Source organism: Schistocerca serialis, chromosome 6 (assembly GCF_023864345.2).
Source record: "Schistocerca serialis cubense isolate TAMUIC-IGC-003099 chromosome 6, iqSchSeri2.2, whole genome shotgun sequence".
NCBI lineage: Eukaryota > Metazoa > Arthropoda > Insecta > Orthoptera > Acrididae > Schistocerca > Schistocerca serialis.
The window spans coordinates 328,982,354-329,559,069 of record NC_064643.1 but is presented as its reverse complement, the minus strand read 5'-3'; the positions used below and the strand labels follow the sequence as shown (position 1 = coordinate 329,559,069).

At 43.4% G+C, this 576,716-nt stretch overlaps 1 protein-coding gene, 1 long non-coding RNA gene and 2 other non-coding genes across 4 annotated transcripts; all 4 read left to right on the top strand.

Annotated features, from left to right (window-relative positions):
• Positions 1–159,749: 159,749 nt before the first annotated feature.
• On the top strand, positions 159,750–159,824 carry Trnas-cga (transfer RNA serine (anticodon CGA)). Its single transcript has one exon. It is a non-coding gene; the product is annotated as a tRNA-Ser (tRNA).
• Positions 159,825–198,699: 38,875 nt separating this feature from the next.
• LOC126484120 (uncharacterized) lies at positions 198,700–492,216 on the top strand. Its single transcript, XR_007587811.1, has 4 exons — positions 198,700–198,859; positions 289,645–289,719; positions 383,149–383,205; positions 492,091–492,216. It is a non-coding gene; the product is annotated as an uncharacterized LOC126484120 (long non-coding RNA).
• On the top strand, positions 430,755–430,828 carry Trnat-ugu (transfer RNA threonine (anticodon UGU)). Its single transcript has one exon. It is a non-coding gene; the product is annotated as a tRNA-Thr (tRNA).
• A 1-nt stretch (position 492,217) lies between the features above and the next one.
• Positions 492,218–556,226, top strand: LOC126484119 (protein artichoke-like; the record flags this gene model as incomplete). The annotated part of the gene is made up of 5 exons (XM_050107503.1): positions 492,218–492,592; positions 517,783–518,071; positions 524,362–524,682; positions 537,683–538,386; positions 552,127–556,226. Coding segments are annotated over 5 exons (2,130 nt in total), but the record flags the coding sequence as incomplete, so codon positions are not given.
• Between the last annotated feature and the right edge of the window lie 20,490 nt (positions 556,227–576,716).

The window sequence follows — 576,716 nt, the reverse complement described above, 5'->3', positions numbered from 1 at the left end:
ACTACTCAAGATTCCCTTGAACTTCCTACAAGTGGTCAGATATAATGGCTGCATCATCAGCAAACAACTCCATTTACTCACTCTCTACTCTGCGAAAATCTCTATGTGGGGAATCTTGACCAGCTATCTGTGGCTTGAACGATCAAGTTTTTCGTAAGTTCCTACTCACGGCAATAAATTTCTTCCGATTTGTTGCCGTCTGTTGCTAATCTTTTCTCTGTACATTCGCTTGGATTTCAGTGCAGAATGACCTTCTTCACTATACATTAAAGTACGTCCACAAATTTCAGTAACGAGTCATGATCTGTAAATAACGGTAAACTGAATCATGAACCCTTCTCAAACGATGATGTACTGTTTATCAGCGTTATGCCACTAGCATTTCTACGCAAGTCGCCGAAGTGGCGACCAATTAAAAGGCTTCCACCTGGCCGTTGAACTACAAGGAATTATTATCTTCATCTACATCTCCATGACTACTCTGCAATGCTAGTTAAACGCCTGGCAGAGGGTTCATCCAACCACTTTCAGACTATTTCTCTACCTTTCCACTCTCAAATAGCACATAGAGAAAAAGAGTACCTAAAACTTTCCCACGAGCTCTGATTTCTTTTATTTCATTACAGTGATAATTTCTCCTTACATAGGTGGGGGTCAACAAAATATTTTAGCATTCAGTGGAAGTTTGTGATTTAAATTTTGTGAAAGGTCTAGCTGCAGCTAAAAACGCCTTTGCTTTAGCGATTGCCACCTCAACTCGCATATCATGTTCGCGTCATCCTCTCCCGTGCTTTGCGATATTACGATACAACACGTCCTTCTTAGAACTTCTGTGATGTTCTTCGCCAATACTATCTCGTAAGGATCCCATACCGTGCAAAAATACTCCATAAGAGAACGGACAAGAGTATTTCAAGCTGTCTCTTTAGCAGATCTGTTGCATCTTCAAAGTATTCTGCCACTAAAATGCACTGTTTGGTCCGCTTTTCTCATTACATTGCTTACGTGATTGTTCCAGATTAAGTTGTTCGTAATTGTATTTCCTTGGTATTTAGTTGAACTGACAGTTTTTGGATTTGTGCGATGTATTCTGTAACCGAAATTTAACTATTATTGTTAGTATTCATCTTGATGACCTCTCACTTGTCATTATTTAGAATCAACTTCCACATTTCACATATTATTACCCACTCGTTTCACTAAAAAACTCTATTTTTCAACATAATCTCATGAGCCGTGCGCGGCTCGTGTTCATGCCGTTTCTTGCTTGACAGCTTGTCTTTACGGAATTGTCGCCTCGTTTCTTATTCGATTTACTGGCGTTAGTAAGTTGCTGGCTTGCTTGTCCGTGAGAGGCAGCAGCAGCGCGCATCGAAAATAGCACTGACGTATTACACTCCTGGAAATTGAAATAAGAACACCGTGAATTCATTGTCCCAGGAAGGGGAAACTTTATTGACACATTCCTGGGGTCAGATACATCACATGATCACACTGACAGAACCACAGGCACATAGACACAGGCAACAGAGCAAGCACAATGTCGGCACTAGTACAGTGTATATCCACCTTTCGCAGCAATGCAGGCTGCTATTCTCCCATGGCGACGATCGTAGAGATGCTGGATGTAGTCCTGTGGAACGGCTTGCCATGCCATTTCCACCTGGCGCCTCAGTTGGACCAGCGTTCGTGCTGGACGTGCAGACCGCGTGAGACGACGCTTCATCCAGTCCCAAACATGCTCAATGGGGGACAGATCCGGAGATCTTGCTGGCCTGGGTACTTGACTTACACCTTCTAGAGCACGTTGGGTGGCACGGGATACATGCGGACGTGCATTGTTGGAACAGCAAGTTCCCTTGCCGGTCTAGGAATGGTAGAACGATGGGTTCGATGACGGTTTGGATGTACCGTGCACTATTCAGTGTCCCCTCGACGATCACCAGTGGTGTACGGCCAGTGTAGGAGATCGCTCCCCACACCATGATGCCGGGTGTTGGCCCTGTGTGCCTCGGTCGTATGCAGTCCTGATTGTGGCGCTCACCTGCACGGCGCCAAACACGCATACGACCATCACTGGCACCAAGGCAGAAGCGATTCTCATCGCTGAAGACGATACGTCTCCATTCGTCCCTCCATTCACGCCTGTCGCGACACCACTGGAGGCGGGCTGCACGATGTTGGGGCGTGAGCGGAAGACGGCCTAACGGTGTGCGGGACCGTAGCCCAGCTTCATGGAGACGGTTGTGAATGGTCCTCGCCGATACCCCAGGAGCAACAGTGTCCCTAATTTGCTGGGAAATGGCGGTGCGGTCCCCTACGGCACTACGTAGGATCCTACGGTCTTGGCGTGCATCCGTGCGTCGCTGCGGTCCGGTCCCAGGTCGACGGGCACGTGCACCTTCCGCCGACCACTGGCGACAACATCGATGTACTGTGGAGACCTCACGCCCCACGTGTTGAGCAATTCGGCGGTACGTCCACCCGGCCTCCCGCATGCCCACTATACGCCCTCGCTCAAAGTCCGTCAACTGCACACACGGTTCACGTCCACGCTGTCGCGGCATGCTACCAGTGTTAAAGACTGCGATGGAGCTCCGTATGCCACGGCAAACTGGCTGACACTGACGGCGGCGGTGCACAAATGCTGCGCAGCTAGCGCCATTCGACGGCCAACACCGCGGTTCCTGGTGTGTCCGCTGTGCCGTGCGTGTGATCATTGCTTGTAAAGCCCTCTCGCAGTGTCCGGAGCAAGTATGGTGGGTCTGACACACCGGTGTCAATGTGTTCTTTTTTCCATTTCCAGGAGTGTATTTTCGAAGCGACCGCTAGTATTTACGGCTCGTCGTGTGTCGGGAGTGGAGTTGGGACGGAGCGCCAGTGAGGTGCGGGCGACACACATCTACTGTCCGACGGAAGGAGACTGGTGCGGGAACGACCGTGGTTGGTCGTTTGGTCGGTCATCTCATCGAGTGACGTGTATTTGGTCTGGTTCAAATGGCTCTGAACACTATGGGACTTACCATCTGAGGTCATCAGTCCCCTAGATTTAGAACTACTTTAAACCTAACTAACCTAAGGACATCACACACATCCAGGCCCGAGGCAGGATTGGAACCTGCGACAGTAGCGGTCGCGTGGTTCCAGATTGAAGCGCCTAGAACCGCCACAGCGGCCGACGTATTTGGTCTTTTGACCGTTTCTGGGTCTTGTCAGTGGACATCTTGCCGAACGTGGGTCAGTTCCTTCCTTGTGCAGAGATGTGGGATGGCCAATGGGCAAGTGTTACCTCTGCGTGGTACTGTGTTTAGCTTGTCTAATTTCGACTGAGCAGTTATGTTAATGCTGACTGCGTAGTGGTGTAGGCAGTCAGTCGGTTGAAACAGAGCAGCAAGGAAGTCTCCGCAGCGAGGCCATTAGCGTAGTGTTCCGCAATGTGTTTTTCCTCGCCGTGTTCATGCTGTCCGTACTGCTTGTAGTTCGACAGCCTTTGGTGTTCATATTTTTGAGTGGTTATTGTGCCTTGGCTGTTTTCAGACGCCAGTTTTGAAGACGCAGTGCTGCTGGTATCTTCGTCCCCGGCTGATATTTTCCGTGTCGTGCTGTTGGTCGGCGGAAGGGAATTGATTAGGTTGTTGGTCGGTCCTTCAGCCGTCCCTGGTCGGGCTGCCATCTGATTACTCAATTTTATTCTTGGCTGCCTATCTCACCTATCCTTACGTTAGAGTTACCTCCTGAGGTCGACCCTTGGGACATTTTTGAACACCATTGTTCTGTTGTGTTTATATTGTGATTTTTGTCTCAAATACTGTGCGAGACCTTCAGCCGCTTAGTAATTTCGCTTTTTATAATTTTAAAATAAGGCCTTCAGCTGTCTTAAGTTAAAACTTTGAAGACTCTAGTTTGAACTAATTTAAAAAAAAAAAGTAAAAGGGAAAATTTTGCTCTATTGAAAATCCTTGTTATACAGACCTTAAGCCTTGAGTTGTTCTATGTTCAGTATGTGGCCTTCAGCCGAGCTTTAATGTCAAATATTTTTAAGATAAGGCCTTCAGCGGTCTTAAATTAAAATTTGAAAATGCACTTGTTTAAAACCTTTTAAATTTTCTTCTCTATTGGAAATTCTTGTTATCCAGGCCTTAAGCCTCAGTTCTTCTATGTCTAGTGTGTATTTCCCTATTTTTTTTAAGTAAGGCATTCAGCAGCGTGTATTCTTTAAAGCATTTTTAATAACTTGTGTTCGGGCTTTTAGCCGTATTGTTTTTGAATCCTTTTAAGGCCATGTGTGATTAAGTGTTTTTAGGAAAATAAAGTTTGTCTGTTTTGTGCAACTAACAGTAACTGATCTTGGCCCTTTTCCACAACCATAACCTGATCCGCTCTGTGCTGCGAGAACAGATTTCATCTCCATTCTCTGAGACGACCCCACGCCATCATACTCGGAGGACTTGTATGCGTGCATGGTACCACTCTTCTGGTAGACTTCGGAGCCAAAGTCTTGCTGCATCAGTAATTCCCCATCATCCGCGTACTGCTTCCCGCGGAGTGCATCCTTCATTGGGCCAAACGGATGGAAGTCGGAACGTGCGTGATTCGGACTGGAGGGTGGATGAGGAACAGTCCAGTGAAGTTTTGCGAGCTCCTCCCGGGTGCGCAGGCGTTGCGCTGTCATGGAGAAAGAGAAGTTCGTTTGCGTTTTGTCGCCACGAACAAGCTGAGTTACGAAGGTGAGTCAAATGAAAACCTTAAAATTGTAATAACAAGTCGAAATTTCGCGTCGCTATCCTGTAAGTTGGTAAGCGTGCTACAAACAGCATGCATAATGGCCTGTAGGTGGCAGCATAGTGCAGATGCACACATACCGTCGCAGTATCAGTATAAAAATGGCCGCCACACTTGCGACTTGCACCAGGGAAGAACAGCGTTCTGTTATTCGGTTTCTGCGTAGTGAAGGTGTGAAACCTATTGAAATTCATCGACGAATGAACGTTCAGTACGGTGATGCATGTTTGTCACAGCAGCAAGTCTACGAATGGAGTAGGAAGTTCGCAGATGGTGTGACTTCAATGGAAGATGCTTCTTGTCCAGGTCAGGCACTACCAGTTGTGACTACACAGAACATTGCAGCAGTTGAAGCCATAGTGAAGGAAAACCGCCGTGTAACACTGAATGACGTGCGGAATGTTTACAGATTAGTCATATGTCAGCACACCACATTGTGTATGATGTACTCCAGTTTCAAAAAGTGTCTGCAAGATGGGTGCCACGGCAGCTGACTCCTGAAATGAGAGAACGACGTGTTGATGCTTGCGAAGAACTTCTTCGGCGCTTTGAACCGAGAAAGTGATGGCTTCCTTGCAAGAATCGTTACTGGGGACGAAACCTGGGTTCACTTCCATCAACACGAAACGAAGAGAGCGAGCAAGGAATGGCGCCATTCCTCATCAGCAAAACCATAGAAGTTTCGAACTGAACCATGAAACACGTATGTAACGCAGCAGCGATGGCGAGGCATTGTAGCATCTGTGACCAGAGAGTATGCGCTTGACCGCGCGAGTGTTGCGAGCGGTTCTCAGTCAGTAGTAGTCGTTGCTCAGTCTGTTAGTAGCTGTAGGCCAGTGCAGTACAGTAGTCGTTGCGAGTCTGTAGCTCTGTCTAGTTGAGAGCAGTACTCAGTCTGTAGTCGTCATGCAGAGCGGTCGGTCAGTAGTAGCAGCCCAGTGCGGTTGTGTGATGTAGGTGGTCGGCAACAATGGTCAAGATGAGGAATAAGGTATACTGTTAATTAATATAATCATTAGATAATGAAAAATTTTATTTATTGTAATTATTCTCCAACAAGTCTCCGAATAATAATTTTTTATTTCAAAACCATTTTCTCAAAAGATTAATTTTTTTTGAACTAAAGATCTCGTTGCACTTCCCATTTCATTCCACTTCTTTTTGAAGAAAAATTTCACTAGAATTACAAAAAAAGGAGAATATTATTATTTGCAATGCAGTTCCTCCAAGCGGTGCGCAACAACAAGAGCAGATATGTGACATCGATTTATTCTGAGGTAAGACTTTAATTCTGATTGTTTTACACAGGGCCAAAGACCGATGTTTCGGTTTAATTGAATTTTCTTGTCACTGAATGGACTTTAATTTTGAAGGATTTATATTTGAGTCAGATTGCGTATTTTCACATTTTTGTTGCCATTGTCAATACATTTGATTGTGGGCAAGTTACGCATAGAGTAATGTCCATCAGCATTTCTGATTAGTATCGTCCTTTTTTTTCTTTTAAAATTTTGTGGGGAGGTTACACTTGGCTCCCATTTGTATTAAGTATTGCCATTTTATCTTTTAAAAATTGCGGTGGGGAGGTTACACTTGGCGACCCTGCCAGGATCGTATTTCGTTGAGAGTCTTTTGAGCGACAGTCAGATATCTGCTCTTATTTGCTTAGATAATTAGGATTTGGCGCAACGCTTTTAATAATATTGTGACTTTCTCTCTACAGGTCAACGGCAATTTGTTGCTTTGTTGTATTTGTGTGTTGCTTTTGCATTGTGTTGATTTGTTTTGTGAAAAATTTTGACTATTGTAAAAATGCCGCGAAAGACTGTGAATAGTGTATCGCGAAGTATTGTGAATGAAATTACCGACTTAAACAACGTGACCGATAGTAATTGTGATACGCAACGTAATGATGACAATCCTGCGTTCACTAACAATCAGTGCATTCCAACCACTAATGATGACTTTCACCTTAATGATGAACAAACGAACTCAATTGTCTCGTCTGTTAACTTGACGACAATTGATGACGCGGAGCGGTCTATAGTAATGAGCGCTGCCGAGCTTAACACACCCGATTTAGAAAATCCAAGTAATGTACAGTCAAATCTGTCTAATGAAAATGAACAGATCACACAAAGTAGGACAGATGTATTTAATTCCGAAATAATGTCTGACAGTGTATGTCTAACTGGCAAACCTTTTTCTAAAATACAGAATAACCAAATGGTTACAGTAAGCGAGAGAGTTCCAGATCCACCACTAAACAGCACAGAGAGTATAAACGCTAACTTTGGCTTTGAACAAATTATGGCAAGATTGCTCAAACAACAATTTTGTGAACAGGATAAAAAAATTAATAAAATTAATGAAAAACTTGACAATAATGACGAAAATTTCAAACAACTTAGGGAACAGTACAAACAGCGGAGGGAAATGATGAATAATTTTTTCAAACAACTTAATGGAGGTTTTGACAACCATTGTAGGCAGGTAGATGAGGGTGTCGACAGCCATTACAAACAACTTAGCGAAACAATTGATAAAAGTGTCGATCTCACAAACGAAAAACAAGACGACCGTAAAGAACAGAACAAACAAGTTAGCGAACAGATTACAGCTGTTACCATACAATGTCAGGACACTAAAGTACAATTACGTGTGAATACTAAGACTTGTGCTAATAACAGTAATGAAAAAGTTGGCACTGTTGCACAAGAATTAAATAGTACACATGTAAGCACAACAGAATTACATAAAGACGAAGTTAATGCAGTCACTGAACAATGTTCAGCAAACGCAACACAGATACACGAAATTAATGCAGTCACCGAACAATGCCCTAAAAACGAAGTACAGATTCGCGACGAAGTTAATTTAGAGTCAGTGGAAGTTTCATACACTCCGAATACGGAAGTTGACGAGAAAAGTGAACGACACAATAACCAGATTGACGAAAGTATTAAAGTAACAGAATTAACAATTATTTCAGTCACCAATACGTCACAGAATCCGCCACGTTGCGAGCATTTGTCAGACTTACGCAGCGTGTGTAATGTGAACAATTTACAGCAACTACGCGACTTAAAATCCGAAAAGCCACGCGACTTAAAATCTGAAAAGCTACGCAACTTGAAATCCGAAATCACACAGACAAACAGACTTTCACACAAACCTGAACGTATTATCAAACTAAGTGACGAGAACGTAGATTTCGAGCAATTTGCATTTGTAAGAAAATCTAAGGAATTTAATAATGACAGCGTACAGGCACACGCTTTGCACTGTATACGACAATTTATCTTTGTACATTCACCGCTATTGCCTGTAATGCAGAAGCTAGCTTTGAACCAGATGCGACAATTTATTTTTTTATTTACAACAGCATTGCCTGTAATGAAGAAATTTGAATTAGCACGAATACAACAATTTGCCTTTGAAATTTTACCGCTATTGCCTGTAACACAAAAGCTAAAATTTATTTGCAGTGCGTAATGGACCTCAGGGGATTCATTACGCTTTAATGAATATGTGCCGTAGCGAGCATAGGGCCCCGAGCTGTAGTAGTGCTGTTTCATCTTTAGTTTTCTGCACTGCTGCCTTCTCTTCTACTATCCTTTATATCTATCAAAACTGCTCTTCAACTATTGCTCTACCTAGTATTAAGAAACGAGTAATGAAAACCCGATGTGACAAACTTTTACCGAATGTGACAATTTTCAGTAGGCACTCCAGAATCACGAGAACTTAAATAACAGATAAAAATCGTAATCATCAGTATGTGTAAAATTAACAGCAAACGCATTTTTTTGGTAACAATAGACCTTTTCACCACAACAGCATGAAAGTCAGCCGCTTAGCATATGTAACCAACAATGCAGTCTACAAGGTCAACCAAACTTTAATGTTTCGCCGCGTGCACGTATAGTCCCAGCTCCAACAAATAGTAACGCATGGCAGCAAAGAAATAACTACGTACAGATAACACACTATTTCAACTCGTATCGCAATGCGCTGTATAGAAATTACTATCATGACAGACGTAAAAATGATGAGCACAATTTTCAGCGTACATTTAATAACAGTCGATCTTTTCAGCAGCAAGAACATTAGCAACAACACATTATCATGAATGATCCAGACAATAGGTGTCATCCATAGCGTAACACGTCAGTATGAAATAACAGAACAGTTCATACAGTGGATATGCCACAACATTCTCCCGTAAATAATAACACGTACGATAGAATTTAACCAGATACAGCACAGATTGCATACTACAGTAACGCAAACATTACTTTTGACAAGCAGAATTTTGTTCACGAGAATGTTATTTGAAACATGCTTTATTGAATGCTCTACTTTTATCGCACCCAGATCTCACCAGAAATTTTTCCATTGCTACCGACAGTTCCAACACCGCTTTAGGCGTACATATTTTCCAGGAAATAGAAGAAGATGGTTCAACAGTTATTAAAAACATCGCATTTGCAAGCCGCATTTTGTCACCTGCTGAGCGAAATTATTCTGTTACAGAACTTGAAACATTATGTGTTGTATGGGCTTTCACGAGATTTAGGCATTTTCTTTATGGCAGACACACCACCGTTTACACTGACCATAGAGCGATACAATTTTTACTTTCAGCTAAATTCACTCACGACAGGTTAAGTAGATGGAAACTGTATTTACAGGAATTTAATTTTACGATTGTTTACATTCCCGGCACACAAAATGTTATAGCAGACGCACTATCGCGTTCTCTCAGTAACAATCAGCAAGACGTAGCAACCAACTTCTGCAAAGCAAATTTCAGTGTCATGTACATTCAGCAGGTTGCATTTGAAAATTTTATTTCATCGTCATTACAGGACATAGCACAAGAGCAAAATAAAGACAATGTGTGGAAAGAAATTAAACACCTTTGGCAAGATAGGAAAAATGTTACGATTAGGAACCACTACACTGTACGCAATGACATTCTGTTTCGCCGCTCTCATCCTGACAGCAACATTTGGTTATTATGCATTCCTGACGAACTGGTTAACAAACTAATTTGGTACACTCATTTAAGTTACGCACATTACGGAGCACGAAAATGTTTTCTTATACTGAGACAGAACTGTTATTTTACCAACATGGAAAAACGTATACGACGAGTTTTAGCGTCTTGTAAAATTTGCCAGAAAGCTAAATCAGACACCACTTCACATATTCCTCCTTTATATCCCATTATACCTGTGAAATTAAGACACATGGCCGCAGTAGATATTTTTGGTCCGATTCCGAGAACTAACAGAGGTTTTTGCTACATTTTTGTCGCTGTTGAGCTCACTTCAAAATTTGTTACTTTCACTCCATTACGCAAAGCTACTGCTAAAACTGTTTCAAATGCATTTATAAAACATTTTCTATTTCATGTAGGGCATGTAATGAAAGTAATTTCTGATAATGGATCTCAATTTCGTAGTAGTATATGGACACGCATGTTACGAGCTAGAAACATTTCTCCGATCTATATATATCCAAGTACCACGCTTCTTCGAACCCTTGTGAAAGATTAATGAAGGAAATTGGTAAGCTGTGCAGAATATACTGCCACAAAAGACATATTGATTGGGATACACACATACTCTCATTCCAAGATGTAATTAATTCCATTCCAAATGAATCCACTATGCTATCTCCGACTGTTATACTGAAAAACGTTGAACCACCGAACAAAATTAAAGAATTAATAGAATTCCCCAAAAATCGTCGCCTACGACACCACGAAATAATTGACATTGCGCTGAACAACATCAAACGTGCCGCAGAGCGCCGGAGAAGACAGCAAAAACAGGTTTGTACACGCCGCGACTTTCACGTTGGACAGAAGATATTAGTACGTACACACTATTTATCCAGCAAATTAAAAGGTAAGTGCAGTAAATTTGAACTTCTATACGCAGGTCCGTATCGGATTCGCAGCATCCCTCACCCCAATGTTGTACACGTCGAAACTTTGAGAACCAGAAAATCGAAAGGCAATCACCATATCTCAAACATTAAACCGTTTATTGAGTGAAACCACTGTATGATTCAACACACTATGATGCCATTTACTAATGCAATTAATTCACCTGACTAATTATTGATGATTATCGTATTTTTTTTTTTTGGCAAGTGCCCGGCAAGGTAAGGTTAGCAGGTCGCTTTTCTTGTCGTTACACATCAGACCGTGCACATTTTCCATTTTTTTGTGTATATGACTGTACTCCAGTTTTGTTTGTATGCACTATGAAATAGTTAAGATATAACACACACCAGTCGACTTTGACATTTTTTGCCTTATGACATCTCAACATCGTGACTGTTTCACATTTTTTTTGCTACTGCATTGTATTATTCTGTGTACATTTTTCGCATCCGAACACTGTCAATGTCTTGGACATATTACGTTTCTGTCATGTTATGCTGTATGGTTAATTGTGTCACCATAAACCAGTCATTATTTAGTGGGTATAGGATTTAAATGCAAGACATTAATCTTTGTTCATCAATTTCAGAAAGGAATGATGATTCTAAGAAATAAATTTAACATAAATGGGAATTTCACCTACGGAATAAACGAAAGGAGATGCAATAACTTTATGAGGAAGAGTAAAGGGATCAGGATTAACAAGCATTAACAAGACTATTCTATACTCATCACAGAATAGCAGTCTTAACTAATTTTTTCTTTCAGAATACAAGGTGATTGATGCAGGCTGTCAGAGAGAACTACACATCTTAGTTTTAGTGATGAAATATGCTAGAGATAAGGAATAGTTATGTAATGAGTAACGAAGTGATTTTTTGCAGATGATAGTGAGTACTGATGAATAATGATGAAGGAAATGGTATTATGAATAATGAAGTTTTTCTTTACAGGTGATGATAATGGTGAAGTTATGATGATATGGATAATGAAGTTTTTTTCTTTATGCCACGTAGTTATTTAAGTATTTGTTGCAGTTTGCTTTGACAGCAGGTGTTACATTGCATAGTAGGATGACGGAAAGTTTTGGAAAGGACAGCTATGGAGCACATTTTATACACATTTCACTACCTGTTAATTCGAAGTTCACTACTTTTCAGCATAGTGTGCGTTTCTTCTTTCAGGTCAATAATCCGTTTTTGTATTTTTTCCAGGAGAAGTTTTTCATGACACTTACTAAACCTGTTACTTATTATACCTGTTCTAGTACTTGCATTTTTATATTTTTTACCCATTTGTGTTTATCATTTATAAATGTGATCACATGTACTGCCTTGTTACATAATCTTGCTACAGCTGACTCATGACGAATGACGTTACCTATCCTCATTTGCAGCAATAGGTCAAAAGCAAAAAGTATTATGCCTCAGCAATTAATTATCGATCCCAACGCAGTGCATTGCTACCAAAAAAAATGTATTACCAGTCCCACATAATGTCACTAGTTTATGATAATTCTGAATAATACTGATCAACTCTGAATAGCACGTCACTCGAGTAATGACCTCTTAATGAGACTATATTCAAAATAATGCTTTGTCACTAGCTAATAACTGCCACTGTTTATTGTAATGCCTGTGATTACTAATGACTGTAATTAACTGATTTTTAATAATGACTTTGTAATGATCTGAATAATACTGAATGATGAACTATGTTTTATTCTATTCAATACTTGATGGTCACTGAGTGCCAATAATTAATGTCAATCAACGAAATTGTTATTAATTATGCCAGTAATTAACTCTTGTTTTCAATGTTCATACTTTGTAATTGGAAATAAATGTGATTGTTTAATAATGCTTTGTAATTAGGAAAAGACTAATGATTCTTAATAGATTGGAATGACACATAATTAATTAACTATGGTACTGTTTAATAATGCTTTGTAATTAATTAAGGCTACAAATGATTAATTAATTAACTGTAATTAGACAAATGATTAATTAACGACAAATGATTAATTAACTGTAATTATACAAATGATTAATTAACTGTAATTAGACAAATGATTAATTAAAGACAAATGATTAATTAACTGTAATTAGGAGAAGGTTAATGATTCTTAATTATACTCTGTAACTGAAAAGAATGCGATTATTTCATAATATTTTGTAACCAGGAAAAGAAGGCTACTGATTCTATGTAAAACAATTAATGAACATTTTTCTGTAATACTACATACTTGGTACAGAAATGTTCAATAACTGGGCTATGAATGCCACGAACTATCAATGAAGACTGTAATTGTCAATATTATGTGACTTGATGTCCTTCACCTCATAAGCTGACTACCCTGAATTACTGCAATGTCCATTTGTCCTGTTTATCCCAGTGATCATGGAGCACTATATTTGGTTTTGCACTAATTCTACGTTGGTGTGCCTTGTAAGAGTGTGGTGTTGACACGACATGCTGTCCACCACCATGAGCGATGAAGACATTATTATGGTCCCACTGTTTGGTGTACCTAATGTACTGCCAAAATGAAAACATGGAACATTACTACGACAGTTCAGTGTCTTGGCTACACTGATAAATTCTGATGGGAAAAGAACTTCAAGTTGTGTCACTTGGTGTTGTACTACTGTGGAAAGATATGGACTTTCAGAGCAGCTGTGTGCAATCTAAAGTGCTACAACCATGATGCAATCCTTCCCTTTCCTATCCTGATTCTTGTCACATAAAGAAAAAATTTTTTTTTTGGTAACATCATTTATGTTCATAGGTTATACATTTTTCGATTCGCTAAACTCCAGTGTGAGTACACTTATGTCACTGGTCGACATGATGTTTGCCATTATGTTTATTTGTTGTGAAAATACTAAAGACATTTTTCAGTGCATGTGCACTTTGGACATGAATTTTTTTTTTGCCATTATGTTTATTTGTTGTGACAATGCTAAAGACATTTTTCAGTGCATGTACACTTGTCAACATAATATTTTTTGCCAGTCTGTTTATTTGTTCTGAATATGCTAAAGAATTTTTTCAGTGCGTGTGCACTTTGTTATCTGTCAAATAATTTGTATATACTTTTCTGATTTGCTACTATGTTTTGTACTCACATTTTGTCTTTGTCTGATATATTTTGTACTTAGTGCGTGTGCACAACATTTACTTTATGTACTACATCTAATTATTCTTGCCAGTCTGTTTATTTGTTCTGCATATGCTAAAGAATTTTTTCAGTGCCTGTGCACTTTGTTATCTGTCAAATAATTTGTATACACTTTTCTGATTTGCTACTATGTTTTGTACTCACATTTTGTCCTTGTCTGATATATTTTGTACTTAGTGCGTGTGCACAACATTTAAATATTCTGTAAGTTGTAGGATTTTGTTAATTAAAGAAAAATTTTGCCGCGCTTGGCAAGTCCAAATGACTCACCATCGCTGCCAAATTTTTGCCCCCCGAGTGGAGGGTTATGAAACACGTATGTAACGCAGCAGCGATGGCGAGGCATTGTAGCATCTGTGACCAGAGAGTATGCGCTTGACCGCGCGAGTGTTGCGAGCGGTTCTCAGTCAGTAGTAGTCGTTGCTCAGTCTGTTAGTAGCTGTAGGCCAGTGCAGTACAGTAGTCGTTGCGAGTCTGTAGCTCTGTCTAGTTGAGAGCAGTACTCAGTCTGTAGTCGTCATGCAGAGCGGTCGGTCAGTAGTAGCAGCCCAGTGCGGTTGTGTGATGTAGGTGGTCGGCAACAATGGTCAAGATGAGGAATAAGGTATACTGTTAATTAATATAATCATTAGATAATGAAAAATTTTATTTATTGTAATTATTCTCCAACAAGTCTCCCAATAATAATTTTTTATTTCAAAACCATTTTCTCAAAAGTTTAATTTTTTTTGAACTAAAGATCTCGTTGCACTTCCCATTTCATTCCACTTCTTTTTGAAGAAAAATTTCACTAGAATTACAAAAAAAGGAGAATATTATTATTTGCAATGCAGTTCCTCCAAGCGGTGCGCAACAACAAGAGCAGATATGTGACATCGATTTATTCTGAGGTAAGACTTTAATTCTGATTGTTTTACACAGGGCCAAAGACCGATGTTTCGGTTTAATTGAATTTTCTTGTCACTGAATGGACTTTAATTTTGAAGGATTTATATTTGAGTCAGATTGCGTATTTTCACATTTTTGTTGCCATTGTCAATACATTTGATTGTGGGCAAGTTACGCATAGAGTAATGTCCATCAGCATTTCTGATTAGTATCGTCCTTTTTTTTCTTTTAAAATTTTGTGGGGAGGTTACACTTGGCTCCCATTTGTATTAAGTATTGCCATTTTATCTTTTAAAAATTGCGGTGGGGAGGTTACAACCATCAGCAGGGAAGGTTATGCTGACTCTCTTTTGGCGAGGGATTAGCCGAGCGGTCTTCGGCGCTGCAGTCATGGACTGTGCGGCTGGTCTCGGCGGAAGTTCGAGTCCTCCCTCGGGCATGAGTGTGTCTGTTTGTCCTTAGCATAATTTAGGTTAAGTAGTGTGTAAGCTTAGGGACTGATGACCTTAGCAGTTAAGTCCCATAAGATTTCACACACATTTGAACATTTTTTGACTCTCTTTTGGGACGAAAAAGGCGTCATTTTGGAGCATTACACGCCTAGAGGGACCACTGTCACCAGTGCATCATACACAGATCTCCTAAAAATACATCTGAGGCCTGCAATGAAATCAAAGCGACGTCGACTGCTGTCAGCAGGTGTCCTTTTGCAACATGACAATGCAAGGCCCCACACTGCCCGTACAACAATTGCAACAATCACACATCTGCATTTTGAGTGTCTTCCTCATCCACCATACTCACCAGACCTTGCCCCAAGTTATTTCCATATGTTTGAACCACTCAAAGCGGCAATGGGAGGAGAGAAGTTCCGATGAAGAGGTACGCCACGTGGTACATGAGTGGTTGCGCGGACTACCAAAAGAATTTTTTTCTAAAGGAAGTTATGCACTTTGTAAGCGCTGGAGGACTTGCATCGAGCGTGGGGAAGATTATGTTGAAAAGTGATACAGCTTTGTACCACTTCAGCACAATAAATAGTATTTAAAAAAATATTTAAGGTCTTCATTTGACTCACTCTCGTATTTCTTTAATTTCACAAATGAAGCACAATACACCCAGGGTTGATCGTTGCACTATGAGGGAGGAATCAAACAGAATAACCCCTTCAGAATCCCAGAAGACCGTCACAATGCCTCTAACGGCCGCGGGTGCGGCTTTGAACTTTTTCTTCAGGGGAGATGTGGTGTGGCGCCACGTAATGAATTGCCGTTTTGTTTTCGGTTCGAAGTGATGATCACATGAACACATGTTTCGTCGCTCGTGACGATGCTCGACGAAAAATTGTCACAGTCTGCCTCGTAACGCGCAAGCAATGCCGCACAGATGGTACTTCGTTGCTCTTTACGGTCTTCTGTTAGGCGGTGAGGAACTCAGGGGGCGGCACACCTTGGAGTACCCCAACTGGTGGACGAGTGTGTCAACACTACCGACGGAGAAGTCCAAAAAATGGTTCAAATGGCTCTGAGCAGTATGGGACTTAAAATCGGAGGTCATCAGTCCCCTAGAACTTAGAACTACTTAAACCGAACTAACCTAAGGACATCACACACATCCATGCCCGAGGCAGGATTCGAACCTGCGACCGTAGCGGTCGCGCGGTTCCAGTTATGCAGCAAAGTGTTCGATTGTGATCCGTCGAACGAAAGTGTCCGCACGTTCCAACACTGCAGTGTCCGCCTCCGGTAGCTATGTGGTCAGCGCGACAGAATGTCAATCCTAAGGGCCCGGGTTCGATTCCTGGCTGGGTCGGAGATTTTCTCCGCTCAGGGACTGGGTGTTGTGTAGTCCTACTCATTATCATTTCATCCCCATCGACGCGCAGGTCGCCGAAGTGGCGTCAAATCGAAAGACTTGCACCCGGCGAACGGTCTAACCGACGGGAGGCCCTAGTCACAAGACATTTACATTTAACACTGCAGTAGTCGCAGGTGCGTGCGGCCGGCTGGTACGCGGGATCTAGGACAGGTTTGCACGACCTTGTTGCGATGATGACAGACGCCTCGCCGAACGACTCACCGTGCTTTTTCTCAGTGCCAGGTCTCCGTAAACATTCTGCAAGTGCCCATGGATATCTGTGATGCTCTGGTTTTCCGCCAAAGGGAACCCAAAGACAGCTCTCTGCCTGGAACGCATCTCCGTAACAGTTTTGACGGCTAGATATGGCGCCGCCACCTGTCGGAGCTTCATGGAACTATAGGGGCTGAAGCGGGAATATTCCAATGTGTCCCACAACAAATTCCGCGTGTTTTTAAAATTGGAAATTTGTGGTAAGGTCTTATGGGACCAAACTGCAGAGGTCATCGATCTCTAAGCCTACACACTACTTAATCTAACTTAAACTAACTTACACTATGGACAACACACATACCCATGCCCGAGGGAGGAGTCGAACCTCCGCGGGGGGAGCCGCACGGACTGTGACAAGACGCCTAAAGCCGTCGGCACACGCACCGTGCTGTCGAACGTTTACGTTGAGCGTGCCAAGTTCAACGTGCTGCTGAACGCTCAGGAACGATGCGACTTGTGCATACGGTACGTGGGCCCCAACGTGGTATACGCGATCGCTATGCATTCCAGCGGCAGTTGAGGGATGTTTCTAGTGCGTAAATCACATGGTTTACTCAACGGGCGCGCGTAAAATTCCCGCGTTAGCTCTATTAAAACGCACATTTCCTCCATCGTCCACGAAAAGGAAAGTACCATGTCCAATCAATAAGGACATAGGCTTATAAAAGTTACAAACAGTGCGTTACAAATTTGGAATACTTCTCCGCATAAGATAAACAGTATTTCATCATTCCCACATTTTAGTATAACCCCAAGGTCAGTCTTACTTGATCACTGTTCCTACCCAGTAACAGAATCTTTGCAACATGTGAATTACGAAGCGTAAAAGAAAAAGGAGTAAAATATCTGTATACAAGTAGCTGTCCTGTAGATTAAGCCAATCGAACAATGTCACCCCTCATAAAAAGGTGAACTTATATTTACGTAACATCAAATATTACAGCATGTACGTCCGCAGCTCGTGGTCGTCCGGTAGCGTTCTCGCTTCCCGCACCCGGGTTCCCGGGTTCGATTCCCGCCGGGGTCAGGGATTTTCTCCGCCTCGTGATGACTGGGTGTCGTGTGCTGTCCTTAGGTTAGTTAGGTTTAAGTAATTCTAAGTTCTAGGGGACTGATGACCATAGATGTTAAGTCCCATAGTGCTCAGAGCCATTTGAACCATTTTACAGTATGTACTTATATTAAACTAATAATAAAGTACCAGAACCTAATAAAAACTCGAATGTTAGGAAAAAAAATTGGGAAGTGGCAATACGCAAACCACCGCCCCAACAAACAACTCAGCAGCGGATGGCGACGCTAGTCATTACGCTACACCAACGTACCCCTTTTGTCTAATCTTAGTATGTTACCCGCTGCGGAAAACCTTAATCGTAGATATGTTACTACCTGAAATTTAATTATAACAAATTGTACCAAGAACAATGCGTTTTGGGTGGATTTTCAGTGTGCCGCTGCCTTCAAATAGCCCACTCTCATAATGCGGAAGTTACAATAATTCTTTTGCCATGAATATGATGTTTCTAATTATTTTATTGGAACGGGTCACACAGTTAACAACGGGTTTTCCAGTGATTCTCAATTTGCTGGTGCTCAGGAACGGCATATATACGTATAGGCTTGAAATGAATGCCAATATGGCTCCTCACAACTCTGTACTGAAGGGAGACGGCGTGCGTGTGACGTAGGTGGCGTTGTGCCATCTCATTGGTCAACGCTCAGAAAGAAGACTCCCGAACGTACTATTCCACGTTATGACGTCAGAAACTCGGCACGCTCAACGCTCAACGTTTGGATGCATGGTCCGTGTGCGCGGCGCATGTTTTCAGCCGTGGCCGAAAAACAGTATCTGCTGCATTACTTATTGAACGCTCCTCGTAATTTGCAGCTGGACATCGTTTCAACTAGAGTGGCGCCGCTCTCTATTTGCGCGTAATACGCGTGCGCTAGAACAAAGGCGTCAACTGACAGTTGCTCGATGCGGCGCGCTCATTGGATTTATCGCCGACGCTCGCAGCTGGAGCCGCACATCGATCACATTTCACGGAGCGCGTCTGCCTCTCCTTAAGGGTCGGCCTGCTTCAATTGGTGTCAAGTGAGGCGTCCCATCTTCTCCACAGACTCCAGGGCCTGTTACACTTCCAGTGACCAGTCACCATCCGTTTCGTTACCCTTCGTTAGTTGCCAGGCTGACGCGCTGGACAGAGACACCCGCTTCTGGACAGCTTCCCCTGGGCAAAGACATACGGCACAGGTAAGCTGCTTCATTACGTTCCTGTCAGAGTTGACAACCATCGCTCAATTTGCGACGTCAAGCAATCCTCCTGTGAACACTCACAGCAGCTTACTATCTAGGTTCAGCCTAGAAGACAATACCAGAAAAATCTTAAATGCAGGGTGTTCACATGAAACCTCCATGATTTCCAGGTGCAATTAAAACAACGTTATATACACTACCGGCCATAAAAATTGCTACACCACGAAGATGACGTGCTACAGACGCGAAATTTAACCGACAGGAAGAAGATGCTGTGATATGCAAATGATTAGCTTTTCAGAGCATTCCCACAAGGTGGGCGCCCGTGGCGACACCTACACCGTGCTGACATGAGGAAAGTTTCCTACCGATTTCTCATACACAAACAGTAGTTGACCGAGGAGAAACGCGTACCACCACGTTCCCGACTTTGATAAAGGTCGGATTGTAGCCTATCGCGATTGCGGTTTATCGTATCGCGACATTGCTGCTCGTGTTGGTCGAGATCCAGTGACTGTTAGCAGAATATGGAATCGGTGGGTTCAGGAGGGTAATACGGAACGCCGTGCTGGATCCCAACGGCCTCGTATCACTAGCAGTCGAGATGACAGGTATCTTATCTACATGGCTGTAACGGATCGTGCAACCAAGTCTTGATCCCTGAGTCAACAGATGGGGACGTTTGCAAGACAACAACCATCTGCACAACAGTTCGACGACGTTTGCAGCAGCATGGACTATCAGCTCGGAGACCACGACTGCGGTTACTCTTGACATTGCATCACAGACAGGAGCGCCTGCCATGGTGTACTCAGCGACGAACGTGGGTGCACGAATGGCAAAACATCATTTTTTCGGATGAATCGAGGTTCTGTTTACAGCATCATGACGGTCGCATACGTATTTGGCGACATCGCGGTGAACGCACACTGGAAGCGTGTATTCGTCTCTCGCCATACTGGCGTATGACCCGGCGTGATGGTATGGGGTGCCATTGGTTACAAGTCTCGGTCACATCTTGTTCGCATTGACGGCACTTTGAACAGTGGACGTTACATTTCAGAAGTGTTACCACCCGTGGCTCTACCCTTCATTCGATCCCTGCGAAACTCTATATTTCAGCAGAATAATGCACGACTGCATGTTGCAGGTCCTGTACGGGCCTTTCTGGATACAGAAAATGTTCGTGCGCTGTCCTGGCCAGCACATTCACCAGACCTCTAACCAATTGAAAACGTCTGGTCAATGGTGGCCGAGCAACTGGCTCGTCACAATACGCCAGTCACTACTCTTTATGAACTGTGGTATAGTGTTGAAGCTGCATGGGCAGCTGTACCTGTACACGCCATCCAAGCTCTGTTTGACTCAATGCCCAGGCGTATCAAGGCCGTTATTACGGTCAGTGGTGTTGTTCTGGGTACTGATTTCTCAGGATCTATGCCCCCAAATTGCGTGAAAATGTAATCACATGTCAGTCCTAGTATAATATATTTGTCCAATGAATACTCGTTTATCTTCTGCATTTCTTCTAAGTGTAGCAATTTTAATGGCCAATAGTGTAGATATTAGTAATTAGCAGTATCATTTAATGTAAGGTGAGGTAAAATTCCACGTTTTGCCCCTACATGAGCCAAGCGGGCCCTACCGACTGCCGTGTCATCTTCCGCCAATGTCGTCATCGGATGTGGTTTGGAGGGGCATGTGATCAGCATACCGCTCTTTGTGTCGTTGTCGTGTTTCGTGACCTGGAGCCGCTACTAGTCGGTCGAGCAGCTCCTCAGTTGGCCTCACGAGGCTGAGTATCAGTCCTCTCACCCGGAAATAATCACTGGATTTATCAGGAATCGAACCCTGGCGCCCAGCTTGGGAGCCAGCCGCACTGAACACGCAGCTACGGAGGCGGGCGTTGTCAAGAAAAGCAACTCAAATGTTTTGTGTGAATTTCGTTCCAAACGATTCCTTTAGCTTTGTTTCAGATGTTAAATAACTATCAGAAATGATCACTCCTTAAGAGAGAACCCAATGGGTGGTGTGGTATGCGGAAACGAAATTACTATGCGGAAACCATACCACCCCGGTTGTCCAAAGAAATTTCCATTGTGAATTACAGGCATTAAGACGACGACAAGTTCGTAGCCATTGGTACTGTAAACAGACAGGTTTTGGAGAAAAAAAGAAAACGCACATCCGATGAAATGTTGAAGATCAGAGAGATCTTCAGAAGCCCATCAAAATTAGTTCGCCGAACATTATGAGAGCTAAATGTGGCGTTCGCTGTGTTATTCAGTGGTTTGGTATTTAACTAATTTGTAAATGGAAATGATACTCTTATTTTATTACATTGAGTAATTATTAAATAATTTTTCTCCCGGCTAAAGATTTGATCAAGTTGCTAAATAACTCCAAGTTAACGTCGTGTTAAAGTGTTGTCTGTAAGTTGTGTAAGTGTCACTAAATCACAGTTCGTACAACAGATTCTATACAACTATTGATTAAGATGGAAACAGTTATCTTCAGCAAAATGATCATTAAAACCACATAATATCAGCAGCGCACAACACTGACGTATGTTACCTGAAACAAGATTCTTCGCAACTCGTGCGTAATCAATTTCGGCTCCATACATCAGCTAGAACAGTTTGTTATAACGTTCGTGCTATGAGCACTGTTTTTTTTTTTAAGAACCAATCTGATTCGAATCATTTTCATTCAAATGAGTTCGGGACCACCGGTGCACATTTATTTTTACACATTTGTATTACGTTCAGCATTTATGTCTGAAGAGTTGGGTAATTAGAATTTGCCGCTGTGATAATTGTTAAGATGGCGGCAGACAATTGATATAGACTTTCTATTGTTAGAGCAAATAAGTATTTTAAATGCTTATTGAACTTTACAGAAACTCTACTTTCGTATTGTGCACTATTTAGACTTCATCAAGCAAACATGTGATTTGTTTCTAAAGAAAACACAGACAAACACGCGATACAAATCGCTATCATCAATGGCTGCGCTCTTTGCAGCGGAAAGAAATAATTAACACAGATAATGCTTACTGAGAGAGGAATTAGAGTTACAAATAATTAATCTCTCATATTTATAATAATAATGAACTGTATTTTCAAGTAATAATTAACAAATAATTACAATTTCTTAACAGACCTCAGTTTGATATGCGTCTTGCGTGCTGAACCTACAAAAGCCAACCAACAAAAGGTAAAAACAAAGGAAGACAAACGCAGATCATAAAAGGAATTTACAATTATCATTGTCTTTGTATGATGCACATCGATATGTCCAATTACATCGTAGAATATTATATAAATAATTAATTCACTATTTTTTCATATGTCGAATAAATAATGTTTATAACTGTTAGAGGCATAATTTCCTCTCGTCGCACTGTAGCCAAAAATTTATCTCGTGGATGTTACATAAACATACTTCACTCAATAGTTCACAAGGTGCTGCAGAAACTACTCTGTCTGCACATTTACAAAGTGCAAATTGCCAGTACTGAAGCTAATACCCTGCAGCTTCGCTACGAATCAGCTACTAAGATGTTGTACCGGATAGCGCACAACTTTAACTATCTAGGAAATGTTGCTTTCTCTCACGAAGCAAGCTTCCACACATGTTAGATGGCTAATGTCCACAACATTCGCATATGGGTTTCTGAAAACCCCCATGGCTTTCGTGATCGTATCAGAGACAGGGAAAAGGTGAATGACTGATGTTCACTGATGAAAGACAGCATAGTTGTATCATTTTTCTTCATTGAGCAAACACTAACAGGAACCTGTGCCTCAGTTTCTTAAACTTCAGGCAGATGTGATCTTCCAGCAGTATGGTGCACAACTGCACTGGAGCTTACATGATCGTGAGTTCCTGGACTGAACATTTCCACAGCGGCAGGTAGAACGTGATGGGCGAACCAAGTGGCCATCGCGATCTCCGGACATTGCCGCTCTGGATTTCTTCCAGACGGATTATGTGATTTCGTGTATGCCTCGCCTGCTCGTGACCTAGGAAATTACCGCTGGTGGATGCAATAACCCCTGATGCTTGTGCGCACGTGAGTTGAGACAGGGTATCGTCTAAACATTTTAAAGGTTACAGAGGAAGCCCATGTAGAAGTGTGTTAATTTTGTGTACAAAACATCTTAGCATATTTCACATAACGCTGGAGATCGCTAGTATCTGTGTTTCACGGCTTCTTTATTAACTGCTTTTGAAAATTAGGAAGGATTCAAATGGGCATCCTACAAAATTAATTTAGTACTGCGGTGGGAGATTTCTTTTGAAGGACATGTATGGGCTATATTCTGCTAAAGTTTTCAGTTGACATCTCAGATGAGAGAAGTCTCATTTACCTCTCAAATTCAGCGCTCCTTCGCGTCGGATTCTTAGTGACGCCCGGATAAACGGACGGCGTTCGTAGTTCATTTGTGTGGCATCTGTGCAAAGAAGTAATGGAACAATGAAAATGAAACTTAAATACGAATAAGTGAAGTGTCATATTCCCAACTGAATGTAATGGACTAGTATTTTTAACAAAAATCTGTGGTTTGAATTGAAATACACATAATGAAGAGATAATATCCATGTTGGATATTATTTTTGCTTCCCTGCGCAAATATGCATCTTATATTATTTTTCTTGTAGCTGCTATTGTCGGCTTGATAGGCTTCAAAATCGAAGGCTACGTATCTAATAAGTATACGCCGTATCAGGAAAGCATCGAAGTAAGAAGAGAGGAAAGACTGTTGGATGAAAAAGTGGGCTAAGATGTAAAGAAAGTTCAAAATTTGTGCCGGGCCGGGAATCGAACCCGCATGCTCCGATGCTCTAGAACGGTTGCCTTGACTGTCTCGGCCACTCAGCCACGTTCCCAGACGACCCTGATTCTCCACTTACAGCACATTGCATTGCAGCGTCCCTCGTCCATTACACTTCCTACTTGTAAATTCTTGGTTCCTGCCTGAACGATATTTGTGCATCTGCACCGAAAACCTAAGTCATGGAGCCGTCGCGCACGATAATATTAATGTAAGGGAGTGTTGCCTGTTCTGTCGGACATGTCTGACATAACAGACAACACTGAGTTACATTAATATGAACATTACTTCAAGGCAACAGTTGTTGTGCTACAACCTAGTGTGGATGCTAAATTAAAGTTTAAGGAAAATTCCAAGTGAACTCATATGTATGTAATGGTTTTCTGAGATGCAAGTTAAAAAGTAAATGTGGCTAGTGTGTCTAGCTGCCATGTAGGCAAACCTTGTTTGATGCTCTATACTGCCACGAATTTTTCCTTGGTTGGAGGACGAACGGGTACATTCAGACTCGTGATGGCAATTGAGGAGCTCCTTGAATAAAAGCTAGCAGCTCCAGCCACGGTGATCCAGGTCTGCCGACCTGACAATGACCCTGAGTGTGGTGTGCGAGTCTGCATGGAATAATAGGGCTAGGTGAGGTGCAATTGGCAAGGCGCGCATGAGGAGAGCTGTAGTGGTGCAGGCTACGGCCATGTGCTGCAGGGGAAATGCCGTTCTAAACTGGAGCCTATGCTCACATTTTTTGTAAATATTAAGTGGAGCCCACCAGCATGGGGAAGATTCAAAAAGATTTATCACCTCTGCTTTGTTTGGCATCTAAAAAGAATTCAGCTGAAAATACAACAAAAGCAGCGATTTATTTTCGCTCGGCTTGTTGATCATTTGTAACTTTCGGAGAAATGTCACAGGTAGCAAATTTTGAGCAAAGCCTACACATTGCTCTTGTTGCCATGTTAAAATTTGCTTCTATTGCCAGAACACAGCGGAGTTTCCAGTGTCACCTCACGAACATGTAGTGCAGACGCCACTGCGAGAGAGTTCTGGAACAGCGGTTTAATAAGTTTTTCAAGTGAGGAACTGAGGAAAATTAAGGTCAGTAGCCTATGAAAAAGCACATTCTTGGTACAAAAATAAATGTCTTTACTTATATTGTTCCAACCAATAGCGTTTCTCGTTTCACGAACTATCGATGCTATCGATGACCCTCAAAAATTACAATCTTTCATCAGAAAAGTCTGTATATACTGGAATAATACGGTAGATAATGAAGTTTTGCATAATGACCATATGGCGAAATATTCTCCTCTTTGCATGTTATCAATTGCCAAAATATCATTTCGACATCTCAAACCATAAATGAAATATGATGAATGTTATGGCTATTTCACTCCGGCTTTATCGCGGGTACGTGCGATTCCAAAAGAGTGTGCTACATCAGATCAGTTTCCTCGAGATCAGTGACAGATGGAGACCTCCATACAAGTCTAAAGAAAACTTAAGTGTATTAGCTAAACTTCATATACAGTGATGTATATGTGCACCAAACACTAAATCATAGTGGCCCCTATTTTTCATTGGAAACTTTTTCAAATTTCGAGCAGTTTCTTACTTCCATGTAAATATCACAATAACTTTGACTATTAAGGAAATGATGGGCGCACCATCATGAAGCTGACGTATGAAGCTATAAGTAAGGCAAAGACTTTTTTTTTTTTTTTTTTTTTTGCCTAGCAATTTCTGTAAAATCGTTTGAGGAAGATTGCAGTGCGTGCGCCTCGATTCTGACATCGTCGACCGGGCGAATGTGAGCAAACATTGCTGACCTCCGTTTCCGAGCAAACGAATGTTCTCGGCGAGCACTTCGGACGAAAATTGGTCACTGTGTATCGGCCACCGTATCCTCCGCGAACTCTACCCCACGCTGTTGCGTACCCCACCCAGATGACGTTTTTGCCTGACGACAACGGCGGTCGGTCGTTGACGGTTGGCCTGCCTGTAGCCAGAAGAACGGTGCTTTCTTCCTTTCCTCGGACAAAATCGTGGCATTTAAGATGACGAAGTCGCTAAGGTCTAATAAAAGAATGGTTAACGGAAGTTTGGATGTCAGTTTTCGCGGAAACCCGACTTCTTAAATACGTAATTTCATCGAAACTAGTGCCCACAGTCTATTTGTCTTCCTGTTCTCTGGCGAGGAGTCTTGAGCTCTTGTAGTTGCAAAACATCATTTACAGATTAGCCGAAAAGACTCTGTGGGAAACGTGCAAGATATCTCAAGATCCACAGTGTGTGGCAGAGAATAAAGTAAGTAAATAAAAGTATTTTTAGTTATAATAATTATATTACTATCAACTGGAAACAATTCCCAAACATTTGTAAACATACCTGTTACAGCATCATGTCAGTTGTACTTTCTATGTGCAGTATACAGAACTGCCATGGGGGCTCTAGCCCTCATTTTAGGCGAATAATAACGTCACAACAAAGACAACTATTAATACAATTATAAACTGTACAGAAAAGTTTTATACAAGTAAATTATTAGTCTTAACTGCTGTGTGACAGGTGTTTAATTGGAAAATACTCTAAAGCTTAATTTTGTGGATTGTTGTTGTTGTTGCGGTCTTCAGTCCTGAGACTGGCTTGATGCAGCTCTCCATGCTACTCTATCCTGTGCAAGCTTCTTCATCTCCCAGTACTTACTGCAGTCTACATCCTTCTGAATCTGCTTAGTGTATTCATCTCTTGGTCTCCCTCTTCGATTTTTACCCTCCACGCTGCCATCTAGTACTAAATTTGTGATCCCTTGATGCCTCAGAATATGTCCTACCAACCGATGCCTTCTTCTAGTCAAGTTGTGCCACAAGCTCCTCTTCTCCCCAATTCTCTTCAATACCTCCTCATTAGTTATGTGATCTACCCATCTAATTTTCGGCATTATTCTGTAGCACCACATTTCAAAAGCTTCTATTCTCTTCTTGTCTAAACTATTTATCGTCCATGTTTCACTTCCATACATGGCTACACTCCATACAAATACTTTCAGAAACGACTTCCTGACACTTAAATCAATACTCGATGTTAACAAATTTCTCTTCTTCAGAAACGCTTTCCTTGCCATTTTATATCCTCTCTACTTCGACCATCATCAGTTATTTTGCTCCGCAAATAGCAAAACTCCTTTACTACTTTAAGTGTATCATTTCCTAATCTAGTTCCCTCAGCATCACCCGACTTAACTCAGCTACGTTTCATTACCCTCGTTGATGTTCATCTTATATCCTCCTTTCAAGACACTGTCCATTCCGTTGAACTGCTCTTCCAAATCCTTTGCTGTCTCTGACAAAATTACAATGTCATCAGCGAACCTCAAAGTTTTTATTTCTTCTCCATGGATTTTTATACCTACTCCGAATTTTTCTTTTGTTTCCTTTACTGCTTGCTCAATATACAGATTGAATAACATCGGGGAGAGGCTACAACCCTGTCTCACTCCCTTCCCAACCACTGCTTCCCATTCATGTCCCTCGACTCTTATAACTGCCTACTGGTTTCTGTACAAATTGTAAATAGCCTTTCGTTCCCTGTATTTTACCCCTGCCACCTTTAGAATTTGGATGAGAGTATTCCAGTGGGTTACTTGTTAAAAAAATTTCCTTAATACGACTCATACCACAGGTTCAGAGTCGGATTTTGTAGATCCTAAATACACCCCTGTTTCTAATATCTTTGGTTGTTTGGATTCTGAACTTCGCGTAATATAAACACAAAAAATTACAAACATTCGAATGTCAGGAGGTCTCCTTGTAAGCAGGCTTTCACAGAATAGTTTGCAACTATCTTCAGATGTTCCCCAGGTCAGATTTTTCCAGTAACTCCGTCTCGCTCCCCCATAGTTCAAACAAACTTGTGGCCATTCATGCTGCTCTTCTGTATATACGTTCAGTATCCTGCCATCCTTCAGTATCCCATTTGACAAGGTCTCACACAAATGACCAATATTCTCGCACTCGTGCATGAGTGTTTTGTAAGCAATCTCCTTCATAATGAGAGGTTGCAACACACCTCCCTGGGGCATGCATGAAATTACTTGTAGATCTGTCAATGACTTTCCATCCAAGATAAAGTATTCCCTACCAGGAAATCCTAAGTTGATTCACAAATATTGTTTGATAGTCAGTACAGTAGTACATTTGTTAACGAACGTTGGTGATGTACCAGATTAAATGCATTTAGTATGTCAAGAAGTACTGCATCTGCCTGACTGCCTCGATATATGATTTTTCGGGATGTCATGTGAGAAAAGCGCGAGTTTGGGTTTTCATAACTGATGTTTTCGGAATCGTTGCTGTTTGGCGTGGAGAAGGTCGTTCTGTTGGAAGTTCCTCCTTACCTTCGACCTACGCTACAGCAAATGGACGTCAATGAGATTGGACGGTAGTTTTGTGGATCACTCATTTCTGTTACTCTTCTTGTAGACTAGCGTGACTTTTGCTTTCTTCCAGTCACTGGGTACTCTTTTTTAGTCAAAAGATCTACAGCGTATGATTAAAATGGGAGCTAACACAATTGCAAATCCTGTATAGAACCTGGAGGGCTTCCATCGGGTTTGTAGCTTTGTTTAATTTTAGCGACTTCAGCTATTTCTCATTGCCAATGGGACTGACATCTATTTTATTCATTTTTGCTGTGGTAGAGAATGAAATTGGGGCAGTAACCCTGGATTTTCCTTCTTTGCTTTTCTGTCCTCAGCTTCAGTACCCGTCTAATTTACGAGTGTCTGGTCACTAATTTAGGCGCCACTAACATCCAAATTCGCAATGTGTGGGTTCAAAGTTGATAATTAATATTTTCTCGAATTTCTGTTACCTTATTAAACTGAAATTTTGTAAGACCATGTGAAATTCGTGATAATGCACTGCTGCATATCCATCAGATGTAAATTTAAAACAGCGGCTCCAAACTGTGAATAAAGTGTAATACTTTCTGTTCAGCTTTTCTCACAATCAATATTTGTATGGTATAAAAACTTCAGATCACGAATTTGGAGCATTATAAAATAATAAACTTTTTTCCTTTAAAAACTTAACCACATTTTTCTTTAAAGAATTCCCTTGCAATATTTCCTTTAATTAGAATCTTTTATAAACAGTTTTATGATTTAGAGGACAATTGAACAAAATATACAATCATTTTATTAAGAATTAAGACCATGAGTGTAAGCAGAACATGCGATAGGATAAAATGAAGTGAGTTATTCAAAATAAGATTATTTTATCGCGATCGCAGAAATTATATGAACACAAAGTTGCACATTATAGAAGACATTTAGTATCTGAGGATTAATGTTTCATTTACTATGAATAATTTTATGATTAATCAGTAACTTTTCAGTAAGACTTAAGCCAGCGAAAGAAAGACTGCGAGAAAGTGTGAGAGAGACAGAGTGAGAAGAAGAAGAGGAGGAGGAAGAAGGAGAAGCAGATTAGGGAAGAGGCACAGGGCAAAGAAAAGCGGAACGTTTTCCAGTACCTGTCGCAAGATGGATGTACCAAAGACGAAAGAAAAAAAAAATAGATCAAATGATGGCATAGCTTCTAAGACGAAACTGCTAGGTGATACATGTATCAATAAACTGTTTTGGCTATATTAAGGGCAGATTCTCGACTCGTGAAGCTCAAGGTGATATTGTAACTTGGAGAACGAAGCAAACAGCGCCTTGTTTAAGCAAAGATATTCACAAGAAGAAATGTATCTGTAGGAATGGTAAACTAAGGTGCTACATCTGGTTATTAGTAAGGAATGTATATATTAATATAAATGTTTAACAATGAATTACAATCAGGACAGGTTGACAGAGAAAACGTTGGTTGTAAAGTCGTAATAAAAACAAAAGGAGTTTCAAAAATGAGAACCAGTGAAGAAAATGTAAATAACTTTGAAGAAAAAAACAAGTTTGAGTAGGACTCACTCTCTGAGGGTTCCACACAAACTTTATTGATGTGTAGGTTGTTCATATACAGGTTTTGAAAAGCGAATTTGCGAGTATCAGAATATGTGAGGTAAATAGCCTTGTATTTTAACTGCTTTGACTTAGGAGCTTTTATTACACCGCTAAGGGACCGTAGACTTTAGTTTGTTTGTTGTGGTCTTCAGTCCTGAGACCGGTTTGATGCAGCGCTCCATGCTACTCAATCCTGTGTAAGCTTCTTCATCTCCCAGTACCTATTGCAGCCTACATCCTTCTGAATCTGTTTAGTGTATTAATCTCTTGGGCTCCCTCTTCGACTTTTACCCTCCACGCTGCCCTCCAATACTAAATTGGTGATCCCTCGATGTCTCAGAATATGCCCTACCAACAGATCCCTTCTAGTCAAGTTGTGCCACAAACTCCTCTTCCCCCCAATTCTATTCAATACCTCCTCATTAGTTATGTGATCTACCCATCTAATCTTCAGCATTCTTCTGTAGCACCACATTTCGAAAGCTTCTATTCTCTTCTTGTCTAAACTATTTATCGTCCACGTTTCACTTCCATACATGGCTACACTCCATACAAATACTTTCAGAAACGACTTCCTGGCACTTAAATCTAAACTCGATGTTAACAAATTCCTCTTCTTCAGAAACGTATTCCTTGCCATTGCCAGTCTACATTTTATATCCTCTCTACTTCGACCATCATCAGTTATTTTGCTGCCCAAATACCAAAACTCGTTTACTACTTTAAGTGTGTCATTTCCTAATCTAATTCCCTCAGCATCACCCGACGTAATTCGACTACATTCCATTATCATCGTTTTGCTTCTGTTGATGTTCATCTTATATCCTCCTTTCAAGACGCTGTCCATTCCGATCAGCTGCTCTTCCAGGTCCTTTGCTGTCTCTGACAGAATTACAATGTCATCGGCGAACCTCAAAGTTTTTATTTCTTCTCCATGAATTTTAATTCCAACTCCGAATTTTTCATTTGTTTCCTTTACTGCTTGCTCAATATACAGATTTAATAACATCGGGGATGGGCTACAACCCTGTCTCACTCCCTTCCCAACCACTGCTTCCCTTACATGCCCCTGGACTCTTATAACTGCCATCTGCTTTCTGTACAAATTGTAAATAGCCTGTCGCTCCCTATATTTTACCCCTGCCGCCTTCAGAATTCGAAAGAGAGTATTTCAGTCAACATTTTCAAAAGCTTTCTCTAAGTCTACAAATACTACAAACGTAGGTTTGCCTTTCCTTAATCTAATTTCTAAGATAACTCGTAGGGTCAGTATTGCCTCACGTGTTCCAACATTTCTACGGGATCCAAACTGATCTTCGCCGAAGTCGGCTTCTACCAGTTTTTACATTCGTCTGTAAATAATTCGTGTTAGTATTTTGCAGGCGTGACTTATTAAACTGATAGTTCGATCATTTTCACATCTGTCAACACCTGCTTTCTTTGGGATTGGAATTATTATATTCTTCTTGAAGGTTCAGGCTATTTCGCCTGTCTTATACATCTTGCTCACCAGATGGTAGAGTTTTGTTAGGCCTGGCTCTCCCAAGGCTATCAGTGGTTCTAATGGAATGTTGTCTACTCCCGGGGCCTTGTTTCGACTTAGGTCTTTCAGTGCTCTGTCAAACCCTTCACACAGTATCATATCTCCCATTTCATCTTCATCTACACTCTCTTCCATTTCCATAATGTTGTCCTGAAGAATATCGCCCTTGTATAGACCCTCTATATACTCCTTCCATCTTTCTGCTTTCCCTTCTTTGCTTAGAACTGTGTGTCTTTTTATTGCACTGACTTAGAAACTTAAATTTTTGACACCACCAAGGCACCGTAGATCTTGTATTTGACATAAATTTCATCGTGACACCTGTATCTGTTCCTGAGAAAAATGCGTTTTAACAGACAGATGGACAACAAAGCGATCTATTGAGGGTTCTGTTTTACCCACTGAGTTACGAAACCATAAAAAGGAAGCAGATCTTCTTCGATCATCAGCGCTGAATGACTGAAGCCAGATTAACAAAAGGAACATTGAGTTTCTCTGAAAACATAAACCAACAAGGGATTAAGTTGGATTAATTAAAACACACACATAGAAAGTATAAGATGAAAGATCCTGAAGTAAAACGAAGCAACAATTTGAGGAAAACGTATCAGTTTTAGAAAGAGTGTAAGTCAGAGAACCCAAGAAAGTACCAAAAGTGTGGTTAGGAGACAGAAGGTGACAATATGGATAGCATGGTAAAATGACTGGAAAAACAAAAAGAAGCCTTGGAATTGGAGAGCTATCAATAAGATAATGAAAAAATACGAGGAAAAATATAATTTGGTTCTGAAAATTAGATTTGGAAGGGCAACAAACGAATGTTATCTAGTAAGGAAATAACAGTCGATGAGTTATTTTTCCAATTACGGCTATTCCCATCTAATGAGATAATCTTTCTAGTTATCAGATTGTTGCTTGTAACATATGAGACATACGGTACTTCAGTAAATGTTTAAGAGGCTATTATCTTAAGTTTCATTACTGTGAAAAGAGAAAAACGCGCTCTCTAACTCTTATTTAAGTCACAAACAGGCTACCAGTATAGCAGAACCGAAATTACGGCTGACTTACAAAAAACAAATTTATCTGTAGCAAAGGAGGATTTGCAAGAAAGGGAGTAGCACCAGATATTCCTAGATGTACAGATTAACATCGGACAAGAAGAGTGCCAGAGATTTCTGAGTTTATTTATTTTAGAATGAGTATTGAATAATTTGACAAACTGTATAATATCCCCCTTTTATTGTACATTAATGAAGTTATTCAAATACTCGTTTATAAGAGGGCTGGAACTTTAATACTGGAAACTATTTATTCACAGCTCTTACAAAATAGATCGTGTTTCAAAGTTTTACTGACCTTCAAAGCAGTCACCAGCATTGTGTATAACCTGTTGCCAGTGATGTGGAAGTCGTAGGATACTCTTAGCAGTGCCAGTTGTGTTGATAGTTAGAGCGGCGCGGTCTACTGCCCGACGAATTTGTAGCAGTTCCGTGAAGTGTTTCCTCCAGTTTAGAAATCGAGTTGAACTAACGAGGGCTTAAGTAAGGAGAGGCGGGCTAAGCAAGCAATGCAGCTAGGCAAGGTCAGCGCGGAATGCGGGTGCCTGAGCGAATGGAAGCATGTTTTTCCGAAAGCTGTAGCATAAGCGTCTGGCTAAAATGGGTAGTGATGAGACAATGGCAGCTAAGATGGGCGAAACGAAAAATGAAATAATATATATGTTCAATGAAATTACATTACAGAACCTACAAAACCAAGTACATCAGGAAATTGCGGCGATGAGTCGAAGTGATCACAACTTCAACCATGACTCTAGGATTACTATTCTAAAAATAATATTGTTTGTAATTATGATAGCCTGTAAAATAAACCACTGCAACAAGTGTGTGTGATACATCATATGAAAGCTGACATCGTCAACAGACGTCACTACATTTTTAAACCAGGCGTGTTTGTAAAGAATTACAGAGAAGTTTATTAAAATTTTTATATGCAAATGTGCCAATATTGTTAATCCTCCACAGTTACGAGTTAATACAAAGGCATCATGTGTTTTCTGAACCTTTACCTAATATTCCTAGTGGACGAGTAACCAAAATTTATTATTATTAAGTATTTATACATATATAATTTAATAGTAATGGGTGGAATTCGAGAGTAGGAAAAGGGAGAGAAGAAAACATAGTAGGTGAATATGGATTGGGGCTAAGAAATGAAAGAGGAATTTTGCGCAGAGCATAACTTAATCATAGCTAACACTTGGTTCAAGAATCATGAAAGAAGGTTTTATACATGGAAGAACCCTGGAGATACTAGAAGATATCAGATAGATTATATAATGGTAAGACAGAGATTTAGGAATCAGGTTTTAAATTGTAAGACATTTCCAGGGGCAGATGTGGACTCTGACCACAATCTATTGGTTATGAACTGTAGATTAAAACTGAAGAAACTGCAAAAAGGTGGGAATTTAAGGAGATGGGACCTGGATATACTGAAAGAACCAGAGGTAGTACAGTGTTTCAGGGAGAGCATAAGGGAACAATTGACATGAATGGGTGAAAGAAATACAGTAGAAGAAGAATGGGTAGCTTTGAGGGATGAAACAGTGAAGAAAGCAGAGGATCAAATAGGTAAAAAGACGAGGGCTAGTAGAAACCCTTGGGTAACAGAAGAAATATTGAATTTAATTGATGAAAGGAGAAAATACAAAAATGCAGTAAATGAAGCAGACAAAAAGGAATACAAACGTCTCAAAAATGAGATCGACAGGAAGTGCCAAATGGCTAAGCAGGGATGGCTAGAGGACGAAGAGGCTTATCTCACTAGGGGTAAGATAGATACGGCCTACAGGAAAATTAAAGAGACCTTTGGAGAAAGGAGAACCACTTGCATGAATATCAAGAGCTTTGATGGAAACCCAGTTCTAAGCAAAGAAGAGAAAGCAGAAAGGTGTAAGGAGTATATAGAGGGTCTATACGAGGGCGATGTACTTGAAGACAATATTATGGAAATGGAAGAGGATCTATATGAAGATGAAATTCGAGATATGATACTGCGTGAAGAGTTTGACAGAGCACTGAAAGACCTGAGTAGGAACAAGTCCCCGGGAGTAGACAACATTCCATTAGAACCACTGACAGCCTTGGGAGAGCCAGTCCTGAAAAAACTACTATCTGGTGAGCAAGATGTATGAGGCATGCGAAATACCCTCAGACTTCAAGAAAAAATATAATAATTACAATCCCAAAGAAAGCAGGTGTTGACAGATGTGAAAATTACCGAACTATCAGTTTAATAAGTCACGGCTGCAAAATACTAACACGAATTCTTTACAGACGAATGGAAAAACTGATAGAAGCCGACCTCGAGGAAGATCAGTTTGGATTCTGTAGAAATGTTGGAACACGTGAGGCAATACTGACCCTACGACTTATCTTAGAATAATGATTAAGGAAAGGCAAACCTACGTTTCTAGCACTTGTAGACTTAGAGAAAGCTTTTGACAATGTTGATTGGGTACTCTCTTTTAAATTCTGAAGGTGGCAGGGGTAAAATACAGGGAGCGAAAGCCTATTTACAATTTGTAGAGAAAGCAGGTGGCAGTTATAAGAGTCGAGCGGCATGAAAGGAAAGCAGAGGTTGGGAAGGGAGTGAGATAGGGTTGTAGCCTATCCCCGATGTTATTCAGTCTGTATATTGAGCAAGCAGTAAAGGAAACAAAAGTAAAGTTCGGAGTAGGTATTAAAATCCATGGATCGGTTGGTAGGACATGTTCTGAGACATCTAGGGATAACCAATTTAGTATTGGAGGGCAATGTAGAGGGTAAAAATCATAGAGGGAGACCAAGAGATGAATACACTAAGCAGATTCAGAAGGATGTTGGCTGCAGTAGGTACTGGGAGATGAAGAAGCTTGCACAGGATAGAGTAGCATGGAGAGCTGCATCAGACCAGTCTCGGGACTGAAGACCAACAACAACAAGTATTTACATTGTTTTGTAAATTTTGTTACGTTGCAAGCTGGATGCAGACATGTACTCATGAACTTTGTTATTAAATAGTTTAATATATGGTCACCGTATAATTTTCTTTGTTTTATAGTGTCATATGTGTATCGTAATTAGCTTTAAATATGAAGGTGTCGTTATTTTAGTATCAGTCTTGGATGCAGCATCTAAGGGAGTGTGAAATGATGTGCATAGTCTTTGGTCAGGGTGATTTCGTCAGTGTTGGTGCGTGTTTTTGTTGACGGGCTGAGAGGCCAAGCAGCAGCATTTAAGTTAAAAACTAACGTTTTAGTGGATTTGAAATAATTTTGTGAATGCAAGTTAGGTACTAAATTTTCACTGGATTTAGAGAAATTGACTTTGTTTTCTTTGATTAATTTTGTGTGTTTGTTTATGGGGTTTAGGACACCTGTGCAGCTCTAATTATTTGCTGCAGTTGATATTTATATCCATGTTTAATGGACTTGTTGCATGTTTTTCTCAGTGGTTATTCAGGATAACGAACTTTAGTTTCTGTCATGATTGATAGTGGGAAACTGCACTATCGGATTTTGAGTATCTCCTGCAAATTTTTGTGAACTTAAGTGCATTTAAGTGAAATTTACTCACACATGGCACTGAATTCAACGGTCTGCTCACACCACATATTTAATTATTGTTTAAATGTATTTCATTTGAATCTGCAATTAATCTGAGTACACCAGTCTCGTAATTGTTAACTTTAGTTAATAAACCTTTATTTTTTAAAACTATAACTATACAGTTCTGTAAATCTCATTAAACCTACACGACTTATCCAATCATTTTCTTATTTTTTAAATTTTTTTGCTAATTTGCTTCTTTAAGCATTAGTTCTGTGTTAATTGTATGGACTTTAAAGCGACGATGCACCACCGACTCATTGTGGCAAAAAAGGAAAAAGGCCAATATATAATTAGTTCGTGCATTACTCATAATGATACGTCAATGAAACCTCGGGTGCTCTCGTAGGTGTGTTTCAGAATCTGAAATTACTTTGAAGAATAAAAACACTATGTGTTGGGACACGTTTGGAACAAAAAACTGAAGCCATTATGAGTGGCATTCATTTGACAAGTCCTTCGTAGGTTTCTGGACGTATTTCTACATACAAGTGACGAAATTTCTGTGGCTGTGGAGCTGCCACTGTATAGCGACATAGATGTGCTCCACCAGGTTTAGATCATGCGAATTTGGTGGCCAAGACGTCAGCCTGGCTATCATGCTCCTCGAAATAGTGTACCAAGATTCTAGTTTTGTGGTCTGGACAGTAATCCTGTGGGAGAATGCTGTCACTGTCAGAGACGACGTAAAGTGTGAAGGGGTAGTGTTCACATAGTCCACAGGCGACAAGGTGCCTTCGACCACTGGCACAGTTTGCAGGGAAGCCCATAGTACAATACTGCCCCTATCACTCTACATATGTGGCATGCAGGATGTTACAAGCAGCAGTTCATCTGGACGACAGCGTGTCCAGACACAGCCTTTCACCTAGTGAGTACTACTCTTTGGCTCACTTTGTTTACGTTCGTAACGTACGTTCAGGTCAATACTTTACCAGTGATGTGACAAGCCACAACCCATTTCTATGATGTCATCATACGTGCAGGGGGCTGAGATACTACGTCAATAGCAACCTGATGCACAGTTTTGTTTTAGTTACAGCCCACTCTCCTACCAGCCATTAACATGAAACAATCAATCAGTATAACGCCCCAGGGCCGCCATCTTGGTCATGTGCGAAAGTATCTGAACAATCTGGATTTTGTGCAAATTGGTTCAAATGGTTCAAATGGCTCTGAGCACTATGGGACTCAACTGCTGAGGTCATTAGTCCCCTAGAACTTAGAACTAGTTAAACCTAACTAACCTAAGGACATCACAAACATCCATGCCCGAGGCAGGATTCGAACCTGCGACCGTGGCGGTCTTGCGGTTCCAGACTGCAGCGCCTTTAACCGCACGGCCACTTCGGCTGGCTGTGCAAATTGGTTTCATGTTCAAAACTATGAAGGATATGAGGTTTTGAGTAAACTGTTACCACGTTCAAAAGCAGCCAAACGATCGGTATTATTTATCAAATACATGTAAAGATACTGATAATACTAGTGTAACTTACAGTATTTCCAGATCTGTATTATTTATGAAAAATGTTTGTATACAGGTAATGTGTATTGGACTAGTGTTCCAACTTGGACGCTAAGCTGCTCTTGTCAGCAAGCATAGTTCGATTATTGCATCACGCATGGTGTAAGGCACAATGGAAACCCAAGTTAAGCATTTCCATATCAAAATTCTCTATATTATAGTTCTCTCTGTAATTGCACAAAACACATCTTAGCTAAAATAATATGTTTGCCAAGTTTCATAACGTTATTACCATATCTGCAATGCCTTCCAAAAATATGTAAAAACTGTAACTTGTAGTGTTCCCACATATGTATTATTTATAAAAAAAGATACATAAGCCATCCCACACACATGAATGCACGCATGAACACACACACACACACACACACACACACACACACACACACACACACACACACACACAAGCAAACACACATACACACACACAAACACACACACAGAAACACTAACGGCTGTTTACACATCTAAAACTCATGAAGACATTGTCAATACTGGTGTAACACAATATTTCCACGTCTGATATGTCTAATTTTTATCAGAAATATGTGAGCACTCACAATAGTTACATCAATGCAGTTTCATTGTTTAAAATCTTTATTATTGTTATATAAAACATGTTACATAAAATAATGTGTCAACTACTGGAAGAGTGCAGTTATTGTGTAGCATACACTTGACACCTACATCATCACTCTGAACTCTCAAATTAGGCACTGGAATGTTTAAATTGTCTGTATTACTGTTCCACGAAACACATGTTATCCGATATTATGTGTCACCTACTACAAAATTTCAGTTACTGTGTAACTTATACATGACGCCTAAAACACGACTATTGACTCACGAATTCAATGGCAAAGTGCTACTTCCATCTCTAAACTGATTGTGTTAATTTTCTATAACAATATACAAACAGATGTTAGCTAAAATAACATGCTAAGTAGGTAATGGGGTAATAGTTGACAATTCATCTTAGGCGTAAATGAGGCTGTGTTACTGGTAATACAAAAACGAACTGATAAGCACCATTTTGGAGGGAAAGAAGATGATGCATTAGGAAAAATACAATTAACGTTACTGACTAGCTGTTTCAGCTTTTTTTTATTAATTTTCATCGTGAACATATCTGTGGTAGCATGATTATCCACCAATGTTATATTTTCAGACACTCTTGCACAACAAACCATACTAACAGTGGTGAATTTTGATTAGATCCTTAAGCATTGTATCAGTGAAACTGCATACTTTCGTAATATGCAAATATAGCTTTGAAATATACATAATAATTCCAGTTCCAGAGAAAGCAGGTGTTGACAGATGTGAAAATTACCGAACTATCGGTTTAATAAGTCACGCCTGCAAAATACTGACAAGAATTCTGAACAGACGAATGGAAAAACTGGTAGAAGCCGACCTCGGGGAAGATCAGTTTGGATTCCATAGAAATATTGGAACACGTGAGGCAATACTGACCCTACGACTTACCTTAGAAGATATATTAAGGAAATGCAAACCTACATTTCTAGCATTTTTAACATAGAGAAAGCTTTTGACAATGTTGACTGGAATACTCTCAAATTCTGAAGGTGGCAGGGGTAAAACACAGGGAGCAAAAGGCTATTTACAATTTGTACAGAAACGAGATGGCTGTTATAAGAGTCGAGGCACATGAAAGGGAAGCAGTGGTTGGGAAGGGAGCGAGACAGGGTTGTAGCCTCTCCCCGATGTTATTCAATCTGTATATGGAGCAAGCAGGAAAGGAAACAAAAGAAATATTCGGAGTAGGTTTTAAAATTCATGGAGAAGAAATAAAAACATTAAGGTTCGCCGATGACATTGTAATTATGTCAGAGACAGCAAAGGAACTGGAAGAGCAGTTGAACGGAATGGACAGTGTCTTGAAAGGAAGATATAAGATGAACATCAACAAAAGCAAAACGAGGATAATGGAACATAATCGAATTAAGTCGGGTGATGCTGAGGGAATTAGATTAGGAAATGAGACACTTAAAGTAGTAAAGGAGTTTTGCTATTTTGGGAGCAAAATAACTAATGATGGTCGAAGTAGAGAGGATATAAAATGTAGACTGGCAATGGCAAGAAAAGCGTTTCTGAAGAAGAGAAATTTGGTAACATCGAGTATAGATTTAAGTGTCAGGAAGTCGTATCTGAAAGTATTTGTATGGAGTGTAGCCATGTATGGAAGTGGAACATGGACGATAAATAGTTTGGACAAGAAGAGAATAGAAGCTTTTGAAATGTGGTGCTACAGAAGAATGCAGAAGATTAGATGGGTAGATCACACAACTAATGAGGAAGTATTGAATAGAATAGGAGAGAAGAGGAGTTTGAGGCACAACTTGACAAGAAGAAGGGGCCGGTTGGTAGGGCATCGTCTGAGGCATCAAGGGATCACAAATTTAGCATTGGAGGGTAGCGTGGAGGGTAAAAATCGAAGAGGGAGACCAAGAGATGAATACGCTAAGCAAATTCAGAAGGATGTAGGTTGCAGTAAGTACTGGGAGATAAAGAAGCTTGCACAGGATAGAGTATCATGGAGAGCTGCATCAAACCAGTCTCAGGACTGAAGACAACAACAACAACAATGCTGTCGTGCGGTGGAGACTACATGACATCTGGATGAAATAACATACTGAACAGTAGATGATGACAGCCATTACCCCAATCATGGTGACCTCCAGTACCCAGACTGCATATGTAACAGTTGCCGCCTACAATGCCTTATGATTTTCCTGCTTAAGCAGACATACAGATATTAGAACAGTCCCTTCTAACATAATCAAGAAGTCAATTCCGGTTACAGCTCCTAAATTTAGATGAAGTGTCAACTCATCCGAGAGCTGACTGACTAAGCATACGAACACATCTAGTTCTCTTGCAGTCACACATCAATATGGCCCCCTCCCACCCCTTCCTCTCTCTCCTCGCAAATTCAAGACAGTTTACGATTTAAGTCTGAAAAACGTAAGGCGAGAAAGTGGTGCAGTTTCTTTCTGCAGGAAAGAAAGGTTGTAATGAAATGAAGGAGATAAAAATGTGATAAGCATAAGTAAAAAATACTTAACGTCATAGGAAATTAAAACTGTCGGATTTGCTATCTATATGAGCAACATTTTTATGAAAGTATTATTGTAATAGAGAATAACTTAGGAAGGAAGCGAGCACTGCTAATTAAAATAGAAGGCTAGAAGTGTTATTAATGTATTGTTACATCATAATTCTTTTATATAATGCGTGTGTATCAGCGCTTAGTCTGAGATAATATTCAGCATGAAGGGCACATTTCCTTGTACTTTGTTTCACCTAAAATTGTTTACCTTCCTGCGATTTCGTCCTATTGGGTAAACAGCCATATCGGCTTCCAAGGTGTTAGTTTTAAGTTACTACGTATCTTCTGTAGATCGAGTGGAGGAGGTTCTCAAGAGCAGTTCGCATTTTCCTTAAACATACTGTTTTTACTGATAAGCTGCACGTGACTGTGCTTTTCAACTGGTCCCAAGTTTTTCCATTACTTCCTCGTGCAATTAACACATCTGTGAACAGGTAAGTGATAAAAAGACCCTGTGTTATATGTTTGTCTAAAATTCTCAATGATATTCAATGTTTTATTTCTTTGATTTATCATCATCATCATCATCAACAACAACAACAACAACAACGGTAATAACAGCCATTGTGATATGCAGAAAGTGCTGTTGGGTAGGAAAGGTTGTAGGTGACAAGTCACTGGACCTTTGCTTTAAGATTTCACTTACAACCATTTATTGCATGCCACATACATGTATACAATACTACTTGAACAACGTAACTTCAGAAAAGAACAGAAATGTTTAAGGCAGAATTGATTATTGCAGTCACGAAAGATTTAATCCAATCAGAAATCCTTAAGGCAACTGAAAATAAAATCATTTTTGGATTTAAAGGCATGGAAATTGACTAAAATTTTTAAACACAACTGACAATTACCATAACAGATTTTAAATTAAAAGCTAAGCGGAGTGACCAAAATCTTTAACACAAGTGATGACTGCAATAAAAAATATTAAAATTCAAGAGACAAGTAAATCGTGTGAAATCGTTAAAGCACAACTGAAAATTTAACTAAGGCACTGCCAAATATGCTCAGATATAACTTCAGTGATCGGGCCACACCAAGACACAAAACTTAAAGACACGACGATACCGTAACAACCTTTAAGGGAAACGTAGCGGCGGCAGTTGCTCGTGAAGGCGGTATACCAGGCTAAATAAACAGTCGCAATCAGCATGCAAGTAAAACATATCGTGAGCCACAACCTGTACTGGGACACCTTACAATACACAATATACAACTCAACATCTAAAACAAGGGAAAAACAGTAAGCTTACACGTCACGATAATGCAAGCACATACACAGAAATCTTGCTCTAATGTGCCTCACAAGAGATGGCACGTAACAAGCTAATTGTGCACATTTTAATATTGAAGCAAAACATGTGCACCAAAAGCTCCCCCTAACGTGCCTCACAGGAATTGGCATTTAAATAACGAAAGTGATTTATTCAGTGCAGAAAAATGATAGTGCACATTTTAATACTGTATCATATCACGGGTGCAATAACTAGCGTTACGATCATAAGATAGGCAAGCAGTCAATAGAACAGAACCTTACGGACGTCATCGTTGCAGGATTTAAACTTGAGTGACGTCATAGCCGACCGTGCATCCTACAGGTGTTCTAGACACAGCCTACACAGAGGCACTTGTCTATGCTAACAGAGAAAGTCACATTTGGGGACGACGTTGTCTTTGCAGGAAACTGAAAAGTCCTGCGGGTGCTCAAGAATTACAGATCAGCAAGAAGGCTGTTAGAATCATAGTCCTCGGCTTGATGCGGTGACCTCGCCCTGCACCACGCCCTTCCTCATCCACACACAGGTCCTTATATTCTGCAGTGTACGCCCTTGTCCACGGCGACAATAGCATTTCTCCTCCTATGTTGGTGCCTATGGCTCACGCTGAGCTGGCCTGGGGGAAATAGCGTCCAGTATCCAAGCTGGCCACCACACACCAGCCTCGTCCACACTCCATCCAATCTGCAACTATCAGAATCGTCACACTTCAGGCTTGCACATGACTGTATTGTCGCACGCACAGTCTTGTAACGACAGGCTGTGGAAAGAGACTCATCGAAGCTGACGATCGGTAGATCGAAAAGGAACATATCAACTCCCCCCCTAAAACCAAAACCCTGGGGGGGGGGGTATAGGTGGCTAGGGGTGACGCAATAGCATGGCCTCAGCTTTACCTTTTTCCCTTACTTCTGGACCTCCATCTCAGCACCGCCCAGTTTAAGCTGGCTCAGATGAGCCTGGATCTTCCTGCCTGTTTGCATATTTTGGGCAAGAAAGCTGATGCGAGTTAGAACCTTAACGACTCTTTTCGGATCCACCACATATTTCTTACATATATTATGTTGCCTGCTGCTACTGACACAACACATCACCCCTTATTACACTTCCGGGCTTCTCGCTGATAAGCAAGCACGATGTTTCTCTTTGTGGCTTCTCATTTGGACTTCAGTACTTCCGGGTTGACACAATCCGGCAACAGATAGCTTAATGACCACAGATTGATTCAGGGAGAGTTAACAGCAAATGAAAACATGAGTTCAACAGGAATGATTTTATATGACTCATGACACACAGTGTTAAACGCAAGACTCAGTCAATTGAGAGACCTATTCCACCTTTTCTGAGATCCTCAGTGGTTGATTATAAGGATTGCTTTTCAATTTCTATTTATACACTAGGCAAATGATGGTTAGGGGTGGTAGGAGGTTGTAGTAACATGTATAATGCCAATGTTGAAACAAAATTTCCGAAACTCGCACTATGTAAATGCGGCCGCAGTATCACTAACTAGTACCCTTAGTGATCTAAAACTAGCGAAGATAATCGACAGATGTCGAATGCTCAGAGCACTAGTGGTTCCTCTACTTTGGAAAATCCACACAAATATAGTAAACATAGACAAATCGATTTTCTCTCCGAGTATGAGATAAAGTCCCAAGATAGTCCGTAAAAACTTGTCGAAGGGGCATAATTCTCGTAGTGATTCCAAAAAGCCTATCTTGGTACCAGTATCTGGTTTTACTAATTTACGCTCATAATACCTCTCGACTGGTCTCTGTATCTCCGCCCTCCTGTTCTCCCAGGATATGTTTGTGGATTTTAGGCTGTTTTCTGTAACCCTAAATGCCCACGGCACAAGGTCCGTTGGAAATACCTCAAGAATGCTTGTACCAAGGTCTTAGGAAGATAGATATTCAGCTTTCCATCATACTGAGTGCGGTAGCATAACACACCCTGTTCTAAGCGGTAACCCCTTGACGGTCGCCCCTCGTCCAACTGCTTTCAGATAATCCCCAACTCGTTATCCGTTTTCTGCTCTCCTCCAAGATCGCTAAATAACGCAGGAACCTCTGTTAAGACGGATGCATCCATCTGGAAGCCTGGTTCCTCTGCCTCACCCACAGAATCCGACAGCCGCTGTTCTTTTTCACCATGTCTCGCTCTTCGTCAGTGAACATAAAGCTAAGCGCATCTGCATCTGATTCTGTGCTCGATTTATATTTACTACATCAAATTGGAAAGCGGAAATTCTCATGGCCCAGCCTGCTATGCAGCTGGTTTCGCATGGCCTAGCCAACACCCACCTCAGAGCCTGACTGTCAGTTTCCAGTTTGAAGCGTCTGTGTTCAAGGTATAAACGGAACTTCTCTAGAGCAAACAATATGGCCGGAGGCTCAAGCTCATGAACACACGTCGGAGGTTCGAGTCCTCCCTCGGGCATGGGTGTATGTGTCGTCCTTAGTATAAGTTAGTTTAAGTTAGATTACGTAGTGTGTAAGCTTAGGGACTGATGGTCTCAGCAGTTTGGTCCCGTAAGACCTTACCACGAATTTCCACAAAATTTCAGACACAGAGTAGCTAAATTCGGGGCCGGACAGTGCCCCCGACGCATACATTTTGTCCTGGGCTACATATAATAAATACTGAGAAGCATTTGTACTTAAAGTAACTTTTTTATTAGACAACTATTCGAATCTAACAATACTTCAGTCGATATTCTTATTCGTCACTGTCCTTAAAAAAATATTTTCACTCTGGTTAGTATCACTCTACAATATTCTCCATGAAAATTATTATTTCTAAAGTCAAATAGTATCAGGTACTGTGTTTTGTTTTTATTATGTAATATTAAGGCGTTGATTAATGTTAAATATACCGCACTAGACTTGTGACATGTGTCCAGTATAGTTTGAAAAAGGTGATACCCGAAGCGCAATTTTCGGATTTGATCATAGCCAATTAAAATGATGGTTACTTTAGAACCTTAAGTTCTATCTTTCTTAAACTTACAACCATCGAATGATAACCGCTGAATCGTACTATGATAAATTACTCAGATTCTTTTATTTCTTCTCTGATGGATACCCTAAATGCAGTGCATTCTCGTATTAATTAAAACTGGTGTCAACTATGGTCGAAATTCGAGCAGTTGAATCTATGAAGTAACGCCCAACTCAATTTTTTAAACATAAGTAATTGGAATTTATTCATACGCAGAGTCTTAGTTCTTACCTGAACACTATGCAGCTTTTCAGATCTTAGCTGAACATTATGAGGAAAGGGGTGAGAAAGGCTGAAGAGGAAGCCTGAGAGAATGAAAGGCACAAATGAAGAAAATAATTGCTTTATTTTACGATTTATCGATACAAAACTCAGTATAAACAATAGTTTTAGTAAATATTCTTTCATCATTCGCTGGCTGCCGTTCTCACTATGTTCAGAAATATAGTTTAAACGCAGCCAAAACCTCTCAGACAAACAGAAGCTAAACGATGTCAAAGTTAGCGTAAGGAGGGCTATGCGTGAAGCGTTCAGTGAATTCGAAAGTAAAATTCTATGTACCGACTTGACAGAAAATCCTAGGAAGTTCTGGTCTTACGTTAAATCAGTAAGTGGCTCGAAACAGCATACCCAGACACTCCGGGATGATGATGGCATTGAAACAGAGGATGACACGCGTAAAGCTGAAATACTAAACACCTTTTTCCAAAGCTGTTTCACAGAGGAAGACCGCACTGCAGTTCCTTCTCTAAATCCTCGCACAAACGAAAAAATTGCTGACATCGAAATAAGTGTCCAAGGAATAGAAAAGCAACTGGAATCACTCAATAGAGGAAAGTCCACTGGACCTGACGGGATATCAATTCGATTCTACACAGAGTACGCGAAAGAACTTACCCCCTTCTAAGAGCCGTGTACCGCAAGTCTCTAGAGGAACGGAGGGTTCCAAATGATTGGAAAAGAGCACAGGTAGTCCCAGTCTTCAAGAAGGGTCGTCGAGCAGATGCGCAAAACTATAGACCTATATCTCTGACGTCGATCTGTTGTAGAATTTTAGAACATGTTTTTTGCTCGAGTATCATGTCGTTTTTGGAAACCCAGAATCTACTATGTAGGAATCAACATGGATTCCGGAAACAGCGATCGTGTGAGACCCAAGTCGCTTTATTTGTTCATGAGACCCAGAAAATATTGGATACAGGCTCCCAGGTAGATGCTATTTTTCTTGACTTCCGGAAGGCGTTCGATACAGTTCCGCACTGTCGCCTGATAAACAAAGTAAGAGCCTACGGAATATCAGACCAGCTGTGTGGCTGGATTGAAGAGTTTTTAGCAAACAGAACACAGCATGTTGTTATCAATGAAGAGAAGTCTACAGACGTTAAAGTAACCTCTGGCGTGCCACAGGGGAGTGTTATGGGACCATTGCTTTTCACAATATATATAAATGACCTAGTAGATAGTGTCGGAAGTTCCATGCGGCTTTTCGCGGATGATGCTGTAGTATACAGAGAAGTTGCAGCATTAGAAAATTGTAGCGAAATGCAGGAAGATCTGCAGCGGATAGGCACTTGGTGCAGGGAGTGGCAACTGTCCCTTAACATAGACAAATGTAATGTATTGCGAATACATAGAAAGAAGGATCCTTTATTGTATGATTATATGATAGCGGAACAAACACTGGTAGCAGTTACTTCTGTAAAATATCTGAGAGTATGCGTGCGGAACGATTTGAAGTGGAATGATCATATAAAATTAATTATTGGTAAGGCGGGTACCAGGTTGAGATTCATTGGGAGAGTGCTTAGAAAATGTAGTCCATCAACAAAGGAGGTGGCTTACAAAACACTCGTTCGACCTATACTTGAGTATTGCTCATCAGTGTGTGATTCATACCAGATCGGTTTGACGGAGGAGATAGAGAAGATCCAAGGAAGAGCGGCGCGTTTCGTCACAGGGTTATTTGGTAACCGTGATAGCGTTACGGAGATGTTTAATAAACTCAAGTGGCAGACTCTGCAAGAGAGGCGCTCTGCATCGCGGTGTAGCTTGCTCGCCAGGTTTCGAGAGGGTGCGTTTCTGGATGAGGTATCGAATATATTGCTTCCCCCTACTTATACCTCCCGAGGAGATCACGAATGTAAAATTAGAGAGATTAGAGCGCGCACGGAGGCTTTCAGACAGTCGTTCTTCCCGCGAACCATACGCGACTGGAACAGGAAAGGGAGGTAATGACAGTGGCACGTAAAGTGCCCTCCGCCACACACCGTTGGGTGGCTTGCGGAGTATAAATGTAGATGTAGATGTAGATGAAAATTTCAAACCATCAGAAGACTGCGTTTTACTTGTTGCTACATATAACTGACCATGCATAAAAGCTGACTGTCGTAAATAAAATACCAACCTTTTCGAATGTTTGTCCTTGTGACTTGGTAATGGTAATAGCAAATGTAGGAATAATTGAGAATTGCGTTGTTTGAAACTGAAAAGGCGAAATAGATCCTGAATAAATACTCCGTTTTAAGAAATTTCTTCACTGAATTCCTTTCAAAAATCTTCGCAAAGAAGTATTCTAAATTCAAGTCCCTGGTGCTAAGGCATCTGCTGATACATTCAATGCACAAATTACACCAAATAAATGATGCATTTACTTTTGCGAATTCAATTCCTTTGCTTCATTTAAACATTCATGCCATTCATTATCATTTGAAATAATACTATGACTGTAGCATACCTCAATAAAAGAATAGTAAACAATTCCATTATGAGTTCTAACATCTTCAAATGATTTAGAACCACAAATGTCAAATAACAGCAAACGTAAATGAAGAAGTTATACTTTCTGTGGATATACTACATACATGGATGTAATAATTTTATCACCACCACATACTCTCTTCCTCCATTTTTTCAGCGGCAATCCAGAAATAGTGCATAAGAATGTCAGTATAATGATAAACATTCACTGATGGATCAGTTTTATTTAATGCAAAGAATGATAATAATTTGGTTGTTTTCATGTTTTTGACTGAATCCTGTTCTTGTTCTGCTCTGAAGTAAACATTTGTCTGTGTGGTAAATTAATATCAAACATCAAACCTGACGATAGCGTTCGACTGGATTCACAAATACGACATACAGCTTTAGTTGATCCAACATAACAACTGTCCACAAAATTGCTCACTTCATCAATATGAACTCTTTTATTCTAATATATTCTTTCCTTGCCTACTTCTACAGCTGCACAATCATATCCTTTATATAAGTATTTTTAAATGTGTTTCACACTTTCAACTGTATTGCAAACTTCAGCATCATCTGACAATTGAATTTAGCAAGCAAATATAGATTAATGGTACAGCATAACAATTTCCAAGTGATTGTCCTCGAACAGTAATGCTAACACCATTATCACGTCGTCTGTAGGGTGGAAATACATTAACTGATTGTTGTGTAATTTCACAAAAATCTTTAGGCAATTTTTTTGTGCATTTGCCATCTTTCATACACACAGTATTTTGATTAAGTGCACCACATGGTCCATGCATCATATGTTTTGCAACGTATTTGTTTAGTTTATGGTGTGTTTGTGTAGCTGTAATTTGTGAAATATGATTTTATCAGTATCACCAATGTCTATTATTTTATCGATTCCACATAATGTGATTAAAATTTGGGAATGTGGCAACACTCATTTTTTAAAATTCAATGGTGTAAATGACTCCCTGAACTTTACGAAAAAACTGTTTTGTTACTGCTGCAACAATTAATTCTTTTAAATTAGCCTTAAATACTCACACAATGATTTATGGATGGAAATTAGCAGATTCATGTGGATAAATGTTGTTACTAATTTCTGGCAAATTAGGAATGCAAGTCATTGTAATAGATAATGAAGGTTTACTGCAATGTTGAACAACAGATGTTGTATCCAAATAGTTTTGATACATATTTTGTGAAGAACCATTAAATGAAGGAGGCAAAATAATTCTTCTTCAAATGCTTACAGGATCATTCAGGTTTAATGGTAAATCATCACATAAGTTACTATAAGACTCTGACTTTAAAACAAATTGACTTTGCCTTATAAAATGGAGTCCTTCATTTTAAATACATGTGTACATAACAACAATTCACTGCAAAAATAGTTTTTATGAGTGATATAAAAGGCTGAAATCATCTCTAATTGCAAGGTGATAGCATGCATATTGCAACAATCTAACTTTATTTATAGGCTGCCTCACAGTGGATGTATTTCATGTATTGTGGAATAAATTAGCATGCCACCCAGTGTCTCCATAAGGAAATAACAATGGATATGCTAATGGATCCAGTGAGTGATCTAAAACCAAGATGTTTTTAGCTGTACCAGTATTTTTAAAGAAACACACTACATTTCTTTCAAATGGTGGCACACCATCAACTGTGGTAAAAATAGCAGCCACATTAGTTTGAACTGCATCATTGTAGCGCTGGAGATCTAAATTTTTATTAACCGTAATAGACATACCATTTTCTCTATTTTCATTTTTCATTCTTGCACAATAGTTATATCGCAGGGAAAGAATGCACAAGAGGATTAGTGCATTCTAATCCAATAGTAATTACATTATTGTCAGTATAGAAAGACTAATTTGATTGTTCATTCGGTCTATAATGAACTGCGTTATCTATTTCATAAAAATATAATTGTGCAGAACGTGGTGAACGACTGTACTTAGAAGTCATAGGACCTGACCTATGATAAAAGAGTCCTGTATCTTAAACTGATACACTTCATGTTAAACTGTGTCTCAAATTTTGGTCTCTGAAGATACTACAGCAAATGCTACATTATAGCTGCGAATATTTCTGAAATAGTCCTTTGATTTCTCTTGAATTCTTGGATCATTTGAAATACAACCTTGATAAAGTGCGTTGAAAAATAACTTTTGTTTTAAAACCAGCAAATTAACTTTTTCCTTATGACAGCACAACGTGTTTTATCACGTACAGTAACTTCCGATGCAAAGTGTTTCGCGTTACAAAACTTGTGCTGTAAATTCATCAAACCGCAGTTGTAACTGTCAAAATCATGTGCACATGTAAATATATCGTTCATTATGAATTTCCACATTCCTGTTACTTTCTTACGCAAAATACGTGTCTGTCTAGCACTGCATCTTTCATTCTGTCCCCTTAGCGTTCTCCTTCTAGGCACAGCCTAAAACAAATATAGTTTCCGAATAATAAGGGAGTCAGAAGTCTTAATTATTCAAAATGAAAAAATTGAAAATTAGGATCTTACTTCAAATTTTCTTATAAAGGCGGTGAACGACCACAAAGTTGCTCTTACAGAAAAGTAAGCGAAATAATGACTCCAATACACATTCGTTATTTATATACAGACTTCATTAGTAAGAGATTTTGGTTTCCACGGCTGACATCATCAATTTAGCAGTTGTCGCATTGTAGTTGCCCGGTATGCGTGTGTTAGTGTAAATGAACCATGTAAACATGAGCGCACGTAGAATGCGAATTCATAGAATACGGTTTCACTAAATGTTGCTACTTTCGTGTATCATTTCTACCATAGCAACTGATCGGTATTCAGTGCAGAAGCTGTTAACATTTTAGTTTTCAATGTTCACGTATTGGAGATCTAAATACGTGATCGAGAAAGTATCATCATAGTTAGGAATGTGAAAGCATTTACTTCCTTTTCTACTCTTAACGGCTACATACACACCATTTTTTCTTTATGTACGTCTATGGCAAAGTACCTTTCGAATAATGTGAGTTTCATTGGCTTCCTTCTATAATTAATTTTAAAAATCTGTATTTCAATTGTCGTGTTTAAGTATTAATATTATGATCATCGGAAGTATCACCAACTCTAAATTCTCTCAGTAAGATTATAATCTCCAATTTAAAAATGCGTACTCTGACTGTGGCTAAGCAATATCTTCGCTCCAGAGATATCGCAGCATAGCTGCTTTGATAAAAGGAATAACTTTCCTTATTTCATTGCAGAAAAATATAAAACCACATGATTTACATTGTAAAACTAATTTGAAACCGACTGCTTTGACATAATGATGCTGTCTGATCATTTTCTTACTTTAAATCTTTGCCATATTTAAATAAGTAGTTCGGCATTAAAATTGCACTGGAGATATGAAAAATAACTTAATTCTCCATATGAAAATGGCTCTGAGCACTATGGGACTTAACAGCTATGGTCATCAGTCCCCTAGAACTTAGAACTACTTAAACCTAACTAACCTAAGGACATCACACAACACCCAGCCATCACGAGGCAGAGAAAATCCCTGACCCCGCCGGGAATCGAACCCGGGAACCCGGGCGTGGGAAGCGAGAACGCTACCGCACGACCACGAGATGCGGGCAATTCAATTCTCCATATGAGTCTACCTATTTAGTGACATTTAAATTAGATAGTTGAGTCTTAGATTGGTCAGATTTCTATTGTTTAGTTACTGATCAATATTTATTATTAATGTGCGAACAAGAGGTGACCGAGACGTGTAACCAATGGCACCCCATACCATCACGCCGGATGATACCCCAGTATGGCGATGACGAATACACGCTTCCAATGTGTATTCAGCGCAATGTCGCCAAACACGGATGCGACCATCATGATGCTGTAAACAGAACCTGGATTCATCCGAAAAAATGACGTTTTGCCATTCGTGCACCCAAGTCCGCCGTTGAGTACACCATCACAGGCACTCCTGTCAGTGATGCAGCGTCAAGGGTAACCGCACCCATGGTCTCCGAGCTGATAGTCGATGCTGCTGCAAACGTCGTCGAACTGTTCGTGGAGATGATTGTTGTCTTACAAACGTCCCCATCTATTGACTCAGGGATCGAGACGTGGCTGCACGATCCGTTACAGCCATGCGGATAAGATGCCTGTCATCTCGACTGCTAGTGACACGAGGCCGTTGGGATCCAGCACGGCGTTCCGTATTACTCTCCTGAACCCACCGATTCCATATTCTGCTAACAGTCATTGGACCTCGACCAACGCGAGCAGCAGTGTCGCGATACGATAAACCGCAATCGCGATAGCCTATAATCCGACCTTTATCAAAGTCGGAAACGTGATGGTACGCATTTCTCCTCCTTACACGAGGCATCACAACAACGTTTCACCAGGCAACACCGGTCAACTGCTGTTTGTGTATGAGAAATCGGTTAGAAACTTTCCTCATGTTAGCACGTTGTAGGTGTCGCCACCAGCGCCAACCTTGTGTGAATGCTCTGAAAAGCTAATCATTTGCGTATCACAGCATCTTCTTCCTGTCGGTTAAATTTCGCGTCTGTAGCACGTCATCTTCGTGGTGTAGCAATTTTAATCGCCAGTAGTGTATATAGAAGACATCAAGAAGAGGATAGGGAGTGGCAGTTACAAGGAAATGAAACGAACAGCCAACGACAGTAGAGAGGGGTCGGATCGACAAGGCATTAGACTTTAGAATATGTAGGCAAGCAATAAGAGATCAGTTACCTGCCCTAGGAGAGCAAGTAGAGGCTTCGCAGGCTATAATGAATGTAGGCCAAAGGCACCATGAGGGACCCCTAAACCACTGAAACTAAATAAAATTCATACAGTTCAATAAGTTCCATCAGGACTATTTATAACAATTAATTCACTATGGCAAAGTTCAGTCATTGACAATTACACTATCACTCACTGTCCAAAAATTTTCTAGGTTCCAAACTGTTAAACTGAAATATTTCTAAGTCTCCGAACTATCACTTAAACACACGAAGCTCACTGGCCGTACAAATCTTACTAACGACCTCACCCAACTAGAAACGAACATCAAAACACCACGAAGCGTGCCCTGCTCGCCTATTTAAGACTTCTGTCAAGTTACAAAACGCTACCGTCAAATGAGCATCTTGGGACTAGGTTACCGTTCTATTGAGGCATCACAACAACGTTTCACCAGGCAACGCCGATAAACTGCTGTTTGTGTATGAGAAGTCGGTTGGAAACTTTCCTCATGTCAACACGTGGTAGGTGTCGCCACCGGCGCCAACCTTGTGTGAATGCTCTGAAAAGCTAATCATTTGCATATCACAGCATCTTCTTCCAGCCCGTTAAATTTCGCGTCTGTGGCACGTCATCTTCGTGGTGTAGCGAGTTTAATGGTCAGTAGTGTATATTAATATGCTCGGATTATGGAGCGCTGTTCGTTTTTTTTCATCAAAATTATTGTGTTGGTTGGCGTGGTGTTGTGTCGTACGAAAAAAACTGATAATGCCACTTATTCTGTAGCTTTTCCAACCTACTCTTTCTACAAATAAATAATAAAACGAAAATTTGAGTAAATCCTATACACCTACACCACTTTTACGCCTACCAGAGAAAAAAAGGACGGTTTCCCATTTCCGGCGTTGCCTTCTACCGTGCATTCAAGTCTCCCTCTAGTGGTTCCCAAAACATTTTACAAATTATACCAAAACACTCACACCAACATCTGAGAATCGAAGTACGCTCCTTCTCGTACCTATTACATAAAATTCCACTATACACAGTAATAAAATACGTGATCGATGGGCCGGCTTAAGATTGACCCTCCGGAAAAATCTCAATGTAGACCCTCAAAAACATGCTCGAATCGAACAAAGGACCTATTCTTTGATTTTTTGCAATAGGTGTAATAATAATGACCTTCAAATTTAACGGTCAACTCAGGTTTTTTCTCTTTTGGTGTAGAGCGATGGTGGTGACGATCGACGGCATCTTTGGTCCATCTTTCGTTGTTAGATAACTGTGCTATCGCCCCAGCTGTTTCATGCAGCCTAGTACACATGCAACATAACATTACAGTCTCAGTTAATATACTAGAAGATACAAATAGTTCTTAATATGCCTTTAAGCAGCGGCCCGACATTTTGATGGGTGTGAATGTGTAAAATCATACTCACTGAGATCTGTAGACCAAAGTGGTATCTCACATTATCCATTGGCTACTGTAAAACGCCTGCATGCTCAAATCGAAAAACTCGCATTGTCAACATAATGATGCCGAATGAATGTCTTGACAGCCCTGTCGATATGGTACCTTAACACTATATTTTTATTATTACGAGTACACAACCTGCGCTGGTTTAATGTTTGGGCAGTGTTACATTTTTATATGATCTGTGTTAAAGGCTTGGCCCATAACTGCACAAATGACGTTGTAGGGAAGGAGACATTAGTAGAGGCGGGCGCTGCAATGTGAACGGCCACAGAGCGGTAGGGCAGGAGCAGTTCGGCAGCTGAAGCCTACGCACTAACTAGTAAGCCATATTTAGTGGGTCTGCGATCGATAGTATTATCAGATTATAGCAGTACGACCAATAATTTGACAAATATGTACGTTCAAAGTTTCTCACTAAATTAAAGAAAAAGAGCTAGTAGAATAAATGCAGGAAAAAAGCAAGCAAAACGAATCTAACACGTGCTGCCAGAAGTAAATCTCATGAAACAAAAAAGAGGTAAAAAATGTAGCGCAGTGGACAGCGTTGCTTACTATGATATTGACAAGCTAAAGAATAAGTGTCACATGGAAATTTTGTATCTAGACTCAAAGGGATGTTATGTTATCTTAACCGGGGACCTAGAAACGACGGAGAGTCTCCGGCCCCGCCGCAGCCACAGTGGTCAACAACCCCACGACGACTACCGCCGTCCACTTCACCCCTCCGCAGTCCCATACCGAACCCAGGGTTATTGTGCGGTTCGGCCCCCGGTAGACCCTCTCCCCCCTCCCCCCGCATGGAACGTCTCACACCAGACGAGGGTAAACCATATGTTTGCGTGGTAGAGTAATGGTGTTGTACGCGTACGTGGAGAACTTGTTTGCGCAGCAATCGCCGACATAGTGTAGCTGAGGCGGAATAAGGGGAACCAGCCCGCATTTGCCAAGGCAGATGGAAAACCGCCTAAAAACCATTCACAGACTGGCCGGCTTTCCGGACCTCGACACTAATCCGCCGGGCGGATTCGTGCCGGGGATCGGAGTTCCTTCCCGCCCGCAAAGCCGTGTGTTAGACCGCACGGCCAACCGGGCGGGTCACAAAGGGATTAATGAGATCAGATGCTAGTGAGCATTGATTTAAATCAGTTTGGAAAGTTAGAAATTTGTGCCAGACCAGGATTCGAAACAGAGTCTGCTGCTTAATAGGCAGATCCGCAGACCACTGCGCCATCCCGACACAGTGGTCGTCCCACAGGAATACCCCAGCACGCTTCCCCTCAAACCCAAATTCACAACTTACGCACAAACTACATAATGTAATGTCCCTTGACCACTATCCTCATTGCCCACGGCGTTTCAGCAAATACCATAAGAGTTAAAGCATGCTGTGCATCAGCACTGAAGTGATCATTGGCCACCCTCGCCTTAATTATACATGTGTGTTGTCTCCACACACATACAATTATGTGTCTGTCCTCTGACAACCCGTTCAACAATATTGCTTAAAAATAAAATTTCCTCCTCCTTCTTCCGCGTCTATATGAGATGGTGAAGTCTTCGGGAGTACTTTTAAATATGCTTCATTCCCTTAATTGAGCGACTGGAACATCCAGCAGTTCCGGTCACACTCTCATTTGTAATGAAATTTTTGTTTCCTCGTTTGTATCTCCTAAAGGTAAGATAATGAGTCGGTATGTGATAGTAAATTGAGCCGGAGACTCCTTCCTAAGGGTGAAATCTCTTCCGAAGAGGTGAGTCGTCCAGCGTTCACCGAGAATGTGATTCTGTTCTGTTGCCACGGTATTTTGAGTGAGTTACACACATGACTGTGATATGATAACAGTTTGAAAACGCTTTTACAGTCGAATCTGTACCATAACCAAAGCAAAATAAAGGAATATTTTAAAACATCCATTGGCAACCAGTTCGGCAGGATGCGTTCATCCAGACTGGTTATAATGGCTGTAGACACTGTAGCAAATTGAAACAGTGGGGAAAAAGTATTTCATTCCATCACGAGCAGCTGACGTGTGCATATCTTACACTGACACGGAAGTAGAACACTTGTTAATGTTCTTACAGCACCGCTGATAGCTTAGATACCGAGCGAGATCTCCCCTTGATCCAGTGATCCTGACACTGCAGCAGATACGTGGGGCAGCTACTTCATCACTGTCAGATCCTATTTGCTCTCCTGATCTTGTGACACATATCGATATCAATTTGACCTCGAGCATTAAATACGTGTTTACACACTAGTAACGGCCTTTACAATGGCCAGAGCGGTAATACATATCAGCTAACAGAGGCTGCAAACTCAGACATAAAATGATTCCATTACCTTGCCATTTGTAAGTAACGTTCATTCATATACAGGGCTATTACAAATGATTGAAGCGATTTCATAAATTCACTGTAGCTCCATTCATTGACATATGGTCACGACACACTACAGATACGTAGAAAAACTCATAAAGTTATGTTCGGCTGAAGCCCCACTTCAGGTTTCTGCCGCCAGAGCGCTCGAGAGCGCAGTGAGATAAAATGGCGACAGGAGCCGAGAAAGTGTATGTCGTGCTTGAAATGCACTCACATCAGTCGGTCATAACAGTGCAACGACACTTCAAGACGAAGTTCAACAAAGATCCACCAACTGCTAACTCCATTCGGCGATGGTATGCGCAGTTTAAAGCTTCTGGATGCCTCTGCAAGGGGAAATCAACGGGTCGGCCTGCAGTGAGCGAAGAAACGGTTGAACGCGTGCGGGCAAGTTTCACGCATAGCCCGCGGAAGTCGACGATTAAAGCAAGCAGGGAGCTAAACGTACCGCAGCCGACAGTTTGGAAAATCTTACGGAAAAGGCTAAAGCAGAAGCCTTACCGTTTACAATTGCTACAAGCCCTGACACCCGATGACATAGTCAAATGCTTTGAATTTTCGGCGCGGTTGCAACAACTCATGGAAGAGGATGCATTCAGTGCGAAACTTGTTTTCAGTGATGAATCAACATTTTTTCTTAATGGTGAAGTGAACAGACACAATGTGCGAATCTGGGCGGTAGAGAATCCTCACGCATTCGTGCAGCAAATTCGCAATTCACCAAAAGCTAACGTGTTTTGTGCAATCTCATGGTTTAAAGTTTACGGCCCTTTTTTCTTCTGCGAAAAAAACGTTACAGTACACGTGTATCTGGACGTGCTGGAAAATTGGCTCATACCACAACTGGAGACCGACAGCGCCGACTTCATCTTTCAACAGGATGGTGCTCCACCGCACTTCCATCATGATGTTCGGCATTTCTTAAGCAGGAGATTGGAAAACCGATGGATCGGTCGTGGTGGAGATCATGATCAGCAATTCATGTCATGGCCTCCACGCTCTCCCGACTTAACCCCACGCGATTTCTTTCTGTGGGGTTATGTGAAAGATTCAGTGTTTAAACCTCCTCTACCAAGAAACCTGCCAGAACTGCGAGCTCGCATCAACGATGCTTTCGAACTCATTGATGGGGACATGCTGCGCCGAGTGTGGGAGGAACTTGATTATCGGCTTGATGTCTGCCGAATCACTAAAGGGGCACATATCGAACATTTGTGAATGCCTAAAAAAACTTTTTGAGTTTTTGTATGTGTGTGCAAAGCATTGTGAAAATATCTCAAATAATAAAGTTATTGTAGAGCTGTGAAATCGCTTCAATCATTTGTAATAACCCTGTACATCTACATCTAAATATATAGGGTGTTCGGAAATTCACGTTACAAACTTCTAGGAATTTTAGAGGAGACTGAGTAGATAATGTGCTGAATTGGAACTTATGTTCGGAAACGTACCGTTTCCATGCTACAATCATTTGAAAACATGTTGGTAATCCGACCACTTTTATAAGTAATTTCGAGCAGAACGTGTCAGACGGTTCCGGGAGCAACATCCATTGCACGCGCAGTTGCTCGTGTACTCATTGACGGATTCACTTCAGAGTGATGCAAGATGGCTTCTTCCATTTCGTATGCGCGGCGTCTTCTTGGAGCACCATAGTCACGCCCGCTAACAGTGAAGGTACCCCTTTCTCGAAGCCTTTACGTAATTGTGGCTAAAAGGGCATTCGATGGAGTCGGACGTTGTACATAACGAGCGTTGTGGATTGATAAAGGCGACGAGCAACTCTTCCATTACCTTGAGCTTCATCATACGGAAGGATCATGTCGGCGTATTCTGCAAACGTCTACTCAACCGTATTGCTCTAACACTCACAGACACGTGAATGAGGCTCGAATGAATGAGACTCGGACCATGTCAGTGGCAGACTTGAAATACACTACTGCCCATTAAAATTGCTACACCACGCAGAAATGCAGATGATAAACGGGTATTCATTGGACAAATATATTATACTAGAACTGACATGTGATTACATTTTCACGCAATTTGGGTGCATAGATCCTGAGAAATCAGTGCCCAGAACAACCACCTCAGGCCGTAATAACGGCCTTGATACGCCTGGGCATTGAGTCAAACAGAGCTTGGATGGCGTGTACAGCTACAGCTGCCCATACAGCTTCAACACGATACCACAGTTCATCAAGAGTAGTGACTGGCGTATTGTGACGAGCCAGTTGCTCGGCCACCATGACCAGACGTTTTCAATTGGTGAGAGATTTGGCTAGGGCAGCAGTCGAACATTTTCTGTATCCAGAAAGGCACGCACAGAGCCTGCAACATGCGGTCGTGCATTATCCTGCTGAAATGTAGGATTTCGCAGGGATCGAATGAATGGTAGAGCTACGGGTCGTAACGCATCTGAAATGTAACGTCCACCGTTAAAGTGCCGTCAATGTGATCAAGAGGTGACCGAGACGTGTAACCAATGGCACCCCATACAATCACGCCGGGTGATACGCCAGTATGGCGATGTCGAATACACGCTTCCAATGTGCGTTCACCGCGATGTCGCCAAACACGGATGCGACCATCACGATGCTGTAAACAGAATCTGGATTCATACGAAAAAATGACGTTTTGCCATTCGTGCAACCAGGTTCGTTGTTGAGTACACCATCGCAGTCGCTCTGTCTGTGATTCAGCGTCAAGGGTAACCGCAGCCACGGTCTCCGAGCTGATAGTCCATGCTGCTGCAAACGTCGTCGAACTGTTCGTGCAGATGGTTGTTGTCTTGCAAACGTCCCCATCTGTTGACTCATCGATCGAGACGTGGCTGCACGATCCGTTACAGCCATGCAGATAAGATGCCTGTCATCTCGACTGCTAGTGATACGAGGCCGTTGGCATCCAGCACGGCATTCCGTATTACCCTCCTGAACACACCGATTCCATATTTTGCTAGCAGTCATTGGATCTCGACCAACGCGAGCAGCAATGTCGCGATACGATAAACCGCAATTGCGATAGGCTACAATCCGACTTTTTTCAAAGTCGGAAACGTGATGGTACGCATTTCTCCTCCTTACACGAGGCATCACAACAACGCTTCACGAGGCAACGCCGACCAACTGCTGTTTGTGTATAAGAAATCGGCTGGAAACTTTTCCTAATGTCAGCACGTTGTAGGTGTCGCCACTGGCGCCAACCCTGTGTGAATGCTCTGAAAAGCTAATCATTTGCACATCGCTGCATCTTCCTCCTGTCGTTTAAATTTCGCGTCTGTAGCACGTCATCTTCGTGGTGTAGCAATTTTAATGGCCAGTAGTGTAACATGAACCGATCCAGCGTAACCACCTCCACCATGACTACCCGGTCGCATAAATACCTAGCAAACATGTTTTCGAACGGCTGTAGCACGGAAACCGTACGCTGGCGGACAGGGGTTCCAATCCAAAATTTAATGTATTCACTTCCCTCTACAAGTCCTAGAAGCTTGTGACGGGAATTTCCGAACAGCTGCGAGAAAGACGGCTGACAGCTATAAAATGACTCTAGTGGCTGATTTTTTCCGTCATTGTCATTCCGAGAGGTGTAAGGATATGTGAGAGGAAGTGAGGTGTTGCCTGCGTTTTCTTGGAACGTAATTCTCCTAATTTTAGCAGTAAATCTCTCTTGCAGCGTCTGAAACTATAGTTCTACCAGCATCTCTTAAATTAATTACTTTTGAATGCATTCAAGTGGTTCAAATGGCTCTGAGCCCTATGGGACTTAACGTCTGAGGTCATCAGTCCCCTAGAACTTAGAAATACTTAAACCTAACTAAGCTGAGGACATCACACACATCCATGCCCAAGGCAGGATTCGAACCTGCGACCGTATCAGTCGCGCGGTTCCGGACTTAAGCGCCTAGAACCTCTCGGCCACCACGGCCGGCAGGAATACTTTGTGGGAGGAAACAGTGATCAATTTTATTACTAATATGTACTATCAAAAACAGTCTTGATCACAAATTATTTATTCCGGTGACTGGTTTCGACCACAACTGTGGTCATCTTCAGACCAATGAGCAAGAACCTCCTTCCAGTGATTTACCACCAGAAGGAGGTTCTTGCTCATTGGTCCTAAGATGACCACAGTTGTGGTCGAAACCGGTCACCGGAATAAATAATTTGTGATCAAGACTGTTTCTGATAGTAAACACCTCTTAAGTGCTGTCGCTCTTGCTAAACGAACCAGTCACGAAACGCGCCATTCTTCTGTGGTTCTTCTGTATCTCTTGCAGTAATTCTACCTGGAAAGTGTTCAACACTGACGAATCGGATACAAGAATATGTCGAACGAGTGCATAGAACACACATTGAGTGGATGAGTTGCTGTTCCACTGCAGTATTCGAAAGAATTTCACTCTGACATCTGCTTTTCATACAACTTATTTTCTGTGGGCATTCGACTTTGAGCTGACCAGTAGACTCGTAGATATTTTGTGGTTGTTGCTGTTTCCATCGTGTAATCGAACGCTAATGGATTTCTCCGTCACAATACGGTTCGTTTACTTATGGGTCAACTAACAGTCCCTTACCCAATCAGCGATACTATGAAGGTCTTCCTACATTTCACTAAACTCTTCTGGCGTTGCAACTTCCTTACTAAGGTAGCCAACTATTTAGAGTGGAGATAAGAGATAATAATGGGTAACAGAAATGAAAACAAGGGAAAAATTCAAAAAATAAAGGGCCTAAGTAGACTACTCGTACAGAATAACAAACGGTAAATAATCGTGTTATTATTCTCTATAAAAAATTATATCACTACATTTACTACGCAATCACATACATTACTGCAGATACAGAAAAGAAAGGAAAAACCACACCAGAACAGAGATTAAACACTTGAGAGACCACTCTTACAGTGATTTAAAACTCTATCTTTAATTAATTTATGGCTTTCTAGAATTTGGAACATGTCATGTCTAAATTCATTTATAGGAGAGGGGGGGGGGGGGGGGGAGGGAGGAAAACATGAGAAAGGAAGGGACAAACAGTATCATAGCAAGTATCATCTGATTTAAAAAATAATCTAATTTAAAAGAATGAATGGCGCTAATTCTAAAACTACGGGATATATCTTGCAAAATACGGGATCCATAATTTTCGTCCAAATTAAGTGAATATACGGGATTTCCCGGGATATACGAGATAGCTGTTCCTTACAGACAATAGCTCGTTTGCGACTAGCCTTTTTGGTGGTACTTTTATGTATTGGTATTTATATGAAGGGCTTATTTCAATAGTGGTACAAGTCCGTTTTTGTTCATATTGAGATACAGAGTACTAAAGTTAAATGAGCGCTGAAAAATCTGCAGTTGAGATACCACATATATTCAAGCATATAGCTTCTTGCTAGAGATGAACCTTTCTTTCTGTTTGTTTGGATCATTAATTTCAGAAGCATAGGCAGAAAGGTGGAGGTAATGGATTTGTACCACTATTGAAATAAGCCCTTATTATGTTATGAAAAGTTGGAGTTAGTGTTATTCTGGATGCTTCACAACGGGAAAATTATTTACGTCATTTACTCAGTTGTGGTACTTCTCGCAGTTAGGTTGCCGGACACGATGTTTTTATACAAAAAGACACGACCATCATCCACGGTACGGGATTCCACACCTTCACCTGCCCATGTTAGGCAAAATTTTTCTGCCTGACTCATGTAGTACTATCACCGTGAGAGGGTGGTACGGGACTACAAGTCCCACCGCCACACCTCCAAAGTGAATTGCAGTGACGCAGTCACTGCGCTGTGGAAATTTACTGCCTCACCAACACAGTTAGACCGCAATAGACCGGTGATGCTGTATTGTAACATATCACCCCGGACTACAAGAAAAAAAAAAAAAAAAAAAACCAACAATAGTTATATATTTTGTTTCCGAGTTTGACTTATGGTAGTTGACTGCTTCGCTAAGAAATTTCTTGCAATTCACGTTAAGCGGGGATCAAAAAATTTACTGTAGTCGCTTTACTCAAATATGATTCAATATCGGAAAAACGGATCACTTTTACTGTTTCAGAGGAAGAATCGCTAATGAAGAGAATTCTCCTACATTTACATTTATTTTTATTTGTCAAAATTAGCAAGTATTGAGATGTTTATTACGACTCTGGACCTTTATCATTTAGAATAATGTCGCTGACCTCTGCACCAATGTTCCCCTATAAAATTTGCATAGACACATATAACGTTTTGCCACATTTTTAAGTAATATTTGATTATAGTCGGGATAAGTATTACATAAAACTTAGACGTTTTCGTGCCTCGTCACAAAATAGCTTCTTATAGTACGAAGAAACAAAAGGGAAGAGAGAGCGATCCTTTTGCAAAATAACAGAGATTGCAATTACATTTGCAGATCATATTAATTGATTACAGTCTTTGTTATTTTTCTGCGATAATATTTATTTCGTTATGACGTCAGGTTTGGTGTATTTGCGAAGTTACTCACTATCATTTTTATCACGTTATGTGGCGTACCGCCACACCTTACCGATTTTGTGACCTTATTTACTAAATCATTTATATATAAGTATATTGTAAACAACAACACATTTATAACTGTTCCTAAGGATACTTCCGAAGTTACTTCTACACAAGTCGATTTACTCCCATTGAGAAAGACAAGTTCGGGTCATCGGGAAAGCCATAAATCCAGTCACACATCTGGTCTAATACTTGATAAGTTCGTATTTAGATTAGTGACAGTGCGATACTGTATCGAATGCCTTCCGAAGTCAAAGACCACACCTTCAACCTGTGCACCATTGTCAACTGCGCTCTGAGTTTCACAAGATCTCTGTTTTAGAAACTTAGAAAGTGATTCATATGCATGAGAATTTTTCATTCCACAAAGGTTATACTACATGAGCAAAAAAGTATTTCATTGTGCTAAAGCAGACTGACGTCAGCAATAAAGGCCCATAATTATGTGGATCTGTTCGACAATCCTTTTGCCTAACGGAAATCCAGTTGCTAGGAACCCTCCGTTGCTCAAGCGATCTACCATATAATCGTCATAGAACGGGAACAAGTAGTTCTTCTACTTGGTACACCGAGTCTGATAGCTGTTCCTAGGGTCCAGTTGCCTTTTCTGTTGAGATTTTTAACTCCACAATGTAACTTTTCTGAATAAAAATAAATATAGTGAGTTGAATATTATGAATTATAACTGAACTGAATTGGTTTCCCATTCATTATAACTTCTTGTGTCTGTGTTATAATGCTGAGCAAGTGGTGTGCTTACAGAAACGCTATATGATAAGAACTAGTAGCCAAAAGTATCACAAACGGTATAACCATACTTAAACTAACATTTACCAAATTAATTAGAAAACTTAAAACTGTGTGGTAGATAAGCTGTCCTGTAAAATTCTGTATTGTGTAGTGCAATGAAAATGCTACAGTGCCTGACATCACAATGTAAACACACAAAGGTAACAGAATAGACAAAGCTTCATAAAATAGCAAATTGTATTTTGAAATAATAAGTAACCAAAAAGTTTCTGTGATTGTACATACGCAAACTGACTAAATAATATTCTGAACATTAAATGACGCACCCAAAAACGTAATACTGCACTATTAGAATACTGTCTGCATATGAAATGAAATCTGAAATGAACCTTACCTAAACTGAACCTGACAGTAATTTTTAAATGCAACACCTAACTATAAATGATCTTATTGTCTTGATAATGTAACTGGTCCCAACAAATTTATGTGGCGTATCTGTGACAATGGAAACATGGTACTGCCCGAAGTGATAAAAAAGTATAGCATAACAACAAAACTGCTGAAAGGAAAGAAAATCTTGTGTAGTTCAATGCAATGACGGTAGAAGTGCAATGCGGAGACACATTTCTACAAAACCAAATTTTTATGAGGTGACAGTAGAAAACATTGCATCTACTAAATGGCTGAAAGGAGTCTATAAGTCAAAAACTGTATTGTGAATAATCAAACACATTTTTTGACTATTAGAGTAACATTACAAAAAAATTACTTATTGTTAATAATATCACCGTGCTATGTAATTAATAACTGAGATAGTAAAGGGGTGGTAATTCTATAGCGTCTAAGTGCAAGCCATGTGAACAGATAACTTTATTTATTCATTTCTGAACCATGAAACTAAATAACCTGAACCAATAAAGAAGAACCCCACTGAAACTTTCCGTTTTCCAAACACACAGTACATTACGTGCAGGCAAGCAGTGCAGGAACACTATTACCTGTAAATCTTCACACTTCTCAAACTAATCTTTACTAAACCACATTTCCAAATTTCTACATCATCTGTATCTTTATCTCTGTCCTGTGCAAGCTATATCCAGACCGCTCAGTAGTATGACCGACACCCGACGCGCCCACATACTTCTCACATAATGCTCCAGTAATGAGAATGCTACTGGCTACCAAAAATCACAGTGCGTGTATTCAGATCATCTGTAGAGTAACATATCGACTGCTGAAGACCACTGTTTCAAAAATGTCCATTGTACAGATATGAAGTATGACACACCGAATGAAAATATAGAGCTCACGTCACATTCCTTGGAAACCAAAAATGAACTAGAAACCTTCCTTTTTCCCAACATTTACCAATTAGAATTTAGTAGTATATTACTTGCAAATGGGAATGAATAGACAACAAACTACCACATCAAAATTCATAAAAAGGAGACAAAAGACAGTCTACAGTGAAAGTCTAAACAAAAGTATGAGTAGAATGAATTTGATTAGTATGCTTTATATGCTTTTGATTAAATAGGTTATATGTACATAGATTGTGATCCAAACAATAAACAAGGGATATAAAGGACACTGCTCTGCTCAGGGTTTCCAGTCAGGAATTAAATCAGTATAAAGACCTGAAACAGTACGCCTATTAGAACTAGAAGGCAGATTTAGGAAGGACGTTAAGTGATATGTCATGCACTGACAACCTATCTATTATCTTCATTGAAACAATAGTGATTATCACATCGCGTGCAACATTGATGCATGAAACACAACATATTTTCAGTAGGTGCAGACTCAGCAAGACAGGTGGAATGTGTTCATTAGTGCACTGCACAGACCCATTATTTCTAGTGATGCAATGCTGATGGCTCATCTGCATCACCAGCCCAATATTGCAGTTTATTATGCCATGAATACAAATTTGTTAAGGCTTACAGGATTATGCCATGAATGTCCAGTTCCTTTCTGCTGACTGCACAGCTCATTATATTTGTGTACCAAATAACATACTGCTCAATAGATTTTTAGTTGTGGCTACAGTAAAAGGTTAGCATCACAAAGTCCCTCTTCCCTTGAACAGATGTGCATATCCTTTCATGATAGTACTGTATTTACATCTCCAGCAAGTACAAGAAAGTTAATATGAAACATAACAGAACATACATTACAATTTAAGATTGAATGAGCTGCACAAAGTAAAATAAAATGGTAGGAATTCAAGAAGTGACATGTGTGATAAGATATGTACCTCAGGAGATATAACAAATTTTCTCATAAAACTTAGTACAAACATAGCAGTTTAATATAGTAATCGTTCATAAGGTACTAACATAAAGCTGCACATGCAGTGTAATCATGACAATACAAATGAGCAAAAAATGCTATTCCTAGCAATTTTAAAGGTAAAACATTTCAAATGTTACAAAAAGTGACAAAAGAAAAATCAAAATTATTATACACTAATGACCAATGATGAGAAAGAATGAAACAGAAATATTGCACTGACCAACAATGAAAAATTTTCAAGAATGGAAATGGGTGTTTCTTATATATTTGATCCCTGACCACGAATACGTCATTTTTTTTGTAGCACCCTTAGTTTCGAGAATACTTCATTGCATAAGAATGGTTATGAAAAAAAAGGTAGATTTCTTAAGAAATGCAGCCTATTAAGGCTGCCCTCATGACTCGACTACCGGAAAGTTTTCTTATAATTAATCTTTTGTAATATAGCAACAGTGCATGTGACTCATTGTCTGTTGCTCCTGAACACCATGTTCTTAACAGTCGTGAAGAAATGTTTCCTTTGTTTGGCTGTGCATTCACGAGTGTGATTAGTGCGATCTGAACAAACCTTGTGCTGAGTGTTTAGTTTTGTTTTAATGGTGCTTTTGTGTTAGTGTTTTACAGTATCATTGGTATATTTAAATCAGCCAAATAACTTTTGCTACACCAGTGGGGAGTACACTGTTAAATCATGCATGCAGACGAGATGTGACATCTGCAGTGAAGAAATTATACGATCTTTATACGAGTCGCAAGTCAGGTGATCAGGACCGAAAATGGGTACCACATATTGTCTGTGTGAACTATTCGTCTTGTCTTTACAGTTGAGTGAGAAAAAAGATAAAGCTGCAATGCCTCTTGCTATTCCGATGATATGAAGGGAACCGACAAATCGCGTAGATGACTGCTATTTCTGCGTAGTTAAAATAGCAGGGATGAAGGATAAGGAGCTATTCGATCTATGCCGGACAATTCTTCCTTACCTGTCCACGTTTCTCCAGACTCATGTGAAATCTGATTTCGCAGGACGGACCGGATCAAGTTGTGGGAAGGGGCCAGGATAAACAGTGGGATTTAGAGTAACGGCTGAAGGCCTTACTTAAGTAAAATTGCTATATCTTCTCGGCTAAAGTCCGAAATAATATTTCAGATCAGCTAAGGAAATTATTTAAAAGCCAAGCGTTTACAAATTTCGGCTAAGGCAATATTAAGGAAAATTCAAATTAATTCTTCAGCTGCAAGCCCAATAAAAAAATTTGCATAAAAGGAAGGCTTTAAAGATAAGCTTTTACACAGTACAACAGAAAAACATCTTAAGAAAACTTGAAGTATCTTGTCGGCTGAAGGCCCAAACAATTACTCACGAAAAATTAAAGACCATCTTAAGATAAACATTTACAGAACACGGCTGAAGGACATTTCAAGAATTCAAGATAATTAAAGAGAAACTTTACAGGCAAGGATTTACATATTAAAGTCACAGATTCTGAAACAAACGTGGCTGAAGGCCTAAAAACAGAACAACAAGAATTTTAAATAAAACACGGCTGAAGGCCTAATCTTAAAATAGTTGTCATGAATACGGCTGAAGGCCATATGCTAAACATAAAACACACAATATTAATAAGCGGCTGAAGGCCTTGCACAGTACCTGCTACCAAATAAAATGACATTCACAAACAACAAAGTCGTGCTCAGAAATGTTCCAAGGGTCGGCCAGGGGAAGAAACTCTAACCACCGTTTAAGTGAGACAGACAGCCAAGCGTAACACTGAACAATCGGTTTGCAACACGACCTAGGGACGGCTGAAGAACCAACTAACAACCTAATCAATTCCCTCTGTCGCAACCGACCAACTGCCTATTCCAGTACGCAGACAGAATTCATGTGCTGAGTGGAAATCACAGAAGCTACACACAGTTCGACGTAAACACCCTTGCACAAGAACTCGAACAATCGTAAAAGCAATCACTGTGGAATCACAAGGACGAATCAGTTCGACACACAGTGTGTTTCCACAAGCGGTCGGCGACCAGATACACGCCGACCGATGAGAAGACCGACCGAACGGCCAACCCAGGTCGTTCCCACTCAAGTTAGTGTCGGCGGCGGTCGGGCGAGTCTTGGCTGTCCGAAGCTGACTGCAGCTCCAACCCGACTCAACTCCGTGTCCATTCGGAACTCGGAGATATGGCGTCCCGGGCACCTTGGCTCGGACCCATCCATGCAGAGATAACTCTTGCCCATTGACCTCGACATCTCTGCACAAGGGAGGAACCGAACCACGTCCGGCATGATGGCCAAGTGACAAGACACAGAAACGGTCAAAAGACCAAATACACGTCACGCGATGAGACGACCAACCGAACGACTGACCAACGGTCGTCCTGCCCCAATCTCTTTCCGTCGGACAGTTCATGTGTGTCGCCAACGGCCGGGGCGCATTGGCTGTTTGCACCTCACTGGCTCTCCGTCCCCGACCTCACTGCTGCTGCCTCCGGACTGAACTCTCACGACGACGACCCGGAAATACTAGCGGTCGCTCCAGAGATGGTACGACAGTGCACTTGTCGATAAGCGCTGCTGCTGCCACTCACGGGCAAGCAAACCAGCAACCAAGTGACGCCAGTAAATCGAATTAAAAGAAAAAACCGAGGGGACACAACCATAAAAACAAAATAACGAGCAATAAACGGCATGACCGCGAGCCGCGCACGGCTCAACAAGGTCATTGGAAGTTGAAACCCAGGGCGAATCTACTACAGTCGCGGAGAATGCAAGCTCTGACTTCGACTGTGAAGAAATGACGCCACATCTCCTGACACAAAATGATCTGAATGACCTTGTTAGGGACGTGAATCTTTCTAAGGCACAAGCTCAACTTTATTTATTACACAAAGATGCTAGGGTTTGTTTCTTTCGACATTGTCAGGCTGCCTTCGCACCATTCTTTGACTCTGTTATTGCAATGGCGAGAATGCGCTTTTTAAAGCTATAGGTATGAAACATATATCAGCGGAATCGCGACTATTCCCTGATGGCTCTAAAAGTAGCCTCAAAGCGCTACTCTTCACAGTAGCAATGTATATCCTCCTGTCCCCATAGCTTATGCCACTGTTTTGAAGGAAACGTAAAGCAGTACAGAATTCTTGTTGACTAAAACTCAATACAAAAGCCACAAGCGGGAAATCTGTGCTGACTTAAAAGTAATTGGGATGGTTACAGGATTAAAATCTGTGTATATAAAGCATTGCTGTTTTCCTTACGAATGGGACAGCCGTGATCGGAAGAGTTATTACGACAGACGGATTTGGCCTGCCAATAGGCAAATGGAACCTGGTTGGAAGAACGTAGCAAACGTTCCATTGGTGAATTTGAAAGACTTTTTTTACCATCACTTCACTTAAAACTTGGACTTACGAAGTCGTCTGTTGTTGTATTCGACAGAAGTGGACCTGGTTTTATGTACTTACGTCAGAAATTCCCCGTGCTGAGTGAAGCGAAAGTGAAAGCAGGTTTGTTTTTTGGCCCTCAAGTTAGACAGCTTATTTACGATACTGATTTTGTCACCGCTTCGAGCGTCTTGAATTGGACTGCTGGAATTCTTCCAAAAACTGCCTTCTGATTTCTTTGTAAACATGCGAGCAGGCAATAGTGATGTGTTAAGTTAGCGAACTGCTAGATTCTTAACGTAATCTCGATTGTAACATGCCGTTAAAACTGCACGTTATTCACTCATATCCGGATCCTGTTCCTGCTGGTGCTCTTGGAGAAGTGTTCAACAAACACGGGGATAGATTTCATAGGACCACATCTGCACTGGAGCAACGCAATTAGGGTCACTGTGCAACAAGATGGGTGGCTACTGTTGGACACTACTGCAGGACAGTAGTGCCACATGTAAGAGGCGCAGCAAATAATTTAAAGCACTCCTTTTTCAGGCCACAACTGGCCAATCTGGACCATCCGACCACTGTGTCATCCTCAGCTGAGAATGAGGATAGGAGGGGCGTATGGTCGGCACACCGCTCTCCCGGTCGTTATGATGGTTCTCGTTGACCGGAGCCGCTACTATTCGGTCGAGTAGCTCCTCAATTGGCATCACGAGGCTGAGTGCACCCTGAAAAATGGCAACAGCCCATGGCTACCCGGACGGTCACCCATACAAATGTCGGCCACGCCCGACAGCGCTTGACTTCGGATCTGACGGGAACCGGTGTATCCACTGCAACAAGGCCGTTGCCAGTAAAAATAATTTAGATATCTATGACAACATATTTCATAAGCATGTCGTGCTCTTTGTGTTGATAAATTAGCATTTACAAACGAAACCATATTGGTCAAGCAACACAAAAAACCGAACACAATTTGCTAGTGACTAGTATAATTTATACAAAAGCTGTGGGTGCTGTAGGGAAATCAATGCCAGATTCGTGTACACCAAATCGTAATACATAAGGATAACCTATTTTGGTGCTAAAAGTTTTTACAAAGTTGAGTTTTGTAGGCCAGTGTTATTTGTGTGCATACACCTAAGATATTCCACTGTTTTACTTAACTACACTCAAAACACAACTCACTGCTAACCCACTATAAACACATATAAGAACAGAGAAAAAATTAGTTACAAACATGTGTGAGGACAGAAAACCAGTGAACTACAAACTCTTATGATGATAGCGAACAATCATGGTTGAGTTAACTAAAGAAAAAGTTATTGAATGCATTCAGAGAATTAGCTGCCAGAAGAATCCGATCTAAAGAAACACTGAAATTTCATCCTAAACTAACAAATAAAGTGACAAAAAGATAAATTTAAGCGGTATTCCAAAGTGAACGTATCTTACTGATTAAATAATTTTGAGTCTTTTGGCCCCACTGCATTGTATATGTCTTTTAAGGACACTATGTAATCACGATCCTAAAAACGCTGGTAAGTCAGATCGTTTTATACGTCACAGTAGGCCTGTTTCGGTCAATAGCCGTCGTCAGGTCATGTCAGATGGGTTTGACATCCACACGTTATCGTGGTTCTGTCTGTGTCTCTTTGTTTTAATTACATTCCATTAGTGTTCTTGGAGTAATAACGGTTGGTAATAATTGATATGACTTGTTATCTGATATAATTTTCAGATAGTGTTTCTTTTTTTCAGAGCAATAATTATGTGACAGCTTGTTTGACAGATGTACCAGCAATATTACTCCAAGAAGACTAATGGGACCTAATTGAAACAAAGAGACAGCGACGCAACCACGATGACATATGGATGTCAAAGCCATGTCACATAATCTGTCGATGGCTATTTGCCGAAATAGGTCTATTGTAAAGAATAAAACGATCTGACTTACCAGCGTTTTTGGAATCTTAATTACATAATGATTAAGTAATGTTACAAATTGCCTATTTTGTTGCCTCAGCATCTGCATTTTCGTTTAAACAGAATCAGAATACAAACGAAAGAAGACTTTGGAAAACTTAGCAGTAAAAAAACAGACACTACCTTTATGATTTCTATTTTATTTTCCCAATCTTTATCACCTTTATCCTCATTTCCCTTGTTACCATAACTTCATATACGTTTAGTTCCTGTTATTTTTCTTCTGTTATCCGTCTTTCTTTTAGTTGCTTTTAATTCTTGGAAGTATGTACCGTCTGTGCAACCAACTGAAGGCAGTTTGTTTGTTGCCATACGCGTTTCGCTTCATTTGCTTTGGAATTTGAGTTAACAGCGCTGGAAATCGTAACTAACACCGAACTATTAGTTCACATTACGAACTTTGTGGTACAAAAGTTGATTTTAACCTAAAAAAAAAATGCCTCCCAAATAAATGTAGCGAATCCCGTATGGCAACAAACAAACTGCCTTCAATTGGTTGCATAGACGGTACATACCTCCAAGAACCTTTAGTTTCATACACATTTAACCATTAAAAAATAACATCTTTACTTTCTTCCTGTGTTTCCTCTGTCAACATTCCATGTCTTATTTCTTCAAACATCTTTACTTCATTATCGTATTTCTCTATTATTATTATCCCAAGGTATAACACTTTATTCATCGACCTCTATAGAATTTTTCGGGCTTCTTCAAAACAACCAACAGCTAGAAAACCTAAATACATTCCATAAATTTATACAGATTTTGTCTTACTTCTTCAAAACTACCAACATTGCAACACGGCCAGAAAACCTAAGTACACACCATCCATCAAAAATCAGATTTCTCTTCCACACTAAGTAGAATGAAAGTTAACTTCCTCCTGTCCGAACTTCTCCAGGCTTAGCGCTACAAGCGCACACATACAACTGCTTACCTAAATCAATTATGGCCCGAAATTTTCATTTATGTAAAATATTATTTGTCCTAAAAGGCTCAAAAGAATATTGTTACAAGCAAATATCTTTACATCAGGTAACATTAAAAGTTAAACTTTACCTTGGCAGGAAAAATTAAATGTAAAAGAAAAAAATCTAAGATATTGTTTAATTTACAAGACAGAAAGTTAAATAGTGTTTTTATCTTCTTTTTTTTCTTCACCTACGCAAATCTTATAATCTTTTTTATCAGTTACTTCCATAATGTAAGTGCAATTATTTGTTTCTGTGTAACATTCCTTAAAATACATCCTTAGTTTCCCTTGGAGTTATACCCTCCTTTAACATACAAAAAGACATTCTTTATAATTCAATACATGTGGTTGTAAATACATCTTTTAGTGCACATCTCATAATTTAAAAAATAGGCAACTGAATGCAAAAGTATAGCTACATATGAATGTACAATATGAAAATGTTCCTCTATCATTCAAAACAATCATGTTAAATTTTATTCAATAAATGGTTTCACATATGTGATATGGTGAAGAGTCCTCTGCTCTTGTGTGCAAATGAATTTGTAGGCTGCACAGCATTGTCTTGGGCTATTCTATAAATGCAGTAAGGTCCATTATAAATAAGAAAAAAATTGCGACTTTTTATATTTACATGAATTTCATTAACACCTTCCGTCCAACATTTCTCTGCATCCACTCTCAGAGGTTGTAATTTCTTTCATCTGTCAGCAGCTCTCTTTATGTTACTCAGTGCAAGATCAACAACTTCCTTGTAACATAATCTTTGTGATGTCGAAATGTGGGTTTGGTATCCAAACTTCAATCAATTCCGCTTGTCTTTGTGGACTTTCCTTTCTCTGCCTGAGTAATACCAGTTTGGAGCAGAATCTTGCCTGTAATTACCTTTGTTGTTCTAATTAAAGCGATATTCATTACCATAATTTCTAGTGTACCAACAAACTATGTTCCCTATCCTTGCCATGGAAGCTACCTCTGTTATGAAAATTGTTTCTTGTTTGCCATTTATATATGTTGCATGACTGATGTCTGTTTTCAGGTCTGAAATTGTCCCAGTTATCAAAATGTCTAGCCAGATGCCAATTATTTCTGTGTTTGTTCGATGTGGAATAGTGTTGTCCGCTGTGATTTCATTTCCAGGTATCATGATTGTTTCTTGCATGGCAATCGTCTTTATCTAGTTCATGTACATCTACATAATTCTCTGCAAGCCATCTAATGGTGTGTGACCGAGGGTGTATTTTGTACCACTAACTGAACGCTCCAAACCTGTTCCACTCGTGGGAAGAATGTTTGTCGTTAAGCCTCAGTATTAGCTCTAATTTCTCGAATTTTCTCCTCGTGGTCATTACGCAAGACTTCCGCGAGGGGGGGAGGAGGGGCGGGGGGGGGGGGGAGGGGATGTAATATGTTGTCCGACTCTTCCCGGAAAGCTCTGCCTCGAAATTTCAATAGTAGACCTCTTTGATGCACAACGCCTCTTTTGTAACGTCTGCCAGTGGACTTTGTCGAGCATCCCCATAACGCTCTCGCACCTTCTAAGGGATCCCGTGATGAGAAGCGCCTCTCTTCATTGGATCCTGCAATAAACCTTGAAATTCTTCCAAATCGTCTTTGCATCTGCCAGCAAGTATGACAAGTCTTAAGTGCGTTAGCAGTTTTGTCAAACAAATACTTACGAATCCAGATGGAATATAAGAGTTTCACAAATACTGGTTATTCTCCAGCATGTCATCAAAATAATTTGGGGGGCTTGAAACTCCGTGTTTTACACAAGCTCATTTAGCCTGCAACTAGTATGCAGATAAAAATTCAGGCCAGCATTCCCCGTAACTTCGACATTATCTCGCTATGGAGCATAGTAGCTGGTTCATTTTGTAGGTATCCGCACTTGAATTCTAATATGTGAACAAGTGGCCAATTAGGTGGTAATGAAAATTCAGATTGGTCTAGCCAAGCTTGGGGGTAAATCTCGTAACCAAAATTTCGAAACACTTTGAATTCTCTTTATTGCACCACATTAGCTGCCCATTGTCTTGGCTATGAAGGTAATTTTGCTCCCTAGGATAATCACCTAGGTATACTATGAGTATACACTGTCTGAATGAGACTGACCAAAATCGCTAACGTCGCCACCCCGAGTAAGTTTTCTCTCCATATGTATGAGCTGATCACGTACTGTATTTGCTTTCCGTTTTTGTTGTTGGATGATTTTCATTTGACCATCTGTAAATCATTCCAACGCTTGATATTCTTCGGTTTCCTAAAAATGGACTGGCAAAATATAGTCATAAATCCTATCTGTGTTGATCAACAAATTTTTCACTTTTGTAGTAATTTCGCCAACCTTTCAGAAGTAGCATCTAGTTATTCTTTCTCCGTTTCTGATTGTGATCTTAATGCTCCTATTTTTTAACCTGTTTTGCGAATAACAGCAGCGAGTTGCTCATTCTGTTGTTTTATTTTGTGAGTTTTATGCAGAAGATTGTAATTTTGGTAATATCTTGGATGTCGTGCAGAAAAGTAAAGTTTCAATAGCATCTGAGTAACAGCGGGCAACATCTCTGCCAAACAGGTAGCAGTGTGAGAGATCCTTTTAGCAGAACCCTTGCTTGTGAGTGGATCGCAGTCTTGGAGAGAGAGAAAGAGAGAGAGAGAGAGAGAGAGAGAGAGAGAGAGAGGAGTCGAGTTGAATCTTGTGATGGAGTAAGATGTGTATAGGCCGTGCTGAGTATTGCCAATAATTTTCTTATATTTTTTCCATTTATGGAGAGATATTTTGTAAATTCATTCAGAAGACGTCAAAAGGTACTGTAATAGCATAGCAAATAATTTGGTCTGGGATTTAGAATTGAAAATTTGTATCGTAACGTAACAATGTGTGATTTACTGATTTTTCTTCAAAGAGGGATAGCATATGTGTTTGTATGAAAGTAAAGAGAATTTGTTCATGTTTTCCACTATTAATGTAAAGTGAATTTTTAATATTTCAGATGTGAAAATATTTTGTCTTATTGATGTAAAGTTTGTTTAATACAGTTACTATATTGTTTTTCCATCAATCAGCATTCGTCTCTTTATTTCAAGTTTCACATATATAATTTTGCATTCCCGCGTTTCTCAGTGAGAGAGCTTTAATTGACAATTATCATTACAGTAATGATATTTATTAGCACAGAAGTTTTGTGGGTGTCTCTATGTTTTAAAGTATGCATTGTACATCGCCTTGCTAGTAGTTTATAATTTTATGTTTTAATTAGCGTAGCAGCAGCCGCAGTAGTTGGGAGATAGCAGCAGCACAGCATTTATTCATTGGGAAAACGGGTAGGCCGTTTATAATTTACGTGTGATACGATTAACGTTTCAACAGTGCCATACTTTTCAGACAGGGCATGTTTGGCGGTTATTTATATTTCATATTTTTCTCGTAGTCAGATTGCTTATGTTATTGCTAACAGGACAATTTTCTTAAATTTAACAGAACAGACTAATCTCACCATGAGTGTTGCAATACACAGTTTAATGTTGTATTTCTCATTAACTTTTACATTGCTGATCACTTTTCAAGAATTACGAAATTAGTTACGAACTTAAATACGAGCTGAACTGTTTCTCTAATCATGAGTTCAACTTCCCACTATCACATAGACAAAATTCCAGTAAATATAACTATATATTACCATACAACAAAAACAAATTAGCCACTTTCAACTTGAGTGGTCACAGCACTCGACACTACATTGTTTATCTTGACTAACAATTCCTGTTTATCCTGAAGTTGATTTGTTTCAAAATCTGATGTCATCTCATCTAACTTTTTATCTTCTTCAAACTGTGTCTCGTTCTGTTGATACTGTTCTGTCTCAACATTTCTGAGCATAGTATCTACATTATTTATTGTAGGCTGTAAATTGTCATTAATCTGTGCTCTACAACTTGCCCGTGAAAGGCAAAGGTCCCGAGTTCGAGTCTCAGTCCAGCATATAGTCCTCATTTGTTCATTATGTCCCATAGCTTTCCGCTGTTTATTTCAGCGAAAGCTTTCAAATAACCCATAAAGAGTAAAGGTGTTTCTCTATCGAACTCTGTGTGTTTCTCAGTGATTAGCGAAACAGCGAACGTATTGGCTCTGAGCACTATGGGACTTAACAGCTGTGGTCATCAGTCCCCTAGAACTTAGACTACTTAAACCTAACTAACCTAAGGACATCACACACATCCATGCCCGAGGCAGGATTCGAACCTGCGACCGTAGCAGCCGCGCGGTTCCGGACTGCGCGCCTAGAACCGCGAGACCACCGCGGCCGGCGCGAACGTATTCTCTGTGCACTATCTACGTTTCCTAAACACCGTTTACTCTTCTAGCAGACCATTTTCTACAATTACTTTCCTCAATCTAGTCTGAAATTCCTCTCAGTAACACAAAACGAGAAACTTCATTAAAAAAATAGTGGCACTTGATTCTAGACACATGCGTCTCCAATGACAACATTTATGTTGCATTTTACAAAAATGAAAATCATTTAGAGTAATTTACCATATAGTGATATCGTAACCCGTCTGTTACTTGTGTTCTTTTTTATGCAATAAACGTGACATTGGTATGGATAATAAATTAAATAAATTTCATTTTAGTTACTTCGTTAAGTTACAAGATACTTTAATCTGCTAGGTACAGAGACAGCACACACTTTAATACGACATTGAGACTCTTCTAAGTTTGGTGAGAAGAGTGACTTCTATTCTGAAGTTGAAAAGTCCACCAGGTAAATCATTTTAAGAAGCAGAATATTTTGTGTTCTAATTCACATAAAGCTGGTGCATATTCAACGCAGTTCCAGCTAAAAATCGCTTGCAGATCAAATCAATTGTATAAAATTATGACTTCAAATAAACAACCAAAAATGTGTGGCGCGTAATATGCTGTTTTCTCAGAAACGAATGCGAATTTTTGCAGACCAAATAAAGCATTATTAACAAAAGATACATTATTCATTCATACCAATCTAGAAATAGTGTGATAGAAGGTAACCAAGAAAATCTGTGAAGACTTTCGTATTCATCCGGCTTCATGAGGTAACTACGAAGTAACGAACTTCTTACAGAGAATCACAGTTTCTCAGACTTCGAAACACTGTGGTGTTCTATTTGTTCGCCAACTGACATACTTCTTATATTTCTTATTTATTGAAAAACAGTTGACAAAAAATGAGTGGCTCACTACTGAGATTTGAGACAGGCTGCTGTTGAAGGAAGCATTCTTTTTGACAATAGCGAACAGGTGATCTGGGAGGTCATCAAAATAATTCTAAACTAGTAATCTTCAATTTCTTATTCATCTATACCGGTGGTGCTTAAGGTACCGAAAGGCCGCAGACTCATGCATATGTAAATGAGAACATGTACAACGACAATGGGAAATAATGGCTGTATAATTGCACTAAATAACATGTCTCGTAGCGGTCGTACCGCGAGGAACAATACGGAGAGCAACGGCGAAAGTCCTTAGTTTCCTTTTTTGCCTGCTTGGCAGGAACTATCGGCGTCGACGTTTCACGGGAGGAATTCGACGATTTCGCCGATAGGCGAGGACTGTGAACACGTTCCACGTCGACGCTACCGTTCTCTGAAGCTGACAAGCGCCGGACAAAGCTGTGCGAAACAATTCATTTTGAACGGTAGATCGTATACAAGGGGTGATCAGAAACTAAAGTTACAAAGCGTCTAGTGAAACACGTACATTTGATTTCACATAACCAATATAGCCAATAGTAGTGCTTAGCTTAAGTTATTATTCGGCACAGTTTCCATATCGGCTTAGGCAACTCTTGGGGTGATCTTGAATATACCTTCCTCGTAAAAATCCGGCCCCACGGGATTAGCCGAGCGGTCTATGGCGCTACAGTCATGGACTGTGCGGATGGTCCCGGCGGAGGTTCGAGTCCTCTCTCGGGCATGGGTGTGTGTGTTTGTCCTTAGGATAATTTAGGTTAAGTAGTGTGTAAGCTTAGGCACTGATGACCTTAGCAGTTAAGTCCCATAAGATTTAACACACATTTGAACATTTTTTTTTTTTGTAAAAATCCTGTCCTAGCGTGTCTATCCACGCTGTAGCACAGTGTTTCACCTCCTCATCTGAAGCGCATTGTCGGCCTCCTGTTGTCCTGAATCAGCTCCTCCAAGCGAGCTGCGTTCAGATCTGTTGATGCTGTGCCGTGTCGTCCACTGCGATTCTCGTCGGTGACGTTTCCTCTACCGCCCGCCAACTGTCAACACCATTCTACCACATGCTGACAAGACATTGCAGTCCTACTATACATCTTTACCAGCTGACGGTGAATTTCAGTCGCTGTTACATGTTTAGCCCATAGAAATCAAATAACTGACATTTCTTCGCGAGAACATTTTTTCTAAATGAGTCGCCATTTGTGATTACTTACAACTAGCGCTGTAGGTGGTGGGTGGGATGAAACTCTGCCCAACTGCCAACTGCATGTATGAGAACTAACGCACGCTAGTAACTATAGGAATATCGTCGTTGCAATTTTAGTTTCTGGTCACCTCTCGTACTACTGCGTTGAAGCATAAGTTCGTAGCGTTCTTTCGTCAGTTTAATAAACAGAACAAGTACACATAACAGAGACTTTAGCCATCAATAATATGTTCTCCTTAACTGTTTACAACAGTTTGCCAACGATGGGGTAACTTTCGATTCCCTGACTATAGAAATTGAGGTTTTGAGGCGAAGAACTATTCAAGCCATATTCGGAGCGCATTTTCATCTGGAACGTAATTCCTTGAAGGATGTTCGATAGAGAGAGGAAAAAGTGAAAATCAGAGGGTGCAAGATAAGGTGAATAATGTGGGAGCTGAATGACTTCCGAACCCGACTCCTGTATCATGTTTTTTACTCCGTCTAGCAGAATTCGGGCGGGCATTATCGTGGAGTGCATCACTTCACGCAGTCTCCCTGGTCGTTGTTCTTGGATTGCTTTTGCAAGACGTCTCAGTTGTTGGCAATAAATGTCACCAGATATGGTTACACCACGGGAAATCAATTCGTAGTACACCACACCGTCGCTGTTCCACGAGATGCATAGCATTATCTTTTGTAAATGCTTCAAAAATGGCTCTGAGCACTATGGGACTTAACATCTGAGGTCATCAGTCCCCTAGACTTAGAACTACTTAAACCTAACTAACCTAAGGACATCACACACATCCACGCCCGAGGCAGGATTCGATCCTGCCACCGCAGCGGCAGCGCGGTTCATCTACATCTACATCTACATCCATACTCCGCAAGCCACCTGACGGTGTGTGGCGGAGGGTACCTTGAGTACCTCTATCGGTTCTCCCTTCTATTCCAGTCTCGTATTGTTCGTGGAAAGAAGGATTGTCGGTATGCCTCTGTGTGGGCTCTAATCTCTCTGATTTTATCCTCATGGTCTCTTCGCGAGTTATACGTAGGAGGGAGCAATATACTGCTTGACTCTTCGGTGAAGGTATGTTCTCGAAACTTTGACAAAAGCCCGTACCGAGCTACTGAGCGTCTCTCCTGCAGAGTCTTCCACTGGAGTTTATCTATCATCTCCGTAACGCTTTCGCGATTACTAAATGATCCTGTAACGAAGCGCGCTGCTCTCCGTTGGATCTTCTCTATATCTTCTATCAACCCTATCTGGTACGGATCCCACACTGCTGAGCAGTATTCAAGCAGTGGGCGAACAAGCGTACTGTAACCTACTTCCTTTGTTTTCGGATTGCATTTCCTTAGGATTCTTCCAATGAATCTCAGTCTGGCGTCTGCTTTACCGACGATCAACATTATATGATCATTCCATTTTAAATCACTCCTAATGCGTACTCCCAGATAATTTATGGTATTAACTGCTTCCAGTTGCTGACCTGCTATTTTGTAGCTAAATGATAAAGGATCTATCTTTCTGTGTATTCGCAGCACATTACACTTGTCTACATTGAGATTCAATTGCCATTCCCTGCACCATGCGTCAATTCGCTGCAGATCCTCCTGCATTTCAGTACAATTTTCCATTGTTACAACCTCTCGATACACCACAGCATCATCTGCAAAAAGCCTCAGTGAACTTCCGATGTCATCCACAAGGTCATTTATGTATATTGTGAATAGCAACGGTCCTACGACACTCCCCTGCGGCATACCTGAAATCACTCTTACTTCGGAAGACTTCTCTCCATTGAGAATGACATGCTGCGTCCTGTTATCTAGGAACTCCTCAATCCAATCACACAATTGGTCTGATAGTCCATATGCTCTTACTTTGTTCATTAAACGACTGTGGGGAACTGTATCGTACGCCTTGCGGAAGTCAAGAAACACGGCATCTACCTGTGAACCCGTGTCTATGGCCTTCTGAGTCTCGTGGACGAATAGCGCGAGCTGTGTTTCACATGACCGTCTTTTTCGAAACCCATGCTGATTCCTACAGAGTAGATTTCTAGTCTCCAGAAAAGTCATTATACTCGAACACAATACGTGTTACAAAATTCTACAACTGAAGCGCCTAGAACCGCTCGGCCACAGAGGTCGGCATACCGGGCGCAAATGTTTCTGGTTGCCTCCGCTGCTGTCACTCGTCTATTGAACCCAGACAGAAGAATATGTCGGAAATCTTTCGATTTCTCCAGTTGGTACTCCTCTTTTTAGCGTCGACAGCGCCAATGACTATCACAAATGACAATATGTAAACTCAGACAGCATCAGTGAACTATAAATAAAAATGGCTATCAATAAATAAACCCATAGGTACAGGATTAGCAACATGCAAAACAAAAACGCTACGAACTTATGCTTAACCTATCATAAACCACATACACTTTGTGATCAAAAGTATCCGAACACCCCCAAAAACATACTTTTTCATATGAGGTGCATTGTGCTGCCACCTACTGCCAGATACTGCATATCATAGACCTCAGTAGTCATTAGACATTGTGAGAGAGAAGAATGGGGCGCTATGTGGAGCTCAGAGACTTCGAACGTGGTCAGGTGGTTGGGTGTCACTTATGTCATTCGTCTGTAAGCGAGATTTCCACACTCCTAAACATGCCTAGGTCCACTGTTTCCGATGTGATAGTGAAGTGGAAACGTTAAGGGACACGCACAGCAAAAAAGCGTAGAGATCGAGCTCGTCTGTGGACTGACAGAGACGGCCGTCAGTTGAAGAGGGTCGTAAGGCAGACGTCTATCCAGACCATCACACAGAAATTCCACACTACATCAGGACCCACAGCAAGTACTATGACAGTTAGGTGAGAGGTGAGAAAACTTGGATTTCATGGCCGAGCGTCTGCTCATAAGCCACACATCACGCCGGTAAATGCCAAACGACGCCTCGCTTGCTGTAAGGAGCGTAAACATTGGGCGATTGACCAGTGGAAAAGCGTTGTGTGGAGTGACCAATGACGGTACACAATGTGGCGATCTGATGGCATGGTGTAGGTATGACGAATGCCCGGTGAACGTCAACTGCCAGCGTGTGTAGTGCCAAGAGTAAAATTCGGGGCGGTGGTGTTACAGTGTGGTCGTGTTTTTTATGGAGGGGGCTTGCACCCCCTGTTGTTTTGCATGGCACTATCACAGCACAGGCCTACGTTGATGTTTTAGGCCCCTTCTTGCTTCCCACTGTTGAACAGCAATTCGGGGATGGCGATTGCATCTTCCAACACGATCGAACACCTGTTCATAATGCACGACAGCAACATCCCTGTAATGGACTGGCCTGCACAGAGCCCTGACCTGAATCCTGGCTGGCCTCTGTGGCCTTGCGGTTCTAGGCGCTTCAGTTTGGAACCGCGCGGCCGCCACGGTCGCAGAGTCGAATCCTGCCTCGGGCATGGGTGTGTGTGGTGTCCTTAGGTTAGTTAGGTTTAAGTAGTTCTAAGTTCTAGGGGACTGATGACCTCAGATGTTAAGTCCCATGGTGCTCAGAGCCATTTGAACCATTTTTAACCTGAATCCTGCACAACACCTTTGGGATGTTTTGGAACGCCGACTTCGTGCCAGGCCCCACCGACCGACATCGATACCTCTCCTCAGTGCAGCACTCCCTGAAGAATGGGCTGCCATTCCCCAAGAAACCTTCCAGCCGCTGATTGAACTTATGCCTGCCAATACCGTATTGAATTCCAGCATTACCGATGGAGGGCGCCACGAACTTTAAAGTCATTTTCAGCCAAGTGTCCGGATACTTTCGATCACATAGTGTAAAAAGGTCAAAAACGTTTTCCACCATTTGTATACTTGCGAATGTCAGTCGGCTTAGATTCGGGAATGAGAAAATAAGTGTCATTATCCAGAAGGTTGGCTTAAATACGATTGAGCTTTATTAGACAACGTAGCACAGGTAGTGATAAGCCCTTGACTTTCTCCGACGTTTGAAATGTCTTACCCAGCCAGTTATAGAGGAACCTATAGTTTAATGTGCACTCCATACCGAGACGCAACTAAGCGGTTTTCATATCAACAAACATTGCCCGAAATGAAACAAGGGATGTGTTCTTGTTATGGTCATCAGTCGGAAGTCTGGTCTGATGCAGCTCGTCACACTAGTCTATCCTGTGCAAGCGTCTTCATGTCTGCACAACTGCTGCAATATACTTTCATTTTCCCCAGTTCGATTCAGTACTTCCTCGCCAGCTATTCGGTCCACTCATCTAGTCTATCTGATCAAATGTATCCGGCCATTTATTAGTGGACATTAATTGGGGTGAGTCCACCATTCGCTCTTATGACAGCTTGAACTCTGCTGGGAACACTGTCAGTGTGATATCTGAATATTTGTAGAGACATGGCAGCCAATTCTTCCTCAAAGGCCTATACCAGAGAAGGTAGTGATGTTGGACCCTAGGGTCTGGGACGAAATGGAAATTCTGACTCACCCCAAATGTGTTTCATTGGGCTCAGGTCGGACCTCTAGGCAGGACAGTCCGTTTCAGGAATGCTATTTTCCACAGGTCATTGCCTCACAGACGCTGTTATACAATAAGGTGCTCTGTCATGCTGATTGTCATCGTCTATGAAGAGTTCCTCTGCTGTAGGCAGTCCACAGTTCTGTAAAATGTGTTCACATTCTTCCATATTTACCGTTTTTTTAATGTAGCCATGAAAAGCACCCCCATACAGTAACACCACTTCCTTCATACTTCACTACTGGCACTATATATCGTGTCAGGTGACGTTCTTCAGGTGTTCGCCAAACCGAAACCCTTACATCGAAGTGTTGCAGGGTAAGCTGGATTCATCACTGCACGTCACTCATTTCCAGTCATCCGCTGCCCATTGGCGCCGCTCTCTACACCATGTGAAGCGTCGCTTAGCAGTGACCAGAGAAATGTGTGGTTTATGAGGAACTGTTCAACCATTGTACCACAATCTTTTTAACTCCATACGCACAGTCTATGTGCTAGCTGAACAGCAGGTAGAACCTTAAGAAGCTACGATGGATTCCTACCACTGATGTCATGCAATCATTTACAAAAGTCTTCTGCAATGCTGGATGGTCGCTCTCCGTTAGTAAATAAGTTCTGCCTGATCTTGGATTAGCTGTGGTTGTTCCTTCGTGTTTCTACTTCCCAATGACATCACTAACAGTAGACTTGAGCATCTTTTGGAGAGTTGAAATGTCGTCCCTTATGGATTTGTCACTCAGACATCCAAAAACCAGTCCACGATCGAAGTCACTGAGCTCGTCTGACCGACCATTATTGCAGTGTTACCACTTCTCTACAGACAACAAAATTACTCTCGCCTCTTTCACTACTGTCGGGTCTGCCTTTCGTGACATCAGTAGTGTGGTAGTGGGACTGCCGGTGCAGAGTGCATTGTTGCCAGATGTATCCAAGATGTCGGTGATAACATCATCCAAGATGGTGGCCTGTACACTTTTGCAACAGTGCATGACGTCATCCAAGATGTCAGCCGTGACGGCAGATGATGACGCGAGTACCGTTATCCAGATGGCGGCTTTTGGGGGGTAAGTGCCACGCCCCCTGTCACGCCTCCCTGGTGGAAAGTTTGAATTTTGGCGGAAAATTGAATTACGTGCTTCTATGGGTCACTTGGCAGTTCCCCGCCCCCCTTTCCGCCTGTTTGCATGATGGCGCGTTATCCTCTTGGAAAATGGGTGGGAAACTTTGAATTTTGGAGGGAATTTTGCTCTAAAAGCTTACTCCTGCAGCTGTTCGGAGTTAGTATGGTGTTGCACAAACATACAGAAAATAGAGCAAAGGGACTGCAAATGTGGAGTAAGCAGGTGGAGGCGACTGGATGCAATCGAGTGCAATGCTATACTACAGCCCCCAATCAGAAAAATAGTGGATTTGCTCTAGGTGTTGGCATCTGTACTACATTTACAAACAGTTTTAGAACACTGAATGAGAGTTTATGTCATGACCACAGGGGTAGAAGTGACATAAAAAATCGGTAGAACCACGAAAAATGATGGAACATAGTATAAATTGAGCGAAAATACGCTGAAATGCGAGAAAATTGAGGAAGCAATTGCATGTGTTCTGGTTGGCGCAGAACAGTTCCTGTACATAGGAACAATCATGTGACAGCAAGAGGAATCCGAGAAAACGTCGACATGGAAGCGAAAGGAGCCATGGAAATAGTCACTTTTTTTCCTTCGAGGCAGCATTCTACTGTATGTCTATTCTACTGTATTTGACGCTTTTCAGGAAAACAGAGAACCATATGCCTCTAAACTTACATTCACCTGCTTTAAAGGATAGCAGAGAGTGGACGGGGTGATCGATTGAGATGGAGCTGTAACGAGGTATGATTCTTGGCAGACTGATGATGCATTCTAAAGAGGTAGGGATATGTTGGCAGAGGTCATTTGACATTTTTTCCGCTGTTCTGTCAGGATGCATCAGTCGCGTGACATAGCGTGTGTTCAACTCGTATATAATCACGAGTTCTGTATTTGACTTAGAGCACCGTCTACTTGCGATGGTTAACAGCAAACCTCTCCATCATCAGGGAACTTCCATCTCATGTGTGATGAAACGTGACCATCCTGTTTCGACACATTCCTGTAAACGAATGAAGATTTATGCAATGTACTCTATTCCATTGTTTCATCTTGTGTATGAAATCGATACTTCAGTTTCATAACTAAGATGATTCTAAGTTAACGACAGGTGTTTATGAGACACTGCAATCCCCATGTATACATCTGTTTGACTGATGTCCTGTTTACAGAGTTAGTGGTGTCTTGACGTATAATTTCACATATGGGATACCGCTACTATGTGTTTATCTGTTTTCTTGTAAGAGGTATTCTCCGTGACTAACGATCATTTTATATAGGACTGATCCGAGCATAGCATAGTTTCTTAACCATGATTGGATGTGAACAGTGGACGCTATACTTCTCTGGAAAGCTACATTGTGCACGTATCAAACAGTATCGATATTTTAAGGAAGTGATTTTTTCATTTTACAGTTTGTTACCATAGTTTATCGTAGAGAAACCTGCTGGAAGGATGTATGTCATGCTCAGGAAATATATTTCTTGCAATGGAATGATAATGGCGCTGCATTTCACATGACTGATAGGTTGGAAACTGAAGAGATCTAACATTATAGCCTGCCTTAAGTTCAGAACCTTGTAGCCTTAGGAATGTGTGTGTGTTTATGTTCCCTCTTACCAATACCCTCCTGATACTGATCCCAGACACTAGAACAATACTTTAAAATTGATAGCATAGCTTATATACATAAAACGCTTCGAACTCCATCTGTCTGGAGTTCCACCATGCATAAAAACCACCCATTTCTTGATCTTCTTAACTGTCTGCTATTATATCACAGCACTTTTAAATCTACTACTATACACCAATAAGGGCTGTTAACCTCCTCAGCATAGGCGCATCTGGAGAAATCTTGTGCACTTGGATGGGCGAGGACTCGGCAAGCTCCATTCATTCATGAGACCCAGAATGTGGCGGTCTAATTCTGGTCAGCTGCAGATTAAAACGGTAACGGTACTGCAGGGTGGATTGGTCCAAGACAATGCTAGGGGGTCTTTCAGTGTCTAATTTTATTCTAAGACTGCATAAAGATAGATTGTAAATTATGCACTATGCTCGAGGTGATAGAAGTATGTAGATTGCTGTCTGGTATGCTTTGACGATGTATATGTTTGAGAATTAACAATGAATGGACATACTGCAAAGTCATCTATCCACATTCGCAGTGACACTCCCAAAGTAGTGAAGTGACGGTTTAGTTATTATATGAAATTGGGAAATATGCTATCGCATCATTGGTTGGTGTTGAAATTACTGTTAAATTACTAAAATTGTTCGCACTATCAACTGTGATGCTTATTATTACAGTACATCGATGGTGTCTTTTCCACCCCATCCATCCACTGGTACACTGTTGGTTACCACCTAATGATTGGCTGATATCGCTTGTTTGAGATGGAGAAAGAGTTTTGGTGGAGGGGCAACACCTTCTGGGGATGTCTAGCATCGAAACAGTGATCGCATACATGATTGCAATATGAGGAATAAGTCGAAATGGAATGCAGAGCCATCAGCTATTCCATCACTGTGGCAGATGAGTTTAAATGTAGAGGTCGTCAATCACGATTGGACAGCAGTTTGGAGACTCTCCAGAACAATGCCAACTCTTCCAGTTTGCTTATGTTGTGACTCTCTTTTACTTAAAATCATCCAGTGTGTGTGGTGTGCTATGATAGCAGCAGTAGCGACATGATTTATTCCATGCGGCGTCTAGTTTTATGTGAGAAGCAGTGGATCAGAATGTGTTAATGTTAGTTTAGAACCTGACACGGAGCTCGAAGTAATGGCGGGGGAAAAAAATGTATGGCAGTGTACAAAGTGTGTTACAGCAGAAAAATCAATGTTTCAAACAACGACACAGGCTAACAGGGAGCGTCTCTTGCGACTTATTGTATAGTTTTTTGGATACGGTCATCCTCCTACATTACAGACTATGCGACTTTACACTGGTCTGTGCAATGGATCAATATCTGTATGTTTAATAGGGTCGTTATATGTGCTCGGTGCTGGCACGCAGACAGTTCGTAATTTTTCTCTGTTGGATGGTACAGAATAATGATGATAGAATGTTTGGGTGATAGACGTGAATGGATTCTGAGGGATGCAGATCTGCTTCGATGTTGAGTCTTCCTAATTTTCCTAGCAAGAAACACCACCATAACTGTTTGTATTGTCGTCGTGTTGCTGGAGCAGGCTTCATTTGACGTTGGCTTTACACACTGACATATAGTCAGCACGGATTCAGAAAATATCGTTCCTGTGAAACACAACTAGCTCTTTATTCTCATGAAGTAATAAGTGCTATCGACAGAGAATGTCAAATTGATTCCATATTTTTAGATTTCCAGAAGACTTTCGACACCGTTACTCACAAGGGTCTTCTAATCAAACTGTGTGCCTACGGAGTATCGCCTCAGTTGTGCGACTGGATTCGTGATTTCCTGTCAGTAAGGTCACAGATCGTAGTAATAGACGGAAAGTCATCGAGTAAAACAGAAGTAATATTCGGCGTTCACCAAGGAAGTGTTATAGGCCCTCAATTGTTCCTGATCTATATTAACAACATAGGAGACAATCTGAGTAGCCCTCTTAGATTGTTTGCAGATGATGCTGTCATTTACCGTCTTGTAAAGTCATCACATCATCAAAACGACTTGCAAAATGATTTGGATAAGCAATCTGTATGGTGTGAAAAGTGGCAATTGACCCTGAATAAAGAAAAGTGTGAAGTTATTCGCATGAGTATTAATAGAAATCAGATGCATTCGATTACGCGATAAGTTACACAAATCTGAAGGCTGTAAATTCAGCTAAATACTTAGGGATTACAATTACAAATAACCTAAATTGGAGCGATCACATAGATAATATTGTGGGTAGGGCAAACCAAAGACTGCGATTCATTGGCAGAACACTTAGAAGGTGAAACAGGTCTACCAAAGAGACTGCTTAGACTACGCTTGTCCACCCTATTCTGGAGTATTGCTGTGCGGTGTGGGATCCGCATCAGGTGGGACTGACGGATGACATCGAAAAAGTACAAAGAAGGGCAGCTCGTTTTGTACTATCGTGAAATAGGGGAGATAGTGTCACAGACATGATACGTGAATTGGAGTGGCAATCATTAAAACAAAGGCGTTTTTCGTTGCAACGGGATCTTGTCATGAAATTTCAATCACCAGTTTTCTCCTCCGATTGCGAAAACATCCTGTTGGCACCCACCTATATAGTCAGAAATGATCATCACGAAAAATCAGGGCTCGCATGGAAAAATTTAAGTGCTCATTTTTCCCGCGTGCCGTTCGAGAGTGGAAAGGTAGAGAGACAGCTTGAAGGTGGTTCATTGAACCCTCTGCCAGGCACTTTATTGTGAATAGCAGAGTAATCACGTAGATGTAGGTGTAGATTGTACATGGATGGTGGAGCTACAATAACATGTTTCCGTTTCCACTGAGTGACAAACACGCTCCTATAGGAGTAACATCTGGGTAAAATTGCTAAAATTGATCTGGCTATCAACTGCAGTGTGTATTACAGTGCATCGCTCCATATCAATGGCGTCATTCTAATCCTGACCGTCCACTGGGTATGCTGTCGATTACCGTATAATGATTTACTGACACCACTCCGTTGAGATGGAGGAAACCATTATGGAACACTGGATATCTGCTACTTGTCGCTGTGGGACAATGGATTAAATGTAGAGGTCATCACCTTAACACAGTTGTTTGGAAGCGTTCCTCATTCCTACAGACTCGTCCTATTTACATATACTGCGATACCATACATATGTTTTTTTAAATTTTTTTTTCACCAATAAGATAACAGTACCTCTTTTTATTTGTGCTACCTCAACACGTGCTGTAAACAGCACCTTCCAGCGATGGTCAACACCGGAACAGTAATCATGTACATGACTGCAAACTGAAGGAACAATGCTTCTCGAAACGGAGCACTGCGACATCCGCTACCCTTTCGATGGGAAGATGAGATTAGCTGAACAGGTAAATACCTTCGAATAGTTGTTGGAAGCACTCTACAATTCCGCAGACTCTTCGAGAATTCACCCTGAGAGGAAAAAAGTGACTCATTTCGAGATATGAGAGTGCCACGAATATGATTTACCAGTGGCTGCAATCATTAAAAGATGTCTCTACAGGATCCAACGCAAGTAAGTGGTTCAATAGATAGACTTGATTCCAAATAGCTAACAGCATTTCTACCAGAAAGCGTAACACTATCAGTGGCTCGTGTGTGTACCTGTAGACTCAAGACCGCTTTTTATGCATGGAGACGGTAACATAGTCGCGACGATCATGTTTTTAATAGCATGGTCCTTACGCGAAGTGTATGTTATGGGCTGTACAGTTCCTCTGTGGTCAGCTTCAGATGTCATTTCTCAACAGTGTTCCTCGAAAAGAACATCGTGTTCCCTCCACGGATTCCCATTTGACCTACCTGGTGATTGTAATACGACTACTAGAAAAAAACAAAAACAAAAGTTACTCGCCATGGAAAGTGAATCTCATGATCAATTTAATTTCGAAATAACGAGGACATTCTGCGGTGATTGGAAGTTTTTGCATCAAAATAGTCGATGATTCTTTTCCTGATTTTATGGAGGGTGGGTAAACCTCTGCTGATCATTTGTGATCAGTGCCGGTACACTTCGATGGACGTCACAAAATAATGAGATGCGAGTGCAGTCAAACGTCAAAAACTATACCGATTTTTCTCATAAAACTAAATGAAAACGGACTTTGTCTGTTTTCGTGCCAAGAGGACATTTATTATCGTCACAAATGTTTTTTTTCCTTTTTTTAATACTTGCTTTATTATAGGAGTCGAGTTGATGTTAAATAGTCCAGTGCAGAACGGTGGGCGACTTCTCTGAACCGCAGCTCTGCCCCGGTCCCAACTGGTGCATTCTATGTGACGTTAAACAAAAGTGTTTTCCATTCCAGAACGAGAGGCCCATTGGAGGCGTTGAGGACCTGTCTATTCTGTGATAGCTCATCGCTGCAGGTGCGCTCCCTAACCATTAGGGGTGGGTGTATCATTATACTTTAGACGACCAAGATGCATTCGGGACAGCTGTTCATTTATATCCTGTTGTTTAGTTAACTACACCTGCATTTGTACTGGCAACGGACCATCGTCTCAAGGTGGACAGTGCCCAGCACGTGTGGCGAGGCTGCTGGCAGAGTAGCTCCCTCCCTCCCTCCATCCATTCATCCATCCATCTTGTAGGTGGTTGGAAGGAGGGACGGGAGAGGGCCGCAATTTTCGGCAGTTTGTGATTGTACATAAAGGAGAACACCCGCTCAACTACCGCCTCCTCTGCGGTCTTTTAGGACGACTATTTTACCCTGTACATGTGCTGCATTATGGCCCGTTCGTTACAAGTGCCAGTTTTTTCATGACAATTTCGAAGTGTAATTACAACTGCGACACTTTTTTTCCATCAGGTATGATAGCGTGTATTGGCTTCGATTATTTGGTCTATAGGGTGATTTTTAGTAGGTCTCTGTAGCGAAATACAATGTCAAACAGCGATAGAGGCTGTTTGCTTACAGGTAACACACTTTTTAAACTCCTCTCTGTTCAACACCAGCATCTCGTCAGTTGAACGTATTTCCCGCCGAAAATAATATATATAATATCTTACACCCCAGCCTTTTTCGCACCAGCTTGTAGGTGTAGGGTAGAGTTTGAGTGTTTCTGTCACTGGTTTCGAATGGTATTGCGAATTTTTTTCCCTGCAGGATAACACCAGCTGCATGGTATTTTCAGTTTTTGTGGTGTATTGCGCTTTTTTTGCTGTTCTTGTGTAGCACTACGCATATAGTTGTGTAATTAGGCGCGATATTTGATATTAATTACGTTATTAGGATCGATATTTGCGTCAGTTTTGAATGGTATTGCGAAATTTTTCCCAGCAGGGTAACACCAGTTGTATGGTATCATTAGTCTTCGTGCTGCATTGAGATTTTATGCCGTCCTTGTGCAGCACTATGCATATAGTTGTGTAATTATGACAGATCTTTGTGAATAATTGCATAATTAGGATCGATATTTGCGTCAGTTTCCCGACCAAAATAAATAAAGTACACTAACCTAACCTTCCTCTCCCACATCTGCAGAGTTTCCATGTGGTAGGGGGCGCACTTGGGTTTTCATCCAGGAGCACCAGGGTTCGAGTCCCAGAAAGGGCACCACCAATTTTAACTCAAAGCAACTCTGGTGGTTTAATTGTGTTAGGGGTGTGCACTTGGACTTTCTGCCCAGGAGGACCATCTTTGGGATTTAAGTGTTGTGAGCATGTTTGCATAGCATTACACATGCATTATTTCTGTGATCTACGAGTAGTATGCTGTGTGCTGCATTCACTAATTTATGAGTTGTTTTCGTCTCTGCACATCAGTGTACTGCATTATTTACGAGTAGTTTGCAGGTCTGTTGACTATTTACTGCAACTTCAAGCATGTCAGGGTGAGTGTTTTGCATCAATATAATAAATAATCCGTCCTAATGAATTGTTCCAAAAATAAATAAAGTACACTCCTTTCTATCTCCAGCGGACCAGAGTAGGCTGAGTCCTTTTCCCACACTTTTCCCCCTCCAGACCGTCATCTTGGATTACGTCATAGGAGGGACGATTTCACCCTCTGGTGGCAGTGCTCCCATTGGCTGAACTGCACAATCACATGACCCATCGTGGCGCCCTCTAGTGGTGAACTCGCGAACTAGCTCAGTTCTTTGGTCTGCTGAATCGGAGGCAATTGTCTCTTGAGGGGTGGGAGCTTATATGTAGGTTTTAGAAATGACGGACAGTTCCAGGAGAGACAGATGTTTCAATGCATTGTGTAATGCATCTTTGATGCATCTCGATGAAAAGCATTTATTTGCAGGACCATATTCTTCCTCTTCATTGTTCAAGTATTAATGCTCACTTCCATTCTTCATGCAGTGAGCTGTGGATGCACTCCTCAGCTGAAAGAGTGCACGTAATACAGGTATTAAAACTCCTCTTGTATGGCACCAACATCTCACTAATTGAACACATGCTCCTTGCACACTGACAGCTCAACAAACACTGATATCTCAGCCTCTTGTGGTGGTACACCACACTAAGCCACTACAGCTGTAGGTAGATAATAAATTCAAACAAATTTAAACAAATTATATTGGAATTGAATGACATCATGAACAGTCTCTAGTGGGGGCAACACCATACTAACTCCCCTCAGCTGCAGGAGTAAGCTCTTAGAGCAAAATTCCCTCCAAAATTCAAATTTTCCCGCCCATTTTCCAAGAGGATAACGCGCCATCATGCAAAAAGTCGGAAAGGGGGGAAGGGGACTGCCAGGTGACCTGTAGAAGCACATAATTCAATTTCCCGCCAAAATTCAAACTTCCCACCAGGGCAAGGGGCGAGGCACTTTCCCGCCAAAGCCGCCATCATTGATAACAGTACTCACGTCATCGTCCGCCGTCACGGCTGCCATCTTGGATGACATCATGCGATCTTGCCAAGTCTATAGGTCGCCATCTTGGATGATGTCATCGCCGACATCTTGGATACATATAGCAACAATGCGCTTTGCACCGGCAGTCCCACTACCCTACTACTGACCTCGAAATGTGAATTCTGCATTAGATAGGCGTGTCCAGATAGTTTTAATTATCTTCTTGTCAGAACTGATTCTGTCAACATTGCACTTCTGCACGAGTCTACACTGCATACAAATACGTTCAGAAAAGATTTTCTAACTGTTAAATTTATATTCAATGTTAACAAATTTCTCTTTTCCAGAAACGCTTTTCTTGCTAATGGCAGTGTGCATTTTATATCCTCCCTGACATACCCGTCGCTAGCCGTTTTGCTGCCCAAATAGCAAAAGTCATCTACCACTCTTAGTGTTTCATCTTCTAATCTAATTCTATGATCACCTGATTGAATTAGACTGCATTCCATTACCCTCTTGTTTTAGTAAGAAGTGATAAGTGCCTAATAAAACTCTTAGGACTGACTAGGTTAAAGCACTATGAAACAAACAAACTTCTCCTTGAGATAAAATCAAGACAATAAGCAAAATAAATTTATTTATTTATTTAACCTGATCTGATTACGGCCATCACGCCCTTTCTCAGAGCGGACCAGGGTTTCACACATACAGTACCTTCTTTAGATCATAAGTACGTAAGCAATAGCAATCTTAATATGACAAATTGTATTGCAGTGATTTGAATGTCTGTAGTAACAGTGTGTGTAAATAATACTGAAGATAAACTAATAAAATGATTCTGCAATACTTCTGCTACTGCTGCTGTTGCCACTAATAGTGATAGTAATACACTACTGGCCATTAAAATTTCTACACCAAGAAGAAATGCAGATGATAAACGAGTATTCATTGGACAAACATATTATACTAGAACTGACATGTAATTACATTTTCACGCAATTTGGGTACATAGATCCTGAGAAATCAGTATCCAGAACAACCTCCTCTGGCAGTAATAACGGCCTTGATATGCCTGGGCATTGAGTCAAATATAGCTTGGATGGCGTGTACAGGTACAGCAGCTCATGCAGTTTCAACACGATACCACAGTTCATCAAGAGTAGTGACTGGCGTATTGTGACGAGGCAGTTGCTCGGCCACCATTGACCAGACGTTTTGAATTGGTGAGAGAATGTGCTGGCCAGGGCAGCAGTCGAACATTTTCTGTATCTAGAAAGGCCCGTACAGGACCTGCAACATGCGGTCGTGCATTATCCTGCTGAAATGTAGGGTTTCGCAGGGACCGAATGAATGGTAGAGCCACGGGTCGTAAGACATCTGAAATTAACGTCCACTGTTCAATGTGTGGCTAATGCGAACAAGAGGTGACCGAGACTTGTAACCAATGGCACCCCATACCATCACGCCGGGAGATACGCCAGTATGGCGATGACGAATACACGCTTCCAATGTGCGTTCACCGCGATGTCGCCAAACACGGATGCGACCATCATGATGCTGTAAACAGAACCTGGATTCATCCGAGAAAATGACGTTTTGCCATACGTGCACCCAGGTTCGTCGTTGAGTACACCATCGCAGGTGCTCCTGTCTGTGATGCAGCGTCAAGGGTAACCGCAGCCATGGTCTCCGAGTTGCTAGTCCATGCTGCTGCAAACGTCGTCGAACTGTTCGTGCAGATGGTTGTTGTCTTGCAAACGTCCCCATCTGTTGACTCGGGGATCGAGACGTGGCTGCACGATCCGTTACAGCCATTCGGATAAGATGCCTGTCATCTCGACTGCTAGTGATACGAGGCCGTTGGGATCCAGCACGGCGTTCCGTATTACCCTCCTGAACCCACCGATTCCATATTCTGCTAACAGTCATTGGATCTCGACCAACGGAAGCAGCAATGTCGCGATACAATAAACCGCAATGGCGATAGGCTACAATGCGACCTTTATCAAAGTCAGAAACGCCGGCCGAAGTGGCCGTGCGGTTAAAGGCGCTGCAGTCTGGAACCGCAAGACTGCTACGGTCGCAGGTTCGAATCCTGCCTCGGGCATGGATGTTTGTGATGTCCTTAGGTTAGTTAGGTTTAACTAGTTCTAAGTTCTAGGGGACTAATGACCTCAGCAGTTGAGTCCCATAGTGCTCAGAGTCATTTGAACCATTTGAAAGTCAGAAACCTGATGGTACGCATTCGCATTTCTCCTCCTTACACGAGGCATCACAACAACGTTTCACCAGGCAACGCCGGAGAACTGCTGTTTGTGTATGAGAAATCGGTTGGAAACTTTCCTCATGTCAGCACGTTGTAGGTGTCGCCACCGGCGCCAACCGTGTGTGAATGCTCTGAAAAGGTAATCATTTGCATATCACAGAATCTTCTTCCTGTCGGTTAAATTTCGCATTTGTAGCACGTCATCTTCGTGGTGTAGCAATTTTAATGGCCAGTAGTGTAATAATAAAATAACAGTAATAATAATAATAATGACAATAGAGGATAATAATTGGAAGTGCAAAAGATGATATTAGCTTAAACTGCTTGGGATTCGCTGATGATCTTGCTCTCCTAGCCAACACCGTTCAAGAAGCCAGGCAACAAGTGAAATCACTACAAGAAATAGCAGAGAAAGTAGGCCTTAGAATATCATCTGAAAAAACGGAGATTATGCTAACTGATCCACCACTTGCAAACAAAATTACAATAGGAGAACAGGAAATCAAAATTGTTGATAAATTTAAATATTTAGGCGAAATAATAACATACAATCTAAATGAGAAGCCATCATGGCAAAATAGAATAAAAAAACTGAACTATGCAAATTACATTACCAAAACTACATACAACAATCTATCTATAGATGCAAATTTAAACACTATAAAACAGTTACACAACCAGAAATAACGTATGCAGCTGAAACTATCTTCAAAACAACTAATACAACAGAAATTGACAGAATACAAAAAATAGAAAGAAGAATAATTAGGATATGTATAAATAAACAGTATAAAATAAATGGACATTGGAGAATAGCATCAAATGAAACAGTATATAAGGAAATAGAACTAGTCGTGAGCACAATCAGGAAGAAACGCATCTCATTCTTTGGACATCTGATGAGAACTCCAGAAAACAGAACTAGTAAAAAAATAATACAAAAATTGTGGAATAGCAAGAGCGACATTAAATGGATCACAGAAATTAAGGAAGATATAAAAGAACTTCAAATTACAGTAGATGACCTAAAAAACAAAACAGAGAAAACCAGAATACTGCAAGACCCGCAAACCAGACTACAAATGAAAATCAATAAAAGGAGTACAGGAAGAGTTGTCTCAGATGAAGAAAGAAAGAAAATATCTGAAAGAATGAAGAAATATTGGGCAGACAGAAGAGCAAAACACCTTTCATATAAGAATAGCCTCTAATAATTATATTACCTAAATATATTAAGTTATTGTCGAACCAAATTGTATCCATGTGTAACAACATGTTTAGAACTTTGTATTTTTGACTACAGTGGTCCAATGAAGGCCATAAAATAAATAATAATAAAAAATGACAATAGCAATGATAATAATATGTGGCAGTAAAGGCAGTCTGTTTGACAATGCATGTATGTGAACCTAACTCTGCTGCTGGGTAACATTCAATAGCAAGTTGCTCCATCCCGTAATACGCTTGGTTCTTGTTGAGTATGCTGTTCACGAAGAGGTGGAGACGTCGCTGCTGAAGCCTGCTCACTCTTCGACGACGGCCGTCCCTGAATCATCCATTGTGTCAGATGGATTCCTGTCAAGACGCATTGTATGTTTCAACAGCCCCCAGCAGACTATTCTGTTTGGTCTATAACTGCCTCCTGCGTGCAAAAGGGCGCGGTTTTCTCGTGCATTATGGTCATGAAAGACTAATCAATTGCCGACATGTTCGTCGTAGAGCTGGGAAAAAGTTGGTAGATTCTCTCCCGATACTGAACGGTCCCGGAGCATTGTACGAGTATTTGGTCTACAGCTGCCTCCTGGGAGCAGAAGGGCTCAATTTGCTCGTACATTATTGTTATAAAAGACGAACCAATTGCCGACATGTTCACTGTAGAGCTGGGAGAAAAGTAGGTAATTCCTCTACCGACACTGCAGAGTCGCAGACTACCCTCACTTCTTCCCTGAGGTGTCTAGCATCAGTACACACCACGGCTTAAAACATGACCGACGCTCCTCCATGCAGTGACAGGGGACTGAATGGCTGCTAAGTGCTAGGGATTTCTATAAAATACCGAAATATCGATTATTTTGCTCAAAGAAATATCGATGTATACCGAAACTGTTGTTTCACTGATATACAGGTGTATCGATACAGAAATGGCAATATCGAGTACCGATATTTTTATTTTGGTCATCAGTCCCCTAGAACTTAGAACTACTTAAACCTAACTAACCTAAGGACATCACACACATCCATGCCCGAGGCAGGATTCGAACCTGCGACCGTAGCGGTCACGCGGTTCCAGACTGAAGCGCCTATAACCGCACGGCCACACCAGCCGGCGCCAACAGGAAGTCCTTTAATTCACTCTGAAACCGATCTTTATCACTTACAAGACCTTTGATATGCTCCGGTAAGTCATTGAATATATGAGTACCCATGTATTTGACTCCTTTTTGACTAATATTAAGCTTTTACAGTCCTTACACAGACTGTTTTTGGTTGTGGTATTATAATCATGCTTTGCACTATTTTGTGTAAAAAGAGACATTGGAAATGACAAAGGACATCAGTGAGTGTATGTACTGAGTAGTAGCAGTTAGAATACCAAGTTTCTTAAAGAGGTCTCTGCATGATGATTTAGGACTGACGCCTGATATTATTCTAATGACATGCTTCTGAATTTTGAAAATGATCTCTTTGTGAGAGGAGTTTCCCCAGAAGATGATTCCATAACTCATTAGTGAATGGAAGTAGGCTGAATAAACTATCTTCTTCATTTCCGCCACACACCGTCAGGTGGCTTGCGGAGTATAGATGTAGATGTAGATTTTTAAATCACCTATCTGCTATCATGTGTATTGCAAATGTAGCTGAACTAAGGCGTTTCATTAAGTCTAGAGTGAGAGTTTTCCAATTTAGGTTGTGGTCAATTTGTAGCCCTAAAAATTGGACAGGAATGACTAGATACGCTTGAAGTCCTCTAAGGCGATATACACTCCTGGAAATTGAAATAAGAACGCCGTGAATTCATTGTCCCAGGAAGGGGAAACTTTATTGACACATTCCTGGGGTCAGATACATCACATGATCACACTGACAGAACCACAGGCACATAGACACAGGCAACAGAGCATGCACAATGTCGGCACTAGTACAGTGTATATCCACCTTTCGCAGCAATGCAGGCTGCTATTCTCCCATGGAGACGATCGTAGAGATGCTGGATGTAGTCCTGTGGAACGGCTTGCCATGCCATTTCCACCTGGCGCCTCAGTTGGACCAGCGTTCGTGCTGGACGTGCAGACCGCGTGAGACGACGCTTCATCCAGTCCCAAACATGCTCAATGGGGGACAGATCCGGAGATCTTGCTGGCCAGGGTAGTTGACTTACACCTTCTAGAGCACGTTGGGTGGCACGGGATACATGCGGACGTGCATTGTCCTGTTGGAACAGCAAGTTCCCTTGCCGGTCTAGGAATGGTAGAACGATGGGTTCGATGACGGTTTGGATGTACTGTGCACTATTCAGTGTCCCCTCGACGATCACCAGTGGTGTACGGCCAGTGTAGGAGATCGCTCCCCACACCATGATGCCGGGTGTTGGCCCTGTGTGCCTCGGTCGTATGCAGCCCTGATTATGGCGCTCACCTGCACGGCGCCAAACACGCATACGATCATCATTGGCACCAAGGCAGAAGCGACTCTCATCGCTGAAGACGACACGTCTCCATTCGTCCCTCCATTCACGCCTGTCGCGACACCACTGGAGGCGGGCTGCACGATGTTGGGGCGTGAGCGGAAGACGGCCTAACGGTGTGCGGGACCGTAGTCCAGCTTCATGGAGACGGTTGCGAATGGTCCTCGCCGATACCCCAGGAGCAACAGTGTCCCTAATTTGCTGGGAAGTGGCGGTGCGGTCCCCTACGGCACTGCGTAGGATCCTACGGTCTTGGCGTGCATCCGTGCGTCGCTGCGGTCCGGTCCCAGGTCGACGGGCACGTGCACCTTCCGCCGACCACTGGCGACAACATCGATGTACTGTGGAGACCTCACGCCCCACGTGTTGAGCAATTCGGCGGTACGTCCACCCGGCCTCCCGCATGCCCACTATACGCCCTCGCTCAAAGTCCGTCAACTGCACATACGGTTCACGTCCACGCTGTCGCGGCATGCTACCAGTGTTAAAGACTGTGATGGAGCTCCGTATGCCACGGCAAACTGGCTGACACTGCCGGCGGCGGTGCGCAAATGGTGCGCAGCTAGCGCCATTCGACGGCCAACACCGCGGTTCCTGGTGTGTCCGCTGTGCCGTGCGTGTGATCATTGCTTGTACAGCCCTCTCGCAGTGTCCGGAGCAAGTATGGTGGGTCTGACACACCGGTGTCAATGTGTTCTTTTTTCCATTTCCAGGAGTGTATATAGCTCAGGAGGCTGTATAGTTGAAGAGGAATGGACATCTGCAGAAGGGGCAATCACAGAAGTTGAAAAAAAAAACCTAGGTACAGAGTAGGTAACTGCGAAGAAATCATGGGTCACGGAAGAAACACTTCAGGCGATCGATGAAAGAAGGAAGTACAAAAATGTTCAGGAAAATTCAGGAGTACAGAAATACAAGTCGCTGGGGAATGAAATAAATAGGAACTGGAAGGAACCAAAGACGAAAAGGCTACATGGAAAACGTGACGAAATCGAAAAAGAAACGACTGTCGGAAGGCTTGACTCAGCATATAGGAAAGTCAAAACAACCTTCGGTGAAATTAAAAGCAAGGGTGGCATTACAATGTTAAATGCAGGAAAGAGAGCGGATAGGTGGAAAGAGTACATTGAAGACCTGTATGAGGGGGAAGATTTGTCTGATGTGACAGAAGAAGAAACAGGAGTCGATTTGTGAGTGATAGAATTAGAATCAGAATTTAAGTGAGCTTTGGAAGACTTAGGAGCAAATAAGTCAGAAGGGATTGATAACATTCCATCAGAATTTCTAAAATCATTGGGCAAATGTCAACAAAACGGCTACTCATGTTGGTGTGTAGAATGTATGAGAGCGGCGTCATACCATCTGAATTCCGGAAAAATATCATCCACAGAGTTCCTAACACTGCAAGAGCTGACAAGTTCGAGAATTATCGCACAATCAGCTTGATACCTCATGCATCCAAGTTGCTGACAAGAATAATATACAGAAGAATGCAAAAGGAAATTCAGGACGTGTTACATGATGATCAGCTTGGCTTTAGGAAAGGTAAAGGCACCAGAGGGACAATTCTGACGTTGCGGTCGATCATGGAAGCAAGACTAAAGAAAAATCAAGGCACATTCAAACGATTTGTTGAACTGTAAAAAGCGTTGAACAGTGGGAAATAGTGGAATATGTTCGAAATTCTGATAAAAATAGGGTAAGCTACAGTTAAAGACGGGTAACACAATGCGTACAAAAGCTAAGAGGTAATAATAAGAGTGGACGACCAAGAACGAAATGCTCAGATTGAAAAGGGTGTAAGCCAGGGAAGTAGTCTTTCGCCCCTACTGTTCAGTCTGTATCGGAGAAACAATGATGGAAATAAAAGAAAGGTTCAGGTATGGAATTAAAATTCAATTTCAAAGGATATCAATGATTCGATTCGCTGATGACATTGCTATCCTGATTGAAAGTGAAGAAGAATTACGTGATCCGCTGAACGGAAAGAACAGTCTAATGAGTGCTGAATATGGATTGAGAGTTAATCGAAGAAAGACGAACGTAATGAGAAGTAGTAGAAATGAGAACAGCGAGAAAGTTAACATCAGCATTGATGCTCACGAAATAGATTCTACTACCTAGGCAGCAAAATAAACAATGACAGACGGAGCAAGGAGGACATCAAAAGCAGTCTAGCACTGGCAAAAAGGGCATTCCTGGCCAAGAACAGTCTACAAGTATCAAACATAAGCCTTAATTTGAGGAAGAAATTTGTGAGAATTTACGTTTGGGGCACAGCATTGTATGGTAGTGAAACATGAAATGTGGGGAAACCGGAACAGAACAGAATCGAAGCATTTGAGATGTGGTACTACAAACGAAGGTTGAAAATCAGGTGGACTGATAGGGTAAGGAATGGGAAGGTTTGTGCAGAATCGGAGAGGAAAGGAATGTGTGGGAAATACTTCTAAGGAGAAGGGACAGGATGATAGGAGAGGGGTTAAGACATCAGAGAGCTGCAGAGGGCAAAGACTGTAGCGGTAGACAGAGATTGGAATACATCCAGCAGTTAACTGACGGCATAGGTTGCAAGCGTTATTCTGAGATGAAGAGGTTGGCGCAGGAGAGGAATTCGTGGCGGGCTGCAAAAAAACCAGTCAGAAGACTGATGACTAAAAAAAGAAAAATGTAGAACATAAATTTACAGCCACTGTGTGAAGGAGTCTTACAACTTGTTGAGCTTCTCTTTGACTGTGTGAAGGAAGTATAAACGACACAAAAAAGAAATCCGATTCCACTGTCGAAGGGGGGGGGGGGCGGGGGTTGTAGGGGTCAGCGGTGGGAGTTGTGGTGGGGGGGGGGGGGGGGGTGGGAGGAGGAGTTGGCAATGTGAATGGAATAACAAGATATCCGATATCAAGAGATATCACACCAGTTGCGCTATAAAACAACTTTTAACGCAACTTTTGGGCTATTTCGTCACATTAGCATTCACCAAATCCGTTTCTGAAGCTAATGAACAAAAGTCTACATGACAGATTGGTCTTTGCGGAGTGCGGGTACGTGTGAGGGGAAATGCTGACGTAATCGGCGCTGCCAACAGAAAGTGCAACATTTAACTTCACCACGCAACTTTGACTTTACAAGTGCTAGGTCGCTGGCGTTTGCGGAAATGAAAAAAACAAGGAATTCGACATGAAGTATTCCAGACAAACCCGATATGTGACGAACCTATCGGACCCCTTTTATTGTGCCACTCACCTGTAGTTACCATTGTTAGCAAAGTGCTTATCGCCAAGGGAGAACGTCCATCGTTTTCCTTTCAATTCTTGCTCTGAGAGGGATAAACAGGCTACTAGCGTGTTAATGTAGAGAATATCTAATACTAAATGAATACTTAAATACCTAGTTCGAAAACTGGCAGTATATTTACAATTTGCAGCCGATATTTTGTTTAGCCGGTGTGTTGACATTTTTTCCGTTGATACACCGCTATTTTTTTGGATGTATCGAGGGACGACACTGATGTTTTGTTTTCAATACCGATGTATCAAATTCCCAATATTTTTGAAAATATCAACAGTCCTACAGTAAATGTAGTGCAGTCAGGCTTGGCCGCAACACTTCCCCGTAGCGCCTCTACAATCTTCTACGACGCTCATCAGGTGTCAGAAGTAACATGAATAAAACAGTTACCAATCTGAATGTCGGGAACTATAGTACCTTATTGGGCATAGACCTACTGGAGATAACATGTCCTTCCTTTCCCCAGACATTTGAAGTGACTGACCCGTAACTGTGGGACCTTCTCCGAACCACAGTGCACTTAGACATTCTTCACATATACGGATCGTTTCAAAAGGTACTGTATTATTACTATCTTATGACGTTACAAATTATATACACCCATGCTCATAAGTTAAGGGTAATTGCTGAATGTGGTGCCACACAACGTGACGCAACACAAAACTGGCGATAACGGGATAGGCACATAGGGAACACACACGACACAGATCTGTGACAAGTTGAGAAAACCGTTCCGAAACATATGTGCTACGCGCGTGCACCCCGACATCAATATGTGATATGATCACCATGCACACGTACACATGCCGTACAATGGGTTGGCATACTCTGGATCAGGTGGTCGAGCAGCTGCTGGGGTCTAGCCTCCCATTCTTGCACCAGTGTCTGTCGGAGCTCCTGAAGTGTCTTAGGGGTTTGAAGACGTGCAGCGATACGCCGACTGAGAGCATCCCAGACGTGCTCGATGGGATTTAGGTCTGGAGAACAGGCAGGCCACTCCATTCGCCTGATATCTTCTGTTTCAAGGTACTCCTCCACGGTGGCAGCTCGATGGGGCCGTGCGTTGTCATCCATCAGGAGGAAGGTGGGACCCACTGCACCCCTGTAAAGGAGGACATACTGGTGCAAAATGACGTCCCGGTACACGTGACCTTTAACAGTTCCTCCGTCAGAGACATGCAGGGGTGTACGTGCACCAATCATAATCCCACCCCACACCATCAAACCAAGACCTACATACAGGTCCCTTTCAAGGACATTAAGGGGTTGGTATCTGGTTCCTAGTACAAACCAGATGAAAACCCGGCGAGAATCACTGTTCAGACTATACCTGGAGACGTCCATGGACGTAGCCTAGGACCTCTGTTCCAATTACCATGTACTGCGTTCTTGACACCGGGCTTTACGGGCTCTCTTGTGACCAGGGGTCATACAACTGTTCCCGTGGCTGCAGTAAGGTCCCGAGCAAGGCTACGTGTAGTACTCCGTGGCCGTCTGCGGGCACTGATGGTGAGATATCGGTCTTCTTGTGGTATTGTACACTGTGGACGTCCCGTACTGTAGCATCTGGACACGTTTCCTGTCTGCTGGAATAGTTGCCATAATCTTGAGATCTCACTTTGTGGCACACTGTGGGCCTGTGCTATGACCTGCTGTGTTTGACCAGCCCCAGTCGCCCTAGTATTCTACCGCTCAACAGTCATCAATGTGTGTTATCTGAGTCATTTTCAGCACACAGTCACCACTAGCACGTCTGAAAACGTCTACAGACTTAGTCGCTGCACTGTACTCTGACATGCACCTCTGTGTATGTGGACAGCTGCCAGCGCCACCGTGCGACGACCGCAGGTCAAATGCACCGCATGGTCATACCCCGAGTTGATTTAAGGGCGCAAACCGCCCACCAGAGCGTTGTTTCACCATGCATTAGCATTATCCTTATCTTAAGAGCATGAGTGTAGATATTCATACACAATTATTTTATAGGCTAATGTTTAAGTTTGACAATCAGTTCGCAGCACTTGGTGTCACTTCACTCAAGTCTTCCAGCATGGGCGGGCAGTTCTCTACAGTATGTCCTGATGACTGTTTCTCCGCACCACAGTCACATACAGCACTTTCACAATAAAGTCAGCCGCGCGGAGTAGCGGTCTAGGGCGTCTTGTCACGGTTCGCGCGCCTCCCCCTGTCGGAGGTGGAGTCCTCCCTCGGGCATGGGTGTGTGTGTGTGTGTGTGTGTGTGTGTGTGTGTGTGTGTGTGTGTGTGTGTGTGTTGTCCCTAACGTAAGTTAGTTTAAGTTGGATTAAGTAGTGTGTAAGCCTAGGGACCGATGACCTCAGCAGTTTGGTCCCATAGACACTTACCACAAATTTCCAATTCCCAATAACGCCACTTGTTCAAGATGTGACCATGTCTTCCTTGTCTCATTCGGATGGGCCTGAATTACGACCAATCGTGACCGATAAGATCAAGCACTCCAACGTTCGTCGTTTGTTGCAATTTTGTCAAATAAAGACATGGTTGGAGACCGTGGTTGTTATGAAATAAATTGTTGGTTGTGTACAGCAACCAGCCGCAAAATGAGTTTGCATTACTTTATTCATGAAGTACTATTATCGGTTTCGAATTTACACAATTCATCATCCATGTTTCATGTTTTCGTCAGAACAAATGATACATTGATTAACTGGTGAGTTGCCCTAGGATAAACTCACTAGCAAACCAATGCATCATTCGTTTTGACAAAAGCGTGAAAGCCGTCTTATGATAAATCGTGTAAATTCGAATCTGGTAACGGTACATTTTGAATAAAGTGACTGGTTTCTGTGCACCATCAACTATTTACTTCACCGTTTGATTTTGAATTAGGCTTTCTCGGATGGATGTTTATCTTAGCGTTCTTTCCACTTCTGGGTCACACAGAAAACTTTTATGACCTGAAGGTTGTCCCAAGTTCACTTGAGTGGCTTCAGGCGTGTAGCTGGTGGGTTCTGCGATGCGTTACTGAGAAATGATTTCTTATGCTCCTCTGTATTCTTAATAATTTGCACCTAGACAGCTTTTCCGGTCTCGTAAACTGACATACGGCAGGGAGAGCGGTGTGCATTCACCGACGCCTGTGGGCTGAAGATGACACGGCGGCCGATCGGCACCGTTGTACCTTCGTGGCCTGTTCGGGCGGAGTTTAGTTTTAGTTTTTTTTGACATCTTTTCACGTGAGATCCGGTGGGGAGGTGGGCGAGGGAGCGGGGCAGCCAAATTCGATAGAAAAGCCAATATTGAATGTGAGTAGTTCTGACATAACCAGAAATGATCTTTATGGTTTCATTCAGACGCACATCCATCTTAGTTTATGTGCGTTACTTTCCGGTGTAATCGCGTAATATTCAGCAGCTAAATACACAATTGACCGAGCGAGGTGGCGCAGTGGTTAGACACTGGACTCGCATTCGGAAGGACGACGGTTCAATCCCGCGTCCGGCCATCCTGATTTAGGTTTTCCGTGATTTCCCTAAATCACTCCAGGCAAATGCCGGGATGGTTCCTCTGAAAGGGCACGGCCGACTTCCTTCCACATCCTTCCCTAATCCGATGAGACCGATGACCACGATGTCTGGTCTCCTTCCCCGAACCAACCAACCAACCACAATTGAAATTGTAGCACTGTGTAGCGAGTCTGTATTGTTTCCCAACTTTTTCCTGCTGTTTTGTGGTTTCCATTTACTCTGTAGCCAAACCTGTTTGACAGGTTCGTACTTAAATGACAGTGACCAATGGAGAGGACCACTTACTTATTTAGGGATGCAGTTATGAGATTACAATGAAATGAATACCCTTAGCTGCTGACAGGCGTTGATATAAGTCAACGGGGACAGTTGAAAATGTGTGCCTCGATGGGGACTCGAATACGGGATCTCCTGCTTACGTGGCAGACTCTCTATCCATCTGAGCCACCGAGGACACAGAGGATAGTGTGACCGCAGGGACTTATCTCTGGTGCGCCTCCCGTGAGACTCACATACACAACTTATTGTCCCGCACTATGTTCATAGCGCTCCTGCCCATCATGCTCATATTGCGGCTTTACCGCCGATTCCCGTAAGAGTTCGGGCACTGTTTGTGCATCCGCACAGAAGAAGATGGTCAAATGGCCGGTGAGCCTTAACTATATATGAAGTTGGTATCTGTTCTTTCGGACATGTCCGGAAGAACAGATACCATCTTGATATATATATGCAGTTATGAGAAACTTCGACCCTATCAAAATACATATGTAACTTCCGGTCAGACTTTTATTACCAAATGTGTAATAACCAATAAGTTTTTTTAATTTTTCGACACAAGCACTCTTTTAGGACAGAGTCGTAACCAGTTTCGGCCACAATGGCGATTTCCAGGTGCTAACAGCGGCATTTGGTGAACGCGTGTTCATGTGTTGTCAGTTCTGCAGTCTGAATAAACTGTATAATGAATCAGTCACTGTCTCCTTAAGCGAAATCTTTTTTTCTAAAAAGCACTAAGTGATAGAAAAAAAACTTTCGCATTTATACTCTGACGCGTACCCACTTTGCCACAGAGCCGATTAAAAAAAAGAAAAAAAAATGATAGCAGCAGATGATATCAAACTGACGACGTTTACATTAGTCGTCAAAGATGTTTCCCACTGGGCATACCGACCTAACTTCCGGCTACTTTAGAAAGTTGTCGACAGAGTAAAACTGTGTTTTTTTCTCAGACCTGTAGCTTTATTTTTCGTGAAAAATGCTGTTTCCGGACCATCCTTATCGGCTGAGATAAAGTTTTTATGAAGCTTCCAACTCTCCCCTCCTTACCAAACCAAGCTCTTGGGCATACCTCGTCAGAGGAAAGCAGAGGACCGGTTTGAGTCCCGGTCCTGCACATTATATTCATCTGTGATGATGTCTGATTGCGGAGTACACTTCGGGGCAGAATGAAAGATTCATTCTGCAGTTATACGTGTTACAGGAGTTTATAGCTCTTATCTGAGCGTGCGTTCGCGATTCGTACTACGCGTCATTTTTGATTACGTATCCTCGCGCTCAGAACCTGCCCGTAAATGTTTGAAAAGTTAATAAAAACGTTTTGTTATGTGAAAGGCGAACAAAGAATGGCGCCCCGTTTATAGCGGTACGTGTTACATCTGCCCGCCTGCCGGTTATTGTACGGTCGTCGCAGCGACACCTTAAGAGGCGGTAAGGTGGGGATATAATATTCGGTGAACGTCCCACAATGCGGTCCGAGGCCCTGCCATAAAGTTTGCGCCGGCGACCATCAATCGCGTCCCGCCTTCGAGTCCTGGGACCGGCGCACCCATCAGCTGTCAATTTCTCCTCTTCCTCGAAGCAGATCGCGGCCTTCTTGTTGCCGCGGCCGGCGTAGGTTTCGACGTCGGGTAGCCGGGCAGCGGCGACTCGCTTCCCGTTGACTTTTTGCGCAGCGCAGAGGTGGACGGGAGACAAAGTTGCCTTCGGCAGCTCATCGCGATGCTGCGGCGTCGGCGGTGCGGCGGCAAGAAGCGGCCTCTAGCCGCCGGGCCGGGACCGGACTGGTTCCTTTGTCCGGCCCTCCGCCGCGGACGTCGCCAAACACCCGGGCCGGCCGCACCGCCGCGCTCCGCTGGCCGCGGGCTTTTTCTCCGGCCGTGAGGCTATCCGCGCTGCGGGAAACCGACTCTCACAGAGATTGATTTCGGGCACGGTCGTATTTACATCTGCAGCTGCGCTCCGCGAGCCAAATTACGGTGTGTGGCGGAGGCACTAGCTAATGCCACCCCACCATTTCCCGATTCATGCTGTGCAACAGCAAGGAATGCTGGTAAGCCCCTATCGTGGTCGGTTCACTACGTATGCACTGCTGGTCATTAAAACACTCTCACCAGGAAATAAAGCAGACAGCGAATCTTTTGAAGGTATGTTAAATTCATCTGCCGAACTTGTGACATGCCATTTTTATTAACGTCATACCATCATCGACACATAAAACTTTTGATACACATTTTAAGAGGGTCTGACAACCCTACCACAACAAAGGTCAAAAATTAATTATGATTGTAGTGTTGCTCACGCTGCTAAATATTTCATTTTCGGGCAACAACAAAGTTATATTGTAACCTCCCCACAATAAAATAATATGAATAATATTCACATTTAGCGTAACTACCCAACAGTGAAAATATGTATAGCATTGGCATTTAGTGTAACCTAGCAACAGCTTATTATTCCGTAACCTAGAAATAATAAAAATGTGACTCACTTATAACCTTTCAATAACTGACTGTGAATTTAAACTGGTAAATTTTGGACGTCAGCAGCGCTGCGTCATAGCCCTGAAAGATCATTCTGAATAAAAAAAATGAAAATTCTTACCTCAGTGAAGTCGCCGGATAACTTATATATATCTGCTCTTATAATAATTTTTTCTGGCACAGCCCAGTGCAATGCTGGCCGATAGATTTGTCATGTATAAAAAGATACAACTGATTTTTCTTTTCAATAATCGGGATGACCAAGGATTGGAGAAATTAGAAAATTCTTTAAATTGAGATGAATAATTGTCAAAAGTTAATTTTTATAAGAAAGATTATTACTAAGAGATTTTTTAAAACATTTACATGGGACATGATATAACAATAATACATATGCGCGAGGCTGCTTTTACCTTATACTACAACGATCAGGCACCGCCATCGCTCCCCCACGACCGGCCCAGCCAACTCCATACACACGACAGCTCGCTACTACTTACTCCTATTGCTACACAGTTCCTACTGCATACAACACTGCTCTCTGGTCTGAGATTCTCTTATAGCTTACATATCGCAGGCAGCTGCTCGAGTGCGCTAGCAACAAATTCTTTAACCATGGACCTCTTACAATATTATGTGACAGGTGTCATTAGAGCACAGTTAATAAAGTCATTTCTTGAAATAATGGATAAACTAGGCATTCATCTTTTCGTGTTTCCCACACTGGTCTCGCTGTCAACTCATGGCTCAATTGTCGAAAATCTAGGTAGTGATGATTCCAAGCTCGGATGCAAAGAGGCCTTAGGTGTTATTCTGCGACATTCAAAAGTTTTATAGATGTGTTTCATAAACCATTCTTGAAGATTAAACTTTTGCAAGTTAGGACAATGGTGATGTAAAAAAGTAATCAGCACTCCGAATTTAAGTTACACTTCTTTTTTATTGCTTTTGTTCCAATATCACGTAACTCGTTCCAAAACATCACTTCAATATAAAACATACTTAAAAACATCTTCCTCACTGTTAAATTTCATAAACTAACTACGATTTGCGTCTTTTTAACATGACGACCAAAGCTTGACTCTCTAATAACCGCTTACGCACCCAAAAATCAGAGTTACAAGTACGTCAATGATCATAGTGACAAAAGAAAGAATACACATAAGAATAATATCATTGCAATATGTACATATCGATGTATCGAAGTACCTCTACATTAATGAAATCAAATCTGAATGTTGTCACAGAAATATGTTAACTATTTTACAGAAACACAGTAGAATATTGCTGGTATCGAGAGGTTGAGGTGAGATGCCGTAATGGTTACGTAATTCAAGTACCATTACAAGGGGTAAAAAAACGAAGCAACACGAAGGAATCATCCGAAAGGGACGGAATTCGGTAGTTGTGATGTACAGGTACGGACAAACAAATGATTACAGTTTTAGAAACATTAGATGATTTATTCAAGAGAAAACATCTTAAACTGAGCAAGACAGTAATGTGTAGGTCCACCTCTGGACCTTCGGGATGCAGTTATTCGGCTTGTCATTAGATGAGAGAGTGGTTGGATGTCATCTTGAGGGCTATCGTGCCAAAAGCTGTCCAACTGGTGAGTTAGATCGTCAAAATCTCGAGCTGGCTGGAGCGTCCTGCCCTTGATACTCCAATCTTTCTCAATTGGGGAGAGGTCCAGCGACCTTGCTGGCCAACGTAGGGTTTGGTAGACACGAAGACAAGCAGTAGAAACTCTCGCCGTGTGTGAGCGGCCATTATGTTGCTGATATCTAATTAGAGGATGGTTTGCCATGAACGGCAACGAAATGGGTGGTAGAACATCGTCGACGTACCACTTTTCTGTTAAGACCCGCGGATGACAACCAAAGGGGTCCTGTTGTGAAAAGAAATGGCACCCGGAGCATCACTCTTGACTGTCAGGCTATATGGTGGACCACCGTCTGATCGGTATCTCACCGCTGTCCAGGACGTCTCCAGACACGTCTTCGGCCTGGGATCTCATTGAATGGAGTAGAATTGTCTTCAGTGATGAGCCCCGCTTCGAACTGAGCCCCGATGACCAGAGAGAAGTCTCGGACAGAGGTGAGACACCAACCTAACAATCATCCGCCATACGACCTCTTTGATTGTCATCTGCGGCACCCTTACAGTACAGCCGTCCGTCGATATTCTATGCTCAGTTTTGTTGCCCTTCATGGCAAGCCAACCTGAGCCTACAGTTCAGCAAGATAATGCGCGTCCGCACACAGCGAACGTTTCTACTGCCTGTCTTCGTGCATTACAAACCCTACCTTGGCCAGCAAGGTCGCTGAATCTCTCCTCATCTGAGAACGTTTGGAGCATTATAAACAGTGTCCTCCCTCCACCTCGGGATCTTGACTATCTAATCCACCAGTTAAACAGAATTTGGCACGATAGCCATCAGGAGCTTATCCAACAATTCTATCAGTCAATGCCAAGCCGAATAACTGCTTGCATAAAGAGCCAGGGGTAGACCTTTCTCAATCTGTGAAGCTCTTTCTCTTGAATAATCTTTTTTTCTAATTTTCATCATTTATTTGTATGCAGACATAGATCACATCTGCCGATTTCCGCCCCATTCGGGCAATTCCTTCGTGGTGCGTCTTTTTATTTTTTTAAGTAGTCATGCCATACTGGAAAAAATTGATCTGGTACTCCACTGGTTTTTTCTCCTCTTCGTTGTTTTCTTTGGGGTACGATTGTTATCTCGAGTATTTCCTGTACAACGAAAACTGGAACCTGCCAAAATAGTTATTGTTCAAGGGGTGGCTTTAACTACTAAATATTAAAAACTCATTCATGTTAGCTTCTCTATTTTTCGAACACTCAAACATTTGGTTTACAATAATCTTTCAACTCCAACAGTAATATAATTTCCATCTGAACACATGAGCTACAAAAATTGGAATTATTCAGTACGTCTGTACAAACATGTCTGGCATTATATCCCCGCTTCCTGCCAAGCGAACGAGATCAGAGAGATTGCAAGTCTAGGCAAAGAATCTGATCATCTACATTTCTGGTAAAGGAAGCATTTACATTGACTTCATTTTATACTTAAATGCAACAAAATTTAATGAAAATTGTTTACAATAGGTTAGAACATTTCTTTGTTAATATCTTCTAAGAAAATTGTAGAATCCGCTCGTAGCTGCAATCCTCGTTTATTGTACACGCAAGGTACAACCGGTTTCGCGATAATGAATCGCATCTTCAGGTTAAATTTGGCTGGATTACATTAAGCCTTTAAACCAATACGACCTCCCACCATTCTATAAGGTACATACAATAGCATCATTAAATGCACTGGATGTTGGAAGATCCATCAACAATCTTAGATAATTGCAAGTCATTACTGAGTTACATTCTAAGTTGGACCGGTGTTGTACTTAGAAAAACAGTTATCTTGGCTTCGAAAACCGTGTCAGTTTCTGCTATGACTTTCTAGCGCGTGCGTCTGCACACTACGTTATCATATTTTCATTGCAGTCGACATACCTGTTTTTCTGAGTACTATTAGGAGTTCGACACTGGTCCAGATTGGAATGTACCTCAGTGACGACCCATAATTGTCTAAGGTTACTGATGGATCTTTCAAACATTCATTGCATTTGATAATGCCAGGATTTGTGCCTTATAGAACGTTACGAGGTGTTATTGGTGTAATGCCTTAATTTAATACACCAAAATTTAACCTGAAGATACGATTCATTATCGCGAAACCTCGATTGTACAATAAACGAGGATTAGCAGCTATAAGAGGACTGTACAATTTTTGGAGGATTATACCATAAACATTTTTTTAATTATGCATAGATTAAGGTGCGTTGCCCACATAAAAACTTATGTGTTTTAAATAATTGTGTAAAATTTTCATAGTTACGTAGTTCTTGTTAATTAACTTAAAAATTATTCTGTTCATATCGAATGAAAGCATTAGTTCATAAAGCACGTCTTTTACACAGAAATCGAGTTGGATAAATTTATTATTTTTTTATTGCTGAAGTGATTTTTAGCTACTCGTATCAAAGGGTTTCTAATGTCCATTAAGTTTGATTACATCACAAACTACAAAAAAAAAGCATACTTGCACTGACGGATTTAAAATACCTGCAGGAACGGTTAAGCAACTACGGACACTAAGGCCACACAAACGGAAAACGAAGTTTTATTTCTTACTCATGTACAGTATAGTAGTGAGAACCGTTTCTTCTTCTGTTGTCATCAGTTTCCTGGGTGGTTTCATGCGTCTTGACACGAATTTCCCTCCTGTGGCAACCTCATCTCAGAGTTGCACTTACAACCAACGTCCTCTGTGATTTGTTGGAGATATTCCAATTTCTATCTTTTCCTACAATTTTTACTCTCTGCAGATCCTTAAATACCATGGAAGTCATTACCTGATGTATTTACTTATTCCCTCCTCACTTACTCCTCGTTCCTTATCTTATCAGTCCATCTAGTTTTCATCATTCGTCCGTGGCACCACAATTCAAACGCTTCGATTTTATTCTTTTCCGGTTTTTCCACAATCTATGATTCACTACCATACAACACTGTGCTCCAAACGAACATTGACGTAAGCGTGAATAAAACGGCATAGGGTCCCTCTGAGACCTCCCAGTTGGTAAAACCCCACTCGCCCACCTTTATTGAGAATTTTAAAAATGAGCCTGTACAGAGACAACCTATGAAGTAGTCGTAGGTGCCTGAAGGCAGCCAACTGGTATCGGAGGGGTGTCAAGCGGTTGCTGTTACTATTTATTGTATGGGTAGCTACATAATTTTATAAACACATCAAAAAAATATGTTTGGACAACATGGTTGTGGAGTAACAGCGATTGATATAAAATTAACAAAGTTTTAGGAAAACATCTGTTTTCCTAATACTTACATCAAAAAAAGTTTTGCATCACCCCAGTTCCCAGAACCCCTGAAGATAGACGTTGACTGTGGATATCGTATATAGACACAGTCCCTTCGACTGTTCAGAGATGTCGCTAAATCCGCCCAAAGACGTAAACAACCATGCATGAGCAGCGCCTATTAGGCGGAGGGGGTCCGACAGCGGATCAGTTCCAGTCTTTCCACCAGGAAGGAGGTACGCGGCTCCTGTTGTCTGTAGTTCAACCATGCCTAGACCGTCAATACTGCGGTTCGATCGCGTCTGCATTGTTGTGCCAGGAAGTTCTCTCAACAAGAGAAATGTCCAGGCGTCTCGGAGTGAACCAAAGCGATGTTGTTCGGACATGGAGGAGATACTTTGAGACAGGAACTGTCGATAACATGCTTCGCTCAGGCCGCCCAAGGGCTACTACTGCAGTGGATGACCACTACCTACAGATTATTGCTCGGAGGAACCCTGACAGCTACGCCATCATGTTGAATAATGCTTTTCGTGCAGCCACAGGACGCCGTGTTACACCTCAGACTGTGTGCAATAGGTTGCATGATGCGCAACTTCACTCCCGACGTCCATGGCGAGGCCCATCTCTGCAACCACGACACCGTGCAGCGCGGGACAAATGGGCCCAACATGCCGAATGGACCGCTCAGGACTGGCAACACGTTCTCTTCACCGATGAGTGTCGCATACGCCTTCAACCAGGCAATCGCCGGAGACTTGTTTGGAGGCAACTCGGTCAGGCTCAACGCCTTAGACACACTGTCCAGCGAGTGCAACTAGGTGGAGGTTCCCTGCTGTTTTGGGGTGGCATTATGTGGGGCCGACGTACGCCGCTGGTGGTCATAGAAAGCGCCGTAGCGGCTGTACGATACGTGAATGCCATCCTCCGACCGATACTGCAACCATATCGGCAGCATATTGGCGAGACATTCGTCTTTATGGACGACAATTCGCGTCCCCTTCGTGCACATCTTGTGAATGACTTCCTTCAAGATAACGACATCGCTCGACTAGAATGGCCAGCACGTTCTCCAAACATGAACCTTATCGAATATGCCTGGGATAGGTTGAAAAGGGCTGTTTGTGGACGACGTGACTCACGAGCCACTCTGAGAGATCTACGCCGAATCGCCGTTGAGGAGTGGGATAATCTGGACCATCAGTGCTTTGATGAACTTGTGGATAGTTCGCCACGACGAACACAGGCATTCATCAATGCAAGAGGACCTGTTACTGGGTATTAGAGGTACCGGTCTGTGTGTACAGAAATCTGGACTACCACCACTGAAGGTCTCGCTGTATGGTGGTATAACATGCAATGTGTGGTTTTCATGAGCAATAAAAAGGGTGGAAATGATGTTTATGTTGATCTCTATTCCAAATTTCTGTACAGGTTCTGGAACTCTCGGACCCGGGGTGATGCAAAACTTTTTTTTGATGTGTGTAGATATGATGTTTAGACTGTGCATTGCAGGATTTGTGTTATTACTACCTTAAATGTCGTGGTGTAGGAGGATCTCAGACCACAACGACCAAGAACATACAGTGTGAACGGCACACGTTAATGCGATCTGCCTTGCGAACATGCGATTCCTGCTTCACGGCTTTGTTCCCAACTGTTTTGATGCACAATGGAGCTCCACCTCACATCGCTTGTGAGGTCACTCCGCAACATATTAGGAAAAAACCAAAGCATAGGCTCACCATTCCAGACTGCGTGGCCACCAATATCCCAAAATGTGAACCAGTGTGATTTTTGGTTGTGGAGTTACATGATAGACAGGGTTTATGAATGGGACACTAACGCACGTTGGAGGTTGAAGATGTGCATAGCGAGGGAGGTAGCCAAAAATCCACCTGAGATGTTTCGGGCGGCAGCAAAGCAATCTCTAGAGCGGTTTCAGGCTGCCGTCTTTGCAGATGGTCGTCACACTGAGCAACGTTTGTAACCCGTAACGTAAACACTGTACGCAGTTAATAAATATTACTCTCTAAATGGTTTACTCATTGTTGCTCTTCCGCATGTCCTTATAAATGCTCCACAAAGTTCCATTGTCCTTCGATCACTCGTTGTACTTGGGGGCCCTCTCGAGTACCGAAAGTTTAATTATAATCCACCTGTATTTAACGTGTGGCCGTTGGCTATTTAACGTGTGTAGATTTTCGCGTCTGTGGAGCGAAACATGTTAATAAAGGCAATGTCACTGGCGATTTGTGGCTGTTAGGGGTCAGCACACTGGACTCGTATTCAGGACAACGACGGTTCATCTCGTGTCATGCCATCCTGATGTAGGTTATTTCTCTACGTGCGATATCTTCAGCAGTGGTAATGACGTTTCTATCCCGAGTGAGATTCATATGAAGAAATGTCAGTGTTGCAAACCTGTCTTCAGGCGATGATCGTGATGTTCGGGAGAACCGTGTCTCGAATGTTGCTACGATCGGTATCATCCAAGGGAGAGCACCAAATCTTCCTGAATCGCTTCAGGCAAATGCCGGGGTGGTTCCTTTTAAAGGGGAAGGCCTATTTCCTTTCCCGTTCTTACCTAATCCGATGGGACCTCGCTGTTTGGTCCCCTCCCCCAAATCTACCAACCAACCAATCAATTATTCCCGAGGAAAACGTGGCAAGTGCCATAGTCGATTTCGCAGGAACTTCGATCAGTGAAAGAGAAGTCAAAATAAGCGAACACGTGTCTCGGCTTATTCGTAGATACTCGACCGTTCCTGAAAAAACGACGGTGAAAGTTTTAGAGATATTTTCGAGGTACTTTATCTGCCTTTTTCCTCGAAAAATGGGCAAGTGAAATGATGACTCAGTGGTAGCGTCAGAGCTTCTTAAATTTGCACTCCCTGTTCGAAACCCAATTGTTTTTACGTATTTTATTTATTTTTATTGTTTTCGTTTATCTACCTATGTTCGTAGGAGATTACTACACGAATGTTTCTTATCGAATTAGGGGACACAGGGGTGTTGTTTTAATTGCAAAATTACAACTGAATTTCACAATAAATGTCGTACACTCATTATATATGTATATATGGTATGTTGAGAGTTTCACTCGCTCGCTGTAAACACTGGCGACATATGCCAGATGTGTGGGCAGTGTAAGCAGCGTAGCTGCTGTTGCTGCGTTGACCTAAATTTGTTGACTATGGGGCATATCGGTTCGAGCTGACCTCACTGAGCGTCTCTGACTTTAGATACGCTCTGTGATGTTGAGGGTTTACAATCTTTTTAAATTCTTATATTGTGATATTTCATTCCCATGTGAAGTCTTATAATAGTTCTTATATGTTATTCATATGTTTATTCTTCTGGAAGATTTGGTGCACTCCCTTGGATGATACCGATCGTAGAAACATTCGAGACACGGACGTTCCGAACATTACGATCATCGCCCGAAGACAGGTTAGCCACACTGACATTTCTTCATATGAAACTCACTCGGGAAATAAACGTCATTACCACTGCTGAAGATTTCGCACGTTGGCAATAATTTCCCGACAAACCACGCATAACCGATTACTTTTGCGAAAACTGGCGCTTGCAGTTGAATATGAATCAAGATACGCCACAGGGATTTCACCGAAAAGAATTTCAAATAATTTTCTCATTTTTTTAAACTGATTCATTTGACATGCAATTAGTAGACGAATAAGAAGAACTTTATATCAATATACGCTGGAAAACATTCGTGTGGTCGTATTCTACAGACTTGGGTGTATAAACGAAAACAAAAGTAAATAGTCCACTTTCGAACATGGGGCGCAAAACTAAGAAGTCGCGACGATAACCACTGTGCCATCCACTGTTTCGTCTGACATCATTGCTCGTTAAAAGGCATATGCAGTACCTGGAAAACACTTCCAAGACTATGACCGTCGTTTCTCAGAAACGCTCGAATACCTACGGATAAGCCGGGACACGCGTCCGCTTATTTTGACCTCTCTTCCACTGAGTGAAGCTTCTGGGAAATCCGGTTATGGCACTTATGTGTGTATTTCATCTGGAAAGATTATGATATTCAGACCCTCTCTTAAATTTAACCAAACATCATTAGTGAATCAACATTACAAATTATGTGGTACGAGAACAACAGAATAATAATAATGATAATAATAAGGCTTACACCTTAATAAATTGTTGTGCTCCAATAAATGTGGACAATAAAAGGAAGCCAGATAAAGTTGACAGCTTCTGGGAGTCACTGGAACACGAACTATCAAAGGCTCCATTGAAGGCTGACAGGAGATTAAAACAAAATTAGTCAAAACAACGCTTGAAATAGCAATACTCAAAAGACACAAAAACCACAAACGTTGGAATGAACAGTGTAAAGAAGCATCACTACTTAGAAAACAAGACTGGCCGAAATGGTGCTTCACAAAAAGAAGTGAAAACTTTATCAGCTTTGAAAAATAGAGCCCTCAAACATCAAAAACGATAAGAGCAGTCAAAAGGAAGTCTGAAAGAAACCACCAATCACTAATTGAAGAAGATTTTCAAAAGAACAATACTAGAAACCTACATAAAACTTTTAAACAAAGCCTACAAACATACCAACCACCTACCATGTGGTTCAAGAATGAAGACGGAAAATTAGCTCTAAACAACAAAGAAAACTTGAAATATTAGCAAACTATTTCAATAAGTTGTTAAATTGTGAGGCTGCAAGAGCAACCTTTCCAGAACAAAATCCAGGATACGCCCGCACCAAATCAAAACCACCCAGATTGGATGAAATCCAAAACATCATTAAAGATCTGAAGAATGACTAGGCCCCCGGGGAAGAATCAGTAACTGCTGAAATGTTGAAAATTGCAGGTACGGGACAGTCAAGAAGCTACATGGAGTCTTTCCAAACATCTGGGAAACAGAAGCTATACCAGAAGATTGGAAAACAACAGTAATTCACCTAATCCACAAAAAAGAAGATAAAACTGAACCCAACAACTATAGAGAAATATCCCTCCTTCCAGTGCCTTACAAAATTGTTTGAAAAGCATTACAAAACAGGCTGGAAAGCCAACTGGATCAGAAATTAGGAGAGTACGAGGGATGATTTAGAAAAGGACAACACTGTGTGGAACAAATTTTAAATCTATGTTCATAATCATAGGAATGATATCTGAAAATATTTACGTAATATTTATAGACTTCAAAATAGTATGTGGTTCAATTGACAAGAAAACGTTATTCGACACGTTAAAAGAGTTTGGAGCTGACAACTAATCAATAGCAACATAAAAGACACACTAGCAAATACAAAATGCAAAATTAAATTTTTAGGCGAAAGCTCCAAGGCTTTTGAGATCAAAATTGGCGGAAGGCAGAGAGAGATGGGCTGTCCCCAGTGTTTTTCAGTTGTGTGCTAGAAAAGGTTTTCAGGGAATGACGAAAAAGGACAGAAGAAGAAGGAATTAGAAGAATCACAATTGGGAGAAAAAGGGATAAACTGAGTTTTGATTGTCTGCCTTTTGCAGATGATATTCACATCTTTGCTGAATCTGTAGTAGATGCAGAATGCAGATAAATCTTCTAAAAGAGACAGTTTCAAAGACAGGCCTAGATTTATCTTCTGAAAAAAAAAAAAAAACAGAGTACATGACAGAGATGAAGGAGGTACCGACGTATATGGAGACTGATCATGGTAGAATAAAAAAGGATACAAAATTTAAATATCTAGGTGAAGTAATAGAACCAAATGCTTTACACAAAGGAAAATCGAGGTAGCTTTTCAACTAACAAAAAACCTGTATAACAAGAATTCTATTTCCATTAATGCAAAACTTCGGCACTGCAATACTATTATTAAACCAGAATGCCTTTAGTTAAATACAGCCAAACAATCATGTGAAATAGAAAAGTAGGAAAGGAAAATAATCAGGAAAATCCTGGGGCCAATATATGAGAATGGGAAATGGAAACTAAGAAGTAATAAAGAAGTTTAAGAAAAATAGAGCGAATATCAGACACGATGAGGAAGAGAAGAGTTGCATTCTATGGACACTTAGAAATGTTAGATGAAAACAGGATAACAAAAAGAATTTTTAACTTATGTGGCAGAAATCCCAGAACATCAGTGGCATGGATAAAAGAAGTTAAAGCAGACTTGAGGGAAATGGAAATAATGGAGGAAGAAATAGGAGAATGAGAGAGGTTTAGAGCAAAAGTAAAAGGTTTCAATGGCTTCCAGGAGAAAACAAGGAAAAAGGAAGGTGCAATTTGGATAGAAGGAAGAAGACAAAAACGTAGTGAAAGAATGAAAAATTAATGGAAAGCAAGAAAGGAAAAAAGAAAGAATTCATAAGTTATTTCATGTGGTCCTTAGTGGTTCACACGAACTGTAAAAGGAATTTAAGAAATGTCATTAACATCCTATTAAGCAAATTCCTCATTACGTTTGCGTCGGATGTGAGTTATGTCATCTGACAGAAACATGGGGCAACAGTACAGAAGGTATCAGTGCAGGTACAGGTACAGGTACAGGCACAAATGTCAAGTGTATCGGAGCACATGGTTCAACAACCTTGCTGAGTATGGGGCTCTGCAGCAGACGACCGTACGTGTTCCCATGTTTTCCCGTCTAGATTGGACAGTGGATCAATAAAAACGTGTCAATTAGATGGATCACATTTGTCGTTACACCAGATAGATGGGTATGTTCAGGTACGCTGTCAGCCAGGCATACGGCTGCTCGAAGCATGTACCACGCCACGGGTGCAGGCCGGTGGTGGCAGTATTATACTATTGGGGACATGCACCGGGGCTTGACAACTTTTGGCACAATTTTCAATAACTTTTCTCTTAGGTGACGTACTGTGAAGTGCAAAGATTACGGTTATCCATTATATCTGACATATTTACGTTCATCTGTGTGTAACCCTACGTGGTTGTGAAAGCCGGAAACAGTTGAACACAGACAGAAAGCACTTGGAATTGATATGAATATGGCTTTGGAGAAGGTTAACGACGACCAGCTGGTGTTGTGACCAGAAGCCTATGCGTCACCTTTAGGTCTTACGAGCAGTTCGCTTCTATCTAGTGAAAGGTTCACGCTGGAAATTGAGACGGCTATGTGTCCTTTGGCAGGGAAGTCTGAATTGGACTCGGCTTCGGAAAAAGAGAAACCCCACTGAAATACAACACTGCACTACAGCAGTTTTGTACTTTTTGTATGTGAGCATAAGCAACTATATAGGAAGTTCGTAAGTGGTGCAGCACTGACCATTGCTTTCTATACATTTTGACCACCTTTCTGGCAATTTGTGGACACCACGCCAATAGAAATGTTCGTCTTTTGAAGCAAACCAATCAGACACCCAATTTTCGACTTCTTCGTAGGAATCGAAGTGTTCCTCAGCCAATGCATGTCCCATTGATGAAAACAAATGGAAGTCGGAAGGGGCCAAGTCTGGTGAATACGGCGGGTGGCGTAGCAGCTCCCAGCCAAGAGTTTTGATTGTATCCTGTACCAGTTTTGCTTTATGTGCAGGTGCATTGTCGTATAAAAAAATTACTTTGCCATGTCTTCTGGCCCATTCTGGTCTTTTTTCGATCAATTCATAGTTCAGATTGATCATTTGTTGTCTGTAGCGATCAGTATTCACAGTTTCACCGGGTTTCAGAAGCTCATGGTATACCACACCTTTCTGAACCCACCAAATACAGAGCATTGTCTTCTTGCCGAATCGATCTCGTTTTGCAGTGGATGTTGATGGTAATCCCGGATTAATCCATGATTTTTCCCGTTTAGGATTCTTAAAATAAATCAATTTTTCACCGCCAGTAACAATTCGATGCAAAACTGATTTTCTTTCATGTCTTTGAAGCAAAATTTGACAAATGGTTTTTCGGTTTTCCATCTGTCTTTCATTCAATTCATGTGGCACCCATTTTCCACACTTTTGATCGTTCCCATAGCTTTCAAACAGTCAGAAATTGTTTGTTGTGCAACATTTAGCATTGCTGCCATTTGCTTCTGGCTCAAAGTATCATCTTCATCCAATATTGCTTGCAATTCGGCGTCTTCAAACTTTTTTGGTGGTCTTCCACGTTCTTCATTTCTTACATCAAAATCATTATTTCTGAACCGTTGAAACCACCTTTTGCATGTTGCCTCTGATAGAGCATGATCACCATATTGCTTGCAATTCGGCGTCTTCAAACTTTTTTGGTGGTCTTCCACGTTCTTCATTTCTTACATCAAAATCATTATTTCTGAACCGTTGAAACCACCTTTTGCATGTTGCCTCTGATAGAGCATGATCACCATATGCCTCGACAAGCATTCGATGCGACTCTGCAGCACTTTTTTTTCAAATGAAAAAAAAGAAGTTAATGCTTTCCACAAATCATCACTTTCTGGTGCAAAATTCGACATTGTTAACACAATGAAAACATATGATGTTGTTTGTTCCATGACTTCATGTATACTAAATATATTAGACAGATGTCATACCAACCAAACCAAAAAAAGTTAAGGCTCGTTCACAACAAATGTTCCCCATCGACACAATTGTATCTTAACGCTCATTTCATTCCGGTACACCTGGTAACAAAACATTCAGGTCCTACGAGAGATATAGATCAGGTCTGCTAATTGCGAAGAGGCGAGACGTGAAAGTACGAACTTGTACCGGGTGGTTATATTAAAGTGCAGCTACTCACGGAGATAAACTGTGGGCTGTAATTATAGTATGCCTGCAAAAATTGGGGAATCTATGTACGCTGGAAAAAAATAGTTTCAATTTTGGCCACCAGGTGCCAATCTAACATTGTACAGCATCTCGTCGACATGTCCTGTGTTTAACCCAACAAATTGTGTAAGTGGCGCTTTATCACTTATTTCTGTCGATGTCACGTTCCCAATATATTACATATGGAAACATTTCTGTACCTTTTGCTCTCTTTACAGCGCCGATTTGCAGCTGTTGACCAAAATTGGAACTAATTTTTCCCAGCCTATATCTGTTCCGCATTAACGCATTAGAATATCTACCGCGTTTCTTTACCATACGATAATTACAGGCCACACTGGACCCCTACGTGTACCTGCACTCTTAATTATAACCACCCGGTACACCTCTGGTCGGTTAAAAAACAAAAATGTGTTTTGCTGAAGGCGGACCCTATCCAAAAACATACATATTGTTAAAGCAAACACGGAAGAAAAGAGTTTCAACCCCAAGATGAATGTAGCCTCACAACTGGCCCATAGCAAATGCTGCACTGTAGATACGAGTATCCTTCAAATAATTCTTCGATTTCTCTTCAACTGTTCAATTATTTGAAGTTAATCTGCGACACAGAGCATATAAAAATAAGTTTTGTATTAGCGGCAGCAAATTAACTTTTACCTTATGACAACAAACTGTGAATGCCGTTGCATCGCGTAAAGAAACTTCAGATGCGAAATGGTTGCATTACAAAAGCTACAGTCTAAATTCATCTACCGGCATTATAGCTCTCAAAATTATTTGGAATTACGTTCAGTGCATATTTAAAACAATGATAGAAATAACGCTGTCCACATATACATTACTCCTATTACACAGTGTCCACAAAACTTGTGGCTCTCTAGCTCTTCGGGTTTCAGTCTGACCCGTTAGTGTTCTTGGTTCAAATGGCTCTGAGCACTATGGGACTTAACATCAATGGTCATCAGTCCCCTAGAACTTAGAACTACTTAAACCTAACTAACCTAAGGACATCACACAACACCCAGCCATCACGAGGCAGAGAAAATCCCTGACCCCGCCGGGAATCGAACCCGGGAACCCGGGCGTGGGAAGCGAGAACGCTACCGCACGACCACGAGATGCGGGCAGTTAGTGTTCTTCTTCGAGGCATGGCCTAAAACAAATATAGTTTCCATATCATAAGGGAAGTCGTAGCTATTCAAAATGAAGATACTAGAAATTAGGAACACTTCAGATTTTGTGGTGACGGAGGCAAATGAACATACAGTTGGCCCCGTATACTCTTAGACGAAAGTATGTCAAAAAACGCCGCTAATAAACAGTGTCTGTTATCCCCGACGGCTTCGTCACTTAAGTTTCGTTTTCCACTGCTGACAGCATCAACGGCGTAACAGTTGTAGCATTTTAGCTGCTGCCCAGTACGCATGTGTTATTGCAAACGAACCATCTGCAACATTTAAACACGAGCGTCCCTAGAAAGCGATTTCACGAAGTGTTGTTACTTTCGTGTCTCATTTCTACCATAGAACCTGATACTCACGCAAGGCAGATTTTGGTAGCACTCCAATTTTCCACGTTCACATATTGGAGATAGAGAAGGTATCATCAGAGTTACGAATATGATAAGATCTACTTCCCTTTTACCACTCTTAGCGTATACATAAACACAATTTTTTTGGAGCACTTCTATGGCAAAGTACCTTTCGAATTATATAAGTTTCATCGGCCTCCTTGTATAATTAATATTACAAATTGGTACTTCAATTTTCGTGCTCACGTATTAATGTTATGATAACAGGACCTCATCTTGATACGATAAGTAATCTAAACGTTTGGCAAGGGATCAGTTTGTATAGACAATGATTATCTAATAAATTGTGATACAAGTAATCGTCGCCGATTTTCAGTTACGTTAACGCAGTTAAAGAGCAAATAAGTGATCAGAGAATCAAAATAAGGAAGAATATTTAATAGTGGCAATGGGGAAGGTTCTAAGTTACAGTTTTCCACTACACGCGTTTTCTGTGCTACTGTGTTCTCGGTATTCTGTTGCGTCTCCCTAGACTAGATTCAGGTGCCAAACCACGGAGAAAGTCTTTTCAGCACGCTTTAGTAAGTGGTGCACCGTCTTTGTGTCAAGTTGTGCTTCCCTCTGGAGCTCCAAAATTTAAAAGTTATGCGAATGGTGTTTTCCTTGAATACAGTTCTACTAGTTAAAAATATACTGCTGTATTTCTGTACGAACTTCATCACAAGTATTAAAAAAATAAAAAATAAAAAAAAATTTAAAAAAAGTTCAAATTTGTGTGAAATCTTATGGGACTTAACTGCTAGGGTCATCAGTCCCTAAGCTTACACACTACTTAATCTAAGTTATCCTAAGGACAAACACACACACCCATGTCCGAGGGAGGACTAGAACCTCCGCCGGGACCAACCGCACAGTCCATGACTGCAGCGCTCGAGACCGCTCGGCTAATCCCGCGCGGCTCAAAAGTCAAACATAGTGCCGCAATATTAATGAGACTTGTAATAAAAACTTCTTTCCTCCGGCTTTGTCGAAAAGTGATATTTTTAATAACGTGGCTGTGTGCAAAATTTAAGCTGATTCTTGGAAAGAAGAGAACAGCAACCGGTCACTGTTCATAGTGTTGTTTATTTACTCAACAGCGTATTTACCAGTTTCGTACCGATAGGTCCATCTTCAGATGACTGACCACATTTGATTACGTTTGATATTTTTTACAGTAGTTGTTGAAAAAAGCAGCCAACAACTAACGTAAACAAACAACAAAATATAAATGTGAACAGCCCTCTGAAGACGATCCTGTCGGTTCGAGGCCGAAAAAGACGCTATTTGTGTAAGCAAATAGTATTATTAACAGTGGCGGGTTGCCGTTTTCTTCTCTTCGAAAGTCAATTTTTAAAAACTTACTCCTTGGAATTATAACCCGTCAGTTTCCTAGTATGGCACTTAGGGCATACTTAAGTAATACAGTATATATTTCCTAATTTGTCTCATTAGGTTTTGCGATAATGTGATGATAAGCGTAATTCTGTGGTCTCAGAATACCTTCTGTTTTACGGATACAAGCCAGTTACACAGAAAAGGAGGCACATTTTTTCCCATTCTCCTGACAAATGTGAGATTTGGTACTTTGAACGTTTTGCATTTCCACTCTTCATATGAACATTACTTCATGTAACTGGTTTGTAAAACTCAACTGAACAGAGTGCTACATCCCTTCTGGTTGCACATACAGCTCATATTAAGTAAAACAGAGATAAGAGCCTGTTATGTAAACAATGATTCTGTGGTCTCGTTGGAAGAACGAGGTCTCGTGAAAAGTTGATACCTCAGGACGGTACCACAATGAAGCACACTCGCTGCCAGAAGCATCGACAAACAAGAGACATCGACGTAGACACCCCCACAAGAGTTTTACACGCCGCAGTTACAGAATGCTTGTTTACGTCAGAGCGGAGTGCCCCTCAGCCCACTCCGCAATCATCGCTTAAGACGACAGCGCAGCCTTTCACTACAGAGCCAGCAGTACGAGAGTGTATTAGACGGAACTGTGTAGCAAAGCACTTTGACAGAATAGACTTTTTTTTCTGCGAGACGAAACTTTGTCTCGAAACCTGGCAAAAAACCCAAAGAGATTCTGGTCGTATGTGAAGTATGTTAGCGGCAAGAAACAATCAATGCCTTCTCTGCTCGATAGCAATGGAGATACTATCGAAGACAGTGCTGCCAAAGCAGAGTTACTAAACACAGCATTCCGAAATGCCTTCAAAAAAGAAGACGAAGTAAATATTCCAGAATTCGAATAGAGAACAACTGCCGACATGAGTAACGTAGAAATAAATATCCTCGGAGTAGTGAAGCAACTCAAATCACTTAATAAAAGCAAGTCTTCTGGTCCCGACTGTATACCAATTAGGTTCCTTTCCGAGTATGCTGCTGCATTAGCTCCATACTTTACAATCATATATAACCGTTCGCCCGACGAAAGATCCGTACCCAGAGACTGGAAAGTTGCACAGATCACACCAACATTCAAGAAAGGTAGTAGGAGTAATCCACTAAATCACAGGCCCATATCGTTAACGTCGATATGCAGCAGGATTTTAGAACATATATTGTGTTCGAACATAATGAATTACCTCGAAGAAAACGGTCTATTGACACACAGTCAACATAGGTTTAGAAAACATCTTTCCTGTGAAACACAACTAGCTCTTTATTCTTATAAAGTGCTGAGTGCTATTGACAAGGGATTTCAGATCGATTCGGTATTCCTGGATTTCCGGAAGGCTTTTGACACTGTACCACACAAGCGGCTCGTAGTGAAACTGCGTGCTTATGGAATGTCGTATCAGTTATGTGACTGGATTTGCGATTTCCTGTCAGAGAGGTCACAGTTCATAGAAATTGATGGAAAGTCATCGAGTGAAACAGAAGTGATTTCTGGCGTTTCCCAAGGTAGTGTTATAGGCCCTTTGCCGTTCCTTATCTATATAAACGATTTGGGAGACAATCTGAGCAGCCGTCTTCGGTTGTTTGCAGATGACGCTGTCGTTTATCGACTGATAAAGTCATCAAAAGATCAAAACAAACTGCAAAACGATTTAGTAAAAATATCTGAATGGTGCGAAAAGTGGCAGTTTACCCTAAATAACGAAAAGTGTGAGGTCATCTGCATGAGTGCTAAAAGGAACTCGTTAAACTTCGGTTACACTATAAATCAGTCTAATCTAAAAGTCGTAAATTCAACTAAATACCTAGGTATTACAATTACGAACAACTCAAATGGGAAAGAACACGTAGAAAATGTTGTGGGGAAGGCTAACCAAAGGCTGCGTTTTATTGGCAGGACACTTAGAAAATATAACAGACCTACTAAGGAGACTGGCTACACTACGCTTGTCCGTCCTCTTTTTGAATACTGCTGCGCGGTGTGGGATCCTTACCAGATAGGACTGACGGAGTACATCGAAAAAGTTCAAAGAAAGGCAGCACGTTTTGTACTATCGCGAAATATGGGAGAGAGTGTCACAGAAATGATACAGGATTTGGGCTGGAAATCATTAAAAGAAGCGTTTTTCGTTGAGACGGAATCTTGTCACGAAATTCCAGTCACCAACTTTCTCCTCCGAATGCGAAAATATTTTTTGACACCGACCTACATAGGGGGGAACAATCACCACCATAAAATAGGGGAAATCATAGCTCGCACGGAAAGATATAGGCTTTCATACTTTCCGCGCGCTATGCGAGATTGGAATAATAGAGAATCGTGAAGATGGTTCGATGAACCCTCTGCCAGGCACTTAAATGTGATTTGCAGAGTATCCATGTAATTGTAGATGTACTATATCAAGTGATACGTTAGTGTTCAGTGACAGTAACTGACACACACGACATTCCTATGGACATATGTTGTTTCAAAGTTAAGTATTTCATATTGTTCAAGCTTGCAGAGTATCCATGTAATTGTAGATGTACTATATCAAGTGATACGTTAGTGTTCAGTGACAGTAACTGACACACACGACATTCCTATGGACATATGTTGTTTCAAAGTTAAGTATTTCATATTGTTCAAGCTATAACAACGTGATCTAATATGCTGTATGTGTGGTAGTATCAACTCGGCCTCCTCCAAAGTAAATCAAAGATCGCACCACTGGCCGATGTGTGTTTTTCCATTCGGTACAACTGTTTCTTCAGACAATCTAGTGTGGTTAATACGCTAAACTGGAGGGAAGAATGATTCTTCGAATCGAAAGACTGAAGTGGGATTTAGTATCCAGCCTCGTGTCTACACGCTTCACAAAGACCAGCAAGATATCGTAATGGTACGTGGAAGACAAATTCAGTCCGCGATTTTTAGCAGTTATCAACTGTGAAAATTTCAGCTTGATATTTTAGTACCAAATTACGTTGCAGACAAGCGACGCGTGTAGATCATCACAGTAATCACAGTAACATAAGCCTTCTCAACAAACTATCAGACTGCGACGCCGCCTTCGACATCAGTGTCAAACGCACGCCGTGGAGAAGAGGGCATTAGTAAGAGTTTGAAAAGCTAACTACAGCCTGCTCGACGACGGGGCTGCGCGCTGATTGACTACCACCCCAGAAGCGTGAGACAATGCTTTTGCAACCCTCACAGAGAGAACACTTCAAAGGTAGTGACTGTCTGTAATCGATACTGGTAGAGAATCATCTTTGCATTCAAGCTGCAATAACTAATTTGTGAACTAATAAAAATATAGAGAAAGGAAAACAGAGCTTTGAAAGAGGCGATTTTTCAGCCAACTTTCACCGTGTTACATCTTAAAATAGAATACGAAAGGGGAAATGATTCTGGCACATTATGTATTCTCTACCACACGTTATATAGTGCCTTGCGGAGTATAAATGTAGATGTAGACTTTACAGTTGATCAGTAGCATTTTTAACACTCCTCAGCTGCTGTGGTTGTAGTTCCTGAAGTCCTAAGGAAGGCTTTGATTTGCTTATAGTGGCTGGGCAAAATGAAAGTGGCCCAGAAAATAGACGGGCAGTCACTTGAGAACGAAACAGATGGAAGAAAGTAAGTAAATGTTTATTATTTCAAAAGGAATAGTCATAACTGCTAACACATTTATCCCACTGTGAGACGAGATGGTCAATGACCTCATGGAAAAATGTCTGCATATAGACCAACATGCTGCCCAGGTTGCTTCTACTACGCTGTAGAAATTTTGCTCAGAAGCTCTTACATTCCTGCATACAGTCTCGACCTCTCTCAATGCGATTTCCATATCTTTGCTACCATGAAGAGAGACATTGGTGGCTATCGGTTTGCTTCGGACGAAGAGGTGTGTGCTTGGGTTGCTGTACGCAACAGCAATCGTTTTCCCATGAAGGCACTGACCGTCTTGTCTCACAGTGGGATAGATGAATGAACAGTTAAGACGATTACTTTTTAAATGATAAATAGATTACTTACTTTTTTCATCTGTCTCGTTTTCATTTCACTACCTATTCATGCTAATCGCAAAAAAAGTCGTGAGATTGCGATGTACACATACACATATGGCGGTAGTATGGTGTACACAGGGTGTAAAATGGCAGTGCATTGGCAGAGCTGTCATTTGTACTCAGGTGATTCATGTGAAGAGGTTTCCGACGTGGTTGTGGCAGCACGACGTGAATTAACTGACTCTGAACGCAGAATGGTACTTCGGGCTAGAGGCATGGGAAATCTTTAGGGAATTCAGTGTTCCGAGATCACCAGTGTCAAAAGTGTGCCGAGAATACTAAATTTCAGACATTACCTTTCACTACGGAGAAACGCAGCGGCCGACGATCTTCACTTATCGACTTAGAGCAGCGGCGTTTGCGTAGAGTTGTCAGTGCTAGCGGACAAGCAACACGTCTACATCTACATCTACATCCATACTCCGCAAGTCACCTGTGTGTGGCGGAGGGTACCTTGAGTACCTCTATCGGTTCTCCCTTCTATTCCAGTCTCGTATTGATCCTGGAAAGAAGGATTGTCGGTATGTCTCTGTGTGGGCTCTAATCTCTCTGATTTTATCCTCATGGTCTCTTCGCGGGATATACGTAGGAGGGAGCAATATACTGCTTGACTCCTCGGTGAAGGTATGTTCTCGAAACTTCAACAAAAGCCCGTACCGAGCTACTGAGCGTCTCTCCTGCAGAGTCTTCCACTGGAGTTTATCTACCATCTCCATAACGCTTTCGCGATTACTAAATGATCCTGTAACGAAGCGCGATGCTCTCCGTTGGATCTTCTCTATCTCTTCTATCAACCCTATCTAGTACGGATCGCACACTGGTGAACAGTATTCAAGCAGTGGGCGAACAAGTGTACTGTAACCTACTTCCTTGGTTTTCGGATTGCATTTCCTCAGGATTCTTCCAATGAATCTCATCCTGGCATCTGCTTTACCGACGATCAACTTTATATGATCATTCCATTTTAAAATCACTCCTAATGCGTACTCCCAGATAATTTATGGAATTAACTACTTCCAGTTGTTGACCTGCTATATTGTAGCTAAATGATAAGAGATTTTTCTTTCTATGTATTCGCAGCACATTACACTTTTCTACATTGAGATTCAATTGCCATTCCCTGCACCATGCGTCAATTCGCTGCAGATCCTCCTGCATTTCATTACAATTTTCCATTGTTACAACCTCCCGATATACCACAGCATCATCCGCAAAAAGCCTCAGTGAACTTCCGATGTTATCCACAAGGTCATTTATGTATATTGTGAATAGCAACGGTCCTACGACACTCCCCTGCGGCACACCTGAAATCACTCTTACTTCGGAAGACTTCTCTCCACTGAGAATGACATGCTGCTTTCTGTTATCTAGGAACTCTTCAATCCAATCACACAATTGGTCTGATAGTCCATATGCTCTTACTTTGTTCATTAAACGACTGTGGGGAACTGTATCGAACACCTTGCGGAAGTCAAGAAACACGGCATCTACCTGGGAACCCGAGTCTGTGGCCCTCTAGTCTCGTGGACGAATAGCGCGAGCTGGGTTACACACGATCGTCTTTTTCGAAACCCATGCTGATTCCTACAGAGCAGATTTCTAGTCTCCAGAAAATTCATCATACTCGAACATAATACGTGTTCCAAAATTCTACAACTGATCGACGTACAGTGTGGAATAACCGCAGAAATCAATGTGGGACGTACGCTGAACGCATCGCTGGGACAGTACGGAGAAATCTGGCGTTAATGTGGTATGACAGCAGACGATCGACGCGAGTGCCTTTGCTAACAGCACATCGCCTGCAGAGCCTGTCCAGGGTTCGTGACCATATCCGATGGATCCTAGACGATTGGAAAACCGTGGCCTGGTCACATGAGTCCGGATTTCTATTGGTAAGAGCTGATGGTAGGGTCCGAGTTGGGCGGAGACCCCACAAAGCCGTGGACCCAAGTCGTCAACAAGGCATTGTGCAAGCTGGTGGTGGCTCCATAATAGTGTGGGCCGTGTTCACGTGAAATATTCTGGCTCCTCTGCTCCATCTGAACCCGTAACTGACTGGATATGTTTATGTTCGGCTACTTGGAGACCATTTGCAGCCATTCATGGACTTCATTTTCCTAAACACTGGTGGAATTTTTATGGGCAACAATACGTCATATCACCGGGCGACCGTTGTTTGCGATTAGTTTGAAGAAAATTCCGGATAATTCGAGCGAATAGTTTGGCCTCCCAGATCGCCCGACATTAATCCCATCGAACATTCATGGAACCTAATAGAGACGTCAGTTCGTGCACAACATCCTACACCGGCAACACTTTCGCAATTATGGACGGCTATAGAGGCAACATGGCTCATATTTCTGCATGGGACCCAACAACTTGTCGAGTCCATGCCACGTCGAGTTGCAGCACTACGCCAGGCAAAATGAGGTCCGACACGATAGTAGGAGGTATACCATGACGTTTTGACCTCAGTGTAAAGCTGACTCGCAAAATATTTCATACACCTTAATTTAGGCAACCCAAATTACATCGCCCATTCCCAGGACGAATGATGTAAGTTGGATTGTCTGTCTTTAGGCGCATTAAATATTTTGCGGGCCAGTTTTACTTTACTGACCCAGCACAACTTGATATTTGTTGGTTCCGTTTTTTTATGGGCTGTTACGAAATGAATGGGAGCGAAATTATAAACCAGGTGCTTGCATCTACCCTTTTTCTTTCAAAAGGCCACAATGTGCGGCCGAGCTTATTGAAACACCAACATCATGCGTCCTCTCACTCCATATGATACTATAGAGAGGTTTGGAGCTTAACCCGAGAGTGTAATGTATAGCCTGGTGATCGATAACTGCGTAAAGAGTGGCAGTTCTCTCTAAACATGTTAAATGTGAGACAGTTGCAGAATACGGAGGTCGTACTCGAGATTATCCGATTGAAGATTAATGGCGAACTTTTATAACACGCTATATCAGACAGATGTTTAGATACAATACTAACGAGCAGCATGAAACAGTAAAAATATTGTAAAAGGAGTAGTAGAGAAGGCTACTGGTAGATTTTGATTAGTTCGGATGGTTCTGGGAAGGAAATTGCGTATCAGACTCTAATGCGGGAAACTGGAATGACGCTACAGAGTTCTTGCGAAGCAGGTGTGGCACAGTTTCAGGATATAGTTCACACGAAAATATAATACAAAAGCTCGAAGATCTGCAGTGGATATCTCTGGAAGAAAGACGAAGCAGTTCGAACGAAACCGTGCTGAATAAATGTAGAGAACCTGTACCCGAGGAAGACTGCGACCATTGACCTACCACAATCGCATTTGTTGAGTAGGGGTACTAAGAACAAAATCATGAGGAATGTAGAGAGGCATATATAAAGTAATTTTACTTACTCAAAATGGTGATGCGAAGGGTTTTTCTTACAGAGTAACTGAATTATTTTTTATGTCATACCTCCGTATTCCCCTGTATCTGTATTGGAATGAAAGAAAAAAATGTTGACAGCATGCGCTGCGTCTCTTATTTGGAAAGAAACTTCTCCCATTCACTCACGATACTTTTTGTTGACAGCAGTAATGCCCACTTTACTCTTTGCCATTAAGTTTGCAGTCAGTGCTGTTTGGTTGTGTGTAGAGTTGTTTAAGCGGCAGTTCTACGTTAAAAGCGATACACTGCAGCATGTATAGGTTTCCTGACGACGGGTTGATTGATACGCACATCATGTATGTGGTCACTGAATGCAATGGAAGAATGTCACAATGACGCTAAGCTGAGTTGCCCGTCCGCCACGCGCAGTGTTTTGGCCTGGGCAGTATGTATGTATATGTATGTCTCATATTGTGACACGATTCCTCTTTTTGAGCGCCAAAGATGATGGTGAAAACCAACTTCTTACAGCTCAGCCTTCACAATACCGTCGCGCAACCAAAAACTTTCACTCTGTTAATGTTTCACAGTTCTTATCGTCGAGAGATACCCAGTAACATTTATTGACATGAGTTTTGAGCTGTGAACGCAGACCTTTTTTAAATGTCGGCAATGCATTAATGATGAATCATCTTATAAGTTAGGCGGAGAGAAACTTATTAGTGGTGTATCTGCAGAAGATAAGGACAAACACAGCACGTAATCTCCTGCGCAATACAAAAGCTTCTCTTAAGATTGTGTAACGCTCGCATTGCAGTTACGATAACCTTGGAGATAAACCCAAGCAACACACAGGAGCGTGTGACATACAGATGCGTAATAAGTGACTGTAGCGCTTGCATCATTTACGTAATATTTACCAAACAGAATGAGTATAACGTTCGTTGTAGCTTCCCCTATGACATAGTAAAATTAGAACGTACACTGCCTGACAAAAGAAGTTAAGCTCTTAGAAGACATGCTCAGATGTCAATGTAACTTTGTCCATGTTCACGCAGGCACGACTTTTTTTTCATGAGATTAGAGTTGCAATTCTCTGTGATACCCACACCAACAGCGACTCGCAGTGCACACAGGACTCCGCAATATTCACTTTTACGGAAAGAATGTTACCTTACACGATTACTTGCGTGGCTATATCAATGCCTTTCTCAACTTACAGTCTTCCAATACAATATTTGAACTTTTTAAATCGTTTCCTGTGTGATGATTTCAACTGCCCGATCAGTGTACGCTTCAATTTCTGTGTCTGCAACGAGAGTTAACCTACTCACATTAATCCATAAATCAATCGTTTTAAATACCAGCGCAGAGACTGCTTTAAAAGCATTTTCACGCATGCTTATAGTATCATATCATAGTTTGGTAGCCGAATACACAAATGAGAGATACAGAAATATCTCTTGGTATTAACAAACATTTGGAACTACTCAAAGCCAGCCACTGTGGCCGATCGGATTCTAGGCGCTTCAGTCCGGAACCACCCGGGTGTTACTGTCTCAGGTTCGATTCCTGCCTCGGGCATGGATTTGTGTGATGTCCTTAGGTTAGTTAGGTTTAAGTAGTTCTAAGTCTAGGGGACTGATGACCTCAGATGTTAAGTCCCATACTGCTTAGAGCCATTTGAACCATTTGAACTACTCAAACCGAAAAAGGCACCAGGAAATGACAGAGTTGCCATTAAGTTTTACGTGCGAAATTAATTCTTTTACACCTCATATTTATTGAGACTCCGTCGTACATCGAGTATTCCGTTTGACTGGAAAAGATGGCAGGACTCTCCTGTTTACAAATAGCGTAAGAGAACGGATGTAAAAAAATTACGGATAATTATCATTAACGTCCTACTTTTGCTGGCTTTCAGGGCGAATTGAAGCTCGAACGTTAGGAAAATAGCATCATCTCACAGGACCAACACATGTGGGAAAAAAAACTTATGTGCATGCAATTTGCTTTGCTGATACACAAAATCTTGAAAACTGTGAATGGGTCGATCACGTCTTGCTACATTTCCGAAAGATTTTCGAAACTGTAGTATATCGTCGACACGTAATCAAGATAATACCGTACAGAGTATCTTCACAGATGTGGAACTGTATCGGCGAATTTATGATTAATAGAAGCCATCACGTTGTGCTGGACAGTGAATGTTCAATAGAAACGAGAGTAACGCCAGGTGTGCCCAAGGAGGCGTTATAGGAACAGTAATATTCTCAATATACACTCTAAGGGGGGAAAATGCATCACGAAAGAACTATCCGAATAGGATAGGAATCGCTAGATATGATGTACAAGTGCAGACACAAATGATTACAGTTTCATAAACAATGGATGATTTCTCCAAGCGACAGAGCTTCATCAACTGACCAAGCTGATAACGCATTGCTACACCTCTGGCACTTGTGCAAGGATTTATTCGGTTTGCAATTGATAGAGTTGTTGAATGTCCTCCTGAGGGATATAGTGTCAAATTCCGTGCAGTTTGCTCGTTGTATCGTCAAAATCTCGAGTTGGCTGGATGGCTCTGCCCATAATTCTCCATATGTTCTCAATTGGGGAGACATCCGGCGAGCTTGCTGGCAAAGGTAGCGTTTCGCAAGCGCGAAAACAAGCAGTAGACACTCTCGCCTTGAGCGGGCGGGCATTACCTTGCTGAAATGTGAGCCCAGGACGACTTGCCATTGCTACGAAGGGCAACAAAACGGGGCGAGGAATGTCGTCGACGTTCCACTGTGCTGTAAAGGTGCCGCAATTGACAACTGATGACGTCCTGATATTCCACCGCTGTCCAGGCCGTCTCCAGACTCATCTTCGCAGGTAATTGGAGCCTAATTCGAAGCGGAACTCATCACTGAAGACAATTATACTCCAGTCAATGAGATGCCCTCGACAGCGGTGGGATACCAACCTATCGCCCGCCATAGGGCCTGACAACCAGAAGTCATGGTCTGGGACGCCATTTGTTTTTACTAGGACTCCTTTAGTTGTCATCCGCGGCAACATTACAGCACAGTAGTACGTGCCGATATTCTAAAACCCGTTTTGTTGCCCTTCATGGCAAGCCATCCTAGGTTTACATTTCAGCAAGGCTATGAGTGTCCGCACACGGCCAGAGTTTATACAGCTTTTTGTTATGCTAGCCGAACCCTACCTTGGCCAGCAAGGTCGCCGGATCTCTCCCCAACTGAGAACGTTTGGAGTATTATGGGCAGGGCCCTCAACCAGCTCTCGGAATTTTGACGATGTAACGCGGCACTTAGAAATTGGCAATATATCCCTCAAGAAGCTATCTAAAGATTACATCAATCAGTACCAAGCCAAATAACTGCTCGTATAAAGGCCAGAGGTAGACTAATGCATTACTTACTTGCTCAATTGGCGAAGCTCTCGCTGTGGCGCTTCAGTCCGGAACCACGCTGCTGCTACGGTCGCAGGTTAGAGTCCTGTCTCGGGCATGTATGTGTGTGATGTCCTTAGGTTAGTTAGGTTTAAGTACTTCTAAGTTCTAGGGGACTGATGACCTCAGATGTTAAGTCCCGTAGTGCTCAGTGCCATTTGAACCATTTTGGTGAAGCTCTTTGTCTTGAATAAATTATACAATTACTATGAGATTGCAATTATTTGGTTGTTCGTGCATGTACATCACATCTACCCATCTCCATCCCATTCGGATAACTCCTTCGTGGTGCGTCGTTCTTTTGTCTTAGAGTGTGATTACACAATTTATCAGAAGGCACCAGCAGCACTAACCGATTGTTCCTTGGCGAGGTTGTCGTCAAGAAAATTTGTAGTCGTCGAATTATCGCAAGGAAATGCAGAAAAACTTGGAAGATATTGACAAAGGTGTAATGAATGGAAGCTGTCATTAAATGAGGATAAGTGCAAGATGAAGCCAATAAAAACAATGAACCTGATAGTATTCAATTGAAACATTAGTGGTAGTTCTCTCAGTCCATAAAAACATTAAAAAATTTGAGTTTCCAGTAGAAGCTGCAATAATAAATGGAAAGAACCCATTAAATCAGTATTAGGGCAGGGAAAAGGACACTTCCTCTATTTTCTGTTTTTTGGATGTGCTGGGGAAGTACAGAAAACTGTATAGAAAACTGCATTCAAGGAGCTACTGAGAGCAACTCTTTGATAATGTTTCTGTGTTTGGTGTCATTATTGAATAAGATTGGCAACAGATATCGGATGAATTCAGAGATATGTTGTCGGTAAAGTCCATATGAAGTTATAAAACTGATCCTCGAGATCTTAAATGGTAATTTTTGTGACAGTGGCGAGACTATTCTCGCAAATATCTCTTGAATAAACCTGAAGAAATGAATTTTGTTGAAAACTGTGTGCAAGTTAACTTCCTCCAGCTTGTATCTCGCTCAGAGATCATGAGAATAAGTAAGGGGGATCATGCGGTGCACCGAGCGATACAAGCAAACTTCCTTTTTCAGTGGGCGAATGGAAAAGTACTCACTGCTATGCACTACGCAATGACTCGCGAATGTGGAGGTAGACCCAAATCCAGTTCTGTCCTGGCTGTGAAATCCTTCGATAATATCAATATTGTATCTTGTAAGCCGGACATCCCACTAACCACTATTTATATTTCCAAGGAACATCATGCAGGATAAAGTTTATGAAAAGTGTTACAAGACTCATGCTTACCACCACTACCGTGACTGTATATAATGAAACGCCAGAGAAACTGGTGTAGGCATGCGTATTCAGATACAGAGATATGTAAACAGGCAGAACACGGCGCTACGGTCGGCAACGCCTATGTGGAGACAGTAAGTGTCTGGCGCAGTTGTTAGATCGGTTACTGCTGCTACGATGGCAGGTTATCAAGATTTAAGGGAGTTTGAACGCGGTGTTGTAGTCGGCACACGAGCGTTGGGACACAGCATCTCCGAGGTGGCGATGAAGGGGGGATTGTCCCGCACGATCATTTCACTTATGAACCGTGAACATCACGAATCCGGTAAAACATCAAATCTCCGACATAGCCGCGGCCGGAAAAAGATCCTGCAAGAACGGGACTAACGACGACAGAAAAGAATCGTTCAACGTGACAGAAGTGTAATTCTTCCGCAAACTGCTGCACATTTCGATGCTGGGCCATCAAAAAGTGTCAGCGTGCGAACCATTCAACGAAACATCGATATGGGCTTTCGGAGCCGAATGCCACCTCGTGTACCCTTGATGACTGCACGACACAAAGCCATACACCTCTCCTCGACCCCTCAACACCACCATTGGACAGCTGATAACTAAAAACATATTGCCTGGTTGGACGAGTCTCGTTTCAAATTGTATCGAGCGGATGGACGTGCAAGCATATGGAGACAACCTCATGAACCGATGGACGCTACTCGTCACCAGTGCACTGGTGAAACTGGTTCAAATGGTTCAAATGGCTCTGAGCACTATGGGACTTAACTGCTGAGGTCATCAGTCCCCTAAAACTTAGAACTACTTTAACCTAACTAACCTAAGGACGTCACACACATCCATGCCCGTGGCAGGATTCGAACCTGCGACCGCAGCGGTCGCGCGGTTCCAGACTGTAGCGCCTAGAACCGCTCGGCCACCCCGGCCGGCGCTGAAACTGGTGGAGGCCCTCTAATGATGTGGAGCGTGTGCACTTGGAGTGATATGGGACTCCTGATAGGTCTAGACACGACTCGGACAGATGACATGTACGTAAGCATCCTGTCTGATCACTTGCATCCATTCATGTCCATTGTGCATTCAGATGGACTTGTGCAATTCCAGCAGGACGAAGCGACACCCCAAACGTGCATAATTGCTATAGAGTGGCTCCAGGAACACTCTACTCAGTTGAAACAGTTCCGCTGGCCACCAAACTCCCCAGACACGAACATTATTGAGCGTGTTTGGGATGCCTTGCAATGTGCTGTTCAGAAGAGATCTCCACCCCCTCGTACTCTTACGGATTTATGGACAGTCCTGCAGGATTTATGGAGTCAATCCCCTCCAGCATTATTTCAGACATTTGTCGAGTCCATACCACGTCGTGTTGCTGCGCTTCTGCGTGATTTCGTAGGCCCTATAAGATATTAGGCAGGTGTACCAACTTCTTTGGCTCTTCAGTGTAGAATTTAGCGCTTCTTCATCGGAGTGTACCAAACTCCCCATTGCAGCCTTCAACCTTACTTATTCGGATAGCTCGAGGTTAGTGTATCACACTATCTGTCAAAAAAAAAAAAAAAAAAAAAAAAAAACGCTGATGATGGGGTAGTTTGTGGGAGAGGATGAAGTGGAGAAAGGAAACGAGTACGGGAATTGAAACGCGGTGTCTTCCTAGCTGTCTGCAACGGTAAGGATTTGGCCGTGGAACTTAGTCACTCGTTTGCAATACAACTGAGCTATAGATTAGGTTCTAGACTAGTCATAATATACGGATGACTCCCCAAAGGTGCCACTACCTGATTTTTGAAGGGCAGTATATTGTGAGTACACCAATTGTAAGATTATCTAATGAAATTGTAATGCTCTGTCTATGACTGGAAGAACTGATCTGTTGAGTGGAATCCACAGTTTACGTAGTTTAGAATATGGATTAAGAGTAAACCAAAGAAAGACTAATGTATCGGAGAGTAGAGGAAATGTTGTTTGGGAAAAACCGAATATCAAAGCTGATGACGATATAGCAGACGAAGAGAAAGAGTTCTGCTACCTTGAAAGCCACAAATGCATGCTGGACGGAGCAAGAAGGACATAAAAAGTGGACTAGCACGGCAGAGAGAGCAACATTTTCCAAACGATTTCTGTTTGTATCAAACATAGGCATTAATGTGACAAGGGTATTTCTGGGAAACAACATTTCGCGGAAGTGAATCTAGACAGTGGAGTAAATGGAAAAGAAGAAACCAAATCGTTTGAGATATGGTGCTATAAAAGAACAGTAAAATTAAATGAACTGATAATCTAAAAAAGATGATTCTCTACATACTCGGCGAGGAAAGAAATACATGGCAAATATTGACTAGAAAGAGGAACAGGATAATATGAGACGTGTTGAGATATCTGGGGACAACTTCTGTAGTATTAGAGTGAGCTGTTAAGCCCAAAAATAGAAAGGAAAGACAGAGAGTAGAAATACTGAGTAGACAACTGAGATAATGTTTAGTATAAGTGATACTCTGAGAGGGAGAGGTATCCAGAGGAGAGGAATCGTGCCAGAATGCATCAAACACACGGAACATGATGATACGCTTCCTCATCTCCACCGTCCAAAAATATCGCAATGCCTGAAAAATAAAATAGGAGTAAATGACATTCGGGAGGTAGGGGAAATTATCAAATTAAAAGACCTCAATTTCTAATGCTATTTTACTCTGATACGTATCAGAAAATATATACGCCCCCAGTATGTGTTGCGGGTGCACTTTATTTAAATCTCATAAAATGTGTGTACTAGAGGAAGTGTGGCTTCCTGAAGACTACTGAATCAGCAGCATGTGTAAGTAAATTAATAGTAATGTTTTAACGACTGTGTGTAATTTTCTTGTATGAAGTATTTGAAACCATGTAAAGACTAAAATATTTTATTGACCTTAAAACATTGGAATCGTCAGTTTGACTATTATGCCATGAGAAAGAATTTGTATTTGTCAGTGGTTATATGGTTCAAAAACCGAAGGTCAACAAAATAAATCAAAAAGAAAAACTTCTGTTAGCTTAAAGCGACATTTCGAGAACAAAGCCCTATTTACTTTAAAGTACTTCCTACATACTGCCAGGATTGTATCTGGATTAAGCAAACAGACTAAATAAGGCTGTTTACAGTCGTACATAAAAGACAACACCTCAATATCCAGTACACAGCAAGAGTCATAGTCTTGCGTCTCTACCAGGGACTCTGAAGTCAGAGATTGACCAGTCAGCTCCTAGGCTGTTGGCAAGCGACCTCGAGTAGCCATGGAACAACAGGTCGATGGACAGCAAAATATCCAATTATATCACACACTTTCGAATACAATACCAGGGTTCTCATCATCAGTGCATTATCCATTAAAACTGCATGACCAGGAAGGGTAGCAAACAGCGAAACTTTACTTATTGTGTTTATACAATACTATTACAAATGATTCATTCATTTTCGAAGTTCGACATTTTGCAACGTATTACATATACAAGTACGACAGTCGCGTGAATAGAATCCCAAACTTACAGAGTTTGCATTGTGCCCACCAGTTGGCGTTACGTGTGCAATGCCTTGTCAAAACGGCGACACAGCAAGAAAATAGAAGACAGTGACGGGTATCTCTTACCTTGATATGTTGCTGTTGTTGTTTCCGCCACTGACTGCTGATTAGGAGAGTTTCATCTTCCGACAAGAAAGGACGCACCTTATTGGACCACCAACGATCGTCGCTGCCTACATGATGAGCTCCCACATGATGTGGCTCTTTTCCCTTACCCCTTCCCTCCCCCTCCCACAGTTCTGACTTAATGCCTCGTGACTTTTCGTTTGTGGGTATATTAAACACCGTATTTATGTACCCCCACTATAACGAACACTCAACTAGCTTAGATAACGCATCAGTGCTGCTGTGACGTTGCTACAGAAGGTAAGGAACGAACTTGGCTACCGGCAGGATGTATGTCTTGTGACCAGAGAGGCAGTCATAGAACATTTTTAGACTGCGTTTACGGTTCTATTCAAGCATCAATCGTATTTGTACATGTAATATTTTGGAAAATACTGAGCTTTGAAAGCGAATGAATCATTCATAGTAGCAACCTATAGCACGAAGAATACATGTTTAAGTCTATAGGTTGTTTGGAGGTACAATCTAAGATGGGGGCAACCACTTGCCTTAACCCATCAGAAATATAATGCCTGCAACCAAATTACCACCTAAGTGCCCGCATCTCGTGGTCGTGCGGTAGCGTTCTCGCTTCCCACGCCCGGGTTCCCGGGTTCGATTCCCGGCGGAGTCAGGGATTTTCTCTGCCTCGTGATGGCTGGGTGTTGTGTGCTGTCCTTATGTTAGTTAGGTGTAAGTAGTTCTAAGTTCTAGGGGACTGATGACCATAGATGTTAAGTCCCATAGTGCTCAGAGCCATTTGAACCATTTTTGAACCACCTAAGTGAACCAGAGGTGATAGTGTTGTTTACCCAATGGCACCCCGCATAACCATGTCAAAAGCCTGGACCCATATGACGATGACGAATGCAGACTGTTAATGTCCCTTCTCCACGGGCGTTCTTACATTGATACGTTCCTTGTGATATATGAATCAGTGGACACAGCTGAAAAGACGACGTGGTGCCATTCCTGTGTCAAGAGTTGATGTTGGGCGCACCTCCGGCAGCGCGCCTCTCTCCGCTACCGCGGCAAGGGAAGCTGCAACAATTGTCACTGTGCTGACAATCCGTGATGATGCAGACGTCGTCGTACTGTTCGTGTGGACACTTATCTTGCTGCAAATAGCCCATTTCCTGACTAAATGTACGTGGTGTTCGTGTACGATCTCCATAGTCGAGACAACAATATGTGTTTCCTCTCGGGCGCTAGTCACGTGAGGTCGTTGAGATCCTGCATGGCGTTGAATATGGCCCCCCCGAACTTTCCGATTCCATATTAGCATGAAAGTAGTGGGATCCCAACGTAGCAGCTGTCGAAACAAGACAATTGTTGGTAGATGTTTCTTCTTCCTACACGAGGCGCAACATGATCTTCTGACAAACAAATGACATTCATATGCGATCTCTGAATAAGAACCTTTCCGTACGGATGCAGATGGCGGAAATCCTACCTATTTTGTACGGTAGCGTATAAATGCTAACAAAACCAAGCTTGCAGTATACAGGGTGTTCCAAAATGACCATTACAACTTTGGTCACGTATATTTCAGAAACGGGGTAGGTAGAAACGTGCAGCTTCCGACCACTGCCCAGCAGATGTCATAGTCTGTGGAATAGTTGATACAGATCAGATGTGACGCCCAGGGCAGTGGAATTCCCGGACACGTTACGAAAGCACACTACCATCAAGTCCGACCACCACACGATGTTCAAGGAATCTTAAGTGTCATGAACGGGGCGAGTTCTGGGCGTTTGAGTATGAGTGATGGAGACATAACCGTATTAGCTATTCTTTTCTTTTGGTCTTTGTGAACTGTGCTGTCCACCAGACTCCAGTGTGGGACCTGTATGAACTGCGAGGTCGTATCAGAGCAGCAATTGCACACGTTAATGAGGACATACTAGGACGGACATGGGAGCGACTTTTACCGCTTACATATCCTGTGTGCTGCAGATGACGCACACATTTAACTCTGTTAATCGGCTACTAAAACTTGATGTGTGAGTGAATATTTTCAGCTGACGAGAATTCTTCCGGGTTGTATGGCCGTGGTCCATGGAACTGTTCTATCCGACTATCTTTCCGACTGTCGGCAAGACTCAACACAACCAGGAGCACCTCCGAAGGTGTCCAACGTAGCTTTGGACGAAACGTCAGGGATAGAAAGAAGAGTTCCATGGACCACCGCCATACAATCTGGAAGAATTCTCAGCAGCTGAAACATCCGGTCGTGAAAGCCTTCATTGAGTGAATATTTTGCTCCAAATCGCAACTTTACACCTATCCGCATTTCTGAAATACTATATACGTGATCAAGATTGCGAAGATCATTCTGTAACACCCTGTACTTGTTACCAATGTGAAATTTGCTGCGTCTGCCTTGACAGTGTTGCAGTTTTAATGGTTGACAGCCTCGCTTTGATTTCCCAGCTGTGCAGTGTTCTCCGCTCCCTATGCTGCGGTTTTCTTTTGTTCTTTTCCGGGCAGATTTTTGTTTTCACGTGTGGAGCTGGGCTCATATTGCAGCGAGTTCGTATCACATTCCGTGCTGGTGCCTATCTGTGGAGCCGCCTTCCCCTCCGTTGGCCGTGTCGCGCTTTGGTGGGCTCCCGGTGAACGAACTGAGAAGCAGCGGCCTTCTCTCGCTGGCGGCTGACAAACGGAAGCTACAGGGAGGCCCGCAACCACACTCTGCGTAGAGAGTTAGCTGATCGTTCCCAAGTGAAAGAGCTGAGAAATTAGATTAAAACTGTCATCTTTTGTTTAAAGGTTAAGAATTCTCATCTGCCTATCATACACGGAACTGTTATTCATATTACCCACACGTATTCCAGCAGGTACCTTTATTCAGATCTGTAAAGTAAAAACATGTTTTAAGGGGTAGAACAGGGTGACGCTCAATTCTGCAGCCGATATTCGCGATTCTTTTTCAATAAAATAACAAACAAATCACAAAACTGACTTTAGACCTTCATTGTACACACTTACGGTTAGGTATTTTTTAAAATAAAAATCTTGTACACATAGGATACCACAAGAAATCGACGAAATGCCTTCGGCGAGTGCGAGGGCAGTTGGTGGGAGCTCTTGAAAGCCTCAATTTTCAACCTAGGAGAAAATTTCAAAAACTGCTTATAAACTGACGATATTGTATATCGCACTACTTAGGAATATTCAAAAAATTGTTTTTAACAAAATGGCGGCACTCCTAAATAAAAGTCAATTTTTTCCACAAAAAATTAGTTATAAAAATGCACAAATATCGAAATTAACATACATCGCAAAAATACTACGTACTACAGTACAAAAAAAACGCCGACTCACAAGTTACAAAAAGCTATAATGTAATTGCGTGTATGAGTTATAGCTCCTGCCAACTTGAAAAATGTTGTTTTGAAAAAAAAAAAGCGTTTAAAGTTTCAGTTTCTACTTATTTAATATTTAAATCGAACAAACCTTTAATAGGCAATGGCAGCACCGTACAGTTGGCCTTTTTTGCCGTGATCGAAACGACGAAATTATATCAATTAAATGGCTTCTGTTTGTCAATCGAAGCGTTTATTGCACGACTGGGATTAGTTTTCGAACCTTTTCTATCCCTATAAATACGTTTGTTGGTCATTTTCAAACACTTGCGATTTACTTCGTATAAAAAACAAGCGAAATGCCAAGTTAAGCAGAGATAAGCCAAGGATGTGCTTTCAGACTATTTACCATAAACGAATCGTGTTACGAAGGGAAATCTGTTCCAGAGTAGTATTTTAATTGATACTAATATCCTCAGTAATACTGTCCGAAACTAACAGGCGGCTGTTCCGTCGGTATCTATTATAGTATTATATCGCTTGCATTCGAGCACTCGGGTACGCCAAATACCGTCACAGTAAATCGCGGTTTTAACTGATTTTTAACATTTATAACACACTTCATATAAATTAACCTTAAAAATAGGCTCTCTAAGGAACATTTCAAACCAGTAAAAAATTAGGCAAAAAAAAAATTCTGCCCTCGTCTATCCCTTTAAGTAATAATTACTGGAAAGGAAATTAAGCCTAAACATATTTCATATCTGTTACGATTATTACCGCATTGTCTAGAATGTTGGATTCTGCAGAACTTTCCTTGCATTATTATATAGCTTGCTAGTGCAACGGCGTGATGTTATTGTTAGATTGATTTACTAATTATCAAATCGCTTTATACATTGAATATAGTCACGAAATATTTTCGCACAACAAAATTATGTTAAAGGATAGAATAATCTTCTAACTCGCTAACCAACCTCACAATAACGTCATTTCGTTGCAGGTGGCAAGCTATGTAATAATATGAAGAAAAAAAATGGTTCAAATGGCTCTGAGCACTATGGGACTTAACATCTGAGGTCATCAGTCCCCTAGACTTAGAACTATTTAAACCTAACTAACCTAAGGACATCACATACATCCATGCCCGAGGAGCAGCGTGGTTCCGGACGGAAGCGCCTAGAACCGTTCGACCACAACGGCCGGCCAATATGAAAAAAGTCCCACAGAATTTGACACTCTAGAAAATAAGGTACTAATGACCAAAGGCAAAATACTTTAGGCGTAATTTTCGTTCCGATAGTTATTACTTAAAACATGGTTTTATTTTGCAGATCTGTATTAAGGTACCCACTGACGATGGCACAAATTTGCCGGAGCATTGTTAGAACACATAAAGAATAGTTATCTGGTTAATAGCCGCACTTCAATTCCCACAATTGAAACTAAAAAGTATGCAGAATTGAAGGACTTGTTCCATCACTTCATAAACAACGGCATTCCATAATAGTTCATGCCTCCCCCACCCCCCACCCATGCCCGCAAAATTCTTTACCATTTAATGCTATACGCCAAAAACCATTTTACGTTGTGTGACGAAGCAATCACTCCCTTTACCTGTTCCGCGTGTGAGTCATGTGCAGGATGCAACTGTTTGTAAGCTTCCGTATGAGATCAGATTTTTCTGATTTACTGTTGCGGTTGCCTCTTCAGATGTATGTGAGTGCCAGTAATAAGTTTTTTGTCTCTTATTGGCATGTTTCCTTTCAAAATTCGAACACTAAACCTCTCCAACATTCTTGCACAACGTCTTTCTTGGAATATCTGCCACTGGAATACCGTAAGCATTTCCATCATGCTGTGCTGCACAGTAAATGATCCAGTGACAGAACGCACTGCTCTTCTTTGGATCTTCTATTCCCACAACCCCAGACTGATGAGTAAGAATCAATAACTGGTCGAACGAGATTTATGTGAGCTACTTTTTTCGAGGGCGGGTAGAATTTCCTTTGGGTTCTTTCAATGCATCCCTCACTCCAGTATCTACTTTTCCTATTACTAGTGCAATCAAACAATAATGGACATTTTCAATTAGTTATGCACCATAGCCTCCATACATTTACTTTCACCCATAATTGTCAGTCGTGCACCAGTCGCCGAATACTTTCTGGACCTCACTACAGCTTTCTGGGGTTGCAGTTAGCTATACAGGGGTTTCACAAGTCCTATTACAGACTTCTAGGGGCTTTACAGAGGACTTGCTGGATCAAATTTTAATGAGGAACCCATGTCCAGAAATGTACCGTCTGGATCTAAAATAAGTTTGAAAATCATTTCACTTTCAAATCTCACAGTTCACTGTACACACACAGTGGAGACAATGATATCTGACCTGTATGCTCTACAAGAGTCAATGGCATGGGCAATATTTCGAGTATACGTTGTCAGATTCTCTTGTAAGTGACAAAAGATATTCTCTTCAAAGTCGAGAATGTGCCACATCCATGTAGCACTGCAATCAAGCCTCCTAGTTTTGAATGGACCAGTTTCTGACAGTGATTGTAGTCTGACGAAAACTGTATGTGATGTCACAATTATTGTGCCGTGTGCACGCTACGTCTTAGGTAAATGGAAATGAGCGTTTGGCGTCATTGGCCGGGAGGCCCCTTGCGGGGCAGGTCCGGCTGCCTTGGTGCAGGTCTTATTACATTCGACACCACATTGGGCGACCTGTGCGCCGGATAGGGATAAAATAATGAAGACAACACAACACCCAATCCTTGAGTGGAGAAAATCTCCGAACCAGCCGAGAATCAAACCCGGGCCAGTAGGACGGCAATCCGTCACGCTGACCACTTTTTTTTTGTTGTTGTTGTTGATCGTTGTGTTTGGGCGTTGCGGACGTCATATGACATCCATTCAAGTTAGTTTGTTGATCCTTCCACTCAGTTTTTTATAACAGAGGCCAACCAGGTCTGTGAGCGAACACGCTGAGCTACCGTGCCGGCTACGACTCAGCTATCGGGACGGACTACGTCTTAGGTGTTCTAGTATCGATCGTATCTGCCCTGTGTTCGTCTCTGTTGCTAGGAAACGAGAGGACGCCATGGTCGCGAGAGTCGGAAGTGGATGTACGGCCGTGCTCGGCTAGCAGTGGCGGATTGAATTGCTGGCAGTGGTGGGCAGTTGGAGGTCCGTGTTTACCAAGAACGTGTTAGCGCTCTATTGGACCGAATATAGATGGCGGGCAGCAGCCTGAACTGTGGAGCTTTGTTGGGGCCATCACACCGGTTGGAGTTTAACTGTTAGCTACTGCCGCGCGGAGTGGTCGCGCTGTTTAGGGCGCCATGCCACGGATTGCGCGGGCCCCTCCCGCCGGAGGTTCGATTCCTCCCTCGGGCATGTGTGTGCGTTGTTCTTAGAGTAAGTTAGTTTAAGTAGTGTGTAAGTCTAGGGACCGATGGCCTTATCAGCTTGGTCCCTTCGGAATTCAACATTTGTTAGCTACTCGGCCGTCGAAGGAAGTGAGCCTGCTAGAAGAACTATTGCTTGCCCATATTATGGACTATATGGTTCAAAAATTCAAATGTGTATGAAATCTTATGAGACTTAACTGCTAAGGTTATTAGTCCCTAACCTTACACACTACTTAACCTAAATTATCCTAGGGACAAACACACACACCCATGCCCGAGGGAGGACTCGAACCTCCACCGGGACCAGCCAAAATGCGACTATATAGTGAGGGCTTTTTGGTCTGAGCAGTAATTTTTTCTCAAACTATGGTGCAAATGGCTCTGAGCACTATGGGACTAAACGTCTGTGGTCATCAGTCCCCTAGAACTTAGAACTACTTAAACCTAACTAACCTAAGGACATCACACACATCCATGCGCGAGGCAGGATTCGAACCTGCGACCGTAGCAGTCGCGCGGTTCCGGACTGAGCGTCTAGAACCGCTAGACCACCGCAGCCGGCTTTCTCAAACTATGTGTGAATCACTGCATCCTGGTTATTTTTGAGCCTGCCCGATATTTGTATGCCGGCCGGAGTGGCCGAGCGGTTCTAGGCGCTACAGTCTGGAACCGCGCGACCGCTACGGCCGCAGGTTCGAATCCTGCCTCGGGCATGGATGTGTGTTCTGTCCTTAGGTTATTTAGGTTTAAGTAGTTCTAAGTTCTAGGGGACTGATGACCTCAGAAGTTAAGTTCTATAGTGCTCAGAGCCATTTGAACCAACCTAACTAACCTAAGGACATCACACACATCCATGCCCGAGGCAGGATTCGAACCTGCGACCGTAGCAGTCGCGCGGTTCCGGACTGAGCGCCTAGAACCGCTAGACCACCGCGGCCGGCTTTCTCAAACTATGTGTGAATCACTGCATCCTGGTTATTTTTGAGCCTGCCCGATATTTGTATGCCGGCCGGAGTGGCCGAGCGGTTCTAGGCGCTACAGTCTGGAACCGCGCGACCGCTACGACCGCAGGTTCGAATCCTGCCTCGGGCATGGATGTGTGTTCTGTCCTTAGGTTATTTAGGTTTAAGTAGTTCTAAGTTCTGGGGGACTGATGACCTCAGAAGTAAGGGGGACTGTTGACCTCAGAAGTTAAGTCCCATAGTGCTCAGAGACCCCACACTTTCAGAATTGCTACAGAGTGGCTCCAGGAATATTCTTCTGAGTTTAAACACTTCCGCTGCCCACCAAACTCCCCAGATACGAACATTATTGAGCTTCCAGAATGAGATTTTCACTCTGCAGCGGAGTGTGCGCTGATATGAAACTTCCTGGCAGATTAAAACTGTGTGCCCGACCGAGACTCGAACTCGGTCCCGAGTTCGAGTCTCGGTCGGGCACACAGTTTTAATCTGCCAGGAAGTTTCATTATTGAGCTTATCTGCGATGCCTTGCATTGTGCTATTCAGAAGAGATCTCCACCCCCTCGTACTCTTTCAGATTTATGGACAACCCTGCAAGATTCATAGTGTCATTTCCCTCCAGCACTACTTCAGATAGTAGTCGAGTCCGTGTCACGTCGTGTTTCGGCACGTCTGCGTGCTCAGGAAGTGGTGTGTGTTTGGGTGGGGGGGTGGGGGGGGGCGGGCTACACGATAGTAGGCAGGTGTACCAGTTTCTTTGGCTCTTCAGTGTATTAAAATAGAGCTGAAGGTACTTACTATTAAGGTTAACTGCAAATTACCTGCTTAACATATATTAATGTCTTGTATTTCATAAAACAGTGTTTGTTCTGTGTTCGCCAACCTTTAATTCAATGATATTTTTGGCATTTTATTAGAATAGTGTTAGCACTTACAAGGAAGCCCTTGAGTGCAAGGTCGCAAGTTTAATCATTAGTAAGGCTCATTTGAAATTGTGTTAACAATTGTGACAGGAAAAGTATTAGCTGCTAATGACCCACAGTGTGCATCAGGAAGGCGATTAAAAATGAGTGTCTGGCAGGTGCAGAGATCAATTTTCTATGGGATGTGTGTATTACACTTCACAAAATGGACATCATCGACATTCAAGAAATCTTCAAAACAAACCATTAACTTGCACCGTGAACACCGAATGGAAAATGGCGCTCCATAATGACCACAAAGGTTCGCACCATCAAGATCAAAGGCGAACTGCTTGGGAGATGCAAACCGTACAGGACTTTCAGCTGGGTATACACTCTTAAAGAATGCATATAGAATCATATTGGTGTAACGAGGTGATCAGAATGATGAATTACGACGGCATTTAACCGAATGCGAAACAGTCTGTCGTAGAGCTTGTATAGTGAAACTGGCCACCCTTTAAGGCATAGCTGCAGATAGCACTATCGTATATTTTATAGGCACGGAGAAAACAAACAGCCAGAGGCTGAATTCGTCCAGTGGTTGCAGGTGATACGAGCTGCAATGTCACATACTTTTCAAGGACTATGATTTTTATACGCAGACCAGGAATCAAGCAAAAGCACTTATTCAGCTATTGGCCAAAAGCTGTGCTCAAACTATAGTAGTTGTTCTTGACACGTATTTTCCCACTCTTGCTTGTTGTGACATAAATATTTCCGCCGGCCGCTGTGGTCGAGCGCTTCTAGGTGCTTCAGTCCTGAACCACGCGGCTGCTACGGTCGCAGGTTATAATCTTGCCTCGGGCATGGATGTGTGTGATATTCTTAGGATCCCATAGTGGTTAGAGCCATTTGAACCATTTTAAATACTCCCCTCCGATCGTGCAAGATCACGCACGCGATAAAGAATCGTAAGGGGCAGAGCATCTCCAACTTCTCGCATCACAATAAATAATTTTTTGGCAGTTTATCATTCAGATTAACAGTCGGCGTTGTTGTTGTTGTTGTGGTCTTCAGTCCTGAGACTGGTTTGATGCAGCTCTCCATGCTACTCTATCCTGTGCAAGCTTCTTCATCTCCCAGTACCTACTGCAACCTACATCCTTCTGAATCTGTTTAGTGTATTCATCTCTTGGTCTCCCTCTACGATTTTTACCCTCCACACTGCCCTCCAATACTAAATTGGTGACCCCTTCATGCCTCAGAACATGTCCTACCAACCGATCCCTTCTTCTAGTCAAGTTGTGCCACAAACTTCTCTTCTCCCCAATTCTATTCAATACCTCCTCATTAGTTATGTGATCTACCCATCTAATCTTCAGCATTCTTCTGTAGCACCACATTTCGAAAGCTTCTATTCTCTTCTTGTCCAAACTATTTATCGTCCATGTTTCACTTCCATACATGGTTACACTCCATACAAATACTTTCAGAAATGACTTCCTGACACTTAAATCAGTACTCGATGTTAACAAATTTCGTTTCTTCAGGAACGCTTTCCTTGCCATTGCCAATCTACATTTTATATCCTCTCTACTTCGACCGTCATCAGTTATTTTGTTCCCCAAATAGCAAAACTCCTTTACTACGTTAAGTGTCTCATTTCCTAATCTAAGTCCCTCAGCATCACCCGACTTAATTCGACTACGTTCCATTATCCTCGTTTTGCTTTTGTTGATGTTCATCTTATATGCTCCTTTCATGACACTATCCATTCCGTTCAACTGCTAATCCAAGTCGTTTGCTGTCTCTGACAGAATTACAATGTCATCGGCGAACCTCAAAGTTTTTATTTCTTCCCCATGGATTTTAATACCTACTCCGAATTTTTCTTCGGCGTAATTACACGAATTCGTTAAGGCTTTGATGTTAGTTGATCTTATATTGATAGTACTCTCTTGATACCTCTGATTTCCAGGGTTCATTTCGTATGCATTTCCTCTCAAATTCCGACTGGTCAGAGTTCAAATCAAATTCCTTACTGAACGGTTGGATGGATTTGTTTAACTCATCTGTAAAGTTTAGGGTTGATTCCGCAGTTTGCTGTGCATCGTTAAGTTGACACTTTGTTTGAAATTTCGCTATCTTACGTCTCCAATTCTGTAACGGTGTCTGAGGTCCCCGGGTTCGATTCCCGGCCGGGCTGGGGATTTTCTCTGCCCGAGGACTGGGTGTTTGTGTTGTCCTCATCATTTCATCATCATCATCATTCGTGACAGGGGCTAGATTGGACTGTGTAAAAAAATTGGACTGTGTAAAAATTGAGACTTTGTACGGGCGCTGATGACCGCGCAGTTGAGTGCCCCACAAACCAAACATCATCGTCAATTGTTTGAAGTTATGCAGCCATCCACTGCTTCCCTTGAAATCACTGTAATCTGTGTCCCGCGAAATTTGATGTGCGTAACATAGTAAGTCATCACGCACATCCTGTAAATTGTATGGAGAATCCTTGAAATGCGCAAACACCAGTTTTTGGAGCGAGTGCGCCTTGTCTTGACTTACATATCCGTAGCTTTTCTTATTTGGAATCTGTTCATAATTGTTTTTTTACTGCGTTGTAGATGATCTTCCATTTACGTAATTATGCCTAGTACCCGCTCCTTTGACAATGATGGTCCTTTACTAAGTTTCACTGGAGACAGAATTTGAGGCCCCTGTGCGACAAGAATGATGATTTACATGGCTCCACAACCGTATCAACGTCACTTTCACTTGTTAAGCACGCGTCGTCATCGTTGTACTCCTCATGTACACTGTCTGCACAGTCGAACGTATACGATACCTGGCCGGCCGAAGTGGCCGCGCGGTTCTGGCGCTGCAGTCTGGAACCGCGAGACCGCTGCGGTCGCAGGTTCGAATCCTGCCTCGGGCATGGATGTGTGTGACGTCCTTAGGTTAGTTAGGTTTAACTAGTTCTAAGTTCTAGGGGACTAATGACCTCAGCAGTTGAGTCCGATAGTGGTCAGAGCCATTTGAACCATTTTTTTTGTATACGATACCGCACATCTCACTGACTCATCTTGCAGAAGCGCTAATATTTTATATGTCACTTCTTTCGCACTCTGCGAAATTCCTTGGGTTCCTTTCTGACGAAATGACAACTTTGGCAACTGTTGCTGTATATATAATGCAATATTCGCTTTGTTTATAGTTACAATTATTCTGCTCTTGTATCAACACCACCAGCACTGTGTAGCACCGTTGAGAGTTACTCGTCCACTGAGCAGTTCAACTATATTTCTTAGCCTCATGCTCTGCTCACCATTGCATACCTCCAGTCCTGCCCCCCGTTGCCATTGGCAGCCAATACTGTGGTTGCACGGTAGACAATATGCGGGTGCCGAATGCCGTAAACATCATTGGCCTTTTGCGATCTCGCACACATGGGGCTCCTTGTTAATGGTTGCCCAAATGGCTTTACTCGTAGGCCACCTGTGTTTAGTTAGAATACTGTGTAACATTTTCATTGTTTGTCAAATTTGTTTTATGCGTTGGTTCTATATTTAACTAGAATATTGTTTAATTCTGTCTATATGTGTGTTACACGGCAGATTACCCATTATTTAATGCATAATTTATGAGGGACATCATTGTATGTTTTGGTCGATCTGGCGACATTTATCAAACGATTTTGTAATACATCTGTGGAAAAGGTATCTATTTTGCTAAGCCAACTGGCCACCTGTTTATACCGAGAATAGGTTACTTGACATTTGCTATTTTCCGAACTAGCTGCCTGTGTGGTAATTATCTTTTATTTTTTTATTTACCGTTGCTACCCACCGGTCTTTGTTGTGTCCACCTGTATACCTGGTCGGCTGTTACCGCTGTTTATTTTTCTGTGACCTCTGAAATTAAGCTCTTCGCTTGCTTTGGTGCTTTATGTGTCAGCTGCAGATGACTTAGTGCAACTGACGTGTTCTAAATTCCGTTTGAGTAAATCTAAGGGACACTGTCTAGAAGCAGGCTTTCGTATAATCTGGTGTTTTGATCGCTCACTGCGTTGTAAAGCTCTCTGTCTTTAAGCTTAAGATTCTTTAAAATTCTTCTGAAAATCCTGAAGCACCTTAGCCAATTGTAATGTTGTTACATGGTCCCTGGCCGTTAATTCTATTACCTCTGTAGTTGTCGTAAATGCTATTAAGGTTTCTTGAAGTGTAGTATTGTCCACTTAAGTCTGGTTGGTGTTACTGTTAAACTGGTCTTATGGCCGAGGAAACAAGTTCCTTAACGAAAACTTTGCATAAAATTGTATTAGCCGAAACAGCTTCGCCATAGTAGACACTTACCATCGTGCCTTAAGCCGTTTGTGCAGTTTCTAAGAATAGTTTTTGATTGGACAAATAGTTTGTTAAATACTAGTACTGCAGTGAAAGACACTTAGCATTAGTTCTTAAGCTTTTTGTGCAGTTGCTAAGTATAGCCAGTTCACGTTGTCGGATATTCTGTTAACGAGCAACGCTTTAACTTGACTAACAATTTCGTAGCAATTGCTCAGTTCTTCAATTACTTGATAATTTCATTTTGGGCCTCCAACGTGGGGCGACCTTGCATGCCGTCGCTTGTTTTAATCATAAATGCACGTCTGAGTGATGCTAAACATTATTTTTACATAAAGAAAGGATAAACGTCTTAGTAACCTTCAAATCGTGAGCTAAACCCTTAATTTTTATATATGAATTAGTAAATTTACTCATGGTATTTTTGTTGCCTATGCCTATGGTCACTTTCAGAAAACAAAATAATCATTAAATTAATTAATTTAATAAGATTTAACCTTAAATTGCTGGTGTACCCATGTACCACCACAATAAAATGAAAACAGTGACTAGTTGAGAGAGTATGAATGAGAACAGTGGCGTATTTACGTTTATTTTGTAAACTTAAATGCGCCAGTGCTGTCATAAAACTTGCCGTTATTTTGTAATGACAAGTTTTATTAATCCTTTTCTAACAAAAACTAGCTGATAAATCTTACACAAAAATGACAAACACAAATCAGAAAAGGAATGGTGTTCGATTGGCAAAGCATAGCTTGGGGTGGTAGCTATACAAGTCCTCCCCTGAATTAACTCCTTTTTTAACGCAATTTGGCTTTGTTTACATGAATCCACTGTGAGGCCCAACTCTATTCTTATGGAATCCTCCACAACCAAGTATACCACAAACAATGACTCACCTGAGAACAGGGAGCCGTGAATATCATTTAACAACGCTACGCCGGTGCAGCAGTATTTTATCCTTTCATCTTGAGTCAGGCGGCAGCAGAAAACTGCACGCTATGGTCGAGAAACGGTGCGCTGCGGCAACTGTAATGTTCTGACGCATCCACGAAAATTTGCAAACCACGTTGTCTGGCATTCTGATCGTCAGAATGTGGGAAACTTCCCTATCTAAACAAAAACCAAACTCCTCCCGAACGGGCAATGAAGGCCCAAAGGTACCGACTGGCCACCGTGTCGTCCTCAGCCCACAGGCGTCACTGGATGCGGATATGGAAGGGCATGTGATCAGCACACCGCTCTCCCGGCCGTATATCAGTTTCCGTGACCGAACCACTACTTTTCAAACAAGTAGTTGCTCAGTTTACCTCACAAGGACTGAGTGCACCCCGCTTGCCAACAGCGCTCGGCAGACCGGATGGTCACCCATCCAAGTGCTATCCCAGCCCGATAGCGCTTAATTTTGGTGATCTGACGGGAAACGGTATTACCACTGCGGCAAGACCGTCGGTTAAACTTCCCTATCAGAGCCCTGAAATCCCGACAGATTTCAGTGTGAGGTGCACCCGTTCGCTAGTCTGGCCAAGCCAATTTGACTCCCAGGCACGACGGCGAGTGGAATTGTCAAATGCCAGACTGCCGACTCGGGACAAATAAATGAAATGATAATTAAATCAAGACCCTAAGCTGTCGACAGGCGTTGATATACATCAACGGGGATAGTTGCAAATGTGTGCCCCGACCGGGATTCGAACCCAGGATCTCCAACTTACATAGCAGACGCTCTATCCATTTTTTTCCCTATATTGTTCGTTGCATTTGTGGTGCGGATGTACCATGACACCCGTTCAAGTTCAGTGGTGAGCCGTTGACTCAGTTTTTTTTTTTTTTTTTGTATTACAGAGGGCAGATAACCTTTTGAGCGAACACGCTGAGCTACCGTACTGGCGTCCATCTGAGCCACCGAGGGCACAGAGGATCGTGCGACTGGAGGGATTTATCCCTTACACGCTCACCGTGAGACCCACATTCCCAACTTAATGTCCACATACAACACTCGTAGCGCCCCAGCCCATGACACTCATTACTCTAGGCAGACAATCTTAACGAGTCCCGTAAGAGTTCGGGCAATGCGTGTGCATCCAGCACAGAAGAAGGTCAATGGCCGGTTAGCCTTAACTATATGAAGATGGTTCAAAAATGGTCCAAATGGCTCTGAGCACTATGGGACTTAACATCTGAGGTCATCAGTCCCCTAGAACTTAGAACTACATAAAGCTAACTAACCTAAGGACATCACACACACATCCATGCCCGAGGCAGGATTCGATCCTGCGACCGTAGCGGTCGTGCGGTTCCACACTGAAGCGCCTAGAACCGCTCGGCCACTCCGGCCGACATATGAGGATGTTATCTGTTATTTTAGACATGTCCGAAAGAACAGATACGATCTTCGTACAGGACAAATAAGTTCCCCCTCATGAGATACGATATATCAGAGATAATATGGAGGTCCACTGCCAGCGTAGTTGGCTCTTAGTCAACCACAAGGTACAGATGACAAGTCTCTCAATCGGAAAAAACATGAAGCTCCCAACCAGGGGAGGACTGTAAGATGTAGACCACCAAAGAATCACAACCTCTTTCCACCAAGCCTCGGTATGGGAGCCGAATAAGTGAAAACGAAACCGCCCCCACATTGCACAAACCAATCGAACTATCCTCTACGTATTGAATCTTCTCTCTTGACTGTTCTGTTGGCCTCGTAGCCAATACTTGCGTATCCTAAGAGGAGCCAATCAGCGACTCCAAATCTCTCTTGTCTGAAGAAGAAGATCCTAGCCTAGGGAGGCGTCGTTCTCACAGTAAGCATGGCCACATTTTGGCAAAAAAGTCTACCTAGACGTGACCACAATCCCTCATTTAGGGAGAGATCTAATCTTTCCAACTTGACCATGTCCGCCCCTGGCAGCTGAATGGTAAGCGCGACGGAATGTCATACCTAACGGCCCGGGTTCGATTCCCGGCTGCGTCGGAGATTTTCTCCGCTCAGAGACTGGGCGTTGTGTTGTCCTTCTCATCATCATTTCATCCCCATCGACACGCAAGTCACCGAAGTGGCGTCAACTCGAAAGACTTGCACCAGGCGAACGGTCTACCCGACGGGAGGCCCTAGCCACATGGCATTTACATTTAGCGCGACCATTTCCAATTTCTGATAGAAGGTTGTTAAGCTTCCCGGACAGTTGTGCCCATGAAATATGTGTTTTTGCCACCCGCTAAAAGAATATGGCAACCACCTGGCGTCAGGGGATTACAGTCTTGCCTCCACTAAACACGTGCACCAGCAACTCCGTCCACATCGTCTCAGCTTCTAAAATGAGAATGCACGGAGTTTTATGACCTTCCCACAATTCGCACAAAGGCTCAGTTTACAGCAGTTTCTCTTAAATGGCCTCCTCCATCCACGTTCTGCCAACTGGCTGCCTTCGCGACAGACTGCTTCTTGGCCCAGATAAAATGTTTTGCGAACAGGCACCCTCCTCTCTCATCCTAAGCGGAAAGAGGAGAGTACTATAGCCAGAAGTCCCACTGCAGGTACGGCCCACTGAGCTCTGCTTCCCAGAATCACTCACACAGACAGGTCGCTGCACTCAGCATTTATGCCTCCCAATCCATCTCTCTCCCTGTTCTCCGTCACCTCCACTATGGCCCTTGGGTACAAGTACTCTACAGGTTACACAGGCAGTTATATGGACATTCTGTAAACAGTTTCCTCGTGTTAAATGTTATTAACCACATATAGCAAATGTAGTACAGGGGAATACCAAGGTCATGACCTAAAATATGAATGTTAATCTGACTGACAATGTTGTTAAAGTGAGGGAGTGGCATGCCACCCCTCAACCTTTGTTGGTTTTTAATTTTAATTATTATCTTACTCTCATACATTTCAAGGGGTAATTATCATTGCAAAAATTTTAATTTTTTGTTAAAAATGTTTGTTGTTGTTTACGTTATTTTGTGATCCCACTACCTGTCTGTTGTGCCCACAAGAAAGTATTTCCACCTGGTCAAAAATGCGCGTTCTTTGATTGCTCCTGGAGAAGGCTCATAAAATTAGAACACATGAAACATTAGTTCAGTTTATTTCATTAATCAATAAAAAGTTACTTAACTTTTCCACATTTCTTTGTCACAAGGGTACTGATTAATTTACAACAGTCATGGACCAGCAAAGCATCACTTGATGCACTAATCAACAACCTCCAGAATGATATGTTCACTCTGCAGCGGAGTGTGCCCTGATATGAAACTTCCTGGAAGATTAAAACTGTGTGCCGTACCGAGACTCGAACTCGGGACCTTTGCCTTTCGTGGGCAAGTGTTCTACCAACTTTTTTTTTTTTTTTTTTAACGTATATGAGTATACAGTCTCACCGTCAGTAGCAACCCAACTTTCTTTTTTATGTTATTTTTACGGGGGAGCACAGGAGGAAGAAAACAAATAGGCTGCAGATAGCTATGCGTGAAAAGGATAAACATGTGCAAAGGGAAAAAAAACCTAAGAAGAGGAGGAGAAAAGAGAAATGAAATAAATTAGGAATACTTTCCGCGACATGCTCCACTTTGGCGCGCCATCAGAATAAAGTGCATTCTATCATTGCCCATTAAAAGGGGAACGTGGGATCGTCCAGTCTTGGCTGGCACGGTTCGTTGGGATTGCAGCTTCGAGGCGGGTTGGCGAAAATACTCTGTAAATAGTTCGCGAAAGCGACCCGATAGTGTCGATGTCGGCGAAGGGTGTGGTGATGTACTTGGAGGCGTGTCCAAAAGTCCGCCGGATCGACGATGTCCCGGAAGAGGTAGTTGACAGCCATGCCACTGATCCATGTGGTGGCGTGCCACTTAGACGACGGAAAGCAGGTCGTGTCGGGATATATCATCATGGTAGGAGAAACGTGATGTGGTGGTACTCGGAGGTAGAAAGCCACAATCTTCTGTACGAGGGTCCAGACAGCTGCTGCTGGCCCACACTCAAAACGATGTAAATCTGTATCTTCGACATTGCACTTGAGGCACAGGGGTGAGTCCACCAGCGCGATGGGATGCAGTTTCTTTCTTGTAGTATACTTGCCGTTGACGAGAAGGTACCACGTCGCGGTGGTGTCAGTGGTGTGATATGGTTGGTGGATCGTTTTCCAAACTGTAGGCCATGATACCAGGGGGTGACGCGTTTCAACGGGGTTTCGGGGTGGGGACTTTAGGAGTAGGCGGTATATGTCGCAGGTGGTCGTCTTCCCAGTCCTGGGGAACCCGGTGCATATAAAACTAAATTCCAAAAAGAAACGGCCGATGTGTACCAACTGAGATACCAAAGCACGACTCACGCCCCGTCCTCACAACTTTAATTCCGCCAGTACCTCGTCTCCTACCTCATTCTGGAAACATCCCCCAGGCTGTGGCTAAGCCATGTCTCCGAAATATCCTTTCTTGCAGGAGTGCTAGTTCTGAAAGGTTCGCAGAAGTGCTTCTGTGAAGTTTGGAAGGTTGGAGTACTGGCGAAATTAAAGCTGTGAGGAGGGGTCGTGAGTCGTGCTTGGGTAGCTCAGTTGGTAGAGCACTTGCCCGCGAAAGGCAAAGGTTCTGAGCTCGTCTCGGTCTGGCACACAGTTTTAATCTGCCAGGAAGTTTCATATCAGGCACACTCCGCTGAAGAATGAAAGTCTCATTCTGGAAACATCCCCCAGGCTGTAAGCCATGTCTCCGCAATATCCTTTCTTCCAGGAGTGCTAGTTCTGCAAGGCTCGCAGAAGAGCTTCTGTAAAGTTTGGAAGGTAGGACACGAGGTACTGGCGGAATTAAAGCTGTGAGGAGCGGTCGTGAGTCGTGCTTGGGTAGCTCAGTTGGTAGAGCACTTGCCCGCGAAAGGCAAAGGTCCCGAGTTCGAGTCTCGGTCCGGCATACAGTTTTAATCTGCCGGGATGTTTAACAACCTGTTCTCTTGCAGTATGATGTTCCACATTCAAATGCACAAAATCATCAGAAACTTCAGCTATCACCAAGGTCCTGCACTATGATGTTGACTTCTTCAGATGAGATCACGAACTGGGCAGAGCTCTTGCTATCTCGACGCTATATTGACCTCGTGAGGGCGCTGCTGTGCTGAGAGGGGAGGCATGGTCTTCAGAGGCGCCTCCCGTACATCATTACAGACTGCTGTGAGACACCGCTAATGTCTGTGGTATCGATTCGCGATGCCCACTTTGGTGTGGCAACGCCATCTTTGTACGGTACCACACTTTCCACTCCTCAACCAACTCCCTGGCGTTTCACTCACATCAGGGACTGGCGATAGGGCCCTCTTCTCTATTCGTGTGCAAACCAAAAAGCGGGAGATTTGAAAGTGATTCGATCTGCAAATTCTTTTATATCCAAACGCTACATTTCTAAACATGGGTTTCTTGTCAGTGCTTTATCTACTCAGTCTCCTCTACAACACATAGAACCCTTTAAGGGGCTCCGGAAAGGCTCAAAATCATGAAAAGTTCAATTTTTACTTTTTTGCGTTTTCTGAATCTGCAGACTATTACCTTTTAATAGATATATAATTTATTCAATTCCGAAGACTACAACTATTTTTAAATTTTTTTTGAAATGTGTTCTACATGGGCGTGACCCACTGTGGCGCTGTTAAACTGCTGTCAAATGGGTTCATCAGGTACATTTTAGTGATGTGAGATAAAGTATGTGTTGTGGCTAACCTGTGATGGTTCAATATATATCGCTGGTGTGATTGTCGATTGTTTCATGTTTATTTACTCTGTCGTTATCTCGAAAATACTCGTAATTAATTCTGTTTCTTGAGTCTCTGTTTTGTTGAAGTATAATAATGAGTAAAAGTAAAGTTATTAGAAATCCTCTGAAGGCTTTTAAGAAAAAGAGAAATGTTGGAAAGCCAAAGGTATGTGTTATTACTGTAAACAATAAAGACGATAACCAAGTGAGTGAACCTAACCTCTCAAGTACACCTGCCCATACCAGTCGAAGTGGGAAAGAAAATACTTCACAGAAGAAGCTTGGTTCAATGAGTGAAAACTATGAATGTTTTATGGGCGAATTGGATGTGAATGAAATATTTGATATGTCGGTTCTCAAAGGATTTTTTTCAAACTGTGTAAGATGTATTCATTGTAGTGAAGTTGGTCTGGAACTCTCCATAATAAAGCACGTAGGACTTGCTAGTGAAATACAACTGAAATGTGATAGTTGTTCATACACGACCACCTTTTGGAACAGTGTTGCAGTAACTGCAACTGAAGAAAATGGTAGCAAAATCTACGAACACAACAACGAGCGATGCTTGCGTTAGACAAGGAACGCCTTCGGGCTGCAGACAGGGCTGTAAAGAGTCTAGAAATACAAGCAAGAGTAAACAGGAGGAGGAACAAGAGGAAGCTGGAGGAGGAGTTTGCAGAGGATGAAGATAATCCATCCTATGGACCTGGAATGCACTAAAAAGTTAATCCAATCTTTGTCGCTCGATTCCCAAAACTTTTATTTTCTCATACTAATTACATGTTTTCTAAGGATCTTCCAAACATATTTGTTTCAAACTTTCAGTAAATGTTACACAGTACCTTCTGCATAATTTAACACAGCCTTTTTCCAAAAAACTGTATATTTTTGAATATATAAATAAAAAATTGCAAAAAAATGTTGTGAATTTTCATTACAATTGAAAAAAAAATCATCTTTAATAACTGAACTAAAATTTTGTAAAATCCCTGTGTTAAGTTGTAGCCCATATTCCAATAAACAATCTGTAAAAAGTTCAACTTCCTACCTCAAATACTTTGTGAGGAAAGATGTAATTTATAAGCGTTATTTTAACATTGCAAGTATAGGGCGTTCCGGAGCCACTTAATAGGAATTGTGAAACGCTCTTTTTAGGCCTACAACAATGTCGTCTTGGTACATCTTCGCGTAACTTCCGATGTTGTCTATTTGAACGTTTATATGTACCTCGTCAAGCTAGTGCCTCATCTCACTCTACTGAGTACGCCTGAAGATTTTTTACGCCAGACAATTTCTCGTTCAGAAAGACGTCTTGATTTCTGTCTGCAAGGAAATGCTGAATCCAGTAGCAGTTCTGGTTCGATACGCTGTAAGCTCGTATTTTGTTAGTGAAACCACAAGGCGGAAATTATCTAATGGCTTTCGGATGGCAAGGAACACGGAATCAATCTGAACACCTTTATCAACGCCTCTGCGGATCTTACGGACGAAGAGAACGAGCTAAATTTCTCATGATCTCGGTGAAATCCACGTCGATTTCTGTACGACTTTCTCTTCTCAAAAAGGTGATAATAAGCGGGCACAAAATTCACCCATAATTTTATAGAAAAATGCTCTCAACGATATTGTAGTGGCTGTTTTATTCCAGGTAGGATGCAAAGTTCCGTCAGACATCCTTGCATCTCCGAAGGAACAGGCACTGTGGCGACTACAGTCTTTATGAAATACAAGAAATGTATTCGCAGTTGCGAATGTAGATACCCATCAGCTGTTTGATGGATTGACGACAGTGAAAATTTGTGCCAGACAGGGATTCGCAAACGGATTTCCCACTTATCGTCGCCCCATTAGCTGAATGGTCAGCGCGTTGGATTGCCACGCATGGGGTCCCGGGATCGATCCCCGGCTGTGGAGGGAGATTTTCTCCCCTCAGGGACTGGGTGTTGTGCTTTCATCATCATTTCATCCCCATTGTCGACTCGCAGTTCACCCAATGTGGTGTCGCACTCAATAAGACCTGCACTTGGCAGCCGAAATTCCCGCCTGGGAACTCCCGGGCACTGACCCCAAACGATCATTTCCATCTCCACTTATCGTCAGAGATCGGCTTAACGTTTGGCTATCTGAGCACGACTAAAGGCTACATCGAAACTTCCGTATGTCGTCAAGTATGTGTCTACAAAGCCCGCCCGGTTGGCCGTGCGGTCTAACGCATTATATTGCGCAACGGCAGCCTAGAAATGATATATACTTTAAAAAATAAATAAATAAATAAAAATAAAAAAAACGCACAGCTTTCCGGGCGGGAAGGAACGCCGGTCCCCGGCACGAATCCGCCCGGCGGACTTGTGTCGAGGTCCTGTGGGCCGGCCAGCCTGTGGATGGTTTTTAGGCGGTTTTCCATCTGCCTCGGCAAATGCGGGCTGGTTCCATTCACGTACCCCTACACCACCATTACTCTACCACGCAAACATAGGGGCTACACTCGTCTGGTGTGAGACGTTCCCTGGGAGGGGGGGGGGGGGGGGTCCACCGGGGGTCAAACCGCACAATAACCCTGGGTTCGGTGTGGGGCGGTGGATGGGTGAAGACGGCTGCGGTAATCGTCGTGGGGTTGTGGACCACTGCGGCTGCGACGGGGACGGGGACGGAGCCTCTCAGTCGTTTCTAGGTCCCCGGTTAACATAACGTAACATGTGTCTACAATCTGTACTTGTACATGAATGCATGTCCGAAGGAACTTTGCATCGTAATTCTGAATAACACAAGCACTGCAATATCGTATTTACCCACCGGCACCAGGCAAGCGACATATTGAAGTTTGGGTGTGACTCTGAGTCTCGCTCAGATAGGCAAATGTTACGGTGGCCCCTCATAATAAGTGGGAATTCGGGGTTCGAGTCCGAGCCGGCACAAATTTTCACTGTCATCAATCCTTTATACTGCTGATAGTTGTCCATATTCACAAATGTGAATACGTGTCTTGTTTATTGAACTATAGTTTTATCCATCTATCCATTTCTCTACTTCGGTTCAAATGTGTAACTTTTATTCTGAATACTCGTGCTACTTGCGTTGCTATTTGTGTTCTGGCGTAACCACAACCGCCGGAATGAAGAGGGCGCCAGGAGTGACCTCTGCAAGAAGTGAATATAAACTCCGCTCCTGCCAGTCTCGGCCGTTCAGATCGGCCCAGTATACGGACATTAGTGGACGATATAGGCACAGTCGTAGACCGGCACTCGCAGATCAGTTATCAGTGATGTGTGTCAACTTGCAAGAACATTGTGTATAGCATGAACTTTTACTGTTTGCAGGTCGCCCATCGCGTGCGACTGCTCCTTGTAAATCTCCAAGTTAAGTATTGTCAATCTGCTTTATAGAAATAAAATTACTAATGTTATTTGAATTGTTGTATAGCATTCCGAGAACGCAGCATCCCTTAGGCACCCTATACGAGACGATTGGGCAAGAGCCAACAATTTGTGTCAAAGCAACATTGCTTTTACTGCATGTGGGGCACGTAATGTTATTATTTCACCCATATCTGTTTTCAATACTCTTTCAGGTGTATTCCCCGGCGCATTCACAGCTTCACTGTTGTGTTTGCCTTCTCACTAGCTTTCATCGTGATTTCCTCTTTCACTGTAACGCACTTATTCAAAACTCCATGCTGCAGCCGCTTCAAAGATACTCTGATGAGACGAAACATTATGACAACTCCCCTCCTCTGGAGTGAATGCCGATACGTGACGTGTTGAGGAAAGCATTTAAGACGAGCTGAGACGAATGGGGAATCAGTCTAGCGATGATACGGCCCTCAGTCCACAGCTATAAGCGGCATTGAGAAAGGACAAATTGTTGTAGTTAGGAGTATGGGAACGAATATCTCGGAAACGGTGACAGTGGTCAGCTGTTCGCGTACTAATGTCATGAGCATCAATAATAAGTGGCTGAAGGATGGTGAAATCACGAGCAGAGGACAAGGTGCTGCCGGCCGGGGTGACCGAGCGGTTCTAGGCGCTACAATCTGGAACCGCGCGACCGCTACGATCGCAGGTTCGAATCTTGCTTCGGGCATGGATATGTGTGATGTCAAATGGTTCAAATGACTCTGAGCACTATGGGACTTAATATCTGAGGTCATCAGTCCCATAGAACTTAGAACTACTTAAACCTAACTAACCTAAGGACATCACACACATTCATGCCCGAGACAGGATTCGAACCTGCGACCGCAGCGGTCGCGCGGTTCCAGACTGAAGCGCCTAGAACCGCTCTACCACTCCGGCCGTCTGTGTGATGTCCTTAGGTTAGTTAGGTTTAAGTAGTTCTAAGTTCTAGGGAACTGATGACCTCAGAAGTTATGTCCCACAGTGCTCAGACCCATTTGAACCATTTGACAAGGTGCTGGAGATCCAGCTTCAGCCCAGAATGAAAAGGTCGGAGGCTTGCCCGATCTGTACATCAGGATTGGCTGTGATCTGCGGCAGATATGATGACAAAGTACGATGTCGGTGTAGGCACATGTGTTTCGGAGCATCCATTCTCTGAATTAACAACTGTTTATCACAAGACTCACCTTAAATACAGTTTCTGAGAATAATGTCTACACGACTTAAGAACATCAGTGTCTTGAGAAGCAGGGAAGAATAACGACGACACAGTCCCACGAGGGTGGGAACTCCCAGGTAGTCTCCTGATGAGCAGCAAGGGCTGAGACGACACGGTCCTACGAGGTTGGGGGCTCATATATATAGACCATATATAACTAACACAGCCTTATGAACGCTCAGATACGAGTAATATTATAAAGATTTGTAAAGTGTATAATCTCTGGATACTCATTTGGATTTTGTTTAAAACACAGTGGAGGAATCAATTACATCCTCGTCATCACTCTTTTTAGAACGACTTCTGTCCGAACGGCTAGTGTAGTATAGTTATATTCTAGCTTTTGTACATCTTATCCTTTGCTGAATGGTGTGGTTGGAGTTAGTGAAATCCATTCTCTGAATTAACAACTGTTTATCACAAGGCTCACCTTAAATACAGTTACTGAGAATAATGTCTACACAACTTGAAAAGAATGATGTTGTTATTGAATATTATAGCGATTCCTAGTCCTAACACTGATTTTTAAAGACTTTTTGTGACATTGAGCAACGAGTTAAGTTGGACGTTAGTATCGTGACGATGCCATTGATCTGTCGCCATTGTAGCAGCACCGCATGGTTAATAACAGAACCTGCATTTATTCTAAATTTTCACACGAAATCCGATACCTTCTCAAGAATGACTGCAATGCAAACCAATGCTGGCATTGAATTACTGATATTATTCTAACGGCCATGCTTCACCCTGTTAGCAACGAGCCAACCACCACTGATTTCTCCGTTTTCCACCTCAGCTCCCATCATTAACATACTTCCGTTTTCTCTTCTTGCTAGTAATCACATACAATGAACCTTTAATCTTCTAATTCGAGAGAAAGAGGAATTACAGTAGGCAGTCAACTGGTGTCCAGCAAGCGACCGTAGCGACATGGTCCCACGAGGCTATGAGCGTGTGGGCAGTCATAACGAATGCTGCGAAGCGATGTCCTCGAAGTGGCTGGCGGAAGCGCAGCGTCGGATGTAGCTCAGGATGAGGACGGCAACATGGTGGGCAGCTGGAGCGACAAAAAATGTTCAAATGTGTGTGAAATCCTATGGGATATAACTGCTAAGGTCATCAGTCCCTAAGCTTACACACTACTTAACCTAAATTATCCTAAGGACAAACACACACACCCATGCCCGAGACTGGAGCGACAGCGGCATGCGGTGTCGTAGCGGACACAGGTAGCGGAGAGTTGAAGCAGCTGGTGGTCGCTCGAAGCTCGGGACGAACTTGCCCTCCATGGACGGAGCGCTGACTTAAGTACATGCGTAGTATCATGTGAACACGTGGGCTCGCACGTAAATTAATACCCACGACTGCAGCTCCAATGTACTATGCCTCATAGTGGTAGACTGGCACCCCTGGACACTGTGGTGGCTACTGGCGGCTTGAATGTCCACATTACCTTTCTCTTCTATTTCCGAAACAAGCTCCGTGTTACGGCAGGGACCTTACCCGGTCAAAAAAACATACACGTAGGTACGGGAAATGTATTCGCAGTTGCGAATGTGAACCACCTTCTGCTGGTATGAAAACAGTGAAAATTTGTACTGGGTCGGGAGTCGAACCTGGATTTCCCGCTTTACGCGAGCGGCCGCCTTAACGGCTTCGGCCATCCGAGAACGAATCACGGCCAGACCCAAACTTCCATATTTGTCGTCCATGTGTCACAACTTGCATTGAGAGTCGAGGCCCTGGAACTGGCGAATAAATACGAAAATAAAAGTGCTTGTGTTATTAAGAAACAACAGCATCGTACTTCTTAATAACACAACCACTGCTATTTCGTATTTATTCTCTCGACCCTCAACAAGTTTGTCCTTCCTGGACGGGAATATACGTAACGTAACGCATGGACGACGACATAGTGCAGTTTGGGCCTGGCCGTGATTCGTGCACGGATAGCCGAAGCGGTTAAGGAAACTGCTCGCATACAGTGGGAAATCCGGATCGAGTCCCAGTCTGGCATAAATTTTCATTGTCTTCATTCCAGTACACAGCCAAAGATGGTTCAAATTCGCAATTTCGAATACATTTCCTATATTTCTTGACAGCTGTAGTCACTGCAGTGCCTGTTCATTCAGACTCTCATGCATGTCCGAAGGAACACTGCCTCGTACTTCTTAATTATACAGGCAATGCTATTTCGCATACAAGTAAGTGTGGTGGGCGAAATTTGCAGAGGGAAACCTTGAATGCACCACAGTGTTCAGCGTGCATTGTTGTACTCGGGACTCCGCAACAGATGGAAATGAGCGGTTGGCGTCATTGGCCGGGAGGCCCCTTGCGGGGCAGGTCCGGCCGCCTTGGTGCAGGTCTTATTGCATCCGACGCCACACTGGGCGACCTGCGCGCCGGACGGGGATGAAATGATGGTGAAGACAACACAACACCCAGTCCTGAGCGGAGAAAATCTCCGACCCAGCCGGGAATCGAGCCCGGGCCCGTAGGACGGCAATCCGTCACGCTGACCACTCAGCTATCAGGGCGGACTCCGCAACAGATGACCTCTACGTGTTCTCATGTTCTCCCAGTGACGTCATCAATTACGACGGTAGTGGGTACATGATAAACTACTTCGTCTGTTCGGATGAATCAAGTTTCTTGTTATACCAGATCGATGGTCGTGTTCGGATACGCCGTCATCCAGACGACCACTACTTGAAACGTGCTCTGCGCCACGAATGCAAGCCGATTAGGGCAGCATTATGCTATGGGGGACATTAACTTGAGCCTTCATAACCTATGGTAGTAATTGAAGGTACCAATCGAAAGCATTAGGTGATTATTTTGAAGCACTTGCATACATTCATATGTTATACACTGTCCAATAACATTAATCTGACCACCAGTCAAAAGCCGGAATAAACCACGTTTTGCGGTGCGGACGGCTGCGAGATGTGCAGGAAGAAAGTTTTTAAGGTTCTGGAAAATACCGCCGGGGTGTGGAGCCAAGTCGATTCCAATGTCATGGCCAGTTACGCTAGGTTTCTCGGTTGATGGTCAATGGCGTGAAAAGCGCGATCTAGGTTGTCCCACAGATTCTAGACTGGGTTTAAATCCGGAAAATTTGGTAGCCATGGAAGTGTAATAAACTCAACCTGTCGCTCTTCAAACCACGTATGTACACTGGGTTCAGATGGTTCTAAGCACTATGGGACTTAACATCTGAGATCATCAGTCCCCTAGACTTAGAACTACTTAAACCTAACTAACCTAAGGACATAACACACATCCATGCCCGAGGCAGGATTCGAACCTGCGAATGTAGCAGCCGCGTGGTTCCGGACTGAAGCGCCTAGAACCACTCTGCCACAGCAGCCGGTGTACACTGGGAGCTGTGTGACATGTTGCATTATCCTACTGGTACTTCTCATCACGCTGAAACACTACATGTACGGATGGACATGGTCCCCAAAGAAAGCTGAGTACTTTTGTTGATCCTTTGTGCTTCGCATTATGAAGAGACCACCCAAGGAATTCCCTCTAGACTGAACCCTACCGACGATTGCTGCAGGGTTTTCGCTTTCAGACGTTTCACGCTGTGCACGCCAACGGCCATCTGTCCAATGGAGAATAAAACGTGATTCATCTGTAAAGGCAATCTGTCAGCACTCAGTGGACGTCCAGTTGCTGCACTGGAGCGCAAATCACAACCCTCGTCGCCGACGAACAGCACTCAGCTTGGGTGCGTGAAACAGGCACCTGCTGCGGAGGCTCATACGCAGCAACGTTTGCTGAAAGGTCATTGATGATGATGATTATGTTTGGTTTGTGGGGCGCTCAACTGCGCGGTTATCAGCGCCCGTAAAAATTCCCAATCTTTGCTCAGTCCAATCTCGCCACTTTCATGAATGATGATGAAATGATGAGGACAACACAAACACCCAGTCATCTCGAGGCAAGTGAAAATACTCCCGTGCTCGGGAAGCGAGAACGCGATCGCGAGACCACGAGCTGCGGACGAAAGGTCACTGAGGAGACATTGCTGGTGGCCGCTTGGTTCATTTGGGCAGTCGGCGCGCGGAGTGGCCCCGCGGTTTGAGGCGCCATGTACGGATTGCGTGGTCCCTCCCCCCCGGAGGTTCGAGTCCTCCCTCGGTCATGGGTGTGTGCGTCCTTCTAAGCATAAGTGAGTTTAAGTAGTGTGTATGTCTAGGAACCGATGACCTCAGCAGTTTGGTCCCTTAGGAATTCACAAACATTTGAACATTTTTTGGGGAGTCAGTTTCTCAGCAGTTGCACTTCTTTTCGCCCGAAGGCATCTCCGCAGCCGTCGTTCACACATGTCATCTGTGGCCCGTAGTGCCTCGGCGCCGGGTTTGGATAGCGTCATTTTGCCATTCATGGTATGCTTTAACCACGGCGGTCGCGAGCACTTTGCAAACTTAGTCGTTTCGGAAAAAGCGGAAATCCTTCCACCCTTAGCCCGAAAGCCAATAATCATGTCCGTTTCGACATTAGATAAATCGCGCCGTTTCCAAGTTACGATAGCGATAGACTGCTTTTCTGCGCCCTCTCGACGAAAATTATATACCCTCCACTGCTAGTGTTATCTGCCAACTGTGAGCGGTTATTGCCCGTTGACATCAATCCGAGTGGACCGTGTATCTTCCCCGACGGTGATGACGTCTTCTACCAGAGTAGCTGTCACTGCCACAAGGACTGAATGGTGTTAATAGTGATTTGATAAGCATGGCATCGAATTCACGTTGATGTCTCTGCCACCTAATTCCCTTGATCTGAACCCGTTGCAACACATCTGGGACCCAATTGTCGCCAGCTCCGCGCCATAAACTGCCGGCTCGTATTTTGCAGGATTTACGCGACCTCCAGAGACGCAGCAAAGACTTGTCGAATGCATGGCACGCAGAATCGCTGTTGTATTGCGATCCAGAGGTAAATGGAAATGCCGTGTGGCGAGAGCCTCCCGGCGGGTAGACCGTTCGCCTTGTGCAAGTCTTTCGAGTTGACGCCACTTCGGCGACTTGCATGTCGATGGGGATAAAACGATGATGATGATAAGGACAACACAACACCCAGTCCCTGAGTGGAGAACATCTCCGACCCATCCGGGAATCGAACCCTAGCTCGTTAGGTATGACATTCCGTCGCGCTGACCGCTCAGCTACCAGGGGCGGACGATCCAGAGGTGATCTAATATTTGCTCACAAGTGTAGTTCCTTAGTCACGTTACAGGCACATCAGAAAATTACGGCAGTTTTAGAGTCACTCTTTTGTAATTGCTGTGACCTCTAAACGGCGACTACGGCATAAACGCGAACACGAAGAAGAACGTAGTAGACTACTCGATGTATCCTCCCTAGAGAAAATATAAATATTGGAAAAAGTGCAGAATTGTTTCATTTGAAATCTTCCACGTGTTAGAATAACAACAGTATCATTCACAACTTCCTTTCCCACTTCTTCTTTCCACAATATGTCACTGTCTTTCGTTAACGGCTTGCACAGAATACATGAGCGTGCAAAGTTACATCAAACCAGTCTTCGGACTAAAGACCATAACGATATATTTCTTTGGGCAACTCCAATTTACAGCCTGTAACTGCGACTCGTGTCTGATTAAAAGAATATGGTTCAAATGGCTCTGAGCACTATGCGACTTAACTTCTGAGGCCATCAGTCGCCTAGAACTTAGAACTAATTAAACCTAACTAACCTAAGGACATCACACACACACACACATCACCGAGGCAGGATTCGAATCTGCGACCGTAGCGGTCGCTCGGTTCCAGACTGTAGCGCCTAGAGCCGCACGGTCATTCCGGCCGGCGATTAAAAGCATAGTTGCAAGTTCTTGCAAGGAGTAATGCTCCAACTTCGACAACAAGTTATAAACTGTGAACGGTGGGTAGCATCGCCGTAGAAACATCATAGTCAACTGCTTGTTTTCTAAGGTAGCTTCACAGTCTTCAGTGTGACAGGCAGTTGTTTACTGTGAAACATGAGCAATTTACAAACTCTAGGTGCATTGCTCATTCAGGACTTCGTACAAGTTAAGATACTTGATGCAGATCATTGATTTCGCATCTCAAAATACTCAATATAGGGTTCATTTGACCCACAGGAACCCGGGCTTACCTTTATCAATGAAGCAACAGCACTCAGTTTTATGTGGTTGCTTAGTGTATACATTTTAGTGAGACTGGAGCTCAGAGCTTCATCTTTCGACATACTACATACCGTTAATCCTTTAAGCATGACATTGAGATTATGTTTCGATGAATAAGAAGTCGCGACCTCAAAACACTGGAAAAAGAAAGCGAATAAGCAAATATTGTTTCTTCTTCCTAGGCAAGTACTCTCAGACAAGATTCTTACTCATGCACATAGCTTTCGGCGTTATTTTGTGCCTGGCGTGCGCAGAAAACATTAATGCTCGCCTTTCGCAAGAAGTTGGTGACGAGGTGAAGAACCTCTCCAATCTTATCAGCTTGTCTTCCTTGTTGGAGGAAGCTTGTGTACCAACCCTACAGTATCTCGCGGCATGCTCGGAACGTAATCCTGCCCGTGCTTTTATTGCTTTGTGTGGAAGATCGAGGCACTCCTGTAAATAGCGATGTGTTTTCGCTGGAAGACGAGGCGGCGACATACAGAAATAATCCCACGACAACATTCTTCACCATCAGATGATAAGCCATATCCTTAGTAAAGTGATAAGTATAGAATACGATTGATAGCAGTGGTTTCTGTTGCAACACAGCTCCTTTGAGTTTATTGTTAAATAAAGTAAGTTTTATAATAATTCATAGTCTGACTTTTTAAATCTCCTACAAACGCTGCTCTGTACTTGTACTGGTTCACTCGATCTCATGTGCCAATAAACCTGTGCAGGCGAACAGCATTTTACAGGCAACCGGAAAGGGACTGAAGTTCGATTATTCCTACAAGTTCTGGCGTCCAGAACAGATCGTGAGTTTGAGTCGCCAGGGCATGTTTCAGATCTACAACTCTGTTTGCCATGTGTCTTCGCGTCAGTATGTGAGAAGCTCGAAAGTGATTTGTGTTTTTAGCAGTGTGCTGATTTGTAGAGCAGTTAGCAGCGCCCTTTATTTTGGTGACGGTGCATTCGTGCGACAATATGGAAAATCGTAACAGGAAAAACACTACTGAGGCATTCATGAAACTTTGTAAATCGCAATCTTGTTTATCGGAAAGTTAAAATGGTTCAAATGGCTCTAAGCACAATGGGACTGAACATCTGAGGTCATCAGTACCCTAGACTTAGAACTTCTTAAACCGAACTTACCTAAGTACATCACACACATCCATGCCCGAGGCAGGATTGGAAGCTGCGACCGTAGCAGCAGCGCGGTTCCGCACTGAAGTGCCTAGAACCGCTCGGCCACAAGGGAAAGTAAAAGTAATGCTACCCATGACAGAGCAAAAGGGTCCTCCACTTCCCAGTGTCCATCCTGTCGTACGAATACCGCAGTTTTCATTATTTGCCATATTTTACTTTATTTAGATTTTGTGACCACACTTGTCAGTTAACCTAACCGACGGAAGTCTTGCGTGCCATCAGTCTGTGGTTTATCGAAATATTGTTTCTGGTCTAGTCGTATTTTAAAAGTTTGTGTATCGTATTTTATGACGCGAAGACTGGAGCCAGTCCAGAATTCGTCTGAACGGAGGTAAAAAACCGCCTACGAACTGCACTGGGACGGGCCTATGTACTATGCCGAAATTCGTTACTGCACATCGCGGATTCCATCTGTCCTTTAACCTGTACGAGCGAGTCAAGTATCTGCGAGGGTCACTCCAAAATAAATGCACACTATTTTTTTTAAATCCATCTTTTATTCTACATGTTTGAAAGTTTTACAGTGTGTAGATACATCCTTTAGAAACTATATTTTCATTTCTCCACATAATTTCCATCCCTCTCAACTGCCTTACGCCATCTTGGAACCAGCGCCTGTATACCCGCACGGTAAAATTCTGGACCAACCTGTTGGAGCCACTGTTTGGCAGCATGCACAAGGGAGTCATCATCTTCAAATCTTGTTCCACAAAGAGAGTCTTACAGCTTCCCAAAGAGATGATAGTCACATGGAGCCAGGACAGGACTGTAAGGCGGGTGTTTCAGCGTTGTCCATCCGAGTTTTGTGATTGCTTCCATGATTTTTTGACTGACATGTGGCCGTGCATTGTCGTGCAACAGCAAAACATCCTGCTTTTGCCGATGTGGTCGAACACGACTCAGTCGAGCTTGAAGTTTCTTCAGTGTCGTCACATATGCATCAGAATTTATGGTTGTTCCACTTGGCATGATGTCCACAAGCAAGAGTCCTTCGGAATCGAAAAACACTTTTCCAGCAGAAGGTGTGGTTTTGAATTTTTTTTTCTTGGGTGAATTTGCATGATGCCACTCCATTGATTGCCTCTTAGTCTCTGGTGAAAAATGATTGAGCCATGTTTCAACACCTGTCACAATTCTTCCAAGAAATTCATCTTCACCCTTCTCGCACTGTTCCAAAAGTTCGCTGGATATCGTTTTTCTTGTTTCTTTGTGAGCCACTGTCAACATCCTTTTCCAGCAGAAGGTGTGGTTTTGAATTTTTTTTTTCTTGGGTGAATTTGCATGATGCCACTCCATTGATTGCCTCTTGGTCTCTGGTGAAAAATGATGGAGCCATGTTTCAACACCTGTCACAATTCTTCCAAGAAATTCATCTTCACCCTTCTCGTACTGTTCCAAAAGTTCGCTGCATACCGTTTTTCTTGTTTCTTTGTGAGCCACTGTGAACATCCTGGGAACCCACCTGGCACAAACCTTTTTTGACGCCAACACTTTCAGTATTCTGCAAACACTTCCTTCCCCTATCCCAGTGTAGCGTGACAATTCGTTCACTGTGATGCGTCTGTCAGCAGTCACCAATTCGTTAACTCTCTGCAAATTGTCTGGAGTGTGTGCAGTACGAGGCCTGCCGCTGCGAGGACAATCCTCAATATTGCCGTGCCCGCTTTCATCACGTAAACTGCTTGCCCACCGACTAACTGTACTGCGATCGACAGCAGCATCTCCATACACCCTTTTCAACCTCTTGTGGATCTTTCCCACTGTCTCGTTTTCACAGCACAAGAATTCTATGACAGCACGTTGCTTCTGACGAACGTCAAGTGTAGCAGCCATCTTGAAGACATGCTGGGACGGTGCCACTCACGGGAACAGGTTGAACTAAGTTTCAAAACAAGCGGGAAGGATGTATGTATCTACACACTGTAAAACTTTCGCACATGCAGAATGAAAACTGTATTTTTACAAAAATAGTGTGCATTTCTTTTGGCATGACCCTCGTACTTACAAACAATTCTTTTTAAAAGAGCCAGTAACAAACCTACTTCTGCCAATGTGTTTTATTCAGTCGAAATTAGGCTGGCATTTGCCGTTAAAAACCTCTTAGGTTTACTGTAGCCTGTCTGTGCGCCACATCTGTGCAGACAAAAAAAAAAAAAAAAAAAAAAAAGAGAGAGAGAGAGAGAGAGAGAGAGAGAGAGAGAGGGAGAGGGAGAGGGAGACACCACGAAGGAATTATCAGAATGGAACGAAAATCGGCATATATTATGTACACTTAAAAATAAACAATGATTACAACTGCAGAAACATTGGATGATTTAATCAAGAAAAACAGTTTCAAAATGAGTAAGTGTATAACGCGTTTAGGGATTGATGACCTTAGCAGTTAAGTCCCATAAGATTTCACACACATTTTATAACGCGTTGGCCCACCTCTGGTCCTTATGCAAGTAGTTTCTTCGGCTTGGCATTGATTGGTAGAGTAGTTAGATGTCCTCCTGAGGAATAACGTGCCAGGTTCCTTCCAATTGGCGCGTTGCATCGTCAAAATCTCTTGCTGGTTGGAGGGCCCTACACACAATGCTGCAAAAGTTCCCAGTTGGGGAGAGAGCCAGCAACCTTGCTGGCAGAGACAGGTTTCTGCAAGCAACAAGACAAGCCGTGCAAACTCTCACCATGTGCGGGCGGCCATTATTTTGCTGAAATGTAAGCCAGAATGGCTTCCGATGAAGGGCACCAAAACTGGGCGTAAAATATCGTCGACGTACCGGTGCGCTGCAAGGGCGTCGAGGATAACAACCAAAGGGGTCCTGCTATGAAAGGAAATGGCACCCCAGACCATCGTTTCTGGTTGTTGGCCCATATGGCTCAGGAGGCGACAGTGAGGCTGGTATCCCAGCACTGCCTGACTCGTCTCCGGGCACGTCTTCGGTCTAGAATCTCAGTGACTCTAGTGGAATTGCCTTCAGTGATGAGTCCCGCTTCGAAATGAGCCTGTATGACCAGCGAAGACGTATCTGGAGATGTCCCGGACAATGATGGGATACCAACCTGACTCTAGTCCGTCATGCGTCATGTGGTGCCATTTCATTTCATAGCGAGACCACTTTGGTCGTCATTTGCGACTCGCTTACAGCACTGAGATACGTCGGCGATGCCCTTCATGGCAAGCCATCTTGGGCTTACATTTCAGCAAGATGATGCCCGTCCGCAAACGACAAATGTTTCTACAGCTTGTCTTCATGCTTGACAAACTTTACATTGGGCAGTAATGTCGCCCGATCGCTCTCCAACAGAGAACGTTTATAGCATTATGGGCAGGGTCCTCCAACCAGTAGGGATTTTAACTATCTAACCCACCAATTGGACACAATTTGGCTCGGTATCCCACAAGAGGACGTACAGCAGCTCTTATCAGTCCCAAGCTAAAGAGATGCTCGCGTAACGGCGACACGTTATTGTCTTGCTCAGTTTATGAAGTTCTTTCTCTTGAATAAACCATCGAATTTTTCTGAAACAGTAATAAAAAAATGGTTCAAATGGCTCTGACAAGGGAACCTCCCCATCGCACCCCCCTCAGATTTAGTTATAAGTTGGCACAGTAGATAGGCCTTGAAAAACTGAACACAGATCAATTGAGAAAACAGGAAGAAGTTGTGTGGAACTGTGAAAAAATAACCAAAATATACAAACTGAGTAGTTCATGGCAAGATAGGCAACATTAAGGACAAGAGAAAGGCAAGAGCGTCGTGGTCTCGTGGTAACGTGAGCAGCTGCGGAACGAAAGGTCCTTGGTTCAAATCTTCCATCGAATGAAAAGTTTAATTTTTTATTTTCAGTTTATGTGACAAACTCTTATATTTTCATCACTTTTTTGGGAGTGATTATCAGATCCACAAGAAAACATAAATCGGGCAAGGTAGAAAGATTTTTTCCCATTCGCCGAGTGTACAAGTTAGGTGGGTCGACAACTTATTCCTGTCATGTGACGCACATGCCGTCACCAGTGTCGTATAGAATATATCAGATGTGTTTTCCTGTGGAGGAATCGGTTGACCTATGACCTTGCGATCAAATGTTTTGTTCCCATTGGAGAGGCACGTCCTTTCGTCTACTAATCGCACGGTTTTGCGATGCGGTCGCAAAACACAGATACTAAACTTATTACAGTGAACAGAGATGTCAATGAACGAACGGACAGATAATAACTATGCAAAAATAAAGAAAGTAAAATTTTCAGTCGAGGGAAAACTTGAACCAAGGACCTTTCGCTCTGCAGCTGCTCACGCTACCACGGGACCACGGCGCTCCTATTATCAAGTAGTCCACTATGTTGCTTATGTAGCCCATGGACTACTCAGTTTGTATATTTTGTTTATTTTTTCACAGTTCCACACAACTTCTTCCTGTTTTCTCAATTGATCAGTGTTCAGTTTATCAAGGCCTATCCACTGTGCCAACTTATAACTAAATCTGAGGGGGGTGCGATGGGGAGGTTCCCTTGTGAGCACTATGGGACTTAACATCAGAGGTCATCAGTCCCCTAGAACTTAGAACTACTTAAACCTAACCAACCTAAAGACATCACACACATCCATGCCCAAGGCAGGATTCGAACCTGCGAGCGTAACGGTCGCGCTGCTCCACACTGAAGCGCCTAGAACCGCTCGGCCACAGCAGCCGGCAAACAGTAATCATTTGTTTGTACATCACATCTACTGATTTCCGTCCCATTCGGATGATTCCTTTTTGTTGGGGACTTTTTTTTTGTTTTGTTTTGTTCTTAGAGTGTATTGAAGCCACTACCCTTACTGGGTGAGCTGTCAGTATGGTACTTAACGGTTGTCTTGCGCTTTTCAGGTTGCGTTAACTCACTGCTAACTTCTAAATATTTAAGACGATTTTCTGCCCTCGTTAACGAACTATCGTGGGAGAAAGGATGAGGCAACCATTTTTTGGGGGGAACAGGCGCTCTTTCTATCACCGTGCATGCAGTACATTACCTTCTCACTTAACTGTCACATGCACTAGTCATCGCTGTTAAGCTCGAGTGTAGGGTGGGAATGACACCCAGAACGTACACTTCCAGATAAAAAAATGAAGGCAGGAGAAAACGAAATGCAACTGGCCCGCATCTTGGACGCTATCGGACGACAGCTCCGACCTGTAGTTAATGGGAACTGCGCGACCAGTACGTAGACATGTGATGCCATGTACCTTCCGAGACGCTGCAAGGACCTGTCGGTTCCATTAAGCGCAACATCGCTGCTCTTGTGTGTTCCAGTGGTGGACCAACACGCCATTAAGTAGGTAATGACAACGTTTTGGCTCAGCAGTGTGAAATAGTTGATGCACATTGGTAAGAGATATTCCTGGAACGTCAGAAATTAAAAAAAAAAAAAAAAGAGATACAAAATCTTTTAACTTCGTAGATCGCGAACAATATAGAACATTAAATTTGATAACAATTATGGATTACTCTTCTGTAAAAAAGTCAATAATTCGACTTCTGTGTGCCTACACGTAGCATTCAGTCACTGATGGCCTACGATGTAAGGCGTTCGTTAAGTCTGGCTCGCCACCAATTAATAGATTGTTCATTTTTCACTATTTTATGAAATTTGTGTTTTTTCATATATTATAGTTTACGTATTGTAGCAAATGTTTGAAAATCAACCTAAATCGAGACAATCTGGCGCACCTGCAACATATGTAATATGCCTCTTGACATCTGCTATGGGTATTCTTACAGTTTTTGGATGTACATGTATCTCTGACAACAAAATGTCAGCTGCTGTTGGTAGTGCTTAGAACAAAGTTCGAAATATAATATTACAAATTGTCTCGTTAAGGTGGATCCATTCACAATGTAAGGATGGACTTTGGTGTCTAATTTCTACGTGTAGTGAGAAGTAGTTTGATAATTACAATACGTAGAACATAACATTCCACATGTAAGTAGCAATTTTGCGCTGTAAGGTGGTATTGCAATGTGAGGTGGTGTGCAATGTGTTACTTATATATGGCGACGCATGTACATGTAGCAGACATTGTGATACTCTTCCACGTTGGTTTTACAGGTGCTTGTAAATGACAAGTGCGCCAGATTAGCTAATCGCACGATTTAAATAAAGATCGTTAATGCTGCAGCCTACTACGGATCATGTTCTTTTTTATTAAGCGTTTGGGGGCTGTGGATCGCTACAAAAACAAAATTTTGAGAACTTCAATAAAGTGGTGGCTATAGCAAGTTGTCTCTTATATGATAATGTACAAATATATGCAGACGATACTGTCTAACCTTACTGTATACGTTGACATAATGTACTTACCATTATGATTTACCCTGTAAAAAGGTCAGGATGAAAGTAGAATGATAGATTGCGTTTTACCTGAGAGGGCTAATTGTGTGGAGGTGGGATACATCACAAAGGGTAGAGTGGGAGTAAAAACGCTCATGTTTAGTTTGCAATAAGGGTTGGATGCAAACAAAACACCACACTGAACCTGAATCTACGGTTTGTTAAATTTCCTGTTGTGATAAAACCAGATGCAGATATCGCTGTAGAAGAAAGATAAGTTGGGTGATGACGCACCTTGTCAATATGCAGTACAAGCGACAAAATACGTGGTAGAGTACAGCAAAAAAATCGAACTTCGTATATGAAATGATGCAAGCATGCATGTGATAGCACTCTGACGGCGCACAGTTGTGGCGTCACCAAACTTCCTTTCATCGGAATTAAACTGCTGAATCACAAAATAAATCAGTACAGATAATTATTGATGGTTGAGACACATGTTCAATAAGATAACAATTCATTTAACCCAATATTAAAATTATTATTCACCATTAACTTAGAGGTACGAAAGTGGCGATCTTATGTTTGTAGAGACAGAAGAAGAAGTAGGTTGCCAGGAGGACTCTAAGTCAGCCTCTTCTGCTTTTTACAGAAGAACAATTGAATAATTCCATAGACTCTAACATATTGAATCCAAGGAAATGCGTATTTCTCTGCATGCTACTTATAAGACAAAATTGTTGTACAATTATTTATCCGAAGATGGTTTTGCTATTACTAGTTACCAAAGCTAATGTACTAAGCTGTTTGCAATGTAGGCAATTAAAAGATCTTGTATACAATTCTTTAAAAATTTTCTGAAAATAGTTAAGAGCGATTTCTCCATTTCCTTATAATGTCAGGTTTTACTGATTCCTGTAATGTTTGAACGCAATAGTAAAGGTATCCAGCTTGACACATTCACGTCAATTTAATATCTAGGCGTAACGATTCATTTATCCCAATTTACTTCGATTCCTCTTCAGTTTTCTGTGACGTATAATGTACTGCAGCCCTCCCATATACTCATCGTAACAGCAGTTAATATCCCTTGTGCAAGAATGTGATGATATTGTTTCTCTGGAAATCTGATGTAAAGTTCTCTGGGTCAAAGTTTTTCTAGGCCGGGATAATTAACTTTCTATAGCACCCACTGATTTTTAGAATCTGCAAAGGTATCTCATGTTGATTTGTCTGAATACCTGTCTAACTAATCTTCCAGCTTCTACAGCACCACTAATTTTAGAAACGGGGAACGTGTCTCATGCTGATTTGGCTAAATACTGGAATCTAGTCTCCTAGTTTCCACAGCTCCCAAGGATTTTAAAAACTGTAAAGGTATCTCATTCTGAATTGTTTCAATATTGAACGAACTAACATTCTGTGTACGTCCTACGGCTCCCACTGATTTCATAAACCGCAAAGCCACGGCATGCTGTTTTTTGTAGCCACTCCACCAGAGCGCGTTACCGAATTCACTTAGTGCAAGTTCCAAAAATGGAAAGTGTAACAGGGCGCTCAATGGATTCAAGGTACTGTGTATGAAAAGAGCCAACGGAATGCGAGTAGATAACACAGACACAAATATTTCTCTTATCTTGGTCGAAATACTTTCAGCATAGCTTCCTCAGCGTCATACCGCGCCGGTTTGTGATGTTGCGTCATGCCTCGTGTATCGTCGTCAATCAAGGTACACTCCGTATTCATCGACCAGAATAGAAAGCATATAGTGTGTACAAATAGGTGACCTGTGGAAAGTGGTGGTTCTAAATGACGTACGTTCCAAATACATTACTTTCGTGGACAAATTATTTGAAGACAGTACGGCTTGTATTAAGACATGCACATTGTTTTGAGATAGTTCCCTGTAATTAAGGGCATCACACGAAGTATTTGTCTTTCACCAACATAATTCAAAATAAACGTTAGTAAAACATTGAAACACCACGTTACGGGCACTCAGATGTATGTCCAGCTCAGCAAAAAGTATGTACAGTAAAGAAAAGTTTTAACACGAAAACGTTTAGTATGAAACAGACGTATGCCAAGACAAAGTTCTTGTAATTTCATACCTTTCCGTTCCTTTGACACGAAACAAAATCGTTAAACAAGAAAACGTTTCGCTTCTCAGACGAACTAACATACCTGGTTTTTGCAATTACTCCGTCACCCACACTTGTTGGCTAACACTTCTCGTTACACCGAAGACAGTAAGCAATGGTAGCTGCTGCTCTTTAACCGTTTGTATTTGGTTGCTGCTATTGTCAAAGCTCTTACATGAGTTTCCGGATTCAGTGATGTGTTGAAGTCAGTGAATTGTGTGCCCAAATCAGTGAAATTTGTGTCAAAATCTTTTCGTATGTTTTGTTTTTAAGTGCTGTTACGCAACAACCTCGTTTATCCGAACCAGGTGGAACCGGACATAAACTGGCTTGCCAAAAATCCGGACAATTTGACAATATCATACTAAATTCAAAAACTCTAATATTTACTACAATATACAAACCTTTTATTTTGACACTAACGAGAAGCACGTTTTTGGCACTGAAACTCTTTAGTGTTGTAGTCTACTCACGTTCATTTACTGAAAAACGTCGAAGTTTCTTTTTTCCAAACTTGTGTGACGTTTGAGAGTAGCACGATTGCGTAGACGCTTCACTAACATCAGTTCGGCTCGAGTCGTTTCCTGCTGACCTTCTATGTAATTTCAGTACATAAATCACAGCAGCGTCTCCTTCTTCTTTAATTAATTTACCCAGTAGCTATCTTCTGCATACACGTTTCGTATTCTCCAGTACACTTTGATCCATCAATTGTAGAAGAGGTTTTACGTTAGAAGGGAGTTGGAAGCATGGAACCGGCAATCTCTGTGCTACTTGAGGTGCCAAAATAACAACTGTACATGTACCGCACCGTAAGAACTCTGTACCGCCCAGGATCGGATAAACGAGGCTCTTGCGTACTGTTAATTTAGTTTTAAATGCAATGGCAGAGAAATCGAGTCGAAGAGAAACAGTTGTTTCGCTTAAAATGCAAATTCCTCTGCTTTAGCAGTTGTTGCAGACGAAGGTCGGAAACGTAAATCTGTAAATAGTCTATACTGTATGCGACGATTAAAAACAGAGATCAAATTACAGTCAGTTTTGAGCGAAGTGTGTTGAAGTCAGTATATAGAAAAGTGTGGGACCGGTTAAACACGAAGATGTGGATACTATTTTGCTAGTTTGATTGAAAGAAGCTGGATCTCAGAATGCTCCCAAATCAGGACCTTTGTCACTGGAACGAGCTAATGGACTAGCGAAACAAATGGTATCGAATTCTCTGCATATCCATTCTGGTTGGAACTCTTCAAGAAATGGAGCGACATAATGTTGAAAAATGTTTTTGCCTTGAAGCTAGTCAACTCAAACCGTCTACGATTACAAACTCGTTGCAGTCTACGTTGGATTGAGTACTTGAACAATATGGCGCGAAAGAGGCCTTCCAACACCGCCGAAGGAGCTTCGTCGGATGATGTGTTGTGGAAGCGATGCAAAAGTGCATGTGCATGACGTCACAAAGCTTCTTCCAGGACGGAATGAAGAAGCTTGTCAAGCGATGGACCTTATGCGGAGATACTGAGGGAGGGTATGTAGAGAAATGATGTTGCATGCAATGTCGTTTTCCCCAAAACATAATGTTTTAAAAAGTTACCTTTACTTTTTGAGTTGCGCTCGTATATTCCCATATATCAGGGGTAGAATAAAGATCAATCATCTTAACCCAAATCAGGACATAGTTCGTCATATCAGTGGTCGTGATCCTCACTCGGAAATAATTGTTTAAATTGAAATGTATTATTATTGGTAGGTTAGTATTCCCTCGCACGTAGTAATATACCGTCCACTTACGTTGCGACTTATTAACTAATTTCCTTCAAAAGACCTGAATAATCTTCCAAGAAGAGCAGCAGAATTATGGTCTTCAGCGGAAGCAATACCCGCAGTTTACAAACGAGAACTTGCCTGGCCCCCAGCATTAGAAAATTGCAGCGAAATGCAGGAAGATCTGCAGCGGATAGGCACTTGGTGCAGGGAGTAGCAACTGACCCTTAACATAGACAAATGCAATGTAATGCGAATACATAGAAAGAAGGATCCTTTATTGTATGATTATATGATAGCAGAACAAACACTGGTAGCAGTTACTTCTGTAAAATATCTGAGAGTATGCGTATGGAACGATTTGAAGTGGAATGATCATATAAAATTAATTGTTGGTAAGGCGGGTGCCAGGTTGAGATTCATTGGGAGAGTCCTTAGAAAATGTAGTCCATCAACAAAGGAGGTGGCATACAAAACACTCGTTCGATCTATACTTGAGTGTTGCTCATCAGTGTGGGATCCGTACCAGGTCGGGTTGACAGAGGAGATAGAGAAGATCCAAAGAAAAGCGGCGCGTTTCGTCACAGGGTTATTTGGTAAGCGTGATAGCGTTACGGAGGTGTTTAGCAAACTCAAGTGGCAGACTCTGCAAAAGAGGCGCTCTGCATCGCGGTGTAGCTTGCTGTCCAGGTTTCGAGAGGGTGCGTTTCTGGATAAGGTGTCGAATATATTGCTTCCCCCTACTTATACTTCCCGAGGAGATCACAAATGTAAAATTAGAGCGATTCGAGCGCGCACGGAGGCTTTCCGGCAGTCATTCTTCCAGCGAACCACCAGACACCGTTGGGTGGCTTGCGGAGTATAAATGTAGATGTAGATCCAGTGACGTATGTTCATTTACATTTAAGTGTTATCACATCATATTAGGTTGGTTTCACATTGTTATAAATAGTGTGAAGAAGTTAGAATAGCGGCAAGCTGCAAGGACTTAGGGAGAGACGAGTAGTGCTGAAACATGTAACAGTCGGAGATTAGATAATTAGATGCTGTGTAGTTACTTAGAATTCACAACAATGTACTGGTAAGAATCGAAGTCTTTAACATGTGTAGACCAGTAATAGCGTTATAGAACGTAGACGGAGTTCATATCCTATTTAGTTGGTGGTGGTATAGAAAAATTTAATTTTATTGTACACGTTATCCTGGAGCTGAGCTGTAAGGAAGAACAATGGAATAAAATTGCAGAAAGTATGAATAGAGGGAGTGTAGAAAAAACCTACCATTTAATCAAGGAGAAAACCACAAGGAGAGGCAATCAAAAACGTATATGATATGTGTACTAGACAACAACGATTTGGCAGAGCACTGGACGGAATACACAAAGAATTTATGTGACGGAGCTGAAATGAAAGATGAGTTACTGGGTTAGGTAACAGATTTAATAAAAGATTAAATTTGACTGAAAATACTCAGGAAAGACTTTCATAATGCAGCCAAAACAGGGTCTCCTGTATGCCGCATAACTGACGAAATGCTTCACGCTCTATATGAAAACAAAACAAATTTCCTTTATGAGCTTGTCAATGAGGTGTATGAAAAACGAGAAACCTCAGGAGATTTTCAAAGCATCGTCCGTGTACAAAAACGTAAGAAATCCACACCAGACAAATGTGAAGACGAAGTTACACTAAACTTACTAATACATACCTCTGTGATATTGACAATCGGATACCAAATACACTCAGGTGACGAAAATCGTGGGATAGCGATATGCGCTTGCGCAGGTGGCGGTAGCATCGCGCACGGAAGGTACAACAGGGCAATGCATTGGCGAAGCTGTCATATGTGTTCGTGTGGTTCATGAGAAAAGGTTTCCGACGTGATTAGGCCGGCGACACCACAGTGGTGTCGTGAGCATAGTATCGCACAGTGGCCGGTGACAGCACTTAAGTATCTTTTTCATTCTGTTAGTGTTTTGTTTAGGTAACAACAAGTTAAACACGTCAACAGCTTTTTTGTTTTTATAAGTACTTGTGCACTTTCATTATGGCAGACGAAAGAGACTATACGATTATTTACGATGAATGCGCGGTTGTCTTGTCTGACGTTCCGGACGACTTGGCCGATTGGGAAGAAGACATTGGATATCAAAAAAATGAAAGTGAAGCAGAATCTCCGGAAGATAGTGAAATATGTCCAAGAAGAATTCGGCGAACGCTACGGTTGCCAAATGATTCGGATGAATGAGACGAAGAGGACAGACTTTCAGACTTTGATTTACCGAAGACCAATAATAAATTTGAAGGATCTCCGGGTCCACACACATTTCCCAAAGATAAACAGAGCGTCGTGAATATCGTAGATTAATATATTGGGAACGATCTACTTAAATATATTAACAACGAAAATAACAAGTATTACAGTCAAAATTGCAATAGAAGGAAACTGGATAAAAAAAAATGCCAAATTTGTCGACGTTACGGGACCCGAACTTAGAAAATGGTTTGGGCTTACTATCCTTATGGAAATTGTAAAAAAAAAAGCAAGGATCGATGATTACTGGTCAAAGAATCCGTTGATAGACACACCGATATTTCGCAAAACGATGTCCCGCAACCGATTCAGACAAATATTATAATTTTTACATTTTCCCGACAACAACAATAAACTGGATAACGCCGACAGACTTTTAAAAGTGCAATTCGTAGTTGATTATTTTTCCAAAAAGTTTAAAGAAACGTTTAATCTAAGTGCAAACATCTCAATTGATAAAGGAATGATACTGTGGCGTGGACAGTTGAATTTTAACGTTTACAATCCGTCGAAAATTACGAAATATAGCATACTCATTCGGATGCTGTGTCATTCGACTATGGGATATAGTTCCTCATTCAAGATATATTCCGGCACTGGACAACCTTTAGCAAAAACAATGATGGAAACATTGACACCTTCTTATGGAAAGTGACATCACATCTACATGGACAATTATTATAACAGTGCAGAAACTGCAGAGAAGTTATTTGAAAAGAAAATTCGAGTTTGTGGAACGATACGGCAAAATAGAGGATTTCCGGAAAAATTAAAGCGCGCAAAAGTGAATGTGTTTGAAGCTTGTCATCAACGGAAAGGTGACAAGCGGCCGGCGACAAGCCAAGTAATCCGAATTAGCGGTGCCGGCGCCAAGCGAATAAATTTGTACCAGACGTGCGGACGGCAAAGTGTTAATAGACGCTGAATGCGTTATGATAGTTGGAGCTAGACGGGACATTCCATTTCAGAATCGTTAGGGAATTCAATATTCCGAGATCCGTCCGTTACGATAGTGCTGTGAAATCTGGCATTAAAGGGCTGTGGCAGCAAACGACAGACACGAATGTTTTGCGAACAGATCGACGTCGCCCACAGCACCTCACCTGGACTCGTGGTCATGCCGGTTGGATCTTAGACAACTGGAAAACCATGGCCAGGTCACATGAGTCCTGAATTCAGTTGGTAAGAGCTCATGGTAGGGTTAGAGTGTGGCGCACCCCCGAAGATATGGACCCAAATTGTCAGAAAGCCACGGTGCGAGCTGGTGGAGGCTTAATAATGGTGTGGGCTGTGCTTGCACGGAATGGACTGGGCACTCCAGTCCAACAGAACCGATCACTGACTGGAGTTGTTCATGTTTGGCTACTTGGAGACCATCTGCAGCCATCCATGGACTTTATGTTCCCAAGCAACAATGGCATTTTTATGGATACGGCTATAGAGGCAGCGTGGCTCAATATTTCTGCAGGGGACTTCCAGAGACTTATTGAGTCCATGCAACGTCGGATTTCAGCACTACGCAAGACGAAATGACGTCCGCTACGATATTAGGAGGAGTCCCATAACGTTTGTCACCTCAGAGTTTAATCAATCAAAACCTAGCTAAAGATCAATTTGGCTTTAGAAAAGGTAAAGGAACTAGAGAATCAATAATTAACTTATCAATACTGTATGAAGAAATCACCAGATTTTATTGTTCGTAGGCTTTATTGATTTAGAAAAGGCTTTAGACGGCTTAGAGAGGTCTAAAAGGACATAAATTTTACTGCACATTAAGCTGGATCACCGAGACAGGAAAATAATCCCCTAACTTTACAAGGATCAGGCAGCAGTATTCAGAATAAATCAGTGATATAAAATTTGCAAATGTAAATAAATCTTTTTGGCTGACATGCAGACTTTTTCCGTTACTCTTCGACATACACATTGAGAATGAGATTAACGAATGCAAAGATACAAATGTTGACAGAATACCTATACATAGGGAAAACATAAAATACTTAGATTGGCAGATGATATAGCAATGTTAGCCGAATCGGAAAATAGTCTCCTAAAGGCCATAGATGGCATGAATAGTCGTTTTTCATTTGAGAAAGACGCAATATAGAAATAAATAAGAAGGAAATGGAATCCTTGGTTGTAGTAAAGTCCTGACGGTCTCAAATCAGCGTCTGGATGGAGGGAATCTGGAGCAAGTTACCAGCTTTAAATAACTGAGTAGCAGAATAACAAAGGATGGTAGATCAGTTCAGGAGATTAAACACAGTACTGCACAAACTAAAACACCATTCACCAACTACAGGGAACTACTAAAATCGAAAAATATTAGTTGACTTCTGTGTGGGTTGTTGTCCTACATGTCTCATAGACGTGGACCATAAGGGAGTCAGAAGGGAAGAGACTTCTGCCTTCTGAGGCACGGTGTTGGAGAAGAGTCCTAAAGATTTCATGGACGAAGAGAATACACAATGAACAAGTCATCAGTAACATAGGAGAGAAATTATGGTTGTCGATAACTATCAAGATACGGAGGGGCCGATTGGTTGGACAGCTGTAGAGGCATTGCCGCTTCATTGTGAAACTAGCAGAAGGAAAAACGCCTGGGAAGAACGCACGAGGCAGACCAAGACTTTAGTACATCCTGCAGATAAAACATGACGTGAAATTAAAAACATACTCTGAAGTGAATTGGCTTGCACAAGATATCGAAAAACAAAGAACTAGAATTTTTGCTGATCAACCAGTGGATTGAGAACACAAATCTAGCGGATATTAGCTAGCGTTAAACGCGTAACATGAACTGTAATAGAGGTTCAGGAGGTAAAATCGTGTGAAATGAAAATAAATGAATTGATTCCATTAATTTTGTTGTTGTGGTCTTCAGTTCAAAGGCTGGTTTGACGCAGCTCTACACGGTGGTATATCCTGTCGAGGCCTTTATCTTGCATAACTACTGCAAACAAGACTGATTTGGGCCTGTTTACTGCAGTTCAATGTCGATCTTCTTCTTTCACCATGGTCTAGAGCTAGACCATAGGCCTGTTCCGTCTTCTAAGTATCGGGACAGCTTTTTCTTCCTACGAATATTGTACGTAGAGGTCTGAAATTTAAGGCTTGTCTTGGTAGTCTTGAATCTGATATTCTTCATAGATGTTCTATCCAGCTTTGTCGATTAGACTTGATCTTCTCATTTATAGCATATATCCTAAACTCTGTTCTTATGTCTTCGTTTCTTAGTCTATCTAATCTTGTACAGCCCTTAACTCCACTAAATTTCATTTCTGCCGCTTGGATTCTATTTTCTTGCTTTTTAGAAGTTGTCCAAGTTTCACTTCCAAATAGAAATGTGGGGTTGGCCTGGCCATTACACTATAAAACTTCATTTTTGTGTCTTTCTTACTTCATTTCTCAGCGTTCTATTGATTGTTCCGCTTATCATTTGATATTCTGCAATTTATTGTCAATATCCAGTTCATTCTGGTAGGTTATAATATTTCCCAGGTAATTGAAGTTCCTGACTTGCTCAACGATTTTGTTTTCTATTACGATCTTAGTCCCTAGCGACTTCGAAAGCCAACACTTTTGTTTTTGGAACGAATATTTTCATATTATATTCTACAGTAATGTGATTCAGTCTATAGACGGAGCTTTGTAGAGAAATCTCGATATCCAATACAATTGCATGATCATCTGCAAAAAGCATCCTACTAAAAAATGTGTCTTGTGATAGTTCCAAGCCCGGATCGATTTGTTATTTCTATGTTTCAGTCGTATCGACGATGTATATATCAAAAAGTGTGGATGATATCCTACATCCTTGTTGAACCCCTTGAGTTATAGGTAAGTCTTCGGATATAGCATGGTTAGTCTTTATTCTTATTTTTGTGCCTCTATACAGACGTTCTATCATCTTTATTACATGCTGAAGATACCCTTTCTTGTGTAATATGTTCCATAAGGTTTTCCTATCTACATGCTCGAAGGTTTTCTCTGAGTCAATAACTGGGATGATTTGGTTACGCGTGAAAACATTACCAGGACAGGATGTTGCTTTTCCGGAACCATGTCGTTCTTCACATAACAGACTTTCGGCAATAATTCGTAGACGTTGATTTGATATCTTGGCGTAAATCTTATACGCTGTGTCCGCTAATGTTATACCACGATAATTTTGCATTCATTTCTTTTACTTTTATTAACTATTAATATCACATCTGCAACTGTTCATGGTTTTGGGATTTGGCGTATATATCAATACATGCTGTGTAAATTGAGAAGTCCAAACTTTACAAATAATGCGCCATATTTTAGTATCTCGGCGTTTATGCCGTCAGGAATTGCAGCTTTCCGGTTTTTTGTTTTATTCAGGGCCTCGTTTAGTTCTTGGATCGTTATAACATCGTCGTCATCTGGGTGTATCCTTTTCAGCCCCCTCTAACGCTAGGTTTTCATTACACCAAAGCTGTTTATAATGTGCAATCAATTTACATTCTTTCAGTTTTATGTAAATGCTTTATCATCTTGTAAGCTACGGACTGTGTACAATGAATGTCGTGTTCAGTTCCACTTAAAAAGTTATTCTGCGATTCTTCACTTGTTTTCCCGCCAACGGTTTTTACTTTATTTCTTTTATTTTTATATTCTTGTTTCGCAAATGCTCTTTTCGCCTGTAAATATACTTGATACGCTCGTTTCTTTTCCTCATCTTCTTTTGCGTCGTCTACATTCGATACTCTTAAGTCCCTTATTGTTTCTTCACTTATTATTTTCCCCTAGTGACTCATTTGCGGCCAGTTCAATACATAGCTTTATATTTTGCCATTCGGTTTCTAAGCTATCTCTCTCGTCTGTCTGGTTTAACGTAAGATTCACTGTGTTTTAGTATAGATGATTTATGTAATAGGCAGATCTTAAAAAAGTCTTCCCTTTTTGTCTCAACACTTTTTGTCTTATTCTGTCTAGAGATCATAACTAGTTTTGCTTCTACTAGGTAGTGGTTTGGAGCAAATGCCGCTACCTATGAAGATAAGAACATCGAACTTGCTTGTGTTTTACTGTTGGCCATCACATAAACTATTATTGATCTCTGTCTCCTAGCGCTCCAAGTGTATTTATGTATGCCTCTACTCCTACAAAAAAGAATTAGTAATTTTCAGTCCATTACTTGAGTCAAATTATGTAAAGGAATGTTCGTTATCATTTATGTGTTGTTTCAAAACGTTCCTACTGTTAGAGGCACTGAATTATTTTCTTGAGTCAAAATGTATAGGAGAATGTGCATTATCATTTATGCGTGGTTTGCAAGAAGTTTCCAGTGTTGCAGGCACTGGATTATTTCCAATTCTTGCATTTAAATCTCCGCAGATTAATAGGTGATCCGTTTTGTAGTATTTATCTACTTCTCTTTGTAGGGTTTCGTAAAAAGCCTCAATCTCTTCTCCATCTTCAGAAGCATACTTCCAAATCCCTGAGAGATGCCCTCGATCCGTTCTGAACCCCAATGCTATGATTCTGTTTTTTATGCAAGCATGATCTTCTATTTTAGATTTCCATTTATTATCTACTAATACAGCTACGCCACTGCTTGCTCTTTTGTCACTTCCTACACTGCTATAGAGCATTAGGTATCCGTCTAAATCTGCAATTCCTCTCAGCTGTTTCATTGTTTCTGTAGTTGTTGCAATATTAATGTTTCTTAGTTTCAGTTCTTTACACAGCTCTGTTTCTTTTAAGTGCAGGCTTCTCACATTTCAAGACGCAATGTTGAGCTTTCCCAATATTCCAAATCGTTTTTTCCTTTTCTTTCTTGGATCGTCTTCTATTTAATCCCTCCGGCTCGTTTCTTTGAAGGTTATGAGTAAATCACGGGATGACATTCCGCAGTCAGAGTAGACATGTGGTAGGGGTGCCACCTTTTGGCCTCATGACTTGCCAGTAATTTTTCGCCGAGGTTTATTTCCTCTAGCCTTCGGTAAACCAGACACCTAATTACAAGGCAGCAGCTGTTTAATTTTTCTTCAGGGTTATTTCCCCTCGGAACGTTGACTTTATCATGTTTAAGAGCTCTTCCTGCCCCATGTCTGGGTCCTCCTGCAGGCTGTCTAATCCGAAGTCTTCAACGGCCTCGTTGTGGACTGCTCTTCGTCTGGTCCCAATACTTCGACCCCTCTGGCTTGGGCTTGGCTTAAGCTTCCGCGCGCATAACTCTCAGAGTATAACGGGACACGCAAATCTCCTCACCACCGTAAGGTGACAGTCCTCGAGAAGGAGGGTTGATCTCCCTCTACAATTTGTAGTCCACATATTTCCCTCCATTACCAAATCTACTATTTCTTAATGTGTAAGGGTGTATCCTAGCAACCAAACCGTTGTTTTAGTCGATCTAGACCATAAATTTCTTTTCCGCGCAGCTCGATTCAGCACCTGACCGTTAGTTATCCGACTACAATTTAAGAGCTATTGTCCCTTTCATGTCCGAAATGATTATGGTCCACGTTTTACTTCTTAAGTAATAGAACCCAGTACGTTTTCCTCGATGGTGAGTGTTCATCGGAGGTGAGGGTATCATCTGGAGTGCTCCAGGGAAGTGTGGTAGGTCCGCTGTTGTTTTCTATCTACATAAATGATCTTTTGGATAGGGTGGATAGGAATGTGCGGCTGTTTGCTGATTGTGCTGTGGCGTACGGGAAGGTGTCATCGTTGAGTGACTGTAGGAGGATACAAGATGACTTGGACAGGATTTGTGATTGGGGTAAAGAATGGAGGCTAACTCTAAATATAGAAAATGTAAATTAATGCAGATGAATAGGAAAAAGAATCCCGTAATGTTTGAATACTCCATTAGTAGTGCAGCGCCTGACACAGTCACGTCGATTAAATATTTAGGCGTAACATTGCAGAGCGATATGAAGTGGGACAAGCATATAATGGCAGTTATGGGGAAGGCGGACAGTCGTCTTTGGTTCATTGGTAGAATTTTGGGAAGATGTGGTTCATCTGTAAAGGAGACCGCTTATAAAACACTAATACGACCTATTCTTGAGTACTGCTTGAGCGTTTGGGATCCCTATCAGGTCGGATTGAGGGAGGACATAGACGCAATTCAGAGGCGGGCTGCTAGATTTGTTACTGGTAGGTTTGATCATCACGCGAGTGTTACGGAAATGCTTCAGCAACTCGGGTGGGAGTCTCTGGAGGAAAGGAGGCGTTCTTTTCGTGAATCGCTACTGAGGAAATTTAGAGAACCAACATTTGAGGCTGACTGTAGTACAATTTTACTGCCGCCAACTTATATTTCGCGGAAAGACCACAAAAATAAGATAAGAGAGATTAGGGCTCGTACAGAGGCATATAGGCAGTCATTTTTCCCTCGTTCTGTTTGGGAGTGGAGCAGGGAGAGAAGATGCTAGTTGTGGTACGAGGTACCCTCCGCCACGCACCGTATGGTGGATTGCGGAGTATGTATGTAGATGTATATGTAGGCTTCCTAATATTGAAATTTATATTCGATGTTAAGAAAGTTCTCGAACTAACTGAAGGGTTCGACGCCACTACACCAACTCACAACCAAACTATCACCTTCCAAGCTAACATAGACCTCGGGCTACAGAATAGATTACCACAACCTATACTCCAAAAGCTCATACGGATGCAAAGGAAATATTGTTGGCGTTATGTTCTCTTTCTCTTTGCTCACCTCCTACATTACATGTTACATCATCATTATGCTACCGGACGAAGCCGAAGTCTGAGGTTGGTAGGTTCAGTTGACAAAAGTTCTCTTTTACCTATATGCTTTTCTGTCTGTTGTCAGCCATAGTTATTTTCCTGCCCCAGAAACAAAACTCGTCTACAACTGTTAATGTCTTATTTCCTAATCCAGTTCCTACAGCATGGCTTGTTTTTATTCGATTTTATTCATTGACCTTGATTTACTTTAATATTCGTCTTATATCCTACCTTCCTATTCGTTCAATTGTTTCGCAAAGTCCTTAGCTTCCCTGACATGTAATCGCCTAGTCAACGGCAACCCTCAGAGTTTCAGATTCTTCCCATGAACTTTAACACTCTTTCCAAGTTCCTCCTTGGATGCCTTCACTGCTTACTGCCCGCAATAGCTGTTTCTATTCACGCGATGTCCAGTCAACAGCCATGCCAGATTACGAACATTTTATTCGTTTCATTTAATCCTTACTCACCATTCATAACAATCAGGAGCACGTCCACGATTAGCGCTTTGTAGAAAAAAGCAGCGAATGATTCTAGAGCTTACGCCCTCCGCTGTACTTGGCCTAAGGATCAGCGTCGCTGAGACGTATTTGGGGCGACAGCGCTGTGTTTGGGGACGTGTCGCAACGGCAGCAGCCCAAAACTCTGCGAAATAAACATGAGTGGGACGAATATACTGGGACGAGGAGAGTGTATGATACATCCCCAGATACCAGGGAAAGACTACAACAGAGTCACCTTAACTCAAGTCAGGACATAGTTTATTTCATCAGTGGCCTCGATCGCTACCCGCTCAGTGTGTTTACAATTGAGAAACGGCACTCAGAGACCTGTGACTTTGGACTGGTCGCAACTTCCCAGCACGTAGTAATAGTTTTTCTGCTTGCGATAGAATTATAGAGCAAATTCCATCACGAGATCTGAATTACATTCTAAGAGGCCCATAACTATGGTCAACATAAAGCCAGCGAGAACGCTTTCGTCCGTGTAAGGTGCTTATTCAAATGAGCGAACAATGAAGCAGTTGCACGACTTTATTTATTCTTTTTTATCGGGCGCATCCAACAAACGGCACATTAAAACCTTTCCCTTCGTAGTGCGTTATTTTTCTCTAATGCTATTCGCAACATAATTTGCGGACAGTATCCATATTCAGGATTGGCAAAACACTCTGACTAGCTTGTAAGGTTGTTGCAGAGGAGGTTTGTGCTGAGAAATAATTATTAACAGAAAAACTGGGCATGTTTGCGGCTTCCGAGTTATTTAGCATTCAAGTTAGCCAATCAGGTCGTCGTGCACGCAAATTCAAGTACCTGCACACGTTAAAATGCGGTAACGCACAGACATCTGTGGGTCCCCACTTGTTCATATCCTGTTAAAATGTACCTGTTTTGGAAGTGATAAATTTAAGCTAGGTGAGCGAAAGCAACGCGGAGACCAAATGAAGAACACGTTTGGTGACACTGTCTCTGGCAGGCTGCTTGAAATCGCGTCCATAATCTTATTGGTTAGCTTCAACGATAAATACTACGGAAACGGCACATCACATCGAATTTTTTCTTAACAAATATTTCATAGCAGAAACTTCCTTGCAACATCCTTACAAGCTACACATGTGATCAAAAGTATCCGGATACCCCCAAAAACATATGTTTTTCATATTAGGTGCACTGTGCTCCGACCTACTGCCAGGTACTCTACATCAGCGACCTCAGTAGTCATTAGACATCGCCTGGGAGCAGAAGGGTGCGCTTCGCGGAATTCACGGACTTCGTATTTGGTCAGGTGATTGGGTGTCACTTGTGTCATACGTCTGTAGGCGAGATTGCCACACTCCTAAACATCCCTATGTCCACTGTTCCGATGTAATAGTGAAATGGAAACGTGAAGGAACACGTACAGCACAAAAGCGTACAGGCAGACCTCGTCTGTTGACTGACAGAGACCGCCTGCAGTTGCAAAGGGTCGTAATGTGTAACAGGCAGACGTCTGCATCAGGATCCACTGCAAGCACTGTGACAGTAAGGCGGGAGGTGAGAGAACTTGGATTTCATGGTCGAGCGGCTGCTCATAAGCCACACATCACCCCGGTAAATGCCAAACGACGCCTCACTTGGTGTAAAACATTAGACGATTGAAAAGTGGAAAAACGTTATATGGAATGACGAGTCACGGTACACGATGTGGCGATCCGATGGCAGGGTGTGGGTATGGCGAATGCCCGGTGAACGTCATCTGCCAGCGTGTGTAGTGCCAACAGTAAAATTCCGGGGCGGTGGTGTTATGGTGTGGTCTTGTTTTTGGTGGAGGGGGATTGCACCCCTTGTTGCTTTGCGTAGCACTATCACAGCACAGGCCTACATTGATGTTTTAAGCACCTTCTTGTTTCCCACTGTTGAAGAGCAATTCGGGGATGGCGACTGCATCTTTCTACACGATCGAGCACCTGTTCATAATGCACGGCCTGTGGCGGAGTGGTTACACGACAATAACATCCCTGTAATGTACTGGCCTGCACAGAGTCCTACAGAACACCTTTGGGATGTTTTGGAACGCCGACTTCGTGCCAGGCCTCACCGACCGACATCAATACCTCTCCTCAGTGCAGCACTCTGTGAAGAATGGGCTGCCATCCCGCAAGAAACCTTCCAGCACCTGAGTGAACGCATGCCTGCCAGAGTGGAAGCTGTCATCAAGGCTGAGGGTGGGCCAACACCATATTGACTTCCAGCATTACCGATGGAGGGCGCCACGAATTTGTAAGTCATTTTCAGCCAGGTGCCCGCATACTTTAGATCACATAGTGTGTGTTGACTGCTTCTCACCACCCTGTACGCCACTGAAATACCAGGGCGTACTGAAAAGTAATTCCTCCGAAGTTTTAATCTGAAAACACTTGCAGCTTTTTAAATAAAAGAAACCTTATTAACACTCTACATCCGTATTCTTCTGCTTTCATCTCAACGGAATCACTTTGGCGACAAACACATTTCAACCAAAGAGAGACCAGTTTGTTCATACCGACACTGTAGAATGTCTGACATTGTCGACGGAGGAACAACCTCATCTCTGTTAGTACCGCTTCGTCACTATCAACTTGAAGTCTTCGATGATGTTCTTTAAGTTCTGGAAACAGATGAAAATCGGATGGGTCCAAGTCGGGCTCGTATGGAGAATAATCTATGACCCGTATGGAGAACAATCGACGATATTGAACCCAAGGCAACCGATTGTTGCTGATGTCGCTGTGCTCGTGTGTGGTCTGGCTTTGTCATACTAAAGGAGAGGGTCCTTCGTGTGTGTACGAACGCTTCGATTAGAAACTCGATTACAGCACGCTGTTATCAAGCACCAGCATAGTTACGTTAAACACTGCCATGTTACACACTACAATTTAGATCCATCTAGTAGCAGAGAGTTGAAACTTGCGTCCGCGAAACGGGAAAGTCGCCCGAGTAATACGCATGACATACAGAGCACGCTTACACAGTTGTAAAACCACCGTAGGCTACCGTAGACTATCGCTAAGTCAGAACAGACTGCAGTTATTTCCTTAGAAGCTATGGTCAGTTAAGATCGTAATCGCTTTACCTATACCGGTACGTTAGATGTGCTGCATGCCTACCAGGCATTACCTCATTTCGATCACCTAGTTTACGTTCGCGATCTGTCTCTTACTAGGTTCAAATGGCTCTGAGCACTATGCGACTTAACATCTGAGGTCATCAGTCCCCTAGAACTTAGAACTACTTAAACCTAACTAACCTAAGGACATCACACACATCCATGCCCGAGGCAGGATTCGAACCTGTGACCGTAGCGGTCGCGCGGTTCCAGACTGTAGCGCCTAGAACCGCTCGTCCACTCTGGCCGGCTGTTTCTTACTAGGTTCCCCTAGAGACCGGCAGCGGTGAACGGCTCAGAAACTGAGTGAGGATAGATAAATGGCTCCGTGACTTTCGGAACATTCTTGTTCTATGTAGTTATTCTCCTGTCTGTTACTTAAAAGTACACAGTATCTATAGTATACTTGAAAATGTCAATATTTAATTCTGGTTTTATTCGAAATTTATTGATTTGTAACGTCGAACAGAGGGGTGCTGCATTGAAAATAAGGAAAAAATGTAACCCTAGGCTGGCCGCTGTGGCCGAGCGGTTCTAGGCGCTTCAGTCCGGGCCCGCGCTGCTGCTACGGTCGCAGGTTCGATTCCTGCTCCGGGCATGGATGTGTGTGATCTCCTTAGGTTAGTTAGTTCTAAGTCTAGGGGACTGATGAACTCAGATGTTAAGTCCCATAGTGCTTAGAGCCATTTGAACCATTTTTTGTAGCCCTAGAAAACAAAATACAGTTTCCTCAAAAAAGGTAATTTGATAAAAAAACGCAAAACAAAAACATATCAGACATCTCTTCAGTACTTCGTCGAGCCTATATCAAACATGTTTCCGTTATTCATAAACATCGTGCTCACTTACTAATAATAAAAGGAAACTATTGCCTTTGATCACGACGGATAACGTTGCATTGAGTACAAAATAACGACAACAGTAACATAGATTCTTTCGTGTTTGTGCGTGTAAACCGTACTTGCATCAAATGTAATTGCTTTGTTTACATAAAAACCCAGAAGTAAACGCTATCAAATAATGTTTATTACCTATAAAATGCAATTTATTTTTAGGGACACAATCCACTCAGTGTACTAACATGCGGCCCTAGTTATGTCTAAAGCTAACAAACAAACGAGAAACAAAGAGATTTAGTCGTCTCCCAGTTTCGTTATGTTTCTCTCCCTACCAATGCTGCCAAGACATCCGGAAATCATACAATTGATTACGTCATTTACCCTATGTTCTGTACCAAAACTGCCGGCCGGAGTTGCCGAGCGATTCTAGGCGCTACAGTCTGGAACCGCGAGACCGCTACGGTCGCAGGTTCGAATCCTGCCTCGGGCATGGATGTGTGTGATGTCCTTAGGTTGGTTAGATTTAAGTGGTTCTGAGTTCTAGGGGACTGATGACCTCAGAAGTTAAGTCCCGTAGTGCTCAGAGCCATTTTGTACCAAAACTACCGAACCGTAGTTTTGGTGGAGTACAGCTCTAGTGGCATGCAATAACTCGCTCGATATTGAGAACAGATTAAAAAATTCGGAGGCTTTGCTTTTCAGCAAGCCATCGCGTATTAAGGTGTCCGTGCTTGAGATATGACGTCACAATGAGATGCAAGAAAAACTAGCTTTTGCTTAAAGCAGAGATGAAATTGGCAAACAGCTCTTGATAATGGCTGTTCTCAGCGACTTCTAACAAACTTTAACCATAGTTTCTACCCTTTTCTAAACTTTTTTTCGCTCATATGCTTAACACCAAATGAGCACAGTAACGCGTTAGTAAAGTAATCAGACGTTGGGGAGTCGATTCCCTATAAAATGGGGGTTAGGTGTTAACTGCTTTTGTAAAACGAATAACGCATTGCTCGAGAGCTGACCCCTTCCAGTGGACGGCCCGCACTGTGCCTGGCCTGCAGATCAACGGCGCCGCGAGATGGGATCTGCGTGGTGACGCATTTGCGGCGACAGAGTGCTGTGTTTGAGTCTGGAGACGTGTCGCAACGGCGCGCCTCGCTGGAGCGGCGCTTGCCTTATAAGCAGCGCGAGTGGTTTCTGTATGTGTGTGTATATGTGTGTGGTGGAAGGGGGTGGGGGAAGTGGCAGGGTGGGGTGGGAGGGGAAGCGGCTGCGACTGCGGCTGCGGCCGGTGTCCGCGGAGGGGACGCGGGACTCCCTGGCCTCCGGCGTCGCGCAGTCAGTGCGCAGCGAGCGCTCGTGGCGTCGAGGTGTGTGATAGCGCGTAAGCGTGCCTCCTAGCGGCCGCATCTACTGTCGGACTACTGGCTGCGCGCCGTGTCAACGAAACGTCACACGCACTCCGGGAGCGCGTGATTCTTCTCTGCTGCCAACCTCCTCTTTTACCACCTGTGGTGAGTCCAAGAAACCAATACGTTTTCTCAAGATTTTGTATTTTTTTCTTTTACATACCTGACATTCCAATAAAACGTCATTTTCGTGTGTTTTTTTTTACGGAGAATGACGATACTTATTTTTCACTTTTTATGATATTTTTTTGACTTCCACTCAGTTTTTCCCGTCTCATTTATGAAGAGATACCGTGTGCCACCAGCATTCGCAATTGTTGGAACATGTGTATGCTTAGTCTCCGCGTGTATAATCGAGCGTCAACAGTGAAAGCTCGTGCTGACATCGTTCCCTGCCACTTCAGAACTTAGTGTGTTGTTGATTAGCGTAATACATGAGGATATGTACGTAATGCTAGTGGCACTGACAGCTGTGTGTGACAAATTGAGAGAAGCTTAATTTATGCGACATTCTTGTGAGATGATTCGTTCTACCAGTATCCTGACGTTCACATGCCGCGTGAGTCGAAATTGGCCCCAAAAACCCTTTAAATACTTCACGATCTGTAGATTCAGAAACCCTAGAGATAAGTTATCTTTCTGAGAATAAACCGCGAATTTTTTCTCTTGGTTCTTCATATTATTTACCGTCTGTGATGAGCCCAACAAACCATTATGTTTAAGTATTTTTCATATTTCTTCCAGATAACTTATTTCCCAGTGACTCGTCTTTTTCAATTGTTAGCTATGGGAAGTGACGAATATCTTTTCACATTTCTCATACCGTATTTTTGTAATTGCCACTCGGTTTTTCCCGCCCCACTTACTATAACAGATAATTCATTGTGCTACAAGTATTGGCTGCCTTTTCTGTAATTTGTTAGCCTCCTGACGTAATAAATGCAGTCAACCACCATGAGATTTATCAATGTTGTGTACCTGTAGGGGCACAGGGCATTGTAGTACATAACAACTTAATATGATCTAATTACAATAAAGCAATTATTACGTAAAGCGTTATAGTTTGGTATATTTTGAGACATGATCATCATTTACCCATTTATGTTTCTGGAACTTTGTTTATATTCTTTATTGGACTTTCTTCTAGAAAAGTTTACAGGTGCGGTCTAAGCACCTTTGTCACTGGTAAGGTGTTGACGTTCGTTGGCTGTTCATTTCCCTCCGTCACTACTTCCTGCTCTAATTTAGCGGCTTTTGTTGCCATCGGCGGCAGCCGAAGAAGATACAATTGAGGTCTTTTTCGGAGCAGCAGTAACAGAAGGGAGATGGGACCATACCGACACGATACAGGTGCCGGCAACAACTTCCGTAACTAAATGTAGATGTTGTCACTAGGAAGTTCCTACTGTAATTTGTTTCTAACATCAAGGATGTTTTGGCACTGCAGAGACAACTGTAGCATAACCTCTTCCCTTACTTTCAAATGAAAGACTTAGTTTGTCATTTCACTGCTTCCTAAACTGAATTTTGATGGTAAAGAGGAAATCGTGCAGGGGTAGTTTATTGTATCTCAATGTTTCTTTAGCTCCAGGTATCGCCTTATTTACTGCCCTCTGAACCTTCAAGCCCTATGACTCGAGAGCTCCTGTCGACCTTCATTTGCGATTATTGGAACATGTATGCGGTTGCTTAGTCTGCGGGTGCCGAATCAAGTATTTACAGTGTACACGTATATTAATATCATTCACTGCCATTTAAGAAGACAATGTGTTCTTGGCAAAAGTAATAAAGTGACACTGACTGCTATGCTTGAGAAACTGATTGTCAAAATGGTTCAAATGGCTCAAAGCTCTAAGGGTCTTAACATCTGAGGTCATCAGTCCCGTAGATTTAAACCTAACTAATCTAAGGGCATCACACACATCCATGCCCGAGGCAGGATTCGAACCTGCGACCGTAGCAGCAGCGTGGTTCCGGACTAAAGTGCCTAGAACCGCTCGGCCACAGCGGCCGGCAACTGGTTGTCGTCTACTTGTGCGACGATCATGTATGTTATGCTGTTATCCAACATTCAGATCCTGCCTTGAGTCAAAACTTGCCTTAAATTCCCTTTAGGAAAACATTTCCTTATTTATTTTCTCTTCAAGGGTTAAGCGAGGACAAAGTCTGATGTCTATATATTCTTCGGTCTTTCCATATTCCATCTTCATTTTGAACCATAGTTTGTATCCAGGAATAGCTGGTAAATATTTATAACATCTTCTACTGTTTCTTCTCAGTTTGTATCATTATTTTTAATTTCTTCTGCCTGTGTTTGGATATTGTGTAGCTGGTGTTCAAAGTCTGTTCCCAACATAAATGCTAAAACTGCAACTGTGTTAAAAAAAAATTATGTTGGCTCCTTAAATGTCTGGGTTTTGAGGTTGTTTTAAGTGATTCGTATACATTTCAGAATTTATTCAGCCTTTCATCCAGGTTTGTATCATTATTGTGTGAAATGTAGTATTTTAAATATTGAAACGCAATCTCTGACAAAAAAAGTGAAGGGCCCAGAGGAGGAGGAAGTAAAAAATTGGAACTTCGCGTGCTGAAAGGGTATGTGACGTAATTTCAATGATTACAATATCGAATCAAATTTACAAACAAGTTGGTAATATCGCGCCATTTATCAATAGTGTGCTGCACCCCCTCTCGCGCCGGCCGTTGTGACCGAGCGGTTCTAGACGCTTCAATTCGGAACCGCGCTGCTGCTACGGTCGCAGGTTCGAGTCCTGCCTCGGGCATAGATCTGCATGTCCTTAGGTTAGTTACGTTTAAGTAGTTCTAAGTCTAGGGCACTGATGACCTCAGATGTCCAGTCCCATAGTGCTCAGAGCCATTTGAACCATTTTGAACCCCTTTCGCATGGATACATGATAAACGAGTGAGTCGGTTGAAAGCCGTAGCATCCTCTGCAGAGGCAAGCTGACCCACAACTGTTCTAACTGGTCGTCGCTGTTCTAGATACTCGCACTTGGACGGAGTTGGTTTCCGAGATGATTCCACACACGTTCTATTGGAGCAGATCAGTGGACCTCGCTGGGCACGGGAGTACCTCAAAATCAGACAGTTCAGCGAGCCATGTGCAACTTGCGGACTGGCACTGTACTGTTGAAAATTGGGACCACGACGCTGTTGCACGAGAGATACCACGCGAGGACGCAAGATCTCCTTGACGCGTAGTTGTGCCTTCAGTGTTCCCTCAATCACTACCACCCTTGATCTGAAGTCATCCCCTATGGCTCGCCACACCATGGCGCTAGGAGTAAAACCAGTGCATTGGACGAATGGGACCTCTCTCCTGGTCGCCGCCGTACTTCCTGACGATGGTGGTCTGGGTAGTGCACAACCGCGATTCATCGCTGAATATAGTGCGACGCCATTCATTGGCAGTCGATGCACCACTCCAGTCGCAGCCGCTTGTGTTGTGGTGTTAATGCCAGTGTACGCATGCAACGGTAGTTGCCTACTCCCCTGCTGCTAGTGAATGGTGCGGAATGACACAGAAGGTTCCAAAGAGACAATTTGGTGTTCTCAGAGGCCAGGTACAGTTGTGAAGATCTGACGGTACGCTAGGTGAATAATATGGCAATCATCCCTTTGTGACCGAGCGGTTCTAGGTGCTTGAGTCCGGAACCCCGCTGCTGCTACGGTGGCCGGTTCGAATCCTGTTCAAAAAATGTTCAAATGTGTGTGAAATCTTATGGGACTTAATTGCTAAGGTCATCAGTCCCTAAACTTACACACTACTTAACCTAAATTAGCCTAAGGACAAACACACACACACCCATGCCCGAGGGAGGACTCGAACCTCCGTCGGGACCAGCCGCACAGACCATGATTTCAGCGCCTAAGACCGCTCTGCTAATCCCGCGCGGCTTCAAATCCTGCCTCGGGCATGGATGTGTGCGCTGTCCTTAGGTTAGTTACGTTGGTTCAAATGGCTCTGAGCACTATAGGACTTAACTTCTGAGGTCATCAGTCCCCTAGAACTTAGAACTACTTAAACCTAACTAACCTAAGGACATCACACACATCCATGCCCGAGGCAGGATTCGAAGCTGCGACCGTAGCGGTCGCGCGGTTCCAGACTGAAGCGCCTAGAACCGTTCGGCCACTCCGGCTGGCGGTTAGTCAGGTTTAAGTAGTTCTAAGTCTAGGGGACTGATGACCTCAGATGTTAAGTCCCATAGTGCTTAGAGCCATTTTTTCACTTTCAGAGCCTAAGCGTACTTAGCGTGCTTGGCAAGTGCGTGAACTAGACTGAGGTAAAAAAAAAAAAAAAAAAAGTCATGGGATAGCGACACGCACATATACAGATGGCGGCAGTATCGCGTACACGAGGCATAAATGGGCAGCCCAGTGGTGGAGTTGTCATTTGTACTCAGGTGATTCATATGTAAAAGTTTCCGACGTGATTATGATTGCACAACGGGAATTAACAGACTTTGAAAGCGGAATCGTAGTTGGAGCTAGACGCATGGGACATTCCATTTCGGAAATCGTTAGCGAAATCCGTATTCCGAGATCCACAGTGTCAAGGTCTGCCGACAATACCACATTTCAGGCATTCCCTCTCATCGCGGACAATGCCGTCGTCGACACCCTTTCCTGAACCCCGAGAGCAGCGGTGTTTGCGTAGAGTAGCCTTTGCTAACAATACAGCGTGAAATAACCGCAGAAATCAATGTGGGACGTACGAGGAACGTTTCTCTAACAGCATTGTGACGAAATATGTCGTTTTAGGGGGACGGTTGCAGACGACCGACGCGAGTGCGTTTGCTAACAATACGACATCACCTGCAGCGTCTTTCCTGGACCCGTGCTCAGATCGGTTGGAACCCAGACGTCTGAAAAATCGTGGCCTGGTCAGATGAATTCCGATTTCAGTTGGTAAGAGCTTATGGTAGGGTTAGAGTGTGACGCAGACCCCACGAAGCTTAAAAATGGCTCTGAACACTATGGGACTTAACTTCTGAGGTCATCAGTCCCCTAGAACTTAGAACTACTTAAACCTAACTAACCTAAGGACATCACACACATCCATGCCCGAGGTAGGATTCGAGCCTGCAACCGTAGCGGTCGCGCGGTTCCAGACTGAAGCGCCTGGAACCACTCGGCCACTGCGGCCGGCCCACGAAGCTATGGACCCAAGTTATCAAAAAGGCACTATACAAGCTGGTGCTGGCTCCATGGAATGGACCGGGTCCTCTGGTTCAACTGAACCGATCTCTGACTGGAAATGTTTACGTTCGGCTACTTGTAGAAAAAACAACGATGCAGTTTTTGTGGATCACAATGTCCCATGTCATCAGGCCACAATTTTTTGTGTTTGGTTTGAAGAACATCCTGGACAATTCGAACGATTCATTTGGCTACCCAGATCGCCCAACATGAATCCCATCACACATTTATGGGACATCATCGACAGGTCAATTCATACATAAAATCCTGCACCGGAAACACGCGATTATGGGCAGCTATAGAGGCAGCAGGGGAATCCCAACGCCTTGTGGAGTCCATGCCACGCCGAGTTGCTGCACTGCGACGGGCAAAAGGAGGTCCGACACCATAGTTGAAGGTACCCCATGACTTTTCTCTCCTCAGTGTACGAGAAGAAGTGAACGCACGCTGCTGGCCATTAAAATTGCTACACCACGAGGATGACGTGCTACAGACGTGAAATTTAACCAACAGGAGGAAGATGCTGTGATATGCGAATGAGTAGCTTTTCAGAGCATTCACACAAGGTTGACGCCGGTGGCGACACCTACAACGTGCTGACATGACGACAGTTTCCAACCGATTGCTAGCTTACCATATCTTGTCTTCGGGTAACGAGTGGTGCCTTGGACGTTTGTGATATTTATTTTGTTTCTCCAATCGAAATTTGGAGTTTGGCTTTTTCTGCTCACTGTTTTACTCGGTAACTGGGATGTCTTCTCGATTTGACTTGTCGGAGAAGAATTAAGCAGGATGCCACTTTATGGCTTATCACCTAACGAATAAACTTAATGATCTAACATTTCGAACTGGAAAATTTGCATTAATGAGCATTCGAAGATATCAGTACGTTTACTGTCCACAGCAGAAAAAAGTTTCCGAAGTATAATTACAGCCGTATCTCTGAGAAAACTTTTTCATATTTTTAGCTGACGCTAAGCTGCGGAAATCGGGGAATTATTCGGCATATTCTACGAAGATTTATTCGAAAACAGTGACAAAAACATCGTTAATGAGGGTAAAAGACAGGAAGATGTTGCTCCACAAAAACTGAGCGTCGTAATGTAGCGCTAACTGCATCACATTGGTAAACTTTCAGTAGCACTAAATAGGATCGAAGCGCAACTGTGGCACCATTCCTGACAACGATAGTCGAATTTCTTTCTGCTATTTGCGTCACCAATAGGGAACAACATTGTGTCCACGATGAACGAACTAACGCAGATGCTCGGCACGAGACCCAAGGCTGCGCTGCATTCCACGCGGAATAGGACTTTCAGTGCTAAGATTTAATGATCTGCCGGCGGCAAGGTCTTTAAAGGCAGAACGCTACTTCCAGACTGCGTAATCACCAGCAAGCAACTGGCCTTGACTTTGCATTCGCCTCGAACGATCTGCGAGTGAACGAGGCAGGAGAGCAAGCTAATTATTTGTATTTTACTGTTACCAGTAACATTTACTGCTTTGTTTATTTTAACACAAAAAATGTCTCTGAGCACTATGCGACTTAACTTCTGAGGTCATCAGTCGCCTAGAACTTAGAACTAATTAAACCTAACTAACCTAAGGACATCACACACATCCATGCCCGATGCAGCATTCGAACCTGCGACCGTAGCGGTCGCTCGGTTCCAGACTGAAGCGCCGCACGGCCACTCCGGCCGGCTTATTTTAACACACTACAACGTGTTTGCATCATGTTTTGCCCGTCTTCAGGCGTTTACGCATGCAGTTGTTATTTAGAGAGAAAATTTCGTAGGCCAAATTAAACTAGAACTGTTCTGATCACTCGCCGGCCGCGGTGGTTTCGCGGTTCTAGGCGCGCAGTCCGGAACCGCGCGACTGCTACGGTCGCAGGTTCGATTCCTGCCTCGGGCATGGATGTGTGTGATGTCCTTAGGTTAGTTAGGTTTAAGTAGTTCTGAGTTCTAGGGGACTGATGACCACAGCTGTTAAGTCCCATAGTGCTCAGAGCCATTTGAACCATTTGTTCTGATCACTCAAAAAATGGCTCATATGGCTCTGAGCACTGTTGGTCTTAACATCTGAGGTCATCAGTCCCCAGAACTTAACTAACCTAAGGAGACCACACACATCCATGCCCGAGGCAGGATTGGAACCTGCGACCGTAGCGGTCGCGCGGTTCCAGACTGAAGTGCCTAGAACCGCTCGTCCACACCGGCCGGCTTTGATCACTCAGAACAAGTGAATTTCCTAAACAAGTCATCAAAACAGTTCTAGGTTAATTTAGACAATAACATTTTATCTTTAAGGAACATATGTATGTATAAACACCCGATGACGAGCAAAACATGCTCCAAATCCGTTGCAGTTTGTTAAATTAAACATAAAGTAAATAAATGTGACTGGTAGCAGAAAAATACAAATAATTGTTCCACACGGTCTCGGTTCCTAAACTTAACCTGCTTGACAACAACTCGTCTGTTTTACTGCGACAGCGTTTAAAGAATAATAAACGCCAATCGTTGCTCTCAACCCTTTTGTTGTAATACAGGGTGTTTCCAAAAGGTTAATCCGATTTCACAAAACTATATATTCTGCACGAATGAACGTGAGAAACCTTGTGAACTTTATCTTCCCCGTAGGACTACGAAGTTTTTATTTTCAAAAGAACCGTTCAATTTTGCAAGGGCAGCACTTCTTTTAAGTGCGTCCATAAATAATCTCAGGGTACTTCATCCAATCACGTTTGGCATTATGGTTATTATTTACCTTTCACAAACATTCAGTCAATAGTACAACTCTTCCCATACTTTTGCGATCGTTTCTGCGATTGCTGAAGTCGCTATTGTTGATATAAATTAAGAGTTCACCCAGAATTGTTGGAAGGAGGGACGTGACACCCGTGACCTTGAAGGCGAGGCGAGTGCAATACAGTATCTGATCTAAAGTATCCGGACGCTCCTGTGTAATGTGGAATTGATGACTAGACGTCACAAGATGCTGACCAGCCATTGTAAAACGAGACGAGGAGCATTGTCTTGTCAGTAAGAAACAGCAACCGCAAAATGGGTGGGTCAGAGGACTCAGTGAGGGATTGGATTATTCATTAGATATCACCTGAGGAACAAACCCATCAGAGATATTTCAAACGTTTTACAGCTGCCCAAGCTTACTATTAGAAACATAATTATGAAGTGGAAACGTGGAGGAACAAGCACAGCTAAATCAGGACCAGGCAAACTTCTTGTACTAAAGAAAACGGGCCCTCGAGCATTGCGGTGGTCGTAAAAAATCGCATGAAATAAGCGGAAGGAACCACTTGTTGGCTCCGGAGTGCTACCAGCTGTCCAGGCAGGGCAATGACTGTGTGTAGCGAGTATAAAAGTATGGGCTACAATGGTCTAGCAGCTCGTCAACATTCACCCACGCATCTAGTCAAGACTAAGTGACGCTTGAAGCGGCGTGAAGAATGACGCCACTGGATAATACACAGGGATGGCAGTTCGATGGAAGGGTCTAGGTTTCGCGAATTCGTGGAGAACGTTAGCTGTCATTATGTGTAATGCCAACAGTGAAGTGTGGAGGAGGCGGTGTTACGGTATGGAGCTGTTTTTCACGGTTAGAGTGCGCTCCCCTTACCGCTCTTGAGAAAACGACAAATGCGGAAAGATATGGTCACATTTTACAGCATTGTGTATGCGTACCATAGAAGAACGGTTCGGAGACGATGATGGTTTGTATCATGCACCCAGTCATGAAGCAGCATCTGTGATGCTGTGATTTGTTGACAATAGCATTCCTGAAATGGACTAGCCTGCCCAGCGTCCCGACCTGAATCCAATGAAACGCATCTGCAATGAGCTCGAACGTCGACTTCGCTTCAGGCCCCCGCGTCCATTATCACTACATTCTCTGATTCCCGTTCTCGAGGGAGGAACGGCAGCATTCCCCCACTCACATTCAGACACCTCACTGAAATTGTCCCCAGCAGAGTTCAGTCCGTCAGGAGGCGAAGAAGGGTAGACACACTCCATACTAATGTTCACTAACATGTATCCGTATACTTTCGGTCGCATAATGTGCCCCTGGAGCATCCTAACTGCTTCAGGAAAAGGAAAAAACTAAATTAGGATGGCGATACAGTGTTTCCTAGATTCCTTAGAAGCCCTAAAAGAGCTACAACTAAGGTACCACACAGGGAGAAACATCCCAAACATACAAGGTTAGCTCCTTCTGCTACAGCATGCCACGTACTCGCCCGTTTACAGGATTCGGAAAAAGCCTTGAATTCCTGTAACACTGATGCTGTGATGGAAGGAACATATGTTGTGGGGAAGGCTAACCAAAGATTGCGTTTTATTGACAGGACACTTAGAAAATGTAACAGACCTACTAAGAAGTCTGCCCACACTACGCTTGTCCGTCCTCTTTCAGAATAATGCTACGCGGTGTGGGATCCTTACCAGATATGACTGACGGAGTACATCGAAAAAGTTGAAAGAAGGGCAGCACGTTTGTATTATTGCGAAAAAGTGGAGACAGTATCACATAAATGATATAGGATTTGGGGTGGATATCATTAAAGCAAAGACCTTTTTCGTTGCGGCAGAGTCTTCTCACGAAATTCCAATCACGAACTTTCTCCTCCGAATGCGAAAATATTTTGTTGACGCTGAGCTACATAGGGAGAAACGAACACCGTCATAAATCAGAGCTCTCCGCGTGCTATACGAGATTGCAATAACAGAGAATTGTGAAGGTGGTTCGATGAACCCTCTGCCAGGCACTTTAATGTGATTTGGAGAGTATCAGTGTAGATGTAGATGTAGATTTATATGCTTCCTCAGTGGAAGGCCCAAAGAGATGCGATGTTACCTCTTGTAGGAGTCGAAGCACCCTCAGTTTTTCTTCATTTACAAGACACAGGCGGGACATCGCAACGCTGATTGTGCCTCATAGAACTCAGGCGTTGCCCCCTCAAGACAGGATACTGGTCCCTTTGGAACGCTGCACAGAGCCTAGAAGTACCATGCGGTCATATGACCGCACAACCACATATGTAAGTCATCGCAGTGGAGAGGTCTACATGCGCCAGTCGGTTGTACGAAATCAGGGTAGTGAGATGGACCGAGGTATGTATGTGACTGGATGACAAAAAGGAGCTATCGTATATTGGTGAAGTCGTCAGATTTGCTAATGTTTCAACGTAGACTGTCCAACGTGTGTATAAGTAGTAGTGTACTGTAGCATCGTCCAAAGTTCACGATGCCACTCGAAAGTCAGCAACGCGAATCGGTACCAAAGACGTTAGCGATGTCTCGCTGCAATCCAGAACGACGAAAGGGAGGCGCTTCTGGATACACGCTCTCTCTCTCAGCACCGCAGCACCATCGCTTAGAGATAGATACAAGAGCCGAGCACGAACTCGCTCAGCCCCTGTTGGTGACCTCCGATGAAGCAGTCAACATCATCTGGTTAGGACGCCAATGTTATTCAAGTCTCAGATGGAACTGTATTTTGGTAAATGTTAAACTTGTACTTCAAGAGATGAGTTTGTAATTGTGAGCATCAAATGATGCTTTACGGTTCAGATACAGTTGTCAATATTCGACACACTTCTGTGGCAATGGACCGTACAAAGTTGAGTAATCTCTTTATCATTCTCGTTATAAAGTGTACTAATGTTTCATAGTTGTAGTTCCGATCAGCCCCCTCCCAGAGCAATCAAAGAACCCGCAGTTTTGGCTGAACGATTGTAGTTTCGTTACGTCATAAGATGTGCCACTCGCAGCTGCGTAAGAACAGTGTTCGTAAAAATATCCTAGCTGACAGGAGCGGAAGACGAGTATCATTCCTTGTCGATAACTATTCGTTTCAAACGCGACAGAAACTGACACTGTCAGGAAATGCATGTCCATTTCAACCGAGCAAAAATATTTATGGAAACTGCATGCGATTGATGTCTGGAGTCGAATTCCTGAAAAACTGTATTGCTCAGAGTAGCACATAAGGCTCTACGCCTTTAGTGTGTCGTTCAGCACAAAAACTAGACATTAGCTGATTGGAGGCGTTTAGTGTGGGCTGATGAGTCGTGATCCTGCCTCTTTTCACATGATCCTGGTGTCGAGTGCCCAATGAGCCGGTTACGTCGCTTTGTGCGGAGGATGTGTAGTGTTGGCAGAAGAGCCAACACTGTTTTTCTAGAGGAGGCCGAAATGCACGCGTTTAATTACACGCTGACTGGCGTGAGGTCTGGAACAGGACAATATCTTGAGAATTGTAAATAAAGTACGTAGATGATGTAATACTTAACTTTAGTCCACAATTGTAGAACATCTCTCGTTACGGTACATGCTTCATAATAGTAATAATCAATTGAATACGGCGTCTTGCTAGGTCGTAGCAAATGTAGCTGAAGGCTATGCTAACTATCGTCTCGGCAAATGAGAGCGTATTTGCCAGTGAACCATTGCTATGAACGTCGGCTGTACAACTGGGGCGAGTGCTAGTACGTCTCTCTAGACCTGCCGTGTGGTGGCGCTCGGTCTGCTATCACTGACACTGGCGACACGCGGGTCCGGCGTATACTAATGGACCGCGGCCGATTTAAAGGCTACCACCTAGCAAGTGTGGTGTCTGGCGGTGACACCACAGGATGTAAATCACACTAGATGTTGTTTTGTTGGGGCTATTTTTCGTACCGTGCCTTGGTTCGGCACATTCAAGATGACATGAACTGATACGGAAATTTGGAAATTTGGGGTAAGATCTTATGGGACCAAACTACTGAGGTCATCGGTTCTTAAGCTTACACATTATTAATCTAACTTAAAATAACTTACACTGAGGACAACACACACACACACACCCATGCTCGAGGGAAGACTCGAACCTCCGACGGGGGAAGCCGCGCGAACCGTGACAGGACGGCCTACACCGCGCGGCTACCCCGCGCGGCAACTAATACGGCCTAGGACTTCGGTTCGCGGATGAATTTTCATCGATGGAATTTGAGAGATGTGATGCGATATCTGCACAAAACTGCTGAAGAAAAACGACGGAGAGACGGGTAGAAGAAAAGAGGGTAGCCTCTATGGCTAGTAATAAAGTCTTCCTTGCTCCTTAGTTCGATCGGAAATTTTGGCCTCAGATTTCCGGTACTGGCAGTCATCTTCTTGATGTCAAAGACCTTGTCAAATGGGATGGAGAAGCGGCACTCTCTTGCCCTTGGGATGTGGAAAGGTTTCTAAAAGACGGTAGAAGAATCAGCAGTGAGCAGTGACCAATATCATGAGGATGCAACAAGCAATAGAAACTACAGCATTAAAGTAACTTAATGTTCATCCGCACGCAATGTGATCTGTAATCGAAAAAAGTGTCATGATAATCTCATCATTGGTAGAAGATAGCGGATTAGTTGCCGATTCGTATCTCTGGGAGTGGATTGCTAAGGGGAAGGTAACTATGACAAAAAATTGGAATAACGAAAGAAAGTATAACGTTCTACGAATCAAAGCGCGGAATGTCAGAAGTATGAATATGGTAGGGAAGCTAGAAAATCTGAAGAGGGAAATACAAAGGCTCAATCTAGACATACTGGAAGTCAGTGAAGTGAAATGGAAAGAAGATGGGCTTCTGATCAGACGAATGTAGGGTAAAAACAACAGCAGCAGAAAATGGTATGATGAGAGTGTAATTTGTGATAAATAGGAATGTAAGGCAGAGAGTGAGTTGCTTTAAACAATGCAGTCTAGTGATTGTTCTCGCCATAGTCAATAGTACAACAACGCTGACAACCATATTTCGGGTATTTATCCCGTTGTCACAAGGAGAAGATAAAGAAATAGAAAAAGTATATAAGCGCAATGAAAGGGCAACTCAGTATTTAATGGAAGATAACAATTTAATAATTGTGGGGGATTGGAACACAATGCAAAGGAAAGGAACTGAAGCCGCTGTTATGGGGAAAGACTACAGTGGGAATGAGAGAGAGGAAAGACTAACTAATTCTGCAATAAATTTCAGTTATTAATAGTGAACGCTTTGTTAAAAAATCCAAAGAGGTGGTGGTAAATTTGGAAAACTCTTGGAGACAAGAGAAGATTGCAGCTGGATTACATCATGTTCAGGCAGAGATTTCTAGATCAGATATTGGACTGTAAGGCACAGCCTGGTGCAGATATAGGCTCAGGACACAATGATGAAAAGTTGGCTGAAATTTAAGAGACTCGTACAACGAAATGGGATACAGAAGTACTGAGAAATGATGAGATGCGTTGAAGTTCTCTGAGACTGTAAACACCTTAGTAGGCAAATCAGTTGAAGGGGAAGCAATCACAGAAGTTGGACAAGCTAAATGCAAGAAAAGAAACTACAAAGAAACCTTGGGTAACAGAAAAAATACTTCATTACTTCAGTTTATCAACGAAAGAAGAAAGACATACTGATCTGGAAAGGACAGGAGTACAACAATATGTCACTCAGAAATGATATACACAGGAAATGTAGGGACGCTAAAGCGAGATGGATTCGGGAAAATTACAAGGAAATCGAAAAAGAAATGGCCTTAAGAACGTATGATTTAGCTTATTAGAGAAGTCAAAACCACCTTCGCTGAAGTTAAGAGTGCAAAAAGAATTCATTTGTCAATTAAACACAAAGGAGAGAGTGGACAGGAAGAAAGAATTATTTGAATGCCTCTGCGAGGGGTGGAACTGTGATAGAACAAGCAGAGGAAGTCGATGTGGAAGACATACGACGTCTACTACTCCAGTCAAAGATAGACAGAGCTTTGGAAGAAATGAGATCAATAAGGCGGAAGGAGTAGATAACATTCCTTCGGAATTTCTAAATACATTGTGGGAACGGACAACCAAACGAGTATTCAAGTTTCTGAATAGAATCTATATGACTGGAGACATACCACCAGCGCTTGGGAAAAATATTATCCACACAATCCCGAAGACAGCAAGGGCAGATAAGTGCGAGAATTATCACACAATCAGTCCAGCAGTACATGAATCCCAGTTGTTGAGAATAATAATATACAGAAGAATGGGAAATAAAATCAAGCACCTCTTGGGTTATGATCAGTTTGGCTTTAGGAAAAATAAAGACACCAGAGAGATAGTTCTGACATTGCCATCAATAATGGAAGCAAGGCTTAAGTAAAATTAAGATTCGTTCATCGATTTCTTGTCCTATAAACGGCATTCGGCAATGTTAAATGGTGAAAATGTTCGATATTCTCAGAAAAACAGGTTAAGCGTTATGGTAAGACAGGTAATATACAAAATGTTTAAGAACCAAGGCTGAAAGACCAAGATTGAAGTGCTCGGATTAAAATGCATTTAAGACAAGTATACAGTCTTTCACCCCTACTGGTCAATCTGTACAGCGAAGAAGCAACAACGGAAATAAAAGACATGTTCAGGAGTGAGATTAAAATTTTGGCTAAAAGGAGATCGATGATAACATTAATTGATGACATTGCTATCCTTAGTGAAACCAAGGAAGAAGTATAGGATCTGCCGAAGGGAGTGAACAGACTATTGAGCATAGAATATGGATTGAGATATACAAATGGAAAGACCACTGACAGTGTAAAAGAGGTGCTATAAGGGGCATCCCGTGTCAACGTGCGAGGGGCGTTCAGTAAGTAAAGCGAAATTCTTTTCTCTGCCAGTTTCGGTTGAAGAAATGCGGAATTTGTAGTGGGAATCGTGGAATATTCTCACTTCAGCGCCTATAGCTTCATGAAGTTACAACACATCACGGCGCTATACGTAGCCTTGAAAGCCGCGTCTTTAACGGAGGTACGTCCCAAGCAGAAAGCTGTTATTCAGCTCCTTTAGCGGAAAACTAGAGCATCACAGATGTTCATAGGCGCTTGCAGAATGTCTACGGAGGCCTAGCAATGAACAAAAGCACGATGAGTAGTTGGGCGACGTTTCTGTCATCATCGCAACAAGGTTGTGCAATCCTGTCGTATCTCCCGCTTGTCCGCCGGCGACACGCAGCTGTGACTTACGGAATGTTGGAACGTGCGGACACTCTCATTCGAGGTGATCGACGGATAACAATCAGACACCTCACCGCTCAACTGGACGTGTCTGTTAGCGGTGCTGACACACTTGTCCAACAGTTAGGTTACTCAGAGATGTGTGCGCGCTTGGTTCCTCGCCGCCTGACAGAAGACCATAAAGAGCAACGAAGGACCATCTGTGCGGAACTGCTCGCGCGTTTTGATGTTGATTGTGACAATTTTTATCGAACTATTAATTAACCTATGGTTGACATACTTTGTAAAATGATGCACAAGTGAGTTATTTCATTTCTTAGCTACAGAATGGCTTCTGTCCTTTTGTCACGTTGATCTGACTAAAGCGTAAACATCAAACGCCATCTCGCAGTGTGTAGACTAAGTATTCTCCATTCCCATTACAAAGTTAGCACAGAACTTACGTTAATGCCGAGCACTTGCAGAGAAGACACGTTGCATTGATGTGCAGCATGTATGATATGTCACATGTACTAGCTTATTTCATTCTAGTATGTTATTGTATGGTACATAACACGCTTAGAACTAGAAACTGGTAAGTGCATTCAGGATGCAGTTTGCTAAATGAGAATCAGCGTAGTACCTAAAACCGTTCACAAACCTGGTATTACATCCGGTCAAAGACTCGCCGGTGCCCGCTTTCTCACGAGTGAATAGCCTTTGGCGGCAACGTGTGTGACGTAATGCTTCCTCTGGCTGCGGAACTCCAACTTGTTTGAGCAAGGGCGCAGCCTCAGGGTATCCGGAGAATCCACAGCCAGACCTTCCACAAAACTCTTGACTTCAAGGCAACTGTTTCTACTCGCAGGCTGAGCCGTACGCGAACAATTCTCACGACGGTAAAAGTGGCCACTTCTCAGCAGCTGTCATAAAATGTACTGCTACTGTTGCTGTTGAACTATTTCCCGCTTTAGAATAACTATTAGGCTGTTTGCAGAGGCGTTGAACATTGCAGACGGTGAGTGTGGATCCTGTCGACGACGAGGTCAATAGGGACGCAGCACAAGCTCACACTGGCGACGGTTTTTGTGTCCTTTTCAAAGCAACCGTCTGAGTCAGTAGTAAGGAAACCACTGAAACCTAGGGGAACCGACAACGCCGGGGTATGCGCCACATGGTTTCACGGTTTCTGCTTCTGACTCTCCCTAGAACAATTTACACTACTTGATCAAACGTATCCGAAAACTTATAAGTGGACATTACTATAGGATGTGTCTTCCCTTCGCGTTTATTACGGTTAACTCTGCTGGGGACACTTTTTAATGAGGCGTTTGAATGTCTGTTGAGGAATGGCAGCCCCTTCCTCGGGCCGCAACCAGGAATCTTAGTGATACTGGACTCTAGGATCTGGTGAGAAGACGACGTTCTAACTCATCCCAAAGCTATTTCAGTGGGTGGATAGATCAGCATATTTCAGACGTGCTGCTTTAAGACAGGGTGCAAGGTCATCGTCTCTGAACTGTTCCTCTGTCATACACTGTATATCATACTGTACAATGTGTTCAGATCTTTTCGCCTTTAGCATTTCTAAGCGCAATAAGGGTATCACAGTAACCACGGAAAACATCCCCACACGGTAACACAACCACCGTCTAGACACTTCAGCCGGTGACTGTGGTCTAGCGGTTCTAGGCGCTTCAGTCCGGAACCGCGCTGATGCTACGGTCGCAGGTTCGAATCCCCCCTCGGGCATGGATGTGTGTGATGTCCTTAGGTTAGTTAGGTTTAAGTAGTTCTAAGTTCTAGGGGACTAATGGCCTTAGAAGTTAAGTCCCATAGTGCTCAGAACCATTTGAACCATTTGAACAGAAATCCAAAACCTCCTTGATGAGTGAAGATGGTGGAAAAATGTTTGTGTTCTTGCGGTCACCAGCAATAATGTCATTTTTATGTAGTTATCTAGTCCTGTGGCTAGCCAGCTATTTTATTCGTTTCTACGTTGCTGCTGTACCCCACATCACCGACAACCACTCTAGGCGTTATTATTCCCACAGGTTCGTTGCAAGATGTCTTCATTAGTTAGTTTATTCATGTATCTGAACTTCAGTGCTTCTAATACTTTCATGTATGACGTTGTGGTCCTCATTCCGAAGACTTGTCTGATACAGCTCTCGACGTCAGCCTGACCTCTGCAAGCCTTGTCATCTCGGCACAATTCCAGCAACCTACATCGATCTCAGCGTGCTTTTTATTGTAAAGCCTGGTTTTCCATCTAGAATTCCCCCTCCCCCCTAAATATCCTTTCATCACTAAAATGACGGTTCTTTGCTGCCTTATAATGTGTCCTGTCAACCGAGCCTATCTTTTAATCAAATTGTGACGCCTATTCATCTAATTTATAGCAGTCTTCTGTAAAACCACATTTCCAAATCTTCTATTCTTCCCTGTCAAAATTGTTTATTGACCACATTTCGCTTACTTAAAGGCACATTTCCCGCAGATACCTTCAGAAACCACGCGGCTGCTATGGTCGCAGGTTCGAGTCCTGCCTCGGGCATGGATGTGTGTGATGTCCTTAGGTTAGTTGGGTTTGCTTAGTTCTAAGTCTAGGGGACTGATGACCTCAGATGTTAAGTCCCACAGTGCATAGAGCCATTTGAACCTTCAGAAAAGGCTTCCTAACACTTATTATTTGGTGCTAACAGATTCCTTTCTTTTTCAGAAATTATTTTCTTTATGTTATCAGTTTGGACTTTGCATTAAGGTGACAAAAGTCAACGGATACTACCTAATATCGTGTCGGACTTCCTTTTGTCCTGCGTAATGCTGCAACTCAACGCGGAATGGCTTCAAGTCGTTGCCAGTCGCCTGCAGAAGTATTGAGCCATGCTGCCTCTAAAATGGAGCGACATGACATAGTTGTTTGGGAACATTAAGTCCATGAACGAAAAAATGGCTCTGAGCACTATGGGACTTAACATCTATGGCCATCAGTCCCCTAGAACTTAGAACTACTTAAACCTAACTAACCTAAGGACAGCACACAACACCCAGTCATCACGAAGTCCATGAACGGCTGCATATGTCTCAAAGTAGCCGAACATGAACATTTCCAGCCTATGATCGACTGAGTTGGACCAGAGGACACCAGCTTGCACAGTGGCTTGTTAACAACCTGGACCCATGGCTCCGTGGGGTCTGCACCACACTCAAACGTTATCATCAGCTCATACCAACTAAAATCGGGATTCACCAGACCAGGCTACGGTTCTCCAGTAGTGTAGGGTACAACCGATATGGTCACGAGCGCTGGAGAGGCGATGTCGTGCTATTAGCAAAGGCTCACGCGCCCATCGACTGCTGCCATAGCCCATTAATGACAAATTTCGCCACACTCTCCTAACGGAAACGTTCGTCGTACGTTCCACGTCGATTTCAGTGGTTATTTCACCCAGTGTTCCTTGTTATTAACATTGACAACTCCATCCAAACGCCGTTGCTTTCCCTGTAGTCAAATGAAGTGCTCGGCCACTGCGTTGTTCGTGGTGAGATGTGAAGCATGGCCGGCCGGAGTGGCCGTGCGGTTCCAGGCGCTACAGTTTGCAGCCGGGCGACCGCTACGGTCGCAGTATCGAATTCTGCCTCGGGCATGGATGTGTGTGATGTCCTTAGGTTACTTAGGTTTAATTATTTCTAAGTTCTAGGCGACTGATGACCTCAGAAGTTAAGTCGCATAGTGTTCAGAGCCATTTGAACCATTTGTAAAGCCTGAAATTTGGAATTATCGGCACTCACTTAAGGGGAGACGGAAGGCAAGTGGGCTTCAAAAATTCGATTTTTAGATTTTAGCGTATTTGAAATGCCTGGTCATTCCCGCGTGAAACAGTTTTTATTTTATATAAATACGACAATTTTTTCGTGAGATATGATGATTTTCCTGACGCTGCATTGCAATCTGGCATTTAAATGCCACGCCTTCCTTTTCGCGCCATGCAGAGATATTGGCTTGGCCATAAGAAGAAATGTAGGGAATTTAGAAAACATGAAAAAAGCTATATGGGCTATCTTTTTCCATAAGCTTTCCACAAATGAAAATCCAGTGCACGGTCTTTGCCTGAATGATCCTGACACTTGGTGCAAGTACAGGAGAAGTGCCAGAAATGACCACGAACATTCTTCACCTGCATCAGTAATGAATGAAACTAAATCCATATTTAGAGACCTCTGTAAAGATACCTTGTTCAAGAAATGTCTTCGTAGGAAAACCCAAAATTTAAATAAATGTGTGAATTTTGTCATTTGGAACCGGTTACCGAAAACTTTATTTGTTCAGCTTACAACCCTCAAATTTGGTGTTTATGATGCTATTTTATGCTTCAATGATGGTGTAATTAGAAAACCGGATGTTTTGGAATTATTGGGAATAAAATCTATTGGAGATACTGCAAAATCCAGACAGAAAAGAAGATGGACCAAGAGAAGAAAAGAAGCAGTATGATTCAGATGATGCTCAGTATGGTGCAGGAAAATATTAATGGTAAGTAATTCTCGTCAATAACTATACTAGAATTGCAATATTAAACTTCAAATGGATTTTCCCCAAAACTGCATTTTTTTACTTTCAGGTACCATTATTTGATAAACTAATGGGGTTAGAAACATGAAATTTAGTCAATTTGTAATGAAGATGGTAATAAGTTATAACAAGTAAATCGAGAAACATCAAAGAATCAGAAACTGTTTTATAATAATTAATGTACAAAAAAGTTAAATTTTAGTAGTGAAAGAATAAAATTGTTTATCTTCAAAATCATAAGAGATATTATGTTCATTTTACTTGTAAATTGAGGCATATATGTTATATATATATGCAGTAAAAATTTCATTGTTTTATCACTTATAGTTCTTTTGAAAAGTGTACCTATTCAAAGGGTAAAATAGCATTGGCGGAATAGGGATAAAAATTGCCTTCCGTCTCCATTAACACTGTGGATCTCGGAGTATTGAATTCCCTAACGGTTTCGAAATGGAACGTCCCATGCGTTTAGCTCCAACTACTATTCCGCAACCAAAGCCTGTTAATTCCCATCGTGCGGCCATAATGACATGAACCACCTGACTTCAAATGACTGCTCCGCCAATGTAATGCCCTTCTATACCCAGTGCATGCGATACTACTCCCGCCCTTATATGTGCAAATCGCTATCCCATGACTTCTCCCCCCTCAGTGGATATCTTTCCTATTTCAGCCATCATCAGTTATTTTGATGCCCAAATAATGAAACACATGCACTGCTCTTAGTGTCTAATTTCCTAACCCAATTCTCTCAGCTGCACCTGATTTAAGCTGACTGCATTTCGTTTGCCTTGTTATATTTTGGTTGGTTTTCATCCTATAACTTCTTTTCAAGACACTGCCCGTTTCATTCAACTACTCTTGGAAGTCCGTTGACTTTTCTAACAGAACTACAAAATGGTTCAAACGGCTCTAAGCGCTATGGGACTTAACATCTGAGGTCATCAGTCCCCTAGACTTAGAACTACTTAAACCTAACTGACATAAGGACATCACATACATCCATACCCGAGGCAGGATTCGAACCTGCGACCGTAGCAGCAGCGCGGTTCCGGACTAAAGCGCCTAGAACCGCTTGGTCACAGCGGCCGGCAACAGAATTACAGTGTCAACGCGAAACCACATGTTGTTTCTTCTTCCTGAACTTTTTCCAAATTTCTAGCTTCTTTCCTTCACTGCTTGCTCAATGTACGGGTTTCATTTCCGCATTCTCCATTATTCATATTTCGCACCCAAACATAGCTGTGCTCCGCACTAGCCTTTACATTAATCTTTTCTGGTCTCTAGCTTTATATCTTTCGATGTCGACACCTGATCCATTGTCTTCATATACATCTGCACGTACATCTTCTTCATACTCCGCAAGCCGTCTAACGATGTGTGGCGGATGGTACTTCTGATACCACTAACTGAACATCCAACTGAGTAGTACTTGTGCACTTATGAGCAAGGAACAGCTATTTAATGTTTCAGACAAGTAACGACATTTGGATCTGGTTCAAAATGGTTCAAATGGCTCTGAGCACTATGGGACTTAACATCTGAGGTCATCAGTCCCCTAGACTTAGAACTACTTAAACCTAACTAACCTAAGTACATCACACACATCCATGTCCGAAGCAGGATTCGAACTTTCGACCGTAGCAGCAGCTCGGTTCCGCACTAAGGCGCCTATAACCGCTCGGCCACCGCGGCCGGCTTGGATCTGGTAATACATATATTGTAAACGCAAGGTTAGTTCTGTTTTTACCTATCATACGTCACAACTTGATGCTGGAGTAGTAGTAGTACTAGTACTAAAGTTAGGGTCGCAAAAGAGCTTCATGGTTAGTGCCTTTACGAGGTTAAATCGTGTAGCCAAGCACATAAATTCCATAGAATTCGTACAATACCATAAAAAGAAAAAAAATAGAATTAACGCCAGAGAAAAATCTCAATATTTGAAAATTAAAGAAAATTCAATAACAGAAGCATATTTACGCAAGCATAAAATCATATTTTATACCTAACAACTTGCTACTGTGTCTTTCTTGCATACTCCTTTTAAGCCTGTCCTACTCTCGAGACAAATGAATTTATGCTTCTTTTCAGACGTTTCTTGTACAAGTCTAGCATTTAGCCATCTAGCACGTCAACTTACGGCGAACACGATCACCTTCGATTGCTTTTTGTTCATGCGTATATTACAGCTCTCAGCTAGCATAGCGCAGATTCCACTTCGTTAAACACCGTTGCAGTTTCTGTTCACTTTCCACTTCCACTGGTATGTCATTAGCGAACCGTATCGTGCCGATTTTCTGCTCGCGTCTAACAACTCTCACTTTAAGACGATCCTATACTTCACTCACTGCCTTTTCAACACACAAAATTTTAGTGGTCGCCATAGGAAAACTCCTTTCTTTATTTTCGCCTCTTGTACGATTGCGTCAGAGTAGACTACTCAATAAGTTTCAAACTACCTTCTTAGTCCTGCACTTGGTATCACACTATATAATAATGGAAAATTTTTATTTCTGCCCTCATTATCAAAAGTCTTTTCCAAATTTACTACTGCAATGCACGTTTCTTAGCTGCCCCTTAATCTGTCCTGCATTACTATCGATACTGCTAAAATTGTTTCCGGAGTGCCCGATCCTTTTCTAGTCTACTCTCAATTTTCCCCTCCATTCTTCGATAAGTACTCTTGTGAATGCGTGATTTACTGTGACATTGCTAATAACGACTAAAGAAAAATTAATTTAATACAAGATAGATTTGATCCTATTATTAGTAAATTATATTCTTGGGGATGTGCTCCGTCCATGCACCTAAATAAAAGACTGGCTGCATTTACGCCGTACGCATTTCGCTTCTCTTAATTTGCAGACATCCTTAGCGACGTTTACTACATGTTTGTTGTAGGCATATAATAAATGTGTTTGTAGAGATATTACTGTAGCGCAGTTGTTTTCGTTATTCACTTATTGTTAAATAAGAAACAACATTCTGGAGTTCAAGTTTTCGTAATCTCAGATTACTGTTCGGTTCTGACTATGATTGTTTGGTGTCTTGTTACGACATATGTGTAGCCCTGAAATTGTGCCGCGCTGGCCTGCATACACCAAGATGTCCGTTTTCCGGAGGACATTTCACTTAAACATATTACTCTGTTTTTTCTTGTAAGTGTGTTGATTGTGTGTATTGTGTTACCAACTGTCGCTGTTTGTTTTTCAGTTGTCTTTTTTATGCGTTGCGGTGTCTGTATGCGGGTCTACACTCGTTTGTTTGTTGTGTAGGTGCGTGTGTCTTTGGTGCAGTTGGGGGATTTCTGAGCGAAAGAGAGATTTTGAGTGATCAGTGACAGTAGAGGGGAGTTTGAGTAACCTGTTATCTGATGTGGTTATGTTCTACATCTCAGTTTGTTATTATTTTAGTGGCTGACATGGTCAGTGAGTTGTTACTTATATTAACGAGGCACAATTCTAGGCCGACGCATATGTGATAACAAGATCTTAAATAATCGTAAGCAGAAGCAAACAGTAATTTAAACTTAAGAAACCTGCGCTCCAAAATGTTGTTTCTTATTTGGCAAAAAGGCAATAACGAAAAAACTGTCATACAGTAACATGTCTGGAAGCACATTTGTTACATACATACAAAAATATGAAGTAAAGGCCACTAGAGATACTTCGCAAATAAAAGTAGCGCAAGGCGTGTGACGTAAACGCAAACAGCCTTTTATTTAGTTTCATGGACGAACCACATCTACAAAAAGGTAATGATAACAGCCATAGTAATAATAATACAGGAGCAACTAGGGAATGCCAGCCGATGTGGCCGCGCGGTTCTAGGCGCTACAGTCTGGAACCGCGCGACCGCTGCGGTCGTAGGTTCGAATCCTGCCTCGGGCATGGACGTGTGTGATGTCCTTAGGTTTAAGTAGTTCTAAGTTCTAGGGGACTGATGACCTCTGAAGTTAAGTGCCATAGTGTACAGAGCCATTTTTGAACTAAGGAACGAGAGAAAACATAAAAATAACGAGATTCGTTCGAGTGTAATTGTTATTCGAAGCCCATTCTCTTAACGAAACTATCTAGAACTTTTCAAGTAGGGAACTGTCTTCTGTATAAAGCGCATGTTGACAGCTACTTTATGTTTCCACTTACGGCTGCTCACCATCGAAAGCGGCATTGTGTGTGAATTCGTAGCTTCATAGAATGGTTCCCGTCGTCCTTAGCTCTCACTAAATTTAGGCTGCCGCAGCTGGAAGAGAAGCGCTAGGTGCTCATTCTCCCCACTGCATACCAAATGAGCAGTTCACGAAATACGATGGGCGTAGCTCAGACGTGCTAATCCCAGCGACATTCTTGCGCGGAGACTTCCCATTTAAGAGGATCCCGCACTTGCAAGACGCTGCTTATACTGACTCAAGGCAAACAAGTCGCAAACTATGGAGCTCTTCACCACCCTCGCTGAGAACTCCTTAGCGGGTCACACGGTTACCAGTACTCGACGTCAGACCTCACAAATGCTTCCATAATTCAATTCTAATGTCACTTTTCTTCTTCATAATCACTTTAAGATAACCATTTCGATAATTTGCGCAGAGCCTTGTTCCTCGAAGTAACATAACCCAAAATTTTGTTCTGCTCTGCGAGTCTTGATCGGCGACATCAGAAGTGTCCAAGAGAAGTGTCATGGAACCGCTGCTATTGTCTGTGTACAGTGTGACAATTATTGAATTATATGAAAAAAGTAAACTAGCTACAAACTACGGCGTGTACACACTTTATTCAACATGTAAACGTCACTATAGACACTCGGATTTAGGTTGTTACATGTTCGATATTCCTGCCATCATTGGCGATTATGTGGCGCAAACGAATAGCGAAATTCTGCATGACCTGCTGAAGTGTCGGAACATCAGTGCTGTCGATGACATCCTGAATAGCTGTTCGTAGCTCAGAAATGGCTTTGGGGTTATTGCTGTACACCTTGTCTTTAATATAGCCCCGCAGAAAGGAGTTGCATGGTTCTGATCCGGAGAATATGGCGGCCAATCGAGGCCCATGCCAGTGGCCTCTGGGTACCCCAGAGCCAGAATGCAGTCTCCAGAGTGCATTTTTTTTCTGCAAATCCTCATTGATTTGTTCACAACTTTCATGTGATACTACTTTCCTGTAGACTACAGCATCGTCGGCGAACAGTCTCAGGCCGCTGTCAATACCATTAACCAGATCGTTTATGTAAATCGTAGAAAGCGGAGGACCTATTACGCTGCCCTGTGGCACACCTTAAGTTACGCTTGTTTCTGTTGAAGTCACCCCGTTCAGGACGACATACTGCTCCCTGTCTGTTAGGAAACTTTCTATCCAACCGCATATGTCATCGGATAGACCGTAAGCGCGCAATTTTTGTAGCAAGCGACAGTGCGGAACTGAGTCGAACGCCTTTCGAAAGTCGAGAAATATGCCATCAACCTGGGAGCCGGTATCTAGACCTGTTGTATATCATGCACAAAGAGGGCAAGCTGTGTTTCGCATGATCGCTGTTTCCTTAAACCGTGCTGGTTTCTGCAGATGAACTTCTCAGAGCCTAGAAAGGCCATTATATCTGAACACAAAATATGTTCCATGATTCTACAACAAAGCGATGTCAGTGAAATTGACTGGTAATTATGTGCAACCGATTTTCTACCCTTTTTATAGATTGCTATGACCTGGGGCTCCTTCCAGTCCCGTGGAACTTTCCGCTGTTCCAACGATCTCTGATAGATGATGGATAAGAATGGTGCTATATTTGTAGCATAGTCAACATAATATCTTACAGGGATACCGTCTGGGCCAGATGTCTTTCTGGCGTCTAAGGATCTTAACTGTTTCACAATCCCAGATTGCATGAACCCCATCTTGTCGAAATCGGGGTCACTTTAGATAATGGGGATGAAATCATTTTCCAAAACCTTCATGTACTGTTCGGTAGTCATCAGGTCATCAAGGAATATCGCAGCGAGTATTGCATGACTGGACATTAGACCCAACACAGTCACCCTTTGATAGAGAAGAGACTTCTCGATCGCGAAATGCGGATTCTCAGTCCCCCAAATGCGCCAAGGTTGCTTATTGACGAACCAAACCAAATGAAGGTGGGTTTCGTCGCTAAGCCAAACAACAATGTTCATACTAATTCTCATCATACCCCGCGGGCAACCGTGCAGTTTTGACGCCCTAACGCAAATAGTTCAGAAGTTATGACGATTTTGTTTCATATAGTTCAATAAATGACACCCTGTACGTAAACGGCTTGTCGGATAGGGTGGGTAACTATCTGAACTTTTTGCTAAAGACGCTGTTGTGTACGTTAATGTATCGTCCTTGAGTGTCTCTAGGGGATTCAGGATGATTTGTACAGAGTTTATATTTGTACGATGAATGTCGGCTTGTTTTAAATGTTGATTAATATAAGATAATGCGGGTGATTACAACTGGAGACTGTTAATCTCCGCCGCGTGGAACTTCCCAAAATCGTAATAGGTCAATGAATGACTGAAACTACTAAGTAACAAAAGTTCATTCATTTTTAGCTTTTTTTTTTAAACATAGAAACAACTGGTTCACGATAATTACTCGTATTCATCTCTCACAGTAATGTAATTTCTGTTTGTTCACATGAGCTACAAAATTCCAGATACTCACTACATTGCATCGTCTCTTCCCACGAAGCGAGGGTGATCAGTGAGATTACGGTTGTAGACGAAGAATCTAATCAATTACAATACTGGCAACGAAACTACTCGGATTTAGTTTACACATATTTTTACGCAAATGCAATAAAATTTAGCGAAAATAACTTTATATAGTTTACATAGTTATGTTTCTTGTTAATATGTACTATTTTTCAAGTGCTTCATTAAATAACCCTGGTCGATTGCGTAAGCATTAGTGTTATAGAAACGACCGTAGGCATGTAAGTTAGATAGAAATTCTTGAAAAGAAAAAGGCTGTATTTTCACGAAACGTTATTGAAGAAGTTTCTAGAACCACAATTTGCCGCCAATATTCATCTCACTTGAAGGCAAAACAAAGAACAAAAACATTTCGTACAGGGGCATACAGGTAATCATTTTTCGTTCGCCTTTTTTACGAGGGAAGTGGCAGAGGAAATGACTAGCATTGCGATAAGTGCGCTTCGCCATGATCTATACAGTGGCGCAGTAAATACGTGGAGGTAGATGTACATACTCATCGTGCAAGATTAGTCACATTCTGGGATCACATGTTGCTCTTCGTAGGAATGAAGTACACCACTGTTTCCGAAATACGACACTTCAAAAAAACGAGCTTTTTTAAATATAACTTCCGCATTTGCGATGGCATTTACGTATCCTCGTCAGTCCCGAGCCTAGATTTTATCAGTGAAAAGTTTGTATGTGTGGTCAGTGCATTACTCCAGGACGATATAAGATTAAAATACTAAATTTAAATAAAATTCAAAATTTTAGAATATGCTCGGAGTGAATAGTGTTTGTGTTAGAAAGTGACTGAAATGTTTGCAATGCTCAGAAAACTCAATAGTAAACGCCTAAAAATTATTAAAACAACGTCACTGGAATGTAAAAATGTAGGTCGTTGCTGAATGTAGTTAGTGCTACATCGAAAAAAAATATGTCTTTGTATTATTGTTATAAAACAAACCGGCACTTATTCGGTAGTGTAGAGTCTATTAACATATTAAAACATGTTCTAAACACATTTTTCGAAGACATGTTGATACAGCGGTATCTATGTTCCTTTAAGCAGATGCTGCCACCTAGTGGGAACATGCAAAAACTAAAACTAGTGATGTAAACGTAAACTATACGCTACACTCATGCACAGCGAGTTTAGTTTACTCCCTGAACTGGAAAAAAGTGAAATTTTGATGTATCAGATAGTCTACATACGGACGGAGGGCGTTATAGACACTAGGCAGGCAGCTAACTATGCCAAACAGCAAGTAAACAGCGTTGTGGCTGCCTGATAGTTTAATGTCCAGTTATTTAAAACGGATGGTTTTAATCAGTTCCCTCCATACGACCTTATACGAACGAAAATTTATAAATTTCATATAAATTGGAGCTGTGCCTAAGACAGAATCACACATTCGTCCCAGGACTCCCAATAAAACGTATTCTACCATTCGCCTTCCCTACATGACATTATGCGCTCTTCCATTTCATGCCGTTGCGCCTAGGTACTTCATCTACGTGACAAACACCACAAAATCGATGTTATTCGTCTTCGCTGTTGCGTTTGTAACGGAGCGATCAACATGTCTACGACAGTAAATGAGCCACAGTTTTACACTTCGCAACGAGACAGGGGTGTAATCCTTACTTTAGAGGAAGAAGTCCAGACTTCAACCGCAGAAGCTTAACTAACGTCCGTGAAGCGTGGGAGCTGGGGCTTCCAGCTAATACCGTGTCTAGCTGGGTAGATTAACCGCTCACAACCGGTTCCATGAGCACACGTGAAAGCAGTATCTCAATGGAAAGTGGAGGGCGCCGAGAAGACCAGAAGGCAGGCAGCGTATCGCTGGAAAGAAGTTATGAATGAAATCGCTTTCTCTTACGAGAGAAGCGAACGCAACAGCGAAGCTGTGGAACAACTGTTCGTCACGCCCCGCAGAGGACACGGCCATTGCTTAGCGCAGCCAACTTACCAGCGCCTTCACACAGGGTATCCAACACTGGAAAAACTTAACAGCAAAACTGCAGAGCCGGTATTAATCGAAGTGAAGGTAATCTGGTACGTTGGAAACAAAACGCCTGCTGTACGAAGCAAAGCAGAACATTAGAAACGGACTACCACTGGCATTCTTCACCAAAAGAAGTCTGTATGAGCACAAACGCAGGCCTTTCTTCGAGGGGAAATTTCTGAGAATGTACGTCCGGAGCATAGCATTTGATGGAACTGAATAACGGACTGTGAAAACCTGAACAAGAAGAGAATCGAAGCGTTTGTGATGTGGCGCTACTGAACGACGATGAAAAATGAAATGGACTGATAAGAAATGAGAACGTTCCACACAATATTGATGAGGAAAGGAATACGTAGGGAGCAGTAAAGATGAGAAAGGATACAGTGACAGAAAAGGTGTTAAGGGGGACGTTGATGAAATTGACCAAAAATGTCAATTTTCGATTTATTTTTTATTTGTTAGTACAACTCATGGACAATAAGTTCCCAAAGTTTCAATGTTGAAATCTCATCTGAAGTACCTGAAAATTAACTAACAGTGTGACGCGGCCACTTTAGCTGGTGTAAATACCTACAAGCTCAGAGGGATAACAACCCCTACATTTACACGGAGAGTCTTCCAAATTGTATTCTGGATCTTGTCAAGCCCACTTACATGTTTCTGGCCGATCCTGCATTTCTCAGAAAGTGTGTTCATGGCAAAACCCAAAATCCAAATGAGTCTCTAAATTCACTGATATGGAAACGATGCCCTAAAAACACATTTGCATCTGCTACAGTTGTCAGAATTGCATCTTATGATGCAGTTATTGTATTTAACTATGGGAACGTCGGGAGGATGAAGGTATTAGAAAGAATGGGCTTAAAGATAGAAAATTTTACTCAAGACATCCAGAGAAAAATAGATTTACAGCGCGTCTCTGCAGCTGAAAAGTCAGTTGAAGGTCTGGTAAAGGAAAGAAGACAGACAACAAGAAACCAGAAGAGAAGCCTTGAAGGGAAAGACGATCCAGAGTCAAATATGGTGCCTTCTGAAGAAGTGACATAAGGAAAAAAGTTAGGTTGAACTTTAAAATGCGTTTCCTGAAATGTTTGTTTTTTAGAGTTTATGTACCTTTTCCTCAGATTCTATGGATGCTAGAATTATGAAATTTTGTTCACTTATTTTTGTAAACCTAATAAACGTTGTCTCAAGAGCAGATTTTGAAATTCTGATTGCAAGCTGAGATATGGGGCAAAGTGGTTGGAATTTTGCATGAATTTAAAATTGTACTTGTAGAATTATAATTTAAAAAATTATGAAAATTCTCCTATTTGACTTATTCCAAAAACCTCATGAGAGAAGCTTACAACATAAGAAAGAGATGAAACAGAGAAATTTTTGTAGAAATCTCTTGAATACTTTCTGAGAAAAAGGAACATACATTATTTTTGGAAAATAAAACTTCAAATTTCAACCAAAAAAGTTGAATATATATAATCAAAGGATTTCATATGTAAATGTGTTACTTTCACGTAAGGCGTGGTACGAAATTTCATTGCCATATCTCCAAAACTGTGGATTTGGTGCATTTTTGAAATAGTGTGTGTTTTTCATCAACGTCCTCCCTTAAGGCATTGTAATAGAGGGCAAAAATCTTAGGGAAAGAAAGTGATTTGAAGACATATAAACACAAGAGGACCTTGGACGGCCGGCAGGGGTGGCCGAGCAGTTCTAGGCGCTACAGTCTGGAACCGTGCGACTGCTACGGTCGCAGGTTCGAATCCTGCCCCGGGCATGGATGTGTGTGATGTCATTAGGATAGTTAGGTTTAAGTAGATCTAAGTTCTAGGGGACTGATGACCTCAGAACTTAAGTCCCATAGTGCTCAGAGCCATTTGAACCATTTTTTTTTTTTTACCTTGGACGTAAGTACTACTCTGAGATGAAGAAGGAAATAGTGGCCAGCTGCATCAAGCCAGACAGAACACTACTGATGTTCCCCATCCCTCCCACCACCCCTCCCCCGCCCCCCAAAAATGAAAGATATTCAACACAATGTAGTCATCCTTACTACTTCATAATAAGTTCTAAGTACAAAAATGACATCTTCAAGATATTGTAATACACAAAATTTCTAGTAGTTTGCTGTACGATTCATTCATTATGCCGTTTTACTCGCTGTGACCCTGACGCAGTTATGGTGCTCTCTTTTTTATTTTCTTTATTTTTTTCCCAAAAGAAACTCGTTATTGTGGACACTGTTCGCTATCCTTTTATGTTCCTCGCTTTCCAGCGACCTTGAATACGTTAAACATCATCATCTTCATCCCATTCACTATAGTTTAAATTAAAATTACAGGTCAGGCTTCAGGCTTTTCGCGGATTATTAGAAGTTGCAGGGGAATATCTTTGCTACCATCTGCATATAAAACATTTTCCAGGGTTCTACTAAACAGAGTATAATCAACACTGGATAATCATTTAGGTGTACACAAGCTGGTTTAAAAAAGGGCGGTCCATGATCTGAACAAATATTTAATCTGAAGTCAACCATTCACCAAAGATTACTAAATTCAAAAAATACTGTAGCAATGTTCGTGGATTTCAAAAAGGCCTTTCATTCTTTTGACAGAGAAACTACAGATAAAATAATCTGAGAATTTGATGTAAAATCTAAAGTAGCAAATCTAATTCATGAAACACTTACAGACACAGTGTCTACAGTGAAACTTATAGCAGAAATATCTTAGTCCTTCTAAATGAATTCAGGTGGACGGCAAGGTGATGGGTTGTGTTCATATCCCCAGTTCTTTTTAACTGTGCCCTAGAAAAAATAGTGAGAATGTGGATTAAAAAAAATAATATGAGATTTCGCCAATAAGACTTGGAAAAGGAAAACTGTCTCACATTAGCAGATGACTTTGCTACTGTTTCTGAAAATGTGACATCCACCGTAATACAAATTTATCTTTTAGAAGAAATAGTCAGCAGGACAGAATTAAGATTTTCTAGAGAAAAAAAGGAAAACAGATACTAAAAATGCAAAGAAATTTCTGAAAATAGATATTGGCCAAATAAGGAAATTCAAAAAGTTTTAATATATTGGCTCAAATGGCTCTGAGCATTATGCGACTTAACTTGTGAGGTCATCGGTCGCCTGGAACTTAGAACTAATTAAACCTAACTAACCTAAGGACATCACACACATCCATGCCCTAGGCAGGATTCGAACCTGCGACCGTAGCGGTCGCTCGGTCCCAGACTGTAGCGCCCAGAACCGCACGGCCACTCCGGCCGGCCTTTAATATATTGGAAAGATTATCTAACAACATAGTTTGAAAAAAGCTTCTATAGAAGAAAGGACATAAAAATGGAAAAGGCTTATGGTATAACTAAAGACCTCTACAACAAAAAATGCCTGTCTAAAAATGCAAAAATAGAGCATTAAAGAACATTACTGAAACCGCAATGTCTATATGCAGGCGAGTGTCTAGCACAAACCTATAAAATGGTTCAAATGGCTTTGAGCGCTATGCGACTTAACTTCTGAGGCCATCAGTCGCCTAGAACTTAGAACTGATTAAACCTAAGGACATCACACACATCCATGCCCGAGGCAGGATTCGAACCTGCGACCATAGCGGTCGCTCGGTTCCAGACTGTAGCGCCTAGAACCGCACGGCCACTCCGGCCGGCACAAACCTATAGTTTAGATAAATTAGAAATACTAGAATGTTGACTCATTACGAAAATATTAGGCCCACGAAAAACTGAATATGGTTGGAAATTACAAAGCAACGATTAAATTTATCGAAACATGTAAAACGGATCAGAAGTAATGAGAAACACAAGACTGGTATTTGTTTTACATATATCAAACGCAAGATAGTAGATTAACCAAAAAGATCTGTAAATATTTGTGACATAAAAAGTCAACAACAGATTCAATCCATGACGTAAAAAATAGTTTTAAAAAAATAATATAAAAGCTGAATAAACAACTTCTAGAGAAGTATTTAGAGAACAAATATTGAATTCGGAAGAATACGGAAGGATTCCATGGTAGCAGAGTGAAAAGAAAAATGAAAAAAACAAACTGGTCTGAAGTGGACAGAAGACAGGAAAAAGATACATTGTGAAGATATGAAAGAGTACTGGAATAAAAGAAAAAACCGACGAATACGGAATGGATATTGGTACCTGCTCCGTAGTTGGCCCATCGAAGAAGAAAAAAAGCTTTATTCATACAGACACTTGTTGTCTTGTGTTGTCTTGTGACAGCCAGAGCGAGAGCACCAGCAGCAGCGAGTACTGTTTGTATAAAGCGTTTATTTTGCATTTTGTTTACGACCTTCCACTAAGGAAGGGATTCTATTTGTGTTTATCTGCTCTGCATAGTAACTAACAGTTCTTGATAAAACTTTACGTAGTTTTCGTGTTAGATTTCTTAGTGTTTTCTTGATCGTTTAGAACAGAAAGCGCCCTAAAACCGTCTTTTGTTTGTTTCGCCGCCGTTAGCCACTAGTCACTTGAATCAGCAGTTGTCTTGTGACAGCCAGAGCGAGAGCACCAGCAGCAGCGAGTACTGTTTGTATAAAGCGTTTATTTTGCATTTTGTTTACGACCTTCCACTAAGGAAGGGATTCTATTTGTGTTTATCTGCTCTGCATAGTAACTAACAGTTCTTGATAAAACTTTACGTAGTTTTCGTGTTAGATTTCTTAGTGTTTTCTTGATCGTTTAGAACAGAAAGCGCCCTAAAACCGTCTTTTGTTTGTTTCGCCGCCGTTAGCCACTAGTCACTTGAATCAGCAGTTGTCTTGTGACAGCCAGAGCGAGAGCACCAGCAGCAGCGAGTACTGTTTGTATAAAGCGTTTTTGTACTTACTTGCTGCGCTTAGCTTTTAAATAGTTTTTCTGGGAAAACCTAGCGTAGTTTTCGCGTCTCGTATTTCAGTGAGTGTTTCTTGATTATCAGAGTAGCTCATCAGAAGATTATCTTGGGAATTTGTCACCGTATAGAGTAGGGTAAACATAGTCATGTGTAGGGACTGTGGTTGTTGTGAGCGGACGCAAGGAGAATTGGCCACTCTTCGGGGGCAGGTGGAGGCTTTGTCTGTTAGGCTCATCGAGCTCGAGGCGCAGGCGTCGGCTCGTAGTGGCGTTGGGGCAACTGTGGTGAGACCTATGCCTACTTCGGTGGCCTTGGAATCACATGGAACCCCTGATGTCGCTGCGTCTTCCGGCAGTGAGCATCTTACCGGTCAGCCATCACTCCAGGGTGAATGGCGGACAGTAGTGGGCTCGCGCGTACCTGGCCGAAAGGCGAAGGTGGGATCTGGCCGCGTGGCAGCTGCCTTACCCCTTTCCAACAGGTACGGGGTGCTTCCTAGTGGTGATGACATCGTTTCCGAGCCACCACAGGATGCCTCGCCTGTTGGGCCAGTGGCCGATTCTCCGGCAAGGTCCCGACAGTCACAGAGGGCGGGCCTATTAGTTATAGGGAGCTCCAACGTTAGGCGGGTTATGGAGCCCCTTAGGAAAATAGCGGGTAGGTCGGGGAAGAATGCCAGTGTGCACTCGGTGTGCTTGCCGGGGGGTCTCGTCCGTAATGTGGAGGAGGCCCTTCCGGCAGCTATTGAACGCACTGGGTGTGACCGGCTGCAGATAGTAGCACATGTCGGAACGAATGACTCCTGCCGCTTGGGTTCTGAGGCCATCCTTGGTTCCTTCCGGCGGCTGGCTGATTTGGTGAAGACAACCAGCATCGCACGCGGAGTGCAAGCTGAGCTTAATATCTGCAGCATAGTGCCCAGAGTCGATCGCGGTCCTCTGGTTTGGAGCCGTGTGGAGGGTCTAAACCAGAGGCTCAGACGACTCTGCGACTATAATGGTTGCAAATTCATCGACCTCCGTTATTGGGTGGAGAACTGTAGGGCCCCCCTAGACAGGTCAGGCGTGCACTACACACCGGAAGCGGCTACTAGGGTAGCAGAGTACGTGTGGCGTGCACACGGGGGTTTTTTAGGTTAGAGGGACCCCCCCTTGGGTGAAACGATAAAATACCTGACGGCTTGCCAGAGAGGACATTATCATCGTTGATAAAGAACGTCCGTCCTCAGAGACCAAAAACAGGAAAAGTTAACGTAATATTGGTAAACTGCAGGAGTATCCAGGGCAAGGTTCCTGAATTAGTATCTCTTATTGAAGGAAATAGTGCGCATATAGTATTAGGAACGGAAAGTTGGTTAAAACCGGAAGTGAACAGTAACGAAATCCTAGACACAGAATGGAATATATACCGCAAGGATAGGATAAACGCCAATGGTGGAGGAGTATTTATAGCAGTAAAGAATTCAATAATATCCAGTGAAGTTATTAGCGAATGCGAATGTGAAATAATCTGGGTTAAGTTAAGTATCAAAGGTGGGTCAGATATGATAGTCGGATGCTTCTACAGACCACCTGCATCAGCAACCGTAGTAGTTGAGCGCCTCAGAGAGAACCTGCAGAACGTCGTGAAGAAATTTCGTGTTCATACTATTGTAATAGGGGGAGACTTCAATCTACCAGGTATAGAATGGGATAGTCACACAATCAGAACTGGAGCCAGGGACAGAGACTCTTGTGACATTATCCTGACTGCCTTGTCCGAGAATTACTTCGAGCAGATAGTTAGAGAACCAACTCGTGAAGCTAACGTTTTAGACCTCATAGCAACAAATAGACCGGAACTTTTCGACTCCGTGAATGCAGAAGAGGGTATCAGTGATCATAAGTCAGTGGTTGCATCAATGACTACAAGTGTAATAAGAAATGCCAAGAAAGGAAGGAAAATATATTTGCTTAACAAGAGTGATAGGGCACAAATCGCAGAATATCTGAGTGACCACCATCAAACGTTCATTTCTGAGGACGAGGATGTGGAACAAAAATGGAAAAAATTCAGGAACATCGTCCAGTACGCCTTAGATAAGTTCGTACCGACTAAGGTCCAAAGCGAGGGGAAAGATCCACCGTGGTATAACAATCATGTACGAAAGGTACTACGGAAACAAAGAAAGCTTCATCATAGGTTTAAGAGTAGTCGAATCATAGCTGATAAGGAAAAGCTGAACGAAGCGAAAAAGAGCGTAAAGAGAGCAATGAGAGAAGCATTCAACGAATTCGAACATAAAACATTGGCAAACAATCTAAACAAGAACCCTAAAAAGTTTTGGTCATATGTAAAATCGGTAAGCGGATCTAAATCCCCTATTCAGTCACTCGTTGACCACGATGGCACCGAAACAGAGGACGACCGAAGAAAGGCAGAAATACTGAATTCAGTGTTCCGAAACTGTTTCACTGCGGAAAATCGTAACACGGTCCCTGACTTCAGCCGTCGCACGGACGCCAAAATGGAAAATATTGAAATAAACGATATCGGAATTGAAAAACAACTGCTATCACTTAGTAGCGGAAAAGCATCCGGACCAGACGAGATACCCTTAAGATTCTACAGTGATTATGCTAAAGAACTTGCCCCCTTTCTATCAGCAATTTATCGTAGATCGCTGGAAGAACGTAAAGTACCTAGCGACTGGAAGAAAGCGCAGGTCGTTCCCATTTTCAAGAAGGGTCATAAATCAGATGCGAATAATTATAGGCCTATTTCGCTTACGTGAATCTGTTGTAGAATAATGGAACATGTTTTGTGTTCTCGTATTATGACGTTCTTAGATAATACAAATCTCCTTCATCATAACCAACATGGATTCCGCAAACAGAGATCATGTGAAACTCAGCTCGCCCTATTTGCCCAAGAAATTCACAGTGCCGTAGACACTGGCGAGCAGATTGATGCCGTATTCCTGGACTTCAGGAAGGCATTTGATACGGTTCCGCACTTACGTTTAGTGAAAAAAATACGAGCTTACGGAATATCGGACCAGGTTTGTGATTGGATTCAGGATTTCCTAGAAGAAAGAACACAACATGTCATTCTTAACGGTTCAAAATCTGCAGATGTAGAGGTAATTTCGGGAGTACCGCAGGGAAGCGTGATAGGACCTTTATTGTTTACAATATACATAAATGACTTAGTTGACAACATCGGTAGCTCCGTGAGGCTATTTGCAGATGACACGGTTGTCTACAAGAAAGTAGCAACATCAGAAGACTCGTACGTACTCCAGGAGGACCTGCAGAGGATTAATGCATGGTGCGACAGCTGGCAGCTTTCCCTAAACGTAGATAAATGTAATATAATGCGCATACATAGGGGCAGAAATCCATTCCAGTACGATTATGCCATAGGTGGTAAATCATTGGAAGCGGTAACGACCGTAAAATACTTAGGAGTTACTATCCGGAGCGATCTGAGGTGGAATGATCACATAAAACAAATAGTGGGAAAAGCAGGCGGCAGGTTGAGATTCATAGGAAGAATTCTAAGAAAATGTGACTCATCGACGAAAGAAGTAGCTTACAAAACGCTTGTTCGTCCGATTCTTGAGTATTGCTCATCAGTATGGGACCCTTACCAGGTTGGATTAATAGAAGAGATAGACATGATCCAGCGAAAAGCAGCGCGATTCGTCATGGGGACATTTAGTCAGCGCGAGAGCGTTACGGAGATGCTGAACAAGCTCCAGTGGCGGACACTTCAAGAAAGGCGTTACGCAATACGGAGAGGTTTATTATCGAAATTACGAGAGAGCACATTCCGGGAAGAGATGGGCAACATATTACTACCGCCCACATATATCTCGCGTAATGATCACAACGAAAAGATCCGAGAAATTAGAGCAAATACGGAGACTTACAAGCAGTCGTTCTTCCCACGCACAATTCGTGAATGGAACAGGGAAGGGGGGATCAGATAGTGGTACAATAAGTACCCTCCGCCACACACCGTAAGGTGGCTCGCGGAGTATAGATGTAGATGTAGATGTAGACACTTACGTCGATAAAAATAAAATTGGAAATCTTATGACAAATATTATATTCCTCGGTGCAAATCTGGCACTGGGAACATGGTGGTCCATAAGTAGTACATTACAAGTTCAATCTCCTTAATATCGACCGGAAGTGCATTTTATTACACGTCTGATTTCTACCTTGTAGCAAATACGCTGCAATATTGACGGGACACTAAACACTAAGCAACCTGTATTCCTTTTATAACGCAGTCACCTAAACCACAAAACCATTGTGCAGCAGCTCCTTAAACGCCGCCAAACTCCTGATTCGCTGATGCTTTTAGTAAACATTGCTGTAATAACTAGAGCAATTGTATGGAGATTATGAAGGTCAGGACATGGAATTCTAAATGGGTAAGCTCACACCTAAATTAACGTAACAAAAGAAGTTGCAGACAAACAGCGCATGCGCAGCACCAACTGAACACACTACGCATGTGCCGGTGGGGTATTAAGTACGTGAACTCAGGGCGTTTCCTGTCAGTATTCAGCTGAATGTGACCAGAAAACTGCCCCGAAATATTGTGGCAGCATGTAGCAGACATCCGGCAGTTCGCCCGAAATTTTATGCAAGAATCTGTGCGCCGGGAAAGTTTGAAATCTAAGTACAGATGTAGTTGAAATCCAAATTTAAATTCCGCCGGACAATAACGAAAAAATCACAAGTTGTACCTGTAGGGTGTTAGATAAATACATCCACAAGGTCGGTGGCAGAAATCCCTGCGAGCGGCTTCTGCATAGATCGGGACTCATGGAGCGCTTCGAGCGGTTTGTTTACTCGACACCAGTTTGTTAGATACGATATTTTTGCCTCCGTTTATACGGGAACTGCTATCTCCCCACATAAAAGCTATTTGGGTATTGTTGAGAACGGGTATTCGCTGAAATTCCGAAAATATCCTCATTGCCATGAACAACTGCTTTCTCTGTAGAAATGTTTACGTTCCGTGAAATCTGATATACGACTAAGCGATAGAAAATGCGTGAACCATCAATGCTGCAATACAATCATCGCGGGTACATAAAAAAGCGACACAGTCGTTCTATTGCCGTTACAGTCAGCCGTCACGTTTCTGTTGCCGTACGCCACTACATATCGTAGACTGCACATGTTAATGAGTAAATTGAATAGGAACCTTCCTTTTATTACCAAAATTGCTGTAAATGGTACACTGCCTTGTCCACAGAACTTAATTAACATATTAGTTACCTACCGAGCGTGGTGGCGCACTGACCAGCACACTGGACTCACATTCGGGAGGACGACGGTTCAAACCCGCGTCCGACCACTCAGATTTAGGTTTTCCGTGATTTTCCTTAATCGCTCCAGGCAAATGCCGGGATGGTTCCTTTAAAAGGGCACGGCCGATTTCCTTACCTATCCTTAACACAATCGGAGTTTGTCCTCCGTCTCTAATGACCTCGATGTCGACAGGACGTTGAACCCAATCTTTCTTCCTTCAGTAATTACCACGTACTGTTACATTGTTACGATGAGGCAAAGATTACGATCTCATAGTCTTCTATATCGATAAGACAAATTAAAACTGTTTTTCTGATAGTGACTCGTTCGCGTTTCGCATGAGTGATCTATCACTTGAGTAAGCTGATAACGCCATATAATCCCATATAAGACCCAGTAAGGTTATTACTCACAATAATGGTAATCGTGTGTAGAGCCGAATGCCGTCGAGGCAGCTGCTTGTCTTCTTCTAGTGAGCTCGGGAGTAACTGCCTTTTTCCCATATTATTCAGCTTCCACGACAGTATTCGAGAACTGTTTGGCGCTACTCCCGATTACGATTATTGCAAGCAATAACCGTACCATGACTTATGTGGGATTATATGGCCTTGTAAGTAGAGTTTATTACTTCGGGAAAGCTTCAGACGGGACAGCTTCATGCACAGCTGCGAGAAACTGTAAGTGACCTTGATGGATTTCGGCCAGCTGATGCCATCTTCAGATCTCAATTGGCTGCGTCGACATTAAATACGAAAATATTTTATGTTGACATGTTGCACTGTACCTAAACGAGTTGTAAAAGGCGTTGGTCATTCAAGTTTTCGAGAAGGACCGTCTGATAGATACACGGCATTATAGTCACATTACGCTGACGTTAATCTACTGTAGGACTATGGTACACGTTTTACGCTCAAATATTACATACTTTTTGCTAAATGAACATATCTTAAAAATAAACATGGTTACCGCAAACAACGATCTTAAGGAACTCAGACCGTTCTGTGAGATTAAGAGGGCCTTAGATAAGGGAAACCTGGTTCAGACTGTGTTCTTTGTCTTCCGAAAGGCGTTCGATACAGCTCACTTAGTGAACAAAGCACCAGCTTACAGAACATGACAAGTCTGGTAACTGGATTCAGGACTTCCTAGCAAATAGAACTCAGCACTTCATTTATAACGGGACTATATTTTTAATTGTGAAGCAATACACGAAGGTACTTTGATTACTTTGTTGTCATTACTGACAACAATATTACACATAATGTAGTGTAAAACATCGAAAAGCGTCTGAGGTTGTTTGCGAATGATGTTGTTGTATATAGGGAGGCTATAATGCCAAAAACTGTAGTGAAATGCAAGAAGATCAAAAATGGTTCAAATGGCTCTGAGCACTATGGGACTCAACTGCTGAGGTCATTAGTCCCCTAGAACTTAGAACTAGTTAAACCTAACTAGCCTAAGGACATCACAAACATCCATGCCCGAGGCAGGATTCGAACCTGCGACCGTAGCGGTCTTGCGGTTCCAGACTGCAGCGCCTTTAACCGCACGGCCACTTCGGCCGGCGCAAGAAGATCGGCAGACGATTGACAATTGATGCTGAGACTGCAAGCTACGACTCAACGTAAATCAACATAACATATGCATATACACTGTTTGATCAAAAGCATCTGATACCTAGTAGTCGACATTAATATGGGCTTCACCTTCATAAGGGACTCTGCTGGCGACAGTTTCAATGAAGTCTCTGACCGTCTGTCATGGAATGTCATTGTCCACAGAATATTACTTCACACATGCTGCTTTATGGCATTATTTGTGTATTTCCATACTGGTACAATCGTGCTCTCCTGAATGCTTCTGCATGCAGTACACAATTCTTTAAAGTGTGTTCATATCTTTCAGGATCTAGCGCAGTAAGACGACCAAAACCTACCTGCGAAAAACATCCGCATTCAGTAACACCACATCTCCGTACTTCACTGTCGCTACTCCACTTGACGGTAGGTAACCTTCTCTAGGAGTTAGCAAAACCCAATACTTCCCATCGAACTGCGACAGTGTATAGCTTGATTCATCGCCAAGGTTTTACATATCTTATGGAAAAGAATGACCATGAGCGCAGTTGTTTTTTATTTTTTGTGACAATCATTTTATATCAGCTGATCTGCCTCATGTATCGTTTTATCCAAATGGTTTATAAATGTTAATCTACATTCAGATCCGATGATGGCTCCTTTAGTGTGTTGAAACCGGGTATCCAGTAAACAGTATTTAAGCGGTCTTGGCTTTTGAATTATCTCTACAATTGAGTGATCGCCCCACTGCGCACTATGTGTTCACCGCAAAACATCTTACGGAACCGTGTACTGCATAAAGTGGAGGAACAGTTCGGATGCGGTGTCTGTATCAGCATGACAATCCACTGTGTCATGAAGCATTGGCTGTTTGACAGTAACGTTCCTGAAATGGACTGACCTATCCAGAGTCCCGCCCTGAACCGAATGGAATATCTTTGGGATGAGTTAGAACGTAGACTTAATTCCAAACCCAAACCCCTGCGTCCAACATTACGGCGTTCTCTGGTTTCGGCTCTTGAGGGAGAATGGGCTGCCATTTCGCCACAACGTTCATATATCTCATTGAAAGTTTCCCCAGCAGAGTTCAAGCCTTCTTAAAGGGAAGGGTCGACACACCCCATATTAATGGCTGCTAATAGGCGTCCGGTTCCATTTTATCAGATAATGTATATATGCCTGATGTATGTGCCCATGTGCTCCAGGATTTGCATGAGGATGGGTAGTTGTTTAATCAACCGAAGGTGTCAGATGAATATATTAGCTTCGACAGCTCTTCCGTACCACTTGTTTCAGCTGTGTCAGTACACAGGACGCCCCGGGAGGAACGTTCAATATTCAGTGATGTCACAGGAATGTTATTTGAAAAAAAAAACTTTATATGGACATATGCCCTATTCCGAATGGTTTCCGAGACACAACACGTTTAATGTCACTTTTGTACGTTTTTCTTGATTGATTCGAAATCCGCGGACTCTAGCGAGAAAGCGTCTGAATACAAAATTAAACTATATTAAATTTCCTACAAAAAGGTCTGATTCATTTTTACTCTACGAGTAACAGTTTGCGTGAAGAGAGTGAGAAAATATCGAATATCTCGCGCGACGCGCGTTCAATGTGGGTTGTTTCTATAGGCCAGTTTGAGGCAGGTGCCCGACTGATAGACCAAAAGTGTCCTGTATTAAACTGTTCGTTTGATTTCCTTTTTACTACTGTTGTACCTTGAAAACAATGATAGTCTCCCGAAAAATACAGAAAATAAATAACAATGTCCATTAAATATGTTCTGTCTCGGAACCCAATCGGAATAGAGCATAGGTCTATGTGAAGTGTTTTGGTTTAAATGATCGTTCCTGTCATATCCTCCTCCTGGGACCAATGTATGTTAACGTGCTTTGCACCGAGGTTCGGGATCCATGTTAAATTGTAGATCACCCATAATTAGCTGTGAAAAGTCCGTTTAAAGGTCGTAGAGACGCATCTGCATACCATCTCGAATAGGGCCAAACCTAGTCATTCACTGAGATGTTCAAACCAATCTTCCGGTTGATGATAACTTTACCTTTACATTTCAAAATATGTATCAACAAAATAAAAACAAGAGTAATGGAATGTAGGCGAATTAAATCAAGCGATGCTGAGGGATTTAGATTATCAAACGTGATTTATAGCAGGTTGATGTCCAACCAATTGCACCACTGTATACGGGTGGTCTCCTCTGTTGTGATCGGGCTCTACAATACCGCTACACATAATTAATTAGTATAATGTAACTGAACACTTATTTATCCTTACACGCACGTCAGCTATGACAGGTTAGACACATACGTGATTCTGTCCCGTAACAAAGCAGTCACCTCCAGAAGTAAACATCTAAGTCCGTTACCAACATCGCTGCGCAATTCCCACCCTCGTAGGCTGTTCATTGTATGCGGTTGACTTCCTACTGGTGGTTGTTCTCTTCAGACTGCTGCTAAGCGCGAATTCTGGACTGCATAGCTGACAAGAAACTCACAGCGCACTGACGACGAACTCTCCATAGGCTCACTGGGGCGCGAGTTATAAGCCCTTTGAGTTAATGACCTGAATCTGCGTGACGGCTGTTGCTACGGGCGATAACGCGAACCCCCTTGTTGGTTCCCGAACAGGGTGATGTTAGCGTGATGAGGCAAAATGATAAAATACGGCCGCCGCTGCCGACCTCTGCGGACAACCGCCGAAGCGCTCGCCTCTCTTGGCCTCGCCTAGATGTAGGCTACACTGACACTCTGCTGTGAAGTAAGGGTGGACTACACAGCAGGGACAGTGGAGTGGGACACAACAAAGTGATAAGGTCGGGACCTGAACTCGGGTCTTCTGCTTACTAGGCAGATGAGCTGCCCACTACATCACCCAGGAATGAGGCTGACATGGGCTACCCTAGTCCAGTACTCTCCCTAACACAAACTTTAATTCACACCTCAGCCCATCTTGATTTTCCCATTTTTAAGGCTTCAAAATTGCTCAAATGGCTCTAAGCACTATAGGACTTAACATCTAAGGTCATCAGTCCCCTAGACTTAAAACTACTTAAACCTAGCTAACGTAAGGACATCACGCACATTCATGACCAAGGCAGGATTCGAACCTGCGACCGTAGCAGCAGCGTGGTTCCGGACTGAAGTGCCTAGAACCTCTCGGTCTCAGCGGCCGGCTTTAAGGCTTCAGTAATGCAGAGATGAAGAAGCGTGTACAGGACTGATCGGTATGGGGACATGCATGAAGCCACTCTTCGGACTGAAAACCACAACAGCATGATTAAGTAACACAGCTGAAGTTATCATTTTTGTCTATTACAAGTAGATGAAGTTTCCGCATAGAAGAAAGAAGAATAAATTTACTGTTTTGTGTTAGGGAGGGTTTGGAGAAGAGTAATCGGTGCAGCTGTGTCAATCACAATGCCAGGAGTAGTGGGTAGCAAATCTGCCTAGGTAAGCAGAGACTCAGGTTCGAGTCCTGGACTTGGCACAAATTTTGATTCATGACTTCAGCTTCTATCGTTAACGAAGACAAAGCTGAGACTCAGTATATCTCCAAGAAAACGTAATTCTATCATATCAATGCAACAAAGTGAGTTACCAAAAATAGTAGAAGAGTTTTGTTATTGGGACAGCAAAAGAACTTAAGACGGTCTAAATAGAGACGTTATAAAATGCAGACTGGCAATAGAAAGAAAGGCATTGCAGAAACATTTAAGTGTTAGGAATCTTTCCCAAATGTATTTATGTGGAGCGTACCTTTTAGGGATGTGAAATGTGCATGACAATAAATCAGGCAAGAAGAGAATAGAATATTTTAAATTGTAGAGCTATAGAAAAATACTGTAGATTACGGGGTAGATCGAATAACTAATGAGTAAGTGCTGAGTCGAATTGGACAAAAGTGAATTTGTGGCACAACATGAAAAAACGTAGAGACTGGTTGATATTAAACATCCTGAGGCATAAAGGAATAATTAATTTGGTACTGCTGCGAAATGTGATGGGTAAAAATTGTAGAGGACGACCAGTGCTTGAATGCAAGTAATCAGTTTCAAAGGATGTAGGTAGCAGCGGTTATGCAGAGATGAAGATACCTGCACAGAATAGTGTAGAGAGCTGCATGAAGTTAGTCTTCGGACTAAAAACCACAACAACATGATTAAAAACACAGCTGAAGCTACTGTATGTATGTATTAGGAGTAGCTGAAGTTTTCAGATCCTTCACCAGAATAGAAGAAAGAAGAATAAAATTACTGAGCAGGAAATGTTACTCATTTCTGAAGTTCTGATCGCCAAACTGTGTTGCGAGCCGCTGGGGTATAGCGATGATCTACATAGGCTGGTAGTAACATGGTAAAAGGCTATTCGATCGCCTATTTTTCATTTTCACCGACCGGATGCCACCGAAGGAAAAGTTGTCAGACGTTGTGGGTCCGTCGAATCATACTTCCGCAATTTGCTGGATAGGTTTGCATAGGAGGAAGTTTGTAATTATTGATGCAGATCGCTCTTAGGGATAGCTGCCACTGACACTATGACGGCTTTCATTTTTAGACGATTCCTTCCGCTTCCTCTATTGATACTGAGCCGACCCACATTGCCGTTTATGCTGACGTTTCACATCCGTTACGAAGTTGCTTCATTAGCCAGCAAGTGTGCTAAATTCTTCCTTCATAGAAAATCTTTCCGTTTTTTCTTAAGGCATTTTTCCTTGTACGGAAGTGGACGATAAGCAGTTTAGGTAAGGAGAGAATACAAGCTTTTGAAATACTGAGGATCACATGGATGCATGAAGAGGAAAGAATGGAACTGAGGAGAAAGATGTTTGTGGCACAACTTGACCAACAGAAGCGATTGGTTTATAGGATTCATCCTGAGGCATTAATTAAAAATTAGTTTGGTAATAGAAGGAACAGTTTAGGGGGGGGGGAAGGCTAAAATTATAGAGGCAGACAAGGACCAGACTACGGTAAGCCGGTTTAAGTGGATAGACTGCAATAGTTATGCAGGGATGAAGAAGCTGGCACAGAATAGACTAACATAGAGAGCAACATCTTGGCAGTGTTCGGAGTGATGATCACGACATCAACGTACACTAATTCCCTGTCCTTTCAAGGGCGAAGCAATTGCCTATCTTCAGCTGAAATGATTTTGAAAATGGTGACTCATTTAACTAAAAGTAATTCAATGTCTGCATGTGTTTGAAAGTGTTAAAAAGTTGGATCATATTGTTCGTATTAAAAACAAAACTGCTGGCTCTGAAGTTGGTAAATGTAGCACACTACTGAACAAGAAGTCGCACTGTGAAAGAATTAATGAGGAGAAGAATCGTAATGAGGAGAAGAATGGGTAATATATATATGTGTGTGTGTGTGTGTGTGTGTGTGTGTGTGTGTCTGTGTGTGCGTGTGTGTGTGTAGGTACATAGTAAAAGAGACGGGAAGTATAGGTTGAGGTGTAGCATCGAAAGATTCGTATCTACAAACTGGAATAAGCGGATGTATTTATGGTTAGGAAAAGATAATATTCCGTAGCGAAAGTGACTGGAGCCAGACAGTGCCGTCGTTATGGAGAATAAGAATCTGATAGGATGATGTACATCAGAATGGTTTCTCCACAGATGTACATTTCTCGTCTAAACTATCTGTTTGGAAATCGTGTAAGTCCTGTTTCATCCTTTTTTGAGTTTGAGCCATATGTGCTGCTTATTCTGTAGTTAAAAGTTACTATTATACTTCGTCTGGAAATTGATTGTACTTATTTTCTTAAGGAAACGTCTTGTGACTAACATTTTAGGAGTCTTTAGTAGTCTGCAAGTACCGTTATTTGCTTAATATAACTTTTATTTAGAAGCGATGTTTTACAGCAGATAGTAGTAAAGTACATGGGACGAACACTTACTTTCATCTCTGCCTTTTACGTTTTCAAATTGCAGTTTCTGTTTGCCCTTCTGTACTCGACAACTCCTTTCTACACTTCATCTTTAAGAAACAATAACAAAAAGTTACCTTTAAAAAATTAAAATCATCCAAACACATCAACAGCTGGAAAACATTAGTTTCATAGTATAAGAACATATTAATTAAAATACAATGGCTGCAATTACACATACACTGAAATGACTGACGGGAACTTCAGTACTAGGTGCAAACAGCATATCGAAATAAGACAAATAAGTGTGCCCGTTCAACACGTTCAAACGTACACTACAGTTGATTAAAAACAATCCTTTGAAAAAAATTAGAGGAAGAATGTTTCCTCAGTGGACTATAAAAAATATATACATTGACTAAAAGGGCACCATCACAGGAACCATACTTACATCTTTACACAACTTTTACCGTAAAAAAAATAAACACTAGCTAAATAGAATATCAAAAGAGTGTCCCCATGGTCACACCATCTTCTCCTCAACATTAATCTACACGATCAACTCTAGAAGCTCTCAAATACTTAAAGGGTGGAAACTACCTTCCTGAGTGGTAGAACTTATTGTAGCAGAGCATACTCCAACAGGCTTGACGGTCAGACGTGACCGCCAGTTTTCGCTCCCAGCCTCTGTGATGCCTTCTGCGGCCGAAGTCTCAACGGGTCACAGCGATAACCTGTTTCGCCCACATTCCTGCTAACGCTGTTTACAGATTATGAAAGTTGCAATCGCAGTGGCTCCTCCACCGATTGCGTGTGCGAGTGTGTGTGTGTGTGTGTGTGTGTGTGTGTGTGTGTGTGCAGCGCGTGTGTGTGCATGAGTGCGCACGTTTTTGTCATGTGTGATCAGTAAATCCCGCCTGTTACTTCTTTATCGCTAGGTTCCTTTACCGGCGCTTGTTTCCTATCCAAATATTTCCTTCCGATAAGCGTGCCGTCTCCGAAGCAAAGCAAACAGAGCCCCACTTCGGAGAAATGGAATTAGAACGGCCGTACGGACAAAAGCTGCCAAGATGACGTCATAGGTGTTAACAGAGTTAAAAGGCTCGTTTCTACGAACTTGGCCTACATTCCTTTTCATCGTCTCCAGAAAGACTGTGACGCAGTAAACGCCCAGTGCACGGGACATACCATACCAGAGGAGGGTTCTTCCCGCAAGGCCGCGAATGATTGGTTAATTTTTTCGGTAAATTTACACTATTCTGATTTTTATGAGAAGACTGTCTCCCTTCTGCAGGTTCGGGAAATCCTTCACTGTACTACTGTGTACTCTCTTAGTGTCGGTTTTTCCGCGATGACAAACTTACAGAGAAAAAAGTGCAGTTTATGTTCTTATTGCCTAATGAGTATGATAAGCAACTAATTATTTTTCCTCCTTTACTATGTTGACTTTGTACATGTAATCATTCCGCTAATCCAACAATTTTCTAGTTAAATGAATCCTCTTCGCCATCTGCACCATCTATCATCTACACTGTGATGACGAAATCCATGGGATGCCTCCAAATATAGTGTTGGACGTTGTGTAGCAACTCGACATGGCATAGACTGCAGAAATATTGAGCCAGGCTGCCTCTCTACCCGTCCATAATTCCTACAGTGTTGCCGGTGCAGGAGACCTCGAGTACGTCCCACAAATATTCGATGTCGGGAGATTTGCGTAGCCAGATCATTCGCTCGAATGGTCCAGAATGTTCTTCAAACCAATAGTCAACAATTGGGGCCCAGTGACATGGCGCATTATCATCCATAAAAATTCCATCGTTGTTTGGGAACCAGTCTATGAATGGCTGCAAATGGTCTCCAAGAAGCCGAACATAACCAGTTACAGTCAATGAACGGTTCAGTTGGATTTGAGGACCCAGTCCATTCCATGTAAACGTAGCCCACACCATTATGGAGCGATAACAAACTCGCACAGTGCCCTGTTGACAATTTGTGCCCATGGTTTCGTGCGGTCTGCGCCACACTCCAACCCTACCATCTGCTCTAGCCAACTGAAAATGGGTTTCGTCTGACCAGGCTACGGTTTTCTAGTCGTCTAGGGTTCAACCGATATGGTCACGAGCCCAGGAGAGGCACTGCAGGAGATGCCGCCCTGTTAGCAAAGGCACTCGCGTTGGTTGTCTGCTGCCGTAGCCCATTGACACCAACTTTCGCCGCACTGTCCTAACGGATACGTTCGTCATACGTCCCACATTTATTTCTGCGGTTATTTCACTGTGGTGCTTGTCTGTTAGCATCGACAATTCTACGCAAACGCCTCTGCTCTCAGTCGTTAACTTAAGGCCGTCGGCCACTGCGTTGTCTGTGGTGAGAGGTAAAGCCTGAAATTTGGTACCCTCTCAACGCCCTTGACACTGTGGTCTCGGAAAATTGAATTCCCTAACGATTTCCGAAATGGAATGTCCCATGCGTCTGGCTCCAACTACCATTCCGCTTTCAAAGTCCTTTAATTTCATCGCGCGGCCTTAATCACGTCGGAAACCTTTCCACATGAATCAACTGAGTGAAAACTAAAGATCCGCCAATGCACTGCCCTTGTATGCCCTGTGCGAGCGATACTAACGCCATCTGATACATGCATATAGCTGTCTCATGACTGTTGTCGCCTCAGTGTATATTCCGCCGTGTTACAAATGTTGAATTACAAATGTCACGTTACTCTAATGAATGAAATTATAACATCTGCCGAAGTAGCTGTTCCTTTCGCGAATGTAGAGACGTATTATTAGTCAATTAGAGGATTTGACTCTGCCTACAGAACCTCAAACATCACCTACCGTTGCCTGAATTATTAGCGATAGCGTAACAGCAGCGTTACAGGACCTCTTGTAGAATCTGCTTTCAGATATACACACATCAAAACAAAGTTTTGCATCACCTCGTTCCCATAGTTCCGGATCCTGTACAGTTAATTGGAATACAGATCAACATAAACATCATAAGATCAAATCCGCCCTTTTTATTGCTCATGAAAACCACACATTGCATGTTGTACCACCATACAGCGAGACCTTCGAGGTGGTGGTCCCGATTTCTGTACACACCGGTACCTCTAACACCCAGTAGCATGTCCTCTTCTATTGATGCATGCCTGTATTCGTCGTGGCATACTATCCATAAGTTCATTAAGGCAACTGTTGTTCCAGATTGCCCCACTCCTCAACGGTGATTCGGCACAGATCCCTCAGAATGGTTGATGGGTCACGTCTTCCATAAACAGCTCTTTTCAATCTATCCCAGGTATGTTCGATAGGGTTCATGTTTGGAGAACATGCTGGCCACTCTAGTCGAGCGATGTCGTTATCCTGAAGGAAGTCATTCACAAGATGTGCACGATGGGGGCGCGAATTGTCGTCCGTGAAGACGAATGTCTCGCCAATATGCTGCCGACGTGGTTGCACTATCGGTCGGTGGATGGCATTCAGGTATCGTACAACCGTTACGGCGCCTTCCATGACCACCAGGGACGTACGTCGGCCTCACATAAAGCAACCCCCAAAACATCAGGGAACCTCCACCTTGCTGCACTCGCACAAGTGTGTCTAATGCGTTCATCCTGACCGGGTTGCCTCCAGATACGTCTCCGACGATCGTGTGGTTGAAGGCATATGCAACACTCATCGGTGAAGAGCACGTGATGCCAATCCTGAGCGGTCCATTCGGCATTTTGTTGGGCCCATCTGTATCGCGCTGCATGGTGTCGTGGTTGCAAAGATGGATCTCGCCATGGAAGTGGGGAGTGAAGTTGCTCATCATGCAGCCTATTGCAAACACTTAGTCGTAACACGACGTCCTGTGGCTGCACGAAAAGCATTATTCAATATGGTGGCGTTGCTGTCATGGTTCCTCTGAGCCATAATCCGTAGGTAGTGGTCATCCATTGCAGTAGTAGCACTTGGGCGGCCTGACGAGGCATGTAATCGACAGTTTTTGTCTCTCTGTATCTCCCCCATGTCCGAACAACACCGCTTTGGTTCATTCCGAGACGCCTGGACGCTTCCCTTGTTGAGAGTCCTTCTTGGCACAAAGTAACAATGCGTACGCACTCGAACAGCGGTATTGACCGTCTAGGCATGGTTGAACTACAGACAACTCGAGCCGGGGTACCTCCGTCCTGGTGGAATGACTGGAACTGATGGGCTGTCAGACCCCCTCCGTCTAATAGGCGCTGCTCATGCATGGTTGTTTACGTCTTTGGGCGGGTTTAGCGACATCTCTGAATAGTCAAAGGGACTGTGTCTGTGATAAAATATCCGCAGTCAACGTCTATCTTCAGGAGCTCTGGGTTTGGTTGGGTTGTTTGGGGGAAGAGACCAAACAGCGAGGTCATCGGTCTCATCGGATTAGGGAAGAAAGTCGGCCGTGCCATCCCGGCAATAGCCTGGAGCGATTTAGGAAAATCACAAAGGGGTTCTGGAAAGCGGGGTGATGCAAAACTTTTTTTGATGTGTGTAATTTTGTTGTTTTTTATCATTACGTAGCTTCTGCAATGATTCTTTGTCTCTTCTTTTATTTGACGTGGACCAATGAGTGTTTGAAACTGCTTACAGATTGTCAAATAGCCATGTGATCGACTGATATAAAATATTTTAAATAACAGAAATAAAAAATCGATAGAGCAGGTGGAGAACTAATGATTATGATAAAAGTGAGACGAAAGTGATGAATCCGGAGCTGTTGAACACATCTATTTGAGTGGAACATTGGTACCTACAGACGTTTTTTGTAAGACACTATCAATCCATTTATTAAATCTTGCTTACAAATTAACACAGAACAGTCACAACAAACGAGCAATATCCTACAAGACCAAAATCAGACATTTCAACTCAGTTATAAAACCAAAAAGACTCTCTGCTTCGGAGTGTCCTACTTCAAATAAAGAGGGACAGATGGAACACCTTGAAAACAAGAAAAGAAAGATTCTCTGGAATATTCTGGGTCCCCAGAAAATTACTGATGCGGCTTGGAAGAATAAGAATAATGCGAAGCCTTACAAGTATACCGAAAAGATGCCGGACGAAGTACCGAAAAGGTTGAAATAATTGGACACGTAATAAGAATAGACGATAACAGACTGAACAAAAAGATCTTAAAGTTACATCAGGTCCATAAAGTCCACCTCTGTGTAGGTAAAAGAGATCGAAAGAGATGCACACGAAACTGGTATTACATTACAGATAACTCGAATCAGAAAATATTTCGGAAAAAAGTCAACAACATACATTTATTTGCAAAGAAGGCACTAAAACGGAAATCTGTACATTACATTTCTTAGGAGGAGAGAAATAAACGGAGTGAAAGAGTGTAGAGATTCTGAAAAGGGAGAAATAAGGCCAAAAGCCTTAAGCTCTACGTGGTTCATAGGTCGCCAAATTTGGAAGAAGTGATTTATCATACGAGTAACCGTATAAGTAATTTCTAAAAATGTAAGGTAGTCAAACTCAAGCAGCCTGGCGGCGTACAACGTGACGGACCCTGCTTAGCGGTCAGCTCATTCACCTGTCTGTCGCTAGCTGACTTCTTGTGGGGTCTTGTGAAGTGTTTAACTTATTGTACAAGACATCTACGGAGACTAAAGGGGCAAGAAGGAATTCTCGCTACATGAGACACTATTCGAAACACAGGGGGTTGTTCGACAAAGTACGTCGGAATAGTAGCTGGGTTATGCCCTTTTAGCCAACTGTTGTGACTGTAGCGCCCTATGCTTGAGGCGCTACAGTTAGATGAATTAAATTTTACTAATGTAAATGGGAAGTGTTACTCCACCAAGCAGCAGTACGATGTTTATCGAACTTTTTGGATATGACCATCACATAACGAGTATTAAATAATTAACTGCTTCTTTTCATTCGGAACTGGTATTCATCATCAACATCAGTATGACTCATGACCTCCATGGGCACAATTCGTTGTTATATGGAAGCGAAAATCCTTCGAAAATCTTCTCGAGGAATTAATCGGCATGCCAGAACACATGCTATGTCAGTTCATGAAGATTGCTGACTAAAGCTAGGTATAGAAATATATGCCCGACCATCGCGTCCCAGACGGATCTGTGGTTGTCGAACCAGGGGACAGGGTGGACCAGTCAAGGATCCTAATATTCGTTGAGGCGTTTATAGTGTGAAATGCAGTGTGGCATCCTGCATTGTCCTGTTGGAATATGCCAGTTTGTACCTCGGTCAAGAAGCATATGACAAGGTGTTGCGATTGTGAAGGAACATCCACAGCTATACCGAGATAAGGTAGACCTCATGCACCGGCAGACAGGGACCATCGAGCAGTGCGGAGGGTGGTTTTAAAAAATCACATGAAAGTAGCGGAAGGAATAATTCGCGTGGTCCAAATTGTTATCAGCAGTCCATCTGGTTCAATGATTGGCATAGAGACGTAAAACGAATGGCGTACAATTCCAACTGACACTTAAGGTGGCGTGAAGAGTGGCTCAAAAATGGCTCAAATGGCTCTGAGCACTATGGGACTTAACATCTGAGGTCATCAGTCCCCTAGAACTACTTAAACCTAACTAATCTAAGGACATCACACACATTCATGCCCGAGGCAGGATTCGAACCTGCGACTGTAGCGGATGACTGGAAAAGAGTGATTTGGAGCGACCAATGACCTTGTACCCTGTGTCAGTCCGATGGGAGGGTTTGATTTTGGAAATTCCGTGGAGAACGTTACTGCCATCATGTGTAGTGCCAACAGTGAAGCACAGAGGAGGAGGTTTTACGCTATACGGTTTTTTTTTTCGTGGTTATGTTGTGGTCCTTTTATGGACCTGAAGGAAACGCTAGAAGTGGGAAGATATGACCACATTTTGCAGCATTGTGTACTGAACACCGTAGAGGAACAGTTCGGAAATGATGATTGTGTCACCATGACAATGGACCCTGTCATAAAGCAGCATCTGTGAGGCAACAGCTTGTGGACAATAACATCCTGAACACCTTTCGATGGGTCAGAACATCGGATTCGTAGAGTCCAACACCACCATCTTTTCTAGTTTCAGCTCTTGACAAAGAAGAGGCCGCCAGTTCCCCGCAGACAATGAAACAGCTCATTGAAAGTGCCCCCAGTAGAGTTCAAATTGCATACCGGCGAAGACCTCGGGGAAGATCAGTTTGGATTCCATAGACATGTTGGAAAATTTGAGGCAATACTGACCCTACGACTTATCTTAGAAAATAGATTAAGGAAAGGCAAACCTTCGTTTCTAGCATTTGTAGACTAGAGAAAGCTTTTGAAAATGTTGACTGGAATACTTTCGTTCAAATTTTGAAGGTGGCAGGGGTAAAATACAGGGAACGAAAGGCATTTTACAATTTGTACAGAAACCAGATGGCAGTTATAAGAGTCGAGGGGGCATGAAAGGGAAGCAGTGGTCTGTTTATTGAGCAAGCAGTAAAGGAAACAAAAGAAAAATTCGGAGTAGGAATTAAAATCCATGGAGAAGAAATAAAAACTTTGAGGTTCGCCGATGACATTGTAGTTCTGTCAGAGACAGAAAGATGAACATCAACAAAAAGCAAACAAGGATAATGGAATGTAGTCGAATAAAATCGGGTGATGCTGAGGGCATTTGATGAGGAAATGAGACGCTTAAAGTAGTAAAGGAGTTTTGCTATTTGGGGAGCAAAATAATTAATGATGTTCGAAGTAGAGACGATATAAAATGTAGACTGGCAATGGCAAGGAAAGCGTTTCTGAAGAAGAGAAAATTGTTAACATCGAGTATAGATTTAAGTGTCAGGAAGTCGTTTCTGAGAGAATTTGTGTGGAGTGTAGCCATGTATGGAAGTGAAACGTGGACGATAAATAGTTCAGACAAGAAGAGGATAGAAGCTTTCGAAATGTGGTGCTACAGAAGAATGCTGAAGATTAGATGGGACGATCACGTAACTAATGAGGAGGTATTGAATGGAATTGAAGACAAGAGAAAGTTGTGGCACAACTTGACTAGAAGAAGGGATCGCATGGTAGGACATATTCTGAGGCATCAAGGGATCACCAATTTAGTACTGGAGGGCAGCGCGGAGGGTAAAAGAGGGAGACCACGAGATGAATACACTAAACAGATTCAGAAGAATGTAGGTTGCAATAGGTACTGGGAGATGAAGAAGCTTGCACAGGATAGAGTAGCATGGAGAGCTGCATCAAACCAGTCTCTGAAATGAAGACCACAACAACAACAACAACAGGCGAATATTGGATATACCCGATATAAGTGTCCACTAACAGTTGTTTGAATACTCTTGATCGGACAGTCTCACTGTCGAGAATCACTGCTCCCTGTGATCTTTCACCAAGTCGTCTACGGTAATTGTAGGATCGATCCGTAAACCACAAAAGAAGCGAGAGTTGTCCCAAAACACTACAGCACGGAGTGAGTGTGAAGGATGGCGCTTTGAGGTGGGGGTGGGGTGGGGGGTGGGGAGCGTTGAGTAGCCGGCAGCGGGGGGCCGCGCCACTGACGCCTGTCAATCACAGAGTCGCCTGCCCGGAGCCAGAGCGTGTCCTGGGGCAGGTGTGCTGTCCGCGGGCCACCTGACTGTACCGGAGGCGGGGCAGACACACGTGTCGCAGGACTCGCCAAGGACGCCCTGTCTGCGGCGCCCACACGCCCCCGGAGGCGGCCTAGCCCTCAGCTCCGAGCTCCGAGCTGCGTCTAGCCGGCATCCCCCTACACATCGTGCTGCAGCTTGAACGTTTCTCACTGCATCCTACTGATTTCAACACCGTGGAACTTGTCCCTGGGCGCGTGCGCAGCACAGTTCGTCTCTGAGATAGCTGGTAAAAGAAGTTTTCGCCATCAACATTTAGGCGACATAGGCAACAGAGGTACTGGTTTACGATAGGTAAACACAAAGTTCTAATTATCACATCGAGAAACTACACTCTAAGACAAAAAAAAAGACACACGATGAAGGAATTGTCCGAATGGGGTAGAAACAACTAATTACAATTTCAGAAAAATTGGAAGATTTATTCAGGAGAAAGAGCTTCTCAAACTGAGCTGCTCAATAATGCGTTCGTCCACCCCTGACACTTATGCAAGCAGTTATTCGGCTTGGCACGATTGACAGAGTTGTTGGATATCCTCCTGAGTGACATCGTGCCAAATTTTGTCCAATTGTCACGTTAGATCGTCGAATGTCGAGATGGTTGGGGAGAACTGCCCTTAATGTCCCAAACGTTCTGAATTGAAGAGAGACTCGGTGACTTTGCTGGGCAAGGTATTGTTTGGCAAGCACGAAGGCACTCAGTAGAAACTCTCACCGTGTGCGGGCGGGCATTATCTTGGTGAAATGTAAGCCCAGGGTTGCTTGCCACGTAGGACAATAAAACGAGGCGTAAAATATCGTCGACGTACCACTTTACCGCAAGTGTGCCGCAGATGACAACCAAAGGGGTCCTGCTATGAAAAGAAATGTTACCCCAAAATGGTTCGCCGGCCGCGGTGGCCTCGCGGTTAAGGCGCTCAGTCCGGAACCGCGCGACTGCTACGGTCGCAGGTTCGAATCCTGCCTCGGGCATGGATGTGTGTGATGTCCTTAGGTTAGTTAGGTTTAAGTAATTCTAAGTTCTAGGGGAATGATGACCACAGAAGTTAAGTCCCATAGTGCTTAGAGCCATTTTTTGAACCCAAAATGGCTTAGAGCCATTTGAACCATTTTGGGTTCAAAAAATGGCTCTAAGCACTATGGGACTTAACTTCTGAGGTCATCAGTCCCCTAGAACTTAGAACTACTTATACCTAACTAACCTAAGGACACCACACACATCCATGCCCGAGGAAGGATTCGAACCTGCGACCGTAGCGGTCGCGCGGTTCCAGACTGAAGCGCCTAGAACCGCTCGGCCAGAAATGTTACCCCAGACCACCACTTGTGGATGTCGGGTCGTACGGCGGGCGACAGTAAGGTTGGTATCTACAGCTGCCTGGGGCGTCTCTAGGCATGTCTTTGCTGGTCATCGGGCTCAGATCGAATCAGGACTCATCACTGAAGACAGCTCTACTCCAGTCACTGCTGCGCGGGGTAACCGCTCAGGCTAAGGCGTCTTGTCACGGTCTGGGAGGCTCCCCCCGTCGGAGGTTCGAATCCTCCCTCGGGCATGGATGTTTGTGTGTTGTCCTTAGTTTAAGTTAGATTAAGTAGTGCGTAAGCTTAGGGACCGATGGCCTTAGCAGTTTGGTCCCTAAGACCTTACCACAAATTTCCAATTATTTCCAGTCAGTCCAGGCCAAAGACGTGTCTGGAGATGCCCCGGACAGCGGATGGGTATCACTCTGTCGCCCGCCATACGGTCCGATAGGGAGTGATGGTCTGGAGTGCTATTTCATTTCATAGCAGGCCCCTTTGGTTGTGATCCGCGTCATCCTTAGAGGACAGCGGTACGTCGACGATATTCTACTCCCCGTTTTGTCGCCCTTCATGATAAGCCATCGTCGGCTTTTATTTCAGCAAGATAGTGACCATCCAGACAAGGAACGAGATTCTACTGCTTTTCTTGCTCGCCAAACCCTACCTTGGCCACTAAGGTCACTGATCTCTCTCCAATTGACAACGTTTGGAGCGTTATGGGCAGGACCATTGAGACGTCCCCTTAGAAAAATTAATGAATTACTGTGCTGATAAACCCCTTACATTATTTGATTTTCAAACAGCTGAGCAGAACTGAACGTACTCAGACATTTCGCTCTTTACCTATTCTGATCAACACTAAAGTGACACACAATATTTTTAGCGCAACGCAATCTGACTTTGAAAAATCCCTACAAAAGAATGGCCCTGACTAACAATAACCTATACCTCTCATGAATCACTTACCTCACAAAAATCTTCATTACTCGAACTACTGCAATACAGCGAGCGCCAATACTGCCAGCTAAATAAATGATTCAAACTACTGAAGTCACTAACTACTGATAGGCACAGTTAGCAAATGAAAGATTTTGATAAAGAACAAACAATGTATTTACCTTAATAGTGTTCAAAAGTCATAATATATATATATATCAGTTCATGACATTCAGTCTTACAAATTTACTGTCTCTGATGGACACACATCCAGATGGTCCGCTCTCAAAACTCCGCCATCTCTCTCCCCACATCCACCACTGCTGGCGGAGCACCTCCAACTGCGCAACGCTACGCGGTGTTAACAGCCAACTGCCCAGCACTACAATAGCAAATAACAATGCAGACCAGCCACAGACTGCACACAGCACAGCCAGTGATTTTCATACAGAGCGCTACGTGGTGTTACAAATATAAAAACCTAAAGAGCCTACTTACACCATCCATCCAGCTCAGAATTTTGAGGATCAAACGCTCCAGTCAGACAGAATTTGGCACGATAGCCCTCGGGAAGACATCCAACAACTCTATCAATCAAATAAGCGCTTGCATAAGGGTCAGCGATGGACCAACGCATCACTGACTTGGTCAATTTGTGAAGCTCTTTCTCTTAAATAAATCATACATTTTTTCTGAAACTGTAATCATTTGTTTGTCTGTAAAGGCACATCATATCTACCGATTTTCTTCCTATTCGAATAATTCCTTCTTGGTGCGTCGCTTTTATTTATTGATTTTCTTGGAGGGTATTTATGAAACTTGAGTTGTCATACAGTATCGAAGCATCACGCAGAACGCATTCCGAGGTTGGCAGTAAGCAATGTTGTGGCTTCGCCCATCCGCGGCCAGCTTGACGCCACACCTCCTGCTGCAAGAGCACGAAGAGCCTCTACCGAGCAGGCATTAAAAGACGCCGCAACTAGGCCAGCCTAGTCGACTATCAGTCTACGAGCGGAGTCAGCCGAAGTCTCAGCACTTTATAGTAGATATCCGTGATTGTGATAATGGTCTCTCCCGGACTTGCTGTTCAAGTTAAGTAAAGAAAAGCAATTCAAGTAAAAACTGTGCTTTGAAATTCTAATAATTTCTGATTTGTATCCAAGCACCCACCTATTCTTCAGCACCCACCGTAGGTGGCTCTAATAAAGTAATTCTTAAAAAGAAGCAGTCAGCATTTCACCATTACTAGTAGTGGTATTATTCGCACAAATAGCGCCGTTACCGGTTTCGAGCTGATAATTTTATCTTCAGACGGCTGTTCACGTTAATATTACATTTCTTGTTGTTTACGTTATTTGCTGGTTGTTTCTTCCCTCTTGCGCTTATGGTGCTCTACAGCAAAAAACGAATGAAAACAATTTGCCCTAAGGTAGGACTGTTTGAGTTTTAGGTTACGTCAAAATTCCCGCGTCGTTATGTTGCACTATTGAGAGCTTGTTTTCACAAAACAATAAAACATTATGTAATAAATCTTTTATTTATAAGTATGCACCGGCGCTATTTGCGTTGTTAAATAGCATTATTAACAGTGGATGATTCTTTTCAAAAATCGACTTGTACTTTGTACACAGCCGTGGTCTGAAAATGTCAGTCGCAGACGAAACAGCAGTGCGAATTAATGTTTTATTTGTTTTAAAGTAGAGGCCTACAGTTCTGGTACACACTGAAATCCCCCCGATACGGTACAGTAGCATACCGCTAGTGCAGAAAAAAAATGGCACAGCCCAGGCATAAAGTGGACGTTCGTGCTGGAATTTGTTTTTGGCAGCAGCGGTAATGCTGCGGCTTAGTCACGCCATTGCATATGACTTCTTTAGCCGTCTGAATGGCCTGGAGAGACGGAGAGTCTAACGCTTCGAAATTTCGCTTTATGTCGGATTACCTGCCCGGCGCAAGCTCGCGAGGATTACATGCTGAAGACAGCTGAATTTTTGTAACCCTGCACAAAAATATGATTTGGTATAGGGGTAGCGTCTTTGATTCATAATAAAAAACGTCTTAGGTCACGGGTTCGATCCCCGCCACTGCCTAAATTTTGATAAATAATCAGCATTGGCGGCCGAAGACTTCCGGCATAAGAAGTCAGCCTCATCCTGCCAACGGCCTTGTCAAAGAGGGCGGAGGAGCGGATAGAGGTGCAGGCCACTCTCTTGTCCTAGGGGTGGGAAATTGCCCCTAAAGGCGGAAGAATCAGCAATGATCAACGACATGAGGATGCAGAAGGCAATGGAAACCACTGCATTAATGACACGTAACGTGTATCCACAGGACATGTGGCCTGTAATTGAAGAAGTGTCATGATGATCTCTCCATTGGCAAAAGATTCCGGAATAGTCCCCCATACGGATCTCCGGGAGGGGACTGCCAAGGGGGAGGTTACCATGAGAAAAAGATTGAATAATCAACGAGAGGATAACGTTCTACGAGTCGGGGCGTGGAATGTCAGAAGCTTGAACGTGATAGGGAAACTAGAAAATCTGAAAAGGGAAATGCAAAGGCTCAATTTAGATATAGTAGGGGTCAGTGAAGTGAAGTGGAAGGAAGACAAGGATTTCTGGTCGGATGAGTATCGGGTAATATCAACAGCAGCAGAAAATGGTATAACAGCTGTAGGATTCGTTATGAATAGGAAGGTAGGGCAGAGGGTGTGTTACTGTGAACAGTTCAGCGACCGGGTTGTTCTAATCAGAATCGACAGCAGACCAACACCGACAACGATAGTCCAGGTATACATGCCGACGTCTCAAGCTGAAGATGAACAGATAGAGAAAGTGTATGAGGATATTGAAAGGGTAATGCAGTATGTAAAGGGGGACGAAAATCTAATAGCCATGCGACTGGAATGCAGTTGTAGGGGAAGGAGTAGAAGAAAAGGTTACAGGAGAATATAGGCTTGGGACAAGGAATGAAAGAGGAGAAAGACTAATTGAGTTCTGTAACAAGTTTCAGCTAGTAATAGCGAACACCCTGTTCAAGAATCACAAGAGGAGGAGGTATACTTGGAAAAGGCCGGGAGATACGGGAAGATTTCAATTAGATTACATCATGGTCAGACAGAGATTCCGAAATCAGATACTGGATTGTAAGGCGTACCCAGGAGCAGATATAGACTCAGATCACAATATAGTAGTGATGAACAGTAGGCTGAAGTTCAAGACATTAGTCAGGAAGAATCAATACGCAAAGAAGTGGGATACGGAAGTACTAAGGAATGACGAGATACGTTTGAAGTTCTCTAACGCTATAGATATAGCAATAAGGAATAGCGCAGTAGGCAATACAGTTGAAGAGGAATGGACATCTCTAAAAAGGGCCATCACAGAAGTTGGGAAGGAAAACATAGGTACAAAGAAGGTAGCTGCGAAGAAACCATGGGTAACAGAAGAAATACTTCAGTTGATTGATGAAAGGAGGAAGTACAAACATGTTCCGGGAAAATCAGGAATACAGAAATACAAGTCGCTGAGGAATGAAATAAATAGGGAGAGCAGGGAAGCTAAGACGAAATGGCTGCAGGAAAAATGTGAAGACATCGAAAAAGATATGATTGCCGGAAGGACAGACTCAGCATACAGGAAAGTCAAAACAACCTTTGGTGACGTTAAATGAAACGTTGGTAACATTAAGAGTGCAACGGGAATTCCACTGTTAAATGCAGAGGAGAGAGCAGATAGGTGGAAAGAATACATTGAAAGCCTCTATGAGGGTGAAGATTTGTCTGATGTGATAGAAGAAGAAACAGGAGTCGATTTAGAAGAGATAGGGGATCCAGTACCAGAATCGGAATTTAAAAGAGCTTTGGAGGACTTAAGGTCAAATAAGGCAGAAGGGATAGATAAAATTCCATCAGAATTTCTAAAATCATTGGGGGAAGTGGCAACAAAACGACTATTCACGTTGGTGTGTAGAATATATGAGTCTGGCGATATACCATCTGACTTTCGGAAAAGCATCATCCACACAATTCCGAAGACGGCAAGAGCTGACAAGTGCGAGAATTATCGCACAATCAGCTTAACAGCTCATGCATCGAAGCTGCTTACAAGAATAATATACAGAAGAACGGAAAAGAAAATTGAGAATGTGCTAGGTGACGATCAGTTTGGCTTTAGGAAAAGTAAAGGGACGAGAGAGGCAATTCTGACGTTACGGCTGATAATGGAAGCAAGGCTAAAGCAAAATCAATACTCTTTCATAGGATTTGTCGACCTGGAAAAAGCGTTCGACAATGAAAATGGTGCAAGCTGTTCGAGATTCTGAAAAAAGTAGGGGTAAGCTATAGGGAGAGACGGGTCATATACAATATGTGCAACAACCAAGAGGGAATAATAAGAGTGGACGATCAAGAACGAAGTGCTCGTATTAAGAAGGGTGTAAGACAAGGCTGTAGCCTTTCACCCCTACTCTTCAATCTGTACATCGAGGAAGCAATGATAAAAGAAAGGTTCAGGAGTGGAATTAAAATACAAGGTGAAAGAATATCAATGATACGATTCGCTGATGACATTGCTATCCTGAGTGAAAGTGAAGAAGAATTAAATGATCTGCTGAACAGAATGAACAGTCTAATGAGTACACAGTATGGTTTGAGAGTAAATCGGAGAAAGACGAAGGTAATGAGAAGTAGTAGAAATGAGAACAGCGAGAAACTTAACATCAGGATTGATGGTCACGAAGTCAATGAAGTTAAGGAATTCTGCTACCTAGGCAGTAAAATAACCAATGACGGACGGAGCAAGGAGGACATCAAAAGCACACTCGCTATGGCAAAAAAGGCATTTCTGGCCAAGAGAAGTCTACTAATATCAAATACCGGCCTTAATTTGAGGAAGAAATTTCTGAGGATGTACGTCTGGAGTACAGCATTGTATGGTAGTGAAACATGGACCGTGGGAAAACCGGAACAGAAGAGAATCGAAGCATTTGAGATGTGGTGCTATAGGTGGACTGATAAGGTAAGGAATGAGGAGGTTCTACGCAGAATCGGAGAGGAAAGGAATATGTGGAAAACACTGATAAAGAGAAGGGACAGGATGATAGGACATCTGCTAAGACATGAGGGAATGACTTCCATGGTACTAGAGGGAGCTGTAGAGGGCAAAAACTGTAGAGGAAGACAGAGATTGGAATACGTCAAGCAAACAATTGAGGACGTAGGTTGCAAGCGCTACTCTGAGATGAAGAGGTTAGCACAGGCAAGGAATTCGTGGCGGGCCGCATCAAACCAGTCAGTAGACTGATGAAAAAAAAAAAAAAAGAGAACTTCTTTTCCTCTTTTCTGGCCTTACGACGTGTCTTACAGAGTGACCATCTTAATGTGTGTTTCAGATTGCAATATTAGCAGCAGAGGGCGACCCGGATGCCCGTCTTACACACCTAACCCCCCACCTCCTTGCCCAGCTGACGGAATTTGTGTAACCCATTTGTCTGCGTCTAATGTTCGGGTCGGGGCCGGCGCCTTCCCCATATCTCGGTAGCGGTGTATTAACGTGCGCGACTGTCAAGCGAGGGAAAGGGGCTGGGGGCGCAGGGAGAGAGGGGTGGCGGCAAGGGGTGTCACTAGAAAGAGAGCTACATTTTTTTTTCTTTTTCGCCGACTGTTTCCAGATTTTCGTTTCTTTCCAAACAATTTTTATGGTTATGCAACGTGCAAGACCCCACGAAGAGTGCAGAACAGTAGCTAGAGTGTACCACAGACTTGATGCCATCTAATAAAAAAGGGGAGAGAAACAAGGCAAGTGAAAAGTCGCGAAAGACGCCTTTCTTGTTGGGTGAAAGGAAAGATAGAAGAAGGTGAGGAAAAGAACGCCAATATACAGAGTGAAGCGATATTCGCGCACTCGGGCTTCGCAGCGCGATTCCTCACATGCCAGCGTTACAAAGTGTCTCTCACAAAATTTCGTGTAGCGAGTACATCCAGCTGAAAAAGGACGTTAAAGAGAGGCAATCTGGCAACATTGTAACATCACGTACCGTAACTACCTCTGACAGCACCTATCACTCGTGCTGTACAGTTGGTACAGTGGATAGAGGTGTGGGTTAGCATGCAGGAGGTCCAGGGATGGGCGCATTTTTTTATTTGCCAATTTCATTCTGACATTTCATACTGTAATATACACCGTTTCTTATGTCACATGTATCCTAAATTTACAACATTTTGTAACGCTGAACACAACAAATACGTGGTTAGACAAATAAGAAATAGACTGTTGAAGCAATTAATGCGATCATAGTGATAACACATACAAATAGTAACCGAGTTTGGATATTATTCGCAAAGCATGTTGCTAGTCCTACTGGTAACGTAAGGCCTTCACGAAATGTAATGAACCTGAACGAGGCAAGAATAATAGTTGGTACTAATGTATGTGATTAGAGGAGGGTACAAAGAAAACAGGTTTCGCATCTAGTAGACGAAGTGGTGCGAATAAATTCGAGCCCACGACGTGGAAAGGGCTTCTTTCAAAGCTGACCACTCTTTTATTTCTGCAATTGTTGTATGTAAGTGCAAATGTTATCCAGAGGACTCGCTGCAATCGCTGTCGACGATTAAGATGCCAGACACCATACCACCTGGACTACGTTTACCAAATAAAAAAACATATGCTTGAACTCAAGATCGAACCGTCGACCGCCTGCATCCTAACCCAAAACTCTATCCACTGCACCAACTGGACAACACGAGTTCTATCTTCTGTCAGAGGTAGTTACGGTACGTGTTGTTACAGTGTTGCCAGATTGCCACTCTTTCACGTCCTTTCTCTGCCGGATGTACTCGCAAGACGAAATTTTATGGGAGACATTTTTTTATCGCTGGCAAGTAAGGAATCGCGCTGCGAAGCCCGTTTACGCGAATTTCGTTTCACCCTGTATACGATCCGGTCACATTAACTGTTAAAAGCCTGAATCACCACTTTTTCGGGATAGACGCGCAGGAAGAGAGAAAGTGAAGCTCTGGAAGGTATCGACAGGGTTGAGGAGCCATGCCATCTTCTGTGCCTTTGCCATCTGTACCAGGTTTCTCGGTTGAGGATCCATGGCAGGAGCAGCCTGATCGACGTGGTCCCGCAGATCATCTATTCGGTATAAATCCAGGGAGTTTGGTGGCCAGGGGAGTACGGTAAACTCGTACTGGTGTTCTACGAGCCACTCACGTACATTGCGAGCTGTGTGACATATTGCATTGTCATGCTGGTAGATGCCGTCGTGCCGAGTTAAAACAAGCTGCATATAGGGGTCGACAAGATCCATAACGATACATGGGTACTCGTAATGATCCGTTGTCGCTTCCAGAATGACGAGATCACTCAGAATGCCACGAAATCATTCCTAGACTATAAAACTTCCTCCTCCGGTATATTGATAATTTTTACTTATGGACCGTCCTCCGGTCTGGACCGTTCTGACAATTGTTGCAGGGTCGTTCATACCAACGGCCATCTGTCCGAAGCGGCATAAAATGTGATTTATCTGAAAAGAATTCGTGTTGCATATCCAACTGCGGTACTAACGTGAGAATTCCAGCCTTTGTCGCCGATGCACAGCAGTGGCCATCTCTGAGCTAAATGGTAGATGTAGAAAGTGGTTTCTGATTTGGTGACACCTGAAATAAATATTAGCAGACAGAGCTGACTCTTTGTAAATGGAAAGGTGTCCATTATAGTCTCCTATCATCCACATATTCTCTTTTTACGTAATTTCGTCTCGAGTGTAATCTTGGATACTATGTCTGTGGCATATTGCCGACTTTCGCATTTTCACGGCAGCTTCGGCTACGCTAGTATATCTGCCTGAGCTCTCTGAGCCAAGAGTGGTTCTGGGCACTCTCTATCGAGGTCGTGGTAGCCAAAAGTGGCTTGCTTGTTTTGAAGGAAGACAAGGTGTTCTGTTTCAAGTCTATCCGTTTGGACTCCTCTGGAGGGAACGTGTGTTTTTTCGTGAGTGATATGGAGTGGTAACGAGCGTTGCTGCATTAACATGTAACTGAGAGAAAGAGAGGGAGCCATGCATGAAAGCATCAATTGGCATGTATTGACGAAGTGACTACAAGCATATACAGCTTCTTTCTATGCACCTATTCTGCAACACAAGGTAATGAGTTTCTTTATGTGTGACAAAAGAATGGTTTCGTATCAAAAAAATGAAAATCAATTAATTAAAAAGGAAAAAACTGGCGTGTAGCCACAGTGATAAAGAATACCTAAATTGTGTAGGGGCTGTGAAACTTCTGGACGTCAAACTCATTTGGTAAGATCATACTGCACATGTGTGTGACAAACTATAGTGAGTCATATACCTCCAGAGAAAACTGAAACGTTTGATAACTGACCAGTATCTATGGACTATTACTGTGCCTCATCATATAGGAGAACATTATTAGTCCAAAAATAGTGATCACGATTATAACGTCCGCAGCTCGTGGTCGTACGGTAGCGTTCTCGCTTCCCACGCCCGGGTTCACGGGTTCGATTCCTGGCGGGGTCAGGGATTTTCTCTGCCTCGTGATGACTGGGTGTTGTGTGATATCCTTAGGTTAGTTAGGTTTAAGTAGTTCTAAGTTCTAGGGGACTGATGACCATAGATGTTAAGTCCCATAGTGCTCAGAGCCATTTGAACCATTTTTGAACGATTATAACATCGAGTAGGAAAGAGGACCACTGCAGGCTATTATTCTCAAAATTGGGAATAATAACTATTTATAGTCGTTATGTATTTATGTGCCTCCTTCACACTAAGGAAACTCTAGATACCTTCTGCAAGATGCGTGACATACATGACGGCAACACCCGAAACAAAGAGAGCATAAACATACCAACCTGTCGACTGTCCATAATAAGAGACAGCTATCAGAACATTGTCCTGAGAATGTTTTGATCATTATCCATGGAAGTGCATGTCCTGCTTCTGGGGAGATTCAAAAACAAAACTTCAAGCTACTTATTCCATTCAAGAATTTTTTTTTTTTTTTTACTCTGAGGAAAATGGATGGATTTACAGAACTTTCTCCAAAACAAGAGAATCTTTCGGAGGATTAAATGTATACAAAGTAAACTCCATAATCTGTTAACATTTTTTGTATTGTTACTTGTTATTTGTATATATCAGTTTTGTAATTTTGATGCATTCTGTCCAGCCATGGCCGATGAACGACATTTTTTTGTAATTTTGAAGTACAATAATAATTATAAAGTTCATGCAAATCTCATATCTTTATTTCAAATTCACACGTTTCATAAATTTAACTAACCGAATTATTAATTTTATCGAGTAGTGAAAGTAAGCACCCACGAGGCTTAGCAAAATGTCTATGTGGAAGTAATTACGCTGAATATTCTCTTGCCTAATCCAAACAAGCTCTCAGTCAAAATCATATCTGCTCATATCATATCATATAATCACAAAAAATACGCTATGGATTGGTAAATTATATTCAGATAACAGATGGCAAGTTACCTAGAGAGCTTCAAGATGGCGGGTACTCGACCTTTTATTTACTGGTTTTGCAATTCTGTGGGGCTGCAAGGTCATTACAACGAAAAATAGCAACTTCATATATGAAGGGTTTTTTGTGTTGCTTGTTACACATTTATTGAATATTGTTAGGCGGATAGAAGTTGGTTTTAGCAATGGGAAGTTCACGAAAAGGCAATACTAAGGTATTACGGATATTAGAGACAGAGTTACTCTGAGAATTTTCAGACTGCATTTTGTTAATTTGAGCCTTATCCGTTTCTGAAGGAAGGGTAACCTTTATGTTGGACTTTGTGACTACAGTGTCGTAGTGAAGATGACAAGCAACATCAATTCATTACGCAGACTCAAAGAAAAATTTGGAGTAGGAATTAAGGTCCAGAGAGAAGAAATAAGAGCTTTGAGGTTTGCTGATGACATTGTAATTCTGTTAGAGACAGCAAAGGACTTGGAAGAGCAGTTAACGAAATGGACAGTGTCGTGGTAGGAAGATATAAGATGAATATCAACAAAAGCAAAACAAGGATAATGCAAAGTAATCGAATTAAATCGGGCGATGCTGAGGGAATTAGGTTAGGAAGCGAAACACATACAGTAGTAGATTAGTTTTGCTATTTGGGCAGCAAAACAACTGATGATGGTCGAAGTAGAGAGGATATAAAATGTAGACTGGCAATGGTAAGAAAAACATTTCTGAAGAAGAAAAATTGAACATGGAATATAGATTTAAAGAGTCAGGAAATCGTTTCTGAAAGTATTTGTGTGGAGAGTAACCATGTATGGAAGTGAAAGATGAAAGATACACAGTTTAGACAAGAAGCGAATATAAGTTTTTGAAATATGGTGCTACAGAAGAATGCTGAAGATTAGGTGGGTATATCACATAAATAATGATGGGGTTCTGAACAGAAGTGGGAGAACAGAAATTTGTGACACAACTTGACTAGAAGAAGGGACCGGTTGATAGAACACATTCTGAGACATCAAGGGATCACCAATTTAGAAATGAGAGGAGGTGTGGGGAGGGAGGGGAAGAGGGTAAAAATCATATAGGGAGACCAAGAGGCGAACAGAGTAAACAGATTCAGAAGGATGCAGAGGTTTCAGTAGTTATTCAGAAATTAAGAGGCTTGCACCAGGATGGAGTAGCATAGAGAGATGCATCAAACTATTCTTTGGATTGAAGACCACAACAACAAAAACATACAAGCTCCATAAAAGTTGTTGTTACAGAACCGTGAATAAGTTTATGTGCAGCATTGTCGTCTATTTGGCGACTGCTTGGAACTTCGTGTCGCCACGGCTGGCATGTGTATCGTTTGTGGCGGCGTACGCAACAGTCTCCAAAGAGCCAGGGCGCAATTCCGTTGCGTTTTCCTTACGGTACCTGCGAGACATAATTTGTAGGTAGCGGTTATCGTCTGGTGTTAAATATGAGCAACCATTACGAGACAGATCTTCAATGTTTTGTTTGCCATAACTGAATGTTCGAATGGTGTCGCTGTAATGTAAGTCGATTCGGTGGATGCCTTCCCATTCTAACAACACTTGGTATTGTAAAGCGACGATGCACGCACTATCTAAGCTTGAAATCACCCTTCTAGGCACGGTGGAAAAATGACAGTGTACACAGCTGCACTTTGTCTTGTTTACCTCTAGAAGCACGGCGCATACTGCTGAACTGCGCTAAGAAATCAGTTTTACTTGTATCTACAGTGCCCAGGTGCTTTACTGTGGTCAAATGAGTTAAGAAAAAATTTCCAGTCGAAAAAAAATTATCTCCTACAAAACTTTTTCGATCGCTTTACATTACAATGTTATGTCTACAACTTCGCTTCCTCCGTTTTTCTCGAAGTTAGTGGCTTTATTTTGAAAAATTTACAAACATTTACGATTCAAAGAATTGGCCATCGCTGGCCACTAGTTTCTCCTATCTTTTGGGCAGCGTACCGATCCCGCTGCGGAAGAACCGGGCGAATTTTGAGGATATCCGTGAATGGATCCAATTTTACATTTGTTCATATGACCGGAAGAGCTGGTCAGCGAGGTCGTGTGCCACTCGAAAATCGTGGAAGTCAGGGGGGAGCAATCTCCGAATAATTCGGCGGGTGGGGTAGGTCTTCCCAATTCAAAAAAATGTTCAAGTGTGTGTGAATTCCTACGGGACCAAACTGCTGAGGTTATAGGTCCCTAGACTTACACACTACTTAAACTAACTTAAACTAATTTATGCTAAATACAACACATACACCCATGACCGAGGGAGGATTCGAACCTCCGGCGGGAGGGGCCACGCAATCCGTGACATGGACCCTCAAACCGCCAATTTCAACATTTGCAGGTATGTTTTGACTTTTTTTGTGAAACAGGGTCGAACACTGTCATTTTGCAAAATCACCTTTTCATGAATATCGTCATACTGTGTCCGTTTGTCTTTCAGTGTTCGGCTTAAACGCTTCAATTGCGTTCGATAACTACCTCCTGTGTTTGTATCCGTCGGTTTCAGTAACTTAGAGAGCCTTCTCTCTTTCAACGCCACACCGGTCTTCGACGTCAAATCACCGTTCCTGAAGCGTTGAAACCATTGTCTGCACGTTCTTTCACTAACAGATACCTCACTATAGGTCTTTATGAGACTCAGCCGCAGCGTTCGTCATGTTAAAGAAGAAAATTAAAATTTCCCGGATATGATGAGAATTGGGCTCGTAAGCTAACATATTCAATCGAGAATAACTCTATGATACAATCGCAAGTCGAGAAATATTGGTAAGGCGTTATGTTTACAAATGCCTCAGCTTGTTGTATGACAGTTACGACCTACCACCTGCGCCACCTTTTTGCCGCTACAACCGTCTATTACAAAACGGCGGAAGCAAAGTTATAGAATAATGCTGACAGATTACTCATTTTTAAATAATGCAACACCAGAAGTGTCACAAACGGTCTATTAAGTTCATTTGTTTTGGTGCATCAACGGAAATTAATCGTGTGCAGTTTACGCACGTCTGCCTCCGTAGCTGTGTGGTCAGCGTAGCTGATGTTGCTGATAATGAATTTAAGGAGACGAAACGCGTAAGCTCATCAGTCTCGTATTCACTCTCCCCCCTCCCCCAGTCTCCTATTCACTTAAGGTCATCTGTCTCCCTATTCACCCCCCCCCCCCCTCCAAAGAAAAGACAGGAATCAATGTACCCCGTCTGTCAGTGACTATAGTAAATTCTGTGTACGAGTGTAAAAATGTTTTGTAAATGTTTGCTTAGCGTGTATCTGAGATGGGATGGGGGTAGTAGTCTGGAATTCACCTAGTAGGACGTGGAATACCTTCTAAAAATCACACCCAGTCTGGCCGGCACACCGTCCCTCATCATTGGCGGATTCGAACGGGGCTCGACGCACCTCTCCGTCCCTGAAGCGGCCGCTCTAAAACGCACGGCTATCCGGGCACCGTCAGGAATTTTTTCTTGGTGGGAGGACTCGACCGATCAGTAGTCTCATCGGTTCTGCTAACCCTACAACGGCCGGGCGTGCTGTGTGCTAAACGTCTCCCCTCCGTGCCACATTCACATAACACCATTGGCTGACGGATGTAACTGGCCCCTATGTGGCCCCAACTGCGGTGCTTATTAGTTTACACGCGTATGGTTCGGTTCCTTACGTGGGTAGGGAAACGGAAAATATACACCTGGACCATGCAGATAACACCGTAAGCGCTACTGTATGTATTTTACGTTTTGCCATAAATAGCCGATGATAGGCAAAATAATTATTGTACAATCGTCCCGGGCATGGTTGTCTTGCAAGAAGGCGTTGTCACGTCAAAACGTCACCAGAATACTCGAATTCGTGTTATAAAAACTTTACTGGTTACACATTTCAAGAATCTGCACAAGAAAGCTCACAACCACGGTGGCATCTATTCTTAGCGAAACTCTGCAAAACGCTTGGCTGATGGTACTTTCTTGTTGTTGTGCCGTATATTATTAAGCTTCGTTGCGTTCCATTCAGCGACGGCGTGTGGGAAGAACGGCAGCTTCGGCGCTACCGTGCGAGCTGCAATTAACGTTATCTTTATGACGGCTGCGGTATGTAACGGCTGCGATATGCAACGGCCTGCAGGTTATTTTCAGTTTCCTCGAAGGAAACCGGTTCTTAAATTTGGTATTTGGTAACTAGATTCTCTAGAGATAGTTAGCATCTTTCGTCGAATGTCTGCTATTTCCGTTTTTTCCGGATTTCTGGGAACACTTTCTCATGAGTCAAACAAACCTTTGTGCCACTCAGTATCTCAGAGTTCCTTTATGTTGAATGAAAAGAAGGTTATCCTCTGTTCTCTCTTCAAACGAGAACATGTCACATGCTTTACCTAATAATGGAGCTATGTTGTGCTTCCATTTCGCATGCCACTGAGTGGTAGTTTCAAATGTTTGTGAAACACGGCCAGCAGCGATTCAGACCTCCTTAGAGTTTTATTCTTAGTGATGTACATAAATTAGAATGTCTCTAAATTTAGCGTCATTTGCCAATATTTGTATCCGACAGATATCCTATAATGGTACCCTAACGTTTTCAAAAACTGTAATACCAGGAACACAAATGTTACTGAAATTAACTTTACATCATAGACTCAAGGCGAAGTAGGACACAAGTTAGCAAAATTAGTGAAAAGAGCGTGATAACTCACATCAAGAATTCATTGGGTGTAACATTCCCAAACCTGCACGCGCACAGCCTCTAGAAATGGTGAGACAGAATTAAAGAAGACGAGGCTGTATTCCTGGGGTATCTCTCTTCACGTTGTCTGTGTACAAGACTACATAGTGTCAACAGTTACTGTTTGAGGAGTATAGAAAGTTGGCTACAGAATGTTTTGTGAGTTGGTGATAAGTGGACTTTTTAGTAAGTTTACGTATTGGAAGACGTCCAGTAGTAAGCAAGTTTCCGCTAGAAGTACGAAAGGCTTCGCTGGTACTATTTTGCGTAATCGGTCATTGACACCTCTAAGATATTTGAGGAATTTCACTGTATGTGTAAGAGGCGATCAAAAAGTTTCCATTTGTGAGCGTTGCTACTGCGTGCATGCAGCGCAGCGAGACTGCGATGTGGGTAGGTTCAAATGTTCAAATGTGTGTGAAATCTTATGGGACTTAACTGCTAAGGTCATCAGTCCCTAAGCTTACACACTACTTAACCTAAATTATCCTAAGGACAAACACACCCATGCCCGAGGGAGGACTCGAACCTCTGCCAGGACCAGCGGCACAGTCCATGACTGCAGCGCCTGAGACCGCTCGGCTAATCCCGCGCGGCGATGCGGGTAGGCAAGGGATTAGTGCGGCATTTGTGTCTTTACGAAATGCGTGCCGTAAACGTGGGATCGTGAACTATATCGATGACATTACGAAATGCATACAAACGTACCAACGTACCACGTGCTGTTATTCTTTTCTTGGCTGTCGAAGAACAAACACCGGCAGACATACGAGGTGCGACAATAAAGTAATGAGACTGATGTGAAAAAAAAATGTTGCTTACCGTTTTAGTCAAGTTTAGTGTTGTCTCCTTCAAAGTAGTCCCCTTCTGACTGCACACACTTTTTCCAGCGCTTCTACCATTGATGGTAACATTTATGGAACTCATCTTATGTAGTATCTTCCAAGACCCTAGTCTCAGTTTTTTGGACATCTTTTGTTGTTTGAAAATGTTGTCCCTTGGCAGCCGTTTTGACTCTCTGAAATAGAAAAAAGTCGTACGGAGCGATATCTGGTGAATAAGGTGGCTGTGGTAGTACTGAAATTTGTTTTGAGGTTAAGAATTGCTGTACTGACAGAGCAGTATGGGATGGTGCATTATCGTGATGCAGAATCCAATTATGAGCAATGTTGGCATGGAGACGATGAACTCTTTTAGGAAGTCTTTCTAAAATTTCTTTGTAGTAATATTGGTTAACTGTTTGTCCAGGAGGCACGCACTCTTTATGGAATCAAAGAAGCACACAAGCATGCATTTCACTTTTGACTTTGACATGTGAGCTTTTTTTGATCTGGGTGATTCCCTTTGAGCACCATTGCGAACTTTCGCGTTTGGTCTCTGGATCGTACTGAAAAAAACAACTTTCATTACCACTGATAACACGACTCAACAATTCTGGATTGATTTCCGTTTGCTCTAACAGATCGGCTGCCACATTTTTCCGTGTTTCTTGCTGTTATGGTGTGAGATATTTGCGGACCATTTTTGCACAAATCTTTCTCATACCAAGATCTTCAGTTACTATGAGACAAACCGTTTCTCGATTGATGTTCAGTTCTTCTGTAATCATTTTCACGGATAATCTTCGATCAGATCGTATGAGTTCACGCACCCTGCCCAAGTTGATATCCGTCCGTGAGGTTGATGGTCGTCCACTGCAGTCTTCATAGGGCAGCATGTCTCTCGAAAACTTCCATTGGGAAATGGTATGCCAAGTTCTGTGCCTGTCACTAATCAACACGAGACGCCGTTCGGTCTAGGAAGCCGGCTCATGCACTACGGATAAGTGGGAGACACTCAAACACCCTCGCTATAGTCTTGATCTCTCCCCATGCGATTATGACGCCTTCAGTCCCTTATCTGTCGAGGATGTGCAGCCGGCAGTTACAGACTTCATCACACAGCAAGACACGATGTTTACCAAACGAGTATCTTCAACTTAGTGGGTCGGCAGGATGACTGCCGTGTTCAAGACCATTTTACCTGACTGACACTCCATTTCTGCACTGTAGGGCCTTGAACGGAAACTTTTGACCGCCCCCTTATACAACATCTGTACTTTTTTTATGTTTTTTATTCGGTCACTAATTCCGGCCTGTATTGGACCATACTGAGACTTCATGTTTTATAAGACCAGCAGACGCACTCCTTTGCTAGTTTCTCTTCGTTGGTGTCCCGACTCTGAGCTGTAAGACTGACCTTTGTACTGCATCTGGCCAGAAGCACCGCTGCATTGCATGAGAAATCAATCTTTCCCCACCCCACTCACGCGCGTAGGCAACACGAAAATAGCATAATACATGATACAATGTGTTACGGCGTAAAGCCAAGCGCCGGCACGCCAGTCGGGAACGAGGGAGCAGAGAGGGCTGTGAAGAAAAAGTCAGCCAACTGTACGCTGACCGACCCCTTTCCAGGATGACAACGCGACAGCAGCGGCCTCTAGCGCCGCGCCCGACTGGCCGCGGCCCAGTTCTACTAGAGCTTCAAGACCAACGAACTGAATAGCAGTGTCAAAGATCATTACATTGCTCGTACATTCTATGTACCTCAAACTTGGAAATGTTATACTGAAGAGTTCGTCGCCCTTTGCTTGCGACACATCCGTATATTTCTCGAAGTTAAGTACTGTCATGTACTTTCCCTAATAAACCTCATTAATACTATTTGCTTAAATTGTTGTCAAGCGATCCGAGGAAACAGGCTTCCTAGACACCCCATAGGCAGCATTCAACACAATGGGAGATACCATTCTTACGCAATTCCACAAAACAGATGTAGATGTGGGTGGCAGTTGTGCGTTCCGTCCAGTCTAAGGAATAGTCCAGAACTATTCCTAAGTTCTTTGCAAAAGAATACAACATTACTTCTGCCCAGCTTTGGTAAGCGCCTGAGGAACCATTATGGTCTATAGAGCCATTCATTCAAGTCAATCACATTCCAAAACACAATGAAGTGTGCATTGATCAAAAGTATCCGGTCACCCTATGTAATGCGGAATTGACGATACGCAAAGAACACTGTGTTATCAGTAAAGAAGGAGCAACGGCAGAATGGCTTAGTCAGGACAGCGCAATTACTGCGAACGAGGACAGTCCCCTGAGTAACAAAGACAGGGATATTCCAACCCTTCTAAAGCTGCCCAAGTCGATTGTTGGTGATGTGATTGTGAAGTGGAAGCGCGAAGGAACAGCTGCAGCTAAACGAAGACGATGCAGACGTTATGCACTGACAGACAGAGACGTAGAGCAATGTCGAGTGTAGCTGTAAAAAACCGCATGGCGTTAGCTGAAGGAATCACTCGTGAGTTCCAAAGTGCTACCTGCAGTCCAGCCACCAGAATGACAGAGACTTAGAAATAATGGGATGCAATGAACGAACAGCGCCTCATGACCCAGACGTTTTTGTAGTCAGTGCTAAGGCCGATATTACACTATCATATTTCTTTGACAAAGATTTGGTCAAAGACATGATCAATTATTCGTCAAATTTGTTTGACAAAGATATTTGACGTTGCGCTAAAAAGGAGTATTACACTGTCGTCATATTTTTCATCAAATTTTAAGATGGCAGACGACAACCTCCTATTATACGCTGCAGTTGATAGTACCACAATTGCACTGTGTGTATATTTGGAAGAAAATTGGCGGAAAAAAAGGAAACTTGGATGAAGCCATAGGTGTTACGTCGAGATAGTAAAAGCATTCAGCTAAATGTGTTACGAGAGCTGCTAATGGAGGACGTAAATTACTTACGAATGGGTGAGAGTGTATTTCAGTATTTGCTCAGTAAAGTGGCTTCTCATATTACAAACCAGAATAGTCTTTTGAGAAATGCTTTACGTGCAGAAGACAGGCAAACTGTGTCACTGAGATTTCTTCACACAGGAGAGAGCTACTCTAGTTTACAATACAGCACTCGAGTATCACATTGCACATTAACCAAAATAATTCCAGAAAGGTGTGAAGCGATTTATAAAGCACTGAAGGGGCAATATGTGACTGTAAATAAATGTTTAGTACACTATATGGCCAATATGAACTATTTTTATTTTTGAATAGTGGGATTAGTATTCCAACAACTACAAAATTAATAAAAAGTACGAAACAGATGAAGCGCTTTTTAACTTTCATCTAGAGTTCAAGGATAAACAAAGCAGAATGGAAGGCGAAGAAAGATTTTTTTTTATTTTCTATGCTCTATTCCGGTTTGCTGAAAAGCTGCCTGGATGTTTCCAGATGTAGAGGTGGCTGACTGTAGCTGTGATTATGGACATAAAGTCGCCTGCAGCATATTCCACTTGCCCATCAACACACAATTAATAGCATGGACTGTGCCCCTTGCCCACCTCCAACCTTGTTGGGCAAGTTTATTGAAATTATGAAAAAAAGAGTCGCAGGACCACCCCAATTTTTAACCCGTATTTACAAACACACTGCAGAGACTTCAAATAGCTGTAGCGACACCAGCGCTCCAAGCGGTTACATTTCACATTGCAGTGAGCAGAAGACAAACGACGTTTATGATCAAATCTACAGCGAGGCCCTAGATTTGATCATATTTATTTGACGACAGGCGACATTTGACAAAGTTCCCTATTACACCATTAAATTTCTTTGACATAAATATTTGACATATCAGCTTTGACAAAGAAATTTGATAGTGTAATATCGGCCTAAGGGATACCTGAGTTGGTGTAAAGAGCGACACCAGTGGACATTGGATGACCGAAAAGAGTGGCTCAGAGTGATGAGTCACGCTCTACCCTGTGGTAATCTGATGGAAGGGTTTTGGTTTGGCGAAGCCTGGAGAACTTTATTTGCCATTATGTCTAGGGCGAATAGTGTAGTATGGAGGAGGTGGTGTTACTGTATGGGCTCTTTTTCGGTTGGGGTGTGTTCTCTTTATAGTGGTTAGGAAAACGCTAAATGCTAAAGGATAAACAACAACATTCCTGAAATGGATTGGCCTGCCGAGAGTCGCGATCTGAACGCAATGCAACACCTTTGGGATGAATTAGAATGTCTGCTTCAGCCCAGACACAAACGTTCAAACTTCACTACCTTGTCTGATTTCGGCGCTTGAGGGAGAATGGGCTGCCCTTTTCCACAGACATTCAGACACAACGTTGAAAGTGTTCCGAGAAGAGTTCAAACCGTCTCAAATGAGAAGGGTGGGCACATCCTATATTAATGTTTGCTAATAAACATCCGGATACTGTCGATCGGATAACATACCTGCTGAGAATGAAGGGAGTCTGGCTGGTGAGCTGTGGCTGTGGGCGCAGTAGCGAATTTGGCAGAGTCGTGTAGCTGGCCAGTGGAGGGGCGGGACCGCGGTACAGAGTGCTGTGCTGAGCTTGTAGGGCCTCTCCGCTGCGTGACTCACGCATGCTCACTTCCGCCGCCCAAGCGACATCTCAGGCGCTGTTTGAGGACCGCTCTGGAATGTGAATCGCTATTTTATAAGCGCACTCTACTCTCCTTAACAAACGGCATTTACAGGGTGTTTCAAAAAGAAAGGTCTGATTTCAAAACTCTAGACTTATTGATAAAAATATACTACAAACATGGGATGAATTGCAAAGTACTCACAAAACCTTAGTTTTAGCTATGCTTTTGCAAACGTTCTGTGTCCACCAGCGGCAGCACAAGCAACATCTAGAAGATAGTTAAATTCGTCATGAACTTTACACAATGTATCTGCTTTTACAGAAGTTATGGCGGCTATTATTCTGTTCTTCACATTTTCTATGTCACGATGTGAAAGGGAGATGGACACACTTTCCTTCCTATATACCCGCAAGAAAAAAAAACTGTATGGGGTCATTTCTGGCGATCTTGGAGGCCAAGAATGCAAGGCTGTGTCCCGGAGTCTCGTGCACTCTGTCCAGTGTTGAGCTACTTTCAAGTGCTGTAGAACTGGCTGTTTCCACGTCTTCAGAACTACCCCGATGACTTCGTTTTTCCAACAGGATGGAGCTCCACCACACTGACATAACAAAGTAGGTCAGTTTCTCAACACTAGTCTGCTAAGAGACGTCAGGCGCATTTTCTCTATTGTGTCGGCAGATATTCGCAGTTTCGGTATGTAACTGTAGTCAGTCCAAACAATTTCTGCCGTCATGTCTTCCATCCGACGCCTACTGTCGACGGAAGGCATCTGTTTGTTCCCCGCTGCAAGCAAAATGATTTTTCAAGCGGAGTTTTACATAACAATTCGATAGAGCGGACCCAAAATAGTCTAGTGCGATATTTGTTTTATCGATAAGTACTAACAGGGTCAATAAAACACGCAAAATAACCAATACTCTTGCAGCGATAGCAACGTCTTGGCCTGTTGAATGCTACCGCTATGCAGCAGCGCTGCTCAGGCGCTATTAGAGTACTGGTTGTTATTCTTAGTGTTTTATTGTCCCTGGTAATACGTATCACTAAAACGAACATCGCACTACACTAATCTGGGACCGATCTATCTAATGGGCAAGTAAAATTCAGCCTTAAAAATCCGCGACGATGGTCACCGAGTTAACAATGCCTGGTGCTCCAGAGTGGACGCACTGAGCGCATGGATACTAGTTTCTCTGAAACATTCCTTGACACAGAGTACGTGATATTCCTAATCGAACCTGCATGACTGTGCAAACTGTGTGTCTTTCCTCTCGCACGCTGGTCTCAAGGGGTCGTTGAAATCCAGCATGGTGTTGAGTATGGCCCATCAAAACCCAACGGTTCCATTTTCTCACTGCAGTCATGCGATCCCGACCAACTCGAGCAGCAGTTCCGAGTAACGAGAAACCGTAGTCTCGATAGTGCACCAACCTTACACCGTCGAATTCCAACAAGTACTGATAGTAACGTCTCCTTCTTACTCGAGGCATAACACAATCTTCCCAATAACTACATTCAAATGCTATTTCTAAACAAGAAACCTCCTGAGTAATCTTTCAAAATACATACAAAATTTAGCTGGCACTACTTCTACCTATTTTCAGTGGTTGCAGGGAAGTGCTGAATGTATATCGTGTAGTTCACTTCATGCAAATCTTCAAGCTGCAAAGATATTACATTACTACGCCATAGTGATAATTGTAGCTTTAGAGTTCAAATAAGAACAACGTGTGTGAAAGTTATCCAATAAGGTGTTTCATATGTGTTATTTCTCTTATTAACAATTCAGTGGACCGAGTGAGGTGGCGCACTGGTTAGCACACTGAACTCGTATTCGGGAGGACGACGGTTCAATCCCGCGTCCGGCCATCCTGATTTAGGTTTTCCCCGATTTCCCTAAATCGCTCCAGGCAAATGCCGGGATGGTTCCTTTGAAAGAGTACGGCTGACTTCCTTCCCCGTCCTTCCCTAACCCGATGAGACCGATGACCTCGCTTTTTGATCTCTTCCCCCAAAACAACCCAACCAATTCAGTGGAAGTCTGTTTCTTGTCCAAGCTGCCTTTTCCTGGTGACTAAAAAGCCAGGTAGAAGATAAAAGGGAAAAGAAAAGTAGAGAGAAAAGCAAGGAATATATATTTGAAACTTATTTATCAGCTTGAATCAGAATATCCAATAAAGATATATTATTACAAACACGATGCGTTTCGACTGATAATATTAACGTTTTTCCACACGTTGATTTCCTCGCTACTCAATCATTCCACTTAATTTTCAGGACTTATCTGTAAGACAGCTCAAACATTTAGGCTCTCTTTTCCGATTTCTCCGCGATTCACTTCCACACAACGATGCGCTTCAGTCGTACCTCCTCATAAATTTCGTTCTCAAGTTAAGGCTCATGTTTGATGCTAGCAAACTTCTTATGGAGAGGAATTCTCTGCTTGCCTATTATAACCTGCCGCTTACGTCCTTACTTCATACGCCATTGATTATTTTGCTTCCTAGTAGCAGAATATCTGTACTTGGTCTGCTACGTGATCCTGACTTCAATGTGAAGTTTGTCGCTAAACTCATTTATACTGCTTCTTCGTTCGATTTGCTCAGAACCCAAAAATGGTTCAAATGGCTCTGAGTACTATGGGACTTAACAGCTTAGGTCATCAGTCCCCTAGAACTTAGAACTACTTCAACCAAAGTAACCTAAAGACAGCACACAACACCCAGTCATCACGAGGCAGAGAAAATCCCTGACCCCGCCGGGAATCGAACCCGGGACCCCGGGCGTGGGAAGCGAGAACGCTACCGCACGACCACGAGCTGCGGACGCTCAGAGCCCCTATTTTGTGCTCAGTAGTCTGTTGACTCCAGTCGACAGGTCCTGTAACACTTTCACAGACGGCAACAATATCATTAGCACCACTTCTGAACCTTACTTTTAGTTGCTTCAATGTTTCGTCGATATGTAGAGTAGAAAGATATCGTAGCTGTTTTACTCTCTTTTTAATTCTCTGGTTTCTCCCTTGGTCTTTATTCGTATGGTTTCTTCTTGCCCTATACTGCTGTAGCGTATGTCCGTGCTTTTAGGAGTTTGAACACCTTGCAACTCCATTTCATCGAACGTTAATTTCTGTTTCCTAATTTTCTTTTTTCGACACTTGTAACTAATTCTTTGTGTATTCGAGTACTGTTAAATACATGACTTCCACGTTTCGGTAGTAACGTAGTGATTTGGTGTAAGTGTCGGTGTTCCGGAAATTTTTAATCACTATGGAATTTCACTGCCTTCCCGCCGAATTTTCCCTGTTTGTACAGAGTGGTTTAAGCAAAGCCTAAATGTTGTCCTCGACGTAGTGGGAGGAGTACAAGATGCTGTCTGTTGTCGTTTAATCAACTACAGTCAGTATATTATCTTGACAGAAAGAGGGATGCAGTAGTTGATACTTAGTGCTACCATTTCCACAAATGCAGGAGTTTACAACTGATGTTAAATTTGTTGTCAGCGGGGGCACTGACGAATTCAATAGTATCACTTTAGCAGAAATTAGGGACAATGTTTCCTATGCAGCTGCGCCACATTTTTCATGTTATTGTTGTTGTTGTGGTCTTCAGTCCTGAGACTGGTTTGATGCAGCTCTCCATGCTACTCTATCCTGTGCAAGCTTCTTCATCTCCCAGTACCTACTGCAACCTACATCCTTCTGAATCTGCTTGGTGTATTCATCTCTTGGTCTCCCTCTACGATTTTTACCCTCCACGCTACCCTCCAATACTAAATTGGTGATCCCTTGATGCCTCAGAACGTGTCCTACCAACCGCTCCCTTCTTCTAGTCAAGTTGTGCCACGAACTTCTCTTCTTCCCAATCCTATTCAACACTTCCTCATTAGTTATGTGATCTACCCATCTAATCTTCAGCATTCTTCTGTAGCACCACATTTCGAAAGTTTCTATTCTCTCCTTGTCTAAACTATTTATCGACCATGTTTCACTTCCATACATGGCTACACTCCACACAAATACTTTCAGAAACGACTTCCTGACACTTAAATCTATACTCGATGTTAACAAATTTCTCTTCTTCAGAAACGCTTTCCTTGCCATTGCCAGTCTACATTTCATATCCTCTCTACTTCGAACATCATCAGTTATTTTGCTCCCCAAATAGCTAAACTCCTTTACTACTTTAAGTGTCTCATTTCCTAATCTAATACCCTCAGCATCACCCGACTTAATTCGACTACATTCCATTATCCTCGTTTTGCTTTTGTTGATCGTCATCTTATATCCTCCTTTCAAGACACCATCCATTCCGTTCAACTGCTCTTCCAAGTCCGTTGCTGTCTCTGACAGAATTACAATGAGCCGGCCGAAGTCGCCGTGCGGTTAAAGGCGCTGCAGTCTGAAACCGCAGGACCACTACGGTCGCAGGTTCGAATCCTGCCTCGGGCATGGATGTGTGTGATGTCCTTAGGTTAGTTAGGTTTAACTAGTTCTAAGTTCTAGGGGACTGATGACCTCAGCAGTTGAGTCCCATAGTGCTCAGAGCCAATTACAATGTCATCGGCGAACCTCAAAGTTTTTATTTCTTCTCCATGGATTTTAATACCTACTCCGAATTTTTCTTTTTTTTTTCCTTCATTGCTTGCTCAATATACAGATTGAATAACATCGGGGAGAGGCTACAACCCTGTCTCACTCCCTTCCCAACCACTGTTTCCCTTTCATGCCCCTCGACTCTTATAACTGCCATCTGCTTTCTGTAGAAATTGTAAATAGCTTTTCGACCCCTGTATTTTACCCCTGCCACCTTCAGAATTTGAAAGACAGTATTCCAGTTAACATTGTCAAAAGCTTTCTCTAAGTCTACAAATGCTAGAAACTTAGGTTTGCCTTTCCTTAATCTAGCTTCTAAGGTAAGTCGTAGGGTCAGTATTGCCTCACGTGTTCCAACATTTCTACGGAATCCAAACTGATCTTCCCCGAGGTCGGCTTTTACCAGTTTTTCCATTCGTCTGTAAAGAATTCGTGTTAGTATTTTGCAGCTGTGACTTATTAAACTGATAGTTCGGTAATTTTCGCATTTGTTAACACCTGCTTTCTTTGGGATTGTAATTATTATATTCTTCTTGAAGTCTGAGGATTTTCGCCTGTCTCATACATCTTGCTCACCAGATGGTAGAGTTTTGTCAGGACTGGCTCTCCCAAGGCCGTCAGTAGTTCTAATGGAATGCTGTCTACTCCCGGGGCCTTGTTTCGACTCAGGTCTTCTTTCATTGGTTCAGCAAATTCAGATTGCTTTTTGTAAGCAACTAGGAAGTGCATCCCATTCTCAATGACCATGAGAATCGAATATGTACGTTGGAAGTAAAACAGCGTGCCAGAATAAAAGGGACCGTCCCGAGATACCGAGGTCGCTAGAACGACGGGAGTGCTTCAGAGTGCTGGTCCGTCATGCTGCTGAAGAAACAAAAGCGTGTCACTCTTTTTCTCCAAATCGCCCGGTCCAAAGGAATGCGGTTAGTACAACAGGTTTCTGAACAGACCATTGTCTTCCAATGAGTGACTCATATAAGACAACTGGGCGTTCCAGTAAACGGTTTTTACAGTGTCTACGAGAACGGGGGTTACACTTCTGTTCAATATGTTAATTACAACTGGAGGACGTTGCACACCCATTTGCTGTGCTTCGAGGAAGAGCTAGCGTCGCGAATTGCGGCATGAGTCCGTAAACTCTGCAATAGTAAATTACAGCTGTTGTGTTACACTGCATATGCTCTATGGCAACAGTTTCCCATCATTATCATATGTTTTTTATTGCAAATTTTAAATGGACAAATGAAAAAGCGAAGAGTCTGTCCCAAAGTTAAAATCGATTTAGGTACCATCACGCATGTGAAACTACGTTCGCGAAAGAAGGGATGCTTTGCCACTTTGAGGATTTGAAAGAAGCAGCGTGGAATAAGTCAGCGAAAATCGGGGTTGTTTGCAGTGTCATGTCGTCATCAATTCGTAAAAGTTTTTTTAACGTTTAAATTGATTTTTGTAATGAAAAACTGACTGATGCCAAACTAGCTTGAGAATTCTACTCTTCAATCAAAAATAGGACGTTCCATTTGAAAAGAAGAATTTTATACGATCATCTCTGTGATTAATAAGATGACGACCACAATTGATTGTTATTTTATGAGCCGATTTCCAGATTGTACACCAGTTAGGTTACCGAACGAGGTGGCGCAGTGGTTAGCATATTGTACTCGCATTCGGAAGGACGACGGTTCGAACCCACGTCCAGTCATCCTGATTTAGGTTTTCCGTGATTCCCCTAAATCGCTTCAGTCAAATGTCGGGGTGGTTCCTTTGGAAGGGGACGGCAGATTTTCTTCCCCATCCTTCCCTAATCCGACAGGACCGATGACCTCGCTGTTTCGTCCCCTCGCCCCAAACCAACTAACCAACAAACTACGTTATTTTCAGAGTATGTTGATATAATATCCCCATACTTAGCAATCATACTCAATAGCTGGCTCGATTAAAGATCTGCACCCTAAAGAGTGCATAATAAAGGAAACAGGTGTAATCCACTGAATTACAGATGCATATCACTTGCGGCGATCTGCAGTAGGATTTTGAACGTACTGTATTCGAACATTATAAATTACTTTGAAGAAAATGATTTATTGAAACATAGTCAGCATGAATTCAGGAAACATCGTTCTCGTGAAACACGAAGTAATGAATGTTATCGATAGCGGATCTCAAATTGATTCCATATTTTTAGATCTCCAGGAGGCTTTTGATGCTGTTTCTCGTAAGACTTCGAACTGCGCGTCTACACATTATTGTCTCAGTTGTGCGACTGGATTCGTGAGTTCCCGTCAAAAAGATCACAGTTCATAGTTATCAATGGTAAGTTACCAGTAAAACAGAAGTGTTATTTGGTGTTCCCCACGAAAGTGTTCCATGCTCTCTGCTATTCCTGATCAATATAAACGATTTAGGAGACAATCTTGGCAGCCATCTTAGATTGTTCGCAGATGATACTGTCATTTGCCGTCCAGTAAAGTCACAAGATGGTCAAAATCAATTGCAAAATGATTAAGACAAGATATATGTATTGTGCGAAAAGTGGTAATTAAGTCTAAATAATGAAAAGTGTGAGGTCACCCATCATAGTTGCACGATAAATCACACAAATCTAAAGGCTACCAATTCAACTAAATACCTTGGGATAACAAATACGAACAACTTAAACTGGAACGATCGCACAGACAATACTGCGCGGAAGGCGAATAGGAGACTGCATTTTATTGGCGGAACACTTAGAAGTTGCAATTTATCTACTAAAGAGACTGTCTACACTACGCTTGTCCGTCCGTTCCTGGAATATTGCTGAGCGGTATGGGATCCATACCACATAGGATTCACGGAGGACATCGAAAAAGTTCAAAGGCGGGAAGTTCATTTTGTACTATGCCGAAATAGGGGGAGGGGGAGGAGGGGAGATGTGTCACAGATACGGTGGCAATCATAAAAACAAAGACGTTTTTCTTTACTGTGAGATCTTGTCACAAAATTTCTCCTCTGAATACGAAAATATTTTTTTGGCACCAATCTACATAGAAAGAAACAAATAAGACAAATTAGAGATGAAAGATTTAACTGTTTGTTTCTCTCGCGCGTTATTCGAGGATGGAACGCTAGAGAAATAGTTTTAAAGGCGTTGACTGAGCCGTCTGCTAGGTACTTATTGCGGAGTAGAGATGTAGATGTAGATGTAGATATCCGTCAAAGTGAAAATATATTTTTACTATCTGTAGCATATAAACAAAGGTATTTAAAGAGACACATCCGCCTGACTCTTACTTATGGGATTATTCAGAGGCTGGCTGTTTGAAAGTCCCCACTCCTCATCCGGCTGGAGGAAGTCTGGGACTCTTGACTGGGACGACCCGTAATCTCCACCTCCGGAAGAACCACTCCTGCAGCAGCACTAAACCTGACGATCCACAACAGGTTGGAGGAACAAAACAGCAAACAACTACTCGCCCAGGACAGGAATGTGGGATCCTCGCAATATTCCCATCGCTTACTCTGCGAGCTTGGGTTTGACTTTGAGAATGTGCTGCCCACACCGCAAGCGTGCAAGAGCGAGGTGACCTTGAATTTTTTCTCTTGAAAAACGTTAACGGTTTTTCCAAATATTCTGTTGCATTAAAAGAAAAAAGCTTTTAATATCGTTACAACAATGTGGTACTGCTCTGTTGTGCTGCAACACAGGGCGAAGAAAAGAAATGGCAAGTATTCAGCACTCGACGTGTCAGGTGTATACATTGCTGTGCTGTAAACATGATTTAATGCGTCGTCTAGCACATCACTTGAATCAAGGCGCGGTTACCCAGACGTAGTGCCGCATGACGTGGATAAATTCTGAGTGTAAACTTACAGAACGTAAAAAGCACTCAGAGAAACCTAAGGCGGCACTCTTGTGAGCTAATGTGGGAGTGGCGGTGACTGATGAGAAGCACAGCTTCCGGAAAGCCAGAGAAACGACTCCGAGTTCACTGTAGTTCATCTCGATCCCAGCGCTCCAGCGGCTAACGTACCAAGCTGCAGCCTCACGTCCCCACGGCCCTGAGGACTTGAAGTAAGGAGTTAGCTGGTGTTGTTCTTAGACTGTGTGTGACGATGCTTTGATCATCTAATGCAACCTGCAGCGTGTTTGTATGAATCTCATTTATCTGGATATTTCCTTTAGATACTATAGAATTGATTTTAAATTTACAATGTAGATTTTTTTTCTATTGTAGAATCTGAAAATGGTCAGTTTACTTTGATACCTTATTTTTCGGCCATCGTTCACCCCCTAATTTCATCAGCTGCCCACATCATTTTAAATGCCGTTTTTCCACATATTCAGTGATGGGAAATTCGGCTAGCCGCGCTGTCTAACGCGCTGCTTCTCCAGCGGGAAGGCATGCCGGTCCCTCCCGGCGGATTAGTGTCGAGGCCCGGAGTGCCGGCCAGCCTGTGAATGGTTTTTAAGGCGGTTTTCCATCTACCTCGGAGAGTGCGGGCTGGTTCCCGTTATTCCACTTCAGTTACACTACGTCGGCGATTGCTGCGCAGACACTGTCTCCACGTACGCGTACACCCTAATAACGCTACCACGCAAACATTTGGGGTTACACTCGCGTCTGGTATGAGACGTTCCCGGGGGGAGGGTCCACTGGGGGCCGAACCGCACAATAACCCTGGGTTCGGTGCGGGGCGGCGGTGGGGTGGGTGGACTGCTGTGGCCTGTTGTGGGGTTGCGAACCACTGAAGGCTACGGCGGTACGAAGACTGTCTGTCGTTTCTAGGTCCCCGGTTTAATACACACACACTATACACACACGTGGGAAATTTCATTCGCTTCCTTTTTTATTTTGAATCTTCTCCCACCTTGAAACTCTCCTACATCTTCTCAAAAAAATCTATTTGCGCGGCTTTAAGTCGTCTTATGTCATTTCCCAGAACTCCGCTCTATATAAACAAATAATTTGTTGTTATTGATTCGTATAACCTTTTTCTTTTTACATAATAAACCGAATTGGGGAGAAAAGAAATTCATGGCACTACCTGACTGAAAGAAGATATCAGTGGATTGGACATATCTTGAGGTATCAAGGAATCATAATCGAGGGCAGTACGGTGAGTAAAAGTTGGAGACCGAGGCTCGAACACAACAAGCAGGTTCAAATGAATGTAGGTAGCAGTAGTTGCCCATAGGTGAAGACACTTGCACAGAATTAACTAACGTGGAGGGCTGCATCAAATCAGTCTTCGGACTAAAGATCACAACAACAACAACAACAGCAAATGTCACTGTGCCTAAAATTTAAAAAAAATGTAATTAGGAATCGAAGGAAAAGTAAACGGAGATAGGGGTTCTCTGCTGGAGTCCTAGATATAAGAAGAACAGGAGAAGGTGTTCTAATGGAAGGATGATAGTTGACATTAGAAACTAACATACATGTGTAAAACTGAATGCTGCACTAAAAAGCCAAAGAAACTGATATGCCGGCCGTTGGTGGCCGAGCGGTTCTAGGCGCTTCAGGCTGGAACCGCGCGACCGCTACGGTCGCAGGTTCGAATCCTGCCTCGGGCATGGATGTGTGTAATGTCCTTAGGTTAGTTAGTTTTAAGTAGTTCTAAGCTCTAGGGGACTGATGACCTGAGATGTTAAGTCCCATAGTGCTCAGAGCCATTTTTTGAAACTGATATACCTGCCTAATATCGTGTAGGTCCCACGCGAGCACACAGAAGTGCCCCAACACGACGAGGCATGGATTACACTAATGTCTAAAGTAGTGCTGGAGGGAACTGACACCATGAACGCTGCAGGGCTGTCCATAAATCCGTAGAGTACGAGGGGGTGGAAATCTCTTCTGAACAGTACGTTGCAAGGCACCCCATATACGCTTAACAATGTTCATGTCTGGGGATTTTGGCGGCCAGCGGATGTGTTTAAATTCACAAGAGTGTTCCTGGAGACACTTTGTAGCAATTCTGGACGTGTGAAGTGTCGCATTGTCCTGCTGGAATTGCCCAAGTTCGTCGGAATGCACAATGCACATGAATGGAGGCTTACGTCACCTGTCAGAGACGTATCTAGACTATCATGGGTCCCATATCACTCCAACAGCACACGCCCCACACCATTACAGAGCCTCCACCAGCTTGAACAGTCCCCTGCTGAGTGCAAGGTCCATGGATTCATGAGGTTGTCTGCATACCGGTACACGTCCATCCGCTAGATACAATTTGAAACGGAGACTCGTCCGACCAGGAAACATGTTTCTATTCGTCAACAGTTCAATGTCGGTGTTGATGGACCCAGGCGAGGCATATAGCTTAGTGTCGTCAAGTAATAAAGGGTACACGAGTGGGCCTTCGGCTCCGAAAGCCCATATCCATAATGTTTCATTGAATGTTTCGCACGTCGACACTTGTTGATGGTCTAGCATTGAAATCTGCAACAATTTGAGGAAGGGTTGCAATTCTGTCGCGCTGAACGATTCCCTTCAGTAGTCATTTGTCCCGTTCTTGCAGGATCTTTTACCGGCCGCAACGATGGCGGAGATTTGATGTTTTACCGGATTTGTGATATTCACGATACACTCGTGAAATGATCGTACGGGAAAATCCCCACTTCATCGCTATCTCGGAGATGCTGTATCCCATCATTTGTACGCCGACTATAACACCACGTTCAAACTCACTTAAGTCTTGATAACCTGCCAATGTAGCAGCAGTAACCGATCTAACAACTGCGCCAGACGCTTGTTGTCTTAATATAGGCGTTGCGGATCGTAACGCCGTATCCTGCCTGTTTACATATCTCTGTATTTGAATACGCATGCCTATACCAGTTTATTTGGCACTTCAGTGTGTAACGCATGGAGAAATCGGGAGCAAGCCTACGTCCACTAGTCGGTGTCAAATAGCTGATTATGATGGTGACAATGACGAATGTTCCATGAAATTTCGTGTGTACAGCCGCATAAATTCAGCTTCTTCTTCTAATATTTCGGCTTAATACCGTTCAGCCATCATCAGAGTGAGCCGAGGTGACTAATTCTCCAGCACTTGCTCCGTCCTTTTAAACCCGAGGACCGAACCACTGCGTATGCGGCCAAAGATACACAAGGCGCCAGAGACGTTGATAGGCGGCAAAGAGGTGTAACATATGCATGGAAATTAATTCTACGGCTGCGCAGTCGACCCACACGGCGATATCGATGTGTCACGGAGAGATGCACCGTCGCGACGTCTTTGTGATTTAACTACAGAAATTGTCGGATTCCATGATTCGTCCAGGCTGAAGCCGCTATCTCTATTAATTAAATTCGTCACCAACCGAATTTCAGTTGCTTCTATCACTACTGAGTCCCAGAAAGATGAAGTCGAGGCTAAAATTTCGACATTATTGTACACCATAGAGTGCCCAGTGTCAATATAGTGCTCCGCCACCGCAGATTTATTAGGTTGTAAGAGACGGGTGTACCTGCGGTGCTCTGTGCATCTTTCCTAGGTAGTACGTGTCGTCTGTCCGATGTATGAACGGCCGCACTCACATGGGATCTCATAAAACCCAGGCTTCCGAAGCACCAAATCATCTTTAACGGAACCCAGGAGTGCTGCAGTCTTTGGTGGAGGACGAAAAATGACTGTGTTTTCTGAGGATCCGTCCTATTTTTGACGAAAGGCTTCCCATGTATGGCAGGAAAGTCATGGATTTAAAATTTTCCGTGTCTTCTTGCGCTTTTCTTGTGCCCTCTGTTGGTTTCTTAGAAAAAGAAGCTGAATTTATGCGGCTGCTAGCCCGAAATTTTATGGAATACTCTTTGCGCTGCGAAAACACGGAGATACACAATGACGTACGTGTTCACACTAATGAAACACGAATTAAGATAGTACTGCGGAATTACTGGGAAGATGTCTGAGACCGTGCAGAACGTACTGGGCAGCGTACCCGCGAGGTCAGTCAGCTGCTATCGGCCTCGCTTCCGGCTATTGTGGCGGCCGGACCTCAAGTGTTTGGGAGTTTCCCCACTGCGTGAGGGAGGGTGTGGAGGCGGAGGAGCCGCTGCCTGTGCCCACGGACACAAAGCCCCAGTGTGTGCGTGGGCGGGCTGTGTGGGGACCGGCTTGGCGGCCCAGCCCAAACACACGCAGCTTCCGCCCATTCACACGGCCGCGGGCCACCTCACACTCCGCAGAAGGCTACGCGCGCGCTTCCTCTCACTGCGGCGCCAGCTGGTGTCGACACACCGTCACAATGACGCCCACGCTTCTCAATGAAAGGGTCAGAAGAGCGCAACTAAAACTTTTTAGAGTTCTATATAAAAATGGCTCTGATCACTATGGGGCTTAACATCTACGGTCATCAGTCCCCTAGAACTTAGAACTACTTAAACCTAACTTACCTAATTACAGCACACAACACCCAGAGTTCTATATAAATACAGCAAACTGTAACCAGTCATTTTTTGAAATATTCTTCATTCCATTAACCCGCTTTCGAACGTTTTCAGTCTCATCTTCAGACGGTGCACAAGAGGTTACATGTCTGTTTCGTAGCGTAATGCAGGTTTGGCAAAGAACGCATTCCTGGCCAAGCGAAATCTACTAGTATCAAACATAGGCGATGAGAAAGAAATTACCGTGAATGTACGTTTGGAGTACAGCGTTGTATTGTAGCGAAACATCGACTGTGGCAAGTAAGAACAGAAGAGATACGAAGTATTTGAGATGTGGTGCGTTACAGAAGAATGTTGAAAATAAGGTGGACTAAAGAAATAAGAGACGGGGAGGTTCTCTGTGGAATCGGCGAGGAAAGGAATGTATGGCAAACACCGACAAGAAGAAGGGACAGATGATAGGGCTTCTGTTAAGACGTCAGGGAGTAACTTGGGTGGTACTAGAGAGAACTGTAGAGGCTAAAACCAGAGATTGGAATACATGCAGGAAATAATTGAGGACGTAGGTTACAAGTGCTAGTCTGAGATCAAAAACTTGGTACAGGAGATGAAGTCATGGCAGACCGCATTGAACTACTCAAAAGACTGATGATTCAGGGAAAAAATCCTGGGAGCTGGCTTTTCATGGCGAATTGGCTCCATTCATTTTTGATCCACTCGCCATATAAACAGTATTCAAGGCCACACATTAAAGTATGTTCCATATTCTTGTCACATAGCCAGCACCCAGCATTACGCTACGAAAGACTCATGTAACCTCCTGTGCACTATCTGAAGGTGAACCTGAAAAGGTTCGAAAACCGGTTTAACGGTTTCAAGAAACTGGTCGCAGTTTTCTGTATTTATATTGAATAAACAGTCAAGAGTTTTTAAACGTGCGTAGTGGATGAGTTTACTTAAGAGTTCTTCCTATGTAGGGAGCCAAAGCCGCTGTAAGTTTCCTCGAGACATTTACCTGTGTAAAAATGTATATTCTTTTTAATTTGATAAAAATACTTTTTGAGGATAATAGTGATTATTTAATTTCGTCCCAGTGGTAACTGTTAAGTGAGAAATACGCTACAAATTGATATTGTATTTCAGTTGAACATTCACATCTATTATGTATCATCTGGACTGTTAATGTGTTAACGGTTCCTTCTGTCTGCAGGGTCCTGTGCCATGCTAACGCTGTATACTGAGTAAAGGGGCCAGCAGCTCGGCGCGTCGAGTACGACAGCTCCCGGTAAGCCAAAGTTTATCACAAAATAGTTCCTAAGACACTATACGACGAGTCGGCTGATATTCATTCCCATCTCGTTATGACCACAGCTACACTACGTGATCAAAAGTATCCGGACACCCACAAAAACATACGTTTTTCACATTAGGCGCATTGTGCTGCCACCTACTTCCAGGTACCCCGTAGCAACGTCCTCAGTTGTCATTAGATGACGTGAGCGAGCAGAATGGGGCGCTCCGCGGAACTCACGGACTTCGAACGTGGTCAGGTGATTGGGTGTCCCTTCTGTCAGACGTCTGTACGAGAGATTTCCACACTCCTAAACATCTCTAGGTCCACTGTTTCCGGTGTCATAGTGAAGTGGAAACGTGAAGGGACACGTACAGCACAAAAGCGTACAGGCCGACCTCGTCTGTTGACTGACAGAGACAGCCGACAGTTGAAGACGGCCGTAATGTGTAATAGGCAGACATCTATCCAGACCATCACACAGGAATTCCAGACTGCATCAGAATCCAATGAAAGTACTATGACACTTAGGCGGGAGGTGAGAAAACTGGGATTTCATGGTCGAGCGGCTGCTCATAAGCCACACATCACGCCGGTAAACGCCAAACGAAACCTTCCTTGGTGTAAGGAACGTAAACATTGGACGATGTAACAGTGGAAAAACGTTGTGAGGAGTGAGGAATCACGGTACACAATGTGGCGATCCGATGGTAGGGTGTGGGTATGGCGAATGTCCGGTGAACATCATCTGCCAGCGTGTGTAGTGCTAACAATAAAATTCGAAGGCGGTTGTGTTATGGTGTGGTCGTGTTTTTCATGGAGGGGGCTTGCACCCCTTGTTGTTTTGCGTGGCACTATCACAACAGAGGCCTGCATTGATGTTTTAAGCACCTTCTTGCTTCCCACTATTGAAGAGCAATTATGTGATGGAGCTTGTATCTTTCAGTACATGTTCATAATGCACTGCCTGTGGCGGAGTGGTTACACGACAATAACATCCCTGTGATGGACTAGCCTGCACAGAGTCCTGACCTGAATGCTACAGTACACCTTTGGGATGTTTTGGAACGCCGACTTCGTGTCAGGCCTCACCGTCCGACATCGATACCTCTCGTCAGTGCAGCACTCCGTGAAGAATGGGCTGCCATCCCCCTAGAAACCTTCCAGCACCTGATTGAACGTATGCATGCGAGAGTGTAAGCTGCCATCAAAGCTAATGGTGGACCAAGACCATACTGAACTGCAGCATTATCGATGGAGGGCGTGCCGACCGCGGTGGCATAGTGGTTCTAGGCGCTTTAGTCCAAAACCGCGTGACTGCTACGGTCGCAGGTTCGAATCCTGGCTCTGGCATGGATGTGTGTGATGTCCTTAGGTTAGTTAGGTTTAAGTAGTTCTACGTTCTAGGAGACTGATGACCTCAGATGCTAAGTCCCATAGTGCTCAGAGCCATTTGAACCATTTGATGGAGGGTCAAGTGTCCGGATACTTTTGCTCACATAGTGTACGTGCTTCACTTACGCTCATGTTTTTCAGTACGTCACATGTAATACACTTGTGCAGGGTGGTCCACATATCTAACATGTTTCCAGTCCATCTTCTTTTTTCAAAGCAGCCATGAAGTACATCACTCTTGTGTCAACTGTAGAACCGACACACTGCCATCTCTGGCCACAGAAGTTTACTCCACAGGGTATCGATTGATTATATGACTATAAATTACTCATAACTGAATATTTTCACCTGCACTCAACACAAATACGATATTGCCGCAAAGAAGAATGTGTTATTTTTTTCCATTCCAAAGAAGGCTGTTGCTAACAAGTGTGAATATTACCGAACTATCTGGTTAATTAGTCATGGCTACAAAATGCTGAAACGAAAGAGAATTATGATAGAAGCCGGCGGTGGAGAAGATCAGTATGAGTATATAGAAACACGCGATGCCATGCTGACCCTACGGCTTATTTTAGATGATAAACTGAAAAAAATGCAAACTTACATTTATATCATTTGTAGAGTTACTGATGACTTTTGACAATATTTACTGGGATACATTCTTTGAAATACTGAAGGTAGCAGGTTAAAATACAGGGAGCGAAAAGTTTTCTACAACTTGTACTGAAACCAGACTGCAATTATAAGTGTCGAGGGGCATGAAAGGCAAACAGTGGTTGAGAACGATTGAGACAGGATTGTAACTTATATCCAATGTTATTCAATCTGTACATTGAGTAAGCAGTAAATGAAGCCAAGGAGAAGTTGGAGAAGGGAACTGGAGTTCAGCGAGAAGAAATAAAAACTTCCGATGACATTGTAATTCTGTCAGAGACGGCAAAAGCCTTGCAAGACCAGTTGAACGGAATGGATACTGTCTTGAAAAGAGGTTGTAAGGCGAGTTTCAGCCGCAGTAAAACGAGAGTAATGAAATTTAATCGAATTAAATCACGTGATGCTACAGGATCAGATTAGGAAATGAGACACTAAAACGAATCGATTGAGTATTGCTATTCGGTCACCAAAATAGCTGACTGTGGCCGAAGTAGAGAGGATATCAAATGCAGGCTGGTAATAATTGCAAAAAAGGTTTCTGAAAAACAAAAATTTGTTAACGTGTATAAATTTACAAATTCTATAATCTTAGGTTTGCTTTTTTTAAATTTATCTTCTAAGATAATTCGTATGGTCAGTATATCTTCCTACATTTCTTCAGAACCGAAACTGATCAATGGGGCTAACTAGCTACCAAGTTTTCCATTCTTGGCATCCATTAATTTCGTACTTACACTTCCCGCTTAAGTCGATGCGTGCGCCACTGAAAGTCGGGGCGTGATTCCCAGACAGTAGTGTGATTTTTTATGTTAATCATCGATTTTTCCACATCTGTGAGTGATATGTTAATGTTAAAATGACCCAAGTTACACCGTGGTTCGGAGAGCACGTTAAACTGTGGGTTGCTTTTTAACTGCCTGGACAAGGCGACGGCATACCGCCTCTAATTGAACCATGTTTAGTAAAGCCATGCCGTGTTCAAATGCATCTTTAGATTGAAGTTTTAATTTTATGATAAATTAAGAATAAGAGTAAATATGTTTCAGAGTGTCATCTTCAGTTTTATTTAAACAAGGTCGACTTCGAGGTTTCTAGCCTCATCTTCAGATACACCTGTTTTTTTTTTTTTTGGTCATCAGTCTACTGACTGGTTTGATGCGGCCCGCCACGAATTCCTTGCCTGTGCTAACCTCTTCATTTCAGAGTAGCACTTGTAACCTACGTCCTCAATTATTTGCTTGACGTATTCCAATCTATGCCTTCCTCTACAGTTTTTGCCCTCTACAGCTCTCTCTAGTACCATGGAAGTCATTCCCTCATGTCTTAGCAGATGTTCTATCATCCTGTCCCTTCTCCTTATCAGTGTTTTCCACATATTCCTTTCCTCTCCGATTCTGCGTAGAACCTCCTCATTCCTTACCTTATCAGTCCACCTAATTTTCAACATTCGTCTATAGCACCACATCTCAAATGCTTCGATTCTCTTCTGTTCCGGTTTTCCCACGGTCCATGTTTCACTACCATACAATGCTGTTCTCCAGACGTACATCCTCAGAAATTTCTTCCTCAAATTAAGGCCGGTATTTGATATTAGTAGACTTCTCTTGGCCAGAAATGCCTTTTTTGCCATAGCGAGTCTGCTTTTGATGTCCTCCTTGCTCCGTCCGTCATTGGTTATTTTACTGCCTAGGTAGCAGAATTCCTTAACTTCATTGACTTCGTGACCATCAATCCTGATGTTAAGTTTCTCGCTGTTCTCATTTCTACTACTTCTCATTACCTTCGTCTTTCTCCGATTTACTCTCAAACCATACTGTGTACTCATTAGACTGTTCATTCCATTCAGCAGATTATTTAATTCTTCTTCACTTTCACTCACGATAGCAATGTCATCAGCGAATCGTATCATTGATATCCTTTCACCTTGTATTTTAATTCCACTCCTGAACCTTTCTTTTATTTCCATCATTGCTTCCTCGATGTACAGATTGAAGAGTAGGTGCGAAAGGCTACAGCCTTGTCTTACACCCTTCTTAATACGAGCACTTCGTTCTAGATCGTCCACTCTTATTATTCCCTTTTGGTTGTTGTACATATTGTATATGACCCGTCTCTCCCTATAGCTTACCCCTACTTTTTTCAGAATCTCGAACAGCTTGCACCATTTTATATTGTCGAACGCTTTTTCCAGGTCGACAAATCCTATGAAAGTGTATTGATTTTTCTTTAGCCTTGCTTCCATTATTAGCCGTAACGTCAGAATTGCCTCTCTCGTCCCTTTACTTTTCCTAAAGCCAAACTGATCGTCACCTAGCACATTCTCAATTTTCTTTTGCGTTCTTCTGTATATTATTCTTGTAAGCAGCTTCGATGCATGAGCTGTTAAGCTGATTGTGCGCTAATTCTCGCACTTGTCAGCTCTTGCCGTCTTCGAAATTGTGTGGATGATGCTTTTCCGAAAGTCAGATGGTATATCGCCAGACTCGTATATTCTACACACCAACGTGAATAGTCGTTTTGTTGCCACTTCCCCCAATGATTTTAGAAATTCTGATGGAATGTTATCTATCCCTTCTGCCTTATTTGACCGTAAGTCCTCCAAAGCTCTTTTAAATTCCGATTCTGGTACTGGATCCCCAGTCTCTTCTAAATCGACTCCTGTTTCTTCTTCTATCACATAAGACAAATCTTCACCCTCATAGAGGCTTTCAATGTATTCTTTCCACCTATCTGCTCTATTTAACAGTGGAATTCCCGTTGCACTCTTAATGTTACCACCGTTGCTTTTAATGTCACCAAAGGTTGTTTTGACTTTCCTGTATGCTGAGTCTGTCCTTCCGACAATCATATCTTTTTCGATGTCTTCACATTTTTCCTGCAGCCATTTCGTCTTAGCTTCCCTGCACTTTCTATTTATTTCATTCCTCAGCGACTTGTATTTCTGTATTCCTGATTTTCCCGGAACATGTTTGTACTTCCTCCTTTCATCAATCAACTGAAGTATTTCTTCTGTTACCCATGGTTTCTTCGCAGCTACCTTCTTTGTACCTATGTTTTCCTTCCCAACTTTTGTGATGGCCCTTTTAAGAGATGTCCATTCCTCTTCAACTGTACTGCCTACTGCGCTATTCCTTATTGCTATATCTATAGCGTTAGAGAACTTCAAACGTATCTCGTCATTCCTTAGTACTTCCGTATCCCACTTCTTTGCGTATTGAATCTTCCTGACTAACGTCTTGAACTTCAGCCTACTCTTCATCACTACTATATTGTGATCTGAGTCTATATCTGCTCCTGGGTACGCCTTACAATCCAGTATCTGATTTCGGAATCTCTGTCTGACCATGATGTAATCTAATTGAAATCTTCCCGTACCTCCCGGCCTTTTTCAAGTATACCTCCTCCTCTTGTGATTCTTGAACAGGCTGTTCGCTATTACTAGCTGAAACTTGTTACAGAACTCAATTAGTCTTTCTCCTCTTTCATTCCTTGTCCCAAGCCCATATTCTCCTGTAACCTTTTCTTCTACTCCTTCCCCTACAACTGCATTCCAGTCGCCCATGACTATTAGATTTACGTCCCACTTTACATACTGCATTACCCTTTCAATATCCTCATACACTTTCTCTATCTGTTCATCTTCAGCTTGCGACGTCGGAATGTATACCTGGACTATCGTTGTCGGTGTTGGTCTGCTGTCGATTCTGATTAGAACAACCCGGTCACTGAACTGTTCACAGTAACACACCCTCTGCCCTACCTTCCTATTCATAACGAATCCTACAGCTGTTATACCATTTTCTGCTGCTGTTGATATTACCCGATACTCATCTGACCAGAAATCCTTGTCTTCCTTCCACTTCACTTCACTGACCCCTACTATATCTAGATTGAGCCTTTGCATTTCCCTTTTCAGATTTTCTAGTTTCCCTACCACGTTCAAGCTTCTGACATTCCACGCTCCGACTCGTAGAACGTTATCCTTTCGTTGATTATTCAATCTTTTTCTCATGGTAACCTCCCCCTTGGCAGTCCCCTCCCGGAGATACGAATGGGGGACTATTCCGGAATCTTTTGCCAATGGAGAGATCATCATGACACTTCTTCAATTACAGGCCACATGTCCTGTGGATACACGTTACGTGTCTTTAATGCAGTGGTTTCCATTGCCTTCTGCAGCCTCATGTCGTTGATCATTGCTGATTCTTCCGCCTTTAGGGGCAATTTCCCACCCCTAGGACAAGAGAGTGCCCTGAACCTCTATCCGCTCCTCCGCCCTCTTTGACAAGGCCGTTGGCAGAATGAGACTGACTTCTTATGCCGGAAGTCTTCGGCCGCCAATGCTGATTATTTATCAAAATTTAGGCAGTGGCGGGGATCGAATCCGGGACCGAAGACGTTTTGATGATGAATCCAAGACGCTACCCCATTTTTTTTAATGAAATCTCATTTTGTTCGTGTTTGTTCGTTGCTTCTGCTCGTGGCGGACGTCGCAAGACACGCGTTCAGTTCGTCGTTGATCAATTATCTCAGTTTTTTTTATTACAGAGGGCTCCTAACCCTCTGACCGAACACGCTGAGTTAACCGTGCCGGCATGCCTAGACCAAGGGTTACACCTTATGCATATGAAATGCTGAGACTGGTAGTACTCACAATAAAATCATATCTTAAGTTATACGGCCGTTGGTGAATTTCATTGACATTGATAATTACTTAACCAGCCGATGTCCCCTGTCCGTGCTCCAGCCATATCCATATATGGATGGATATGTTGAGTATCGTCTGATGGTGTTGGCGTTACTTTATACCTTTAAACCTTATGATTAAACATGGTAACATCTATATTACTGAACGACCAAAAAAATTGGTGCACGGCGCACAATCCCAGTTGAAGTTTTTCTATGTAGCAGCTTTCGAGGTCAACAAAAATGTGATTTTCAATATTTCATATAATTAGTAACCGAATTTAAAAAATTAAATTCCTGTCGTAATCTACTCATTAAGAGGTATAATCTTGCAAAGATTTAACACATTAAGTCAAGTATTAAAGTTAGAAACTGTTTCTGCGTTTTGAGACAGCGTAACTCAAAGCGCCAAATTACCCGGATTATATTCACGCAATGTTTGAGAATGAGAGCACTCAGAGACTTCCAACGAACTTTAATTACAATTTCAAACTTTTTTTGAAACTTTTTCACGTTGAAATCTCCCACAAAATACCGGATGGAAAAAAATTTATTAGTTACTACATTTTAGCTGTTCTTGCTGTAAAATAGCAGCATCAGGCATGACGTTTTAATTTATTGCTTCTTTACTGTTAACTCTATTCGCATCATATTTTGTGGAAAGTATCCACGTACACCTGCTAAATATCATTTCATGACACGTAGTTAGGAAGACATGGCGTTTTATACATGGTAGTTCGATTCTTTAAAGAATCGGGCTTTGGGTGTGGGGGAGTCATTGATTTTACTCTAAAAGGCACAGAAATGTAAAAGTAATTTCTAAAATACTATGGAGTCCTGTTTTTAAAGTCTTACGGAAGTCTGTCCAATTTATTCAATAACCTCACGTACTTAAATTGGGCAATATCACTGTATAAATATTTCTCTCCTATGCTTGTATGAAATTATAATCTTTGACTTCAGCATAAGAGCATTAATTAATCTCACGAACGGAAGACGTCAAAGAAGTTGTTAACGCATAGTCCATATGTAATGCAATAGGATTAGGACGGCTGTTTTCTTTCAACCTCCGGTCGTTGCCTCAGCTGTTTGCAGCCAAGAATTGTTATGAAGAAGGGAACCCATGACAGTTCTGTTACGTGGGCTGAAATCAAGCGAAACCCCTCAAAGGACTTCTCACTTAGCGGGAGACACTACTTTCTAGTCATATGTACCTGCTCGCTTTGCGACATGACGTGATAGACGGGCATACTAGAGGCCCTGTGCAAAGCTTAACCTGATTTTCAATGTGCTTTTTATCTCACCACCGATCGGAGGTCGAGAAAAAAGAAGAAAAAAGAAAAGGACTCGTATATATGCACCGGCTAATTGTAATTATTTAATGTGAACAGGTACAATTGAAGTGGAGGATAGAAACCTGGAATTTTATTTTGTTAAAATGAAGTTGAAGACCATTTAACCGCAGTCTGAGCCACATTCATTCTTACTTTCAAGTTTTACTCGTATTTACTACAACAAGTATATTCAGTACGAAAGGTCCTGCAAAGGCTGCATAGTACGTAATTGCTACCAGTAGACTACTTAGCGAAGTAGGAAACTGCTAGGAAAAACAAGCAGAAAATAATAGGCGGACATTCTTGTAAGATGGTGAGATCTGCTTGATATATTGTCGCGTACCGTTGCTTGTGCGCTTGCCCAGACACCCACACATACACACACAGGAAATAATGAGCCGCTGATGTCAGTATGCTACTAAATAACAAGAAAGGGCACTGAACGCCACTAAATTACGAAGTGTACGTGCCGCCGTGTTTTATTACGCCAATTAACTGACCGGCAGCGGAAAGAGTATGTTCTACAGCACGCAAGCTTCTGCAGCGTCGGAGGGGGCGGAGGAATCACGTCCTCATGGTGAGGCCGTGCGGAGCAGCATCAGTATTACATCACGAGATTTCGTGCGACAAATCTGGCTGCTCGCTATAACCTGGCCAGCTGCAAGTAGCAGTATTGACAGCAATGTGGAAACCAACTATCTAGCCATCTACGCGTAACACACAAAGCTAGTCTTGATTCTGTAAACCAAGTCTGAAATATATACAACCAGGTACATAATCGGCAACCCTCTATGAAGTGCGCAACGAAGCGAAGCGTACTTCATAACAGTGGTACTCATTTTCCGAGCTTTCGTCTTCACCTATTAAGTGAGGAAAAATATCTATATACGAGGGTGTGTCAAATGAAAACCTTAAATATTTTTTTAAATACTATTTATTGTGCAGAAGTGGTACAGAGCTGTATCACTTTTCAACATAATCTCCCCCACGCTCAATGCAAGTCCTCCAGCGCTTACAAAGTGCATAAATTCCTTTAGAAAAAAATTCTTTTGGTAGTCCGTGCAACCACTCATGCACCGCGTGGCGTACCTCTCCATCAGAACGGAACTTCTTTTCTCCCATTGCGTCTTTGAGTGGTCCAAACATATGGAAATCACTTGGGGCAAGGTCTGGTAAGTATGGTGGATGAGGAAGACACTCAAAATGCAGGTCTGTGGTTGTTGCAACTGTTTTACGGGCAGTGTGGAGCCTTCCGTTGTCATGTTGCAAAAGGACGCCTGCTGACAGCAATCCACGTCACTTTGATTTGATTGCAGGCCGCAGATGATTTTTTAGGAGAGCTGTGTATGACGCACTGGTGACAGTGGTCTCTCTAGGCATGTAATGCTCCAAAATGACGCCTTTTTCTTCCAAAAGAGTGTCAGCATAACCTTCCCTTCTGATGGTTCTGGTCGAAACTTCTTTGGTTTTGGTGATGAGGAATGACGCCATTCCTTGCTCGCTCTCTTCGTTTCCGGTTGGTGGAAGTGAATCCAGGTTTCGTCCTCAGTAACGATTCTTGCAAGGAAGCCATCACCTTCTCGTTCAAAGCGCCGAAGAAGTTCTTCACAAGCATCAAAACGTCGTTTTCTCATTTCACGAGTCAGCTACCGTGGCACCCATCTTGCAGACACTTTGTGAAACTGGAGCACGTCATGCACAATGTGGTGTACTGACCCATGCCTAATCTGTAAACATGCTGCAATATCATTCAGTGTCACTCGGCGGTTTTCCTTCACTAAGTCTTCAACTGCTGCAATGTTCTGTGGAGTCACAACTCGTGCCTGACCTGGATGAGGAGCATCGTCTTCCACTGAAGTCACACCATTTGCTAACTTCCTACTCCATTCGTAGACTTGCTGCTGTGACAAATATGCATCACCGTATTGAACCTTCATTCGTCGATGAATTTCAATAGATTTCACACCTTCACTACGCAAAAACCGAATAACAGCGTTCTGTTCTTCCCTGGTGCAAGTCGCAAGTGGGGCGGCCATCTTTATACTGATACTGCGACGGTATGCAAGCATCTGCACTATGCTGCCACCTACAGGCCACTCTGGACGCTGTTTGTAGCATGCTTACCAACTTACAGGATAACGGCGCGAATTTCGATTTATTATTACAAATTTAAGGTTTCCATTTGACTCACCCTCGTACTTCCGTAGGCGCCTTAATCGCCCTCATACTTTTCTCGTGGTCACCTACGTAAGATATGCACTATCTAATCAACAATATCTGCGCAGCGATAAGTGGACATTAATAAGGGGTGTGTCCACCTTAAACTCCGCTGGGGAGGCGTCCGAATGTCTGTGGCGCGATGGCAGCCCATTCAACCTCGAGAGCCGGAAATAGAGAAGCTAGTGATGTTGAACGCTGTGGTCTGGAGTCGACGTTCTAAGTCATTCCAAAAGTGTTCCATGTGGTTGACGTTGGTACTTTGGGCAGCCACACCAATTCAGGAGCGTTATTGTCCACAAACCATTGCCTCAAGATGTTGCTATACGACAGGGTGCATTGTCATGCTGAAACAAATCATCTATCGTCTTTGAAACGTTCCTCTACTGTACGCAGCACACAATGCTGTAAACTGTTCATATTCTTCCACATTTACCGTTTTCTTAATCCCAATAAAGGGACCACACACATAACCACGAAAAACAGCCCCATACCATAACACCGTCTCCTCTGTACTACACTGCTGGCGTTACACCTGATGGCAGATTACGTTCTTCAGGCGCTCACCAACCCAAACTCTTCCATTGGACTGTCCATTGGTACATCGTGATTCACCACTCCAAATCAGTCGTTTCGTCGTCCGCTGTCCATTTGCCTCTCTCTTTACATCACCTCCATCGTCGCTTGGCCTTGACTACAAGAGTATGTGGCTTGTAAGAAGCTGTACGACTGTTGCATCCTATTCCTTTTAACTCCCTATGCACAGTTTTTGTGTTAGCTGGACTAATGGTAGCACTTTGGAACTCACGGGGGTTTGACAACTACCATTCGCTGTTGTCGATGGTGCCTGTCTGTCAGTACACGAGGTCTCCCTGGTCGTGGTTTAGCTGTGTCCCTTTTCCACTTCACAATCACATCAGCACAATACACTTGGGCAACTTTAGAAGGGTTGAAATGTCCCTGATGGATTTGTTACTCGGGTGACATCCAATTACTAGTCCACGTTCGAAGTCATTGAGCTCTCTTGACCGACACATGGTGTTGTGAATCCTTCTCTACTGACAATATAATAATCCCCGTCTAATTTTACACTTGCATGTCCGCCTCTTGTGATATTTAATAGTCAGTTCCCCATTACATAGGCCTGTTCGGATACGTATGATCAGACAGTGTATGACAGTGACAGCGGAATTATTGCTCCATCTTCTTCCACTGCCATAACTTAAAAATAATCTAACACGTCTTTAATAAGAACAGAGTCACCCTTCTTTGGGGATACCCATTTAAGAAAGGAAGGAAAATTAAACTACAATACACTACTGACCATTAAAATTGCTACACGAAGAAGAAATGCAGATGATAAACGGGTATTCATTGGACAAATATATTATACTAGAACTGACATGTGATTACATTTTCACGCAATTTGGGTGCATAGATCCTGATAAATCAGTACGCAGAATAACCAAAATCTGGCCGTAATAACGACCTTGATACGCCTGGGCATTGAGTGAAACAGAGCTTGGACGGCGTGTACAGGTACAGCTGCCCATACAGCTTAGACACGATACCATAGTTCATCAAGAGTAGTGACTGGCGTATTGTGACGAGCCAGTTGCTCGGCCACCATTGACCAGACGTTTTCAGTTGGTGAGTGATCTGGAGAATGTGCTGGCCAGGGCAGCAGTCGAACATTTTCTGTATCCAGAAAGGCCCGTACAGGACCTGCAACATGCGGTCGTGCATTATCCTGCTGAAATGTAGGGTTTTGCAGGGATCGAATGCAGGGTAGAGCCACGGGTCGTAACACATCTGAAATGTAACGTCCACTGTTCAAAGTGACGTCAATGCGAACAAGAGGTGACCGAGACGTGTAACCAATGGCACCCCATACCATCACGCCTGGTGATACGCCATTATGGCGATGACGAATACACTCTTCCGATGTGCGTTCACCACGATGTCGCCAAACACGGATGCGACCATCATGATGCTGTAAACAGAACCTGGATTCATCCGCAAAAATGACGTTTTGCCATTCGTGCACTCAGGTTCGTCGTTGAGTACACCATCGCAGGCGCTCCTGTCTGTGATGCAGCGTCAAGAGTAACCGCAGCCATGGTCTCCGAGCTGATAGTCCATGCTGCTGCAAACGTCGTCGAACTGTTCGTGCAGATGGTTGTTGTCTTGCAAACGTCTCCATCTGTTGACTCAGGGATCGAGACGTGGCTACACGATCCGTTACAGCCATGCGGATAAGATGCCTGTCGTCTCGACTGCTAGTGATGCGAGGCCGTCGGGATCCAGCACGGCGTTCCGTATCACCCTCCTGAACCCACCGATTCCATATTCTGCTAACAGTCATTGGATCTCGACCAACGCGAGCAGCATTGTCGCGATACAATAAACCGCAATCGCGATAGGCTACAATCCGACCTTTATCAAAGTCGTAAGCGTGATGGTACGCATTTCTCTTCCTTTCACGAGGTGGCACAACAACGTTTCACCAGGCAACGCCGGTCAACTGCTGTTTGTGTATGAGAAAGCGGATGGAAACTTTCCTCATGTCAGCACGTTGTAGGTGTCGCCACCGGCGCCAGCCATGTGTGAATGCTCTGAAAAGCTAATAATTTGCATATCACAGCATCTTCTTCCTGTCGGTTAAATTTCGCATCTGTAGCACGTCACCTTCGTGGTGTAGCAATTTTAATGGCCAGTAATATATATCATTTGCTAATGGAGTTTGTCTGCTCTTGATGCGGCTACTGTGTAAGCCTGAGTCGGTATCCAGGGGAAGGAAGTTTTCTCCAGCCTAGAGTTGGCCGCCAATCTGTCCCTAACCCCCACAAAACAGGTGTTTCTCTCCTAAAATGAGGGTGATTGACGCTTACCTTGATGGCTCAAAGGCCAGTGTTTTCCCAGAATGACAGGTATTTCCGGACATCTCTTAGGAAATAAGTTTTTGAGAGCCCTGACAGGAAGCAGCCAACGTAAACAGGGAACGGCCAACGTAAATCCTTCAGCTCTGTTCCTCATGCTGTTTGGCTGAATTTTAAATAATTTCGTAGAGCTGCTTGGAACTCGCGTAATTGTCCGGCAGACCCTGTAGAATGAAGGAGTTGCGTGCCCCTTGGAAAGGAGGTGGTGTTTTGGTAATGTATTTAGGGAGATGGTGATCTTTCGTCATCAGCTGGGTTATTTCCTGCGATGTGGAAAACTGAGAGAATCCGGAAGTGCGTTCCAGTGTGAGGACGCCTAATTATGTGTGCTCCTTTTAGGGTTCCCTCGACGTCTGTGGCTTTTTAATGAGCGCGCAAGTGCGCGACAGGAAGATGCATATTGTCAGAGCGTGGAGCCATTAGCTAGCTGGAGGTAGTGCTCATTGAACGAAGCGGACTATGCAAGTTTTAAATCAAGCAAATGAATTCCATTTCTTTCCTTTGAAATTTGAGGTGGTCTTTCAGTATGCTTGTTGCCTTATTCTCGTCGCCGACGCTATGGGGAGAAGTGTGTTTGGTTGTTGTTTCATTAGTTTGGGCGATAAGTTCGAAGCGTTTTTCCATAAGTTTAATAATCATAACAGATATACCACACATAAACTTTACTCGTCAATAGCATGTTCACCTTCACTAGTTGCTATAATCTACCAACACTGTGGTAATTTTCCGATTCTGCGACCGTAGAAATCAGAGGTCTTGAGGCGAAGAACTCGAGTCACTTCGGAGCGCACTTTCATCCGGAAACGAAATTTCTTGAAGGTTGTTCGATAGAGAGAGGAAAAGATAAAAATCTGAGGGTGAAAGATCTTGTGAATAAAGTGGGTGCGGAATGACTTCTCAATCCTGTATAGTGCTTTCTGTCAGTCTAGCAGGATGAGGGCGGGCATTATGGTGTAGCAGCATCACTTCACGCAGTCTTCGTGGTCGTTGTCCTGTAAGGTGTCTCGATTGTTGACATTAAATGTCAGAGGTGACGGTTACACCTCGGGGAAGTAATTCGTAGTACACTACACCGTCCATGTTCCACCATATGCGTAATATTCTCCTTTGTGGATACGAGCAAGCCTTTGTACGGGGTGTTGCTGTTTAGTCTGGGCTCAACCATTCCTTTCTTCTCCTTGTGTTAGCATAGAGACACCACTACCTGTCACCAGTAACTATACAGGATAGGAACGGTCGGTGTTCTTCAAGAGCCAATTGATGAGGAGCAAACGGACAAAAAATGTTCAAATCTGTGTGAAATCTTATGGGACTTAACTGCTAAGGTCATCAGTCCCTAAGTTTACACACTACTTAACCTAAATTATCCTAAGGACAAACACACACACCCATGCCCGAGGGAGGGTTCGAACCTCCGCCGGGACGAGCCGCACAGTCCATGAGTGCAGCGCCTTAGACCCAAGCGGACATGCACATATGGCCACCTGTTGATTTTTTTGAATTTGGTTTAGAGCATGCAGTACCCATAGACCACATTTTTGAACCCCCCTCATTGCATACAAATGTCGCACGATAGTGGAATGACCTCATTTCATCACATATACCAGTTCTCGAGTACACTGGCGTGGCTCGTTGTGGATTAATGCTTTTAAACGATCTTCATCAAACCCTGAAGGGCTTCCTGAACGTGGAGAGTTGTTAATGTCAAAACTATATTCCTTATAACGAGGAAAACATTTTATTGCCTTGCTCTGTCCAATGGTATTATCCCCCCAGACACGGTGCAAATGTTTCTGGCTGCCTCCGCTGCTATCAAAGCCTCTATTGAACTCAAACAGAAGAATATGTCGAAAATGTTCCTATTTCTCCAATCGGCACTCTATTTTCTAGCGACCACAGCTCCACTAACTACACTCCTGGAAATGGAAAAAAGAACACATTGACACCGGTGTGTCAGACCCACCATACTTGCTCCGGACACTGCGAGAGGCCTGTACAAGCAATGATCACACGCACGGCACAGCGGACACACCAGGAACCGCCGTGTTGGCCGTCGAATGGCGCTAGCTGCGCAGCATTTGTGCACCGCCGCCGTCAGTGTCAGCCAGTTTGCCGTGGCATACGGAGCTCCATCGCAGTCTTTAACACTGGTAGCATGCCGCGACAGCGTGGACGTGAACCGTATGTGCAGCTGACGGACTTTGAGCGAGGGCATATAGTGGGCATGCGGGAGGCCGGGTGGACGTACCGCCGAATTGCTCAACACGTGGGGCGTGAGGTCTCCACAGTACATCGATGTTGTCGCCAGTGGTCGGCGGAAGGTGCACGTGCCCGTCGACCTGGGACCGGACCGCAGCGACGCACGGATGCACGCCAAGACCGTAGGATCCTACGCAGTGCCGTAGGGGACCGCACCGCCACTTCCCAGCCAATTAGGGACACTGTTGCTCCTGGGGTATCGGCGAGGACCATTCGCAACCGTCTCCATGAAGCTGGGCTACGGTCCCGCACACCGTTAGGCCGTCTTCCGCTCACGCCCCAACATCGTGCAGCCCGCCTCCAGTGGTGTCGCGACAGGCGTGAATGGAGGGACGAATGGAGACATGTCGTCTTCAGCGATGAGAGTCGCTTCTGCCTTGGTGCCAATGATGGTCGTATGCGTGTTTGGCGCCGTGCAGGTGAGCGCCACAATCAGGACTGCATACGACCGAGGCACACAGGTCCAACACCCGGCATCATGGTGTGGGGAGCGATCTCCTACACTGGCCGTACACCACTGGTGATCGTCGAGGGGACACTGAATAGTGCACGGTACATCCAAACCGTCATCGAACCCATCGTTCTACCATTCCTAGACCGGCAAGGGAACTTGCTGTTCCAACAGGACAATGCACGCCCGCATGTATCCCGTGCCACCCAACGTGCTCTAGAAGGTGTAAGTCAACTACCCTGGCCAGCAAGATCTCCGGATCTGTCCCCCATTGAGCATGTTTGGGACTGGATGAAGCGTCGTCTCACGTGGTCTGCACGTCCAGCACGAACGCTGGTCCAACTGAGGCGCCAGGTGGAAATGGCATGGCAAGCCGTTCCACAGGACTACATCCAGCATCTCTACGATCGTCTCCATGGGAGAATAGCAGCCTGCATTGCTGCGAAAGGTGGATATACACTGTACTAGTGCCGACATTGTGCTGCTCTGTTGCCTGTGTCTATGTGCCTGTGGTTCTGTCAGTGTGATCATGTGATGTATCTGACCCCAGGAATGTGTCAATAAAGTTTCCCCTTCCTGGGACAATGAATTCACGGTGTTCTTATTTCAATTTCCAGGAGTGTATCTCCAGATGACAGTATAACAATGTGTAAAATGTAATAGCAGTAATGTACTAAGAATCGTTAAATCAGTGAAATAACATTTCAGAACAAGGAGAAAACATTGCTGTAGATGAAATTAGTAGTAGCACTTGTAGAGTGTATTTCTGACAGCCGATGGCGCTGTATTTTTGGCTACTGCCTGTTTATGCTGTTGTCCGTACGGCAGGGACTAATTTAACGATCTGTTCTGTAATTTTAAATTTTATATACATTTGACCTTAATATTAATAGTAAATTTGTCATATTTTAGGCTTTGGAAAAATAAAGACTATCTTATAAAGGACGCGCGCATATAGCGCAAAGAGGGGGAACAAAATCTAACAAATTTTTATATCTATGTAAGACCGGTGTTTTACATTTTATAGCTAGTTTGACAACGCATAAACCTGTGTTCAGTGTATGCCGCCTTTAGGTATGAACTATATGTATTTCGCATAAATTCAGTTAGATTACTAATAAGTCTGGTTAAATACTGCACTTATTTTTAGGTTTTAATGTAAATTTTCTTTTGTATTGTTATAGAATCTGAAGATGGTCATTGTATGGCCGAAACCGGTTATGGCTGTGTCATAAGAATGTAATTGAGTCTATAAATAAACAAAAAATTTTTACAAAATAGTCAATCACTCACTCCATTGACAAAATGTTTTTTCCAAAATTACTACAAGGTTGGTTGGTTGATTCGGGGGAGGGGACCAAACTACGATATCATTGGTCCCATCAAATTATGGAAGGACAGGGAGGGAAGTAGGCCGGGCCCTTTCAAAGGAACCATCCTGGCATTTACCTGAAGCGATTTAGGGAAAGCACAGAAAACCTAAATCAGGATGGCCGGACGCGGGTTTGAACCGTCGTCCTACCGAATGCGAGCCCAAGTTACTATAAGCTACGTTCTTTTTATGGGGTGAACGCTACGACCGTAACACAATAAATATGTATTTCCGACCTTTGGTAGCCTATCTCAATACAATCGGTTATGGATCCACCATTACTTCTTTCAATTTGATCCAAAAAGTTTCAGACACATTATAGGTGTAGAGGAAAAGAGGTATGGTTGAAGGAGTCAAATGACGGTGAAGATAGTTGATTGGTCAAAATAAGTCCTCGTAAACCACGATCTTGGAGGTATTTGTCGTTGTAACGCCATAAAATATCCACATTTCGTTTGCTGTAACACGTTCCACATCTCTTGCCTTTGATGTTTCCCGTGGCTCTTGATCTCACGTAAGTAACCTGTATGTTATGAACCATTTGGAGGTGGCGTGTGAACGTTTAGCGGTGTACATATTCCCCTCCAGTCGTCGGTTCCCGGAAATTTGTTGGCTTACTAGAAGGCTTTTAATTATTGACTTTGGACTAGTCAGAATCTTAAGCCTACCTCCAGAGTCAAAGGGGCTTGAGGATCCACTCTCAAGTAAATCTGCTTGGAGTATTACGTCACGTAATTAGTCTGGCGCGCCGCACGCAGCTAAGCTTCTGCCCGCGCCTGCGAGTGTGACAACGTGCGACGCAACGAAGGCTCCGAAGCACGGGAGATAGCAACGTTTCAAGGATTCATACTTCCTGCGATGACGCAGTCATTAGAGATAGAGCACATTCTTGTTCTGGGAAGGGATGGCAAGGGAAATAGTCAATGTTTTTCCTAAAGGAACGTTCCTGTAATTGCCTTAAGTGACACGGCGTAATCATGACAAACCTACACCTGGATTGTCAGACGTGAATTTGAGCCGACTCCTCTGTGTTACCGCTGTGCAGATCCTGCTTGGTCTCCCATTTACGCTCCATGAGTCTCTCTGTTACGCTTTTCGTATTGGCTGTACAAGGTGAAACAAAAAGATGTGGCCAAACGTTCAGGAAACATTCCTCGCACGTAGAGGAAGAAATCTGTACTACCATATAAAGACAAATCGTAGTTCTCGAAAAGTTCTTGACCAGTTTCGTTCAGATTTTTGCACTATTCTCTAATAAACTTTCAGACGAACATACACCACATACAGGGAACAGGCAAAATAATGTTAACACCTGTACTTACTTGGGAATGGTTTATTAATAAGGGGTTGGACCACATTTGCCCGTAATACAGCTGCGATTCTTCTTGGAATACTGGCATATAATAACTGTATAGTCTCTAGTGGACTGTTATGGCACTCTTAGATCAGAATCTCTTCCAACTCCTGTAGTGACGAGGGAGGCGGAAATCTGCTCCGGAGTCTGCGCTCCAATACCACCCACAAGGGTTCGATAGTGTTCAAGTCCGGGGACTGTGCTGGCCAGGGAAGACGCTGCAGTTCTGTTGCATGCTCCTCATATCCACGCTTGTACTGTCCTGGCTGTGTGAATGGGTGCATTATCATCCTGAAATATAGCATCATTGTTGGGGAACAACATTTGAATCATGGGATGTACCTGATCACCTAAAATGTTCTAATCGTTGGCTGTAACATGGCTTTTGAGAGTACTGATGGGACCAGCGGAAAACCATGATATGGCTTCTCACACCATCACACTTCCACCATCACACTTCCATGCTTAGCCATTGGAATCGAGCAATCAGGATTGTAGGCTTCTTGTGGCGTTCTCCAGACGTAAACACGGTCCGATGTTGGAAATAACGAAAACATAGACTCGTCGGACCATATGACGTGTTTCTACTGATCAGCCGTCCAGAATTGATGCTCCTGACACCAAGTTTTACCCTTATTTGCGTTGGTTGTCGTCACTAATGGCTTCGGTATAGCAGCTCGTCCATGAATATTTGCTTTATGGAGTTCTCGGATACGGAATCTCGGAGATAGCTGTTGAGCTCTGCAATCACTTTAGCCGCCGTAATTTTGTGTTACTTAGGTGGAATTCGTGTTAGCGTAAGACGATCTCTCTCACTTAGTTTTGATTTGCGCCCACTATTACATTTACATGATGAGGTCTTTCCATGTTTTGTGTAGGCTGTCATGACTGTTGAAACAGTTGCTCTTGAAACATTCAATTGACTGTCTGGTTACTGATGCTCCAGGTAATCGGGCCCCTACAATCTGCCCTCTATGGAACTCTAGTTTTACAAATTGAGATGGTACATGAAAATAAAGCGTTTTCGGATCAATATCTCTATAACATGTTTTCTTCTTCTATGTATGTATGAGGAATGATCCCTGAAAGTCTGGCCTTACCTTTTTGTTACACTGGTGTATAGACCTGTTACAGTAATGGCATCAAGTCCATGAATTTATGCGACGTCATGCCTGCTTAATAAGAATGCCCAACTCTGGAGCAATACTCTAGAATTTGACGCACTACCGTCTTTCTCCTACATGAGCACTGCACTTTCTCAGAGCCATTCAACAGAACTAAATCTTTCATTCACTTTCATCAACACTGATTTTCCTTTTTTCGTCCCATTTAAGTCGCTCCTTAGCATCACAGTTCAATACTGAAATGACCTGTAGTACTCGTGTTGTTCGACACGAATCTTGTAATCGGATACGCTCGGATTTTTTCTCTGTTTTTTTAATGAATTATCTTGTATTTATCCACACTTACAGAGAGCTGTCATTGATTCAGTCAAGCGGCAATTTTGTCCAAGTCTGCTGCATTTCTTTTCATTCGTCCAATGACGATAGTTTCCTAGTAGTGCTGCTGACATCGCTGGCGACATTACATTTTATCGGGGGACACACGATGCTACGTACGTTTCTGTTGAATATTCACCGAATTGCTACACCACAAAGATGACATGTTACAGACGCGAAATTTAACCGACAGAAAGAAGATACTGTGATATGCAAATGATTAGCTTTTCAGAGCATTCACACAAGGTTGGCGCCGGTGGCGACACCTATAACGTGCTGACATGAGGAAAGTTTCCAACCGATTTCTCATACACAAACAGCAGTCGACCGGCGTTGCCTGGCGAAACGTTGTTGTGATGCTTCGTGTAAGGAGGAGAAATGCGTACCATCACGTTTCCGACTTTGATAAAGGTCGGATTGTAGCCTATCGCGATTGCGGTTTATCGTATCGCGACACTGCTGCTCGCGTTGGTCGAGATCCAATGACTGTTAGCAGAATATGGAATCGGTGGGCTCAGGAGGGTTATACGGAACGCCGTGCAGGATCCCAACGGCCTCGTATCACTAGCAGTCGAGTTGACAGGCATCTTATCCGCGTGGCTGTAACGGATCGTGCAGCCACGTATCGATCCATGAGTCAACAGATGGGGACGTTTGCAAGACAACAACCATCTGCACGAACAGTTCGACGACGTTTGGAGCAGTATTGACTATCAGCTCGGAGACTTTAGCTGCGGTTATCCTTGACGCTGCATCACAGACAGGAGCGCCTGCGATGGTGTACTCAACGACGAACGAACCTGGGCGCACAAATGGCAAAACGTCATTTTTTCGGATGAATCCAGGTTCTGTTTACAGCATCATGATGGTCGCATCCATGTTTGACGACATCGCCTTGAACGCACATTGGAAGCGTGTACTAGCGTATCACCCGGACTGATAGTATGGGTTGCCATTGGTTACACGTCTCGGTCACCTCTTGTTCGCATTGACGGCACTTTGAACAGTGGGCGTTACGTTTCAGATATGTTACGACCCGTGGCTCTACCCTTCATTCGATCCCTGCGAAACCCTACATTTTAGCTGGATAATGCTCGACCGCATGTTGCAGGTCCTGTACGGGCCTTTCTGGATACAGATAATGTTCGACTGCTGCCCTGGCCAGCACATTCTCCAGATCTCTCAGCAACTGAAAACGTCTGGTCAATGGTGGCCGAGCAACTGGCTCGTCACAATACGCCAGTCACTACTCTTGATGAACTGTGGTATCATGTTGAAGCTGCATGGGCAACTGTACCTGTGCACGCCATCCAAGCTCTGTTTGACTCAATGCACAGGCGTATCAAGGTCGTTATTACGGCCAGAGGTGGTTGTTCTGGGTACTGATTTCTCAGGATCTATGCACCCAAATTGCGTGAAAATGTAATCACATGTCGGTGCTAGTATAATACATTTGTCCAATGAATATCCGTTTATCATCTGCATTTCTTCTTGGTGTAGCAATTTTAATGGCCAGTAGTGTATAACGGACTAGGGTCTCCGTCTGACTAGACCTTGAAGGCCCAAAGGTACCGACCGACCGCCGTGTTATCCTCAGCGCAGAGGCGTTACTGGATGCGGATATGGAGTGGCATGTGGTCAGCAAACCGCTCTCCCGGCCGATGTCAGTTTCCGTGACCGGACCGCTGCTTCCTAAACATGTAGCTCCTCAATTGGCCTCACAAGGGCAGAGTGCACACCGCTTGCCAAACTGGATGGTCACCCATGCGAGTGCTAGTCAAGCCTGACACCGCTTAACTTCGATGATCTGACGGGAACAGACGTTACGACTGCGGCACGGCTCTTGGCATGTCTGAAGTGCAGGGTGAACATAAAGTCTTTCCACGTTTGTAGAAATTTATTTCTAGAGATCTGTACTAGATACAGCTATGCAGTTTGTTGCAAATAGTACCTTAAATCATAAAATCATTTACGTACACATTTCCACAGGATACTCAATTTCTCTCCATTACTTTGCTAATATTCTTCCGTCACGCCTCTACAGGATCTCGCATCTGTGCTCTGAGTGTTTGCACGTTAGGAACTCATGAACTGAACACTTCATCCTAAAAGTAACTCCACAAGAAAAGGCAGTGGGGCGTTATTTCTCGTCAACGAGATGATCATAAAGTTGGACTCACGCTGCTGACCCGTCTGTCTGGCAAGGTTTCATCCAAGAACTAAACCCCAGTGTAACTATGCACCATCTTGTCCAAACACAACCCATGAGTGAAATCCCAGTAACTGACGTGTATCCATAAAAACTACGAGAGTTAAGCCACAATTTGCCTAAACACCGCACAGACATGTGGAAGTGTACCCGTAAAAACTATGAGTTTATCTACAATTTCCTTAGAAATAATTTTTTGTAATCAGGGAAATGCTTTCTGCTCGATCTGTACGAGGTGCATTTAGAAAGTACGCTGAAGGGACCGATATCTAAATGCCATATTTTATTTCCTGATCTTATCTCGTGTCCTCATGGTGCTGGCATGTTATTCCGGATTTGGCAATTTAAAAAAGAAAATGTTTAGCAGGTAAAGATATAATGACAAAATAAACGTTTGAAGACATTAAAAAGGTCGTTCATTAAAAAGGTGCACTGCACTTTCACTAACACAGGGGAAAAGCTGAAGGACATGCTCTCGGTAAATAAGTTGTGAGGAGATGAAACGTTTAGGTCTTCTGTATGGGTAAATGGTCTGCGGGTGGTATCTGGAAATTAAGGTAGCCGGTCCGGTGGACAGTGGGGAGACGGAAACACAGGATATTTTTTGGTGGGTGGACAGGGCCGTAGTACTAGGAGGGGAAGCGATGGAGAGAAGTGGAGAGGGATAGAAGAAGGGACAGCCCTGATGTGGAGAGGAAAAGGAGGGGAAGATTTATAGTTGCTAGGCTTGATATTTCATTGTCTGGGAGAAGGAATCGGATGAATTTACGTTATCTTTTCTGCCATGAGCACCAGTGCCGTAAGATAAGGGGTTTGGAACATAGGAGATGAAGTAGTGGCGAAAGTAAATTTGTGAGGCCGAGTGAGCCTGGATAGCTTAGTCGATAGAGCATGTGTCCGTGAAAAGTAAAGGTTTCGGTTCGAGTCCCGGTGTGGCACATAGTTTACATCTGTCAGGAAGTTTCTGTTTCCTTCATTGTTTCTTCGACATACAGGGTGAACAATTGTGGTTATCACACCATCCTTAACACTAACTGGTTTTTCTGGACGTTCCACTTTTATTACTCCCACTGGACTTTTGCAAATGTATATTTTGTTTCGTTGATTACGTTGAAAAACGACAAATTTGATGCATGTCGGCGCAAGGGTACAGAACAGAAGTCGTATCCAGTACTCACGGCAGTTTTTGTTGACGACGCCCCAAGTTCTTGTCTACAGTAAACAAACATTAAGCCAGACAGTATTGCGCTAGTGTGACATTCTTTGAGGAAAAGAAGCATGTCTCCAAGATTAGCACGGATTCAGGTAGTATTACTAGTATGAAACATAGCTTGCTTGATGTAGACCTATATCTTGAAGGCAATATATGCGGGTAAACAGGTAGATTCTGTTTTCTTAGTTTTCCACTAGGCGATCGACTCTGTACCGCATTATCGACTAATAAGACACGATCATGCCTAATGTAAGTCAGTTCGTGATACAGAACAGAAAGTATGTACCGTTCCTAATACTGTGGTGAACTATTGTCTACAGGTTCCGCCCGCTCCCTTACAATGCCTTTTAAAAATCAGGACCCTACTTCCTGCTCCTCCGCAGGTGTGCGTTGGTACCGTAAGCTACGACGTCACAGCTTCCGGGTCGCCCGCCCACGCCATTGGTCATTCTCCGCGCAGTAGCAATTGTTAGAGACGCAAACGTAGTGCTTACGTCGAGCAGGTGAGAAATTCGTTATGGCCCAAGGCATAGCCCTTAGGGTTTAACGCTAGCCGTTACTCAAGTGCTGTACAGTATGAAAAAAGCGAGAGAAACGCTAGACAGCGAGCGAGGGAAGGACGGACACGTATTTGGAGGGTCGAGGTTTCAAATCACGGACCATACGCACCGATTTACGTGACCTGTGGATGTTATTTCATGAGTTGCACGGAACATTCCTTGCGCCATAGCTTTCGCAGCTAAGTTTGTGTTCATTCTGTGATGGGCCCATTTCAGAGTTTAAAAATTAAATGTCGGGAAGCAAGGATTTAGTTTCGTTATGGGTCTGTTCAGCAAGTGCGGCAGCGTCACAGATATTCTCAGTGAATTCCAACACGAGAAAACTTGTTTTATAACTTCAAAACACTTTTTTGTTACTGCAATATAATACTGACTTACATTCCAGTCGCGTTTCGCCTTTTATTTTAAAGACGTCTTCAGTGGACTTATTTTGGAAAATACGTTTGGTTTTAATTGTATTTAAAGTCTCGAAACAGTTCACAGCATAATTTTTCCAAGAATAAAATGTTAGTTACAGTTATTCCTCTGTCTTGCCAAAAATCTGCGTTTCATCTCATCTGGTTACAGGATAGAAGGCGCACATGCACTAACCTATGACGACTTTATTCATGTAAAAATTATTAGGTAGTGACTTCAGAAAGTAATATACACATGTTGTCCCACAGTATGCCATGATAACTGCAGTAGATGCAGTATGCCTTAAGATGACATCCGCACTCACTGCCGCAGGATTTTCAGAGGTTTTCCCTGGCTGACATGTGAATACCGGACGTATCACTACATCCCCCAAAATAAAATAAAGAGTGTCAGAACAGTATCACAAACAACTGGCTGAAAAATCTGCCTAAGTGTAGTCAGCCGTCTTCTTCAGAGATGGAGTTTAAAAAAGTAAAAAAAGAAAGAAAAACAAAGAGAAAGACAGAATATTGTTGTACTACAAAGACACAGTTCTGCTGAGATACGGATAACGGGTGGATCACAGCAAGTGGAGATGTACCGCAAACATTGAAGTACATGGAACAACATCATTCTTGTGGGCAAAATGTATAAATTTGCACACCGATCCAAGGTGAGATTCTGGCTGTATATGGACTAAATGCAATGTCGCTTCCAGTCGTAGTGAACTGGAACCAACAATTTCACCAAGGCCACGCGGAGTGGGTGGTGCTGATCTGCCATACGGTACAGGTTTTGCACCATACGATTATCATCCTTTCGGCGAGTTGAAACAACATCTCATGGCATGCAGATTTTTCCAGTGACGAGAACGTTCCCACAGCGGTTCTGAAGTTGCGTCGTGACCAAGGGGTGGATATTATCGTGGACGAATTGAACTTTTGGTAGCACGTTCCGACCGTTATTCACAGAGACTTCGTGACTATGTGGAAAAATAGTGTCATGTATCGATGTCACTTTAAAGGGTAGTACAATGTTCTATGAAGGTTATTTGACCTACCATAATAATGTGTAAATTACTTTTTGGCGTCACCTCTTATACAACGCTACCTGCCACAAATTTGCCTCTGTTTTCTGTGCTTTTCAAAAGTCTTTAACTTATTCTTTCAACTCACTGAAGCTATTTGTCCAACATATATTTACAATATTTTTGCTCTAACTGACAAAATACAGAAAACTGTATACACACTATTACCTACATGTAAGATATTGTATCTTTACAGCTTCCTGCCATTAACATCGTATTCGAATGCTACAGGAATGCTCGCCCTACCTACCCACTTAGACGACGGCCGGAGTGGCCGAGCGGTTCTAGGCGCTACGGTCGCAGGTTCGAATCCTGCCTCGGGCATAGATGTGTGTGATATCCTTAGGTTAGTTAGGTTTAAGTAGTTCTAAGCTCTAGGGGATTGATGACCTCATAAGTTAAGTCCCATAGTGCTCAGAGCCATTTGAACCATTTTGAACCCACTTAGACTTACTTTTTCCCACATACATACATAAATTCCTTCCAAGTGATCTTCAGTCTACCCACAGTCACTCAACGACGACATTTTCCTGTATACAACAGAGAACTCAGGAAACCGCCTGAAACAGAGTCTTAAAGCACCTGTAGGCTGCTGCAGGTAAGGGTACACTGCGGTAATTTTCCAATAGCTTTGGTCAGTTAAGATCGTAACCACGTTACCTGTACGATAGGTGTGTTGTATACCTATCGGACGTTACCTAATTTCGATTGCATTGTTTGCCTATATGATCAGTGTCGTACTAGACACCCCTAGAAACCGGAAGCGGTGCATCTCTAGAAACTGAGTGAGGATATATAAAGGCCAAGTAACCTACGCAACATCTTTGTTTTATATAGTTATCCTCCTGTCTGTTATTTACAGATAAACAGTATTTATAGCAAAATTGAATTAGTCAATATTTAATTCAGGTTTTATTCGAAAACATTGTAGTAAAAATACAAGAACAATACAGTTTTATCAGATAGAGCTATAAAACGCAATTTCCTCAAAAAAAAAAAAAAAAAAAGGAAAAATTTTAAAAATCCCCAAAACAAAACATATCAAACATGGCTTCAATACTTCGTCCAGCTTATATAAAATATGTTTCTGTTACTGATTAAGAACTTCCGCACTTATGAACAATAATGATGAAGAACGTTCTCCTGAGTACAAAAAACAACAATAGTCATATCGATTTTTTTTATTTTTGTGCGTGTAAATCGTACTTGCATCAGAAGTAATTGCATATATGTGGCGTGATTTAAATTTATGCCGATTGGCAGCCAATGTCTGTAGTTCCTTTGTATCTGAAAAGTAATTGCTTTGGTTACATAAAAGCGCAGAAGTTACGCAATCAACTAATTTTTATCATTTACAAAATGCAGTTTGTGTTTTGTAAGGATAAAACTGAGCGATGTGCGGTTCTACTTATGTGCAAAACAAAAACCAAACGAAAACAAAGAAAAGTCGTCGGCTCCCGTTTTCTCGCACACACATTCACTTACGTTTCTTTGCCTAGCAGTGGTGTCAACACCGTCGATAATCCTACCACTTACTAGGTCATTTATTACGTCATTTATGTATGTACGAAAACAACAGAGCCGGCTGCTGTGGCCGAGCGGTTCTAGGCCCTTGAGTCCGGAACCACGCTGCTGCTACGGTCGCAGGTTCGAATCTTGCCTCGGACATGGATGTGTGTGATGTCCTTAGGTCAGTCAGGCTTAAGTAGTTATAAGTCTAGAGGACTGATGACCTCAGATGTTAAGTCCCATGGTGCTTAGAGCCATTTGAAACATTTTTTTTGAAAACGACAGAACCGTAGTTTTGGTAGAGCGCAACTCTTGTCGGAGATTTCTGTTTGCCCTATCCGATCGTTTCTGTGCATGCTGACCAAGAGCGGTCCTACCGCACTTCCCGTGGACACTTCTGATGTTACCTCTGCACAAGGCCAGTGTCCCAACCGCTACACTACAACGCTTGTAGTTAGCCGCGTGGCACTTCGACGCCTCGTTTTCTGAGGTATTGCGTTACACGTGCAGGAAAGTTCTTGAGGGGCTTTCCCGCAGCCTGAAAGTCATCTGATATCTGTTTCCGAGGCTTCTTTGGAGGATTAACACCTGATAACGTTCTACGGGCTGCACCGAATCGTGCAACGATCATCTTCCCTCGTGTAAGCGGGTCTTGCCACAAAGAAGCCTTACCCGCTCTACGACACAGCCTCTCCTAGAATAAGACAATACATGCTTCCGAAGATCTTCTGACGGTGTGTGTGTGTGTGTGTGTGTGTGTGTGTGTGTGTGTGTGTATGTGTGCCTGTGTGTGTGCGTGCGTGTGACTCGTTCCACATCATTTCGACAAGGAAATCGTTCAAATGATCTAGGGAACATGTAACTAACTAATTAACTAACGAACTAACTACCAGAGTGTATGAAGTGGCTTGGTTGTGGCAAAGTGTATATATCAGCGAAACCGGAAGGACAGTAAAAGAACGCGTTAAAAAGCACGAATGCCACAGTGAGGCCGCTTCGGTCGGCTGATCATCAGTTTTTATTGTGATATTTCACAAGGACACGCTGAACCACTTGATAATATATGCACACCTGTCTTGAAATAATTTACAATGCGATGTTTCCTCCTCAATCTCCAATGTACTTTCTTACCGTAACGTCAGCGCATGTTCCCGATAACGGCAACGGGAGGCCAAGAGCAATAATATCGTCGTCGGGTAATAACCTGTTATCAGGAAACAACTGAGACGACACAACAGTAATATTTTCGATTCCCCCCTCCCACCATCCCAGCAGGGCACAAGGACCTCAAGCCCAAGTCCCTGCTTACGCTTAAATAAAGTTTACCTAAAACTGTTCACCCCAGAAGTCCAGCCTCGAGGGAAGTAGCAATTTGGATACACACACACACACACACACCTGGGCAACTGACAAAATATCGATATCTATTACACAGTATCGATATACACAGGCGTGATTTGAACCAATATCAAAATGGCAATATCGAGTGTCGACATTGTTATTTTATATTATATTTTTTCTCGATTTTTGTTAATATTTGAAGTTGTAGTAGAACATAATATTTCTTTCTCTGCGCGATGGAGTCTTACTACTTCTTGAGCTTTCATCACGCCCAATCTTTCTCTTTGACTGTGTGAAGCAAGTATAAGTGGCACAAAAGAAGCAGCCCGATTGCACTGGGGAATGGGGGCGTGAACGGAATAACAAGATTTCCAATGCGAAGAAATAGCACACCAGCTGCGTTACAACACAATTTTTAACGCAACTAGTGTTCTATTTCTTCACATCGGCATTCTTCAAAAATGTTGCTGGAAATGATGAACAAAAATCTAAATGACAAGTCTATTCTTTGCGGTAAAGGAGACATGTAAGGGGAAATGCTGACGTATTCGCCGCTCTGCGCTACCAGCTGAAACTGCAACGTTTAGCTTCAGTACGCAATTCTGACACTACAACTGTTGGGTCACTGGCGTTGGCAGAAATGAAAAAAACAGGGAAGTCACCATGACGTTTTCTGGACAAATCCGATATGTGACGAAACTTAACGGCGGACGCATCGGACACCTTTCTTGTGCCATTTACATGCAGTTACCATTGTTAGCAAAGTGGTTATCGCCAAGCGTGAACGTGCATTGTTTTCCTTTCAATTCTTGCTCTAAGGGGGATAGCCAGGCTGCTAGCTTGTTGCTGTGCAGAACATCTAATAATAAACCAATACTTACATATATAACACTAAAACAGGCAGCATATTTGTAATGTGCAGCCGACATTTTTATATGCAGCTACGTCTATATTTTTTCCGTCGATATATCAATAAATCGATACCTTTTTTGGAGAACAGATAATGATATTTTTTAAATATCGATATATCGTATTCGTATGGAGTGTAGCCATGTATGGAAGTGAAACATGGACGATAAATAGTTTGGACAAGAAGAGAATAGAAGCTTTCGAAATGTCGTGCTACAGAAGAATGCTGAAGATTAGATGGGTAGATCACATAACTAATGAGGAAGTATTGAATAGGATTGGGGAGAAGAGAAGTTTGTGGCACAACTTGACCAGAAGAAGGGATCGGTTGGTAGGACATGTTCTGAGGCATCAAGGGATCACCAATTTAGTATTGGAGGGCAGCGTGGAGGGTAAAAATCGTAGAGGGAGACCAAGAGATGAATACACTAAGCAGATTCAGAAGGATGTAGGTTGCAGTAGGTACTGGGAGATGAAAAAGCTTGCACAGGATAGAGTAGCATGGAGAGCTGCATCAAACCAGTCTCAGGACTGAAGACCACAACAACAACAACAACAATCGATATATCGGATTCCCGATATTTTTAAAGATATAAACAGTACTAACACACACACACACACACACACACACACACACACACACACACACACACATTCTTCAGTCATCCAAGGACGCCAGCGGAATCCTGAAAAAGAGCTCAGCAGAAGGATCAAAATGTCGAATGCTGATGATATCTTATGACGCTGCATAACGTCTTGTAAGATTTTATCATCAATGACAACGGTAATGTAAGTTTGAGAGACTCACATTGCTCCCCGTAGTTTGAGGGTTGTGAGTATTTAGTCGCCTCAGAGACAATCTTCCTGTGTCAAAGCCTATCTTGTAAACTACCGGAATACTCTGCAGATGCTTTTAGGACAACAATCGTCCAGGGCCGCTACCACGAGTCGGCTGCATCGCATCTCCTGCATGCCTTAATGCCGGTGCTGGTATGCAGGTGGCCTCCCTGCCTCTTTAACCACACCGAGTGTAGCTTTCACTTGTGACGCCGCTTAAAGACCGGCTTTCCCTTCAGGACATCGACGTCTATGTTCTCCCCACCGTCTTCTCTGTTATCATCAAACACGTGATAAGCATAAAAAGCACAACATACGGATGTTCTGGTTCAACTTACGGAATTTGGTGCATAAGTTCTTAGGTATTTTTCCATAAGCTTACTGGAATCCGTACTAGAAATAAGATTAAATTTCACAAGGATTTAAAGTCACTTACTCTTGTTCAAAAAGGTGTGCATTATTGACGAACACACATTTTAAATAAATTGCCAGCAGCCCTAAAATGCTTAACAACCAATTAAATTCAGTTTAAGAGAAACCTAAAGAATTTATTGATGGCCAACTCTTATTAATCCATTGATGAATTTCTCAGTATTGCACAAGAACCAAATATTGTACAGATGTCGTATATACGTCATTTTGAAGAGAAATCCTGAAAGTTTTTTTTTCCGTGTATACCACCACAGCGTACTTTGATAATTTGCCGGTAGTGAGCGCTAGTCGCAAACATGGCGAGTCCAGGAGCGTAGATTGCGCCTTCGAGACGGCTCGTTTGTTGACATTAAATGTCAGCAGTGATGGTTACACGTCAGGGAAGCAATTCGTAGTGCATCACACCATTCCTGTTCCACCAGATGCATGACATTAGCTTTTGTGGATGCGCAACAGAGAAGCACGCCGGCCTCGGTGGCCGAGCGGTTCTAGGCGCTGCAGTCTGGAACCGCGCGACCGCTACGGTCGCAGGTTCGAATCCTGCCTCGGGCATGGATGTGTGTGATGTCCTTAGGTTAGTTAGGTTTAAGTAGTTCTAAGTTCTAGGGGACTGATGACCTCAGATGTTAAGTCCCATAGTGCTCAGAGCCATTTGAACCATTTTTTGAACAGAGAAGCACATAAGACCACCCGCTAATTTTTGTGATTTTGCCTTAGAACATGCAGTACCCAGACATCCGATTTTTGAACGTTCCACATTGGCTCTGATACTATGGGACTTAACATCTGAGGTCATCAGTCCCCTACACTTAGAACTATTTAAATCTCACTAACCTAAGGACATCACACACATCCATGCCCGAGGCAGCATTCGAACCTGCGACCGTTGCAGCAGCACGGTCCGGACTGAAGCGCCTAGAACCGCTCGGTCACAACGGCCGGCCGTTCCACGTTGCATGCAAATGTCGCGCGATGGTGGAATGATCACAGTTCATCGCATACACTAAGTCGTAACACTGTGAATTAATGCATTTAAACGATTTTCATCAAACCCGAAGTTCTTCCTGAATGTGGAGAGTCGCTAATGTCGTAACGATCCTCCTGAAAACGAGAAAAGCCATTTTCTTGCCTTGCTCCGTCCAATGGCATTATTCCCAGACACGGCGCAAATGTTTCTGGCTACCTCCTCTGCTGTTACCCCTCTACTGAACCCAAACAAAAGAATAGCTCCATCTGATATCTCCAAATGATAAGATGACGATATTTAAACTCAAATAGCATCAGTAACTACAAATAAAAAATTATATTCCATAAATAAACCCATAGCAACCGGAATTCCAACATGTAAAACAAAAGCGCTGGGAACTTATGCCTCAACCTAATATTTATTTATTTATTTCAGTCCTACGGTATGTTGTACCGCAGGTCGGAAAGGTGTCCATCTACGTTAATAACCAACTAAAACGGAGCAAGATCCCAGTTGCAGGATACCTATCTTACTGCTTCTAAACCCAACATAAATTAGATTTTTTCCGTATTTCATATAATTATAACCGAATTAAAAAGTTATAATGCTGTCATAATATACTCACTGAGCGGTATAACCTTACGTTAAATGTTTAACACAGTAAATCGAATATTACAGTTAGCAACTGAGTAATATCTTGAGGCATCTTAGCTCACGGCGCGCAAATTACCCAGACTATATTCATCCATTATTTGCAAATGAGAGTACTTAGTGACTTCCAAAAAAACTTAACACATTATTAAACCTTCTTGAAACTTTTCCTTGCTTGACACTTCCCACAAAATAATGAAAGAAAAAAGTTTATCACTTACTTGAGTTTTCTGCTCATGCAGGCATGAAGTTTTAATTTATTACTTCTTTACTACCAATTCTACTCGCAATACGTTTTACATATCGTATCCACATGTATCATATAATTCATCTGTAGAATTATATCATTGAACGACACATGGTTTGGGAGATACTGTGTTTTATATACGGGAGTTCCATTATTTAAGGACTCTAGAATATGGGTTTACTGATTTTATATATGCGAAACAGACTTAAGTCGACAGAATTGATGGAACAACAGAATTACTTATATCTGGAAAGGTGTCAGGCAGACTTGCTCATTGTCACCAGTGATGTAATAGCCAATGACGGAAGTAAACAAATATTTCGGTTCTTTGTGTGGCCAACGTGTCCACAGCCGCTTGCCGAAAGCCGGTTCGCGACCAAATAACAATAATTTTACAGATTTGGCACTGAGTTTTTTCTTCCTACTCTCCTGTTGGTTTGGAACGCTGCATACGAGGGCGATTCAACAAGTAATGCAACACTTTTTTTCTGAAAGCAGATAGGTTTTATTCGGGAGTACAATACACCATACTATTCCCCACTCTTTTGGCTTGCATGCCCGCATGGCTCTCTATTGGTTGACATTGGAGGCTGCGTCATGCTGCGTTAATAACCTCCCCATCATCCATGTACTGCCTCACGCGGAGTAGGTCCTTCATTGGGCCAAATAGATGGAAATAGTGTTACAAAGAGTAATGTTCTTGATACAAACAAACAGTCACGAACGCTCATACACTTAGATAATCTCTAAATATTTGTAATGTTTAGCAGCGTCGTGCTGCGTTGATGTAATGTTCTCAACACAGTGTTCCTTACTAACGTTTTAAGTAGCCTGTATGTATGTTGGCAGCGCTATAGACGGTGTTAATACCGCTGACAGCGCTCTGCGCCCTCGGTGAGGCATTCTGTGGTTGGACGGACTAGCAGTTAGCGAGCGGACAGAGAAGTGTATGGACATGATGTTCTTAGTGGAGACTCGGTGTTGGAAGGACACGCAATGTAAAGTGAGATGAATTGATGCTTTTATAAGAAAATACGCAAGGAAATGTATGATGATGGATGTTTGGTTGATAATGTTTGGGCAGTGGAATTATTTCGACGCGCAAGTCGCCGAAGTGGCGTCAAATCGAAAGACTTGCACCCGGCGAACGGTCTACCCGACGGGAGGCCCTAGTCACACGACATTTTTTTAGTGGAATTATTGACAACTATATAATTTTTGGATCTGGATGTCACATGATTAAGGTAAAATTTCCTACATACATGGTTTGCTCTTCAACAAGATCTGTCTTTTTGCTAATTATATGCCTCTTAGTACTTAGAGTCTATAGTAGATAGAAAATGTGTGTGTTAATTCCTAACGGACCAAACTGCTGAGGTCATCGGTCCCTAGACTTACACACTACTTAAACCAACTTAAGCTAACTTATGCTAAGAACAACGCACACACCCGTGCCCGAGGGAGGACTCGAACATGAGGCTGGAGGGACCGCGCATTCCGTGACATACATGGCGCCTCAAATCGCGCCTCCACTTCGCGCAGCTAATAGTTAGAATCTTATTATTGTCTGCCCCGATAGCTGAGTGGTCAGCATGACGGATTGCCGTCCTATGACCCCGGGTTCCATTCCCGGCTGGGTCGGAGATTTTCTCCGCTCAGGGACTGGGTGTTGTGTTGTCCTCATCATCATTTCATCCCCATCTGGCGCGCAAGTCGCCCAATGTGGCTCGAATGTAAAAAGACCTGCACCAAGGCGGCTGGACCTGCCCCACAAGGGGCCTCCCGGCCAATGACTCCAAACGCTCATTTCCATTTCTTTTCATTTACCTGGCTGTAATTGCTACTTGCTGTAATTGCTGTAGTTAGTTTTATAAAGATTTTCTGTCAGGTGAATGACTTACGAAAAAGAATGGGGTTTGCACTGTTGGAATTCGTGACTGAAATGAGTTTATGCAATTAACAGAGTTGGAGGTAGCTTCATATTTATTTAATTTTTTTTTTTTGGGGGAGGGGGGGAGATTTGTATCATTGTTAGGATTTCCTGCAATTCAGGGCCATTCTTTTGTGTTAATTATTGGAAGTCATGTTTCAATGAATGGCAGTCAGATTGCATTGAGTTTGTATATTGTAGGTAATAAATGAATATGTCAAGTTTGTCTTTGTCAATGAAAATTCTGTAGGTTAGTGTTTGATAAAAATAATTAAAGAGGTAGTTTCACGTTAATAAAAGCTCTGAATCTGGAGTGAAGCTCTGAAAAGCGACTGCTTAAAAAGACGAGCCGACGAATCGGTCAGGCAATGTGAATTCAGCGTCGTCTGGTGGCGCGTGAGCGTGGCGCCACCCGGCGGAGAACAGCGAGTGATGGATAGCGGGCTCGCCGCGAGGCCCACGAGAAACACAGGCCGCGGCGCATACGTCACAACACATGACGCAGCACGTCTTACAAGGGCCATCAGCCGTCTCCGGCGGTGAGTGAGTAACTATTCCGGACGATTTTAATAATTTTTAACTGTGCGTTTAAATACATGCAAACTCTCGATAGCACATGATCTTTAGAGGGTACTTTCTCATGATCATATTGATTTCCCATCTTGCACGAAGCCGAGGGTGGCAGCACTATGGCGGACAAGGCGACTGCTGTGAAGTCACAACTTCGTTGCGCGGTGGGAGAGGGGGAGGGGGGGGGGGGGGAATACCGTATTTCTCGTGGTCCCTGGCTCGCACTGCAGCGCGCTGTCGAGACATTTGCAGGCGCCGCCTATCGCGCAGTTGTAAGCGGCGCGCGGTGCACCTGGTTACCATCGTGATACCATCGACGCCACGCTCTGTGCTCAGAATGTCCATTCCATTCATTAGCTCTTATAAATCTTCCCCACTTTCACAGGTGATATCAACATCATCAGCAATTCGTAACACTGGTGCCTTTCACTCTCAATTTGAATCCCACTTTTGAACCATTATTCTATCTCCTTCATCACTACGAACAATAGAGGAGACAGACTGCCGCCCATTTAAACCTGAGCCTATCTGTCGGTCTGCCATTATTGTTGCCTCCACCATTACTCTACCACGCAAACATAGGGCTTACACTCATCTGGTGTTAGACGTTCCCTTGAGGGGGCCACCGGGGGCGGAACCGCACAATAACCCTGGGTTCGGTGTGGTGCGGCGGAGGGATGAAGTGGACTGCGGTAGTCGTCGTGGGGTTGTGGACCACTGCGGCTGCGGTGGGGACGGAGCCTGTCTGTCGTCTCTAGGTCCCCAGTTAACATACAACATGTCATCTCCGTGTCCTTAACGGTGACCACTCAACATCAGACGCTGCCCACGACCCTCATATACCCCACCAGGCCTGGTAACATCATTGAATGCCAACAATATACGTGCCCTCTGGAGGCCGTTCTGCCTGTCACAAACAATTACAGCAGTAATGAATTACATACCTGTTGGCGGTGTGTACATATATGAATTTACAATGTCATTCGACCATTTTTTCAAGGTGGTTCCCTGTACTTTGTCAGGCTTTGTATGCACGTGACTTTTGCCATCGCTAGTTGAAATACTGCCTTGTTCTACTTGCCTTGCGTGTTTCAGGAAGAAACGGGGCACGGCCTACCTTTTGGACAGTCACGACATGTAATGCGCGATCAGAAACAGTCTGAAAAGCTTGTAAGTGTGTTGCTGGGTACGTTGAGCTGAGAAATAATTGTTAACAAAAATTCGCTACGTTGCGCCGTTTCCGAGTTATTTAGCATTGAAGTTAGCTAATCAGATAGTTGCGCGCGCAAATTCAAGCACTTGCACCGGCTAAAATGCGGTAATGCACAGACATATGTGGGTCCGTGAGTTAGAACTCGTTGAAATGCTCACTACCAGTTAAAAGGTATCTTTTTTGGAAGTAAAAATGCAAATGTCGTGTGACTAGGGCCTCCCGTCTGTTAGACCGTTCGCCGGGCGCAAGTCTTTCGATTTGACGCCACTACGGCGACTTGCGCGTCGATGGGGGGTGAAATAGTGATGATTAGGACAACACAACACCCACTTCCTGAGCGGAGAAAATCTCCGACCCAACCAGGAATCGGACCCGGGCCCTTAGGAGTGACATTCTGTCGCGCTGACCACTCAACTACCGGGGCCGACTTTTTCGGAAGTGAGCTAGATGAGCAAAAGCTACGTTTGTTCAGTTTGAGGAAACCAAACGAAGAACGCGTTTGGAGACACCAACTCCGGCAGACTGATTGAATTTGCACATGCGACGACCTGATCGCTGAACTTCAACGTCAAATAATTCTGAAACGACGCAGCGTACCGAGTTTTTTTCTTTACAAATATTTCTCAGCACAACCAACCCTGCAACACCTTACAACCATTTCAGACTGATTCTGACCACCCTGTATATAGGACAACGTCGGAAGTTGCGTAAGGGCGTTCGCAGTCAAGATTGTCTATAGAAGCCTGCAACCCAAAACACTGTATCTAACTACACTTTAAGAGGATCGATGATTAGTACGGCATTCATATTGAACCTGAACTTAAAGAAGTGTGATGTATTACGCATAAATAGGTGAAGAGGTCGATTACGGTATTGGATATAAATCACTCAAAAATGGCTCTGAGCACTATGCGACTCAACTGCTGAGGTCAGCAGTCGCCTAGAACTTAGAACTAATTAAACCTAACTAACCTAAGGACAGCACACAACACCCAGCCATCACGAGGCAGAGAAAATCCCTGACCCCGCCGAGAATCGAACCCGGGAACCCGGGCGTGGGAAGCGAGAACGCTACCGCACGACCACGAGATGCGGGCTATAAATCACTCAGAACAGCAAGAATCTTTTGTATAAAGTTCTGTCTACCGACGTGTTCTGCTCTTTTAAAAACTTAAATGTCCTATTATAGGAGATATATGTAATTGCCAGCGAAAGAAAACAAGTTTCCTTTGAAAGCGATGACAAATTATAGAAACATTTTTTTTACATTCTTCAGTATTTCAACAAAACATGAACGGCAATGATTCGAACTTTTTGGACGATTGCTCGTCCTCAATTAATTTTGGGGATAATTTCGACTTCCCGAACATGTAATTTAACAGCACTGTCGTTGGGTAGCTGATATGATTTTGCTTGATTGCGTGTAAAACAAGCGGAAAGCTTTTAGTCGAAGTTCTCAGCTGCTTTTGCGTTTTTCTTTCTTTGCTTGCGTCTCTTATTGACCGCGTTACTTCACTTTCAGCTGTGACGAGGCGGGAAACCGTTACCCATTTCGCCATAATTTCACTACCGCCTTTATACTAGCTTTAGTCGTCTATCCTTCACTTACCCACTCATTACGAAAGTGTCCTTACCGAGTGAGGTGGTGCAATGCTTAGCATGGCGGACTCTCATTCGGTTCAAAACATCGTCCGGCCATCCAGATTACGCTTTTCCGTGATTTCCCTTAATCGCTCCAGGCAAGCACAGGGAGGGTTCTTTTGAAAAGGGCACGGCCGATTTCCTTCCCCATTCTTTCGTAATACGAGCTTGTGCTCCGGTTCTAATGACCGCACCGCTGGCACAAATTTAAACTCTAATCTTTCTTCCTTTTACGGAAGTACCTTTACTGTTTCGTCATTTGGGTTATCAAGACAATCGTTATTTACTTCTTATGATTTATGTACGATTACTAAGCATTTTGGAAATGTAACTGCCAAAACTGAATATTTCCTGTTTCTAAATTTCTCGAAAAGGTGGTAGACTTGGTAGCACTGTTAGTTAAGTGTCAAACCCAAAATCCAAACATTCGGCATTAGATCATTTCCAGTTGGTTGTTGGACGTTTGGTGCGCCTTCCGTCGCCAGTGTAGTTCCGGTATGTGAGGCACGCCAGATCGTCGCGTGGTGCGGATTCCACTTTAATTTGTGAGTCTGCCGGTAGCCAGCCAGCAGGTTGAACCGGTTTACGGTTTGGAATAGGGTAACGGCTAACAATCTCGTATAGGAACACGTCCGCTAAATAACTGTGGAATTCAAACAAGACACCAGGTTATTATTATTGTTTTACTTTAACTTAACTACACTAATGGCCATTAAAATTGCTACACCAAGAAGAAATGCAGTTGATAAACGGGTATTCATTGGAAAGATATATTATACTAGAACTGACATGTGATTACATTTTCACGCAATTTGGGCGTATAGATCCTGAGAAATCCGTACCCAGAACAACCAACTCTGGCCGTAATAACGGCCTTGATGCGCCTGGGCATTGAGTCAAACAGAGCTTGGATGGCGTGTATAGTTACAGCTGCCCATGCAGCTTCAACACGATACCACAGTTCATCAAGAGTAGTGACTGGCGTATTGTGACGAGCCAGTTGCTCGGCCGCCATTGACCAGACGTTTTCAATTGCTGAGAGGTCTGGAGGATGTACTGGCCAGGGCAGCTGTCGAAGATTTTCTGTACCCAGAAAGGACCTGCAACATGCGGGCGTGAATTATCCTGCTGAAATGTAGGGTATCGCAGGGATCGAATGAAGGGTAGAGCCACGGGTCGTAACACATCTGAAATGTAACGTCCACTGTTCAAAGTGCCGTCAGTGCGAACAAGAGGTGACCGAGACGTGTAATCAATGGCAACCCATACCATCATGCCGGGTGATACGCCATTATGGCGATGATGACTACACGCTTCCAATGTGCGTTCACCGCGATGTCGCCAGACACGGATGCGACCATCATGACGCTGTAAACAGAACCTGGATTCATCCGAAAAAATGACGTTTTGCCATTCGTGCACAGGTTCGTCGTTGAGTACACTGCATGGGGGCTTAATTATAAAATGAATGCAATAATTTTAGTAGCTGTGTATCCGGTTACGAAGTCTCGGAACCGGTTGGCCCTGTAGTATTAGTACGCAATCTGACTGCATAAAATAACAATAAAGAATGAAAGGAAATTTCCGGTAACACAATTGATTCATTAAGTTCCCTGCAACCATAAAAGCTACGAAACAACAAAGCACAAGTGTAACTGTTCTGTGTGTGGTAGTGTGGTTCAACGTACATGTATCTGGCACGGTTCTTCCTGAATACGACAAGAAATTTTAAACACCATTTACAATGAAGTAATTAAAAAAGCCAGAAATACTATAACTGCACATAGAAACCAGAATTACAGTCCAATACATGAACACGAGCCAGATGCTTTGTTGACTGAACCTGTGACCAAAAGGCATTGTTATTTAGGAAATTTGAAATAAAGAATTTTTGGTACCTCCATATATATTGACGAAAAATACACTGTGATCATTGCGACATCTTCCATATATACATTACACCAACCGAACAACATCTACTCTCTCGCCCAACAGAACAATAACTGCACACGATATGCTCTCAACGCCGGCCGCGGTGGTCTCGCGGTTCTAGGCGCGCAGTCCGGAACCGCGCAGTCCGGAACCGCGCAGTCCGGAACCGCGCAACCACTGCGGTCGCAGGTTCGAATCCTGCCTCGGGCATGGATGTGTGTGATGTCCTTAGGTTACTTAGGTTTAAGTAGTTCTGAGTTCTAGGTGACTGATGACCACAGCTGTTAAGTCCCATAGTGCTCAGAGCCATTTGAGCCATGCTCTCAACTACTACTGCTCTCGACATCTTCTCAACAAGCACAGCCCGCGACAACCTCTGAACTTCAACTGCTCTCGACATTCTCTGAACAGCTACTGCGCCAGTGGAGGCGGCGGAATAATACTCTTTGGCAGAATCTCTGACGCTGTGACTCAGTGTAGACACCTTTCAACACCATCGCAGGCCCTCCTGACTGTGATGCAGCGTCAAGGGTAACAGCAGCCATGGTCTCCAAGCTGATAGTCCATGCTCCTGCAAACGTCGTCGAACTGTTCGTGCAGATGGTTGTTGTCTTGCAAACGTCCCCATCTGTTGACTCAGGGATCGAGACGTGGCTGCACGATCCGTTACAGCCACGAGGATAAGATGCCTGTCATCTCGACTGCTAGTGATACGAGGCCGTTGGGATCCAGCACGGCGTTCCGTATTACCCTCCTGAACCCCCCGATTCCATATTCTGCCAGTCATTGGATCTCGACCAACGCGAGCAGTAATATCGCGATACGATAAACCGCAATCGCGATAGGCTGCAATCCGACCTTTATCGAAGTCGGAAACGTGATGGTACGCATTTCTCCTGCTTACACGAGGCATCACAACAACGTTTCACCAGGCAACGCCCGTCAACTGCTGTTTGTGTATGAGAAATCGGTTGGAAATTTTCCTCATGTCAGCACGTTGTAGGTGTCGCCACCGGCGCCAACCTTGTGTGAATGCTCTGAAAAGCTAATAATTTGCATATCACAGCATCTTCTTCCTGTCGGTTAAATTTCGGTCTGTAGCACGTCATCTTCGTGGTGTAGCAATTTTAATGGCCAGTAGTGTATAAACGCTACTCAATCATTCGCTGTACAAAGCAAACAATCTGCTAACCACAGCGTGAATAAGTGGCCTAGCATTAAAGGGGAAGTACATGATCTCTCGCGTGCCTTGTCAGTTCTCTGTGAAAAACGAGTTGTCGAGAATAATCACTATTGTTTACGCCAGGAAAGCGACTGCCTATCGAATAAGTTACGGAATGACACGGATGTAACAGATGAAGTAGTGCTGACTGCGACCAGAGATTACGTTGGCGCCAACTCCAATCACGGAGTAGAAATATATGTGGAGTGAGCATTTAGATGCGCAGAATTGATTTTGTGTGGTCAGCGTAAATTTCCACCGCGATCATGTGATCTCGGAACGGCTTAGGTTTGTAATGTGTCCTACAAAACTTGAATGTCATTATATCGCTAGTGCAGACAGGTTCCCTTAGTAGGTGCTGTGGATTTAGTGTATGCGTTTTGTAGACTCCATAACAGTTTGCACTTGATGCCCGGAACATAATGGGCTCTTAGCTTTGAAGAACAAAAAGAACGGGCGTCAGATAAAGGCACTGTCACGTCAGCGCTCATTTATACGTCTATCACGTCACGTCAGTTCACTTATTAGTTTTAGTTTAGTTTTAGTTATGTTCCGTAGATCATTTTCCCGATTATTTTATCGACATGATGTGGAACAAGTCAGATTATAAGATATATATACACACATGAATAGTGCTAATATTTATATTACTGAATTTTTTAGTCCTATTCATGCAACTACATTAGAGGTACAATTTTTTTTTTTTTTTTTTACCGGTTCTGAAACAGAATCTCGCCCATGGAATAGAAGGAGTTGTCCAACAGAAATGATTTTAAGCTAGATTTAAAACTTGATCTGCTACCTGCCAGACACTTTATGTTGTTGGGCAAATGATCAAAGATTTTTGTTGCTGAATAATGTACTCCTTTTTGAGCAACTGACAGCTTCAAAACGGGTAGGAAAGGTCATTTTTCCCTCTAGTGTTGTACGAATGAACATCACTGTTCTTCGCGAATTGAGATGGATTATTTGTAACGATTTTTATTAGCGAATATATGTACTCTGATGGTTCAGTTAAAATACCTAACTCCTTGAAAAGGTGCCTACATGATGTCTCTGGGTGAACACTACTAATTATTCGCACTGCGCTCTTTTGTGCAATCAATACTTTGTGTCTAAGTGGTGAGTTACCCCAGAAAACTATTCCATAAGACATTATTCAGTGGAAATATGCAAAGTACGTTAGGAGGCTGATTGCTTATTACCAAGACTAGCGATTATACGAAGAGCGAAAGAAGCTGAACTTAATTGTTTGAGAAGTTCAGTAATATGCTTCTTCCAGTTCAAGTTGTCATCAATGTGAACACCACAAAATGGAGAAATCTGCCCTGTTAACTGAGCCCTGTTCATATGCTACATCAATTATCGGTATGACTCTATTCGGTGTACAGAACTGGATATAGCGAGTTTTTTCAAAATTAAGAGAGAGACCATTTTCTGAGAACCACTTAATAATTCTTTGAAAGACATCCTTGACAATATCTTCAGCTGCTTTTCCTGGAATGAGATTTATTATAACACTCATGTCATCTGCAAAAAGTACTAGTTCCGCTTGCTGTACGTTAAGTGAGAGGTCATTCACATGACTAAGGAACAGCAGAGGACCCAAAATTGAACCCTGTGGGACTCCCTTTGTGATAACTCCCCATTCACTAAAATTTATCACCCTCCGAACATTATTGGTGCTATTCAGCACAACTTTTTCCTTTCTGTTCGTAAGTAGCCTAGGACCGATCGGCGAAAGTGAGGTTATGAATCACCATCCGTGATAAAGTCGGAGTATAGTGTCGGAATTGAGGAACCGACAACGACAACGTTTATTAATGGCCGAAGCAAATTTCAAACATATGTTCTTCATCAATTTTGTTTGTTAAAGTGCTGAGGAGTAAAACAACATTTCAAAATATCGACATTTGTTCGCTAGGGAGACTACACTGATCAGCCAGAACGTTATGACCACCGACCTACTACCGATATATTCCCGTCCAGGCGATAGCAGCTTCACTTGGCTAGAAATGACTGCTGGTCAGACAACGCACGGTGCATATAGTATCAGTGGGTGTGCTGTTCGTATAGAGAACGGGGAAGGAGCGCGATCTATCTTTGACCGAGGGCAGATTGTGATGGCCCGGAGGCTCGACAAGAGCAGTTCGGAAACTGCACAACTTGTCCGGTGTTCGAGGAGTTCTGTGATGAGTGTCTTCAACGCATGGCGAAACCAAGATGAAACCCGGTCCAGACGTCGTAAGGCTGGGTGGCCACCCCTCATTACAGATCTCGGACGTCGTAGCTGGGCAGACTTTAATGCTGGGCAGAGTACGAGTGTGTCTGAACACGCAATACACCGAACACGGGACAATTTGCTACCGTAGCCCATTAACGCCAAATTTTTCCGCACTGTCCCAACGGATACGTTCGTCGTACCCCCCCCCCCCCCCCCTCCACACACACACACACACATTGACTTCTGCGTTTATTTCAAGCAATGTTGCTCGTCTGTTAGCACTGACAACTGTACGCTGCCTATCTGGGTCGTTAAGTGAAGGCCGTCGACCAATGTGTTGTCCTTCGTGAGAGTTAATGCCTGAAATATGGTATTCTCTTGACACTATGGATCTCGGAAAATTGAGTTTTCAAAAATGGCTCTAAGCACTATGGGACTTAATATCTGGTGTCATCAGACCCCTAGACTTAGAACTACGTAAACCTAACTAACTTAAGGACACCACACACATACATGTCCGATGCAGAATTCGAACCTGCAACCATAGAAGCAGCGTGGTTCCGGACTGATTCGCCTAGAACCGCTCGGTCACAGCGGCTGGCTCTGCACCGGCAACACTTTCACAATTATGGGCGGCTAGAGAGGCAGCATGGGTCGATGTTTATGCAAGGGAATTCCAACAACGTTGCTCCCTTGCCACGTCCAGTTGCTGCACTGCGCCGGGCAAAAGAAGGCACTGCGCAATATTTGGAGGTACCTCATGACTTTTGTCACCTCAGCGTATCTTGGAATGACGACAATGAGAATTGCCGGACTGGGAAACGAAACCGCATTTCCCGCTTTATGCGAGCGGTCGCCTTAACCGTTTCGGCTATCTGTGCAGGAATCGCGACCAGACCCAAATTTCCATATGTCATCGTCCACGTGTCACAATCTGCGCTGTTAAGTTACATATATTCTCGTCCATGAAGGCCATATTTATTGAGAGGCGTGGCCTGGTTGTTGTTGTTGTGGTCTTCAGTCCTGAAACTGATTTGATGCAGCTCTCCATGCTACTCTATCCTGTGCAAGCTTCTTCATCTCCCAGTACTTACTGCAACCTACATCCTTCTGAATCCGTTTAGTGTATTCATCTGTTGGTCTCCCTCTACGATTTTTACCCTCCCCGCTGCCCTCCAATGCTACATTTGTGATCCCTTTATGCCTCACAATATGTCCTACCAACCGGTCCCTTCTTCTTGTCAAGTTGTGCCACAAACTCCTCTTCTCCCCAATTCAATTCAATACCTCCACATTAGTTATGTGATCTACCCATCTAATCTTCAGCATTCTTCTGTAGCACCACATTTCGAAAGCTTCTATTCTCTTCTTGTCCAAACTATTTATCGTCCATGTTTCACTTCCATACATGGCTACACTCCATACAAATACTTTCAGAAACGACTTCCTGACACTTAAATCTATTCTCGATGTTAACAAATTTCTCTTTTTCAGAAACGCATTCCTCGCCGTTGCCAGTCTTTTTATATCCTCTCTACTTCGACCATCATAAGTTATTTTGCTCCCCAAATAGCAAAACTCCTTTACTACTTTAAGTGTCTCATTTCCTAATCTAATTCCCTCAGTATCACCCGACTTAATTCGACTACATTCCATTATCCTCGTTTTGCTTTTGTTGATGTTCATCTTATATTCTCCTTTCAAGACACTGTCCATTCCGTTCAACTGCTCTTCCAAGTCCTTTGCTGTCTCTGAAAGAATTACAATGTCATCGGCGAACCTCGAAGTTTTTATTTCTTCCCCATGGATTTTAATTCCTACTCCGAATTTTTCTTTTGTTTCCTTTAGTGCTTGCTCAATATACGGATTGAATAACATCGGGGAGAGGCTACAACCCTGTCTCACTCCCTTCCCAACCACTGTTTCCCTTTCGTGTCCCTCGACTCTTATAACTGCCATCTGGTTTCTCTACAAACTGTAATTAGCCTTTCGCTCCCTGTATTTTACCCCTGCCACCTTCAGAATTCGAAAGAGAGTATTCCAGTCAACATTGTCAAAAGCTTTCTCTAAGTATACAAATGCTAGAAACGTAGGTTTGCCTTTCCTTAATCTTTCTTCTAAGATAAGTCGTAAGGTCAGTATTGCCTCACGTGTTCCAATATTTCAATGGAATCCAAACTGATCTTCCCCGAGGTTGGTTTCTACTAGTTTTTCCATTCGTCTGTGAAGAATTCACGTTAGTATTTTGCAGCCGTGACTTATTAAACTGATAGTTAGTTAATTTTCACATCTGTCAACACCTGCTTTGTTTGGTATTGGAATTATTATATTCTTCTTGAAGTCTGAGGGTATTTCGCCTGTCTCATATATCTTGCTGACCAGATGTGTAGAGTTTTGTCAGGACTGGCTGTCCCAAGGCCGTCAGTAGTTCTAATGGAATGTTGTCTACTCCCGGGGCCTTGTTTCGACTCAGGTCTTTCAGTGCTCTGTCAAACTCTTCACGCAGTATCATATCTCCCATTTCCTCTTCATCTACATCCTCTTCCATTTCCATAATATTGTCCTCAAGTACATCGCCCTTGTATAGACCCTCTATATACTCCTTCCGCCTTTCTGCTTTCCCTTCTTTGCTTAGAACTGGGTTTCCATCTGAGCTCTTGATATTCATACAAGTGGTTCTCTTTTCTCCAAAGGTCTCTTTAATTTTCCTGTAGGCAGTATATATCTTACCCCTGGTGAGATAAGCCTCTACATCCTTACATTTGTCCTCTAGCCATCCGTGTTGAGCCTGGTATTGCCGAATAAATACGAAATAGCAGTGCCTGCATTATTAAGAAGTACGGTGCAATGTTCCTTTGGATATCCCTGCACGTCCGATGAAACATTTCATCGTAGTTCTTAACAACACAGGCACTACTAGTTCGCGATTGTGACTTGGCGCGACACCAGGGAAGCTTCGAAAGCGAGACGGAAGAAACATTTCACCAGTCTTCATTTCTCTTTCAGGTTGATATAGCCATCGGCTGTTGTAATTTAAGACGAAACGAGAAAAGCTTCTACTGGTCGAAGAGCAGAACCGAGCTACTGACGTAATACGGCTGAAGGCCAGATAATCAGAGTACACAGTCTCGCGTGGGCACGACACGAGACCTTACTTGCAGGTTAATCTCTGAAGAGCAGAAACAAGCGGTGTTTCCTTTTCTTTGCTGCGTAGTTCTGACTGACTATTGCTGCTCCGTGCCCCGCTGAACGTGGCTGCAGGGCACAGGACTGCTTGCCATTTTTGGCGCAGATTTGTATTCACTTGGTCTTGGAAGGCAGATGTCGATACCCACGCGTTGCTCCTCAGCACGAAACACCAACCTGAGTCAAGACGGCGCGTTGGTGGACGTACACCGTGTGTACGTTTAGAGTTCTCCTTATCACTGTTGCATGATACTTGCTTTCCGCAAAGCCTTGGCAGGCATCCTCAGCTTGAAAATGGCACCTGTATATTTTGTGAAAGACGCCTACGACCGTTTGCATGAGCAAATATCACTACAAAATTTCTGATTATTGTTAACTTTTAAGTTGAGAGTTTGAATAACTTAACTGGAATGGTACAAGAAATAAGACGTTGCTGTGAGACAAAGAATTTTATAAAAAAAAAATGGTTCAAATGGCTCTGAGCACTATGGGACTCAACTGCTGAGGTCATTAGTCCCCTACAACTTAGAACTAGTTAAACCTAACTAACCTAAGGACATCACAAACATCCATGCCCGAGGCAGGATTCGAACCTGCGACAGTAGCGGTCTTGCGGTTCCAGACTGCAGCGCCTTTAACCGCACGGCCACTTCGGCCGGCAAAGAATTTTATATAAGATCAACATTTTATTTAATAAAATCATGAAAATAACTCCTTGATCACTCACTTTACTTAATGGTACGGTTATATGAAATGCTGGCCCGTCATCAGTGATACCAAAAAAAAAAAAATAGCGGTTTTATGTAACTTTACTGTATGTACTAACTAAGATGACTACAGGAGCCATCACGCAGAGCGTCTGTACTCACCAGAGTCTCAGCAGGGAATGCCTAACCGTCTCCTCTCGTCCAGGGTCCACACACGGTGGCCGGAAGGGCTCAGAGAGTCTGCACAGTGGCTATTTGCCAACCAAACTGGGCCTGCTAATGCGCAGGGAACTTATGTATCTCTGGTCCAGTGCAGTCGCACTCTACTTGATGCAATGCTTGGCTAAACTGCATCTCCACATTCAGAGAACCCACAGCAGACAGCCCACGCATACGTCATCAGACGACCCGCATTCACATTTGCAGACTATACTAAGAGTGATTATATAACACAATTCCGGATTAAAATTTCCTGAGTGTCGGAAGGGCACCCAGGTGTGTTTTGAGCATGTGATTCTATGTAACGAACCATGTAGCGGCTCACATGGAGCCGTTACACTGTACAATCCATTTCTACATTTACATCAATATCCGAAATCACCATACGATGCGCAACGGAGGGCGCATGGTGCTCTAGCATAATTTTTTCTCATTCCCTCTCCACTGACGAATTATACACAAGAAGTAAGCCTGTTGGAAATCCAGTTTTTGAACCCGTATTTATCTAATTCTGGTGTTGGGCCATTAAGCGCGATGTAAACTCACCGGACAAAAATGTGGCTGCTTGCAGAAGTATATGGTCATTTATCCCTAGCTCAATGCCCAAATGGAACAGGACAGAAAATCGCCAGTATAGGCAGCACTTTACAGCGTCTTGAGGAGTATTCATATCTCAAGATGTGGGTGTAATAAGATCACCGAACAAAGCTTGATAGAGCGAACTGATCCATTTGGAGTGCTGTAGAAGGCGTAGAATTATAACCAGGCAGTAATGCGACTTTCCACTGCCCACGTAAGACATGGCAGCGAAGCATCACAGTAAGATGTGTCGACGTGATGATTCGACAATGACAGAAGGCAGCTATCGTGCATGAATGTTCCCATGACCACACCACTAATGATGTCTCTCGCCTTAGTGTATCAAATGGTTCAAATGGCTCTGAGCACTATGGGACTCAACTGCTGAGGTCATTAGTCCCCTAGAACTTAGAACTAGTTAAACCTAACTAACCTAAGGACATCACAAACATCCATGCCCGAGGCAGGATTCGAACCTGCGACCGTAGCGGTCTTGCGGTTCCAGACTGCAGCGCCTTTAACCGCACGGCCACTGCGGCCGGCTTGGTGTATCAACGCGGACTACGAGAAGTGCTGGAAAGTAATGCCACCGAATTTTTTATGCTTAAATAAACCAGCTTAATTAACATTCTGCATCTTAATTCTTCATGTCTACATATTTACTTCTCAACATTGTCACCATGGCAACGAACACATTTCTCACAATGTGAGACCAGTATGTTGATACCAACACTGTAGAATGTTTGACTCTGTTGATGGAGCCACAACCTCATCTCTGCTTGCACCGCTTCATCATTATCAAAGTGAAGTCCTCGAAGGCGTTCTTTAAGGTCTGGATACACACGAAAATCCGATGGGCCCAAGTCTGGAATGTATGGAGTCTGATCTACGACAGTGAATCTAAGGCGGCGGATTGTTGCAGTTGTGGGAGCGCTAGAGAGTGGGTTGGCATTGTCATGCTGAACGAGACGGTGGTCCATGTGTGGAAAAACTCTTCGAATTGGTGTTTTCAGTTTCCTGAAAGTCCCGCGGTACCTTGGAGAGTTTGCGGTGGTGCCTTTAAGCACGAATTCCAAATGCACCACATCTTCAATATCTCATAACACTGTGAGCGTGACTTTGTCTGCTGATGGCTTAGTCTTGAACTCTTTTGGGGTCAGTGACCTTTTGTGGTGGAACTCCATTGATGCTCTCTTGTTTTCAGATCAAAATGGTGAACTCAACTTTCATCAATCGTCACAATGTTGCTAAGGAACTCATCACCCTCACGATTAAAATGCAAAAGAAATTATTGGCAGGTTTTCATGTCAGGAGTGAGCATTCGAGACACCCACCGTGCACATAGCTTTCTGCACAGCAGTTCTGCAGTGATGGCCTGTACGCGCTTTTGTGAGAGCTGCATCTGTGCTATCCGTCGATTTTCTCTGATGCGCTCATCAGCCTGTTTCCAATGAATCTCATCGGCTGCCGTACGCGTTCGTCCACTCCAAGCTATGTCATACACCTTGACATTAGCACTACCGTTTCCTTGATTACAAGTACGAACAACCCAACGTCGCATAGTACTGATGTCGGAACAATCGTCACAGCACACGGCTTCAACTCTTCTATGGATTTTAATTGGAGGCACATTTTCCGCGGTTAGAAACTCGATTACAGCAAGCTGTTTCTCAAGTATCGACGTTGCTACGTTACATACCGACGTGTTATACGCTACAATTCAGAGCTCTCTAGCGGCAAGCGGCGGCAGCTTCTGTCAGCAAGCAGCAAAGACGACCGAGTAATATGGAAGAAGAATTGATTCCATTCCTTGCTGGGCGCCTGGTAGGCAACCGGTAATGTATTTCTTGGTATAAGACAGTCTTGGTTGCAAATAATTTTTGTCTATTTATGTCAATGACGCGTTTCGCCATTGTGGCGCGTCCTCAGTTTAACGTAAGAACTAACACTATCTTATTTCAAATAATATGCATCACATGTAATTCCTCAATCGATATTCAGAACAGAATAAAAAATTTGGAGGCATTACTTTTCAGCACCGCTCATACGTGGAATGGTGTCTTCTGGCATCTACGTAACTCGGTTTAAGAACTGTGATCGTGGAAAAACCAGACTCGTCCGACCAGGCAACATGTTTCCAATCATCAACAGTCCAATGTCGGTGTTGACAGAAACAGGGCGAGGCGTAAAGCTTTGTGTCGTGCAGTCATCAAGTGTACACGAGAGGGCCTTCGGTTCCGGAAGCTCATATCGATGATGCTTCGCTGAGTGATTCGCACGCTAACACTTGTTGACGGCCCAGCATTGAAATCTGCAACAATTTGCGGAAGGTTGCACTTCTGTCACGTTGAACGATTCTTTTCAGTCTTCGTTGGTCCCGTTCTTGCAGGATCTTTTTTCTGGCCGCAGCGATGTCGGAGATTTGATGTTTTGCCGGATTCCTGACATTCACGGTACACTCTGAAATGGTCGTGCGGGCAAATCCCTGCTTCATTGCTACATCAGAGATGCTGTGTCCCATCATTCACGCGCCGGTTATAACACCGTGTTGAAACTCGCTTAAATCTTGACAACCTACTATTGTAGCAGCGGTATCCGATCTAACAACTGCGCCAGACACTTGTTGTCTTATATAGGCGTTACCGACCGCAGCGCCGTATTCTCCCTGTTCACATACGAGTATCTCTGTATTTGAACACGCATGCCTATACTAGTTTCTTTGACGCTTCAGTGCATATACAAACTAGTTTAAATCGTATTCCTATCAGTTTTATGTAGGTAGCCAGAACGATTTAAAGTTTTAGGAGTGCATGGAGCAAGTTGTCCTTAATTGGACGTTCAGGTGGCGAGATGTTCATCTATGTGAGGTGTTCAAACAAGTGTTAACTTTCCTGAATGCACTATCCAGTGCACGTTCTAGACGACCTGCAGACTAGACGCCAAGTTGCGCTGTTTGAATTCATTTCGGCTATATTTTAGAATGTATCCTCACACTGCAATACACAACGCAGGTCGGAATTGGCAAACAAATGAGGTTCGGTCAGCTACGGGGACTGACGTGGAATAAACGTAGCATTCACATCCAGCGAGTACGTTGACGTGTTGCTGTTGCTGTGTGAATGTCGACACGACGCCAATGAATAGCATGGTCGAATTCTTAAATGCTGAGCAAAGCCTGTGTTGAACGAGTAGTCTAAAAGGGCGAGGCGATAATAGACGAAGACCAGCAGGAACTGAAGATACGGATGTGTTTGTTTTAGCTGCAGTACACCGCTATCGTCGTGCCACAAGGTCGTTTGGAAGGTGCAGAGAGCTGTGTATTCAGGAAAATGGGTACCCGTTTTGAGGTCTTCATTTAAATGAACATTCCGCCATCTACATCTACATCCGTACTCTGCGTACGCCTCTGAAGTACATGGCAGAGGGTACGTCCCACTGTACCGATTATTACTGCTTTTTCCCGTTTCATTCACATGTGGTTCGCGGGTAAATTCATCTTTTAAATGCCTGTGCCCGTGCTGTAATTAATCTAATCTAGTATATTCCTAGAGTCTTCATTTAAAGCTGTTTCTCGAAACTTTGTTAGTAGATTTTCTTGAGATAGTTTCCGGCTATCTTCAAGAGTTTGTCAGTTCAGTTCTTTCATCGTCTCAGTGACACTCTCCGATGGTTCAAACCATTCCTGCAGCCCTTCTCGGTGTAGGCGGGTGTAGGCAGGTCGCAAGGGTCATTTGTAAGCAAGTTCCGTTGTAGACTGATTCCATTTCCCTGGTATTCTACCAATAAATTGAAGTCTGCTACTAGTTTCACTCACGACTGAGCCTGTGTGATCATTCCAAATTCCAACTGTGACTCACTAACATTATTTCCATAGGATACTATGTTTTCTGTTCTGTAAAGTGCACAGTTTTACCTTTTTGAACATTTAAAGCAAGCTGCTAATCATTGCACCTCTTTCCAATCTTATCTGTTTGGGACTAAATATTTCTACAGCTTCGTTCACACTGTATTTCGTTGTAGATAACTGCATCATCTGCGGAAGCCCTAAGGTGGTTATTAACATTATCCGCAAGATTGTTAATATACAGCCTGAACAGCAAGTGATCCAACACGTTTCCATGGGGTACACGCGAAGTCACGTCTACATCTGTCGATGACTCTCCATTCAAGATAACGTGCTGCGTCGGAACCAGTTAATTACGTAGAGGTTTATGCATCCACTCTAAAGCTTGAACGTTTTTAACTTCCTAAATAAAATGATAGAAATATTGTTATGGTGGCAGAAGAGCCAACACCGTGTTACTAGTGGGGGACGAAATGCACGCGTTTTAGCTCACGCAGGCTGGCGTGAGGAGCGAAGGACTATACTGACGTGCGGTCTGTAACATGACAAGGAATTATAATTCAGAAAGCGGACGTAATTAGTTTGATACTTAACTTTAATCCATTAATGATGAACGTCGCTCTTGACGGTGCATGATTTACAATATTATCTGTTCAGAAGACATTCATAGAAAAGGAATATGGCGCCTTGCTAGGTCGTAGCAAATGACGTAGCTGAAGGCTATGCTAAACTGTCGTCTCGGCAATTGAGAGCGTATGTAGACAGTGAACCATCGCTAGCAAAGTCGGCTGTACAACTGGGGCGAGTGCTAGGAAGTCTCTCTCGACCTGCCGTGTGGCGGCGCTCGGTCTGCAATCACTGATAGTGGCGACACGGGGGCCGACGTATACTAACGGACCCCGGCCGATTTAAAAGCTACCACCCAGCAAGTGTGGTGTCTGGCGGTGACACCACAAATATGATTTAAATTGATTTGTACACAGTTGGTTTAAATACAGTCAGTTACACGAGAGGAGAAAATAATATTCTATTTAAAAAATTGTAACTCGCTGCTGTAACTCACTGGAAAATAGATAAATAAGCTATTCAACGATGTTTCGGGCTTGCAGATGGTTCCCCTTCACTATACGATATTTCGACTGAGCACCTGCTTGTCATCTTCACGTGATCTATCGAATGCATGACTGGCACTTGACCAGTCAAAATATCGTGGAGTTTAGTGAAGGGTTACCAGGAACAAAACCTAAAATTCACAACTTCTTGGAATACCCAGTTCGCTCGGATAATTTTAAATAAACAGTGTTCATAACTCTGCGGAAAGAATAATTTGTCTTAAGATTACCTCTCTAAATAAATATTCCTTTCAATTATGTAGTAAGCTACGGAAAAAACACGTTATCTGGAAAACCTTATACACTGAGGTGGCAAAAGCCACGAGATAGCGATGTACCTATGGCGGTAGTATCGCGTACACGAGGTATAAAAGAGCAGTGCATTGGCGGAGCTGTCATTTGTACTCAAATGATTCATGTTCAAAGACGCCCGACATCATTACGACTGCACGACGGGAATAGAAAGACTTTGAACGCGTAATGGTGGCTGGAGCTAGACGTATGAACATTCCAGTTCGGAAATCGTTAGAGGATCGAATATTCCAGACAAGCAATAGTGCGTGAAATAACTGCATAAATCAAAGTGGGATGTATTACGAAACCATACGTTGGTTGGCGTTAATGGGCTATGGCAGCAGACGACCGAAGCTAAAAGCACGACTTCGCCTGCAGCGCCTCTCCTGGGGTTGTGACCGTGTCGGTTGGACCCTGGACGACTGGATAACCATGGCCTGGTCAGATGAGTCCCCACTTCAGTTGGTTGCTGGGATACGAGTGTGGCGCAGACCCCACACAGCCATGGACCCATGATGTCAAAAAGGCACTGTGCAAGCTAGTGGTGCTCTGTAATGGCATGATCTGTGTTGACATGAAATGGATTGGGTCTGTTATGTTCGAGAGATTTTGCAGCCATTCATGCACTTCAAGATCCCAAACAATGATGGAATTTTCATGGATGACAATGTGCCATGTCACCGGGCCACAATTGTTCGCAGTTGGTTTGGTTCTGGATAATTCGAACGAATGATTTGGCCACCCAGGTCGCCCGACGTGAATCCCGTAGAATATTTAGGGGATATATAGATCAGTTCGTGCACGAAATCCTGCTACATGGTTACTCTCCAATTCACACTTAAGTGCCTCGCAGAGGTTTCATCGAACCATTTTCATACTACTTCTCTACCATTCCACTCTCGAATGGCGCGTGGGAAAAAGGAACACCTAAATCTTTCCGCTCTAGCTCTGATTTCTCTTAGGTGGGTGTCGACAAAATATTTTCGCATTCGGAAGAGAAAGTTGTCGATTGAAATTTCGTAAACAGATTTCGCCGCAAAGAAAACCGCCTTTGTTTCAGTGACTGCCACCCCAACTCGCGTATCATATCAGTGACACTCTCACCCTTATCGCGCGATAACACGAAACGAACTGCCCTTCTTTGCACTTTTTCGCTGTCCCCCATCAATACTACCTGTTAAGGATCCCCTGGCCGGCCGAAGTGGCCGTGCGGTTAAAGGCGCTGCAGTCTGGAACCGCAAGACCTCTACGGTCACAGGTTCGAATCCTGCCTCGGGCCTGGATGTTTGTGATGTCCTTAGGTTAGTTAGGTTTAACTAGTTCTAAGTTCTAGGGGACTAATGACCTCAGCAGTTGAGTCCCATAGTGCTCAGAGCCATTTTGAACCAAGGATCCCCTACCGCGCAGCAATATTCCCGCAGAGGACGGACAACTGTAATGTAGGCTATCTCTTTAGTGGGTTTGTCGCATCTTCTAAGTGTTCTGCCAGCAAATCGCAGTCTTTGTTTCGCCTTCCCCACAATATTATCTATGTGGTCTTTCCAATTTAAGTTGTTCGTAATTGTAATTCCTAGGTATTTAGTCGAACTGTCAGCCTTTAGATTTGTGCGATTTATCGTACACTCAAAATTTATCGGATGTGGATGACCTCGCACTTTTCTTTGTTTAGTGCCAATTGCCACTTTTCGCACCATACAGAAATTCTCTTTAGATCATTTTGTAATTGGAATTGATCGTCTGATGACTATACTAGACGGTAAATTAGAGCGTCATCTGCAAACAATCTAAGGGGACTGCTCAGATTATCACCTAGATCATTTATGTAAATCAGTAACAGCTGAGGGCCTTGAGGAACGCCAGATATCACTTCTGTTCTACTCGATGACTTACCGTCTATCACTACGAACTGTGACCTGTCTGAGAGGAAATCACGAATCCAGTCACACAACTGAGATGAAACTCCACATGCACGCAATATGATTAATAGTTGCTTGTTAGGAACGGTATCAAAAGCCTTCTGGAAATCTAGGGATATGCAATCGATCTGGGATCACTTGTCGACAGCACTCATTACTTCGTGGGAATAAAGAGCTAGCTGTGTTGCACAAGAACGATATTTTCTGAATCTGTGTTGCTTATTTATCAATAAGTCATTTTCTTCAAGGCGACTCATAATGTTCGATTACAGTATATGCTCCAAAATCCTACTGCAAATTGAGGTCAGAGATATGGGTCTGTAGCCGGCCATGGTGGCCAAGCGGTTCTAGGCGCTCAGTCCGGAACCGCGCGACTGCTACGGTCGCAAGTTCGAATCCTGCCTCGGGCATGGATGTGTGTGATGTCCTTAGGTTAGTTGGGTTTAAGTAATTCTAAGTTCTAGGGGACTGATGACCACAGATGTTAAGTCCCATAGTGCTCAGAGCCATTTGAACCATTTGATATGGGTCTGTAATTCAATGTGTTACTCCTATTTTCTCTCTTGAATATTGGCGTGACCTGTGCTACTTTCGCCGGCCGGGGTGGCCGAGCGCTTCTAGGCGCTACAGTCTGGAACCGCGCGACCGCTATGGTCGCAGGTTCGAATCCTGACTCGAGCATGGATGTGTGTGACGTCCTTAGGTTAGTTAGGTTTAAGGAGTTCTAAGTTCTAGGGGACTGATGACATCAGAAGTTAAGTCCCATGGTGCTCAGACCCATTTGAACCACTTTGTGCTACTTTTCAGTGTTTAGGAACAGACCTTTCGTCAAGTGAGCGGTTGTATAGGATTGCTAAGAAAGGCGTTATTGTGTCTGCATACCTGATTGGTATACCATCTGGACCGGAGGACTTGCCTTTTTTAAGAGATTTGAGTTTTTTCGCAACCCCTAAGATATCTACTTTTATGTCACTCATGCTAACAGCTGTTCTGGTTTCGAATTCTAGAATATTTACTTCGTCTTCTTTCGGTGAAGGAATGACTGAAAACTGTATTTAGTAACTGTGCTTTAGTGGCACTGTCATCGGTTGCTCTGGCAACACTTTCGCAGTTATGGACGGGTATAGAGGCAGCACGACTCAGTATTTCTGCAGGGGACTTTGAAAGGTGGGTACACTGAGCCACAGCGCCAGAGATTGCGCCAAAGAGTATTATTCAGCCGCCTCCACTGGCAGTGCTTGTCGAGAACTCGTAGTAGTCAGTGCTTGCTGAGATGTCGTAGTGAAAAGTTCTTGTCGAGAAGTCGTAGTGGAGAGTGCTTGTTCCATGTTTTATGCAGTTGTTTGATGGGATAGACAGCAGATGTTGTTCGAATGGAGATATTGTAATGATCAGAGTGCTTTTCGTCAATATATATGAAGGTAAAATATTCCCTTTTTTTCATTATTTCCATGTCTTAAATAATGCGTCATTACAGGTTCAGTCAACAAAGCATCTGGCTTGTGTTCTTGTATTAGAGTGTAATTCTGGTTTTCTTGCGCAATTATAGTATTTCTATTTTTTTAATTACTTCAGTATAAATGATATTTAAAATTTCTTGTCTTATTGACGAAGGACCGTGCCAGATGTGTACGTTGAATCACACTTCCACACACAGAACAGTTACACTTGTGCTTTGTTGTTGCGTTGGTTTTATAGCTGCTGGGGACTTAATTAATTAAGTGTGTTAACGGAAAATTTCATTCCTTTCTTTGTTGTTATTCTATGCAGTCAGATTGGGTACTAAAACTAGTCAGGGCCAACCGTTTACGAGACCTCGTAATCGGACATACAGCGACTAAAATTAAAAAATTATTTGCATTTCATATTTAAATAATTAAGCCCCCATGCAACTTCCAACGGTTTGTTGAGTCCATGCAACGTCCAGTTGTTGCACTACGCCCGGCAAAAGACGTCCGATACGATATTAGGAGGTATCTCATGAGTTTTGTCATCTCAGTGCATGTAAAAATAAAATCGTTTCTACTATACTAAAATACTCTTTCTTCAGGGGGGGGGGGGGGGGGGGATGGGACTGCTGCCAACGAGTGACGCTGATGGCCCCCACGACCACCCTTGGACCCGGGACTGGCTACCCAGGGGGAGCCGCATGTGTGTTTGTCTGGGCACGTGCGTCTTTGAGGGCAGCGGTCAGCATGACGGTACTTAGGCGCTGTACGTTTGAACAGAGGTGCAGTTGACGGCAACAGTATTATGCCACTGTTGAGCTCGAAAGCGGAGGACGAATTTACGAGCCGTGGGAGTTCGTACCTTCTGATGAACTGTCCGACGTCAGTATGGGTGAAACGTCGCGGTACTTCAGTAGCGTCATCTCCTGCACCGTGACTCATTTCCAGTTCTTTTTGCTGTGTGCTAAAAGGTGGTTCCGGTCACAGAACGACTCGGGGGCCTTTATCTGATGGCTGGGAGGAACAGGCGAGCGGCGGCCAGGGACCTGTCGAGTGTCGGCGCGGCGCGGCGCACTTTTTCCGTTTGCCGGAGACGATCGGCGTCGGCGACCGTGAGAAGAGAAGGAGAAGACAGCAAGCGGCCGAGTCCGGCCGACACGGGCCGAGAGACGCGCAAAAAGCGCCCTTGGCCGCACTGGACGCCTGGAGCGTGGCGTCCCGGGCCCACAGGAATTCCAGCCTCCCCCACCCCTCCCTGCGTTTCTTGCGCCGCCACTGCCGAATAACTAGGCGCCTTTCTAATCAAGCCAGGACCCACTTCTTTATTTTACGTCCGTCGAGAGAGAATATTTTTAGCTCCGACAAGAAAAGACTGTCTGCTACTTCATCAAACCCCAAGTAGCACCACGGTTCGGAGCACACGTTAAACTGTAGGTCCCTTAGAACAGGCTGGGAAAGTCAGTCTGAAGATAGAAGCAAGGCAAGAGCATACCGTCACCGGCAGGATCATCCTGTTTTTCTAAATTACACGGTCCACTCACGCTACTGTGGCAACGCTTATGTTCGCCGTCCACGGGCGGACAGGAGGTAGGGCAGAAGCAGTGGAGGGTAAAGCTTGTTGGTGGGGGGGGGGGGGGGGGGACTCTGGAAAAACTGCGGCCATTGTCGTACTGTAGAAATGGAGCAATTTATCTGATGTCCAAAAGGTCAGGATCATTGATTTTTGTACCAAGTGTGGAAGCATTTCAGAAATGGCTAAGTTTATAAACTATTCGCGTGGTTAAATTATACCGTGCACGGCAAAATGGCGCTATGCAAAACCGGCAGCGAGGCAACTGTGGTGCACAACGGGCCGTAGATGACAGGGGTTGGGTTGGGTTGTCTGGGGAAGGAGACCAGACAGCGAGGTCATCGGTCTCATCGGATTAGGGAAGGACGGGGAAGGAAGTCGGCCGTGCCCTTTCAAAGGAACCATCCCGGCATTTGCCTGGAGCGATTTAGGGAAATCACGGAAAACCTAAATCAGGATGGCCGGACGCGGGATTGAACCGCCGTCCTCCCGAATGCGGGTCCAGTACATGCCAGGGGTGAACGGCGGCTGCGAAGATGTGTACTGGCGAATAGACGTGCAACTACTGACCAACTGCTCGAAATTTAGCGCGGACTTCAATGCGAGATGCTTATAACAGTTTCCACAATGAAAATTTGTCTCGAAACCTGACAGAAAATCCCAAAGAGATTCTGGTCGTATGTGAAGTATGTTAGTGGCAAGGAACAATCAATGCCTTCTCTGCGCAATAGCAATGGAGATACTATCGATGACAGTGCTGCCAAAGCAGAGTTACTAAACACAGCCTTCCGAAATACCTTCACAAGAGAAGTCGAAGTAAATTTTCCAGAATTCGAATCGAGAACAGTTGCCAACGTAGAACCAAATATCCTCGGAGTAGTGAAGCAACTCAAATCACTGAACAAGAGCAAGTCTTCTGGTCCAGACTGTATAACAATTAGGTTCCTTTCGGAGTATGCTGATGCATTAGCTCCATACTTAACAATCATATACAACCATTCACTCGACGAAAGATCTGTACCCAAAGACTGGAAAGTTGCACAGGTCACACCAATATTAAAGAAAGGCAGTAGGAGTAATCCACTAAATTACAGGCCCATATCGTTAACGTCGATATGCAGCAGCATTTTCGAACATATATTGTGTTCGAAGATTATGAATTACCTTGAAGAAAACGGTCTATTGACACACAGTCGACGCGCGGAATTAGCCGAGCGGTCTGGGGCGCTGCAGTCATAGATTAAATCGTAATAAAGAGATGGAATCACAAAAATTATTACCATATTTATACAGCAAATATTAACAAAATTATTAACATTCAAGTGTAAAATTGTTTATAACAACAGTAACAAAAGCGATAGATATGCTAGATGTGTGTACAACACACAGTTGGGTAGTTCTTGATGTCAGATGTAAAAAAGACTCAGGGTGGTCCATTGATCGTGACCGGGCCAAATATCTCACGAAATAAGCGTCAAACGAAAAAACTACAAAGAACGAAACTTGTCTAGCTTGCGGCTGGTCCCGGCGGAGGTTCGAGTCCTCCCTCGGGCATGGGTGTGTGTGTCTGTCCTTAGAATAATTTAGGTTAAGTAGTGTGTAACCTTAGGGACTGATGACCTTAGAAGTTAAGTCCCATAAGATTTTACACACATTTGAACATTTTTTGGACACACAGTCAACATGGATTTAGGATACATCGTTCCTGTGAAACACAACTAGCTCTTTATTCACATGAGTGCTATTGACAAGGGATTTCAAATCCATTCCGTATTTCTGGATTTCCGGAAGGCTTTTGACGCTGTACCACACAAGCGGATCGTAGTGAAATTGCGAGCTTATGTAATATCGTCTCAGTTATGCGACTGGATTTGTGATTTCCTGGCAGAGGGATCACAGTTCGTAGTAATTGACGGAAAGTCATCGAGTAAAACAGAAGTGATATCTGGCGTTCCCCAAGATAGTGTTATTGGCCCTTTGCTGTTCCTTATCTATATAAACGATTTGGGAGACAATCTGAGCAGCCGTCTTCGGTTGTTTGCGGATGACGCTGTCGTTTATCAACTAATAGAGTCATCAGAAGATCAAAACAAACTGCAAAACGGTTTAGAAAAGATATCTGAATGGTGCGAAAAGTGGCAGTTGATCCTAAATAACAAAAAGTGTGAGGTCATCCACATGAGTGCTAAAAGGAACTCGTTAAACTTCGGTTGCACGATAAATCATTCTAATCTAAAAGCTGTAAATTCAACTAAATACATAGGTACTACAATTACGAACAACTTAAATTGGAAGGAACACATAGAAATGTTGCGGGGAAGGCTAACCAAAGACTGCGTTTTATTGGCAAGACACTTAGAAAATGTAACACACCTACTAAGGAGACTGCGCTCGTCCGTCCTCTTTTTGAATGCTGCTGCGCGGTGTGTGATCCTTACCAGATAGGACTGACGGAGCACATCGAAAAAGTTCAAAGAAAGGCAGCACGTTTTGTATTATCGCGAAATATGGGAGAGAGTGTCTCTGAAATGATACAGGATTTGGGCTGGAAATCATTAAAAGAAAGGTTTTTTTCGTTGCGACGGAATCTTCTCACGAAATTCCAATCACCAACTTTCTCCCCCGAATGCGAAAATATTTTGTTAAAATAAGGGAAATCAGAGCTCGTACGGAAAGATATAGGTGTTCATTCCTTCCGCGCACTATAATAGAGAATAATAGAGAATTGTGAAGGTGGTTCGGTGAACCCTCTGCCAGGCACTTAAATATGATTTACAAAGTATCCATGTAGATGTAGACGTAGATGTAGAACTGACCGTCCAGATGAACCAAGAGGCTACCAGCAGTGTTTTCTTAACGACCGTTCAGCGAACGTTGTTGCGCGTATCTGTGTAAGTCTATCCTTATACAGGATGGTCGCGGGACCTCAGCTGTTTAAAATGAAATGTCAAATCAAAAATACCCTCAGCCGCCGTCTTTCAGCTTCACAGTGCGGCATCTTCAGGTTTGCCGTAACATGGCGTAGTGTAACGCCGAAACTGTTAACGAAAATGAAATAAAATTGGAAATATAGACGGCTGAAGGCGTTTTTGACCTGACAAGATTTTTTTTTTTTTTTTTTTTTTTTTTGCTGTGTATGGAGGAAAGCAGCAGTCGTCTGGTTCATGCACCCATGCTGCTGTTCGCCGGCCTCTGTGGCCGAACGGTTCTAGGCACTACAGTCTGGAACCGCGCGACCGCTACGGTCGCAGGTTCGAATCCTGCCAAGGGCGTGGATGTATGTGATGTCCTTAGGTTAGTTAGGTTTAAGTAGTTCTAAGTTCTAGGGGACTGATGACCATTGCAGTTAAGTCCCATAGTGCTCAGAGCCCTTTGAACCATTTTTGACTGCTGTTCAACGGCGATGGAGGCTGGCGTTTGTGCGCCATTACCTCAAGTGGATGCCTACTGGGTAGCGGCAGGTGGTCTTTTCAAGATGAATCACATTTTATACCGCATTGGACAGATGACCGTTTGCATGTGCGGGGTGAACCGTCTGAAAGCAAGCACCCTGCAACAATCATCGGAAGAGCCCAGGCCGGAAGATGGAGCTCTATGATCTGCGTAATGTTTTCGTGACAAGTCCTGGGTGATCTCGTCATTCTTGAAGGCACAATGGATCAGCACAAGTATGGATCTATATTTAAGGACCATGTCCACCGTCACATGCACTTTGCAAATTGGTTCAAATGGCTCTGAGCACTATAGGACTCAACATCTGAGGTCATCAGTCCCCTAGACTTAGAAGTACTTAAACCAAACTAACCTAAGGACATCACGCACATCCATGCCCGAGGCAGGATTCGAACTTGCGACCGTAGCAGGCGCGCGGTTCCAGACTGAAGCGCCTAGAACCGCTCGGCCACATCGGCTAGCCCACAGTCAACACAAATATTATATACGAAGATGGTATCTCTTCTTTCGGACATGTCCGAAAGAACAGATACGATCTTCATATATATACGTGAATCGGCAGTAAAGCCGCGAGTAATGAGTATGGTGGGCAGGGGCACTGTGAATATAGTACGGGGCAATAAGTTGCGAATGCGGATCTCACGGGAGGCGTGCCAGAGACAAGTCCCTGCAGTCGCACTATCCTCTGTGTCCTCAGTGGCTCAGATGGGTATGGCGTCTGCCATGTAAGCATCGTATATCAAAAATGGCTCTGAGCACTATGCGACCTAACTTCTGAGGTCATGAGTCGCCTAGAACTTAGAACTATTTAAACCTAACTAACCTAAGAACATCACACACATCCATGTCCGAGGCAGGATTCGAACCTGCGACCATAGCGGTCACGCGGTTCCAAACTGTAGCGCCTAGAACCGCACGGCCACACCGGCAGGCTGCAGTTTGCAGTTTGTGTTGTTAGTTGATGGTTACAGACACAATATCACTGTTACAGTGTTCCTCGGAATCAGTTCACAGATGGTGGCCGCAGATGAGATCGTGTATACAATCAGAGTTCATCTTCTAAGAGTCAGTTAAGGCCTGAAGACGGAGTATTGAGTCAGCGAAACTGGTTGTAGTGTAATATAATAGCATCAAGTGGCTGCAGGTGTTTCATTTTATTTCGTGGGTGAACGGCTGAGTTCCCGTAGATCATCGATCACAAGGATGGACAAAGAAAAAGTCAAAATAATAATCGGAGGGTAGCGCCCTACGAAATATTAGCAAAAAGTTCAGACATAAAGCAAGTGTGTTAAAACTAAGTGTGCAAAAATTGAACAGTAGAAGCAAAACAGTATTTGTTAAAACTAATGAAAAATAGTTAAGCCTCAGAGCCAGAACATACCTTTGCTACAGAATCAATCAATCAGAGAGGCAATGCTGAAAATATATATGTGCGATGAGCAGTAAACAATAAATTGTCAAATCGCGACTCGTACATAGTATGTGCGATGAAAGTCACCCAACATACTGGCGAAATGAAGGCCGCTGAAGAAGCCTATATACAAAGTGGGAGTGATAGTGTGCATATGAACTGAAATACATTCTGCGACAGTTGATGCTCAACTATGCCTTAAACTTTATATAGCCATATACAAGATTAACAAAAGCACTGACACAGACAACAATGAATGAACCAAGTGCTAAGGAAACAGACGTATAAAAAATAACATCGTTACTATGCAAAGGGACCAAAACAAAGAACGGTAAACAGTTCAGATTTTATGTCGACGCCACGGCCCATGGAAGAGCGGAGACACGTGGATCTGTTCAGTGTCGAGGAGACGAGGACGGCCGCTGAACGCGCGTTGGCAGGAAACGGGAGTAAGTGAACTGCAGTGCGGCTTCGATAGCAGGGGGTGGACGTCGCCGACGCGAAGGCGTGCGAGGGGCCCCGGCGCGAGTTTACAAGTTGACCCGTTGCGGAGAATCGTGCCTGTAGCTTATCTACATGCTAAGTAAAATGTAGTGTGTGAGAGCTGTGTCTGAAATTGCATGTGGTAGACGGAAAAATTAGTTTTGTCATCAATAGGTAATCTACTACAACAATAACAACATCGACGCTTCTTCCTTTTAGGTACAAAATGTCACCTTTTCATGTTATGAGTGACCGCATGTTTGGAGTGACTCTTACTCTCTTTGCTATTGCCACAGAGCTTGGCAACCTTAAGTACATTACGTGTATCTGGCTAGTCTCATGCAAAACTATATAAGGCTAAAACTAGTAAGCTCTTCTTCGCTTAATAAAGATCGTGTCAGTGGCAAAAAATATTTTACAACTCCTTTCCTAGGCGACATGTTACACGGGATTCCGTTTACCACTAATAATGTCACTAAGCTGCTTTTTATATACAACTAGAGTCCTACAACCAAAAAATATGTGTCATATATAATATTCAGAGGAATGTGTGCCCAAGCTTTTATATAGGACAAACAGGGAGGACTTTTAAAACACCTTACTCTACAAAGATGGTGAGGATTCTCATAAGTCAACTTTCGCACAACATCTTAAAACTGAAAAAAAAGCTTATCCCCGCTGTCTTTATTCTATATGGAAATCTTCCGTGTAGTCAACAATGGGTGCAGAATAAATCTTTTAGAAGTTGAAATTTATAAACATTCCCACCTTAGCTCTAAGGACTGGCTGAATGGTCAACTCATACCGAAAAATAGATTGTTTTTCGACTGTATTGCTTCTATTACATGATTTTTCAGTGACCTACTTCATGTCCAAATCTTGCTGTATTTAATTATGTTTTCGAAGCTGGCTTGCTCACAAATTTTAAAGTAATTTTATTTTAACGTTTCTACGTGCTAATGGCTTCTATGTAACATAGGTTTTTTACTTTCTGACTATGTCTTCTTGATATAGCCACGAACTACTACTTATTTTTGTGCAGCTGCCACGCGCTGTCTTGCTAAAACTTCTACCAAGATTTATTATCTCTCAAACACTAGATTTTACCTAGCATGTAGGTAAGATACAGGCACGTTTCTACGCACCATGTCAACTTGTAAACATGCGCCGGGGCACCCCGTACGCCTTCGGATAGGGGACGTCCACCCGCTGCTATTGAAGCCGCACTGCAGTTCACTTAGCCGGCCGTTGGTGGACGGGCGGTTCTAGGCTCCTTCAGTCTGGAACCGCGCGACCGCTACGGTCGCAGGTTCGAATCCTGCCTCGGGCATGAATGTGTGATGATGTCGTCCGCAGCTCGTGGTCGTGTGGTAGCGTTTTCGCTTCCCGCGCCCGGGTTCCCGGGTTCGATTCCCGGCGGAGTCAGGGATTTTCTCTGCCTCGTGATGACTGGGTGTCGTGTGATGTCCTTAGGTTAGTTAGGTTTAAGTAGTTCTAAGTTCTAGCGGACTGATGACCATAGATGTTAAGTCCCATAGTGCTCAGAGCCATTTGAACCATTTTTTTGTGATGATGTCCTTAGGTTTAAGCAGTTCTAAGTTCTAGGGGACTGATGGCCTCAGATATTAAGTCCCATAGTGCTCAGAGCCATTTGAACCATTTGAACCAATCATACTGTTCGCGTTCAAGAATAACGCATCTCCTGCAAATGTACTTCACTTTAGCAGTGCCAGCTTTGAAAACCAAAGAACATAACGTAAAACAGCTATGTTAACAATTAAATGACGCTACGCTATTTATTTAATGACTCAATGATTCGTTTCATTCATTAAAATTGCATTTGTGAATCGCAATACAAAAACGTTCATAGCAAAGGGATCTGTTGCACCAGTTGCACTTTGACACAATGAACAAAACATGTTACCATTGTCAAAACAGTATTTCATAAACCTCTCACTCAGTCCACTGACTGTACTCCGTGCTCGGGTATTAGGCTGCCGAAGTGGTGCGAAGTGAGTGAGAAACAAAATATATGCGAAAGTTTAAAAGCTATGCTTTCAGAATGTCGTAAATGTGTATTAACAAAAGCACAGACCTAACGTACGTGCGGGATCGATTGCTCGGGCTGATACCTTGTGCTTTTCTCTCCTTAAGATATGAGGTCAAGTTGGTGTTTCCTCCTCAGTACAGGGCATCTGCTGAACAGTCGATTGAGGCAAGAAATGTATGTGGTGTCTGTTCTTTCGGACATGTCTCGTATATTTCGGACGTGTCCGGAAGAACAGACACCATTTTGATCCAGCAGCTTATGTGAATTAATACATAAAACAATTACAGACATTGGTTGCAACCGAGCATTGATGGAAATCAATGGGCAAAACTGAAAATTTGTGCCGGACCAGAATTCGAACCTGCATCTCCTGCTTCCTAGGCAGATGTTCTGACCACTGCGCGGACTACCCTAGCACGCCTCCCGTCAGATCCGAACTCTCAATTTATCCACGCACTCCTGATGTGTAGTTCCCCTTGCCCATTATCCTCATTACTCGCGGCATTTCGCCGATACCCGTAAGAGTTCAGGCCTGGTATGCATCTGCAATGAAGAGATCACAGACCATCTCGCCTTAGTTACATTGAAGCGCCAAAGAAACTGGTATATGCAAGCGTATTCAAATACAGAGATATGTAAACCGGCGCTGCGGTTGGCAACGCCTATGCAAGAGAACAAGTGTCTGGCCCAGTTCTCAGATCGGGTACTACTGCTACAATGGAAAGTTATCAAGATTTAAGTTAGTTTGAATGTGGTGTCATAGTTGGCGCATGAGCGACGGGACACAACATCTCCGAGGTAGCGATGAAGGGGGAATTTTCCCGTACGGTAAATATCAGGAATCCGGTAAAACATGAGATCTCCAACAGTTTGCGGCCGGAGAAAGATCCAGCAAGAACGGGGCAAACGACTACAGAAGGGAATCGTTCAACGTGACAGAATTGACACTCTTCCGCAAATTGCTGCAGATTTCAGTGCTGGACCATTCAACGAAACATTATCGATATGAGCTTTCGGAGCCGAAGACCCACTCGTGTAACCTTTATGACTTGACGACACAAAGCTTTATGCCTCGCCTGCACCCATGAACACCGACATTAGACTTTTAACGAATGCAAACATGTTTCCTGGTCGGACCAGTCTCGTTTCAAATTGTATCGAGCGGATGGACGTGTACGGGCATGGAGACAAGCTCATGAATCCATGGAACCTGCAGTCAGCAGGGGACTGTTAAGGCTGGTGGAGGCTCTGCAGTGGTGTGGGGCGTGTACAGTTGGAGTGATATGGGACCCACTATCCGTCCAGAGTGACACGTACATAAGCATCCTGTCTGATCACCTTCATCCATTCATGTCCATTGTGCATTCCGACGGACTTCACTAATTCCAGCAGGACAAAGCGACACTCCACACGTCCTGAATTGCTGCAGAGTGGCTCCAACAACACTCTTCTGAGGTTAAACACTTTCACTGGCCACCAAACTCCCCAGACATTGAGCATATCTGGTGTGCCTTGCAACGTGCTGTTCAGAAGACATCTCCACCCCTCGTACTCTTACGGATTTATGGACAGCCCTGCAGGATTCATTGTGTCAATTCCCTCCAGCACTACTTCAGACATTAGTGGAGTCCGTGCCACGTCATGTTGCGACACTTCTACGTGCTCGCGGAGGTCCTACACGATATTAGGAAAATTTGTGTAAGTTCCTATGGGACCAAACTGCTGAGGTCATCGGTCTCTAGGCTCACACACTACTTAATCTAACGTAAACTTACTTACGCTAAGGACAACTCACGCATCCATACCCAAGGGAGAACTCGAAGCCGGCCGGTGTGGCCGAGCGGTTCTAGGCGCTTCAGTCTGGAACCGCGCGACAGCTACGGTCGCAGATTCGCATCCTGCCTCGGGCATGGATTTGTGTGATGTTCTTAGGTTAGTTAGGTTTAAGTACACTCCTGGAAATGGAAAAAAGAACACATTGACACCGGTGTGTCAGACCCACCATACTTGCTCCGGACACTGCGAGAGGGCTGTACAAGCAATGATCACACGCACGGCACAGCGGACACACCAGGAACCGCGGTGTTGGCCGTCGAATGGCGCTAGCTGCGCAGCATTAGTGCACCGCCGCCGTCAGTGTCAGCCAGTTTGCCGTGGCATACGGAGCTCCATCGCAGTCTAACACTGGTAGCATGCCGCGACAGCGTGGACGTGAACCGTATGTGCAGATGACGGACTTTGAGCGAGGGCGTATAGTGGGCATGCGGGAGGCCGGGTGGACGTACCGCCGAATTGCTCAACACGTGGGGCGTGAGGTCTCCACAGTACATCGATGTTGTCGCTAGTGGTCGGCGGAAGGTGCACGTGCCCGTCGACCTGGGACCGGACCGCAGCGACGCACGGATGCACGCCAAGACCGTAGGATCCTACGCAGTGCCGTAGGGGACCGCACCACCACTACCCAGCAAGTTAGGGACACTGTTGCTCCTGGGGTATCGGCGAGGACCATTCACAACCGTCTCCATGAAGCTGGGCTACGGTCCCGCACACCGTTAGGCCGTCTTCCGCTCACGCCCCAACATCGTGCAGCCCGCCTCCAGTGGTGTCGCGACAGGCGTGAATGGAGGGACGAATGGAGACGTGTCGTCTTCAGCGATGAGAGTCGCTTCTGCCTTGGTGCCAATGATGGTCGTATGCGTGTTTGGCGCCGTGCAGGTGAGCGCCACAATCAGGACTGCATACGACCGAGGCACACAGGGCCAACACCCGGCATCATGGTGTGGGGAGCGATCTCCTACACTGGCCGTACACCACTGGTGATCGTCGAGGGGACACTGAATAGTGCACGGTACATCCAAACCGTCATCGAACCCATCGTTCTACCATTCCTAGACCGGCAAGGGAACTTGCTGTTCCAACAGGACAATGCACGTCCGCATGTATCCCGTGCCACCCAACGTGCTCTAGAAGGTGTAAGTCAACTACCCTGGCCAGCAAGATCTCCGGATCTGTCCCCCATTGAGCATGTTTGGGACTGGATGAAGCGTCGTCTCACGCGGTCTGCACGTCCAGCACGAACGCTGGTCCAACTGAGGCGCCAGGTGGAAATGGCATGGCAAGCCGTTCCACAGGACTACATCCAGCATCTCTACGATCGTCTCCATGGAAGAATAGCAGCCTGCATTGCTGCGAAAGGTGGATATACACTGTACTAGTGCCGACATTGTGCATGCTCTGTTGCCTGTGTCTATGTGCCTGTGGTTCTGTCAGTGTGATCATGTGATGTATCTGACCCCAGGAATGTGTCAATAAAGTTTCCCCTTCCTGGGACAATGAATTCACGGTGTTCTTATTTCAATTTCCAGGAGTGTAGTTCTAAGTTCTAGGGGAGTGATGACTTCAGATGTTAAGTCCCACAGTGCTCAGAGCCATTTGAACCATTTTTTTGAGGACTCGAACTTCCGACAGGGAGAGCCGCAGGAACGTTGCCAAGGCGACCCTGACCACGCGGCTACCCCGCACAGCTACACGATATTAAACAGGTGTACCAGTTTCTTTGGCTCTTCAATGTATTTGTGTGTGTGTGTGTGTGTGTGTTTTGTGTGTGGACATATCTGAAAGAACAGACACCATTTTGATCCAGTGGCCATTAAGGCAGAAAGGAATTACATACATTGGTTGTGAGCGGGCATTGATTGAAACCAGTGGGGAAAGTTGAAAATGTCCATTACATATGTACAATCAGGGCGAGGACGGCCAATGATCTCTTCAGTGCGGATGCACACCAAGCTCGAAATCTTCCGGGAATCGGCGGAATGCCACGAGGAGTGTGAGATAAGTTGAGAATTTGGATCTGACAGGAGGCGTTATAAAGTAGTCCGTGCAGATGCAATGACCACTGTCTCCGGATGGCTCAGTGGTCAGAGCATATGCGTAGTAAGCAGGAGACCCGGGTTCGAATCCCGGTCGTGCCCAAATTTTGAACTTTCCCCGTTGATTTCAGTCAATGCCCGCTTGCGGCCATTTCTGTAATTTCATTGTGTTTTGAGACAAGAAATTCAGTCTCGTAAAAGGGCCTCAGGCTGGGCCGCGGTCGCTGGTGCAGCCAGGCAGCGCCGCTGTGGTCACTCCGAGCGTGACGGGCAACACGGAGCGGCTCCTGGCGCCGTCTCGCTCAGCTGGACACGCCCGCGGCAGCGGCTGAGTGGGGCTTTGGCGCCTCTCCGGCAAGGACACGGACGCTGCTCGTCGAGCCGTCAAGAGCTCTCCAAGGACGAGGCGGCACTGTCTCCTACTCCCACTCACTGTTCAATGAAACAGACACAGACGAAACTGCAGCCTTACAAGTGTTCTTCAAATACACCGCTTCGCAAAAAAATGAAACGCCTAGAAGGGGAGGATGAAACGAAACGAAACTTCACAGATGCAGAAGGTACTTCATGCTATGGCTATATGAGCCCATTTATCAGTATGGGGTTGCAGCCCTCTGGCTTGGACAGAGGCACTGATCGGTTGGGAAGGGTGTCTCCTGTCCTGAGGGAAGCTGGCCCACAAATGATGCTATTGAAATAATTAGAACAAGACCCTAAGCTGTCGACACTCGTTAAAATACATCAACAGAGACAGTCAACAATGTGTGCCTCGACCAGGACTCGAACCCAGGATCGCTTGCTCACATGGCAGACGCTCTAGCCATCTGAACCACCGAGGGCACAGGGGATAGTGCGACTGCAGGGATTTATCCCTTGCTCGCTCCCCGTGAGGCCCACATTCCCAACTCAATGTCCACACATTCGTAGAGCCCCTGCCCATTACACTCATTTCTCGCGGCAGACAATCCTACCGAGTCCTGTAAGAGTTCGGGCAATGCGTATGTATCCAGCACAGAAGGAGAAGGTCTACGGCCAATTAGCCTTAAATGTATGAAGATGGTATCTGTTCTTTCGGACATGTCCAAAAGAACAGATACCATCTTCACATAATGTTGTAATTGATTCTTGATGTCCTTGATAATGGCACGGGGATGGAGTTGAGCTTTCGAGATTGCTCCTCACATATTCTACTCAGGTCTAATCTGGGGATCTCGTTGGCCACGCGATTACCTCACCTTTAAGCAGACACTTGTAGAGACATGTGCCATGTGTGAGCAAGCATTGTCCTGTTGAAAAATCGCACCTGTTGCTGTCACATAAGAGGTAACACATGATAAGGTAGGATGTCCATGATGTACCGTTGTTCCCTTAACTTCTAGTTATGACCTTAAATCATACCTGATGGCTCCCTACACCATGACCCCAAAACATTTGCAGAATGGGGCATTTCCCCGGGTCACCGCCATGGCACCTTACCGACGATCATCATGTAAGGTGCCAGGACATGGGCACTTACACGTTAGCTTACCAACACTAGTATTAACAATAAAGGGACTGGCAAGGGCACCAGATCATGACTCTATTGAATTATGATAAATATGAGGCACTCTCGAGCAGTATTCTCTCCAAGTCTGCATGATTGATCCACTAACTTAAAGCGTTGGTGAAAAGCGTCGGAAGTTGAGAAATGTGGAATGTGAAGTCTGCAGCTGGCCGAAGCTCGCCGGGCCGCTGCGGACGGCAGGTTGCGGTCACCGGAAACGCGGGACAATACGGCGCTTTTGGGGGTAGCCCGGCATCCGGAGCCACCTGTGCTGGGTAACACGTGGCGAAGACGGAAATTTCGTTTGCCTAGGGGCGATATGACCTACTCGATCACTGGGTAGATCTCAGAAATGCTGTTGGAGGGATTTCGGCGATGATAAAGCGTTCGACATTGGCCAAAACGAGGTATTCTCCCGCCGCGTTTTCGTACGCGTGTGAGAGGAGAATTGTGCAAAGAGAAGACTTCGCCTTCAGCCATCGAGTGGTACGTACTTGGAGACGGCGTCTTGGCCATCGTCTTCGAAGGGAGATATACGGTCTGTATCGCAGCACTGCACCAACGAGTGTTCCGTGCAGAGTTCTGCGGTTAGAGCTCTTTGTGTGCTCAGAAGCGAGATTTTCAGCAACGCTCAACCACTTCCAACAACTTACCTAATATTCTTGATCTGGTAGTTATCCTTGCGAGGTGCCGAGTATTTATCAACGCAGCTGCCAGTAATAGGGGGGCGCGTAATTGCAAATTGTTAATGTGCCATTCTCAGGCACAAGGAAATTCACATTTTTCTTTGTAAATTTTTTCAGTTGTGGCGGATATCAAATTAAAATGCCAATATTACAATCGAATTATCGAATTCATTATAGCTAGCATTTACCTTGTCCCAGTAAGCTTTACATGTACTCTAGTCACTGCACAGCTTGCCCAGAGGGGAAGGAAAGAAGGTTTGCGGTCTTCTATGTCAGCGACGGACAAATAAGCTTACAATCATTCGAGTTAGTGCACAACTACGATTCTTCGCTGAACATAATGCGACGCCATTCACCATCAGTCCATGACTCCCGATGAAGGCATCATTCCAAACGCAATGGTTTGTGTTGTGTTGTTAATGGTAGTCTATGCACGAGATGGTAATTCGCTTGTCCGGGTGCTGCTAGTCTCCAACCAATGGAGCAGGATGGCACAGAGCGTTGCAGGGAGTACATTACTTGTTCTCGGATGCCAAACTAGATGTGAGTGTGGCGATGTGCTTGGTGCACAATAAGGCAGTCATCCCTTGTGGTCAGACGTGGGCGGCCGGAACCGTGACAACGACACTGCGTATCCTAACGTTCACATGCAGCGCAACAGCACACCTCTGTCGCGTTCGAATGACCCACAAATTTGGATGTTAATTGATTCGACCGCTGGCGAATTGGAGACACGCAATAAGACCCATTTTAAACCTTGTCGCCGGTTGCTGTGGCCGAGCGGTTCTAGGCGCTTCAGTTCGGAACCATGTGACTGCTACGGTCGCAGGTCCGAATCCTGCCTCGGTCATGGATGTGTGTGATGTCCTTAGGTTGTATTGTACTGTATTGTATTGTATGGTAACCGGGGACCTAGAAACGACGGAGAGGCTCCGTCCCCGCCGTAGCTGCAGTGGTCCACAACCCCACGACGACTACGGCAGTCCACTTCACCCCTCCGCTGCCCCACACAGAACCCAGGGATACATGTCCTTAGGTTACTTAGGTTTACTTACTCCTAAGTCTAAGGGACTGATGACCTCAGAGGTTAAGTCCCATAGTGCTTAGAGCCATTTGAACTATTAAACCTTGTCAGGCGCTGATAATGCTGTGTCACGCGAATAGTGCCATCTACGTGTCCTTCACAGCGGTTACTCAACTGTAAATGCCCCTTATTTGCTCTACAAGGCCCGGTAACAACTCTAAACATAAATAACGCAAACGCTCTCTGGTGGTCGTTCTACCAGTGACAGACAATTGCAAAAAAAATGGTTCAAATGGCTCCGAGCACTATGGGACTTAACATCTTAGGTCATCAGTCCCCTAAAACTTAGAACTACTTAAACCTAACTAACCTAAGGACATCTCTCACACATCCATGCCCGAGGCAGGATTCGAACCTGCGACCGTAGCAGTCGCGCGGTTCCGGACTACAGCGCCTAGAACCGCATGGCCACCGCGGCCGGCAGACAATTGCAACTCTTATCATTTACATACCCGCCGATGGTGTGTGCGTGTACGAAGTTACATCGAAATCCGAATGTCTTCTGGGTGTTTAACTTTTTTGTCAGACAGTGTAATTAAACTGCAATGAAGAAGGAATACGCATAAACGGTACTTATATGAACCTTGTAATCATACTATAGTATCGCCGCCCGCTTCAGAATCATTAACTTCCTGTTCCGAGATCGCGGCGATAGCTGTGCGTGAGCTTTCGACATGCGCTGCACGTGGGTTAGAGAACGCTAGCCGTAGCGTTTCGAAAAAGAGGTAGAAGTTTCACAACGACAATTGCACATTTTTTCCGTCAGCGCTTAGTCAGTAAAAGTGTCTATAAATTATTACGTACGGGAGTACCTGCCATATCGAGGCAACGATCAGCCGCGCCGCGACGGGTACGGAATCAAGAAACGTGAATTTGAACATAATTCGGTGCACGTTCTACTTAAGACATAAACTGTGTGTGATTATAATTCACAAGTGAAGATGCTTTCGTTCGTGTACCATATCGCGAGATCAGTAGCTAGCCGCGTCGCGAAAAAGTCACCCACACACTCGCAAAAGAGACCGCAAGCGTCGTTAGGGTGAGCCAGTGTTAATTACAAGGAAGTGTAGCAATTACCAAACTTTGTACTTTCACATGCTGGCTTGCTAAGAAGTTAATATTAAGGGAATGTTACAATTTATCATCTTACACGTATCTGCAGGTTGTAATTAACATTCATAAGAGCCACACGCACGCCTTCCGAATATGAAGACAACGTGTAAACAAAGAGCTGTTGCCCTTCGCACGTTTCCGCGTCGGCTTTCTTCATTCTGCGGCACCGAAGCCTGTGTGCAGCAGACTTACCTGGTGTTTCCTCCGGCTACAGGCCTCATCTCCAGGATAGTGGAAAGTATCGGGTGATCAAAAAGTCAGTATCAATTTGAAAACTGAATAAATCACGGAATAATGTAGATAGAGAGGTACAAATTGACACACATGCTTGCAATGACATGGGGTTTTATTAGAACCAAAAAAATACGAACGTTCAAAAAATGTCCGACAGATGGCGCTTCATCTGATCAAAATAGCAATAATTAGCATAACAAAGTAAGACAAAGCAAAGATGTGTTCTTTACAGGAAATGCTCAATATGTCCACCATCATTCCTCAACAATAGCTGTAGTCGAGGAATAATGTTGTGAACAGCACTGTAAAGCTCGTCCGGAGTTATGGTGAGGCATTGGCGTCGGATGTTGTCTTTCAGTATCCCAAGAGGTGTCGGTCGATCACGATACACTTGCGATTTCAGGTAGCCCCAAAGCCAATAATCGCACGGACTGAGGTCTGGGGACCTGGGAGGCCAAGCATGACGAAAGTGGCGGCTGAGCACACGATCATCACCAAACGACGCGCGCAAGAGATCTTTCACGCGTCTAGCAATATGGTTTTTTTGTTCTAATAAAACCCCATGTCATTCCAAGCACGTGTGTCAATTTGTACCTCTCTATCTACATTATTTCGTGGTTTATTAAGTTTTCAAATTGATACTGACTTTTTGACCACCCGGTATCATGACTTGCCGCTACACCATCGCCCTGTGGCGCCACCATCAGTTTTGAATAAGTAACCTATACCATCCTTTGTTAGTGCCCTTTAATATAAAATTTACATTTGAGGGCCGATTGAGCCCTTTTACCTGGTGTCTAACTTCCTTTTTATGTGCCTACGTTATACATTTTATATGCTTTTACGCTCCTTGCTACTGTTTCAACTACTTGACTATATACGAGATGAACCAGAATTCCAGTGACAAACTTCCAGAGGTTGCTCAGGGACATCTTATGAGTGTTTTGGGCCGCACGGAGTGGCCGCGCGGTTTGAGGCGTCGTGTCACGGACTGCGCGCCCCCTCCCGCAGGAGGTTCGAGTCCTCCATCGGGCATGGGCGTGTGCGTGTTGTTCTTAGCCTAGCTTAGTTTAAGTTATCAGAATGAGATTTTCACTCTGCAGCGGAATGTGCGCTGATATGAAACTTCCTGGCAGATTAAAACTGTGTGCCAGACCGAGTTTAAGTTAGTTTAAGTAGTGTGTAAGTCTAGAGACCGATGACCTAAGCAGTTTGGTCCCTTAGGAACTCATACACATTTGAAGAACATGAGTGTTTTGACATAAGGGACCCACTGTTTCGAGTGGTTCAAATGGTTCAAATGGCTCTGAGCACTATGGGACTCAACTGCTGAGGTCATTAGTCCCCTAGAACTTAGAACTAGTTAAACCTAACTAACCTAAGGACATCACAAACATCCATGCCCGAGGCAGGATTCGAACCTGCGACCGTAGCGGTCTTGCGGTTCCAGACTGCAGCGCCTTTAACCGCACGGCCACTTCGGCCGGCTCGAGTGGTTCGTTACAGAGTAACAATGTAATTATGGCAATTGTTGTTGTCAACAGCAAGTACCGTGATTGAATAGAATAAGTTCGTATCCAAACAAGAAACACAACGCGCGAAATGCAAAAAGTCTGTGCGAGTCGCCGGAGACCGTGGGTCTGCTCTCTTACACCAAAATACTCGGAAGGTATCCCTGAACAACCTCTGAAAGTTTGTGGGTGGAGTTCTGGTTCGGCATGTACATAAGCGTGATTGATTTACACTTAGTTAACAGTCTGCTTTTGCAGTTACCGCACACGCCATATACATTTTGCAATATGACATGTTATTATAGTTCATTAACGAAGAGTATGTAAATTTTCCGACTTATCTATCGCGCATCAGTTAATTTCAAACAAACGTAGCAATATTTTTATTCAATATTTTTAGGACTTCTTAACAGTCCGATCTCGGTTTGACGTTTGCTTTTCCACGTTGTAAGCCATTACTGAGGAAGTTTTTTGTAACGTGCTTCTTGTACTGTAAGTACATTTATTGCTATGTTATAATGGCGTGTTTTTCAAAAATTTTACAAGACTTCCAAGATGACAGCTTAATATCTCGAAACAGGGTACGTCCAGCCAAATATTTCAGTAATGTAGCTGACAAGTAATTTCATTTTGCAAGAATATACATCACAGCTGCCGCAAAAAATTACAGCGATGAACAAAATCACGAACTTACGGTATTGTGTGTCCCAAGAGGAATGGTCAGTATTCTGGGAGATGAGTGGAACGATCATTCGAAACAAAGATGTTTTGTAAATATGGCTCTTAAAACGCATACCTTAAAAGTTATGACCACTTGCTCATCTTCGCTACTGTGAAACACGTATCTTCTTAAGGTATGCAGTTATGCATTTTAGAGCCCAAGTTTGCTAAATATTTTGCTTCGAATGGTAGTTCCTATCATATTCCTGATTATCGACCATTCCTCCTGTGAACCCGGTACACAGAATTCGTTTATTTGTATAATTATTTGCAAAACAAAGAAAAATACTATGTAGTAATATACCTTTACTAGCGCTAGTGGTGGGGGTAGGTGTGAAACGCTATGACATGAAAAAATATTCGATAACCACCTATATTAGCAAGAAATCAATAGTTTGTGGGATCACTAGGGTCATAATTGTCAGTCCCGAAGACGTTTCACCCTAGAAATGGGGGGAGGGGGAGGTCAGTTCAAAACAGTGAAATGTCAGTAAATTGTACAAAATTTGGCACACATATCACTTGCTATATTCGGGAAATTCCAACCACATTTGGTATACATTTGACTCATTATTTGTGTAAAAATACTCTGGGACTAAAATATCCCTACTGCTTCTATGGGTAGAGATGGGAATGAGGAGGTCTGACGTATAAAAATGTTCGAAAACGACATGCTGTTATTTTTTTCGGTATTTAGTTGACTCGGAATACTTTAAAAGAACGAAGCGCAATCCGTTTCTTATTTGTGATGCTCACTGCATTACCTATGTCATGAGAATAAGCACTGTAGCGAGTTAATTAATTTGTCAGCATGTTTTAAAAGAAACCAAGCGCGAGAAGCTAGTTGGATGTAAATAAAAGAATAAATAAATAAATAGAAGTACATCTTTGCCTTCCTTCCACAATCCACAGCCTCCACTTTGTTTAAAATGTGATCCTTTTACTATACACCTTCAAAACGATATATTCCATTAGTCGCCTCTAAACTTTGTTTGTTCTTCATAATTCATATACTCATTACGCGTCATAACCATCGAAAAAATTCTGCTGCATATTATAATTCTAGCTCCATTTGGTTTGTTCTTTTATCGAACATCACTGCACATCTTCTTCTCATCCGCATTATGTTACTGAACACCTTATTGACCGAGGTTCGACGCTTATTGCGACACGGGATTATAAAGCAGTGAATGGTACTGCCACCACAGTTTGTATAGACATTTATTCCACGCGACGCGTTTCGAGTGGCATCACTCATCATCAGACTTCATTTGCATGACAGACGTTCCACGTGTCGTACATTAGCGTGCATTACGACGCCACCACACAGCGTGCCAACTGCGTGGAGCGTGCTTTGTTCGTTGATGTCTGGTGGCTTCCTTTTATGTCTTCGATCAGGTTTTTTTAATTTGTTGTTTACATTCCCCAGTAGCGGGAGGTCCGTCAGTGGTCACTTTCCAACCTTTGAATAAAACAATTAATAATACATCAACAGAAATAAAAACGGCCGGCCGGAGTGGCCGAGCGGTTCTAGGCGCTTCAGTCTGGAACGGCGCGACCGCTACGGTCGCAGGTTCGAATCCTGCCTCGCGCATGGATGTGTGTGATTTCCTTAGGTTAGTTAGGATTAAATAGTTCTAAGTTCTAGGGAACTGATGACCTTAGAAGTTAAGTCCCATAGTGCTCAGAGCCATTTGAACCATTTTTTTGAAATAAAAACGATTATCTGAAATTTGATGAGACAGTGGCGATGTGTGTGGTCTCGAAACCTCTGAGGGTGATGGTGCTGAGAGCTTCTGGTAATACTTTTTATGTGAGCTATTTGGATGCAGATGAGAATGTAGAATAAGTGATAGGAAAGTAGTTGTGGAATGAGAGTTGGTAAGGGCTAAGAGGCGGTACGTTGTAGGTAGGAGGCGGGTAAGATTGTTGTTAGACAGGCTAATAGCAAATAGAATGCTGCATTTGTCGCAGGAGACAAGAAACTCATATCCACATAGATAGAAATTGAAGCTCACTGCGAGAGTGTTTGGGCTAGACGTAGTGCTGATAAACTTATAACTGGATCTTTCTATCGACTATCAACTGACCTTGGTACGTGGCCACTTTAATACGACCTCGCACAATCCATACCACAACTTATCACGACGGGAAACGGGATGGCGAATCATAGTTGATAATCGTAATTTGATTTACACATACTTAATTTATTAACATAAGGTTCCTGCAGATCATTCCCCGTAATCTTCACTACAAGCAGCAGTTACTAGTATAAGTTCTTATTGAAACAAAACAAGTATAACCATAAAATGCATGTAAAACGGTTCAGAAACAACTAGCAAACACAGTGCCGTGGCTTTGCCACACTTAACAAAAGCTTACAACTAACAGTTCAGTTCCTGTCAGAGTGGACCGGCCACTTAATTGCATTTAAATACTACACGGCCCAAACCACCCTTAAGTCTCGCGTGGTTAACCACAATCCACTAAAACACAGATATGTAACAGAAGCAAGAAAGAGTGCCATGAAACAAACCCGGATTACACTTAGGTGCAGGTCTGTTTGTTTAAACATCAGAAAATCACAAATTACAACACGCGTTTTACCCGCCTTGGCGGAAGGAAAAGATATACTATTCCCTTTGTTTGGCGTTTTCGGCCAAAGCAATCCGGCCGTGGCAGGGTTACGTAAACACAGCAGGACCTAGGCTGCAGGTTACACCTCACTCCCCGTGTTGGCGCTTACAGCAGCTTTTGACAAACACAGGACAATTGCAACTCTCTGAAACACACACAAAATACAGGGCAGAATCCTTGCATCAGAAATACGTGCGTCAGTCTACAAAATGTTCCGTCCACAGCAACCATTGCCCTTTAAATTGAAACCACTTAAACACGGTTCACCAATAATAATAATAATATCACTTACAAGGGGAGGCCGCCAATTGTGAAATTCAGATTCGATTCATACTGCGCATAATAAAAGATCATGGCCAGAGGTGTAATGTGGCAAAGCACCAAGATGCACTTCTCAGCCGTTGTCGAGAAAATCGACAGTTAAAAGAAACCGTTGCGGTGAAATACTCTCTAAGATTAATGATTTTCTACAGCGTCATAGCGCAGCGGTAAGCGCTGGGGTTCGTAATCCGAAGGTCGCCGGATCGAATCTCGCGCCATCCAATATTTTTTTATTATTAGTTTTTTGCAATTCAAATTATATATATATATATATATATATATATATATATATATATATATATATATATATATATATATATAACTATTAATGAATTGCTTATGCATGTTGGTGAAGGCGGATCGCTCTCCAATTGTACCGCCTCCATTTTTCCCGTTTGTTTAACAGGGCCTACCAAAGCTGTCCCGTCCGCACTGATTTTCGACGATGTTACAAGTTGCGCTAGGGACCGCATCTACCTTCTTTCGAAGTTAGCAGGCAACTACGCTGTTATGGGGCGTCTCGTTTCGGCCCATTCAACATCTGTCCTTCAAGTGTAACGAGCGAGTAACGGAGTTTATATTTCATACCTGCCACTGCAAGTTTGTGTTCGTGGGGTCTCTATTCTAATTCGAACGTTTGACTTACGCTATACGTATTCGTTTCTACGTCTTCTGTTAACTATACGTGGTTAACATAATGAAGACAATTAATAACATTTGTGAAATACAACTTTGTTTGCGGAAAACATAATGATGTTCGAAGTCGCCGGTTTTTCCACGACAAACGACTTTCAACAACTTATTATATGCATAATTGTTGCAACTGATTGCCGGGAATTACAAAAAACAAATACAAAAAAAAAAAGTTGCATGGAGCGAGATTCGATCCAGCGACCTTCGGATTACGAACCCGAGCGCTTATCGCTGCACCACCACGCTGTAGAATATTACTAATCGTAGAGAGTATTTCACCGCAACGGTTTCTTTTAACTGTCGATTTTCTCGAGAACGGCTGAGAAGTGCATCTTGGTGCTTTGCCACATTACACCTCTGGCCATGAGCTTTTATTATGCGCAGTATGAATCGGATCTGAATTTCACAATTGGTGGCCTCCCCTTGTTAGATGCAGTTTTCAGTCACTTAACGCAGCTATAAGTGAGACTTCACTGCGAAGCCAACATTTAACCAGCTCAGATGGAGCTCATCCACATACTTTTCAGTTAACGGCTGTGTAAGTTCCACAATCATCTAGCGAGTGAAACGCCTCTTAGCGCGTCGCTCAGCCACATACACTAACGGTCAACTTACTTGATGTTTACACATAGCACAACTCAGCGGCTCAAACAGCTTAATCACATTCCTTCAGGGACCTTTCCCTTGATAGAAATCACGGATCTCCGAGCTGCCCCAAAACACAGACTTGCCGACCAATACAATTGCGCGATATATCACGCTGATAGGGCACATGCGGTCGACACTCCTTTCTCCGGAGACGTCCCACGTCTCTCTATGTTTTTCTTTTGAAAGCTAACGTCCGACTCTTGAAGCCCGCCAACCCGGAAGAAAGCCACACGATATGCAAAGATCTCATATACCCTCCAAAATCGATCGCAACGATGTAACAGCATACCCCGTGCTGGCGCCAGTCCGCCACGGCTCAGACCTCTTGACTTAAAGAAAAACTTCAAGGAAAACCTCGACTCGGTGGTATGTAAATTCCCCAGCCAGTATTCCATCTCTGGAGGAGACTTTAACGATGTAACTGTCGATGGGGGTAGTTTGATCTGTTAACTTGTGTGCATGAGGAAATATTCCGCTAATAAATACCAACGCGTTCTCTGAAAATTACCTAGACCAAATTTTTCGGAAGCTAGTCATGATGGAAATGTATCATATCTAGTGGCAACAAACAGACCTGACCTATTTGAGGATGTCCGTGTTGAAACTGATAACAGTTACTTGGATGCCGTTTTGGCATCAGTGATTATCAAAGTGTAAAGGGCTACTAAACAAGTACAAAGATTTCATATCCAGTAAATTAGATTAAGAGGCAAGAGCAACAAACATCAATAAGAAGGAGAACGCAAGAATCGAAACACAGCCTACTTTTTCAAAGATACACATCTGTTGGGAAAACTGCTACCAGTAGGGCCACAGTCCGCAGCTCGTGGTCGTGCGGTAGCGTTCTCGCTTCCCACGCTCGGGTTCCCGGGTTCGATTCCCGGCGGGGTCAGGGATTTTCTCTGCCTCGTGATGACTGGGTGTTGTGTGATGTCATTAGGTTAGTTAGGTTTAAGTAGTTCTAAGTTCTAGGGGACTGATGACCATAGATGTTAAGTCCCATAGTGCTCAGAGCCAGTAGGGCCACATGCCTTCACTCCATGTACAGTTTGGAGGATGAGGGATACAATGAAGAATTCTGCTGTGCAACGCAATATAACTACTTACCCTTACGCCACTGGACGAATATTGATGATCAAAATTTCGGGTTAAGTGAAGCTGCAGAAAATGGGTTGTGATCTGGGCTTCGATAACGATTACATTTATGCTGTTGACCAAAATGAACACACTACGACTTTGTTTGTGAGAATGAAGAAAAATTGACAATATTGTTTTGCGATCCGGAGTTCTAAATAAATCAGTTTCTTTGATTACTATAAATCCTTATTACACTTAAGGAGAGGTGAAACGAAAACGAAACAAATGGAAAAATTATTTTTTATTGTTTATTATTTCAAAACTAATCGCCGTAGCTGTTGATAAATGTATCACACTGTGAGAAAAGCTGGTCAGTGCCTTCATGGAAAAATGTTTTCGGTTGCCTGCGTAACCGTGGTTGTACTCAGTCGTGCACCTCTTCATCCGAAGCAAACAGACGGCTACGAATGTCTCTTTTCAGGGCACCAAAACTATGGAAATCGGGACTGCGTGGTGGATGAAACGGGACTGTACGGTGGGAAATGAAGGGCTTCCCAGCGAAACTTCTGCATCTTAGTCGCAACATTCTTGACAACATGCGGGCTCTCCCTATGATGGCTTGTTTCACACTGGGATACATGTATTAAAAGTTATGGTGGTTACTTGTAAAATAAACAGTTTACTTACTACTTGAACCGTATTATACGCTCGTACCAACTGAAATCGGGACTCATCTGACCAGGCCAAGGTTTTCCAATCGTGTGGGATCCGACCTATAATGGTCACGAACCCAGGAGAAGCGCTGTAGTCAAAGTTGTGCTGTTAGCAAAGGCCCTGGTGCTGGTCCTCTGCTGCCATAGCCCATTAACGCTATATTCCGCCTCTCTGTCCTAAAGGATACTCTCGTCGTACGTCCCACATTGGTTTCTGTGGTTATTTCTCATATAGTTGCTTGTCTATTGGCACTGACAACTCGACAGAAAAAACGCTGTTCTCGATCCTCAAGTGAAGGCTGTCGGTCACTGCCTTTTCCTTGGTGAGAGGAAATGCCTGAAATTTAGTATTTTGGCACACCCGTGACACTGTGGACCTCGGACTATTGAATTCCCTAACGATTTCCGAAATGGAATGTCCCATGAGTCTAGCTGCAACTACCATTCGGCGTTCAAAATCTGTCAACTCCCGTCGTGCAGCCGTAATCATATTGGGCATCTTTTCACATGAATCATCTGTACAAATGACAGCGCCGCCAATGCATTGCCCTTTTATGCCTTGTGTAAGCGACACTACCGCCATTCTTGTGTGTGCATATTGCTATCCCTCCGACTTTTGTCACCTCAGTGTACATATTTTAACTGCTGCGTCACGTGCCCGCAACGTCACCAGATGGTGTTCGCAATGTTTTGGTTCATCAGTGTACATCGTATGGAAACAAAAACCCTGAGAATGATGTTTCATCGTTGGTGCCAGTTCAGTCTCTGCTCAAAGTGGACACTGTTCAGTGATCTCTATAGCCGTACTGCATGGATTTAGAGCTCAGGTAACTAAGTACAGAGCTGCAGCGTGTCTCCAGACTCAGAGGGCTACTAGCACTGTGTAATAAAGAAACTGAGTAAAGGAGTCAACGATCAACTTCAACGAATGTCTTGTGACGTCCGCCCAGATCAAACACAACGAATAATACCGAACAAACTAATAAAAAAAATTGGTCAGCGTGACAGAATGTGAATCCTAAGGGCCCAGGTTCGATTCCCGGCTGGTTCGGAGATTTTCTCCGCTCAGGTACTGGGTGTTATGTTGTCAGTTGGTAACTGATGCGTCTACATTACTGCTCTTTCAGTATAACGTAGTTATTGGCGTTCCTCTTACGCTCCGCCCCTCACACAGTTTCATCGGACACACTTTTTTTCCCCAAGAATCTTATTTTCCGGTCCATAAAACCAATGCAGTGACATGGGTACGGGGAATGGTTGTGGGCTACGTCTACAACGAATCGGAAAAGGACAAAATGGATTTTTGGCATTTTCTCACGAATGGACACGCGAAGCTGCAACAGCATAAGAAATATAGGCAAGACTTCGCTAATTACCTAACGCGGACATTTACCAACCCGCCGGCCAGATGGGAAGTGACGGGTGAGAGATGAGATAGACGAAGTAAGCCGAGACAGACATCGATCAACTCAACGGAACCTTAGTTATTGGGAAGTGACGGGTGAGAGATGAGATAGACGAAGTAAGCCGAGACAGACATCGATCAACTCAACGGAACCTTAGTTATTCTCGAGAAGACAACCCAGTTTAGGCCAACGTCCGGAGAGCGGGTCGATAGGTGGCTCTATTTCTCTACCGAACGTCGGGTGGTGAACAGGTGTCACCCCCGACATGAATTTCATTTCATTGCTAGAGGAGCGTGTTTCTTTTGAATTTGTACTATCAGCGACGTCTTCATGTCTTTTCCATTTGGACATTTTTAATTTTATTCATTTCCTTACTTAATTAATTTTCTAATTAGTCACTATTTGTCAACATTTTGACATTGTAGACATTATTTATGCGGTAGTGTACAAAATGTATGTCAGCAAAGGTTGTAAGTCTGACTTTGTAAAACAATTATTCTCTGTAATACACCGGGTGATCAAAAAGTCAGTATAAATTCTAAAACTTAATAAACCACTGAATAATGTAGATAGAGAGGTAAAAATTGACACACATGCTTGGAATGACATGAGGTTTTATTAGAACAAAAAAAAAAAAAACAAAGTTCACAAAATTGCCGACAGATGGCGCTGGATAGCAAAACGTCAGTGACTGCGCATGATAATCGTGTATAAAAGGAGTTGCAATGAGAGAGAGAATTAGATGCGCCAGCAGTCGCAGCATGTTGACGTTACCTGAAAAGGCACTTTTAGTGAAGCTGTATTATCAGAACGGGGAATATGTTAGTTCGGCGTTACGGTTTGCTCTGAGCACTATGGGACTTAACATCTGAGGTCATCAGTCCCCTAGAACTTAGAACTACTTAAGCCTAACTAACCTAACGACATCACATACATCCATGCCCGAGGCAGGATTCGAACCTGCGACCGTAGCAGTCGCGCGGTTCCGGACTGTAGCGCCTAGAACCGCTTGGCCTCCGCGGCCGGCTCGGCGTTACGATCCTATCGCCATAGGAAGAGGATTCGAACGGGTAAAGGTCCGTTGACAAATGCAGCTGTGGCGAGAATGATTTCGAAGTTCGAAGCCACGGGTGGTTTAGACGATAGGCCCCGTATTGGCCGACCGAGCACAAGGCGTAATGCTGCTGAGTCAATTTAGGACGAAATGGAAACTGTAGCGGGTTCGTCTGTGGACGGGAAAGTCAGCGCTCGTGCAGTCGCACGTCGCACTGGCATTCCATTCCATACACTACTGTTTGTTTGGCTGTGAGGCGTACCCTCCGATGCTATCCGTACAAAATCCATCGGCATCATGAACTGTTACCTGGCGATTTAGTGAAGCGGAGGGCATTTGCGGTGTGGGCGTTTCAAATGATGGCGGAAGATGACGATTGGTTGAGTAACGTGTTGTGGACCGACGAAGCTCATTTCATGCTCCGAGGGTCTGTCAGCGCCCACAACCGCAGAATTTGGGCTACCGAAAATCCTAGAACTGTCGTGGAAACTCCATTGCATGACGAGAAAGTCACGGTATGGGTTGGATTTACCACATCTACCGTTATCGGGCCTTTTTTCTTCGAGGAAATGCGTGGTTCTGGTTTTGTAACTGCTACCGTGACGGGTGAGAGGTACGCCGATATATTACAGAATCGAATCATCCCCAGCCAGGCTGATAAACATCTGGTGGAACGTACGATGTTCATGCAGGTTGGCGCTCCACCCCGTATTGCTAGACGCGTGAAAGATCTCTCGCGCGCGTCGTTTGGTGATGATCTTGTGCTCAGCCGCCACTTTCGTCATGCTTGGCCTCACAGGTCCCCAAACCTAAGTCTGTGCGATTATTGGCTTTGGGGTTACGTGAAGTCGCAAGTGTATCGTGATCGACTGACATCTCTACGGATGCTGAAAGTTATCATCCGACGCCAATGCCTCACCATAACTCCGGAGATGCTTAACAGTGCTATTCATAACATTATTTCTCGACTGCAGCTATTGTTGAGGAATGATGGTGGACATATTAAGCATTTCCTGTAAAGAACATAATCTTTGCTTTGCCTCACTTTATTATGCTAATTATTGCTACTCTGATCATATGAAGCGCCATCTGTCGCACATTTTTTGAACTTTTGTATTTTTTTGGTTCTAATAAAACCCCATGTCATTCCAAGCATGTGTGTCAATTTGTACCTCTCTATCTACATTATTCCTTGATTTATTCAGTTTTCAAATTGATACTGACCTTTTGATCACCCGGTATATATATAAAAGACAGATAAAACAAGTGGCTACCGTCGTTCATTCTTAACTTTGATTCCCGAAAAAATATATTTTTTTAAAAAAAAAGTGTTCAGCGCGATAGAATGTGAATCCTAAGGGCCCAGGTTCGATTCCCGGCTGGGTCGGAGATTTTGTCCGCTCAGGGACTGGGTGTTGTGTTGTCCTAATGATCATCATTTCATCCCCACCGACGCGCCAGTCGCCGAAGGGGCATCAATCGCAAGACCTGCACACGGCGAACGGTCTACCCGACGTTAGGCCCTGGTCACACGACATTTGCATTTTACCGCCATCTGTATACGTGCATATCGCTATCCCGTGACTTCTGTTACCTCAGTCCACAGTTTTGACCCTACAGCGGAGGGACGGTCTGATAGTGGAGGAGCCGGCAGGAGCAGGCGGCCGAGTTGCCTCGTGTCTCGGCGAGCTGGTCCCTGCCGCACAGAGGTGGGCGTCGGCCGGGTCGCGGGGTCGACTGGCGCCGCCCACGGCTGGGCGAGGCAGCCAGGCGGGCTACAGGCAACAGTACGCAGGCTGCAGCACGCGCTCTCACGACAGCCGCGGCCGTGTCGCCGTACACACGGGACGCCGCGCCGGGTCACCGCACTGCGCAGCGCCAGCCGCTGCGGCCCTGAGCGCAGCCGCGCTGCCCTACCAGGGACGCATCAAAGAGCCACAAACTATCTGACCGCGATACCACATACACAACTGCCCATTAAAATTGCTACACCAGGAAGAAATGCAGATGATAAACGGGTATTCATTGGACAAATATATTATACTAGAACAGACATGTGATTACATTTTCACGCAATTTGGGTGCATAGATCCTGAGAAATCAGTACCCAGAACAACCACCTCTGGCCGTAATAACGCTCTTGATACGCCTGGGCATTGAGTCAAACAGAGCTTGGATGGCGTGTTCAGGTACAGCTGCCCATGCAGCTTCAACACGATACCACAGTTCATCAAGAGTACTGACTGGCGTATTGTGACGAGCCAGTTGCTCGGCCACCGTTGACCAGACGTTTTCAATCGGCGAGAGATCGGAGAATGTGTTGGCCAGGGCAGCAGTCGAACATTTCCGTATCCACAAATGCCCGTACAGGACCTGCAACATGCGGTCGTGCATTATCCTGCTGAAATGTAGGGTTTCGCAGGAATCGAATGAAGGGTAGAGCCACGGCTCGTAAGACATCTGAAATTTAACGTCCACTGTTCAGAGTGCCGTCAATGCGAACAAGAGGTGACCGAGACGTGTAACTAATGGCACCCCATACCATCACGCCGGATGATACGCCAGTATGGCGATGACGAATACACGCTTCCAATATGCGTTCACCGCGATGTCGCGAAACACGGATGCGACCATCATGATGCTGTAAACAGAAACTGGATTCATCCGAAAAAATTACGTTTTGCCATTCGTGCACCCAGGTTCGTCGTTGAGTACACCATCGCAGGCGCTCCTGTCTGTGATGCAGCGTCAGGGGTAACCGCAGCCATGGTCTCCTAGCTGATAGTCCATGCTGCTGCAAACGTCGTCGAACTGTTCGTGCAGATCGTTGTTGTCTTGTAAACGTCCCCATCTGTTGACGCATGGATCGAGACGTGGCTGCACGATCCGTTTCAGCCATGCGGATAAGATGCCTGTCATGTCGACTGCTGGTGATACGAGGCCGTTGGGATCCAGTACGGCGTTCCGTATTACCCTCCTGAACCCACCGATTCCATATTCTGCTAACAGTCATTGGATCTCGACCAACGCGAGCAGCAATGTCGCGATACGATAAATCGCAATCGCGATAGACTACAATCCGACCTTTATCAAAGTCGGAAACGTGATGGTACGCATTTCTCCTCCTTACACGAGGCATCACAACAACGTTTCACCAGGCAACGCTGGTCAACTGTTGTTTGTGTATGAGAAATCGTTGGGAACTTTCCTCATGTCAGTACGTTTTAGGTGTCGCCACCGGTGCCAACCTTGTGTGAATGCTCTGAAAAACTAATCATTTGCCTTCACAGCATCTTCTTCCTGTCGGTTAAATTTCGCGTCTGTAGCACGTCATCTTTTTGGTGTAGCAATTTTAATGGCCAGTAGTGTACTATACCTGGCACCAGCGCGGACGCCAACTCCTTCAACATCCTTAGCTCAGCAGAAGATACTATGGCTAGACACTATCTAACCAAAAATCGCCTTTCTGACAGCTTCAGCTCAGCAGGGGACATTTTCAATGAGGTGTCCGAGTGTCTGTGCAGGATTGGTAGCCCATTCTTCCTCAACAGCCTAAACCAGAGAGGTAGTCGTGTTGACACTGGGGTCTGGAGCCAATTCGATATTCCAATTCATCCCAAGGGAATTCCACTGTACTTAGGCTGAGACTCTGGGCAGGCCAGTTCTTTCAGGGATGTTATTGCTCACAAGCGACTGTCTCGCAGACGCTGCTTTATGTCAGGGTGCACTGTCAGGATCTAACAAACAAGCATCGCCTCCAAAGTGTTCCTCTACTGTAGGCAGTACACAGTGCTGTGAAATGTGCACATATTGAAACGTCTCTGTGAAGTCGTTTCATGAGACGCTTGTCGAATTCGGTACAACTTATTCATTTTACTATCTGATTTTAGCTCAATTCAAGAACTATTCCAGAAAGACTGAGCACTCAAATAAAGTCTATTGATTCGAAGGAGAGCACAGGATGACCAACTTAGGTTTCCAATACCTGAACAGAGAGGTTTACCCATCTTAGTCGAAGGCTGTGTCGAAGGCTGTTTTTGTGTGTGAGGTTGGTGACGGAGGGTTACCCCTCTTGTAGCTTCCGCTGCACGGGGAGCTGGTTAATCTCGAAAGAGAAAGGGGCACTCTTCGGTGAACGCTTGGTGAGTACGGATCGTAGCTCTTAAAGGGGGTTTCAGGTGATAGGAAGCAGGTTGAGTTAGGACTTCGTTATGTTTAAGTGTTGAAATACTTAAGAACTTCAACTTAACTGAAGCGTGTGAAGCGAGTATAATTTTTAATCTTATATTTTGTGGACGTTGCTTTTGTCTTTGTGTGTCGATTTTGTGCCACGTGTGTGGTAATCAATGACCCTTCTGGTCCACCACGGCACCGCAATAGGTTTTATTTTAACAGTTTGATTGTTTAATGAGCTATAATTTCTGCAATAATATCTGTTTTTTCGTGCGCTTTCTACAACGCAGCACAACAGTTTGATTCGGAATGCACCACGTGCTCTAGTTCGGCCGTTTACAAACAGCAGACGCAGTTAGTATGTTAAATAATTATCGTGCAGCCTCGTGTATTGGTTAAACCTCTGACCAGAATAGTGCATGTGTAGAATCGTAATGCAAATCTCACTGAGATATTTTTATGGTATTAATGCAAAGGAGATGATAGTATAATTGTCTCCCACACCCGTTTTCTGTGTTTCTTCTTGCTGTAGTTAAATTGTGCTCTGTTGCATTCTCACGTAATTCTTGCTTAATTATTTCTAGTCAGGCACCAGTTATGTGTAGTTACGTTGTGCAACCAAATACTTAGATACAATAATAATCTACGTGAAAGATAAATTCTGTGGTGTTGATCTTACCCACTTACTCCGATTTCCAATCCTGAACTAATCAAGTGCTTCATGCACGACGTGGAGTGCTATTTATCTGGCTACTTAAAGAAATTTGCATAGATGTAATTAAATTATTAATGTAATTAAACTAATAATTTTCCAGCTCCATTTTTTTCTAAATGGTTAGGAAGGGATTGGGCTGGTGGCGACCCTGAATTTCTGAATTTTTATCATTAATTGTGTGAGACGCAGCTAGAAATGCGAGATAACGTATATGGCTCGATGAGAAACGTCGTAAACATAGTAATACGTTACAACATCCTACATTTAGCGTTTTACTAAGCTCAATAAGGGTATCACGCCCTAACCACGAAACACACCCCCTTCCCGTAACACATCGTCCTCTGTACTTAACGTATACTACAAATGATGGCTGGTGCCGTTCTACGGACATTTACCAAAATCAAACTCCTCCATTGGACTGCCACAGAACATAGCGTGACTCATCACTCGAAATGACTCGTTTTATTGTATCCAGCCATCCACTGACCAGTCACGTTCCTCTTTACACCGCGTCAAGCGTCGCTTAGCATTTTCTATAGAAATATGTGGTTTATGCAAAGCTGTACCCCATTATTTTCAACTCCCTACGCGTAGTCATTGTGCTAGCTGAACTCCTGGTGGCACTTTGGAACTCACGAGAGATTCCTTCCGCTGATTTCATGAGACTATAACACGTTCTTATTGTAGAAATAATTCAAAAGCCAAGATCGCTTAAATACTATTTACTGGATAACCGGTTTCAGCACACTAAAGGTGCCATCATCGGATCTGAATGTAGATTAACATTTATAAACCATTTGGATATAACGATGCATGAGGCAGACCACCTGATATAAAATCATTGTCACAAAAATGGGCTGGTCTGCCTCATGTATCGTTATATCCAAATGGTTTATAAATGTTAATCTGTATTCATATCCGATGATGGCACCTTTAGTGTGTTGAAACTGGTTACCCAGTAACCAGTATTTAAGCGATCTTTGCTTTTGAATAATTTCTACAACAGTGTGATCGCCCCACTATGCACTATGTGTTCACTGCAAAACGTTTTTATTGGGTCGCTTTCTTGTATGTCTGTTCGGTACAAATTTTTCACCTGATTTTAAACTGACTTACAGATGAGCTAGACACTTGAAACTTTCGACAAAGCTGAGAACTGGGTGACAACGCAATATTAATTCACTTTCGCTTATTTTGCATCTGATTATAAACCAACTTTCTGCCGAGACCAGAAACTTCCATCAGAGCTCGGAACCGGATGACAGTGTGATGTGTGCCCTAGGGTACTTTGTGTACCATTGATATTTGCCCATTTTCTTGCTCCAGTCGCCAATGCTTCTCGATAAGAAAGATCGTTAATAAGCCTCTGTGTGAGCTCGGTTCTCTCTCATTTTTATCTTCACAGTCTTTCCGCGAGATATACGTAAGAGGAATCAAAACAATGATTGACTCAGGTGAAGATAAACTGAAATGAAACTGAAATGTACGGCATGTTTATTGTGATCTCATCAAAACGTTTGAAATCAATTGAAAAATTCCACACACACAAGACTAAAATGCAGAAAATAGTTATTTAAATAAAACTTTTTAATATAACATGTTTCTGAGGCGGATTAAAAAGTATAAAATAATTTCTCCAAGCCCTATACAGATTGCTCAGAATTTGTGCTTGTGAATTTTTAAAAGCGATGACTATATTTGTACAATTTGAAACAAAAGAGTGCGGCGTTTGTATAGGTAATAGTTACTACAGAATAACTATCGTTGAAAAACACCAGACAACAGTTCATGTAATTTACAGTGCAATAAAATTGTTAGTCACTTAGTTGAACAATTCATGCATCAAGTACGCTAAACAACAGTATTGAAGAATCACTTTTTCGAAACGCCTTAGTTTCCACCCATTTCAACGCTTACGTTTGAAAGTTTGGAAGATCGTAACAGCCTCTCTTACCCAATTTCCACCCTTTCTTTTGACGTCTCAGCGATGGAGGTGAGAACCGGTACAACCTGCGTTAAAATCACGCTGTTATTTTATGAGTGACCAAGGAAACATTTCAGAAACACTCCCGCTCAGAACTGACACGAAAGGGCCTCAGGGGATGGCTTAAAGGACCTTATTGAGACCACCCCTTACCTTGGGACGTACATTCTCACATATTTCGTCATTAAAAACGACAGTTTGCCGTGAAATGAGTAACAGAAAGATGTTCTTGACAGCTTCTGACGCTGCTGACACGCTTGTACGTTTCAGCCCTTCTCTAAAGACATTGTGGGCCTGCATCCATATTGAACGTGATCGCACCCCTTTGGAGGGCAGCACGACCGCAATTTTTGCTCTCGTGTTCAGTTTGGAACCACTAGGGACTGTTCAAAACCATTCAACGAATTCTGAATGTAATCCGAAGCATCAAAGGCCTACTGTTTTTCTAGCGCCTGTGGCGTTATCACGCACGCGTGAATAAAACGTCAAAGGGTCCCTCTAAGACTCCCCTCCCCCCCCGCCCCACACTCACCGTATGGCAACACCCCAGGTGCCACCCAGGCAACTTTGGCGAGCACATGACATATTTACCTGTCAGAAACTTCGATACCAAATCAGCCTGCAGGTCGGAGTGGCCGAGCGGTTCTAAGCGCTTCAGTCTGGAACCGCGCGACCGCTACGGTCGCAGGTTCGAATCCCGCCTCGGGCATGGATGTGTGTGATGTCCTTAGGTTAGTTAGGTTTAAGCAGTTCTAAGTTCTAGGGGAATGATGACCTCAGATGTTAAGTCCCATAGTGCTCTGAGCCATTTTTGAAATCAGCCTGGCGGTTGATCTAGCACCTGAAGGTACGTAAACCCAACGAAATGGTGTCGAAAAGGTTGCCTAATCCTCAGGCTCTAGAACAACCGCCAGGATAAACTAGTATCGATGTTTCTGACAGCTACATTTGTTCCAAAAGTTGTTTCTCAAAAGTACCATTAAAAATCGTATTAGAAATTCCAAACTCAAACGCCAGTTAAGGTCTGAACTGCAAAGCTGGGATATTGGTATATCTTTAAGTGATATACATTATTTCAAAATTCGGTTGAAATCGAAAAAGTAGGAAAAAAGTTAAATTTTTGGGCGCAGTCTCGTATTAACACCACACCATCGTAGTCCCAATAAATTCTTCCCATCACCTTCTCCGATGGTGGTCAGGTTTTCGGCTTTTCTCGGCATGGTCACTGCCCGCTGTAACATTCACCTGGTGTCGTAGTGTGCACGTCAGGCGGCAGGGAAAATATACAGACGTCGTAGAGGCGAATGGAGGAACATTCTAGCTACACTAAGGGCCGCAACTGCGAAGATCCACAAACATAATGTCCGGAGCCTGGGATAGGGTATTATGACTATCAAAGAATGTATTATGACTATGAATAATAATGGAGCACAGCAATCAGTCGTCTTTTTATTTCAGGCTTTATTAAAGCAAATGTAGATAATGGCTAGACACCAGCCTAAATCTAGATTTGTTGTGCTCCATAATTATTGATTGTGTAAAACGTCTGGTTGCAGTTACAATGTCAGTTTCAGATTCCACTAAAAATGGCTCCAGTAGAAAAGCCGAAGCTGGTCGTGCAGTAAAATGAACTTTTTAGCTCTGGAGCGGTTACTTACCACGTACGTTTGACACAGTAAGGCCTTGTAAGTGACACTTTTCTCTTGTTCTGCAGGTCCAGATGGCTGTTTGGCACACAGGAGGCGGGCCGCTTTGACAGCGCCGTGGCCAGGTAAAGAGCTCAGCACATTTATTGCATATTTTTAGTTTTTATTTGCTTCCATTCACATTTACGCTGCCAAATAGCGATGAATATACGTAATAATTCCACACTGTACATGTACTTAAAACGAAGCTACTCTAGTGTATAACATATTGTTGAAAACTTAACGCCAGTTAGGAAATGGAAATGCTTAAAATTAACCATTTATGTATTAGGAATATAGGTAAGGGTTTAGATTTGTAGATCAAGAAGTCTTGTGATGACCAGTGCTGTCCAAAGGGAGTATCTCGCAACGGACAGCTATTGCCCGATCTACTACTGCTTGCCATCTGAGGCCGAGGATCTCAACAATTCATCGAGTCTCTGCCCTCAGACGGTGTAATTCTTCATCTATGATATAAGGGGCTGTAAAACGAAAACGAGCCAGGTGGAAAAAAGTAAAATGTTTATCACACTCGCGGAAAAAATCACTTCAAGAAGGAGTTGCGCGACATACACAAAAGTTGGTCACAGTTCTTTTTCTGGTCAGCAATACGGTTTTTTTTTATATTGAGATTCAATTGCCACTCCCTGCACCAGGCGTCGATCCACTGCTGGTTTTCTTGCATTTTGCTACATTTATTTATTTATTTATTTATTTTTGCGTCGGTACTTCTCTGTATACGACAGTATCATCCGCGAAAAGCTTCATGGAACTTTCGGCATTCTCTACTAGGTCATCTACATACATTGTGAAAAGTAGTGGTCTTATAACATTCCCATGGGACATGCTCGATGTTACTTTTACATCGAAGATGGTTCTCCGTTCAGAGTATTCTGTTCGCTAGAAACACCTCAATCCAATCACATAGTTGATGTTCCATACGCATCGAATGCCTTCCAGAAGTCAAGGAAAACGGCGTTTACCTGGGTCCCCGTATCTGCTGCTCTCTGGGTCTCGTGGACGAACAGAGCGAGCTGGGTTCCACGCGATTGTTGTTTTCGGAACCCATATTGGTTCTTACAGAGGAGCGCAGGGGTTAAAAAGCTGACATTGGGTTAGAAAACTGGCGCACCGTCGGTAATATTGTTACAGTGAGAAGTAATAATGGTAGTAGTAGTTTTTTATTCATTTGTAAACCTCTTTTACAAGGATATTGGACATTTCTTGGTGTTACAGTTACAGAACAACAAAAATAAAGTAATTCACATACACAGACATTAACATTCTTACAGGGCTGGTGTGACAAGAATGGGAAAGATAGTGCGGGGTCGCCGCCTAACAGCAGACGAGTGCCAAAAACACAGTGCCCAGTATGTAGTCTAGTTAAAATTTTCTCTTCGCTACGACATAATAAGAGTAAGTCGACCAAGTCGTGGACAGTATCATTACTGACATACGAGGGGCGCCTGAAAAGACCGTCCAAAAATAAAAGCTACTTACGTGTTTGGGGTAAACCTTTTTTTATTTTTCGACATAGTCTCCTTTTAGGCTTATAAACTTCGTCCAGCGCTGTTCTAATTTTTGATCCCTTCCGAATGATAGGAATTGTCCAAATTGTGCAATATAGCTATTAGTTGCTGCAATCACCTCCTCGTTTGAATAAAATGTTTGTCCTGCCAGCCATTTCTTCAAGTTGGGGAACAAATAGTAGTCCGAGGGAGCCAAGTCTGGAGAATAGGGGGGTTGTGAAACGAGTTCGAATCCTATTTCCATTAATCCTGCGACCACAACTGCTGAGATGTGTGCTGGTGCATTGCCGTAATGGAAAAGGACTTTTTTGCGGTCCAATCGCCGGCGTTTTTCTTGCAGCTCGGTTTTCAGACGGACCAACAACGATGAATAATATGCACCTGTAATAGTTTTACCCTTTTCCAGATAGTCGGTGAGAATTATCCCTTGCGAATCCCAAAAGACAATCGTCATAACCTTTCCGGCCGAAGGAATGGTCTTAGCCTTTTTTGGTGCAGATTCTCCCTTGGTAACCCATTGTTTACATTGTTCTTTGGTCTCAGGAGTATAGTAATGTATCCATGTTTCATTCATAGTGACGAAACGATGCTTTAAGTCCTGCGGATTCTTTCTGAACCTTGCAACACTTCACACGATTCCGTTTTTGGTCAAGCGCGAGCAATCGCGGAACCCATCTTGCGGATATCTTTCTCATGTCCAAATGTTTATGCAAAATATTATGTACTCATTCATTCGAGATGCCCACAGCACTAGCAATATGACGCACCTTAACTCTTCTGTCATCCATCACCACATCATGGATTTTATCATTGACTTCTGGAGTCGTAACCTCCACAGGGCGTCCAGAACGTTCAGCATCACTTGTGCCCATATGGCCACTTCGAAAATTTTGAAACCACTTATAAACTGTTCTAATCGAATGTGCAGAGTCACCGTAATGTTTATCGAGCTTCTCTTTAGTCTCCTGAGGCGTTTTGCCTTTCATAAAGTAATGTTTAATAACCACACGAGATTCTTTTTCGTCCATTTTTTGACAATGACTCGACTTCTTTGATTCACACGAATGCCAAACACAAAGAAACAGACCAATATAGCTGAAACTTGGTGTGCGTTATTTTCAAAGATGCTACTAACTAAACATGACCTCGATACGTGCCGGTGGTGCCATCTCTCGGACTTTTCACGGACGTAAAGCGATTGGTTGACACTCCCCACGTTAATGTCTGGATACTTTTGATCAGGTAGTGGTAAGTCCTACAAGATAGGCACGGACCTCTGTACGGAGCCAAGGGGGAGGAGGGGGTGGGGGACTGAGGGGCTGATGACATGAATATGGCAACTGTGAGCGCGGGAGTGTGCGGGGAGTTAGCAGTCGTGAGGACGCTACAAAAGCTCCCCCCTCCTGCGGCACAGCCTCCGCATTGTCCCCGGAGCGGGCGTCTCCAGCCGGCTTGTTCGGCGCAATCATACAGCCATTGTTTCCCGCTGTTGTCGTCCTCATTTACATATGCATACGCGCCGCTCCTGCGGTATTTTAAGCGCCAAGAGTTTCGTGTAAGGCGCGCATTCGTTGCTACGACGGAGCCAGCGCCCTCTGAAAGTCCTCCAGGCTGTGTTGTGAGACAGGTTTCCTGGAAAACAATGATGACATCTGACGCACTAATTACTTCATGTTGGATTAAAAAGGATGAGGCTGTCACCAACCACAAGGCTGGTTTTTACTAGGCATAATATACAGAGTCGCAGATTGGCTGAGAGCTCAGTACGCCGTATTTTACATGTCTAGCGTTTACTGTCGCTGGAATAATGTGTGCTGCGTTTATGTAGACCGATTTTATCGTTCCCAATACCGGCTCCGTGGCATAATGATTTGAAATTAGAAACACAATAGGTCTTAAGCAACATCTGAATGCCCTTTGTTGGTTTACTTTACATAATTTAACACCGATAAAATAATTATGGTATAAATCGGAGTTACGGTGTTAATTTTCGCATTAGATTTTCACGCCAATTTTTGCTGACTGCATTTTGATTGCCGGCGGGAGTGGCCGAGCGGCTCTAGGCGCTACAGTCTGGAACCGTGCGACCGCTACTGTCGCAGGTTCGAATCCTGCCTCGGGCGTGGATGTGTGTGATGTCCTTAGGTTAGTTAGGTTTAAGTACTTCTGAGTTCTAGGGGACTGATAACCTCAGAAGTTAAGTCCCATGGTGCTCAGAGGCATTTGATTCATGGAATTTATTGAATGCGGATAATATGGCTTAAGTGATTATTAAGGACAATAAGAGCAACGCCAAGTTGTTTACTGATTATGAAAAATCGCAATGGAGATACGTAGTGAAAGTTAACCGCGAGGACGGGTTTTGGAAACTGCCAAATTATGCCTTTCTACGTAATGTAAATAACACTCGTCGTCCCATGCTAAGACCATTTTGCAACAGGTGTGGCGCATGGTCAGAAGTGAGTACACACTCCGGGGTTCGTGCAGATACAGTTGTGCTGGTATACGGATGACAGGTGCATCGCAGGGTGCACTGAAATTGCGCGGCGACTGGAAACGTGCTCCAAAGGCAATGTATACGGGGCAGACGATTATTGATGACGTAACGTCTAAATCGTACGCATAATCACCGTGAAATACTGGCGGTGTATGGACCAAATGCAATACCGCGTCCAGCTTCAGTGAAATGGTGCCAAAGATATTGCCAAGGCGGCACAGACGTGCGTGATGCTGATCGGGAAGTCCAGAGCCTGTACCATGCGATTAACATCTTTTCAACAAACTGAAAGAACATTTAGAGGGAGAAAAAAATTTTCAATTATAAGAACATTCATACAGCGGTTGTCGAGTAGCTCCATGACCAAGTGCAACTTTCTGTTGTCGAAGAATAGGAAGTTTCATATCAGCGCGCACTCCGCTGCAGAGTGAAAATCTTATTCTGGAAACATCCCGTAGGCTGTGGCTAAGCCATGTCTCCGGAATATCCTTTCTTTCAGGAATACTAGTTCTGCAAGTTTCGCAGGAGAGCTTCTGTAAAGTTTGGAAGGTAGGAAACGAGGTACTGGCAGAAGTAAAGCTGTGAAGACGGGGAGTGGGTCGTGCTTGGATAGCTCAGATGGTAGAGCACTTGCCTGCAAAAGGCAAAGGTACCGAGAGTAAGAGTCTCGGTCCGGCACAATTTTAATCCACCACGAAGTTTCAGTAGAAGGATTGGTAGAACTTTTCGATCGCTGTTTATAGAGATTTGGTGAGTATGGTGAAAAATAGTGTCATTTATGTGTGTCACTTTGGAGTGTAGTGCAACATCAAAGAAAGTTACTTGACCTGGCAAATAACACGTAACTTACTTTTTGAAGGCTCCTCGTTATTTTTATGTGTGCTGTGATTCGCCATTAGTAATATCCAACCAATACCAACTCGTTGTGCCTACTGTTGTTCAAAGACGTCTCACAACTGCAGTGCACAGTTTGTATGTTACAAGAACAAAAAGAAAGTGACGTTTTTACTACCAAACAGTTTCCATACTACGATCAAGGCCAAGTCATTTGCTGCATATCACTGTAACTAATGAGTAACTGATGGTATATTTTCGCATATGAGTTAAGGGTTAAGTGACATTATCAGTCCAGCCAGCTCGGTTTCGATTCTCAATCAGTCCCACATTTCGTTTTCATTTACCTCTTCTTTCACCGCTGGTAGTGATTTATTTATGTCATTTTTAGGACCTGTAATGTTTACAATTTATGTAAATGATCTAGTGGATAGCTTCGAAAAAAATCCATGAAGCATTTATCTATAAGAGGGGTGCAACGTCAGAAGACTGCAGCGCACTGTAGGGAGACCCACAGAGAATCGACGTCTGGTGCACGAACTAGCAGTTGACCCTGATCGTGAAAAAGTGTAACGTATTGCACATAAATAGGTGACGAAATCTACTACTATTAGATTACTCTATTGATGACTGAAAATAGTAACTATAGCTAAATCCTTAGGAGTAACCATCTCGAACGACCTTAAAGTGAAATGACCACGTGAACTAAATTGTAGAAAAAGGAGCTGTCTGGCTGAGAGATTCGCTGAAAAAATTTTAAAAAATTGTGCAAAACACTTGATCGCCCTATCCTTTACTAAGTTTCCTTTAATTTACGTCTATGGTCACAAACTGTTTGATAACAGATTACCGGTTTCGGTCTTTAATAACAATCATCAGATCTGTTTCATAAAAACAAACAGATCTGATGATGGTCTTTAAAGACCGAAACCGGTAATCTGTTATCAAAAAGTTTGTGACCATAGACGTAAATTGAAATGTCGTGTGACGAGGGCCTCCCGTCGGGGAGACCGTCCGCCTGGTGCAAGTCTTTCGATTTGACGCCACTTCGGCGACTTACGCGTCGATGGGGATGAAATGATGATGATTAGGACAACACAACACCCAGTCCCTGAGCGGAGAAAATCTCCGACCCAGCCGGGAATCGAACCCGGGCCCTTAGGATTGACAACTAGTCACGCTGACCACCCAGCTACCGGGGGTGGACAGACGTAAATTAAAGGAAACTTACTAAACGATAGGTCGATCAAGTGTTTTGCGCAATTTTTGAAAATTTTTTCAGCGAATCTCTCAGCCAGGCAGCTGCTTTTTCTACAATTTTCGGTCTTTAATAACAATCATAAGATCTGTTGGTTTTTATGAAACATTAAAGACCGAAACCGGGTATCTGTTATCAAACAGTTTGTGACCATAGACTTAAATTAAAGGAAGCTTATTACATATACGGGTCACTGTTTTTCGCGACGATGTCGCAGCTTGTGCTATCCTTTAGTATTGCTCATCAGTTTGGGAACTGGTGGTTGGGCTAATAGAAATGTAAATGTCGTGTGGCTATGTGTCCTTAAGCTTGACATTCTGTCGCGCTGACCACTCAGCTACAGCGGGCGGACGGCTAATAGAAATAGAGAAAATCCAACGAAGAGCGACATGTTTTGTCACGGAATCGTTTAGTCAGCGCAACGCTTTACGGAGGTGCTCAACAGACTAGAGACGGCCAAACGCGTTCATCTCTGGGATCTGGTCCACTGTTGAGCGGTCCTCTTTTGACACCTGTTCATTGTTACTCGTTTACCATTGTTTCTGGTTTATTTATAAAATAACTTTTTCACTGGCAGCGACGATTCACTTTCCGTTTGTCAATTGCGTGACCGTTTCGGTATATAATTTGCATTTTCAAGAACGTTTTTCATGTGTCATGCCATTTGCTCGTGTTGGTTTGGAAGTGTAAAGTGCTGTGTTGTTATGTTGCCTTTAAAGTAATATGTAAACACGCCTAATTTTGTAATTACTGATCGATCTTTATACGGAATTAAAGGCGAATGTTGGAAACAACTTTACGTACGGTTTTTTTTGTTGCTCACTTATGCGGAAACTCGCACATATTAAATATCACACATAATTTACGGAGTGCAGCTCATGTTGAAAACAAATGGGAATCATTTCCCGAAACACCTCGCGCAAAAGATAAATAAAAAGAAAATTGTGGCTGGCAGCAGAAGAAGTTATTTTACAAACATATCCATTGTTTTCACAGTAGGAGCTTTCAACAACAATAAAACTACTCATTATTTTTTATCTCATTGTGTAGTGATGCATGAAATTTAAAAAAAGGCAAAACACAAAACTAGAATTACCCTAAAGCAAGAGCGTGCCTTCGTTGTGAATAGCGAAATAGTTTTGAGTTTTATGGCATCTCGCCATGCGTGCACTTCCTACGTTTCAATATCTATTTAATATCCCGTGTTACTTCAGGCTATGATTGCTAGAACTCAATTTTTATTACATATTCTTCTTTGCTTTGAGGTATACGATTTACAAGTCAATATACATTACACATTCCACTATACTCCTGGATACACTTGTTACAAGGCAATATCCGTTACATACTCCACCTTGGTTCTGGGTACACTTGTTACAAGTCACTATCCATTACATATTCCTCCTAACTGGAAGCTGATACTGAATTGTGTTTGCATGGCCGACCTTGATGCAAATTTGGGTTGTGGAGACTAATTTTTTTCCGATGGGGCGGGGTAATTGCAATCCTTTGCTTCTGTCCCTGCTGAATACATTCATGCTCTATAACAACCACATTTTAGACTCTTCTTCTGCACTTCATGTATTAGGGATTGAGCCTGCTCCGTCTTCACAAACTGTGAGTCCCTCTCTTCTTAGGGCACACACTTACTGAAAATCAGGCATGTCAGGAAGACTTAAGAAGGCAGCCCCACCACCTGGATTTCGCTAGCGACGGCTTGGAAACCCGTCCTAGAAGAACCTTCACAACGCGCAACTGGATTGGAAAATACAACGATGTTTTAGAATATTGGATAAAATTATAGTAGAAATCTCTTCAAGATAATAATGAGGAGACATACCAATAAAAAGAGGTGATGAAACGGTGACTAAAACTGGTACATAGCGAAAGAGTTGTGAAGAAAACATAAAAAACAAAGAGGTCAGTGATGCTGATTAAAAACACTTAGGAAATAGACAGGCACAATTAAAAAACACTGCAACAGTCTGGATTCTGTTTGCAGCACTTTAAAAAGGGGACGCACAACACTGAACACTCACGGAAAACACTGCCTTATAGAGTACGAAGGCATATGGGTATGGGAGGGGGGGGGACCCGGACATATGAGGGAGGGGGAATTGGAGGGGATGCGATGGAGGGAGAGGGCACAGAAAAAGGGGGGAGCAGGGAGGACGCGCGAAAGGAGGGGGAATGACAGTGGAGGGGAAAGAAAAAGGGCTTGGGGGGGGGGGGGGGGAGGGAATGGATTCAAGCAGTGGGTAGGTGGAAGGAGGAGAAGAGTTAGAGGGTGCCTGAGAAAAGGACAGAGGGAGGGAGGGGGAGGTAAGGATCATAGTTGATAAAAAAAGCACTCCGTCTTCAGGCCACGAGTGGCCTACCAGGACCATCCGACCGCCGTATCATCCTCAGTGGAGGATACAGATAGGAGGGGCGTGGGGTCCGCACACCACTCTCCCGGTCGTTATGATGGTATTCTTGACCGAAGCCGCTACTATTCGGTCGAGTAGCTCCTCAATTGGCATCACGAGGCTGAGTGCACCTCGAAAAATGGCAACAGCGCATGGCGGCCTGGATGGTCACCCATCCAAGTGCCTACCACGCCCGACAGCGCCTAACTTCGGTGATGTCATGGGAACCGATGGATCCACTGCGGCAAGGCCGTTGCCGGGATTATAGTTGATAGGAGGGATAAATGGAGCAAGAGAGGGAATCATCCGCGAGGGGTAGATGATGGAAGCCACCCCGGAAAAGGAGATGAAGGGTGTAGAGATGAAGAGTAGGGGGGATACAACGTTGAAGGCGCGGCAGCGGGCGGGGCTTGGAGAGGAGAGGAGCAACCGGGGGATGAAGGGGATCAAGTCGGCGGGAGGTGTAGAGCACGCGGACATGTCCGAGGAAAAGGAGTAGATGGGGGAAAGGAATGAGGTCATAGAGGATCCGCGTGGAAGGCAAGGAGCGTATATGGAAGGCGAGGCGGAGGGAATGGCGCTCGACAATCTGGAAGGACATATAGAATTTGGGGGGGGGGGGGGGGACGATATCCAGGCGGGACTGGCATAACAGAGGATGGGACGGAGTAAGGATCTGCAGGTGTGGAGGGTGGCAGAGTGGAGCAACCACCATGTCCAGCCAGAGAGGAGAGCCGGGGCTGGTATTATTTCCCGATTATATACCTACAACTACGGCCGCTGGCAACAATCAGAGAGGGACGAAACGACGCGTCGCGGAAGTTGGACAGCTCATAGCAGCCCCGGCCCGCAGCGGGAGCGAGTGACATCAGGTGGCGCGGGGGGACCGGCAACACATTTGGAAGTGCCACTCCCGCCTCCCTACAAGCGTTAAGCGTCCGCCGTTGCTTCCTTTCGACATCCAGAGCCCGCCCCCACGCCCTACTCAGTGTGTAGCCCTGGTCTCTGTTGAAATTGTTGCTCCTCATTATAATCTCAGCCGCCTCTTTTATAACGGAGCCCCAGTATGTTGACACATGAGCCAAGACTCACGTGTTCTCAGACTGCATTTTGTGTCCGCTTTCTAGGCAATGCTCAGCTAAGGTCGACTTGTCGAGCTCCCTTTGATTAGTATGTCTCTTCTGCTCTGTACAACGCTCTTCAACTGTGCGAATTGTCTGGCCTATATATACTACTGGCCATTAAAATTGCTACACCACGAATATGACGTGCTACAGACGCGAAATTTAACCAACAGGAAGAAGATGCTGCGATTGCAAATGATTAGCATTTCACAGCATTCACACAAGGTTGGCGCCGGTAGCGACACCTACAACGTGCTGACATGAGGAAATTTTCCAACCGATTTCTCATACACAAACAGCAGTTGACTGGCGTTGCCTGGTGAAACGTTGTTGTGATGCCTCGTATAAGGAGGAGAAATGCGTACCATCACGTTTCCGACTTAGATAGGTCGGATTGTGGCCTATCGCGATTGCGGTTTATTGTATCGCGACATTGCTGCTGGCGTTTGTCGAGATCCAATGACTGTTACCACAATATGGAATCGGTGGTTCAAATGGCTCTGAGCACTATGGGACTCAACTGCTGTGGTCATAAGTCCCCTAGAACTTAGAACTACTTAAACCTAACTAACCTAAGGACATCACACAACACCCAGCCATCACGAGGCAGAGAAAATCCCTGACCCCGCCCGGAATCGAACCCGGGAACCCGGGCGTGGGAAGCGAGAACGCTACCGCACGACCACGAGATGCGGGCTGGAATCGGTGGGTTCAGGAGGGTAATATGGAACGCCGTGCTGGATCCCAATGGTCTCGTATCACTAGCAGTCGAGATGACAAGCATCTGATCCGCATGGCTGTAACGGATCGTGCAGCCACGTCTCGATCCCTGAGTCAACAATGGGGACGTTTGCAAGACAACAACCATCTGCACAAACAGTTCGACGACGTTTGCAGCAGCATGGACTTGCTGCATCACAGACAGGAGCGCCTGCGATGGTGTGCTCAACGACGAACCTGGGTGCACTAATAGCAAAACGTCATTTTTTCGGATGAATCCAGGTTCTGTTTACAGCATCATAATGGTCGCATCCGTGTTTGGCGACACCGCTGTGAACGCACATTGGAAGCGTGTATTCGTCATCGCCATACTGGCGTATCACCCGGCGTGATGGTATGAGGTGCCAGTGGGTACACTTCTCGGTCCCCTCTTCTTCGCATTGACGGCACTTTGAACAGTGGGCGTTACCTTTCAGATATGTTACGGCCCGTAGCTCTACCCCTCATTCGATCCCTGCGAAACCCTACATTTCAGCAGGATAATGCACGACCGCATGTTGAAGGTCCTGTACGGGCCTTTCTGCATAGAGAAAATGTTCGATTGCTGCCCTGGCCAGCACACTCTCCGGATCTCTCATCAATTGAAAACGTCTGGTCAATGGTGGTAGAGCAACTGGCTCGTCACAGTACGCCAGTCACTACTCTTGATGAACTGTGGTATCGTTTTGGAGCTGCATGGGCAGCTGTACCAGTACACGCCATCCAAACTCTGTTTGACTCAATGCCCAGGCGTATGAAGGCCTTTATTACGGCCAGAGGTGGTTGTTGTGGGTACTGATTTCTCAGGATCTATGCATCCAAATTGCGTGAAAATGTAATCACATATCAGTTCTGGTATAATATACTTGTCCAATGAATACCCGTTTATCATATGCATTTCTTCTTGGTGTAGCAATTTTAATGACCGGTAGTGTAGATGCTGCCGCACTCGCAAGGGACACCACACACACCGGGCACACGAAGAGGTATGTCATCTTTAACAGGGCGCAACACGGCTCGTATGTTGGGGGCGAGCCGGAACACTGATCTCACTCCATGTCTCTGCAGTGCACGTCCTAATTTGCTGCTCGTTGCCCCACAGTATGGTAGGAGAGCCGCCGCCTTGGCTTCTTCTGCCGATTCACAAGGCGTCCTTCTTCGGTAACACCTGAAAGCCTTTACAATGTCTCTTTCGCTGCAGCCATTCTCACGGAACACGTGCCTCAACTGCTGCAAAGTCTGACTGTAGGTCGAGCACTTTATTGGAATTGACGCTGCTTGAAAACCGAGATTTTATTCAGTCATGCTGCCGCGGAAGACTCCGAGGGCATGTTATTGACTTGCTCAATTTATGAAGCTCTTTCTCTTGAATAAATCATCTAATTTTTTTGAAACTGTAATCGTTTCTTTGTCTGTATATGAACATCACATCTACTGATGAAACTTCCTGGCAGATTAAAACTGTATGCCGGACCGAGACTCGAACTCATTCTTGAAACATCCCCCAGGCTGTGGCTAAGCCATGTCTCCGCAGTATCCTATCTTTAAGAAGTGCTGGTCCTGTAGGTTCGCCGGAGAGCTTCTGTAAAGTTTGGAAGACAGGAGAACGAGGTATTGGTGGAAGTAAAGCTGTGAGGACTGGGCGTGAGTCGTGCTTGGGTAGCTCAGTTGGTAGAGCATTTGCCCGTGGAAGGAAAAGTTCCCGAGTTCGAGTCTCGGTCCGGCACGCAGTTTTAATCCGCCAGGAAGTTTCATATCAGCGCACACTCCGCTGCATAGTGAAAATCTCATTCTGGGAACATCTACTGATTTCCGTCCCATTCTACTGTGTCTGCGATAAGGTTGAATTTCCCTCCAGATTGTAATAGGTGTCCTATTTCGAAACCGCCCGGCGGACTAACGACGACGGTCGGTGTGCCAGCCAGCCTAGATGTGCTTTTTAGGCGGTTTTCCACATCCCCCTAGGTGAATACCGGGCTGGTCCCCATGTCCCACGGCCCGCAGACACCTTAACACTTCCGTATTATTCCATGGATTACACTAGTCGCAGACAGTTAGGGTGCACTAATTCCGTCACGGGGGTACGGGGTGGTGGCAGGAAGGGCATCCGGCCACCCCTAATCTAACATTGCCCAATCCGATTAACCATCCCGACCCTGCGTCCCTGCGGGAAAAGGGCACAAGCGAAAGAAGAAAGAAAGATTATAATAGGTGTCCTATTGTAGCATACCACTGCAGATAGAGTAAATTATTTCAGGAAGAAATAATTGGAATAAATGACCATAGGCGTGCCGTGCCTTCCTTTTCAGTAGCCCTGTGCGATCACAGCTTGAACGTTTGTTGGCCCGTCAGCCACTGCAGTGAAGTGGTGACGCGAGACCCGCTGCGATGTGCAATCTGCATGCGGAAGCGTGTATAACGAGGCGATTAGCACTGGCGGAGCAGAGCGGGCAGGCAGGCGGCACCTGCTGCGTGCCGCGTGCTGCGCGTTGCGTGCCGGAGCGCTCCGCCGGGCGTGTCTGCGTCACGCGTGCCGGCGCGATGCGTGGGCGTAGGCGCAGCGCTCCAGCGTCGCGTAGCGGAGCGTAGCAGGCCGGCTTCCTGTAGGTGCGCGCCGCTGGTGGCACGCCGCGTGCGGCTCTCACCACACCGCTACCACGCGACCCTAGGAAGCACTCACACGAAAAGTATGCGGCCGTTTAATTTTTTTTTTAAATCTTTATTCTTCAATATATATTATACATAACAACCCACCACCTTAAACAATTATTAGGTCCTAATTGATACAATTTAAGTGTTAATACTACAGCTTACTCTAGGTTAGTTATTTTTGCTCACATATGGGCGCTACTGTTATGTCTTGATTACGATGTTCTATTTCTACCTATGCTAATCTACTTCCAACTGCAGCATTACAGATGTGCCAGCGTTGTATAAACCTACGATGTTGGCCATGTTTACCGAGCTAATCCCGGTGAACGTGCCCCTGGCACCGGGCTGGCCGGGCCGGAGTTGTTGATCGCTGCAGTTCTATGCTAATGTTGCTATCCTAGCTTATCGTACATCTAACCTAACTTAACCTAATGTCAAAATCGGTGAATGTCTAGATCGGTAATTGGGCGCACCCTCCCCCTAATCCCAGACGTGGCGGATTCCAGCCGTGAGGCGGCTGGCCAAGTCCACGCCTCGGCGGAACGGGACAAGTGCACGGAGTCAGATCGGTTGCAATGAAGTCTTAGTCTTTGTTCCTAAGAAATTCCTTTATGAGTTTAAGTGAGATCTCGTTTGCTACTTTGTTCAGGATTGAAAAATGGTCCTCGTGGCTGAGCAGGTGGTACGTGTCGTGGTCGGGTAACTGGTGGCGTAATTGCGCCACTACGTCGTCGAAGAGGTGGCACTCATACACCACGTGTTCTGGGGTGCCTGTTGTGGCCCCACAGTCACACGCTGGTGTAGCCCGTTTCCCGAACCGTCATAGGTATGCCTGGTAGGGTCCATGACCTGTGAGAAAGTGCAGCAGTCCTCGTGAAGGTGTGAAATATTTTAGTTGCAGTCTCTCCCTGACACTGGGCAGCAGTTCGTATGTTCTGCGACCAGTTTCTTCATTATCCCACTGTTCTTGCCAGTGTTCTTCCCCTCCCCCCCCCCCCTGCGTTTTGTACTTGCTTCGGCAGTACATATACTAAAAATTTTACTTTGTACTTTAGCGGCCTACCACATCTACAATAACTGATCATACGAACCCAGGCACCCGTATTCACTGCGGAACTGACCACTATAGAGGCGGACCTGCTGTTATAAAAGAAGGCGGGTAGCACTGGGTGCCGGCCGCTGTGGCCGAGCGGTCCTAGGCGCTTCAGTCGGGAACCGCGCTGCTGCTACGGTCGCAGGTTCGAATCCTGCCTCGGGCATGGATGTGTGTGATGTCCTTAGGTTAGTTAGGTTTAAGTAGTTCTACGTCTAGGGGACTGATCACCTCAGATGTTAAGTCCCATAGTGCTTGGAGCCATTTTTTTTAGCACTGGGTTATTAGTAGAAAGGCAGTAACAGCACAGGAGAGCTCAGTGACTTCGAACATGGACTAGTTGCTACAGGTCACCTGAGTAACAAATCCATCTGCGAAATGTCAACGCTTCTAAAGCTGTTCAAGTCGACTGTTGGAGAGGTGACTGTGAAGCGGATATGTGAAGGAACAACCATAGAAAACCAAGAGCAGGCAGACCTCGTGCCATGTTGGACAGGGACCATCGAGCATTCCCAAGGATTGTGGTAAAAAAAAAAAAAAAAAAAAAAAAAAAAAGTCCCATGAAATGAACCAAAGCAATCACTCATAGGTTGGAAAGCGCTACCATCAATCCGTCTAGCATAATGACTGTGCGTATGGAGTTAAAAAGAATGGGTTACGACGAATGAACAGCTCCCCATAATCCATGACACGATGAGGTCCCATACTCCGAGGAGCATAGGGGACGATGCGGGAGACCCGCACCAACGTACTAGGCAAGGTCCTAGTGGAGATGGTTTGCTATTGCCTTCCTCCGTAATGGGGATGAATGACGATGATACAGACGACACAACAACACCCAGTCATCTCAAGGCAGGAAAAATTCCTCACCCTGCTGGGAATCGAACCCGGAACCTCGTGCGCGGGAAGCGAGGACCACACGCTGCGGACCCCCATAAGCCATACATTTCGGTAGTTCATGCTAAACGGCGATTGAGATTGTGTAAAGAGCGTAACCGCTGGACAATGGGTGACTTGAACGATATGGAGCGGCGAACCTTGTTATACACTGTGGCAATCCGATGGAACGGTTTGGGTTTTGAGAATGCAAGCAGAACGTTACGCCCCATCATTGGTGTCGACAGTAAAGTACAGAGAGATGGTTGTTACACCCTTTACAAGGACGTTAATGAGAGGATACAATCAACAGGACTGGAAGGACTGGGTAACAACTGGAACATCGAGTGTTTCTTTAAAACAAAATTTTCACAAATTTATTACTGCAATACGAGCAAACCAATATTTTACAAATTTTCATAACTTCCTTTCTTTTGACAATAAATATCCACTAGCTGCAAGAATTTTTTTTTCTTTTCTTATTAAAACAGTGCAACATAGGAAAGGTTAATCCACAGTGAGCATCCAAATTTTGCATTATGTTCCAAAAGTACTGCATGAAGCAGTTTACTAATTTCAGGCATTAACTCTTTTCTTGCTAAAACAGTGCAGCTCTACAGCAAAGTTGTTTGTCATTAAGAAACCAAATTTGCAAAAAGCATTTTACTCGCTTCAGGTATGAAATCTTTTCTTACTAAAATTGTGCTACTCTACATCAAGGCTTATTTTCATTAAGAAACCAATTTTGCATTTTGTTCCAAAAGTTTTACAAGAAGCAGTTTACTAATTTCAGACATTAAATCTTTCTTACTAAAACAGTGCAATTGGACAACAAGGTTCATGTACGTTAAGAAACCAAATTTGCATTACGTTCCAGAGCGTTACAAAAGCAGTTTACGCGCTTCAGGCATTAAATCTTTGCTTATTAAACAGTGGAGAGTGTACATTCTCTTTATGCTTCCAAAATTTCAAGCAAAACAGTTTACTCCTAGAGGTTCCTTAGACCACAATAAATTATGAGGAACTTGAGCAGTGTGAGATCAGGGTACAAGCCCACGGACGGCACACAACACCCCGAGGTAGATCTTCAACTCCCGGTTTGTGGCGAGAAGGCGTGAAGTTAACACTCGCTGAACTACAACATACATAAATTTCTCCTAAATAAAGCAGGTATAAATCAGTACTCAAGGCTACAGCAGAAGCCGGCACTAGGAATTTAACAGCATCTTAACACAAACATTAATATCCAAAAAATTTCATATTTAAGTTAATCGAACGTGCCAAATAATGGAAGGCCTCTTTTCAGTGTGCAGCGCACCTGCTACCGAATACCTAAATCGTGAACAAATGCTCGGCTAGAGAATTTGAGTTAAATACGCTAACAAGTAACAAGCACTTCAGTACGCCGGAAGAACCACTCGCAAGAATAACAAGTCACTAATGCTTCCGCACAACGGTTGTTACTACTACAAAAAGGGGAGCACCACTCTTCATAAACAGAAGCTGAACAGTTAAAATAAAACAACACTTACAGATCACAACATCCTCTGAAAGAGTAAACACGAATATTACTAAAAGACTTTAACTTAGACTGTGCTCCCTGTGGTAATTGACTTGTTAGTTTAAGAGGAATTATGAGCACACGTGACGAAAGTTCAAAAATAGACATTACCAAAGCAGGACTACAAAACTGGCACCGAAGAGTTGAGCACCAACAGCCAATAATCACTAAATAAATGCAGCACACACAAGAGCCACTGGCAAGTACGATGTCACAGAAATGCCAAAAAACTCTCACCATTAAAACGGGTAGCGGCAGATCCCAAGCTCTATTTCGACCAAGCACGGAATGCAAGCCAGACAAATGTCTACTCAAACGGCTGGCACACAACAACAACTGCAGAGGAACTCTATAGCAACAGCGCCAGCACTCAGGACACGCAGCTGGAACATGCGCACACCGGTAAGGCTGGTCACGCTAACCCAAAACTGCACTCTGTCTTGTGCGTCATCCTCTCCAAGCCTCTCCCAAGCCTCTGCCCACCTACCACCTCCATCGTTCCTCCGCTAGCTTCCCACATAACCAAAGATGGTTCTCAAGTTCGCCGGATACGAGGTATCGACCTTGCCAAACAGCTCAGTAGTGTTACGGTATGGAGGTGTTTTTTATAGTGTGTGGTCCCCTCATTGCGCGTAAAAAAATGCTAAATGCGAAAGAATATGAACACATTTTTCGGCATAGTAGAGGAACAATTCGGAGGCGATTGTTGTTAAAAACAATATGCCTGAAATGGACTGGCCTGCCCAGTGGCCCATCCTGAACCCAATGTAGCAGTAGCGAACATATCTAGTTTTGATGACTCTTTGGAGCCAAGTGTTCATTCTATGGTTTCAAATTTGGTTTGATGAATAATGGGCTGCCATTCCCCTATAGACATCCAGATACCTCATCGAAAGTGTCCACAGCAGAGATGAAACCATCATAAAGGCGAAGAGCGGACACACTTCATATTAATGTCAACTAATAGTTGTCCGAATACTGTTGATCAATTAGTGCATAGCCCGATTTAAACTATGTGTCATACGATAACTATCTGGATGTACTGCTCCCCACAGTAATATACCAGTGGGGGAGCCTGACGGTGTTGGCTGCCACTATAATGTTGTTGTTGAGGTCTGCTTTAATGCAACTTTTCATCTCAGAAAAGCTAGTGCAGCCTACACCTCTTTGAACCTGCTAGTTGTATTCGAGTACTGGCGTCCCTCTGCAATCGTAACCCCCATTATCATGTTGACAATTTCTTGACCCGTCAAGGTGTGGCGTATCAACCTATCCCTTCTTTTAGTTGAGTTCTGACATAAATTTATTTTTTCCCCCGTTCGGTTCATTACCTCCTCATTAGTTATTCAATCCACCCACCTAATCTTCTGTAGCACTACATTTCAAAAGAATGTATTGTCTTGTTGCCTGGACTGTTTATTTTCCACGTTTCAGTTCCGCACAAGGCGCAAAGCCAAACAAATACCTTCACAGAAGACTTGCTAATGTCTGAATCTATATTCTGTGCTTAAAAAATTTCCCTTTTTCTCAGAGTCGTTTCTTTCTATAGCCAATCTGCATTTTATACTCTGTCTTCTTCGGTGATCGCGTTACTTTGCCGCCCAGATAGCAAAACTCGTCTACTACTGTTAGTCTCTCATTTCCTAATATGCACTATCCGTTCCTTTAGTTCCTCCAAGTCCTTTGCCGTCTCTGACAGAATTACACTATCCAGTGACATTAATGCGACCACCGCCTATGATCGACTACTCACAGACGACAGATGGCCACACTAGCAGTGAAGGGTATATAAAGCGTTTCGAGGAGGGGGACGCGGAAAGCAGTGCAGTCATTGTCGTAATGCGATTTATCTGACGTCCAAAAGGGCATGATCATTGGCTTTCGGACCAAGGGTGGAAGCACCTCCGAAATGACTAGGTCTGTAAACTGTTTCCTTTCCGCCGTGGTTGAAGTATACCGTACATGGGGGAAATGGTGCTGTCCAAAACTGGCACCGAGGGAACTCTGGTGCACCTTGGGCCATAGATAACAGCGGCGAACGACTGCTGCATAGATATGCACAAGCGGATAGACGTGCAGTTGTAGACCAATTGATCGCCCACATAAACCAAGCGGCTACCAACACTGTCTCCTCAACGACCGTTCAACGATCATTGCTGCTTACAGGCCTTAGCAGCAGATATCTAGTTCATGCACCCATACTGACTGCTGTTCATCAGCGACGAAGGCCGAAATTTGCACCCCCATACTGCAAGTGAGTGCCCACCGAGTGGCGTCAGGTGGCCTTTGCAGATGCATCGGCGTCAAAACGTCTCAGAACAAACACCCTTCAACAATTGTCGGAAGGGTTAAGGCCAGAAGAAGGAGCGTTATGGTCTGGGGAATGTTTTCGTGGCATTCCCCTGAGTGATATCGCCGTTCTGGAGGACACAGTGGATCAACACCAGCATTCGTCTATCGTCGGGGCCATATCCACACCGCGGCACAATGACATCTAACAGCAGGACAGTGCAACGTGTTACACAGCTCTCAACGTATGTGCGTGGTTCGAAGAGCACCAGGATAAGTTTACCGTACTTCCTTGGCCATCAAACTCCCTGGATTTGAACCCAATCGAGAGTCTGTGGTATTACCTCGATCGGATAGTCCGCGCCATGCATCCTCAACCGAGAAACATAGAGCATCTGGGCAAGTCACTGATGTCGGCATGCCTCCGCATCCCTGGCGCTACCTTCCAGAACCTGATTGACCCTTTTGCTGCACGTCTAGCAGCAATCCGTCCTGCGAAAGGTGGTAATTGAGGCTTGAGACAGGTCGTCAGATTAACGTGACTGGACAGTATATAATGTCATCGGTACGTAGCACTTGGTACGAGGGTGAACCACGGATGTGATGATACGATTAGACTGCTGGACGCTGCAACAACTACGTCAGAATAATTTATGAATCACTAATGACCTTGTGGATAACATCGGAAGTTCACTGAGGATTTTTGCGGATGATGCTGTAGTATATCGAGAGGTTGTAACAATGGAAAATTGTATTGAAATGCAAGAGGATCTGCAGCGAATTGACGCATGGTGCAGGGAATGGCAATTGAATCTCAATGTAGACAAGTGTAATGTGCTGCGAATACATAGAAAGAAAGATCCTTTATCATTTAGCTACAATACAGCAGGTCAGCAACTGGACGCAGTTAATTCCATAAATTATCTGGGAGTAGGCATTAGGAGTGATTTAAAATGGAATGACTATATAAAATTAATCGTCGGTAAAGCAGATACCAGACTGAGATTCATTGGAAGAATCCTAAGGAGATGCAGTCCGAAAACAAAGGAAGTAGGTTATAGTACACTTGTTCGCCCACTGCTTGAATACTGCTCACCGGAGTGGGATCCTTACCAGATAGAGTTGATAGAAGAGATAGAGAAGATCCAACGGAGAGCAGCGCGCTTCGTTACAGGATCATTTAGTAATTGCGAAAGCGTTACGGAGATGATAGATAAACTCCAATGGAAGATTCTGCAAGAGAGACGCTCAGTAGCTCGGTACGGGCTTTTGTTGAAGTTTCGAGAACATACCTTCACCGAGGAGTCAAGCAGTATATTGCTCCCTCCTACGTATATCTCACGAAGAGACCATGAGGATAAAATCAGAGAGATTAGAGCCCACACAGAGACAATCTTTCTTTCCACGAACAATACGAGACTGGAATATAAGGGAGAACCGAAAGAGGTACTCAAGGTATCCTCCGCCACACACCGTCAGGTGGCTTGCGGAGTATGAATGTAGATGTAGAATAGTTTCGTTACGATAGTCACATTTCCAAGTAACGAACTGCTAGCATAGAAGAGAGACAAAAATCATAATTAGAACTACTTAAAACGAAACACCGAACTGATAAAATTCTAACTGGCGTATGACATGTACGGACCTTTCAATACATAACGTCTTTCAAACTGCATAAGGGTAAATAATTGAAGTCCCCTATCTTCCAGCTGAAACTGGAACGTCTTCTCAGGCGGCGACCAGTTATACTAGTATCGCATAGGCAGAATACAGAATAAGCAAGCCCCATTCTAGGAAGACTGCACAGCGGCGCATGCGCTGAAACCAGAAGAGCCGACAATGCGACGCGAGCCACGAAACCAACGCGAGAATCAACAGGAAAGTGCCAAACTGAAGAGATGTGAATATGTGTAAGCATTGGAAGACAGGGAAACCCTATACAAACAAAAAGAAAACAGATTAGCAGATGTTACGATCATGTCAAGTACCAAACAGATATTAAAGTAACCCGACACAGTGTCTCAAAACCAAATCAAAAGTTAAGCCAAAGAAAGCGCTTACAAACATTACCACGAAAGGAAAGGGATAGGCAGAGGGTAAACAAACTTCTCCCCCCCCCCCCCCCCCCCCCGTCCGTCACCCATGTGTGTTTTCTGTAGCTATTACCTTTTAGCACTTTTTTACCGGCTACGCAATATACACGTGCATGAAAGGGGGCGGTGGAGAGACATAATAAGTATGATTACCCTCTTCTTATGCGTTTCGTGGCACTGCTTTTTCGTGCATGTGCGGTCTGTGGCTTAACTTTTGACGCAGTAAGTCATCTGCAACACAGGCATGTAAGGGCAGCGTCTGAACTGAACTTTTGTTTAGAATATGGCCTGTAAACTATGTGTTCCTGTAAAGCAGTGGCATATTCCCCGTTTTGGCGCTTACCTTTTCTGTCGTTGATCTGTCCTGAGATGTAATTTGCCTTCTAAATGTGTTGTTATCCGTTTTATACTTAAAGTTAACTGTGGGCGTTGATGAAATTTCGTTTGGAAAACTATTCGTTTTGGTTTTATGTTTATAGATCGTATTACGGATTAATTGCATTGTTTTTTCACGCTCATTGGCGAATTTTGAATGTTTCTTTGTTGTTGCGGCTTACACACACTTTTCATTGCATATTTACGTTTGAGATACGTTGTTAACTGTCGTTGGTTTCACTGTTTTGTTTTCGACTGGCGGCCGCAAGCATTTCATTCAGCCGGCTCGCACAAGAAACAGAATTGTGATGCCGCGGTTTCCTGTTGCATGCCTTGTCGCTAGACTGCTGGGCAGGTGATCCATTCCTGCGAGCCACTGAGGCATAAAACACAAGATACGCTATACCGTCAGAACTGGCAGATCGAGCCGACTCCTATGAAATTTTCGGTAGAGCTTCGACATTGTCCCTCATGGTTGACTAATGAGAGTTTGCTAGCGGCAAGCAAATCGGAGCTTCGGATTATGAACTCCGGTTATCTACAGGTCTGTTACAAGAGACAATGATGATTCCCGCACAGGAAGTGACTTAATTATTATTGTCGCGGCCTTTGTCTTTGCCTGTTTCCGGTGTCTGTGCTTGACGGTCTACTATGCAGTATCCTTCAGACGTGCGTGTATATCTGAAGGAACAGAGTGTGCTACGATCTATAGCTTCATGAAACAGAAGAAAGATAATCGCAGTTGCGGAAATGACAGCAGCTGTGCGAGCACAGGATGTCGACGCACAATGCCTTATGGAGGTTTGGATGGGTCCTGGAAGTGTGCTCGGATAGCCTAGGCATGAAGGCGACCGCTTGCGTAAAGCAGAAAATCTGAGTTCGAATCCCGGTCAGGCAAAAATTTTCATATGTCGCCAATAAATTGTACAGCTGGAATCTCATGATATTCGCAACTGGGAATTTACTTCTTGTATTTCATACAACTATAGATCGCAGCAGTGTCTCTTCCTTCAGAAAAGCGTGCATGTCTAAAGGAAATTATGTAGTAATTCATGGACATAGACACAGCAAACAGGATTGTGATAAACTTCTGTGCCTGTTCGAATCTGTCTAGTCTTGCGGTCTTGATTTTCTCGCGAATTATACATAGGAGAAAATAATATATTTTTTTGATTCTGCTAGGAACTTACGCTCTTGGAATTCTAACGGTAAATCACATCGTGATGCACAATGCCTCTCTTGTAGCATCTGCCCCTGGAGTTTTTTTAATGATATGTGAAGTTTTATTTTCAAAAAATAAGGTATATTCCTTTTTCTCAGGAAGTATTCAAGACATTTCTTCAAAAATTTCTCTGTTTCATCTCTATATTTGTTATAAGCGTCTCTCATGAGGTTTTTGGAATAGGTCAAATAGGAGAATTTTCATAATTTTTAATTATAATTCCACATGTACAATTTTAAATTCATCCAAAATTCCAAGCACTTTGCCCAATATCTCAGCTTGCAATCAGAATTTAAAAATTTGCTCTCGAGACAAGGTTTATTAGGTTTACGGAAATATGTGTACAAAATTTCATAATTCCAGCATTCATACAATCTGAGGAAACGGTACATAAACTTTAAAAAACAAAATTTTCAGAAAACGCAATTTAAAGTTCGACCTAACTTATTTCCTTTTGTCACTTCTTCAGAGGGCACCACATTTGTACTTTCGGTCGTCTTTCCCTTCAGGGCTTCTCTTCTGGTTTCTTTTTGTCTGTCTTCTTTCCTTTGCCAGGTCTTCAACTGACTTTTCAGCTGCAGAGACGCGCTGTAAATCTATTTTTCGAAGGATGTCTTGAGTAAAATTTCGTATCTTGAAGGACATTCTTTCTAATACCTTCATCCTCCCGACGTTACCATCATTAAACACAAAAACTGAATCATAAGTTGGAATTCTGACAACTACAGCAGATGCAAATTTGTTTTTAGGGCATCGTTTCCATATGAGTGAATTTAGAGACTCATTTGGATTTTGAGTTTTGCCATGAACACACTTTTTGAGAAGTGCAGGATTGGCCAGAAACCCGTAAGTGGGCTTCACGGCCTTCTAGATGTAACCCGCACACGTTTGGTTGAAACTAATACACAGAATCGTTGTTCACTGAGCTGGTATTGAAGTGCTGCTTCAAAACGTAGGCGTGGCAGGGAGGCCGCTTCACATTTTTAATTAATTTTCAACATTGAAACTTTGGGAACTTATTGTCCATGAGTTGTACTAACAAATAAAAAATAAATCGCAAATTGACATTTTTGGTCAATTTCATCAACGTCCCCCGTTAAACGATCATCAAACCCTGAATGTCTTACTAAATAGGGAGAGTCAGTAACATCAGAACGATTTCTGGAGGCTAGAAATCTACTCTGTAGGAATCAGCATGGGTTTCGAAAAAGACGATCGTGTGAAACCCAGCTCGCGCTATTCGTACACGAGACTCAGAGGGCCATAGACACGGGTTCACAGGTAGATGCCGTGTTTCTTGACTTCCGCAAGGCGTTCGATAGTTCGCCAGTCGTTTAATGAACAAAGTAAGAGCATATGGACTATCAGACAAATTGTGTGATTGGATTGAAGAGTTCCTAGATAACAGAACGCAGCATGTCATTCTCAATGGAGAGAAGTCTTCCGAAGTAAGAGTGATTTCAGGTGTGCCGCAGGGGAGTGTCGTAGGACCGTTGCTATTCACAATATACATAAATGACCTTGCGGATGACATCGGAAGTTCACTGAGACTTTTTGCGGATGATGCTGTGGTATATCGAGAGGTTGTAACAATGGAAAATTGTACTGAAATGCAGGAGGATCTGCAGCGAACTGACGCATGGTGCAGGGAATGGCAATTGAATCTCAATGTAGACAAGTGTAATGTGCTGCGAATACATAGAAAGAAAGATCCCTTATCATTTAGCTGCAATATAGCAGGTCAGCAACTGGAAGCAGTTAATTCCATCAATTATCTGGGAGTAGGCATTAGAAGTGATTTAAAATGGAACGATCATATAAAGTTGATCGTCGGTAAAGCAGATGCCAGACTGAGATTCTTTGGAAGAATCCTAAGGAAATGCATTCCGAAAACAAAGGAAGTGGGTTATAGTACGCTTTTTCACTCACTGCTTGAATACTGCTCAGCAGTGTGGGATCCGTTCCAGATAGGGTTGATAGAAGAGATAGAGAAGATCCAAGGGAGAGCAGCGCGCTTCGTTACAGGATCATTTAGTAATCGCGAAAGCGTTACGGAGATGATAGATAGACTCCTGTGGAAGACTGCAGGAGAGACGCTCAGTAGCTCGTACGGGCTTTTGTCGAAGTTTCGAGAACATACCTTCACCGAGGAGTCAAGCAGTATATTGCTCCCTCCTACGTATATCTCGCGAAGAGACCATGAGGATAAAATGAGAGAGATTAGAGCCCACACAGAGGCATACCGACAATCCTTCTTTCCACGAACAATACGAGACTGGAATAGAAGGGAGAACCGTTAGAGGTACTCAAGGTACCCTCCGCCACACACCGTCAGGTGGCTTGCGGAGTATGGATGTAGATGTAGATGTAGATCTCAGCTCCGCATGGGGAGCGAGGAAATTTTAAACAGCTGGCCACTGAGGTCTCATGGTCCCGCCACTTCGTCATTTCCCCCTCTGCCCCCCACTCCCCCCCCCCCCCCACCCCCATTTTTGCTGGCGCCTATTCTACGGAGCCCGTTCCGTCGTGCAATAAACAGTAGCTCTCTAATTTCAAATGTAGATGCAGATGGTAGTCCAGCGGCTTTAAACACAAGAGCCTCTTAATCCTCTGCGACAACCCTGGGAGGCTGTAGTCTCGCAGGAGTTGTGGTGCCACGGGAGTAAGTAGTGTCAGGCAGTGTGCACAGCGGCGTCACGGGAATGCTAAGCGAATGAACAAGCGCTGCTGTGTGTGTACCGCCGGCGCCGCAGCCACTCCTCTCTCACAAGGACGCAGAGCACTGACCCTGATGCCCAGCAGGCAGAGGTCTCAGTCTGAGGTCGCGGCTACCGGGGACAGGGTGCCTCGCGGCAGAGTACTACGCCACAGTCTGTGGCACCACATGTCGGCTTTGATTCGTGACGTAATAACAACGTTGTGTGTGCCAACAACAGCATTAGAACGAAACACTGGCAGCCGGCCGCGGTGGCCGAGCGGTTCTAGGCGCTTCAGTCCGGAACCGCGCGACTGCTACGGTCGCAGGTTCGAATCCTGCCTCGGGCATGGATGTGTGTGATATCCTTAGGTTAGTTAGGTTTAAGTAGTTCTAAGTTCTAGGGCACTGATGACCTCAGATGTCCCATAGTGCTCAGAGCCATTTTTTTTTTTTTTTTTTGAAACACTGGCAATGTCCACTGATGAGCGAAAACATTTCGACTATTGCCCACCGTGAGACTGAACGCCGCATGGTGGCGTTGCAACACTTGTCGCTATGAGGAAAGTATACAGGATAATTAGACTGGAATCTATATGATCCGCCGGCCGGGGTGGCCGAGCGGTTCTAGGCGCTACACTCTGGAACCGTGCGACCGCTACGGTCGCAGGTTCGAATCCTGCCTTGGGCGTGGATGTTTGTGATGTCCTTAGGTTACTTAGGATTGAGTAGTTCTAAGTTCTAGGGCACTGATGATGACCTTAGAAGTTAAGTCCCATGGTGCTCAGAGCCATTTGAACCAATCTATATGATCCCATTGTTCACAGTGAGCGTTGAATATAGAAATCGCTCGCGAAATCCACCAACCGAGGGTGGACTCGCATTCAGGAGGACGACAGTTCAAACCCTTGTTCAGCCATCCAGATTTAAGTTTCCCACGATTTCCCTAAATCGCTTCAGGCAGATGCCGGGAGAACTACTTTGACAGGGCGTTGCAACACTTCTCGCTGTGAGGAAAGTATAGAGGGTAACTAGACTGAAATCTATATGATCCCATTGTTCACAGTGAGCGTTGAATATAGACAATGGAGAAAAGAATAGCAATCGCTCGCGAAATCTCCCAACCGAGGGTGGACTCGCATTCAGGAGGACGACAGTTCAAACCCGTGTCCAGCCATCCAGATTTAAGTTTCCCACGATTTCCCTAAATCGCTTCAGGCAGATGCTGGGATAACTCCTTTGACAGGGCGTTGCAACACTTCTCGCTGTGAGGAAAGTATAAAGCGTAACTAGACCGAAATCTATATGATCCCGTTGTACGCAGTGATGTTGAATATAGACAGTGGAGAAAAGAACAGCAATCGCTCGCGAAATCCACCGACGGGGGAGTCGCAGTGGTTAGCGCACTGGACTCGCATTCGGGAGGACGACAGTTCAAACCCGCGTCCAGCCATCCAGATTTAGGTCTTCCGCGAATTCCCTAAATCGCTTCAGGCAGATGCCGGGATGACTCCTTTGACAGGGAACGGCCGATTTTATTCCCCACCCTTCACTAATACGAGCTTGCGCTCCGTCCCTAATGACTTCGTTGTCGACGGGATGTTAAACACTAATCTCCTCCTCCTCGATCGCAGAATCCGTCGTTTTACTACAGCGGATCTAGATTTCAACTATTACATAGTCATTTATGTGTTAGCAGAAGAGCCAACATGGTGTTACGAGTGGAGCCCGAAATGCACGCGTTTTAGCTAACGCAGGCTAGCGTGAGGAGGGAAGAACTATACTGACGTGAGGTCTGGAACATGACAAGGAATGAGAATTCAGGAAGCGGACGATTAGTTTGATACTTAACTTTAATCCATTAATGATGAACGTCGCTCTTGATGGTACATGATTCATAATATTATCTGTTCAGAATACATTCTTGAAGTAATTATAGTAACTGAATATGGCGCCTTGCCAGGTCGTGGCAAATGACGTAGCTGAAGGCTATGCTAAACTGTCGTTTCTGCAAATGAGAGTGTATGTAGACAGTGAACCATCGCTAACAAAGTCGGCTGTACAACTGGGGCGAGTACTCGGGAGTCTCTTTAGACTAGACCTGCCGTGTGGCGGCGCTCGGTCTACAATCATTGATAGTGGCGACACGCGGGTCCGACGTATACTAACGGACCGCGGCCGATTTAAAGGCTACCACCTAGCAAGTGTGGTGTCTGGCGGTGACATCTACATCTACATCCACACTCCGTAAGTCACCCGACGGTGCGTGGCGGAGGGTACCCTGAGTACCTCTATCGATTCTCCCTTCTATTCCAGTCTCGTATTGTTCATGGAAAGAAGGATTGTCGGTATGCTTCTGTGTGGGCTCTAATCTCTCTGATTTTATCCTCATGGTCTCTTCGGGAGATATACGTAGGAGGGAGCAATATACTGCTTGACTCTTCGGTGAAGGTATGTTTTCGAAACTTTAACAAAAGCCGGTACCGAGCTACTGAGTGTCTCTCCCTCAGAGTCTTCCACTGGAGTTTATCTATCATCTCCGTAACGCTTTCGCAATTACTAAACGATCCTGTAACGAAGCGCGCTGCTCTCCGTTGGATTTTCTCTATCTCTTCTATAAACCCTGTCTGGTACGGATCTCAGACTGCTGTGCAGTATTCAAGCAGTGGGCGAACAAGCGTACTGTAACCTACTTCCTTTGTTTTCGGATTGCGTTTCCTTAGGATTCTTCCAGTGAATCTCAGTCTGGCATCTGCTTTACCGACGATCAATTTTGTATGATCATTCCATTTTAAATCACTTCTAATGCGTACTCCCAGATAATTTATGGAATTAACTGCTTCCAGTTGCTGACCTGCTATTTTGTAGCTAAATGATAAGGGTTTTCAGAAATTACTGCAACCAGTCGCCTTTTATGTAGATGTATTTTATTTAACCATGACCGGTTTCGAGCTGCCTAGCAACTCATCATCAGATGGTATATACATTTAGTGCTTTTTTGTACCCATTGTGTGGGTGGTTGAGTATCTGTGGAGATAAATCTTTCTGCAGGTATATATATATCTCTTTTAGGACGTATTTTAGAAACCATTGTGTCTTGTTTTTCACAATTTCACAAGTTAAAACTTTCACTTTGGCTAAGTGTCTTCAGCGATGTTTACGAAAAACAAGATATATGTTTCCAACAGTGCCTCATAAAAGTAATATACATCTAGTGAAAGTTTTAACTTGTGAAATTGTGAAAAACAAGACACAATGGTTTCTAAAATACGTCCTAAAAGAGATATATATATACCTGCAGAAAGATTTATCTCCACAGATACTCAACCACCCACACAATGGGTACAAAAAAGCACTAAATGTATATACCATCTGATGATGAGTTGCTAGGCAGCTCGAAACCGGTCATGGTTAAATAAAATACATCTACATAAAAGGCGACTGGTTGCAGTAATTTCTGAAAACCTTTTCACACCACAGTCGCAGTGTTCCACATCCACAATGGATAAAAGTCTTAAATGATAAGGGATCAATCTTTCTATGTATTCGCAGCACATTACACTTGTCTACATTGAGATTGAATTGCCATTCCCTGCACCATATATCGAAATAGCAATCTTTTGAAATTGTAGTAGAACATAATTTTACTTTCACTTTACGAAGGAGTCTTACTACTTTTTGTGCATTATTCGCGTCCAGTCTTTCTCTTTGACTGTGTGAAGCAAGTGTAGGTGGCACAAGGAAGAAGTTCAATTGCCTTGGGAAGTGGTGGTGTGAATGGAATAACAAGATTTCCGACGTGAAGAAATATCACACCAGTTGCGTTAAAAAACAATTTTTAAGACAACTAGCGTGCTATTTCTTCGCATTGATTTTCTTCAAAAACAGTTGCTGAAAATGATGAAGAAAAATCTAAATGACAAGATTGCTCTTTGTGATGGGCGAAGACGTGTGAGGAGAAATGCTGACGTAATCGGCGCCCGGCGCTACTAACAGAAACTGCAACGTTTACCTTAACCACGCAATTTTGACACTACAAATGCTAGGTTGCTAGAGTTTGCAGAAATGAAAAAATCCGATATGTGATGAAACCGAACGACAGACCCATCGAACATCTTTTATTGTGCCACTTACATGCAGTTGACATTGTTAGCAAAGTGGATATCGCCAAGCGTGAACCTGCAACGTTTTCCTTTCAGTTCTTGCTCTAAGGGAGATAAGCAAGCTGCTAGCTTGTTGATGTACAGAATATCTAATAAGAAATCGATACTTAAATATACAGCTCTAAAACCGGTAGTATATTTACATTGTGTACCCGATATTTTTATGAGTCGGTACGTCATATGTTTTTCCGTCGATATGTATAGATACATTTTTCCGACATATTGAGAGCCGACAATGATATTCCTTTGAATAATGATATATCAGATTCCCGATATTTTAAAAAATATCAGCAGTCCCAGTATGCACACAGCGGAGACTTTAGGAAAGACGTCCTCTTCAAGGTCGAGAGTACGGCACGTCCATGAAGCACGAGTGTCAACTCTCCTTATACTCGCAAACGCACCAATTTCTCGTAGTCGGACGAAAATGGTATGCGCTGTCTTAATTACACCTGGGACTGACGACGGCACCCTCATCTCAGTTTGTGTGCGTACCGTGATGCGGGTGATTTGAAAGTGATCCGATCTTCACACTTATTCCGCATCCAAACGGTACATTTGAGGACCTGGGATCCTTGTCAGTATTCTATTTACGAAGTCCCCTCTATAATAATAATGACAATAAATCAAATACAGTGATATGAATCGTGAAACATACTATATAAGCGAATTAGAGACGAGCGGGAAATCATTCTAGTTACGATATGGCTCCAGATGGGAAATCGACACAGACGACTTTGATATACAGCAGATGTTATGGTCCAGCGCCTCAGAACGATCTCGTCGGAGAACGGCGACGCTGGTCGGCTGTTCGTGTACTACTGTCGCGAGCGTCTGTGGGAGCTGGTTGAAGGACGGGGAACTCATTGGCCAGCGACAAGGTGTTGGACGTCCACACCCCCACATAAAACTTGGAGATCGGAGACCTGCCCGCTCTGTAAAGAGGGATAGGAGGCGATCTTTGTCAGATACGAGGACAGTGTTCAACGCTAGTGCAGCCGCAAATGTTTCGGAGCACATAGTTCAGCACCCATTGCACGGGCTAACGAGTGTTGTTCTTGTGAAGCATACATTTTCTTAATGAAATGCAACCTCGTACGCGTCCTGTTTGTACAAAGAAAAAAGTATGGTACCCAAAGTATATTTCTGAGTGATTTCTCTCTCTCACACGCTCTTGCAGACTTTTTCCTCCAATGACATGTGTCCATATACACGATGATTCCGTGAAGATGTTACAAACTTACAGGGATGATCTAGAAAGATAAATGTATCAATTTGAGATAAGGGACCATAGATCGGAAACGACCAAGTCGAAGGTTATGCGCGAGAATCGTCCTGATAGCTCTAGCAGTTGACCCGTGCCATATTTTCCATATTTTTAGAGATGATAGTATGGACCAAAACAAGGAAAAGTTGTGCAGTAAACATGGGCTCTAATTGCATACTTCAAGAGCAACGAGCACTTATTCATCTTTGCTTCTATGAAACGCATCTCTTCTACTGAATAAGAGCTCCCAGCTCTTGAGGTACGCATTTCACAACCCATGTTTAATGACAAATTTGTCTAGTTTTTCGCTCATATTACCTTCTCCCAAAATATGGAAAACAATGAGATTTCAAAGAGCGTGCCCTTACCTCGAATTAATACACTTACCCTTCTCCATCATCCCTAAATGATTGAAACAACATCACGGAATGACCCCGTGTATAACGTTTTCTCTGCTTCTGCCACTCGCTCTCTTACTGTCTATATCAAACTCCCCATGACTCCCCTAGCCATTGTTTTGTCGTGTATAGTCTCAGTTGTTTTAAAATACATGTGACTACATAAGAAGTGTGTTTTCCCTCGTGCCATGGCTCTCTATTAAATCTGTCAAGCAGTAATCGGAGAAAAACATGGATTTTGCAAAGGTAGATACTATCAAATGTTTACTTAATTATATTAACCGTGTCCATTTGTAGAATACTCAATTAATCTTCTCTTAAACCGGTCGGCAAAGCCTATATAAGGCAAGTATATGGCGCAGTTGCTAGATCGGTTGTTGCTCCTACACTAACACGTTATCAAGATTTAAGTGAGTTTGAACGTGGCGTTAGAGTCGGCGCACGAGCGATGAAGAGGTGATTTTCCCGTACGAGCACTTCACGAGTGTAGCGTGAATATCAGGAATCCGGTAAAACATACAATCTCCGACATCGCTGCGGCCGGAAAAAAGATCCTGCAAGAGGGGGACCAACGGCGATTGAAAAGAATCGTTCAACGGGACAGAGGTGCAACCCTTCCGCAAATTACTGCGAATTTCAGTGCTGGACCATCAAAAAGTGTCATCGTGCGAACCATTCGACGAAACATCATCGATACGGGCTTTGATGAATGCACGACACAAAGTTTTACGCCTCGCCCTAGCCCGTCAACACCGACATTGGACTGTTGATGACTGGAAACAAAGACGAGTCTCGTTTCAAATTGTATCGAGCGGATGGACGTGTACGGGTATGGAGACAACCTCATAAATCCATGGACCCTGCATGTCAGCAGGGGACTGTTCAAGCTAGTGGAGGCTCTGTAATGATGTGGGGCGAGTGCAGCTGGAGTGATATGGGACCCCTGATACGTCTAAATATGATTCTGACAGGTGACACGTACATAAGTATCCTGTCTAATGACATGCATCCATTCATGTCCATTGTGAATTCCGACGGAATTCCAGCAGACCAATGAGACATCCCACACGTCCAGAATTGTTACAGATCGGCTGCAGGAACACTCTTCTGAGTTTAAACACTTTTGCTGACCATTAAACTCCCCAGCCATGAACTAATTGAGCATGGGATGCCTTGCAACGTGCTGTTCAGAAGATATCTCCACCCCTTCGTACTTTTACTGAGTCCGCTGCTCGTGGTCGTGCGGTAGCGTTCTCGCTTCCCGCGCCCGGGTTCCCGGGTTCGATTCCCGGCGGGGTCAGGGATTTTCTCTGCCTCGTGATGACTGGGTGTTCTGTGATGTCCTTAGGTTGGTTAGGTTTAAGTAGTTCTAAGTTCTAGGGGACTGATGACCATAGATGTTAAGTCCCATAGTGCTCAGAGCAATTTGAACTTTTACGGATTTATGGACAGCCCTCCAGGATTCATGGTGTCAATTCCCTCCAGCACTACAGCTTCAGACATTAGCCGAGTCCATGTCACGTCGTGTTGCGGCAGTTCCGCGTGCTCGCAGGGCCTTACACGATATTTAGCAGGTGCGCCAGTTTCTTTGACTCTTCAGTGTATTTCCACGGCACCCACTACATCTAGTGCACATTCCCCTATCCGTCACCTGGGGAGGCGCCCGATAGGAGACTAGCAACTCCACATGGGGTAACTTAAATAATCCTGTACTTTAATTTTAATTTTAATAATCAGCAGCCTCAGTTGCACCGTTTACCTAGAATTTACCTAGGTTTCAGTCGGGGTAACCAAACCTTCTTCAGAATAACAGTAGCTACCGTTTGTTCATAGTGGACATCGTGAAGCTAAAACTACAAATCCATAAACTATCGTCAGACTGTAAAACTTATCTGAAACTGCCTCGGCCCCACTTCGCGACCGCGATGCGGCAGCCACGAGTGCTGTACTGAGTTCCAGTTTCAGATAAGTTTTTACGGTCTGATGATAATTTGTGGATTTGTAGTTTTAGCTTGACGATGTCCACTATGGACAAACGGTGGTTACTTTTATTCTGAAGAAGGTTGGGTTACCCCGGCTGAAACCCAGGTAAATTCTAGGTAAACGATGCAAATGAGGCTGTTGGTTATTAAAATTAAAATTGATATTTATACAGCTGCTGACAGGGCTGCGGAATGTTGAAGATATTTAAATCCTGCATTTTACTTTCTTATTTTAAATTTATTTCTTTTACACGTATTAGTTTCCTTAATATATGTCACAAATAATAATGCTATAACAAACTCGCACGTGAGTGACTACAAATGTCTATATTCAGCCTTGAGTTCTTAACATGTTTCAAAAATGGTTCAAATGGCTCTGAGCACTATGGGACTTAACTCCTGAGGTCATGAGTCCACTAGAACTGAGAACTACTTAAACCTAACTAAGCTAAGGACAACACACACATCCATGCCCGAGGCAGGATTCGAACCTGCGACCTTAGCGGTCGCGCGGTTCTAGACTGTAGTGCCTAGAACCGCTCGGCCACTGCGGCCGGCTAACACGTTTCCTTTACAAATATAATGACTGGGCTCGCGGTGGGCAAGCGCTAGCAAACGGATACTTGCCCGCATCTCGTGGTCGTGCGGTAGCGTTCTCGCTTCCCACGCTCGGGTTCCCGGGTTCGATTCCCGGCGGGGTCAGGGATTTTCTCTCCCTCGTGATGGCTGGGTGTTGTGTGCTGTCCTTAGGTTAGTTAGGTTTAAGTAGTTCTAAGTTCTAGGGGACTTATGACCACAGCAGTTGAGTCCCATAGTGCTCAGAGCCATTTTTGAAACGGATACTTAGAAGAAAGACATTGAAATAGGACTTTCATCAGTCTACTGATAACGGGAACATTATGCCATTCCGGTTTGTAGAATGGAGGATTTTTTATTTTATTTTTGTTTGTTGGCTGATGTTTTTTCTCCATCGTCTGCCAGTCCGAGCTTGCGCCCCGCCTCTAATGGCCTCATCGTCGACGGGACGTGAAAGCCTAATCTTCGTTTTCCGTTTCGGCAGCAGGTACTATCGGGCGAGCTGCGCCGTGTTTACCATCTCAAGTGTTTCCTTCCGCCGCTGCCTTTCACTCCCTGCCAAGGAGCACCGGCGCGGCGTGGCTCGCCTCCAGCGCTCCCCGAGTAAACAGCTGTCCCTCGTCTCGTAACATCAATACCTGTTCCTCTCCAGAACAGAATCCCGTCACGTTACTGACAGGCAGAACAAGAGCAGTCTTACAGTCGGCACGAAGCGAAGTACCTCGACAGAATTTGGAAACAGTAGATTTATAGCCAATAGCCAACAAAGAAGGGACCACATTTTTATGGAAGATCGCAAACTATAAAACAAAGAAAATGCTCTTTTTTTTTAAAACTGAAACAAAGAACTTCCTTCTTGCCTTCTTCCTTGCCTTTTCCTGTCTCTCTCCGGGGTCGGTACTGTTATAGGGGTTGTGGCAATGTTAAGGGGATACGGAATCACCTATCCCCGCAATGTTAATATATGCCTACTATAGGGAACATTTTCTCACAAACTACTGGAGACAGAGAGGTAAAAATTTTACTGTATGTGCATTCATATGTTAAAACAATACTGAAACAACAGTTTATTGTCAAAGTATTTTCTTACAGAGATATTGTACATTTATTTTTAAGTAAATTTTTTCCATCGCTTTTTACTAGACTATCACCCCTAAGTCTTTTGTAAATCAAGTAATTAAAAAATCGTTGTTTCAGTATGTAATAGGGACCTATGTCACTACGTCATAAAAATTTCAGACTTCTAGGTTGACCAGTACCTGAGATAATGTTCCTAGATGAAGTAAAAAGTAAACTTACGGGAAACGGAGAAAGAAGATTAAAACATTCCTGATCCGTAGCTAATACCCCCTTCACAGTCTTCATAATCATCTTCAAGTCTTCTTTTGGCACCCCTCTGCACCTGTCTTGCTTTTTTCACTAATGTCTTGATTATATTATCAGCATGCCTTAGTCTGTGCTGATCTAAAAAGAACATAGCACGTACCGTACGGGAACCAACACACATACCCAACTTTTGAAGGACCTGGCATTTAGTTATATTTCCAAGATTGAAGGTTGCCACAGCATCATACACACCAAAATGTAGTGTATTAATTCCGACAAACACTGTTTTTGGGAGACGATGCCATATCACACTATTCAAGCACTCGTTGGGGTTCTGCGTTTTTCCGTGAAGACATTTCATCAGAAGACTTCTGTCAGCCAGATCTCTGAAAATGGGCTTTATTTCTGCCATGATGGCTGATGGTAGACTGTGGTGGTGAATGTATTTCTCTCCTGTTGTTAGTCCCCTATTGTATTTACACCAGCTGTTTTCACCTTTGGGGCACAAACCATGTTGTGGATGCTCATCCGTGGATGCGGTGTGGAAATATAAAGCCCATATAGCTCTCCTCATTTCTTCAAGATTGCCTGTATTTTGCCTGATTGCAAGGCCATAGCAGTTCTGAATGTGGTCTATTATGGAATCAGTCAATCTTCCTCTGCCATCCAAGGTTTTCCCATCATCTAGTTTTTTCCCTTTCATAACTGATTTTAACCTTCTCAGCCTGGCACCCATTCTCTTCTGCACATGTCCTATACATTCAAGTTTGCTTATATTTACACTGTTCCCATATGGTTTGCTTTCCAAAACTTCTTTGAATGCTTTACAGTCACCATCTCCCAGATATTTGACATAGCGAACATTATACCACTGTGAAGAGCGATGAAAAATTTTCTTCACCCCAGCAACCTCCATGCCACCACTACTACCATAATAATTAGCAATACAGTCATCACTGCGTTCATTTTTCAGCCTGCCTGTGCACCTACAGTATTTAGACATTATTGCAACATCAATAACCTTGCCAGTATCAACACTAGTTGCTGTTACAACACCATTGTTGGAGGTGTGGCCCCTTTTCTGCCACGTGCCATCAAACGCCACTGTGAGGTCACGACTGCCGTCATTTTCTTCCACTGCTTCTTCCACAGCAACCTGCATTGACTTCTGTGCTACATCTTCAACTGCAGATCCTAGTACATAATTGTAAGCTTCAAACTTTGAAGGTGCACTTGGAAGATTTAGAACACCACATAGCATATCACCAGCTGCTTTGCCCTTACCAATTGCTCGCAATCCATAAACTAACCTAATATTTACACTATAAAGTTCAGTTTTCTTGTATCCATTATTTACAGTTACTGAAACCGAACTTGGAAACTTACAGCTGTATTTACAAACACTGCATATTAAATTAAACTGGGCAGCCAGGCCAACATGGGATTCTACTTTCAGAGAAACGTTTCCATGACATTTTTTGCAGCACAAACTGTTTTCAAGAGCTTCACACAATATATTCGTATCAATGAGTTCAAAAACTTCATTCCCTCTATCAAGTAAATTATATTTCTCTTCCAAATCTCTTAGTTTTTTATGAGAAGCACTGTTTTCATTTGGTGTAAGTTCGTTCGGCAAATCAGTAATAAGTGGATTCACATTTTCCAACAGTGATGATGATGAACTGCTTTGCTTTGCTAATGAATCATTATTTCTTTTCTTTTGCCAGTTCACACGCTTTTTAAATACTTTTGCTTTAGCTCTAGGCATTTTCACTGCGAAAAATGAAGCACTAAATACGAAATAACTCAACAACAACTACTTTCTTATATCACACTGTTTACAAAACAGTCCCGCCACAAAGTCAAAGAGTAACTTGAGGAAACCAGAGAGAAACATTTTCGGGCAACTAGTGTATAAATAGTCGCTGGAAACCGGGATATTTCAATTCATGTCACTTTAAAGGTACTGCCAAAAAGTTCATGGTCAGCCACGAGAGACGTGTATAACTAAAGCGCAATACCCGATCTCACAAATATATAAAAATAAAATAGTTGTAATTGTAGTAGAGCTATGTATGATACGTCATTTTAAAGAGGAAACATGGCAGAATATAATACGCCAATAAAAAAAAATTCGATTTATTAACCCAAAATCCGATTCCGTATCCCCTTAAGCCAATTTTAAGAGAGAGACTTTCTGCTCAAAGCCGACTGCTCGAAGTGCGTGCGCCTTTCGTCCTGCGTGTAAATCAGCAACCAACCACGTCGCGAGATTTGTGTTTAACGTCCCGTCGACAACGAGGTCATTAGGGACGGAGCGCAAGCTTGGGTTAGGGAAGGATGGGGAAGGAAATCGGCCGTGCCCTTTCAAGGGAACCATCCCGGCATTTGCCTGAAACGATTTAGGGAAATCACGGAAAACCTAAATCAGGATGGCCGGAGATGGGATTGAACAGTCGTCCTCCCGAATGTGAGTCCAGTGTGCTAACCACTGCGCCAGACGTCATTGTTTTATAGGTAGTGCTGAGTATGGAGATCTAAATTTCCGAGTATGCTGCAAAACTGCGCCTGCGAGAGACAAGGGACTGTGGCGGCGTCTTCTAGTATCGGAAATTATAACCTCTTCAGGTCGATCTCAGCCCTATTACAGAAATTGATTTTGTGCTTTCATCTCTTTTTAATCTTTATTACGTTGTTTGCTTTGTTATCGTAGCAATTGAAAAGTTGCACAAGGTCCTGGTTTTTATTTTTCCTACTAGTGTTCGTCTCCCCCCATGAACCATGGACGTTGTCATTGGTGGGGAAGCTTGTGTGCCTCACCGATACAAACAGTCGTACCGTAGGGGCAGCAGCCTTTTCAGTAGTTGCAGGACCAACAGTCTGGATGGTTGACTGATCTGACCTTGTAACATCAATCAAAGCAGCCTTGCCGTCCTGGTACTGCGAACGGCTGGAAGCAAGGGAAAACTACAGCCGTAATTTTTCCCGAGGGCATGCAAATCTACTGTATAGTCAAATGATGGTGGCATCTCCTCTTGAGTAAAATATTCCGGAGGTAAAATAGTCCCCCATTCGGATCCCCGGGCGGGAACTATTCAGGAGGATGTCGTTATCAGGAGAAACAAAACTGACGTTCTACGGATCGGGCTGTGGAATGTCAGATCCCTTAATCGAGCAGTCAGGTTAGAAAATTTAAAGAGGGGAATGGATAGGTTAAAGTGAGATATAGTGGGAATTAGTGAAGTTAAGTGACAGGAGGAACAGGACTTCTGGTCAGGTGAATACAGAGTTACAAATACAAAGTGTCGGAGGAAATATTTAGCAGTTAAATACGGACTCAAAAACACTGCGAATCATCAGTCAACTCGTGAACATCCGCAATGTGATCAAAAATATCTGGACACCTGTTAGTGGACATTAATACTGTCTGCGTCTACCCATTGTCTTTACGACCGATTGAACTCTGTTTGGGACACTGTCGATGATATGTCTGAATGTCTGTGGAGAAATGGCAGCCCAATATCCCTCAAGAACCGAAACCAGAGAAGGTAGTGATGTTGCATACTGAGGAGTGGAGCGAAGTCTAACTTAGTCTACAGTTGTCCCGTTGGAGTCAGTTCGGAACTCTGGATAGGCGGTCCCTTCAGGAATGTTACTGTCTACAAATTATTGCCTCGCAGATGATGGTTTATGATAGTTTGCGTTTTCATGATGAGACCAATAATCATAGTATCCGAAGTGTTCTTCTACTGTACCCAGTACACAGTGCTATGAAATTAGTTCATACCTCTCAGTAGTTATTAGTTTCTTAAGAACAGTAAGGTGACCACAACCTAAGCACGAAAGACACCCTCATACTGTGACACCACCTCCTCTGTTCACCGTTGTCCCTACGCAATGTGGCTAGCAACGTTCGTCATGCACTCGCCAAACCGAGACCATTCGATCGGATTGACAGAGGATAAAGCGAGATTCCTCACTCCACATCAATCGTTTACCCACCTCAAGTGTCGGTAAGCACCGACTACAGAAATATGTGTCCTATGACGAGTTGCTCGAGCATTATAGCCCATTCTTTCCAACGTACAGTCGTTGTGATAACTGGACTGCTGGTAGCACTTCCTTCTGCTGAGTACATTCGTGCTTTACTACCACCCTCTGCAGTGCTGGACGGCCCCTGTCCGTCAGTACATATGGTCTCCCTACCAAGGTTTCAGTTGTGGTTTGTTCTTTCGAGTTTCCACTTCACCATCACATCACCAACAGTCGACTTGGAAAGAAAACTCCCCATCACACTCCCGTCAGATTTATTGGTAAGATGACCCAATGGATAGTCCGTCAAAAACTCCACACAGATCAAGCATCGAAACAGGAAGAATAAGTACTAAACTGTGAAAAAAAGCAAAACAGAAACACTGAATAGTCCAAGCTCAAAAAGTGCAACATCAAGCCGATTGGAAGAATCACGGCATCGTGGTTGTGTGGTCACGGAACTGAAGTGCAAAGCGCGAGATCCGTGTTCAAATCTGCCTCTTGCCCCATTTTTTCACAAAGTTATGAACCGTCCGTCAGGTCATTGACGTGTCTGTTCTCCTTCTGTGGTCTTGTCAATTGCCATACATACATTGGTAATAGAACATGAGTCATGTAGTAAGAATATATTACTGTGGAATGTATGTGATGAATATTGAGAGAAGGCGTGACTCCGCATAGACCTCTCACAGAAATGAAAACAACGAATAAACGGGTGTGAATTATGTTACAACAAAGGAATTCAAGGGTCAAAACTTCCCAAACGGAACGCAAGAGTCCTAACATTGATACTTGCGTAGAACGAACAGGTACGTACTCTGGAAGTCCCTTCCTTACACCTCGCTGTTGCAAACGGACATTATACCACGACAATAACACAAATTTGAATACAGCGGCCAGACACGGCAATGACCGGGCGGACAGTTCATATTGTTGTGAGAGAAGAAAATGGGACAGGACGGGAATCGAACACGAATCTTCCGCTTCGTAGCGCAGCATTGTGACCACGTAGTCACCACGCCGTGCCTCGTAAAACTTACTCGATGTCGCACATCTTGTTCTCGAGCCGTTCACTGTTTTTTCTTTTGCTTCCTTTTTCACAGCTCAGTACACCTTCTGTCTATTAACATGCTTGATCTGTGTTCAGTTTGTGACGGGCTATCCACTGGGTAATCTTACTACTAAATCTGACGGATGTACTTATATGGATATGGTGTCCATTTTTTCGGACATGTACGAAAGAACAGACAAAATTCAAATGGTTCAAATGGCTCTGAGCACTATGGGACTTAACATCTGAGGTCATCAGTCCCGTAGAACTTAGAACTACTTAAACCTAACTAACCTAAGGACGTCACAAACATCCATGCCCGAAGCAGGATTAGAACCTGCGACCGTAGCAGTCGCTCGGTTCCAGACTGAAGCACCTAGAACCGCTCGACCACCGCGGCCGGTGAAAGAACAGTCACCATATCCATCTAAGTATATAGTTCTGGCAATACCGACCATGACCTTCCTCTTCTGTGCGGATGCACACATATTACCCGACCTCTTACGGGACTTGGTAAGAATGTCTTCCACGAGTAATTAGTGTTTTGGGTAGGGACACTACGAATGTAGTGTGTGGACATATAAGGTGAGAATGTGGGTCACGCGGAAGGCGTGCACAAGATAGTCACTGCAGTCGCACTGTGCTCTGTGCCCTCGGTGGCTCAGATGGATAGAGCGTCTGCTATGTAAGCAGGAGATCCCGGGTTCGAGTCCCGTGTCCCCGTTGGTATATATCTACGCACGTCAGCAGCTGAAAGTATTAACATATAATTCTAATTTCATTTAAATCTGTCGGAGTTGCGATGGGGAGCTTCCCTTGTAATATGGTGTCAAATGAGTAGTCCATGTTCGAAACCACTGAGCTTTCCTGACCAACCCAATCTACTGTTCCTGCTTCTATACTGACAACACCGTACCCTCCGCCTCTTTTTATACTAGCGGCTGCGCCTCTCGTGACACATAGTGGCCAAGTCCGTGTTACATACGTGTTTCCGGATAGTTTTGATCAGATAGTGTGTGTGTGTCGGTGATGTATTCATTCAGACATCCCTGGCTGCTTAAACTTATAGAAAGTTCTACTTTCAGTAGAGTGATCCACTCAACTTGATAATACACTACTGGCCATTAAAATTGCTACACCCCGAAGATGTCGTGCTACAGACGCGAAATTTAACCGACAGGCAGAAGATGCTGTGATATGGAAATGATTAGCTTTTCAGGGCATTCATACAAGGTTGGCGCCGGTGGCGACACTTACAACGTGCTGACATGAGGAAAGTTTCCAACCGATTTCTCATACACAAACAGCAGTTGACCGGCGTTGCCTGGTGAAACGTTGTTGTGATGCCTCTTGTAAGGATGAGAAATGCGTACCATCACGTTTCCGACTTTGATAAAGGTTGGATTGTAGCCTATCGCGATTGCAGTTTATCGTACCGCGACATTGCTGCTCGCGTTGGTCGAGATCCAATGACTATTAGCAGAATATGGAATCGGTGGGTTCAGGAGGGTAATACGGAACGCCGTGCTGGATCTCAACGGCCTCGTATCACCAGCAGTCGAGATGACAGGCATCTTATCCGCATGGCTGTAACGTATCGTGCAGCCACGTCTCCATCCCTGAGTCAACAGATGGGGACGTTTGCAAGACAACAACCATCTGCACGAACAGTTCGACGACTTTCGCAGCAGCATGGACTATCAGCTCGGAGACCGTGGCTGCGGTTACCCTTGACGCTGCATCACAGACAGGAGCTCCTGCGATGGTGTACTCAACGACGAACCTGGGTGCACGAATGGCAAAACGTCATTTTTTCGGATGAATCCAGGTTCTGTTTACAGCATCATGATGGTCGCATCCGTGTTTGGCGACATCGCGGTGGACGCACATTGGAAGCGTGTATTCGTCATCGCCATACTGCCGTATTACCCGGCGTGATGGTATGGGATGCCATTGGTTACATGTCTGGGTCACCTCTTGTTCGTATTGACGGCACTTTGAACAGTGGACGTTACATTTCAGATGTGTTACGACCCGTGGCTCTACCCTTCATTCGATCCCTGCGAAACCCTACTTTTCAGCAGTATAATGCACGATCGCATGTTGCAGGTCCTGTACGGGCCTTTCTGGATACAGAAAATGTTCGACTGCTGCCCTGGCCAGCACATTCTCCAGATCTCGCACCAATTGAAAACGTCTGGTCAATGGTGGCCGAGCAACTGGCTCGTCACAATACACTAGTCACTACTGTTGATGAACTGTGGTGTTGAAGCTGCATGGCCAGCTGTGCCTGTACACGCCATCCAAGCTCTGTTTGACTCAATGCCCAGGCGGATCATGGCCGTTATTACGGCCGGAGGTGGTAGTTCTGGGTACTGATTTCAAGGATCTATGCACCCAAATTGCGTGAAAATGTAATCACATGTCAGTTCTAATATAATATATTTATCCATTGAATACCCGTTTACCATCTGCATTTCTTCTTGGTGTAGCAATTTTAATGGCCAATAGTGTACTTCTCTTTGCAGTAATTGCTCTTTTTAGGAAAGTCAATCTGAATTCTCTTGGCTTATGGCAGAGACGTCCCTTTCAAAAAGAGCAAGTTCGATTTGCTTACGTGTCGTCATCCAATCTGAGATTGCGCACCAGCTCTAGTTACTTCATCATCGAGAGAGCGATAAACGAAAATCTTCCTGCCTTCTCGCGGTCAAACTTGGACAGGGTGCACGACTCGTGTGAGGTGGTGTCGGCTGGCGCCGCTCAGTTCCAGATTCACAGGATGTGGCAGCTGAAGGAATGTTCCTACTTCGGAAGAACCCAAGCGCGGCCCGAGTTCAGCGGGGCCATCAGTCAGCGCGATCGGGAAGTCCGAAACTGGAAAAACACCGCCCGGTCTGACGAGTTCAAGTTTTTGTTTCAATTCTGCCAAGTCGACGACTTCAATCGGAGAGCAGCAGCGCACAGTTATGGACCGATCACGTAGGTCGCTCATCGAACAGCGCAGTTGTAGATGAGTCTCCCTCGACCTGACCCATCGTAATGCTGCATATTGTTAGGTTTTACTCTACAGTTCGTCAGATCGTCATCGCTACTGTCATACAGCACCTTAAAAATTTACTCTGTGAGGCATCGTACTCCCTAAGGCCAGTGGAGTTAACGTTCTGAACTACGTGGTAAAAAAAAGAATGACCTATTTTAGAATGTAATAATTGCGAAACAGGAGCATACCGGACAGGAAATATGTGTTGATTGAAGGGTCATAGCCTAGAGTTTTAGAATCCATGCATCTGCTCAGGATGCAAGATGGCATCCGATCAATGGACGACGCTTTGTGTACTATCCTTTAGCAAGAGAGAGTCAGTGATTCCAGTGCGCCGTGAGTTTCTTTGGCGTTTTGGGACTGATCCGGATTTCCTGGAAATCATTAGTCGTCGGTATTATCAATTTGTAAGGAAAGGGTGTTTCTGCAAAGGTAAGAGTCGAGGTTGACCTTGCTCGTTTGATGAAACGCTGCAAATAATTCGGCAAAAATTTGTGTGGAATCATCCTAAATCTATGTGCCGCGCAAGAAGAGAACTTGCAGTTCCTTACATGACTGTCTGGCAAGTGTTATGGCGACATTTGATCTCTAGACCACAATCAGTGCAAGCGCTTCGGCTTGGTGATAAAGAGAAACGTGTTGACTTCAGAAATGTTCTGCTGGAAGACATGGAAAATCATACATTTTTATCACGGTTAGTTTTCGGTGGTGAAGCTACATTTCATGTTAGCGGTAAAGCATCTCCATGCAATTTTTGAGCATGAAAAAGACTCACCTAAAGTGAACCTTTTGTACCACTTCTTATGAAAAAGTTTATTGCCCCTTACTCTTTCAGCAAAATACGGCGAATGGAATGAGCTATTTTTTAATGCTGTAGACTTGGCTCTTTCCACAACTTGAGGAGGACTCTAAGACTTCATATTTCAACACGACAGAACTCCACTGCACTGGTAACAACACTGTACGACAGTACCTCAACTACGAGTATACGTTGCCTCAACGTTGGATAGGGTGCACGGGACGGTGACACACTGTCCTACACTCTTGGCTTCCAAAATCTCCAGACATCACCCCATGCGATTTTTTCTCGCGTGGATATGTGGAGGGAACTGTTTTCATCGCCCATTTACCTCGTGACATAGGTGAGCTGAAGAACAGAATAAAAAGCGCAGTAACTTTTGACACTGTGCGTATGATGCAAAGAGTGTATGACGAACTTACCTATCGTCTACGTATTGTCGGTGTTGCTGCTGCTGGACACACGGGGCATTTATAATAGCATAACTAAAACTTTAAAATTTTCTGTGTGCTTTGCAATTTGTCTCTGCTTTCTGATATGTTTCCATCAATAAATATGAAGTTTTTAAATCAGATCATTCTGTTTGATATGCCCTATACTACACGCTTTGGAAATGGAAAGCGTTAGACCATGAAGCAACATTCCAGTATTTATAAAATTCTATGGAGATGTTCAGCAGTTAATTGGTTTTAAATGACTAAACTTTGATTTCATGTGGGGCTGAAGTCCATCGCAAACATCAATATGAGGTGTGGCCCCTGCAGGCAAGAACGCACTGCGGAACACATTGTGACGTGAAAGCGAGCAACCTCCCAATGCCATCTTGAGGAATTTCTTGTTTTGCCTGAAACACATATTGTAGCAGTTCGTGCAAGCCATTCAAGGATCCATACATTCCTGACGGTGTCTGTGGTGTGGACTGCAGTGCGGGGGTCTTACATTATTCTACCGGAATATGCCTTTTGGTACCGTACCCTTGTCATGAAGGGTATGACAACACGCTGTACCATTCTTTGCACGTACTGGCGAACATTCAGCCTTCCTTCAACAGCCCTATTGTCATATTCACTAGCTACTCTTACCTTGATTCTGTGAACTGAGGGGTATGGCTCTGGAGAATCGCTGCTTCTATCTCGTCACCTCCCGTTCTGCAGTCATTGCACTGTAAATAACTGCCAATGTCATTTATCGGTATGATGGTTCCACATTTTTCATGTGAATGAATCGACCTCTTTTAAAGACCGAAAGATGGTGATAGGCTGCACGTGCACATCCTCTGGGCATGGTGATTCGTGATCCCGACCTGAAAACTTTCACAGATGTTACACAGTCCTATCAGATTAATGTGACCACCGCCTATACTGACGTCAACTTGCAATGACCACTTCCAGACGGCAGCTGGTAGCACTAGCAGTGGACAGTATGTAAAGCGTGTAGGGAAGACGCGCAAAACTGGGTAGTCGTTGTCGTTGTGCGGAAACGGGCCGATTTCTGGCGCCCAAATGGGCATGATCATTGGCTTTCGGAATAAAGATGGAGACATTTCCGAAAGGTCCTACGTTGCCTAGCCTGCGGCAAGTGACTGCCTCAGTATCAAGAGATCGTTGGTGTTACACTTTTTATTGGAAGATGGCTGCAACGGACACCCGAAAGTGGTGATTGAGTCTTGTGGTGTCACCGCCAGACACCACACTTGCTAGGTGGTAGCCTTTAAATCGGCCGCGGTCCGTTAGTATAAGTCGGACCCGCATGTCGCCACTATCAGTGATTGCAGACCGAGCGCCGCCACACGGCAGGTCTAGAGAGACTTCCTAGCACTCGCCCCAGTTGTACAGCCGACTTTGCTAGCGATGGTTCACTGACAAAATACGCTCTCATTTGCCGAGACGATAGTTAGCATAGCCTTCAGCTACGTCATTTGCTACGACCTAGCAAGGCGCCATTATCAGTTGCTATTGATATTGTAAATAATGTACAGACAAGAGCTACGTTCAACATTAATGGATTAAAGTTAAGTATTCCACCATCTGCGTCCGTTTTTCTAAGTTCTAATTTCCTTGTCTTGTTCCAGACCTCACGCCAGCCTGCGTGAACTAAAACGCGTGCCTTTCGGCTTCCTCTAAATTTAGTGGGTTGGTCTCCTGCCAATCCACAACAAGTCTGACTAGCTTGGGATTATTTCCGGTTGATAAACAATATACAGAAAATATCTGGCACTCGCGGAATCTCCATTTTGACAGTTACACTTTACCTAATATTCTGGAGGAGTCCAATTCAAATTCCCGTTCAGCATCGGCGGTTAGGTGTTTCATATTTTCCCAAAATTACTTCCTAGTCTAAGCACGCTGGACGCTCATCCGGGAGGATGACGGTTCAAAACCCCATCCGGCTCTCTAGATTAGGTTTTCCGTAATTTCCGTACATCGCTTCAGACAGCTGCCGAGATGGTTCCTTTGAAAAAGGCACGGCAGATTTCCTTCCCAATCCTTTCGTAATTCGAGATTGTGATCCGTCTCTAATGACCACGCCCTAATCTTCTTCCATCCTTCAAATGTCTAGAATCACATAGACCAAATAACTGTGAATACCACAGAATCCTGAGGAAGATCCCAAGCAGAGGGGTCGGAACGAAGAATGGAGTAGAAGAAATTGAAGACGAAAACGACGTGGCGTAACGTCCCAGAACATATTACCTCCACGAAGAACCTGTTTGAGAATACCCGCCCGGATAGCCGTGAGTGTTAAAGCGCCGCTTCCGGAGCGAGGAGGTGCGCCGACCCTGATTAAATCCGCCCGGAGGATTAACGACGGGGGTCGGTGAACCGGCCTCTCTGCAGGTGCTTTTTAGGCGATTTCCCACATCCCACTACGTGAATACCTGACTCTCTTACACGATTCGCAAACATTTACAAAACTTTCGCTGTCTTTCACATGAATAACACTATACGCAGACAGTATGGATAAACAATTTCCCTCCCGGGAGGTAACGGGGTGATTACAATGAAATGAACACACTTAGCTGCTTACAGGCGTTGACATACGTCAACGGGGACAGATTACAGTCCCGATCGGGACTCGAACCCGGGATCTCCTGCTTACATAGCAGACGCTATATCCACCTGAGCCACCGAGGACACAAAGGATAGCGCGACTGCAGGGACTTGTCTCTGGCACGCCTCCCGCGAAACCCACATTCTCAACGTATTGTCCCGCACTACATTCGTAGTGCCCCCGCCCATTATACTCATTACTCGCGGCGCGTTGCCGATTCCCGTAAGAGTTCGGGCACTGTTTGTGCATTCGCACAAAAGAAGAAGATAGTCAAGTGGCCGGTGAGCCTTAACTATATATATATACTACGATGGTATCTGTTCTTTCGGAGCCGGCTGCGGTGGCCGTGCGGTTCTAGGCACTTCAGTCCAGAACCGCGTGACTGCTACGGTCGCAGGTTCGAATCCTGCCTCGGGCATGGATGTGTGTGTTGTCTTTAGGTTAGTTAGGTTTAAGGAGTTCTAAGTTCTAGGGGACTGATGACCTCAGCTGTTGAGTCCCATAGTGCTCAGAGCCATTTGATTTGTTCTTTCGGACATGTCTTACGAGAATCGGCAACGCGCCACGAGTAATGAGTATAATGGGCGGGGGCACTACGAATGTAGTGCTGGACAATACGTTGAGAACGTGGGTTTCGCGGGAGGCGTGCCAGAGATAAATCCCTGCAGTCGCGCTATCCTCTGTGTCCTCGGTGGCTCAGATGGATAGAGCGTCTGCCATGTAAGCAGGAGATCCCGGGTTCGAGTCCCGGTCGGGGCACACAGTTTCATCTGTCCCCGTTGACGTATGTCAACGCCTGTAAGCAGCTAAGGGTGTTCATTTCATTGTAATTTCATTCTAACTAGCTGCTCGGTCACCGATGGTATCTGTTCTTTCGGACATGTCCGAAAGAACAGATACCATCTTAGTAAATACATAACGGGGTGATGACAGGAAAGGCATCTGGCCATACATTAAATTAACCACGCCAAATCCGTACGTAAATATACCCACCCATCGGCGATGCGGGACAAAGGCACGAGAAGAAGAAGAAGAATATAAAATCTGTTACAGACACAGTATTAGAGAGTTGGGACGAAGGCGAATCGAGAGAGGGGGTGAAGAATGTCGATCAAAGCGAACTGTCCTTTCATATGAGCGTTGAGTTTATTATCACTATTATCCGGTTCTCCACACTCATTTGTTTCTTGTCGAACAATGCTATCTGAAACATAAACAAACCACTTCATTAAATAGTAGTGCCTCTGTGAAGTTTGGAAAGTAGAACGGAGATACTGGCAGAATTAAAGCTATGAAGACAAGACATGAGTTATTACTGGATTGCTCACTCGGTAAGATAACTGTCTTCGAAAAGCAAAGATTCCGGCTTGAGTGTCGGTCCAACAAACAGTTTGTTATCGACAATTTTCACTGCTGCAAACTTCATGCTAGATGACAGCGTGTTATTTCCTTGGATTCACCATTACGATCAATGTCAGCTGAGTGGAGAACAGGATTGCAATCTCGTTAATGAAGAGCTTTGATGTGACAATCACAGAGCAAATGGCAAAGAAGAGATAAAGTTAAATGTAAAGATAGCGGCGCACATAGACTCCTGCTGAGAAAAATGGGATCATAGAATCCATAAATAGCCTAAAAACCCTGATTCTTCTTTAGAAACTTTATATGTTGACAGGAGAGGATTCCGATCATTTTAAATTATCTCATTTAGAAAGGAAAAAAAGGAAGTTACAATGTCACAATCATATACATGAAAGAGAAACCGCCTGATTCTCTTTAAGCCAGATTCATAGCAAGATAACGTATATAAGCTACATAGTTTCCTGGGGTGTGCCACAAGTCCTTAACTAAGGCAAGTTTACACTCCTATTCCATCGGGATCGAACGAGGAAGTAGATAGTCAGCACGTCAGGCAAGATGCCAAGAACCACGACAACTGGTGATCTATCCACATGATAAGCAGTAATCATATTGTATTGATATTCGCATGACAAGTACTAATCGTACCGTCTTCCTTTACTTTGGATGCCCATGATCGAGACCGCTAAATCGTCGTATATCACGAACAGAGGTCACTGTTAATGGTTATGCACATCCCATCGGCTCGATTAGCACTGGCAGATAAAAAGTAGACGACATACCATCACTGGCTGTCATTTTCTCTCCTGCAACTATTTTCGTACTAGTTGCATACGACACGATCACGAAATTGTATTTAGCAATGTTTGCATTTGCTCCAAAGCTTCCAAGAGACAGACGTACGAGAACTTTCAAATGGTATTAAGTGAAAGAGCAGGAAGTTTCCAGAAAAGATACACAGATTACATCCACGCATAACACCGTAATGACTGCGCAGAGTCAATTATTATCACACATTGAAAAAAAAAAGGTTCAAATGGCCCTAAGCACTATGTGACTTAACATCTGAGGTCATCAGTCCCCTAGACTTAGAAGTACTTAAACCTAACTAACCAAAGGACATCACACACATCCATGCCCGAGGCAAGATTCGAAACTGCGACCGTAGCAGCAGCGCGGTTCCGGGCTGAAACGCCAAGAGTCTCTCGGTCACGGCGGACGGCCTCACACATTTAAAAGAAACAGACCATTCACGCAGTTAATTAAGAGTTATACAACGAATTTACTTAAGTAAATCGAAATACTCAGCATTAGTACTTAAGATAAGTGTAGGCGCGAAGCGAGAAAGTTAAGAATGAATCTTCGAATTTTTGTAAAAGTTTCTCCTCGATTGAACACATCTCCCAATGAGTGAATTATTCATTGTCAAAGTACTCATAGAAATTTCGACGTAAATCATCTTAACAAAACTGATGTAATATACACTGAAGAGCCAAAGAAACTGATACACCTGCCTAATATCGTGTAGGGCCCCTGCGAGCAGGCAGAAGTGCCGCAACACGAGGCGGCATGGACTCGACTAATGTTTGAAGTAGTGCTGGAGGGAATTGACACCATGAATCCTATAGAGCTGTCCATAAATCCGTAAGAGTACGAGGGAGTGGAGATCACTTCTGAACAGCACGTTGCAAGGCATCCCAGATAAGCTCAATAATGTACATACGTGGGAAGTTTGATGGCCAGCGGAAGTGTTTAAACTCAGAAGATTGTTCCTGGAACCACTCTGTAGTATCTCTGAACGTGTGGGGTGTCGCATTATCCTGCTGGAATTGCCCAAGTTCATCGGAATGCACAATGGACATGAATGGATCCAGATGATGAGACAAAATGCTTACGTACGTGTCACCTGTCAGAGTCGTATCACTCCAACCACACACGCCCCACGCCATTTCAGAGCCTCCACCAGCTTGAACAGTCCCCTGCTGACACGCAGGGTCCATGGATTCATGAGGTTTTCGCCATATCCGTACACGTCCCTTTGCTGGATACAATTTGAAACGAGACCCGTGCGACCTGGCAACATGTCTCCAGTCATCAGCAGTCCAATGTCGGTGTTGACGGGGCCAGGCGAGTTGTAAAGCTTTGCGTCATGCAGTCATTAAGAGTACACGAGACGTCCTTCGGCTCCGAAAGCACATATCGATGATATTTCGTTGAATGGTTCACACGTCGACAGTTGTTGTTGGCCCAGCATTGAAATCTACAGCAATTTGCGGAAGGGTTGCATTTCTGTCACGTTGAACGAGTCTTTTCAGTCGTTGTTGGTCCCGTTCTTGCAGGATCCTTTTCCGGCCGCAGCGATGTCGGAGACTTGATGTTTTACCACATTCCTGATATTTACGGTACACTCGTGAAATGGTCGTACGAAAAAAAAAATCCCCACTTCATAGCTACCTTGGAGATGCTGTGTCCCACCTCTCGTGCGCCGGCTATAAGACCACGTTCAAACTCACTTAAATCTTGATAACGTGTTAGTGTAGCAGCAGTATTCGATGTAACAAGTGCGCCAGACACGTCTTTTATAGGGGTTGCCGACCGCAGCGCCGTATTCTGCCTGTTTACGTATCTCTGTATTTGAATACGCATGCGTGTACCAGTTTCTTTGGCGCTTCAGTGCAGTAGCTCTGTATAATTTAGACAAAGAGACGCAAAATGTTCAAATTACAAGGTCTTGTCTCAAGCGGTCCCTAGACGGTCAGTATTATTGTACAATAATATTGTGCGATGTTACTGAAGTTTCTCCTAGACTGCTCAGTAAAAATGTGGAGTATTGGGTCTGGTTCGAAATGCTGAAGTATCAAGACGCTACTTCTGTGGTAATCGCTCTACTTGTTTTGAAACTGAAGGAAGAAAGGTGGATGAAATATTGGTATAAAGTGCGTCCAAAATTCACTCGCAATAACTTATCAAGGAAGCCGAGGTTGAACGAGATAAGTGATTATTAGATTGTATTACACATGATGGTCCAACATTTGATTCATTACTGGAACTGGTTGTTCCTATGTTTGTTCTCAACGAATTTTTAAAAAACGCAATCCTACCTCGTACTTGTTGGGTACAGCCCTTTGTATTGGATGAGAAACAGTTCATAAGAATCATTCTTAATTTTTTGCTTATTTTATCTGATTTATTTGCTTATTTCATCTGCCCTAACATCCCATTTTGTCCGCAATGATTTCTGTGTTTCGACGCATTCTAATATGAATGATCTCTCTTCTTCTTTCAACTCATTTTATTATGCAAATTCGATAGCCAACACAGAAGACGAGAGACTGTACTTCTAAGCACTTGGGTGACTGACAAGGATATTGTCAGTACTGACCACCAACGACACAATATTTCTCCCGTTGCGCAGTATATTTCAGAAGTTTTTGATCTGTTCTATATTACAGCGCAACCGCTCTATCTAATGCACGTAAGTTCAAATTATTGCACAACCGGAAATGTTGTAGTAGTAGTACAGAGTAACATTATTTATGTGTCTCCTGCAGATCCAACGTACAAAACATCAACAACCTGTGTAACGTGGTGCAAATGAAATTGTACACTGTTATGAAGTTCATAAAATGAATTTAATCTTAATAATACGAATATTTATATATGTGTTTGGAGAGAGAGAGACATTGATTTTTGATTGAGATTTTTACTTTAAGTCGTAACTGGTACCTGAATTTTGGTTGCTGCCACCTTGAATGATCAGCTTCTGCACCAGTTGGTGACGTACTATAATTTGGAGGAAGTTATTGTTCTTTAAGGTTTAAAACACGACTCTGTTAGTTACTTGGCCGTATTGCAGATAACTTTGAGCCCAAGTTTTCGTAGCTTTTCATACCTAAGGGACCACTGTTGTAAGCAAATAAGATCAAACAGCAATCTGCTGTTCGTGAAAAAAGGAGATTACTTAGCACACAAACTTTCTTCGAACTACACGTCCTGCTGCATCAAAATTGGTCAGTGGAGTTCAGCACCATACTATTATACAAGAACATAATCCAATCACTGCAATTAACAAATTATGAGAGGTTGTTAGTATTGAATGAGAACTATAGAGAATGCATTTCCTTTCCAGTATTTTAGTGAACTTTGTTCACTTTACAGTTCAGTCGACTGATAGCCGGCGACCCGACGACAACAATGAAGTTCACCTCCTTTTCCAAAAGCAAGATATTTCTATTCTTCATTTCCAGAAAATTTTTGTACATAAATGTTTGGCAACTATTACACATACTTTACTCGGTTTTATCACTGAAACAGCAATTTTCATTAAATGTAACAATACGTTCTGAGCGACGCCCAGGCAACGCGTTCTCTTTCCACAAGATACAGATTAACAGTCCTCTTTTTTTTAATAAATCAATTGCCCTTTTTTTAAGCGCATACTCAAAGATTCACAACTACTATCGTTGCGGGGATTGCGCGCTAAAGAGTTTGTTGCCGTCCAGCTGCGTTTCACTTCACTTCAAGTACTTTTTGAATCAAATTTACGTTTACGGTATTTACATACATTACTGAGCTTCTCAGAATAAAATTCGGCACAAATTAGTTAAAAAGAGGGGCAGTGAGGCTCACATAACATTACAAGTTGTAAAGCGTAAATGTAAGTTAGGAATAAGGCACCTGAGGAGCACATAGTGTTACAAAAACACACCGTGACAATTAAATTAGAAAGCTACTGAAATAGAAAACTGGTTTAATCTATTGTAATTTATCTCCTAGAGCGTCGAAGTTATACAAAGCAACCAGTGTTTGCTGTGAGTTATTGCCCATTCGTTTTGCATGTCACGGCTACTAGTGTGGTAATGAAGTCTCGCTGACCAAAGTGTCGCTTTAGAAGGTGTCTCGTAGTTTCATATTTACTGCTCCTAAATCTCCACGGAAAAGGGCTGCTCCTAGGAGCTGTGCTGAAATAGCGCCAAGCCGGTTTTGTCGGAGCGTGCCGTTCACTTCGTTAGTCAGTGCGTCATAAAAGCAAGCGACAGCTAAGGCGTCGGGGCCACGCCCCCTCACAAACGTGAGACAGTGAATTTCTGACGTCACCGCAACACGACGGACTATCCGTAGACAATATACAATCAAAGTACAAAAAAAGTCTGGAGAGTTTCTCACATGTGTCAAATGCTGAAAGTTGTTGCAGTTACGTTCTCAAGAGAAATATGAAATCTTTCATTAGCATTGAACTGATTTTTTTACGAGATTGTGAAATCCTGTCACGGTATAACTAAGTTTGCGGCGTTTACGTTCCTATCACTGTGAAGCAAAATTTGTGGCTTGGGAAGCCGGTTATTAACATTAATATTTATTGAAGAGTAGTGAGTTTCAGTAGCATGCATTAAGACAACCAAATGAAATGATGAATTAATTGAATGTGCTGCCCTTACTGCTGCCTCTGTCTCAAGATAAAAGCTAGCTTACCTGAAAGTCTTCTGTCTCCTTGACCACGGCAGCATCGGAGATCGAACCCACAGCCGCTGTTTCAGCCAGATAATGTTATAGAATAGGGGGCAGGGTGAAAGACAAATGCATAACAGGAAACCGGACTGTCAGCTGATATATCCTACTCGTACTTGTCCGGTTTTAATTCCCGTGTGGGACTAGCAATACGACGGATAATGCGGAATTGTGGATTGGTGTGCTGGTGTGCATACAGGGTGAAAAGTATTTAAAAGGACAAACTCTGGGAGGACAGGACCACCTCTGCCAATCCACGTTCCTGGGAACCGTCGGTCCAGGAATCGACGCACACGACGACCGAAATGTGCCGGCGCTCCGTCATGTTGAAACCGCATGCGTTGTCTTGTAAGGAGCGGGACGTCTTCCAGAAATTCTGGCAAAGCTCTGGCGAGAAAATTGTAATAGTGCCTGCCATTTAATGTCCTAGGTAGCAGATACGGCCCAATTAAACAGTACCCTACAACACTGAACCACACATTAACGAAGAACCGCACTGATTGAAGGATCCCGCTCCACATGCTCCAAGACAGCTTCCTCAAATTGCAGCGTTCTTACCGTGCGACGGTGTCCCTGTCTAGGTAATCTGCTAAATGACCTGGTCTCACGCAGACGTTGGTACGCAGCAGCAAAGGTCGTATGATGCGGGATACGGCGATAAGGATATTGTTGTCGATAAACCCGCTGTGCAGCTCGTCCGTTGTGGTGCGCTATGTACTACGCACCAACCATATCAGTGTACTCACTCCAGGTATATCACTCCCTTAGTAAACAGAGACAATGAACTACTACGCTGATGGACAGCAGTTGCCTACAACTGAAGAGCATAATACGCCCTCTAACAACTGAAGATCGTAATACAGCTTCTAACAACTGACGAGCGTAGTTCGGCCTCCAACGGTTTAAATAATCCTCATAGGAAAAAATGACACAAGAGAAAAATATTTGTTTTGATGTCCTCTACAACCTCCCAGAGTTTGTCGGTTTAAATACTTTTCACCCTGTATGTACCATTAAATACAATAGAATGCGAGTCGGCTTTTACAGAATGGGACGATGCCAATCCACAATTCCGGATTATCCATCATATTGTCAGTCCTCCACGGGAATCAGAATGTTATCAAAAATGAATAAAGGTTCGTCGAGACCCTAGCGAGTCCTAGATAGCAGAAATGTGGGAAACCACCTTCAGAGGAAAATGTAAGATATTGCTGACCATGAGAGAAACGAGATTCGAATGCAGAGAGTGTCATCTCTTACCCAAGCAGTATCCGTGTGTGATGTGCAATCAGCTCGCAGAGCAGACTGCGGGCACACGTGGTTTTGATGATCTCAATAGTCGCGTGCATCCCCTCACGATGAGACCGGATGCTTACCATTGCGAGTCTCAATACGACTGACCTTAAAGTAGCGGAGGTCGTCAGTACATGCTAAGCAAAGCTGGAGACAACTTCCACATCAATTCTTAAGATTGCTGGCCGCTGTGGACGAGCGGTTCTAGGCGCTTCAGTCCAGAACCGCGCTGCTGCTACCGTCGCAGGTTCGAATCCTGCCTCGGGCATGGGTATGTGTGATGTCCTTAGGTTACGTAGGTTTAAGTAGTTCTAAATCTAGGGGACTGATAACCTCAGATGTTAAGTCCTATAGTGCTTAGAGCCATTTGAACCATTTTGAATTCTTACTATCGATCTCAAAACCAAACTGCACCGATGAGAAACTGCTTCAGAATGTGGCACAGAGCGTGTTTTCAGTTATAGTGCATCGGTGGAGTGTCTCCGCCAATAAAAAGTAGTTCCTGCAGCCAACTTTACTGGGGAGGTTGTGCTAGACCCTCCATCAGCACTTTAGGCGGGGAGTGTGGGAGACTCCCTGGCTCATTAAGATGGCTATTCTGCAGTGGCGCCACTTTTGGACACCCCCACGAAAAAATGAAATATGTTTTACTGCGCGAAAGCGTGGCTACGAAGCCAATTTGAATGCAATGGCTCCTTTCTTCAATGATTATGCGATCTTTCTTAAACAATATGCTTGGCGGTCTTAAAATTACTCTCTCGCCAGCCAACGGTCCTAACCAAAGCAATACATCGGTGGGTCCAGAATACCCAGAAGAGTTGATATTATAGTGGAAGTTTTTGTGTTAAGGTTTCCATCTTATTAAATACTCACTGCGATAACCGGAGCTGTAATTGCCTCTCCTATATGGATTTATTATAAATTGAATAATTAGATTAACTTTCTTTGGTTCAAATGGCTCTGAGCACTATGGGACTTAACATCTGAGGTCATCAGTCTCCTATAACTTAGAACTATTTAAACCTAACTAACCTAAAGACATCACACACATCCATTCCCGAGGCGGGATTCGAGCCTGCGTCCGTGGCGGTCGCGCGGTTCCAGACTGAAGCGCCTGGAACCACTCGGTCACACCGGCCGGCTACACTTTATTTGAAAGTGCTTGTTGTAACGGTCGCTGTGATCTCTCCACGTGTGTGAGAAACATTTGTAAGTAGGCTGTTTAGGTTTTTATGTTGGTAACGCCTTGTAGCGCTCTATATGAAAATCACTGACTGTGGTGTGTGCAGCCTGTGGCTGGTTTGCATTGTTGGAATTTGCTATTGTAGTGTTGGGCAGTTGGCTGTTAACAGCGCGTAGCGTTGCGCAGCTGGAGGTGAGCCGCCAACAGTGGTGGATGTGGGGAGAGAGATGGCGGACTTTTGAGAGCGGATGATCTGGACGTGTGTCCATCAGAGACAGTAAATTTGTAAGACTGGATGTCATGAACTGATATATATACATTAAGACTTTTGAACTCTATTAAGGTAAATACATTGTTTGTTCTTTATCAAAATCTTTTATTTGCTAACTATGCCTATCAGTAGTTAGTGCCTGCAGTAGTTAGAATCTTTTATTAAGCTGGCAGTATTGGCGCACGCTGTGTTGCAGTAGTTCGAGTAACGAAGATTTTTGTGAGGTAAGTGATTCATGAAAGGTAGTCAGGGCCATTGTTTTGTAGGGATTTTTGAAAGTCAGATTGCGTTGCGCTAAAAATATTGTGTGTCACTTTAGTGTTGATCAGAATAGGTAAAGAGCGAAATGTCCAAGTACGTTCAGTTCTGCTCAGCTGTTTGAAAATCAAATAATGTAAGAGGTTTATCAGCACAATCATTCATAAATTTTTCTAAGGGGACGTTTCACATTGAGGTAAAAAAATGGTTCAAATGGCTCTGAGCACTATGCGACTTAACTTCTATGGTTATCAGTCGCCTAGAACTTAGAACTAATTAAACCGAACTAACGTAAGGACATCACACACATCCATGCCCGAGGCAGGATTCGAACCTGCGACCGTAGCGGTCACGCGGTTCCAGACTGAAGCGCCTTTAACCGCACGGCCACACCGGCCGGCCACATTGAGGTAAAGACAGGTTTATAGCCTACTGTGGTAAAGTAGCACTGAATATAAAACCAGAAAATTAAAGATTCTTGGTCGCGTACTCATGTCAGTAGTGACTTTCAGCATAATTTGTCATGTGTGAACCTCTTCCTCCTCCTCCTCTTCTTCTTCTTCTAGTGCTTCCGTTTCAAGAAAAGACCCGCTAAGTTTTCGTTATTTTTCATTTCCTCATCCTATTTACATGATCCTTCCACTTCTCTTTTCCATCTTTATCAATGGTGCTAAATACTTTAAAGCTCTTCGCTAAATACTTTATTACATAACACATACCTTCTGTTAGACTTAAGAAATTTCATCTCTGTCGCCTGTATATGACTTTCCTCTCCCATAAAGTAACACTAGAACAACCAGAATTTCATAAAACTTTACGTAGTTATTAGGGTTCCTTACCTCAGTCGGAATAAACGGAACACTTACAGGATCACTCTTTGTCCCTCTGTCGGTCCGTCTGTTAAGATGCCTTTCGCTCAGGAACGGGTAACCTTCTAAGTCAATGCAATGAAGAGCTACGGCCATTTACGTCATATACTTTGATATTCGCAAACTGAGTCATCAAAACCTGTTGGTGAACTATCTATACAGGGTGGTCCATTGACAGTGACCGGGCCAAATATCTCACGAAATAAGCGTCAAACGAAAAAACTACCAAGAACGAAACTTGTCTAGCTTGAAGGGGGAAACCAGTTGGCGCTATGGTTGGCCCGCTAGATGGCGCTGCCATAGGTCAAACAGATATAAACTGTTTTTTTTAAATAGGAATCCCCATTTTTTATTACATATTCGTGAAGTACGTAAAGAAATATGAATGTTTAGTTGGACCACTTTTTTCTCTTTGTGATAGATTGTGCTGTAATAGTCACAAACGTATAAGTACGTGGTATCACGTAATATTCCGCCAGTGCGGACGGTATTTGCTTCGTGATAGATTACCCGTGTTAAAATGGACCGTTTATCAATTGCGGAAAAGGTCGATATCGTGTTGATGTATGGCTATTGTGATCAAAATGCCCAACGGGAGTGTCCTATGTATGGTGCTCGGTATCCTGGACGACATCATCCAAGTGTCCGGACCGTTCGCCGGATAGTTACGTTACTTAAGGAAACAGGAAGTGTTCAGACACATGTGAAACGTCAAATGATTATGCCCAAGTAGGTGTTTTAGCTGCTGTCGCGGCTAATCCGCACATCAGTAGCAGACAAATTGCGCGAGAATCGGGAATCTCAAAAACGTCGGTATTGAGAATGTTACATCAACATCGATTGCACCCGTACAATATTTCTATGCACCAGGAATTGCACGGCGACGACTTTGAACGTCGTGTACAGTTCTGCCACAGGGCATAAGAGAAATTACGGGACGATGACAGATTTTTTGCACGGGTTCTATTTAGCGACGAAGCGTCTTTCACCAACAGCGGTAACGTAAACCGGTATAATATGCACTATTGGGCAACGGAAAATCCACGATGGTGCGACAAGTGGAACATCAGCGACCTTGGCGGGTTAATGTATGGTGTGGCATTATGCGAGGAAGGATAATTGGCCCCCATTTTATCGATGGCAATCTAAATGTCGCAATGTATCCTGGTTTCCTACGTAATGTTCTACCGATGTTACTACAAGATGTTTCACTGCATGACAGAATGGCAATGTACTTCCAACATGATGGATGTCCGGCACATAGATCGCGTGGTTGAAGCGGTATTGAATAGCATATTTCACGACAGGTGGATTGGTCGTCGAAGCATACCATGTCCCGCACGTTCACCAGATCTGACGTCCCCGGATTTCTTTCTGTGGGGAAAGTTGAAGGATATTTGCTGCCGTGATGCACCGACAACGCCTGACAACATGCGTCAGCGCATTGTCAATGCATGTGCGAACATTACGGAAGGTGAACTACTCGCTGTTGAGAGGAATGTCATTACACGTATTGCAAAATGCATTGAGGTTGACGGACATCATTTTGAGCATTTATTGCATAAATGTGGTATTTACAGGTAATCATACTGTAACAGCATGCTTTCTCAGAAATGATAAGTTCATAAAGGTACATGTATCACATAGGAGCCGGCCGTGGTGGTCTAGCGGTTCTAGGCGCCTAGTCCGGAACCGTGGGACTGCTACGGTCGCAGGTTCGAATCCTGCCTCGGGCATGGATGTGTGTGATGTCCTTAGGTTAGTTAGGTTTAAGTAGTTCTAAGTTCTAGGGGACTGATGACCACAGATGTTAAGTCCCATAGTGCTCAGAGCCATTTGAACCATTTATCACATTGCAACAACCGAAATAAAATGTTCAAACGTACCAACGTTCTGTATTTTAATTTAAAAAACCTATCTGTTACCAACAGTTCGTCTAAAATTGTGAGCCAAATGTTTGTGACTATTACAGGGCCATCTCTCACAAAGCGAAAAAGTGGTCCAACTAAAACATTCGTATTTCTTTACATACTACACGAATATGTAATAAAAAATGGGGGTTCCTATTTAAAAAACGGAGTTGATATCCGTTTGACCTATGGCAGTGCCATCTAGCGGGCCAACCATAGTGCCATCTGGTTTCCCCCTTCAAGCTAGACAAGTTTCGTTCTTTGTAGTTTTTTCGTTTGTCGCTTATTTCGTGAGATATTTGGCCCGGTCACGATCAATGGACCACCCTGTATACATATCTCAGAGCGTGAGCTCTGCTCATACTTGTCCGGTTTTTCTTTTTTTCCTAAACCTTCGTTTGAGTTTGCGTTTAATTGTTCCACACAGTGCATGGGCCCTCTTTAGTTTTTTTCTGTTTATCGTCGTCATGGCTGGAGAAAAACAACCCGATGATAATATTAGATCAGCGTAGGAGGCGTCGAATCGAGCAAAATTTTCCAGGTAACCACAAGTCGGAAAGGCACCATTTTGGAGCTACGGCAATGAAACATGTGTGCTCAGTGGCAGAAGTTATTACCTGTCAGCCCTTTGCTCGTGCAACGGTAGCTTATTTTATTACAGTTGGCTCGCCCTGGACAATGTTCTCGTTTCTGCTGCAGCTTTTAAACTGTTTCTATAACAAATGAACACGTGATTATTTTAGCGGAACGGTGCAGCTGTGCAGTCGGCAAAGTCGTCGTTTTAACTCTGTACTCACATAAACAAATACACTTTCGTAGAAGCTACTCTGCAAAACTTAAGAACGGGATAGATAAACTACCGTAACATATTAACAAACGGGTGAAAATGAATTAGGGTGCGGCAGAGTGTTGCCAGAGGTCTCCCAGTCGGGTACAGAAAGCTGGACGCCACACAGCGAGAGGTAAGCGTGACTATAGCGCCAAATGAGGCTGGCCCTGTAGCATGAGGCAGTTGAAGGAACGGGGATAGAAAATGGGTATCAATCAGCGACCAGTTGTGACTTCACACGGTGAAGACACATCGGGAAGGACGATGTGTGACTGGAAGAAGAATTAAATGTAGCCAGGAGTTTGGTATTACTCACAGAATTGTTTCACGTGCATGAGGAGCCTTCCGAACCACAGACATCGCTGCCCGAAGGAGATTATGCAGCAAATGATCGCTACATTATGCTACAGGCAAGAAGTGACGCACGTCAGACAGCGTGTGCAGTTACAACCACATTTAACAGGACTGCAAAGCACACCATCTCATTCTCCAGAGGGTCGCGGCGACTGCATGGGGGTGATCTCCTTGCCCGACGACCAGTACGTTGTGTTCCGTTGACATCCGCACATCGGCAGCATCGTTCGAGATGGCACCAAGAGCATAGGAACTGGACCGCCGAGGAGAGGTGTCACGTGCTCTTCTCGAGTGAGAGCAGAGTCAGTCTCAGTAGTGATTCTGGACGTACCGTACTATGGTGGGAGGGTGGAACATGCAGTGCACCCACGAACATTGCCGAAATTGATCTTTTTGGTGGTCCAGGTATTACGAGGGGGAGTCAAATGAAAACCTTAAATATTTTTTTAAATACTATTTATTGTGCAGAAGTGGTACAAAGCTGTATCACTTTTCAACATAATCTCCACCACGCTCAATGCAAGTCCTCCAGCGCTTACAAAGTGCATAAATTACTTTAGAAAAAAATTCTTTTGGTAGTCCGCGCAACCACTCGTGCACCGCGTGGCGTACCTCTTCATCAGAACGGAACTTCTTTCCTCCCATTGGGTCTCTGAGTGGTCCAAACATATGGTAATCACTTGGGGCAAGGTCTGGTGAGTATGGTTTATGAGGAAGACATTCAAAATGCAGACCTGCGATTGTTGCAACTGTTGTGTGGGCAGTATGGGGCCTTACATTGTCATGTTACAAAAGGATACCTGCTGACAGCAATCCACATCACTTTGATTTGATTGCAGGCCGCAGATGATTTTGTAGGAGATCTGTATGATGCACTGGTGACAGTGGTCCGTCTAGGCATGTAATGCTCCAAAATGACGCCTTTTTCGTCCCAAAATAGAGTCAGCATATCCTTCCCTGCTGATGGTTCTGTTCGAAACTTCTTTTGTTTTGGTGATGAGGAATTGGCGCCATTCCTTGCTCGCTCTCTTCGTTTCCGGTTGGTGGAAGTGAACCCAGGTTTCGTCCCCAGTAACAATTATTGCAAGAAAGGCATCACCTTCTCGTTCAAAGCGCCGAAGAAGTTCTTCACAAGCATCAATATATCGTTGTCTCATTTCAGGAGTCATCTGCCGTGGCACTCATCTTGCAGACACTTTGTGAAACTGGAGCACATCATGCACAATGTGGTGTGCTGACCCATGGCTAATCTGTAAACATGCTGCAATGTCATTCAGTGTCACTCGGCGGTTTTCCTTCACTATGGCTTCAACTGCTGCAACGTGCTGTGGAGTCACAACTCGTTGTGCCTGACCTGGACGAGGAGCATCTACCACTGAAGTCACACCATTTGCGAACTTCCTGCTCCATTCGTAGACTTGCTGCTGTGACAAATATCCATCACCGTACTGAACCTTCATTCCTCGATGAATTTCATTAGGTTTCACACCTTCACTACGCAAAAACCGAATAGCAGAACACTGTTCTTCCCTGGTGCAAGTCGCAAGTGGGGCGGCCATCTTTATACTGATACTGCGATGGTATGTATGCATCTGCACTATGCTGCCACCTACAGACCATTCTGCACGCTGTTTTTAGCACACTTACCAACTTACAGGATAACGGCGCGAAATTTCGATTTGTTATTACAAATTTAAGGTTTTCATTTGACTCACCCTCTTGTGTTGTGGACATAATGGTGCTTGCGCGACCTGACCTTCAAACCTTAGAACACACTACAATTACCAGTCAACGTTATTATGACACTGTACTCTTACCCCATGTGCGTCTTTTCAGGGTTGCACTCATCTCTGACTATAGTTTTATAGATGACAATGCCCGCCCGCATCGAACAGTGCAGGTAGAGGAGATTTTGGAACGAGACGACGTTCGGCGAATGGACTAGCCTGCTTGTTCCCCCGACTTACGGCCCGTGGGATGCTTTGGGTTGACGTTCTGCAGCCCGTCCACATGCACCAACGACCATGAAGCAGTTGTCAACAACGGAACGCCCTACCACAACAACTTCTTACCAACCTTGTGGCCAGTATGGGAGCACGTTGCAGACCTTGCGTTTCCATCCGTGATGATTACGTACCCTATTAAGAACCATGTCCCTTTAACTAAAAGTGTCATTTCTAGTCGTCTCAATGCGTATTTCCTTCGGTTACGTGCTGTACTATACTCGTTTTGTATTTTATGTTAACCGGGGGCCTAGAAACGACAGAGAGGCTCCGTCCCCGCCGCAGCCGCAGTGGTCCACAACCCGACGACTACCGCAGTCCACTTCACCTCTCCGCCGCCCCACACCGAACCACTCTTTCAGGGTTATTGTGCAGTTCGGCCCCCGGTGGAACTACCCTCCCCCTCCCCCACCCCCTTCTCCTGGAACCAGCCCGCAATCGCCGAGGCAGATGGAAAACCGCCTAAAAACCATAAAACCATCCACAGACTGGCCGGCTCACCGGACTTCGACCCAAGTCCGCCGGGTGGATTCGTGCCGGGGACCAGGCGCTCCTTCTCAATCCGCGAAGCCGTGCGTTATGTACTAGACTTAGTAGTTCTTTCTATGTATGATCCAAGTTTCATCGAAATACATTACTTACTTGTCAGTGACATGCCGTGCCAAAGTTACTTTCGTCCTTGAGTTTTGCAAACAGGTGTCCATTTGGTTTTCATCTCTTTGTTAGGGTTATATTATCCCAGAAATACATTAGAAATAGTTAACATTCCTCGGCCGCACGGAGTGGCCGGGTGGTTTGAGTCACCATGTCACGGACTGCGCGATCCATCCCGCCGGAGGATCGAGTCCTCCCTCGGGCATGGGTGTGTGTGTTGTTCTTAGCATAAGTTAGTTTAAGTAGTGTGTAAGTCTAGGAAGCCACACACACACACAGACACACACACACACACACACACACACACACACACACACACACACATTCCTCTGTTTCCACCAAGTTTTCCAGGAGGTTTCGCTTGGCTGTAAGGTAACTGTCGAAACTGAAAATCCCCTCCAAGATTTTCCTAATTGGACTCCCTCCGTCAAACTATCAGCTTGCCGAGGATTTGGCTGAAACGTTGCTGACTCTGTAACGGGTCATTACTCAAACTGCCCCTCCGCCTTGCGAATGAAAAGTACCAAAAAAACTACTTTCCTTAAATTTTATATTCTTGCTTCACAGGCTGGTGGTTGGACAGTTCGGTGACTCTCGCCTGAAAACGGAATGTTAGCCATATCACAAGCTGCGACATGGTCGCGTATTGAACAGTGACCCGAATGTAGAATAATAGCTTTTTGAGTTTCTGTATGTGCAACACCCGTGTAATAGTGAAATATGCAGCTAAACTTTATAAAACTGATATATGGACGTGAAAATGATAATAAGTGTGTAACTAAGTGGAAAAACTGTCACCACAGCGTAACTATAATAATGATGCTTCATCTTTATGTAACTACAGATATATTTTTCACAAATGCTGCCTTGCCAGTTACAATTGTCCGACTTGTATCTGTTTAGTCACCAGAAAATATTTTTTTTGTATTTATACAGTGAGCTCCAGCAATGTAAACATGTACATGGATGTATAAACACCTGAGGATGGGCGCAAGCCCGAAAGAGGTCCTGTTACAAATAAATAACCTTTTATTGTGACTGGTAGCGGAAATTTTTCTACACCTGTAAAGGAACAGTCATGGAGTTCAACAGGACCCACTATGGATAAAATTCATTCAAAGAATAAATTTTCTTTAGGTGACGTATATGGCCACAAATTTTTTGTCATCAGACTAGCGGTTTCGGTCTATAACGACTATCTTCAGATCTGTTTTATAAAAACACGTCCTAATATACTAGAGCCAAATACTAGTATTTGACTATGACTCCAGTGTATTAGGACATGTTTTTATAAAACAGATCTAGTATTTGACGATGCCTTTATGGCTCCAGTATATTAGGACATGTTTTTATAAATCAGATCTGAAGATGGTCATTACAGACCGAAACCGGTAGACTGATGACAAAAAAAATTGTGGCCATAGACGTCAACTAAAGGAAATTTATAACAGCCGTAATTGGTAATTAGTAGAACATTAACGATAACTGCAGCTGAAGTAGGAAAATGTCATTCCAGAAGACGTACTGATTCCGATACATTTTGATAGTGAACTAAAGGCCCGCCATTTTTGTTCTATTACGTTGGTAGCACTTAACGTTGCACGATTTTCATCAGTTTTGTGTTAAGCAAAGGAGCCCTCCACGACAGAACAGCATGTATTCATAATGAAAATTTATCACTGATGGGGTGAATATTGTGCAGATGCTGTTCGTAAACTCCATGGTATGTTTGGTCAACGTAAAGCACAGAATAAGTAGACTGTGACGAGACTAACAGCTAAATTTGAGAAAACGGGTTCGGTTGTGCGTATTAAGCCCTCGACGTGTCCTCCTATCAGTCGTTCTGCGAAAAGATTCGCCATCGTGATTGACAATGTTGTTGCAATCCCAACGAAATCATACATAATCATAGTCAGCAACACAGCAATAATATGTCTGTCTATCTATATCCGGATCGCGCTCCAGCTACTTCCGGGTCTGGGTGTTGACGAGTCCTCTCCATTTGACTCGGTCCTCTCACCACTTTTCCTACTCCACTTGCTGCCAGGTCACACCTCTCCTTTCCACAGATATTCTCACTCCCATTTTCCACCATGTTCTCGGGCGCCCTCTAAGTCTTTTCCCATCCATCTTTAGTTCTTCCATAATTTGGGGAGTCTCTGCCCATGCATCTTCTTAACATGACCATACCGTCTTAATGTCTTTTTTCAATTTCTCCTCTCATACTTTCTTGTTTAAGGCCCTTTCTAATCTCTACAGTCCTTACTCTGTCCATTCTTGTTTTTCCCTTAACTGTTTTGAGAAATTTCATTTCCCCTGCTTGCAATCTGCTCCAGTCCCTTTCTGTCATGGTCCATGTTCCTCCACCATAGGTGACAATAGGGAAATAATAATTATTATAAGTAGGAGTTTTGCTTTTTCTGAAACTTCCTTATTCCAAATCAGGTGTTTTATTGTTTGGTAGAAATTGCCTCCCTTTTGTAACTTCCTATTAATTTCGTTAGTTATTCTTTCATCCCTAGATATTTCACTCCCTAAAGAAGTGAAACTTTCTACCACTTTGAGGGGTTCTCCATTCAGGGTAATATTTCCGTTGATCACTTTCTCTCTTCCAAATGCCATTAATTCACTCTTATCTTTATTTATTTTTGATCCATACCTTTTCATTATTTCCTTCCATGCATCAAGTTGTAACTGTACATCTACCTCTTTATCACCTCATATTACCATATCATCTGCAAAAATCATCTTTTTGTCTTTTTCTTTTACTATATCTTTAACTGCCCTATTCATTCCCTCCATCACAACATTAAAAAGTGCAGGAGATAGAATACTTCCTTGCTAAAGTCCTTGTCTTATTTCGAAGTATTCAGAGTTCCCCAATGGTGCTATAATTCTACAATTGTGTCCTCTGTACATTGTCTTTATTACATTAATATATCCATTTTTTGTATCTATCTTCTTCATTTCTTCCCAGAGTCTTTCCCTGTTAACTGAGTCATACGTCTTTCCTATGTCTATAAAAACCATTATCACCCTTTTGTTATACTCCCAACTTTTTTCCATCAGTTTACGGATAGAAAATAGCAGGTCGATCGTACTCCTTCCTTTCCTAACCCCATGCTGTTCTTAACTCAGAACCTTTTCTACCTTTTCACTTATTCGATTTAGTAAAAATCTTGGCTGTATGACTCATAAGGGTTATTCCTCTGTAGTTTTTACAAAGTCTTTTGTTGCCTTTTTTGAAGACGGGAACAATGTCTCCTCTTCTCCAGTTGTCAGGTATTGAACTATTTCTCCACACACTTGATAGTACTCTATACAGCCATTGCATTCCCACTTGACCTGCTGCTCTTATCATGTCCACTGATACTTCATCAGGTCCTGGGGCTTCCCCCCATTCATCTTCTTCACAGCTATTTCCATTTCTTCCAGTGTAATTTGTCCTAATTCTGCTTCAATTTCTCCATTGTTTGTTGTTTCCTCGTAATAATATGTAAATTACTTAATTTCACCAATAAATTTGTACGTTATTACGCACTTAAAAATTGCGTTCTTTAGATGAAGCCTTTTACACCTTTTACATGAAGCCAGTCGCTTGGAGCTGAGTGGCTCCAGCCCTAAAGACAGGAGAAGCTACAGTAAAATTAGACGGACAAGGCGCTGCGGCTGCGATTATATTTAGCGGCGCGCGTAGCGGAGGACCAAAAGCACTTCCTGTGGCCACACACTGCACGCCTCTGGTGTCGCCTTCCTTCCCTTCCACCACTCCCCCCTCCGCCTCCAACCCCCCCCCCCCCCCCCCTACACGCCTTTCTCTAACCACGTGGCGCCCGATGTTCCAGGAAGGCGTCCCAACTCGCCGCCACCAAGTCCAGGTAACAGCATCTCAAGTTTGTATGACGTCATGTGCTACGTGCATTTAAAGGGATCTAAACACCTTCAGTCTGACTGTGCAGTTATCCGTCCAACTGAAAATCTATACAGGTGTCGGAACTCAGGTGTGTAGGATGTATTCAGTTTTCTCTCATTAGGGCGTACTTTGACATGGCAATGAGTCACTAGAGTATGTAATGTAGTTGAGCTGTGTTCCTTCTTTACTTCTTCCCGAAATGCGGATCGAATTTTATTTTCTTCACTATACAGTCACGACTGGCTTCAGCTCCCAGAGTCCAGTTTGTCTATTAAAATATTTAAGTTCGACTACTTTTGTTCTTCGCATAATTTCTATTCTTGGAAATAAACGAGTCCATCTCTGACATATTTTGCATACTTCCACTCAGTAATGTCTTTTTTTAATAATTTTCTGGGGTCTACAACACTTTGAAAGAAAGTAATGATTGCACAACAGTCAGCAGTAAGAATAAGATGTCGTTTATCCTCTTGTAGGTACCTATTCAAGGAACTGGGAATTTTAAGTGCACCATCACAATACATATCTTTGCTAATGAAATTCGCCATAAATACTCCATCACAATTTGAGAAGAACTAGAGGAAAAACTGACCTTTATTACCCTTATTAAAATAGTCAGTGGCTCAGAAATGAGTTCAATATACAGTAAAAATAAATAAATAAACAAAACAAGATAAAATAAAATAAAAATACATCATTATCTCAATTCTATAAATAAACAAGTTTTAAATCTAACCTAAAATCTTTTCTCCTGAATAACCACTTCTCTTCAGTGGATGAATTTCTGTTAAACAACTGAGTGCCTGTGAAAAAAAAAGCTACGCAGATTTTTAGAGTAGTTGCATGAGTAGGACTAAAAAATAATCATTAACACCTCTGAACATATATACATATCCTGTAAACTGACGTGTTACACACCATTTCGATAAAAGAATGGTTCCAATGATGTAACCAACAAATATTGCATGCCACTGCTTTCTGTTTTACACGACTGGAATATTAAACATTTAGTTTGTCTTTCGTCATCACTGTTTATTCTGGTATGGTAAGCCAAGTATAACATGCATGCTATCTTATCCTGGCACAGGCTGACAAGAGTAACACGCCTACTGTTTATTAAATATTAATGACTAGGCGCCGACGGAATTTATATATCTGTTCACTATTATTGATTCTCGCTTCGTTTTGAATAGAATCTGACTGCAATGGAAGTTATTTAGAGAATTTGCGACCTGTAAACAACACTCTCAAGTCGTCTTTTTCTTCGTCTGAAGAACTATGCTGCAACTCTTGTAATACAAATTGGTTGGCCGTCCGCTGTGGCCGAGCGGTTCTAGGCGCTTCAGTCTGGAACCGCGCGACCGCTATGGTCGCAGGTTCGAATCCTGCCTCGGGCATGGATGTGTGTGATGTCCTTAGTTAGGTTTAAGTAGTTCTAAGTTCTAGGGGACTGATGACCTCAGCTGTTAAGTCGCATAGTGCTCAGAGCCATTTGAACCATTTGAACAAATCGGTTCTTTGTTACCTTAAGATGGGATGAGGTGTGCGCCGGGCCTTTCTTCAGGTCAATTTGTAGGGAAATGATTTATTAGACTAAGAGATCTAGTATCATTTCCTTTGCGTTAAGACTTATTATTTCGACTGTTATATTAAGACACCGACAGTTACGATACACTTTGTTACCTGTTGTACCACATGTTTCCGCCACGTCGCACTTTTTCACAATAAACTTGTTAGATCACATTAATATTCAAGAATCAGCACTATCTCCCGATATCAGTATCTGTCTCAAAACAATTATCTCATTACTCCTTCATTCGCCAGGGTTCACTGCCGACTCCATCCATTGTCTGTTCATCAGACAGATCCGCCTCAAACTATCTATAATTGCTTTCCGGCCACAAATCCACAACTTCTCTCCGGGCACAACTGCCCCAGTTGGTGTATTCTTCAGGGAAATATCTCTCTGCTGCCACCACAGCGTAGCGTCCCTACGTCATCTGTGATGATGGATTACAGCATTTTTTTCACATGAATTATATGTTAATGCAATTCTTTTTCAATAACATCGTTTTCTTAGTGGTGCTTTCTTTTAATCGAAGTCTGGAGATTGAGTCGTGGTTAATTAAGGGTCCCATAACTCAAACGCTAAAAATGCACCTTTAGAATCACTTTGTAGTCCGTCTGCTGTCTATCCGACTCTTCAAAACCCCTTTTCTCAGGAGCGGGAAGACGTACCAAGTTCAAATTATGTCATATACTATGGTCTATCGTCCCTTGGCGGTATAACAAACGTTAGCTTCTAAGTCAATGTAATCAAAAGATACGGTTATTGATGTCACATATCTTGATACTCGCGAACTCGCTCATCAAAATCTGTAGGGTGCATCCCGTTGGTCTGTTATCATGAAATCTGGCAAAAGAGAAGTCACACAGGACAAGTAAAGGAAAAAATTATAAAATAGTTAATTTGTAATCATAGCATACGATGGTTTTTTTTGCGATTTGTTATCCGACTTCAGACTTGAAATTAATACATTTTCGAAAGTTGTAGAATCCCTGGGACCAATATCTTGCCAGTATCAATGTCGATACAGGCAAAAATCGTTGATCCTCGATCCCTGGAACGGATGAATTTGATACGTGAAAATCTCGGTTACACCAACACGGATAATATTTCACATATTGTAATCTGTTCGTTACGTTACTGTGAGACAGTCGTGTAAATGCATCTGAAATGGCAAATTCAGGTTTTGGTCCAAAAAGAGAGCTTAGTTGACAAACCTGCATTCGACAGTCATTTGTCGAACTTAATTCACCTCCAGTAGCGAATCAAAATTCGATGAAACTAAATGGTTATGGTTGACGTGCATTTTACAATCCATGAAGTACGGCGCGCCAGCGCCGAAAAAGAAGCAAATCATGAAATTCAAAACCAAATGTAATAATGAATGGTGTAAAGACAATTAAAATGTTGTACTGTGTGCATCTCATATTTTGACGTATCTCATGGAGGCGAAAATTGATTTCAAAAACTCGCAAGCACTGCAGCACGCAAAACATCGTTCACCATTCTGTCTCGTAGACGCATTTATATACGTGATGTTTCGTCGTTTTTCCGACGGCTAAAAATATGATTTATATCAGTAGGGCAAGTTGAAAATTTGTGGTGGCCCGAGATTCGAACCTGGGTCTCCTGCTTATAAGACAGATGTACCGACCACTACGCCGGCCACGGACTACCCTAGCATGTCTCCCGTCAGACCCAAATTCTCAACTTATACCACACACTACTGGTGCAGTGCCCCTGTTCATTAGCCTTATTACCCGTGGCATCTAGCCGATTCCACTAAGAGTTCAAGCTTGATGTGTATTTTCACTTGAAGGGATCACTGGGCGTCATCGCTTTAATTATGTATCTCTTGACTGGAGAGGCGGCGACAAGACTGAGAGAACTGTAAGATTGCCGGAGGGAACTGGTCGCAGAAGACGAGTCTCTGGCGCAGGCGAACGGTCTGTCTGAACCGCTCAGCCGCATCCGGTATTCAGACTTGATGTCAAACTTGGTCAACAGCGCAGTTAACTGAAGGTATGTAAGCCCCTTAACATATCTCGGCCATCTCCCAGTTTCCGTTCATTAAAGTAGTATGTGTGACTGTTGGAAGTTTATGGACACCAAGAATCAGAAATTGGTTGTTTTTTCCTTTCCTTTGACCTTGATGTAAGGCTGTTAGAATTTATTAGATGCATATTTTCGTTTACATGTAAACAACGTGGTAATATTTGTTTAATTGTTTGAAATCCTTTGTTGGTAGCACCAGAAAGAATTTTCGGCCATCTTCGTTTGCTTCTTCATAGTGGACTATACAGTCCGTTCGGTTCTAACAGGAATTTCAAGACCATTCTCCCATCTCTCCCTCGAATGTCCACGTCTCCGACAAGTCGGTTTATGAAGCTAAGCCTTTCTCGTGGGCCTTTGCTCTGAATTCATAATAATTGCTTGTACCGGTCACTTTTTGTTGTTCTGTTTTCATTTACATAAATTACCATTAATTCCTGTCTTACTTTTTTTTTATTTTGTGTATAAGATCTGTCCAGCCGTCCATATCACAAAAGACGCTAATCAAGGAGTCAAATTCACTTACATCGAAATACTTTGATTATATTCCGAAGAACGTTAAGATGGTGTTACCCAAATTTCTCTATACATTGAGACGTTTGTTCTTTTTATGTTGTTGTTGTTGTTGTGGTCTTCAGTCCTGAGACTGGTTTGATGCAGCTCTCCATGCTACTGTATCCTGTGCAAGCCTCATCTCCCAGTACCTACTGCAGCATACATCCTTCTGAATCTGCTTTTCATGGTGAGCGTAATTTTAATTTTCAGTTTCTTAAAAAAAGTCCATAGGGCACATTTTTCCATTGTATGCAAAAGAGTAATGTTTGGTTTATGCTTGTGGAAATGTGCCTTTCCTGTCTATAAATGACATAAAAACATTGCAAAAGACCGTGATCATTATTCCTAGTCAATAGACTGGACCATTTTGATCGCAGTTTCTATCTTCATTTTTAAAAATGGACACCTTAACGCGTTTCGACCACAGCCATCGTCAGAATCTGTCAGATAAACACATAAAACGAGAATTAACAGTTTTGTGAAATGGCTGTATATTCAATTTGTAGCCGTTAAATTGAAATTTAACGTGACAAACCCAATTGCATTAACGCCACCTAAGAGTCTCAGATTGTTGTTTAAATTAGGCTGCCTCACTAAACAGCACTAGTCACGGTAGACGTGTATATGTGAACTGATAAGATGCGGTGTATCGAGATTTAAATGTCATCATTTTGTTCTCTAAGTGTATTTTTGTAGAAATTTGTTCTGTTTATCTGGCAGATACTGATGATGGCTGTGGTCGGAATGCATTAAGGAGTATGAGGAAAAAGAAAATTATAAAAAGCAATCAAGACGACAATTTTATTGATTATGAGCAGATGGCATTCAAAAGTAGGTTTCTGGCATGCGTTCTTCCCTACTACATTGTCCAGCCATATTAATGTGACCACCTGTTGAAAGCCTGAATAACCAACTCTTGCAATGCGCACCACTGAAAAACGTACAGTAAGAGATTCAGTCAGGTTCTGGAAGGAATCGACAGGGATATGGAGCCATACCACCACAGAGGCGTGGCCAGCTGAACTACGTTTCTCAGTTGAGGAGCCAGGGCATGACACAGCCCGGTCGAGGTGGTCCCACGGATTCTAGGTTTTGTTTATTTCCAGGAAGTTTCGTGGCCAAGAGAGTGCGGAAAATAAAATCCTGGAGCTCTTAGAGCCACGCATGTACCCTGCGAGCTGTGTGACACGTTGTATTGTCCTGCTGGTAGATGCCATCGAGCTGAGGAAAAACGAACAGTATGTAAGGGTGGACATGGTCCCCAAGCATATATGCATACTTGTGATTTTATCTTGGAACTCTTCCATCAGTGGGTTTTTTTTAATCTAAAACATGCAGAAAACAGCATGGTTATACAAACACAGTAAAACATTATTACATTTTCACTATTCGTCTTTTGAAATATAGTTTTCTATGGATACTTTCATACTACCTTAATTATTGTATGTTAAAGCATGTTTTAAGCAATATTAGCGTTCTTTGCTGCATATTTTCTGTGCTCTTTTCTTCTGTTGCCGTTTTTTACTTAGCGAACATCATGTCATCTGCAACCATGTGAGCGGCTGTTAGTAAAAAAAAATACTAAAGCGTGAACTTCGTATGTCAGCAATATATACTTCAGGTTGTGGTAGTGTTGTGGAAACAGCTCAGTACACACCAAATAACTGGTTTTCCACAACACTACCACAACCCCAAGTATATATTGCTGACATGCGAAGTGGAAACAGCTCAGTACACACCAAATAACTGGTTTTCCACAACACTACCACAACCCCAAGTATATATTGCTGACATGCGAAGTTCACCCTTTAGTATTCTGTTTACTAACAGCCGTTCACATGGTTGCAGATGACATAATGTTCGCAAAGTAAAAAACGGCAACAGAAAAAAAGAGCACAGGAAACATGCACCAAACAGCGCCAATATTGCTTAAAACATGCTGTAACATACAATAAATAAGGTAGCATGAAAGTATACATAGAAAACTATACTTCAAAAGACGAACAGTAAAAATGTAATAATGTTTTACTGTGTTTATATAACCATGCTATTTTCTGCATGTTTTATATTTTAAAAATCCCCACTGATGATGGTGATATTTGTAGCCGAAACTAGTTTGGGATAATAAAGAAATAAACGAATAACAAGGTTTTTTTGCATCAAGGTGGACTCAATTTCTGACATTACTGTTTATGTATACTTATGTTGACCTATTGTACCTTCCACTATATGTAGTGGTGGTCATGGTTCCCAAGCATACTCGTGTTGACCCATTGTACCTTCCACTGTATGTAGGGGTGGATATGGTGTCCAAGCATATATGCATATTCATGTTGACCCATCGTACCTTCCACTGTATGTAGGGGTGGACATGGTCCCCAAGCATATATGCATACTCGTGTTGACCCATTGTACCTTCCACTGTATGTAGGGGTGGACATGGTCCCCAAGCATATATGCATATTCGTGGTGACCCATTGTACCTTCCACTGTATATAGGGGTGGACATGGTCCCCAAGCATATATGCATACTCGTGTTGACCCATTGTACCTTCCACTGTATGTAGTGGTGGTCATGGTTCCCAAGCATATAGGCATACTTGTGTTGACCCATTGAACCAACAACTGTATGTAGGGGTGGACATGGTCCCCAATCATATATGCATACTCGTGTTCACCCATTGTGCCTTCCACTGTATGTAGGGGTGGACATGGTCCCCAAGCATATATGCATACTCGTGTTGACCCATTGTACCTTCCACTGTATGTAGGGGTGGACATGGTCCCCAAGAATATATGTATATTCGTGTTGACCCATTGTACCTAGCCGGCCGCGGTGGTCTAGCGGTTCTAGGCGCGCAGTTCGGAACCGCGCGACTGCTACGGGCGCAGTTTCGAATCCTGCCTCGGGCATGGATGTGTGCGATGTCCTTAGGTTAGTTAGGTTTAAGTAGTTCTAAGTTCTAGGGGACTGATGACTACAGTAGTTAAGTCCCATAGTGCTCAGAGCCATTTGAACCATTTTGAATCATTGTACCTTCCACTGTATATAGGGGTGGACATGGTCCCCAAGCATATATGCATACTTGTGTTGACCCATTGTACCTTCCACTGTATGTAGTGGTTGTCATGGTTCCCAAGCATATATGCATACTTGTGTTGACCCATTGAACCTTCCACTGTATATAGGGGTGGGCATGGTCCCCAAGCATGTATGAATACTTGTGTTGGGCCCATTGTACCTTCCACTTCATGTAGGGGTGTACATGGTCCCCAAGCATATATGGATAGTCGTGTTAACCCATTGTACTTTCCACTGTATATAGGGTTGGGCATGGTCCCCAAGCGTATATGCTTACTTGTGTTGATCCATTGTACCTTCCAGAACGACTAGATCACCCAGGGTATGCCACGAAAACATTCCCCAGACCATAACCCTTCTGATGATTGTTTCAGGTTGTTTGCTTTCAGACGTTTCACACTGTACATGCCAACGGCAATATGTCAGAAGGAGCATAAAGTGTAACTCATTTGAAAGGGCTACCTGTCGCCACCTAGTGGACGTCCACTTGCGGTACTGGCGTGCAAATTCCAGCATTCATCGCCGAAGAAGTCATCATGGGCGCATGAACCAGGCGCCTGCTATAGAGGCTCATACGCAGCAACCTTCGCTGAATGGTCGTTCAGGAGACGTCTTTGGTAGTCCTTGGTTCATCTGGGTGCTCAGTTGCTCTACAGTTGCACGTCTATTCACCGGTACACATCTCCTCAGCCGTCGTTCACCCGTCATCTATGGCCCATGGTGCATCATAGTTGGCGCGGCGCCAGTTTTGGATAGCACCAATTTGTCATGCGCGATATACTTTAACCATGGCAGCATGCATACACTTGCAAAATTAGCCGTTTCGGAACTACTTCCAGCCTTAGCCCGAAAGTCATTGGTCGTGCCATTCTGGACGTAAGATAAATCGCTGTTTCCGCATTTTGATAAACTGCACTGTTTTCCGCCCCCCCCCCCCCCCACTCCGATTTGTATACCCTCCACTGCTGGTGCTGCCACTTGCCGTCTGTGAGAGATTATTGCACATTGATTTCGAACATAGGCGGTGATCATACGAGGGTCACTCCAAAAGAAATGCACTCTATTTTTTAAAAAATCCATCTTTAATTCAACATGTTTGAAAGTTTTACAGTGTGTAGATACATCCTTTAGGAACAATATTTTTGTTTATCCACATAATTTCCATCCCTCTCAACTGCCAGTGTGCACAACGGAGTCATCATCTTCAAACCTTGTTCCACGAAGAAAGTCTTTCAGTTTCCCAAAGAGATGATAGTCACATGGAGCCAGGTCAGAACTGTAAGGCGGGTGTTTCAGTATTGTCGATCCGAGTGTTGTGATCGCTCCCATGGTTTTTTGACCAGCATGTGGCCGTGCAATGTCGTGCAACAGCAAAAAATCCTGCTTTTGCCGATGTGGTCGAACACGACTCAGTCGAGCTTGAAGTTTCTTCAGTGTCGTCACATACGCATCAGAATTTATGGTGGTTCCACTTGGCATGATGTCCACAAGCAAGAGTCCTTCGGAATCAAAAAACACCATAGCCATAACTATTCCAGCAGAAGGTGTTGTTTTTAATTTTTTTTTTTTCCTTGGGTGAATTTGCGTGGTGCCACTCCATTGATTGCCTCTTCGTCTCTGGTGAAAAATGATGGAGCCATGTTTCATCACCTGTCACAATTCTTCCAAGAAATTCATCTCCACCATTCTTGTACTGTTCCAAAAGTTCGCTGCATACCGTTTTTCTTGTTTCTTTGTGATTCGCTGTCAACATCCTGGATACCCACCTGGCACAAACCTTTTTTAACGCCAACACTTTCAGTATTCTGCAAACACTTCCTTCCCCTATCCCAACGTAGCGTTACAATTCGTTCACTGTGATGCGTCTGTCAGCAGTCACCAATTCGTTATCTCTCTGCACACTATCTGGAGTGTGTGCAGTACGAGGCCTGCCGCTGCGAGGACAATCCTCAATATTGCCGTGCCCGCTTTCATCACGTAACCTGCTTGCCCACCGACTAACTGTACTGCGATCGATAGCAACATCTGCATACATCTTTTTCAACCTCTTGTGGATGTTTCCCATTGTCTCGTTTTCACGGCACAGGAAATCTATGACAGCACGTTGTTTCTGACGAACGTCAAGTGTAGCAGCCATCTTGAAGACATGCTGTGACGGCGCCACTCACGGGAACAGGTTGAACTAAGTTTGAAAACAAGTGGGAAGGATGTATCTACACACTGTAAAACTTTCACACGTGCAGAATAAAAACTGTATTTCTGCAAAAATAGTGTGCATTTCTTTTGGAGTGACCCTCGTAATAATGTGACTGGAGCCATAAGTTCTTGCTAACCGATTTTAAACTTCCTACTGATTTGGCATTGCATAGAATTTTATATACCTTCTGCTTTAAAATCACTTCTATTATTTTTAATATTATGTATTAGCATTTCCTAACTATGCACCTGCTTGTGCGCAACTTCAACGTCTGTGAATTTCCTCATGGGGTTACAGGCGTCATGTGCCAGATCATTTATGCATATTGTGAACAATAACGGTCCTATCACACTACCTTGATGTACGCTAGACTCTAATTTCATTCCTTACGATTCCTGCTCATTAATAACGACAACGTTTGTAAGAATACTGGACCTACGCCGCTCTCGCTGCAGGCGAGGACATTTGTAATAATTCATACCGTACCACGACCTTCGCAGCTGTTGTGAAACTTCATTTTCATTTACGCCCATGGTGTCATTTGCATTGTGACAGTCTCTTTATTTACTGCACAGTGGTCACAGCCACACATTAGTCACAACGGGTTTCCTGTCGTTCTTTATTGCACCCCGAATTTCCTGTTCCCTTCAGTTACAAGCGTCATTCTTCTGTCGGCCTTTTATTTGGGGAAAGTATTGACGTTGCAGCTATACAGGCTCGCGTCCTCAGTGATTTTATGTGACCTTGTTCAAGAATCAAAAGGCTAGAAACTTTAGTTTGAGCATCGATCACGAGGGAACGCAAAATTAGGAAATGCAACTCCCTTTTGCGTTTGCTTACCTAACTACAGTTTCAATGTCGCAGCTAGTACCAATACGAGGAGGAAGCATGTGTACCGTACAGTAAACATGTAGCGCATTTGAAACAGAATGGGTTAGACGGGAATGGAAAAGTAGAGAATCGGTTGAGACCTATTTAAGGAACCATATCATCATTCGTTTTAACTGAATTAGGAAGAACCATAGAAAATCTAAACCAGGATCACAGGATTCCATCAATTTACTCGAGTACACACGCTACAAAATATAGATAGATTGATGAGCCAAAACAATAAGAACGCTGTATAACGCGTAGCAATGGCGTTACACGGTAAGGAAAATATGTAAGGTGTCCAAGGAGGAATGGCCAAAATTCAGGAATGTGACAGGAGCGCTCGTTTATAGCAAAAACCTTCATATGAGCATGTGCTGTATTCCGAATGGTTTCCGAGATAGTACGTATTTAATGTAATTTGTTTTTGGGCTAGTGGCGCACACGTGTCTGTCTTACGATCCAACCTCTTCGACGTTTTATTCTAGACAACCTACCTCGTTGCTTTCAACCTCTTTGCTCGTTGTGTCCTTGTGCCATTAAACTAGCCCATTGGACGTGCTGTTGTCCATGGTAGCAGCATGAGCCATTGCGAGTGTATCAGAGAGGAGCGTCGGTTAACTGTGTTTGTACACGAGTGCTGGCTAAAACGCCACACATCAACACTAATGAAGAATATGGTGTCTGTTTACAGCTTCTGCGTTGTTAGTGCTCCTGATGCCGTCGAAGAATACAATCGACGCTCTCCGATATGTCGAATTCCTAATCGTAAAGTGATGAGCAGAGTTTCCAGAACATTGTGTGAAACGGGTATTGTACGCAGCTCGTGGTCGTGCGGTAGCGTTCTCGCTTCCCACGCCCGGGTTCCCGGGTTCGATTCCCGGCGGGGTCAGGGATTTTCTCTGCCTCGTGATGACTGGGTGTTGTGTGATGTCCTTAGGTTAGTTACGTTTAAGTAGTTCTAAGTTCTAGGGGACTGATGACCATAGATGTTAAGTCCCATAGTGCTCAGAGCCATTTGAACCATCTGAAACAGGTATTCTTCCAAATTCCCATTTTTCATTCGAACGTGTAGTGCAACAACCGGTGCAGAAAGCAACACATTGTTGAAATGGTGCAGCGTAGTCCCACATCCAGCACACAGCGGCTTTCTACACAAACCAGTGTCTCACGAACACGTGTTCGGCGAACATTACATTCGGAAAACTTGTACCCATTTCACATATAACATGTCCACAATCTTCACACTGGCGACAATCCCACACGCTCTGAATTTTGTCGCTGGTTAAATGACGATTGTCATTTGCTTCCGTTATCACTATTTACCGGTGAAATCACTTTTACACGGAATGGAATCAACAGCACAAGTAAGAATCATCGGTAGTCGCAGGAAAATCAGGGCACTACAGTGGAAACCAACTTCGAAGTTCGTGTTTAGATCAATGTTTGGTGCGGCGTGATCGGTAACATGTTGATAGATCTAGTCATTTTAGAAGAGCTAATGACAGGTCAAAATTACTTGCAATTTTTTTTTCTTTTTTTACGTTTAGTTTGTTAAAGATCTTGAGAAAATTTCTTTGGCCACGCGGACCGCAACTTATTTCCAGCAGGACGGAGACCCTTCACATTTTACCAGAATTGTGAGGAAACATTTGAACTGCACTTAATCCTAATCGCTGGATTGATCGTGGTAGTACAATTAACAGGGCAACGACTTGGCCAGATCTGACGCCATCTGATTTTATTTCATGGGTTTAGATGAAGTGTGAAGTATACAAAAGAAATGTGAAGTATACAAACGAAGTGAACTGGTGGTCGCATCATAGACGCTACACTCAGACAAGTAACACGACGTGTTCTCCCAAGAGTGCGCCAGTGCACTGAAGTTGATGGCGAGATATTAGAACATTTATTGTGAACTATACAACACTTGTAATGTGTGCGATAACGCTTGGAGGTGAATACGTTAAAAATACGTATTTTTCAATTGATCCTTTGTAAAACGTATTTTGTAACGTTTTCTATCCGTTGTACATATGTAGATGTGTAAATCTGACATTGTATTGATTGATGCAGAAAATAAATCAGAGTGTGATTAACTGTATTCAGTCTCGGAAACCATTCGGAATGGGGCATATGTCTACACAAAATTTGTTGCTTCAAATAATCGTTCCTGTCATATCCCTGAATATTGACCACTCCTTCTGGGACATCCTGTATAAGCAGAACAGACACGAATGGGGAATCATTCTAGCGACGGTATAGGCCGAAAATGGGGAAATCCACTGACATAATGGACTTTTACAAAGGGAACGTTGTTGTAACCTCGCACCTGGTAACGAACATCTCGGAAACGCCGAAACTGGTTGGCACTCTGGATTCCCAAGTACTGACTGCAGAAACAGACTTTAAAACACATCCTCCGCCCAAAAGGACAAGACGCCATCTCCACCTGTGTGGGCTGCCACAGATTCCTCGAATTCACAACTGTCTACTAAAGTTATTTAACATTCTGGCCTTTTGGCCAATTAGAGTCAGGACTAGAAAGCAGGAATTTTCATTGGCTATTCCTTGCTCGCACTGACGCCAGGATATCTCTTGTGTATCAGTTAAAACAATAGGGGATGAAATACTGATGCTTGAGGTAGTCAATTTTTTATCTTACATAAGAAATTATGTTACGATAAACCAAGAGGTTGACGTCTGAAATAATCGATTGTAATCGATTTTAAATTTACGAAAGACCGGTTAATTCAACAGGATTATACGACAGTTTCCTTAGTGTACATGTGGCTGTGATATACTGACGCTCTACACGGCCATACGTGCAAGGGTTACCATACAGTAGCGCACATGTACACAAAGACGCTGCCGGGACATAATGTGTTACACAATATCATCAGCAAAGCAAACCTCTTAAGATGTTGACGCCGATGCAACACTTGTGCATCACTTAAAGAAAAGTTGGAGTTAACAATGTTCCTTGAGGGAGTCAGTTTTTATCTTACATAAAAAAATTAGGTTACGATGAGCAAAGCAACTTCCGCCTGAAGCAGTCGACAGTTGTAGATTCAGTGCTGGTAGTCGATGTTAAATTTACAGAAAGACCAGTGAAATAAACAGGATTGTATGATAGTTTCCTGCCTGTGGGTGTTGGTGTAATACACTGGCGCTCGGCGAGGCCAGACGTGCGGGGGCGGCCGCAGCACCGGAAGCCACGGACAATGGTCCGCCGGATGCTGCCGCCACCCCCACCACGCCAGCCTTGCTCCTCTGCGCCTCCTGGTTCCTGGAAAGGCGCCAGGAATAACCTGCCGTTCTGCTAGCCGCGCAAGCTCGCATTACTCATCATCGTCACCCCTTACACAACTAAACACTGTCCTGTATCACGACATGCACAGATAGTAATTCACAATACACAATCAGTAACTCGTACAAATACAGGATGACGCAAATAGATGGCTCTGAGCACTATGGGACTCAACATCTTAGGTCATAAGTCCCCTAGAACTTAGAACTACTTAAACCTAACTAACCTATGGACATCACACACACCCATGCCCGAGGCAGGATTCGAACCTGCGACCGTAGCGGTTCCGCGGTTCCTGACTGCAGCGCCAGAACCGCACGGCCACCGCGGCCGGCGACGCAAATAGATGTTAGAAAGTATTTGTCTATTGTAATTTAACTTGAAACCTTCCCGTCTCCTCTATATCTCTGTTTTGTTTACTCAACAACCGTCTACTCTATATCTCTTTTGTTAATGATGACCTTCCCTTCTACCATAACCTATGAAACCTTTCCTTAGGATTTCTTTCTCTTGCTTAATAATAACAAATGAAATCTTCCCTTTGCAATTTATTCTCTTTCTCAATCTTTGCATACAAATTTAATTGCTGCTTATTAAAAGTGATTTTCTGATTATTTCGACGAAACATAGAATGCGTAGCCGTCGTGGCCCTCAGTCGTTATCTGCAATAACCCAAAACTGTTCCTTACCTTTTTTACTGTTACTGGATCGCCATCTGACTGCTACATCGAACTGCGACATGAATATACTTGCTCTGGTTTACTATACTCTATTAATTGCTGGTGGGCTGTCATAATAAGTGGCTGTATTTATTACCAAAGCTGACGTTATTCTTTAATAGTAAAGCTGACGTTATTCTTTAATTAATTTCACTGAAGTTACGTAATTCATAGTTACACTTTTTCTTGACAACAATAAAATTTTTGTAAAGTTTTACGTTGATGGTTTTTGGGATGGATTATAATCAGTAATGCAACATTGCTGGCAAAATTAATTATATTCTGAAAACGCTTCAAGTATTTACTGTTGGTAATGAAATGATTTTACAAACGTTCAAATGGGACTCACTTTTTACAATAATCTTACAACTAGCATTGCGCAAACATACCTTCAGTAGTCTTTGAGTTTCTCAAAAAAATAATTCAGTAGTATTAGTTCCTCTTATAATAACTGCCGATGTCTCTATACATCCGTTTATAATCTCTTGTAAATCATAGCTGGTGGCTGGCAGGCACACTGCTCCTCTCAACCTCTCGCTTCAGATCTGCTACCAACTCGCTTCACATCTCGCTTACTACTGACTTCCTACGACCGCTAAAGTGCGGTCTCTCCTGCCAACAATGCTTTCTGGTGCAGACAATCCCTCCTACCATTAAAAAATGTATCAATGCGCGGTCTTTCCCGCTCTTTTCTTAAAATGTATCCATACGCGGTCTCTCCCGCCCTTTTTAAAATTATATCAATTTGCGGTCTCTCTTGCCAACAATACTCTGGTGCACACATTCCCTGCTACCACAATTACTTCCAACATGACAAATATTAATCATTCCTACTTAATCCTATTAATAAAATAAAAACATCTTTTATAAATTGTGGTTTGACAATAGAAAATAGAAATAAACACGTCTTACAAACTGTACGTCGTAAATCATTCGCCTTGTGATATTGTTGTACTGTGGCTCTGAAAATTCGATAGCTCACTCAACGATATCTCATTTCGCGTTTGAAATGGAAGCACTAACATTGCAACAGCGTTTGTTGATCGTAAAGATGTTTCATGCAAATACTGAACGTGCTGCTGCCGTTTTGGTGAGAAGCAAATCTAACAGCGCATTTGTCCAAGAACAGCACCATCCAGAATGCCCTTTTCTCGGTGAGATTACAGTATGGAACTAAAGTCAAATTGTGATGACAAAATTTAAGTATGCTCTGATATAGATTTTGAGTAATGCTATCCCTGTTTTTTAACGCTATCCCTGTTTTTTAACGGGTTGACGAATTGTTTTGAAAAGACCAGATCCCTACATGATTCCAGGAAGAGCCAGTAAGGACGACTAGCTTTAGTTGTAACACTGGAGAATGCCAGCCTCAGGTGTAGCACTGGAGAATGTGGAACGAGAGCGAAACTTATCCGGTGAGGAGCCAACTACATTAACAACAAATGCAGACAACTCAGTTCTCTCCAACGAATAACGAAAGAGAAATGTAACCTTTTCCCTCGCAAAATTCAACGCTGCCAACCTCTGAAGAACAGGAATGTGGAGCGGCAATATTCTAATGGAAATGAGATGACGGGTTTTGAAAAGGAAACGGCCGATACTCCTCAGAACTGGGCTACCGAGAATCCACATGTTCAAGCTGCTGCTCCATCTCATCAACAAAAATTCATTGTTTGGTGCGTAATCAGTGCCCAATTCGTTACTGGTCCCATTTTTACTGACGGATCTATCACTAGAGACTGATAGAGACAGGTACCGAAACATGAATTCGTACCGGTTGCGCGATGCTGCCGAATTCTCCTAAATTGCTGGTTCATACGGCATGGGGCACGTCCATAACGTACTGCAGACATCTTTGATTTCTTTCAGGAGAGCCGGCCGAAGTGGCCGTCGGTTAAAGGCGCTGCAGTCTGGAACCGCAAGACCGCTACGGTCGCAGGTTCGAATCCTGCCTCGGGCATGGATGTTTGTAATGTCCTTAGGTTAGTTATGTTTAACTAGTTCTAAGTTCTAGGGGACTAATAACCTCAGCAGTTGAGTCCCATAGTGCTCAGAGCCATTTGAACCATCTTTCAGGAGACGTTCAGAGATGAGATCGTTGCCTTGGACTCCTTAGTATTCACTGGAGATGGTGTGGATGGCCCCCCTTACAGTCCCGATCTCACCAGTGTCATTATTTTTAACGGGTCTGTCTGAAAGACGGATTCTTCAAAGATACATCTGCAACACTCCAGGATGCTGGTACTGCAATTTACAGAGAAATTTATGTAGTCTATGTGGTGTCACCGCCAGACACCACACTTGCTAGGTGGTAGCCTTTAAATCGGCCGCGGTCCGTTAGTATACGTCGGACCCGCGTGTCGCCACTATCAGTGATTGCAGACCGAGCGCCGCCACACGGTAGGTCTAGAGAGACTTCCTAGCACTCGCCCCCAGTTAGACAACTGACTTTGCTAGCGATGGTTCACTGACAAATTATGCTCTCATTTGCCGAGACGATAGTTAGCATAGCCTTCAGCTACGTCATTTGCTACGACCTAGCAAGGCGCCATTACCAGTTACTATTGATGCTGTAAAACATGTACCGTCAAGAGCGATGTTCACCAATTATGAATTAAAGTTAAGTATTCCAGTAGTTACGTACGTTCTTTGCTACTATAAATTCCTTGTCCTGTTCCAGACCTCACGCCAGCCTGCGTGAGCTTAAACGCGTGCCTTTCGGCTTCCTATTAGTGGATTGGCTGTCTTGCCAATCCACAACAGTCTATATCAATGTTATTCAGAAAAATCATCGAGGAATTCAGTTCAAGGCTCTACTCACTGCAAAAGGGAACCGCTTAGTAAATTAGTATTAAATTTGAGGTTGTCTGCTGTAGCATAAACATAGAAAAAATATATTACACATGTTACGTTGTAGCAGACAAAAACTTTCTAATAACTATTTTGTGCCACTATGTACCTGGATCTAACAATTTGTGTGGATATGAAATGGAGCGATTACATAGTCTTCATCGCAAGAAAAGCAGGTGGCAGACGGCGATTCTTTGGTAAAATACTACGGAAATACAATCATTATACAAAGGAGGCTGCATACAAAACACTTTCTAGAACATTGCTCAAATGTGTGAGGCCCGTACCAATAAGGAGTAGCAAGGAATATTTAACGTACCCAGAGAAGGGCAGCAAGAATGGCTACTCTCCCCACGGGAGATGTCGAAAGAACTGAACTGGCAGACTCTTGGAGATAAGCGGAAAGTGTTCGGAGAAAACCCACTTAGAAAGGTTCCAGAATGAATTTTAAGTACTGGATCAACGGACATATTATAGTGCCCTCCATATCGCTCCCATAGCGACACCGCAGACGACGTTACACTAGTTAACAATAATAAACAACATCTTTGCTCATCTCACATTGCAGTTTACACGCAACTATGCGCCTTGACTGATATCATGTTCAGCTAATTACACAATGAATAAATCTACGTTTGCTCGTATTAATGCGTAAAAAGTTCTCCCTGGATCTTTCAGTAAGTTTTCTTTGTTTCTTACTGCATTTTTCCTTATTTGATTCATGAATTTCGAAACTTAACCACTAACCTACTCATAAGAGGAACATACCATTTCGCACCACCTCCTTTAAGAGCAAAGTAGAGCTACGCCCTACCAAAACCATGGTTCAGTAGTTTTGGTACATTAGATAAATGACGTGATAAATGATAGGATTACCGGCAGTATTCGTGGTATTGGTAGGGAAAGAAACACAAATGAAAGTGTAAGAGAGAAAGTGGGAGCCGACGACTTCTCTTTGTCTTTTGCATGTTTGGTTGTTTATTTTGCACATAATTAGAATCGCACGTCATTCAGTGTCGGCCCGCTGTGTAGTTTATGTCCACACAGAATATAAATTCCACTTTATAAGTAATAAAAATTAATTGATCACGCAACTTCTATGCTTTTATGTAGCCAAAGCAGTTACTTTTGATGGAAGTGCAGTTTATGAGCACAAACATAAAAATGTATTATAATACATATATGTAATTATAGCTGTTATTTTTGTGCTCAATAGAACATTCTTCATCATGAACAAAAGCAAGAGTTTCTTGTACTTACAGATAAAGACGAGAGTTGCTCACCGATAGCAGGAACATGTTTTATATAAGTTCGACGATGTATTTAAACGATGTTTGACATACTTTTCTTTTGCTCTTTTTTTATTATTTTACCATTTTGTTGAGGAAATTGCGTTTTGTAGTACTGAATGATAAATCTATATTACTTTCTTTATTTTTACTGCAACATACCTTTGTTTTACGTTACAAATCAACAATATTCGAATAAAAAATGAATTGACAATATTAGTTTTGCTATAAATACTGTTTGCTTTTAAGTAACTGACAGGAGGATAATTATGTAGAACAAAAATGTTCTGTAAGTTACTTGGCCCTTTATATATCCTCTTTCAGTTCCTAAACGGTTCACGACTTCTGGTTTGTAGGGAAGAAGTAAGACACTGACAGCATACGCAAAGAAAGCGATCGTTATGAGGTAACGCCCGATAGGTATGCAACACACCCAATGGACAAGTAACGCAGGTACGACTTTAACTGACCAAAGTTACTAAGAAAACTGTCATAGTCTAAACTTACTTAGGATAGTCTTCAGCAGCCTACGGTAGTTTTACCACTCTGAGCAGAAGTGAATAAAGTACACTACTGGCCATTAAAATTGCTACACCACGAAGATGACGTGCTACAGACGCGAAATTTAACCGACAGGAAGAAGATGCTGTGATGTGCATATGACTAGCTTTTCAGAGCATTCACACAAGGTTCGCACCGGTGGCGACACCTACAACGTGCTGACACGAGGAAAGTTTCCAACCGATTTCTCATACGCAAACAGCAGTTCACCGGCGTTGTTGTGATGGCTCGTGTAAGGAAGAGAAATGCGTACCATCACGTTTCCGACTTTGATAAAGATCGAAATATAGCTTATCGCGATTGCGGTTTATCGTATCGCGACATTGCTGCTCGCGTTGGTCGAGATCCAGTGACTGTTAGCAGAATATGGAATCGGTGGGTTCAGGAGGGTAATACGGAAAGCCGTGCTGGATCCCAGCGGCCTCGTACCACTAGCAGTCGAGATGACAGGCATCTTATCCGCATGGCTGTAACGGATCGTGCAGCCACGTCTCGATCCCTGAGTCACCACGTCGGGACGTTTTCAAGACAACAACCATCTGCACGAACAGTTCGACGACGTTTGCAGCAGCATGGACTATTAGCTCGGAGACCATGGCTGCGGTTAGCCTTGACGCTCCATCACAGTTGGGAGCGCGTGCGATGGTGTACTTAACAACGAACCTGGGTGCACGAATGGCAAAACGTAATTTTTTCGGATGAATCGAGGTTCTGTTTACAGCATCATGATGGTCACATCCGTGTTTGGCGACATCGCGGTGAACGCACATTGGAAGCGTGTATTCGTCATCGCCGTACTGGCGTATCACCCAGTGTGATGGTATGGGGTGCCATTGGTTACACGTCTCGGTCACCTCTTGTTCGCATTGACGGCACTTTGAACAGTGGACGTTACATTTCGGATGTGTTACGACCCGTGGCTCTAGCCTTCATTAGATCCCTGCGAAATCCTACATTTCAGCAGGATAATGCACGACCGCATGTTGCAGGTCCTGTACGGGCCTTTCTGGATACAGAAAACGTTCGACTGCTGCCCTGGCCGGCACATTCTCCAGATCTCTCACCAACTGAAAACGTCTGGTCAATGGTGGCCGAGCAGCTGACTCGTCACAATACACCAATCACTATTCTTGATGATCTGTGGTATCGTGTTGAAGCTGCATGGGCAGCTGCACCTGTACACGCTATCGAAGCTCTGTTTGACTCAATGGCCAGGCGTATCAAGGCCGTTATTACGGCCAGAGGTGGTTGTTCTCGGTACTGATTTCTCATGATCTATGCACTCAAATTGCGTGAAAATGTAATTACATGTCAGTTCTAGTATAATATATTTGTCCAATGGATTTCTTCTTGGTGTAGCAATTTTAATGGCCAGTGGTGTATTAAAACGATTTGTAAATGATGATGGCTTCATAGGATCGGAAATGCATGTTGTTATGTAATGAAACACGAGTTTTTGTGACTGAGGGTGTTATTATGGATACTTCGAGGGTATGACTTTTAATTGGTACAGGCACATTAGTCTTTAAATAACACTGTATAGGCGCTGATTGTGCTTGCTATTGAGGGCATGCGCACACCAGATATCTGGCTTTTGAACAGCGCGGCCGTCATTAGGGGAGCAGCAGAGCCGTGTAGGCGACGTCTTAATGGCAGGCGGCGACCACAGAGGCGGAACCGAGTGATGTGACTCTGCTGTGCCCTGGTGGCAGACACTGGCCAGACCTCCCAGCCCGGCGCCGCCGTTCCGCCTCGTTGCGCGCCGGCCGCCTTCCTCTTTTTTGCTCATATCTCGCGGGAGGGCCCAAATCGTTTCAAGCGTCGTTATCTCCATTAGGACCAGTGCGGCCCGGCGGAATCTCGCGGGCACGGAAACATAAAGTGGCTTTATGTGCCGTCGATCCGACACGCGCCAGTGGCCGCCGCCGGAAGTCGTAAGCAAACAGACGGCCCGGGGCCTCAGCTGCCACGCCGGGCCGGCGGGTTGTGAACCTGCGCGCCGCCGGAAGCGCCGCCTCTTGCCGCCGGCGATGCTCGCCGATAGCCGCGCGCTCCCATTCATCTCCAAACAGGAAAAAAAAAGGAACTGGAAAACGCCGAGACGTGGCGCTTCTCGGGTTTAAGATACTCGACCGGCCACGTTGAAACCTGTTCTCAGCACAGGTGCTCCAGGAACGTCTGAAAGGTGCGTTGACGGAAACGGAAAGTGCTATCCCGCATGGAGCACCAGTCTGATATTTATCAAAATTTGTGATGTTCATCACATAGCGGTTATTAAATGAGTTCGTGCTCGAAGTGATTTTCAGACAAGACATTCTACAATGAAGCACCAAAGAAACTGGTACAGGCATCCGTATTCAAATACAGAGAAGTGTAAACAGGCAGAAAAAAAATGTTCACATGTGTGTGAAATTTTATGGGACTTAACTGCTAAGGTCATCAGTCCCTAAGCTTACACACTACTTAGCCTAAATTATCCTAAGGACAAACACACACACCCATGCCCGAGGGAGGACTCGAACCTCCAGCGGGACCAGCCGCACAGTCCATGAGTGCAGCGCCTCAGACCGCTCGGCTAATCCCGCGCGGCGTAAACAGGCAGAATACGGCTCTGCTGTCGGCAATGACTGTGTAAAACAACAAGTGTCTGGAGCTGTTGGTAGATCGATTACTGCTGCTACAATGGTAGGTTATCAAGTCTGAACGTGGTGTAACAGTCAGCGCACGAGCATATCCGAGGCAGCGATGAAGTGGGGATTTTCCCCTACCACCATTTCACGAGTATACCGTGAATATTAGGAATCCGGTAAAACATCGAATCTTTGACATCGCTGCGGCTGGAAAAAGATCCTGCAAGAACAGTACCAACGACGACTGAAGAGAATCGTTCAACGTGACAGAAGTGCAAACCTTCGGCAAATTGCTGCAGATTTCAATGCTGGGACCTCAACAAGTGTCAGTGTGCGAATCATTCAACAGAACATCATCGATATGGGCTTTCGGAGCGAAGGCCCACTCATGTACCCTTGATCACTGCACCACACAATGTTACGCCTCGCCCGGGCCCGTCAACACCGATACACTGTTGATGATTGGAGACACAGGGGCCGGCAACTGAACTAAGTACTGAGAACATGTGACTATAGTAAAATGCTCGGAACACATGCCCCTGCGCAAACATTTTATCCAAGAAATAATTTATAATGCTATCAATCCGCAGTTTCATAAGCATACAGGGTGTCCATAATTTAAGTTCCAGTTTCAAAACGCTGTAGCAAGAGAACCACTTCTCAGAACGACGCCAAATTTGAATAGGATATTCCCGGAAAAAAAGTAACGAAAATTCTACCATTAGATGGGGTCTTAACGTAAATGGGGTTGGCTACAAATGACGGATGTATTGCAATATTACTGCTGTGGTTTGAGTTGCACATTACATCATTTGTACTGATCAGTGTGCATGACTGAATAAATTCGGTAGTCAACAGTTGTGGCACCGTCAAGCACAGCCACATCGGTTGGGAAAAATCGATCTTTAATTGCCCTGAGCCCAAAAACGCCATGAAAAGCAAAATTGTATATACTTTTTTAATTTTCCTGAGGCCAACAACCACAGAAAAATCAAAATGACATCGGTTTCTAACTGTCGTGAAACTGGCGCAAGACGTGTTCAATGTGCTGTTTTCTGCCACAATTTGGAATCGAGAAATTGCATGTTCCACAACAGATCGGAGTGTCTTGAGGATCACGTTCAGAATGCGTTCTGCAATGCGTGACTGAAATTTAGCTACGTTCGTAATTGGAGCACTGAATACAACATCGTTCAGATAACACCACATCCACAAGTCACACGACTTAAGATCAGATGATCCGAATGGTCATTCTGTAGAGAAACGACGGCTGATAATTTTAGCATTTTCGAAATGCCTCTGCAGTGGCCGCAGCACGGACTGTGCAGTGTACGGAGGAACCCCATCTTGTACAAAAATTGTCCTACACACACATCCAAGCTGTTAAAGGATTGGAACGAAGATTGTGCGGAAAAGACTCATAGCGTTTACCAGTAATGTTACACGTAAGAGGACCCTCAGGACTCATCTCCTCGAAAAAATACGGCCGTACGTTAAACGATGCTGTCTTCTGCACAACACAGTTATTTTTGAAGAATGAAGAGCTGCCTGTTGATGTACGTGCGGATTTTCCGTTGCACATATTCTGCCTACTGGCGTGACCTTGAAGATGGAAATGAACTTAGTCTGTCCACAGGATGTTCCACGGCCATTCATTCCCCACATCCACGCAAGCGAGAAACTCCAGAGCGAATGTTTGCTTGCTAGTAGGTCAGCAGGAAACAACTCCTGAACATGGATGTTTTTGTATGGATAGCAATGTAGGATGTTTCGTAGGACTTTATGCACTGCGCTCGCAGACATATTCAGAGCTCGGGCAATTCCCCGAGCACTACATCTTAGCACACCGTCGTTCGACTCCTCCTGCGTTGCTTTGGCCACATCTTCGACAGACGTCAACGAACTGCTTTCCTCCCTCTGCCACATTGGGCTTCAAAAGAACCTGTCTTTTCGAATTTTTTAATCATTTTCTCCAGACCCTTAGCAGACATCTGACCAATGCTCTTTTTCATACCCTTGAGTGTCTAGCACGCCTGCAGGGCTACTGGCGCACAGTCACCGTTCCTGAAAAAGAGCTTTACCAGCAGCGTGCGATCCGTTCGTGGAGATACGTTCGGCGTCTCGGACGCAAATTGAGGAACAACCATGTGCCACTCATCTGGCACATTTCCTCTCCCCCTATTTTCATGCGGCATTTTCTCCCCTTTCCTCAAATTACCATGCTTTTCGTTTTCTTCTTGTTAATCTTCCTTCCATATTCTACTAATTTTGTGTTTAGATCACCTAACATTTGTTCCATATCTCTTTCACTCTCTGCCATCACAACCATGTCGTCTGCAAATCTTATACACTCCACTCTCAGACCCCCAATACAAACTCCTCTCCTTCCATCAAAAGTTTCACTACTAATTTCCTCCAAATATATATTGAACAGTGTTGGTGATAAACATCAACCTTGTCTTACACCTTTTCCCAATTCAATTTATTCACTCATCACATCTCCTATTCTTACTCTTGCTCTCTGATTCATATATAAATTGCCGGCCGGAGTGGCCGAACGGTTCTAGGCGCTACAGTCTGGAACTGCGCGACTGCTACGGTCGCAAGTTCGAATCCTGCCTCGGGCATGGATGTGTGTGATGTTCTTAGGTTAGTTAGGTTTAAGTAGTTCTAAGTTCTAGGGGACTGATGACCTAAGAAGTTAAGTCCCATAGTTCTCAGAGCCACTTGAACCATATATAAATTTCTAATTAGCCGTCTATCCCTCCTGTCAGTTCCATGTTTCCTTAGGATTTCCATCAGTTTGTCCCATCTGACACAGTCAAAATCCTTCTCAACATCAATGAACACAACATACACTTTCCTTTTCTTCTCCGTGTACCTCTCCCCTATCACTCTCAGCAGCCCAATGGCATCTATAGTTCTCACTCCTCGCCTGAAACCAAATTGCTCATCTCCTATCACGCAATTCAGCTTTCCATATAGCCTTCTGTTCGCGACTAGTTTGAAGCACATTCTGGACAATTGGAGCGAATGGTTCGGTCACACAGATCCCCCGTCATGGGACATAAGCCAGAGGTAACTTCATGCAAAAATCCTGCAACAGCAGCACTTTCTCAATTATGGACGGCTGTAGCGGTAACATGGCTCAGTATTTCTGCTGGGGACGTCGAACGACTTGTGGAGTCCCTGCCACGTGGAACTGCTGCACTATGCGGGACAAAAGGAGGTCCGACACCATATTAGGTGGAACCCCATGACTTTGACACCTCAGTGTAGGCAGTCATTTTTCCCTCGCTCACTGTGTGAATGGGGTAAGAAACAAAATCGATGACGTTGGTACGATGTACCGACGCAATGCACTGTGCAGTGACTTGTGGAGTATGTATGTTACTGTAGTTGTTCGGAAAGGAGACAGTGATGCTATCGAGGGGCAGAGTGAATGGATCTCGTTACGGTGGGAGTGCTCAGCCACCTGATAAGGAGCGGGATGGTTGTAACAGTTCGGATGACCGGTTCCGAGGTCTGCGCTGGTGGGCCTTCGGCGAGCCGGCCGGCTAAGGAATGTGGGACAACGTGGGCGGCGGCGCCCACAGGGCACGTGGGCGGCACCAACGCAGACGCCTCGTCCTCTGTGTTGGCTGGACAAACAGAACGCACCGCTCTCCACGCTTCCCTGTGCCGAGGCTCTGGCTTTACTTGCCTGCAACGAACTACTGCTCCCACCATTCTGGTTTAAATTTATTTGTTTATTTCCATGTCAGCTACACCCAAAACTGATATTACCTAAAGATGTGCATAATAATAACGCACTTATAATTATATTAATAATACACAATAAATAATACGTTGTCTTAAACGAAGCGCCCAGAAGGCGTGGTCGGATGAAGCGTAGCTTCCTATACGTTGTAATTTTTCTGTACAAAAATAAATAATATGTTGAATATTTTGAACGGTAGCTCTGTAATGAACTGAACTGGTTTCTTATCTTTAATTTCATGTGTTTCTTTGTTGTAATGCTGAACAATCCAAGTAGCGTAATTACCGAAACATTATCTGACAAGAATGAGTCGCCAAAGCTATCTGAAACTGTGTTTCAATTAACGTTTACCAAATCTGTACAAATAAAAATCGGTTGCTGCGTGAAAGAAAGATCATCGCCTGAGGACAATTCGACCGATTACGATGATCTTGTTATTTAAAAAAAATGTTTTTATTTGTGTGTGTGTGTGTGTGTGTGTGTGTGTGCGTGTGTGTGTGTGCGTGCGTGTGTGTGTGTGTGTGAGAGAGAGAGAGAGAAGAGAGAATGTGTCTTTTCGTAACCGGGGGTGGTAATGGTACTTTTGGCATGAGAAAGGAAAAAAATGTGTTGCGTTTAGTTTGATAGTTCTGCTGTCAAATGTTTTCATAACAAAAAAATCAGTTGGAAAGTTGTATAAACAATAGATAAACACGAATGTAATATATAATGGAGAAATTTGTTATCGAAAATCTAAAAGAGTTCTCTACTGATTTATTAAAAAATTTTACACTATACTGTAAAGAACGATCGGACTATCATAGGCAATATATTTTTGTAATATATATAACACATAAATACACATGTAATATATAAAGGGGAAGCGTAGTTATCACAAATCTCTAAAAGTTCTTGAACGATTGACTTCAAATTTTTACATGACGCTCTGACATTCGCACGAACATAAGCAGATATGCTATATATTTTTGTAATATGTATATTATATAGATATATATGTAATATGTAAAGGGGTAAATGTTGTTACCATAAATCTCGGAAAGCTCTTGACTGATTTACTTCCAGTTTTTACGCGATACTCGTAGAAACATTCGGTGGACATAGGTGACATAATTTTTTAATATATCACATATATAAATGTATATATAAAACATAAATGGAATCTACTTCAATTTTTTGAGCCAACGGCCTTGGCGCAGTGGTAACATCGGTTCCCATCAGATCACCGAAGTTAAGCACTTTTGGGCTGGGCTAGCACTAGGATGGTTGACCATCCGGTCTCCCCAGCGCTGTTGGGAAGCGGGGTGCACTGAGTGAGGCAAATTGAGGAGCTACTTGATTCAGAAGTAGCGGCTCCGGTCTCGTAAACTGAAATACGGCCGGGAGTGCGGTGTGCTTACCACATACCCCTCCATATCCGCATCCAGTGACGCCTGTGGTCTGAGGATGATACGGCGGCCGGTCGGTACCGTTGGGCCTTTCGAGGTCTGTGCGGACAGAGAGCTACTGAAGATTCAGACGGAAAAGGACATAGAGAGGAGGGAGGAGAAGATGGTCAAAGAGGAGAGGAGGGGGCTACGCACAGAGAGAAACAAGCTGTCTTGTGAAACTTTGTATTGTGAGGTGCACTAGACAGTGTTACAGTGTGTAACGTCACAGTATGTGACTTGCAGTTTCAACACACAAAATTAATAAAATGAAAAAAGTTTATGAAGTTACGAAATGAATTTTGAAAGAGAGAATAACCAAAAATGTTCCCTAAAAGAGGCCGCTTGATTCTACGTAAGCAACTGACTAAATAAAATTCCAAACGCCGGATGATAGAGACACAAATGTAACACTACACTGTAAGAATGAGAATGTCTGACAAGAAATGCCATTTAAATTCAACTTTACCTAATCTGAACCTGGTATTAATTTTGAAATGCAACACCTGTCTATGAGTGACCTTATTGTCGTGAATGTGATGTAAAACTGGCCCTAACAAATTTGTGAGGCGTACCTGTGGCAACGGCAACTCAGTACTGCTCAAAGTGCTGAACATAAAAATACAACACAGCAACAAACCAGCTAAATAAAAGAGTGCTGGAGGGAATTGACACCATGAATCCTGCAAGGCTGTCCAGAAATCAGTAAGAGTACGAGGCGGTGGAGATCTCTTCTCAACAGCACGGTGCAAGGCAGCCCAGATATGCTCAGTAATGTTCATGTCTGGAGACTTTGGTGGCCAGCGGAAGTTCAAAATTGTGTGTGAAATCCTATGGGACTTAACTGCTAAGGTTATCAGTCCTAAGCTTACACACTACTTAACCTAAATTATCGTAAGGACAAACACACACACCCATGCCCGAGGGAGGACTCGAACCTCCGCCGGGACCAGCCGCACATCCATGACTGCAGTGCCTTAGACCGCGCGGCTAATCCCGTGCGGCCCAGCGGAAGTGTTTAAACTCGAAAGACTATTCCTGGAGCCACTCTGTAGCAATTCTGGACGTGTGAGGTGTCGCATTGTCCTGATGGAATTGCCCAAGTCCGTCGGAATGCACAATGGGCATGAATGGATGTAGGTGATCAGACCGGATGCTTACGTACATATCACCCCTCAGAGTCGTATCTAGACGTATCAGGGGTCCCATATCACTCCAAATGGACACGCACCACACCGCTACAGAGCCTACAACAGATTGAAAAGTCCCCTGCTGACAAGCAGGGTCACGGATTCATGAGTTTGTCTCCGTACCCTCACACGTCCATCCACTCGATACAATTTGAAACGAGACTCGTCCGATCTGGCAACATGTTTCCAGTCATCAACAGTCCAATATGCGTGTTGACGGGACCGGGCGAGGCTTAACGCTTTGTGTGGTGCAGTCATCAAGGGTACACGAGTGGGGCCTCGGCTCCGAAAGCCCATATCGATGATGTTTCCTTGAAAGACTCGCACGCTGACACTTGATGGTCCAGCACTGAAATCTGCAGCAATTTGCGGAAGTGTTGCACTTCTGCCCCATTGAACCATTCTCTTCAGTCGTCATTGGCCCCATTCTTGCAGGATCTTTTTCCGGTCATGGCGATGTAGGAGATTTGATGTTTCACCGGATTCCTTACATTCACGACACACTCGTGAAATGGTCGTAGGGGAAAATCCCCACTTCATCGCTACCGTGGAGATGCCGTGTCCCATCGCTCGTGCGCCGATTGTAACACTACGTTCAAATTCACTTAAATCTTGATAACCAGTCATTGTAGGAGCAATAAACGAGCTAACAACTGCGGCAGACACTTGTTGTCTTATATAGGCGTTGCCGTCAGCAGCGCCGTATTCTGCCTGTTTACATATCTCTGTACTTGCATACGCATGCCTATACCAGCTTCTTTGGCGCTTCAGTGTATAAGATAGAGCAATTCCTCCAACGGGATAAATTTTCTCAATGAGATTTGGTCCCCAAAGCCCGACAAAATCCGTCCAGTCTCATTAACATTTACATCCACCTGTTTGGTTAGGTGGAATTTTTTCAAACCAGTGCTGCAAATTCTGCAGTTGACAAGCGGAGAGCAGTGGCTGATGTGGGTAGGAGTGAAGTTGCGCACCCTAACTACTGCCGATATTTTTCATATAAATTGTTTCTTGCGCTCACTTTTTGTTTCACAGTCTGGCAGGGTTCTTTGAAAGATACGGTTCTAAATACTTTTTCGCCAAGATACTTTGGTGCATAGCAGTGACCTCGGTCTTGTTGTCTCCAATTCATTTGTAGTTTCCTGAATAGTTTGTTAGCTTCTTAGGTGAGAAGCACATACTCTGATTTTTGTGGGGTTTAGTTTTAAATGGTTGAGGTTCTACCGGTGACATAACCAATTTGTCTTCCACTTCTTCGAGTGTGTAGTCCTGTGGAGCAGCCGCTGTATCATCAGCATAAATATACACAGAAGCAGCCTCGCCAAATATTTTAATGCACATCTGGACGCACGCTGGGCAAAATAGGTGGAATCCCAACGGCCTATCCTTCTAAAGACGGAGCCAGAGAGATCTTAAATTTATTTATACAGTATAATATTCCCAGAACGAGATTTTCACGCTGCACCGGAGTGTGATATGAAACTTCCTGGCAGATTAAAACTGTGTGCCGGACCGAGATTCGAACTCGGGACCTTTGCCTTTCGCGGGCAAGTGCTCTACCAACTGAGCTACCCAAGCACGACTCACGCCTCGTACTCACAGTACTTCAGCCAGTACCTCGTCTCCTAAGTTCCAAACTTTACAGAAGCCCTCCTGGGAACCTTGCAGAACTAGCACTCCTGAAAGAAAGGATACTGCGGAGACATGGCTTAGCCACAGCCTGGGGGATGTTTCCAGAATGTGATTTTCACTCTGCAGCGGAGTGTGCGCTGATATGAAACTTCCTGGCAGATTAAAACTGTGTGCCAGACCGAGACTCGAACTCGGGACCTTTGCCTTTCGCGCGCAAGTGCTCTACCAACTGAGCTACCCAAGCATGCCCCGTACTCACAGCTTTACTTCTTTCTGCCAGTACCTCGTTCGCAGGAGAGCTTCTGTAAAGTTTGGAAGGTCGGAGAAGAGGTACCGGCAGAAGTAAAGCTGTGAGTACGGGGCGTGAGTCGTGCTTGGGTAGCTCAGTTGTTAGAGCACTTGCCCGCGAAAGGCAAAGGTCCCGAGTTCGAGTCGCGGTCAGGTACACAGTTTTAATCTGCCAGGAAGTTTCAGTATAGTATTGTTAGTACCGTGAAAATTGTTTTGGACACCAAAGAACATTATTAGGCACGGTCCTACTGACGCTGGTATGTTCTTGTCTTCTTCCAGCCCTTAAAAAATGGAGACGGTAAAACACGAGAAGTTTTTTTGAGGTTCGCATAATGATAGCATGGCAGACAATACTCTCTCACATCCATCACGTCACCAAAGTAACAGAGCTCAGCATTGTCACAGAATCTTCTACTCTCATAAATATTAATACGTACAACGCCTGAGATGAGGCCGTTAAAAGGAACAGCAGCCTGCTGTTGTGTTCACTGCACCTGTGACGACGGCTGCGGTGACAGTAGCGTAGGTGGGCAGGAAGTCGGGTCATAACAGAAATCCGCTTATGTAATCGATAGGTGTTCGTGTGACTGCGGTTTGGTCTCCACCTGTCAAGATACGGAGAAGGCCGCCCTCTCTCCAGCATGTCTCGGGAGAGAACGACAGTGGCCTCCAAAAGAAGGGGATATATATGTAACGTTGCATCGACGATGTCAGTAGAAGCGACGCTCTAGCTCCTGTAGCTTTTCCTCTCTTAAAAAATTGTTACAACCAAAAAGGGAAGAACTTCCTATCAATGACGCTTTACCGTGTCGCGTATACTAACCGCGGAAGTTGCTGTTTACGAAAGGTAGCATTTGGAGGGCTACGTTGAATGAAGCGTCATAGTGAAGTCTAGCAAAGTGCACTCGGTTCATCCCTAGACTGCAACGTGGAAGCTGGTTTACCTCATATCTTTTAAAGCCGTCTCGACGTTCCCATTGATTTCTTCTCTGTAGTTCGTGGCTTATAGCAGGCGCCTTCAAACAGTGAAGTTTGCAGTGACTTTTAGCAACGCTACTACGACGCTACAATAACGTCTAAGTACGTGGGATACCATCTCACGTATTAGTCCAGACAAAACTCAGGAAAACCCCCTTTCTCACAGACAGTCCTACGAGAGGGCCAGTCTAAATTCATTGATAACAGTAACAATCACGGAATCCGATAATAACGCTCAGGGAATCATAATTTTCACAAAATGATGCACAGTAACTAAATCTCTGTTGCCTCTGTTCAAACTACAGTTCCATTAGTCAAAATTAAACTTTAAATCATTTTCTTACGTAAAATGAAGCACTCGTGATTAATGCATGTTTACAGAATGGACGGCATTGCTAGAGGACCTTAAATAGTGTCTTACTACACATGTCAAAAACGTTTTGCATCACCTCGGTTCCGAGAGTTCTGGAACCTGTTCAGAAAATTGGAATAGAGATCAACATAAACATCATTTCCACCCGTATTATTGCTCATGAAAACCGCACATTGCATGTTGTACCACCATACAGCGAAACCTTCAGAGGAGGTGGTCCAGATTGCTGTACACAACGGTACCTCTAATACCCAGTAACACGTCCTCTTGCATTGATGCATGTCTGTATTCGTCATTGCATACTATCCACAAGTTCATCAAGACACTGTTGGTCCAGATTGTCCCACTCCTCAACGGTGATTCGGCGTAGATCCCTCACAGTGGTTGGTGGGTCACGTCGTCCATAAACAGCCCTTTTCAATCTATCACAGGCATGGTCGATAGGGTTCAAGTCTGGAGAACATGCTGGCCACTCTAGTCGAGCGATGTCGCTATCCTGAAAGAAGTCATTCACAAGATGTGCACTATGAAGGCGCGAATTGTTGTCCATGAAGACGAATGCCACGCCAATACGCTGCCGATATGGTTGGACTATGGGTCGGAGGATGGAATTCATGTATCGTACAGCACTCACGGCGCCTTCCATGACGACTAGCAGCGTACGTCGGCCCACATAATGCCACCCCGAAAAAGCAGGGAATCTGCACCTTGCTGCACTCTCTGGACAATGTGTCTAAGGCGTTCAGGCTGCCGAGTTGCCTCCAAACACGTCTCCGACCATTATCTGGTTGAAGGCATATGCGACACTCATCAGTGAAGAGAACGTGATGCCAGTCCCGAGCGGTCCATTCGGCATGTTGTTGGGCCCATCTGTATCGCGCTGCTTGGTGTCGTGGTTTCAAAGACTGATCTCCCCATGGACGTCGGGAGTGAAGTTGCGCAGCCCATTGCGCAAAGTTTGAGTCATAACCCGACGTTCTGTGGCTGCACGAAAAGCATTATTCAACATGGTGGCGTTGCTGTCAGGGTTCCTCCGAGCCCTAATCCGTAGGTAGCGATTATCCACTGCAGTAGTAGCCCTCGGGCGGCCTGAGTGAAGCATGCCATCAACAGTTCCTGTCTCTCTGTATCTTCTCCATGTCCGAACAATTTCGCTTTGATTCACTCCGAGACACGTGGACACTTCACTTGGTGAGAGCCCGTCCTGGCATAAAGTAACAATGCGAACGCGATCGAACCGCGGTATTGACCGTCTAGGCATGACTGAACTGCAGACAACACGAGCCGTGTACCTTCTTCCTGGTGGAATGATTGGAACTGATCGGCTGTCGGACCCCCTCCGTCTAATAGGCGTTGCTCATGCATGGTTATTTACATCTCTGGGCGGTTAAGTGACGTCTCTGAACAGTCAAAGGGACTGTGTCTACAATATCCACAGTCAATGTCTATCTTCAGGAGTTCTGGGAACCGGTGTAATGCAAAACTTTTTTTGATGTGTGTTCTTCCCCCTGCTTAAGCAGCACGCGCATTTGATAGGTCTCTAGTGTCCGCCAACGTTCGTAACACTAAGGTGATTTTCTTGATAACTGAAATTGTATCTATATCGACAGCAGTGTGGGTTAAGTCTTCAGCATTGTCAGATTGATTTGTTAATCAGTTACACATTAAATGTCAATAATGGACATTATGCAACTTGACGTCAAATATGATGCGCGATTTCCTATGATCTGTGGTCGCTTAAGGACAGCTTTCCCTACTCGCACCGCCTTTCCATACTCCTGGTCCACATGGCATGATCGTCCGTCACTTGTGAAGAGATAATTTCTACTGTATTGCCCCACTACAGTAGTGTATATATTTCCACACGACATGATAAATCATAGTTCACAAAGCGGAATAAACGGTACACTCTGGTGAAGGAAATTGGTGTGTCCTTTACAGATAAACCATTCCAGTATCTCTTCTACGAGGAGAAACCACGAGAAACGTAATTCTAAATTTGACCAGCTGCCCCCCCCCCCCTGCCCCCCCCCTTCCCAGTGCGAGCTGAGATTCTTACAATTGCACCACCTGGCTGGAGCCTATAAACTTCATCTGTATGTATGCCGCTGGGCGTTAAAAGAGCAATACCGATACGACAGCATGCGACGAACATCAGACTGGCGTGAGTTGTACTTCATGCTTGTGATGTGTTCACCACATAAGTTTGACGCTCAAGATAAAATTAGCAGGAAACGAAGCCTGTACCACATGAATCAACTGTTGCATTGAGGTGGCGTGCTTACACTCCGCAACGGTCTGGCCACAGGCGGTGCCAGGCTATAAGATAAACAACGTTGGCAACGCAGTGAATAACAAATAACAATCAGCTATTGAAATAATAACGTACTCAAAGAAATACTCAACTTCAGTATCAAAAGAAGGTGTGGCACTGATGTTAAATTTCTGAACACTGAATAAGTTTCACCACTCCCTTTCTGGCCTGATTGTGGAATGGTACTCCAGTTTGCAATAAAAAGGCAGTCTCTGTTACACGCATTTCCTTTAAAATTGAAGCGTTTCGCGTTAGTGGCGCATCTCCAAAATTTCTGTAAATTAACAGTAACTCATGTGTGACTATAAGCCATCCAAACCCTGATAAGTAGCTATTGACTTATGTAGTTTATAAAAAGAACTTGCCATAGACAGCGTTAACCCCACTACTCTAAAAGTAAACATTGAATGGGGCCTAACCACCATCATCAAATATAAATAAAACGGGAAGCCTAAAATAACAAATAAATTTTTATAAAAATTCCTTCTAAAATAGATAATTACTAGAACGGACTTTGCGTATCTGTGGGAACGAAGAACATAACTTGGAGTTCACCGCAAGCCTTTCCACATACAGATTCTCTCCATGGTCTGGCGAGTGTAACTCCGGTTTACGTTCTCCGTGCCCATAGATACGGAAAGTATTTTCTAGTAGTTATCTTTTTTAGAAAGAATTTTCATAAAAATTTACGTACCTTTTCAGGCTTCCGATTTTATAATTGACTATTGCGGTTACGTACATTCAGAGTTTACTTTTTTACTAGTGCGGTTTGCGCTGTCTAAGGCAAGTTCATTTTATAAGTTGCTTAAGTCAATAGTTACTCAGCGAGGTATGGATAGGCTCATGGTCACAACTTTACGTAATACACTGAGGAGCCGAAGAAACTGGTACACCAGCCTAAAGTCGTGTAGGGCCCCGGCGAGCACTCAGAATTGCCTCAACACGACGTGGCATGGATTCGACTAACGCCTGAAGTTGTGCTGGAGGGAACTGTCACCATGAATCTTGCAGGGCTGTCCATAAATCCGTAAGAGTACGATGGGTTGGAGATCTCTTCTGAACAGCACGTTGCAAGGCTTCCCAGACAAACTCAATAATGTTCATGTCGGGGGAGTTTGGCGGCCAGCAGAAGTGTTTAAACTCAGAAGAGTGTTCTTGAAGCCACTCTGTAGCACGTGTGGTGTGTCGCATTGTCCTGCTGGACTCGCCCAAGTCCGTCGGAATGCATAATGAACGTGAATGGATGCAGGCGATCATACAGGCTGCTTACGTTTTCTCATCCGATTGCGAAAACATTCAGTTGGTACCCACCTACATAGGGAGAAATGATCATCACGATAAAATAAGAGAAATCAGGGCTCGCACAGAAAAATTTAGGTGGTTCATTGAACCCTCTTCCAGGCACTTTATTGTGAATAGTAGAGTAATCACGTAGATGTAGAGGTACGTACGTCTCACCTGTCAGAGTCGTATCTAGACGTATCAGAGGTCCCATATCACTCCAACTGCACACGTCCCACATCATTAAAAAGCCTCCACCAGCTTGAACAATCCCCTGCTGACGTGCAGGGTCCACGGATTTATGACGTCTCCATCCCCGTACACGTCCATCCACTCGATATAATTTGAAACGAGACTCTTCCAACCAGGCAACATGTTTCCAGTCGTCAACAGTCCAATGTCGGTGTTGGCAGGCCCTGGCTAGGCGAAAGCTTTGTGTCGTGCAATCATCAAGAGTACACGAGAGGGCCTTCGGCTCCGAAATCCCATATCGATGATGATTCGTTGAAAGGTTCGCACGCTGACACTTGTTGATGACCCAGCATTGAAAGCCTCAGCACTTTTGCGCAAGTGTTGCACTTCTATTACGTTGAACGATTCTCTTCAGTCGTGATACGTCCCGTTCTTGCAGGATCTTTTCCCGGCCGCAGTAATGTCGGAGATTTGATGTCTTACTGGATTCCTGATATTCACGGTATACTCGTGAAATGGTCGTATGGGAAAATCCCCTCTCCATCGCTACTTCGGAGATTCTGTGTCCCATCGCTCGACCGCCGACTATAACACTACGTTCAAACTCACTTAACTCTTCATAACCTACCACTGTAGCGGCAGTAACCGATCTAACAACTGCGCCACACACTTATTGCCTTATATAGGCGTTGCCGACCGCAGCGCCTTATTCTGCCTGTTTACGTATCTCTGTATTTGACTATGCATGCCCATACGAGTTTCTTTGGCGCTTCAGTATATTTCCCGCCTGCTTACTCAGACTGCACTTTCCCGATATGTCTCGTGTGTCCGCGAACGTTCGTAACATTAAGTTGATTGTCTTGTTGACTTTTGCGAGTCAGTTTTTAATAACTGAAATTGTATTTACATAGATATCAGTATGGGGAAAATCCTCAGCATGGTCAGATTGATTTCTTAATCAGTTAAACATTAAATATTAATACTGGACTTAATGCAACTTGACGCCAAACCTATGCGCGATTTCCTATGATCTGTTGTCGCTTTTAAGATAGTTTACTCTACTCGCATCGCATTGCTTTTCCACACACTCCCGGTCCACATGGGACGACCGTTCGTCACTTGTGAAGAGGGTAGCCCGTATTTTCTACTGGCTTGCATCGCTATAACAGTGTATATTTTTCCACACGATATGATAAATCATAATCCGAAAAGTGGGATAATCGGCACACTCTGACTGGTGAAGGAAATTGGTGTGTCCTTGACAGAGGGATCATTCCATTAGCTCCACTACGTAGAGAAACCACGAGAAACGTAAATCTAAATGGCAGGACGAGAATTTGACCCAGCTGCCCCCTCCCCCCCCCCCCCCTTAGTTTCTTACAATTGCACCATCTGGTTGGAGCCAACAAACTTCATCGGTATGTACGCCGCCGGGTGTTAAAAATGCAACACCAATAAGACGGCATGCAACAAACATCAAATTGGCGTGAGCTGCACTCCATCCTCCTGTTGTTTTCACGAAATAAGTTTGATGCCCGACATAAAAGTAGCAGCAAACGAACCCTCTATCACAGGAATCAGTTGTTGTATTGAGGTGGCGTGCTTAAACGCTGCAACTGTCTGGCCACAGGCAATGTCACACTATAAGACAAACAACGTTGGCAGCGCAATGAGTAACAAATAATGATCAGTTATTAAAATAATATGTACACAAATAAATACTCAATTTCAGTATCGTGAGAAGCTGTGGCACTAATGTAAAAGTTCTGAGCACTGAATAAGTTTCTCCGGTCTATTTCTGGACTGGTTCAGCAACGGTAATTCAGTTTTCAATAAAAAGGCAGACTCTGTTACACCTATTACAGAAACTCTGAAGATGCGTCACTAGCACGAAACGCGTCAATTTTAAAGTATGTACGACATTTTGTTTCAAAATTCTAAACACTGAACCAGCCTAACTCAGTGTACAATGCTAACTAATCTGACAGCTGTTCAGACTGGTCTCTAGTCGATGACAGAATAGAAATTCAGCCTCAGATAATAAACACTGCGACACTTGGCGTTGGCTGTCCGATGACTGCTGACGGCAATTCGTTGATAACTGGTCGGCAACTGGAACTGTGTGCATGTATATTTTCAAGAACTTGGTTGAACACCGGGACGTTAGACTGCTGGTAGCTATATGGGGCGAGGGGGATGAAATAACAAAAAAGAAAAGCAGTAGATAACAGAAGGTAAATCATTTATGCATCAATTATGCATTGCATATGCCTCACGTTTTACGCTATTAATCTTACAATTATTTGCATGGCTAGAATGAAATTTCCTCTCTGCAACGGAGTGTGCACTAACATGAAACTTCCTGGCAGGTTAAAACTGTGAGTTGGACCGAGGCTCGAACTCAGGACTTTTGCCTTTTGCAGGCACGTGCTCTACCAACTGACCTTCCTGCCAGGACCTTTCATACCAATGCACTTCTCTGCAGCAGAGTGAAAATTTCATTCCGGGGACTTCCTCCAGGTTGTAGCTAAGCCATGTCTTTGCAGTATTCTCTCTTTGAGGAACGCCAGTCCTGTGAGTTTCACAGAAGAGTTTCTGTGAAGTTTGGAAAGTAGGAGATTAGCTACTGGCGGAAGTAATACTGTGAGGACGGGTCGTGAATCATGTGTGGGTAATTCAGTCGATAGAGCATTTCCCTGCGAAAGGAAAAGGTCCCGAGTTCGAGTAACGGTCAAGTGCACAGTTTTAATCTGCCACGCAGCTTCATTTTAATGACTATTAAAAATTCACAAGGTCAGATTTTCAGAACTGTCTGTATGGCGCTTGGTATATGAATTCCGCCTAGGATAAATTATTTTATAATTTCTAGACCGATTTAGAAATGTATTGTGTTAAAAATTTATTTTTATTTTAGTAATCGTTTTCTGCTTTTTTGACTTATGTGTTTCAAATTTCGTAAACGATTGATTTTCAACATTTTGATGATATTTTAAAAGAGACACATGTTAAAGGAGACATATGTTACTTTTCATCTTTATTATAGCGTCCTTTCAGCTGATCATAACTGAATTAGAACAACATAATCCTGCCTACTATTAATGTCAACTGTGTGTTATTTTCTAAAAAATGAACTAAAGAAGTCAAAGTTAGTTGTACATGGTGTCATATAAGATTTTATTTCAGTATTAGTATTATGCTTGCAGTTTCGTCCTTGTACTTGTCCTGTCACATATATTATGCACTTCTCCAGTCTCTCTGTCCATATCATCCTACCTCCTGTCTTCATCTATCGCGTCCTCCCCATGTCTCTGTCCATGGTCTCCTCCCCCCTTTCTCTCCACCACCTTTCACTATACATCTCCTTCTCCTACTCTCTCTGCTTGTCCACGCATTTACCCACTGCAGCACATTCTGATACTACACACCCAACGTGTCAGCCTCACAGGGCAGCCTAGATGTCAATCACTACCAAACTTTTTCATCTCACCCCCACCTGCACTGAAAAGATCGACAAATCGACAAAAAACCGAGTTAAACCTCAAGTTCAAAAATGGCTCTGAGCACTATGGGACTCAACTGCCGTGGTCATAAGTCCCCTAGAACTTAGAACTACTTAAACCTAACTAACCTAAGGACATCACACATATCCATGCCCGAGGCAGGATTCGAACCTGCGACCGTAGCGGTCGTGCGGTTCCAGACTGTAGCGCCTTTAACCGCTCGGCCACTCCGGCCGGCTAAACCTCAAGTGGGCGCGCCATATTTTATAACACGAGCGGGCACGTGGCGTACTTTGTACACGTGTAAAGAAAGCTGTCTTTATGTTGCCAAGGTAAACATGTATGAGCAAAACCATAGTTTACTCTTAGTTTATCGAGCGAGGGGCTCAGTGGTTAACACAGTGGGCTCGCATTCAGGAGGACGACGGTTCAAACCCACATCCGGCCATCCTGATTTGGGCTTTCCGTGATTTCCCTAAATCGCTTCAGGCAATTGCCGAGATGGTTCCTTTGAAAGGCCATGGCCGACTTCTTTCCCCATTCTTCCCTAATCCGTTGGGACCAATGATCTCGCTATTTGGTTCCTCCCCCCACCCCCCAAATAAACCATTAACCAACCAACTCTTAGTCTAATTAAGCAACAGTAAAATAAACTTATATTATATGGAGCTAAATCATTGTTCCACTAAACAGTAATAAAATAAACATTTATTATATCACACAGTTGCCGGACACAACTGTTTGACCCACTTTAAGAATTAAACATTGCATTTGCGTCAGATCCCAGCTAACCGCTTATTCGATCACTCATTACGTCGTAGACAACTGCCTCATTATGGGACTGTGCTGCTAGTTGGGAATCTGGGTCATTTTCGTCCATGAGCGTCAATTTTTTCTCACCTAGCTTGCTGTTTATTTTATATTGCTACTTCTTAGCCGGCCGGTGTGACCGTGCGGTTCTAGGCGCTTCAGTCTGGAACCGCGTGACCGCTACGGTCGCAGGTTCGAATCCTGCCTGGGGCATGGATGTGTGTGATGTCCTTAGGTTAGTTAGGTTTAAGTAGTTCTAAGTTCTAGGGGACTGATGACCTCAGACGTTAAGTCCCATAGTGCTCAGAGCCATTTGCACCTTTTGCTACTGCTTACATGGACGTATGACAACACGATTTATCACCGTGTTAGCGGAACCACTAATGAAAGAATTGTTGTATCCTGCCTAGTTATCAAAGATGGAGTGTCTAGGAAATTGGCTTCTCGGATCGCTAGACAATTCAAGCAAATCGTATTAAAGAGTTTTATTACGAAATTGATCAATGACAATATCTAACTTGAGAAATACATAGATGTGTCGCAAGCAAAGGGTGACATGCTCTCTCTCTCTCTCTCTCTCTCTCTCTCTCACACACACACACACCATCTCACCTTTTATCCCCCCTCTTTGGGGAAGTGTATGGAGGAGTTTATAGCCTGTTGGCTTTTACTCCACAACACATGTTGTGTGTGTGTGTGTGTGTGTGTTTCTTGGATAGTTTTGACTGTCTTTGTATTGTGATGGTGTTCTGATGGTGTCATGTACTTGCCTGAGGCTAGAGAGATGTTGGGTATTTTAAGGATTAATGATTGGTATTAGGATTTGGAGATTTTGGGATTTTTCTCTAAGACTTAGTCGTCAAAGATCGTCATAGGGCGTTTGTGCTTATCACGGGACATGTCATACCGACCTAGGAAGTGGATGAGGTTATTTCCAGATCTGGAAGAGTTCTCGTAGAAAGTCCCTGCGAGATCTTGGAATCTTTCTTTGAGGAGGTTGGTTTCTGCAGCAGTGTGCAGAACGTCGATGAGGAATCCCACTGGTAGATGCAGTGCCCTCCTGAGGGCGCGGTTCTGCAGCCTCTGGAGTTTGTCCAGGTGCTGCTTTGACGCGTATCCCCAGACAGGGCATGCGTATTCCATTACTGGGTGTATGAGTGCCTGGTGGACATTTACTCCTACAAAGCAGGGAAGGGAGCTGGTTGTGTTGAGGACTGGGTATGGGATGGACATTCTGGCGCAGACCTTCCTGTGGACCTCGTCTATGTGGCCTGTCCACATTAGTCTCAAGTCCAAGGCTATGCCGAGATACTTCGTGGATCAGAGCCAGGGGAGTCGGGATCCATGTAGGTGCTGGTGAAGGGGGGGTGGGGGGGTGTTGAGGCGGTCTATGTCTCCCAAGCCTCCAGGTGAGCAGCATAGTTTGTGTCTTTTTAGGGTTGATGGTGATGCGCCAGCAATGGGCCCAGGTTTCTCTGTTACCTAAAACCCTTTGTAGCCTATGAATGACCAGTCCTTATTCGCATTTAGAGTGTAAATGACTGTGTCGTCAGCATACTGTGTATTGTGCATCAGGGGGGCTGTGGGAGTGTCCACAGTGTACAGACTGTGACATGCAATATAATCAATGTCCTTAAGTATAACAATTCCAAAATAAGTGTAGTAATACAGTGGATGCTTCTATCCAGGTCGTTGGTCTTGACGCCTCTGTAGAGCTCGTAGAACTGGCTGTGACCAGGCGAAAGTGGCGCTCTCTTCTCTAAAGTTCCCGACTGGAGTGCCAGCGCTTGACTTTATGCTAGAACAGTAATAAGAATGGGCTCATAGTTATAACGCAACAATGGAACGCTACAAGTCAATGTTATTTGTGGTTGGAGCACTTTATACATAGGCGGGACCGCTCAAGGGTTGATATAGTAGTGCTCGGATAGTGTAATGGTAAGACAACCGCTCACGATAAGCGGGTTTGAGTCCTGGTTCAGTACAAATTTTCATTGTTGGAATTCCATTATACAGCTGGTGCTTATTCATACTCGCAAGTGTAATTTCATTTCATGTACAGTACTTCGTAACAGCCGTAGTCGCCGCAGTGCTCATTCCTTTGGGCAACCTTTAGGTTGAGCTACTATTCGACCATATCTGCAAGATGCCTGGACACGATCTCAATCGGCAGTGTGTGCGGTGTTGCAGGATGCGCTGGCTGTGGCTGTTGGCGGCAGCGGTGGCGGCCGCGCCCTCTCCTTCGCCTTCGCCTTCGCCTCCCCCGGAGCTGGAGGCGCAGTCGTGGCGGTGCCCGGCGGTGGGCGGCGGCGTGGCGTGCGCGTGCGACCTGCCGCACACGCTGCGGTGCGCGGGCGGCGCGGGCGCGCTGCGGGCCGTGGGCTCTGCGCTGCGCGGGCTGTCGCCGCCGCGCGCCGTGTCGCTGCTGGAGGTGTCTGCGCGCGGGCTGCCCGCGCTGGACGCGCCGCCGCTGTCGGGCGTGCTGCTGCACGGGCTGGTCGTGTCGTCGGGCGCGCTGCGGCGCGTGTCGGCGCGCGCCTTCGCCGGGCTGGCGGGCCCGCTGCAGGCGCTCGGCCTGCCCGACAACCGGCTCGACGCCGTGCCCGCCGCCGCGCTCGCCGCCCTGCCCGCGCTGCAGCGGCTCGACCTCTCGCGCAACCTGCTGCAGCGCATCGACGACCGCGCGCTCCAGGTGACACACACTTGACCGTCTAAATTTTACTCGTAATTTTCTTCAACTTACATTTCAGCGCGGGAGGCGAGACGAAGGGCCTAAAGAGGGCTCCACACCCTCGTGTCAATATACAGTCAGTTCCACAAGAAAGTGTAGAAAAAATGTAGAAATGTATGTGAAATCTTATGGGACTTAAATGTTAAGGGCATCAGTCCCTATGCTTACACACTACTTAACCTAAATTATCCTAAGGACAAACACACACACCCACGCCCGAGGGAGGACTCGAACCTCCGCCGGGACCAGCCGCACAGTCCACAACTGCAGCACCTTAGACCGCTCGGCTAATCCCGCGCGGCTAAGAAAGTGTACGTCGTTATTTTAAATGTAACGTCTGCAGAGACATCTCTGGTAGTGGTCTCGAATCTGTAGCCAATGTGCTTTTGCACAGTATATAGTTAAGCAGTATGAGAGATGAATGTTTCATTTTGTCAACTGCACTTTTGGATATTTGCAGTTATTTACAACTAATTTACCGTGCGGTTCTAGGCGCTGCAGTCCGGAACCGTGGGACTGCTACGGCCGCAGGTTCGAATCCTGCCTCGGGCATGGATGTGTGTGATGTCCTTAGGTTAGTTAGGTTTAACTAGTTCTAAGTTCTAGGGGACTGATGACCTATGATGTTAAGTCCCATAGTGCTCAGAGACATTTGAACAACCTATTTAAATGCTGAAAATATGTGCAATATTTATCAAAAAATGGCTTCTGAGGTCCGTTATGAAGCTATTTTCAACGATGCAAACTGGGTGCTTCAAGAGGATAATGATCCGAAACATTGCAGCAGTCTCTGTACAGCATGAAAACTATAGGGTGTCCATGATGGATTGTTCGTATGTTAAGATGAAGCTTAAAAAGTAGGCCAGTATACAGTATACTTTGTAGCAGCTGTCATATAAATTCAGGACGATATGGAGATCTTTACAGAGAATATCTCGTGAAAATATACCAACTAGGTTCCAAGCTATAATCGGTAATGGCGGCGATTGGATTAACTATTAGGTAATTGTGCAATTAGTAATAACATGTATTTTCATGTACACATATGTTTATAATAGTCTTTTATTTCGTACAGAGAATGGTGTGCACGTTCTTGTGGAACTGACTGTACTGCACAAAAATACCACTGAGGTGACAAAAGTCATGGGAGAGCGATATGGACTCATCCAGGTAGCGGCAATATCGCGTACACGAGGTATAAAAGGGCAGTGTGTTGCCGGAGCTCTCAATTACACTCAGGTGATTCGTGTGGAAAGGTTTCCGTCACGATCATGGCCACATGGGGGAATTAACAGACTTGGAAGTGGAAGTTGGGGGACATTCCATTTTGTAAATCGTTAGGCAGTTCAATAATCCACAGTGTCGAGAGCGTGCCGAGAACATAAAATTTCAAGCATTACCTCTCACCATGAACAACACAGTAGCCAATGGGTTTCATACAACGACTGAAAGCATCAGCGTTTGCATATTGTCATTGTAACAGACAAGCAACACTGCATGAAGCAACTGAAGAAATCAATGCGGGACATACGACAAATGTATCCATTATGAAAGAGTGGCGAAATTTGCCGTTAATGGGCTATGGCAGCAGGCGACCAATGTGAGTACCTTTGTTAACGGCACGACATCGCCTGCACCGCCCCTCCTAGACTCTTGACCATATCGTTTGGACCCTAAATGACTGGAAATCCGTGGCCTCGTCAGATGAGTCACGATTTCAGTTGGTGCGAGCTCATGGTATGGCTCCATTGTGATGCAGACCCCGTGAAACCATGGAGCCAAGTGTCAACTAAATGTTGTGCGAGCTGGTACTGGCTCCATAACGGTGCAGGCTGTGTTTACGTGGAATGCACTGGGTCCTCTGGTCCACCTGAACCGATCATTGACTGAAATGTTATGATCAGCTACTTGGAGAGCATTTGCAACTAGCCATGGATTTCATGTTCACTAGCAACAATGGAATATTTATGTACCACATTGCGCTATTTCACTGGGCCACAATTGTTCACAACTGGTTTGAAGAACATCCTGAACAATTAGATCCAATGATTTGGCCACCCAAATAACCTGACATAATAGAACACTAATGGGACATAATCGAGAAGTCAGTTCATGCACCAGCAATGCTTTCGCAATTATGGATAGCTATAGAGGCATCATGGTTCAGTATTGCTGCAGGGGACTGCCAACGACTTGTTGCGTCCATGCCACATCGAGTTGCCCCGTCCGCCCCGATAGCTGAGTGGTCAGCGTGGCGGATTGGCATCCTATGGGCCCGGGTTCGATTCTCGTCGGGGTGGAGATTTTCTCCGCTCTGGCACTGGGTGTTGTGTTGTCTTCATCATCATTTCATCCCCATCCGACGCGCAGGTCGCCCAATGTGGCGTCGAATGTAATAAGACGTGCTCCAAGGCGGCCAGACCTGCCCCGCAAGGGGCCTCCCGGCCAATGACGCAAAACGCTCATTTCCATTTCCATCGAGTTGCCCCACTACACTGGGCAGAAGGAGTTGCGATATAATATTAGGAGGAATCCCATGACGTTTGTCACCTCTGTGTACCTCCAGGACACATCAGTAATGTGTTGTCCTAGGAGCAGAAGTTTTGCACCACATAGTACGTAACATGCCCAGGGTAGTGTGACGTCCTCTCGACAGTGACAAAAAAAAAAAAAAGAAGTGGAGGTCTTTTCTTTTCTGGCAGAACGAAACGCATAGTATGCCAATGCCTTATGTGGGGTGTCACAGGGCAACTACTTCTGCACAACTGTGATATGTTGTGCTTTGCATTTTACTGAAGCAGTTGATGCAAGTGAGGTGAAGCCTGTTGCAAAATGGCTACAATGTGTGCAGAAAAGTTATAAGTGCATTTCACTGCTGATGGTTCAAATGGTTCTAAGCACTATGGGACTTAACATCTGAGGGCATCAATCCCCTAGACTTAGAACTACTAAAACCTAACTAACCTAAGGACATCACACACATTCATGCCCGAGGCAGGATTCGAACGTGCGACCGTAGCAGCAGCGCGGTACCGGACTGAATGAAGCGCCTAGAACCATGCGGCCACAACGGCCGGCTGCACTGCTCAGGAAGATTAACTGTTAAATGATGCAAAGTCAAAAATGTATTGCTGACCGTTTTTCTGCGCTTCACGTTACTGTGAGGCAAATAATCCTCGTCTTCATGGTTCATTATATGACTAGCTGTCAGCAAACCCAGGCTATCCATCAATACTGTATAATGTCCCAGTAGATTTTCCCTGATTACAAACATTCATAAGAATAAAATATGACACAGACAAATACTTTTTATCTTGAATTCCATGTGACATATCCTACTTTAGTGTAGATACATACATATTGTTATTATTTTTGTTATAGGGCCCATTGACGTAACAACAGCGCAATTGGACACCATTTGCAAACAACATGTACTCAAACCAGGAAGGTTGTCACTAGACAACATCGTTTAAATGAAGTGTGGCCTCTTCTGAGAAAAGGACACGTTTCAGATAGTCATCATCTCCCTCAATTTCAGCCAGCATGCCAACACCAAAGACATAACGAGCACGGTAATCCGTTGGTTGGAGCGACTGCATGATCTGAACTTTGTACTCACGGAAATGTAGTTGTTTAGGTAGGATGTGGTGCACTGATCTCTTTGGAATCAGCAGTTCACGTGAGGCTCTGCGATCTGACTTCTTGGGACTTTTCACGAAGGCGTCTCTCACTGTCTGAATTTTCTGCGCTCTAGGTCCAGGGCTAGCCGTTGTAGGAAGATTGCAGACACTCTCTGTTTCCTTTAACTTCGCATATGTCGTCTTGACGCTTTCAGCGTCTGATAATTGTCTACGGTATGTCATCTGAAACTTTCTCTGGGCTGTTTTTGGTGACTGTGTCTCTTGATATAAGAAGATATATTGGGCTTTCTGCTGGTTTGAGTAGATACATGTTGTCTACAAATGGTGTCCGATTCCGCTGTTGATACGTCACTGGGTCATGTGTCAAACAAAGTAACAGTAAGTACGAACGTACACAAAAACTTGAACTTGTCACATGCAATTCAAGATAAAAATTATTTGTGTATGTGTCATATTTTATGGCTTAAGAAAGTTTGTAATCAAGGAAAGACTTCTGGGACACCTGGTATTAGTGCTTTGGTTAAAGTTAACAATTTTTTGTTTTCAACTTTCTTCCCAGATTGCCCTTGTGGACTGAACAGTTAATGTCTTGCGCTTTCATTTTCTGGGAAAGCACAAATGCGCTTCGTATTTAAGTTCTGCGTCCCTGTCGATGCAAAATGTCCTATTCTGTTTGCATGGCGCATAATTCCTTCTCCTAAGAAAACACAGCTTTAGAATTCTCCCTTCGTAGTTAACATGTCGACGCTCCACGGTGTGGATGTGTGCTGCAACTGAGTTGCTTGCCTTGCAAAAGAGAAGCATAAATTTGCACATTGGCGAAACAAGTGCGAAATGCCTTCATGGCAGCATAGATTCGTAAAACACAACGATAACTAATTACAAATTAACCGTATAATTTATGATGTATGTGCACTGTTTTCTATGTACACTGCCAGAAAAAAAATGCAACGCCCTCAACGACAAGGTCATTTCATTGATGAGCGAGGTGACAGGAAGTTCATCATTGCCAGGAGTATATGATGACAAATTCAGACCAAATGAAACACATATTTCACATTAAAGGATGCCCAAACAGTCACATCAGTACACAGTGCATCATCCTCTGTCAGCAACCCAGGCATGAATTCTCACATGCAAATATTCATAAAGATGCTGTATGGCATACGACGATAGATTGTCCCAGGCATCATGTGCCTTTTGTTGCAGTTCAGCAATGGTACTCGCAGGCCCTGGAGAATGAATAACTTTCCACTTCAACAAGTCAATATGTCTTAAACTGGCGAGAGATCTGATGATCTTACTGGGAAGGGTGATATTTGTCCTTAACGACGAGCACGTATGCGAGTAGCACAGGTATAAGAAACAGCCTGTGTAGTGGGCACTGACTGCTTCGCCCAACAGAAACACCAACGGGCCCACGTGATGTAACTGGTGCCCCCCCCCCCCCCCCAGAAACACAAACAATGAGGGCCTAGATGAGACCTGTGTGTCGTGGGTTCGTGCACTCTTCAGTAAGCAGCTTACCAGGTCTGCTCTGCGCCACAGACGAGTACGTTCATCACTCGCATACAGACAGAACCTACTCTCATCACTGAAGACAACAGAGCGCCTTTCCACTCTCCAGTCAATTCTTTCAAGACGCCAGCTTAGCCGTACTTGGCTTTGTCCTGGTGTGGAAGGTAGCCTAGTCAGAGGCATACGTGACCTTAATCCTGTTGCAACGAGGCGGCTCTTAGCGATCGCTGGTGACACAGTGGATCCAGATTCCGTCTCTGGATGATATTTGGTTGGCTAACTCTGCTTACACAATGCGTCGATCCTGACACGTGTCTGCACTACGCGGACGTCCGAATCCTGATCTACAGGTGTGGGGATGTTCCACAGACCACTGTTCAAAGCAGCGACACACCTCCAATAGATTGTGCCCTACATGTGCAGCAGTCCGTGAGTACATCCATCCAGCTTCCCACAGTCTCACAATGCGACCCCATTCAAATGATTGTAGCTGTTCGACAGGAGTGCGCACTCATCACTGAAGCACGGTTGTACCCTAGAATGAATATTGCAAACACAGTTCACCCCTAAACTTAGTATAGCTACTGCCTGTTGAGTCAAAACAGACGGTGAATGGACGGACCTTCTGAGCGCCATGTCATCGCCAATGACTGTGACAAATGAATCACTAACGCTACAACTCCTCAGCACACATAAACTTCTGCTGCACCCCGGTGCCACTGAACACAGTCCTTGAAAGTATTGCATTTTTTTTTTTTGGTAGTGTATTTACATATTGTAAAACTGTGTCGAACAAAATACAACAGTTATGCTGATTAACAGCTTACATGATCTCTGGTGTGACAACTGCTGCAAAATTTATCGACGCTCACTGGACACCTGATTTGATATTATCTGCCAGTTCTGAGAATTTCTGCAAGTAGAGTAACGTTTCTGCTTACTACCATGACACCATGATCTTCAATTTCCTCTGCTGTTGTGGACAACAAGTTATCTGATGTTTTCTGATAATCAGCAGCTTCATTTCTTCAGTATATCACATGGTCCTTTCATATACATCTTTCTGACCACATTCTAATCTTTCAACATTTACTTTTTTTTAGTTCTTTGTGGAAATTTGCTCGGAGTGCATTTAACTTACTTCGGCCTCGGCAGGAACTGACGTGTATTGTGCAATAGCAACCTTACACATTGTAATATATTGTGCAATGCATTGAACGAGTGACAATATTTTTAAACCTCTGCAGTCTTCTAAAATACATCACGCAAACCGCCACTGCCGTTCTCAAACAGTCAGTATTACTGCGCAGTGCTCAGTACTGCAAGTAAATATTGAGCGTGTGAGGGCCCTTTCATGACATGTTGCAGCCGGGCATTATCTTGCCTAAATGTAAGCCCAGGATGGCTTGCCATGAAGAGCAATAAATCGTGGACTACCGTTGACGTACCACTGTGCGGTAAGGTTCCGCAGATGACAACCAAAGGGAACTTGCTATGAAAAGAAATGGCACCCAAGACCATTACTCCTGCCTGTTGGGCCGTATGGGGGAGACAATCGGTTTGGTATCCCACCGCTGTGGCGTCTCCACTGGTCATCAGAGCTCTGTTCGAAGTAGGTCTCATTACTAAAGACAATTTTATTCCAGTCAATGAGATTCCAGGCCGAAGACGTGTCTGGAGACGCCCCAGACCGTGGTGAGATACCAACCTGACTATCGCCCACCATACGGCCTGACAGCCAGGAGTGGTGTTCTGGGTGCCATTTCTTTTCATAGCAAGTTCCCTTTGGTTGGTTGTCATCTGCGGAACCCTTGGAGCGCAGAAGTGAGTCGACGATATTCTGTGCCTCGTTTTGTTGAGCTCCATGGCAAGCCATCCCTCGCTTAGATATCAGCAAGACATTGCACGCCCTCACATGGTGAGAGTTTCTACTGTTTGTATTTGTGCTTGCCAAACTCTACCTTGGCCAGCAAGATCGCCAGATCCCTACCCAGCTGTTTGGAGCACTATTGGCAGGGCCCTCAAACCAGCTTGGAATTGTGACGATACAACGTGCCAGATGGACAGAATTTGGCACGATGTCCTTCAGGAGGACATTCAACAACTCTATTAATCCATGCCAAGCCGAATAACTGCTTGGATAAGGGCCAGAGGTGGACCAGCACGTTATTGATTTGCTCAATTTGTGTAGTTTTCTCTCTTGAATTAATTATCCATTTTTTCTGAAATTGTAATAATTTATTAGTCTGTACAAGTAGATCACATCTACTGGTTTCTGATCTATTCGGATAATTCCTTCGTGGTGGGTCGTTGTGTTCTTTTATTTACACTACTGGCAATTAAAATTGCTACACCAAGAAGAAATGCAGATCATAAATGGGTATTCATTGGACAAATATATTTTACTAGAACTGACATGTGATTACATTTTCACGCAATTTGGGTGCATAGATCCTGAGAAATCAGTACCCACAACAACCACCTCTGGCCGTAATAACGGCCTTGATACGCCTGGGCATTGAGTCAAACAGAGCTTGGATGGCGTGTAAGGTACAGCTGCCCATGCAGCTTCAACACGATACCGCAGTTCATCAAGAGTAGTGACTGCCGTATCGTGACGAGCCAGTTGCTCGGCCACCATTGACCAGACGTTTTCAATTAGTGAGAGATCTGGAGAATGTGCTGGCCAGGGCAGCAGTCGAACATTTTCTGTGTCCAGAAAGGCCCGTACAGGACCTGCAACATGCGGTAGTGCATTATCCTGCTGAAATGTAGGGTTTCGCAGGGATCGAACGAAGGATAGAGCCACGGGTCGTAACACATCTGAAATGTAACGTCCACTGTTCAAAATGCCGTCAATGCGAACAAGAGGTGACCGAGACGTGTAACCAATGGCAGGGGCACCCCATACCATCACGCCGGGTGATATGTCAGTATGGCTATGACGAATATACGCTTCCAATGTGCGTTAACGGTGATATTGCCAAACACGGATGCGACCATCATGATGCTGTAAACAGAACCTCGATTCATTCGAAGAATTGACGTTTTGCCATTCGTGCACCCAGGCTCGTCGTTGAGTACACCATCGCAGGCGCTCCTGTCTATGATGTAGCGTCAAGGGTAACCGCAGCCATGTTATCCTAGCTGATAGTCCATGCTGCTGCAAACGTCGTCGAACTGTTCGTGCAGATGGTTGTTGTCTTGCAAATGTCCCCATCTGTTGACTCAGGGATCGAGACGAGGCTGCACGATCCGTTACAGCCATGTGGATAAGATGCCTGTCATCTCGACTGCTAGTGATATGAGGCCGTTGGGATCCAGCACGGCATTCCGTATTACCCTCCTGAACCCAACGATTCCATATTCTGCTAACAGTAATTGGATCTCGACCAACGCGAGCACCAATGTCGTGATACGATAAACTGCAATCGCGATAGGCTACAATCCCACCTCTATCGAAGTCGGAAACGTGATGGTATGCATTTCTCAAAAAAATGTTCAAATGTGTGTGTAATCTTATGGGACTTAACTGCTAAGGTCATCAGTCCCTAAGCCTACACACTACTTAACCTAAATTATCCTAAGCACAAACACACACCATGCCCGAGGGAGGACTCGAACCTCCGCCGGGACCAACCGCACAGCCCATGACTGCAGCGCCTGGACCGCTCGGCTAATCCCGCGCGGCTACGCATTTCTCCTCCTTACACGAGGCATCACAACAACTTTTCACCAGGCAGCGCCAGTCAACTGCTGTTTGTGTATGAGGAATCGGTTGGAAACTTTCCTCATGTCTCCACGTTGTAGGTGTCGCCACCGGCGCCAACCTTGTGTGAATGGTCTGAAAAGCTAATCATTTACATATCACAGCATCTTCTTCCTGTCGGTTAAATTTCACGTCTGTAGCACGTCATCTTCGTGGTGTAGCAATTTTAATGGCCAGTAGTGTGTTTATTTACTTATTTCTTAGAGCGTACTTCCTAGGAATCGCTCGGGGGCGTCGTGTCGTGCCGGCTGCACAGTCCCATGTTGTCACCTAGGACGAGCTCGGTAGACAGAGATCGTGTTCGGCTGGAAACTGCATCGTTGTTGTCATGCTAGCTCTTGCAGGCGGCTTGAGCGTTATGCGGATCCTGTCTGTGACCTGCAGCAATTTGTCGGGCTAGTTATCGCCATGTTCTGCCATCGTTGTTTGTGCTTGTGTCGGTAGTTCTTGTTGCCAAAGGTGCAGTAACAAATCGCCGGACACTGGGGAGCTGTTTCTTAAATTACGTAGATGGTGCCAGAACTCTGATGGGACCTTGTCACAACGTTTCTCTTGGTACATCACTTGTCTAAGTACAAAAGAAAATTTTTCTTGGTTGTTGATCGTCTTTTGTTGACAGAATATGTTTCCTATTACCGCGAACCAAGTTGAAACGTTCCTTCCCGACAATCGTCTAGTAGCTCCTGTAGCGTCTAGTGAAGTCCTGTCGTGTCTATGGCCAGAGTATATGAATTCTTAGCGCCATGCGGTGCGCGAGACAAATCACCCGATGTATTGCTCCCTAGACTTCCTCCCAAAAGCTTATTGGAGGACCTGGATAATTTGTAGGCCCTCCTACACCTTCGCTATAAAGCCAAATAAAAAGTCGCCAGCCTCGCTGCGTACTTCAAATTTCTGTTGAAATAATACACAGTTTATCCTCTTCTAATATCCCATGGGAAATCCGCTTCGTGCGTCGGAAAACTTTTCCAGCTAGGCCGTTGCTCCACGCTGTATTAGGCCGCTTCGGACTTAACAGTCCGTGTACGCTCGCTAACATCAAACCTCACCTCGAAAACCAGCAATAGTCTAAGACGTTTCCCGCGCGCGCGAAAGCGAATACACTTCCTAACACTTCTGAACTTTCTACATCTACAGAAACAACCTCAGTGCTCCTTGACTGCGAACTTCCAAAATATGACTCCGCACCATCTCCGCTCCAGAACGCTCGCTTCCCCTCCTGCATCCTACCATTGCCACTGACCGACTCTTTTATTTCGCGAGCTGCTCACAGCTCCACGACATTGTTTTCACATGCCAACATTTCGGCCATTCAGCCTCCAGAGCAGAAAGTAGTCACTGCGATTGGCCATTCCCTACCAACGCTCAGAGTACATATCAGAAGCTCATTTCGAAAGGTACGAAACCCTAAAACCTGAAAAACGAGATAACAGGTGGCAGCAACATTTAGAACCATTACTTATGTAATACGAACTTTTGTGTGTGCCAAAACGTGTCATACCCATTGATATTTCCCCTTAGGACTTGCGATTAGTAGCAAAGAGTACCAAATCTAGTCTTACTTCGTTTCCAGTACGTACCAAATGCCGGCAGCCAGTCGTTGTTCTTCTTGGTAATGAGGTCACACACAACATGGCCGACATTTGTTTGCATGACATTGTGTGTCGTAAAGACGCGTCTGGTTTTTTTTTTCATTGTGAGTTTTTAATTAAATTAGGGAGTCTGATATAACAGATGAATACCGTGAATCAGCAACAGAAATCGAAGGAAAGGGGTATGTAGATCGGAAAAAATGAAATAAAATTGTTGCGAAACAAAATAACCAAGCAAAAAAGGCTAGTGCTAGGCCTCAAATTAGTTTTGAACATGACAGTGGCTTTGCAGTGCTGTACGTTTATAGCCTACTGAGATTCAAGAGTTCCCTCACAGTTTCTATAAAGCATGTTTATTTTTGTGTTTATGATGTCAATTTTTTTAAATTTACGCAGGAACGAAAGTCAAGTACTATACACCCAGGAAAAGAATGTTGTGATGATGTCAGTCACCTTAAGGATGACAGATGTCCGTGGCTTACCTCCTTCTCACCCATAGATTTTGTTGTACAGTAGGTCTTTAATATTGTTCTTCAGGGCGATGACAGTACTGCAGAAAGTGCCAGGTATTCCCATTTATTACATTGTTCAGGTTGTGTGGAAGTGAAAATAACGAGTAAAATATTTTGTGAAATAAAAATATTCTCACTAATTTTCTTTGCAGTGTTTCTAAACCTTTAAGTTAGTAACATTTCAAAATAACGCATGAAGAGTGGAAACTGCAGTGTAAAAAAATTCAAATTATACAGTCCGGTACGTTTTACTGCTTGTAGTAATATAACGTAACTCCAGAACAGCAGTTACCAAACTTAGCTCAGTTTTCTGCCAAAAGGTATCGATTTTTATTTATGTAATTGTTGTGTCTAGACAAGACAGCCTAGACACAATGAGAGGAAGCCGAAAGGCACGCGCTTAAACTCACGCAGGCTGGCGTGAGGTCTGAAACAGGATACGTAATGAATGCTATAAAGGAAAGTACGTAGCTTCTGGAATACTTAACTTTAATCCATAATTGTAGAACATCGCTCTTGATGATACATGCTTCATATAATAAATATCAATTGAATACGGCGCCTTGCTAGGTCGTAGCAAATAACTTAGCTGAAGGCTATGCTAACTATTGTCTCGGCAAATGAGAGCGTATCGGTCAGTGAACCATTGCTATGAACGTCGGCTGTACAACTGGGCGAGTGCTAGTACGTCTCTCTTGACCTGCCGTGTGGTGGCGCTCGGTCTGCTATCACTGACAGTGGCGACACGCGGGTCCGACGTATACTAATGGACCGCGGCCGATTTAAAGGCTACCACCTAGCAAGTGTGGTGTGTGGCGGTGACACCACAGTAATAACAATCAAACAAATAAACATTTAACAGAGATACTTAGCGCAATGTGTCTCAAAGTCTCCCTGAATATAACAACAAAGCTACAAAACGTATTCTGATGCTGCTGTGGTTGTAAAAAACTTTTTTTCTCTCCTGTTAAATTACATTTAATGGATTTTGTACTTTTGGAAACGAGCTTCTCATATGTAAAATGCTATTGCATGCCGACACTTCCAGAAATTTGTTCCTAAAGCGTAACACGAAACGCCAGCCGTTCTGTGGGAAAAGCATTCGCCCTGGGAGACTACCCAGTCGGTCCGGGCCATCACCCTATAAACGGATTAAGAGAAGCCCGCCCTTTATCTCCAGACTGGAGAATAGCCACAGTCTCACGGACATTTCAGACTGGCACTCACAATAGCACTCACTATAGCGAACGGCACTCACCGACCGCCTCGGCCCGGAAATGATCCGTTACAAAGTTTGCGGCTGGATGGGCATAAACTGTGGAACCCGTAACTGCAGGCGCGGCACAGACGAACTGTCGTACAAATAGTTCGTTGTTTCGAACTGTGAACGCAGCACGGACGAGGTCGCTTTGACCGTTGCAGTACCTGAGTCTGACATGACCACATTTTCAGTCTTAGCAGGAAAGTTCATTGCAGCAAGGTGTGGGACTTCCTATGTCACTTACGTTCACAACTATGTAGTAGTGGTGGTTGTTAATGTTTAACGTCCCGTCGACAACGAGATCATTAGAGACGAAGCTCATGCTCGGGTTAGGGAAGGATTGGGAAGGAAATCGGCCGTGCCCTTTCAAAGGAACCATCCCGGCATTTGCCTGAAGCGATTTAGGGAAATCACGGAAAACCTAAATCAGGATGGCTGGAGACGGGATTGAACCGTCGTCCTCCCGAATGCGAGTCCAGTGTGCTAACCACTGCGCCACCTCGCTCGGTAACTATGTAGTAGAGTCCCTCATTACATACGGGGCAACACGGGAGAATTTACCTGCTTCGACGGAATTTGTAATTTCGGCTTAACATCGCCTCCCACTTCTACAAAAATGTGCACTGTACCACGGTGTGGAGACGTTTTCGTCGCACTGCGTAGCGTTCACGTTTAGAATCGCCGAGAGAACTAGCTCCAAAATCTTTATAACGTTGCACAGTTCGTTTATCTTGTCGATGATGGCATGAAATAGTATGTTGTCGTCATCCATTGTCTCCATGCGTAGTTTAGCCGTTTATCGGAAGTACCGTTCGCTGGAAGGCAAGAAACTTCTTAAAAAAGGTACGGCCAAACTTTCAGGAAACATTCCTCACACACAAATAAAGAAAAGATGTTATGTGGACATGTGTCCGGAAAGGCTTAATTTCCGTGTTAGAGCTCATTTTAGTTTCGTCAGTATGTACTGTATTTCCTCGATTCACCGCCAGTTGGCCCAATTGAAGGAAGGTAATGTTGACTTCGGTGCTTGTGTTGACATGCGACTCATTGCTCTACAGTACTAGCATCAAGCACATCAGTACGTAGCATCAACAGGTTAGTGTTCATCACGAACGTGGTTTTGCAGTCAGTGCGATGTTTACAAATGCGCAGTTGGCAGATGCCCATTTGATGTATGGATTAGCACGGGGCAATAGCCGTGGCGCGGTACGTTTGTATCGAGACGGATTTCCAGAACGAAGGTGTCCCGACAGGAAGACGTTCGAGGCAATTGATCGGCATCTTAGGGAGCACGGAACATTCCAGCCTATGACTCGCTTATGGGGAAGACCTAGAACGATGAGGACACCTGCAATGGACGAGGCAATTCTTCGTGCAGTTGACGATAACCCTAATGTCAGCGTCAGAGAAGTTGCTGCTGTACAAGGTAACGTTGACTACGTCACTGTATGGAGAGTGCTACGAGAGAACCAGTTGTTTCCGTACCATGTACAGCGTGTGCAGGCACTATCAGCAGCTAATTGGCCTCCAAGGGTACACTTTGCGAATGGTTCATCCAACAATGTGTCAATCCTCATTTCAGTGTAAATGTTCTCTTTACGGATGAGGTTTCATTCCGACGTGATCAAATTGTAAATTTTCACAATCAACATGTGTGGGCTGACGAGAATCCGCACGCAATTGTGCAATAACGTCATCAACACAGACTTTCTGTGAACGTTTGGGCAGGCATTGTTGGTGATGTCTTGATTGGGCCCCATATTCTTCCACCTACGCTCAATGGAGCACGTTATCATGATTTCATACGGGATACTCTACCTGTGCTGCTAGAACATGTGCCTTTACAAGTACGACACAACATGTGGTTCATGCACGATGGAACTCCTGCACATTTCAGTCGAAGTGTTCGTACGCTTCTCAACAACAGATTCGGTGACCGATGGATTGGTAGAGGCGGACCAATTCCGTGGCCTCCACGCTCTCCTGACCTCAACCCTCTTGACTTTCATTTATGGGGGCATTTGAAAGCTCTTGTCTACGCAACCCCGGTACCAAATGTAGAGACTCTTCGTGCTCGTATTGTGGACGGCTTTGATACAATACGCCATTCTCCAGGGCTGCATCACCGCATCAGGGATTCCATGCGACGAAGGGTGGATGTATGTATCCTCGCTAACGGAGGACATTTTGAACATTTCCTGTAACAAAGTGTTTGAAGTCACGCTGGTACGTTCTGTTGCTGTGTGTTTCCATTCCATGATTAATGTGATTTGAAGAGAAGTAATAAAATGAGGTCTAACGTGGAAAGTAAGCGTTTCCGGACACATATCCACATAACATATTTTCTTTCTTTGTGTGTGAGGAATGTTTCCTGAAAGTTTGGCCGTACCTTTTTGTAACACCCTGTATGATTCGAAAATCATCCCATATCAATAATCGTACTTATACTTTAAGGTACATAATTAACATTTATTTTCCAACGTAATGGGTAACATTTGTTTCATAACAGATCTTCCAAACGTGACGTCATTTTGGCATCAAGCGTAATATTAATGACAGCGCGATCGGCTATCGACGTTGTGAAGAATATGAATATTATTGCTCCTCGATTCACTCGCAGCAATTTGAGCTGTCCTCTTAGGTTCCTGGCGAGCCATACACTCGGAAGTCGCCACATATTTGGAAATAAAGAGCCCAATATTTGCAGAGCAAAGAACACGAATTTTATTGTAGTTCGTTTTAGTCGCAGCATTTAAAGCCGTACTCACAAGTTCCCGCCGAGCCACACACTAGGAAATCGCCACACATTCGTAAACAAACAGTGAAGAATTTGTGACAAGCAAGAATATGAATGTTATTGTCCCTCTTTTCACTCGCAGCGATTTAAACTGTCCCCATAGGTTCCTGCCTAACCACACACTCGGAAGTCGACACATATTCGGAAGTGAAAAGCCAAATATTTGTGAGAAGGAGCAATGTGATTCTGCAATACTGCAAATTATAATACAAACATATTTCATGCTTTATTTGTAAACTATTGACGATAAGAACTCACTCCTGAGACAGCACTCTTATATGATGGCATTAACCGTCGATAAATCATGATGTGACGTTTAATCATAGCAAATATTGTAATAAATCATTCCAAGAAAGATGTGTTTGTGTAAATCTCCGATACGAGTAAGTAAAGTCTTGTGATAGTCCCGTATCGAATGGTAAAAAAGCTCGATAGCCGATCATGCGGTCGTCGATATTGCGTATGACGTCAAAATGTCAACACGTTTGCAGGAAGGGTTGCGAAATGAATGTTACCCCAGGATAACGAAAAGCACAGAACTAACGGGAGAACGCTAAAGATAAAAATGCATGCCGGAGAGGACGCATGTATCTATCGCTAATCTCACAACCAGAGATCTCTACAGTAAATGGATGTAGATCTCTCATCTTACTTACCATGTAACATAGTTGGGCGGCCGTCAACTAGGACTTACTTATTTGCAGATGTATAGCTGCAGAAACAGCACAGAATGTGAAATATGAAGCAGACCAGTGCACTTTCAAAGTTGAAAATTAGTGTAAAGCTAATTCCCTTTGTGTCAACCATAAAAAGTACAAGACCTGTATGTATCGTGGAATAATAACACTGAATTAGAGCAGAGCTCAAATGCTGTTAATATCCATGGAATCTCAATTGATTCAAAATTACCCTGGGGCAGCCATATAGAAAATGGGGGAAGCAACATTAGCAAAGAAATATTTGCTCTAAGGAAGCTTCGTCTTTGTCTAAACGTGCCAGTATTTAAAGTGGTTTATTTTGCTTTAATACACAGTCACATTTTCTACGGCACAATACAGTGGGGACATCAAAGCAAGGCAGCTAATGTCTTCAAACTACAGAAGAAGGCAAGAAGACTGATATGTAGCTTGGTACCCAGAGCTCACTGTAGGCCAAGCTTTAAAAAACTACAAATTATGACCCTACCATCAATATTTATACTACAGTGTGTAATGCATATTAAGGAAAACTATTCCAGTTATCAACAGTATGATATGCGACATTCTAACACAAGAAACAAACAGGACATAGATTCTTTCCAATGTAACTATAAAATTACACAAAAGTGCTTCCTATACAAGTCCATAAATTTTTTTAATGCCAAACCACAACATATCAGGAATCTTCCAATTCAACAATTCAAAAAAAAACTAAAAGAATTTCTTCTTGATCTCAGCATTTATGAAACTGATAAATTTTTAAGAGAGGCAAATAATATGGTATGACTACACTTTATGTGATCAGTTTGTATATGCTTCTATACCTGAGTAAGTCTGTAATTGGCTAAATTTACTATACAATATCAATTTGTACCAGAAGTTTCTGTGTTTTGTATTTGTGTGAAGGTACTATAATTATTTGTGTAATATTTATACTGTGTAATATTTTTCTTGTTTTTTTTAATTATATGTGTAACATTTATACTGTGTAATGTTGACTTTAATAATGCCTCAGATGATCTCTAAGGTCTCTACAACAGTAAAAAATCAAATCAAATCAAAATCAAATAAAATCATTTGCAGATACTTGTCATCTGTGTACTCCGCCATGTTGTAATTGGGTCAAAAAATTACCACCGGTCTGTATGTAACAACGAATTCCTTACTTATTTCTGGCTTTGAAATTTATAGTGATGTAATCTACATCTACATTTATACTCCGCAAGCCAGCCAACGGTGTGTGGCGGAGGGCACTTTACGTGCCACTGTCATTACCTCCCTTTTCTGTTCCAGTCGTGTATGGTTCGCGGGAAGAACGACTGTCTGAAAGCCTCCGTGCGCGCTCGAATCTCTCTAATTTTACATTCGTGATCTCCTCGGGAGGTATAAGTAGGGGGAAGCAATATATTCGATACCTCATCCAGAAACGCACCCTCTCGAAACCTGGCGAGCATAAGCTACACCGCGATGCAGAGCGCCTCTCTTGCTGAGTCTGCCACTTGAGTTTGCTAAACATCTCCGTAACGCTATCGCGGTTACCAAATAACCCTGTAACGAAACACGCCACTCTTCTTTGGATCTTCTCTATCTCCTCCGTCAACCCGATCTGGTACGGATCCCACACTGATGATCAATACTCAAGTATAGGTCGAACGAGTGTTTTGTAAGCCACCTCCTTTGTTGATGGACTACATTTTCTAAGGACTCTCCCAATGAATCTCAACCTGGTACCCGCCTTACCAACTATTAATTTTATATGATCATTCCACTTCAAATCGTTCCGCACGCATACTCCCAGATATTTTACAGAAGTAACTGCTACCAGTGTTTGTTCCGCTACCATATAATCATACAATAAAGGATCCTTCTTTCTATGTATTCGCAATACATTACATTTGTCTATGTTAAGGGTCAGTTGCCACTCCCTGCACCAAGTGCCTATCCACTGCAGATCTTCCTGCATTTCGCTACAATTTTCTAATGCTGCAACTTCTCTGTGTACTACAGCATCATCCGCGAAAAGCCGCATGGAACTTCCGACACTATCTACTAGGTCATTTATACACTCCTGGAAATTGAAATAAGAACACCGTGAATTCATTCTCCCAGGAAGGGGAAACTTTATTGACACATTCCTGTGGTCAGATACATCACATGATCACACTGACAGAACCACAGGCACATAGACACAGGCAACAGAGCATGCACAATGTCGGCACTAGTACAGTGTATATCCACCTTTCGCAGCAATGCAGGCTGCTATTCTCCCATGGAGACGATCGTAGAGATGCTGGATGTAGTCCTGTGGAACGGCTTGCCATGCCATTTCCACCTGGCGCCTCAGTTCGACCAGCGTTCGTGCTGGACGTGCAGACCGCGTGAGACGACGCTTCATCCAGTCCCAAACATGCTCAATGGGGGACAGATCCGGAGATCTTGCTGGCCAGGGTAGTTGACTTACACCTTCTAGAGCACGTTGGGTGGCACGGGATACATGCGGACGTGCATTGTCCTGTTGGAACAGCAAGTTCCCTTGCCGGTCTAGGAATGGTAGAACGATGGGTTCGATGACGGTTTGGATGTACCGTGCACTATTCAGTGTCCCCTCGACGATCACCAGTGGTGTACGGCCAGTGTAGGAGATCGCTCCCCACACCATGATGCCGGGTGTTGGCCCTGTGTGCCTCGGTCGTATGCAGTCCTGATTGTGGCGCTCACCTGCACGGCGCCAAACACGCATACGACCATCATTGGCACCAAGGCAGAAACGACTCTCATCGCTGAAGACGACACGTCTCCATTCGTCCCTCCATTCACGCCTGTCGCGACACCACTGGAGGCGGGCTGCACGATGTTGGGGCATGAGCGGAAGACGGCCTAACGGTGTGCGGGACCGTAGCCCAGCTTCATGGAGACGGTTGCGAATGGTCCTCGCCGATACCCCAGGAGCAACAGTGTCCCTAATTTGCTGGGAAGTGGCGGTGCGGTCCCCTACGGCACTGCGTAGGATCCTACGGTCTTGGCGTGCATCCGTGCGTCGCTGCGGTCCGGTCCCAGGTCGACGGGCACGTGCACCTTCCGCCGACCACTGGCGACAACATCGATGTACTGTGGAGACCTCACGCCCCACGTGTTGAGCAATTCGGCGGTACGTCCACCCGGCCTCCCGCATGCCCACTATACGCCCTCGCTCAAAGTCCGTCAACTGTACATACGGTTCACGTCCACGCTGTCGCGGCATGCTACCAGTGTTAAAGACTGCGATGGAGCTCCGTATGCCACGGCAAACTGGCTGACACTGACGGCGGCGGTGCACAAATGCTGCGCAGCTAGCGCCATTCGACGGCCAACACCGCGGTTCCTGGTGTGTCCGCTGTGCCGTGCGTGTGATCATTGCTTGTACAGCCCTCTCGCAGTGTCCGGAGCAAGTATGGTGGGTCTGACACACCGGTGTCAATGTGTTCTTTTTTCCATTTCCAGGAGTGTATATATTGTGAAAAGCAATGGTCCCATAACACTCCCCTGTGGCACGCCAGAGGTTACTTTAACGTCTGCAGACGTCTCTCCATTGATAACAACATGCTATCTTCTGTTTGCTAAAAACTCTTCAATCCAGCCACACAGCCGGTCTGATATTCCGTAGGCTCTGACTTTGTTTATCAGGTGACAGTGCGGAACTGTATCGTACGCCTTCCGGAAGTCAAGGAAAATAGCATCTACCTGGGAGCCTGTATCTAATATTTTCTGAATCTCATGAACAAATAAAGCGAGTTGGGTCTCACACGATCGCTGTTTCCGGAGTCCATGTTGATTCCTGCATAGTAGATTCTGGGTTTCCAAAAACGACATGATACTCGAGCAAAAAACATGTTCTAAAATTCTACAACAGATCGACGTCAGAGGTATAGGTCTATAGTTTTGGGCATCTGCTCGACGGCCCTTCTTGAAGACTGGGACTACCTGTGCTCTTTTCCAATCATTTGGAACCTTCCGTTCCTCTAGAGACTTGCGGTACACGGCTGTTAGAAGGGGGGCAAGTTCTTTCGCGTACTCTGTGTAGAATCGAATTGCTATCCCGTCACGTCCAGTGAACTTTCCTCTGTTGAGTGATTTCAGTTGCTTTTCTGTTCCTTGGACACTTATTTCAATGTCAGCCATTTTTTCGTTTGTGCGAGGATTTAGAGAAGGAGCTGCAGTGCGGTCTTCCTCTGTGAAGCAGCTTTGGAAAAAGGTGTTTAGTATTTCAACTTTACTCGTGTCATCCTCTGTTTCAATGCCATCATCATCCCGGAGTGTCTGGATATGCTGTTTCGAGCCACTTACTGATTTAACGTAAGACCAGTACTTCCTAGGATTTTCTGTCAAGTCGGTACATAGAATTTTACTTTCGAATTCACTGAACGCTTCACGCATAGCCCTCCTTACGCTAACTTTGACTTCGTTTAGCTTCTGTTTGTCTGAGAGGTTTTGTCCGCGTTTACACTTGGAGTGAAGCTCTCTTTGCTTTCGCAGTAGTTTCCTAACTTTGTTGTTGAACCACGGTGGGTTTTTCCTGTCCCTCACAGTTTTACTCGGCACAAATGGGCTGATGTGCAAGCATAATCGAAAAGTATTTTCACTTTGCTTTCTCGTGACATGGCAAAATCAGACAGCTGGAGCTCAATATCCAGACAGTGTAGAGATCACTGCTCGTAACACACAAATATAAAAATGAATCACTGCCACAATGTGATTGTTTGTTGCTATGGCAGCAGTTTTGTAAGCAAACAGATGTCTTAGTTAATCTGATTCAAGTCCAGGGATGTGCGTGTTCTGATCACGATGTAGATGAGAGTCAGTACCACACCAAAGCATATTATCGAAAGTGTCTTCATACACGGTGATTCAGCTGCCCCTAAGAATGCGACCGGCAATGTTATAGCTGGCCTTCATGAACCATGCGTGAGATTTCCATTTTCTGTCGCTTGCTATGCACAAACATTAGTGCTACAGAGAAATGAACAGGATCTTTTTGTAGGAAATGTAATGTAGTTAAATTATGTACTGGGATAAGTTTCCGCTACAGACCGTAGTTTTTGAGTTCTTCAAATAAGGTAGAAAACTGACCTTCAAATACACTCCAACGCCCACTGTGTCCCTCACCGGTCCGAATTTCTGGTATATTGTTCCTGGCACTCCCTGCTGCCTCACACAAATATTTGCGATTGCACGGATTATTTCGTACATTCATCCTTTTTTGGTGTTCGTTGACTGGCTTTATTACACCACCGGCTTAGTCGAGCACTTAAAAATTGTAAAATTTGTGTAAATTTTGGCTAGTAATTTTGTGAATTTTAACAGCATAAAATAAACAAATACGTTATTGCATTTGTCAGGCCCTTCTTCCTTATCTATCCTACACCTCGGATCTCGCATCTTCCGACTTCCATGGCCAATGAAGAATGCACTCTACAGGAAACAGTACGTGAATGATGAGGAGGTTACTGATGCAGCAAGACGTTGGGTCTGACATCAAATTGGTTCAAATGGCTCTGAGCACTATGGGACTTAACATCTGAGGTCATCAGTCTCCTAGATTTAGAACTACTTAAACCTAACTAACCTAAGGACATCACACACATCCATGCCCGAGGCAGGATTCGAACCTGCGACCGTAGCAGCAGCGCGGTTCCAGTCTGAAGCGCCTAGAACCGCTCGGCCACAGCGGCCGGCTTGTCTGACATCGATCAGTAGTGTGATACCGTGCGGGTCTACAGGTTCTCCCAGTGAGATGGCGTGAGGCAGTCGCATTGAACAGAAATTGCGTTGAAAAACAGTGTTTTGCAGTCAAAAGTGTGGGGAATAATATGATGTATTGGAATGCTGAATCACACCAATCTGGTTTCAGAAAAATAATGTGCTGCATTACTTATTGAACGCCCTCCATACATGAACAAGTGAGAGACATAATTTGTAGAATGCTTTCTGCACGTGCAAAGCACACACAGAGTCCGTGGAGGATACGGTGGCCGATGTGCAATGACCACTTTTCGTCCAAAGTGCTGGGCAAGTTCATTCGTTTGTTCGGAAGGGGAGGCTGACATTGTTTGTCTCCTTTTAGCCTGCAATGACATAATCGAAGCGCATGGCCTACAGTCTTTCTCGAACGATTTTTCAGAAACTACTCAATAAAAGAAATTCATTTTTGCGTTATTTATGTAGCTTTGTATATCAGCTTCATCATGACACGTCCATCACTTAGTTAATGATCATAGTCATTGTGACATTTGCATTTAAGTAAAACACTGCGTGAAATTCGAAAAAATTTGCAACGAAAAGTAGGCGACAGTATGATTTTACATATGGTGGACTTTACATAATATGTTGAGTGTATGTAATTTAGCTAAGAGATTTAATTTTTCCTTAGGTTTAGGTGAAGGTCTCTATCTGCCACCAATGCCAAGAAAATACCACACTCATTTGTGATTGCGATAAAGCCAGAATGAAATATCCACAACATTCTTCACATTTCATAAAAGGCTTGATGTATCGAAATGAGATTTTGCCATATGGTAGCATGCAGAGAGGAAAGTATTTTGTCTTATGGTTATAATGCAAAAAAATATTCATCATATACCGTGTTATTCCATTAACTGCAGACTATTTCGATGACGGAATATGATTTTTAAGGGGCATCGATAGCTGGTGAAATGGGAAATTATTTGGGCTTTGGAACAACATAAGTGAAGACATTACACATGTTTTTGTACTGAGGATGTCCTTTTTCATAAGCTGTTGACCTCACTTTTCCTCAGTTCCTCACTTAATAAACCAGGGTTTCAGAATTCTGTGGCTAGACGCAGTGGCCGAGCGGTTCTAGGTGCTTCAGTCCGGAACTACGCGACTGCTACAGTAGCAGGTTCGAATTCTGCTTTGGGCATGGACGTGTGTGATGTCCTTAGGTTAGTTAGGTGTAAGTAGTTCTAAGTTCTAAGGGACTGATGACCTCAGATGTTAAGTCCCATAGTGCTCAGAGCCATTTGAACCATTTTTTTATTTAGAATTCTTTGGCAATTGCGTGTGCATGGGATTTTTTTGAGATGATATTTGTGTAAACACCATTGTGTTTTGGCAAAAGAAGCAAATTTTAGCGTAGATCTAGGAAAATGTAGGTTTAGTCAAATTTGGCCATTCATAACGCTTCTCTGAAAGGTCCAAAGGGTTAAAAGGATAGGCGAAAATAAATCGCAGATTTTTGTTGCATTTTTAGTGGAATTACTTCTAGATACTAAACAATGCACAGGTGACAGTAGATGTTTTTTGAACGGTCAACATGGAAGTGTTGCTGCGGAGGGGCTCCACTTAATATTTATAAAAGATGAGTGTATTCTTCAGTTTAGAGCAGCACTCCCCCTCCAGCACTCGGCATTTCCCCTACAACCCCCAGCCGGCCGCAGTGGCCGAGTGGTTCTAGGCACTTCAGTCCGGAACCGCACTGCTGCTATAGATTCGAATTCTGCCTCAGGAACGGATGTGTGTTATGTCCTTAGGTTAGTTAGGTTTAAGTAGTTCTAAGTCTAGGGGAGGGTGTGCATACCCACCAGATATGAAATGCACCAACTGAGACGCTAGATTTAAGGCATAGGTTAGCATGTAGAAAGGTAGGATAAGGCTTTTTAGTATAGACTGCAGCGATACGAAGTTACCAGCCAGCCCAATGCCAGGGGCATGCCCACTGGGATTAGCTTGGTGGGCAAGGCCAACAACAATTAGGTTTATAGATCACTGACACACTTGTAACACTGCAGGTAGCACAGTCTCGTAGAATAACAACAGAATAAAGACATATAAGTAACTAAAATTCAGACACAGGTCCAAATTAACAACTAGAAAATTAGAGAACCTTCTAGTGATAGATTAATATTAAGGATTTACCTGTAGTGTAGAGATAACAGCTGCAAAAATTTAAAGTATGAAATTAGGACCCAATAAGGTATTTAGATAGTGGGTCAATTTTTATAAATACAATAACTGAATAAAGAATTTTTTTAAAAAAAGTCTAGGGGACTGGTGACCTCAAATGTTTAGTCCCATAGTGCTTAGACCAGGGCCGGCCAGAAATTCTGTACGCGTGCGGTGCTCCTGCACATGTGCAACTTCCGGGTCACAGCGTGCACGCCGCAGCCATCAGCATTCATGTAGTGCATGTTTCTACACACAGATGTCGCTCCTCTGTTACACAAAGTGCGTTATCGACACCTCGTATGTATATCACAACCTGGGCTGTATCTGTAACATCTGTTGCTTCACCGAGCACAACAGAGAAACAACAAAGTATTTAGCCTTATTTATTAGCTGCCTGTGCAGATCGCCGGCCATAGCACTGATACGTCTTGTCACAGTTTGTTTGGATAGACTGATTTCTTGAAAGCTGCTAACATTCGTGGGACACACAAGTTCTGCAGCATCAATTAGACACCCTTTCACAAACTCCCCTTCGGAAAAGGGTTTCCAGAATGTGCAATTCTTAATGCGTTTTGAAAACTTGCTCCCAGTGAAGGTTTAGTGTGATTGTCATTCTAGAAAATTGAAAACAGTACATTGTACAGCGTACAGTAAAATAGACATAAATGTAACACAAGAAACTAAGAGTTCGAGAAGTATCAGTTACTTTGATGTACAGTAAAATCGAGTTGATGTGTCTCATCCATTTTCTGAAGGACATTTAATTTTCCTTGCCGTTCTTCACTGTTGAGTACACTACACTCGTCTTTGTGATATGTATTGTAATGTCTTTCAATTGAAAACTTACGCTGTGAGTTTTCACCAACGGCTACAAAAAAGAATTGCAGTTCCCAGTCATTTTTAAAGACAGAACATAGATCTCCCGTCCTTTGCTTTTTCACAGTACTTGCCATTTCTCATTACTTCTCTGTTAAGGTTACGGTCACCAGGGGTCAACGAGACTGGATATGTTGCGCTCTTGCTTGCACCATAGAGAAGTGGAACCGCCGTCGTTCATTTAGGACACATGTCTAATAACAGATGTCGCTGTCGCACACGTGCAGCACTTCCGCACGTCTGCACACTGTGCAGCGTTTGGCCGGCCGTGGCTTAGACCCAGTTTTTTGACCTACAACCCCCACCAGTACCATTCGCCCCACATGTGCCCTGCCAGTCGCACATCTACCTGCCTCATTCTGCGAGCACTCTACGTGCATACCACAACTCTCGCTCGGAACTAGCAACACTGCAATCCCAGTTCCTGCCTCAACTGCGCGAACCGCCCTCGTTCGTGAATCCGACTATAGGTGTGTTGTCTCCTGGGATTACTATCTTTTTTCTCTAGTGTGCTTTATTGACTGACTGTCGTACATGTTGCAGGAACTACCTGAGCTGACATTCCTAGACGTGAGTGACAACCGGTTGACGGAGCTGTCTGCGGACGCGTTCAGCGGGCTGCCCGCGCTGCGCACGCTGCGGCTGCGCGGCAACCGGCTGCACGCGGTCAGCCACGTGCGCGGCCTGGCCGAGCTGCGCGAGCTCGACCTGTCGGCGAACGCGCTGGCGGGGCCGCTGGGCCCGCGCACGCTGCCGCGCGGGCTCGCCAAGCTGCACGCGCTCGACCTCTCGCACAACCAGCTCACCAGCGTGCGGCGGGGCGCGCTCGCAGGTACCTACGCGCCGCAATACTTCCGTCACAGAGCTCGCACCTTTTTGCTTCTTTATTTATTTGATAATTTTAACACTGCTTGTATGACATCTACATCTACATTTATACTCCGCAAGCCAGCCAAAGGCGTGTGGCGTAGGGCACTTTACATGCCACTGTCGTTACCTCCCTTTTCTGTTCCAGTCGCGTATGGTTCGCGGGAAGAACGACTGTCTGAAAGCCTCCGTGCGCGCTCGAATCTCTCTAATTTTACATTCGTGATCTCCTCTGGAGGTATAAGTAGGGGGAAGCAATATATTCGATACCTCATCCAGAAACGCACCCTCTCAAAACCTGGACAGCAAGCTACTCTGCGATGCAGAGTGCCTCTCTTGCAGAGTCTGCCACTTGAGTTTCCTAAACATCTCCGTAACACTATCAAGCTTACCAAATAACCCTGTGACGAAGCGCGCTGCTCTTCTTTGGATCTTCTCTATCTCCTCCGTCAACCCGATCTGGTACGGATCCCACACTGATGAGCAATACTCAAGTATAGGTCGAACGAGTGGATGGGTGGAACTTTGAAATATGTATCTACGAGGGTCACTCCAAAAGAATTGCACACTATTTTTGTAAAAATACAGTTTTCATTCTGCATGTGTGAAAGTTTTACAGTGTGTAGATACATCCTTCCCACTTGTTTTCAAACTTAGTTCAACCTGTTCCCGTGAGTGGCGCCATCACAGCATGTCTGCAAGATGGCTGCTACACTTGACGTTCGTCAGAAGCAACGTGCTGCCGTAGAATTCCAGTGCTGTGAAAACGACACAGTGGGAAACATCCACAAGAGATTGAAAAAGGTGTGTGGAGATGCTGCTGTCGATCTCAGTACAGTTAGTCGGTGGGCAAGCAGTTTACACGATGAAAGCGGGCACGGCAATATTGAGGATTGTCCTCGCAGCGGCAGGCCTCGTACTGCACACACTCCAGGCAATGTGCAGAGAGTTGACGAATTGGTGACTGCTGACAGACGTGTCACAGTGAACGAATTGTCACGCTACACTGGGATAGGGGAAGGAAGTGCTTGCAGAATACTGAAAGTGTTGGCGTTAAAATGGGTTTGTGACAGGTGCGTTCCCAGAATGTTAACAGCAGCTCACAAAGGAAGAACAAAAACGGTATGCAGTGAACTTTTGGAACAGTACAAGAATGGTGGAGATGAATTTCTTGGAAGAATTGTGACAGGTGATGAAACATGGCTCCATCGTTTTTCACCAGGGACGAAGAGGCAATCAATGGAGTGGCATCATGCAAAATCACCCAAGCAAAAAAATTCGAAACCACACCTTCTGCTGGAAAAGTTATGGCTATGGTGCTTTTCGATTCCAAAGGACTCTTGCTTGTGGACATCATGCCAAGTGGAACCACCATGCATATGTGATGACACTGAAGAAACTTCAAGCTTGACTGAGTCGTGTTCGAACACATTGGCAAAAGCAGGATGTTTTGCTGTTTCACGACAACGCACAGCCACATGTTACTCAAAAAACCATCAAAGCGATCACAATACTCGGATGGACAACACTGAAACACCCGCCTTACAGTCCTGACCTGGCTCCATGTGACTATCATCTCTTTGGGAAACTGAAAGACTCTCTTCGTGGAACAAGGTTTGAAGATGATGACTCCATTGTGCATGCTGCATGCTCCAACAGGTTGCTCCAAAATATTACCGTGCGAGTATACAGGGGCTAGTTCCAAGATGGCGCAAGGTAGTTGAGATGGATGGAAATTATATGGAGAAATGAAAATATTGTTGCTAAAGGATGTATCTACACACTGTAATACTTTCAAACATGTAGAATAAAAGATGGATTTTTAAAAAAATAGTGTGCATTTCTTTTGGCGTGACCCTCGTAATTTGTATCAGCTGTAAATAAATATTTAATGGTGAATGATGCAACCAACCACAGATACTGTCTAAATGTTTTATTGTAGCGCCATAACCGATTTCTGGCTACCATGCCCATCTTCAGATGGCTAATATTTTTAGTTACAGAGATGTCATGACCAACAGCATGTCGTCTGCTCCCTAACTGCCCACATTTATTTGAGTATTTAGTGTTATTTTATAAGTTGGTTTATTAATAAAAATTTACTTAAGTGCTTACAATCGCTTATGCATTATGCAAAATAGTTATTTTCAATTACATCAGTTCCAATAGATGGTGATTTGTTTTGTTCTGGTTCATGCAGTTCAAGGTTGATGTATATACTATTAAACAGAAAATATACGTTCACACCTGCAGCTCACCGTAATACATTTTAAATTAGAAGCTGGAGCTTGCATTTTCTAGATAATTTCCTTGGCTCTTCACAGAAATCAAACACAAATTGGATCCCCAACAGTCATGCCACTGCAATTTAAGCTGTTAGCATATAAAAGTATAAATATAGTCCGCCTCCATAGCATAACAGTAGCGTTACTGTCTACCACACAAGGGGCCCAGGTTCGATTCCCAGCAGGCGACTGGGTGTTGTATGTCCTTTATCATCATTTTCATCATCATTGACTCACAAGTCGCTGATGTGGCGTCAACTAAAGAGGACTTGCAATACAGCAGCTGAACTTCCCCACATGGGGCCTCCCAGCCAACAATGCCATATGACCATTTCATTTGTATAAATATAAATTAACATGATGAACCAAAGCCAACAGTACAGCCATAGTGGTAACACCAGTACCTGTCAGATCACCAAAGTTAAGCACTGTCATGCTGGGCTAGCACTTCGATGCGTGACCACCCAGCCTGCCAAGCACTGTTGGTAAGCAGGGTACACTCAGCCCTTGTGAGGCAAACTGAGGAGCTACTTCATTGAGAAGTGGTGGCTCCAGTCTCGTAAACTGGCATATGGCTGGGAGAGCAGTATGCTGACCACATGTCCTTCCATATATGCATCCAGTGATGCCTGCAAGCTGAGGATGACACAGTGGCCCGGTGGTACCATTGGGCCTTAGTGGCCTGTTTGGTCAGAGTTTAGTTTAGTATGATGAACTAAGGTTTTCTCATCCCACCCTCCAACTTTTTAATTTTGTATTTCCTGCAGGTAACTTATAAATTGTAATTATATTCAAATATCTGTACATATATTCCCTGCTGTGTCGGAGATTTTGTCTGCTCAGGGAATGGGTGTTGTATTGTCCTAATCATCATCATTTCATCCCCATCGACGCGCAAGTCGCCGAAGTGGCGTCAAATCGAAAGACTTGCACCTGGCGAATGGTCTACCCGACAGGAGACCCTAGTCACACGACATTCATTCATAGTATGCATTCAGTTGTCTTCGAAGTATTTCATCAAAAATTTCCCCTCACAGTAATAAAATAATTGTCCTAATGTCTTTTATCAATAAGTTTACTCTTAGAGCACAAATATTGTTCTGTTATTAACATGCTGCATTCTTGACATCCCACACACAACCTTTGTTTTGTTTATATATTTCGTCAATATGAAATGAGTGATATGCTTGTATCTTTGCTTACTGGTAATATATCCACTGTAAATAAAAAAATCAAGTGTGTAGCACATGTGTGATGCTCAACATTGGCATTAAAAGTATTATGAAGTGTGCCACAGTAATTTATGTACAATATATGTACTGTATGGAATCAACAACATATATATCAATTAGCCATCTGAAGATAGGCATCACAACCTGAAACTGGTTACAGCACTAAAATAAAACATTTAAAAAGTTCTTGTGGCTGGTAGCGTCATTCACCGACTATCATTAACAGCCATGGAGTTCACAGGATCTAACACAGATGAAATAACCAAGAAATATTTGCCACTATTTAAGTTACAACCCTCATACAAGCAAACAAATGCATACGACCTCCATGATGGTGTCTTACATGTATGCATTTTGTATCAGTTGTAAATAAATATTTGCCACTATTAAAGTTTTACTGTCCTCCAAAGTATCAGCAGCTTTGTATATAACCCACTGCAGCGATTTGGAACTTGTAGGATACCATTAGCAGTGCCTGTTATGTTGATACATGGTGCAATCTATTGCCTGACGAATCTATATAACAATTCTAAATTGAATGCCATAAAATGCTTGCTTCATCTTATCAATAAGTTGAAGACACAGAGGCTTAATTCAGGATATTATGGGAGATGGTACAGCACTTCCTAGATTTATTGACCCAACAAGTTAGTCACATCTTCCTTTGTATGAGCCAACCATTTTTTCCCAAAAGAAAATGTGTTTGATTCTTTCTTAATCCTGGTCCCATGTAGTGTTTCAACAATGAACAGTAATACAGTACACTGATGGTTTGCTATTTAAGAATGGTATGTGTTAGAATAATGTCATCACAGTCATCCATGGGAATCACCACAAATTTCACATTGCTGGGGTTCTGAGGAACTTCCGATCATCATGGTTGCCCTTAATATGACATTGGTGCATCAGGTGTGCCTCATAAAATTTTGCACATATATTGTTCAATGTAATGAAAGCTTTGATCATAGCAACCCAAGTGAATAAGAGCTCTGAGCTATTGTAGTAATTTCTGCATTTCCATCAAATAAACCAGAATGCATCATGATACCATTTTTCTCTATCGCGGAATGTGAAGCACTGTCACATGCAACTAATCCTGTCTCTCAGGCCATATCACAAATCGTTTGATGTCAATCACTGTATCATAAAATGGTAAGAGCAGACACTTCTTCTTCATTAACACAAGGACGACCTGGCCAACGAATCCCTGCTGCATTTTGACATCCTTCATTGAAAGCTTTTATCCAACTTGACATTGTTCTGAAAGACAATGCAGATTCTGTGAATGTCTCTAGAGGACCTTGATGACACTGTCATACTGCAAGTCCTCTAGCACGTATAATTTTTATATCACTTGATTGTTCTTGTTTCGAAAACGTCATGACAGCACCACATTATGCCATCTGCTTCTTGAGGGTCTGTTCTTCTCATAACTGCACTTGTTCATGAGGTGGGAAGGTAGCGACTATTTGTGCTGAGGTAAGATAGGAGTTATCTAAGTCACGTGTGGTGCACCTCTGTGGCAGTATTACCACTATTAAAGTTCCAGTCTTCATAATAACTCGCCTTAAGTGCAATATGTAAAGTTTTGTTCAGCAATGATTGAGAATAAGTGGAAGGGTTAGTCTCAAGCACGAATATTCCCTTGTGCCAGAAGGTCACCCACCCTTTCTTATGGGTTTTTGCTACAGAAAAGTTGTTATTCTGGCAGTAACTGCAACTTACAAACGGACCCCAGTCATCAGCATGTCCAAATATCTGTGGTGTGGGTTTGGCCGTATCAGCTACATAAAATCTGAATAACAGGGGAGCCAGAACAGATGGCTGTGGGAGACCATTGTTCTGCATCATTTGAGTGCACGATCTGTTACCAATGGTCACTTGGAAGCATCTATTAGAAATCATGGCACTGACCAGGTTGGTTGTAGTATTGCAGAGAAACACTTTTACTAGTTTTAATATTAAACCCCATCTTCAAACAGCATAATTTGCATCTTCAACTTTTATAGTCCTGTCTTCCTCAGTTGCATGTAATATTACGGTATATTAATAATTTTTACTTATGGACCGTCTGACAGCAACTGAATAAAACACAATTTTAGTGCTATTGCGTTTCGCCTTTATTTTCTGCAAGGCATCATCAGTGGCCTGGAATAATTTGCAGTATAATTTGCTGCTGTAATGTCGGTAGACACAGTTGATGTTGTCCATTGTTTTTGGTAGTCTGCTCCTATGAATGTTGTTAGTCAGAGAACTTGATCTGAGCAGCTTTGATGAGGGCAAAATCCTAGCTACTCAAATGGGATGTTATAGATTAATCACCCAGAAGTTTGTAATTGATACTGAGCAGTGAAATTTATCTACATTTTTGTGGGGAATCGTTTGTTTTCCCTCGTTTAAAGAAGAAACTTGCTAACAGAATAAAACTGATTGCTAGACTGAAGCTTCAACCTGTACTTTTTGCCAACATCTCACTCCATTCCATTCATATGCAGAAAGACAGTCAGCTGACAGTTCATGCACAATCTCAGTGTTGTCATGACACGATAGTTTATGCCCTGGGCTATCAGTTGATGAGGTGCTGGGTGCACCACAGCTGCTGCAGATACTGGAAACTCACTTTGACGCACTGGAGGATGTGGTGCTGGAGGTGCACCTGCCGTAGTGTCTGGTACTGATGCACAGCCGTATTGTGCCCGTGTCACTGGTCATTTACACCTAGTGCTTTGTCTCGGCAGGGCTGGAGTCGCTGCGAACGCTGTCGCTGGAGCACAACCATATCGACGTTCTGGAGGACGAGGCGCTGGGCGCACCGCAGCTGCAGCAGCTGGTGCTGGCGCACAACCGCATCGTGGCCGTGTCGGGCGCGTCACTTGCGCGGCTGGGCGCGCTCACGCACCTCGACCTGGCGCACAACTTCCTGCGCGCACTCGCCGCAGACCTGGTCGCGCCACTCTCCGCGCTCCGAGAGCTGCGGCTCGACGACAACGACATCTCGATGGTGGCTGGCGCCGCTCTCGAGCGCGCCGCACCGCTCCTCAACCGCCTCACACTCACCGGTATGTTAAAATGTATCACGTCTACAAAGCTAATAGTCAGCTTGACTCAGGAAAAAGATATAGGTTTCCAGGTGATTTTCTGTGGAGAAATGCTGGCTAACTGAAACACTTATTCTGAAATGCACTTACACTGATTAGCCAGAACATTATGATCATCTTCCCAATAGCCTTTGGCACAGACAACAGTGGCGACACATCGTGGCTTAGAAGCAATGAGGCCTTGAGGCGTTGGAGGGAGTTGGGACCACCTCTGCCCACACAAGTCACCTAATTCCCGTACATTCAATCCCATCCTAGATGCATTTGATCGGGTTCAAATCTGATCAATTGGAATTCACCACTGTGTTCCTCAAACCACCCCATCACACTCCTGGCCTTGTGGCATGGCACATTATCTTGTTGAAAAATGCCATGGCCATCAGGAAATGTGATCGTCATGAAGAGTATATGTGGTCTCCAACTAGTGTATGGCGCTCCTTAGCTGTCACGCTGCCTTCCACAAGCTCCATGGGACCCATGGATGCTCAAGTGAATATTCCCAAGAGCATAATGGTGCCGCTGCCAGTTGGTCTCCATCCTCCAGTGCAGGCATCAAGGAGCTGTTCCACTGGAACACGACAGATTCACACCCTCCCATCAGCACGATGAAGAATGTGTAGGGATTCATTAGGTCATGCAATGCTCTGCCACCACGCCAATGTCCAACACTGATGGTCACATGCCCATTTCAGTTGTTGTTGCTGATGTCATGGCTTTAACATTGCCACATGCATATGTTGTCGGTTGCGAAGGCCCATTGCTAGGTGTGTTCAGTGCACTGTGTGCACTCTGCCCAGCATTATTGTCTCAGGTTGGTTCCATCACTGTTCAGCACATTACCTGTTTCACCAGTCTGTGGAGCCTATGACATCCAACATCTGAAATGTTGTGTGGCCACTGAACTCCACAACATCTGGACGTGGTTTCACCTTGGTTTCATCTTGGTTTCATCACATGTTGAAGACACACACTGCAGCAATCCTCAAACACCCAACAAGTCATGCAGTTTGTGAAATGCCCGTGCTGAGCCTCCAGGCCATCAAAATCTGTCCTTGGTCAAACTCAGATAGATTATGCACCTTCCTCTTTCTATGCACGGACAGCATGCTCACTGTTACTACATGATCCATGTGTCTGTCTGACTAGCAGTCATTCCTCACCAGGTCGTGCTGCCATCACCTGAAGGAGTTTATATTGGTAGTAGGTTGGTGCTCATAATGTTCTGGCTTGTCAGTGTATTTTGCATCTCAGTCGATCTGCTGCTGCCACTGCCAATGCCTATGAACACTGCTAGCCTCTAAAATTGCAAGAATAGTAAATAACGAAAATTTATTTACTGGACATACACTGTGTGGTAGGAAGAATACAGGATGTAATTTGCAGGTACACAGGGTGCAATATTTGACACACAGAGCTATGGGTGGCTGAATATCGAGTTTAACTCTACTCAGATGACATATAAAAGTATGGAAAGTCATTCCATGGTGCTTTTTCTCTTTCTCAGCATCCATTGACCCAAGTGGTTAGTGACTGGCGGTATGCACTCTCTCTCAGCAAACCATGGTTTGATGTTTTCAGTGGTGAGAGATTTGGAGAACCTGCTGGCCAGGGCAACAGTCAAACCATCTTCTTATTGAGATCAACCTAGATAGCAAGGGCAACATGTGGTTTGTGTTATCTTGTTGAAAGATAACGTCACAGAGAACTCAAAGATAGAGCACAACCTCAGGCCTTAGCACATCAGAAATGTCACATTCGTTGTCCAAGTTTCTGGCTATGTGAACATTATGTGATTGTGCCATGCACCAAGTGGTAGTCCAGATCATCACGCTAGGTGCTAGGGCCGTGGACCTGTGTGACAATGACGAGTGCAATCTTGAAACTTTTATTTCCTCAAGAGCCTACACACACATGTCCATAGTGATGCAGTGCACAGAACTGAGATCTGAAAAGACGATGTTTTGTCATTTCTGTGTCCAGTGTTGTCATTAAGTGCACCACTGTCGTTGGATCTCTCCCTTCGCCAACTTCAAGGGAAGCTGTGAGAGTGGTCACCATACTGACAGTCCATGGTTCCTTAGTTATCATATAATTTTCCATGTGGATGTTTGTACTGCCCATTTCCTGACTCAATTTACATGGCTATAAAATTCTGTACAACCAAGCAAACAACATGTTTGCCTCTAAGGTGTTAGTCACAAGAGGCCATTGATATCTTGCATGGCCATCCTGAACCCACCACTGCCACATTCAAGAGACATTTGTGGGTCCCAACCTAACATGAGCACGAATATTGTAGAGTGATAAACCGTAGTCTTGATAGGCCATTATCCTATCGTTGGCGAATTATGACATGTGCTTGTAGAAATTTCTCCACCTTGCACGAAACATAACACATTTACGTTATAAACAGTCAAATCCAAATGCGATTTTTATATGATAAACCCACTGTGTGATCGTCTATCTTCACATAGAAAATATGTATGATGTTACTACCACCTAATTCGTGGGTTTGTGCTGAAATGCTAATCATTTGCATGTGCACGCATGTAGAACAGTATATGGTAGTTCGACAATTGTTGCATGCTACCTTCACGGTACTGTAGTTTTAATGACCAGCAATGTAAAAAATAAAAGAAGCCAGAAGACCATAAATGGCAATCAGTGAAACACACAAGGCTGACAGGGTAGTCACCCCTTACAGGCATTCTCGTTCAGTCATTCATTCATTGTGTTTTGTAGATTCGTTGAGAAGGAGAAAACCTTCTGCAATTTGCAAAGAGTCACAGTGTATATAAAAAACACAACTTAATCTGCGTACTGTATTAGCAATATACTATCAATATACCTGTTAACAATGGTCATACTTATGTTGGTTAAATTTAATGTAGTAAATTAGAAAGAAAGCTGCTGTTCTGTAGAAATCTCCTGTCTTCTCACCTATACTAAGTAACTGCTGATATGCCTGCTATTGGTGGCTTAATGTTTACTCGATTACCAAGCGCTTTAGAAGAAAATATTTTCTAACATTTGTGAACAGTGAGTTCTATTTGCGATAAATTCGTACTTGTCTTGCAGCATTATGACAATACTGCTACTAGCCAGGTAGCTGACACAACTTTTCGATTCCTCAGTATAGAAGTTCAGCTAACTTATAGAACGAATGTCTAATTATATGCTTGTAATTTCCTTTGGGGTTGGTAGGTACTGTTAATTTTCTGCTTCCTGTTAGATGGAAGCATCTTGAATATCTTCCCATCAGAGTACATAACTCCATTCTGGATAAGATGAATATCCAGGGTTAGTTTTTTTTTTTTTTGGGAGGGGGAGGAGAGTGGGGAGTGGGCGATGCAGTTTGTTATAGTTTCTCTTCCTCTCCTCACCCCCCAAAAATCAGACTTACCACCAACGCTCCTTTTAACTTTGGATAAATGTCTACAGCTATAAAAATAATAACAATAAAGTATATAATAGTTTTAATGGAGGAAAGTCCCCAAAACCAGACCTCCGTTTTGCTTCTTTATTTTAAAATAGTAAAAAAATATGTTCTGACACCTTGTAACATTTATTTTATAATGTTATTCCCGATTTATAATCTACTGTTGCTAAATATAATTATAAGTTATTGTAAAAAACATTTTCAAGAACCTTACACATAGCGAGTTTGAAAGATAGTTGCCAAAATCGGATCCTTGTATAATTAATTTAAATAATAATAAAGAGAATCATAAAATGGTATTAAACCAGAGAAGACACAATCTAGTTTCGAGGTACAATGTAACATCTTCCAGAAGGTTCGAGTATTCGTCTGTAGTTTTCTTTTTCCTGAACTGTAGAGTCCTGTTGTACGAAGCCCCTGTAGGCTTCCTTTTAACAGTGTTCTTTTGTGGCATTTAAGAAAAATACTAACCCACTTTTTGCAAGCAATTTCGATTTTGAAAAGGTGTACAGTATTATTTCTTTTTGCCTGTTGTACGGCCATTCTTCACAAGTCATTACAAGTAAGCCCAAGAAAGGAGCACCCGTAGCACGTTAGTAGTAAACCATCTCTTCTTCAAGATCCTTACCCAAAATTTTAGGTCTGCGTCATGTTTTTGTACTTTTTGCACTTCATTTCGGACATTTTCCGACAAAATAGGAGTGTGTACTAATACAGGCAGACTTTAAACACGGAAAAGTATGGGGTCCAGTTCCAAACATCTAAATGAAACGATTTAATAACAAACATTAACCTTACTATTTGAGTATATATATATTATTATGTGCGATTGGACCCATACGGATCACGCAAAGCTTTTCCGATTCAATTTTTTAATTCTCCAAACTTCTCTCATTCTTTCCCCATGAATTCTCTTTCTTTCCTCTGTCCATTTTGTCCCCTGTCTCTTGCAAACTTCATTCTCGGGTTGTACTTTCCAACTATTGATTTTTTGCCTGTATACATTTCTGTTTATAACTTCTGAAGAATTTATTTGTGCATTTGCTAGATCTGTTTTGGTTTCTTGTATCCAGGGTATGGTTTTCAATTTTTCAATGTATATTAAAATTTTGTGGGAGAGTCTGGGTGTTGGGGAGTCTGTGGATATGACCGTAAAATTTTAGTCTTCTTTTCCAGATGTCTGCGGCGAGGTTAGATAATTTTTCTGTAGTTTTCCGAGACTGTAACCTGTATCCATCTTCCGTTCTTTTTGGGCCAAGAATCTTTCTGATAATTTTGCGTTCCTCTTTCAGGATGCCTTCCAGGTCGCCTTTTCTATGGAGTGTGAGTGTTTCGCTGGCATATAGTGCTTCGGGCTTGATTACTGTATTGTAGTGTCGTATTTTTGAGTGAATGGAGAGACACTTTTTATTGTAGATGTTGTGGGTTTTCCAGTATGCTCTTTTCAGTTTTTGCAGTCGAACTTTTTGTGCAGTTTTCTCTCCCCCTGTGGGTTCTAGGACCTCGCCTAAGTATTTAAAGAATGGAACTCTCTCAATTTGTCCATATTTTGTAGTCAGTTTTTGAGTTCCAAATTTTGAGCAGATGAATTTGGTTTTTTGGAAGGAAATTTGTAGCCCAACTTTTTCGGCGCATTCTTTGAGAATGTCTATCTGTTTAATTGCTGTGGTCTCGTTTTCTGCTAGAATGGCCACGTCATCTGCAAGTGCCAAGCATGAAATTTTAATACCATCTTTAGATCTTCCTAGTTGTATAGGCTTCCAGTAATTTTGATTCTTCAGTTCTTTTTCCCATTCTCGGATGACTTTGTCTAAGACAAGGTTGAAGAGGAGTGGAGACAAGCCGTCACCTTGTCTGACGCCGGTTTTGATCAGGAAGGGCTCTGATATTTCACCCAGGAATTTTATCTTAGAGGTTGTGTTTGTGAGCGTTTCTTTGATAAGGTTTAGGGTTTTCGGATCGAGTCCTAGCTCCTCAAGGATAATAAAGAGAGATTGCCTATCGATTGAATCATAAGCCTTTGCGAAATCAACAAAGGAACAAATGATCGGACTGTTTCTGACTGCTTTGTATTTTAGTGTTGTCTTCAAATTGAAAATTTGTTCTGCACAGGATCGGTGAGGGCGAAAGCCAGCTTGGTATATATATATATATATACACATATATATATATATATATATATATATATATATATATATATATATATATATATATATATTCAAAGCCTTGCCCATCAATGTATAGGAGAAATAATTAAATATGAACAAGAGTGTAAAAACTTTTTCCTCTGTCAAAACATGCAGTAGTGAATTAATAAACAACGAATGAAGCAGGTGACTTGTGCGCTCCCCTATAGAGTGTTAGAGGTGTAAATCACTTTTATACTTGACTCCACAAGCGTTCAGGAGAATGCAGAGCCAGGAGAGCTCGGGGTTCACTTCAGAGGGGGAGGGGCTGTAGATGGTGGAGCATTTCCCTCCATTGTAATAATTTGTTTGTGTCAGTGCTTGTAACATTGTTTTACCCTAACTTCCAAGAAATTCCAGTTCATAGAATCACAGCAACTGAAAAGCATTCGTCCAAAAATTCTGGAGTATCATGCAATTTATTTAAGAACTATAACAGGTGCAAACTCTCACAACTTCAACAAAATCAAAACCTACACAACATAAAATCAAAGTTTGCATTCACTATTAACAGTATTTCACTTATAAGTGAACATACGAGGGTTGGAACTTTAATAGTGGCAATTATTTATTTACAGCTCGTACACAATAGATACGTGTTTCGAAGTTTTACTGACCTTCAAAGTAGCCACCAGCATTGTGTATAACCCGTTGCTAGCGATGTGGAAGTTGTAAGATACTCTTAGCAGTGACAGTTGTGTTGACAGCTCGAGCGGCGCGGTCTATTGCCCGACGAATTTGTAGCAGTTCTGAAGCGAATTCCGTGAAGTATTTCCCTCAGTTTAGAAATCGAGTTGAACTGACGAGGGCTTAAGTCAGGGGAGTGCAGCCCTATCAGTCAAGCAAATCAGTAACAGCTTGCACTGTACGTGCTTGAGCACTCGCCTGCAAAATGATGGTCAGGTCCTGCAGAAAGTGTCATCACTTCTGTCTCTATGTTGTTCATTTTTGGAACACAACCCACGACCAGCTTATAGATAGAAGTGATGACACATTTTGCAGGACCTGACCATCATTTTGCAGGACAATGCTCAAGCACGTACAGTGCAAGCTGTTAATGATTTGTTTGACTGATAGGGCTGCTAAGTGCTATACCACCTACTGTATAGTGCGATTTAAGCCCTCGTGAGTTCAACTCGATTTCTAAACTGAAGGACACACTCCACGGCATTTGCTTCAGAACTGCTACAAATTCGTCGGGCAATAGACCACGCCGCTCGAACTGTCAACACAACTCGCACTGCTAAGAGTATCCTACAACTTCCACATCGCTGGCAACTGGTTATACACAATGCTGGTGGCTACTTTGAAGGCCAGTAAAACTTTGAAACACGTATCTATTGTGTACGAGCTGTAAATAAATGGTTGTCACTATTAAAGTTCCAACCCTCGTACACTGCGCAACAGAATTGAAGGATCAGTTTTTCGAAACTTCATAATTACCTCCCATTGTGACGCGTAAGTCTGAAATTTCGTTCAAAGGTGCCTACACCCTTCCTCTGTAATAGTGCAAAAGCATGGCGGCCTGCGACGCTGCCCTCTCGACGACGCTGTCAACAGCAAGGTGTCGGCACATACGAAAAAAAGACCAGAGCTCATTCGATTGTAAAGTGAGTTAATGATACCACATTGGCACCAAATTTCACTGCACACGATGGGAAGGTCGTCACAGCCCCTCTTACCCACATGTCACTCCCTTCTTTTGACGCCTCTGCCGTGGAGGCCAAAACCGTGGCGCCCAGGATTGGAATCACACGGAATTCTTCCGAGTGGCCAAGGAAAAGATTTCAGACACACCGCTGCTCAGAAAACGACACGAGAGGGTCCCAGAGGGTGGCATAAAAGGTGTCAATAAAACCTCCCGTTCCCTTGGGGTGTTGTTTCCCACACATTTCAATGTCGAAAACGACAGTTCACAGTACGATGCCCAACAGGATGGCATTCTTGAGAATCTTTGACGCTGAGCAATTCAACCATTCTCGACAGACATCATGAGGCTGCAATCCCAATGAACGAGATCTAATCCCTTTGGAGCGTAGTGCGACTGCAATTTTTGCTCTGGTATACAGAATGCAACGGCTAGGGATCGTTCAAAACCATTCGACGAAATTTGTACGTGATCAGAAGCAGCAAAGAGTGTCTCTTCTTTTTGAGCCCTCCTGTGGTGTGATCACAGAGGGATGCAACATTGACATGTGCGTGAACAAAACAGGAAAATGTCCATCTAATAACTTCCAGTTCACCAACACCTTTGGTGTCATCCACGCATCTTTGTTGAACACATTAAAAATGTATCTGTCAGGGACTTCGACACCCTTTCAGCTGAGTGGTGCCTCACAGCTGCTTTAGCGCCTGAGGGCAGGCAACTGCATCTAATGGATGTCGAAGAGGTTGCCTACCCTCAGGCGCTAAAGCAGCCACAAAGCAACGCTGACAGGGTGTCGAAGCCTCTGACGGGTACATGTTAAACATGCTCAACAAAGGTGTGTGCGTGGCATCAAGTGTGTTGGCGAACTGAAATGTCTTAGAGGACCCTTTGCCATTTTATTCACACATGTCAATGTTTGCTGCGGTCGCAGGTTCGAATCCTGCCTCGGGCGTGGATATGTGTGATGTCCTTAGGTTAGTTAGGTTTAAGCAGTTCTAAGTCTAGGGGACCGATGACCTCAGATGTTAAGTCCCATAGTTCTTAGAGCCATTTTAACCATGTCAATGTTGCATCCCTCCATGTCACACCACAAGAGGCCATGAAACAAGAGCACTGAAAAAGAATAAATAGATTTGCTGCTTCAGATCATTTCAAATCTCGTCGAATTATTTTCAACGGTCCCTATTAGTTCCACCCTGCGCACCAGACCAAAAATTAAGATCGTACTGCAGTCCAAAGGGATGAGTTTACATTGAGTGGGGCTGCTAGGCCACGAAGTCCTTAGAGAAGGGTCGAAGCGCCAGGGAGGTGTCAGTTTATCAAATATTGTCAAGAACGCTTGCCTGTTGCTCTTCGCACTGCAAACTGTCATTTTCGACCGTGAAATGTGTGGGAATCAACGTCCAAAGGAAAAAGGTGCCTTCCTTGACACCCTTTAAGCCATTTCCTGAGGCCTTTTCGTGTCAATTCCAAGTGGCAGTTTATCTAAATGTGATTTCAAGGCTGCGTGTCACGGTTCTAACCTCCATCGCAGAGGCGTCAAAAGAAGGGGTGAAATCTGGGTAACAGGGCGTGTAACGACCTTCCCATGGTGTGACACGTCCACAGTAACGTTGGGCAGAATTGTGATGACATTTGGTGCAAATGTGACATCATTAACTAATTTAGACGTCGAAAATGCATCATGTAATTCAGTAGAACACGAAGAAGTTGTGACTGAATGCGTTTTTATTCATACTTCCTGTGTATTCTACATTGCTGGTCACTCTCAGTTTATACCCCTGGCCCTGGGCCACATCATGCAGGACCAGAGACACAGTGGAATATTCTGTTGGCGACATACAACAGCGTGACTGCAGCTTGCTGTAGTTTGCAATGTTGAAGACATATTTCTTAAAATTCGTTTTGAATTGGTGGTTGGTTGGATGGAAGTTTGCTCAATATCGCGTATCCCAGGAGGAATGGCCAATATTCAGGGACATGACAGGAATGATTATTTGAAGTTAAAAACTCTTCATGGACACCTACCCTTTTCCAGATGAACACATTTAATGTACATTATTGCTTATTTTCTGTATTGTTTATTTTCTGTATTATTCAATATGCACCTGTGTTATTCTAATTACGATGCATAGTTCCTTTGTACATGCATGCATGCAGCCACTGTGGCGACTACAGCCGTTATGAAATACATTAAATGAATTTGCAGGTGCGAATAAGGACAACCATCAGCTGTAAAATGGAATGACGTCAATGAAAATTTGTGCCTGACCGGGACACATATCCGGATTTCCCACTTATCGCGACCGGCCGCCCCGCCATTTGGCTATCCATGCACGACTCACGGCCAGACCCAAACTTCCATATGTCGTCAACCGTGCGTCTACAGCATCTGACCTGAATGGGAATACACATAATGGATGTACGAGTACGGGTTACAGACGCTAGTGATAAGCGGGAAATCCGGGTTCGTTTCCCAGTCCAGCACAAATTTTCACTGTATTCATTCCGTTCTACAACTGATGGTTGTCGTTATTCGCAGCTGCGAATTTATTTAATGTATTCAGTACGTTGCATTGTTTACAACATACGCAGTAGTGTAGAGGAAGTCTAGTCGAACAGTTTGATACGGATACTTGTGGTCTATAAAGTTGGGAAAGTACTCAAGTTGGCCTACAAGGACTAGATAAACTATAGTGCATGTGCATTGCACTCTCGTTGTTCAAACTATTAGTCCTAGAGTAAAAATGAATATGACCGTCTATGTGGGAAATTTAATGCACTTGAATATTGTACTGCAGCCCGTTTTCGCTATAGCCCATAATTTTCGCGTTATTCCAGAAAAATCTACGGATGTGACGTTAACCTTCCGTTAGTCGCACACGCCTCGCGTGTGTTCTAGCAGTCGTAAGTCTTTAGTCCGTATCATTTATTTGTTGATTTTAAAATGGAGAAGAGTTTATTATTTACATAAAAGTTGTTGTTTCCTACTTTATCCGTGGGTTTAAAAAGGCATAAACTTTTTTAGTGGTAAAAAGTGATTAACACTTTCAGACTCTCTGACTACAATTGTGTATCTTAACTTTTATTGTCTCTTAGTTGCAATAGAAATATTTTTCCCTAGTGGAAACGTCATGTACACATGTGTGAATGTTCAGTCTTTTTATCATGTACAAGTGCTGCCAAAATAACAAGAAGTTAATGTAGCAGTGTACAGCAGCTTGTGACTGCCAGAATACACAGAAGTGATTAGTTAGTTACAGTCCACTGTGTAAATGAATATTATCATTGTTATTTTACATGGTAATTATTGAATAATCAGTTGGTAATTATTGAATGATCAGTTCATGTGTTACAACAGTACATATTACAAAATTAGTTTTTTTGGTCCATAAAAAGAATCCAAGTGTATAAAGCATATTTTAAAAATTGGTATATTTTTTTGTACAAATCTTGCGTCTAAAATCATTAAAAAAATCAGCTAAGAACATTACAGCAGAAAGAAAAGTTTCCTTCGTCCAGAAAAAATTCAGGTCTGAAAAAATGTTTCAAATGGCTCTAAGCGCTGTGGGACTAGCATCTGAGGTCATCAGGCCCCTAGTCTTAGAACTACTTAAACCTAACAGACTAAGGATATCACACATATCCATGCCCATGGCAGGGGGGGGGGGGGGGCTTGTTTGGGGAAGTAGACCAGACAGCGAGGTCATCACTCTTCGGAGTAGGGAAGGACGAGGAAGGAAGTCGGCCGTGCCCTTTCAAAGGAACCATCCCGGCATTTGCCTGGAGCGAATTAGGGAAATCACGGAAAACCTAAATCAGGATGGCCGGACGCGGGATTGAACCGTCGTCCTCCCGAATGCGAGTCCAGTGTGCTAGCCACTGCGCCACCTCGCTCGGTACGCCCATGGCAGGATTCGAACCTGTGACCATAGCAGTAGTGCAGTTCCGGACTGAAGCGCCTAGAACCGCTCGGCCACAGCAGCCAGCCCTCATGTCTGAAAGAGTTAAGCACCTTACATGTGCAGCACCATTTTGGCTCGGTGGCAAATAGGCGTGACTATTGAAGGGTTTAATATGCTCTGTCTCGGAAACCACTCAGAATAGGGTATATGCCCATCTGAAGTTTTTTGCTACAAATGAGTGTTCCTGTCATATCCCAGAATACTACCACGAGAGTACTTAAATCCATTCTGGACCCTTCAGTCACTTACTGTACTCTACATTGTCGCCATGTGGGATAACCGTGCGGTCTAGGGCGCCTTGCCACGGTTCACGGCCGGCCGCTGGTGGCCGAGCGGTTCTGGCGCTACAGTCTGGAACCGCGCGACCACTACGGTCGCAGGTTCGAATCCTGCCTCGGGCATGGATGTGTGTGTTGTCCTTAGGTTAGTTAGGTTTAAGTAGTTCTAAGTTCTAGGGGACTTATGACCTCAGCAGCTGAGTCCCATAGTGCTCAGAGCCATTTGAACCATTTTGAACCATAGTTCACGTGGCTCCCCCTGTCGGAGGTTCGAGTACTACCTTGGGCACGGGTGTGTGTATTGTCCTCAGTGTAAGTTATTTTAAGTAGTGTGTAAGCGCAATTGAAAGAAAATTAGCCATCGGCCACCATTTTTAACAAATTAACCTGGTTTCAACACTGGTAGGAGTGTCTTCTTCAGAATTTAAATCAAAGAATGGTCTATATTCTATAACATGGTCACAGAATTATGACTAAAAACAGCATTTTATAAATGACATATAAGTACTGCCGGTCTTTCACGACGATTCCGCATTATACTCTATCTTACGTTTTTAGTCATAATTCTGTGACCATGCTATAGAATATAGACCATTCTTTGATTTAAATTCTGAGGAAGGCACTCCTAGCAGTGTCGAAACCAGGTTAATTTGTTAAAAATAGTGGCCGATGGCTAATTTTCTTTCAATTGCGCTTACATACTACTTAAACTACCTTACACTGAGGACAACACACACACCCGTGCCCAAGGGAGTACTCGAACCGATCTCTGAACGTGCACCCATTTACAAGATAGTGTGTAAGCCTAGGGACCGATGACCTCAGTAGTTTGGTCCCATAGAACTTACCACAAATTTGCAATTTTTGTACATTGTCGATGCTCCCAGTTATACTGGGCCACTGTGGAGACAGTCGCAGAAAATACCTTGCAGCGTCGCCACTGTGCTCTGTGTATCGCACGCCACACGCTCCATCATTTTCCTGCCCTCGTAACTGGTAACTCTGGGATAAGCACCACAGTGGACCATTCTTTCTGATTCTGAATGCCTCTATAAAATGTATATTCTCGGAAAACTACCGATATGGCTTGCTTACGCAGTACTTGAAATTTTGCTTTGTGTCCCCGCAGTCGTAAGTACACCCCCCATAAATTAATTAACACGAAAATCGACGCTAATCGGTCTACGTGCAGCCCGAAGCGCACACTACAATCAGCCGTGGCAGAATGATACTATTGGCTGGAGCGTCACGAGGTACGGTGATCCTTGCTACTGAGCATTGCACCACCTCCTTCTCTCAATTTCACACGATTTTAAATGTCGACCACAACTCTGGCATATACAGTGTTTCCCAGAAGAATGTTTAGTATTCTGGGATATGATAGGAACACCCATTCCATGAAAGTAGTGCTCTCGTAGTACAGTGGGATGCCGTACTACCCACAGACAACCCACTCAACTGCGACTGCAGCCTGTCGGAGTTCGCGTCGTGGCTGCGCAACGCGTCCGAGTCTCGGCGGCTGTCGGCAGCCGACGTGGCCACCGCCATCTGCGCCACGCCGCCCTCGCTGGAGAACGGCGCGCTAGCCGAGGTGGCGCCCGACGACCTGGTCTGCGGCGAGGAGCTGCCGCCGGCCGACGACGAGGTCGGCGACGAGATCGCCGACGGAGACGGCGACGAGGCGGGCGCGGGGGCGCAGCTGCAGCTGCCCGACAGCGAGGCGACGGCGGCGCTGCGGGCGTTCCGCTACGACGCGGCCGCGGACGCGGTGTGGCTGCAGTGGTCGGTGCGCGGCGCGGGCGCCTACTCGTGCCACTCGCTGGTCGTGTACGAGGAGCGCGGCGCGCGCGAGGTGCTGCTCGAGAACGTGCGCCTCGACTGCAACTCGTCGCAGGTGGGCGACCCGGCGGCGCTGCCGCTGCGGCTGGCGGGGCTGGGCCTGCAGCGCGGCCGCAGCTACCGCTACTGCCTGCTGCTGCTGCGCGGCGGCGGCGCGCGCTCCGACGAGCTGCTGCTCGAGTGGGGCTGCAGCGACGCCATCCCGCTGTCCGCCGACGGCGCGCCGGCGCGGCCGCTGCCGGAGCTCACCGCGCTGCACGCTGACGTCGCCTCCGACGGGGCCCTCACTGCCACCGCCACTCTTCTCGAGGTCAGTTCCAGCTTTAAACATCCCGCATTCTGCCAAGTCGTAACTTCGCACGAATTCTAAATCTACGAGTGGCGTTTAAAAACCGATGCGACACATTTCTTCCTCGGCCAGTTTCGTTTGAAAAAAATCTGTAACTTGTTGTACACTAAAGCGCCAAAGAAACTGGTATAGGCATGGCTATTCAAACACAGAGATATGCAAACAGGCAGAATACGGCACTGTCGTCGGCAACGCCTACTTAAGACAAGTGTCTGGTGCAGTTGTTAGATCGGTTACCGCTGCTACAATGTCAGATTATCGAGATTTAAGTGAGTTGGAACGTGGTGTTATAGTCGTCGCACGAGCGATGGGCCACAGAATCCCTGAGAGAGAAATGAAGTGGGGACTTTCCCGTACGACCGTGTCACGAGTGTACTGTGAATATCAGGAATCTGGTAAAACATTAAATCTCTGACATCACTGCGGCTGGAAAACGATCCTTCAAGAACAGGACCAACGACGACTGAAGAGGATCACTCAATGTGACAGAAGTGCAACCCTCTCGCAAATTGCTGCAGTTTTCAGTGCTGCGCTACCAACAAGTGTCAGCATGTGAACCATTCGATGAAATATCATCGATACAGGCTTTCAGAGCCGGAGGCCCACTCGTGTACCCTTGATGAGTGCATGACACAAAGCTTTACACCTCGCCTGGGCCTGTCAGTACCGACATTGGACTGTTGATGACTGGATATATGGTGCCTAGTCGGACGAGTCTCGTTTCAGATTGTTTTAGCAGATAGATGTGTACGAGTATGGAGACCAACTCATGAATCCATGGGCCCTGTATGTCAGCAGGGGACTGTTCAGGCTGGTGGAGGCTCTGTGATGGTGTGGGGTGTGTGCAGGTGGAGTGATTGGGACCCCTGATACATCTAGATATGACTGTGACAGGTGACACATATGTAAGCATTCTGTCTGATCACCTGCATCCATTCATGTCCACTGTGCATTCCGACGGACTTGGGCAATTCCAGCAGGACAATGCGACACCCAACATGTCCAGAATTGCTACAGGGTGGTTCCAGGAACACTCTTCTGAGTTTAAACACTCCTGCTGGCCCTCACCCTCCCCAGACGTGAACACTATTGACCATATCTGAGATGCCTTGCAACGTGCTGTTCAGAAGAGATCTCTGCTCCCTTGTACTGTTACGGATTTATGGACAGCCCTGCAGGATTTCAAGTGTCAGTTCCATTCAGCACTACTTGAGACATTAGTCGAGTCTTTGCCAAGTCATGTTGCAACACTTGTGCATGCTCGTGGGGGTCCTACACATTATTAGCCAGGTGTACCAGGTTCTTTGGCTCTTCAGTGTAGAAAGTGAAAGATTCCCGCATCATCTCCTACAGTTCCAGGAAGTTCCGATAGGTGACAGCACTATACAGAGTGAACGTTAATAAAACCGATAAACTGGCTGGTAATGTAGGTAAAAAGGTCCTATGAAAATGTGTCCGGAAATCCATCGTTGCCACACTAGATGGTGTTGACGAATGACTGTTATTCAGACCACATACCGTGTGTTGCAGGCTGTGTGACTGACGTAGCATACTGTAAACAGCAGAATGGTCCAATATGCACGTCGGGAACAAGCCGAGATGTTGTCTGTGTGCGGCAAAGCAGATGGAAACAATCGAGAGGCAGCACAGCTGTACCAAAACAAGTACCCTCACAGACACAAACCACATCACACAGCATTCCGAGTCCTTTTTGGGCATTTGTGTGATCGTGGGTCCTTTCAGGCAGACGAACGTGCAGGGACGCTGCAGACTGTGCGTACACCATATTCAAAGGACCGGGTTCTACAGGATATTGAGAAAAAGCCTAGTAAAAGCGCCAGGCAAGTGGCCTGCCAACACAGTGTAAGTCAAAGTACGATTCTGTGTAACCTACATGACAGCCACTACTCTCCCTATCACCTGCAACTCCGTGGAGACCAATTCTAGCATCTGTTGTGACGTGGCTGCGATGCATCTTTGAACTGTGTTCCGGGACGATTTGTTGTCGTCGCATACGCACTGTCCATTACAAGACCTTTTTACCTCCATTTCGAGTCAGGAATCCGTCTCTGCACTTTTTGCCGGTTGTATTAATATCCATCGTGTGTGTATCCTTCAAAATACCGTCTGTAATGGAGATGTTCTCCAAGCAAAGAGTTGTTATTGAGTTTCTATTGGCAGGAAACCAGAGCACTGCAGGTATTCATAGGTGCTTGGAGAATGTCTTTGGAAACTTGACAGTGAACAAAAACCCAGAGAGTCATCAGGCGAGGCGACTGTCATCATTGCAACAGGATACACAAACCTGTCAGATCTCCCACATACAGCGGCCCTCAGGAAATTAAAGAAACGCCTTTAGTGTGTTCGTTGCCAGAAACACGCAAACGAACTTTTCGTTCTCCATGATAACGCAAGGCCTCACACGAGTCTGCATACCCAAGAGGGGTTCACAAAACTTCACTGGAAAGTTGTTCCTCATCTACCCTACAGCCCGGATTTTGCACTTTCCAACTTCCCTCTATTTGGCCCACTTTAGCACTTCACAGGAAGCAGCACATGGATGATGGGGAGGTTGTTGATGAGCAAGACGATGACGCTGACGCCGATCAGTGACCACGTGGCCGTAGAGGTGGCGTAAGACCACTGCATTGAACAAAGATTCTGTTGAAAAACAGGTTTTCGCAGCCAAAAGAGTCGGGAATAATATGCTGTGTTGGAATATGGAATAAAACCAACCTGCTTTCAGAAAAAAATATATTGTATTAATTATTGAACGCTCCTGGGCACAATGGACAAAAAAATTAGTCACCGCCAAGAGACATCACGCTAATAGCATGTAATACTATCTCTAGCCTTGATAATATCCTCGCTTCATCGAGGAAGAGAGTGTACAAGTTTCTTCGGGTATTCTACATCCAGATGAAGTTATTCATCGATGATTAAGTCCTGTAAAGCTATGAAGCTGTATGGATGTCGACTGCTATGACTCATTCACTGCTCCAAACAGACCTAGTGATTTTCTGTAATATTGAGACTGGACGATTTGGAAAGGCAGTTAAAGAGCAGTATGGTGCCTGGGTGTTTTTCAATTCTGGAACATATTCTTGCAGCTCAGTGAATGTATCTATTCCCATATTGGAAGATCGGAGTGATCACAGTGTTCTCAGGGTGAAGCTGTAGCAGCACTTGGTCACCGAGAATGTTGAAATAACCATCCTGGTTCATGTTTTCAGTAACCTGAAAAACATGCCCAAGACATCGAAGAGCTATCTCATGCGTGAACTGCAGCCTCCACACACTGTGATTAAACTCATCGTCTCAGTGCCTTGCCTCATTAGGAAGACAGGCAAAATCGGGAATTGTTCGATCACACTGTATGCCTCTACACAGCTACTGTCCAATTTATATGCTGACTATTCCACTAAGCATGTGCAGTTTTATGTATTATTGTGAGTAACGCTATTTTGTGAAGTATCCAACTACAAATATCCATTTCACGCAATTTATGTTGTAATGTTCGCTCAGAAACCGATTGAGATGCACTCGCATTCGCTTACCGTACCAATCCCTATCAGGCTGCATACGATTCTTATTGACAAGGCATGTCTTTCCCCTTTGGTCTCTGTCGGTTGGTCCTTCTTTTTGCAACCACTGTTCTTACGCCATACTACATGACTTCGAGTGATACACCATTTCTTGTGGGCAATCTGCGTTAACACACTAACAAATCGGACAATTTGTTTCACAATTTGGTTGTGCACACGTCCAAACACAATAGCACATTTCTCCCGTTCTGTGACATATCCAGGTCGAACCATCTTATTGTGGTGATTGCGTGTAGCCGACTGACCCACTCACAACACTTCACTGTCATTACCTAAGTCAGTGGTAGAGGGTTACATGACTGGTTTTTACCAGATGTACTCCGCTCCAGAGCGACCAGTATGCTCTTGTTCTGAGGGACTGACCAATATTTTGCCCAGTGAGCTTTCATACATCGTGTTGACTATGGTGCCGAATGCTTATTTTGACTCCTAACGAGTTTCCACCAGAACAATTAATATAAGTTACTATGTTGCAAGTAAATTTCTAGTAATTAACTTTATCTCATGCTGTTATTATACACTGATGAAAAAGAAATCGCAGCATCAAGGAGTTTTGCGACATAAACGAAAGTTCGTAGGCATGTTTCTGGATCTGATAAAGCACTCTGTCACTAGGCCACAAGTGGCCCATCGGGATAATCTGACTGCCGTATCATCCTCAGCTGAGGATGCGGATAGGAGGGGAGTGTGGTCAGCACACCGCTATCCCGGTCGTTATGATGGTTTTCTTTGACCGAAGCCGCTACTATTCGGTCGAGTAGCTCCTCAATTGGTATCACGAGGCTGAGTGCACCCCGAAAAATGGCAACAGCACATGGCGGCCTGGATGGTCACCCATCCAAGTGCCTGCCACACCCGACAGCGCTAAACTACGGTGATCTCACGGGAACCGGTGTATCCACTGCGGCAAGGCCGTTGCCCTCTGGATCTGAAAGATGAATTCAAATTTTGCACCAGTTGCATAAGAGCGGTGGTAGTAGCGCCACTACGAGGATTCAAATCAGACGATGGTCGTGAGAGTTAGTTACCTTTGAGATTGAACGTGGTGAGTTGGTTAGTCAAGAACGCCTTTAAGGGGACAAAGACTTCACTATCAACAGCATAATGAGTTTGAACGAGGTCGTGATGTTCCTTCTGCGATACTGCAGAAAAACCTGACAGGATGTAGCCACTGTACATGATTACTGGCAGCGGTGGCCACAAGAATGTACGGAAGCAATAAGATACATTCTCTGGACGGCCATGTGGCACTACCGAGAGCGAAGATCATCGTGTTTCGTGTATGGCTCTGCCGCATCGAACTGCATCTGCAGCAGCAGTTCGAGGAATGGTTGGCACCACAATGACTCAACGAAGTGTTGCAAATAGGTTACTTAAAGGACAGCTGGGAGCCAGACGCTATGTATTGTGCATTCCACTTCGTGCTGTCAAACGAGACCTCATTGGAGGACAAGGTGGAGGTCTGTTGTGTTTTCTGATGAAAGCTGGTTCTGCCTCGGTGCCAGTGATGGCCGTGTGTTGGTTGGGAGGAGGACGGTTGAGGGCCAGCAACCAACCTGTCTGTGTCCTAGACACATTGGATCTACACCTGGAGTTATGATCTGAGATGCAATTTCGTATAACAGAAGGAGCTCTCTCGAGATTATCGCACGCACCCTTACTGCAAATTTGTACATAAATCTTGCGATTCGACCTCTTGAGCTGCCATTCATGTACAGGCTTCCAGGGGCTGTTTTCCAACAGGATAACGCTTGCCCACATACCGCTGTTGTAACCAACATTATGTACAGAAAGATTCATGTGTTGCCTTGGCCTGTTCGGTGACCAGATCTATCTACAATCGAGCACATTTGGGACATTATCGGACGACAACTCCATCGTCAGCTAAAACCAGCATTATCTATCCATGTATTCACCGACTAACAATAAGTGCAACAGGCATGGAACTCCATGCCACAAACTAACATCCGGCATCTGTACAACACAATGCGTGCACATTTGCACGCTTGCATTCAACATTCTGATGGTTACATCAGTTATTAATGTGCCAGCACTTCACATTTGCAATGACTTATCTCAAGCTTACATTAACCTATTAACTTGCAGTGCTAATCACTTAAATATGTTACCTAGACAAATACATTTCTGAAATTTCAATACTCTAATCTTTTTTGGTGTTACGATCGTTTTTGCGCCAGTGTATATTGTGATTTCCACAGATCTGAAGATGCTCTCATCCGACAAGCGAAACTAGTGAAATAATTAAAATGTAAAATTAATGTAAATGTAAACATCATAACAAGTTGTTGCGTTTGATACCCCGAAAAGTGAGTTCAGCCACCCGCTGGAAAGAGTATTCTTCCTCCTCACACACTGACCCCTTTCCTTGCGGATATGTGAGAGCTGTCATATGTATACTTGTCGAGTGTACACAACTGGTTGGTTTGTTGATTTGGGGGAAGGGGCCCAAGGAAGGGGCCCAAACAGTGAGGTCGTCGGCCCCATCTTATTAGGGAAGTATGGGGTAGGACGTCGGCCGTACCCTTTCAAAGGAACCATTCCGGCATTTGCCTGAAGCGATTTAGGCAAATTCTAGAGAAGCAGAGCATTCGGGGTTGAGTCACGGTCTAGCAGAAATTTTTCAGCCTTCACCGCCAATGCCTGTAGACGACTGAAGTCCTGCTTTCTCTTAATATCGTATTCTACACAACCGCTGTAATGTCGAACAGAACAGACGCCATATACAAAAGAAATAATTATGTAACTTAATTTTTTTGAGGTCACAGCTAAGAATTGATGGCTAGTCCTCATATTTACCGTTATACACTCCATCGTAGTCTCAAGTTAAATAATCTTAATAGAACGGAGAAATTAATTTACTACCAGATGGAAATATAATAGTCTTAAACGCTAATATAAGTTTTATTAACACTTCATCGTCAAGCTTTCTGGAATATCCTCATCATTAGATCTGTGGTATAAACATAAAATATACTCAGTGACTCAGTAGGTCAGTGCGGTAGCTCAGCACGTTCGGACAGGTTGCTGCCGGCAACCTTCTGTAATAACAATAATAATAATTGAGTGACATTTTCAAAATTCGACTGTTAAGGGACGTCTTGAGAAATCTGCACAGAACCGATCTCCACTCAGAAGAAAGATGACGATGATAGGGGGAAAAAGTGCCAGACTACAAATCCAAAGGTGTCGGGGTTGATCCCTGGTCAATTCTAGGATTTTTATCCGATATCTGTCACTTCTTTCACCTCTGGCAATGTTTGTTGTTGTCAAAATGCCGAGTTAATCCGTGATTCGGAACCCACATTAGCCGGCCGAAGTGGCCGTGCGGTTAAAGGCGCTGCAGTCTGGAACCGCAAGACCGCTACGGTCGCAGGTTCGAATCCTGCCTCGGGCATGGATGTTTGTGATGTCCTTAGGCTAGTTAGGTTTAACTAGTTCTAAGTTCTAGGGGACTAATGACCTCAGTAGTTGAGTCCCATAGTGCTCAGAGCCATTTGAACCATTTTGAACCCACATTAAACTGCTGGTCCCCGTACAGCTGGCTGGGTAATTCAGTTCAACGGTTAGAGGAAGCCAAAGGCAAACCAACTCCAGCAGGATCGCGTCTGGTAAAGCACTGTGGGGTTCAAAACAATCTTCAGATTGGTGGCAGCTTTACTTACTTATAAGACAGGAAATGAAATTTAAAGTTACATATTTCAATAAATCAGAGGAATTGACAAATGTACCTGTGAAAACCACTTACAGTCATTTGTCGCCTCGTACTACATTCTCCAGACCGTCAGCGCTCAAATTTACAAAAGTAGTATCACACGGCGCAAAGTATAAAACGTTGCCTGTTAAAGCTTGAAGTATTTAAGTACTGTGTATACGTATACATCATGATTCCCCTATGATGTTACAGAGTTTAAGGGACGATAGAGAAGGGTAGATGTATCAACATGATGCAATGGACCCTGGTCCAGAAACGATCGAGTCGAAAATTACAAGCCTAAATCGTTCTGATACTTCGTCAGTAGAACAAATGCACCGGCACTGTTGTTGCTAAGGTTGTAACGTAGACAAATTTCAATGGTGGTGTTATGGACAAAAACAAGAAAGAAATGTCTAGTACATTAGCATCTGTGAGCACTTGTTCATCTTCGATACTTTGAAATATGTCTCTTCTATTGCAAGGTCTTTGCTTTCTACATTTTTGGAGGAGGAAGTACGGATCAAAACATGAAAAAAATGTCCAGTATATATTGGCTCCAAAATGCATACCTTAAGAGCTAAGGGCACACGTTCAGTAGAAGAGATATGTTTCACAGTAGAAAGTATGAACAAGTGCTCATAGCTCTTAAGGTATGTACCTACTTCAGAGCCCTTGTTTACTAAACATTTTTATCTTGCTTTGATCCGTAGTACCACCTCCAAAAATATGGAGAGCAAAGAGCTTGCAGAAGCAGAGATGTGTTTCATAGTATTGAAGATGAACAAGCGCTCATAGCTCATCAGATAAGCTTTTTTAGAGCTCATGTTTCCTAGACATTTTTTCTTATGTTGTTTCGTACTACCACCTCTGAAATTTTCGCACCCTACAATCTTAGCGACACCAATCTGGTACATGTATTCTAATGCCGGAAGTATCAGAACGATTTTCGCTTATGACTTTCTCTCAGTCGTTTCTGGATCAGATTCCCTTACCTCAAATTGGTACGTTTAAACTTCTCCATCATCCCTTAAAGTCTGTAACATCATCATGGAATCAGCCTATATACAGGGTTACCCACGTAAACCCGGTATGCTTCACGCCCGAGATTCAAGCAACAATGAACTAACTAAAAAAGGTAAGATAATAGTAACGTTAAAGAGCATGTAGTTACCCGTTTATAAGAGATGCTGGAAGTGGTTGCCATGCACAACCAGGCATCACTGACTTCGTGTGGTGACTTTATCAAAAGCACGCTGTAATTATGCAGGCGTGATGTTGTTATTTTCTCTACTAATGTTTCTTTTAAGATCGTCTATTGTGCGAGAACTGTCAGCACACACTTTCCCTTTCAGTGTGCCCCATAAATGAAATCACACAATGTTAAGTCCAGGGATCTAGAGGGCCACAGGCCTCTACAGCCAAGTCTGTCTTCAGGAAGCACATTGGTGATGTGGGTCATACTTTGGTTGGATGTGTGAACAGTTGGTCCATCTTGTTGGAATACTGGCTCAAATGGCTCTAAGCAATATGGAACTTAACATCTGAGGTCATCAGTCCCCTAGACTTAGAACTACTTAAACCTAACTAACCTAAGGACTTCACACACATCCACGCCCGGGGCATGATTCGAACCTGCGACCGTAGCAGCAGCACGGTTCCGGACTGAAGCGCCTAGAACCGCTCGGCCACAACGGCCAGCGTTGGAATACTGCATACACCTTCTCTGCATCCGTTAATTGTGCATAGAAAGCGTCAAAGATCGCTAGATATCTGGCACTGATTAAGGTGAAATTCAAAAATATAGGGCCAATAATGCACATGCGGCACAATGCACGCCAAACACGTATCTTCATGGAGATGTTCTTTAGGCGGAATACGTGGATCGTCCTGCGACCAGTCTCTCCAGTTCTGGGAGTTTACATGATCTGACAAATGAAACCAGGCTTTCTCTGACAAGAAGTAAAACAAGAGATCCAAATAACCATTAGCAACAGATTTCAGCGGCCAGTTACAATAATGTACTCCAGAATGAGATTTTCACTCTACAGCGGAGTGTGCGCTGATATGAAACTTCCTGGCAAGTTAAAACTGTGTGCCCGACCGAGACTCGAACTCGGGACCTGTGCCTTTCGTGGGTAAGTGCTCTACCATCTGAGTTACCGAAGCACGACTCACGCCCGGTACTCACAGCTTTACTTCTGCCATTATCTCGTCTCCAAACTTTGGAAGGTAGGAGACGAGATACTGGCAGAAGTAAAGCTGTGAGTACCGGGCGTGAGTCTTGCTTCGGTAGCTCAGATGGTAGAGCACTTGCCCGCGAAAGGCAAAGGTTCCGAGTTCGAGTCTCGGTCGGGCACACAGTTTTAATCTGCCAGGAAGTTACAATAATGTACTCTTTTTTCCTGATCCTCAAATTTCAACCCTTACACCACACTCACACAACAGGCCTTTAATTTCATGTCTTTTAGTACACGGCGACAGATTGTATGAGACACACCAACCTGCTGCCATAACCTCCTTACTGACTTGTGGGGACTTGTACTGTTCATGCAAATTCTGTCTGTAGTTTCAGGGGTCCTCATTGTCGGTCGCCTATCCCTCTGGGCGTTCTGAACGCATCCTAAAGCCCTCCATTTCTTGTACGGAGATTGAATAGTGCTGGTCGTGGGGAGTTTCCCACCAGGATACTTCACCTGAAACATTTCTTTACTTTCCTTGATGGAGCCTGTCTTTATGTAACCCTGCGCAATATCAATTCCAGTAATAATGCAAACTAACTCATTTCTGTGACAACTCTACAACACGAGCTGCTCACAACAACAGATGTACGAAGGCACAGCTGCACTCAACTTTCCGACAAATGCAGTGTAGCCAACTTTAGAGACAATGTTGCCACTTCCCAAGCAATTCGACTAGAGATGACTAACCTGTACGTGAGGCGCACCAGTTTCATGTGGGACACCTTATATCAATTTTGTTAGTAAACTAATACAAAAGAAATTTTATAATAAAAGAATCACACTGAAATAAAGTTTTTTTAAATATGTATCTTTGAATTTCATTTCTTATATTATGTTTCAGTTTTACACCATAGGTTGATGATGGGAGTGTCCCAAAACGTTTAATGATGAGATGTTAATAAAAGTTGTATTGGTGATGAATTCTAGTGCACACTGATGAGCCAAAACATTGTGACCACCTGCTTAATAGCTTGTTTGTCGGTCTTTGAAACGAAATATATCACTGATTCTGCGTATCAGGAATCCGACATTTTGTTAGTAGGTTTGTGGAAGTGTGTGGAATTTGATGCCTACGAACAGGTCATGTAAATCGCGCAAATAACGGGCCGTTGATTTGCGTACGCGGTGATGGCGCCCGATAGCGACCCAGAGAGCTTCCATAGGATTTACATCAGGCGAATTTGGTTGCCGAGACATCAACGTGAGTTCATTATAGTGTTCCTCAAACAACTGTAGCACGCTTCTGGCTCCAAGACATGGACAGTTATACTGCTGAAAGATGACATCGCTGTCGGGGAAGACATCAAGCAAGAAGGGTTGGAGGTGGTTCGCAGCTATCAGAGTGTCTTTGATTACTGCCACCAGCCTGCGTCCGTGGCGCGCTGCGCTTTTCGAGCCGCCGTTCATCTCGATGACTGTGCTTGTGGAGACGACCAGCGGTGTAGTGTAGCAAAAATGTGAGACACGTTTTCATTGATCGAAGGTCGAATCCCGACGATCCTATGCCCACTGCAATCGTAATGGATGAAATCGTAGCGTGAACAGGTAAACACACAGGGGTGGTCTGCTGCAGAGCTCTATGTTCAACAATGTATGACGACCGTTGTGTTCCGAAACACTTGTCTGTGCACCAGCATTGTGCTCTTTCTTCAGAAATGCCACATCCTATCCTACTTTACAGAGAATACAAGCCTCCGAACCCAACGTTCTGCCGGCTGCTGAGGCCGAGCGATTCTAGGCGCTTCAGTCCGGAACCACGCTGCTGTTACGGTCGCAGGTTCGAATCCTGCCTCAGGCATGGATGTGTGTGATGTCCTTAGGTTAGTTCGGTTTAAGTAGTTCTACGTCTAGGGGACTGAAGACCTCCGATGTTAAGTCCGATAGTGCTTAGAGCCATTTGAACCCCGCGTTCTGTGGAGAGTCATGGATCTAAATGGTTCAAATGGCTCTGAGTACTATAGGACTTAACATCTATGGTCATCAGTCCCCTAGAACTTAGAACTACTTAAACCTAACTAACCTAAGGACAGCACACAACACCCAGCCATCACGAGGCAGAGAAAATCCCTGACCCCGCCGGGAATCGAACCCGGGAACCCGGGCGTGGGAAGCGAGAACGCTACCTCACGACCACGAGGTGCGGGCGGAGAGTCATGGACATCCAACCATTTAGCGTCTAGTGGTAGTTTCAGTGTCTCATTCTTTCTATAGATGCTCACGACAGTAGCACGTGAATATTTGACCAGCTTCGTCGTAACAATAATCTGCCCCTTGTTAAAGTCGCTTATCTACACTACTGCCCATTAAAATTGCAACACCACGAAGACGACGAGCTACAGACGCGAAATTTAACCGACAGGAAGAAGATGCTGTGATATGCAAATGATTAGCTTTTCAGAGCATTCACACAAGGTTGGCGCCGGTGGCGACACCTACAACGTGCTGACGTGGTGAAAGTTTCCAACCGATTTCTCATACACAAACAGCAGTTGACCAGTGTTGCCTGGTGGAATGTTGTTGTGATGCCTCGTATAAGGAGGAGAAATGCGTACCATCGCGTTTCCGACTTTGATAAAGGTCGGATTGTAGCCTATCGCGATTGCGGTTTATCGTATCGCGACGTTGCTGCTCGCGTTGGTCGAGATCCAATGAATGTTAGCAGAATATGGAATAGGTGGGCTCAGGAGGGTAATACAGAACGCCGTGCTGGGTTCCAACGGCCTCGTATCACTAGCAGTCGAGATGACGCACTTATCCGCATGGCTGTAACGGATCGTGCAGCCATGTCTCGATCCCTGAGTCAATAGATGGGGACGTTTGCAAGACAACAACCAACTGTACGAACAGTTCGACGACGTTTGCAGCAGCATTACTATCAGCTCGGAGACCCTGGCTGCGGTTACCTTTGACGCTGCATCACAGACAGGAGCGCCTGCGATGGTGTACTCAACGACGAACCTGGGTGCACGAATGGCAAAACGTCATTTTTTCGGATGAATCCAGGTTCTGTTTACAGCATCATGATGGTTGCATCCGATCGCGGTGAACGCACATTGGAAGCGTGTATTCGTCATCGCCATACAGGTGTATCATTCGGCGTGATGGTATGGGGTGCCATTGGTTACACGTCTCGGTCACCTCTTGTTCGCACTGACGGCACTTTGAACAGCGGACCTTACATTTCAGATGTGTTACGACCCGTGGCTCTACCCTTCATTCGATCCCTGCGAAACCCTACATTTCAGCAGGATAATGCACGACCGCATGTTGCAGGTCCTGTGCGGGCCTTTCTGGATACAGAAAATGTTCGACTGCTGCCCTGGCCAGTACATTCTCCAGATCTCTCACCCATTGAAAACGTCTGGTCAATGGTGGCCGAGCAACTACCTCGTCACAATACGCCAGTCACTACTCTCGATGAACTGTGGTATCGTATTGAAGCTGCATGGGCAGCTGTACCTGTACACACCATTCAAGCTCTGTTCGACTCAATGCCCAGGCTATCAACGCTGTTATTACGGCCAGGGGTGGTTGGGAATGGTTGAAATGGCTCTGAGCACTATGGGACTCAACTGCTGAGGTCATTAGTCCCCTAGAACTTAGAACTAGTTAAACCTAACTAACCTAAGGACATCACAAACATCCATGCCCGAGGCAGGATTCGAACCTGCGACCGTAGCGGTCTTGCGGTTCCAGACTGCAGCGCCTTTAACCGCACGGCCACTTCGGCCGGCACCAGGGGTGGTTGTTCTGGGTAGTGATTTCTCATCATCTATGCACCCAAATTGCGTGAAAATGTAATCACATGTCAGTTCTAGTATAATATATTTGTCCAATGAATACCCGTGTATCATCTGCATTTCTTCTTGGTGTAGGAATTTTAATGGCCAGTAGTGTACTTTTGTTATCGCGTACGTGCCCGCAACGACACCAGGCGGCATCCAACGTTGCGGTGGGCAGTGGTCATAATGTTTCAGCTTCTCAGTGTATTTCCGTTCAGTGCTAAAGATGGTCGCAGATTTGATAAAAGAGAATTTTTGTCATAAGTGATAAAATATTTTATTACCTTCATGCCGTCTCTGTGAACTTTCAGAATTATAGTAGAAAATGTCCTCCATTAATATGCTGCTGTCTCGTTCAGGTCCCTGTGGCTGCCCCCTGCACGTTGACCATCGCCGTGTTCCGCGGCAAGGCGCGCGAGCGCACCCAGCTCGTCAACTGTTCCTACCCGGAGGCGTCGTTCCGAGGCCTGCAGCTGGACGGGACCGGCCAGCTCCGCCTGTGCGCCAGTGTCGACGCCCCGGCTCCCCAGCCCGAAGACGACACGCTGTGCGTCCCGGTGCGCCACCAGCAGGCCCAGTCGAAGCACGGCGAGCCGCCCCAGCCGGTCGGCGCCGGGGTGGTCGCGGCGCTGGCGGCCGCCAGTGCGACGGTCATCCTGGTGGCGCTGCTGTACGTCGCCTCCCGCGTCGTCTTCGGCAGGACGCACATGGCCGCCGCGCACCAGTACTTCCTGACGGGCCAGCAGGACGACGAGCGCCCGCCGCACTACGTCAAGCTGCAGGCCACCACCAAGCTGTGAGGCTTCTGCAGGATGGACGATCCACTTGTGGCGCTGCCCGAGAGTTGCTCTGCACAACTAGAATAAAATTTGCCATAGGCCTTTGTCGAGAATCTGGACAGCGCCAATCGCTTGTGTTCCGAAATCTAGGTCTCACAAATGGACCTTATGGATTTTCTTACTGCTGGTTGAACTGGCAATGGCTCGTCCTTGCTTTTTCGAGGTAAATGACTCACTGGTGGGATTTCCCAAGCGTTCTCTGTGCAATCAGAATGAAATACTCTCAACTTTCATCGAGAATCTACATAGCGCCAAGACCTTAAGTTCCCAATACTACATTAGACAAAGAGACCTCTTGGGCTCAGCTCTTTTCAATTTTCTTCATACTTATAGCATATGTATGTCACTCTCGAGACATTAATTTCGTAAAATAGTATAATACACTTCTCAAGAACACCAGAAACAATAGACTATGAAGACTTCCAAGCCCATTTAAGTATAACAAATTTCAAAAATATGACAAAACCACTCATAGCTGCACTAACCCTTTCAGACCCTCTCACTACAATTGTGTACATTAACGTTTGCTGTCTATTAGCTACAATAAAAATATTTTTCTCAATAGGAACCTCATATACACATTTGTGAATGTTCAATCTTTTCACCATGCACAAGTCTTGCCACCTGTTGCATGTAACTATAAAAGTATCAACAATTGAATGTGGCAGTATGCAGCAGCTTACAGCCGCCAGAATACACGCAAGTGGTTGGTTAGTTCTATTCCGCTGCGTAATTCGATATTATTATTGTTATTTTGCATGGTAATTATTGAATGATCAGATTATTTATTACAACAGTGAACATTTCAAAATTAATTATTTTAGTCCATATAATAAGCCAAGGGCAGAAAGTATGTTCTGAATACGGATAGATATTTGCATATGAATCTTGCATCTAAAGTCACCTAAGAGCATTAGAGCACAAAGAAAATTTTCCTTCCTCCGGAAAAAATTCAGGTCTGAAAGGGTCAATGGCTTACTAAGCTTGTGACTTTGAGATTGTTGGTTTCACCATTAGACACAACTTATAATTTTTTCCTCACTTAAATATTTATTGTAACAGTCTCTGTTGTAAATAGTCATACTTGATAATGGTAGTTTCTATTACATTTAATGATCATCTTCAAGCGTAAAAATTAAATGAAATAAAACATTAATAAATAACTATTTTCATAGATTGCATACAGTGAAATTAATGATACTTTAAAAATTCTTAAAATTTTGCTTGAATAAGCACATAATATAGACCGACAATATTTAAAATTTAAGATTCTCAAAATTGTGCCTGATTAATCACAGGATGTGAGAAATTAAAATTCTGTAACAGAAAAGGAACAGCACTAAATTATATTTGTAACGACATATAGTGATCACAAGCATTTAGGTGAATCGACTTTGCACCACACAGACCCCCACTTTGTGGATGATGGATAAGGGAGGGAGGAAAATGGGAGATAGAAGGAAAAGCACAGATGTTGTGTGGTATTAAAATTTAAAATAAATATTGCCCAAAAGACGTAAGAAAATTAATTTATGACTAAGGGACAATACAGATAATGTGGTAAATTTCAAGATTATTTAAAGCTTAAAAATTTTCAATTATGATCTGCAGTAACAGTAGTTTATTATTGTTTTATTTCATTTTATTTTTAGATCTGAAGGTGACCTTTAAATGTGATCAAAACTATTTACCTAGTATAGCTGTTTGCAACTGAGAGTGCTATAATAAATATTTTAAAAAATGTTAACAGTTGGGGAATCTCTTTTGACAATCACCCATTATTTTCTGAATGCATTAAAATTTTTATTTATTAAGAAATTTAAACATTAATTAATAAATACTGAATCATAAATTTACAATCATCTTTTATTTTTAATTAGTAAGTGTATGAAAATGTGGATGCCTTGTTGTTAAATGAAAATGTTGTATACATTAGTAACAGTGTTCTTTTATTATAATTGTATTTATTTGTTGCCTCTAGAAACAAGAGTATATTATTTTCTATTTAATGTTTCAGATTTCTTTATCAAATTTTAATATATTATGAATACTCACTTTTTCATGCTGTTAGCAATTAAAAATAAATATTTTATTAATATGTATGATTCAGTATATGTTAAATAATATTTCCATTTGGTAACAAATTTAGTTACCAAATTAAAATAAGTTGTGTCTAACGTGAATCAAAGCAGCAACCACTCAAGCTGTGGACAGCTTTGTCAAGATGTTCAAAATTTGTTATACTTAATTGGGTTTAGAATTCAAATTTGATTTTCTTTCAAGTGTTGTTAAGAGGTGAACTGTACTACTTTAGGAAACTGATGTCTGGATATTGAACTTGAAATCCTATAAAATGAAGAAAATCAAATAGGGTAGAGCAGCCTAAGGGGTGCCCTTGTGAAACCTAGATTCCCACCGTCATACAAAGGCAAGTGCCGATGTCATGGCCAGCAACGAATTATGAACTCTTGTAGGATTCCTCCATGGTGAATTCAGCAGAGTCAAGACAGAAACGATGACCTCTCATGTAGAAATATTCAGCTTTAATAAGTTCTCTTGTCTGTTTAAAACAACGCACATGTGGAACTAATAAACCTGTGAAAGTCCTTTTGTTTTGTTAACAGAGCACTCAGGTGGAACTGCCTACCAAAAAGTGAATTTGTTGTCTTAAAAGGGATGCCACAACACCAAACACGTTTTCAGTCTCTTATCCGCAATCCATATGATACAATGTGCCTTTCTCCTTCTCAAGTCCAGAAGCAAGTTCAGGATGGCCGAGAAGAAGTTGTATACTGCTATATAAAATAAGTGCAGCTGAAATATCTGATGGCCTATTGTTTGAGGAGATGTATGAAGCACGTTCAGAATTCTACCAGCGCTTCTATAGTATGGATAAACAGATTCTGAGGGAAGGTCCAAGGCATGCATGGTATCCTGTCGTGAGATACAATATGTAGGATTAAGAGTGTAAAGTTCACAAATATGCGTGTGATAGAGGCCATACCGCCAGTAGTACCTCATGGATGTGCAGGACGCTGTCATCTAAAGGCGATATTGCATCCATAAAGTGTTTCGCTTGCAGCATCACTTACCACTGGCGGTTGCCTTTGTATTGTTGTGATTTATTTATTGTTGACACGTACTATTGCCGAGTAACTGTCATAAGGAGGTTTAACGCTTCAGGCAGTCTCTGCTGTGCGTAGTGTTTTCAGTGTAAAGAGAAAAAAGAAAGAAAGTTGTACACATGTAACTTGCTAATTTGTGAATTTTGTATAATGACTGTGATTTTTTTAATGAGTGCAATTGGTGAAGCCTAAAAGTTGTACATAACAGTAATTCTATTGTATATAGTGAAGTGCTGAGAGTCTGATGCTAAAGCATGTTGTGTCAAGAAATTAACCTGTGTTTTGTTACAGTGCTTTCAAACATTTCATCTTTCCATATACTACACTTGCTTCACTGTAAGTACTGATGATTGTGTAAAATGTTACAATATGTGAATGTGTGTATAATGTGATGTATTTCATGTTTTGCAAGATGTAAGCTTTATCTATTTTCATATGTTATACACCACAATTAAAATTTCGCCAAGGACTTCCTTGGTGTTTGATAACTGAAAACCTCACATGTTTCATTAAAATCTTCAAGATGTAGGGAGTTTGTCATAGAGCAGAAGAAAATGGAACAAAGAGAAAGCAGTCTGAGCACATCTTCCCTGAGAAACGTCGAACTCTACTTCAGACTCTCACCCTGTTCACGTCTGTACACATTTTATAAGTGCCACATGCATGTACATACGAATAAACTGAGGTGATGCTTAGGTAATTGAATTAGGAAATGAGACACTTGACACAATCAACAAGTTTTGCTGTTTGGGCAGTAAACTAACTGACAACGGCCGAAATGTAAAATGATCACTGGTAATTGCAAGGAAAGCCTTCTTGCAAAAGGTAAGTATGTTAATGTTGAATATAAATTTGAATATTAAGAAGCCTTTTTTGAAAGTTTTGTATGGGGTATAGCCTTACATGGAAGTGAAAGTGAACAATAAGCAGTACAGACACAAAAGAATAGAAGTTATTCAAATGCCAAAGATTAGATGGATATAATGAGTAATTAATGAAGAAATGTTGTATCTCATTGGGGAGAAAAGAGCTTTAACTTACCAGAAAGAAGATATTGATTGATAAGGCACATCCTGAAGTTTCAAGGAATAGGTGTCTTAGTAGTGGCTGGAAGTGGTGGAAAGGGGCTGTAAAAAATGTAGATGGAAATTAAGGCTTGGATACAGTTAAATATGTTTAAAGGGAGGCAATAGTTGTATCTACATCTACATCCATACTCTGCAAACCTCTGTGAAGTACATGGCAGAGGATATTTCTCATAGTGCCAGTTATTAGTGCGTTTTCTCTTCCGTTTACGTCTTGAGAGCGAGCAGAACGGTTGCTTAACTCCTCTGTGTGCTCTATAAGCTATAAGGTTGCGTTCACACTGCGCACCAGGGCGGACTGGAATATGATGTAGTAGATCGGCCCGCGCCTAGCTGACACGGTCTACAAACCGTTCTTCAGAAGAATAAACCTGATGTAAACAAACACATTAACGCGATGATTGGTCAGAAGCCGTAACACACGTACACTGGTGTTGCTACGCTCTTGGAAGTAGATCCTACTTATGTATTAGATATCTTATTACTAAGTTGCGTTAAATGAAACTTTTTTAAGATATCCAAATGTATTAACAGCCATCAACGTTTTTCTTTATCACGCTTTAGCTACGTAGTTTTTATTTCAAAAGTCGTGTACAGCCACAGCCTCTGCAGCGTTGTGCTCTGATTGTCGCGCTGTTAATGCGCAGTATGAAAATTGCTGCGGCTGCTTTCTGTTCCGTAGCGAAACACGCGCGTGGAACACGGTTATAAAGTGCCGAAAAATAGGCTGTTCTTAATGTTTTTCAAAAATTTACGAAGATAATCGGCTTTGAAGTTTTCCCAGCGTTTTATATAAAGCAGATGATATATAAACACACATTGAACCTGTAGCGCACTCGGTAGCGTAAGAGAATGTAAAGCAACGGCGGTGGTTATTCGTGCGTTTGCTTAAACTTCCCTCGTATCATTTTTTTTCTTCTCGTTCAATTTGAAATACCTACTCTCGTAATTATGAAACTCATCATCATTTTTTATGAATAATGCACGTCTTCTCGTTTCTAATTACATATTGGACGCGAATTCCTTTTTCCACTTCAAATACAAATTCTTAACTATCAATGTTTCATGAAAGATTGTTCATAAAAGTTGTTTAAATTAAGAAAACACAACAATTTATTTTAAGGCAAAAATGAAAAATCAATCCTCTTTATTTGGACTGTGTCCGTCGTTTTATAACACCGAGGTAGATAAGTATCGTAGAAAATGAAAAACAATCATTTTCACAGCATCGAGCACATCATACAAATGCTGCAATTTTACATTTGCTACTGTACCATTACAATATGAATCCAACAGAACTGATCTGGAGCCAAGGGGGCGGGATTTGGACCGAGAAGTAACAAGAATGTTAAGCTGCCAGACATACTGGAACTAACGCACGCAGCATTTTCACACGTCACTGCCGAACTCTGGCGGGATATAGAACGGTTCGTCATAAAAGAGCAGAAAATGCTGCGCCTAGTTGGCTTCGTGGATTCTGTTGTTGATAGGCTCGTTGTCCACGTAGCAGGTAACACTTCCAGGATTGAAATGTATTTCTCTGATTCGGATAAGGAAGGAGCTAAGACATTACCAGACGACTGACTGTAAGTAATACCTTCAGTGGCTTCAATATTTAGCTAAACGGTGAAATCATTGAATACTCTTTTACTTTACACAACACAGTTGGTGCAGAAAAATTACCCTGTGGTTAAGTCAGGAATTTTTATCACTCTTGTTTTAAGTTACAATAGTACCTTAGCTAGAAATGCGGTTTTCGTCTAGTCGTCTAAGGACCGTACTGTGGGAGATTCGCAATCTATTATTTCATACTGCTTAAAAATTAAACGACATTCGAAGCTGTATTGCTCCTCTGCTCGTCTCGTTTTACCTGTGAACTGCAGCTGGCCACGTCACTGCAGGCTGCCTGTATCAGCTGACCGGCCAGAGCTAAGTTAAATGCGCTGGTAAAGCTGTTTCCCGTATTATGGCTAAGCAGATGTGCACGTAACGCACGGCACAAAATGTACCCTTATTATCATACATGGATGTGAGACCTGGACCTGGACCATTAGAAAGGCTGAACGGCGAAGAATTGACTCCTTCGAATTGTGGTGTTGGAGGAAACTTCTTAGAGTTCCATGGACTGCAAAGAGAACCAACAGATCAATATTGGAGCAAATAAAACCAGATTTCTCCCTGGAAGGTCTAATGTTAAAACAAAAGCTGACATACTTTGGACACACAATGCGAAGGCATGCCTCGCTGGAAAAAAACATTAATGCTGGGGAAGATTGAAGGAACTAGAAGAAGAGGACGTCAGAGGATGAGATGGATCGATGGCATCACAGAAGCAATGTGTTCCAACCTGGAAGGTCTACGGGAGAAAGTGCAAGACAGGAAAAAGTGGCGTGATTTGGTTCATGGGGTCACGAAGAGTCGGAACCGACTAAACGAATAGAGAGAGAGAGAGAGATTATCATACTTGACAGTACTCGCGACTAGTGGTGGGGAGCTCGTGAATGAGTCGTTCAAATGAACGCTTCACTCCAGTGAAGTGTGAACTAATCACTCAATTTCAATGAACTGGTACTTCAAACTCTCCACAGATAGCACACTCCACACTTTTTTTCTAGTTCGTTCACTCACTCTCTTCCCCTCTCCCTCTCCCACTACATTGGCGCTACGTCACTCATTCTCCCTTCACTTCAGTCCTCCCTCTACTGCCTGTCGACGAATCGTGCGGTGAAATACACTTACAACAACAGTTGCACTTTGCTTTCCCATCACCTAAATCGGCGAAGAAACCCCAAATTTCACTACTTCTACGCGATCGCGAGTTGCTAGCCATTGTATAAGCGTGAACAGACACAAAAATTGCTTTCCGAATAAAATAAAGAGGGATTTTACCTGAAATCGTATCAATGACTACAGGTGACAGTTTACGTTTTGAATTTAGAGGGTTATTTTTCTCAACAAAAATAAAATCTACAGGAAAACTTCTGAATAGTTACTTAACGTAGGTATATAAACTTTGTGACAGTGGTAAACATACTCATTCTATTTTGGATTAAATTTTAAAAGGAACATAAAATTGGACTTGATTTCGTTAGTAGCCCTAGTTTTCAGTCCATAAACACAACAAATAAGGTTTCACTTGGCAGATGAAGACTCTTTTTGGCGCTTCATGAAAAAATGTCGAGCAAGGCTAAACGTAATACCTTCTTTATATGTGACAGGCTTCTCTATTTATCTTTCCTTTGTCCCCTTCGACCATGCTGTATTTAAGTAACCTCAGACGCTGTAAGACGCAAAACGTTACGTGGACGTTATTTCATAGTTCGGCCATCTGTTGGTAAAATTATGAAGTATTACGAAGCTTTATTGTACGAGCGAGGCGAAGCGAGCGTAGCCGCGGCTGAGCGGCGAACTGGACAACTTCGTCAGGCTTCCGTACTTCATGAATGAACTACTTCATTTGAACGCTTCACGGCAAAGAGTGAAATGAATGAAGTACTTCACGGGAATGAACGAGTTCCACCCATCTCTACTCGCGACAGCTTGGCTGCAGGCCCACGTGAAACGGAAATCCAATGAGGTTCCAGCAAACGCGGAAGAATACATCGTGCAATGTTTACGTCAGGTTTATTCTTATGATGAACGCATTATAGATGGTGTTCTCTGATTTTCATCTTGTAAAGGCTGTTGATGGTACATAAAACTTCGCCACAACATTTTACGAACTTATTTTTTCGTTAAATGCTTTACTTTTCCTCGATGTTCCTTTTTGAAATGTTTACTTTAGTATTTCCGCGAGAGTGTGATATCACAAGTTGTAAATACACTCTAAGAAGAAGAAAAAGCACGTACGACAAAGGGATGATCCGAATGGGACGGAAACCGATAGTTTTGATGTACATGTTCGGACAAATAAATGGTTACAATTTCAGAAAAATTGGATGATTTATTCAAGAGAAAAATCTTCACAAACTGAGCAAGTTAATAACGCCTTTGTCAGCTTCTGGCTCTTAAGCAAGCAGAAGGGGTATCGCGGCAAATTCTGTCCAGTTGGCGCATTAAATCGTCAAAATCTCAAGTTGGTTGGAGGGCCCTACCCATAGTTCTCCGTTCTCAGCTGGTATTTAAGACAATTCTTATTTGCCGGCCGAAGTGGCCGTGCGGTTAAAGGCGCTGCAGTCTGGAACCGCAAGACCGCTACGGTCGCAGGTTCGAATCCTGCCTCGGGCATGGATGTTTGTGATGTCCTTAGGTTAGTTAGGTTTAACTAGTTCTAAGTTCTAGGGGACTAATGACCTCAGCAGTTGAGTCCCATAGTGCTCAGAGCCATTTCAACCATTTTTTTTGAATTCTTATTTATTTTTCCGTCTCAGTTCTCAGTTGGGGAGAGATCCGGCGACCTAGCTGGCCAAAGCCGGGTTTGGTCTGCGAGCATTATCTTGCTGAAATGTAAGCCCAAAACGGTTTCTCACGAAGGGCAGCCTAACGGGGCATAAAATATCGTCGACGTACCTCTGTACGGTGGGATACCAACCTGACTGTCTCCCGCCATACTGCCCATCAACCAGGACAGATAGTCTGAGGTGCCATTTCGTTTTATAGCAGGACCCCTTTGGTCGTCATCTGCAACACAGCGGTACGTCAACGATATTCTCCGCCCTGTTTTGCTTCCCTTCATGGCAAGCCACCATGGACTTACATTTCAGCGATACAATGCCCGTTCACGCACAGTGAGAGTTTCTACTGTTTGCCTTAGTGCTTGCCAAACACTGCCTCGGCCAGCGGGGTCGCTGGATGTTTCCCCAATTGAGAAAGATTGGGCCACTATGGGCAGAGCCCTCCAACCAGCTTGGGACGATCCAACGCGCCAATTGGACAGAATTTGGCACGGTATCCCTCCGGAGGACAACCAACAACTCCCATCAATCACTGCCAGGTCGACTAATTGCTTACTTGAGAGCTGCATTATTGACATGCTCAATTTGTGAAGGTCTTTCTCTTGAATAAATCATCCACTTTTTCTGAAATTGTAATCATTGGTTTGTCTGCACATGTACACCACATCTACCGATTTCCGTCCCATTCGGATAATTCCCTCGTGGTTTGTCGTCCCCATTTTTTATGTAATTACTTGCTTTTGAGCGACTGTGCCTCAACTTTCAAAGGACTGTGGGTAGTTGTTAGGAATACGCTAATATCTCTTTTAGGAAATTCATGTGATGAAACCAAGCGCAAGTGGAACTGCGTTTCGTAGGACTTTTCCCTGAACTGCTTGATGTCACGTAGCAAAATTTTTCGGTTGTCATTTCTGTCTCTGAGAAGTTTTCATTTCGATTTTTCTATTTTAGCAGAAAGAAGGAAGGGAGGAAGACTGGGGTTTAGCGTCCCGTCGACATCGACAGACGGTTAAGAAGAATATTATGGGCAGGTTCAGCGTACCCTCAAACGCTGCAGGGCAGATAAAAGAATTAATATCGATCGATACAGGTGTGCGTGCTGTTCTTTATGGGAGGAAGAAGGGTGGGGTGAGATGACTGGCCAAGGAAATCCCCACTCTTCGACAACTGACATAAAAGGTCGTAGACAATACAGCTGCAGCCATCAGTTACAGTCTGTGTTATCTTGTAGAACAATGACATCATTATTGTCTTCGCTATTTTATTGGTATTGACAGCACAGTGACTCGTCCAGCTTTGAAGAGTAGAAGAAATGGGAGGTTTTATAGACTCATCCCATAAATAGCTACAGATATTTACTGCAATCTTATCTTTACATAAAGAACTAAAGGCTTCCCTGAAAAATTTTATTCGTGATACAGAATGAATTGTAATACACTTCAGTATGCGCTGCAAGACAAAATTTCGAAACAGAATACAAATTTAAACAGGAGTAAAACAACAGAAGAAAAATTATATAACGATAAGGTAAGATAAATTAGTGTGGTAGAAATTTATAGTGAAGTAGAAATTTATACAGAACTCACTGCCTCTAATTTGTTGTAGTCAAGCTCTGGTATTTAAATGTTTGCATCTGAGGAGGAAGGGAGTTTACTGAAGTCCTGAGACAAGGCAGCAAGTAAGTAGTGTCGTCATCTTCGGTAATGTCTTGCTGTGCCTTCATGAAAGGTATTTTTTCCTTTCCGAGTGGCAAAAATTCTCCAATATTTTTCTCACTAGTGTTTTTTCTCTTTCTTCTTAGTGATGCGTTGCTTGTCAGTGATGATAGTTCATCGACTGATGCCAATGACGACCTTTCTGAATGATCTTCAGCTTGTGGCACAGACAGATTGAGAGGCACAAATTCTTGAGACACTGCAAATTGGCTCCCAGGTTTAGTTTCCACTTGCAAGGAAGCGTGCATAGCTCTTGAAATTAAGATATCTTTTTAGAAATTCGTGTGATGAAAACAAGGCTAAGTGGAACTGCATTTCGATGGACTTTTCCCTAGATCATTTTGTCAAGTTTTTTAAGTTCTTCTCTGTAACTGTCTATAAAGCGTTTCCATTTCGAGCTCACCATTTTAATTTGAAGAATAATAAAAGGGCAAAGAGAATATGTTTGTTTAGTTTCCTGATGTTACAGATGTATGAACATAGATAGACTAAGTGAATGTAGGTGGACTAGACAACCTGCATGTATCATCACAATACCTGCAATGTTTCCTCACTGATTGTGAAATGTGCAAACGGTCTTTCCTCAGTTGTAACGCCGGTGTACGACAGATCACCGAGGTTAAACGCTGTCCGGCTTGGCTAGCATTTGAATAGGTTACTGTACGGGTCTGCCGAGCTATGTTGGAAAGTGGAGTGCACCCAGCCCATCTGAGGCAAATTGAGGAGCTACTCGACTGAGAAGTAGCGGTTCGGTCTCGTAAACTGGCAACGCCATGGAGGGCAGGGTGCCGAGCACTTCATATCCGCATCCAGTGACGCCTGTGGGCTGAGTATAATAGGGCGGTCGGTAGGTACCGTTGGGCGTTCAAGGCTTCTTCGAACGTAGGGATTGTGAAATGTAAGGGAACTTCTTTCACAAAACAAAACAAAAAAGACAACGATTCCTATGCGAAAGATACGTAGCGGGCTGTAGTATATTTCTTGATTATCACTTAATTGCTTCTAGAAACTTACTAAGTAGGCTTCCACAGGATACTTTGCGTTTATCTTCAGGCGTCTGCCAGTTCGATTCTTTCAGCATATCCGTGACACTCTCTCATGGGTCAAACAAACCTGTGACCTTTCGTGCTGCGCTTCTCTGTGTTCAATATCCCTTTTAGATCTATTTGCTGTGGGTTCTACAGGCTTGAGCAATACTCTAGGTTGGGTCTCGTGAGTGTTTTGCATGCAATGTACTTTGTAAACCGACTGCATTCTCTTAGTATTCTACCAACGAACCGCAGTCTGCCACTTGCTTTCCCTACGACTGAAGCTATAAGATCATTTCACTTCATGTCACTACAAATTGCATGAGTTGAGCGATTGCAATAGTGACTCACCTGGCTGCCAATCTTTGCACCACTTTGAAATCTAATCAAGAGGTTTTTCTTCACTGTACTTCAGTATAGAAAACTGCATCAACTGTGAAAAGTCTGAGTCCACGATGATTTTCGGACATTGCCTGCAAGGTAATTAATTTACAGCATGAACAACAAGGACCCCATCATAATCCCCTGTGGCACGCCTGAAGTCACTTCTACATCTGTCGATGACTCTCCACGCAAAAAGCACCCACCAAGAAATCATCACTCCAGTCATAAATCTCGCTTGATACCCCATATAATAGCAATTTCGATAAAAATTGTATATTTAGTATTGGGTTAAATTACTTTCGGAAGTCAAGAAACACTGCATCTACCTGCTCGACTTGATCCACGGATTTCAGGATGTCATGTGAGAGAAGTCCGAGTTGTGTTTCACATGATCGATGTTTCCGTAATTACTTTCGGAAGTCAAGAAACACTGCATCTACCTGCTCGACTTGATCCACGGATTTCAGGATGTCATGTGAGAGAAGTCCGAGTTGTGTTTCACGTGATCGATGTTTTCGTAATCCACTCAGGTTGTCGTGGAAAAGGTCTTCTGTTCATAATATCTCATTACATTTGAGCTCAGAATATGTTCTAACATTCCACAAAAATGGACGTCGAGGATACTGGACGTTAGTTTTGTAGATCACTTGTTCCACCCTTCTTGAATATAGATGGGTGTGACCTGTGCTGTCTCCCAATCACTCGGCACAACTTGGTGTTCGAGGCATCTTCGGTGGCGTATATTATGGCTAAAAGAGGTGCTAACTGAGCGTCGAATTCGGTACAGAATCCGATAGCGATTCCGTCAGGCCTGTAGCTTTATTCAAATTTAACGACTTCAGGTATTTCTCAACATCATTGACTCTAGTATCGACGAGGGCTGTTCAATAAAGAATGATCATAATTTTTATGGTCGTAATTTCTGGTGCTAAAATTTAATCTTATGGTATTCTGTTAGCTTAATGTGCAACAAACACCCCGTAATAGCTTCATTGTTGGGACTCCTGGTTCCCACCTTTGAGAGGCAGAGGCAGGCAAGGTCAGAAGTTCAGTATCGCCTACCACTGCAATGGAGGTAACACGCGAGGAACAATATATGGCTTTGAAATTCTGCTTTCATCTCAACAAATTTTCAGCTGAGGCCTATATAATATTACAGGAGGCCTACGAAGAGTCTGTTCTTCACTACAGCACAGCTCGAAGGTGGTTTAAAACGTTTAAAGAGGGGAAAAAAATCAATTTCAAAGGAAGGTGGATCTGGTGCTCCAGTTACTGCCTTTACGGAAGAAAACATCAACGCTGCTGCTGTCATTGTGAGAGATAATCGACGAATTACTTTAAGATCACTGAACGTTTCATTGGGTGCCACCCACACGTTGGTGACAGAAAAATTACACATGACACGTGTTTGTGCGCGATGGGTTCCAAAACTGTTGATTCCCGAACAAAAGGACATTCGCTTGCAGGTCTGCATGCAGTTAAAGTTGATATTAGAGGAAGATACGGAGTTACTTTCAAATGTAATCACTGCTGATCAAACTTGGCTACATCATTTTGATGCTGAGAGCAAACAGCAAAACTCAGTGTGGAAATCACCTTCATCACCAACCCCCAAAAAAGCATAAGTGGTTGCTTCCGTTGGGAAAGTTATGGTCATCTCATTCTTTGACATTCATGGAATGGTTTATCAGCATGTTGTACCTGCAAACACATCAGTAATTGGACAACACTACAGGGATGTCCTGAAAACATTGCAAGTGTTTCATTCAATCTATCTACAGTCCAATGCTTTGTTTTATACTTACTATCTGGCCAAAAGATCACATTTCCGTGTAGGAGGCTGGATGCTGCACCACAATGATGCGCGGCCGCATATTGCCAATGTTGTTGCTGAACATCTTGCAAAAATCAACGTGAAGTGCATCCTTCACCATCCCTATAGTCCAGATTTAGTCCTATGTGACTTTATCTATTCCCTAACATGAAGAAATGCCTTCGTGGGAGGCATTATCAATCATCAGAATCAGTGGTGAAGGCTGTGGAGGCGATTTTGAAGGATCTCTCAAAAAATGTTTTCTAGCATGTATTTGAAGACTGGCAGAATTGCTGGTACAAGTGCAAAGCATTCATGGCAGACTATTTTGAGAAGGACCATCAATACTGTGAGGATGAGTAAAGGTATGTTGTGAAAAAAAATTATGATCATTTTTTATTGAACAGCCCTCGTACTTCTTTCATCTTTGCAACAGTACAAGAATTAAAATGGAGCAATACTCCTGAGTTCGTCTCGTTTATGAGTGTCTGGACACCTCTGGTGCCACTAACAACCTTTACATACGAATAGAATTTCTTCAGGTTTTGTGAGTGACCTTTTGATAATATTATGCTACTGTAATCTTGCATTGTCCTCTTAACTGCCAAACGGGTTTCATTCAGTCTATCTACAGTCCAATGCTTTGTTTTACACTTATTATGCAGTAGCCTATGTATCGTTAGAAGTTTCTTTACAGTGACTGTATATCAAGAAGGGTCCCTCCTATCACTAGGTGCATATCTATCAAGTGCCTGCCCTCTCCTGATAAAAGTTACAAGTTCCTCAATGAGATTTGACACTATTGCCACTTTATCTAGTTTACTGAACATATACATCTTTCTACATTAGTGATACAGCTTCCTCATGTTCACTGAGAATAGTTTCGATGTGGATGTCCGCAAAGAGGTCAGACCCATTTCTTCATTAGATCTAGAATGTTTCCATCATGTGTTGGGTTCTGGACAATCGTGTCCAGATAGTTCTCAGAGAACAGATTTAGTAAACGTTTTGCAGGATGTCTTGTCACGCCCAACACATACAAAACGTAATTTTCCCAATTAATTGTTGAATGTTTTAAGTCTCCTCCAACGATGAAAGTATAACTGGGCAATTTACGTACCAGCAAACTGAGATTTCCTGTAACGTTTTCGGCTACATCACTGAATGGGCCTGGTGGACAATAGGAGAATCCAATTTATGCCCACCTGTGGTGCTGACTCTTGCCCAAACAAATTAACAAGCAACTGCAATTTCTATTTCGGTGTGTTTGGGTTCCTTATGTACAAATACACCACCTCCATTTCCCATAAGCCTATCCTTTCGGTATACGCTTATATTTTTCCCAAAATCTCACTGATGTACATTTCGTCTTTTAAATAACTTTCTGTACTTAGTATTAAGAGAGCTTCACTGCTTAATAGGAGTGCTTCAAACTCTGGCCTTTTGTTGCGAATGCTTCGGCAGGTCACTGCCGTGATTTTAATACTCACGTGTGTGGAAGGGGGGAGGGGAGGGGGCGGCATTTCCTTGGATATTACACGGATTCTTCTTGGGCTTTTACATCTGTCGTTATCTGGACTGGATGGAGAATCACCTACTGTTAGAAACCTTTGTGTCGACTCCACATACACTCAGCTACCTGGGTAGCAGCCTCTAGTATGTTTCCATCATGCGTTGGGTTCTGGACAATCGTGTCCAGATAGTTCTCAGAGAACACATTTAGTATCGTTTTGTAGGATGTCTTGTCACGCCCAACACAAACAAAACGTAATTTTTCCAATTGATTGTTGAGTGTTTGAAATCTCCTCTGACGATAAAAGTATAATTGGGCAATTTACATACCTACAATTCTCAACTCTGTGGTGCAAGCCTAGAAAGTCACAGTCTAGCTTGTTATAGAACTTTCGCAGTCTCTGGTTCAAGCCTTCCACCCAACACAGAACCAGGGTTCTGTGGACAATGCCGCAGGTTGTGAGCTTAATTGAAACAGTAGCGTCATGAAGTCTTGAACACTCCTACTTTTGTAGCCAACACGGGAAGAAGCTGGAGCAGCTCCAGATAGTTGTTCTAACAACGCAATCCATAAAAGTCTTAGTTACTAAATCGGTGTCATCTAAAATTTAGTCTACAAAACTGCTGTGGAAATCTAATTCGCAAATATCGCCACACACCCGACATAGTGTACGAGGGCTATTCAGAATGTAACTTACCTTTCACTGCTGCCTGGCAAGAGATGGCTCTAGTCATCATATATGTGTCGGAACGTCTATTGAATCATTTTGCAGTCATGGACTGTGCGGCTGGTCCCGGCGGAGGTTCGAGTCCTCCCTGGGGCATGGGTGTGTGTGTTTGTCCTTAGGATAATTTAGGTTAAATAGTGTGTAAGCTTAGGAACTGAAGACCTTAGCAGTTAAGTCCCATAAGATTTCACACACATTTGAACATTTTTGAACAATCATTTTGCTTCGGGTTTTGATCGTTTGTGGTGTGTGTTGCCTTTGCTATGTTCAACCGCGATGGTCTCGCGGTTCTAGGCGCGCAGTCCGGAACCGCGCAACTGCTACGGTCGCAGGTTCGAATCCTGCCTCGGGCATGGATGTGTGTGATGTCCTTAGGTTAGTTCGGTTTAAGTAGTTCTAAGTTCTAGGGAACTGATGACCACAGCTGTTAAGTCCCATAGTGCTCAGAGCCATTTGAACCATTTTTTTTTTTTTTTTTTTTTGTTCAAATTGAGTGATTAAATTGCGTGCTGAAATTGAAACTCCCGCAAAGAGTTGTGAAATTCTGTTAGTTATTAGGCTTTGTCCGCCTAAAAACGAGACCAGTGTAAATTTATCGGGCACTTTGTACGGTGTATGGAAACGACGCAATGAGTGGAGCTGTAGCGAGGCAGTGGTGCACCATTTTAACAATGACTGCACCGATGTTCATGAGAAAGCAAGATGTGGCCAGCCGAATACTGCCAATGCTGAACTGTCGTAGAAAATCAAAATTTTGGACAATCACCTCAGTTTTTTTCAAATTTCTCGAACTTCATTATTTAGTGTTGTGAAGCAAGATATAGGTCATCATAAGTCTTGTACCATGTGGATACCGAAACTCTTGTCAGAACACCACAAAAGGCATCTGTGAGATTTCTCGAGGCCCACAACAAACATGGTGAATCACTCCTCGTTCGTATCGCAACAGGAGACGAGACTTGGCTACAGTTCGTGACTTTTGGAAAATGGAAATGAGCGTTTGTCGTCAATGGCCGGGTGGCCCCTTACGGGGAAAGTCCGACCGCCTTATGGATTACAACGGCCGCTTATGGATTACAACGGTCAGACCACACTAGGGTGACCAAACGTCCCGGAAAACCGGAATTGTCCCGGTTTTAATTCCTGTGTTCCGGTGTCCCGAAAATTTGTTTCGGGACGCTCAAAAGTCCCGGAATTCAGTTTTTAAATACATTTCCTGAAACTTTCTCAAATTTTTGGGATTTCGCTATATTAAAGGAAATACAACACAAGATATTAATATATTTTAGCTCATTTGTCTAAAACCTCCATTGTCCAATACTAGTAATCACAGTATCAGTATTGATACACTCAGGCAATAATTTACTTTGAGCGGTACTTTGGCCAACAAGTAGTAAGTTATATTATTGTAACAGAGTTATGAAACCGTCCGATTGTCGCGCCACTTACTCACACACTCATTGTCAGAACAGTGTAGTAGTTGATGTTTTGTCAGACAAACTGCAATAGTTTTTTTCTCATATTAGTGGTATTATTGCTGCAGTACTGTGAAACGCAATGCCGAAACGTGCCTACCAGTTCAGTGACTGTTATTCCAAGGAATGGAATTTCATTAAGAAAGGTCGTTTTGATTACGAAGCAGAGAGTTCCGTATGTAACTGTTTTATTAGTATAAGTCATGGTGGACGTTCCGACATAGTTGATCACATCAGGTCAAAGAAACACATTAACAATACAGTGCCCCGAGCTGCAGTAAAACTCTACAAAATTATTTTGTGAAACATCAGTCAAGTGAAGAGACGAAAGTCCAAGCAGCCGAGCTTACATTAGCCTACCACACGGTAAAACATCACCAAACTTATAGATCTAGTGATTGTACTAATAAGCTTAACAGCATTATGTTTGATGATTCTTCCATTGCAAAAAAGTTTAGTTCAGCAAGAACTAAAGTGTCAGCCTTAGTGAAAGGAGTTATTGCTCCTCAGAGTGTAAAGGAAAGCCTTGGATACATCAAAAAGTCTTCTTTCTACGGGATATCCTCTGATGCCAGCAATCATAAGGCCACTAAAATATTTCCGTTTGTTGTTCAGTTTTTCGATATTAATCAGGGAATTCAGACCAAACTTTTGAAGGTGAGTTCCCTACCTAATGAAACATCTGACGAAATTTCAAGATTTTGTTTGAATACTATCGAAATGTTTGATCTTGAGAAAAATAAATGTGTGGTATTTTGTGGAGACAACACCAACACAAACTTTGGTGGTTTAAAAAGACAAGGCAAATGCAACGTATTTACCAAATTAAAGGCAACATTGTATGAAAACATTGAAGGCATAGGGTGCCCTGCACATGTTTTACACAATAGCGTGCAGACATCTGCTGACAGTTTAAGCTGTGATGTTGAAACTATGGTAATGAAGGTATACCCACACTTTTACGTATATACTGTTAGAACAGTGAGGCTTAAGGAGTTCTGTGATTATGTGGGAACTGAATATATGAATGTAATGTGTTACTCGAAAACTCGCTGGTTATCACTGTTTCCAGCAGTTGAAAGAGTAATCCGCCTGTTTGAACCGTTAAAAGATTTTTTTCCTAAATGAAGACAAAGCCCCCAAAATATTGGTTCAGTTTTTCAGTAACCCTTTAAGTGAAGCCTACTTATGGTTCATTCACAGTCAGCTTAGCACTTTGCAGCATGGGATAAAGGAAATTGAGGGAAGCACGAAAAGTGTAGTAGAGGAAAATGATGTTTTGAAAAATACTCTGTAAACTGTTACTAAGAGGAGAGAACAGCAGTTCATTTCTTTTAATGTTAAATCTGTTCTTAAAAGAGCAGAAGTATCAGAAGGAGCGGAAAGGAGTTTTAGAGAAGAGGTTAACAAGTTTTATGACGCCTGTGTAGAATATCTCAGCAAGTGGAGCGCCTCATATTTATCCTCATCGCCAGTGTTTGACTGGATGTTACTGAAGAGAGTGCCAAAATGGGAAAGTGTTGAAGAGACAGTTTCTTATTTGAAGAAGAAAGAGATTGAAATCGATGATTCCATTCTCTTTGATCAGTTCGGCATACTGACAAATTTTGTTGAAGAAAGTCTTCACAAGTGGAGTGATGAAAAACAAACACCCTGGAATGTAATGAGAAGTGGGTGAGTTTTTTTTTTAAAGCTGTAACTGTCTTCAGCATTACTCTGAGTTGGTAATAATTGCAAGGTATTTATTTGCAATCTCAGCCCATAATGCCAACGTGGAAAGAATATTTTCGTTCATGAATATCCAGTGGACTGATAAAAGAAACATAATGGAGGTGGACTCTCTTGAAGCAATCCTGCAGATCCTGTACAACTACAAAATTGATTGTGCCGAGTTTTATCACTTGTCTCAAAGAACAAAGACATGATCAAGAAGGCTGGAGGCAGTGAAAAATACCATTTTCTCCATGGACAGTCAAGTGCTCAGTAATATTAAAGCTCATGTTAATATTAATTGATTAAAAGTTGAATGGCTGTAAAATTTTGTAAAATCGTAATACATTTCTTTATTATTGTATACGTTTATTAAATGTCATTAATTATACAGATAATCTAGATTTTATCAATCTTTTGTATCCTCTTATTAGTTATAATAATCGGGTTAACAAAATGTATTAACAAAACATTAATATTTAAAATTAAGAAACCTGGGTACATGTGGAATGAGGTGTCCATTGGGTGAATGTGTCCCGGTTTTCACCGAAAATAATTTGGTCACCCTAGACCACACACACCCTGAAAGAACACTGCACTGAACATCAACGCTGGATTCGCCTTTTGCAGCCAAGCAACTCCGCTATTGCTGAATATTCTATCTCCACTGGACATTCAATGAAGCGTGATAAACCAATGATTCTGTCCACAGCAACCTCTTTTTGAGATTCCATTATTAATGAATCGGGTGAAATATGTCTGGCGGAAAATCTATGAGCTGTGACAGCGGCTACTATCCCAACAATGCGTGGATTCCTGTCATCTCAACAATTCGCTCAAATCGAAGACGACAGATTTCGCCGACGGGCGCGGCGAATGGCAACGCGGATGACAGTTTCTCAGTTCCAGCAGTGAGGATGCTGCTGGGTAGTGTGGTCCGTTTGTCAATATGATTGTGACGCATGTGCGGAATACTTACAGGGCGCTGTATATGGCGGAACGGATCACACATTCGTCAGTCTACGACGGCTCGCCTGAGGATGGGTGGAAGGTGCCTAGTTGAAATATTGTGGGATCTATTGAACGATGATCGGCGGCTAGCTAGAAATTTGTTTCATCTCCTTTGTTTCCTGGGAGAACTCGTGTGACCGTATTCCATAGACAGTTTTGTCTCACAAGTCACGAATGCACCCAAATCTCGTCTCCTGTTACGACACGATGGAGAAGTGATTCGTTATGTTTGTTGTGGGACTCGAGAAATCTCAAAAACTATTTTTCTGGTCTTCCGGCAACAGGTTTGGTTCCCATCTCGCCCAAAACTTATAATAGCCTAAATCATGCTTCACAACACTTAACAGCCAAGTTCGTGAAATTTGAGGAAACTATAGCGAGAGTTTCGACGTATGGAAGCAGCGTTTTTCGCATATCTTTTAAATGATGTTATCCACCAGTTTAGCATTGGCAGTGATCGACTAGCCACATCTGGCATCTTCGTGAACGTTAGTGCGGTCATGTACCATTATCCCACTCATCACGTCTTTACCGTATTCCATACAAAGTTACCGAAAAATTTTAAGTGGTATCAGTTTTTTGGCGAACAAAAACCTAATCATATATTGAACTTAACAATTCGCGGGGGATTTCTATTGCAGCACACAATTTAAGCACTCATAGTGAACAAAGCAGAGGCAGCACACACCGCAAATGACCACAGCCCGATGCAAAATGGTTTAGTAGACGTTTCGATACCAAGATGAGGACTCTAGCGCCATCGCTTGCGCGCATCGACGAAGCGTGAGGTACGGTGTGTATAGTCTTCGTATACTATGTCGGATGTTAAGCTATATTTGCGATTTAGATTTTCACAGCAGTTTTGTAGACTAAATTTTAAATAACACTGATTTCCTGGTTGAAACTTGTACAGTTTCGTAATTATGACAACAATCTGGAGCTATGCCAACTTCTTCACATTTTGGCTGCGAAAGCAGGAATGTACAAGACTTCATGATGCTGCTATTTTCAACAGGAATGTACAAGACTTCATGATGCTGCTATTTTCAACAGGTAAATACAGATGCAGCGGACGCTGCAATCACGAAATCCTACTTTTTTTCAAAACGAACACCCCGCCCCCCCCCCCCTCCCGCCCATTGTTACCTCCTCATACCGCCCCATCTGCCTCACCTCAGTATTTAGCAAAGTCTTTGAATCCACCATCTCCTGACGCAGTCCACCGACATCTGCACCAACACCGTCAGCTTCCTGTTAACCAGTGTGGCTCTAAATCCGCCGTCTTTGTCTCCCTTGACCTAGAGAAACCATACAACCGTGGATAGCATTCCAGTCTCCAGACTTATGCACTTCCAGTCAACTACCTCCGCCTTATTGCATCCTTTCTCACCAATCGCCCATCCTATGTCATTGTTAACAACACCAATTCTTGAACTCTCCTCCCTACTGCAGGAGTGCCTCAAGGTTCCGTTCTCTCCCTTCTCCTATACCTCTTATACACTGCAGATATGTCGAAACCACCTCCTCCCATCCACCTCTTTTAGTATACTGATGACACTGCTTTCCTCACGCTCTGTGCTACATTTCATCCCAACGATCCCTCCAAATCCATTACAGTCAGTTTACATCCCGGTGTAAGCAATGGCTCCTTAAGATTAATTCCTCCAAGACACAGGCAATAATGATAGGATGGACTACCTGCATCCTGCACCTCAATGACTTCTGCCTCATCATTTATGACTGTCCATCCATGTAATGCACTAAAATACTTTCGACTAACTTTTGACTGGCAACTAACGTGGAAACCCCACCTACTATGCAACCAACAAAAAGCCCACATAAGACTAAAACTACTAACTGGCTGAACATGGGGACTACACCCCTCCATTGTCTTTCAAAAAAAGACCATCCATCCTAACCTTTGCTATGCAAATGTTGCATTAATATTCACCCCTCCAAAGTTCTGTAAGTCCCTCCAGATTCTCAGGCGCCATGCAGTCCACCTCGCTTTCCACATCCATCTACCTCCAACCACAAGGACCTTTTAACAACTCATCACATTCCATCCTCTCCTCACTCACACTGAACATCTCCGATCAATATACACCATCTGCGAATTTGACTACAATAATCTATCGTTCCCCCTTTGCTTTCCAGTCCTCATATGCTGGTGCACCCTTACCAACACATCCCACCAACCCTCCACTTACACACCCTCCACATGCTCTCCCAACAAAACCATTCCCCCCTCCAAGATCATGAACTCCACCCTAACATTTAACCATCCTAACAACTATAGGTCCACCCCAACCAGTCCAGCTTATCAGAGCTTCCTCTCCTTCCCATCCTCATATTTCCTTAAGCCCTTTTTTTCTCTCTGCCTTTCTTCCCCCCCTTTTCCCAACAACTGTTAACGTACTAATCCCCCCATCTACTTCATCCCTCTTCTCTCTCAACAGCCACTCTAACCCCACCGCTGCAATGCACCAGTCTTTCATCCTTTAACCACCACGTTCCTACCCCATTCACTGGCTAATCTTTTCCTATTCAACAACTGACTCGCTATCCCATAGCAGGTCTTTCCAATTTCCATTAACAGGAAAGTGCTTCTTTCAGATACTGGTGTTTTGGCAACATGTTTTAAATGTGTTCTTATTATGTTTCATTTTATCTTTTATTATTACTGTTTTTAATTGCCGTTGCAAAAAGTCATCCATCATATACCTCAAAACTTCCATTTTATTTTTCTCCTTTAAAAACTTTTAAATTCAGTGTATATATCACCACTATATGTTTCTTATTTTTTCAACTACTTTACTTTTTTATTGTACATTAGTTAAAGAGCGGCGTGCTTGTACCGCTACATTTCTTTTTCCCATACCCCGCTTACAACTTCTACCACACCGACCACTCCCCTTGCTCCACCTCCAGCGAGGATAACATCTCGCCATTGCACTAATACACACAGCATATCAGAACTATAAATTGAAAGAGAAGCTTAGCTGAAAGTTATTTGTTTTCTGTTGTGTAAAATATTGCACCAGGCACTATGCAATCCCAATGTTCATTCTGCTTTCGGCCACAGGATGAGTCAAGTGTTGTATGTAAGAAGATAGAAATCGCCCCAACTACTGTCAAGCAATTATTAGCTTACTGAGAATCACGTACCAGAGATACCAGGAGTATCTAAAGTACTGTCTCCTCTGTAGGATACTGTCTCCTCTTTAGAAGTACAGCATCTATCACTGTTTGACTATTTGTCAACTTGACTCTCAGTAGCTTGTCAGTGATAGGTCAAGACTCTCTGCACGTAAGAGACAGGGGACAAGGAGAACACAGAGGATGTTACGCCCATTCCCCTAATCAACAAGTTCGAGGCGCCGTCCTTCACTGGAAATGAAACTGAACCAGTGAGACTCACTTAACTCACATACCTATGTCAGCCTTCAGTATCACTACATCAGGATCCTCTCATAGATTTCGTAGTGCAGCCCTTTCTGTATAGTAGATATTAAGTTACCGCATTGAGGAGGTGCCTTCAAAAGAACAAGACCTATTTTCTTTCTAATTTCTTCTTCAACATCCAAAAGAATACATCGTATAGCTTCTTTAACACCCTTACCTAATGCAGACAGCATTTCATCATCCAAAAATTTCTTGGTGAAAACATTCCTTCAAAATTCCATTTATGCCATCAAGTATTCGAAATACTCACCACCTAGCACAAAACACTTTCTCAGTCACTGGTGCAAGTACTTCTGGATAGACTGAAGAGACTGTTTTGACATCATTGTACATGCTGCAACAATGCGATATTTTAAATCCTCTTGGCTAATCATAACTTTTGCACAGACTTCGTGTCTAAATTTATCCCAGAGAAAAACGTCCAATTGTCTCATATCAAACGAATGTGCACGCTAACTGATAACGCCTACAGATCCTGTCTAGCAACCAGAAAATAGTAGAATTAGCGCTTACTTAGTCACAACCTAGTAGAGAGCCGAGTAGCCATCATGCTGGTACCACATCTACGTATTTCAAGGGTTACTTGCTCTGTGAGACACGATAGCCATTCGGTAAGAAAGTGTTTTTATACACTGAGCTTACTAAAGTCATGAGACACGTCCTGA